The sequence below is a fragment of the Schistocerca cancellata genome, chromosome 3 (assembly GCF_023864275.1).
Source record: "Schistocerca cancellata isolate TAMUIC-IGC-003103 chromosome 3, iqSchCanc2.1, whole genome shotgun sequence".
NCBI classification, from domain to species: domain Eukaryota; kingdom Metazoa; phylum Arthropoda; class Insecta; order Orthoptera; family Acrididae; genus Schistocerca; species Schistocerca cancellata.
Window position 1 is genome coordinate 10,818,977 of NC_064628.1, and position 576,716 is coordinate 11,395,692.

Sequence of the window (576,716 nt, forward strand, 5' to 3'; positions counted from 1 at the left end):
CGTAGTATACCATTAGCAGAGCCTGTTCTGTTGATGGTGCGAATGGAGCGGTCTACTGCCTGTCGAATCTCTGGAACAGTTCTGAAGCGAATCCCACGAAGTGGTTCCTTCATCTTCGGAATGAAATCAATGTCACTAGGACTTAAGTCCAGGGAGTATGGTGGATGGTACAGTACATCCGAGTCCCATCGACCGAACAGAGTAGCCACAGCTTCCGCTGTATGCTCCCGCGCATTATTGTGCAAAATGATGGGTGGGTTGCGTACAAAGTGTCGCCACTTCTTTCGTAAAGCTGGTCGCAGGTGATGCTCCAGAGCCCCAGTGTGGTGAAAGTTATGGTGATTCTCGTGTACGACTGTGATGGTTTTATCCGAACGCGCTACATTCCTCCACGGCAGACCGTCCATGCACAGTAATACTGTTCTCCAACTGTGGAGAAACGAACCAGCGAATTAGTTAAGTGTTCTTGCGAGAACTGAGAGGGCACTATAATATACACGCTGCTCGAACCATGCGCTTGTATATCGCCACATTATAAGACTAGGGATGATAACATGTTCTCTCGCCTAACGAGAAACATAGGGAGAGTTTCTGCTGGAAAATTCAGCAAAGGTGTAATTAGTTTTATAGGAATTTCAGCGGAAGAGAGTGATCTAGCAGACGACAGCTGATCGCAGCTTAAGGTGAACACCGCGACCAGAGGCGTAAACGTGTTGGTTCACCAGCTTGCGTCAGCTGTAAACTCGAGCAACCTTGGGTAATCTTTTGCTCAATTTGTCACATAACTAACCATCCACCGTAGGCTTGATTGTCTTCCTACAAATAGTACTGAACTTTGAGCCGGAATCGGACGATTTTCGCAGTACTGACCAACATCATAACATAAGTGTAGGAACAATTTTGTAAAGAAACTTGTAGTTGAACCTTAATATTGTCGTGTTTACGATAATGTAACCTTCTGAGAATTAATATTTAATATTGTTGTGTTTAGGATTATTTCACTTTTTGGTGTTGACGAGATGCGTTATCTTGACAATTGTTTTTTGTTGTCACATTGAAAACTGTGTAAAAGCGTGTATTTTTGTGTTGTTATTGCGACATTAAACATGTCATTTCAACTTACACAGTTGTCTTCAGTCCTAGAATAAGCAAACCACAAAATATTGCACCTCACAACCATAGAGTAAATATCTCTGGAGTGAGCATTGTGTTCTGCGCATGTTGTGAACATTAAACTCGGATTGTAACGTGTTTTCGGGACTTCGCTGTGCGTTTGAAGTTTATAATATCGAGAATTTTTGTTGTGTTTCACCGTTTGTTGATAGTGTAATAGCGATGGTGAATTACTGTTGTTGCTACGGATGCAAATAAAAATATGTGAAAGGAGGGATAGTAACTTTTCATGGGTACATACCATGTAGCTCTAATTATAGTTATCATATTAGTAAGAGACACTGTATATGTTTAAAAATTTCGAGACCCATTATAATTAAGGCTTTATTCTGTAGACCTTTTTTTCTACGATTTTATGACTATATAATACACATTACGGCTCATACAAAAGCTTCCAAACAATCGCTTCCTCTCGTAAATTTGCTTGTGGAACAGGAGAGGGAATGGTTAGTTGTTTCAGCAAATACTATCCTCCATGCATTTATCAATGACTTTCAGCAAATACTATCCTCCATGCATTTATCAATGACTTGTCGATTATGTATATAGATTACTCAGTGTACTATTTATTTAGTAAACTGGGAGCAAGTACGTAAAATGCGCTAAATAAATACTTCAAAGTGCCACGAGTAATAAAAATTGTACTTTAGGTCGCAAAAACGAGAAAATAAATACGCAGAAATAGCAGAAAAAAGGACGAATTAGCAGGGATATAATCGCTAATGTGTGGCAAATTCGGTGTTTTTCGGACACTTGCAAAAGTACTAGCGTGCTGCCAAGTCGTTTTGCAAGACTATCACTGCAAAAATGTGCGTCAGGCTCTGTAATAGTATAAAGTGCCGTATCATACCGAAAACTACCAAAAATCGAGCGCATCTGAACTGTGACACCAATCGCAAAGAAGCCGGATGTAATATCACTTGCCCTTAAAAGTTGCGTAGCTGGGCCGGCCTGTGTGGCCGAGTGGTTCTAGGCCCTTCAGTCTGGAACCGCGCGACCGCTATGATCGCAGGTTCGAATCCTGCCTTGGGCATGGATGTATGTGATGTCCTTAGGTTAGTTAGGTTTAAGTGGTTCTAAGTTCTAGGGGACTGATGACCTCAGACGTTAGCTAAGTCCCATAGAGCTCGGAGCCATTTGAACCAATTTTACGTAGCTGGTTTATTCCCGGTATCAAATGGATACTGTTAAAATGTCTGCGCAACATATATAAATAATCCACGACACGTACGAAAAGAATCCGTCTGTATTAGGGATGTAGTGACATTCTAAATACACAGGGTGCCATACGGACAAATACACGAGACACGACGTCCCGAGAACACGTGACCAGGCCGGCAATGCATGTTGACAACACAAAATCTGTTCTGCGCATGTGAGTGCTCACTCCAGAGATATTTACTCTATGCTTACAACCTGCGATTGTAGCAGTACCCTATCAGATCTAACAACTGCGCCAGAGACGTGTTGTCTCATATAGACGTTGCGGACCGCAGCGCCATATATCAGTGCTTCAGTGTATATTCGATACAGTTCCCCGCTGCCGTCATACGAATTTACGGAATATGCAACTAGATTTGCGGTTGGGTTGCAGAGTTACTAGCAAATAGAGTGGGTCAAAAAGTATTTATGTGCACACCCTTGCATTTACTGCAGCTTCTAAAATCGGTGCAATGTGCGAAATGGTGTTGGCTCGTGCCACAGGGCTCAGTTTGGACGTTTGCTTACATACGAGTAGTAAGCCGAAGTGCAGTTTCAGAACTGCGAACTGTTTAACAACTTAGGAACGCGTCCGAGTGAGCGCCTGGTAAGAGCTGTGCTCTGTTGGAATGTAGCACATGCAGCGAAACGACCGAATTTCCGAGATAAATACTCTATAATGTGACGGTAAAGTTGTTGGTGAATGCGAGCAGAGACAAGAGTGATAAGCGCTGAAGGCAGTCGCGGCTCGTAACATGCGTGAAGCAACGGACTTCTCCGGCGAACAGGTGCCTGCTTTCCTAACTGTAGGTTGTGGAACCGGCCGGTTGACGTACGTATCTAGCGCAGTCCAAAGCAGCCTCTCTGTAGCAATGAATCCGGGAGCTGTGTGACGTCATGCGGTGCGCACTGAGCAGTACTTCCAGGCGGTCTGTCAGCCTGAGAGGATGCGTCCAGGGCGTGGTCCAGTCACAGAGCGTGGGCGTCAATAGCGTGGCCTTCGGGGAGCACGCGTTGTGTCGAGCTTCTCCCTCCAGTGGCTGCCCACAACCGTAGAGTTCACGATTGCTCCATGCAGCTTGAATCATATGATGCTCGGGCAGAGAAATTTCAAGTCATCCAATTCGCCTAAAAAAACTGTTTTATGTATATGAAGTGAAGCTACGAGGGCTATTCGGAAAGTAAGGAACGATAGGTCACGAAATGGAAACCACAGTGAAAATCAAAACTGTTTTATTTGCAGCTACTTCTCTACACAGTTGCCTTTCAGACTTAGACATCTGTCGTAGCGTTGTACCAACTTTTCAATCCCCTCGTTATAGAAGACAGCCGCTAGTGCTTTTCGAGAATTTTCTACTCTGGACTGCAGCCCGTTTTCTGTGTCAAAATATTGTCTTCATTTGAGCAAAGATGAACCTCAGGGGTAGCCAATTACGGGCTGTATTGTGCGTGATCAAACACTTCCCATCGAAAACGCTGCTGGATTATCTTCATTGCCCCTGCAGAGTGCCGCCGAGAATTGTTGTGTGGGACTAACCGCATGACAGTTATGTTATGTGGATTGCATAGCTTCAGGCGAAATCTTTTGTCAGGCCCACATACTTGGCGGGAGACGCTAATTTCCAGCAATATTTACGTCCTCACTGTGAGCTCAGAACTGAAAAGAGCGACGCGATGCGATCGACAGGCATACTAGACACAGTGCACAACACATCTGTGGAAAGCTTCGTCAGATTTTCACTGTATTTTCCATTTCGCGACCGATCGTTCCTTACTTTCCGAATAACCGTCATACATCTATTTCTGTAGTTAGTTTCACAATAATACTTTCAGTTTTCAGATACAAAAATAGGAACCATTGTTTTGGGATTCGTGCGTGTCTCTACAATGCAGTCTTTCTCTTTCGGTTCTGAGGAAACGATTTGGAAAAAAAAAATTATTCTTCCGCACCTTGTAGCCACAGATCACAGCTTGACAATGAAGTTGTTTTCTTTTCGTCGTTGCCGATATTTATTGTGATACATCAAAGTAAAGTACAACACCGTATGTACTTTGAAACGTTTCCAGTGAAAATGTAGCCGCTGGTCAGTTTACATCTGGTGTGTTTTACGCCATACATTATTGCATACGAAATATAGCTAACACATCGAAATTGTTTTAATGGTGGAACGAGTGCTGTCCGAGACAGAGTTGGCAGCTACACGCCATACGTGTGGCTATTTTGGAGTGTGGAGCTTCATCGTGTTTCTCTTCTTCGTATGCTGCCAATAGAAACCGAAACTGGAGGCGAAAGAAAAACTTAATGAATTGAAAAGATACTGGGACTCGTCAGCTCGTGTCGCTGTCTGTATGCTTTAATCGGTAAAAATGGAACCCTTATAGAACCACTTCATTGTCTGGCCATCCGTCTGTCTGTCTGTTCGACAGTTAAGATTCCTTTATCCCAGGAACAGGAATACATATGAAGTTGAAATGGCTACGATGTCTTGCCAGTGTAAAAGATTTAAGCTACTAGGCTAACGCAATCAAAAGGTACGCACATTTATTCCACATGTTTCGATACTCGCAAACTCACTCATCGAAACATATAGGATGCTTCCCGTTGACCTAGAATCATTAAAATTGCAAGAAGGAAGGTTGTACGATACAAGTCAAGGAAAAAAATTGGAAAATTGTTAAATTGTAATTATATCACACGAAAAACTTTTTTGTCATGTCGTAAGACTGTCTGCGTGACTGTCCGTCAAGACACCATTTTCTCAGGAACGCGTGGACGTATCACGCTGAAACTTGTGTCACATTCTAAGACCTACGATCCCTTGGCGATGTAAAAATGTTAAGCTTCCAAGTCAATGCAATCAAAACATACGGCCGTTTATGCCGCGTAGTTTGGTATCTTGCCAAAATCGATGTCGATAACAGTAAAAAACGTCGAATTCTCGATTCCCAGGGTGCATGAAATATATGTCTAATTTAGTTCGTTCCGAACCCTCGGAGCAGACGCCCTCCGGCCCTTCGCCATGGGAAGGTCCCCTCTGCTTACTCCTATGGTCTGTGGACCCCGTCTGCCATGCTACAGCACACTGAGGTGCGGCAGAGATGGCCCTAGTCTGCGACTCGACTAACTTCTGGCGAGGGGTGTTTAAATAAAGATACAAGTGAACACCTCTCCTTTTCTCCTACCCATCCCCCACCACCAACTACATACGAAAGTGACGGGTGTTTGGAAACCCTATGGGCTATATCAGTCAGCTATTTAGTTTTAAAGATAGGACGGTTCGTTTACAGCTTGACAGGCAGCAGACTTCCCATCACTTTAAAGTTGGGTTAAATAGCTCTGAGTACTATGGGACTTAACATCTGAGGTCATCAGTTCCCTAGAACTTAGAACTACACTCCTGGAAATTGAAATAAGAACACCGTGAATTCATTGTCCCAGGAAGGGGAACTTTATTGACACATTCCTGGGGTCAGATACATCACATGATCACACTGACAGAACCACAGGCACATAGACACAGGCAACAGAGCATGCACAATGTCGGTACTAGTACAGTGTATATCCACCTTTCGCAGCAATGCAGGCTGCTATTCTCCCATGGAGACGATCGTAGAGATGCTGGATGTAGTCCTATGGAACGGCTTGCCATGCCATTTCCACCTGGCGCCTCAGTTGGACCAGCGTTCGTGCTGGACGTGCAGACCGCGTGAGACGACGCTTCATCCAGTCCCAAACATGCTCAATGGGGGACAGATCCGGAGATCTTGCTGGCCAGGGTAGTTGACTTACACCTTCTAGAGCACGTTGGGTGGCACGGGATACATGCGGACGTGCATTGTCCTGTTGGAACAGCAAGTTCCCTTGCCGGTCTAGGAATGGTAGAACGATGGGTTCGATGACGGTTTGGATGTACCGTGCACTATTCAGTGTCCCCTCGACGATCACCAGTGGTGTACGGCCAGTGTAGGAGATCGCTCCCCACACCATGATGCCGGGTGTTGGCCCTGTGTGCCTCGGTCGTATGCAGTCCTGATTGTGGCGCTCACCTGCACGGCGCCAAACACGCATACGACCATCATTGGCACCACGGCAGAAGCGACTCTCATCGCTGAAGACGACACGTCTCCATTCGTCCCTCCATTCACGCCTGTCGCGACACCACTGGAGGCGGGCTGCACGATGTTGGGGCGTGAGCGGAAGACGGCCTAACGGTGTGCGGGACCGTAGCCCAGCTTCATGGAGACGGTTGCGAATGGTCCTCGCCGATACCCCAGGAGCAACAGTGTCCCTAATTTGCTGGGAAGTGGCGGTGCGGTCCCCTACGGCACTGCGTAGGATCCTACGGTCTTGGCGTGCATCCGTGCGTCGCTGCGGTCCGGTCCCAGGTCGACGGGCACGTGCACCTTCCGCCGACCACTGGCGACAACATCGATGTACTGTGGAGACCTCACGCCCCACGTGTTGAGCAATTCGGCGGTACGTCCACCCGGCCTCCCGCATGCCCACTATACGCCCTCGCTCAAAGTCCGTCAACTGCACATACGGTTCACGTCCACGCTGTCGCGGCATGCTACCAGTGTTAAAGACTGCGATGGAGCTCCGTATGCCACGGCAAACTGGCTGACACTGACGGCGGCGGTGCACAAATGCTGCGCAGCTAGCGCCATTCGACGGCCAACACCGCGGTTCCTGGTGTGTCCGTTGTGCCGTGCGTGTGATCATTGCTTGTACAGCCGTTTCGCAGTGTCCGGAGCAAGTATGGTGGGTCTGACACACCGGTGTCAATGTGTTCTTTTTTCCATTTCCCGGAGTGTACTTAAACCTAACTAACCTAAGGACATTACACACATCCATGCCCGAGGCAGGATTCGAACCTGCGACCGTAGTAGTCGCGTGGTTCCGGACTGAAGCGCCTAGAACCGCTCGGCCACCGCGGCAGGCTTAAAGTTGGGGTAAGTGGATTTTCTCACCATTTTGTACTTATGGTAACTGCTGTGGAGGGATGAATTGTTTAAACTTTACTGTCAGAAGGGGTGTGGAGGTTATTTAAGCATAACACAAATGGACTTGGTGCGGAGGGGGGGGGGGTGAGGGGGAAGCGGCCGGAGGAGTACGGAGTGGTGTGGACAGCAGGGGTGTTGTGGGGCGGGGCACAGGGGATCCTTCCCCCCCCCCCCCCTCTGTGGTGTTTGTTTAAATAAAGACGCTATTGTTCCTATCCTATTCCTGCTAAACATGACAGTGACATTCACACAGGTTCCCTACTCCGTTTAGGGTAGCATAAGTGGACTGGAGGGCGAAGGGGGGGGGGGGGGGGAGAGCATGTTAGGTAAGTCAGCAAAACTGCCTAACACTGTCTAACAGACAGGCCAGGACCTGCACTAAACTCGTCTTGTCTCAGGAAATATTACGTCACAGAAATGTCCCAGTATTCCAGGTCTTGGATTATGTCGTCATACAACCTGACGCAGTATTGCAGGTCAGCCAGCATGACAGTCCACGATCTTACGTTTTTGAATTTCGCACTAATTTATGCTTATGGCAGCAACCCTGCTTTCGCAGAAAACACATTAGCGCATTTGGTCTAGTTTTTATTTTTCCGCCATTTTTTAATTTCCCGCCAAAATTTGAATTTCTCGCTGTTTTACAAAGAGGGCAATTGGCTTTTGGTAGACGGGGAAGGGGTAGGGGGTGAGGACATCCCATGTCGTAGAGCCACTATTTCAGGCCAGCCATCTTAGATTGCCTTGTTGGATCTTTAAGTCACAGAGCCTGTCCTCGTATTCCGTGTCTTGGAGTCTGTTGTCATAGGGCCCGTCCCAGTATTCAGATCAGCCAGCAAGACAATGCACCATCTTTTTTGAATTTCCCGCCAATTTATACTTAGAGGAACAACCCTGCTTTCATGGGAAACAAACTAATACAACTGACCTATTTTTTTTAATTTCCCGCCGTTTTAAAATTGCCCGCCATTTTATAATTGCGGCACTTTGTGGGGCTGAGGAAATCCCGTTACTCATTGAAAACGACGTCGATGACGTCATCGGTGATGTCAGCAGAGACTTACTTTGCCCGAGAACCCACCGGGCATATCTCTTACTCATGATACTCCCCACCGCTCCCAAGCGATTCCAACCTTCTCTTAGGGCGTTGTGGGACTACAGCCCCATTCAAAGCTATCGCACCCCTTTGGAGCACAGCACGATCACAGTTTTTGCACTGGTATAAGGCTATGGACCAGTAAACAAAATTTGAATGTGATTTGAAACAGCAAAGGGTGTCCATGGATTTTCATCCCTCCTGCTTCACGGTTTCCTGTGGCATGAGGGGGGGGGGGGGAATAAAATGCCAAAGGGTCCATCTACACTACTGGCCATTAAAATTGCTAACACCATGAAGAAATGCAGATGATAAACGGGTATTCATTGGACAAATGTATTATACTCGAACGGACATGTGATTACATTTTCACGCGATTTGGGTCCATAGATACTGCGAAATCAGTACCCAGAACAACTACCTCTGGCCGTAATAACGGCCTTAATACGCCTGGGCATTGAGTGGAACAGAGCTTGGATGGCGTGTACAGGTGCAGCTGCCCATGCAGCTTCAACACGATACCACAGTTCATGAAGAGTAGTGACTGGCGTATTGTGACGAGCCAGTTGCTCGGCCACCATTGACCAGACATTTTCAATTGGTGAGAGATCTGGAGAATGTGCTGGCCAGGACAGCAGTCGAATATTTTCTGTATCCAGAAAGGCTCGTACAGGATCTGCAACATGCGGTCGTGCATTATCCTGCGGAAATGTAGAGTTTCGCAGGGATCGAATGAAAGGTGGTAACTCATCTGAAATGTAACGTCCACTGTTCAAAGTGCCGTCAGTGCGTACCGTGTAACCAATGGCACCCCATACCACCACGCCGGGTGATACGCAAGTATGGCGATGACGAATACATACTTCCAATGTGCATTCACCGCGATGTCGCCAAACACAGATGCGCCATCATGATGCTGTAAACAGAACCTGGATTCGTCCGAAAAAAACGACGTTTTGCCATTCGTGCACAGGTTCGTCGTTGAGTACACCATCGCAGGCGCTCCTGTCTGTGATGCAGCGTCAAGGGTAACCGCGGCCATGGTCTCCGAGCTCATAGTCCGCGCTGCTGCAAACGTCGTCGAACTGTTCGTGCAGATGGTTGTTCTCTTGCAAACGTCCCCATCTGTTCACTCAGGGATCGAGACGTGGCTGCACGATCCGTTACAGCCATGCGGATAAGATGCCTGTCATCTCGACTGCTAGTGATACGAGGCCGTTGGGATCCAGCACGACGTTCCGTATTACCCTCCTGAACCCACCGATTCGATATTCTGCTATCAGTCATTGGATCTCGACCTACGCGAGCAGCAATGTCGCGATACGATAAACCGCAATCACGAGAGGCTACAATTCGACCTTTATCAAAGTCGGAAACGTGATGGTACGCATTTCTCCTCTTTACACGAGGCATCATAACAACGTTTCACCAGGCAAAGCCGGTCAACTGCTGTTTGTGTATGAGAAATCGGTTGCAAACTTTCCTCATCTCAGCACGTTGTAGGTGTCGCCACCGGCTCCAACCTTGTGTGAATGCTCTGAAAAGCTAATCATTTGCATATCACAGCATCTTCTTCCTGTCGGTTAAGTTTCGCGTCCGTAGCACATCATCTTTGTGGTGTATTAATTTTAATGGCCAGTAGTGTAAGATCCCAGTTTGGGAATAACTTCAGTCCGATCTGTGCGCCTTTGTTGGGCGCTTAAAAAATGTCCGTGCACGGAGGCACTAATTTCCAGGTGTCAGTGTGAGAAGTATCTCTTTTGACATCTCTTAGGTTTTTCTTGCAGCCGGCAGGAGCTACTCAGGTGAGGTGCATCGAACTAAATGGCTGTTTGTCACACCGGTTGTCCATGTGCAAGGACGTTTTTAAAATGTGCTCCACAAAGGCGCGTGGGTGGCTCTGGGCGTGTTGTCGAACTCGGGGTCTTAGAGGAATTTTGTGCCGGTTTATTCATGCTCTTGTCAGTGTCGACCACCCCTTTCTCCGCTCCCAAGATTTTATCATGCCACAGGATAGCACAGAATGGGACGGATGAAAAAGCGCAAACACCCTCTACTAACACACATCACGTTCAAATTTCGGGGAATGGTTTTTAAAGTCCGTAGTAGTTCCACCCAGTATACCAGGGAAGAAATTGTGGTTGCGCCATTGTCCAAAAGCGTTGAGTCGTCTGGGAAGGGGTGTCAGGTTGTCAAGAAAGTCGTTCTGTTACTCACCTAACCGCAAACTGTCTTTTTTTGAGTACGAAATATGTGGGAATCGACGTCCCAAGGGAAGGGGTCGTTTCCCTGACGCCCTTTATGCCACCCCCTGGAACCTCTTTGTGTCGCTTCTCAGCGGCAGTATGTCTGAAATGTTTGCCTCAGCCACACATAAGGAAACAGCGTGATTTCAACGCTGCGTGTGGCGGTTCTGATCTCCATCACAGATACGTCAAGAGAAGGGGTGAGGTGTGGGTAAGGGGAGGTGTGAAGACTTCCCCGTCGTTTGACCTGTCCAAGGAGGTGCTGAGGACAATTGCGGTAAAAAATTCTTGCCAATGGGACATCATGAACCCACCTTACACCTCACATGAACTTCCGAGCTGTGGCCATTCTCTTTGATACGTGTCGACACCTTGCTATCTAAAGCGCCGCCGAGCCCTAGGCTAAGGTCGCAGGGCACCACGCTATTGTGCCGCTACAGAGGAACGCTGTAGGCACCTTTGAGCCAAATTTCATATGTCTGCGTCGCACTGGGAGACAAATAAGGGGTTTCGAATAAGTGACTCTTTAATTGTGTTGTGCAGCGTAGAATTAAAATATGTTTTGGTAGACTCTACAGTAGGTACAAAATCTGTAATTATATATCGTGTTGTTGTATTTAAAAATGATACGCCTATAATAAAGCCAACGGCCTTGCCGCAGCGGTAACAGCGGTTCCCGTCAGATCACCGAAGTTAAGCGCTGTCGGGCTGGGCTAGCACTTGGATGGGTGACCATCCGGCCGAGCGCTATTGGCAAACGGGTTGCACTCAGTCCTTGTGAGGAGCTACTTGACTGAGGAGTAGCGGCTCCGGTCTCGGCAACTGACATACGGCCGGGAGAGCGGTGTGCTGACCACGTGCCCCTCCATATCCGCGTCCAGTGACGACTGTGGGCTGAGGATGACACGGCGGCCGGTCTGTATCGTTGGACCTCCATGGCCTCTTCGGGCTGAGTTTAGTTTAGTTTATGTCTATGATAATTAACAGTGTACATTATTACTGCTTGAGGCTTTCGCCATGGACTAGTTGTAAGTATGAAAATTCCTGGCAGATTAAAACTGTGTGCCCGACCGAGACTCGAACTCGGGACCTTTGCCTTTTGCGGGCAAGTGCTCTACCAACTGAACTAGCGAAGCACGACTCACGCCCGGTACTCACAGCTTTACTTCTGCAAGTATCTCGTCTCCTACCTACCAAACTTTACAGAAGCTCTCCTGCGAACCTTGCAGAACTAGCACTCCTGAAAGAGTCCTTGCCCGCGAAAGGCAAAGGTCCCGAGTTCGAGTCTCGGTCCGGCACACAGTTTTAATCTGCCAGGAAGTTTCATATCAGCGCACACTCCGCTACAGCATGAAAATCTCATTCAGTTGTAAGTAAGGTTCTCGGGTGGGACGTCGAATGTCGTCGTGAAAATCCCACAATGTTTCGTCGGCGCAACTGAACGACATCTTCAGGTGCGGCGAACGAAGTGAGTGTGTTGGCCGCACCTGAAGATGTCGGCCAGTTGCGCCGACGAAACATTGTGGGATTTTCACGACGACACTCGACGTCCCACCCGAGAACCTTACTTACTATATGACTATTATTTTGTGAATCTGGCGATAAAATATCTACTTCGATCTGATCCATATATGTGTATCCCAAGCTGCTAAATAATTAGAAATAAAAACACGAGCGCACGCTAACACGCATCGAAGCTCAACGGCACACGCCTTGAAAAATAGTCTCTACACCCAGCATTAACACGTGTTTTGAGATGTGAGTAGTTATTACATGTTGTTGATTCGAGGACGTGTTTCCATTGCAGTGAGACGAACACAAACGAGACGAACACCCAAAGTGAAAAAGGAGATTGATAGTGGTTTATAATGGATTAAAGTGAGAAAAAAGCCCATGATATGGAATCTTAGTGGAAAAATGTAAGATTTTAAAGCAGCGAACTTGCCAGACATTAGATGAGATATTTTGTGGAGGAAATTATTCGAATCAAAAACAGAATATTGCCAACACGTTTCAATTAAAAAATAAAGAATCATAACACTCTGCTGATCTTCTACGCTTCACTTCCGTAATTTGGTTCTGCCATTGCCATAATTTAACTATTTTTCCGAATATTTTCGTAACCTTGAGGTACAGTGAGTGGATTATGCATCTTGCATCATCTGATCTAACCATTCGACTCTACATTCGTTGAAAAAATAGTAAGTGTTCTTCGAACACTGACTGCAGCTTCATGAGGCTCGTCCACTGTATGTACAGAGTATGTTTCTAACACTGTATTGTATGTATCTTCGTGATTGTATACATCTCTCATTCAGGGCCGCGAGCGGTTCTAGGCGCTTCAGTCTGGAACCGCGCGACCGCTACGGTCCCAGGTTCGAATCCTGCCTCGGGCATGGATGTGTGTGATGTCCTTAGGTTAGTTAGGTTTAACTAGTTGTAAGTTCTAGGGGACTAATGACCTGATGTGATACAAATGGCTCTGAGCACTATGGGACTCAACATCTGAGGTGATCAGTCCCCTACAACTTAGAACTACTTAAAGCTAACTAAGCTAAGGTCATCACACACATCCATGCCCGAGGAAGGATTCGAACCTGCGACCGTAGCGGTCACGCGGTTCCAGACTGACCTCAGATGTTAAGTCTCATAGTGCTCAGAGCCATTCGAACCGTTCATTCAGGGACGCAACGAGACGGTGACGAAATAGACCTCCGCAATAAGGAGTGATAGAAGAGGTGCAGAAACTGACCGGAGAAAAAGAAAAGACGTTTTAAGAATTAACAGGGAGAGGTATATGAGTTCTCCTACCTACGATTTCCTCTGCTCTGCTTATCAGAAGAAGTCTTCCCAGGGCCCGCGGCTGTAAAAGCACGCTGTTGTCACATTGTTACTTTTACGGTGTCATTTCGTGCAAGTAGCGCCATAAAGAAGCGACTACTGCCGCACAGGCGTCGACCGCCGGCACGGTTTACAAGCGCAGCGTGTGGCAGCAGTGTGCTCCGCTCACACAGTGGACGCCTATACAGCTCGCTCGTGTTCAACACTGGAGTTCTTCCCAATACTTCACTACGGTCCCAAGCAACGGCCAGTCTCAAAGGTCGGCGAGTGGAAGCTGAAGCAAGTGGGCCGTTTGACCGGAGGCTTCCGAGTTCTGCCTGTTGCTCTTGACTGACGACTGGAGTGGTACCGTGTCAGGTTAAGGGGCTCCGGAACGCCCTATACTTGCAATGTTAAAATAACGCTTATAAATTACATCTTTCCTCACAAAGTATTTGAGGTAGGAAGTTGAACTTTTTACAGATTATTTATTGAAATATGGGCTACAACTTAACACAGGGATTTTACAAAATTTTAGTTCAGTTATTAAAGAGGATTTTTTTTTCAATTGTAATGAAAATTCACAAAAATTTTTTGCAATTTTTTATTTATATATTCAAAAATATACAGTTTTTTGGAAAAAGGCTGTGTTAAATTATGCAGAAGGTACTGTGTAACATTTACTGAAAGTTTGAAACAAATATGTTTGGAAGATCCTTAGAAAACATGTAATTAGTATGAGAAAATAAAAGTTTTGGGAATCGAGCGACAAAGATTGGATTAACTTTTTAGTGCATTCCAGGTCCATAGGATGGATTATCTTCATCCTCTGCAAACTCCTCCTCCAGCTTCCTCTTGTTCCTCCTCCTGTTTACTCTTGCTTGTATTTGTAGACTCTTTACAGCCCTGTCTGCAGCCCGAAGGCGTTCCTTGTCTAGAGCAAGCATCGCTCGTACCATGTTAGAATGTTATTATTTACAGTAATAACACATACCTTTGGCTTTCCAACATTTCTCCTTTTCCTAAAAGCCTTGAGAGGATTTCTAATAACTTTACTTTTACTCATTATTATACTTCAACAAAACAGAGACTCAAGAAACAGAATTAATTACGAATATTTTCGAGATAACGACAGAGTAAATAAACATGAAACAATCGACAATCACACCAGCGATATATATTGCACCATCACAGGTTAGCCACAACACATACTTTATCTCACATCACTAAAATGTACCTGATGAACACGGACGTTAATAATAACACCATTTGACAGCAGTTTAACAGCGCCACAGTGGGTCACGCCCATGTAGAACACAGTTCAAAAAAATTTTAAAAATAGTTGTGGTCTTCGGAATTGAATAAATTATATATCTATTAAAAGGTAATAGTCTGCACATTCAGAAAATGCAAAAAAGTAAAAATTGAACTTTTGATGATTTTGAGCCTTTCCGGAGCCCCTTAAGTGGGTCTTTATTTGAGAAAATAATAAGTCAAATGGAAAACATATATGTAAATGAGTAGCCTTTACTTCTGCGTGTGTTATCGTAAATACAAACCTGGGATGTGAACGGACAACCTAAATGTGCTACTGAGCTCAAAGCCACATCACTTACATGAAATTGAAAAGAATCCTGAGTGTGTGAAAAACCTATCTCATTCATAAGCTAGTAAATAACTCAGTCTGAACAGGCCTTGCAAGGCCCGAGGGGACCGACCGGCCGCCGTGTCATCCTAATGCCCTGGGCGTCACTGGATGTGGCCCTGGAGGAGCATGTGGTCAGCACACCGCTCTCCCGGCCGTATGTCAGTTTACGAGACCGGACCCGCTAATTCTGAATCAAGTAGCTCCTCAGTTTGCCTCACGAGGGCTGAGTGCACACCGCTTGCCAACAGCACTAGGTAGACCGGATGGTCACCCATCCAAGTGCTAGCCCAGCGCGACAGCGCTTAACTTCGATGGTCTGACGGGAACCGGTGTTACAACTGCGGCAAGGACATTGGCATAAGCAAGTAAATAAGCAAATCAGTAATTTCACGCTTTGTAGACTTCGCCAGTGCGAACTGTTTGGAAAAAAAAACAAAAAGTAACTGTATAAAAAAAACCGAATGTAACCTGAAACACACGAAACTCTCTGCACTGAATACGGCCTATAAAGAAACTGATAGAATCTACATTGCGCAAGGGAAACGAAACAATGGCGTATTATGAATCTCGCCTGCAAAATGAAATACAGGCAGCAACAGCAACACAGCAAGACTCCGCAACAGCTAAAAAAAATGCTACTGAAAACTAACTAACGTTGATCCAGGGAAATTGGGTTCACGATCTTGACACAGAATGCAAATGAAACACATGACTCAATCTTCAAGTTCTGAAATTTCAGTTAGGAAGGAATTTATAAAAAAAAAAAGATTATACACTCTGATACGAAAATTCATTTAATAAGAAAAAGCAATTATAGACTCTAATATGAAAATTCATTTAATCTAACAAGTTCCATGGTACAGTAAACTCAGAAGATCAATCCACAGTATAATTCTCAAAAACTCGACAGTGACGAGGCTGAAGTGGACCAACAGTGCAAGTGTACAAAAGCAAAAATAAACTTTTTACCTCATCTAATAATACCTTGTTCTTCATTTCCAAACCTTTTTTTTATGTCCGTATGCTATCCAGCCATTGTTCTGAGTCATCATTTCTCCTCGTGATGAATCTGCAACTCACATCGTTCCAAAAGTGCATCCACGAGTTACACTGTACACTCAACAAATCCGTGCTTCTGCATACCGCAGCTATTCACTACTGGCTGCCAAAGACTCTACCACACCGCGGTGCTGCCATCGCAGACACAGATGCTGTTCGGTAAACAACTGTTCCTCTCACCACAATTCTTCAAATACATAAATTTCCTTTAGAAATATTAACACATCGAATAACATCAACAAAAAAAAAAAAGAAATCTTAACACAGATCTTACCTACACTCCTGGAAATGGAAAAAAGAACACATTGACACCGGTGTGTCAGACCCACCATACTTGCTCCGGACACTGCGAGAGAGCTGTACAAGCAATGATCACACGCACGGCACAGCGGACACACCAGGAACCGCGGTGTTGGCCGTCGAATGGCGCTAGCTGCGCAGCATTTGTGCACCGCCGCCGTCAGTGTCAGCCAGTTTGCCGTGGCATACGGAGCTCCATCGCAGTCTTTAACACTGGTAGCATGCCGCGACAGCGTGGACGTGAACCGTATGTGCAGTTGACGGACTTTGAGCGAGGGCGTATAGTGGGCATGCGGGAGGCCGGGTGGACGTACCGCCGAATTGCTCAACACGTGGGGCGTGAGGTCTCCGCAGTACATCGACGTTGTCGCCAGTGGTCGGCGGAAGGTGCACGTGCCCGTCGACCTGGGACCGGACCGCAGCGACGCACGGATGCACGCCAAGACCGTAGGATCCTACGCAGTGCCGTAGGGGACCGCACCGCCACTTCCCAGCAAATTAGGGACACTGTTGCTCCTGGGGTATCGGCGAGGACCATTCGCAACCGTCTCCATGAAGCTGGGCTACGGTCCCGCACACCGTTAGGCCGTCTTCCGCTCACGCCCCAACATCGTGCAGCCCGCCTCCAGTGGTGTCGCGACAGGCGTGAATGGAGGGACGAATGGAGACGTGTCGTCTTCAGCGATGAGAGTCGCTTCTGCCTTGGTGCCAATGATGGTCGTATGCGTGTTTGGCGCCGCGCAGGTGAGCGCCACAATCAGGACTGCATACGACCGAGGCACACAGGGCCAACACCCGGCATCGTGGTGTGGGGAGCGATCTCCTACACTGGCCGTACACCACTGGTGATCGTCGAGGGGACACTGAATAGTGCACGGTACATCCAAACCGTCATCGAACCCATCGTTCTACCATTCCTAGACCGGCAAGGGAACTTGCTGTTCCAACAGGACAATGCACGTCCGCATGTATCCCGTGCCACCCAACGTGCTCTAGAAGGTGTAAGTCAACTACCCTGGCCAGCAAGATCTCCGGATCTGTCCCCCATTGAGCATGTTTGGGACTGGATGAAGCGTCGTCTCACGCGGTCTGCACGTCCAGCACAAACGCTGGTCCAACTGAGGCGCCAGGTGGAAATGGCATGGCAAGCCGTTCCACAGGACTACATCCAGCATCTCTACGATCGTCTCCATGGGAGAATAGCAGCCTGCATTGCTGCGAAAGGTGGATATACACTGTACTAGTGCCGACATTGTGCATGCTCTGTTGCCTGTGTCTATGTGCCTGTGGTTCTGTCAGTGTGATCATTTGATGTATCTGACCCCAGGAATGTGTCAATAAAGTTTCCCCTTCCTGGGACAATGAATTCACGGTGTTCTTATTTCAATTTCCAGGAGTGTATATCACCCCACTTCAGGTGACTTTAATTTTCATACAGGAAATGTCTTAAATGAAAGGTTTGTATCATGCCTCGAAAACCGTGCAGATGATTTTGGTGCCAAATATAGTGGAGATACTGGTAGGTGGAATTACACTGCACAATACCGTTAAAAGATTACTTTTTTCGAAACGCCGTAATTGTCTCCCATTGCGACGTACAAGTTTGAAATTTGACTCAAAAGTGCCTACAGTGGTGGAAAAGCGAGGAGTCCTGCGACGTCACCCACGGGCTCAGCGATACTTCAAACTGTGAAGTGTCGACACATGCGAAACAGATGCCAGAGCCCAGAAGTTCGTGTCAGGTGTAATGTGGGTCGGTGATGTCACGTTGGCACCAGATTTCACCACAGTCGTGTCCAGCGCTACCGTGGTGTTTCACACCACCGGAAGGTCGTCACACCGCCTCTTACCAACACCGACTCAAAGGAAGGTCTCGCCGCTTGCTGGTGACGTCACGTCAGCTAGGCACGGCGAACGCCACGTCTGATGTAGGCAGAAACGCCTGGGCGTGCTTATCACTATAAATCTCTTATTTTTGGACAAACTGTTTGGTATTGTTTTGGATTCTGCAGTTTTATTTAGATGAAAGATTTTCTTACTATCGTAAAGCTACAAATGAAGATCATAGTTCTGTATTACTAAATCCTGTCGAAACAAACGTAGATCAACATGAGAACATGCTTTGCCCCATTGCAAGCTTCGGAAATTTTACATTCAAGTAACTATATTTACTTGATCCATTTTGTTACCGAAACTTACCCCAACCACCATACAATTAACTCGTTTCTTTTATTTATTTATTTTCGTTTGACATCGTCACTGGAAATGTGAACTAATTTACATGTGTAAATGTCCAACTGTTGCCAGTCATTAGATTACAGTCGTTTTCAACGAAAGGAATTCTAAACAGGAAACAAAATAGCTTCATACATCGAAAATACTGCTGAGCTTAAACTTTTTTAAACGTGCACATTAGAAAAGATAAATATTCCCCTCTTGCAACTGAAAGGAGAAACTTCATAAGAAAAAAAACTTTATTTGATAAAACAAGTATCTCGCTTTTGCCTCTTCTTCTGTCCCCCACCCCCTCCCCCAACGTGTACAATCGCAAGATATTTCATTAACATTCAGTGCTCCTCACCCCATAGTCAACCAAGATACCTAAAGAAGAGCACCAATATGTTTACAGTTTCTTGTAAAAGTAACCCAATACAAACATAACTTCCTCAGATTTACAAATAAGGTAAAGAAGCACGAATTCTATTGCTACTGGACCATGAAGTTCTTTTTGTATGTCAATCCTTAAAACAGGTGGAAATTTAAGTTCAGGAGTAAACTATTTGTCAAGAAGTGTAATGAATTGCACAATTAATTTATTGCAGAAATCTCTCAGAACAATGTGTGTTGGTCAATAGTTTCGCATTTTCCTGTGTCAGAGAGGGAAACACCACCATTATGAGTATGCCTGCAACAGACCTGGCGTTCGCCGTGCCTAGCTGACGTGACGTCACCAACAAGCGCCGAGGCCTTCCTTTGAGTCGGTGTTGCTCTTACCCACACTTCATCCCTTCCTTTGACGCCTCTAGGATGGAGGTCACACATCTAGCGTTGGAATCAGGCGGTTTTCTCATGAGCAGCCGAGGAAAACATTTCAGACACGCCACCGTTCAAAATCGACATGGAAAGGCTTTAAGGGGTGGGATAGATGTCAACACCTGTTTCGCGCCCTCCTGTGGCGCGCTCACGGAGGGGTGCGACATGGATTCGTGCACGAATAAAACGGCAGAGGGTCCCTCTATGACCTCCTAGTTCAACATCACCCTCGGTGCCAGTCGCCTGACTTCGTTTACAACTTTAAGAAACGTACCTGTAGAGAGACAATTGGTTACTAGATAGGCACCTGCGGGCAGGCTGCACCGCTGCTTTTGCAGCTGCTGCTAGGCAAGCAGAATCGGGGCAGTGTCAAGGTGTTGTCTGCCTGCAAGCCCCAAGGATTTGTAACGACACAAGCACGTCACGCAGTGTAGGAATTATTCCATTTTATTTCGTAGAAGTTATTTCGTTCCTCTCTGTCTTAAATTAAAAAATACGATCAGTAGCAGGGCGGTTGTAAAAACCTGTATAAAGCAAGCAGTGAGGTGATAAAGCACTGAGGGCGCATATTCCATGTAATGGCAGCAGGGTAAAGTGAGGCAGATCGCCCCTAAGGTGCTGCCACCAACTTCCGAAGTACAGAAACAATAATATGAGTCGCCTAGACGCAAAACTGTCCATGTCCTCCATAACCGGTTTTGAGAAAAAGTGGAAAAACTGTTTTCACTGGGTAAATACACACTGCCCTACACTGTATGATGTATACATAAATATGGATTAGTACAAAACCATTTGGGCTATTGAAAAAAAAAATCAGGAACTCAAAGCATGTAAGATTAAGCAAAATAAAAATGGACTTGGACAGTTTTGCATCTGACGTTGCAGATGGCCACTTTTGCATGCAACTAAAATGGACATGGACACTTTTGAACCTGACTAGTTGTACATGAGGAGAGGATATGGACTGAACATAAAACTGTGTATTAAGTTTTAATTTCTTTTAATATTTCTGAAGGTACATGCTGTAACAACCGACAAACTGCAATCCACTTAATACATCACATCTGGAACAATGTCTTCATCTTCTCCTGCTAGGCATTCTGATTCAACTGATGCCCCTGACAAGCTGGACCCTAGTAATGTCATGTACCACGACAGGGATTCACGTTTCCTCCAGGACTCACCGTAGTGTTTCTCGAGGAGTTTTGAAACATCCTCCACTTTCTTTTCATTAATAGGAACGACCGTGTTCGTAATGCAGCTCGAGTTTGTGTGTCCTGAGTGTTTCCCACGTTTGCATACGGACACTGGTAGCTCGATTTCAGAATTATAATGAGGCTCCCCTTGGACTTTTATAGCATTCTGAGAATCACAGATGATGATCACTCGTTTTACTTTCGTTGTCTGGAAGGGGAATAATGCTGCGGGTTTTGTGATGTTTTGAATGGCTCCTTTCCTGTCAACTACCTTCCAGTCTCTTCAGTAGCATGTGAAGGGTCCCATACTGTTCCAAGATGGTACGGTACTCGGGTGGCTGAACTATCACTTCTCGTTTCCGCAGTTGCCTTTCGATGAGCCCAAAAACTCTATCAGGAGGCATGAATGAACGTCCAGTTACGCGATAAATAACTTCTATTTTGTTTACTCCTGGCGCATGTTTGCAAATCCAGTGACACAGCATTGAGACAACTATTGTGTTCTTATTTTGCCCAGGGCATCCATCGGCAATTAATCTCAAAGTTTGTATGTTTCTCATGTCTGTATGGCACAAGCGGTGGTAAAGAGCTGAACATATTTCATTTGGCCCCTTCTTACATTCATGTTCAAGCCAAGTGTGAATGAAGGCATTATTAGTGGTTAACTTTGGTTTAGAGGAACCTACTACCATGGCAAAATTGTATAGGTATAATTGCCTACTGTAATAGACACTCTGATCAGGTATTTTTTGACAAGGGTTAATTCTTTTAGCAGTCAAAGGACATTGTCAGGAGGTTGTCTTGCTTTTCCTTCAGCAGTGAATAGAAACTGTTTGCTTTAAGGTTATGAAGTGTCTTTCGACCCATAAGTTGAGCTTTCTTAACGTCACACTTTTGAGTTTTGATCTGCTCCAAAAGTCTGAGACACATGGAACAAACATCTGTTTTTGGAGACCCAAATCCAATGTTAAATTTTGTATTAAATGTGTTCCTAAAAAAATTTTGCATGACTCGCTTTTCAGTAGTAACCACGGAATTGTAATGTCGCCACATCTTTGTAATGTTGAGAGTCGCTGGTAAATACACGCGACAGCTTTTCTCCCTGCATTACAGTCACATGACACCAGCCTGCAATGCAATTTGTCAAAAGGGATAAGGTAAGTTTTGCACCTAACTTACTGATGGACATGGACAGTTTTGAATCTAACCACACTTTTCGTGAGCTGTTTTCCATAGGACATGGAGAGCTTTCAGCATAAATAGCATTTCAAGCATGTGTAAAATGTCATGTTTAACAACCCAGAGCTGCCAACTCATTTTGTTTTAAAAAGTGGACATGAACAGTTTTGCATCTAAGTGACTCATATGTAACTGTGTTTTAACTGAATAGCTGTAAACAGTTTTTTTTGTATAATTTCTATATATTGTTATGTAGCTCTTAGTTTCGAAAGTATTATGATGGTTTGTAATTAAAGCTGTAGCGAGTTATGGCTTTAGGCTTACGTTAAAATCTAAAGGGACTTCCCCATGGAAGAACAAGACAGGAGAAATTTTGTGACAAAAAGTTCCAGAACAGTATTCTTTGTGTGTCGAAAAACTTGTGAAGTAGTGTGCGGTGCGATGCCCACGTACTGTATTGTTGGTGATTAAATGGAGCACAGTCATTGTTAAACGGTCTCTAATGGACGGGAAATTATTGCTACACTTAGTTCTACAGTATTAAGCAGCTGTCTGTTAACCAAGCTCAAGCGGCAATGTTACTACACTCCTGGAAATTGAAATAAGAACACCGTGAATTCATTGTCCCAGGAAGGGGAAACTTTAATGACACATTCCTGGGGTCAGATACATCACATGATCACACTGACAGAACCACAGGCACATAGACACAGGCAACAGAGCATGCACAATGTCGGCACTAGTACAGTGTATATCCACCTTTCGCAGCAATGCAGGCTGCTATTCTCCCATGGTGACGATCGTAGAGATGCTGGATGTAGTCCTGTGGAACGGCTTGCCATGCCATTTCCACCTGGCGCCTCAGTTGGACCAGCGTTCGTGCTGGACGTGCAGACCGCGTGAGACGACGCTTCATCCAGTCCCAAACATGCTCAATGGGGGACAGGTCCGGAGATCTTGCTGGCCAGGGTAGTTGACTTACACCTTCTAGAGCACGTTGGGTGGCACGGGATACATGCGGACGTGCATTGTCCTGTTGGAACAGCAAGGTCTAGGAATGGTAGAACGATGGGTTCGATGACGGTTTGGATGTACCGTGCACTATTCAGTGTCCCCTCGACGATCACCAGTGGTGTACGGCCAGTGTAGGAGATCGCTCCCCACACCATGATGCCGGGTGTTGGCCCTGTGTGCCTCGGTCGTATGCAGTCCTGATTGTGGCGCTCACCTGCACGGCGCCAAACACGCATACGACCATCATTGGCACCAAGGCAGAAGCGACTCTCATCGCTGAAGACGACACGTCTCCATTCGTCCCTCCATTCACGCCTGTCGCGACACCACTGGAGGCGGGCTGCACGATGTTGGGGCGTGAGCGGAAGACGGCCTAACGGTGTGCGGGACCGTAGCCCAGCTTCATGGAGACGGTTGCGAATGGTCCTCGCCGATACCCCAGGAGCAACAGTGTCCCTAATTTGCTGGGAAGTGGCGGTGCGGTCCCCTACGGCACTGCGTAGGATCCTACGATCTTGGCGTGCATCCGTGCGTCGCTGCGGTCCGGTCCCAGGTCGACGGGCACGTGCACCTTCCGCCGACCACTGGCGACAACATCGATGTACTGTGGAGACCTCACGCCCCACGTGTTGAGCAATTCGGCGGTACGTCCACCCGGCCTCCCGCATGCCCACTATACGCCCTCGCTCAAAGTCCGTCAACTGCACATACGGTTCACGTCCACGCTGTCGCGGCATGCTACCAGTGTTAAAGACTGCGATGGAGCTCCGTATGCCACGGCAAACTGGCTGACACTGACGGCGGCGGTGCACAAATGCTGCGCAGCTAGCGCCATTCGACGGCCAACACCGCGGTTCCTGGTGTGTCCGCTGTGCCGTGCGTGTGATCATTGCTTGTACAGCCCTCTCGCAGTGTCCAGAGCAAGTATGGTGGGTCTGACACACCGGTGTCAATGTGTTCTTTTTTCCATTTCCAGGAGTGTATGAGGGCCAGTGGGAATCCGTTGTTTGTTGTGAAGGAGGCAGACATTATGATACAGCATTACCCACTGTGTTGGCCAAATATTACGATGGGAACTACGACATGGAAGCCACTGTGTAAAAGCTGCTAAACCATCTATTTGTAGCAAAATCTCGTGAGAGGCTGCAATACGTTGCTCAACACCACGAAAGGACTGAAGTGTTTATTTCTATGGTGAAGTTGAGTGTATTCTCTTCTTCATAGCGACGGACATATTGTAAAAGTCTTCTTGTACAAATTAAGTAATACAATTGTTTGAAAGCAACAGGCTTTATCACAGTATTGTTGTTTCAGTAGATGTGTAATGTGTCCTTTTCATGTACTGTGATATTTAATCAGCAACATTTTCAGATCATTAGCTGGATATAATTATGTAGGCCTATATGAAATGGTTAAAATTATTGTTGCCACAGTAAGCAAAGCACTAGATAGTGTTCAAAGTACAAGCTATTTTATTACATTGACAAGCATAGTAAAAGCTGTAGCAGAAGAAGACAACAAAAGGTATTGTGCACATTTTCATTATTACAAAAAATTTTATTACTGTGGTGTTCAGAGCAAAAGATTTTACTGGCTCATGGTGTGTGACAAGCTACATTTACGTTGCAACAAAAGTGCAGGAAAGTGTTTTTGTTATGTTGCGTTGAAGTGCTATCAGTTCAATAACTATACACGTTGAAAATTATCAGAAGACGTCAGTGTAAAAATTCATTTTCAGTCAGTGGTCAATTCGGTATGAAGTTAATGTCAAAGAAAGATCTTTATTAGGTACAAAAATTACAAAGAAGACCACCACAGTAGCTATACAACTTTAATGCTTAGCAGGATCTTATCACTCTACATTTCAGTATTATTTTACAAAAAAGTGTCTGAAGTTTAAAATAAATTTATCCTGTGCATATGAAAGTGTCTTTTGCTGCGTTAATGAAAGTAGTAGATGGGTAGGATCCACATTGCCCATGTGCAGTGTACGTCGCTATTTCAAACTGGTTATGACTTGTATTGTGTGCTCTCCTCCCCATTGGTTGCTTGTAAAGTTACTATATCGGTTTCAGTTATTCAAAATTAATGATTGCGTGGTAAGAGCTTGGCTCTGCAGTGCTTAGAGCGGTTAGTGAATTCAACACTGAGGTCTGCATGCGAGTGTCCACCCGTTATAATTACGAGTCCGATCGCCAACCACGGTCATTTACAGGTGAAAAGTGTTCCTTATAAGCATAGAACTGGGTGGAACATAGCAGAGTCCATCACAGTTTGTCTCTGCACAGGTACATATTTCACGCTCTTAACCAAGGCGGGCGGCTAGCACTGAGACAGTTGCCGAATAGTGGGACTTAGAGCGACCTTTTGCCGTTTTATTCAGGCATATGTCACTGTCTGACCTCTTGATGATCACGCCACAGATGGGTTGGAAGAGCATGAGCGCCCTCTGCTGTTTCAAATCAAGTTCAGATTTCGACGATTGGTTGTAAACAGTCCCTAGTGGCTCCACTCTGTACCCCAGACCAAAAACTGCGGTCGCACTGCACCCCAAACACGCGCGGTCAAGTTCAGTGGGATTGCTGGCCTACTACGTCCTTATAGAAGCATTGAATCGTCCAGGGGTGTCAGCAACATCGAAGGTTGTCAAGAACTTCTTCCTGTTGCTCATCACTCTGCGAAATATCTTTTTCGACCTCGAAATGTGTGAGGATCAACGGCTCAAGGGAAAGGGTGGTTTCACTTATGCCCTTTGTGCTACCTCTTTTCGCGTCGATTTTGAGCGACTGAGTGTGTGAAATGTTTTGCTCGGCCACCCATAAGAAAACCACGTCAGTTCAACGCTGGACGTTTCGGTTCTGATCTCCATCGCAGAGGTGCCAGAAGAAGGAGTGATATTTGGGTAAGAGGAGCTGTAACGATGACACGACGACGGTGGTGCTGAGCAGGATTGCGGTCAAATTTGGTACCAATGCGGCATCATTAAGCACGCTACAGGTCACGTGATCATCTGAGCTCTGGCGTCCTGTTCACATGTCTCCACACCTTGCTGTCTGAAGAGTCGGCGAGGCCAATGGTGAAGTCGCAGGGCGCCACGTTTTGCACAGCTGTAGGCACCTTTGAGCCAAACTTCAGACTTCTACTTCGCAATTGGAGACAACTATGGCGTTTCGAAAAAATGATGCTTTGTGTCGCGCAGTGTAGTTCAAGATAAAACTGCTTTTAAAGTTTGAAACGCGTATGTCTCATATGCATTCAGTACCAGCGATGGCGAGGCATGACAGAATCTCTGACCAGAGAGTTATTTATCGTTGCTAGTCTGCGCTTGACCGCGCGAGAGTTCTGTAGTGTGTGTGTGTGGAGTCGGCAGAGCGAATGGTTCAGTTGCGTGTAGGGAGTCGCGAGTTGCAGTTGCGTGTAGCGAGCCGGCAGGAGCAGTAGTTGTGTGTGAGGAGTCGGCGGGCGTCGACATGGGTCTCTGGTCACGGTTCTGGACGAGGTATATTGTTATCGAAGGTAATGAAGCAGCATTGCGCTCAGCTAATAACATATGTTAATTGTAATTAATTTGTTCAAGAATTGCCCCAATAATGATTTTTCTACAAAGTAACCTTTTAAAACAAAAAGATTCATTTCAAGTTAAATAATATTTCCTATGCATTCCCTCCAAGAATCAAAATTAAACATGGCCAGCATTTCACGGAGCTGTGCCGAAAAATAAGAGCATATATGGATGCAGTTTACTGAGGTAAGAATTTTGGTTTCTGTGTTCAGGTTTAATTATTGCACAGGGCCGAAGGTCAGCGCGGCTGCCCTTATAAAATTTATCAGGTTCATCTTAACGTTAATTTTGTGGGGACTTAACATTTTTGCACATTTTTATTATCATTGACTTTTATTACTGTGGGGAGTTTACATTTGGGCCATTATTATTCTTTAATTTTGCAACGAGGTTACGCATGACTCATTTTTATTATTCATTTTTGTGTGGAGTTAACATTTGGCTCAGTATCATTGCCATTAATTTTCACGGGGAGGTTACACTTGGCGACATCCGGTCCAGGATCGTATTTCTTTGAGAATCTTCCGAAAAGTAGTCAGATATCTGCTCTTATTTACTAAAATATAATTAGCATTTGGCGCAAAGCTTTTACTAATTTTGTGACTTTCTCCCACAGGTCATCGGCAATTTGTTGCTTTCTGTTGTATTTGTATTTGTTGGATTTTGCATTGTCTTTGTTTCATTATTGAATAATTGTGATTAGTGTAAAAATGCCGCGAAAGACTGTTAATAGTGCATCGCGAGGTATAATGAGTGAAATATCCGACTTAAATAACTTCACCGATAATACTTGCGACACACAGTGTATTGATGACAATCGTCCGTTTACTGACAATCAGTACGTACCGACCACTAATAATGATTTTGATCTTATTGATGAACAGATAAATTCAATTGCGTCGTCTGTTAATTTAACGACAATTGATGACGCGGGGCATTCTGATGCAATGAGCGCTGCCCAGCTTAACACAACCGGTTTGCAAAATTCACGTGACGGACAAATTTTTCTAATGAAAATGAACAGTGTACTGAAAGTACGACAGTTTTATTTAATTCCGGTGTAGTGACCGATAGGGCACATCAGATTAGCAAACCTTTTCAAGAATCACAGAATATCCAAATGGATACTGAAAACGTGACAAATGCACATACACTATCACACAGCACAGAGAATGCAACAGTTACTTTTGGCTTGGATCAATTTATGGCAATATTGCTACAGTTTAAGAACAAACTTAATGAAAAACAAAACGAGAATTTCAAACAATTTAGTGAAGAGAACAAACAACAACTTAATGAAAATTCCAAACAACAGAGTGAAAAACAAGACAACCTTAGTAAAAAATTAGACAACAATTCCAAACAACTTAAAGAAGATCTCAAACAACAGCTTAATGAAAATAACGAAAATCTCAAACAACAGCTCAATGAAAAATTAGACAACAATTCCAGACAGTTAAATGAAAAATTATACTACAATTCCAGGCAGCTTAGTGATCAGATTAGAGCCGTTGCCGCACAATGTCATGATACTAAGGAACAGTTACGCGAGGAAATTGAGGCTTGTGCTAGGAAAAGTAGCGAAGAAATTAGATCTGTTGCTCAAGAATTAAGGGATATGCAAACAGCTACAACAGAAACACTTAGAGAGGAAATTAGTACAGTCGGTAAACAATGCTCTGAAAAAGCGACACAATTACGCGACGAGTTTAAAGCAATGACAGCAGAACTTTCGCGCACAATGGATGCAAAGATTGACGCGAAATTTGAGCAACAGAACACTCAGATTGATGAGCGTTTTAATCTTCACCTGCAAAACAGTGATACGCGTTTCCGTAAATTTATACAGGATCAGAATAAAGTAAAACGACAAGTCATGGAAACAATCACCGCACAGAGACAAGAAGATAAACGTAAATTGTTTGCGAAAGCTAAAACATACGTAGACAACAATATTGCTTCAGTGTCCGATGAAATTAATACCATCAAACAGTCGAACACAGAATTACGTGACGAAATTTCTGATCTTAAATCAAAAACAGATACACACATAGCAGATATTCAGACAGTGACAGACAGACTCGAACAATTAGAACTAACACATGAATCTGATGACATCAAAGCTGACGTTAAAAAACTGAACGAAACCACACGTAAAATGCAAAAACAGATTAATGCCTCTGACACTAAAACCGATGATCAGGTAAAAATACTGACTGAAAAATGTGATGAATTGGCCAGTCGTATTGATGTTATCGAAAGTAATAATGAGAGCAAATCAGACGATACTGCACCGATTTTGTTTAACCAAACACCTGAATTCCAAAATTTACAGCAGACAATCAATGAGATCGTTTCATCTGATAACACATTACGTAGAAAATTGTCAAGTTTACAGCAAGAGGTAACAGAGATAAGAAATATTTCAGTTAATAACACATCACAGCAGACGCCACTTTGCGAGCATTTGTCACACTCATACAGCCAGTGTAACTTAAGCAATTTACAGAGAGTACGCGACTTAAAATCCGAAAGGCTACGCGACTTAAAATCTGAAAAGCTACGCAACTTGAAATCCGAAATGACACAGACAAACAGATTCTCACACAAACCTGAACGTGTTCTCAAATTCAGAGACGAGAACGTTGATTATGAGCAATTTTTATCCGTAAGAAAATCTAAGGAACTTAATAATGACAGAGCACAGGTACACGCTTTGAACTGGATACGACGATTTATTTTTGTACTTTCACCGCCATTACCTGTAATACAGAAACTACAATTAGCATGGATACAGCAATTTGTTTGTGAATTTTTACCATCATTGCCTGTAACGCAAAAGCTGAAATTTATTTGTAGCGCGTAATTGACCTCAGGGGATTCATTACGCTTTAATGAATATGTGCCGTAGCGTGCATAGGGCCCCGAGCTGTAGTAGTGCTGTTTCATCTTTAGTTTTCTGCACTGCTGCCTTCTCTTCTACTATCCTTTATATCTATCAAAATAGCTCTTTAACTATCGCTCTATCTAGTATTAAGAATGTGTAATGAAAACCCGATGTGACAAGTTTTTCTTTACCGAAAGTGACAATTGACCTCAGGGGATTCATTACGCTTTAATGAATATGTGCCGTAGCGTGCATAGGGCCCCGAGCTGTAGTAGTGCTGTTTCATCTTTAGTTTTCTGCACTGCTGCCTTCTCTTCTACTATCCTTTATATCTATCAAAACAGCTCTTTAACTATTGCTCTACCTAGGATTAAGAAAAATGACCAAAGAAAACCCGATATGACAAGTTTTTACCGAAAGTGACACTTTTTCATTATACGCTCCAGAAATGACAACTACGAGAGCTTTAATAACAGAAAAAAATTTTAATCATCAGTATGTATAGCATTTTCAGCAATCGTCAATAATTATCAGCAACATCGAACGCATTTTTGGTAACAATAGACGTTTTTCACCGCAACAGCATGAAAGCCAGCAGTTTAGCATACCTAACCAACATTGTAATACACAAGGTCAACCAAGCTTTAATGTTTCGCCGCGTGCACGTATAGTCCCAGCTACAATAAATAGTAACGCACAGCAGCAAGGAAATAACTACGTACAGAAAACACAATATTTCAATTCCTATCGCAATGCGCCGTATAGAAATGACTATCACGACAGACGTAAAAGTAATGAGCACAATTTTCGGCGTACATTTAATAACAGTCGATCTTATCAGCAGCAAGAACTTCTGCCACAGCATATAATCATGAATGAACCAGACAGTAGGTATTATCCAGAGCGTAATACGTCAGGAAGATAAAATAGAACAGTTCAAATAGTGGAAATGCCACAGTATCTTGCCGAAAATAATAACACGTCAGGTAGAATTTGACTAGATTCTGTACAGGTCGCATCTTCCAGTAACACAAGCACTACTTTAGACATGCAGAATGTTGTTCACGAAAACGTTATTACTTTTGACGATATCAGAGACACTCTTTTGCAGGAAAGACCAGTTGTTCAGAAAACCAATTCACATCCTGTCATCGAAATTAAAATTGGTTCATCGAAATTTTCAGCAGTAATCGATTCCGGATCACCTATGTCAGTAATAAATGAAGAAACTTTTAACGAGTGTAACAAAGAGAATACCTATTCTACATTACCATTAGGCAAAACGAAAGTGAAAGGAGCAGTATCGAGTAAAGGAGTAGACGTTAAATTACAGACACATTTATCATTTTTCATTGCAGGTCACACATTTCACTCAAATTTTTGGATTGTTCCTTTATTGACAACAGACGTTATTTTAGGTACGAATTTTCTGGTACAACACGGCGCAGTTATTGATTTTCAAAATTCCTATTTAATGTTGAAGGATGAAAATGTACAATTGGCTTTAGAATTTCAGCACTCTTTATCTGCGGAAGAACAGACAATTAATCGCACAGAGGTCATATCCGTATCACGTAACATAGACTGTAATCCCACATTGTTCACAGATACGTACGTACATAACTGTAATACTCCAGATGAAGCCGACTATGACGTAATACAGACGATTTCTGATAAAGTTAAACAGAGCAGTGCAAATATAGACGACGAACGCACGCAACTACACAAAATTCTTTTACAGCAAGCTCCAGGTTTCGACAACATTCCTGGTACTATGTCCGGTTTTATGTACGAATTTCAAGTCAAACAGCACGACACATTTTAAGCAAAGCATTATCCCATTCCGTCTGTTATACTGAAAAACGTTGAAACACCTAACAAAATTGAAGAATTAGTTAACATTTCTTATATCTCGTCGACTATGACACCAAGAAATAATTGACATTGCGCTGAACAACATCAAACGTGCCGCAGAGCGCCGGAGAAGACAACAAAAACTGGTTTGTATACGCCGTGACTTTCACATTGGACAGAAGATATTAGTACGTACACACCATTTATCTAATAAAGGAAAAGGTAGGTGCAGTAAATTTGAACTTCTATACGCAGGACCATATCGGATTCGCAGCATTCCTCACCCTAATGTTGTACACGTCGAAACTTTGAGAACCAGGAAATCGAAAGGAAACCACCACTGGTCAAACATCAAACCTTTTATTGAATGAAGATACTTTATGATTTAACATGCTATAATGCCATTTGCTAATTTTATGACCACTTATGCAATTATATTCACATGACTACTTACTGATGATTGTCGTATTTTTTCTTGGCAAGTGCTCGACAAGGTAAGGTTAGCAGGTCGCTCTACTTGTCGTTACACATTAGACCGTGCACATTTTTCCAGATGAACTTACACGTTTTATGACCACTTATGCAATTATATTCACATGAATACTTACTGATGATTGTCGTATTTTTTCTTGGCAAGTGCCCAGCAAGGTAAGGTTAGCAGGTCGCTTTTCTTGTTGTTACACATCAGACCGGCATATTTTCCATATTTTTATGTATGTACGATTGTTTTCATATTTTGTTTGTATGCACTGTGAAATAGTTAAGATATAACACACACCAGTTGACTTGGACATTTTGCCTTATGATATCTCAACATCGTGACTGTTTTACATTTTTTTGCTGCTGCAGTGTGATATTCTGTGTACATTTTTTGCGTTTGAACACTGTCTATTTTTTTTCACATATTACGTTTTCTGTCATGTTATGCTGTATGCTCAATTATGTTACCATAAACCAGTCATTATTTAGTGAGTATATGATGTAAATGCAAGACATTAATCTTTGTTCATCAATTTCAGAAAGAATTGATGTGTAAAAGAAATAAATTAAACAGAAATGGGAATTTCACCTTCGGAATGAACGAAAGAAGATGCAAACCCCGTGATGAAGAGTAAATGGATCAGAATTAACAAGCATTAACAAGAATATGCTATACACATCGTAGAATAGCAGTCGTAACTAATTTTTTCTCTCAGAATACAAGGCGATTGATGCAGGCTGTCTGACAGAACTATACATCTTAGTTTTAGTGATGAAACATGGTAGAAATAAGGAATAGTTGTATAATGAGTAATGAAGTGATTTTTTGCAGATGATAATGAATAATGATGAAGAATATGCTAGTATGAATAATGAAGTTTTTCTGTACAGGTGATGAAAATAATGGAGTTATGATAATATGGATAATGAAGTGATGGATAATGAAGTTTTTTTCTTTACAGATGAGGATAATGTTGAAGTTATGTATTTATGCTATGTAGTTATTTAAGTATTTGTTGTAGGTTCGTTTTGACAGTATGTGTTATATTGCATAGTAGGATGAATGAAGGTTTTGGAAGGGACAGCTATGAAACACATTTTATACACATTTCACTGCCTGTTAATTCGAGGTCACTACTTTTCAGCATAAAATGCGTTTCTTCCTTCAGATTAATAATCCATTTTTTTGTATATTTTTTGCAGGAGAAATTATTTATGAAATTAATGTGCTATAAGCAGTTGTTCATTACGTCTATGTCATTTATGAATGTGATCATATATACTCTGCTTGTTTCATAACCTTGCTACAGCTGACTCATGACGAATGATGTTACACATCTTCATTTACAGCAATAAGTCAAATGCAAATATTATTATCCCCCGGCAATTAGTTATCGACCTCAACGCAATGCATTGCTAGCAAATAATAAAAAAATATAATAATACTTTGTAACTAGGGAATGAGTGCCAATGTTCTCTGTAAAACACCACATGAATATTGTGACTTCTGATGACTTATAATTAGGAAATGAGTACTAATGTTCTCTGTAACGCACCACATGAATATAATGACTTCTGATGATTTGTAATTAGAAAATGAGTACCAATGTTCTCTGTAAAGCACCACATGAACATTATGACTTCTGATGACTTATAATTACGAAATGAGTGCCAGTGTTCTATGTTGTAATTAGGAAATGAGTACCAATGTTCTCTGTAACGCACCACATGAATATAATGACTTCTGATGATTTGTAATTAGGAAATTAGTACCAATGTTCTCTGTAAAACACCACATGAACATTATGACTTCTGATGACTTATAATTACGAAATGAGTGCCAGTGTTCTATGTTGTAATTAGGAAATGAGTACCAATGTTCTCTGTAACGCACCACATGAATATAATGACTTCTGATGATTTATAATTAGGCAATGAGTGCCAATGTTCTCTGTAACACGCCAATTTATGAACATTATTCTGTAATACTATATACATGGTACAGCAATGTTCAATAACTGGGCAATGAATGCCGCAAACTACTAATGTAATTCTCAGTGGAGACTAGTATGTGACTTAATGTCCTTCACCTTCTGCCCTAACTACCCTGAATTACTGCAATATCAGTTTGTCCTGTATATCCTCTTGATCATGGAGCACTATATTTGGTTTTTGCACTAATTCTACGTTGGTGTACCTTACAAGAACGTGGTGTTGACACGACATGCTGTCCACCACTGTAAGCGATGGAGATGTTATTATGGTCCCACTGTTTGGTGTACCTAATGTACTGCTAAAATGATAACATGGAATATTACTACGACATTTCAGTGTCTTGGCTACGCTGACAAATTCTCCTGGGAAAAGAACTTCAGATTGTTCCACTTGGTGTTGTGTTACAGTAGAAAGATATGGACTTTCAGTGCAGCTACGTGCAGCCTAAAGTGCTACAACCATGATGCAATCCTTCCCTTTCCTATCCTAATTCTTGTAACATAGTGAAAATCATTTTTTGCGGATATGATTTGTATTCATGACCAATACATTTTTTTTGATTTGCTGATATATCCTGAATTATAGTGCGTGCACTTTTGTCATTGTTCTAACATGATTTCTACTCATTGTATGTACATTTTTTTTTCATTTGCTGATATGTTCTGAACCACAGTACATGTGCACTAATGTCATTTGTCAAGAGATTTGTACTCATTATGTCTATTTGTTGTGAAAACTTTGAAGAATTTTTCAGTGCATGTGCACTTATGTCATGTGTTAATATGTTTTGTGCTGAACGTCAGCAAGTGTGCACTTTTGTCACTTATTAATATGATTTGTATATACATTTTTCTGATTTGCTGATATGTTCTGTACTCATTGTATATATATTTTTGTCATTGTCTGAAATGTCGTGTACTCAGTGCACGTGCACTATATTTACTTCATGTTCTACACCTATACTTATATTTTGTGATTGTAAAGTTAATTAGTTAAGAAAAAATTTGTTGCTCATGGCAAGTCCAAATGACTCACCGTCGCTGCCAAATTTTTGCCCCCCCCCCCCCCAGTTGAGGGTTATGAAACGCGTACGTCTCATATGTATTCAGCACCAGCGATGGCGAGGCATGACAGAATCTCTGACCAGAGAGTTATTTATCGTTGCTAGTCTGCGCTTGACCGCGCGAGAGTTCTGTAGTGTGTGTGGAGTCGGCAGAGCGAATGGTTCAGTTGCGTGTAGAGAGTCGCGAGTTGCAGTTGCGTGTAGCGAGCCGGCAGGAACAGTAGTTGTGTGTGAGGAGTCGGCGGGCGTCGACATGGGTCTCTGGTCACGGTTCTGGACGAGGTATATTGTTATCGAAGGTAATGAAGCAGCATTGCGCTCAGCTAATAACATATGTTAATTGTAATTAATTTGTTCAAGAATTGCCCCAATAATAATTTTTCTACAAAGTAACCTTTTAAAACAAAAAGATTCATTTCGAGTTATATAATATTTCCTATGCATTCCCTCCAAGAATCAAAATTACACATGGCCAGCATTGCACGGAGATGTGCCGAAAAATAAGAGCAGATATAGATGCAGTTTACTGAGGTAAGAATTTTGGTTTTTGTGTTCAGGTTTAATTATTGCACAGGGCTGAAGGTCAGCGCAGCTGCCCTTATAAAATTTATCAGGTTCATCTTAACGTTAATTTTGTGGGGACTTGACATTTTTGCACATTTTTATTATCATTGACTTTTAGTACTGTGGGGAGTTTACATTTGGGCCATTATTATTCTCTAATTTTGCAACGAGGTTACGCATGACTCATTTTTATTATTCATTTTTGTGTGGAGTTAACATTTGGCTCAGTATCATTGTCATTAATTTTCACGGGGAGGTTACAAGTTCGAAGTAAAAGACCTAATGAAGAGCGTTGACATACCTTCCCACTCGGATATTTTGCATGTTTTTCAAATACTGTGTGAGACTGAGTGTGGGAGAAAGCAAACTATCAATTTTAGCTATCCCGTTTACGTAATACGACACAGCTGCTAAACCTGACTTAAATAACATATTAAATGTCTGCTTCGCTCTCAGCAAGAAAATGCAAAGTAGAATTACAATAACACAATTCCTGGAAAGAAATACATTCTCAACTCTTAGTTGCAGCCCTTTTCCTTTTATTTTCAATAAATAATTTATGAGGAGCTAATAAAATTTGTTCTGTACTTGCACCATACTAAAACCAATGTATAGTTGCTACCATTAACAGTAAGATGTAGATGATAAGACCGCTTATGCAGTTTGTAATTCATTTAGTACAATTACCCAATGGCAACCTCCACAGATGAACTTTGGGACCAGAATGGATGACTATACCATGGGACACCATTTGCGGCTTATAAGCGCCGATACCATCACGCATGGAGCAAGTTGCCAGGGCCCAGGGGGACACTGTGCTTTCGAGGCAACAGGGCACATGCTGAGGCCAGGTGACTAAAGTGCTAATCATTTCTGTAGAACGTACTAATCTACAGGTCCTGTGAATATGAACGTCCTGGTCAAGGTGTTCTGCATTTCTCTGAACATGAGCCTAATAAGGAGCATTGGAGTTTAATGCACCGTCTCCATGGATATCATTAGAGACATGGAGGCCCTAGTCACACGACATTTATTTTTTATTAGAGACATAGTGCTATCTCGCACTGACGAGAGTACAAATCGGTAGTGACTTGTTCGAAGCAACCACACCAGCATTCGTAAAAAACTGTATGGATATCCTGTGGAAACATCCAGTGGCTCTGAGCACTATGGGACTTAACTTCTGTGGTCATCAGTCCCCTAAAACTTAGAACTACTTAAACCTAACTAACCTAAGGACATCACACACATCAATGCCCGAGGCAGGATTCGAACCTGCTGCGACCGTAGCGGTTCCAGACTCTAGCGCCTAGAACCGCTCGGCCACCCCGGCCGGCTGGAAGCATCCAATGACTATACAGCGCTAATAGGTGCGTCTCTAGCAGACCAATGTAGTACTGATTGCGTTTTAAGATATGGACGCGAGGACTGCAGAATGGAGTTAAATCAGCACCACGTCCGCGTTGTGCCTTCTGTAACGTGTTGAGCGCTGGTACCCCCAACGGCCTCTTAACTTCCTCGACGTCGAACTCGGACCCAACTTTCGTTGACTTTGCTTCACCCACGCTGGCAATAATGAGCCTGGAAACGTGATCTGTCCTGCTGGTGCCTTCACGTCTGACCATGGCACTCTGGACTAGATAAGTCAGTGGATACTATGGTCACCGGCCATAACTACAACTACTAATTCCCTCCTGTTTTGGAGTCTGTGTTGCTCGCCAGGAAACGCATTTCACTGACAACCGTTCTTCAATTCTTCGAGATTATAGTGCATTCTGTCAGAAGGAGTGACTATATTTCGTTCACACGAAAGCCTACCTACATCAAAAACGAGTGGTAATTATAGAATAATACTGTCATCTATGACGGAGAATGTATATTTTTCGATGTAAACTGTCTGATATTTGTGAAGGTATGCTTTCCCGGCGTATACAGCTGGCGAAGAGTTCTCGGGCTTCCAGCCAGGTGGCGTTGTGTTCAAACTGCGACGTTTCGACGAGTGACATACTCGTCATCTTCTGGCGAAGTGCCGAGACTTTTTTCGCATAGGATGGGGCCCCTCCACGCCCACACCAACGTGGTGACCAAACCAAAAGTTCTACTGTCACCTCCGTAAACATGTTAGTTTTTTTGAATCAGGCGTCACAGGATGCGGGCTGTGATGTTATCCATGCGTCTGGGTAAGATTACTCATTAACATGGTCCATCAGGAGATAGAAGTGGTCGAAAACGATTGAAGGGTAGCGGTTGTAAGGGCAGAGGAAAAAAAGTGCCAAGGCAAGAGCCAAGGGAAAAAAACCTCTGCGACAGTAGGACGGGTAGTAAGGGCAGTAGCGGCTTGCTAGCTGCGACAGAGCATGCAAGGTGCGGTTATGTTAGTTCGAGGTATCGTGCATCGTTACCTTTATCGTTGCTGGAGCTTGTTGCGGCGCTTGCAGCGGCTGCTGCGTCCCTGCAACAGTTCAAGATCGTTGTAGATTAGTGGGCGATCGGTCATAGATCGGCTCACGGACGGTGTAGGGGGTGTGTGTGGCTGGTTTGCGTGCTGTGTACAGTACGGCTTCCCTGCGGTTGCCTGTTTCCCGGCTGGTCGCACATCTGGGTTTCCAGTAGTAACTGTGTTGCAGGGGCTCGCCAGTACTGTCGTGTTAGCGTTCTATGGACCATAGATGTTTAGTTCCTAACCAGTAATGTCTTTGGTCTGTTATGCTTCCATCTATGGTTGTGGTCGTAGTTACCCAGAGAGAGGATAAACGGGTTGCGCGAGTGTCTCGTGTTATTGTACAGTCGCGTGGAGAGTTTTTGGAATACCTGCAAGATAGTATCTAGCCGGTATTCCCGGTGAAGGTCCGCGATGCGTGTGTAGCGCGGAGCGTTGCTTATGATTTTGAGAACTTTGTTCTGTATGAGCTGCAGACGGCGCAGGCGAGTGGGCGCAGCGTATCCCCAGACAGGGGCTGCGTACGTCATCAGGGGTCTAATAAGTGTCATGTACATGGACCTAGACACCCTTCTGTTCAGTGTGCTACGCCTGTTAAGCATAGGGTAAAGTTGTTTGAGCCTCGCGTTAGCTTTGTTGGTCACGTGTTGAATGTGGTCCCCCCAGAGTAGTTTCCTGTCCAGCCAGACACCGAGGTATTTGACCTTCTCGCGGAAACGTATTGGGCGTGTGTGTAGTGTTATTGGGTTGCAGTGCTGATGTTTGCGCAGTTGCTTCGGTCGTCTAGTGAACAGAACGGCCTCGCACTTGTCGACGTTTACTCTAACACGCCATTTGACCAGCCAAGGCTCCGCCGTTCTGAGTGCAGTCTGTAGTCGTGAGTTGATGTTAGACGGCTTCCAATCTTGCGCAAGGATGGCAGTGTCATCCGCGTAGATTGCTACCGTCGTGTTATGTGTAGCTGGGAGGTCGTTAATGTAGAGGTTAAACAGTAAGGGCCCCAGGATGCTTCCTTGGGGGACTCCTGCCTGTATACCATGTCGTGTCGATTGTTTGCCCTGCACGTCGGTGTTAAAACTCCTGTCCGTGAGGTATGAGTGTATGAGACGTACGAGCCCGTCGGGGAACCCTGCGTCGCTAAGTTTGCGTATTAAGCCGTTGTGCCATAGACGATCGAAAGCCTTTTCGATGTCCAGGAACACCGCCCCAGTTGCCTTGTTTGTGTTGTATCCGTGTGTTATGTATTCAACTACGCGGAGGAGTTGTTGTGTTGTTGAGTGGTGATTCCTGAAACCGAATTGCTCCGGCCTCAGGGTGTCGTTTGTGATGCAGTGCCTGGTGAGTCGTTTTAATATTACCTTCTCAACGATCTTGCTGAGCGCGCTCAGTAGACTGATGGGTCGGTAATTTTGTGGGAGGGAGTGGTCTTTCCCCGGCTTCCTGAACATCAGGACCTTGGCCGTCTTCCAAAAGGCGGGGAAGTGTTGGTGCTTGAGTATGGCATTCGTGATGTGTGTGAGGTAGTCTACAGCTTTGTCCGTGAACTCCTGGAGGACACGGTTCTGAATGCCATCGTGACCAGGGGCCTTCCTAGCGGTGGTATGCATGATGGCCCATTTGACTTCTGCTGTACTAGCTTGTCGGATATTGTAGCGCGCCGGTTGGGCCAGGATGCGTGTGACCTCCTGGTCCGTATCAAGTGTGAACGCTGGGTCTGAGGGATCCAGGTTCGGTGTGAATGACGCTGCGAGTGTGAGGGCCATCAGTTCCGCTTTTTCTTCCGCAGAATATGCTGGTCCGTCGGGCCCTTGTAACGTGGGGGTGTACAGTTTCTCCCTGGTGAAGTGTCGGGCTAGCTGCCACACGCCAGGTCGCGTGGTGTCCAGCCCTGCGAGTTTCTGGTCCCACTGTTGTGTCTTGAATGTTTGTATTTTTTCCCGGATTATACCCTGGAGCCTGTTAATGTGCCGTTTGAAGTGCTGGCGCCTGGTACGCTGCCAGTGTCTCCTGAGGCGGTTCCTCATTGAGATTAGGCCCAGGATTTCCTGGGGCAGGGCAGCACTGTGTTGTTGTGGTGTGCGGATTGGTATGGTGTCGGCTATTGCGTCCTGGACGGCGCCGGTGAGGGTTTCAACTGCCTCGTCAATTTGGGCTGTCTCGTTAATCGCGTGGGTGGGTGGGATGCGACTGTCAAGCGTTTCCTTGAACTGGGTCCAATTCGCGCGCCTGTAGTCTAACATCCTGCGTTGTTCCAAGTGCTGCAGTGTTTCTTCCATGTACAGTATAACGGGTTGGTGATTTGAGGGCAGATCGTTTTCAACGGCAACGTTGAGTGTCGTTGTTATGCCCTTGATGAGGGCCATGTCTAACACGTCTGGCCTGTGTCCCCTCCGGTAGGGAATGTGCGTCGGTTCGGTCGGCGCTAGTGTGATGTAGTTTCGTCCTAGTGCGTGTTCGTATAGTTTCTTGCCGTTGGAGTTTCGAATTCGTGAGTTCCAGTCCGGGTGTTTTGCGTTAAGATCTCCAGCGGCTATTACGCGCGGTGATATGTTGAGTATTGTGCTGATGTCGCGTGTTTTAATGTTTTTAGGGCTGTTGTATACTGACACCAGTGTAGTGTAAGCTCCGTTGAATTTGACCCTGACGGCGGTTGCCTCTAGTTTTTCAAGTTCAGGGAGCATTATGTTTGTGTGTTCTATGTCCTTGTGTATGATGATGGCTGTTCCACCATGACCGGAGCCGTCCGGTCGGTCGGTACGATAGACGCAGTAGCCGGTGAAGTTTAGTTGGTTGCGTGGCTTGAGCTTAGTTTCGCTCAGCAGGGCGATAAGGATACCCTTACGCTCCATGAGCGCGGCAAATTCCGCCCTTTTGTTGTTGATCCCGTCTGCGTTCCAGAACAGGATCTGTGTCAGAGTCTGGTTGTTTGCGATGGGGACGGGGTGTGGCGTGTTATCCATGTGTGTGTGTAAACAGTGTGGTGAACGCTGTTTGTATGGCAGCCCAGTGCTGCCCTGGTTGGGCAGCCATGAGCTGTGTGTAGAGTGTGGTGACGGTCGTCCAGATCTTGTTAAGGATCTGGGCGGTCGTGTGATGGGGGAATATTATTTCTAATATGCCCTCGAATGTTGTTTTGGTGTTGTGTGTGTCGGCCTGTGGCTCAGTTGTGGTGTTGGCGGCCGCTGGTGCGGGTGTTGGCGTTATGTGTGGGCTGGCGCTTGTGTTGTTGTTGCGTGGAACATTTTGAGGTGCCTGTGTGTCAGATGTGGTGGGAGGTGGAGTAGTGTGTGTGCTGGTGTCGCTGGCTTGCTGACTGTGTGTCTGTGTGTCACTGTTTTGTTGTCTCCGAGTATTTTGTTGTGGTGCACGCGTGTTCCCGCTTCTGTTTCCTCGTGTACGCCTATGCCTTCTCTGGGTTTTCGGTACTGGGGTTCTATGTGTGAGTGCGTTTTCTTGTGTGTCATGTGTTGGTTCGCAGGCAGTGGTTTCAGGGGGTGGGGTTGTGTTGTTTCTGGGCGCTGGTGTTGGTACCGGTGTGGGCGCAGTATCTTGTGTTGGCTGGGACGTCTGTGTTGTTGTCGCAGCGGTTGAGTTATGTGCGTGTGCTGGGCGCAGAGGTTCCGTAGCCTGCTCCGCTCCTCCAGGGCGTGTAGCCATGGCGAACGACACTCCGTTCCTGACAGGGTTAGGTGCGGGCCTTGGACGTGGTATGACGTTGGGTGGCTTCGACTTTTGGTTTTTGCGTCTCTGCGCCTCCCTGTATACGTCGCAGCCCCTGTAGTTGGCCGCATGGCCTTGGCCACAGTTGGCGCAACGGCGTATGTTTTCGTGTATGTGTGTGCATGTGTTGGATGCGTGTTTGCCAGCGCATACGCGGCAACGGGTTGCCAGGCCACAGCGGAGGGCCGAATGACCGAACCGCTGGCAGTTGTTGCATTGTTGTGGGACCTGTGGTGGTTCGTATATTTCTACCCTTACGTCCATCCGCAGAAGGCTTTTCATCTGCAGAAGGCCGCGGGAGGCGGCCGTGTCGGCCATCTCGACCAGGTAGTGTGGTAGTCGGTGGTGGGAGCGGAAGCCTGTCATCCTGGCAGCACTTTTGCAGTCGAAGCCAAGAAAGTTGAGCGCCGCTTGTACTGTGTTGTTTGGGGTACTGGGGTCCACTCCCTTTACCACGTACTGCTGTGTCCGTTCTTCGGCGGTCCTGTACGTATAATGTTCGATCCCCTTTTCTTTGAGGAAGATAAGGAGATCTTTGTATTCGTTGTTGGTTGAAACGTACAGTGAGGCCCTATCCCCAGTGTATTTTGTATGTAGCGTGCAAGGTGAGTGCCTTTCCGCGAATGTTGTGTTGAGGACGCTGAGGTCCCCGTAGTTTTGTATAACGACTGGGGGAAAACCAGTCTTCTGTTGTGCGGGCGTAGCTGCGGTTGGTATTTGTGTGGTGTTGCTGACCGCAGGTCGGGTCGTGCTTGTTGTTGTGTATGTGTTCCTAACCGGAAGTGAGGGTTTTGGCGTAGGTAGCAGCGTCTTTCGGCTACCTTGCGAGTGTGGTTGCTCGCTTGTTTGTGTGGTGGTTTTCTGTTTGCGTCGTGGGCCCTCTACCTGCCAGGGCCCAGTGTAGTGTTGTTCTGTGTCCGCATCTGCGGCTGCTGGTTCCGCCGTTGGAGCCAGCTGCCGCAGTGGGATAGTGGTGCATGAGTCACCAGTCGCAGGTGAATGTAGCGTAATGTGTAGTGTGCTTGTTCGTGAGGGGGATTCACTTGGGCCGCAGAGGTCGGTAATCAGCCGACGCTGGCTCAGCAGTTCCTGCGCTTGCGCAGCGATCTGCCGGTCCTTGTCCGCCAACACCTCCTCGACGGTGGCAAGTGGGACGCTGATATCTGCGGGAACAGCAGACTCTCGCGCCTCTTTAGCTGCAGCCTTGCTGCGGGTTAGGGCGGGGGAAACACCGGCGGAATCTGCCATCTTGGTGTTTGCAGGAGCTTTATTCGGTTGGGTAGGCACGACAATTTTGCTTTTTCTGACAAGAAAAGGCTGATAGGTAGGTCCTACAGAAGAGGGGGAGTTCCCTACGGCCTAGCGTGCGCCGTTGGTGCAGTGGCGCGGCACCTAAAGGAGGTGCGGAGGAAGAGAAGTGGCCTACAGTACGCGGGGTGGTCCGACGTGAACGGGCCCCTGGCACTGATCAACCCTATCACAGAACGAGAGAGTCTCGTTAGGTTTGTAACCGAAGTTACGAGTTACTGCGAGTCAGTGACTCTTCCGACAATAGAGCTTCTCCGCGAGCTACGCGGCTTTTCGACGAAAGGGAGCAAGCTCAACCTTCCGCCGAGCCACCGAGCGCTACTGGCGCTTCGAGAAGGAACTCTCTGTAGAGCAGAGCGGTCAGCGAGGCCTAGACCCCAATAGCTACCGTTGCACCGGCCATCACCGGCTGAGAGCTCCTTCCTCTGCGACGGCAGGAGCGCGTCTGCTGCCCTGTGCCGAGACTTTGCGGATGCCGGTCCCTTTATACCTGCGGTGTGCCCCCCACCACCTGGCCGCGGGAGGCTGGGTCCAGAGGAGCCGGCGGGCGGGGTGGAGGGGGAAGCGGGTGCGCCGTTCGTGTCTCCGTCAGAGCATTCTGAGGTACGCATAGCTGACTGTCGCTGTTGCTACTAGAGATGCCTGGACGCGGAAGGGGACGCAAAGCTGCTGCCTTGGCGGAGTTGCTGCTCACGATAGCAGGGACTTCCGGCAAGAAGAAGAGGAAGACTGCAGCGCAGTGCTTTCGCTGCCAAAAGCTTGGCCACGTCGCCAAGCACTGCAGCGGAGCAGTTGCGTGCTTGAAGTGTGCGCAAGCACACGACACACGTGACTGCAAGAAGCAGAAGGACGCCCCCTGCACCTGCGCCAACTGCGGTGGCGCACACGCGGCCAACGCCCGTTCCTGCGCCTACAGACGAAATTGGCGTGGACCGGAGAAGAAGACGCAGAAGCAAGTGACCACCACACACGAAGAGGTGGTCACTTGCACAGAAGACGTCGTCACCAGGCGCCTTAACGACGCCGTACAAGAAGCCATGTCCGCCTTCAAATCCGCCATGGCGGAAGAGAGGGCGGCCATGTAGGCGGAACTGGGCGAGGCTCGGCGTCAGATTGCTGTGCTGACGCAGGAGCTTCGCTCAGCCAAAGCAGCTTCCGCCGCAACAGTCGACACCGCCACACAGGCGACTCCTCCATGCGTGGAGTTCGCGACGGTGGCCACGCAGACCGACGTGCCTGCCGAAGGGGAGGCAACACAGCACACGACGGACACCGAAGCACCAGCGCAAGAAGAAGAGTGGGAAGAAGTCCCATTTCTCCCGCTTCCAGATATGTACAGCGCAAGCGCTGTAACGCAGAAGATCGCTGCATCGCTTTGCGATGGTACGTACCCCCATCACGACAACCCATATCCTTTCGTTCCACCTAACCATCCTAAACCTCAACTCCCACATCGCCCAGTTGGGTATCCAGAAGGCCTTCTTGGTCTTTCTAGGGAGGAGTTCAATCTGATTGACTCCTACCCTATCTTCACAGAGTGGCAAATGCGCAGTATCATCATCGCTCTGGTCAACAGAGAATACGATAAAGCGGGATGCATTTTGCACAATATCCCAACCGAGGAAGAGCCCTCAGCAACAGCCAAGAAGAAGAAGAAAAATCGTCACACCGACAAGTACAGGAAATAGGTCACCGGCACTCCTTGCCAGTCCAGAAATACCTACCAGTAAAGAAAGAAGATTCGTCAAGATTCCCAGGGGAGTAAAGGCCAACAGGCCACAAACTTCCAACCGAACCTCCTCACAGTGAGGAAGTCATCAAAGGAGCAGAGAGAGTCCTGAGCTGGACGGTTCTTGCTGCGTTCCTTGCGTATTGCGGCTAATGCTGGATTCCAGGCCGCGCTCAGTTGATAACCTTCGTCCCTGTTCACAAGATTCTCGTGGACCCGTATTTCTATTGATTCTTTAATGACGCTATCCCAATAGCTCCCGGCTCGGCACAACACCCTGGTGTTTTCGAAATCAAAGGTGTGGTTTTCTTTGATGCTATGTTCAGCTATAGCAGATTTCTCTATCTGTCCAAGTCGAACATGCCTGATGTGTTCCTCGCACCTTTTAGAGATGCAGCGCTGCGTTTGACCAACACGCGATCAGAATGCTCTGACGGAGACACGAACTGCGCACCCGCTTCCCCCTCCACCCCGCCCGCCGGCTCCTCTGGACCCAGCCTCCCGCGGCCAGGTGGTGGGGGGGGGGGGGGCACACCGCAGGTATAAAGGGACCGGCATCTGCAAAGTCTCGGCACTTCGCCAGAAGATGATGAGTATGTCACTCATCGAAACGTCGCAGTTTGAACACAACGCCACCCGGCTGGAAGCCCGAGAACTTTTCACCAGCTATCTGGGATTTTCTTGAAGTGAGACTGTCTCATGGTTTCCATTATCTTGGATCACAAGTGGGAATCATGGAATACCGCAATTGTCAAACCAGACTCCGATTGTGGCTTCATCGATAAATCAAATAGAAATTATTAACCAGACTCCAAGAAAGATCGCAAATCCCGATAGAATGTGGAGGAGATTTGCCGTCATACAGCCAGGAACATGATGAATGCCTTAGTAACATTACAGTGCGAGGAATAAAAACTAAACATTAAAAACCCGAAAGGTCTCACTACCTCCACAGAAATCTTAAAAGTATCTCTGATGTTAGTAAATTTTCTTGTGTTTTTGGTACGAGACATTGAAAACTAGCCGGAACTGTATTTAAATAGATACATTTAACAGATATCGAAGGGCTGGTTCTCCAAGTTCATTTCTGCGAGAGGTAGTGTCAAGGGGCGATTAACATTTCCTCTGCATAGGGATGCTAGTGCGAAAGCAAGAGGAATACTGGGGAAAATAGGCGAGGAAGCACTGATAACTGTTACACTATCGTTTTTGTCAAAATTGCCATGATCAAATTTCATTAAATTGATGAACCCATGTAATGTAAATTATTTCCCAGCTAGAAATGAAAGTAAGAGTATGTTTAAGGTTATCAGTGATTCTTGAAGGGATGTTCAAGTAAGTAATGCGACACATTTTTTCCTGAAAGCAGGTTGGTTTTCTTCACTGCTCCATTGCACCATATTATTCCGCACTCTTTTGGCTGTGAAACACTATTTGACAACTTAAATCTCCATTCAATGCGACGGCCATAGGCCGCCTTATTTGGAAGGTCTGTATGCCCACGGGGTACCACTCTACTGGTAGACGTTGGAGCCATCGTCTGGCTGCATCAGAAATCTCCCCACCATCCACGTACTGCTTCCTGCGGAACGCAAATTTCAGTGAGCCAAGCAGACGGAAGGTGGAAGGTGTGAAGTGTGGGCTGTAGGGTGGATGAGGAAGAACAGTCAAATTAAGTTTTTCGAGCTCCTGTGCGGTGTGGAGACGTGTGTGAGGCGTTCCGTTGTCATGGAGAAGGATAAATTCGTTTGCATTTTTCTGGCAACGAACACGCTGAAGTCGTTTCTTAAATTTCCTGAGCGTAGCACAGCACGCTTCAGTTATGAAGTCTTCACGGGTTGTCAGCCGAGTAGCGCCGTCGTCTCGTAGCAACGTTTCGATGGAATGCGTCTCCATCATCTTCAGGCGAAGTGTCGGGGTATCGTCGGTCGCGGGCTGGTATCCCCCCCCCCCCACCACCACCGCCCGCGCTAGGCGCTTCGGGCGATTCCGCTGGCGCGCGATTGACCGGCGGCGGGAAGCAGAGATATCAGCCCACGACCGGCGATATCCCGACACTTCGCCTGAAGATGATGGAGACGCATTCCATCGAAACGTTGCTACGAGACGACGGCGCTGCTCAGCAGACAACCCGTGAAGACTTCATATATGAAATTCGCCGAGAAAGCCTGCACTCAAATATAGTACACTTCAGTGTTGATCGTTGCACCATGAGTGAGGACACCAAACAGAACAAACCCTTTGGAGTCCCAGAAGACCGTCGCCATTACTTTACCGGCTGAGGGTGCGCCTTTGAACTTTTTATTTTAAGAAAGGTGGTGTTGCAATATACTATGGATTGCCGTTTTGTTACCCGTTCGATGCGATGAACCCATGTTTCATCACCAGCGACGATGTTCGACAAAATAGTGTCATTATCAGCCTCGTAACGAGCAAGCAATTACGTACAGAGGGTCCTTCGTTGCTCTTCATAGTCTTCTGTCAGGTGGCGAGGAATGCACTGGCACACACCACTCAGAACCTGAACTGGTGGACGGGTGGGTCAGCGCTACCGACAGAGACGCCCTGTCGAGCAGCGAGCTGTTTGTTTGCGACCCGTCGATCATCTCGAATGAGAGTGTCCGCACGTACCATCACAGCAGCACGAGTCACGGCTGTGTGCTGCCGGCCGGCACGCGGGAGATGGGACACGTTTGGGCGATCGTGTTGCAGTGATGGCAGACCCCTCGCCCAACGACTCACCGTGCTTTTGTTCACTGCCAATTCTCCATAGACATTCTGCAAATGGCTATGAATGTCTTTGATTCTCTGGTTTTCCGCCAAAAGAAAAAAAAATGGCTCTGAGCACTATGGGACTTAACATCTATGGTCATCAGTCCCCTAGAACTTAGAACTACTTAAACCTAACTAACCTAAGGACATCACACAACACCCAGCCATCACGAGGCAGAGAAAATCGCTGACCCCGCCGGGAATCGAACCCGGGAACCCGGGCGTGGGAAGCGAGATCGCTACCGCACGACCACGAGCTGCGCCGCCAAAAGAAACTCAGTGCTTGGAACGCACCTGCGTTACAGACGGCCGGCACTTACTGGAATTTCCTAAAACCGTAGGGGCTAAAGGGGGAATATTCCACAATGCCCCACAACAAATTCTGCATTTTTCAGCCGAAACTGAGCGAGAAAAGTGTTGCATTACTTATTGGACGCCACTCATAACTACGAAAATTCCGCATTAATTTTTTATTCTGGAGGATTGTTTCAATGAGTAGTTGGGAATCCTGTTGATTACATGTTGAGCACAGGGTATCAGACCAGCAGAGAGAGAGACAGTGTCGGCCCTTACGAAGCTCCAGCCCTTTACAAAAGAGACGCGCCGGCATGACAAGGGGAGCAATTAGAACCCAGGTAGAAGCAGTGGGTCTGATATACTTGGTGTAGACCGAGCTCCACCAGATGCGCTGTTTGTGTTTGCGTCGTAAACGATAGAAAGGTGTTGTGTAATGAAGGACTGTTTTTAACCAGCGCCACGGAGGCGGATTGCAAGCTAACAGCACCAGGGAGTGTCATATTGTAATGCACTGCACTATGCAGTCATCCCGTATTCTGCAAACCTCCGGGCATCGGATGGTTCAGTGATAAGATCTGCAAGGTGGGGAGTGAGATGAGACTCTCCGGCTCTTTAGTGTCTGAGAGCGCGATATCTACATCCATCAGGCTCGTGTCAAGATAATTGTATTGTTGTTGACTCTGCTAGGAAACAGTAAGAGTAGCTACCACTAATGGATTTAGACAGCATCTCACGTGTGAAACTCAGCTTGCCATTTTCTCACTTGATACACTGTGAATTATGGAGGAAGGCAACAGGCAGAATCCATATATCTAGATTTCCAAAGAGCATTTAACACGGTACCCTCTGCACACTGTGAACGAAGGTGTGGGGATATGAAAAAGGTTAACGGTTATGTGAGTGGCTCGAAGACTTCTTAAATAATGGAACCCAGTATGTTGTCCTCGATAGCGAGTGTTCGTCAGAGGCGAGGGTAACGTCAAGAGTGCCGCAGGGAACTGTGATGGGGCCGTTATTATTTTCTGTATACATAAATGATATCGTGAACATGACCGGCAGTGATTTGCGGTTGTTATCATGAGGTATCGTGGATGAGCGACTGTTGGATGTACAAGATGACTTGGATAAAATTTCTAGTTACTGTGATGAATGCCGCTCTAGCGCTAAATGCAGGAAAATGTAAGTCAGTACGGATGAGTAGGAAAAACAAACACGTAGTGTTCAGATGCAGCATCAGTACTATCCTGCTTGACACAGTCACTTCGATTAAATATCTAGGCCTAAAGTTGCGATGCGATATGAAATGCAATCAACATGTGGGGATTGAGACAGAGTAGACGAATGGTCGATTTCGGTTTCCTGGGAGAATTTTACGAAAGAGTGCCTCATCTGTAAAGGAGAACGCATATAGGTCGCTGCTGTTGTGGTGTTCAGTCCAGAGACTGGTTTGATGCAGCACTCCATGCTATTCTATCCTGCGCAAGCTTCTTCAAATGCTTCAAATGGCTCTGAGCGCTATGGGACTTAACATCTGGCCGTGTGGTTAAAGGCGCTGCAGTCTGGAACCGCAAGACCGCTATGGTCGCAGGTTCGAATCCTGCCTCGGGCATGGATGTTTGTGATGTCCTTAGGTTAGTTAGGTTTAACTAGTTCTAAGTTCTAGGGGACTAATGACCTCAGAAGTTGAGTCCCATAGTGCTCAGAGCCATTTGAACCATTTGAACTTAACATCTGAGGTCATCAGTCCCCTAAGACTTAGAACTACGTAAGCCTAACTAACCTAAGGACATCACACACATCCATGCCCGAGGCAGGATTCGAACCTGCGACCGTAGCGGTCGCGCGGTTCTAAACTGAAGTGCCTAGAACCGCTCGGCCACACTCGCCGGCGCAACCTACGAGTAAGCTTTTCAGTAAGTGCCGTTTTGAAATTAAAAAAAAGACATGCTAAGATATCTCATTAATTTTATTTTTACATGAAAGCCTGTACCTTAATCTACGCACTGACGCCATTATAGTCTGATTCTTCCTTGTTTACGTTGTGTACTGAGTGTTTGAGATGCCTCCGATAATCGTGAGTCCCGCCGACTGTGAAGTACGGGCTGTTATAACATTTCTTAGTGCTAAAGGCCTAAAAGCGGTCGATATTCACCGAGAGATCTGTGCAGTTTACGGAGAAAACATTATGAGTGATGGAATGGTAAGAAAGTTGGTGAGAACATTTAAAGATGGCCGCACAAATGTGCATGATGGAAAACGGAGTGGGCGTCCTTCGGTCGTTAATGAAAGTTTGGTGCACGAAATGGACAATAAGGTGACAGAAAACAGGCGCTTTACGATTTCCTCCTTGCGGGATGACTTTCCTAATGTTACCCGTGGTGTTTTTTATGGTATTGTGACCGAGCACTTGAATTACCGAAAATTGTGCGCACGTTGGGTACCGAAAATGTTGACGGATGTGCATAAAACCAAACGTTTAGACAGTGCATTGACTTTCCTGGAGCGGTACCACAACGGTGGTGATGATTTCTTAAGCCAAATTGTTACGGACGATGAAACATAGGTGGTCTACGTCTCACCAGAATCAAAGCAACAGTCCATGGAAGTCGAGCAGCCGGCCGAAGTGGCCGAGCGGTTCTAGGCGCTTCAGTCTGGAACCGCGCGACCGCCGCGGTCGCAGGTTCGAATCCTGCCTCTGGCATGGATGTGTGTGATGTCCTTAGGTTAGTTAGGTTTAAGTAGTTCTAGGGGACTGATGACCTGAGATGTTAAGTCCCATAGTGCTCAGAGCCATTTGAACCATTTTTTTTTAAGTCGAGCAAGGGCATCGTTTTGCTGCAGGACAATGCCTGTCCGCATGTGGCGAATCAGACCAAAGATCTCATCACATCTTTTCGATGGGAAACTCTAGATCATCCTCCATACAGCCCCGATATTGCGTCCTGTGACTGCCATCTGTTCCTGCACTTGAACAAACATCTGGGCGGTCAGCGTCTTCAAGACGATGACGAAGTCAGTGATGATGCAGTGGTTAACAAGTCAGACGGCAAACTTCTATGAGGAGGATATTCAAAAACTGGTACAACGTTATGACAAGTGCCTCAATATTGACGGAAATTATGTAGAAAAGTAGATTAAGGTAAAGGCTTTCACGTAAAAATAAAATTATTGAGATATCTTAGCACGTCTTTTTTAAATTTCAAAACGGTACTTATTTAAAAAACACGCCTCGTACATCCTTTTGCACCTGCTTACTGTATTTATATCTTGGTCTCCCTTATGGTTTCTACCCTCCACGCTGCCCTCCAATACTAAATAGGTGATCCCTTGATGCCTCAGAACATGTCCTACCAACCGATCCCTTCTGCTAGTCAAGTTGTGCCACAAATTCCTCTTCTCCCCAGTTCTGTTCAGTACCTCCTCATTAGCTATGTGACCTACCCATCTAATCTTCAGCATTCTTCTGTAGTACCACATTTCGAAAACTTCTACTCTCTTCTTGTCTAAACTAGTTATCGTCCATGTTTCACTTCCATACATGGCTACACTCCATACAAATACTTTCAGAAATGACTTTCTGACACTTAAATCTGTACTCGATGTTAACAAATTTCTCTTCTTCAGAAACTCTTCCCTTGCCATTGCCAGTCTACATTTTATATCTTCTCTACTTCTACCATCATCAGTTATTTTGGTCCCCAAATAGCAAAACTCATCTACTATTTTAAGTGTCTCATTTCCTGATCTAATTCCCTCGGCATCACCTGATTTAATTCAGTGCGACCTATTCTTGAGTACTACTCGAGTGGTTGGGATCCGCACCAGGTCGGTTCCAAGAAAGACGTCAGAACAATTCAGAGGCAGGCTGCTATATTTGTCATTTATAGGTCTGAACAAAACGTAAGTGTCACAGAAATGCTTCGGAAACTCTAATGGGAATCCCTGGAGGGAAGGCGATGATCTTTTCGAGGAACACTAATGAGAAAATTTAGAGAACCAGCATTTAAAGTTGATTGCAGAACGATCCTATTGGCGCCAACGTATATTTCACGTAAGGACCATGAAGATAAGATAAGAGAAATTAGCGCTCATATGGAGGCATATATACAGCCGTTTTTCTTTCGTTCTATCTGCGAATGCAACAAGAAACAACTAGTAATGGTACAGGGTACCCTCCGCCACACACCGCACGGTGGCTTGAGGAGTATGTAGTCATAGACCACTGGCTAACATAAATAATTTCTGGAGTGGGAGGATGCCGGTCGCTGTTTGCCGAGCGATTCTAGGCGCTTCAGTCCAGAACCACGCTGCTGCTACAGTCGCAGGTTCGAATCCTGCCTCGGACTTGGATGTGTGTGATGCCCTTAGATTAATTAGGTTTCACTAGTTCTAAGTCTAGGAGTCTGATAACCTCAGATGTTAAGTGCCATAGTGCTCACAGCCATTTGAATCGTCTGAGTGGTAGAATAGAACCCGCATGTGCTCTCTGTAGGAATCAGCATGGGTTTCGAAAAAGACGGTCGTGTGAAACCCAGCTCGCGCTATTCGTCCACGAGACTCGGAGGGCCATAGACACGGGTTCACAGGTAGATGCCGTGTTTCTTGACTTTCGCAAGGCGTTCGATACAGTTCCGCACAGTCGTTTAATGAACAAAGTAAGAGCATATGGACTATCAGACCAATTGTGTGATTGGATTGAAGAGTTCCTAGATAACAGAACGCAGCATGTCCTTCTCAATGGAGAGAAGTCATCCGAAGTAAGAGTGATTTCAGATGTGCCGCAGGGGACTGTCATAGGACCGTTGCTATTCACAATATTCATAAATGACGTCGTGGATGACATCGGAAGTTCACTGAGGCTTTATGCAGATGATGCTGTGGTGTATCAGCACGGATGGAAGAGCAGTTGAACGGAATGGACAGTGTCTTGAAAGGAGGATATAAGATGAACATCAACAAAAGCAAAACGAGGATAATGGAATGTAGTCGAATTAAATCGGATGTTGCTGATAGTATTAGATTAGGAAATGAGACACTTGATGATGGTCGAAGTCGAGAGGATATAAAATGTAGACTGGCAATGGCAAGGAAATCGTTTCTGAAGAAGAGAAATTTGTTAACATCGGGTATAGATTTAAGTGTGAGGAAGTAGTTTCTGAAAGTATTTGTATGGAGTGTAGCCATGTATGGTAAAGCAGATGCCAGACTGAGATTCATTGGAAGAATCCTAAGGAAATGCAATCCGAAAACAAAGGAAGTAGGTTACAGTACGCTTGTTCGCCCACTGCTTGAATACTGCTCAGCAGTGTGGGATCAGTACCAGATAGGGTTGATACAAGACATAGAGAAGATTCAACGGAGAGCAGCGCGCTTCGTTACAGGATCATTTAGTAATCGCGAAAGCGTTACGGAGACGATAGATAAACTCCAGTGGAAGACTCTGCAGGAGAGACGCTCAGTAGCTCGGTACGGGCTTTTGTCAAAGTTTCGAGAACATACCTTCACCGAAGAGTCAAGCAGTATATTGCTCCCTCCTACGTATATCTCGCGAAGAGACCATGAGGATAAAATCAGAGAGATTAGAGCCCACACAGAGGCATACCGACAATCCTTCTTTCCACGAACAATACGAGACTGGAATAGAAGGGAGAACCGATAGAGGTACTGAAGGTACCCTCCGCCACACACCGTCAGGTGGATTGCGGAGTATGGATGTAGATGTAGATGTAGATGAAACATGGACGAGAAATAGTTTGGACAAGAAGAGAATAGAAGCTTTCGAAATGTGGTGCTACCGAAGAGTGCTAAAGATTAGGTGGGTAGATCACATAACTAATGAGGAGGTATTGAATAGAATTGGGGAGAAGAGAAATTTGTGGCAGAAGTCGACTAGAAGACGGGATCGGTTGGTAGGACATGTCCTGAGGCATCAAGGGATCACCAGTTTAGTAATGGAGGGCAGCGTGGAGGGTAAAAATAGTAGAGAGAGAGACCAAGAGATGAATACAGTAAGCAGATGCTGAAGGTTGTAGGTTGCTGTAGGTACTGGGAGATGAAGAAGCTTGCACGGGATAGAGTAGCATGGAGAGCTGCATCAAACCAGTCTCTGGACCACAACAACAACAATCCCTAAATATTTAGCTGAGTTTACAGCCTTCAGATTTTTGTTGTTTATCGTGTAACCGAAACTTAGTGGATTCCTTTTGATACTCATATGGATGACTTGAACCCCCATGAACCATGGACCTTGCCGTTGGTGGGGAGGCTTGCGTGCCTCAGCGATACAGATGGCCGTACCGTAGGTACAACCACAACGGAGGGGTATCTGTTGAGAGGCCAGACAAACGTGTGGTTCCTGAAGAGGGGCAGCAGCTTTTTCAGTAGTTGCAAGGACAACAGTCTCGATGATTGACTGATATGGCCTTGTAACAATAACCAAAACGGCCTTGCTGTGCTGGTACTGCGAACGGCTGAAAGCAAGGGGAAACTACGGCCGTAATTTTTCCCGAGGGCATGCAGCTTTACTGTATGGTCAAATGATGATGGCGTCCTCTTGGGTAAAATATTCCGTAGGTAAAATAGTCCCCCATTCGGATCTCCGGGCGGGGACTACTCAAGAGGATGTCGTTATCAGGAGAAAGAAAACTGGCGTTCTACGGATCGGAGCGTGGAATGTCAGATCCCTTAATCGGGCAGGTAGGTTAGAAAATTTAAAAAGGGAAATGGATACGTTAAAGTTAGATATAGTGGGAATTAGTGAAGTTCGGTGGCAGGAGGAACAAGACTTCTGGTCAGGTGACTACAGGGTTATAAACACAAAGTCAAATAGGGGTAATGCAGGAGTAGGTTTAATAATGAATAGGAAAATAGGAATGCGGGTAAGCTACTACAAACAGCATAGTGAACGCATTATTGTGGCCAAGATAGATACGAAGCCCACACTTACTACAGTAGTACAAGTTTATATGCCCACTAGCTCTGCAGATGACGAAGAAATTGAAGAAATGTATGATGATATAAAAGAAATTATTCAGATAGTGAAGGGAGACGAAAATTTAATAGTCATGGGTGACTGGAATTCGAGTGTAGGAAAAGGGAGAGAAGGAAACGTAGTAGGTGAATATGGATTGGGGCTAAGAAATGAAAGAGGAAGCCGCCTGGTAGAATTTTGCACAGAGCACAACTTAATTATAGCTAACACTTGGTTTAAGAATCATGATAGAAGGTTGTATACATGGAAGAACCCTGGAGATACTAAAAGGTATCAGATAGATTATATAATGGTAAGACAGAGATTTAGGAACCAGGTTTTAAATTGTAAGACATTTCCAGGGGCAGGTGTGGACTCTGACCACAATCTATTGGTTATGACCTGTAGATTAAAACTGAAGAAACTGCAAAAAGGTGGGAATTTAACGAGATGGGACCTGGATAAACTGAAAGAACCAGAGGTTATACAGAGTTTTAGGGAGAGCATAAGGGAACAATTGACAGGAATGGGGGAAAGAAATACAGTAGAAGAAGAATGGGTAGCTTTGAGGGATGAAGTAGTGAAGGCAGCAGAGGATCAAGTAGGTAAAAAGACCAGGGCTCTTAGAAATCCTTGGGTAACAGAAGAAATATTGAATTTAGTTGATGAAAGGAGAAAATATAAAAATGCAGTTAATGAAGCAGGCAAAAAAGAATACAAACGTCTCAAAAATGAGATCGACAGGAAGTGCAAAATGGCTAAGCAGGGATGGCTAGAGGACAAATGTAAGGATGTAGAGGCTTATCTCACTAGGGGTAAGATAGATACTGCCTACAGGAAAATTAAAGAGACCTTTGGAGATAAGAGAACCACTTGTATGAACATCAAGAGCTCAGATGGAAACCCAGTTCTAAGCAAAGAACGGAAAGCAGAAAGTTGGAAGGAATATATAGAGGGTCTATACAAGGGCGATGTACTTGAGGACAATATTATGGAAATGGAAGAGGATGTAGATGAAGATGAAATGGGAGATACGATACTGCGTGAAGAGTTTGACAGAGCATTGAAAGACCTGAGTCGAAACAAGGCCCCCGGAGTAGACAACATTCCATTGGAACTACTGACGGCCTTGGGAGAGCCAGTCCTGACAAAACTCTACCATCTGGTGAGCAAGATGTATGAAACAGGCGAAATACCCTCAGACTTCAAGAAGAATATAATAATTCCAATCCCAAAGAAAGCAGGTGTTGACAGATGTGAAAATTACCGAACAATCAGTTTAATAAGCCACAGCTGCAAAATACTAACACGAATTCTTTACAGACGAATGGAAAACTGGTAGAAGCCGACCTCGGGGAAGATCAGTTTGGATTCCGTAGAAATACTGGAACACGTGAGGCAATACTGACCTTACGACTTATCTTAGAAGAAAGATTTAGGAAAGGCAAACCTACGTTTATAGCATTTGTAGACTTAGAGAAAGCTTTTGACAATGTTGACTGGAATACTCTCTTTCAAATTCTAAAGGTGGCAGGGGTAAAATACAGGGAGCGAAAGGCTATTTACAATTTGTACAGAAACCAGATGGCAGTTATAAGAGTCGAGGGACATGAAAGGGAAGCAGTGGTTGGGAAGGGAGTGAGACAGGGTTGTAGCCTCTCCACGATGTTATTCAATCTGTATATTGAGCAAGCAGTAAAGGAAACAAAAGAAATATTCGGAGTAGGTATTAAAATCCATGGAGAAGAAATAAAAACTTTGAGGTTTGCCGATGACATTGTAATTCTGTCAGAGACAGCAAAGGACCTGGAAGAGCAGTTGAACGGAATGGACAGTGTCTTGAAAGGAGGGTATAAGATGAACATCAACAAAAGCAAAACGAGGATAATGGAATGTAGTCGAATTAAGTCGGGTGATGCTGAGGGAATTAGATTAGGAAATGAGACACTTAAAGTAGTAAAGGAGTTTTGCTATTTGGGGAGCAAAATAACTGATGATGGTCGAAGTAGAGAGGATATAAAATGTAGACTGGCAATGGCAAGGAAATCGTTTCTGAAGAAGAGAAATTTGTTAACATCGAGTATAGATTTAAGTGTCAGGAAGTCATTTCTGAAAGTATTTGTATGGAGTGTAGCCATGTATGGAAGTGAAACATGGACGGTAAATAGTTTGGACAAGAAGAGAATAGAAGCTTTCGAAATGTGGTGCTACAGAAGAATGCTGAAGATTAGATGGGTAGATCACATAACTAATGAGGAAGTATTGATTAGGATTGGGGAGGAGAGAAGTTTGTGGCACAACTTGACCAGAAGAAGGGATCGGTTGGTAGGACATGTTCTGAGGCATCAGGGGATCACCAATTTAGTATTGGAGGGCAGCGTGGAGGGTAAAAATCGTAGGGGGAGACCAAGAGATGAATACACTAAGCAGATTCAGAAGGATGTAGGTTGCAGTAGGTACTGGGAGATGAAGAAGCTTGCACAGGATAGAGTAGCATGGAGAGCTGCATCAAACCAGTCTCAGGACTGAAGACCACAACAACAATGGATGACTTCACTCGTTTCCTTGTTTAGGCTTTAGAGTCAACTGCCATTTTTCGCACGATACAGATGTCTTGTCTAAATCATTTTTAATTGGTTTTTATCAAGATAACTGACAGCGACATTTGGAATAAATGTAAAGGGACCGCTCAGATTGTCTACGAAATCGTTTATGTAAATCAGGAACAGCAAAGTCACTGTGAAACTTCTCTGGAGAACGCCGGATATTACTTCTGTTTAACTCGACTTTCCGTCAGTTTGTACGAGCTTGACGCAAATGTAATCACACAACTGAATGATACTCAATAGGTAAGCAATTTGACTAGAAATCGCTTGTGAGGGACGGTGTCAGAAGCCTTCTCTAAATCTAAAAACATGCAATCAATGTGACATCCCCTGTTGATAGCACTCATTACTTGGTGAGAATAATGAGGTAGGTGTGTTTCACAAGAACAATATTTTCTGAAACTGTGCTACACGCTTGTCAGTAAATCGTTATCTTCGATGACGCCGATCAGTTTGACTTTAAGAAAGGTAGGGGCACCTGAGAGGCAATTGTCAAGTTGCGATTTATAATGGGAGCACAACTTTTTTGAAAAATGAAGACACATTCATTGGATTTGTCGACCTGGACACAGCCTTCGAGCGTGCGAAATGATGCAAGATGTTCGAAATTCTCAGAAAAATAGGAGAAATCTACAGCAGAAGATGGATAACATACAAAACGCACAATAGCAGGGGAGGAACAATAGGAATAGAAGACCAAGGACGAAGTGCTCAGATTAAAAAGGGTGTAAGACAGGGGGGTGGTCCTTTGCCCTACTGTTGAGTGTATAATATCCAAGAAATACAAAGGTTCAAGAGTGGGATGACAGAACACCAAAATATACAGGGGATAGGCCAAATAATGTGAACAGTGGTAGTAATGGGATGATTGTGTTTGACGGCCAACAATGCAGGTAAGGCATGTGTTGCGCTGAACCGTGCGTGTTCAGTACGGACTAGGCGTCACTGCAGGTTGTTTACGAGTAGTGCACACTTCGTATTTGCATTCAGAGGCCGAGGTCGATGTGGAATGTAAGCCCTAACAGAGTTCCAAAGAGGGCAGATTGTGGGCGTCCGATTAACTGGAGCATCAGTAACCAAGACGGCCAACTTAATGAATGTTTCAAGAGCAACTGTTTCAACTGTCATGCCAGCCTACACAAAACACGGAAACACGCCATCGTGTAAAATTTAATAGTGGGTACAAATCAATATTAAATAACAGAGATCGTCGTACGCTAACACGAATTGTGTCAAAACAACACAAAATTACGGCGGCTTAAGTGACTGCAGAGCTCAATAGCCATCTTCGAGACCCCGTATCTATCGACACTGTCCGCCGAGAACTCCGTAAAGCGAATATTCGTGGACGAGCTGCTATACCGAAACCATTAGTGACAACAACCAACGCAAAGAAGCGTAAAACACGGTGTCAGGAGCATAAATCCTGGACGGCTTGTAACGCCGGAAATGCATATCCTCCTATTTCCATCTATTGCGCTGCAATTTTTTTTCTTTATTTTGTCACTTGAAGATATGACATTTCTGTCTTTTTATATATTGTAATTGTTTTACTGTTTGTATATATATATATATATATATATATATATATATATATATATATATATATATATATATAGGGAAAACTATGCTATCGAACGAATACATCGATAGGTCGTGTGGAGAACCAAAGTGTTTAGGATCTTTGGTAGTGTTTGTCGCGTGGAGCGCGGGCAGAGGGGGAGTCTGGCTGGGGTGGTACAGTGGAGCAGGTGTGTTGTGTGAAGATCCCGCGAGTTGCCGCGCTTCCGGGGTTTGGCAGCATGTAATTGCGCTCGACTTGCGATGATAGTTTCTGACACGGTGTCGCGGACGGGAAGCATTAGCTGGCGCACATCAAGAGCCCGTTTCGCCTGGTAACCGTGTCGAGAAGAAGGCGCGCCAACATCCAGCTTCTGCAACGGCGACGGCCGACAATGAGTGACTGTCGCCACCTCCTCGATCGACGGCTTCAAACCTTCAATCAACCGACAAGGAAGACTGGACGCACGTAAAGTTTTACAACTGTATGGCAGACCTCAGCTTTTCAAACTTTTGAAATTGTTGCATCACAAAATTACAGCAACTTCGCATCAACGTTTGTTGCTCATTGTCCCAATTGCATTACCAAGCAGGGTCCCTTCCTTTTCCGGAATGAACCCAAGTGCCGTTGAAATTCAAACGCCAGCATCATTCGATTTCACTGCTTTAATTTCAAAGTTCAGTTAAGGTATTCATAGCTGGCTACAATATTTAGATTACACAAGCACAAATTAAGAGTGCGACTTTTGTTACTGTATTTTAGCTTACCTGTGACTGCAGCTCAGCTTGGTACGTACTAAATTTTACTATTGTTAATTGTTCAGAATCATTTAATTCAAGTTCAAAGTTAAATCTCTTATTTCTAAATTGCGTAGATTCAAGTAGCTTTTCAAATGATTGTTGAGGTAGTCCAAGACTAACCGTATTTTACTGAATTTCGATGTGCTGCAGAAAGAAAGCTCACTATTAACTTCAGTCACTAAATTAACTTTCGATTTTCCGGTTTTATTAATTCTTTTGGTAAATTAAGTCAGAGTGTAGCGAAATTTATTACTTCTGACAAACTTTCAGTTTTCACACTACACGTGTCAACCTTCAGTGGCCACGCTTCTAGTTCTAATTATATGTGTAATAACCTTTCTTTTTCAGTTACTATAGTAATAGTCCTTAGGAATGGCGACCGTAATTTCCCCCAAATCTCAAATACCTAATTACCGCTAATTGATTGTTAACGTAACGGCCGCACATTTACTTTCTTTATTAACTTTACCCCTTTTCATAATTAATTTCCACCAGTTTCATTTGCATTTTTCCTTTCATTTAGATGTAACCCTTTCCTCCCTCTTTACCGACAAATTGACTTCGGTGACGATTGCTTTTCCCAAATTTCCATTAGGTACACGCGGTTTAATTTTTCACTGTCATTAAGGTCGATAAGTGAGGGGGAGGTTACAGGCTGATCAGTGGGAACATCTCATATGGTCCGGCGAGTCAACGTTTTTGTTATTTCCAACATCGGATCGGGTTTACGTCTGGAGAACGCCAAAAGAAGCGTACAATCCTGATCGCTTGATTCCAACGATTAAGCATGGAGGTGGAAGTGTGACGATGTGCGCAGCCATATCATGGTATTCTGCTGGTACCCTCATTACTCACAAAGGGTGTGTTACAGCCAACGATTATGTGAATATTTTAGGTGATCAGGTACACCACATAATGAAAATGTAGTTCTCCAACAGTGATGCCATATTTCAGGATGATAATGCACCCATTCGCACAGCCAGGACAGTACGATCGTCGAATGAGGAGCATGCAACTGAACTGCAGCGTCTTCCCTGGCCAGAACAGTCCCTCGTGGGCGGTATTGGAGTGCAGACTCCGGAGCAATTTCCGCCTCCCTCGTCACTACAGGAGATAGAAGAGCTCCTGATCGAAAAGTGACATAAAATTCCACTGGAGACTGTACAATCATTATATTCCAGTATTCCAAGAAGAATCGCAGCTGTATTACCGGCAAATTGGGATCGAACCCCTTATTGATAAACCATTCCCAAGTATGTACAGGTGTTCACATTATTTTGCCTATCCCCTGTAAGTACAGCTCTATTCATCTTGTGATACAGAAGAAGAGAACGACAGGAGCACTCCTAGTGGCCTGGCACTGAACTTGGAATAGGGGAAAATATGGCATGGAAAACCGTATCTTGCTTTCTAAATGTGAGTAGCAGATGACAATAGGTTTCATCTATAACGTGGGAGTGGTCCTCGCAGGCTAGTGGTTAAGTGCGTGACTGGAAACGTTTTTAGGACGTTGCAAGGTAATATGCACGGAGCAGTCACAATGATGTGACCGCCACCTACGTTCGAAGTCAATGTGCAGTAGCCACTGCCAGACGGCGGGTGGCTGCAGTAGCAGTGGAAGGGTATGTGAAGCATGTCGGGGGGACTTGGAAAACAGTGGAGTCGCTTTCGTAATGCAGAAATGGAGCGATTTGCCTGACGTCCAAAAACGCATGATCAGTGTCTTTCGGGCCAAGGTTAGAAGCATTTCCGAAACGGTTAAGTTTGTAAACTGTATACCGTGCATGGCAAAACGGCGCTTTCCGAAGCAACTGCTATGAGTCACGGGCCATAGAACGTCGGATGGAGTGAGGTGTACGGGCGAATACACGTGCAACAGTTGAACAACCGACCGCCCAGATCAACCAAGGGGCTACGTCTCCTTGACGACTGTTCAGCGAATGTTACTGTTTTTGGGCCTTCACAGCAGGCGCCTGATTCATGCACTGCTGTCCATCAGCGACGAAGGCTGGAATCTGCACACCAGTACCGAAACATGACGTGCACCGAGGGTGACAGGTGACCTTTTCGGATGAATCACGCTTCATCGTCCATCGTTGGCGTGTATGGCGTGAAACCTCTTAGAGCAAACACCCAGCAACAATCTTCGGAAGGGTCCAACATGGAGGGCATTCCCTGGACGAGTTCATCATTCTTGAGGACACAATGGATCAACACAAGTACCGGTATCCATCTGTCCGTGGGGACCAAGTCCACCCCTACAGGCAGTTTTTTTTTTCCTCAGCACGACGGCGTCTACCAGCAGGACAATGCAACGTGTCAGACAGGTCACACTGTATGTGCATGGTTCGAAATGCACCATGACGGGCTTAACACACTCTCCTGCCCACCACACTCCCTGGACTAGAACCCACTCGAGAATGTGTGGTATCACCTGAATCGGCCTGTTCGCGCCACGCATCCTCAACCGAGACACGTGGCGCAGCTGTCCAAGGCAGTGGAGCTGGCACGGATGCACACCCCTGTCGCCACCTCCCACAACCTCACTGACTTCGTCCCTGCCTGTCTCGCAAAGATCCACGTTGCAAAAGACAGTCATTAAGGCTTTTGACAGGTGGCCGCATTAATGTGACTGAAAAATGTACACTACTGGCCATTAAAATTGCTACACCAAGAAGAAATACAGATGATAAACGGGTATTCATTGGCCAAATATACTAGAACTGACATGTGATTACATTTTCACGCAGTTTGGGTGCATAGATCCTGAGAAATCAGTACCCAGAACAACCACCTCTGGCCGTAACAACGGTCTAGATACGCCTGGACATTGAGTCAAACAGAGCTTGGATGGCGTGTCCAGGTACAGCTGCCCATGCAGCTTCAACACGATACCACAGTTCATCAAGAGTAGTGACTGGCGTATTCTGACGAGCCAGTTGCTCGGCCACCATTGACCAGACGTTTTCAATTCATGAGAGATCTGGAGAATGTGCTGGCTAGGGCAGCAGTCGAACATTCTCTGTATCCAGAAAGGCCCGTACAGGACCTGCAACATACGGTCGTGCATTATCCTGCTGAAACGTATGATTACGCAGGGATCGAATCAAGGGTAGAGCCACGGGTCGTAACACATCTGAAATGTAACGTCCACTGTTCAAAGTGCGGTCAATGCGAACAAGAAGTGACCGAGACGTGTAACCAATAGCACCCCATACCATCACGCCGGGTGATACGCCAATATGGCGATGACGAATACACGCTTCCAATGTGCGTTCACAGCGATGTCGCCAAACTCGGATGCGACCATCATGATGTTGTAAACAGAACATAGATTCATCCGAAAAAAAAACGTTTTGCCATTCGTGCACCCAGGTTCGTCGTTGAGTACACCATCGCAGGCGGTCCTGTCTGTGATGCAGCGTCAAGGGTAACCGCAGCCATGGTCTCCGAGCTGACAGTCCATTCTGCTCCAAACGTCGTCGAACTGTTCGTGCAGATGGTTGTTGTCTTGCAAACGTCCTCATCTGTTGACTCAGAGATCGAGACGTGGCTGCACGATCCGTTACAGCCATGCGGATAAGATGCCTGTCATCTCGACTGTTAGTGATACGAGGCAGTTGGGATGCAGTACGGCGTTCCTTATTACCCCTCTGAACCCACCGATTCCATATTCTGCCACAGTCATTGGATCTCGACCAACGCGAGCAGCAGTGTCACGACACGATAAACCGCAATCGCGACAGGCTACAATCCGAACTTTATCAAAGTCGGAAACGTGATGGTACGCATTTCTCCTCCTTACACGAGGCATCACAACAACGTTTCACCAGGCAACGCCGGTCTACTGCTGTTTGTGTATGAGAAAGCGGTTGGAAACTTTCCTCATGTCAGCACGTTGTAGGTGTCGCCACTGGCGCCAACCTTCTATGAATACTCTGAAAAGCTAACCATTTGCATATCACAGCATCTTCTTCCTGTCGGTTAAATCTCGCATCTGTGGCAGGTCATCTTCGTGGTGTAGCAATTTTAATGGTCAGTAGTGTATATGAGGTATTTTAGCCAAGAAGTAAGGTTAACGCAGCTGGAGTTGACAGTCATGTAAATTTTTCTAAATGACGTCGTGGTCACAGTTTGACTGTAAAATTATTTATTTGTAAAACCTATGTTACAGTTTCGACAGTGTAGCCATCTTCAAGTGGAAATAATTTTGTAGTTTAGCACATGGCAAAGCCTTAAAATCATCTGACATGATTTCACCACAGTGTGTATCTTTTTACTACTTCTTGTGTGTATTTCACTCTCTGTATTGCACTGTAAATATGTTGCTCATTTTGTGCTTTATTTTTGCTCGCAACTTTAACACTGAATGGAGTAAATGATTCGATATTCGTCTTTGTTTCATGTAAAACAGAATCTGGTTTCGTCACATGGTGTTCTGTAGGCTCACGTATACTTACTTCTGCTTACTATTCTGTGTATGAAATGCCTGATTTAATTGCCCTGAAAGCGTACTGCCTATACTCTACTTTATTTTTGTTCCCATTCCATTTTTCGTACTTTCTCGCGTTTTATCTAGACCTCTGTGTTGGCAGCTTTTGAGAGGTTTTGGTATTCAGCTTCATTGCATCTTGTCACGGAGTATGCAATTCTGCTTTGAATGGTGTTGCTTCTTGCACCGAGTATGCTTTGTTAGTCTTAGTTACAGAGTGTGTAGCAACTGTGTCAGGTACTACACTCCTGGAAATTGAAATAAGAACACAGTGAATTCATTGTCCCAGGAAGGGGAAACTTTATTGACACATTCCTGGGGTCAGATACATGACATGATCACACTGACAGAACCACAGGCACATAGACACAGGCAACAGAGCATGCACAATGTCGGCACTAGTACAGTGTATATCCACCTTTCGCAGCAATGCAGGCTGCTATTCTCCCATGGAGACGATCGTAGAGATGCTGGATGTAGTCCTGTGGAACGGCTTGCCATGCCATTTCCACCTGGCGCATCAGTTGGACCAGCGTTCGTGCTGGACGTGCAGACCGCGTGAGACGACGCTTCATCCAGTCCCAAACATGCTCAATGGGGGACAGATCCGGAGATCTTGCTGGCCAGGGTAGTTGACTTACACCTTCTAGAGCACGTTGGGTGGCACGGGATACATGCGGACGTGCATTGTCCTGTTGGAACAGCAAGTTCCCTTGCCGGTCTAGGAATGGTAGAACGATGGGTTCGATGACGGTTTGGATGTACCGTGCACTATTCAGTGTCCCCTCGACGATCACCAGTGGTGTACGGCCAGTGTAGGAGATCGCTCCCCACACCATGATGCCGGGTGTTGGCCCTGTGTGCCTCGGTCGTATGCAGTCCTGATTGTGGCGCTCACCTGCACGGCGCCAAACACGCATACGACCATCATTGGCACCAAGGCAGAAGCAACTCTCATCGCTGAAGACGACACGTCTCCATTCGTCCCTGTCGCGACACCACTGGAGGCGGGCTGCACGATGTTGGGGCGTGAGCGGAAGACGGCCTAACGGTGTGCGGGACCGTAGCCCAGCTTCATGGAGACGGTTGCGAATGGTCCTCGCCGATACCCCAGGAGCAACAGTGTCCCTAATTTGCTGGGAAGTGGCGGTGCGGTCCCCTACGGCACTGCGTAGGATCCTACGGTCTTGGCGTGCATCCGTGCGTCGCTGCGGTCCGGTCCCAGGTCGACGGGCACGTGCACCTTCCGCCGACCACTGGCGACAACATCGATGTACTGTGGAGACCTCACGCCCCACGTGTTGAGCAATTCGGCGGTACGTCCACCCGGCCTCCCGCATGCCCACTATACGCCCTCGCTCAAAGTCCGTCAACTGCTCATACGGTTCACGTCCACGCTGTCGCGGCATGCTACCAGTGGTAAAGACTGCGATGGAGCTCCGTATGCCACAGCAAACTGGCTGACACTGACGGCGGCGGTGCACAAATGCTGCGCAGCTAGCACCATTCGACGGCCAACACCGCGGTTCCTGGTGTGTCCGCTGTGCCGTGCGTGTGATCATTGCTTGTACAGCCCTCTCGCAGTGTCCGGAGCAAGTATGGTGGGTCTGACACACCGGTGTCAATGTGTTCTTTTTTCCATTTCCAGGAGTGTATTACGCAGCAAAAACATTCTATTTCGAAGTGGATATTTGAACATGGGACTGTGTGGAATAGGGTGAACATAGAGGGTGGTTGTAACTAAACTTTCGCCTCTTGGAGGGGCCTCCATGACAAAAAAAGCAGGCCGCTGTGGTCGAGCGGTTGTAGGCGCTTCAGTCCGGAACCGCGCTGCTGCTACGGTCGCAGGTTCGAATCCTGCCTCGGGCATGGATGTGTGTGATGTCCTTAGGTTAGTTAGGTTTAAGTAGTTCTAAGTTCTAGGGCACTGATGACCTCAGATGTTAAGTCCCATAGTGCTCAGAGCCATTTGAACCATGAAAAACAAATGACACTAGATAGGTAACGTCTTGGAAGCATTTGTAAGGGCATGCGGAAGAGAAATAACGAATAAACCTTTGAAAAAAAAAAAACCAAACACACATTTTAATTTCCACATGAAAGGATAAGATTTGTTATCTGTGTACGATGTTTACTTTCCAAGTTACAAACGTTTTTCAGTGTGACGACCATCTGTACCCACGACAGTCTGGAACCGCGCTAGAGGTTGTTATACTGCTGCCCAAAACAACAGTGGACAATGGAATGTTGAGCTCATGCTCAGCTTGAAGATCGCACATTGTTGCCAGCATTCTGTCATGACAACGGTAACTTCTTCAACAATATGTGCTGCAATTAGCAGTCGGCCCCTCTCAGGAGCAATACCCACACAAATATCCAGTTAATTCAAACTTCCGAGTCGTGTTCTGCAACACCGGTGCAGGGAGAGGGCCGCTCCGTATTCTTTTAACGCGTCGCTACTTGCTTAAAGCAGCAGCCCTGTTGCTATCATTTTGATAAAACAGTTTTACGAGTAAAGCCCTGCTCACCTCGTCCAGACCCACGTTGACTGCCTGCGACTGTATTACACACTGATGCTTGTGTTTCAGCCCCACGTCCCGTACCAGTGCTGCCGCCTAACGGCAAGTCATGGCACTAACATTGCTAATAACGCATATCCTGCAGCGCACGGTCTGAACATTACTGCTGAAAGGGTTGGGTACCCTCATGGTAAATAATTTTACGTCTACACTGACTCAAGTAGCGAAAGTTTAGTTATAACCATCCCGTGCTTCCATCGTACTAAATTATACTGCATTTAGTAAACTCTGGTTATACAAGCACGTACAATGATGAAAGTATGTGTTGTTTGCTTTGTAATTTTCATTGGAGTGAGAGGATGATTCTAGCACATTGATTTATGCTAAAACGTATGGTTTGTGCTACCTATCAATAACATGTCAACGCATGTCCGTAACTACTGTTACATTTTTAGCATTTGCAAGGAAGGATGTTCTCGTCACTAAGACTACAAACCACACTCGTTGACAAGAAGGAACTTCGTTCACAGCAGAATTACATACCAATTCTGTGACAAGATGTAACAAAGATGAGTACCAATTCTGTCAAAAGCTGCAAACATGGAGTTCTCCGTTAAATGAGAGAAAGTATGAAAAATGGACGGAAACAAAAACAAGAATACAAGCAACATCCTTCAATTTATTTACATCGAGCAGTTTACACACGGATTAGTAAGTAGCAACAAATACACACGAGTCCACTGAACATCACGCAACGAAATCAGAATATGTTTTATATTTAAAAAAAGCAAATATGGAATCATTTGCTCTATGCAATGTAACGGATGTAAGCAAATACCAAGCAGTGTATGAGCAACAAATTTACAATACAATTCAAAGAGTGCAATATGGACGAGGTCGTAATTAGCAACACAATGCAATAAAACCAGCTGCCGTTTACCTGAAATGAAAACAAATATGTAAGACTTTAAATTAACCAATAAGAAAACGAGATGATCAAGGAGTGATAAACATGCAAGTCCTGGCAGTGAATCAAGGGCGTATTATCGGAATCCCTATACGACTTTCATTTCTATGAGTGGGATTCAAATTCAGTGTGAAAGGGTGTCAATGAATGGATTTGCGCGCCGGCCGGAGTAGCCCTGCGGTTCTAGGCGCTTCAGTCTGGAACCGAGCGACCGCTACGGTCGCAGGTTCGAATCCTGCTTCGGACATGGATGAGTGTGATGTCCATAGGTTAGTTAGGTTTAATTAGTTCCAAGTTCTGGGCGACTGATGACCTCAGAAGTTAAGTCGCATAGTGCTCAGAGCCATTTTTTGAATAGATTTGCAGGTGACGTTGCAATCTTCAGTGAAAGTGAAGAAGAACTATAGGATGGCTTGAATGGAATGAACAGTCTAATGTACACAATATGAATTGAGACTTAACCAGAAAAAGACGAAAACAATGAGGAGTAGCAGGAACGATATTAGAGAGAAACTTAACACTAAAATTGGGGGACCACGAAATAGACTGAGTTAAGAAATTGTGCTTCCTTCGAAGCAAAAAACAAATGACAAATTAAGCAAGGAGCACATAAAATGCAGATTAGCACAGGCAAAGAGCTTATTCCCGGTGAAGAGAAATCTGGTAGTATTAAACATAAGCCTTCTGAGAATGTACGTCTGGAACACAGCATTGTATGCTAGTGAAGCGTGTACTCTAGGAAAACGAGAATAGAAGAGAATCGAAGTGCCCGAGACGGGGTGCTGTAGAAGGATGTTGAAAAGCAAGTAAACTGAAAAGATAAGCAAGCAGGAGGTTCTCCGCAGGATTGGCGACGAAAAGAGGATATGGAAAATACTGACAAAGGAAGGGGCACGATGAGAGGACATGTGTTACGATAACGGGGAATAACTTTCACGGTACTAGCAGTAACTATAGATGCTATAAACTACAGAAGAAGATAGGGACTGGAATACATCCAAATAATAATTGAGAAATTTTCCTGGCAGATTAAAACTGTGCGCCGGACCGAGACTCGAACTCGGGACCTTTGCCTTTCGCGGGCAAGTGCTCTACCAACTGAGCTACCCAAGCACGACTCACGCCCCGTCCTCACAGCTTTCATTCCGCCAGTACCTCGTCTCCTACCTTCCAAACTTCACAGAAGCTCTCCTGCGAACCGGTCCCGAGTTCGAGTCTCGGTCCGGCATACAGTTTTAATCTGCCAGGAAGTTTCATATCAGCGCACACTCCGCTGTAGAGTGAAAATTTCATTCTAATAATTGAGGACGTGGAGTGCAAGTGCTGCTCTGAGATGAAGAGGTTGACACAAGAGGGGCATTTGTAGTGGGCCACATCGAACCAACCGGAAGAGCGATTACTTACATAAAAAGGTGTTGCTCTGCCTTCTACATCTTCGTTATGTGTATGCCGCGGGTGCTCCCGCCTTGCAAGACGGCAACAGCCATGTTCACAGGACAGCCTGCAAACGTTCCTGGTTTGACAAACCCTGAGGCTCTCTCTCTCTCCTCGTATGGCCAACTAAATAATTCAGGCTTAATCTCACAAACTTTTTTGGGACTTTGTGGTACAATGGGTGGAATATAACAATCAAGGTCGCCCCAATGTGATATCCCTTTCGGATCTAATCATAAATAAGTGGCTTCAGCTGGATATGGCATAACTGAAAAAAACTTGTGGGCTTTCTTCTTCGCCAAACTGGCTAGAGGTGGCATAACACGGTATTAAAGTGATGTCTTGTGAGTGCGATTAATTTCTTTTATCTGTTGTGCTCATTATTTGCATCGTCCTCTTCACTTTACCAGTATAGAAAAGTAAATTTGCAACTCTTTTTTTGTTCTTGAGGGTTGGAATCCCTCTTTTACTCATGGTATCACTATCCTACACTATTTATGGGTTATCTCCACGTTCACATAGAATTTCCTCACATGCTGTTCATCTTTCAAGTTGCCGCTGAAACTGTGCATTCACAATCGTCCTATTAGCCGCTTCTCCATGATTGCTCCTCGCCTGTGTCGTCACAGCAGCCATGTCTGTTACTCACGTTACAACCACAATCACTCCATGTTGGGTGTTTGTTGTCACCATCGCCTATCATACACTACCTCTAAGCGTCAACATCAATGGATATATCTACTACCATAATTTCAACTATTATATATACCTACCTCAACTCCATCCCTACTATCATACAGGGTGTTTCAAAAATGACCGGTATATTTGAAACGGCTATAAAAACTAAACGAGCAGCGATAGAAATACACCGTTTGTTGCAATATGCTTGGGACAACAGTACATTCTCAGGCGGACAAACTTTCGAAATTACAGTAGTTACAATTTTCAACAACAGACGGCGCTGCAAGTGATGTGAAAGATATAGAAGACAACGCAGTCTGTGGGTGCGCCATTCTGTACGTCGTCTTTCTGCTGTAAGCGTGTGCTGTTCACAGCGTGCAAGTGTGCTGTAGACAACATGGTTTATTCCTTAGAACAGAGGATTTTTCTGGTGTTGGAATTCCACCGCCTAGAACACAGTGTTGTTGCAACAAGACGAAGTTTTCAACGGAGGTTTAATGTAACCAAAGGACCGAAAAGCAATACAATAAAGGATCTGTTTGAAAAATTTCAACGGACTGGGAACGTGACGGATGAACGTGCTGGAAAGGTAGGGCGACCGCGTACGGCAACCACAGAGGGCAACGCGCAGCTAGTGCAGCAGGTGATCCGACAGCGGCCTCGGGTTTCCGTTCGCCGTGTTGCAGCTGTGGTCCAAATGACGCCAACGTCCACGTATCGTCTCGTGCGCCAGAGTTTACACCTCTATCCGTACAAAATTCAAATGCGGCAACCACTCAGCGCCGCTACCATTGCTGCACGAGAGACATTCGCTAACGATATACTGCACAGGATTGATGACGGCGATATGCATGTGGGCAGCATTTGGTTTACTGACGAAGCTTATTTTTACCTGGACGGCTTCGTCAATAAACAGAACTGGCGCATATAGGGAACCGAAAAGCCCCATGTTGCAGTCCCATCGTCCCTGCATCCTCAAAAAGTACTGGTCTGGATCGCCATTTCTTCCAAAGGAATCATTGGCCCATTTTTCAGATCCGAAACGATTACTGCATCACGCTATCTGGACATTCTTCGTGAATTTGTGGCGGTACAAACTGCCTTAGACGACACTGCGAACACCTCGTGGTTTATGCAAGATGGTGCCCGGCCACATCGCACGGCCGAAGTCTTTAATTTCCTGAATGAATATTTCGATGATCGTGTGATTGCTTTGGGCTATCCGAAACATACAGGAGGCGGCGTGGATTGGCCTCCCTATTCGCCAGACATGAACCCCTGTGACTTCTTTCTGTGGGGACACTTGAAAGACCAGGTGTACCGCCAGAATCCAGAAACAATTGAACAGCTGAAGCAGTACATCTCATCTGCATGTGAAGCCATTCCGCCAGACACGTTGTCAAAGGTTTCGGGTAATTTCATTCAGAGACTACGCCATATTATTGCTACGCATGGTGGATATGTGGAAAATATCGTACTATAGAGTTTCCCAGACGGCAGCGCCATCTGTTGTTGAAAATTGTAACTACTGTAATTTCGAAAGTTTGTCTGCCTGAAAATGTACTGTTGTCCCAAGCATATTGCAACAAACGGTGTATTTCTATCGCTGCTCGTTTAGTTTTTATTGCCGTTTCAAATATACCGGTCATTTTTGAAACACCCTGTATATTCTACAGCATGTTAATTATTCCTCTTAGATCTCTGACATTTGCCCAGTCATCCCAGCAGAAGGGCAATCCATACAATCTCTCACTTCACATCTTCACATTCATCAAAATCATCTGCTATATCTTTGGCAGCGTCTGACATTACTGGACATTCACGACTTTCGTTGCTGACACCACCATTATACACTACTGGACATTAAAATTGCTACACCAAGAAGAAATACAGATGATAAACGGGTATTCTTTGGACAAATATATTATACTAGAACTGACATGTGATTACATTTTCACACAATTTGGGTGCATAGATCCTGAGGAATCATTGCCCAGAACAACCACCTCTGGCCGTAATAACGACCTTGATACGCCTGGGCATTGAGTCAAACAGAGCTTTGATGGCGTGTACAGGTACAGCTGCCCATGCAGCTTCAACACGATACAACATTCCATCATCGAAGACATTTTCAGTTGGCGAGAGATCTGGATAATGTGCTGGCCAGGGCAGCAGTAGAACATTTTCTGTATCCAGAAAGGCCCGTAAAGACCTGCAACATGCGGTCGTGCATTATACTGTTGAAATGTAGGATTTCGCAGGGATCGAATGAAAGAAGGATAGAGCCACGGGTCGTAACACATCTGAAATGAAACATTCACTGTTCAAAGTGCCGTCAATGCGAACAAGAGGTGACCGAGACGTGTAACCAATGGCACCCCATAGCATCACGCCCGGTGTTACGCCAGTATGGCGATAACGAATACACGCTTCCAATGTGCGTTCACCGCGATGTCGCTAAACACGGATGCGACCATCATGATGCTGTAAACGGAACCTGGATTCATCCGAAAAAATGACGTTTTACCATTCGTGCACCCAGGTTCGTCGTTGAGTACACCATCACAGGCGCTCCTGTTTGTGATGCAGCGTCAAGGGTAGCCGCAGCCACGATCTCCGAGTTGATAGTCCATGCTGCTGCAAACGTCGTCGAACTGTTCGTGCAGATGGTTGTTCTCTTGCAAACGTCCCCATCCGTTGAGTCAGGGATCGAGACGTGGCTGCACGATCCGTTACAGCCATGCGGATAAGACGCCTGTCATCTCGACTGTTAGTGATACGAGGCCGTTGGGATCCAGCACGGCGTTCCGTATTACACTCCTGAACCCACCGATTCCATATTCTGCTGACAGTCATTGGGTCTCGACCAACGCGAGCAGCAATGTCGCGATACGATAAACCGCAATCGCGATAGCCTACAATCCGACCTTTATCAAAGTCGGAAACGTGATGGTAAGCATTTGTCCTCCTTACACGAGGCATCACAACAACGTTTCACCAGGCAACGCCGGTCAACTGCTGTTTGTGTATGAGAAATTGGTTGGAAATTTACCTCATGTCAGCACGTTGTAGGTGTTGCCACCGGCGCCAACCTTCTATGAATGCTCTGGAAAGCTAATCGTTTGCATATCACAGCATCTTCTTCCTGTCGGTTAAATTTTGCGTCTGTAGCACGTCATCTTCGTGGTGTAGCAATTTTAATGGCCAGTAGTGTATACAGCAGCCACGTCCACACCAACATCACATGCTATAACCACAGCTATACCACATCATGTATAGCATTACAACAACACCATCATCATATGCATCCTTCACTGCTTTTCCACCATCATCCATACCACCTCCAAATCCATCGGCTTCCTCATACAGTCTGACAGACAATGGACCTGGTAAGACATCAAGCCTCAACAAATCCAATCCACTGAGCCAACCAACAGCCTCACAAACCATATCCCAAAAGAATCAACACAAAGGATTAAACACTGACTCCTCGCCCATTCCAGAAACCAAAAAAAGACATCATACAGACATGAGATCTCCAAACCTATCTCCACTCCCATAACCCCGAAATCTCTGCTGCACCTCATTCCTTTGTTCTGTCTCGATCTGATCCAAATTGCTTAAATCAAGAATGATTAGACTCACTGACGTTACCTTTGGTTATAATGTATCCTTGCTCTGAATCAGTCACCCTCACCCCAAATAACCCCAAACTCCCCAGCACCCAACTACCATTACTGCTATGATTAAGGGCGTTGGTCCAGATATCACAGATGATGATGCTAAGCAGGAATTAAATACCAATCCTAACTCCTAAATCGACAAAGGTGTACACAATCGCAACAATTCCAGTCCAAGATGAGGCTAAACAGGAATTAAATACCAATCATAACTTACAAATAGACAAAGCTCTACACATCCGCAGCAACTATAGTCCGATATTCATAGTCTGCCTGTTCTCAATATCCCATTCAACTATCAATCACCTCATTACCAATCGCGCTTTCATGTGCCACCACAGAAACTGTGCTGAATTTCCCTGGTTCAAGTCCAACCAATCAATGTCTCAAATGCCTAACTTATTGTAATCTCCTCACTCAAGACTGTAAAAACCTTCCCACTTGTTCTCACCACAAAGTCAATCATCTTCTGAAAGAATGATCACATCTGAAACTTCCACCCCTACGTAACACATCCAAGCCATCCTGCACAACCTACTCCTACAGGGTGTTTCAAAAATGACCGGTATATTTGACACGGCAATAAACACTAAACGAGCAGCGATAGAAATACACCGTTTGTTGCAATATGCTTGGGACAACAGTACATTTTCAGGCGGACAAACTTTCGAAATGACAGTAGTTACAATTTTCAACAACAGATGGCGCTGCAAGTGATGTGAAAGATATAGAAGACAACGCAGTCTGTGGGTGCGCCATTCTGTATGTCGTCTTTCTGCTGTAAGCGTGTGCTGTTCACAACGTGCAAGTGTGTTGTGGACAACATGGTTTATTCCTTAGAACAGAGGATTTTTCTGGTGTTGGAATTCCACCGCCTAGAACACAGTGTTGTTGCAACAAGACGAAGTTTTCAACGGAGGTTTAATGTAACCAAAGGACCGAAAAGCGATACAATAAAGGATCTGTTTGAAAAATTTCAACGGACTGGGAACGTGACGGATGAACGTGCTGGAAAGGTACGGCGACCGCGTACGGCAACCACAGAGGGCAACGCGCAGCTAGTGCAGCAGGTGATCCGACAGCGGCCTCGGGTTTCCGTTCGCCGTGTTGCAGCTGCGGTCCAAATGACGCCAACGTCTACGTATCGTCTCATGCGCCTGAGTTTACACCTCTATCCGTACAAAATTCAAACGCGGCAACCCCTCAGTGCCGCTACCATTGCTGCACGAGAGACATTCGCTAACGGTATACTGCACAGGATTGATGACGGCGATATGCATGTGGGCAGCATTTGGTTTACTGACGAAGCTTATTTTTATCTGGATGGCTTCGTCAATAAACAGAACTGGAGCATATGGGGAACCGAAAAGCCCCATGTTGCAGTCCCATCGTCCCTGCATCTTCAAAAGGTACTGGTCTGGGCCGCCATTTCTTCCAAAGGAATCATTGGCCCATTTTTCAGATCCGAAACGATTACTGCATCACGCTATCTGGACATTCTTCGTGAATTTGTGGCGGTACAAACTGCCTTAGACGACACTGCGAACACCTCGTGGTTTATGCAAGATGGTGCCCGGCCACATCGCACGGCCGAAGTCTTTAATTTCCTGAATGAATATTTCGATGATCGTGTGATTGCTTTGGGCTATCCGAAACATACAGGAGGCGGCGTGGATTGGCCTCCCTATTCGCCAGACATGAACCCCTGTGACTTCTTTCTGTGGGGACACTTGAAAGACCAGGTGTACCACCAGAATCCAGAAACAATTGAACAGCTGAAGCAGTACATCTCATCTGCATGTGAAGCCATTCCGCCAGACACGTTGTCAAAGGTTTCGGGTAATTTCATTCAGAGACTACGCCATATTATTGCTACGCATGGTGGATATGTGGAAAATATCGTACTATAGAGTTCCCCAGACGGCAGCGCCATCTGTTGTTGACAATTGTAACTACTGTAAATTCGAAAGTTTGTCTGCCTGAAAATGTACTGTTGTCCCAAGCATATTGCAACAAATGGTGTATTTCTATCGCTGCTCGTTTAGTTTTTATTACCGTTTCAAATATACCGGTCATTTTTGAAACACCCTGTATAAATGCAAAAATATGCCTCCTCCCACTAATCCTGAATAAACCATCCCTATCCACTCTATCGATACACTATTCAGCACAAACAATTCCTTACAGTCTGTGCTCACCTCCATAGATATAGTCCGTTTCGTAATCACAGTGCTCTAAAACATTAATCCCTTTCACAAATCCTTCAGGAAACTACACTAGCAGCCAGTTCCACACGTCAACTTAAATCCACAGCGACGTATTTCCAGAACCACTTCATACTCTCCCGTTTAGATACCCCTGTCTAATCCAAATCTCATCTCAACCTGCATCAAACCCCTGTCTCCTGCACTGATTGTCCACCATAAGCATAAGCAGATCCAACTCCATAATCCCAGACCTCGATGTACATATTTGAAAAAGATCACTTCTGCAACCTGCACTATCACTCCAATTCGCCACACATGTTTCACCTTCTCGGACCCATTCCAATCTAAAAAGCAGGAAATCCGAGCCACCTCTAGTCAAAATACAGCGGCGCCGAAGTCAACATGGTCAGCAGCATTACAACGTCAGCTCCATCGTCATCGCAGACAGCCATCGAGACGTACAGATCATCGACTAAATTGACGAAATTCACAATTTTTTACAGTCAACTTTGTTGTACTCAATATCTATCCAGGTGAAGAGCACAAACTTTGCTGCTGCCAGTCTGCCGGTCTTGGGGAAATGAAATAACCGTAAAGGGTAGAAGATCCTGTTCTGCCTTCCCGTTTTTGTTGGAGTTTCTGAGTGTGTTAATCCACCTGAAACCTATTGTTTCCCTTTTTGTAAGTCAACGGAGAAGGGAAGATTATGTCCATATTCTTCTGTCAGCCAGACAGAAAACAATATTGGCCATAGTGATGACGCCACACATCACAGGTGTTTTGTATGCTTTGCGTGAAATAGGGGTCAAGAAAAGGAAACCAGAACAGCTGAGGCACTGTGGTTCGATGCTGTAATGGTACTTGAACTTCGTAACCATTACGGCACCGCACCTCAACCTCTCGATACCAGAAATATTCTACTGTGTTTCTCTAAAACAGTTAACATATTTCTGTGACAACATTCAGATTTGATTTCATTAATGTAGAGGTACTTCGATATGTATATATTGCAATGATATTATTCTTATGTGTATTCTTTCTTTTGTCACTATGATCTTGACGTACTTGTATCTCTGATTTTTGGGCGCGTAAGCGGTTATTAGAGAGTCGAGCTTGGGTCGTCGTGTTAAAAAGACGCAAATTGTAGTCTGTTTATGAAATGTGAACTTTATAACAGTGAGGAAGATAATTTCAAGTATGTTTTATATTGTGAAGTGACGTTTTGGAACGAGTTACGTGATATTGCAACAAAAGTAATAAAAAAGAAGTGTAACTTAAATTCGTAGTGCTGATTACATTTTTACATCACCACTGTCCTAACTTGCAAAAGTTTAATCTCCAAGAATGGTTTATGAAACACATCTGTAAAACTTTTGAATATCGCAGAATAACACGTAGGCCTCTTTGCACCCGAGTTTTGAGTCACCACTACCCAGATTTTCGACAATTGAGCCACAAGTGCACAACGAGACCAGCGTGGGAAACACGAAAAGATGAGTGCCTAGTTTATCGATTATGTCAAGAAATGACTTTATTAATTGTGCTCTAATGATACCTGCCACATAATATAACTTTGTTGTTGCCCGAAAATGCAATATTTAGCAGCGTGAGCAACACTACAATCATAATTAATTTTTGACCTTTGTTGTGGTAGGGTTGTTGGAACGCGTCATAAAAAATTCTCATTATTTGTTAGTTATGAACAGCCCAGGAACGAAGCAGATAGAGGGCAGTGGCCTGATGCCAATTTAATCTTTTCATTGTGTAGACAACTATGCTTATCATATTAACAGAATATTCCGTCCGTTCTTGGTAGAACAACATTATAATAATAAATGAAAAGCACCAGTTTGCTTTTGGTGTATACAAAATCACCTGTTCTGATTGTGACAAATTTTACATTGGTCAGTCAGGCAGAGACATATCAACTAGGCTGGCTGAACATGAACGCAGCTGGAGGTTGCAGAATTCAGACTCTACATTTGCTGAGCATGTACTGAGTGAGGGTCACAACTACCAGCCAGTGTCCCGTGTACTTCACTTAGCAGACAAAGGCCATAAACTCAACCTGCTGGAAGCCCTGGAAATTAACAAACATCTTGCTCACAGTCCAGATCTCATCCTAAATGACCAGACGCAACTCAACACTTCCCCTCTCCTAAACTTCATATAATCATCTTTGTTGTTCATTACTTTCCACACTCTCTCTTCCTACATATTCCCATTTTCCTGTAGTCATTAAGTTGTTTTATTTGTTGCAGTTGTCTTTGTATTCCACATATGCTGTAGTTTCAATAGTTAAGGGTTTGCTTTTAACTTGTACTTGTATTACTGTCCTTGTTTAACTCCCCTTGTAGTTGTCTCATCAAATACTGTTCATATTTTACTTTGCACATTTATTTAATGTAAACTGGTATACAGCCACTGCTTTGATTATAATGTTAATGTTAAAATGCAGTGCCACCACACTCTCAAACTGTAGATTCCCTCAAACACCTCAATTTTCCTGCATTTATTAATTTCTGTTTATTGTATTGATATGGCTTAAGTTCCTCGTGTATTCTGTATTTACATTGACAACTGTCTCTTCTTTTTTAATTGGTTGTGTATTACTCTCCATGTTTCATACCTCTTGATGCAGCCTTGCCTAGTACTAATTTTATCTTATTTCAATAGTTTTGTTTATCAATAGAAACTGTTATGTAGGCATGCTATTCTTATTTTGTGCTAAAGGTTTTCCTGTCAACTCCATTGTTAGTTATGTACTGTTCAGTTTTTACTATTTCATTGCAAAGATGTTACTCACTGTATGTTTCTACTTCAGTCTAGATGTGTTACTTCTCTTCCAATGTGGTCTGCTAACATTTAACTTCTTTGGTGATAATACTCAGTAAATGCCTGAAGATGGCCTTGTAAGCCGAAAACCGGTTAGCAGTAAAAATAATATTGTAGAACAAAAGCAAACTGGTGCTTTTCATTTATTATTAACTATGCTTATATTTGTCAAGTAACAACTTAAAAAAAATCACAAATACTTTTCCCAGTTTTGTAAAAAAATATAAGCTCGTTTACTTGAAGATCCATTAAACTATCATACATAATGTACTTTTACGTTGGACAGCACAAATAAGTTTCTCAGAATATTAAGTATCTTTGGTCTACAATCACGTGCACTTTAATGTAGCGAAACTAGCACTTTCTCTATTTAGGAAGCGAAACTCAGTCTTTTCCTCTTTGGAATAAATATAGCACAGGCGCTTTCGTAGCCACAGTAAGTTCGCCGGACCACTCTGTAGGTCTGTTGTCCACCTCTGAGCACTGGCTGCAGGAAAGGAGCGCAGTGCGACCACTACAGCTACGCCGTGTAATCTATAGCGTCGAGAACGGCTGCAGTCCTCGCAATCAGCTCCTCTTTGTACTTCCACACGGTCGTGTCGGTCAGCACGTTAGTCCGGTAGTCGTTGCACGTGTTCTTCAGCTGGTTCACACAATCCTTCCTGTAGTGCTGCAGCTGCGCCGCCTCCGTCGGCACGGAGAACGAGTGGCAGGAGCCGAGGCAGTGGAACGGGAAGTGGTTGTGCAGCGCCAGCACCCTCTCCGTGTCGTGGAAGCACTTGACGAACTGGCCCGCCTTCGTGAAGTTCTTGGCGCGGTACACGTGCTGCAGCATGTGCATGTAGGGCGGGATGTCTGCGAACCAGCCGTGCGCGTGCTTCGCGTCGTCGAAGAAGTACACGTTCCGCACGTTGTAAGAGTCCGGCTGCTTGGTTTTCGTGGCGTCGGACTCGATGGAGCGCATCAGTTCGTGCCAATCGAGCGCCTTTACGGGCACGATGACCTCGTCCGTGTCCAGCAGCGCTATGTAGTCGTACTTGTACATGTTCCTGTACAGGCAGTCGTTGTACGGTATGACCTCGTTCTGGCGCTTGTGGACGAGCTTCCTGGTGAGGTACAGGTGCTGCAGCGGGTGCACGTTGGGCTGGAAAGCGGGCAGCGTCAGGGGCTTCACGTCCACTTGTCCCGTGCCCTCGTAGTACCTCAGCAGGCGGCTCATGTTGGGATGCGTCTGCAGCTCGTACAGGTACACCTTGTCGGCTCCGAGGATGCCCAGCAACTCGATCCACTCGACCAAGCGGAGGGTCATGTCTGCGTGCTTGAAGTCCAGCCCCTTGACGCACACGGCAAAGCCCTTCTTCTTCTCCGGCTTCTCGTGGCTTATCCGCAGACTGGCCGTGGCCGTGTCGCACTGGTGTTCCACGACGGACACTACTGCCGGCACTTTGGACTTGTGGGAATCCGGCACTTTGCAGCTGATCAGGTACGGCTGCAGGATGCCTTGCTTGTGGTTGCCCCACTTCGCGTTCCACATGTACTTGTACTCGTACACCTGGGAGAAGACGGGAGCCTTCTCCCCTTCGAACCAGAGCTGACAGGTCAGTTTGGTCTTAGGTTCGATCCTGTCGATCATACCGATAAGCCGGACGGTCGGCGCTTGCTTGTTTTGTTTGCGAACGTCAACGTAAGCACTGAAGAGATACACGGTACCGTTGCTGGTCACCGTCCTTTGCCAGTAAAGGTTGTTGAAGTCCAATTCTAGAACACTAGGAAACTTCGCGCACGTCTTGTTCAGCTGCAGCGTCTTGCCAGAGTATTTGGCCCAGAATTCCAAAGGGACGTTGGAGACTTGCTTCATAGCGCCGTGCAGAACACTCGGCGGCACTGTGTTCTTCGTTTCCTGCGCGGCTTTGGCGGCGGCGACCGGCGTGGGAGAGTTGGCGAAGGCGGCGCGCGACGACGGGGTGGCGTTGGCGACGGCGCCGGGCGACAGGGGGCTGCGCGGGACTTCGATGCGGACCACGCCCGTCGCCACCACGAGCCACACCACCAGAGCCGCCGCCATCGTCTTGCCCACCCACGCCAAGTGCCACCTGTTCATCCTCCTGCAACAAAAACGGGCAACGTTAAAGATTTATTGTAAGGAAGAAGGAAGATTACAGGTTAGCGGACCGTCGACTACGAGACTGAACAATGTGACACATTGGTTGAGACTTGCATTTTCAGATCCCCATTTGAAAACCCGGACATGTCCTCTGGGATTTCCCACAGTCGTTTCGGCAAATACTGAGGTGATTTCTTCACCAATATCATCAGCTGAACTGTATACGCATGACAATTAAAGTCCACTTTGGACTGGAAGGAATGAAATCTCGTATCACCACGAGGCCTCCTCCCCTCCCCCTCATCGCAGAAGTCATCACTGCTGTCAGTGAGGACACCACATACATCAATGGTGTCATCACCGCCACACGACAAGCTACTCCCCTCGACATCTTCCCCCTCCTCTCCCCTACCCTCCTCTTCCCTTGAGTCACGTATCAGTACTTTACAGTCCCTTAAAATGAAACAACCAATCACAATGTAGTCCCCAGGGCAGCAAACTTAGCTGTGCTCCAAGTATCCAAACAATCTCAATTTTTCTGCCTTTTGTTGAAAAGTGTTTCTTCAAAAAATTACTCTCACATACACAGACAAACAAACAGAGAAACTTTAAAAAAGTCAATTGTATAAATGGCGTCATATTAAGAAATATTATCAACTGTGTCTTCATTCTTCACTAAAGAACTGTTTACGTCAAACACTGGACTGTCTTGGGGTGAATTCCCAACATGCATCTATAAATGTCATTGGAAACTATGTAGCATTCGCCATTGAATATGAGAATGATCACAAAACATACTGTCAATAATAGTTAAAAACTAAAGTTTGGTTATTCAATGCAGTTAATGAATCAGAAATACATAGTTGCTAAACAGGAGTTTTACTTCAACCACTATTCTGCAAAACTTGGACATGAGGAATGAAATCTAGTACTGCCTTATGCTCCTGTTCTTAGTTTGCTTACTATGCAATTACATAGTGTGGGGCATAACAGACATTCAGATTAATTATATTCCACATCTAAATTGTACTATAACACTTTTCGAGTGTCACAATCTTCTTCCCATGTCTGAAAAAGAATGTCAACAACACGAAAAATGCAGTTTAATTCAAGCATCACAATGTTATTTTACACAAACACACTCACACACATTCACACATCTGTCAAAATGGTCCCTAAAACATAAATTTGAGTTCTAGAGTAACTGTCCCAAAGCTATCGCCCAAATAATACGCTAAACAACGTTTTACATTTCAAGTTAGGCCTAAGAGAGAAAGATACTAAAACTAACCTGACTGAGCTTATAACTACAGAAAATACATGTTAGCCAAAATATTATACTAAGCAGGCTAACACCCAAACAAATAGGCAGAATGAGTTACTGCCAACTATTGGAACAATCTAATTAATTCCATTATTTACGGCTACTCTTCGTGTAAGGCACAACGTATCGCCATATTTGAATTGTTCTACGATGCTTGTCAAGTGTTACAGTGGTATCTCCACATGTAAAATATGCATAAGGTGTTGTCATCTCAATCAGAGGAATTGTTATTGGTGATCCATAGAATGGACTGTCACCACCTTAGAAAGCACCAATTAACTAGGAAAGAAGAGACTGTATCATGCTCTACACTAAAAAAATGCTGTATATAATCAGTAATTACCAATCGGAACTATGGCCCAAAGCCCTCTACAACGTTCACAAAATATATTTCATATAATCAACTACAAAATAACAGCAAATCTAATCAAAATATTCAAGTCACAAGCAGACACACACGCACGCACGCACACACACACACACACACACACACACACACACAAACACACACACACACACACTGCATAACATTCCATGTATATAAATTCTGTAATGCCTCGTCGTTAAATGTCATGGGTGTGTGTGCACTTTTATTTATTTATTTATTGTTCCGTGGGACCACATTAAGGAGAAGTCTCCATGGTCATGGAACGAGTCAATACATGAAATTATAACACGATTGTAGAAACAGATAAAATGAAATACAAGAAACAAATTCAGGCGACACGTCATTAGTTTAAATAAAGAAAATCAAGAATGTAACACTGGAATTTGCTGAATTTTTTAGCTCTTCCAGGAGCTCCTCGACAGAATAGAAGGAGTGAGCCATGTGGAAACTCTTCAGTTTAGACTTAAAAGCGTTTGGGCTACTGCTAAGATTTTTGAGTTCTTGTGGTAGCTTATTGAAAATGGATGCAGCAGAATACTGCACTACTTTCTGCACAAGAGTCAAGGAAGTGCATTCCACATGCAGATTTGATTTCTGCCTAGTATTAATTGAGTGAAAGCTGCTAACTCTTGGGAATAAGCTAACATTGCTAACAGCAAACGACATTAAAGAAAATATATACTGTGAGGGCAATGTCAGAATTCCCAGACTATTGAACAGAGGTCGACAAGAGGTTCTGGAACTCACACCACACATAGCTCGAATAGCCCGTTTTTGAGCCAAAAATACCCTTTTTGAATCAGAAGAATTACCCCAAAAAATAATACCATATGACATAAGTGTATGAAAATATGCGAAGTAGACTACTTTTCGTGTTGAAATGTCACTTATTTCAGATACTGTTCTAATGGTAAATAAAGCGGCATTTAGTTTCTGAACAAGATCCTGAACATGGGCTTTCCACAACAGCTTACTATCTATCCGTACGCCTAGGAACTTGAACTGTTCCGTCTCGCTTATAACATGCCCATTCTGTCTGATTAAAATATCAGTTCTCGTTGAATTGCGAGTTAGAAACTGTAAAAACTGAGTCTTACTGTGATTTAGCATCAAATTATTTCCACAAGCCACGAACTTATTTCATGAACTACATTATTTGATAATGTTTCAATATTACATACAAGATCCTTCACTACCAAGCTGGTGTCATCAGCAAACAGAAATAATTTTGAATCACCTGTAATATTAGAAGGCATATCATTTATATAAATAAGAAACAGCAGTGGCCCCAGCACCGATCCTTGGGGAACGCCCCATTTAAAAGTGCCCCATTGGGACTGAACATCATTACCACTCTCAATATTGCGGAGAATTATCTTCTGCTTTCTCTTCTTAAAGTAAGAGGCGAACCAATTGTAAGCTACTCCCCTTACTCCATAATGTTCCAACTTCTGCAGTAATATTTTGTGGTCAACACAGTCGAAAGCCTTCGTTAAATCAAAGAAAACACCTAACGTTCGCAACCTTTTATTTAATCCGTCCAAAACCTCACAGAGAAAAGAGACTATAGCATTTTCAGTTGTTAAGCCATTTCTAAAACCAAACTGTACATTTGACAGCAAATTATGTGAATTTAAATGCTGCAGTAACCTTGTATATACAACCCTCTCGATAACTTTAGCAAACACCGATGGCATTGAAATAGGTCTATAATTGTCAACATTATCCCTGTCTCCCTTTTTATAAAGTGGCTTCACTACCGAGTACTTTAATCGGTCAGGAAACCGACCACTCCTAAAGGAAAAGTTACAGATATGGCTGAGAACTGGGCTAACATACATAGAACAATACCTCAGTATTCTGCTAGATACCCCGTCATATCCATGAGAGTTCTTGGTCTTTAGTGATTTAATTGTTAACTCAGTCTCCCTCTTGTCAGTATCATGGAGGAGCATTTCAGGTAACAGTCTCGGAAAACTTTTTTCTACGAGCGCTATATGATTCCCTGTTGGGACTAGGTTTCTATTTAGTTCACCTGCAATATTCAGAAAGTGATTATTAAATACTGTACATATATGCGACTTATCAGTAACACGGACATTCCCACTACGCACTGATTCTATATCCTCGACCTGTCTCTGCAGACCAGCAACTTCCTTTACGACTGACCATATGATTTTAATTTTATCCTGAGACTTAGCTATTCTATCTGCATACCACATACTTTTTGCCTTCCTCATAACTTTTTTAAGTACCTTACAGTACTGTTTGTAATGGGCTACTGCATTTAGATTGTGATTGTTTCTAACGTTTTGATATAATTGCCACTTCGTTCTACAAGTTATTCTTATACCTTTAGTCAGCCACCCAGGCTACCTGTTTGTGCTAGTACCCTGTTTTGAACGTTCTAACGGAAAGCAACTTTCAAAGAGCACGAGAAAAGTCTTGAGGAAAGCATTATATTTATCATCTACTGTATCAGCGCTATAAACGTCTTGCCACTCTTGTTCCTTGATAAGATTTACAAAGGTCTCTACAGCAACTGGATCAGCTCTCCTAAACAGTTGATAACTACATGTGTTGCAGCACAAAAATCTTTTAGACTTAAAATTTGTGCATCATGATCTGAAAGGCCATTCACCATTCTGCTAACAGAATGCCCTTCTAGTAATGACGAATGAACAAAAATATTGTCTATGGTTGTTCTACTGTTCCCTTGCACTCTCGTTGGAAAGAATACGGTTTGCATAAGATTATATGAATTAAGGAGGTCTACCAGCATCCTTTTCCTTGCACAATCACTTATACAATTAATATTGAAGTCACCACATATAACTAACTTTTTGTATTTTCTATAAAGTTAACCAAGAACCTCCTCTAGCTTTGGCAAAAACGTCGTGAAATCGGAGTCTGGGGATCTATAAATAACAACATTAAGAAGTTTAGCTCCACTAAATTTAACCACACCTGCGCAACATTCAAACACCTTTTCAGTGCAGTACTTTGAAACATCAATTGACTCAAATGGGATACCGTTTTTCACATACATGGCTACTCCCCCACACCGCAAAGAGCTCCTAGAAAAGCTGCCAGCCAACCTGTATCCTGGTAAAGGAAGCCTCTGAATTATCTCCTTATTTAAGAAGTGTTCAGATATACCAATAATTTCAGAGTTGTTTGTATGTAAATAGTGTGTAAGAACATTCGGTTCGTTGTTGTTTGTGTTAAGGATGTTAACACAGACCATAGTTTATGTGGTTTTTATCATTTTACAACGTATGCAGCTTTGCGCTCATTTACTCTTGTTATATTCTTATAGTGAGAAGGCTCAGTTGGATGATGACACGCATACGTCTCAGAAGATTTTAACGTTTGGCGTGTTCTGGAGCAATATTACCACTTGGTACTGGTCTAAAAGCCGAAATTGCAATTGCGAAATAGTTTCTACAGCCAATGGCTAGTGATTTCCTTTAAAAACTTGTACATGACAAAGTTCTATGGGACCAAACTGCTGAGGTCATCAGTCCCTAGGCTTACACTCTACTTACACTAACCTGAACTAACTGACGTCAAGGACAACACACACACACCCATGCCAGAGGGAGGACTCGAACCTCCGACGGGGAGAGCCGCGCGAACCGTGGCAAGGCGCCCAAGACCGCACGGCTGCCCCGCGCGGCCCTTCTACATGACTGTGAACCCCAATCATGAGGAGTTAATCATTTACATTGATCTTACAATCTCGGCTTTAGCAAGAAATTAGATTTAATGAAAATAAATACCAGACTTTGTTATCTATTCTCGATTGTGGTTGCCCTAACTGTTGAATTTCTTATCAGATTATATCCAACGTGTAGCTAATCACCTTGCTCAGTCCATACTCCGTGCATGTTACTCCTATTCTTTCCAACAATATCTGACTGTATTACTGTGATGGGTTTTATTTGATTACATTTTTAAGTATGATTATTGTTCATACATAGTTCATGGTAAATATGTAGTGACCATCAGTGCTGTCCAACATGTTTGATGTTGATTGTTGTATGTCTCCCCTATGCTCGGATGAACTGTCACAAAAAACCCTGGCATTTATTCTAAAATACAATTTTGGTTATAAGTATTAATTTTTAATGAGACAATGTTAAGTACTGCCAAAACAATAGTCTAATCAATGCCTTGGTACCTAGTGTAACATTCTAGCCTTTCACCAGCGGCTTCAGCCACATGTGTGTATGCCATACGTATAGTACACATACATGTGTCGCAATCTTTGCTGCTTTACACTGTATGACTCCAGAGAGGACGTTAAATTTATCTGTGGTATTCATCCATATGGTATCACATTTGGTTTAGAAACAAGCTGACAAAAATATTGCTTCTTTGCAAACTATTTCTGTTCACCCTGCCTGCCTATGCCCTCTCTGACTTCTCCTGCAGCCTCACACCTTCTCCCTCTTTCACTTCACACCCTCTCCTTCTTCCACCTGCCTCCTCACACTCTTTTCCTTCCGCAACTGCCAGCAACCTTTCTACACCCCTCAATTACCTCCTACACCTCTCCATCATCCCCATTCTCAGTGTGTATTTCCTCCTCAGTGTCCATCTCATCTGTCCCTCTCACCCGGTTTATGCCCCCATGCCCTCCTTCTTTCCATCTCCCCCTTCCTCCTTCTCTGTCTATTACCTCTTTACCCCTCTCTGTCTGTCCATCATCTCCCTTCCTTTTACTGTCTATCAGCTCCTCTGCCTTTCTCTCTTCCTTCTTCCCTTCTATCTATCTTCTCCTCCTCCCTCTCTCAGTCCATCATCTCCTCTGCCTGTCCCTCTGTCCATCTCCTCCTGCCAGACCTCTCTTTCCATTCCGTCCTGCCCCTCTCTGCATCCACTTCTTCGGCAAGACTCACCGGAGGAGAAACACCCCTCTGAAGATGTCCAGCGCAGCTCTGGACGAAACGTTAGGAGCTGAAGAGTTTCATGGACCACGACCTTACATCCCGGAAGGTTTACCAGAAGACACTTCTTCTTTGCCAGCTGTCGAAGCCCTCCTGCCCCCCCCCCCCCCTCCCTCACGGCCTGCCCATTTCAACCTTCTGCCAGCTGTGTTCATAAGTACATGTAGCCCCTGCAAAACAGGTGATAAATCAGGCCGATATTACTTCCACAACATAACTTTTGTGCATGGCAGCCTACGTGTGAGGCGTTTGGAAACCATTTTTTGCCCCTGACATATAAAGCAGGTGTCTGAAGCAAGCTAATACTACACCAATACCATTTCCTGTTGTGTAAGGCAGCTACACATCAGAAGCTGAAAAACCGTTTCTTGTCCCTGATGTATAGGGTGTCCTACAAAACAGCTCAATAAGGTGTGCAGATAAAACACCTACAAAACATGCCTGTCATGCACGGCAGTTTTCACGACAGCGATTGAAACCTTTTTTGCTTATGTCTCCGCTCCTATGGGAGTTAGGAAGTTCTAACACCCACAGTACTGATACGTGTGAAGTGTTCTGTTTGTGTGCCAAATTTTGTTGAAATCGATCCAGGGCTTTGGGAGGAGATTTTTTGGACATAGACACACACTTGCTGCTTTATATATTGGTAGACTAGCTTTTTAGCCACACCTCCACTGACATTTGTTATGTCACATATACTGCACACTTCTCCTCCTCTTCCTCTCTCTTTATCCACCTCATCCTCCGCCTTCTCTCTTTCCAGATCTCCCTTCTGCCTCACCTTTTCCAGATCCTCCTCCCTCCTCTCTCTCTGTCCACCTCTACCCCCTGTCTCTCCATTTACTCCTTCCTCCATCTGTCGATCTCCTCCTCTTCCTTTCTTTATCGACCTCCTCCTTCCTCATCACTATCCTGCTCCTCCTCCACATCTCTCTATTCAGCAATACTGGTCTGTGCATGTACTACATTCCGATACATCCTGCACAACATGTGGGTACTGCAGGGCAACTGAAATGTCAAGCATTACCAGCCCTTTGCATCACCGCCCCTATCGGTGCTAGGTGATTGTCTCCCCTGCAGCACTTCTTTCCATACAACGAGTTTGGTTGGAATAGATCCAGTGGTGTATGTGGAGATGCAAAAAAAGACACAAAAACATATATACCATTTTTTACTGGATGTAGCAAACACCGAAAACGCATGAGCGGGAAAAACTAATGATAAATATCAATTTTTATATATATGACAGATATTATGTGATTTTTGTAACCACGCATTACGATAAGTGCAACGCCTGCTAGTTCAGTGAAGGAAGAAATATGCAGGCTTTGATGTTAACGACATCGTATGTGTGTTTCTTCACTCTCTGAAATTGTACTGAGGCATCAGTACGTCACTGACTGTTAGGCTGTAGTACTGACATATTTCGGGAGAAAGGAAACTGTCAAGCGGTGATCAACGCCAGCTTCTTGTTAATGTCCCTTTAATGTAGTGTACTCTTAAGAATAATCAACAGTGCACTGAAGTTTATAGAGCTGTTGTATAAGGAGCCAAGACGGGATAGAGAATTTACAGGAAAACTTCGTCTGACACCACCATAACAACGGAGAGATTAAACACAAAACAGATAGCGGAGCACCAGCGAGCGTTTGATTGAGAATCCAGTACTAATGCAGGTGTCTGCTGCGCCAAATGTGCGTCGAGAAAGCACAGCGCCGACGAAAGAAGTATGGCGCGAATTACAAAAATAAGAGCTTCATAGTAGAGTTGATATTGCAGATATTAGCTCTTAATATACATCAAGCGAACTGGATACAATGTTCGCTCAGACAGTGCCGTCCATTTTGAAATGTAAATCATGGCACCGTTTCATTCGTCGCAACCGAAGTACTCCATCGCGACTGCCGTAATTAGAGCATCGATAAACCATTTGGAGGGTTACGAACAGAAGTGACATCGAACTGCACTAAACAAGAACTCAAACTATATGAGTCAATTTGTCTAAATTTATTGAAGAACCCTTATGTACATTCCCTGATACAAGTATATGAAGGGCTTATTTCAATACTGGTGCAAGTCCATTTTTGTTCATTGTGAGATACAGAGTCGTAAAGTTAAATGAGCGCTGAAAAATCTGCAGTTGAGATACCAGAAATATTCAAGCATATGTCTTCTTGCTAGAAATGAACCTTTCTTTCCGTTTGTTTGGATCATTATAGACAGAAAAGTGGAGGTAATGGACTTGTACCACTATTGAAATAAGCCCTTCATATGTGCTGCATAGCACGAACACGGGATTCTCGCTTTGCATTAATTGACCTTAAAGTTCGAACATTTCACGTTAGGTTTGTCCGTACTCTTATGAACATCCATTAAAAGCACAATTTACTGTAACCCGTAACTTTTTTTTAACACTATGAGTTTCGGAGGATTATCCTCCATGGAGGATTTGTATGCATGACTTTTGGATACCCTATGGCACTATCTTTTAGTGACCACACGCTGCTTCTCCAGTCGTACGTTCACCAAATACACTTTCTGTTAAATGAACTAAGTCAGCTCGTTTTATAAGATGTGTTGCTGTTGCGGTCTTCAGGTTAAAGACTGCTTTGATGCAGCTCTGCATGCTGTTCTTTACTGTGCATATCTCTTCATCTATGTGTAACTGCTGTAATAATCTACACCCACTTGGATCTGCTTACTCGGGACACGGCAGTGATATGCTACTGCACTGACCATGCTCATTTGCGAATGACAAGTCCGTCATGATGTTGGGTGCAGCAAGTCATCCCAGACGGGGCGATGGCGTGGAAACACAGTGAGGCAAGAGCGAAGCGTCTGGGTCGTTCTGGAAGCTTTTCACAGGAATACTTCAGTGAAAAATTCAACATGAGACGCAGTCTCGGTGGGAAGACACCCCTTAGCGGCTGTCGAAGGGTGTGAGAAGAAAAGTAGTCCAGTCAAAAAATATGCGAAATTTACTCCTGAAATTCAGCTTAACTGTGTTGGGTGTAGATGTACTACCAGAAGCGACGTATGAAAATTTGTGCCGGGCCGAGATTCAAAGTTACCGTGAGCGGTCGCCCCAGCACTTAGGCTAGTCGAACACGCTCTCCAGACTGGCATCACACGCCTATCTATTTGTTCTTGTAGATTATTAATTGATTTAAAAGTAAATATAAAAATATGTTCTGGAATAGACAGAGTGATCGCGAAATTATTACAAGAAGGGTTGTGAGAGACTTTATGCATGAGCAGCAAGTGTGGAGCATCGAAATATCAAATCTGTGTATATTATGAAGAGTGACGTGTCTGACACTACAGCCTGCTAAGAAGTTATAAACTTGGATCACAGACCGTCATGGGTACCAACTGAGTACGGACCCGTAGCTGATGGGCAACTCAGACCCACTGGTTCGAGAAGCGCTTTGGTAGTCCATCTGATGTTTGCAAAGTAAAAATATGGACAATTGCGTAGGAAGTGGCTTTAATTGATGTTTGCAAGTTGTACTTTTGACTGTGGCGGCACCTGCAGATTTTCCACTCAGTGTGACATATGGCCCACCTCAATCAGAAAATAATGGGTACTAGAATGAAATGCTACAGAAAATATCAATGAAATGTGAGCTGTGAAAATCGACTGTTACACAACCTACATCAGTTTGAACCTACTGACTGTATGCAATTTCAACATTTTGTTTGCTGTACCACCAGAAACCCTTTTACTTCATGAACAGTTTATTACAAATCTGTCACAGATGCAGTGAATATACGAGGGCAGTTCAATAAGTAATGCAACACATTTTTTTCTTGGCCAATTTTGGTTGAAAAAACCGGAAATTTCTTGTGGAATATTTTCAAACATGCCCGCTTCGGCTCGTATAGTTTCATTGACTTCCGACAGGTGGCAGCGCTGTACGGAGCTGTTAAAATGGCGTCTGTAACGGATGTGCGTTGCAAACAACGGGCAGTGATCGAGTTTCTTTTGGCGGAAAACCAGGGCATCTCAGATATTCATAGGCGCTTGCAGAATGTCTACGGTGATCTGGCAGTGGACAAAAGCACGGTGAGTCGTTGGGCAAAGTGTGTGTCATCATCGCCGCAAGGTCAAGCGAGAATGTCTGATCTCCCGCGTGCGGGCCGGCCGTGCACAGCTGTGACTCCTGCAATGGCGGAGCGTGCGAACACACTCGTTCGAGATGATCGACGGATCACCATCAAACAACTCTGTGCTCAACTTGACATCTCTGTTGGTAGTGCTGTCACAATTGTTCACCAGTTGGGATATTCAAAGGTTTGTTCCCGCTGGGTCCCTCGTTGTCTAACCGAACACCATAAAGAGCAAAGGAGAACCATCTGTGCGGAATTGCTTGCTCGTCATGTGGCTGAGGGTGACAATTTCTTGTCAAAGATTGTTACAGGCGACGAAACGTGGGTTCATCACTTCGAACCTGAAACAAAACGGCAATCAATGCAGTTGGCTCCGACATCGACCAGTGGAATGGTACCGTGCAGGCATACAGGCCCTCATTTCAAGGTGGCGTAAGGCCGTAGCATTGAATGGAGATTACGTTGAAAAATTGTGTTGTGTAGCTAAAGGATTGGGGAATAACCTGGTGTATTTCAATGCTGAATAAAACAACCCCTGTTTCAGAAAAAAAATGTACTGCATTACTTATTGAACTGCCCTCGTATTTTGTCGACTAGTTTCAAACTGACTGATTCATTCCCAAGCCCGACACACTGAGGCAGCACTGAAAGTGCCTGACCGTAACTGCTGTTTGATTCTGACTTGTACAGTGAGCATACGTATACTGCGGCAGACTCACAAAGGAGTCAGCTCGACATTAACATCACTGTGTGACGCATGTGTCGGCAGTTTTAGACGGGTGTCGTTAAAATCGGGCTCTTTCAGTGCAGCCTTAGTGGGTCGGGCTTGACAATGAACCAGACGGTTCGAAGCTAGTCACCAAAAAATGCTTACTGTAACTGTGACAGATTTGTAGTAAACTCTTCACTACAAACTGTAGTCATGATTTGGTCTCCCTCCACAATTTTTACCCTCCCACCCCCATACAGCCCTTGGTTACCAAACCGACGGTTCCTTGATACCTCACACCACGTCCTATCAACTGATCCGTTCTAGCAGTACTTTACAATCTGAAGAAAACACAATCTGAATTAATATTCAGTTTCGAATGATTTTATTGGAATATTTTTATTGTAGTTTTATGTATAAACTATGTTGCTAGCACCTTACTGTATGCAGGACATGTGTAAAATGATACCTATAACTCAACAGAGTGTCCGGAAATGAGTCTGTTACATTTTTTTTTTGTTGAGACTATAACAGAATTACAATCCATTATTCCGCGCCGGCCGAAGTGGCCGTGCGGTTAAAGGCGCTGCAGTCTGGAACCGCAAGACCGCTACGGTCGCAGGTTCGAATCCTGCCTCGAGCATGGATGTTTGTGATGTCCTTAGGTTAGTTAGGTTTAACTAGTTCTAAGTTCTAGGGGACTAATGACCTCAGCAGTTGAGTCCCATAGTGCTCAGAGCCATTTGAACCATTATTCCGCGATAGCAAGTGTGGATATTCGGTTTAGAAACACTATTAAGGAGAGCGGTAAAGCTTTTTATGATCAATACGCAAGGCGAACAATCGGTCGTAACACAGGCCAATGTTAAACTGCGGAAGTGTGGCTGAAGCAAGCGAGATTGTGGCTTGCGCTCAAATGCACTTAAGATGAAGTACCAAAAAGTGTGAAAAACAGGTAATATCCGAATCGATATTATGCACCAGGATGCGTTTCACCAGAAGAAATTGCGGAACTGGGAAATCGCGTCACATCTGTGTAGAAATCCTATCAGTCTTGAGCTCATCTGCTGATGGTTCGAAGTCTGTACTTTATAAGGTCGCCAGCTGTCCCTCACAATTTTACCCCTGTTACCGAGAAATGTTTGTTAATCGAGAGCCCCGACAAGTCCTTCCTTTTTTCCTTCGTTCCGTCACTACAAAGACCGTACGAGTTATGATTAATTGTGCCTTCAAGGGAGGAAGTGAGCAATTCTTCTACCCACGCTCCGTTCATTGCAGTTTACGAAAATTATGAGTGAAGGAAAAATGACCTTCACCGTCTGGGTTTGAAGACATTCGCGCTACCTGAGGCACGCGACACGCGCCATTTTTTGCCGGAAGTGATGAAACGCTCGGCCTCGGCGAATTAGCGGCTGTCCTGCAAGGCGACGGCACACCGCCCTACATTCCCTTTTTGGTTCCGTAGGATTAAATTTTCCACGAATGCACTTTTCCTGCACAGTAAGACAACCTACTCACTAGGCTACAGTAATCAGTATTTCCGTAGTCGTCGAGTGTTCACCATTTCTCCATCAACCAAGCCGAAGGAGGCTGTCGGTACCTGCGAATGTTATTGTTCCCATTTCTTCGGGAACAGGTACGAATCGAGGAATGTTGCGAAACACATCCACCACACTCGCGCTACAGGAGAGATTGCGTGCATTCTGACAGAGGAAAGTTAATGGCAACTTGTGCACCTCTAACTAGGGCCATACATGGAGCCACCAATAATTTATGCAGTCAAATGCTGGCGAAGTATATATCCGAAGATACTAGGAAGTTCCGGTAATACATTAAGCTAATGAACTGATGAAAGCTTTCCATCCAGTCTCTCGTGGATCCGACTGGTGTCGAAACTCATGACAGCAGACAAAATCATAAATTTTAAATTAGGTATTTAAAAATATTGTATATTTACGTATGAGGATGCTGCTGTGCCAATACTTTACCGCCGCGCAGACTCACAGAGGACTGAGCTCGACATTAACATCCCCAGCTCCCCAGCACTGACAAATGATTGAGGCTGCTTAAAGCTACCAAATCCTGAATATATCAGTTAATTTTTACGGAATGTTCCGTCTGTTAGATTTCACATTGAATATGCCACTGAATTAACTTCTTTCCTAGCAAATATATAAGGGGCATTCAAATGAAAACGAGACAGATGGCGAAAAGTAAATATATTGAAACTTCCTGGCAGATTAAAACTGTGTGCCCGACCGAGACTCGAACTCGGGACCTTTGCCTTTCGCGGGCAAGTGCTCTACCTGGTAGAGCACTTGGTAGAGCACTTGCCCGCGAAAGGCAAAGGTCCCGAGTTCGAGTCTCGGTCGGGCACACAGTTTTAATCTGCCAGGAAGTTTCATATCAGCGCACACTCCGCTGCAGAGTGAAAATCTCATTCTGGAAACATCCCCCAGGCTGTGGCTAAGCCATGTCTCCGCAATATCCTTTCTTTCAGGAGTGCTAGTTCTGCAAGGTTCGCAGGAGAGCTTCTGTGAAGTTTGGAAGGTACGAGACGAGGTACTGGCGGAAGTAAAGCTGTGAGTACCGGGCGTGAGTCGTGCTTCGGTAGCTCAGATGGTAGAGCACTTGCCCGCGAAAGGCAAAGGTCCCGAGTTCGAGTCTCGGTCGGGCACACAGTTTTAATCTGCCAGGAAGTTTCATATCAGCGCACACTACGCTGCAGGGTGAAAATCTCATTCTATATTGTTCATTATTTCAGAAGTAATTTGAATAACTGTTAATACATTTGTCCCACGGTCAATCTCATATGCAAATACAATGAAGAGCCAAAGAAACTGGTACACCTGCCTAATATCGTGCAGAAATGGCGCAGCACGACGTGGCTTGGACTCGACTGATGTCTGAAGCAGTGCTGGAGGGAACTGACGCCAGAATTCTGCATGGCTGTCCATACATCCGTAAGAGTACGAGGACGCGGAGATCTCTTCCGAACAGCACGTTGCAAGGCATCCCAGATACGTTCAATAATTTTTATAGCGAGCGGAAGTGTTTAAACTCAGAAGAGTGTCACTGCAGCCACTCTCTAGCAGTTCTGGACGTGTGGGCTGTCACATTGTGCTGCTGGAATTGCCCAAGTCTGCACAATGGACATGAATGGTTGCAGGTGATCAGACAGGATGCTTACGTACGTGTCATCTGCCAGAGTCGTATCTGGAGGTATCAGGGGTCCCATACCACTCCAACAGCACACGCCCCACACCATTACAGAGCCTCGACCAGCTTGAACAGTCCGCTGCTGACATGCAGGATGCACGGATTCATTAAGTTGTCTCCACAGCCGTACACGTCCATCCGCTCGATGCAATTTGAAACGAGACTCGTCCAACCAGCCAGGCAACATGTTTCCAGTCATCAACAGTCCAGTGTCGGTGTTGACGGGCCCATGCGAGGCGTACAGCTTCGTGTCGTGCAGTCATCAAGGGTACACGAGTGGGCCTTCGGCTCCGAAAGCCCATACTGATGATGTTTCGTTGAATGGTTCGCACATTGACACTTATTGATGGCCCAACATTGAAATCTGCTGCAATTTGCGGAAGGGTTGCACTTGTGTCACGTTTAACGATTGTCTTCGGTCATCGCTGGTCTCGTTCTTGCAGGATCTTTTTCCGGCCGCAGCGATGTCGGAGATTTGATGTTCTACTGGATTCCTGATATTCGCGGCACAGTCTTGAAATGTTCGTACGCGAAAATCATCGTTACGTCGGAGATGCTGTGCCCCATTGTTTGTGCGTCGACTATATCAAAAAATGGCTCCAAGCGCTATGGGACTTAAACATCTGAGGTCATCAGTCGCCTAGACTTAGAACTACTTAAACCTAAGTAACCTAAGGACATCACAGACATCCATTCCCGAGGCAGGATTCAAACCTGCGACGGTAGCAGCCGCGTGGTTCCGGACTGAAGCGCCTAGAACCGCTCGGCCACAGCGGCCGGCTCCGTACCTCAACTCGCCATGTTTGCAACTAGCGCTGACTATCGGCAAATTACCATACTACGCTGTGGCGGTATTCAAGGAAAAAAAAAACTTTCAGGGTTTCTCTGCAAAATGATGTATGTATGATATCTGTACAATGTTTGGATCTTGTGCAATAAATAATTGAAAGTGTTCACGGACTTTATGTGGGTATAGTAGTTAAATAATTCTCTTGTGTTTCTCAGAACTGTATCGTGAAAGTCATATTCATTTGTCAGCTATGCTAGAGAACAGTAGGAAAGTAGGCCAAATTTACTTCTTCTGCTTTTTCTGAAACCTAACAATTTCTTTGCCTAGTTTGACGGGCGACCGTAAGTCCACTAGACAAACCACTTAATGAACTTGGTACAGAAAGGTCCTAGCCTATATTCAGTATTACTCCATTTTTACTGCGTTTCGTTCTAACAGCTAGAAAACTCTTAGGAAAAGGGACTAACAGTCTGGTTTCCATATCCATTAGTCATACGTCAAGGTCAAATCCTGTGAAAGGGGTAACATTATACTAGATGCACAATTCCCCGCATAATAGTGTTACGCATGGCTTTTCCATGAGTAGGACTATTTGCCCTGTTGGGTACGGTGCCTCCCCAAAACACTGTAAGAATGGGACCACTTCCCAGGTCGCCCATGTCCTCGTCGGCGATGGTCCCCCGAGGCAGTGCAAAACGTGATTCAGCGCTGAGCGCTCTGCGACGCCTTCCATTAGCAGTCCGCGCTTTCGGTCACGTCGTCACACGAAGCGCAGCTAAAGGTAAGCTACACACGGGACAGCAATTCGCTGGTCCGGCTGCTACCCTTCGAGAAATGATGTGGGATGACCAGAGTGTTGCATGGAGTCCATTTCTCGTTCTCTGATGGCAGGCGCACGTGTGAAGGTGTTGCGATGGGCTCAGTCCACAGTACGACTGTCCTCTGCTGTGGTGGTCCGACCAGAAACTTGACGACCAGAATGGCCGCCCTCGGGTCCCCATGCAGTCCAACATTGGACCACTGTCACATAGTAACGTCCCACAAATCTGGATACTGCACGATTCGACCAGCTCCGAATGGAGGCCCGTAATGAGGCCCCATTCAAACTCCGTGAGGTGCTGATGACGCAGCTCCAACGGAGCAGGTAAAGCAGCATCTCCGCCGTCTGACACCGATCGCTCAGCACCTGACGCTGTCACTTTACCAGGCCTGGTAACGACACTAAACACGAATAACACTAATGAACCCTGGTGGCCATTCTTCATTCGCCGATCTTCATTACATATAGAACATATACTGACGTGCGACCATGTCTTCTGGGCGTTCCACTTTTCTTGTCAGTCAGTGTACTTGGAGCGACAAGGAAGTGATATGGTCAAACCTCTGTATGCACACGACTTTCTCTGATTTTTAGTGTCACGTTGATTTCGCAAAATGCATGTCGGTTGATACGGAAGAGCCAACGGCCTTGCCGCAGTAGTAACACCGGTTCCCGTCAGCCCGCCGAAGTTAAGCGCTGTCGGGCTGGGCTAGCACTTGGATGGGTGACCATCCTGTTTGGCGAGCGCTGTTGGCGAGCGGGGAACACTCAGCCCTTGTGAGGCAAACTGAGGAGCTACTCGATTCACAAGTAGCGGCTCCCGTCTCGGAAACTGACGTACGGCCGGGAGAGCGGTGTGCTGACCACGTGCCCCTCCACATCCGCATCCGGCGACGCATGTGGGCTGAGGATGACAGGGCGGCCGGTCGGTACCGTTGCGCCTTCGTGGCCTGGTCGGGCGGAGTTCAGTTTATTATTGATTTGGGGGAGGGGGTCAAACAGCCAGGGCATCCGTCCCATCGGATAAGCGAAGGTGGAAGGCAGGAAGTCGGCCGTACCCTTCCAAACGAACTATCCCGGCATTTGCCTGAAGCGATTTAGGGAAACCACGGAAAACCTAAATCAGGATGGCACGACGCGGGTTCGAGCCGTCGTCCTCCCGAATGCGATTCCAGTGTGCGAACCACTGCGCCACTTCGCTCGGTATGTATGCTGGACGACGTGGTATGTGTCTCGACCCGTCCTGGAGGCTGGGGCGTGAGCAGCGCTCTCTGTTATGCCGAACCTCTTTCCTGTAGCGGCTCCCATTGCACATACCCTAGTATGTCTGCGACATTCTGACGCTGACTAAACAAACCCATGGCGGAGCTAGGGGCTCTACTTAAATTGTTCTGCGTCTCCTCCAGTAAACTAACTTAGCAAACGTCCCAAACCGTCAAGATTTGTACAAAAATAGGTCTGACGACGGTTTTGTAAGCCAACTACTCTGTGCTGGTTCCTCTGGCTGGTCGTCGATAGCGTATTCCAACGTTATCCGACCTGTTCACTTACTGACGCGTTTTACATTAAATTTACTTACGTTGAGGATCACACTGACAGTCAAAAGTTTTCGATCACCTATTACAACGATGGATATGTCGTTAAAACAGGCATTTCGTTTTGAATACTCTATTATTCCTCAGCATGATAATAAAACAAGTATAAAAAGGTACCAACTAAGTGCCTCTGTTGTGTATTGGACTTGTTGTTCACCTAGAGGGGAGCCGATGAGTATCCACGACAACAACGTGCCTTTACCTAAGGCTATTCCATTCCAACAGACCTCGTTTCTTCTGCTGTCTGTGTACCAATCAGTTGGCATTAGTTTACAGAACATCGTATGCGTCTAGCAGTGTCTTATTATACCTGGTAAGATTCATATCATGTTAGCTCCTAATGGGACGAAACAGGAAACTGGAACTGAAAAACTTAATCTAGGTTGATTCTTACAAAGACGAAGACAGCAACCAGCCACTATTAATACTGGTATTTACTTAAGTAAATAGCGCCGTAATCTGTTTCGAACTGACAAGTTCATAATCGGACGGCTGTTCACTAGATGAACTTTAAATAATCATCACGTTTCGATTTTTTCGCTACAGTGGGAGAATAAAAATCGAAAACTGACAATTATGTACAGTGCATCTTGTGAGTCTTGTGAACAGCCGTCTGATGATGAACTTGTCAGTTCGAAACAGGTTACGGCGCCCTTTACTCAAATAAATAGCAGTATTAACAGTGGCTGGTTGCTGCCTTCTTCTTTTTACGAATCAACCCACAGCCACGGTCTCACCATGTCAGTTTTAGACGAAACAGCACTGAAAAACTTGCTGAGTGTCTGCAAGGCTACTCTAGTAAGACAATAGCAACAAAAATTGGCCTGGTCCTATCTCCAGTGTTGCACACGCTGCAGCGGTTCCGACAAACTGGTGGCAGTGCAAGTGTTTCGTGATCGAGAAGACTATGAGTAACATCATAGAGGGAACATCAGTTCACGTGTGTACAGAGAAAAACTCACAGGACTGGTACTGCGCCTAAAACTCGCGGGAAGTAAATTGTGAGCGAGCAAGCAGGAGCAATCTCCCTCTCAACAGTGCAACGTCGTCTCCGTGAACATGGTTTAAAGGGATGCATCGTGGCCAAAAAGTCTTTACTACGCAAAAACTATAAGGTGAAACGATTGCAATGGGCACAGCGACATAAAAAATGGGCCGTGCAGCAATGGTCTAAGGCTTTATTCACGCACGAATCTAAGTTTGAAGTACACTACTGGCCATTAAAATTGCTACACCACGAAGACGACTTTCTACAGACGCGAGATTTAACCGACAGGAATAAGATGCTGTAATAAGCAAATCATTAGCTTTTCAGAGCATTCACACAAGGTTGGCGCCGGTGGCGACACCTACAACGTGCTGACATGAGGAAAGTTTCCAACCCATTTCTCAGACACAAACAGCAGTTGACCGGCGTCGCCTGGGAAACGTTGTTGTGATGCCTCGTGTAAGGAGGAGGAATGCGTACCATCACGTCTCTGACTTTGATAAGGTCGGATTGTAGTCTATCGCGATTGCGGTTTATCGTATCGCGACATTGCTGCTTTCATTGGTCGAGATTCAATGACTGTTAGCAGAATATGGAATCGGTGAGTTCAGGAGGGTAATACGTAACGCCGTACTGGATCCCAACGGCCTCGTATCACTAGCAGTCGAGATGACAGGCATCTTATCTGCATGGCTGTAACGGATCGTGCAGCCACGTCGCGATCTCTGAGCCAACAGATGGGGACGTTTGCAAGACAACAACCATCTGCACCAACAGTTCGACGACGTTTGCAGCAGCATGGTCTATCAGCTCGGAGACCGTGGCTGCGGTTACCCTTGACGCTGCATCACAGACAGGAGAGCCTGCGATGGTGTACTCAACGACGAACCTGGGTGCACGAATGGCAAAACGTCATTTTTTCGGATGAATCTAGGTTCTGTTTACATCATTATGATGATCGTATCCGTGTTTGGAGACATCGCGGTGAACGCACATTGGAAGCGTGTATTCGTCATCGCCACACTGGCGTATCACCCGGGGTGATGGTATGGGGTGCCATTGGTTACACGTCTCGGTCACATCTTGTTGGCATTGACGGCACTTGGAACAGTGGACGTTACATTTCAGATGTGTTACGACCAGTGGCTCTACTCTTCATTCGATCCTTGCAAAACCCTACATTTCAGCAGGATAATGCACGACCGCATGTTGCAGGTCCTGAACGGGTGTTTCTGGATAGAGAAAATGTTCGACTGCTGCCCTGGCCAGCGCATTCTCCATATCTCTCACCAACTGAAAACGTCTGGTCAAAGGTGACCGAGCAACTGGCTCGTCACAATACGCCAGTCACTAGTCTTGATGAATTGTAGTATCGTGTTGAAGCTGCATGGGCAGCTGTACCTGTACACGCCATGCAAGCTCTGTTTGGCTCAATGCCCAGGAGTATCAAGGCCGTTATTACGGCTCGAGGTGGTTGTTCTGGGTACTGATTTCTCAGGATCTATGCACCCAAATTGCGTGAAAATGTAATCACATGTCAGTTGTAGCATAATATATTTGTCCAATAAATACCCGTTCATGATCTGCATTTCTTCTTGGTGTAGCAATTTTAATGGGCAGTAGTGTATTTGGGAGTCATCGTCGAATGCTGGTCCGTCGACTTCGTGGAGAACGTATGAAGAGTCAGTGTTATGCCAACGGTGAAGCATGGTGGAGGGTCGGTCGTTGTATGGGGATGTTTTGCGAGTAATAAAGTCGATGATCTAGAGAGAATTAATGGAACAGTAAAGAAGGGGGGATATCACAAAATAATTAACAATGCAGTTCTATCTGGCAATAGGTTTCGTAGTCGTGGGTTTGTTCTGCAGCAGGACAGTGACCCCAAACATGCTTCTAAATGGTGCAGAGGGTATGGCAATAGAAAAGAGAAACGTATGGAACTGAAGAATATGATTTGGGCAAGTCAGTTACCTGATTTAAATCCCACTGAACTCTTATGATATGAACTTGGCAGAGAAGTCGGAAAACTGAGGTCATCTACTACAGTGTAGAATAATGTACAGGCGTGCTGTATTTCAGTATCTGTAGAAACAATACAAATTCCTACCTTCAGAATTCCAAGAGTTTGTGCAGCTGTTCTGAGGGCAAACAGTGAGTACTTTGAAGAGGCTAAAATCTGAATCATATCGTACTGAACCTACAGACAACTTTCTCGGGAGGGCAACCACAGCTCAGAGCCATTGCCAATAACAATAAAAAACACTGAAATCTCAATAACAAAATTATAACAATTAGAAAAATCAAGAATGACGAGCTGTTTCTAAAAGGCGCATAGCTGTACGAAGGTCCTTTATTCGAAACTATCGGTTTGACATCAGTATAGACGCATCTTTAGGTTTATCTGACAAGAATACAAATCACAGTATGAATTTTTTATGAAATGTATTTAATGATAGACATACGTAATCTCCTTCATTGATTTCAAAAAAGCATTTGATTCGATTGATAGAGAATCTCTGTTATCAGTCCTGGAAGAAATGGGTTTGGATAAGAAAACAATTAATATTATAAAAGCGACCCTTACAAATACATTTTCGAAAGTTAAATTTATGGGCGAACTATCGGAACCCTTTGAAATAAAAACGGGAGTGCGACAGGGCGATGGGCTCTCACCGTTGCTGTTCAATTGTGCGCTTGAGAAAGTAGTCAGAGAATGGAACACAAATATTAAGAGTGGTATAAGAATGGGTTGCAAGAAGAAGAACCTTAAAGTAAATTGCATTGCTTTTGCAGATGATACGGCGCTGTTTGCTGAAACAATGGAAGAAGCACGGGAGCAAATCCTTGAAGTAAAGAAACAAGCAGCTAAAATTGGTCTTCACATCTCCTCTGAAAAAACTAGGATACTGACAAACATCAAGCACTCGTGTAAATACCTCAAAGTTCAAGAACAGAAGATTGAAATAGTAAAAGAAATCAAATATCTGGGAGAATGGATTACTTGGAATGCCGGGGAAAGCAAAGCAATGGAATCCAGAAAAAGTAAACTTGAATTGGCCTTCCAACTAACAAAAAATACATACAACAAAAAATCCCTTTCATGGGGGTCCAGAATTACACATTACAAGACAGTGATTAAGCCAGAAGCACTGTATGCAGCAGAAACACTTAACACGAATTTCAAAGGCCAAATGGAGAAACTTGAGGTAAAAGAAAGAAAAATTTTAAGAAAAATCATTGGGCCAAAATTTCAAGACAATAAGATTATATACATCAAAAATGAAACTCTCTACAAGAAAATTGAAAAACTTTCAGATTCTATGCGAAAAAGGAGAATAAATTTTTATGGTCATCTTCTCAGAATGAATTCCAACAGATTAACTAAACAAATCTTTGACTTCTTCTGTAACCGAAAAACGAAGCCCAACTGGTTTAAAGAAACTGAGAAAGACCTAGTGGAATTACATATTACAGAAAATTCACTTATTGATCGAACTGCTAAATTAATTACTAAAGATGAAAACGTAAGGTTCCAAGACAAATCCACACAAAAGTCCAAATCCTTCATCTCGGAAGAAGAGAGGATAAGAAGATGAGAAAGAATGAAGAAATACTGGGCCCTAAGAAAAGAACAACGCACAAAGAAATGATTGATCCAGCGTACCCCAAAGAGGGTGAAACGAAAGAAGAAGAAAGATAGACAGAGAAAATATTTACTTTGCTGATCTATTTAGTTTCTACGATGTGTTCGTTCTTTGAAATAAAGCATATAGTTTTCATCATGGGCGATCGGAAAGTTTTGAGCGGTAGTGGAGGTAGGGAGCTCGAAGACGCGACGGCTGCTTTACAATAAAAATGGAAATGTCGTATGGCTAGGGCCTCCCGTCGGGTAGACCGTTCGCCTGGTGCAGGTCTTTCGATTTGACGCCACTTCGGCGACCTGCGCGTCAATGGGGATGAAATGATGATGATTAGGATTACACAACACCCAGTCCCTGAGCGGAGAAAATCTCCGACCCAGCCGGGAATCGAACCCGGGCCCTTAGGATTGACAGTCTGTCACGCTGACCACTCAGCTACCGGGGCGGACGTTTTACAGTAGAGCGGCGGTGACCTGAGGCCTCGTCGTGTTAGCACTCTGGACTCGTACTCCGGGAGACCGGCAGGATTTAGAGCCTCCATGCTTAGAGGAAATGTCAAGACGGTGCGTTTGCAAAGGACGCGGTCGGTTTCTTCGCCATGCTTCACCAGTTCGAGTTCCTGGTCTGTACCTAGTGTCCTCGTCGCGGACGGGACGTCCACCTCTGACCTCGCTTCGACAATACGGAGCCAGCCCACCGAGTCTGCGGCATCGTGCTTCGCTCCATCAGCGAACAGATACATGTTATCTCCTCCACGTGGGATTATCAGCTCTGTGATTCAGGTTGCGTGGTCCACGCAGCGACACGTCGTATCGTAGATAAGCGGACGATTTCGTTTCCAAGCGCAGTGCAGCGTCAAAGGGCCCGTTCACATACTGCTCTCCTTGTGGGTTCACAGAGTTGTCAATAATTGACAAGGTTTGCGCACTTCCTCGACAAGTCTGCAGCAATATCCTCGCAAGAATCGTTTATTAGCGATTTTTAATTCCACAGTATCTGAACGGAAACTCTCTCAGGCAGCTACATTTAGTTTTACATATTACTTACGCAACATATTATAATCAAATTAAATATTTATGCTTTTATACAAGCCTTCTCCCTCTCTCCCTCCCTCCCTCCCTCTCTCTCTCTCTCTCTCTCTCTCTCTCACTCTCTCTCTCTCTCTCTCTCTCTCTCACACACACACACACACACACACACACACACACACACACACACACAAGAACTGTGGCTTGTAGCATGTGCAGTCTCTTAACAGATATTGTTTCTTCTTTAATGGGAAATACGGAAGCGTCCGATCTAACCCGTCGGCTTTGACCCATGACGTCACAAATATAGCGGAAACGACAATTCCAATATGGCGGATATAGAAACGTTGCATACGTATCACAAAGACGAAAACACATAGAAAAACAACACACACAAAGGTTTCACAAGAACAATCTGCTAACATTGATAGCAAACAAAGATAATAATAAACAGTGGTACTCAAGGCCAGGCAGGGGGGGGCTGCGCCCCCCCCCCCCCCCCCGCCAAAAAAAACTCCCAACCTAACCTCGTGTTCAGGACTACGCTACAGATCAATGTGTAGGTCAATCAAAAGATAAAAAAAAGAAACAAATAAAAAAAAAGAAAAAAACAATATTGATTCATTAGACATAACGAGTAGCGACAAAACATATAGACCATAAAGATTGAACAATCTAATGGCAAACTGATAAAAGCCTCATAGACGACGTTAAAACAAAAAGTACAGTAAAAAGGTAAATTATATATTACAGGCCCTAAAACTCCTACTAAGGTAACGTCAACGAGGCAACATCTACAAATACGCCACACTCACAAACCAAACTCCGCGCCGTAATGACGTCACACAGCACAACACCCTTACGTCACGGGTCAAAGCCGACGCGTGAGATCGGATGTTTCTGTTGACCCCTTTAATGGCTGTCTCAATTTGTTGTATGTCTCATAGGAGCAAGCCTTGTCCTCTATGAACTGAGAGTGTTTCCGGAAACTCCACACGGTTATACAAGCTCATATTGACTTAGGAGTTCACTGATAACAGAGTATTTGTCGCGATGGACAACGTAGCTCTCAGGGAATATTCGAAATGCCCTGTATTGGTATCTATCGAGACAGTGGAGATTTGCGTCGGATTTGACCCGTAACAGAGGCATTCGAAGTGGAAATGCAGCTTCACTGAGGCTCGGTTGACCATTAGGTAAGTATGTTGGTCGGCTACCCAGTTAATACCCATCACCGCACGTAAGATATTAACGCCTCTCTCACATTCTTCCATAACTTCTTTTGTGTGTCCATTCACGTTGAAGTTGTGATGGATTAATGGTCCTAGATTACTAACGGAATTTTTAACTTGGATTTCAGAAGACATTAGTATCAAGTAGCGTCTGATAAAAAGATGGTGCCCCCTGAAAATGATTAACGAGGTTTGCTTTCTCATATGCACAGCCTGCCCCCCATGAACCATAGACCTTGCCGTTGGTGGGAGGCTTGCGTGCCTCAGCGATATAGATAGCCGTACGGCAGCTGCAACCACAACGGAGGGGTATCTGTTGAGAGGCCAGACAAACGTGTGCTTCCTGAAGAGGGGCAGCAGCCTTTTCAGTAGTTGCAAGGGCAACAGTCTGGATGATTGACTGATCTGGCCTTGTAACAATAACCAAATCGACCTTGCTGTGCTGGTACTGCGAACGGCTGAAAGCAAGGGGAAACTACGGCCGTAATTTCTCCCGAGGGCATGCAGCTCTACTGTATGATTAAATGATGATGGCGTCCGGAGGTAAAATAGTCCCCCATTCGGATCTCCGGGCGGGGACTACTCAAGAGGATGTCGTTACCAGGAGAAAGAAAACTGGCACTCTACGGATCGGAGCGTGGAATGTCAGATCCCTTAATCGGGCAGGTAGGTTAGAAAATTTAAAAAGGGAAATGGATAGGTTAAAGTTAGATATAGTGGGAATTGGTGAAGTTCGGTGGCAGGAGGAACAAGACTTCTGGTCAGGTGACTACAGGGTTATAAACACAAAGTCAAATAGGGGTAATGCAGGAGTAGGTTTAATAATGAATAGGAAAATAGGAACGCGGGTAAGCTACTACAAACAGCATAGTGAACGCATTATTGTGGCCAAGATAGATACGAAGCCCACACCTACTACAGTAGTACAAGTTTATATGCCAACTAGCTCTGCAGATGCCGAAGAAATTGAAGAAATGTATGATGAAATAAAAGAAATTATTCATGTAGTGAAGGGAGACGAAAATTTAATAGTCATGTGTGGCTGGAATTCGAGTGTAGGAAAAGGGAGAGAAGGAAACGTAGTAGGTGAATATGGATTGGGGCTAAGAAATGAAAGAGGAAGCCGTCTGGTAGAATTTTGCACAGAGCATCATAGCTAACACTTGGTTCAAGAATCATAAAAGAAGGTTGTATACATGGAAGAATCCTGGAGATACTAGAAGGTGTAATATAGATTATATAATGGTAAGACAGAGATTTAGGAACCAGGTTTTAAATTGTAAGACATTTCCAGGGGCAGATGTGGACTCTGACCACAATCTATTGGTTATGACCTGTAGATTAAAACTGAAGAAACTGCAAAAAGGTGGGAATTTAAGGAGATGGGACCTGGATAAACTGACTAAACCAGAGGTTGTTCAGAGTTTCAGGGAGAGCATAAGGGAATAATTGACAGGAATGGGGGAAAGAAATACAGTAGAAGAGGAATGGGTAGCTCTGAGGGATGAAGTAGTGAAGGCAGCAGAGGATCAAGTAGGTAAAAAGACGAGGGCTAGTAGAAATTCTTGGGTAACAGAAGAAATATTGAATTTAATTGATGAAGGGAGAAAATATAAAAATGCAGTTAATGAAGCAGGCAAAAAGGAATACAAATGTCTCAAAAATGAGATCGACAGGAAGTGCAAAATGGCTAAGCAGGGATGGCTAGAGGACAAATGTAAGGATGTAGAGGCTTATCTCACTAGGGGTAAGATAGATACTGCCTACAGGAAAATTAAAGAGACCTTTGGAGATAAGAGAACCACTTGTATGAACATCAAGAGCTCAGATGGAAACGCAGTTCTAAGTAAAGAAGGGAAAGCAGAAAGGTGGAAGGAGTATATAGAGGGTCTATACAAGGGCGATGTACTTGAGGATAATATTATGGAAATGCAAAAGGATGTAGATGAAGATGAAATGGGAGATATGATACTGCGTGAAGAGTTTGACAGAGCACTGAAAGACCTGAGTCGAAACAAGGCCCCTGGAGTAGACAACATTCCATTGGAACTACTGACGGCCTTGGGAGAGCCAGTCCTGACAAAACTCTACCATCTGGTGAGCAAGATGTATGAAACAGGCGAAATACCCTCAGACTTCAAGAAGAATACAATAATTCCAATCCCAAAGAAAGCAGTTTAATAAGTCACAGCTGCAAAATACTAACACGAATTCTTTGCAGACGAATGAAAAAACTAGTAGAAGCCGACCTCGGGGAAGATCAGTTTGGATTCCGTAGAAATACTGGAACACGTGAGGCAATACTGACCTTACGACTTATCTTAGGAGAAAGATTAAGGAAAGGCAAACCTACGTTTCTAGCATTTGTAGACTTAGAGAAAGCTTTTGAGAATGTTGACTGGAATACTCTCTTTCAAATTCTAAAGCTGGCAGGGGTAAAATACAGGGAGCGAAAGGCTATTTACAATTTGTACAGAAACCAGATGGCAGTTATAAGAGTCGAGGGACATGAAAGGGAAGGAGTGGTTGGGAAGGGAGTAAGACAGGGTTGTAGCGTCTCCCCGATGTTATTCAATCTGTATATTGAGCAAGCAGTAAAGGAAACAAAAGAAAAATTCGGAGTAGGTATTAAAATCCATGGAGAAGAAATAAAAACTTTGAGGTTCGCTGATGACATTGTAATTCTGTCAGAGACAGCAAAGGACTTGGAAGAGCAGTTGAACGGAATGGATGGTGTCTTGAAGGGAGGATATAAGAAGAACATCAACAAAAGCAAAAAGAGGATAATGGAATGTAGTCGAATTAAGTCGGGTGATGTTGAGGGTATTAGATTAGGAAATGAGACACTTAAAGTAGTAAAGGAGTTTTGCTATTTGGGGAGCAAAATAACTGATGATGGTCGAAGTAGAGAGGATATAAAATGTAGACTGGCAATGGCAAGGAAAGCGTTTCTGAATAAGAGAAATTTGTTAACATCGAGTGTAGATTTAAGTGTCAGGAAGTCGTTTCTGAAAGTATTTGTATGGAGTGTAGCCACGTATGGAAGTGAAACATGGACGATAAATAGTTTGGACAAGAAGAGAATAGAAGCTTTCGAAATGTGGTGCTACAGAAGAATGCTGAAGATTAGGTGGGTAGATCACATAACTAATGAGGAAGTATTGAATAGCATTGGGGAGAAGAGAAGTTTGTGGCACAACTTGACCAGAAGAAGGGATCGGTTGGTAGGACATGTTCTGAGACATCGAGGGATCACCAATTTAGTATTGGAGGGCAGTGTGGAGGGTAAAAATCGTAGGGGGAGACCAAGAGATGAATAGACTAAGCAGATTCAGAAGGATGTAGGCTGCAGTAGGTACTGGGAGATGAAGAAGCTTGCACAGTATAGAGTAGCATGGAGAGCTGCATGAAACCAGTCTCAGGACTGAAGACCACAACAACAACACATGCACAGCCTGTTTTCGTCTTAAGTATTTAGGCAGGACGTGCATGGATTCGCCCTCCTTCTACAGTCCCTTCACCAGTGTAACACTCGTAGCATAAACACACAAGCCGTCTGCCTATTGTTTCAGTTTTCCATAGGAACCTACTGCTTCATGGAGGTTCGTCGTAAAGATGTTACGTACCACGGAGGACAGAACGGATTCTTCTGTAAGACCTAGACGTATTCTTCCAAGACCTGCATGACTGAGGACCGTTTTGCTTAGTACTGTTGTATCCGCGTATGTCTGGAGCAGACTGGTGATAAACTTGATTGGTAGGCTCTGCACTGTGCGCTCGCATTTTGTGAGCTACGATTCGCAGCCTGAAGAGCCAAAGAAACTGGTACACCTTCCTCATGTCGTATAGGGCCCCCCACGAGTATGCAGAAGTGCCGCATCACCATGTGGCATGGACTCGACTGATGTCTGAAGCAGTGCTGGAGGGAACTGACACCACGAATCCTCCTGGGCTGTCTATAAGTCCGTAAGAGTGCCAGCGGGTGGAGATCTTTTCTGAACAGGGCTTTGCAACGCATCCCAGATATGCTCAACAATGATCCATAAAATTTCGGGCGCGCAGCCTCATAAATTTGACTTCTTCTTCGAATTTATGCGGCTGCACGCCTGAAATTTTATGGATCAGTCTTTGCACCGCGAAAATATGAAGATGCACATGCTCAACAATGTTCGTGCCTGGGGCGTCTGGTGGCCAGTGGAAGTGTTTAAACTCAGAGGAGTGTACCTGGAGACAAAGTGTACCAATTCTGGACATGTGGGGCTGTCGCATTTCATTGCTGGATTTGCCCATGTCCGTCGGATGCGTAATGGACATGACTGGATGCAGGTGATCAGACAGGATGCTTACGTACGTGTCATCTGCCAGAGTCTTACCTAGACGCATCAGGGGTCCCCCATATCACTCCAACTGCACACGCCCCACACCATTACAGAGCCTCCACGAGCTTGAACAGTCCCCTGCTGACATGCAGGGTCCATGGTTCATGAGGTTGTCTCCATACCCGTACACATCCGTCCGCTCGATAAAATTTTGAACGAGACTGGTCCGACCAGGCAACATGTTTCCAGTCATCAACAGTCCAATGTCGGTGTTGACGGGCCCAGACGAGGCGTAAAGCTTGGTGTCGTGCAGTCAACAACGGTACACGAGTGGGCCTTCGGCTCCGAAAGCCCATATCGATGATCTTTCGTTGAATGTTTCGCACGCTGACACTTGTTGATGGCCCAGCACTGAAATCTACAGCAACTTGCGGAAGGGTTACACTTGTGTCACGTTGAACGATTGACTTCAGTCGTCGTTGGTCCCATTATGGCAGGACATTTTTCTAGCCGCAGCAGTGTCCGGTGATTTGATGTTTTACCGGATTCCTGATATTCACGGTACAATCGTGAAATGGTCGTACGGAAAATCGCCGCTTCATCGGTACCTCGGAATTGCTGCGTCCCATCACTCGTGCGGCGACTATAACACCACGTTCAGACTCGCTTAAATCTTGGTAACCTGCAGCTGTAACCGATCTAACAACTGCGCCAGACTCTTGTTGTTTTACAGGGTGTTTCAAAAATGACCGGTATATTTGAAACGACAATAAAAACTAAACGAGCAGCGATAGAAATACACCGTTTGTTGCAATATGCTTGGGACAACAGTACATTTTCAGGCGGACAAACTTTCGAAATTACAGCAGTTACAATTTTCAACAACAGATGGCGCTGCAAGTGATGTGAAAGATATAGAAGACAACGCAGTCTGTGGGTGCGCCATTCTGTACGTCATCTTTCTGCTGTAAGCGTGTGCTGTTCACAACGTGCAAGTGTGCTGTGGACAACATGGTTTATTCCTTAGAACAGAGGATTTTTCTGGTGTTGGAATTCCACCGCCTAGAACACAGTGTTGTTGCAACAACACGAAGTTTTCAACGGAGATTTAATGTAACCAAAGGACCGAAAAGCGATACAATAAAGGATCTGTTTGAAAAATTTCAACGGACTGGGAATGTGACGGATGAACGTGCGGGAAAGGTAGGGCGACCGCGTACGGCAACCACAGAGGGCAACGTGCAGCTAGTGCAGCAGGTGATCCGACAGCGGCCTCGGGTTTCCGTTCGCCGTGTTGCAGCTGCGGTCCAAATGACGCCGACGTCCACGTATCGTCTCCTGCGCCAGAGTTTACACCTCTATCCGTACAAAATTCAAACGCGGGAACCCCTCAGCGCCGCTACCATTGCTGCACGAGACATTCGCTAACGATATAGTGCACAGGATTGATGACGGCGATATGCATGTGGGCAGCATTTGGTTTACTGACGAAGCTTATTTTTACCTGGACGGCTTCGTCAATAAACAGAACTGGCGCATATGGGGAACCGAAAAGCCCCATGTTGCAGTCCCATCGTCCCTGCATCCTCAAAAAGTACTGGTCTGGGCCGCCATTTCTTCCAAAGGAATCATTGGCCCATTTTTCAGATTCGAAACGATTACTGCATCACGCTATCTGGACATTCTTCGTGAATTTGTGGCGGTACAAACTGCCTTAGACGACACTGCGAACACCTCGTGGTTTATGCAAGACGGTGCCCGGCCACATCGCACGGCCGACGTCTTTAATTTCCTGAATGAATATTTCGATGATCGTGTGATTGCTTTGGGCTATCCGAAACATACAGGAGGCGGCGTGGATTGGCCTCCCTATTCGCCAGACATGAACCCCTGTGACTTCTTTCTGTGGGGACACTTGAAAGACCAGGCGTACCGCCAGAATCGAGAAACAATTGAACAGCTGAAGCAGTACATCTCATCTGCATGTGAAGCCATTCCGCCAGACACGTTGTCAAAGGTTTCGGGTAATTTGATTCAGAGACTACGCCATATTATTGCTACGCATGTTGGATATGTGGAAAATATCGTACTATAGAATTTCCCAGACCGCAGCGCCATCTGTTGTTGACAATTGTAACTACTGTAATTTCGAAAGTTTGTCTGCCTGAAAATGTACTGTTGTCCCAAGCATATTGCAACAAACGGTGTATTTCTATCGCTGCTCGTTTAGTTTTTATTGCCGTTTCAAATATGCCGGTCATTTTTGAAACACCCTGTATATAGGCGCTGCCGACCGCAGCGCCGTATTTTGCCTGTTTACATGTCTCTGTATTTGAATTCGCATGGCTATACCAGTTTCTTTGGCGCTTCAGTGTAATTCGTTAATGACATCTACAACAACTACCAAATGCAAATAGTATATCGGCGATTATGTGTGTCAATGTTTCGTTCGTATCACAGCCTTCACCGGAATCGAAGGGTGTCTTTAAGGAGCAGGACAGTAGACTCGTAGCACCACTGGACTCTGTCCATTAATATTCTTTCCACGAATTTCAATGCACAACTTAACGTTGTTATTACCCTATAACTAGCGGCATCATGCGGATGTTTCCGTTATTTCTTCATTGGAGCAGATAATTTCATCTCCTGCCACAGAGCAAATTTCGCCCTTGTTACAGAGGCCCTCTTGGTTGTGCCGTTGTCCCCCGTCAGCGCATTTTAAGTTCAGCTACGAAGAACAGTTTTGTAAGAAATTTCGAGTCTCTTGCGCTATTTCATACATTTTTGCTTTCCGCAAAGAGACCCAGTACGTAGTCCGCCTTACGACATGTTTGGCAAGCGACAGTTAGGATTCGTACTGTGCCATATTCTCGTGACACTTAACTAAGAAACCCCGTCCTAAACATAATCAGAAAAAGGAAATACGGCCTGAAGAAAAAAAAAAACCAAGAACGATGCATCACGAAGGAACTATCCGAATGGGAAGAAAACGGTAGATGTAACGTACATGTACAGACATTCGTCTTGGCACTGAGCGATAGAGTCCTTGGATTTCCTCCTGAAGTAAATCGTGCCAAGTTCTGTCCAACTGGCGCGCTAGATCACCAAAATCCCAAACTGCTTGGAGGCTCCTGCCCGTAATACTCCACATGTTCTCAATTAGAGAGAGATTTGACCATCTCGCTGGCCACGGAAGGGTTTGGCAAGCGCCAACACGAGCAGTAAAAACTCTCGCCGTGTGCGGCTGGGCATTTCCTTGTTGAACCGTCCACGTATCGCTCTGCTTTAAGGGTGTCGCATGTGACAACCGAAGGGCTCATGCTCCAAAATTGAAACGGCACCCCTGAGCATCTCTCCTGATTGTCGGGCCGTGTGGTGGGTGACCGTCCGGTCAGAATGCCGCCACCGCCCGTGGAGTCTCCCTCCACACATGTCTTCGGTCTTTAATCTCATTGACTGGAGTAGAACTGTCTTTGGTGACGAGTCTCGCTTCCAAGTGAGCCCCGCTGTCCAGCGGCGACGTGTGTGGGGACTCCCGAGGCAGCGGCGCGTACCGACTTCACTGCTGCCCAACAACCAGGAGAGATGGTCTACGGCGCCATTTATTTTCATAACACGCCGTTCTTGGCAACCATACAGCACAGCGGTACACGTCTATATTCTATGCCCCGTTATTTTCCCCCTGATGGGAAGCCATCCTGGTTTACATTTCAGAAAGATAACGTCAGACCGCAAACGAGAAAAGTTTCTACTGGCTTGCCTTCATGCTTTCCATACCCTACCTCGGCCAGCAAGAGCGCCGTATATCTCCCCAGTTACGTTTGCAGCATTACGGGCAGCCGCCTGCACCCATTTCGATATTAGGATTTGACGATCTGACGAGCCAGTTAGAATTTGACACAACATCCCTCGGAAGGACACCCAACAACTCTATCAATCAACGTCAATAAATTTCTTTCTGAAATCGCAATAATTTGTTCGTCGGTACATACGCATCGCATCTACCGATTTCCGCCCCATTCGAATAATTCCTTCTTAATGGTCGTTTTTATTTTTATTTATTTTTTGTCTTAGAGCGTATATCGAGGTGCGTTTTTCCCTAAGCAATAGTCGACAATGTGATGATTTTTTAATCAAATTATATTGCTTTTTCCTTTCGTTGGAGAGGGCCTTTACGATTACTTCAGGGACATTACATGTGTGGAACTTGATCAAATAGTAACAAAATAGTAGCGGCACTAAGTACTGTCTCGCCGTGAGCTGTAAAGACATCTGCTCTACTGCACCAAACGTAAGCAGTCGCGTAACACCAGTACGGTGCGTGTGTTTGTTATTCTGACTGTCACACCAAAGCACTCAAACTGTTGACCCTTAGCATCGTTGCGTGCTTTAAAGCTGTTACAAAGAAAAAAAATACTCTACGATGTATTTCATCTGTATTTACCGCAGCATACGTCCATGTTATATGGCATTTCCTGTCTTTGGGAGTCGTCGATGTTTCCTCGTAGCCCCCTCGTTTCAGCTCTCCGCACAGATAAAAGTCCAGAGCCGTTATGATTGCCGAGCGTGCACGCCATTTCGTGTCCCGAACGGCCGACCCAACGATGTCCGAGCGTTCTGTTAACGACGTCTGTAATTATCTGTGCGAAGTGGGCAGGACATCGCCACGTTGGTGGAGGCAGTTCACGCAGTAACTGCTGTTGACAGAGCGGGGTGAAGCACTGGTTAAGACTAGAGATGGGCAAAACTGTTCTTTTCAGAGATCGGATCAGAACTGTTCACTCCCTGAAATGAATTAGCTCTTTTTCATGACTCACCACTCATTTACAATAGAAAATAAATGGAAGGCACATTGCCCTTTAAACTTGGTTTATTCCAGTACTATACCTGTATTTTGATCTTATTTGATCCTATTTTGAAGTAACACAGATAATGAGTAAGAATTTTGTATTGTTTATTGAAATTTCCACGATATGACAAAGTTTTTGATTACTGATTTATTTTGCACTATCGTGGTTTTTTGGGTGATCGGAAAATGTTGTAACTTGAGATTTACATTAACAATATATTTGGCTATAATGTATTAAAATTTCATTAACCTCATACAAATACATCGCAAGCCATATATTTTTAAAGTGATCGTTTCCTTCCGAAGACGCCTAAAATCGCAAAATCCGTACCAGAATAAGAAAAAAAAATATAAATTTGACTGTAAAACGAAAGTGCTGCATATAGCCTTACGCAGAATAAAACAAGGAAAATATTGGTGTATCACATTTTGCGATACGTTTATCGGTTCGCTCGTAATTAAAGCGTAAATTCGAGTGTCCATAATAAAAATCCTATAGTAAGAGGAGTCGTCAGGAACATAATCTGATCAGTTTAAACAAATAAAAATAAAATAAAAACAAATGATGTATACATAACATAATAATGTAATATACATAGCAGTATTACTACGAAGAACAATATCCAGTAGAGACGAACTCCGATGCAGAAGCACTGAGTCGAGCAGGTCAAGCCGCGAGCTGTATTACTGCGTGAGCTGAGGCCGCACAGACCGGAGTGACACCTGAGTTGCTTTGCTCAACGCTCTGGCTAGAGTCGAGAACGGTGGGGTGAGCGTTGAGCGGGCGAGTTCCGAGGGTGGGGGGAGCGGTGAACTCACCCGCTCCGAGACAAATCGTCCATTCCCTTGCGAGCAGGTTGTTGCAAGTAGTTCCTATGTTATCCGCTAGGTGGCTCTCTGTCCTGTTGCTCGCATGAACTGCCCAGAGGGCAGGACGTGCGACTGAAACGATCGCCGACAGAGTGCGATGCTAAGTTAAGCTGCGCCAGACACTACACGCGGCAGACGACGCACAGAGACGGCACGGCACATGCGAAACACAAAATCCAATGGGGCACTGCACAATGCAGACAGCCAAGGTAGATGCAGGGCAGAGGACGGCGCTGGCTGTGTTGTGTGGCCTGCACTGTGCTGTGACCAGCAGAGGCGCTGCTGATACGCTCCGTCTCTCTCTCTCTCTCTCTCTCTCTCTCTCTCTCTCTGCCGTGGGAAACGTTTGGAGCTACCATTCTTTTTTTCTGAATCACTGATTGTTCACTCCTTTGAAAGAATCAACTCTATGAAATAGTGCGGGGCTCGGATTCGTGAGGACGGCGGTTCAAATCCCCGCACTGCCACCCACATTTACATTTTCCATGTTTTTCCTAAATCGCTTAAGACAAGCACCGGAGTGTTTCATTTCTTCACCTACACACGTACTCCAAAAGCCACGACACGGTGAATAATGGAATCTATTGCTTTTTTGTTGCACTCGCAAATGGAGCGAGGAAAAACAACTATCTACACTCCTGGAAATGGAAAAAAGAACACATTGACACCGGTGTGTCAGACCCACCATACTTGCTCCGAACACTGCGAGAGGGCTGTACAAGCAATGATCACACGCACGGCACAGCGGACACACCAGGAACCGCGGTGTTCGCCGTCGAATGGCGCTAGCTGCGCAGCATTTGTGCACCGCCGCCGTCAGTGTCAGCCAGTTTGCCGTGGCATACGGAGCTCCATCGCAGTCTTTAACACTGGTAGCATGCCGCGACAGCGTGGACGTGAACCGTATGTGCAGTTGACGGACTTTGAGCGAGGGCGTATAGTGGGCATGCGGGAGGCCGGGTGGACGTACCGCCGAATTGCTCAACACGTGGGGCGTGAGGTCTCCACAGTACATCGATGTTGTCGCCAGTGGTCGGCGGAAGGTGCACGTGCCCGTCGACCTGGGACCGGACCACAGCGACGCACGGATGCACGCCAAGACCGTAGGATCCTACGCAGTGCTGAAGGGGGCCGCACCGCCACTTCCCAGCAAATTAGGGACACTGTTGCTCCTGGGGTATCGGCGAGGACCATTCGCAACCGTCTCCATGAAGCTGGGCTACGGTCCCGCACACCGTTAGGCCGTCTTCCGCTCACGCCCCAACATCGTGCAGCCCGCCTCCAGTGGTGTCGCGACAGGCGTGAATGGAGGGACGAATGGAGACGTGTCGTCTTCAGCGATGAGAGTCGCTTCTGCCTTGGTGCCAATGATGGTCGTATGCGTGTTTGGCGCCGTGCAGGTGAGCGCTACAATCAGGACTGCATACGACCGAGGCACACAGGGCCAACACCCGGCATCATGGTGTGGGGAGCGATCTCCTACACTGGCCGTACACCACTGGTGATCGTCGAGGGGACACTGAATAGTGCACGGTACATCCAAACCGTCATCGAACCCATCGTTCTACCATTCCTACACCGGCAAGGGAACTTGCTGTTCCAACAGGACAATGCACGTCCGCATGTATCCCGTGCCACCCAACGTGCTCTAGAAGGTGTAAGTCAACTACCCTGGCCAGCAAGATCTCCGGATCTGTCCCCCATTGAGCATGTTTGGGACTGGATGAAGCGTCGTCTCACGCGGTCTGCACGTCCAGCACGAACGCTGGTCCAACTGAGGCGCCAGGTGGAAATGGCATGGCAAGCCGTTCCACAGGACTACATCCAGCATCTCTACGATCGTCTCCATGGGAGAATAGCAGCTTGCATTGCTGCGAAAGGTGGATATACACTGTACTAGTGCCGACATTGTGCATGCTCTGTTGCCTGTGTCTATGTGCCTGTGGTTCTGTCAGTGTGATCATGTGATGTATCTGACCCCAGGAATGTGTCAATAAAGTTTCCCCTTCCTGGGACAATGAATTCACGGTGTTCTTATTTCAATTTCCAGGAGTGTATATGCCTGTAGGGGCCCTGAATTCTGCTACGTTGCCCTCGTGGTTACTACCTGAGATATACGTAGTTGCCAGTAGAATTGTTCTGAGTGGGCTGCAAATGTCAGTTCTCTAAACTCTCAATACAGTTTCTCGAAACGAACGTCGGTTTCCCTCCACGCTTTCGCACTTGACTTCACGAAAAGTTTCTGTAATATTCTCGTGTTGATCGAACCTTTCGGTAGCAAATCTAGTAGTACGGCTCTGAATATCTTCATTGTCTTTCTATAATCCAATAATTGGCCACACAAAACCGCTACACGCGGCGTCCTTTATAAAAGAGCTACGCTTTACTAGAATTCCAGCAATAAATCGAAGTTCGTCATTCGGCTTGTCTACAACCAACATTACGTTCTTTTCCGTTTCATGTCTCTCTGGAACGATGCGTCTAGATACGAGGGTTGGAACTTTAATAGTGGCGCCGAGCGGTTCTAGGCGCTACCGTCTGGTACCGCGCGACCGCTACAGTCGCGGGTTCGAATCCTGCCTCGGGCATGGATGTGCGTGATGTTCTTAGGTTCGTTAGGTGTAAGTATTTATGAGTTCTAGGGGACTGATGACCTCAGAAGTTAAGTCCCATAGTGCTCAGCCATTTGAACCATTTTTTTAATAGTGGCAACTATTTATTTACAGCGCGTACAAAATAGATACGTGTTTCAAAGTTTTACTGACCTTCAAAGTAGTCACCTGCATTGTGTATAACCCGTTCCCAGCGATGTGGAAGTCGTAGGATACTCTTAGCAGTGCCAGCTGTGTTGGCAGTTCGAGCGGCGCGGCCAGTTGCCCGACGAATTTGTATCAGTTCTGAAGCGAATGCCGTGAAGTGTTTCCTTCAGTTCAGAAATCGAGTTGAACTCACGAGGGCTTCAGTCAGGGGAGTGCAGTAGGTGGTATAGCACTTAGCAGCCCCATCAGTCAAACAAATCAGTAACAGCTTGCACTGTGCGTGCTTGAGCATTGTCCTACAAAATGATGCTCAGGTCCTGCAGAAAGTGTCATCACTTCTGTCTCTATGCTGTTGATTTTTGGAGCACAACCTACGACCAGCCTAGAGACAGAAGTGATGACACTTTCTGCAGGACGTGACCATCAGGCGTGTGTTTTACACCTGGCGTTACTGTGCTCTGTCCATATGTATAGTACATAAGATGAAAAACGCCGTTATCAATGTAAAATATATTTATTGAATATTCCATTGGTACTTGGAGGAACGCAGACATGTTAAAAACTTGAACAAACACTATTGATCTTTCGCAATAGTATTTATTTAATGGTTCGTTATCAACCGGCTTTCTGCTTTCTGTGCCATCGCAGGTAGCCTAATACTAAACAGATAGTCCACGCAACAGGCAGACAATTAGCTAAAGTCATTCAACATTTAAATTCAAACCGTAGTCAAACTAATTTTAAAACGGAGTTAGAAGGGAACATTATCAGCTTCCTAGACCTTACCACTGACATAACTAAGCATCAGTATTTATGTAAGGTACACAGGAAAGTAATTTCTGCTGACACACGTAGTAATAGCCGCCGGTTCACAGCATCCATTACAACATAAACAGGTAGCCTTCCAGTCCGCGGTACACCGCCTACTATCTACACCAGAAACCAAATACATTTTGAAATTAAAGAAATAGCATACAGCAATGGTTATAATCCTACCTTAATTGGCAACATATTCAGTGGAAAGAAGTGACAGAGGATAACAGCACTTCTGTATCCTCCTCAGAAAGCCCCAAACCACACTGAAAACAAATGGTCCCCCATGCTACATGTAGGCATACTGCAGCTTTCTACAATAGGAATGCTGTTGCCCACATTATGATCGACAGAAAACACAAGATTCCACCTTTAGAACGGACTAGAACTTACAGGGTTTCCTGTAATCTGTGTGGAAAATTATATGTAAGTCAGTCAAACAGGGCTATAACTATCACACCGACAGAGCGCGGTAGGGGCTGGAGACTGAAAACGGAAGACTGCTCTGGATGAATGTCATTGTTATGATATTAAATGTGACCTTCTCCATAGAGGCAGTAACGGCAGAAAACTGATAAACTGATATTACTCGAAACTGTAGCTATTAAGAAACACCATTCAAAGAATCCTCAACTGATCGTCAGTGACCAAACACACATTACTAAAGTAGCAGCAGCCAGTTAATATTTGTCTTACCATCAGATGGTATGGCTATTGTAATTGCTCCACACCAACATTCCATACGCTTCTTTCCCCTCCGTTTTTTCAAATTGTAAATCACATTCACCAGTTTGTCAATATAATACAGGAGTCTGCGCCCCTACTCACTCATACAAAGTTTTTGGCTTGTACACTCCTATACTTTTCATCTATGATTATGTAGTAATATGAGACTTATTTATTCAGAGCTTCTTTGAGAATTACATTACGTTTGTGTTTTTGTACTGTTATACAGGGTGTTGGTATAAGTGCATAAAGGCACCTTGCCACGGTTCGCGCGGCTGCCCCCGTCGGAGGTTCGAGTGCTCCCCCGGGCGTGTGTGTGTGTGTTGTCCTTAGCGTTAAGTTAGATTATGTAGCGCGTAAGCTTAGAGACCGATGACCTCAACAGTTTTTTTTTTGTGGTTTTAGGGCGCACAACTTCAATGGTCATTAGCGCCCAGACTACGTTAGGAATGCACCGCGAGGCACAAGTTTAAAACAGCAACTAAAAGGGAAAACACTATAAAAGACAGACTGACAGGCATAGGATTAAAAAAAAAAGCAGCATAATCAAAGGTCCTTAGAGAGGTTGGTCAAGTTGATAAAACGGATAACGCGAGCAGCTGCTCGTGGGTCATCCGCTAAAATGGCATCTAGACTACATGGCACGCCAAGATCAAGACGCAGTGTGTTAAAATCCGGACAGGACGTTAAAATGTGGCGGACCGTCAGCAATTGCCCACATGGGCAGAACGGCGCCGTCAGCAGAGAAGGGCGTGAGGAGGACGTCCAAGCCGCGGGAAGAGGTTTCAAGGCCCGAAGCTTGTTGTCCGTAAGTGCAGCCGAATCGGCACGCCACAGCGATAAAATGCGCCGACAAATGACCCTGCTACAATCTGACGAAGGGACACAACAAGAAGCTGTCCGAGGCTGGAGGACCGCAGCCTTGGCCGCGGTATCTGCAGCTTCGTTCCCAGGGATACCGACATGGCCAGGAACCCACATAAAGCTAACCGGAGAACCGACGTCCACCAGCTGCCGAAGAGAGCGTCGGATCCGGTGCACGAAAGGGTGAACCGGATACGGATCACTGAGGCTCTGGATGGCGCTCAGGGAATCGGAGCAGATGACATAAGCAGAATGTCGGTGGCGGCAGATGTAAAGAACAGCCTGGTAGAGGGCAAAGAGCTCAGCTGTGAAGACCGAACAATGGCCATGGAGCCGGTATTTGAAACTTTGTGCCCCGACTATAAAAGAACACCCGACCCCATCATTGGTCTTAGAGCCATCTGTATAAATGAAAGTCATATTAATGAACTTCGAACGAAGTTCGACAAAACTGGAGTGGTAGACCGAACCGGGGGTAACCTCCTTTGGAAGCGAGCTGAGGTCAAGGTGAACGCGAACCTGAGCCTGGAGCCAAGGTGGCGTGTGGCTCTCGCCCACTCGAAAGGTTGCAGGGAGTGAAACATTAAGGTGTTGAAGGAGGCGACGAAAGCGAACTCCAGGGGGTAGCAGGGCAGAGACATACAACCCGTATTGACGGTCGAGAGAGTCGTCAAAAAAGGAACGATAAGACGGGTGGTCGGGCATTGACAGCAGCCGACAGGCATACCGACAAAGCAGTATATCGCGCCGGTAGGTAAGTGGCAATTCACCAGCTTCAGTATGAAGACTCCCGACGGGACTAGTATGAAACGCTCCGATCGCAAGACGTAAACCCCGATGTTGTATGGGGTTGAGGCGGCGTTCCTCAGTATCTTACTACAAACTTTCAAAATTTCCAAGTGCATATATCCTTATTGGTGATTGAGGAGAGTGTACGCAACGAGATTGCGCCAGTATTTGCTTCTTTTGCAGACTAACAATCACAGCTATTAGGAGTAATGTTTTTTAATTTTTGTTAGTACAGGGTGGGGAAAATGAAAGTGGCCCAGAGAACAAGATTACAGGGTACAAAGAAAGACAGCAGAGGAAAGGAAATACAGTACTAACTTGACTATAGCCTCTGTTGGAAGTGACTACCATTCATCTCTTGGCACTTTTGGGTCCTGGTCAACAAGCTGCTAAAGGCAGATCGAAGCTGGACTGCTGGAATTGCTGCAAACTCATAAGAAATGTTCTGCTGCAGTTCCTGAAGACTATGAGGGTTGTTGCAGTACACCTTAGACCTGAGGATGCCCCACACATACATATATACATTAATTCTTGTTCCATAGATCATGAATACGACATTTCTTAATGATATTGAACGTGTCATTGTAAAATAAGTTTTCTTTACACAAAATAATTAATATTTTTTTACAGTTACTACTTCATGTCTAAGAATTCATCTAGACCAAACTGACCTCTGCCAACAACCCTGTCAGGCGTGAAGATTGCGTAAATGTGCTCCAAGTTTAGAGTTTCGGTCGGCTGTATGGGCAGCTGCTACATCCTGTTGGAAATAACAGTGGGTTTTTTCCTCCTACTTCGATGCTGCCACAAATGGTTCCAAAATGCTGGCAGTTTAACGAGCCTAAGTCCGGGCCACTTTTATTTGGCTAAACCTGTACCTCCAAGTACATGTTACAAGAGCAAGCCATTAATGCTTATATTCCACTGGGCAACAGGTGAGCTGTTGAAGTGCGGATGTGTGGATTCAAAACGGTTAGTCTGTACTGACAGCCTTAGTCCACTTAGTGATGCAGTTACGACCGTCCAGAAAACATCAGATAGTTAATTGTATGACACACTAACACGCTCAAGTGGATACATGTTATAGCACCAATGATCACAATATCTGCACTTATACCCTAACACCGTATGTAGTCCTAAAATGTCAGATTTTTTAGAGATCAATCTTTGTACAGCTATGAACTCTTGCAGATGTGTGGACTATCTGTTCAGTACCAATTTATCTGACAATTGGCAAGAAAACGGAAAGCCGATTCATCGCAAAGTACTAAATAAATACTACTGTGAACATCAATACGGTATATTCAGTTGTTTTATAAAATATATTTCTTTAGTTTACTTTTCTACAGTTTTATGGGAACGTGCAACATGACTCACACAATGATGTTAAAAAAAAATAAAAACACGAAAACAAAAGATTTACCTTAGCTCGTGCAAATAAGTAACACTTTGCAGTGAAAGAGTCGAAAGTAAAAGAATAGCTCCTGCAGTGTGCACCAAAGAAGCCTTTGAACCGTGATTTTTTGCGGTTTATCACTCAAATTATACATTTCTCGTGGAAGCTTTTAGGTTTAGGAGGATGGACGAAGATGCTACTAGAGCAAAATCGGCGATGTTACTGAAGCAATATGTTGTGGTGATAGGGCTGTTGATGTGGTGTTGACGGTTGCCTAGAGAGCCTTCCAGCCGTCAACGCTATTCAACATTCATTTACTTTAATGCCGTCTCATACGGAACACAGAAAACTCAGAAGATCTGTTAAATATTCGTGACGTTACGTGAGAAGTGGAAGAGCAGTTCTTGACAGACCTAAGCATCTGGCCACGACCAAAGAACCCGCCATTTGGCGCCGGATGCGATAAGAGGCCTCTAAAAGCCCCCCATCTCGGCTCAGTAATGGAAACGATAAGGATCCGCCGACTACAGCGGGTACCCCAGCCGGCTCGGAACCAAAGCGGGCCGTGCAGAAGCTGACAAAAGAAGGAAGGGGCCGGTGAAATGCGATACCTGCCCACACGCCGAGGAATGGTGAGGTACGCCTCCAGGAAGCTGCGCGCGCTGGAGGGAACGTCTGCAGCCGAGATGTCTCCCCCGCGCATGCGCACGAGAGCGGCGCTTAAACTGCGGCCGACAGTGTTTGCACTAGGACGAAAATATCTCCTCTCAGTATTGCGTGTTTCTCTGTCTCCTTTCTTCTTTCCAGTTGAAAATGTGAATTACAACATTCATTACATGTTAAACGGCACGGGTTTATACATGGTATCTTGGATATTCGACCGCTACGGTCGCAGGTTCGAATCCTGCCTCGGGCATGGATGTATGTGATGTCCTTAGGTTAGTTAGGTTTAAGTAGTTCTAAGTTCTAGGGGACTGAGGACCTCAGATGTCAAGTCCCATAGTGCTCAAAGCCATTTGAACCATCCTGGATATTTCTGTAAGTAAAACTGTAAGTTTGATATCAAGAGAACGAGACACACTAAGCAGATCTCTCGAATAACACGACCACTTGTAGTGACAGACAAAAATGTGTCAGACCAAAGCTACTGAAGGTGAAGGGCATATAACGGAAAGCAGCGGAGACGGCATCGAAGTTTCTGATGTTAAACGGAACGGTCGTTCGATAAATTTTTGAGTACTTCCGTTCATTTGGGGGCGACGAATACCAATCAGGTTTCCGTAAACATCGAAGCACAACATCCGCTCTGATAAAGGTGACAGATGACCTGAAACTTGCCATGGACAGACAAGAAGCGACTATCATTTGCTTCTTAGATTTCAGCAAAGCATTTGATACTGTCGACTTCGACATCTTACTAGCCAAACTTAGCTGTCTAAATTTCTCACCGAGTGCAGTGCAATGGTTTCGCTCATACATGACGTCTCGTCAGCAACGCGTCCTGTCTGGGAATATAAAATCACAATGGCGGCAGGTAGTGTCAGGCGTTCCCCAAGGCCCAGTATTAGGTCCTATACTCTTCTCTCTTTATGTCAATGATGTGTCATCGGTCCTGATCTATTGCAAATACCATATGTATGCTGATGACCTTCAGTTGTACCTAAGTGCGAAACCAAGCAATCTCAAGAAAGCTATGAAAATTTCAATACTGACCTCAATGCACTGTCAAAATGGGCACAGGACATAGGTCTAAAACTAAACCCATCTAAAACCCAAGCGGTACTTGTTGGTTACTCTAAGCTCATTAGCCCAAAACATCGGGAATCCGTACCACCTCTTATCCTAAATGGAACAAATATTAACTTCTCTCCCTCAGCAAAGAGTTTGGGAGTAATAATAGATGAAAATCTAAATTGGACAGAGCACGTAACTGCAGTGTGCAAAAAAGCATCAGCATCCCTCCATGTCCTACAAAAATATAAAAAACTCTTCCCTTTCGATCTGAAAAAGAGATTAGTACAAACGCTTATACTCCCAATCATTGACTACAGCGATATTATCCTACAAGGCCTCTCTCAGGAAAATTCCCGACGCCTAGAACTGGTCACGAATGCCTGCGTCCGATATATCTGTGACGTTCGACTTTTTGATCACATTTCACCAGCATATGCAAAATTGTCCTGGCTGCGTGCAGACAAACGCAGAGATTTCCATACACTCTGTCTCATCTACTGCCTTATAAATGTACACTGTCTCTCATATCTCTCCTCGTCCCTAACGCTCATGTCGGAACAACATGACCGAAACACACGTTCCCATCATAATAAAATCCTCTCTGTTCCACTGCATCGCTCAGTCACCTTCTCCAAGTCCTTTACAGTAGCGGGAACCCGACTCTGGAATAACCTCCCTCGTTATGTTAGAGAACTTAAAAACATGACCGGCTTCAATAGACAGTTAATGACGTATCTACTTAAGCAACAGTAATGCCTTCCTCTGTATATGAGTACACTTCACCTCATTACTTCCCTCTTTCCCCCTCCTTAAATCTCCCTTACCCAAAACTCGCTATACTAGTAAACATCTACTTTACACACCAAGATATTAATGTACATCTGCACAAACCTTCATTACTATTGCCAATCTTTCTCATGTTTGTCATTATTATTTGATTTTTTTACTGTTATTATTATTGCTTTCACCATAATCTGTATGTATAGCACCTGATGTAAAAATACTGCCAGCATTTACTTTATTAGATCTTAGTCATGTTTATCATTATTATTTGATTTTTTGTTTTACTGTTATTATTATTGCTTTTATCATAATCTGTATGTATAGCACCTGTTATAAAAATACTTCCGCATTTATTTTATTAGGTCTTAGTCACTACTCTTTATTCATATTGTCACTAGAGTAAGCTAATTTTCTCTTTTAAACTATGTTCATGATGTAACTCTGATGTGTGAAATGCTGCATGTGTGGAACACTGGTCCGATGTAAGAGAGGGCCTGATGGCCCTAATCTGATCAGGCTAAATAAATAAATAAATTTAAGCCGTCCACACACGGGACGAGGCAGCCAACGTTGGCGTGGGCGTGTCCCATCCGACCTCACGAGAGACACGGCACGAGCTGACTAACGTGATCTGCGCCCCCCAGCGGCCGTGGCCGGCTCTATTTGCCTCGAAACCCGCAACGCTTCCCTTGCAAAAATAGACGCGAGTGAAATAGCTGCGTTAACTCTGTTAGCGACTGTCGAAGGAGAGCGGAGAAAAATCGCGAAGAAGATTCTTGACCTGTCGAGGGCTTCGAACAGCAAACTGCTGATAGAGCAACACTAATAACGCTGTACAATGATTTTAGGTACAGAATAGTAAATGTTATTCGTTAACTTAATTGAATTTTCATCCTGTTTCGATTTCAAATTGTATATAGTTAAGGTATAGTATCTAATGTCAGTTTGCGCAAGCGTAATATCCATATTCTCGATGTCGCATTGACTACCAGCACTCTGAGATAACGTACTTCATCACAGAGATTTCAAGATCGAGATTCGTTTCATAATTTCATTCTAATGGAAGACGAGATTTTTTTTCGAAGCTGCTAGCCATAATTGAAAAAGATATTTACCGGCAAGATACAACCACGACTCAGTTCTTAAACCAAGGTATAGGTACATATACAGGGTGTTGCAAAAAGGTACGGCCAAACTTTCAGGAAACGTTCCTCATACACAAATAAAGAAAAGATGTTATGTGGACATGTGTCCGGAAACGCTTAACTTCCATGTTAGAACTCATTTTAGTTTCGTCAGTATGTACTGTACTTCCTCGATTCACCGCCAGTTGGCCCAATTGAAGGAAGGTAATGTTCACTTCGGTGCTTGTGTTGACACGCGACTCACTGCTCTACAGTACTAGCATCAAGCACATCAGTAAGTAGCATCAACAGGTTAGTGTTCATCACGAACGTGGTTTTGCAGTCAGTGCAATGTTTACAAATGCGGAGTTGGCAGATGCCCATTTGATGTATGGATTAGCACGGGGCAACAGCCGTGGCGCGGTACGTTTGTATCGAGACAGGTTTCCAGAACGAAGGTGTCCCGACAGGAAGACGTTCGAAGCAATTGATCGGCGCCTTAGGGAGCACGGAACATTTCAGCCTATGACTCGCGACTGGGGAAGACCTAGAACGATGAGGACACCTGCAATGGACGAGGCAATTCTTCGTGCAGTTGACGATAACCCTAATGTCAGCGTCAGAGAAGTTGCTGCTGTACAAGGTAACGTTGACCACGTCACTGTATGGAGAGTGCTACGGGAGAACCAGTTGTTTCCGTACCATGTACAGCGTGTGCAGGCACTATCAGCAGCTGATTGGCCTCCACGGGTACACTTCTGCGAATGGTTCATTCAACAATGTGTCAATCCTCTTTACGAATGAGGCTTCATTCCAACGTGATCAAATTGTAAATTTTCACAATCAACATGTGTGGGCTGACGAGAATCCGCACGCAATTGTGCAATCACGTCATCAACACAGATTTTCTGTGAACGTTTGGGCAGGCATTGTTGGTGATGTCTTGATTGGGCCCCATGTTCTTCCACCTACGCTCAATGGGGCACGTTATCATGATTTCATACGGGATACTCTACCTGTGCTGCTAGAACATGTGCCTTTACAAGTACGACACAACATGTGGTTCATGCACGATGGAGCTCCTGCACATTTCAGTCGAAGTGTTCGTACGCTTCTCAGCAACAGATTCGGTGACCGATGGATTAGTAGAGGCGGACCAATTCCATGGCCTCCACGCTCTCCTGACCTCAACACTCTTGACTTTAATTTATAGGGGCATTTGAAAGCTCTTGTCTACGCAACCCCGGTACAAATGTAGAGACTCTTCGTGCTCGTATTGTGGACGGCTGTGATACAATACGCCGTTCTCCAGGGCTGCATCAGCGCATCAGGGATTCCACGCGACGGAGGGTGGATGCATGTATCCCCGCTAACGGAGGACATTTTGAACATTTTCTGTAACAAAGTGTTTGAAGTCACGCTGGTACGTTCTGTTGCTGTGTGTTTCCATTCCATGATTAATGTGATTTGAAGAGAAGTAATAAAATGAGCTCTAACATGGAAAGTAAGCGTTTCCGGACGCATGTCCACATAACATATTTTCTTTCTTTGTGTGTGAGGAATGTTTCCTGAAAGTTTGGCCGTACCTTTTTGTAACACCCTGTATTTCAAAGAAAGTTTCATAATGGCAAACCACTCCAGTGCATAAGTTGTGTTTACTTTCAGACGTAGACTCGCAGTCACGTTAAGATTTCTGGCCACTGGAGAAACATTGCAGTCGTTGGCCTTTGCAACAAGAATTGCAGCAAATACATTATTTATAATAAATAACATCCACTTTCGAGGTAATACTTTACATTAAATGAGTAAGAAAGACCCAGAATCTTTCAGAAAACAGAAGGTGAAAAATTTTTTGAAGGAAATGGACGCGATCCTCCTACCTTCCCCCCCCCCCCCCCCCCCCCACACACACACACTTCGTCCTTTTTCCCTTCATTTCGTTCGTTTTTACTCGTGGCATTTTGTCAGGGCGGACGTCACATGCCACATGACACCCATTGAAGGCCATCGTTGATTCTTTCTGTCAGGTGACAGACGGCAGGTGAAAAAGGGTAACTGTCAACAAGCTGCCGCACACACCCACCTTCACGCAGAGTGCTCTCACTCGAACTGAGCGTTGATGGGATTCATTACAGCAGTAGTCCCACCTGCCGGTGACTGCAAATTGTAACGTAAAGACATTATTCAACGTTTATACGTATTTTCCGGACAAACCTCGTATTTCGTATTATTTCGTATTTTTAAGGCCGTAAACACGCCGCCACTACCAGCGTCCAACCTGTTTTTGCGATACACTATCGGATTTAGAATTTCATTATCGTTGACATCTGGCTTCAGCCAGCTTTCTGACCCTAGTACTACGTGGGCATTGTTACCGCTTATAAGGGAGATTAATTCCGGGACCTCACTCACAGCAACATCGAGCTGCAAAGATAATGGTTCCAAAGCAATTCACAAAAATTCTTCTGGTTTGTATGTTGACTTGAAATGCCATTTATACGCCCTCCAACTGATAATGTAGAATCCTAAACCCACAACTCCTGTGGATAGACCTGTCTTGCCTGACATGATAAACGTATCTTGACTGATTGCATTTCCTTTCTGGGTTACAGGTCCGGTAATTCATTTTATCTTTGAAATAATTGTAGAGGCTAGATGGTATAAACAAAAACTTCGCAGAATGTTTGTTTCTTTGGCTTCCAGGCATGAACAACAACACAAATCTGATGCACTGAAATATTTCCCTGCCTCAGTGTTGTCACCTTCACACTAGGCAAAAGTAATTCAATGCCATCTTGGAAATATGTGCATCTGTAGCTGACAAAATGTCAGCTTGCTATATCCGTCGACATCATGCGAAGACTCTTCCCCCAGCTTAGGGTTCTGCTTTTAAAATGGTAGCTTGTAATTGTTATGAATTCAACGAAGCTATACGTCAAAATTATGTAGGGTCTTCTGACTGAAATTAAGTTTCACATAATTTTAACTTTGCTTGATGGCCAGTTACACGAATAATTCAGTGGATCTAAATGACACAAGGAATCCCTCACAATCTCTCGTTCTGATCGCATGGAAATCGGGTTTACTATTATGTTCACTGAATCGGGTTGATAGATGGTAGAATGGCTAAAAACGTACAAAAACAAAAATCACAAGAAAAATGCCAAAATAATATTCAAATAGAATATTGTTTTGATGCATATCAGACGTTTCCGTTTTATCAGAGGATTACAAAACTGAAACTTGACTTTGTCGAGGCAAAGAATTACGAGCGTTATCTGCACGTATTTTTATTGGTGTTTTAATTAATTAATAGTAATTGAGACGCCGTTTTTAAACAGAATTAGTATCAGAATATGAGGTATTTTGACATCATGCTTCGACTGAAATTCCAAAAGTACACCAAAAGGCTTGTTAGAAGTGTCAGAATTACCCTCGCATAGCAAGGGAGGGGGACGGGGTACTTTATGCCCACCTTTTGAAAGTATCGTAATCTATTGACGTATTTTATATTTTAAAATTTTGAAGCAAATGTTTATTGTTTTTAATCAAGTTTTCTACCAGTTTCTATAGACGTTTTAAATTTTCCAGTTAAACTTAATCCAAAGTTTTAGTCTTACTAGGAGCTGTGACATTTCCCAATGGATGTCATACTCAGCATTTTAAGATTCTGGACTCCACTTCCACATCAATATCTCTTTGAAAAGTATGTTATGAGTAAAAGTCAACAAGTAACGAAATTTTAAATTTTTTATCTTCTGTGGTGGTCATGAAGTACCCACTCCTTCGCACTGCACTCTACTGAAAGTGCGTCGGTACTGCTAAGAAGGTGCTAAAAGATCTCTCAGGTTCTGGACCCTACTTGCACATCTGTTCCTCTGTAAAAAGTATGTTATTAATAAAAGTAAACAATAATTAACGAATTTTGTTTGTTCCAGGGTTGGCATAAAGTTCCCCTCCCCCTCTCCTTCACCCCCCCCCCCATCTCCTTGGTAACACACCTTACTGAAAGTACTTTGCTACTACAAGGATTAAGATGAGCAATTCCCTTGTCTCAGGGGAGGGGGGGGGGGGAGGCTGGTTCCTAGAACTACGCCCACAAAATCTATTATGTTACTGTGAATAAGAAATGGTTCTGAATTCAAAATGTTCGTCATGTTTGGCATAATTTTTAAAAAGGATACCAAACGCGAGCATTCGAATCACACAATTAAGAGTTGTACGGAAAATGTAGATAAAATGACCACTATGCACACAGATGTAAAATTTTAAGGAATCTTATGCTGTAATCTGAAGCTTCTGTTATGTTACATCAAAACCAACTTACACTGCGTAAAATTGTAGGTTACGCTTTACACAGCAGTTTCAATGTAACGCAATGGATTGTATTCAGGTCGATAATATGCAGTCGATCTGGGATTTATGAAAAGAGCGGCGACTTCGACGGAATTATATCACCCTCCGAACAACAATACATTAATGCAGCAATATTTCGAGTTCTGATTGGAATATGTTCATCGCGAGAACAGTCCGGATGCCAATGATGGCGGTGTATTTACAGGTGTAAACAGCGCGGTAAAAATCTAGTGAGTTTGCTTCATATTTTGCGTGTGAAATTATGTGGGTGAAGGCGAGCGGCAGATGAAGGCCAGTTATAATAATAGGGCCTACCTCAGGAGCTGCGCACTTCAGAGAAAGCTGGAGAATAGCGCGCGCACATTTCATGATCGTGGTGCGTTGATAGGGAGGGATTTTAGCTTTCCAAGAGTGGACAGCGAGACTCGCGTAATTAAAACATGTACCTAGATTCACGCAGAATCTTACTTTTCTGAATATAACTTTGAGCGTTTAGTTAAAAAAGTCGACTCAGGAAAAGGTAGCGTCTTATATACGCTGGTACCAAACAATGGGGAGGGAATCAGCCGATCTGCCACCTCTCGCCCCCTCCCCTCCCCCAAAATAGTAGAAAAAGACGTAATATAAGGGTGTTTATATTTTTTGTGATAAACCTTTTGCATTTCCTTTATGTTTTCGTCTTCTTTAAAGGCAAAGAGAGAAGATGGAAGCGGTAGCCCATCATAGAGCCTATGCCTACCGTCATGTATTTTTTGACTTTCAGTTGTTAAGAAACAGAGGATTTTTTCTGGTACCAGTAGGAGGAAGGGAGGATTCGCGCTCAGCTAGTGAACGAGTGAGAAGAACGCCATTTTTAGCGAGTAATTGTAGACCGCCATTTTGGGGTCGCTATGAATAAGTGAGGAGTATGTACTTCATATGTGCACCGTTTAGAAAAATACAGTATTGTTTTATTAACAGAAAGGTCGTGTGAGTTGTTATTTCAAATAGTACAATAATTACAAGAACCGAAGCCCACCTGTGTACTTTGGAAAATTACGAAGATCCGATAAGCTTAATGGGAACACGGTCAAGACTTCAAAGGTGAACACGGCGACCAAACGTAGCATTAAAAAGAATGGTAAGCACAAATCTAGAGCGGAGAAAGAAACTACTTCGCCCTGCAAAATAATATGAACTAATACGAACTTATTTCCAGGCATAGCTCAGCTTCTTGTGCTTGTCATTCATGCCGAAAAATTAATCTCATTAATTCAATACATTTTAAAAAGCCACGCATTTTATTATCATCTATTCCATTATTTTATTATATTATACCTCCCCCAAAATAGTAGAAAAAGACGTAATATAAGCGTTTATATTTTTACATATATCAGTTTACAAATTTGACACATAACCTGCAGAGAATATGGTAACATGAAAAGTAAAGAATCTCGAAAATGGCAAGACATTCTGCAAATTATAAGCTATGTTTAACATTGGGTACTTTACAGTTGCTTGTGTGAGGGCATCCCGATGTGGATGGGCTTTCGCTCTGGCTGACAACATTCAAGCCAGGTAAAGGCGCGTATTCTCATGCTGACCGTATCATCTACCAACAAGTAGGATACGGTTCGTGTCTCCATAGGTAGAACCGGCAAACCACAGGAAGTTGGAGGAAGGAAGACAGATAGGGAAAGGCTCTCCACAAATAAAAAATAAAAAAGGTGCAACAAGAAGACTAACTTTCCGAACGTAGGTGGAAACGACTGAAAGAAACAGCATATTGCAATAGCCGTAATTTTGAGATCTGCATTCATAGTCGCAGAGCTAAGCGAATTTCAGACAGTGGTGAGTGGGCTCTTCGATTTTGTGTTCTGTAAGCTATGACTCTGTCAAAGGTGTAAAAGTTTGTTATTATAATAGCTCTCGACAGTTCGTGCTGTTACGCACGACACAAGTTCTTCTCAAATTTTTCGGGCGAACGCGTTTCAAATGCTTCTCTGAACTGCATTTTCCTGGATGTTATGCTCAAGCAATGCACTAAGTATTGCTGTAAGCCAATACCAATTATTATTATAACCGACACTCTGCAGGGAGATTCTACCTCTACATCTACATTTATACTCCGCAAGCCACCCAACGGTGTGTGGCGGAGGGCACTTTACGTGCCACTGTCATTACCTCCCTTTCCTGTTCCAGTCGCGTATGGTTCGCGGGAAGAACGACTGTCTGAAAGCCTCCGTGCGCGCTCTAATCTCTCTAATTTTACATTCGTGATCTCCTCGGGAGGTATAAGTAGGGGGAAGCAATATATTCGATACCTCATCCAGAAACGCACCCTCTCGAAACCTGGCGAGCAAGCTACACCGCGATGCAGAGCGCCTCTCTTGCAGAGTCTGCCACTTGAGTTTGTTAAACATCTCCGTAACGCTATCACGGTTACCAAATAACCCTGTGACGAAACGCGCCGCTCTTCTTTGGATCTTCTCTATCTCCTCCGTCAACCCGATCTGGTACGGATCCCACACTGATGCGCAATACTCAAGTATAGGTCGAACGAGTGTTTTGTAAGCCACCTCCTTTGTTGATGGACTACATTTTCTAAGGACTCTCCCAATGAATCTCAACCTGGTACCCGCCTTACCAACAATCAATTTTATATGATCATTCCACTTCAAATCGCTCCGCACGCATACTCCCAGATATTTTACAGAAGTAACTGCTACCAGTGTTTTTTCTGCTATCATATAATCATACAATAAAGGATCCTTCTTTCTATGTATTCGCAATACATTACATTTGTCTATGTTAAGGGTCAGTTGCCACTCCCTGCACCAAGTGCCTATCCGCTGCAGATCTTCCTGTATTTCGCTACAATTTCCTAATGCTGCAACTTCTCTGTATATTACAGCATCATCCGCGAAAAGCCGCATGGAACTTCCGACACTATCTACTAGGTCATTTATATATATTGTGAAAAGCAATGGTCCCATAACACTCTCCCGTGGCACGCCAGAGCTTACTTTAACGTCTGTAGACGTCTCTCCATTGATAACAACATGCTGTGTTCTGTTTGCTAAAAACTCTTCAATCCAGCCACACAGCTGGTCTGATATTCCGTAGGCTCTTACTTTGTTTATCAGGCGACAGTGCGGAACTGTATCGAACGCCTTCCGGAAGTCAAGGAAAATAGCATCATGAACAAATAAAGCGAGTTGGGTCACACACGATCGCTGTTTGCGGAATCCATGTTGATTCGTACATAGTAGATTCTGGGTTTCCAAAAACGACATGATACTCGAGCAAAAAACATGTTCTAAAGTTCTACAACAGATCGACGTCAGGGATATAGGTCTATAGTTTTGCGCATCTGCTCGACGACCCTTCTTGAAGACTGGGACTACCTGTGCTCTTTTCCAATCATTTGGAACCTTCCGTTCCTCTAGAGACTTGCGGTACACGACTGTTAGAAGGGGGGCAAGTTCTTTCGCGTACTCTGTGTAGAATCGAATTGGTATCCCGTCAGTGGACTTTCCTCTGTTGAGTGATTCCAGACTGGTAATGGAGGAAAAAAGGTGCTATGAACATGTATCCAGGAATGGACAGTGTGCGTTCAACGACAACAAATCGTCCAGGGACAGAGTACAGAAAGGCATCGCATCCGCGTCTCAACAGATGTTGAAAGTGGCCTCCATGGGGTCCAAGGCACGCAGCTGTCATGCACGGTACACATAATCGTACTTCAGCTTACACCATGTCGGCGGGCGACTCGCCTGGAGCTTGCTGTAGGGTTCGTCTCAGTACCCTGCAGAACTCAGTCCTACAAATCCACAAATGCCCATTACGGCCTTGAGATGCTGTGAGATGTGGTTGGTGCCTCAGAGGGTGTTTGTTTTGGTATAGCCGTGCTACCTCCCGACCGTTTGCATCTGTTTGGCCGTACACAGACACAATCCCTGCTTATTGCCCTCACGAATACCGGACCGTTCTGCTGCTTACAGAACGCTGCGTTAATCACGCAGCCTGCAACACCCAATAAACATACGCCGCGTGGCCAGAGAACTTCCATTCGTCAGCGCCATCTACCGTGGCAACGATGCATTTCCGGGCCCCATGTTCACAGGTCTCCAGTTCCAGTCAGGAATCCGTCCTTGCAGTTTGTCGGTTTTATCAATGTTAACCATGAATACAGGGTGAGTCACGTAAGGTGTAACACCCTCTTTCTTTCGTGAACGGTTCCAACTATCGAAACGATGTCTTCGGCAGATGACAGCACGCTAAGGCACTGTACTTTGGTATGTGGTAAAGTATCTTAACACCTGTATCGATCAAGATATTGAAGTAAGCTTTCTGTGGTACTTTAAGGTGAGGGATGAAGATAGTAACAAACAGCGTTCCTCATCTTTCCGTCATGCTCCACCGACCAACACAGAACTGAATACTGGATCCGCGCGCTTGAAATCAGAAATCATAAGTGTATCGCAGTATCAATGATTGCAGATGTTAGCCGGCCGCTGTGGCCGAGCGGTTCTAGGCGCTGCTCCTACGGTCGCAGGTTCGAATACTGCCTCGGGCATCGATGTGTGTGGTGTCCTTAGGTTAGTTATGTTTAAGTAGTTCTAACTCTAGGCGACTGATGACCTCAGATGTTAAGTCCCATAGTGCTTAGAGCCATTTGAACCATTTGATTGCAGAAGTTAAAAGGAATGCTAAGCAAATATAAAAATATTACTACTTAGCAAGTACGACAGAAAACAGAGTTCAGCAGTCATCATCTACATCTACATCTACATCCATACTCCGCAAGCCACCTGACGGTGTGTGGCGGAGGGTACCTTCAGTACCTCTATCGGTTCTCCCTTCTATTCCAGTCTCGTATTGTTCGTGGAAAGAAGGATTGTCGGTATGCCTCTGTGTGGGCTCTAATCTCTCTGATTTTATCCTCATGGTCTCTTCGCGAGATGTACGTAGGAGGGAGCAATATACTGCTTGACTCTTCGGTGAAGGTATGTTCTCGAAACTTTGACAAAAGCCCGCACCGAGCTACTGAGCGTCTCTCCTGCAGAGTCTTCCACTGGAGTTTATCTATCATCTCCGTAACGCTTTCGCGATTACTAAATGATCCTGTAACGAAGCGAGCTGCTCTCCGTTGGATCTTCTCTATATCTTCTATCAACCCTATCTGGTACGGATCCCACACTGCTGAGCAGTATTCAAGCAGTGGGCGAACAAGCGTACTGTAACCTACTTCCTTTGTTTTCGGATTGCATTTCCTTAGGATTGTTCCAATGAATCTCAGTCTCGCATCTGCTTTACCGGCGATCAACATGATATGATCATTCCATTTTAAATCACTCCTAATGCGTACTCCCAGATAATTTATGGTATTAACTGCTTCCAGTTGCTGACCTGCTATTTTGTAGCTAAATGATAAAGGATCTATCTTTCTGTGTATTCTCAGCACATTACACTTTTCTACATTGAGATTCAATTGCCATTCCCTGCACCATGCGTCAATTCGCTGCAGATCCTCCTGCATTTCAGTACACTTTTCCATTGTTACAACCTCTCGATACACCACAGCATCATCTGCAAAAAGCCTCAGTGAACTTCCGATGTCCGGTGAGTTCCAATTGAAGTGCTGCCCCCCCCCCTCCCCAATTCGCCTATTGCTGTTTCCGTACCAAAGGTGGGCATACCGGCTGTAAGGTAGGTGGTCATAATGTTCTTGGCTGATCAGTGTAAATAGGAGATGCCATAGACGAGGGCGAAACAGTGAATTCGATTTACCGCAATTGTTGCGCTGCGAGCGATCGTTATTACGATTCATGCGATCAATTGTCACACGAAAGCCGAAATGGCGCTTAACGGGATACATAATCGCTCGATAGAAGATCAACTAAAGGCGGGAAAATTAGCTTGACCTGATGGTATGACGGTACGATTCTATATGAAGGAATTTCTTCTTGCAGCAGTCTATCGTAGGTCGTTGGAATTAGGGAAGGAAGGAAAGAACAGGGTCAACGAAGAGGTGAGTACAGACGAAACTCTAGCTCAGGTAAGGATCTAAGTCTGCTGTGGCCTTTTCAAACGAACCCTCCTGTCTTCTGGTCATACAATGCAGGCTTTTACGGTCGGTAGTCATGTACTTGGTGAATTTTGTTATATAGGCCGTCGATCACGGCATATTCCGCTGCCCAGCGTATCGTCTTCTGATGCTGGAGGGATTTTCAGGTACGATAACAACTCAGATAGCTGATTCAAATCTAAACCAGCTCAGCAAGCCGAACTGTTTCAATTTAAACTGTCGCTGCCTAATTCCAAAGACACGCAGGCGTGTGTTAGGACGATAAGGCAGGGAAGACTTGTCGCTATTTGCTTTGTTTAGCAGACTTCAATAAGAATATAATAATTCCAATCCCAAATAAAGCAGGTGTTGGCAAATGTGAAAATTACCGAACAATCAGTTTAATAAGTCACGGCTGCAAAATACTAAGGCGAATTCCTTACAGACGAATGGAAAACTGGTAGAAGCCGACCTCGGGGAAGATCAGTTTGGATTCCGTAGAAATATTGGAACAGCTGAGGCAATACTGACCCTACGACTTATCTTAGAAAATAGATTAAAGAAAGGTAAACTTACGTTTCTAGCATTTGTAGACTTAGAGAAAGCTTTTGACAATGTTGACTGGAATACTCTCTTTCAAATTCTGAAGGTGGCAGGAGTAAAATACAAGGAGCGAAAGGCTATTTACAATTTGTACAAAAACGAGATGGCAGTTATAAGAGTCGAGGGGCATGAAAGGGAAGCAGTGATTGGGAAGGGAGTGAGACAGGGTTGTAGCCTCTCCCCGATGTTATTCAATCTGTATATTGAGCAAGCAGTGAAGGAAACAAAAGAAAAATTCGGAGTAGGTATTAAAGTCCATGCAGAAGGAATAAAAACCTTGAGGTTCGCCGATGACATTGTAATTCTGTCAGAGACAGCATAGGACTTCGAAGAGAAGTTGAACGGAACGGACAGTGACTTGAAAGGAGGGTATAAGATGAACATCAACAAAAGCAAAACGAGGATAATGGAATGTAGTCGAATTAAGTCGGGTGATGCTGAGGGAATTAGATTAGGAAATGAGACACTTAAAGTAGTAAAGGAGTTTTGCTATTTGGGGAGCAAAATAACTGATGATGGTCGAAGTAGAGAGGATATAAAATGCACACTGGCAATGGGAAGGAAAGCGTTTCTCAAGAAGAGAAATTTGTTAACATCGAGTATAGATTTAAGTGTCAGGAAGTCGTTTCTGAAAGTATTTGTATGGAGTGTAGCCATGTATGGAAGTGAAACATGAACGATAAATAGTTTAGACAAGAAGAGAATAGAAGATTTCGAAATGTGGTGCTACAAAAGAATGCTGAAGATTAGATGGGTAGATCAATAACTAATAAGGAGATATTGAATAGGATTGAGGAGAAGAGAAGTTTGTGGCACAACTTTACTAGAAGAAGGGATCGGTTGGTAGGACATATTCTGAGGCAACAAGGGATCACCAGTTTAGTATTGGAGGGCAGCGTGGAGGGTAAAAATCGTAGGGGGAGACCAAGAGATGAATACACTGAGCAGATTCAGAAGGATGTAGGCTGCAGTAGGTACTGGGAGATGAAGAAGCTTGCACAGGATAGAGTAGCATGGAGAGCTGCATCAAACTAGTCTCAGGACTGAAGACCACAACAACAACAGCAGCAGCTTGATACGTGAAAGAGTTTGGCCTACTGAGCTTGTTTGAATTTTAAACCGCTATTTGAGATTTTATAGCCTCTGATGCTAGCTCCAGCTTCATGAGACGGAAAGGTTAAATACGGAACTATGCCTCGGACCACAACCCAACGCAGATATCACCAATTACACATAATTTAATTTACCATAGGCGATTTAGGGAAACCAACGATGTCACAAAATGTTCCATGCGATTAAAAAAAGGTTCAGGTCATTCTAGGGATGGGAAAAACCGACCGGTATTTTAGTTCTGAATAACCCGTATTTTTCGGTATTTGTTTGGTTTCAGTTATAATAGGTGTTTTCATGTTTTTTTCTATAACCTGCTATAAACCTGAAATATCAATCATCCATAACAGCAGTGCTACAATTTTTGTTTTTTTAATAAACCTTTTTTTTATTAAACGAGTGACTTTTATTCGTAAAATTATCATCGTTTTGAAATATTACGTTAGTATAGAAAATGGGGGAAAGTATAAGTTCTCTTCTAATAACAATATCGACAGAAACAAGCAACAAACACATAGCGTAAGAATTAGTACAACATTGCTGAGACAATGGTGTACCTGATAACATACCGTCCGGCCTATTAGATGCTATGCATGTACATGCGTTTTGCGAGACTTCACGTACCTGGTCTATGCGATAGTTTCATAAAGTCGCCGTTGGAGATTAGTTGTATTACAGAACGGCACCATCCCTAGTCTGGAAGTATTTTACGAAGTGATATATCAGTGAAGTACAATATCCCACTTGTTTTTAAACATTAAGAACGGCTTGAGCCACTACATACTTGCGACATCATTATAGAAGAAAAAAACGTAGCAATTCATTCATAGTTTACATGAAAAATAGACAGTAACTAATCTGTTACATGCGTCTACATAAAATGCCTTTATCTGCTTGCAACTTTTGAAAACGTATGAATTAACATGGAAAATGACATAATAGGGAGAAAAACGTAACAATTCATTCATAGTTTGCATGAAAAATAGACAGTAACTAATTTGTTACATGCGTCTACATAAAATGCCTTTATCTGCTTGCAACTTTTGAAAACGTATGAATTATCATGGAAAATGACATAATAGGGAAGAAAACGTAACAATTCATTCATAGTTTACATGAAAAGTAGACAGTAACTAATCTGTTACATGCGTCTACATAAAATGCCTTTATCTGCTTACAACTTTTGAAAACGTATGAATTAACGTCGAAAATATAGTTCTTCCAATTACGTTTTCAGTCTTTAGCACTGACTATCAGTAATGCTGAAATAGTGGTATGATTCTCGATTATAACATAATTATTGAGCAGAGTTTCAAAAAATTAGATTCTACAGGAGAATACTGGTACTTTTACTGAAAGATGGCATAGCCGTCGAGGATGACATCAAACATGACGAGATGCAAGTGGTCCGCAGCTGCCAGCGTGTCTGCGCTTACTACGCAAGAGCAAGAGAACGTCTCCCATAGCATAACACTGCCCCCACCCCACCAGCCTGCGTCCGCGGCGCGCTGCGCGTTTCGAGCCACCGTTCACCTCTATGGCGGCGTTTGTGGAGACGACCGTCGACCCAGCGTAGCAAACACGTGACTCACCCGAAGAGCCGACACCTTTCCACTGATCAACGTCAGAATCCCGATAGTGCCGTGCCCACTGCAGTCGTCATTGGCGACGTCATTGGGTCAACACAAATACCCTGTAAAAATAACTAGACTCACTGATGGCGCTGCAGTCGCGGGATAATTTGAACCTTCGGCTGGACGCCATTATAGTGGCTGTAGTCTGATGTGTTGTGTAGTATTGTTGTTTATGAATACCCTGATGCAACGTTGTATATTTGTTGGGGCGTAGATACAGTATTTGTTACTCGTAATTCTACTGTCTGTACATTCCAGTCAAAAGAAGTACAATGGTGAAGAGTTGTGTAGCGATTAATTGTACAAATAAATTCGAGAAAGGAACGAATATTACATTTCACAGGTATGTGAATATTTTAAGTTGTTTTGTATGTCAGTGCACTTGCTTAATAAATGTTTTTGTAACACGGTATTAGCATAATGTCTGTGCATCTATTAGCAGGTTTCCTTTCTCAAAACCACAGCTGTTACAAAAATGGTTACACGCTCTCAGGAGACAAGATTTCCGACCGACAGAATACCATTTTATATGTTCTGATCATTTTGAAGAAAGTTGGCTGATCGGTAGTGTTTTCATGGTCTAAGTTAGGTTGAAACTTGATAATTTGGTCGTAAGTTGCCAAAGCACTATGCCATATATAACGCACTTCTCGTCGTAAAATCTAAAGCAAGGTAGAGTCAGAAAATATCTATTAACATAGTGGGCAAATCTTCGAGTATTTTGATGCATTTTGCGTACATCTATCGTAAATGAACTACGAAAAATGCTAGGGGTCCAGTACATAACATTTAGCTACCGCAGATTCCATGTAGTACGTAAGATAAATTCATAAACAGTGACTAGTTGCTGTTTGTTCATAAATTAAAAAGTATATTGTAGTAACGTAATTAAATGAGGCATTATGTTGGCGACCTAACTCAAGGGAAGGCATTTTATAACCAAAAGCGATATATAAACATTCGAACTCCGCGCGTCAGTTTACCACTCTAATGGCCGCCGGCCAGCTATTCAATTTGTCCGCTCTTCACAGTCGACCACTCGTGCGGTTGTGGGGGGGCCTGGGTCAACAAGTGAACACGTAGCGGCAGTCTATTGCGGAGCTCCACGTTCAACAATGTACGATGAACGGTGTACTCCGAAACACTTGTAGCTAACGAATTGTCAACATCCGCTTTCAACGCTAAGAGCCGCCGACACTTTAGCCAGGTTGTAAATTATGTTTCAACTCTGTTGGAATGGAATGGATAAAGTCTGGGCATTGTGCGCACAGTTTTAAGCAAAAACCGGTTTTTCGCACATCTTGATGTTTATGACGTGATGTCGCCTGAATTATTTTCTTACAATGATATAATTTTGTTGGTACAGTCAGTGGAATATGGGGATACTGTCTGCACGATGTGTTACGAAGAGAGTTAATGGTAAGGAAGTAATTTATTAAAACGTCGTGCCGAAAGCTAAAGTTTTACTGGATCAACAGCGAAAATGTACTAAGTGATAAACATCTTTTTCTTTTATCATTTTGTGAGGAGTGCCAAAGGGAAGAAGTTCCGTAAAAATTTGAAATTATGTGTAAAGTGTTTCGGAAGTCCGTTAAGTGCCGTAAGTGCTCTCATTCCCAAATACTGGATGAATGAAGTCCAGGCACTAGTGTGTAGTCAGTTACGTTGCCTGGAGATAAACTACTGCAGTAGTTTCCTTATTGCGTTTAGTTTTCAATGTATTATTATATCTCTTAATGAGTAGATTATAACAATATTTTAAATTTTTTGTATGAAGCGATCGTCGCGTAATGGTTATGTGACAGAAATTTCGTGGATTTTATGTTTCGCCCAGTGAAGCAGGTTTATATTATTCTTCGTAACCAACCTGTAACTGAAAGTGTCAAGAAACTCCAAGCTACTGCAGACACATTCTCCTCAGTATGTACCAGGCTATGTTACCTGTACCTCAACCATTTTGACCAATGTAAGAATAAGTACTGTAGGAATTCGTACTTTTTAGTAGATTAGCCCGAAGACAATGATGCACGTACCTCGATTACACAGGATTTTCAAATATCGTTTTGTGTTAACATATTCTAACAAACCAAAGGAACATATCTAGCGATACTATCTCTGGTCGTAATACTTTGCACGTTTCAGCCTTTTTGTTTAAATACTAATAAATGCTAGTTCAACTGCACAAACGTTTCATGAAGTCACGGAGTCCACAGCCTGAGACGCTACATATTTATGTCGGAGGTATTGAAGAATACGATACAACCCTTCAGCTTTGACCAGTTACTTTATTAATCAGTATGGCTTCGAAAAGATAACCGTAAGATTGGACCAACATTCTGAGACAATATTTCAACACTTCCAATAGCAAACATCTTAAATTTTGCAGCCACGTTACGAAAGTAATCAATCATTGCAGACCTATCAAAAGAAATTTCAACCTTTCCCATTCACCCAGCTTGAAACGAATGAGACGTGAAGCGGTGGGTATTACAGAGGATACTGTACAGGACACAGCTAAAATCCAATTGTTAATCGATAATCATCAATTTATGTAAAAATGTGTATCATGCATCATAAACATGTTGGAAATAGGTCGGCAACAAGATGAAGAGATTATGGGAGAAGAAAAATAGCAACTAATTAAGTTCAGTCGTGCTATTTAAATAGGGATATCAATACAAATAAAAGCACTACACGCAATTAGTGCTATACCATCCTGTAAGTGATTGTTTTTGGAAGCAGCTAATAAAACTACTCTTTTTAGTTGAATTCTGTCTTGCGTTCGTTGGAATAGAATGAAAATGCTTCTTGTCATAAATTAAACTTTATAGGCTTCTAGCTAACTTTTAACTGGAAATTAGATGCAGAAATGATATAATTCATTTAGTATTCAATTTAGCTTTTATGTCCTGTGGTAAATGGTACATTATTTCGACAGTTAAGATTTAATTCTATTGACTTTTGCATAAGATTGTTTTTATGTCCCGTGGCAAATGATACATTCTTCCGTCAGGAAAGATTTTATTCTATTGACTTACGCATACTGTTTAAAAATTAGTTAGTAGATATTGTATACACTATTCGACATAAGTGAATCATTTCATAGCTATGTGTAAAAGAATTCATAATTTGGCTAGCTTGATAGGTTGCTTCCTCATAGCATAACGATAGTGACCTTTAAATTGATATATCTACAGTATGTAGCAAAAAGAACCATAATGACCTCACTTTTAAGTTTTACTTGTAGGCCCTATGTTAAATGACTACGAGGATGGAAAGTTCATTCTGAAGTGGACTAAACATAAAGTATACAATTCAGCACTAAGAGTCGTAGCTGTAGAGACTTACTTGGCTTTCGTCTCGCTGCCCAGTGATAAATAACACCTGCAGCATGTGAACGCGTACAGTTTCATCAGCCGCTGATCAATCCGCACATTTGTTCCCCACCAAGAGGTTTCCAGTGTAACGGTCATTTATTAAGCCGTGCGTTGCTTTTACGGTTCAGATTTGTCATTTCACTCGCAATAATGATAACTGTTCATTTTTGCAGTCTATCGAAGCCAGTTTTGAATCTAATGGATTTGTCTTCTTACTTATGACAAATTCGTCAGTTGTATACATTTTTTGATTTTTAGGTATTTCTGCACTCCAGTTTCATGTTATGAGTTGTGTAAATGTGATCGAACCATGTTTTACAGTTTTTCTTACGTATCTAAAGATGGAGAATCGTCGACAGACACTGTCATTAACTCTCTTGTTTATGCTTCATGGAAGCCTAATTACACACGTACCTAAAACACGTGGATTTCATTTGACAGATTCGCTATAATTGTATCTAAACAACCCACTGTCGTGTTTGTCAGCTGCTTACAATGTCAGCGATGTTACGAGATGTGATCGGTCTGCATGGAGGTAAGAGGGGAGATGGCGCCACAGACTTATGCCGAAGCCGCTGCCGCCATATTAGAGGCCCCAAACATTAACAGACTGTTGCTCATACCGAGATTTTTCACGTTTGCTTCTTGTCCGTAATTTCTGTCGTATGCGCGTGACAGTTGTTTTAAATAGTAAATATTAGGGCGCATGCACGAATAACATAGTGTCACGAAGGCATTTTCAAACCTTTTTCTGATCTAAAAGGCATACTTGATCCAGTAATACGACACATTTGCCCTCGTAAATGTAACTTTCTTTTAATTTACACATTTGAGATAAACAAGAACGAAGTACGTGACGTGAAATGGATGTTTTCGTAGTACATTAAAATCCTCTTTTACTATATTATTATATCCAAGCACTCGGAGGTCTACGATTGTCCCCTTTCAAGCTCGCTCAGTTGTCTGTAGGAAGAACGAATGCGTCTCCTTCTTGCTTCGCACGTTTGCACCACATTGAGTCTTCTAGCTGTGAGCATTCCCTGTTAAAAGGTAGAGACAGGTCGCTGGTAGCTGGGCCAATACGCTATCTGTTGGCGGACGACAGTAAAACCGTTATTAGTACATTTACTTTCCCCCCGGTGGCATATACCGCAGATCAAAATCGACGTCGTCTTTTCCGGTGTACTAATATTTTTTTAGGCAGTGTACAAGTTTTGGTTGCCCCAGAACTGACACATTTAGAGACAACTGTCCTAAACTTGACTTACAGATAAACAAGGAGAAAGATGCAACTCAGATTCTGATTCTGAAGAAGCAGAAACAACATCTAACGACTTAAATTCCACTACATAAAAGGAAAGCAGACAAGTTTTACGTCATTAAATGTCCCGAACGTTTGAAGTACCAAAAATATGTGATTAAGAAAGCAATCTGTATGGATTACCAGAAGAAACTTTGGCTTCCAAATATTTCAATCAATGAAGCGTATTACCGGAGGTAGCTATAATTTTATTCATTCAATACTCATTTGCTTTCTTCTGGGGAATCTGTATTTTACACATATGACGACTCAAAACAATCAAAACACTTGAAGTTAATGTTTTGGGGCAACTAAGGTGGCGGATATTGGCTTCAAGTTTTTGACGCCATGGCAACCACAGATGGCGCCTCCACAGATGATATTAAAACAGCGACGTACACTCCTGGAAATGGAAAAAAGAACACATTGACACCGGTGTGTCAGACCCACCATACTTGCTCCGGACACTGCGAGAGGGCTGTACAAGCAATGGTCACACGCACGGCACAGCGGACACACCAGGAACCGCGGTGTTGGCCGTCGAATGGCGCTAGCTGCGCAGCATTTGTGCACCGCCGCCGTCAGTGTCAGCCAGTTTGCCGTGGCATACGGAGCTCCATCGCAGTCTTTGGGTAACACTGGTAGCATGCCGCGACAGCGTGGACGTGAACCGTATGTGCAGTTGACGGACTTCGAGCGAGGGCGCATAGTGGGCATGCGGGAGGCCGGGTGGACGTACCGCCGAATTGCTCAACACGTGGGGCGTGAGGTCTCCACGGTACATCGATGTTGTCGCCAGTGGTCGGCGGAAGGTGCACGTGCCCGTTGACCTGGGACCGGACCGCAGCGACGCACGGATGCACGCCAAGACCGTAGGATCCTACGCAGTGCCGTAGGGGACCGCACCGCCACTTCCCAGCAAATTAGGGACACTGTTGCTCCTGGGGTATCGGCGAGGACCATTCGCAACCGTCTCCATGAAGCTGGGCTACGGTCCCGCACACCGTTAGGCCGTCTTCCGCTCACGCCCCAACATCGTGCAGCCCGCCTCCAGTGGTGTCGCGACAGGCGTGAATGGAGGGACGAATGGAGACGTGTCGTCTTCAGCGATGAGAGTCGCTTCTGCCTTGGTGCCAATGATGGTCGTATGCGTGTTTGGCGCCGTGCAGGTGAGCGCCACAATCAGGACTGCATACGACCGAGGCACACAGGGCCAACACCCGGCATCATGGTGTGGGGAGCGATCTCCTACACTGGCCGTACACCACTGGTGATCGTCGAGGGGACACTGAATAGTGCACGGTACATCTAAACCGTCATCGAACCCATCGTTCTACCATTCCTAGACCGGCAAGGGAACTTGCTGTTCCAACAAGACAATGCACGTCCGCATGTATCCCGTGCCACCCAACGTGCTCTAGAAGGTGTAGGTCAACTACCCTGGCCAGCAAGATCTCCGGATCTGTCCCCCATTGAGCATGTTTGGGACTGGATGAAGCGTCGTCTCACGCGGTCTGCACGTCCAGCACGAACGCTGGTCCAACTGAGGCGGCAGGTGGAAATGGCATGGCAAGCCGTTCCACAGGACTACATCCAGCATCTCTACGATCGTCTCCATGGGAGAATAGCAGCCTGCATTGCTGCGAAAGGTGGATATACACTGTACTAGTGCCGACATTGTGCATGCTCTGTTGCCTGTGTCTATGTGCCTGTGGTTCTGCCAGTGTGATCATGTGATGTATCTGACCCCAGGAATGTGTCAATAAAGTTTCCCCTTCCTGGGACAATGAATTCACGGTGTTCTTATTTCAATTTCCAGGAGTGTATATGTTGGGCTGCCTGAGTGCTCTGATAACATCTCAAGTAAAAGTGGAAGAATGTCTAACATTTCAACTCACATATTTATTACAAAAGGAGGTTAAACTGTGTTGTGTCACTCAGAAAATAGCGAAGATTGCCTTTAGTTTCTTCGCTTCTTTTGTCCTTTTTTTCTCTTAATATGCACAGTATATAAGCTTCAGAGATAAAAATATAGAAGTCTGACACTTTCATGTTATAAAATATTCTTCCGTTTTCGCAGTATATCCGAATGAAAGGTATTTCATGGTCAATTCATAGACTATCCGTCATCAGAAACACTCATCTCACATGACTTCTACAAACGTGACGTCGTTTCGATGTCACACGCAGTATCGGCAATCCACGCGGCAGACACCATATTCATTTTGGCATATTTATATGTTTCGTATTATAACTTGCAGTATGACATCTCAAAGCACTGAAAATTTACCACAAATGCGTCACCATTATCATCAAATGTCAGTTAACAAGGCTTCAGGGATATAAACCTTCAAGAGATACTATAATAACCGTAATAGCCTCCATGACAGGAGACTCAAAGCACAGATTGTCTACAGTCCTTCGACCATAAATATAATAGACTGGCCCTGACGTCATTTTCGTGGCTCCAACATCTCTGGGCTAAAGTCACATGACTGTTGGCAAAACGTGGTTGTTTCGTGTTGCACTTATGGCTGTACTCAGCGTTTTGTCGGGGGAAATGGCATTACATTTCACGTATAAGTGTTTCTATGATAGTACAGATGCGTTTATTGAAATCTGCTGAAGTGATTTTTATGTTTTTTACACTTGAAATAGAGTATCACGTAAATCAAAGTGTTGAAAGTGATGGCTGTAAAGTCAGACTCATATTACATTTTGGAAAGTATCTGTGATAATTCGGTTACAGAAGTAAGTATAACTGTTTCTCGTTCCTACTCATAGGTTCCCTAAGGATGAAAACCGAAGGCACATTTGGATACAGGCCCTGAAACTTTAAGCCATCTGCACATACGCGCCTTTTTGTATATACAAGGGAGATTATAATAAGGTAGAGCACCTATAGTCGACACATGAAGAGAATTTTTTTCTACCTTCTAATACTATTAAATAAATGTAGGCTCCAAAATTATTTTCTGAAACACACATTTGGATACAGGCCCTGAAACTTTAAGCCATCTGCACATACGCGCCTTTTTGTATATACAAGGGAGATTATAATAAGGTAGAGCACCTATAGTCGACACATGAAGAGAATTTTTTTCTACCTTCTAATACTATTAAATAAATGTAGGCTCCAAAATTATTTTCTGAAACATCAAAGTCTCACCTTTCATCTAAAATATCATTTTTTTTTCAAAACTGATAGTTTAAACTTTTGTAAAAATAGTAGGAACTGAACCTTTGAAGTGCACCTAAAATTGATACTCTAAAATAGACCTGCTCCTAAAGTCGACAATTTTGGCACCTATAGTTGACATAATTCCCATATCCCATTTTCTTTTATAAGTGACTAGAGCTCAAAACGCGGCGAATCCAATGTTTAAAGTTTTGACACGAGCCCACTCTTACTGTTTAAAAGAATTTTAACGACATTTTACTTTAATTGATAGTTTATAGTAATTTCTTCCCGCTGCCCACCAGAGGGGCGTTCGATGTATTTGTTAGATTTTATAAATGGTACTGTGAACAAATCCAGGTGAAATGTAATTCTGACATAATTTTTCGCAAATGAAAAAGCAATTTTTGTTGGAAGCGTTTGGCAGTCAATTGAGAAATGTGGGTAAAATAAGATATAAACATAGGATGGCAGACCGCTGGTTTGAAATGCCGCCACGTTTTGCCAACAGTCTCGTGGTTTATGTTGGAGCCACACCAGCCCTATAGCTTCTGCACAGCAAGGCCAGTCTACTAGTATCTATGGTCGAAGCTACAGTCATAAACACTATATCTCTGATTAGCTCAGTAAAATTAAATAATATAAAAACGTGATTAAGTAGAATGGATAATGAAATCAGTCAAATAATAATAATAATAAACCAAGCGCTAGATAATGGATAATGAAATCAATCAAACAATAATAATAAAAAAACCAAGCCTAGCATAATGGATAATGTCGAGGTTTGTGGAATGGAAGGATGTAGGTTCGCATGCCACTGCATGCTGATATTTTTCTTTGATATTAGCGTTGTTAATACATTCTGTGACTTTCTAATGAATATAATACAAGTGTGTTCTGCGATATTCGATGTTATTTACATTTCCAACTGATTAGAGAATGAAGTAAATATCTGGCGGTTTCCAACTATGTAGTTAGGCACGACCCTAAGATGATAGCTTAAATTGCTTCGACTGAACGAGCAGCAATAAAATCCGTATTAATCCGTCTCACAAATGTTTTAACTCCTTACTTCCGAGTATGCGGCGATTTCCAAGTGTGTGGTCAGGCAGGAACTTGAGAGGTCAGCTTAAACTGCTCGAAAGAAACGAGTAGCAATAACATTCATATTACTCCTTGCCACAAAGTCGACAACAATCGCTCCGCTTGTCGATATAGCGCGTGACGTTAAAATGACGCAGAAAGTCTTGTGTTAGGCGTGCGTCATGAAGCTTGAAATATCGTATATTCCAAAGCAATCAAGTTCTGATATACACGTGAATTTACGTAGACTACAACTTAATGGATTTAATATCAGTTAAATGATACGTAGATGGGGAATGTCCTTGAAGCGAACGTAGCATATAAACTGCATGTCGCCAACATCAAACCGAAATAGTCATGTGCGGTTGATATGACTCTCTTGTTAACATTTTACCCTAAGAACGAAACTTTAAAATTAGCGTAATTTGTCTTGTTTTGACACATGTACTTGGTAACAGCACTGTCACTGCTGCGGATGTAAATCAAAATTCGTCAAAGGAGGCAACGTTATTTTTCACCTATAAGTACCACAAAGGTATAATTACTGTTACCATACTAGTAACAGCTACTTTAGGTGTTGACTGATATAGCCACACACCCTAATGACGACATTAAATCGTAGGATTCATCTGTGCGGCTCTATTACCATATGCTTACGAGTGCTGCTACTCCATTGAATGTATACACATTTCGAACAGTGTTCACACTGATGTTGGACATCGTGTCTCGTAGGCCGTAAAATCTCCATCTTTCAGTTCAAAAACGCTTTGTAAGCATTTTCGATTCACACCGTCACATAATTACAATATCCAACCTTCAAGGAATAATCTAAATAATGGTGCTTTATTCGGAGCACAAATCGTCAATCAACTATCAAATCGCAGTTGTTGGTCCACTTGCACGGTTTTCATCTATCTTGGTACTAGACCTGCTACTCCATACATTTGTATGGGCACACCATTGTCTAACCTTTGCTTCACTGATTACTATAGGACCATAAAGTGCGTAAACCCCTCTTGAACGTGAGGAGATGCAGATCCTTTCGTACACAGTGGACGAATTACAGCTCGCACGCCACCGTCAACAACAACGATAAGAGCGTACCCAGGGTCGGAGCTACAGAGAAGTGGGGACAAATGACTATGAGTACGCTTGCTCCTAGTCAGTATCCTTGACAAGTTCTGGTCTTCTTAAAACTGGTATTTTTAAATTTTTTTTACAGCTGTCTTCTCTTTCCCTACGCTGGTTACGTCGTTGAGCAACGATTTTCGAAGGTATTGTTGTTTGCTTTTACCAACAGTTAAACAACTAGTGAATCAAAACAATCGATGGATGACGTGGTATTCGTCCAACTTTGTTCTGGGCGACCATCATTTAAATATAAGCCTCACTTTTCGAATTCGTCTCGTACTTAAAGTGGTTTTATAATTGATTTTGTAATTTAGATGTTTTCTCGTTGTAAGGTTCACAGTTTAATACTGCGGCATTTTTAAAAACGCAAGGGCAACGTTCTTAATATTTTGCTAGAGCTGCAGATCTTTCGAGTATTAAGAAAATATCCAAACCAAATACTAAAGTTTCAAACTCAGTTAAGGCACAAAGCCATTTTGACCAACTTTGATTGCTTAAATTAATAGCTTGCTTCATCTGCCTTCTTTCTTGGTGCCTTCACTAGGACTGTTTCTCCCTCCCCTTTTTAAATGTTTTTAAATCTTTTTTCAATTCTTAAAATTTTTTAAAAGAAATTGTAAAAATATTTAAGATTTTTAATTATAAATGTTATGTTTATAAATGGCCCACAACAGGTTCTAGGCTGTCGTCCTCATATCTATCTATAAGTTTTGGTAAAAATAAAAAACAGTCTGTTTGCAAAAAGGCGGAACCTATATCCTATAATTTAACAGCAAACACGGAAAGAAAGAGCGAGAGCAAATATTTTCAGAAAGGACTTCCTGGGGCTTAAATCTATGCTCGATGTTAATAAATTTCTCTTCTTCAGAAACGCTTTTCTTGCCATTGCAAATCTACGTTTTACATCCTCCCTACTTCAGCCATCATGAGTTATTTTGATGTCCAAATAGCAGAGCTCATTTACTACTTCAAGTGATTTAATTGGACTATATTCCATTATCCACGTTTTGGTTTTGTTGATGTTAATCTTATATCCTCCTTTCAAGATACTGCTCATTCCCTTCACTGCTCTTCCGAATTCTTTGCTGTCTCTGACAGAATTACAATGCCATCGGGAAACCTCTGATTTTTATTTCTTCTCCCTGGACTTCAATTCCTACACCAAATTTTTCTTTTGTTTCCTTTACTGTTTGCTCAATATAAAGATTGAATAACATCGGGGATAGCAGACAATCCTGTCTTATTCCCTTCTCAACCACTGCTTCCCTTTCGTGCTCCCCCACTCTACCTGCCATCTGCTTTCTGTACAAATTGTAAATAGGCTTTTGATCCCTGTGTTTTACTCTGCCGCCTTTACAATTTGAAAAAGTGTATTCCAGTCAACATTGTCAAAAGATTTCTCTAACAAGGGGAGGCCGCCAATTGTGAAATTCAGATTCGATTCATACTGCGCATAATAAAAGCTCATGGCCAGAGGTGTAATGTGGCGAAGCACCAAGATGCACTTCTTAGCCGTTGTCGAGAAAATCGACAGTTAAAAGAAACCGTTGCGGTGAAATACTCTCTACGATTTATAATTTCCTACGGCTTCGTGGCGCAGCGGTAAGCGCTTGGGTTCTTAATCCGAAGGTCGCCGGATCGAATCTCGCGCCATGCAACCTTGTTCTTTAGTATTTGTTTTTTGTATATATATATCGTTTTTTGTATATATATATATATATATATATATATATATATATATATATATATATATATATATATATATATATATATATATCGTGGGGTCTCTACTCTAATTCGAACGTTTGACTTACACTATACGCATTCGTTTCGGAATATCGTTTCTACGTCTTCCGTTAACTACACGTGTAAACATTATGAAGACAATTAATAACATTTGTGATATACAACTATGTTTGCGGAAAACTAATCATGTTCGAAGTCGCCAGTTTTTCCACGACAACTTATTATATGCATAATTGTTGCAACTGATTGCCGGGAATTGAATTACAAAAACAAATACTAAAAAGAATTTGCATGGCGCGAGATTCGATCGGGCGACCTTCGGATTACAAATCTTTTTTTTTTTCATTTTGTTCGCTTTTGTTCGTTGCATCTGCACGGGGTGGACGTCGTAAGACGTCCAGTGAAGTTCGTTGTTGATCGATTAACTCAGTTTTTTGGTTACAAAGGGCACGTAACCCTCTGACCGAACACGCTGAGCTACCGTGCCGGCATTCTCATTTTGCTCTATATTGGTCGATGAATCTGTTCGTGGCGGACGTCCGATGACAGCCGTTCAGGTTCTTTGTTGATCCGTTCACTCAGTTTTTTTATTACGGAGGGTAGCTAACCCTCTGACCAAGCACGCCGAGTTACCGTGCTGGCAATCCGAGCGCTTACCGCTGCGCCACGACGCTGTGGAAAATTATTAATCGTAGAAAGTATACTCCTGGAAATTGAAATAAGAACACCGTGAATTCATTGTCCCAGGAAGGGGAAACTTTATTGACACATTCCTGGGGTCAGATGCATCACATGATCACACTGACAGAACCACAGGCACATAGACACAGGCAACAGAGCATGCACAATGTCGGCACTAGTACAGTGTATATCCACCTTTCGCAGCAATGCAGGCTGCTATTCTCCCATGGAGACGATCGTAGAGATGCTGGATGTAGTCCTGTGGAACGGCTTGCCATGCCATTTCCACCTGGCGCCTCAGTTGGACCAGCGTTCGTGCTGGACGTGCAGACCGCGTGAGACGACGCTTTATCCAGTCCCAAACATGCTCAATGGGGGACAGATCCGGAGATCTTGCTGGCCAGGGTAGCTGACTTACACCTTCTAGAGCACGTTGGGTGGCACGGGATACATGCGGACGTGCATTGTCCTGTTGGAACAGCAAGTTCCCTTGCCGGTCTAGGAATGGTAGAACGATGGGTTCGATGACGCTTTGGATGTACCGTGCACTATTCAGTGTCCCCTCGACGATCACCAGTGGTGTACGGCCAGTGTAGGAGATCGCTCCCCACACCGTGATGCCGGGTGTTGGCCCTGTGTGCCTCGGTCGTATGCAGTCCTGATTGTGGCGCTCACCTGCACGGCGCCAAACACGCATACGACCATCATTGGCACCGAGGCAGAAGCGACTCTCATCGCTGAAGACGACACGTCTCCATTCGTCCCTCCATTCACGCCTGTCGCGACACCACTGGAGGCGGGCTGCACGATGTTGGGGCGTGAGCGGAAGACGGCCTAACGGTGTGCGGGACCGTAGCCCAGCTTCATGGAGACGGTTGCGAATGGTCCTCGCCGATACCCCAGGAGCAACAGTGTCCCTAATTTGCTGGGAAGTGGCGGTGCGGTCCCCTACGGCACTGCGTAGGATCCTACGGTCTTGGCGTGCATCCGTGCGTCGCTGCGGTCCGGTCCCAGGTCGACGGGCACGTGCACCTTCCGCCGACCACTGGCGACAACATCGATGTACTGTGGAGACCTCACGCCCCACGTGTTGAGCAATTCGGCGGTACGTCCACCCGGCCTCCCGCATGCCCACTATACGCCCTCGCTCAAAGTCCGTCAACTGCACATACGGTTCACGTCCACGCTGTCGCGGCATGCTACCAGTGTTAAAGACTGCGATGGAGCTCCGTATGCCACGGCAAACTGGCTGACACTGACGGCGGCGGTGCACAAATGCTGCGCAGCTAGCGCCATTCGATGGCCAACACCGCGGTTCCTGGTGTGTCCGCTGTGCCGTGCGAGTCATCATTGCTTGTACAGCCCTCTCGCAGTGTCCGGAGCAAGTATGGTGGGTCTGACACACCGGTGTCAATGTGTTCTTTTTCCCATTTCCAGGAGTGTATTTCACCGCAACGGTTTATTTTAACTGTCGATTTTCTCGACAACTTCTGAGAAGTGCATCTTGGTGCTTTGCCACATTACACCTCTGGCCATGAGCTTTTATTATCCGCAGTATGAATCAAATCTGAATTTCACAATTCGCGGCCTCCCCTTGTAAGTCGACTGATACTATAAACGTAGGTTTGCCGATCCTTAACCTATCTTCTATGAAAAGTCGTACGGTCAGTATTGCCTGGCGCGCTCCTACGTTTCTCGGGAATCCAAACTCATCTTCCCAGAGGTCGGCTTCTACCAGTTTTTCCATTAATTTGTAAAGAATTCGAAAACACGAAAGAAGTTGCAATGCTTGATTTGATTGCACGCAGGACAAACATAAGCAACATTACGTAATTTTCGAACTTCACGGGGAGTGTGGCGCAACGAATGAGAGTTTGAACCCGCATTCTGGAGGAGTGGGCTTCATTTACCGTCCGGAGTTGGGGTTTTTCAGTGGTTTTCCTAAGTCGTTTCATTCGAAATTCAACATGGCCGATTCCCTGTTCCGCCACTGCGCTACTCGATCCTCCTCTTCGTCTCTAATGACGTTGCGATCCGTCGGACGTTAAATGCTAATGTTCCATCCTTCCTTCCTTCCTTTGGGAGAGGCTATATTCAATTCCCATTCGATTATCCTGATTTAAATCACCTTCACTTAACTCGTATGCTGTCATGAGCAATTCTGAAATATGAGGTCCAATTTCCTATCCTATACTAGTTAAACTGTTTCGTCTGCAATGGGCCTGGCGTTTAATTCTGGTACTCCTATGTACAGGGCTATTACAAATGATTGAAGCGATTTCATAAATTCACTGTAGCTCCATTCATTGACATATGGTCACGACACACTACAGATACGTAGAAAAACTCATAAAGTTTTGTTCGGCTGAAGCCGCACTACAGGTTTCTGCCGCCAGAGCGCTCGAGAGCGCAGTGAGACAAAATGGCGACAGGAGCCGAGAAAGCGTATGTCGTGCTTGAAATGCACTCACATCAGTCAGTCATAACAGTGCAACGACACTTCAGGACGAAGGTCAACAAAGATCCACCAACTGCTAACTCCATTCGGCGATGGTATGCGCAGTTTAAAGCTTCTGGATGCCTCTGTAAGGGGAAATCAACGGGTCGGCCTGCAGTGAGCGAAGAAACGGTTGAACGCGTGCGGGCAAGTTTCACGCGTAGCCCGCGGAAAATTGGCTCGTGCCACAACTGGAGACCGACAACGCCGACTTCATCTTTCAACAGGATGGTGCTCCACCGCACTTCCATCATGATGTTCGGCATTTCTTAAACAGGAGATTGGAAAACCGATGGATCGGTCGTGGTGGAGATCATGATCAGCAATTCATGTCATGGCCTCCACGCTCTCCCGACTTAACCCCATGCGATTTCTTTCTGTGGGGTTATGTGAAAGATTCAGTGTTTAAACCTCCTCTACCAAGAAACGTGCCAGAACTGCGAGCTCGCATCAACGATGCTTTTGAACTCATTGATGGGGACATGCTGCGCCGAGCGTGGGAGGAACTTGATTATCGGCTTGATGTCTGCCGAATCACTAAAGGGACACATATCGAACATTTGTGAATGCCTAAAAAAACTTTTTGAGTTTTTGTATGTGTGTGCAAAGCATTGTGAAAATATCTCAAATAATAAAGTTATTGTAGAGCTGTGAAATCGCTTCAATCATTTGTAATAACCCTGTATATTGAAGTAAGGAAAATAACAATAACACTCAGCTGGCGGCTACACGGGTAGCGGAGGCTGTGTGGCGTGGACTGGGCAGTTTTTTAGGTTAGGAGGCCTCGGGAAAGTACGGGGTGGGCTGCAACCTCAAAGGGTGCATGGCAAATACAGGACGTGCTTGGATCAAGGAACAGTCGGAATTGTAGTTGTAAATTGTTGTAGTTGTGCTGGGAAAGTCCCTGATCTTCAAGCGCTAATAGGAAGCACAGAATCTGAAATCGTTATAGGTACAGAAAGCTGGCTAATGCCTGAAATAAGTTCTGCAGAAATTCTTACGAAATCTCCGGTGTTCAGGAAAGATAGATTAGGCAGAATTGGTGGTGGAGTGTTTGTATCTGTCAGTAGTGGTTTATCTTGTAGTGAAGTCGAAGTAGATAGTCTGTGCGAATTGGTATGGGTGGAGGTTATACTTAACAGCCGAACTAAGTTAATAATTGGCTCCTTCTACCGACCCCCAGACTCCGATGATATAGTTGCTGAACAGTTCAGAGAAAATTTGTGTCTCGTAACAAATAAATACCCCACTCATACGGTTATAGTTGGTGGGGACTTCAACCTTCCCTTGATATGTTGGCAAAAATACTCGTTCAAAACCGGTGGTAGGCAGAAAATATCTTCTGAGATTGTCCTAAATGCTTTCTCCGAAAATTATTTCGAGCAGTTAGTCCACGAACCCACGCGAATTGTAAATGGTTGCGAAAACACACTTGACCTCTTAGCCACAAAAAATCCAGAGCTAATAGAGAGCATCATGACTGATACAGGGATTAGTGATCACAAGGTCGTTGTAGCTAGGACCAATACCTTTTCTTCCAAATCCACCAGAAACAAACGCAAAATAATTTTATTTAAAAAAGCAGATAAAGTGTCACTAGAAGCCTTCCTAAGAGACAATCTCCATTCCTTCCGAACTGACTATGCAAATGTAGGCGAGATGTGGCTCAAATTCAAAGATACAGTAGCAACAGTAATTGAGAGATTCATACCTCATAAACTGGTAAGAGATGGAACTGATCCCCCATGGTACACAAAACAGGTCCGAACTCTGTTGCAGAGGCAACGGAAAAAGCATGCGAAGTTCAGAAGAACGCGAAATCCCGAAGATTGGCTAAAATTTACAGATGCGCGAAATTTGGCACGGACTTCAATGCGAGATGCCTTTAATAGGTTCCACAACGAAACATTGTCTCGAAATTTGGTAGAAAATTCGAAGACATTCTGGTCGTATGTAAAGTACACAAGCGGCTAGACGTAGTCAATACCTTCGCTGCGCAGTGCCGATGGTACTGTTACCGACGACTGTGCCGCTAAAGCGGAGTTATTGAACGCAGTTTTCCGAAATTCCTTCACCAGGGAAGACGAATGGAATATTCCAGAATTTGAAACACGAACAGCTGCTAGCATGAGTTTCTTAGAAATAGATACCTTAGGGGTTGCGAAGCAACTCAAATCGCTTGATACGGGCAAGTCTTCAGGTCCAGATTGTATAGCGATTAGGTTCCTTTCAGATTACGCTGATACAATAGCTCCACACTTAGCAATCATATACAACCGCCCGCTCACCGATAGATCTGTACCTACAGATGGGAAAATTGCGCAGGTCGCACCAGTGTTTAAGGAGGGTAGTAGGAGTAATCCATCGAACTACAGACCTATATCATTGACGGCGGTTTGCAGTAGGGTTTTGGAGCATATACTGTATTCAAACATTATGAATCACCTCGAAGGGAACGATCTAATGATACGTAATCAGCATGGTTTCAGAAAACATCGTTCTTGTGCAACGCAGCTAGCTCTTTATTCGCACGAAGTAATGGCCGCTATCGACGGGGGATCTCAAGTTGATTCCGTATTTCTCGATTTCCGGAAAGCTTTTGACACCGTTCCTCACAAGCGACTTCTAATCAAGCTGCGGGCCTATGGGGTGTCATCTCAGTTGTGCGACTGGATTCGTGATTTCCTGTCAGGACGGTCGCAGTTCGTAGTAATAGACGGCTAATCATCGAGTAAAACTGAAGTGATATCAGGTGTTCCCCAGGGAAGCGTCCTGGGACCTCAGCTGTTCCTGATCTATATTAATGACCTGGGTGACAATGTGAGCAGTTCTCTTAGGTTGTTCGCAGATGATGCCGTCTAGCAAGGTCATCCGAAGACCAGTATCAGTTGCAAAGCGATTTCGAAAAGATTGCTGTATGGTGTGGCAGGTGGCAGTTGACGCTAAATAACGAAAAGTGTGAGGTGATCCACACGAGTTCCAAAAGAAATCCGTTGGAATTCGATTACTCGATAAATAGTACAATTCTCAAGGCTGTCAATTCAACTAAGTACCTGGGTGTTAAAAATTACGAACGACTTCAGTTGGAAAGACCACATAGATAATATTTTGGGAAGGCGAGCCAAAGGTTGCGTTTCATTGGCAGGACACTTAGAAGATGCAACAAGTCCACTAAAGAGACAGCTTGCACTACACTCGTTCGTCCTCTGTTAGAATATTGCTGCGCGGTGTGGGATCCTTACCAGGTGGGATTGACGGAGGACATCGAAAGGGTGCAAAAAAGGGCAGCTCGTTTTGTATTATCACGTAATAGGGGGGGGGGGGGGGGGAGAGTGTGGCAGATATGATACGCGAGTTGGGATGGAAGTCATTAAAGCAAAGACGTTTTTCGTAGCGGCGAGGTCTACTTATGAAATTTCAGTCACCAACTTTCTCTTCCGAATGCGAAAATATTTTGTTGAGCCCAACCTACATAGGTAGGAATGATCATCAAAATAAAATAAGAGAAATCAGAGCTCGAACAGAATGGTTTACGTGTTCGTTTTTCCCACGCGCTGTTCGGGAGTGGAATGGTAGAGAGATAGTATGAATGTGGTTCGATGAACCCTCTGCCAAGCACTTAAATGTGAATTGCAGAGTGATCATGTAGATGTAGACGGTAGAAAAAAAATTAGAATTTCTCATGCACTACTGGCCATAAAAGTTGCATTGCCAAGAAGGAAAGTAGATAACATGTGGCGTCGTTCAAAGACCGTAGTGTCTACTACAGTCGGCGACGTGCGTCGGCACCACAGACATCAGCGATGTCTGACTTCAGTGAAAAACGAAGAATGGGAGACGCTGAAGAAGACGGTCTCTCTCTCTCTCTCTGTCAGCACAGCAGCGCCCCGCCACGGAGGTCAATGTGGAGGCGAGCTCGGAAGCGCTCTGCCCAGTTCGCAACCATAGCTGTGGCAGTCGATATCATCGAGGAGGACTAAAGAGTCATTCAAGTCTCAGATGGAAATATACTTTTGTCAAATGCTGAACATTGTATTTCAAGACAACAGTTTGTTAATTAGCGAACCGAATAATGCTTAAATAGTCAATGACAGTTGTAAATATGCTACGCACTCCTGTGGTAAAGGATTGTGGCAAGTTAAGTAAATATTTTACTCGTGCATGTAATAAAGTGGAACTAATATTTCGTATGTTCCAGTTCGATGAGCCCTAATCCAGAACAAACGAAGCACCCACAATCTACATCCACATCTACATCCATACTCCGCAAGCCACCTAACGGTGTGTGGCGGAGGGTACCTTCAGTACCTCTATCGGTTCTCCCTTCTATTCCAGTCTCGTATTGTTCGTGGAAAGAAACATTGGCAGTATACCTCTGTGTGGGCTCTAATCTCTCTGATTTTATCCTCATGGTCTCTTCGCGAGATATACGTAGGAGGGAGCAATATACTGCTTGACTCTTCGGTGAAGGTATGTTCTCGAAACTTTGACAAAAGCCCGTACCGAGCTACTGAGCGTCTCTCCTGCAGAGTCTTCCACTGGAGTTTATCTATCATCTCCGTAACGCTTTCGCGATTACTAAATGATCCTGTAACGAAGCGCGCTGCTTTCCGTTGGATCTTCTCTATATCTTCTATCAACCCTATCTGGTACGGATCCCACACTGCTGAGCAGTATTCAGGCAGTGGGCGAACAAGCATACTGTAAACTACTTCATTTGTTTTCGGATTGCATTTCCTTAGGATTCTTCCAATAAATCTCAGTCTGGCATCTGCTTTACCGACGATCAACATTATATGATCATTCCATTTTAAATCACTCCTAATGCGTACTCCCAGATAATTTATGGTATTAACTGCTTCCAGTTGCTGACCTGCTATTTTGTAGCTAAATGATAAAGGATCTATCTTTCTGTGTATTCGCAGCACATTACACTTGTCTACATTGAGATTCAATTGCCTTTCCCTGCACCGTGCGTCAATTCGCTGCAGATCCTCCTGCATTTCAGTACAATTTTCCATTGTTACAACCTCTCGATACACCACAGCATCATCTGCAAAAAGCCTCAGTGAACTTCCGATGTCATCCACCAGGTCATTTATGTACGCTCCTGGAAATGGAAAAAAGAACACATTGACACCGGTGTGTCAGACCCACCATACTTGCTCCGGACACTGCGAGAGGGCTGTACAAGCAATGATGACACGCACGGCACAGCGGACACACCAGGAACCGCGGTGTTGGCCGTCGAATGGCGCTAGCTGCGCAGCATTTGTGCACCGCCGCCGACAGTGTCAGCCAGTTTGCCGTGGCATACGGAGCTCCATCGCAGTCTTTAACACTGGTAGCATGCCGCGACAGCGTGGACGTGAACCGTATGTGCAGTTGACGGACTTTGAGCGAGGGCGTATAGTGGGCATGCGGGAGGCCGGGTGGACGTACCGCCGAATTGCTCAACACGTGGGGCATGAGGTCTCCACAGTACATCGATGTTGTCGCCAGTGGTCGGCGGAAGGTGCACGTGCCCGTCGACCTGGGACCGGACCGCAGCGACGCACGGATGCACGTCAAGACCGTAGGATCCTACGCAGTGCCGTAGGGGACCGCACCACCACTTCCCAGCAAATTAGGGACACTGTTGCTCCTGGGGTATCGGCGAGGACCATTCGCAACCGTCTCCATGAAGCTGGGCTACGGTCCCGCACACCGTTAGGCCGTCTTCCGCTCACGCCCCAACATCGTGCAGCCCGCCTCCAGTGGCGTCGCGACAGGCGTGAATGGAGGGACGAATGGAGACGTGTCGTCTTCAGCGATGAGAGTCGCTTCTGCCTCGGTGCCAATGATGGTCGTATGTGTGTTTGGCGCCGTGCAGGTGAGCGCCACAATCAGGACTGCATACGACCGAGGCACACAGGGCCAACACCCGGCATCATGGTGTGGGGAGCGATCTCCTACACTGGCCGTACACCACTGGTGATCGTCGAGGGGACACTGAATAGTGCACGGTACATCCAAACCGTCATCGAACCCATCGTTCTACCATTCCTAGACCGGCAAGGGAACTTGCTGTTCCAACAGGGCAATGCACGTCCGCATGTATCCCGTGCCACCCAACGTGCTCTAGAAGGTGTAAGTCAAGTACCCTGGCCAGCAAGATCTCCGGATCTGTCCCCCATTGAGCATGTTTGGGACTGGATGAAGCGTCGTCTCACGCGGTCTGCACGTCCAGCACGAACGCTGGTCCAACTGAGGCGGCAGGTGGAAATGGCATGGCAAGCCGTTCCACAGGACTACATCCAGCATCTCTACGATCGTCTCCATGGGAGAATAGCAGCCTGCATTGCTGCGAAAGGTGGATATACACTGTACTAGTGCCGACATTGTGCATGCTCTGTTGCCTGTGTCTATGTGCCTGTGGTTCTGTCAGTGTGATCATGTGATGTATCTGACCCCAGGAATGTGTCAATAAAGTTTCCCCTTCCTGGGACAATGAATTCACGGTGTTCTTATTTCAATTTCCAGGAGTGTATATTGTGAATAGCAACGGTCCTATGACACTCCCCTGCGGTACACCTGAAATCACTCTTACTTCGGAAGACTTGTGTCCATTGAGAATGACATGCTGCATCCTGTTATCCAGGAACTCCTCAATCCAATCACACAATTGGTCTGATAGTCCATATGCTCTTCCTTTGTTCATTAAACGACTGTGGGTAACTGTGTCATGGCCGAACAACTGTAGTCTCGTCTGGTCATAACATAATGAAATTTTGCTTGTACGTATACATGGCATTAAGAAGAATGCATGATGGTTCAAAATGGTTCAAATGGCTCTGAGCACTATGGGATTTAAGATCTATGGTCATCAGTCCCCTAGAACTTAGAACTACTTAAACCTAACTAACCTAAGGACATCACCCAGCACCCAGTCATCACGAAGCAGAGAAAATCCCTGACCCCGCCGGGAATCGAACCCGGTAACCCGGGCGCGGGAAGCGAGTACGCTACCGCACGACCGCGAGCTGCGGACAAGAATGCATGATAAAATTTGTGGGTGATTTGGGGGAATACAGACCTTCGAGTCCTGGCAACTGCAACAGCTCTGATCTGGCTGGACAATGAGTCGTACTGAGCTTCGATTCCCAACTCACGTCATCCACGATGACGAGGGCGATAGGGAGGAGGGAACAGATATCGGACGAGGGCTCAGATAAGAAACAGGCGCCCAATGACAGTATTCGTGCCCGTTAACGAACCGACAGTATGTGCACTCACCACGCGACATGGTAACCAAAAGGCTCCTGGGCCCGACCGATCCGTACCCCGCTCCTAAAACACATTCCCCTGCCGCCACATTCTATCTAGCAAGCGTTTATAAGGCCTGCCTCAAACTCAGCGTGGAAAACTGCGAAGGTCGTCACCCCACCCTCACCGAACAAAACCCTGCTCTTTCACGAAAGCTACAGGCCTATTTCCTTACTAACCAGCCTCAGTAAAATCCTAGAATTAATAAGCCTTTCACGCCTCCGTCAATTCGTGACTGTAAACAATATCCTTATGCGTGAACAGTTAGGCTTCCGCACTGAGCATCCCACTATCCAACAGACCCTCCGCTCAGTGGAACACACCTGTCCGGCCAGAGCAAGGACAGAAGAAACAGGAGTAGCGTTCCTGGACAAAGAGAAAGCATTTGATCGCGTGCCGGCCGGTGTGGCCGAGCGGTTCTAGGCGCTTCAGTCTGGAACCGCGCGACCGATACGGTCGCAGGTTCGAATCCTGCCTGGGGCATGGATGTGTGTCATGTCCTTATGTTAGTTAGGTTTATGTAGTTCTAAGTTCTAGGGGACTGACGACCTCAGATGCTAAGTCCCATAGTGCTCAGAGCCATTTGAACCATTTGATTTGATCGCGTCTGGCATGATGGCCTAATTTATAAGCTACGAGGGTTGAATGAAAAGCAGTGACTCCATTTTCGTTAATTGGGTTTGGATGGGACTATTTTAATAAATCAAAAAGTAATGTCAGTGGGAAAGAAATATAAACGGATTGAGTGCCAAATAGGAGGAACAAAGTTAGAACAGGTGGACGGTTTCAAGTACTTAGGATGCATATTCTCACAGGATGGCAACATAGTGAAAGAACTGGAAGCGAGGTGTAGCAAAGCTAATGCAGTGAGCGCTCAGCTACGATCTACTCTCTTCTGCAAGAAGGAAGTCAGTACCAAGACTAAGTTATTTGTGCACCGTTCAATCTTTCGACCAACTTTGTTGTATGGGAGCGAAAGCTGGGTGGATTCAGGTTACCTTATCAACAAGGTTGAGGTTACGGATATGAAAGTACCTAGGATGCTTGCAGGTACTAGTAGATGGGAACAATAGCAGGAGGGTGTCCGCAATGAGGAAATCAAAGAAAAACTGGGAATGAACTCTATAGATGTAGCAGTCAGGGCGAACAGGCTTAGATGGTGGGGTCATGTTACACGCATGGGAGAAGCAAGGTTACCCAAGAGACTCATGGATTCAGCAGTAGAGGGTAGGAGGAGTCGGGGCAGGCCGAGGAGAAGGTACCTGGATTCGGTTCAGAATGATTTTGAAGTAATAGGTTTAACATCAGAAGAGGCACCAATGTTAGCACTGAATAGGGGATCATGGAGGAACTGTATAAGGGGGGCTATGCTCCAGACTGAACGCTGAAAGGCATTAATCTGTCTTTGATGATGATGATGATGATGATGATCAAACGCATAAATAACCCTTAAATGTGATCCTTAATTACCAATATTCACCATTCCCCATAATCACCAGCCACTTGGATACATTTCTGCCAGCGATGAAGAAGTTTTCTGAAACCGTCACGGAAGAGGTATACACTCTGTTTCCGCAACCACGGCAGTCTCACAGTTCTCTCAGCGTCTTCATCAGAAGCATAATGACGTCGCCGCAGATCATCTTTCATTATCGGGAACAGATGGAAGTCACACGGTGCTAAATCTGGACTGTATGGAGGATGTCGTATGGTGGTGAGATTCAGTCTCATGAAGTTATGCTGTGGTGGCAGGTGAAACGTGTGTTTCCCTATTTTCATGCTGCAGGAAAACATTTCTCTTTTCCTTTCGGACCCTTGTTAGCCGTCGATTCGGAGTTCACAGTGTTGTGATGTAACGCTCTGAATTTATTGTTGTTCCAGGATCAGGGAAATCAACGTGGATAACACCATCTGCGTCCCAGAACACTGTGGCCATGATTTTTCCAGCTGAGGGCTCCGTCTTGAATTTCTTTTTCTGGGGCGAGTCTTTGAGTCGATATTCCATAGACCGGCGTTCCGTCTCCTGTGACAATTGAATGAAGAAAAAGACGTCACCTTCATTCTCGTAACGCGAGAGGATTTCCTGGCAAATTTCAAGTCTGTGCTCTTTCATTTCAGGAGTCAGCATCCGTGGTATCCGTCGTGCACAGATCTTCCGGTAGCCAAGCAAAGCAATAGTGAGACCCACACGTTTTTGTGAAATGCCGATTGTACTTGCAATTTCTCTCTGAGTGATTCGACGATCGTCCTGAATCAGACTGTCAACATTTTGCTTGTGAAACTCCGTGCTTGCTGTCACAAGGCGTCCAACTCTTTGTTTGTCACGCACGTCAGATCGTCCCGCCTCGACATCTTTAAACTTACTCGCCCAACGATGCACAGTACTCACATCAACACAATCACCATAAACTGCTTCCATGAATCTCCTTTAGGGGTGACACCTTCTGTTGTCAAGAATTCAATGACTGCACGTTGCATCACCGACAGTTTGCGCAGGGTTCCATACTTTACACTGTAACAACACAGCCGTTCAATGCTAAGGCTTCCCGCCAAATGGAGCTGTACAGAAGAGGCTACGGCGCAAGCCATTACCTGTCGCATACCAATGCTGCCAACTGTTGAAGAGTTACGAAGGTGGAGGCATTACTTTTCAGTCAACCCTCGTAGATCAGACAGGGTGCCCAGTTGGCCAGTACACATAATCTGGACATTGACTCATTCCATACGACAGCGCTTCCTAAGGAACGGCGACAAGTCGAGTCAGAGGTTGCAGAGTGCGGCAGGAGTCCTGCAAGACTCGGTTTTAGGTCCTGTCCTTTACACCGTATACACGAACGCCATTCCCAGACAGATCGGCGGAGACAAGGTTACTGAATAATAAGGTTGGACAGTAAGCGCTCTGCTCTGCCATTGGCTGGCCTAGTGACGTCAGCGTGGAAGCAAGCTCTCACAAGCAGACGACACGGCATGCGCGTTTACGTCAAGTTTTTGGCGGAAGATTTTGTTTATACCAGAAATGAGATGTCTAAACTGCTTTTCTGCTGCTAAAATATTACAGTTAAAACTGACGAGTTATATTCTTTCGCAGCTTATGCCTCACACATCGGTAAAATGTCAGATCACAACCACACTGACACACACTTGAAATTCGAAACCTCGGCTCAAATAAATCAGAAACTATTCATTTAATCGCATTGAAATGAATTTACTTAAGAGCTCGAAGTTGCACACACTTGTTTGTAAGAACAGCATTCCTTCTTTCTAAAGCCGCTATAGTATTCATCAAAGTAACTTTATCTGTGTCTGAAAAAAAAACTGTCATCTGTACATGTGCTCTTATTATGATGTTTCTTATTTGGTGACAGCTTTTCCAGGGTTTCCAGAGATTTCTTATGTAGTTCTCGTTTCTTATACCGTTTCGTTCTGTCTTCTGTTGCGGGTGACACACTGACAGTCGCACTACTGCACGGCAAATTGCACGAAGGAACTGCATCTGGCTTGAGCATTCTTTTTCGGGGCAAATTAAGCAATTCAGACTGTAAATCTCTTAAGTAATCTGTTTCTGCGAAATGGCGAGAACATATTCTTGCATGCGCAACATTTACGCTGTCTTTCCTACAACATTTCGACAACCATAGTTTTTGTAATGTTTCATTACGCGGGAAACTGTGATACATTACGTCAGTTCCCTTTGTGCTCCAGTTGTAGGAAAAACAGGCCTTTACAGCACAGCCTGGCATTGTAAAAATTAATTTTCTCACTCACTTGTAGATTCTCCAATAAGAATTTCTCAGGACGAACCATAAACTATAGAGCTGGCGAACACAATGTTGATTCCGCTGTCCACTATCGCTAACTATTTCAGTTCCGAATCAAATATCAATTACAGCAAAAACCGTGAACACTCCCGAATTCCGAATGTTTCCGCTGTTGACTGAGTACCTCACAAGAAAGAACTCAATCAAAATACTCCTTCGAACACAAAACAACACAAGAAAAACAATCACACACAATTCGAACTGTGTACTGTTTGGCACAGCTGCTTCCACCGTGACGTCATGCGCACAACTGAGAAAACACGTTGCTGTCTGCGCATAGCTTTCTGCGCCCCGCTGGGAGGAGAGATTGCTCACTATGCCGATGATACCGCCATGTTCAGAAGAAGTCGTCGCTCCTCGAAATACATCGCCACCTACAACGACGCCTGGATAAGATTACACAGCGACGTAACCGATGGAAGATAAAGATCAACCCCACAAAGTGCCAGGAGATCTATTTTTAACCCCCAGAATGAAGCTCTATGCTCGTCAGCCCATCATTGACGGCAGAGACTTGACTTGGAGAAACTCAGTGGTACTGGCACCTCACCACCGCAGCAAACAAGGACTGCACCCTCACCCTCTTCTGTAGGTTGTTCCCCTCCTGAAAGGTGGCGGATTAACCATTCAATGCAAACTCCTCCTCTGGTGGCAGTTCACTCTCCCGGTCATGTTATACGACTCAGAAGTGTGGTGTACGGCGTCAGACACAGCACTAACCCGACTGGAACATCTCAAAACTAAGTTTTCCGTGGCACCTCAGGCGCTGGCAGATACGTCCCCAACACACACATAAGAGACTCTTTAGGCCAACTCACAATTTAAACACTTGTTGTTGTTGTTGTGGTCTTCAGTCCTGAGACTGGTTTGATGCAGCTCTCCATGCTACTCTATCCTGTGCAAGCTTCTTCATCTCCCAGTATCTACTGCAACCTACATCCTTCTGAATCTGCTTAGTGTATTCATCTCTTGGTCTCCCTCTACGATTTTTACCCTCCACACTGCCCTCCAATGCTAAATTTGTGGTCCCTTGATGCCTCAAAACATGTCCTACCAACCGATCCCTTCTTCTAGTCAAGTTGTGCCACAAACTTCTCTTCTCCCCAATCCTATTCAATACCTCCTCATTAGTTACGTGATCTACCCATCTTATCTTCAGCATTCTTCTGTAGCACCACATTTCGAAAGCTTCTATTCTCTTCTTGTCCAAACTAGTTATCGTCCATGTTTCACTTCCATACATGGCTACACTCCATACAAATACTTTCAGAAACGACTTTCTGACACTTAAATCTATACTCGATGTTAACAAATTCCTCTTCTTGAGAAACGCTTTCCTTGCCACTGCCAGTCTACATTTTATATCCTCTCTACTTCGACCATCATCGGTTATTTTACTCCCTAAATAGCAAAACTCCTTTACTACTTTAAGTGTCTCATTTCCTAATCTAATTCCCTCAGCATCACCCGAGTTATTCAGGACAAATCCACAAAATTTTACAAAATTATTCGCCCCACATTCTCATTCAAAATTCGGGGCACGAACCACCAGGAGCTTCTCACATACGCCCAAAATTAAGGCTTACGCGCCACTTTAGTGACCAATAGCGCACACACAAAACACCAAACACAATGAAAACACACACGCAACCCCAGGCCCTCATCTTCACGAATCTCCCTACCGCATTGTGAAGTTGGACGGGCACCGCCTAGCGGTACTTCTTTAAGTATGCAAAAACAGACATAATGTCTTATGGGATAACAGCAATCAGTGATTTTATAATGTTACTTAAAATCCGTCTTGATCGCAAATTTTTATTTTTTTATTATTCATATGACCGGTTTCGGTTCATTCAGAACCATCTTCAGATCTGATATTTCAGTTACAGGAGTAACCCGTCCAAATCCAGCAACTTTCACATGCTACGTCACACTTCAGATCTGATATTTCAGTTACAGGAGTTGCTGGATTTGGACGGGTTACTCCTGTAACTGAAATATCAGATCTGAAGATGGTTCTGAATGAACCGAAACCGGTCATATGAATAATAAAAAAAAAAAAAATTGCGATCAAGACGGATTTTAAGTAACTTCTTTAAGTAGGCTATTTAGGTTTTTATGTTGGTAACGCAACGTAGTGCTCTGTACGACAATCGCTGACTGCACTGTGTGCAGTCTGTGGCAGGTTGGACTCACTGTTGGAATATTCGCTTGTGTAGTGTTGGGCAGTTGGATGTGGACAGCGCGCAGCGTTGGGCAGTTGGAGGTGATGTGGAGAGAGAGAGAGATGCCAAAGTTTTGAGAGGTTACGGTAAGCGGACGATCTGTCAGTTTAGTGATGATCAGAATAACTAAAAAAAACTGAGTACGTCGAGTTTTACTCACAAGGGAACCTCCCCATCGCACCCCCCTCAGATTTAGTTATAAGTTGGCACAGTGGATAGGCCTTGAAAAACTGAACACAGATCAATCGAGAAAACAGGAAGAAGTTGTGTGGAACTGTGAAAAAATAAGCAAAATATAAAAACTGCGTAGTCCATGGGAAAGATAGGCAACATCTAGGACACTGTGAGCTCAGGAGCGCCGTGTCCCGTGGTAACGTGAGCAGCAGCGGAACGAGAGGTCCTTGGTTCAAATCTTCCATCGAGTGAAAAGTTTAACTTTTTATTTCCAGTTTATGTGACAAACTCTTATGTTTTCATCACTTTTTGGGAGTGATTATCACATCCACAAGAAAAACTAAATCGGGCAAGGTAGAAGAATCTTTTTACCCATTCGCAAAGTGTACAAGTTAGGTGGGTCGACAACATATTCCTGTCATGTGACGCACATGCCGTCACCAGTGTCGTATAGAATATATCAGATGTGTTTTCCTGTGGAGGAATCGGTTGACCTATGACCTTGCGATCAAATGTTTTCGGTTCCCATTGGAGAGGCACGTCCTTTCGTCTACTAATCGCACGGTTTTGCGGTGCGGTCGCAAAACACGGACACTAAACTTATTACAGTGAACAGAGGCGTCAATGAACGAACGGACAGATCATAACTTTGCGAAAATAAAGAAAGTAAAATTTTCAATCGAAGGAAGTCTTGAACCAAAGACCTTTCGTTCTGCAGCTGCTCACGCTACCACGGGACCACGGCGCTCCTGAGCTCACCGTCTCGTTGATGTTGCCTATCTTGCCCATGGACTACTCAGTTTGTATATTTTGCTTACTTTTTCGCAGTTCCCCACAACTTCTTCCTGTTTTCTGAACTGATCTGTGTTCAGTTCTTCAAGGCCTATCCACTGCGTCAACTTATAACTAAATCTGAGAGGGGTGCGATGGGGAGGTTCCCTTGTCAGATGTTTCTGTATCAAACAACGTAAGAGTTTTTCCAGCACTGTCATTCTTAATTTTTCAAAGAGGACGTTTTACTTCATACACAACATAAACAACCGTAGCCTCCGAGCTTCGATGACAAATACGGGAACGTCATAAAACGCTTCGTATCTATGATAGAATTCATAAATCGTAGTGGTTGGCGAGTGGCGGTGTTCAGTACTCTCGGTAACCTGTCACTAGGAAGTCTCCAATCGGTGGGAGATCTAAAGAACGTGCTGGCAAGGGCACCAGTAGGCGAACACCCTCTGTATCGATGTGGGTCGGGACAGCGCGGGCTACGTGCGACTTGGTGGATGATAGGAGCAGCCACGGGTGTAACAGAGACCAGGCAGATCGCGTGTGCTGACGAGAAGGCACCGTTCACAGTTGCGGAGGGCAGTTTTAAAAAACTCTCATGAAACCAGCAGAAGGAGTCACTCGTGACTTGCAAAGTTCTCTTATCAGCAGTTCAGCTGGCGCAGTGACTGGGTGTAGGATGTTAAAAGGAATGGGATGCAGCCAGTGGGCGAGCAGCTCCCCATAAAGGTCGGGACGCACACATCCGGGCCGTGTCAGGGCCGAGCGTCGGACGAGTGACGGCCGTGCTGCGGTCCGTTCCTGCAGGGGCCACGCATGGCCGGGGCACGTCCGTGTCTCTGTTGTTCCTTGTAGCGACTCGGACGCGGTGATCTGTGTTTCTGTTTGTGAAAGCTGTAGAGCATGTTCACTAATTTTCATAATAGTGAATTAGGACTTGTAGCACTTTCTTTAGACGAAGAGGAAAAAGAACGAAGGCAAACAAGAAAAAGAAAATTATGGATCCACAGTGCCTGGAAAACAAGACCAGTACAGGGAGAGTTTCGAACATTATTTTCTCATCTCATCTTTAGATGGACAGCACGCAACAATACAGGCTCCAAACAACTCAGGAAGTCTCTATTGGAATTACAAGAAAACATATTTCATTGTGCTTCTTGCTCTGGTTGACCCATGTTATAATTTTATTGCAATAGACGTGGGAGCGTAGGGAAAAAACTCTGATGGAGGCATTCTAGTAAATTCAAACCTTGGAAAGTCATTGGAAAACAATATTCTTAGCGTCCCAAAGAGTAAAACTTTGCCCGGAACTGATGTTGAACTTCCAATGGTAATTGTAGGCGATGAAGCTTTTCCTCTCAAAACATAATTGATGCGACCATATCCTCGCAGGAACTTAACAAATGATAAGGCTATATTTAATTATCGTTTGACTCGGGCAAGAAGAATATCCTAAAGTGCATTCGGTATATTGCAACAGAAATTTCGATTATTTAGAAGAATCCTTCAAGGAGATCCTAATAACCCTACAATGATTGTGACGGTTGCGTGTGTCCTGTACAACTTTATTCGAAAAATGGAAGGTTATAGGGTGCCCGAACAGAGGATGGATCAAAAGGAAACTGCTGAGGGATCCGGAAGATCATAAAATCTTCGAAACCTACCTCGAATTCGTGGGAGATCAACAGATGCTGCATTTGCTGTACGAGAACAAGTCAAAAAATTCCTGAATTCTCCACAAGGGACTGTGGAATGGCAAGAACATGTCGCCTTGGCAATATAACGATGACATAAACCAAACATCTGTTTGTAAAATAAAAAGTAAATAAATATCTTTCGGGTATTAAAACTTGTATAGTTTTTATCTTACCTTTGGCTTGTAGATCTGTTGCAATTGTCTTCCAAACTCTGTCTTTGTACTCGATATTCCTGTAGTTTTCACTTCCCTGATCGTAAAGAACAGGAAAGTTACGAACTTCTTTTATTAGTCGTTCCACATCCGTGTTTTGTACGCAGAACAGTCTTGCGCAGTTGCACAGCTCACGAGACAGTTCTACCGTCAGACCGTGTCCGTCACGTGAGAAATTAAACTCGGCGATTCCCGCCCGGCCCGGCCCCGGCCCGTGGACGTTCCCCGTGCACGGCCCGGTCAAGTGGGGCCCGCTACATTTGTTTTAATGTTGTATTTCGTTGTCCGGGTGACGGCCGATACTCGGACGTGTCTCGGCACGGACATGTGTGTCCCGACCTTAAGCCAGACACTTATGTGGTCAACGCTAAACGACGCGTGGCGTGGTGTAAAGGGAGAAGCCACTGGACACTGGATGACCGGAAACGAGTGATGTGGAGTGACGAATCACGCTACACCCTGTGAGAATCCAGTGGAAGTGTCTGGGTTTGACGAATGGCTAGAGAATGTTACCTGCAATCATGAGTAGGGACAACAGTCAAGTACCCAGGGGGTGGTGTTACAGCATGGAAGGTTTTTTCATGGTTGGGGTATGGTTCCATTATTGCCCTTAAGAAAACGCAAAGTGCGGAAGGATGTGCACTAGAGATGGGCAAACTGAAACACATAACTGTTTCGAAACAAATGAAACAATACAATGTAATGTTTCGAAACGCTCTTTCGAAACAGTGAAACAATTTGTGTTTTGTAATAGTACTGGAGGCGGGAACAAACTGCAGAAACAACGGATACGCTACTGGGATTCCCAAATTTCGTTAGTATGGATAATATATACCCGGCCTGCTAATATTCATGCACACATTGTGGAGAATAGGCACATTGACTATAGACTCATGAATAAAGCCACATAAATCGAAAAAATAACGAAATATAAGAGAAAAAATTTTTGTCCCTCAAGGTGTTTCAAATCATTACTATAAATCCACCATGCTTCCCAGTCCTTCCCGTTCGCCATTACATCATCAATGATCCGTCAATCACATTGCTTGAAAGTACATCCAATTTATGTATATGTCTAAAAACTGCCACTCTACGCCTTTTCTAATTCAAAATGTTGTAGGTTTACTTGAGTTTTTTTAATGTAATTACTGTACATGAACAGAGAAGCAAATTTTATAGGAGATGTGTAATTTAAATGAATGTTTTTCACACTTTCATTATTTTGAATGCGAATAGTGTGCTTTATTTTATTGTTTGTTAGTGTTTATAAAGCATATATTACGCCATTTCGGAACAGAGCAGTCAATTAGAAACGAAACTTTATTTTCGGAGATCTTAAGCATCATGCTGTTGTGTGTGAAAAAGATTTCGACACTCTTGAAAGAGTTTGATGAAGTAGTATGTTAAACGTATTTCCGTATCTGTGCCGTGCCCGAATCTCGTCCGAGACAAAGTGAAATGAAGCATCACTGTTTCGATACAGTTAGTCCGTCCAAGCACAAGTGGACTGAAACAGCGTTATTTTGAAACAACGATACAGTTTCTGTGGCTGGCTCGAGATCGAATCTGTTCCCGTTATCCGACACAGTGCGGATTGAAACACCACTGTTTCGAAACAGTGAAACAGTTCCGCGTATCGATACACTGTATCGAAACATAGAAACCGTGGCCAAGTCTAATGTGCACACATTTTGCAGCACTGTGTACAACATACTGTAGACCAGTAGTTTCCAGCAGGTGGTCCGCGAGCTATGCCACAGGGGTCCGCAAGGTGCTAGAAAAAAAATGTATTAAATATATTTCGTATGATAATAGATTTTTTTTGTTTTGGCCGCTTCCTGCATGAGCAATACTTTAGCGAACGCTGACTTCTGCGTCTAGTGTCTTCCTAGAGCCAACTGACACTAGCACACTCTAGCGCAAAACTAGAACTAGGTAGAGGCAAATAGTTCTGCTGTATGTCGTTAGACAGCGCGCGCTGCCTCTTTGCAGCTGACAACTGACAGTCACTTTACACGGAAACTCGCATTTCAGACAACAATCGGTCATTGTTCATTTATTGCCAGTGCTTTCACAGACCATGTTGTTTACACATTCAATATTCTATATTAAAATAGTAGTGTTTGTAAAGCGTTGTTTTCCGCGGAAGCTGCAGTTTGCGTAGTTAAAAATGGACCGTTGGTTGAAAAGTGGGCCGGCCGAAGTGGCCGTGCGGTTAAAGGCGCTGCAGTCTGGAACCGCAAGACCGCTACGGTCGCAGGTTCGAATCCTGCCTCGGGCATGGATGTTTGTGATGTCCTTAGGGTAGTTAGGTTTAACTAGTTTTAAGTTCTAGGGGACTAATGACCTCAGCAGTTGAGTCCCATAGTGCTCAGAGCCATTTGAACCATTTTTGTTGAAAAGTGGTTCGTTAAAACGAGAAAGGCCTAGAGATGAAGAGGAAGATTATACGAAACACCCAGATCTGAAGACAAAGATTTTGAGCAATAATCAAAAATTTAACAATAACAATGATGGCTAAATTGAAAAAGGTTTAAGCTCAAAAATTTTTCAATAATGAATATGTCAATATTTTTCTCTAAGTACCAAAAATAGAAAACGTATTTGGCTTTTTTAGGTATTTGATACTGTGATATGACAAGATACAAATCATGCTCGATGAGGGGGTCCTCGAGAAAATTTTGTAAGGAACCCGTGCTGTAGAGGAACAGTTCGGAGATTGTTTGCATCAGCATGACAATGCACCCAGTCATAAAGCAGCGTTTGTGAAGCACTCGTCAGTGGACGATAACATTCCTGAACTTGAACTGCCTGCCTAACATCCCCACCTGAAACCAGTGGAACAACTTTAGGATGAGTTAGGCCACTGACTTCGTTCCAGACCCCAGCGCCCGACATCATTACTTTCTCTGGTCTAGGCTCTTGAGGAAGAATGGGCTGGCATTCCTCCACGGACATAAGAAATCTCACTGAAAGTGTCCCCAGCGTAGTGCAAGCCGCCATGAGGAAGAAGGGCGGCACGCGCCCATATACACTGAAGAGCCAAAGAAACTGGTGCACCTGTCTAATATCATTAGAGCCCCACGAGGACGCAAAAGTGCCGCAACACGACGTGGCATGTACTCGACTAATGTCTGGAGTGGTGCCGGAGGGAACTGGCACCATGAATCCTGCAGTGCTGTCCATAAATCCGTAAGAGTACGAGGGGGTGGACATCTCTTTTGAACAGCAAGCTGCAAGGCCTCCCAGATATGCCCAGTAATGTTCATGTCTGCGGAGCCTGGTGGCCAGCGGAAGTGTTTAAACTCAGAAGGGTGTTCCTGGAGCCACTCTGTAGCAATTCTGGACGTGTAGAGCGTCGCATGTCTTGCTGGGATTGCCCAAGTCCGTCGGAATGCACAATGGATATGAATGGATGCAGATGATCAGACAGGATATTTACGTATGTGTCACCTGTCGTTGTTGTTGTTGTGGTCTTCAGTCCTGAGACTGGTTTGATGCAGCTCTCCATGCTGCTCTATCCTGTGCAAGCTGCTTCATCTCCTAGTACCTACTGCAACCTACATCCTTCTGAATCTGCTTAGTGTATTCATCTCTCGGTCTCCCCCTACGATTTTTACCCTCCACGCTGCCCTCCAATACTAAATTGGTGATCCCTTGATGCCTCAGAACATGTCCTACCAACCGATCCCTTCTTCTGGTCAAGTTGTGCCACAAACTTCTCTTCTCCCCAATCCTATTCAATAATTCCTCATTAGTTATGTGATCTACCCATCTAATCTTCAGCATTCTTCTGTAGCACCACATTTCGAAAGCTTCTATTCTCTTCTTGTCCAAACTATTTACCGTCCATGTTTCACTTCCATACACGGCTACACTCCATACAAATACTTTCAGAAATGACTTTCTGACACTTAAATCTATACTCGATGTTAACACATTTCTCTTCTTCACAAACGCTTTCCTTGCCATTGCCAGTCTACATTTTATATCCTCTCTACTTCGACCATCATCAGTTATTTTGCTCCCCAAATAGCAAAACTCCTTTACAACTTTAAGTGTCTCATTTCCTAGTCTAATTCCCTCAGCATCACCCGACTTAATTCGACTACATTCCATTATCCTCGTTTTGCTTTTGTTGATGTTCATCTTATGTCCTCCTTTCAAGACACTGTCCATTCCGTTCAACTGCTCTTCCAAGTCCTTTGCTGTCTCTGACAGAATTACAATGTCATCGGCGAACCTCAACGTTTTTATTTCTTCTCCATGGATTTTAATACCTACTCCGAATTTTTCTTTTGTTTCCTTTACTGCTTGCTCAATATACAGATTGAATAACATCGGGGAGAGGCTACAACCCTGTCTTACTCCCTTCCCAACCACTGCTTCCCTTTCATGTCCCTCGACTCTTATAACTGCCATCCGGTTTCTGTACAAATTGTAAATAGCCTTTCGCTCCCTGTATTTTACCCCTGCCACCTTTAGAATTTGAAAGAGAGTAATCCAGTCAACATTGTCAAAAGCTTTCTCTAAGTCTACAAATGCTAGAAACGTAGGTTTTCCTTTCCTGTCGTATCTAGTCATATCAGGGGTCCCATAACACTCCAACTGCGCACGCCCCACACCATTACAGAGCCTCCACCACCTTGAACAGTCCCCTGCTGACCTGCTGCGTCCATGGATTCATGAGGTTCTGAAGTTGTCTTCATACCCATACACGTCCATCCGCTCGGTACAGTTTCAAACGACACTCGTCCGACCAGGTAATTGTTGATGGCACAGCATTGCAATCTGCAGCAGTTTGCGGAAGGGTTGCACTTCTGTCACGTTGAACGGTTCTCTTCAGTCGTTGTTGGTCCCGTTCTTGAAGCATCTTTTCCCGGCCGCAGTGATGTCGGAGATGTGATGTTATACCGAATTCCTGATATTCACAGTACACTCGTGAAATGGTCGTACGGAAAAATCCCCACTTCATCGCTACCTCGCAGATGCTTTGTCCCATCGCTCTTGTGCCGATTATAACACCACGTTCCAACTGACTTAATTCTTGATAACCTGCCATTGTAGCAGCAGTAACCGATCTAACAACTGTGTTGTCTTATATGGACGCTGCCGACCGCAGCGCCGTATTGTGCCTGTTTACATATATCTCTGTATTTGAATACGCATGCCTATACTACACTCCTGGAAATTGAAATAAGAACACCGTGAATTCACTGTCCCAGGAAGGGGAAACTTTATTGACACATTCCTGGGGTCAGATACATCACATGATCACACTGACAGAACCACAGGCACATAGACACAGGCAACAGAGCATGCACAATGTCGGCACTAGTACAGTGTATATCCACCTTTCGCAGCAATGCAAGCTGCTATTCTCCCATGCAGACGATCGTAGAGATGCTGGATGTAGTCCTGTGGAACGGCTTGCCATGCCATTTCCACCTGGCGCCTCAGTTGGACCAGCGTTCGTGCTGGACGTGCAGACCGCGTGAGACGACGCTTCATCCAGTCCCAAATATGCTCAATGGGGGACAGATCCGGAGATCTTGCTGGCCAGGGTAGTTGACTTACACCTTCTAGAGCACGTTGGGTGGCACGGGATACATGCGGACGTGCATTGTCCTGTTGGAACAGCAAGTTCCCTTGCCGGTCTAGGAATGGTAAAACGATGGGTTCGATGACGGTTTGGATGTACCGTGCACTATTCAGTGTCCCCTCGACGATCACCAGTGGTGTACGGCCAGTGTAGGAGATCGCTCCCCACACCATGATGCCGGGTGTTGGCCCTGTGTGCCTCGGTCGTATGCAGTCCTGATTGTGGCGCTCACCTGCACGGCGCCAAACACGCATACGACCATCATTGGCACCAAGGCAGAAGCGACTCTCATCGCTGAAGACGACACGTCTCCATTCGTCCCTCCATTCACGCCTGTCGCGACACCACTGGAGGCGGGCTGCACGATGTTGGGGCGTGAGCGGAAGACGGCCTAACGGTTTGCGGGACCGTAGCCCAGCTTCATGGAGACGGTTGCGAATGGTCCTCGCCGATACCCCAGGAGCAACAGTGTCCCTAATTTGCTGGGAAGTGACGGTGCGGTCCCCTACGGCACTGCGTAGGATCCTACGGTCTTGGCGTGCATCCGTGCGTCGCTGCGGTCCGGTCCCAGGTCGACGGGCACGTGCACCTTCCGCCGACCACTGGCGACAACATCGATGTACTGTGGAGACCTCACGCCCCACGTGTTGAGCAATTCGGCGGTACGTCCACCCGGCCTCCCGCATGCCCACTATACGCCCTCGCTCAAAGTCCGTCAACTGCACATACGGTTCACGTCCACGCTGTCAGGGAATGCTACCAGTGTTAAAGACTGCGATGGAGCTCCGTATGCCACGGCAAACTGGCTGACACTGACGGCGGCGGTGCACAAATGCTGCGCAGCTAGCGCCATTCGACGGCCAACACCGCGGTTCCTGGTGTGTCCGCTGTGCCGTGCGTGTGATCATTGCTTGTACAGCCCTCTCGCAGTGTCCGGAGCAAGTATGGTGGGTCTGACACACCGGTGTCAATGTGTTCTTTTTTCCATTTCCAGGAGTGTAGTTTCTTTGTCACTTCAGTGTAAATGCCCATTAATATGTATCCGTATGGGTGGCAGGGGTAAAATACAGGGAGCGAAAGGCTATTTACAATTTGTACAGAAACCAGATGGCAGTTATAAGAGTCGAGGGGCATGAAAGGGAAGCAGCGGTTGGGAAGGGAGTGAGACAGGGTTGTAGCCTGTCCCCAATGTTATTCAATCTGTATATTGAGCAAGCAGTAAAGGTAACAAAAGAAAAATTCGGAGTAGGTATTGAAATCCATGGAGAAGGAATAAAAACCTTGACATTGTAATTCTGTCAGAGACAGCAATGGACTTCGAAGAGAAGTTGAACGGAATGGACAGTGTCTTGAAAGGAGGATATAAGATGAACGTCTACAAAAGCAAAACGAGGATAACGGAATCTAGTCGAATTAAGTCGGGTGATGCTGAGGGAATTAGATTAGGAAATGAGACACTTAAAGTTGTAAAGGAGTTTTGCTATTTGGGGAGCAAAAAACTGATGATGGTTGAAGTAGAGAGGATATAAAATGTAGACTGCCAATGGCAAGGAAAGCGTTTCTGAAGAAGATAAATTTGTTAACATCGAGTATAGATTTAAGTGTCAGGAAGCCGTTTGTGAAAGTATTTGTATGGGGTGTAGCCATGTATCGAAGTGAAATATGGACGATAAATAGTATAGGCAATAAGAGAAGCTTTCGAAATGTGGTGCTACAGAAGAATGCTGAAGATTAGATGGGTAGATCATATAACTAATGAGGAGGTATTGAATAGAATTGGGGAGAAGAGGAGTTTGTGGCACAACTTGACAAGAAGAAGGGACCGGTTGGTAGGGCATGTTCTGAGGCATCAAGGGATCACAAATTTAACACTGGAGGGCAGCGTGGAGGGTAAAAATCGTAGAGGGAGACCAAGAGATGAATACACTGAGCAGATTCAGAAGGATGTAGGTTTGCAGTAAGTACTGGGAGATGAAGAAGCTTGCCCAGGTTAGAGTAGCATGGAGAGCTGCATCAAACCAGTCTCAGGACTGAAGACCACAACAACAACAACAACAACAACATGTATCCGGATACCTTTCATTAGTGTAGAGTGGTTCACATATATTCTATTAAAACGTAATTCTTCTTCGTTTTCCCAGTTTAAGAAAATGAAAATTTGATCTAGGACTGCTGCGAATAGTTTTGGCCATACGGAGTCTCCTTGCCCGCCTCCTCTCTGAAATCCGAGTTTTTCCCTACTGTGATGAAATCTAATGCAAGTTGTAGCACTGACGATTAAGTACATTCTTCGGATATCAACATATGTAGATTGTATGCTATATTTCTCAAAGGCTGGCAGTACAGATTTTGTTGAAACTGACTCAAAACAGTTCTCAGAACGTTTGAGTTGCATTCAAAATGGCAGTTCATAGTCATTGTTTCGTGATGTTGTTTCGTTCATGCCTTATAAATGATCGCCAGTGCTATATGCACTTCTGAGGCGGGCTTTTTAGTTTACTTGATTAAAATTTAAGCTTAATGATTTCCCTACGCAATTGGTAATAATATTTGTGAATACTAATGACAGATTAATATGTCCGAAGATATTTTTTTCTCATTTGCCTCGTGATAGCAAATAATTTACAACGTTGTTATAATTGGGGGGATCTGTCTGCTTCCGCAAACTTCCTGTAAATAATTTTGCAAATTACAAGTGTATAAGATTTTTCTCAAACTTTAATCATTTATACTAAAACACAGTTATCTCCAGGAGCCTTCTTTTTCGTCATACTTCGACTGGATTTATGTACCTCATTTGACCTTCCTTCAGAATCAATCCGGATGAAATTATCGTCACTTTGTGTATGGTCTCTTTGTTCACAAGGGACCTTGTGGAAGATACATTACAGTTATCAGACCACTTCCCTCTCGAAGCTATCACACTGTTTCACCATACTTTGACGACCACCTGCTTGTTGCGTAGTGATAAATTTTATGAAACGACTGATTGAATAGTGATGGCCTCCCCACTGTCTCCGGCAGTGGCTAATTTCATTTTGAAGCATTTCGAAAAACACGCCTTAAATTCAGCTCCTCTTCTTCCATCTTACTCCTTTCGCTACGTTCAAGAAACATTCCTTATCTTCCCTCTTGGAATCGAAGCCCATCATCCGTTCTTCGATCGTATGAATAACATGCACCCTAGTATCAACTTCACCTCTTACCGAAAGTGAGCACATATTGACGTAAACGTACAGCTCAGTGCAGAAAGCTTTCTTATCCAGCGCAAAAGAAGCTGTTTTAAACGAGCTGATAAACAGATCTGAACCTCTTACCGGGAGCGAGCACGTATTGACTGACACATCTCAGTGCAGAAAGCTTTCTTATCCAGCGCAAAAGAAGCTGTTTTAAACAAGCTGATAAACAGAGCTGAGCCTCTTACCGGGAGCGAGCACATGCAGACTGGCGTACATCTCGGCGTAGCAAACTTTCTTAACCAACGCAAAAGTAGGCAGTTTTTAACACGATGATAAACAGAGCTGAAAATATTTATGACAGGGAACACCTAGAGCCTGAGATAGGTTCCCGAGAAACGCATTCCGGGAGAACGTCTATAGCGATCGGAAGATTAACTTAGCTATCTCTAAAAAACTAAAACTCAGAGATAATGATCAGAGTGTGATCAGCCCGTAGCATTCCTTCCTTTCTTAGAGGCTACAACAAATGAAACAGGTGGAGTCCTGGGCAGATATTGTATTCAGTTTATTTTACGACCACCCATGAAAACTAAAGAGATGCTGACCCCAGAAGAGACAGCATTGGTCTTGGTGTACCTGAAATTTATGAAATACACTCCTGGAAATTGAAATAAGAACACCGTGAATTCATTGTCCCAGGAAGGGGAAACTTTATTGACACATTCCTGGGGTCAGATACATCACATGATCACACTGACAGAACCACAGGCACATAGACACAGGCAACAGAGCATGCACAATGTCGGCACTAGTACAGTGTATATCCACCTTTCGCAGCAATGCAGGCTGCTATTCTCCCATGGAGACGATCGTAGAGATGCTGGCCGTAGTCCTGTGGAACGGCTTGCCATGCCATTTCCACCTGGCGCCTCAGTTGGACCAGCGTTCGTGCTGGACGTGCAGACCGCGTGAGACGACGCTTCATCCAGTCCCAAACATGCTCAATGGGGGACGGATCCGGAGATCTTGCTGGCCAGGGTAGTTGACTTACACCTTCTAGAGCACGTTGGGTGGCACGGGATACATGCGGACGTGCATTGTCCTGTTGGAACAGTAAGTTCCCTTGCCGGTCTAGGAATGGTAGAACGATGGGTTCGATGACGGTTTGGATGTACCGTGCACTATTCAGTGTCCCCTCGACGATCACCAGTGGTGTACGGCCAGTGTAGGAGATCGCTCCCCACACCATGATGCCGGGTGTTGGCCCTGTGTGCCTCAGTCGTATGCAGTCCTGATTGTGGCGCTCACCTGCACGGCGCCAAACACGCATACGACCATCATTGGCACCAAGGCAGAAGCGACTCTCATCGCTGAAGACGACACGTCTCCATTCGTCCCTCCATTCACGCCTGTCGCGATACCACTGGAGGCGGGCTGCACGATGTTGGGGCGTGAGCGGAAGACGGCCTAACGGTGTGCGGGACCGTAGCCCAGCTTCATGGAGACGGTTGCGAATGGTCCTCGCCGATACCCCAGGAGCAACAGTGTCCCTAATTTGCTGGGAAGTGGCGGTGCGGTCCCCTACGGCACTGCGTAGGATCCTACGCTCTTGACGTGCATCCGTGCGTCGCTGCGGTCCGGTCCCAGGTCGACGGGCACGTGCACCTTCCGCCGACCACTGGCGACAACATCGATGTACTGTGGAGACCTCACGCCCCACGTGTTGAGCAATTCGGCGGTACGTCCACCCGGCCTCCCGCATGCCCACTATACGCCCACGCTCAAAGTCCGTCAACTGCACATACGGTTCACGTCCACGCTGTCGCGGCATGCTACCAGTGTTAAAGACTGCGATGGAGCTCCGTATGCCACGGCAAACTGGCTGACACTGACGGCGGCGGTGCACAAATGCTGCGCAGCTAGCGCCATTCGACGGCCAACACCGCGGTTCCTGGTGTGTCCGCTGTGCCGTGCGTGTGATCATTGCTTGTACAGCCCTCTCGCAGTGTCCGGAGCAAGTATGGTGGGTCTGACACACCGGTGTCAATGTGTTCTTTTTTCCATTTCCAGGAGTGTAGGTTGTAAGTATGGTAGCAGTTACTTTGGTCAGTCAATACGAACGCCCTCAGAATGCTAACCGCACTGAATATTGCGATTTCGACAAATCTGCTGCTCCCAAAAACAGTCTCATGAAGAAACACACGATTACGTTTGATAAAACGGAAATATCATTCGTGTTTGTCTACTGGGAGTATGTCATCAAATACGTTGTTGTAATCAGTATGTGTAACAACACCTTTAACTGATACAGTTTCCACACCCCTACTGGGGCAAGGAAACGCTAAGCAGAAAGACAACAGAGAAATGTGCTGAGTCACCCACGAGCTATCGAAATCAGCATCGCTGCCAGTGTTCATCAGTCACAGACACTGACATAATCTGTGGTAGCAGATGGTAGTATGGAAGTTCTGTGACTTCATGACGTCTCCATGACAGAATTCGGCAAGGGCTGACACTCATTTCACAAGACTGTCTGCAAACGTGACGTCGTTTTGACGTCTCGCGTAGTATCGACGACCGTAGGAACTGCTGTCTACTTTCGTTAGCGTTCGATACAAAAAGCTCACAAGAATTTATGCAAGCGTATCGGAGATTTATAAAAAACACGTAGTTCTTGGTACGTTTTAGACTGATATTTTTATAATTAAATGTCACATTTTGATTTATCGACGGTTAATGCTTTCGTATAAGAGTACTCTCTCAGGATAGAGTTGTTATCGTCCATAATTTACAAATTAACCATAAAACACACTTGTATTATAACTTGCAGCCATATATGCTTTCACCAATCAAATTTTGGATGATCTGAATAACCGAACACCACCCATTGGGATTTTTTGTGATCTCTCAAAGGCTTTTGATTGTGTAAATCATAAAAGTCTGCTAGACAAGCTCAAGTATTATGGCATGAGTGGGACAGTGCACAAATGGTTTAATTCGTATCTAACTGGAAGAGTGCAGAAAGTTGAAATAAGTAGTTCTCATAATATGCAAAGATCAGCACATTCCTCAAACTGGGGAACTATCAAGAATGGGGTTCCACAAGGGTCAGTCTTGGGTCCTTTGTTGTTCTTAATATATATTAATGACTTGCCATTCTATATTCATGAAGAGGCAAAGTTAGTTCTCTTTGCTGATGATACAAGTATGGTAAACACACCTGACAAACAAGAATTAACTGATGAAATTGTCAATACTGTCTTTCAGAAGATTACTAAGTGGTTCCTTGTAAACGGACTCTCACTGAATTTTGATAAGACACAGTACATACAGTTCCGTACAGTGAATGGTATGACGCTATGACGCCATTAATAAATATAGACCTTAATCAGAAGCATATAGCTAAGGTAGAATATTCCAAATTTTTAGGTGTGTCCATTGATGAGAGATTAAATTGGAAGAAACACATTGATGATCTGCTGAAACGTTTGAGTTCAGCTACTTATGCACTAAGGGTCATTGCAAATTTTGGTGATAAACATTTTAGTAAATTAGCTTACTACGCCTATTTTCACTCGTTGCTTTCATATGGCATCATATTTTGGTGTAATTCATCACTGAGGAATAAAGTATTTATTGCACAAAAGCGTGTAATCAGAATAATAGTTGGAGTCCACCCTAGATCATCCTGCAGACATTTATTTAAGGATCTAGGGATATTCACAGTAGCTTCTCAGTATATATACTCTCTTATGAAATTTGTTATTAACAACCAAACCCAATTCAAAAGTAATTGCAGTGTGCATAACTAAAATACTAGGAGAAAGGATGATCTTCACTATTCAAGATTAAATATAACTTTGGCACAGAAAGGGGTGAATTATGTTGTGAATTGGCAGCAGCCAATTCACGGGGTTTGGAGGAAGCCGAAAGGCACGCGTTTAAGCTCACGCAGGCTGGCGTGAGGTCTGGAACAGGTCAGAGAAATAAGACTAGTAAAACAGGAGGTAACTGGTAGAATACTTAACTTTAATCGATAATTGGTGTACATCGGTCTGACTGTACAGGCATCAAGATAAATACATAGTAAAGGATAAAGGCGCCTTGCTAGGTCGTAGCAAATGACGTAGCTGAAGGCTATGCTAACTATCGTCTCGGCAAATGAGAGCGTATTTGTCAGTGTAGCATCGCTAGTAAAGTCGGCTGTACAACTGGGGCGAGTGCTAGGAAGTGTCTCTAGACCTGCAGTGTGGCGGCGCTCGGTGTGCAATCACTGACAGTGGCAACACGCGAGTCCGTCGTATAGTATCGGACCGCGGCCGATTTAAAGGCTACCACCTAGCAAGTGTGGTGTCTGGCGGTGACACCACAAATTATACTGGCACTAAAGTCTTTGGTCACTTACCAAATAGTATGAAAAGTCTGACAGATAACCAACAAGTATTTAAGAAGAAATTAAAAGAATTTCTGAATGACAACTCCTTCTACTCCATAGAGGAATTTTTAGATATAAATTTAAAAAAATTATTAAAAAATAAAAAACACAAAAAATTAAAAAGTTGTTATATTAACTTAATTATGTTGTTAAATTAACTTAATTATGTCATGTATTGGAAAATTTGATTCGTTCCACATCATTACGAAATATCGTATTCATGATCCATGGAACTAGTATTAATCTAATCTAATCTACGCCGTTTCAGCGAACGGCGCATTGAAAATTTATCGCAAACATGTCACCATTATCATTAAATGTCAGTTAATAGCCGGCCGGTGTGGCCGTGCGGTTCTAGGCGCTTCAGTCTGGTACCGCGTGACCGCTACGGTCGCAGGTTCGAATCCTGCCTGGGACATGGATGTGTGTCATGTTCTTAGGTTAGTTAGGCTTAAGTAGTTCTAAGTTCTAGGGGACTGATGACCACAGATGGTAAGTCCCATAGTGCTCAGAGCCATTTGAACCATTTTTTTGTCAGTTAATAATGCGTTAACCATATAAGCCTTCAAGACGTACATTGTTAACCAAGAAAGGAGACTGCTGTCACATGATGAAGTTCTAGCGTAAATGATTATGGCGTGGTTATAGAGGCGAGGGATGTAGGTTCGCATCCCGTTTAATGCAATTTTTTTTTTTTATCTTAGAGTTGTTAACTCATTCCGGGACTCTTATGAATGCATGTATATTCTGCAGTATACGACGATACTTGCATTTCTGTGTGACACAGAAGGTAGGATGAATAAATATTTGGCGTTTTCCGAGAGTGAGGTTACGTACTAGCCTAAGAGGGCAGATTAAATTGTTGCCAGTGAAACGAGGAGCAATACCATTCATTTTCTTCGTTGTCACATTGTCGACAGCGGTTCCTGCGGTTGTTGATATTGTGCGTGACATTGATATGAGGTCACGTTTGTAGAAAGTCTTGCGAAACGAGTGTTGTTTTTCGACCAGCTAAAAAATGTAACTAACGGCCGAATGAAATCTCGTGACGATGTCGACGGAGGAAGTCATCGTAAGATCGAGACTGAATACAATTTCGACGCGGGAAGAGCTTTGTGAAGCATTTATTCAGCAATGATGACCTGAAAAACTACGTCATTTGTGTGTTTCGGATGAACCCTTGAACTATACAAAGATTTAAGGAAGTTAAGAATGTCTGTACAGTTTTCTCCGCGTTTATTGTAACTATGCTTGTGCCATCTTAACTGATGAAATCTGGAGTCTATCCAACATACGTTTGCTTTCCTGCCTACTTCGCGTTTTCATTTTTTTCGATTGTTTCTCATATCATATTTTCGTGACATCTTCTCATATCCTCTCGAACACTTTTCCTCAATATTTACATATATTGCAGCAGTAGTGTCGACGGAAGTTCTACTGCAGACAGTAATTGCCTAGCACGGAATCCCTTGAGTGCAAGATCGCAAGTTCATTCTTTAGTAAGGCTCATTGGAAAATGTTGTGTTAACAGTTATGACAGGAAAAATATTAGCTGCTGTTGACTCACCGTTTGCATCAGGAGGACGACAGAAAATAATGTGCAGGAGGTGCAGAGATGTATGTATTACACTTCACAAAATGGACATCGTCGACTTTCAAGAAATGTTCAAAACAAACCATTAACTTGAACACCGAATGATAAATGGCGAGCCACAGTTATCACAAAGCTTGGCGCCATCAAGATGGAAGGCGAACTCGTTGGGAGTTACAAACCGTGTATTACGTTCAGCTAGGTATCCACTCTTAAAGAATGCACATACAGGTTGAGTCACTAAGTATTGCCACCTATAATAACTCCGAAAGTATGACAGTAGCTGAAAGGTTTGTGGGACAAATGTTGCATGGGACAACGGGGTCCGTAATATGGCGTTAGTTTTTTATTGGTAGGTGAGGTCGCGTCAAAGATACGAAGGTCAACTTTGTTTTTTTCAAATGGGATGCTGTAGTTCGGCACTTATTTTCTGATAGCGGTTATCGAGAGGAATCCAATGATGTGTAACAGTAAGGTCTTTGAAGGTCAACGAAGGTCACAAGGGTGGCATTGACGTCTATTTACAGAAGGTGTTCGAAGTGATGTCAATTGGTATCAATGTAGTGCTGCAATCTTCTTATCATGGATTGAGTGGTATTCCTTATTACTTCGGCACTTATCGTATCACACGCCCTGACAATTCTCTCTCGTATATCGTGCAAATAGTAAATATTCGCCGAATACGGCGTACCCATCTAACGTGCCATTGACATGTAAACACCATTCGACAGTTTCGCAATACAACGCTAATAGGAACGGTAAGACTAGTATCGTCAAATAAAGCGAATGTGAATGATGTATTCCTTCGAAGAGCAAGTCGATAAGCTTCTCATTTACGGAGAATGCCAACGAAATTCAGTGAGAGCTAGAGACTTATACGTTGAAAGATATCTTCAACTACTCACCCTACACGTCGTCCATTTAAATATTATGTATGATAAACTGAGCCGGCCGCTATGGCCGAGCGGTTCTAGGCGCTTCAGTCTGGAACCGGGCGACCGCTACGGCGTAGGTTCGAATCCTGCCTCGGGCATGGATGTGTGTGATGTCCTTAGGTTGGTTAGGTTTAAGTAGTTCTGAGATCTAGGGGACTAAATGACCTCATATGTTAAAGTCCCATAGTGCTCAGAGCCATTTGAATTTTTGATAAATTGAGAACAACTGGATCTTTAACGCATCGGAAACATATCCGGCAAAGGAAAGTTACTAATGACGAAACGGAAATCGGTACTCTTGCCACTGTGGTTCGAGATCCTTGTGTCAGTTCGCGTCAAATCGCAGGGTAATCTGGCATGAGCCAGAGTAGTGTTGTTCGTGTTTTGCATCGCCATAAATACATCCTTCGAATATCAGTCTCCACCAAGAATTAGCTGCTACGCATTGTATGCATCGCAATGAATCCTGCGGATGGAATCAACTTCAGATTCAGAGGGATGACACATTTACGCTATTGGCCATTAAAATTGATACACTACAAAGATGAAGTGCTACAGACGCGAGATTTAACCGACAGGAAGAAGATGCTGTGATATGCAAATGATTAGCTTTTCAGAGCATGCACACAAGGTTGGCGCCGGTGGCGACACCTAGAAGGTGCTGACATGAGGAAAGTTTCCAACCGATTTCTGATACACAAACAGCAGTTGACCGGCGTTGCCTGGTGAAACGTTGTTGTGATGCATCGTGTAAGGACGAGAAATGCGTACCATCACGTTTCCGACTTTGATTAAGGTCGGATTGTAGCCTATCGCGATTGCGGTTTATCGTATCGCGACATTGCTGCTCGCGTTGGTCGAGATCCAATGACTGTTAGCAGAATATGGAATCGGTGGGTGCAGGAGGGTAATACGGAACGCCGTGCTGGATCCCAACGGCCTCGTATCACTAGCAGTCGAGATGACAGGCATCTTATTCGCATGGCTGTAACGGTTCGTGCAGGCACGTCTCGATCCCTGAGTCAAAAGATGGGGACGTTTGCAAGACAACAACCATCTGCACGAACAGTTCGACGACGTTTGCAGCAGCATGGACTATCAGCTCGGAGACCACGGCTGCGGCTACCCTTGACGCTGAATCACAGACAGGAGCGCCTGCGATAGTGTACTCGACACGAACCTGGGTGCACGAATGGCAAAACGTCATTTTTTTCGGATGAATCCTGGTTCTGTTCATGATGGTCGCATCCGTGTTTGGCGACATCGCGGTGAACGCTCATTGGAAGCGTGTATTCGTCATCGCCATACTGGCGTATTACCCGGCGTGATTTTAAAATGGCTCTGAGCACTGTGGGACTTAACATCTATGGTTATCAGTCCCCTAGAACTGAGAACTACTTAAACCTAACTAACCTAATATCACACACATCCATGCCCGAGGCAGGATTCAAACCTGCGACCGTAGCGGTCACGCGGTTCCAGACTGAAGCGCCTAGAACCGCACGGCCAGACCGGCCGGCACCCGGCGTGATGGTATGGAGTGCTATTGGTTACACGTCTCGGTCACCTCTTGTTCGCATTGACGGCACTTTGAACAGTGTACGTTACATTTCAGATGTGTTTCGACCCGTGGCTTTACCCTTCATTCGATCCCTGCGAAACCCTACATTTCAGGAGGTTAATGCACGAACGCATGTTGCAGGTTCTGTACGGGCCTTTCTGGATACAGAAAATGTCCGACTGCTGTCCTGACCAGCACATTCTCCAGATCCCTCACCAATTGAAAACGTCTGCTCAATGGTGGCCGAGCAACTGTCTCGTCACAATACGCCAGTCACTACTCTTGATGAATCGTGGTATCGTGTTGAAGCTGCATGGGCAGCTGTACCTGTACACGCCATCCAAGCTCTGTTTGACTCAATGCCCAGGGCAGAGGTGGTTGTTCTGGGCACTGATTTCCCAGGATCTATGCACCCAAATTGCGTGAAAATGTAATCACATGTCAGTTCTGGTATAATATATTTGTCCAATGAATACCCGTTTATCATCTGCATTTCTTCTTGGTGCAGCAATTTTAGTGGCCAGTAGTGTAGTTATTTGATTTTTTTTACTGACGAGGCTACATTCGCGAAGCACGGAAATATTAATTTGCATAACATGCATTATTGGGCAACTGAAAATCCATATTGGCTGCGGCAAGTTGGAGATCAAAAACCGTGGTCGGTGAATGTATGGTGTGGTATTCTGGAGCAGAGAATTACAGGCCCCTATTTCATCGATGGAAATCTTAATGGAAGGAAGTACATCACATTCCTGCAAGAAACATTAGGTCTGTTATTGGAAGAAATACCTTTAGGAACAAGGAACAGAATGTGGTATCAACACGATGGGCGTCCGGCACATATTTCGTTGGTGGCTAGAAATGAGTTGCAGAGACAGTTCCCAAACCGTTGGATTGGACGCGGAGGAGATGTGTCGTGGTCGGCTTGTCGCCAGACTTGACGCCTCTGTATTTTTTCTTGTGCGGATTCGTAAAAGACATTGTTTATAAAGACGTTCCAACTACACCTGAAGTTATGCGACAGAGAATTGTGAGAACATGTGCTTCGATAAGTGTCGATGTGATAAGTAATACCATGACCTTCAAAGACCTTACTGTTGCACATTACTGGATTCGTCTCGATAGCCGCTGTCAGAAAATAAGTACCACACTTTAGCATCCCATTAAAAAAAAAATTTGACCTTCATCTCTGACGCAACAAAAAACCAACGTCATATTATGATCCCCGTTGTCCCATGCAACTTTTGTCCCACAAACTTTTCAGCTCCAATCATACTCACGCAGTTATTCTTGGTGGCAATGGTTTGTGACTCACCCTGCAGAATCATATTGGTGTAACTGGGTAATAAGAACTGATGGAATGTGATGTGAGGGTGTGCAGCCGTATGCGAAACAGTCTGTCGTGGAGCTTATCGTGAAACTGGCTGTCCTTTAAGGCGAAGCTGCATATAGTGGATTAATATATTTTATAGGCACTGGAAAAAACAAACATCCAGAGGCTGAATTTGTCCAGTGGTTCCAGGTGGTATGAACTGCACTGTCGCACATTTTTCAGGAGGGATAGTTTACTCTAAAGAAGTGTGTTTTTTATATGCTGACTAGAAATCAATCAAAAGCAAGTAATCTCGATCAGCTGTTGGCCAACAGCATCGCCATACCATAATTTTAGTTCTCTTACGCCGATTTCCCCACTCTTGCTTGGTGTGGTGTAAATATTCCCTACTGCCCTTGCAAGATCAAGCACGCAAGAAAAAATCATAGGAGGCAAAGAACCTCCAAATTCTCACGGCACAATAAACAACTTTCCAAGCAGTTTACTATTAAGATTAACAGTCGGCATAATTGTATACGACAGCGTTAGGGCACCGATGTTAGTTGATCTTTATACAAGTCTCTTGGTACCGCTGATTTCCAGTGTTCCTTTCATTTGCACTTCCTCTTCAAATTCCCATTGGTCGTAATTGAAAACAAATTCCTTACTGAACGATGGGATAAGTTTGTTTATCTCATCTACAAATTTTCGGGCCGATTCCGCAGTTTGCTGTGCATTGTCAAGTTGACACTTTGTTTGAAATTTTGTTACCTTACGTCTTCCTGTTCTGTAACATTGTTTGAAGTTATGCGAACGTCCACTGCTTCCCTTGAAATCACTGTAATCTATGTCGCGTCCAAGTAGTAGGCCACTATTCTGCACGTCCTGTAAATGGTATCGAACATCCAGTTGTTGTGACAAGTGCGCCCTGTCTTCCCTTAAACAGAGGTAGTTTTTCTTAAGCGCTGCTGCGGACTTATTTGAAACCTGTTCATAATCGGTTTCTTACTATGCTGCGCATGGTCTTCCATGTACGTAATTATGTTTAGTATCCGCTCTTTGGGCAATGATTGTCCTTTACTATGTTTCACTGGAAACGGGATTTGTGGCTTCCTGTCCGGCAAAGATGATGTACTGACTCGCCTTGCAGAAAAGCTAGTATTTCATCTGACACTTCTTTCTCGATCTGCGAAATTCTCTGGGTTCCTTTCTGACAAAATGTCAACTTCGGCAGCTGTGGCTGTAGACATAATACAATGTTTGCTTTGTTTATCGTTGCCGTTGCTCTGCTTTGTACGAGGTTTGGAACTTAAATAGTGGCAGCTACTTATGAACAACCTATACAAAAGAGTTACATGTTTGCACGTGTTACTGTTCTTCAGATGGTTCAAATGACTCTGAACACTATGGGACATAACATCTGAGGTCATCAGTCCCCTAGAACTTAGAACGATAAAGTCGAGTGCGTTTTAATTATCACCTCGAAAAGTTACGTAATTAATTTCTTGTTTATTTCCAGGCAAGTGTCTGCTATCCTGGTACAGGGTGAGGTCCCCGTGGCTCCGTGACTTCATTGTGTTGCAAGACTACAGTCATCCACCGGCATACACAGGGCGGTCCATTGTTCGTGACCGGGCCAAACATCCCACGAAATAAGCGTCAAACGAAAAAACTACAAAGAACGAAACTTCTCTAGCTTGAAGGGGGAAACCAGATGGCGCTATGGTTGGCCCGCTAGATGGCGCTGCCATAGGTCAAACGGATACCAACTGCGTTCTTTACATAGGAACCCCCATTTCTTTATTACATATTCCTGTAGTACGTAAAGAAATATGAATGTTTTAGTTGGACCATTTTTATCGCTTTGTGATAGATGTCGCTGTAATAGTCACAAACATATGGCTCACAATTTTTGACGTACAGTTGCTAACAGGTAGGTTTTTTAAATTAAAATACAGAACGTAGGTATGTTTGAACATTTTATTTCGGTTGTTCTAATGTGATACATGTACCTTTGTGAACTTATCATTTCTGAGAACGCATGCTGTTACAGCGTGATTACCAGTAAATACCACATTAATGGAATAAATGCTCAAAATGATGTCCGTCAACCGCAATGCATTTGGCAATACGTGTAACGACATTCCTCTCAAAAGCGAGTAGTTCGCCTTCCGTAATGTTCGCTCATGCATTGACAATGCGCTGACGCACGTTGTCAGGCGTTGTCGGTGGATCACGATAGCAAAAATCCTTCCACTTTCCCCACAGAAACAAATCCTGGGACGTCAGATCCGGTGAACGTGCGGGCCATGGTATGGTGCTTCATCCACCTGTCATGAAATATGCTATTCAATACCGCTTCAACCGCATGCAAGCTATGTGCCGGAGATCCATCATGTTGGAAGTACATTGCCATTCTGTCATGCAGTGAAACATCTTGTAGTAACATCTGTAGAACATTACGTAGGATATCTGCATACATTGCACCATTTAGATTGCCATCGAAAAACTGGGGGCCAATTCTCCCATAATGCCGCACCATACATTAACCCGCCAAGGTCTCTGATGTTCCACTTGTCGCAGCCATCGTGGATTTTCCGTTGCCCAATAGTGCATATTATGCCGGTTTACGTTTCCGCTGTTGGTGAATGACGCTTCGTCGCTAAATAGAACGCGTGCAAAAAATCTGTGATCGTCCCGTAATTTCTCTTGTACCCAGTGGCAGAACTGTACACGACGTTCAAAGTCGTCGCCATGCAATTCCTGGTGCATAGAAATATGGTACGGGTGCAGTCGATGTTGATTTAGCATTGTCAACACCGACGTTTTTGAGATACCCGATTCTCGCCCAGTTTGTCTGCTACTGACGTGCGGATTAGCCGCGACAGCAGCTAAAACACCTACTTGGGCATCATTTGTTGCAGGTCGTGGTTGACGTTTCACATGTGGCTGAACACTTCCTGTTTCCTTAAATAACGTAACTATCCGGCAAACGGTCCGGACACTTCGATGATGTCGTCCAGGATACCGAGCAGCATACATAGCACACGCTAGTTGGGCATTTTGATCACAATAGCCATACATCAACTCGATACCGACCTTTTCCGCAATTGGTACACGGTCCATTTTAACACGGGTAATGTATCATGAAGCAAATACTGTCCGCACTGGCGGAATGTTACGTGATACCACGTTGTTGTTGTTGTTGTTGTGGTCTTCAGTCCTGAGGCTGGTTTGATGCAGCTCTCCATGCTACTCTATCCTGTGGAAGCTTCTTCATCTCCCTATTCGTACTGCAGCCTAAATCCTTCTGAATCTGCTTAGTGTATTCATCTCTAGGTCTCCCTCTACGATTTTTACCCTCCACGCTGCCCTCCAATACTAAATTGGTGATCCCTTGATGCCTCAGAACATGTCCTACCAACTGATCCCTTCTTCTTGTCAAGTACCACGTACGTGCGGCTATTACAGCGCCGTCTATCACAAAGCGAAAAAAATGGTCCAACAAAAACATTCATATTTCTTGACGTACTACACGATTATGTAATAAAAAATGGGGGTTCCTATTTAAAAAAAAACGCAGTTGATATCCGTTTGACCTATGGCAGCGCCATATAGCGAAACAACCATAGTGACATCTGGTTTCCCCCTTCAAGCTAGACGAGTTTCGTTCATTGTAGTTTTTCGTGAGGTATTTGGTCCGGCCACTATCAATGGCCCATCCTGTATATAAAAATTTAATTACGTAACTAATTTGTTTTATATGATAATTGAAACCTTATAACTAGCCCTCGTAAATGCGCGTGTAGCTCTGTCTCAGATCCTTCTGTGGCCACATAATGCTCAGCCTCAAGACGTCGGGAATGGCGCCAGACACGCACGCATCGTTCAAGGTGCTGAGGCAGGGGTGACGCGCCACGAGCCAGGAACAAAGGTGCGGAGCAGATGTGTCGGCCGCACGCGACCCGATACGATAATAGCCGCCACATGTGGCTCACAAGTCCGAGGTGTTTAGCGCCGCGACGCAGCCTCCTCCGCCGCTTTCGCAACGTGGGTACGTAAGCGAGGCTCACCGGCTGGGCCGCCTCGACACGCGCTGGGTTGGCTCTCGCTCGCTTGGCTGCTGCTGCTCTCGTTATCCAACTCATCTGCATAATATGAGGCGCGCATCAGTCTCCACTTGCAATTAGTCGAGAGAAATAACAAATGAATTACGACGCTGCCGCGCCAGCTCCTCGATAAAAGCTGGTGTCGCAAGTTCCAGTTCAGGGAAAAATCCCAAACGGCGTCCGCCGATCGACGTTCGACAAGCGAACTGTTTTTGTTACAGTGAACTAATGCTTTTGACGTCACGGGTAATTCTGTTCTATCAATTTGCGGGAATCCCGAGTGGGAATTGTATGCGACAGAGGACATAAGACCGGTCTAGATGACGCTTTTCGATACAGTAGAAGCTCGTCGCGTTTCCTCCAGCGGCGATGAAAACTGAGAACATTCTCGAAACATCGCAGATATCTGGCATTATGAAATGCAGCGCATCCTTTGTACAGAAGGCCACTTGACATAAAAGTTTTCTGGGTTTGGTACCGCGTCATAATGTAAGAAACTACTGCTGCTATAGAAAAACCAGCAGAAAAAGGTTGGTTTTTCTACAGCAGCAGTAGTTTTTTACTTTATGACGCGGTACCAAACCCTGAAAACTTTTATGTCGACTGACTCTGGCCGCAGATCTACGCAATTATAGAAGGCCACTTCTCTAAATAAAGGAAACACAAAAAATTAGACAGAAGAGAAATCACTTCCGTAGCGGAAAAGTGTCAAAACTGCTAAAAGAATAGCAGGTGAGAAGAAAACCCGATGAAGCAATTGGAAATGATATTTAATACGATTTTAATAGTAAATTTGTCACGATATTTACAATCTAACATTGTTTCGTTCAGTGTGTCCACTCGGATTCATATTCCAAGAGATCTCACAAAGTAATAAGCGACGTTAACGAAGCTTTTCGGCTCTTGCCATAAATATGACCATCCACGTCACCCACTTACAGTTTTTTGATCTCGATGATAATTATGATCCTATAAAAATTTACGCATCATATAAAAACGAAAATAACAGTGCTTCTGAAATCAATTCATGCGGTAATCAGTTTCGCGACAAGCATTTAAGAGGTCTGTTCAAAAAATTCCGGAACATTCGTAATTTCGCCCCAATGGTTTGTTGGAGCGAAATGCGGTTGGCATCCCTGCACACGCCTGTGTTCAATGTTTAACTGCTGCAAGTTCCATTGTTATATGTCTATTGGTTATTGTTGAGTGGTGTTTGAGTAGAATGTTGCGTCGCACCGTTGGCGAATTTCGAGATGGCAGAGTTAGCGTCTGCATTACATTTTGCGTCAAAATCAAGAAAACCTTTACAGAGAGATACTAATTGATACAGGAAGCTTACGGTGACGAGTGTTTAAGCCGTACTCGGTGTTGCGAATGGTTTACACGGTTTAAAAATGGCCGGACGGAAGTTAAAGATGACCCTCGTTCAGGACGCCCTTCGATGTGTACCGACAACGCTCATGTTTGGAAAGTCAACGAAATTGTGCATGCCAGTCGAAGACTGCCTGTCCGAGAGATTGCAGAAGAACGTAACAACTCAGTTGGATCCTGTCATGGAATGCTGACACAGCACCTTGGAATGCCCCGTGCTGCCGCCCAGTTCGTTCCACAGCTCATGAGTCTGGAGCAGAAAGACCTTCACGTCGCAATCTGTGAAGAGCTTTTGGTTCGAGCAAATGAGAACGAGATGTTCTTTAAGAGAATCATAAATGGCGACGATGTTGACAGCGAGGTTCAATCTTCACAGTGGGTCGGGAAAAGTTCTCCAAGACCAAAAAAACAAACTCGTCAGATCAGGGCAAATGCCAAGACCATGCTGATAGCTTTATTTGACTTTGAAGGATGGTACTTACAGGGACAAACTGTTAATCGATGGTACAACCGGGGCGTGTTGCGATGCCTGTGAGAAAATGTGAGAAGGAAACGGCGTGAAACGTGGCGAGACAATTTGTGGCTCTTGTATCACAGTAACGCATCCGCACATTCATTTCTGCGCGCGACTATTGCACAAAAAGCGAAATCATTGTTGTCTCAGCCTCCGTACTCTCCAGACCCGTCTCCTGGCGACTTTTTTTCTTTCCAGAGTTGAAAAACCTGTTGAAAGGACGAGATAAAAGAAAATTCACAAACGGCTCTTCGTGCGATCCAGCAAGAGGCGTACCAAGACTGCTTCCGGAAGTGGAAAATGTCGCGTGAAGCGTTATATCAATATTGTGGAGGAGAGTATTTCGGAGGAGACCGTGCACAATAAGTAAAAGGTAAGAGCAGAAAAATTTTGCGGACAAAGTTCCGGAATTTTTTGAACAGATCTCGTAAGTGTGAAAGCTGTAGCAATGACACTCGTTGCAATATAAACGACGCCATTTAGTATTGTCTGGTACACTAGATTGATCAGTGGCGACCTGAAAACGGCGTAGTTATGTGCAACCACAATTTTCGGGTGGCCACTGAACAGTTTAGTGCCGTGGTTGTGATACTGCGTCCCTTGGGCGGCATGCGGCCAGAATCAAGTACTATTGCCACCCGCGGTTCCCAGTCGTACTGTGTCACGACATGCATCTAGCAGCTAACAGCAGAATTCAGAACGCTAAGTAGTGTTAAGAGCTTCTGACGGGTGTATTTTTCTTGCTCTGTAGTAAAATTGCTTACATAGACACTAATATTTTAAGATGTGGTTAATTTTAATTGACATTGGGGAATTTGGCCGTTGTGTAGATGAAGTTTGCCGCTTACGTCAGGGGCGGAGTGGTAAGTAGAACGACCACTGCAGGATTAATAGAATTGAGAGGGGAAATGTTTGTGTTCCAGTGCTAACAATTCACGTTTGTGTGCAACTATCACAGATCGGCTGCAATAGTATAAATGTCAAACGGAAGAAACGCGGTTTCGTGAACGTGCATTGCAGTAGAGACGGTAATCTTCAAATGTATCACGTGTTTCTAGCAAGAAGTATAAAATCAAATTACGAGTGTTGTAATACAATGCAATGAATAAAAGAAAAATGACATTCAAAACATTTAGTAAACATTTGTAATCGTGTCTCACATTGCAATTGCTGTTATTAATTAATATAACATTCTAATTTATGTAGGTTACCAGTTAATAGTAAAACCGGTATAGGAACGAATGGTCAAAGGGGCGGATGGGAAAAGTCGTCATTGCATATTCTTTGTCCTGAACAGAACCGAGAAGTGGTCTGACTAATTTAACAAACACCGCCATTGTTGTCAGTGAGATTCACAGAGCAAGATCGTTCCGTTATTTTCTATTAAAAACTTTTATGTTTTTGAATCGTCTAACGTAAGACGAGTCATTTATCTCATTCTTGTTTCCTGACCTGTATTGAGAGTAAATTTTTTAATTTCCAGTGCCAGATTTTTGAGAACGCCTTATGGCCTACAAATATACTTTCTTGTTACTTATTTCAGTTTGACAGTTTTTCCGTGAACCTCGAAGCCGACAGCGGCGACGGTACTCGTCGGGAAAAATAGCAGAGTTTTTCACCCCAATAAGAGTCAGTCACCTCCAAAAACGATCATAATACTACGGTGAGTGTTCATCGGAGGAGAGGGTATCATCTGGAGTGCCCCAGGGAAGTGTGGTAGGTCCGCTGTTGTTTTCTATCTACATAAATGATCTTTTGGGCCGGCCGCGGTGGTCTAGCGGTTATGGCGCTGCAGTCCGGAACCGCGGGACTGCTACGGTCGCAGGTTCGAATCCTGCCTCGGGCATGGGTGTGTGTGATGTCCTTAGGTTAGTTAGGTTTAAGTAGTTCTAAGTTCTAGGGGACTTACGACCTAAGATGTTGAGTCCCATAGTGCTCAGAGCCATTTGAACCATTTTTTTGATCTTTTGGATAGGGTGGCTGTTTACTGATGATGCTGTGGTGTACGGGAAGGTGTCGTCGTTGAGTGACTGTAGGAGGATACAAGGTGACTTGGACAGGATTTGTGATTGGTGTAAAGAATGGCAGCTAACTCTAAATATAGATAAATGTAAATTAATGCAGATGAATAGGAAAAAGAATCCCGTACTGTTTGAACACTCCATGAGTAGTGTAGCGCTTGACACAGTCAGTTCGATTAAATATTTGGGTGTAACATTGCAGAGCGATATGAAGCTGGACAAGCATGTAATGGCAGTTGTGGGGAAGGCGAATAGTCGTCTTCTGTTCTTTGGTAGAATTTTGGGATGGTTGGTTGGTTGTTTCGGGGAAGGAGACCAGACAGCGAGGTCATCGGTCTCATCGGATTAGGGAAGTACGGGGAAGGAAGTCGGCCGTGCCCTTTGAAAGGAACCATCCCGGCATTTGCCTGGAGCGATTTAGGGAAATCACGGAAAACCTAAATCAGGATGGCCGGACGCGGGATTGAACCACCGTCCTCCCGAACGCGAGTCCAGTGTCTAACCACTGCGCCACCTCGCTCGGTAGAATTTTGGGAAGATGTGGTTGAGTTGTCAAGGAGACCGCTTATAAAACACTAATACGACCTATTCTTGAGCACTGCTCGAGCGTTTGGGATCCCTATCAGGTCGGATTGAGGGAGGACATAGAAGCAATTCAAAGGCGGGCTGCTAGATTTGTTACTGGTAGGTTTGATCATCACGCGAGTGTTACGGAAATGCTTCAGGAATTGGGGTGGGAGTCTCTGGAGGAAAGGAGGCGTTCTATTCGTGAATCGCTACTGAGGAAATTTAGAGAACCAGCATTTGAGGCTGACTGCAGTACAATTTTACTGCCACCAACTTATATTTCGCGGAAAGACCACAAAGATAAGATAAGATAGATTAGGGCTCGTACAGAGGGATATAGGCAGTCATTTTTCGCTCGTTCTCTTTGGGAGTGGAACAGAGAGAGAAGATGCGACTTGTGGTACGAGGTACCCTCCGCCACGCACCGTGTGGTGGATTGCGGAGTATGTATGTAGATGTAGATAAAACTGATTTCTAAATCCATTTATATACAAAGCTGTCATGCGCCATTCTATCCCTTTATGACGATTTTGAATTATTAAGTAAATATTATTTAAAACCTTCTCCGTTCTCTTTGACCTATTACAGAAGTCCGACTGAAAACGGACCGATGTAGACCGTTGGTATTCTTTCATATAGCAGAACGCGAAGACGCCTAGAAAATGTGCCAGGAAATGAGAAAAACAAACGTGGGATCCTGCTGGTATGGCACTAGCCACAATACCCGCTTACGTAAGGAAAATTGGTCGCCCTGTAAACCCTCAGAAACAAACATGCTGTTCAAATATATTACTTTCTTTTTACTTAAGTATATTTAGTGTGATACTTCACAATAGCTCGATTCAAAATGTGCAAGTGGTAAGCTTCTGTGAGTAACCGTGGTTTGGTGAAAACTGAATTTCTCCTTGAGTGGCCCCCTCTCTAGCACGCTTTCTATGCGGCCCGACTTGTCGCCCTGCAATGTCAGTATTTACTTTCAAGGCAAAAAGTCCGACCACCACTGCTCTAGTCCTACCTGACAGTAGTAAGTGACCTAGTTATGTACTGCTGTTAAGGGTCATACTCGAATCCCCCACGGACCAGAATAGTTTCTTCACAGGTCTCTCAGGTTTCAAAAAACGTTCAAATGAAATCTTATGGGACTTGACTGCTAAGGTCATCAGTCCCTAAGCTTACACACTACCTAACCTAAATTACCCTAAGGACAAACACACACATTCGTGCCTGAGGCAGGACTCGAACCTCGGCCGGGACCAGCCGCATCTCTCAGGTTTCTCGGCGCGAACTGATTAATAGTGTGCTTCCAGGTGTCCTGCCGAGCTGTTGTTTCCATTTACGTTGATTTCTGCGACAACTGACCCAGTCGTCTCCTTCGGTGCTGTGAGTTTTGCTGTTACGTGTAGTCTCTGCTGGGACCCACAACCAGACTGTGGGCTGATGTCGGTCCCCCACTCCTCTGTTTACTGCCGAGTTCCATCACAGGCGCCCACTGCTCCCTTTGATGCGCTTTTGTTTCTCAGAGAGCGCGCTGGTATTCCGTGGAACGCAAATTGCCCCAGCGTCTCCCAGCTCTGGTGGATGTGAGGGGCGGCGAGGTTTTAATAAATTGAATGCCGGACGTCATGCGTCATTTAAATTGAAATCTGCCGTCCTTGTTTATTAGGTTTTCTGACGTCTTTCGTTCGATGGACTCTATAGTTACGTTGCCCCAGAAAATTGGCGTTTGCACCACGATACTGGTTTCATCGCATCGCATTTCATTTCACGGCTATAATTGAGGCGCTGCTCGGCGACAGCTGGTTTTCCTGGTTGTTTTACGCGGGTACGGCGCTGATGTTTCTTTCATCTCTCCTGGACTGCCCCGATGTAAGACGTGCTACATTCGCGTGGAATGCGACACACACAGCCGGCGTTCAGACATCTAGATCGTCTTTGACATGACAAAGAACACTTTTTATCTTAGTTGACGACAGCGAATTCTCTGGATGCCATCTTTCTGTAGGAGTCCACCGATCTTTGTGGATATTGGGCTAGGATGGGGTAGATATGCGATTTTTGGCATCTCTTCTTCGGTCTCATTCTCAACCACTTTCTCAAGCGTTTTGAGTGCATCGCCCGTCCAATTTGATGGTCTCAGTACCCATTCCTTCGGAACACTACTCGCAGGTGTTGCAGTTTTTCGGCGAGGCTCTCTTTGTAAGTGTTGGGAGCTCAATGGACCAGGGTCTTAAGCGCCGAATTTCTTTGCGGCCGATGGTGATGGCTCGAGGCGTGGAAAGAGAGGTTAGTGTGCACAAGTTTTCTATATACCGGGTGATCAAAAAGTCAGTATAAATTGAAAACTTAATAAACCTCAGAATAATGTAGATAGAGAGGTAAAAATTGAAACACATGCTTGGAATGACATGGGGTTTTATTAGAACAAAAAAAAAGGTATTGCTAGACGCGTGAAAGATGTCTTGCGCCGTCGTTTGGTGATGATCATGTGCTCAGCCGCCAATTTCGTCATGCTTGGCCTCCCAGGTCCCCAGACCTCAGTCCGTGCGATTATTGGCTTTGGGGTTACCTGAAAACGCAAGTGTATCGTGATCGACCGACATCTCTAGGGATGCTGAAGGACAACATTCGACGCTAATGCCTCACCATAACTCCGGACATGCTTTACATTGCTGTTCACAACATTATTCCTCGACTACAGCTATTGCTGAGGAATGATGGTGGACATATTGAGCATTTCCTGTGAAGAACATCATCTTTGCTTTGTCTTACTCAGTTATGCTAATTATTGCTATTCTGATCAGATAAAGCGCCATCTGTCGGACATTTTTTGAAAGTTTGTATTTTTTTGGTTCTAATAAAACCCCATGTCATTCCAAGCATGTGTGTCAATTTGCACCTCTCTATCTACATTATTCCGTGATTTATTCAGTTTTCAAATTTATAGTCACTTTTTGATCACCCGGTACACTGACGAGATCCATCTGTTCTTCTCTCGACTAACACGTCGTGGAAAGGTAGTTGGCTCTCTTTTCAAGTTCCATGCTGAATTTTATGTTATGATAGATGGAGTTAAATGTTCCGGGAACTCTTGAAGCTTTTTCGCTGCATGTGTCCACGTTACAGACGTGTCGTCTACGTACAGATAGTAACATGTTGATTTCGACTTGGCGGAAGCTACGACCTTTGCTTCAAAGTTCGTCACAACAGGTGATAAAGGGCTACCTGTCACCGCGCTATCGGCTGATCATAGTATTTTTCATCAAACACGTATACATCCAAATGTGCTTATAGTTCTGTAAAACAGTCGTCGAAATTTTCCGCGATTTATACAAAGATATCAGAAAGTGGAATTGTGGTAAAGACGGAGACTACAACGGAACTGAGAATAATATGTGTAGACCGAGGCCTTAATTTACGGAGGCGGTGTAAGTGTTAGTAATTCCACATATATTCGCTGAGAATGCGTTTCGGTTATTTTGCCAGCTGGTATGTAAGTGCGCTAATATTGCTACTTATGGGGCTTAGAGGAATTATTTCATTGTATTCGTCAGGAAGGCCTTATAGTCGTTGGTGGCACTATTGCTTCTTTTTTAAGACTCTTCAAGATGTTACGCGGCGAGGCCAGCTCGTTGAGAAGAGTCATCATCTTCTCCTCGATTTTGTTCGTAAGTTCGACATTACAATGTGTGGCCATATTGTAATATATCGGGATTGCTGCTGTAAAATAATTTATTTCAAATGTTCAGATGTGTGTGAATTCCTAAGGGACCAAACTGCTGGGGTCATCGGTCCCTATACTTACACACTACTTAAGCTAACTTATGCTAAGAACAAGACACACACACGCATGTCCGACGGAGGACTCGAACCTCCGACGGGAGGGTCCGCGCGATCTGTGACATGGCGCCTTAGACCGCGCGGCCACACCGAACGGCAATTTGTTTCAGAAACATGCGTATTCAGTTGCTGTCACTGTTAATATACTCCCCTCCTTTACCCCTACATCGCTCCATGCTCTTTTTCCATTGATGGAAACACTGCTGGAAGTCTTCCTCTGTGAGCTCTTTGACGACGCGTGCCGCTTTCTCTTTCACTGCTTCAGCGGGCGCAAATCTTGTTCCTTCCAATGCACATTTGACCTTGGGGAATAGATAAAAGTCTCACGGCGCTAGGTGAGGCGAATAAGGTGGATGCTCTCACGCCGGGATGTTGCTCTTCGCTAGAAACGTCTTAACAGACAACGCGCTATGAGTCGGTGCGTTGTCTTGGTGCATAACCTATGACTTGTCCTTCCACGATTCGGGTTTTTTTTCTTATTTTCTGACGGAGTTAAGCAAGAACCTCAAGATAGTATTGTTGATTAATAGTCTGATCTACAGGACCGCAGTGAAGACACGCAATTCCATGAGCTCGGAAAAACAATCATTATCGCTTTGAATATTGATTTGGTCATTCGAGCTTTTTTCGCTCCCAGTGAAATTGGACCTTTGCAGTGCGTGGGTTGGGGCTTAGTTTCTAAATAGTAAGTGAAAAACCAAAATTCGTCAGATGTTACCACTCTTTCCAAGAAATCAGGGCCATTTTCGGTGGCATTCAAAGCGTCCGTAGAAACATTTTCACGAACTTCTTTTTGTCCGATCGTGAGAATTTTTTTCACCAGTTTCGCACACACATTCCTCGTGTTAAGTTGGTTATGTAAAATTTGCCTTACGCATTCTTTGTCAATTTCTACAGTTCCAGCAACCGATCGAATAATCAGTGGACGGTCAGAGTGACTCGCGTTGTCTAGTTTTCGGTATTTTCATTCGTTTTCGATGTTTAAGGGTGTCTCCTGCGTGAATCACCTTCAATGACTTTTCAGCCATCTTCGAAACGTTTGAACCACCTAAAACCCCGCGTACCTGGTAGACAGTCTTCACCTTATACTTCTTTTGGTAAGAGATAGGTTTCGCTAGCAGTTTTTCCAAATTTCGTGTGTTGCTCTACTACTGCACGTATCATCTTTCCGGCAAAACAAAATGGCAGTTGTTACACAAACGAAGGGCACGGCCACACTGACTTGTCTAGAGACATCACAGGCTTCACGGGTCAGAGCCATTGGTCCGCAGGTACTGGCGGATACGTACTCACTCTGTAGCAGCGCCAGGCCCGTTGTTTTGTAGTCACCGCTCGTACTTGTCTGTATGCGTCGTTCAAAAGATCAAACGTGTTCTTATTTCCGCTCTCGGAAATCTGCATCCCGACTGCGTGGACTGAATAATTCACTCTTGATAGTCGTTATGCGTCCCTAAAATGTGAACACATCATTTATTTTTGTCATTGCGTCGACAAAAAAACGTGCAAAGGTGGTCCAGTTCAACGAATTTGTGGGTCAAATGTTTTTTTATTGCAGTCTTTGATCACAATATAAATTCCTTTGACAATAACCGTTTCCAGTCAAAAAATGGTTCAAATGGCTCTGAGCACTATGGGACTTAACATCTATGGTCATCAGTCCCCTAGAACTTAGAACTACTTAAACCTAACTAACCTAAGGACAGCACACAACACCCAGCCATCACGAGGCAGAGAAAATCCCTGACCCCGCCGGGAATCGAACCCGGGAACCCGTGCGTGGGAAGCGAGAACGCTACCGCACGACCACGAGATGCGGGCGTTTCCAGTCAGAAATGACCATCTTCAGATCTACAATATAAGAAATGTATTCACCTAGTGGGCAGTCTATCTTTCAACACAATACAGCATTTCATATCACATTATACTGTCATACAACCTGGGAAATGTACAGATAAAATAAGGTAAAGCGTATCTGTTCTACACCATGTCCTAATGTGATAAGGCCGTAATGGCATTGTCAAAACATATAAATATACCCAGCGCAGCATCGTCACATAATGCACTATGATCTGACGGGAACCAGTGTATTCACCTCTGCACGGCCGCTGACACTCCTGTATTCCAAGATGATGACAGCCGTGTTCGCAGAGCTCCAGGCTTACTTAGACGTCGACGGTCAACATCCCTGCAATTTGTGGTTGTATGGCATCTAATAATGTTTGGCTTAAGCTGGATCAGGCGGACTTGAAAAACTGCCTTACAGGTCGAGGTGGGCCGATATGTAGACTTAGGCGACGTTACGTGCCATTAGCGTGATAATATCTTGACGGTAGATTATTTTATGTCCAGTGGGTTTAATACGTTCTCTCCCACTGTCAGTAAACAGCCGCCATTGTGTGGCGTTGACAAGACCAGGATGGTTTACTACTCCATTTTAGTAACTGAAAAAGTTACCGCAGAAGTTACCAGAATGAAGACGCTACAGACAAAGAGAAATTTTCAACAGCTGCTCGCGGGCATTAGCAGGAGTACACTCTTGTGCGTGAGATGGAAGCGCAGTGATTTCCCTCTGTGTCACGAAAAAGCAATTGCATTCAGTGTCATTTAATCAGACTGAGGAAACGACGTGACTATTTGCTAGGCCGTACGGTCAATGCCGACCAGACTCCTGTTTATGGCTGACGTGAAGGGCGTTAGAAAGTCTGTTATCAGAAGGTCTGGCAATGAAAACGCCAGCATAACAGCCATGCAGTTTGCTCTGCCACGTGGTTGGAAGCTGTCCTTACAATCCGCGGGTGCCACGGCCGTTCTCTGATCCGTACATTCGTCTACTCTCCACTCTTTCATTTCTCTATCTCTTTGTTATACGTACGTATTGTTATCAAAATGAACAGCTTTATGTTTCACCTAAATTACATAGTTAATTAGCTTAAGTAGTAATAGGATAGGCAGTACATAGGCAGAGATGTCGTTATTCAAATTATTATTAAATATATTCAAACTACGTCTTACACGCGAATTGTGATTGTCTATCATGATTGCGTACTATATTAGGCCTACTGAAACTAACCTCATCAATCTGTGTATAATTAACGCGAAGTACCGACTATAGAGATCCTTGCAGTAAATAAATAATAACTAAATTTATTAATCTCCCTGTAGGTAGTTTAAGTGCTAGGATGTATTTTACGCCAGTATTTGTTTGGAGTGTATTCATAGATGGGGCCGGCCGCAGTGGCCGAGCGGTTCTAGGCGCTACAGTGTGGAACCGCGCGACCGCTACGGTCGCAGGTTCGAATCCTGCCTCGGGCATTGATGTGTGTGATGTCCTTAGGTTAGTTAGGTTTACGTAGTTCTAAGTTCTAGGCGACTGATGACCTCAGAAGTTGGAAGAATGCTGATGACTAAATGGATGCGTCGGATAACTAATGATGGGGCACCGAACCGAATCGGGAGAAAGAGGTTTATGACACAACTTGTCTTAAAGAAGAAACAGGGTAATAAGATGTACGGAAGGCATCAAGGAATAATTAGTTTGAAGACAAAGGGAACTGTGGAGGGGAGGAAAATTGTTGAGTGAGTCCAAGACTCGATTATGGTAATAACATTCAAACGGTTATACTGTGTAGAGTACAGACAACCGTGAAGACTTTGTAAGTAGGCTATGTAAGTAGGCTGTTTATATTTTCTTATTGGTAACGCCACGTAGCGCTCTGTATGAAAATCACTTGCTGTACTGTGTGCAGTCTGTGGCTAGTTTGCATTGTTGTCAGCCATTGTAGTGTTGGGCAGCTGGATGTGAACAGCGCGTAGCATTGCGCAGCTGGAGGTGAGCCGCCAGCAGTGGTGGATGTGGGGAGAGAGATGGCGGAGTTCTGAAATTTGTAAGACTGGATGGCATATATATTATGATTATTAAGGTAAATTCATTGTTTGTTCTCTATTAAAATCTTTCATTTGCTAACTATGCCTACTAGTAGTTAGTGCCTTCCGTAGTTTGAATTTTTTATTTAGCTGGCAGTAGTGGCGCTCGCTGTATTGCACTAGTTCGAGTAATGAAGATTTTTGTGAGGTAAGTGATTTGTGAAAGGTATAGGTTAATGTTAGTCAGGGCCATTCTTTTGTAGGGATTATTGAAAGTCAGATTGCGTTGCGCTAAAAATATTGTGTGTCAGTTTAAGGACAGTCATGTACAATTCTTCTAAGGGGACGTTTCAACTTCCATCAGTCTATGGAAACACATGCGATTATTCGAGGGGAAAAGATGCCAAAAGTGAAGCTGCAGCTTCAGATGCTAAAGAAAATCTTGTATGACGAATGACCTGCTGCCTGATTGGTCGAATGTTGTTTGGAACAAAAGAACGATTTCATGGGACACCCCACCTATAAAGTTATGCACCTGATACAAAGGGCAGAACAGACGTACGTACTACTAATTCCACATAATTCAGAACTTTAAGTCATGGATGAGTAGGCGGTTAGGCTTTTCAAAGATTATCTAAGACATCTGGAGAACCATCTCATCATGCCCCCACTCCAAGGGGTACGTTAAAGAATCCCGTAACTCCCACACTGGGAAAAAAGATCCTTATTCTTCATGGAAGAGAATCTCAAATAAATCCATAGCGCAAGGATTCAAATAATTCTTCATATCGAACTCCTTGTGAAAGTAAAATGCAGGTTTTACTTCTTTTCTCTCCAAAATTTAGGCAACCAATAATTGCATAACTTGATGATTGATAATGGTAACTTTTTTGTGGATCTTAAGATATTTTATATTAATAAGACACTTTATGATCTTGACTCAACAGGATTTGTTAAAAGTAATAAAACTGTTAAGAAACCTATTCAAAATAGAGGTAGGGGGATCATTTTACATTCAGCGTCGTCTTATGGCCATGTGAATATGATAATCAATGAGACGTGCACAATAGTAGCAACGGAAGTAGTTAAAATAAAAGACGGAAAACGCAGATACTGTAAAACTGACGAAGTAAATGTCCAACTCCTTGCATCATGTTGTTATCAATGGAGAGACGTCTACAGACGTTAAAGTAACCTCTGGAGTGCCACAGGGGAGTGTTATGGGGACCATTGCTTTTCACAATATATATAAATGACCTAGTAGATAGTGTCGGAAGTTCCATGCGGCTTTTCGCGGATGATGCTGTAGTATACAGAGAAGTTGCAGCATTAGAAAATTGTAGCGAAATGCAGGAAGATCTGCAGCGGATAGGCACTTGGTGCAGGGAGTGGCAACTGACCCTTAACACAGACAAATGTAATGTATTGCGAATACATAGAAAGAAGGATCCTTTATTGTATGGTTATATGATAGCGGAACAAACACTGGTAGCAGTTACTTCTGTAAAATATCTGGGAGTATGCGTGCGGAACGATTTGAAGTGGAATGATCATATCAAATTAATTGTTGGTAAGGCGGGTACCAGGTTGAGATTCATTGGGAGAGTCCTTAGAAAATGTAGTCCATCAACAAAGGTGGTGGCTTACAAAACACTCGTTCGACCTATGCTTGAGTATTGCTCATCAGTGTGGGATCCGTACCAGATCGGGTTGACGGAGGAGATAGAGAAGATCCAAGGAAGAGCGGCGCGTTTCGTTACAGGGTTATTTGGTAACCGTGATAGCGTTACGGAGATGTTTAGCAAACTCAAGTGGCAGACTCTGCGAGAGAGGCGCTCTGCATCGCGGTGTAGCTTGCTGTCCAGGTTTTGAGAGGGTGCGTTTCTGGATGAGGTATCGAATATATTGCTTCCCCCTACTTATACCTCCTGAGGAGATCACGAATGTAAAATTACAGAGATTCGAGCTCGCACGGAGGCTTTCAGACAGTCGATCTTCCCGCGAACCATACGCGACTGGAACAGGAAAGGGAGGTAATGACAGTGGCACGTAAAGTGCCCACCGCCACACACCGTTGGGTGGCTTGCGGAGTATAAATGTAGATGTAGATGTAGATCAGTACTATGAAACTCATGTGGTAGAAAAACCCAAGAGACGTAACTGAACTCAGAATTGTGCGTTAACTGTTTCCTCATGAAATCACTTTGGTTTTGTAACAGACTGAACAGAGCAAAAACGATGATTAGCTGACAAACAAAAGTCATATATACAATCATTTTGTGCATTACTCAGCGTTTCTGTAGCAGATAAGATCAAAATATATTATGTTTTCTACCTAACTACTTGAATGTAATATCCATTTTATTTTGAATATCTAAAATAAGTTGTGAAGTGCAAGATGTGTCTAAATTCAGCACGGAAGCAGAGTCTCAGCTATAAGACAGAGTCTCCGCTATAACACAGAATCTTCGTCGTGTTTCGCTACTCTGGTCAAGTAACCGTGGCCTGAATATGGCACCACACTAAGGTTGCGCTATCGATTGGGGTCTCTAAATTACGATTTGGGTAACATTTTATTTGGCAACGGCCTTGCCACAGTGGACACACCGGTTCCCGTTATCGGGTGGCCAGCACTTGGCTGGGTGACCATCCAGCCGCCATGCGCTGTTGCCATTTTTCGGGGTGCACTCAGCCTTGTGATGCCAATCATTTTATAACAGGAGTTAAAACGACGTTCTCACTGGCCTGTACATAGCAAGAAATATCTCATGCGCAGTATTTACTATCGACTTCACTTTTACAAAAAAAAAAAAAAAAAAAAAAAAGGAAAAGTCCCCAGAGTCATAAGGGACAAGGCATGTGATGACCTTTAGAAGGGAAATTTGTATTTGCATATTCTTGTCAATATAGTGAAAAAACTCAAGTCTAAAAAAAAAAGCTTATTTTTGAAATATTATTTGTTAATTCGTCTGTGTCTTGAAGAGAACTTGGTTGGTGAAGAATACAAGGCCTTTTTGACCTCCAATGAAGGAAGATGTTTGGGGATTTATTGATATCGATTTCTACCTTTCTGTTAGGTATAGACCTATTGACAGCAAGGACTTCCAATGTGACATTGTGATCACAAATACAGGATTCGGCATCTGCAAAAGTAAACTCGATCACTACATACATACATACATTAATCCTTGTTCCATAGATCATGAATACGACATTTCGTAATGATGTGGAACGTGTCACTTTAAGATAAGTTTTCTTTACACAATTTTTTTTTTTTTTTTTTTACATTTACTACTTCATATCTAAGAATTCATCTATTGACTAGAAGGAGCTGTCATTCAGAAATTCTTTTAATTTGCTTTTCAATGTTGGTTGGCTATCTGTCAGACCTTTAATACTATTTGGCAAATGACCAAAAATTTTTGTGGCAGCATAATTCACCCCTTTCTGTGCCAAAGTGAGATTTAATCCAGAATAGTGAATATCATCCTTTCTTCTAGTGTTGTAGCTATGCACTCCGCTGTTATTTTTGAATTGCGATGGGTTATTAATGACAAATTTCATAAGTGAATATATGTATTGCGAAGGTACTGTGAGTATCCCGAATTTCTTAAATGTCTGCAAGGTGATCTTGGGTGGGCTCCAGCTATTATTATGATTACATATTTTTGTGCAACGAATACTTTATCTCTTAATGACGAATTGCTCCAAAATATGATTCCATATGAAATCAGTGAATGAAAATAGGCATAGTAGGCTAATTTACTGATATGTTTATCACCGAAATTTGCAATAACCCTAATAGCATAAGTAGCTGTACCTAACAGTTTCAGCAGATCATCGATGTGTCTCTTCCAATTCAATTTCTCATCAATGCACACACCCAGAAATTTTGAGTATTCTATCTTAGCAACAGACTTCCGTTCATAGTCTATATTTATCAATGGTGTTATGCCATTTACTGAAGTGTTAAATTGTTAATGGAATGCACTATTTTTGGAGGACTGTTTTGCATTAGTGTATGGAGCTATATCATATACTGTAACTAGTTGTGCATCATGATCAGACAGACCATTCATAATGGGAAAAGTTTTTATTTGATTAAATTTATCTTGGTCTATGAAAACGTTATCTATCAGTGTACTGCTTTCCTGTACCACCCAAGTAGGAAAACCAATAACTGATGTTAAATTGAAAGAACCAAGTAATATTTCAAGGTCAAGCTTTCTATCTGACTCTTTCAGAAAATCCACGTTGAAATCCCCACAAACAATAATTTACTTTCCTTTGTCTGTCAGGTAGCACAACAAAGAATCCAAGTTTTTCAAAAACAGTTGAAAATTTCCGAATGGGGACCTATACACAGCTACAATTATAAAAGTGCCTTTATTTAGTTAAAACTCACATGCACATGCTTGTATGTGTTGCTCTACCCAAAATTTTTTAGTTTCCAAATTTTTCACAGTATGACTGATTTTAACATATATGGCAACTCCTCCTCTCTCCATAGTGTCTTTACTTACATTGCTGAAAGCTTATATCCACCTACATTTACTATTTCCATACCTGTGACTATATGATGTTGAGACAGGCGTAGTACATCTATTCCACCCTCAGTTTAAATCTTCTATACAAACAAGAAGCTCATCTACTTTGTTTTTTAATCCCCTGATATTCTAATGCAATATATTAACATTATTTTTTACTGTGCCTTTATGTGAATCTTGTGACATACTAACATTATTTTTCACTGTACTATTATGAGAATCTTGTGATATTTTCGCATATCTAGCACCTGCCTGGCTGAATTATTAGGATGCCGAAACGAGAAGCTTGTTGCCGCACATTACCGTAAAGCTTTGCCACTAAATATTTCACTTTGGTACTATGTGTGCACTGTCATGGAGGTACCCAGACTCTGTGCCAGCGCTCTATTCCGATCCCTTGCATTTAGCAGGTAACACTCTTGCCACTTAAACGCTGAAGGCGTTCGTGGGTCGTGCCTGGTTCTGTTAGTCCGTAAGGGCATTGCCCGTGGAAGGCAAGGGTCCTAGTTCGATCGCTGTCCCAGTACAGAGTTTTCGTTTGTCAGGAAGTTTCGTAACCGTATAGCACACATAAAACTGACTCAGCATATCAGAAAACTAGTTTAGTTACCGTAGTCTACCGTCACCACGTAGATGGTGGAAAAAACCATACAGGATTGACCTACGATAACCTTATTTTCAAAAATTTCATGTACGGTAGTCCCTCAAACTAGTCATTTCGTCGATGCTATTGAACCGTCGTAAGAATTTTTCTAATCTGATCCCGTTAGTTTAAATCTCTGTACGAAATCCAGCAGGGCAGACGGAGAACTGACGACCGGAAAAGACGCTGGAGCCTGCTCACCGACGACACGGCGACCGGAAGAAGAGCGATTGGTATTCCAATCGCAAGGTGGCACATCTGCCTCAGAAATACATATTTCATTGTGAGACCGCCTGCGACGGGCCAGGAAGGAGTGGCGTGATGTGGGTAAACGGGATGTGAAGGACTTTTTTCTTTCTAGCCGTACGTACAGGGCAATACATTACGGCTGCTCCACGTACCTATGTGCGTTCACACTACTGAACAATCTCATTAGTGAGGGAACGCTAGTCTGGGTTTCTTAAAGGACGGAGAACAAAACTGGGCCGCGGTCATTTCAAAGGAATCGTCGAGGCATTCGCTTTAATTGTTTTAGGGATACTTCGGGAAAACTAAATCTGGCTATCAAAACGCATAACTCAACCCTGTTGCTCCTTAATGTGGTTCCATTGTCTTAACCATTCACCACTTCTTTCTGTTAGACATTGTTCATCGAACCATCAATCATTTTAAAACGATGTCAGACAGCAGACAAAAACTAAAGTTCCTGAATTTTAGTTTTCTTATATTCTCCATCCTAAGTTCTCTGCGCAACGTTTACTAGTATAGGGCCTATACACGGTGAATCACCAAAAATTTGGCACCGCAAATATTGCAGAACTGGAAAGTGCCATTGATGTGGGGCTTTCAGCGAATGGATTGGTAATAAGATGCTCGTACTGTTAGCGAATCAACAGATTGTAATAATACTTATTTTTGTGCAAACATATGCTATTTTAAATGGAGCAGTGCCTATTGACATTAACAAACTAAAAGTAGGACATATTAGAAAGTCTGTGGTGTTTGCTGCAGGAGTCTGTATTTGCTAGGTACGATGCTGTTATGTTTACTTACAGTGCACTTGTTAGTCAGTTAGTGTGTGACATCCAAGTAGTAAGTCATGAGTGGACGATGGGATTTATCAGTGCTGAAAAAGCCGACATGCGCATGGTGCTTGGAGAGTGTAGGAAGAACACAGTTTGTTCTTGTACGGTGTACGCGGTAAGGTATTCCGATAGACCAGTTACGTGAAAGTGGAGCTGTTGATTCGCACGTTAGTTATTGAGCAAGCGCACGAGGAAGTGGCATGAGTCAGGAAAGTGCCTACACATTCTCCTTGGTATACACTACTTGATCAAAAGTATCCGGACACCTGGCTGAAAATGACTTACAAGTTCGTGGCGTTCTCCATCGGTAATGTTGGAATTCAATACGGTGCTGGCCCACGCTCAGCCCTGATGACAGCTTCCACTCTCGCAGGCATACGTTCAGTCAGGTGCTGGAACGTTTCTCGGGGAATGGCAGCCCATTCTTCACCGAGTGCTGCGCTGGGGAGAAGTATCGACGTCGGTCGGTGAGGCCTGGCACGAAGTCGGCGTTCCAAAACACCCCAAAGGTGTTCTATAGGACTCAGGTCAGGATTCTTTGCAGGCCAGTCCATTACAGGGATGTTATTGTCGTGTAACCACTCCGCCACAGGCCGTGCATTATGAAAGGGTGCTTGATCGTGTTGGAAAGATGCAATAGCCATCCCCGAATTGCTCTTCAACAGTGGGAAGCAAGAAGATGCTTAAAACCAATGTAGGCCTGTGCTGTGATAGTGACACGCAAAACAACAAGGGGTGCAAGCCCTCCTCATGACAAACACGACCACACCATAAAACCACCTCCTCCGAATTTTACTGTTGGCACTACACACGCTGGCAGATGACGTTCACCGGGCATTTGCCATACCTATACCCTGCCACCGGATCCCCACATTGTGTACCGTGATTCGTCACTCCACACAACGTTTTTCCACTGTTAACTCGTCCAATGGTTACGCTCCTTACACCAAGCAAGGCGTCGTTTGGCATTTACCGACGTGATGTGTGGAGTTTGAGCAGCCGCTCGACTATGAAATCCAAGTTTTCTCACCTCCCTCCCAACTGTGATAGTACTCGCAGTGGATCCTGATGCAATTTGGAAATCCTGTGTGATGGTCTGCATAGAAATCTGCCTATTACGTATTACGAACCTCTTCTGCTGTCGGCGGTCTCTGTCAGTCAACAGACGAGGTCGGCCTGTACGCTTTTGTGCCGTACGTGTCCCTTCACGTTTCCAAGACGCTATCACGTCGGAAACAGTGGACCTAGGGATGTTTAGGAGTGTGGAAATCTCGCGTACAGACGTATGACACAAGTGACACCCGATCACCTGACCACGTTCGAAGTCCGTGAGTTTCGCAGAGCGCCCCATTTTGCTCTCTCACGATGTCTAATGACTACTGAGGTCGCTGATATGGAGTACCTGGCAGTAGGTGGCAGCACAATGCACCTAATATGAAAAACGTATGTTTTTGTGGTTGTCCGGATACTTTTGATCACATAGCGTAGGTTCCATTCTTATCACATCTCTCTCCATTATGAGCTGCACGGAAACGATTATGAGAATCTTGATAACTTCTGTACGTGGGCATTGAGGCAGGATACTCCACGTTTACCGCGTATGTCGTTTAGTGATGAAGCCACATTTACCAATCATGGCCAGGTTATACCGTCGAAACATGCACTATTGGTCAGTTGGCAATCCCCGTTGGCTCCGCCAGGTGGAACGTCAGCGCCCATGCTGTGTAAACGTGTGGTGTGGGATAGCGAACCTTCAGCTCATAGGCCCATTTTTCATAGACGGAGCATGGAACACACACAAATATCGCAGCCTCCTAACAGACCATCTACCCCGGATGCTAGAAGACGTTCCTCTGTAGACTAGGTGGAACCTGTGCTACCAACATGATGGCTATTCAGCCCATAGTGCATGAAGGACTACAGCATGTCTTCACGGATTATTTCCAAATGTTGGATTGGACGCAGTGGACCTCTACCTTGGCCAGCCTGCTCCCCAGGTTTGACACTGACAGACTTTTTTCTGTGGGGGATGTTGAAAGGTGCTGTCTACAAGGACATACCAACTACACCCGATGATAAGGAACGACATATTTCTCCAGCCCGCTCGGACATCTCCGCTGAAATGCTAGCACGTGTGCAGCTGACGTCCCATACCAGAATGGAAGTGTGTATTGTCGCTGCCAGTGGTCATTTTGAACACAGTCTGTGATGGCCAGTTGTCTCATTACTGAACAGGATCCACATAAGTAGTGTTTGCTACCACGGGTATTGTACGAGTGTCGGCGTGGGAACTTTTCAAAATGCGGTATCTCGTAAACGACTCACTAGAATCCGGCAACAGACACAATTGACATTCTAATTTAACTTACTTTTATTTTGTTAAGGTCAACAAGCACTGTTCCATTTCAAAAAGTGTATGTTTGCATAGAAAATATACTTTCTAAGTGTTATTACAATCTGTTGATTGGCTAACGATACGCCGGCCGGTGTGGCCGAGCGGTTCTAGGCGCTTCAGTCAGGAACCGCGCGACCGCTACGGTCGCAGGTTCGAATCCTGCCTCGGGCATGGATGTGTGTGATGTCCTTAGGTTAGTTAGGTTTAAGTAGTTCTAAGTTCTAGGGGACTGATGACCTCAGCAGTTAAGTCCCATAGTGCTCAGAGCCATTTGAACCTTTTCGTTTCCCTGACCATTTCCTTTTGCCTTTCGTTTTTATTATCACTGTTTTTCTCTATTTCTTTTTCTTTCTTTCTTTCCATCTCAGATTCCTGTTCTCTTTCCTTTCCTTCTCCATATCCTTCTCTGTTTCCTTTTCATTTTCCGTTTTCCTTCTCTCTTTCCTTTCCCCTTTCCTATTTCTTATTCATTTGCTTTCCCATTCCTTTTTCTTCTCCATTTCCTTTCTCTTCTTCGTTTGATTTTCCTTCTCCCTTTCTTTTGAATTTCCGTCTTCCTTTTCTTGAGTGTATTCACAGGAAATTGGTGTTCTTCTGAGTTCACAACATCAGAGTAAACTTGTGCGAAGTCAGGGAACTGAACAACTCGTTCAAATGGACTGCAAGTGCAAGATATGTTGATCTTTGTGCACCATGAACTGCAGATAAGCAAAGGCAGTGTTTTACCATGATACCTTTGTCGAACACACTTATTCTTCGTAAACTGTATGTACTACAGTCGTGTTAGTATTTCACGACTCATTATTTTGAGCACACACAGGTGGTATTTGCTGCAATTGTTACATAACTGGTAAAGGTCTCTGATTTATTACTCCAAAGGGGACTGAAATGGTAGAAGTGTAATCAATGTAAGAACTTTGTTGTGTCATGTAAAGAATATAATTAGTAGCAGTGAACTAAGCTGTCGGTGTACATATCATTGGAAAATTCTGTGCATGTTAAATACGAATCAGTCTGCAAACACAAGGCTATAAGAATCATTATTCCTTTTTGTTCAGGGTTGTACTGGGATTTTGATGGTGAGATTTCGGATTCTGTAGTCAAAGTATTACCATTAATAGCTCGACATGAAGGAATGGTAACTACACAAAGTGCAGTGCCAAGAGGACTGGCTGTGGCAGTGGTCCAGATACCTGCTGTGAGCCGCATTTAGAAAGAAGGGTGCAGACAGAGAGACGGCGCGCTACCTTTGCACGGCGGGGGGTGGGGGTGGGGGGGGGGCAGTGCGAGGCGGCCTGACCCACCGTGGAAAACGTCCCCTTGTTGTCTGACGAAGCAGCACACGATGGCAGCCGGGTGGCGGCACCGACTGCCGTCGCCTTGCGACTGCCAGTGAGCCGAAGTGAATGAGACCCACAGTGTGTGCTCATTTCCGGCGCACCAGTTGGCGACACGTTGTGCTGACAGAGTCGAGGTGCACACCCTGCAATCTTTCTCAGACGATCTTAGGGGAACTAATCAGTAAAAAATTGATTTCCACATTAAATTTTGCTTTTATGTCAGCTTCATGGTGAAGTGCCCAAATCATCGATATCGGTCAGACTTAATGTGATACTCGCATTTCAGCACAACACTGCAAGAAATTTGAAACGTTTTCAATGAAAAATAGAGGTCGCTCTGATTTTGCGTTGGTGCCCAGCACACCATATGTTGCTGTGAATGAAAGTGAGCTAAGATATTGTATTTTTCTTTAGACTTGGCAAGAGTTCTCTATCTGACTCCAGTCTCGAGAGCATGAAATTTTTGTAGCATGTTAACTTCCGACGGCATGAGCACGAGAATGAAATATTCATAACATGACTCATATCTTCTAAACCGTTCGAGATGTCGATACGAGATTTTGGCAAGTGGTTCAAATGGTTCAAATGCCTCGGAGCACTATGGGACTTAACATCTGTGGTCATCAGTCCCCTAGAACTTAGAACTACTTAAACCTAACTAACCTAAGGACATCACACACATCCATGCCCGAGGCAGGATTCGAACCTGCGACCGGAGCGGTCACGCGGTTCCAGACTGAAGCGCCTAGACCACACGGCCAAACCGGCCGGCTTTTGGCAAGTGACAGCATGCAAAGAGGAGAGTAATTCGCTAACGGTTAACGTACAGAACTTTGTTTTCCAGAGCGATATAGCAGAAGCTATAATTTTTATTTTATTTTTCAATCCAGTACTATAATTTTTATAAGAGTGTTCGATAGCTATTGAAAAGAAAATTGGCTAGTATGTTATTAAACATCGAATTTCTTACGTTACTACAAATGGAAATAATGACGTCTTCCAAGTTATTGGCCTCTCTGGTGGCCAATGGCTTGCTTAAGTATGAAGAACAGAAAGAAAGCTGCTATTCTGCGTGCCGACTTCCACCGACTGCACACAGAGAATGTTGGTTGGCCTGCTGGCTGAGGAGAAGCACTGCCATTACGGGTAGAATGTCAGGTGCGTTCTGTTAGCTTTGCAGTCTTTCTCATGCGATTTTACAGCAATTATTCATCAAAAAATTTTGATTTTTACATTACGTGCAGCTGTATATGTCAGCTTCATGGTGAAGTGCCCACCATCTCGCTAATAGTCGTAGTTACTGTGATATTTGCTTTTGAGTAAGATGCTGTGCGAAATTCAAAAAAGTTAGGAATCAAAAATATGCAACGCCATGATTTTGTTTTTGGTGCATATTACACCATGTGTTGGTGCAAATGAAGTTTAGCTAAGATATTGAATTTTTTTTTTTTAGACTTGGGAGGATGTCTCTACCTGTCTCCATTTCCGAGAAAATGGAATTTACGTAGCACGTTCACTGCCGACTGCAGAGCGCGCTAGAGTGAAATATTCGATACATACCTCGTATTACCCACACCATTCGAGATATCGAAATGAGATTTTTGTGTGGTAGCAAGCAGTAAAGGAAACAAAAGAAAAATTCGGAGTAGGTATTAAAGTCCATGGAGAAGAAACAAAAACCTTGAGGTTCGCCGATGACATTGTAATTCTGTCAGAGACAGCAAAGGACTTGGAACAGCAGTTGAATGGAATGGACAGTGTCTTGGAAAGAGGATATAAGGTGAACATCAACAAAAGCAAAACGAGGATAATGGAATGTAGTCAAATTAAGTCGGGTGATGCTGAGGGAATTAGATTAGGAAATGAGACACTTAAAGTAGTAAATGAGTGTTGCTATTTGGGGAGCAAAATAACTGATCATGGTCGAAGTGGAGAGGGTATAAAATGTAGACTGGCAATAGCAAGGAACGCGTTTCTGAAGAAGAGAAAATTGTTAACATCGAGTATAGATTTAAGTGTCAGGAAGTCATTTCTGAAAGTATTTGTATGGAGTGTAGCGATGTATGGAAGTGAAAGATGGATGATAAATAGTTTGGACAAGAAGAGAATAGAAGCTTTCGAAATGTGGTGCTACAGAAGAATGCTGAAGATTAGATGGGTAGATCACATAACTAATGAGGAAGTATTGAATAGGATTGGGGAGAAGAGAAGTTTGTGGCACAACTTGACCAGAAGAAGGGATCGGTTGGTAGGACATGTTCTGAGGCATCAAGGGATCACCAATTTAGTATTGGAGGGCAGCATGGAGGGTAAAAATCGTAGGGGGAGACCAAGAGATGAATACACAAAGCAGATTCAGAAGGATGTAGGTTGCAGTAGGTACTCGGAGATGAAGAAGCTTGCACAGGATAGAGTAGCATGGAGAGCTGCATCAAACCAGTCTCAGGACTGAAGACCACAACAACAACAGCACACAATGAGGACAGTATTTTGTCATATTGTCAATGTATAGAACTTTTGTTATCTACATCGAAATAGCTGAAGATACAGTTTGTGTTTGGTTTTTGTTTCAATCGAGTACTATAATTTTTATTAAGTCACTCATAGCTGGTAGAAAAGAATTTTCTAGCACAGGAAAGAGTACGCAGTCTCGATTGGAACCGAGGCTGCCCATTCATTCTTGAACATTTCAAGCGATTTCTGTACCATTAGCCAAAAGACGGAGTGGTGTCATTTCCAGTTTTCTAGTAAATTAAACTTGAAATGTCTTCTGTTATGTTACAGAAAACAGAGGTTTTGATCTCTCCGGTCGCATATTGCTTATTTAATAACATACTCTGATTCAAGTTTCTGTCACAATAGCTATTGCAAGGTGGGTTTATGGAATTTGTCTGTGTTTTGGCAGAAGAAGCAAAATTAAACCTGTCAACAAGAGAAATTTAGCCATTACTCGTAACTGATTATTCTTTCTCTAATGAGAAAAGGTTAACAATTCAGACAAAAATAGCTCGGCAGTTCTGTTGCAGGTTTGGCAGAATCCAGTAACCCATCATCTTTTTAATAGTGAACCATTGGAATGGAAAATTATCAAAGGATTTTCTCCCTATTCTGCATAGAGAAATATGAAAATAATTCACAGCAAGTAGTAAACCAGCTTTTTGTTCCTTTTACCACTCAGAGTGGAGTGTTGATCTTCTTCACCTCAGTTGTCTTTCGATGTATTAAATATGAATTATCTGTATTTGTAATCTATTTTGACTTTAGTGAGTAGTCTCAAGTGGTTCATAAAGCAATGATTATCATGTTTTTTGTAATGCTGTTATCCGCAGTACAAAGGCACCAAATCTGTTATTACTAGTAAGAAAATGCTGCGTTTTTGCTGCAGTGTAAAAGTGACCCAGTGAAACTCTTTCGTAACTCTAACGAACATCGACGACTTGCAGAACCTCGCCAACGATCTCTGAAAGTCAGATATTTGTAGTAAGCAGATAAACTCCCTCATTTTGTACATGGATTGGAACAGGCAGATGGTATACCATTTGATGTACCTTCTCACGTGTCAAATATAACTGAGGTGTACACTACTGGCCATTAAAACTGATACACCAAGAAGAAATGCAGATGCTAAACGGGTATTCATTGGAAAAATATATTATACTAGAACTAACATGTGATTACATTTTCACGCAATTTGGGTGCATAGATCCTGAGAAATCAGTACCCAGACAACCGCCTCTGGCCGTAATAACGGCCTTGATGCGCCTGGGCATTGAGTCAAACAGTGCTAGGATGGCGTGTACAGGTACAGCTGCCCATGCAGCTTCAACACGATACCACAGTTCATCAAGAGTAGTGACTGGCGTATTGTATCGAGCCAGCTGCTCGGCCACCATTGACCAGACGTTTTCAGTTGGTGAGAGATCTGGAGAACGTGCTGGCCAGGGCAGCAGCCGAACATTTTCTGTATCCAGAAAGGTCCGTACAGGACCTGCAACATGAGGTCGCGATCATCTACATCTACATCTACATTTATACTCCGCAAGCCACCCAACGGTGTGTGGCGGAGGGCACTTTACGTGCCATTGTCATTACCTCCCTTTCCTGTTCCAGTCGCGTATGGTTCGCGGGAAGAACGACTGTCTGAAAGCCTCCGTGCGCGCTCTAATCTCTCTAATTTTACATTCGTGATCTCCTCGGGAGGTATAAGTAGGGGGAAGCAATATATTCGATACCTCATCCAGAAACGCACCCTCTCGAAACCTGGCGAGCAAGCTACACCGCGATGCAGAGCGCCTCTCTTGCAGAGTCTGCCACTTGAGTTTGCTAAACATCTCCGTAACGCTATCACGGTTACCAAATAACCCTGTGACGAAACGCGCCGCTCTTCTTTGGATCTTCTCTATCTCCTCCGTCAACCCGATCTGGTACGGATCCCACACTGATGCGCAATACTCAAGTATAGGTCGAACGAGTGTTTTGTAAGCCACCTCTTTTATTGATGGACTACATTTTCTAAGGACTCTCCCAATGAATCTCAACCTGGTACCCGCCTTACCAACAATTAATTTTATATGATCATTCCACTTCAAATCGTTCCGCACGCACACTCCCAGATATTTTACAGAAGTAACTGCTACCAGTGTTTGTTCTGCTATCATATAATCATACAATAAAGGATCCTTCATCCTGCAGATATGTAGGGTTTCGCAGGGATCGAATGAAGGGTAGAGCCACGGGTCGTAACACATCTTAAATGTAGCGTCCACTGTTCAAAGTGCCGTCAATGCGAACAAGAGGTGACCGAGACGTGTAACCAATGGCACTCCATACCATCACACTGGGTGATACGCCAGTATGGCGATGACGAATACACGCTTCCAATGTGCGTTCACGGCGATGTCTCCAAACACGGATGTGACCATCGCGATGCTGTAAACAGAACCTGGATTCATCCGAAAAAATGACGTTTCACCATTCATGCACCCAGGTTCGTCGTTGAGTACACCATCGCAGGCGCTCCTGTCTGTGATGCAGCGTCGAGGGTAACCGCAGCCATGGTCTCCGAACTGGTAGTCCATGCTGGTACAAACGTGGTCGAACTGTTCATGCAGGTCGTTGTTGTCGTGCAAACGTCCCCATCTGTTGACTCAGGGATCGAGACGTGGCTGCACGATCCGTTACAGCCATGCGGATACGATGCCTGTCATCTCGACTGTTAGTGATACGAGGCCGTTGGGATCCAGCATGGCGTTCCGTATCACCCTCCTGAACCCACCGATTCCATATCCTGCTAACAGCCATTGGATCTCGACCAACGCGAGCAGCAATGTCGCGATACGATAAAACGCAATCGCAATAGGCTACAATCCGACCTTTATCAAAGTCGGAAACGTGATGGTACGCATTTCTCCTTCTTACACGAGGCATCAGAACAACGTTTCACCACGCAACGCCGGTCAACTGCTGTTTGTGTATGAGAAATCGGTTGGAAACTTTCCTCATGTCAGCACGTCGTAGGTGTCGCCACCAGCGCCAACCCTGTGTGAATGCCCTGAAAAGCTAATGATTTGCATATCACAGCATCTTCTTCCTTTCGGTTAAATTTCGCGTCTGCAACACGTCATCTTCGTGGTGTAGCAATTTTAATGGCCAGTAGTGTAGATAGAAAATCCTTTGATAAGTCACTGATAAGTAAGTCATTATTAAAGATGTACTGGGTTACAGGATTCCCCTGAAATTGCAAAAAAATGTTCGATTTATTTTCATCTGAGTTGTTAAACTTTTTTACTTCAGAGGATTGTCATCAGAGACGAGTTTTAAGTAATGCATACATTTATCAAACTGCCATATTAAATTTACTTTTGTCAAGACACGGTATCGGTTTCATAAACTCACCTTGCACTAGCTATTGCGACAAAATCTTGAAACAGAGTATCTTATTAAATAAGCAATAGGCGACCAGAAAGAGCAGAACCCTGCAGAAAAAGTTATTGTGTCGGTTTGCTGTAACATAAGAGAAGAAATTTCGTGGTTATTTTCGTACTAGGAAATTCTCTTTTCACTAGCTGTCAATGACTTTTTAAAAATTACGTTAATCAATTGAAAAAAATCAAACAAAAGCTGTATCTTCAGCTATAATGACATATATGAGGAAGAACATGGTAAAATACTCTCCTCTTTGTGTGTGATCAAATGTAAAATTTTATTTCGATATCTCGATCGGTTTAGGATATATGAGGGATGACATATAAAGCTTACGTAACGTAAAAATCAAATGTTTTTAATTAATCGTTTCTGTAATAAAAAAACATTTTATTTTTACGTTACGTAAGCTTTACATAGATCCTGTAAGGCCGCAGCTCGTGGTCTTGCGGTAGAGTTCTTGCTTCACGAGAACGGGGTCCCGGGTTCGATTCCCGGTGGGGTCAGGAAATGACTGGGTGTTGTTGTGTTATCTGCATCATCATCATCATTCATACCCACTAACGGTCGGAGGAAGGCAGTGGCAAACCATCTCCGCTAGGACCTTTCTTTCCTTTTGAGTGAAACCGATGTGTGGGAGCAACCGAACGAACATATTGTTGACGGTTAAATGTCTGTGTTTTTACAGTGTCTGTAACTGCGCAGTACTGTGTCCTTCACACAGCCGTACATGTCTGAAGGAGCAGACACTATCATAAACGATTACACTGTCGTAAACATTACGAAATAGATTCGCATTCTCCGATTATGCTTTGACGTCAGCTGTTCGCGTCACATGATAATTTATGTCGTAAAATACCAGGCAGGTTTCTTTGGAAAGATAAAGTCTTTATCTCCACCTTAAAATCTAATCTCCCTCCTTTCGTAATGTAGTATTACAATTTTCGTAGAGTGGCGATGATATGGACTGGAGAAATTCATTATGAGTCAATGGTGAACTGTAGCCTGTATCTGTACAAAACGTAGTTTGTGTAATCAGATGTGTTGTAACTATATGCCAAGAGGTGAAAGCCGACCGCGGTGGCCACGCGGTTTAGGCGCTGCAGTCCGGAACCGCGCGACTGCTACGGTCGCAGGTTCGAATCATGCCTCGGGCATGGATGTGTGTGATGTCCTTAGGTTAGTTAGGTTTAAGTAGTTCTAAGTTCTTGGGGACTGATGACCTCAGATGTTAAGTCCCATAGTGCTCAGAGCCATTTGAACCATTTTTTGAACCAAGAGGTGAAATAAGGAAGAGGAGCGAAGTTTTGTGAGTTAACGAGCGTTTCGCTCTCATTTAAGTGTACGGCAGGAATTGTGAAACGAAACCTGTCGTCCAGTACCGCGTGTCACAAACGGCGCAGATTCACCACGAGATGGGGACACTCACAGGCGTCTATTGTCTATTGGGGCCTAAGTGCTGTAGTGTGCTAGTGAGACAGACGAGACCTACGTCATAGGGAAACCCAGTACGAGCCGTTTGTAGCCGACGAGACGCAGCAGTGTTCAATATGGCGGACCTAACATCGGGAACTACACTCCTGGAAATTGAAATAAGAACACCGTGAATTTATTGTCCCAGGAAGAGGAAACTTTATTGACACATTCCTGGGGTCAGATACATCACATGATCACACTGACAGAACCACAGGCACATAGACACAGGCAACAGAGCATGCACAATGTCGGCACTAGTACAGTGTATATCCACCTTTCGCAGCAATGCAGGCTGCTATTATCCCATGGAGACGATCGTAGAGATGCTGGATGTAGTCCTGTGGAACGGCTTGCCATGCCATTTCCACCTCGCTCAAAGTCCGTCAACTGCGCATACGGTTCACGTCCACGCTGTCGCGGCATGCTACCAGTGTTAAAGACTGCGATGGAGCTCCGTATGCCACGGCAAACTGGCTGACACTGACGGCGGCGGTGCACAAATGCTGCGCAGCTAGCGCCATTCGACGGCCAACACCGCGGTTCCTGGTGTGTCCGCTGTGCCGTGCGTGTGATCATTGCTTGTACAGCCCTCTCGCAATGTCCGGAGCAAGTATGGTGGGTCTGACACACCGGTGTCAATGTGTTCTTTTTTCCATTTCCAGGAGTGTATTTATGGAAACTACGTCATTCTGTAGTAACGCAGGGAATGAAGCTACATTAATTTTAATCCGCCATCCTCTATAAATGTTCATGGTGATCCCAATAAAACTTGAATATTCAATGTCTCCATAACAGTTTAGGATTTACTGTTTAAGTGCGATTAATAAGTTTTGTAACAAAGACCTGCATGCTAAAAACTAAACGCTTTGGTCGATTCTAACGATCGATATTTCATATAGAAGCGCATGATTGAAATGACAAACGTTGTAAATATCACCTCTGTAGCTTTCTTTGTTTAAAAGATATAGTAAATTTAAATTATCAGTATTTTCAATTGAGCATCAGATCATCATTTCCTCCACACAAAACACAATGAACGATGACAGCATGACACCTCATTGAATCATTAGGTAATAGAATCTTTGTTGTAAAGTTCAGTGCACAATAGTTACTTTTATTCTTTATTTATTTATCAGCAAACACATTGGTGCAAGACTACTGGCCGTGACATTCAAAGTTAAGAACGAAATTGTATTGGTTTTATGTAAAAGAATTTTACGCTTATTGTGTAATGGATATTACTGTTACTCTTTTTAGAACGCGAAAGTGGCCAAGCTTTGATTATTTAAACATGTTAAAACGTAAAGTAATGTAGAATAAGGTGTAGTCAATCAGCTGGACGGCTTCAGCAAAGGGAATTGCGCTAGTCAGTTGAGCCAACATGTTCGGCGCACGGGAAACGCGGTCACAGACGGGCAGAGGGCACTTCTACGAGGTGCATTCAAGTTCTAAGGCCTGCGCTTTTTTTTCTCCGGACTGGAAAGAGATAGAAACATGCACATTGTTTTAAAATGAGGCCGCATTCATTGTCAATACGTCCCAGAGATGGCAGCACTGTACGGCAGATGGAATTTTACCGCCAGCGGCGAGAATGAGAACTGTTTTAAATACTCAAAATGGCGACGTTTTCCTTACTTGAACAGCGTGCAATCATTCGTTTTCTGAATTTGCGTGGTGTGAAACGAATTGAAATTCATCGACAGTTGAAGGAGACATGTGGTGATGGAGTTACGGATGTGTCGAAAGTGCGTTCGTGGGTGCGACAGTTTAATGAAGGCAGAACATCGTGTGACAACAAACCGAAACAACTTCGGGCTCGCACAAGCCGGTCTGACGACATGATCGAGAAAGTGGAGAGAATAGTTTTGGGGGATCGCCTCCAGAGTTGGCATTTCTGTGGGTTCTGTGCACACAATCCTGCATGACGACCTGAAAATGCGAAAAGTGTCATCCAGGTGGGTGACACGAATGCTGACGAACGACCACACGGCTGCCCGTGTGGCATGTTGCCGAGCAATGTTGACGCGCAATGACAGCACGAATGGGACTTTCTTTTCGTCGGTTGTGACAATGGATGAGACGTGGATGCCATTTTTCAATCCAGAAACAAAGCGCCAGTCAGCTCAATGGAAGCACACAGATTCACCGCCACCAAAAAAACTTCGGGTTCTCGGACAGCCAGGGCGTAATCCTTACCCATTGCGTTCCAAAGGGCACTACGGTAACAGGTGCATCCTACGAAAATGTTTTGAAGAACAAATTCCTTCCTGCACTGCAACAAAAACGTCCGGGAAGGGCTGTGCGTGTGCTGTTTCACCAAGACAACGCACCTGCACATCGAGCTAACGTTACGCAACAGTTTCTTCGTGATAACAACTTTGAAGTGATTCCTCATGCTCCCTACTCACCTGACCTGGCTCCTAGTGACTTTTGGCTTTTTCCAACAATGACAGACACTCTCCGTGGCCGCACATTCACCAGCCGTGCTGCTATTGCCTCAGCGATTTTCCAGTGCTCAAAACAGACTCGTAAAGAAGCCTTCGCCGCTGCCTTGGAATCGTGGCGTCAGCGTTGTGAAAAATGTGTACGTCTGCAGGGCGATTACGTCGAGAAGTAACGCCAGTTTCATCGATTTCGGGTGAGTAGTCAATTAGAAAAAAAATCGGAGGCCTTAGAACTTGAATCCACCTCGTAGTCTACACACCAAAGAGTACAGTTCGGCTGGAGACACCAAAGGGACAGTTCGGATTGAGATGCGAAAGCCGGCAGTCGGTCTTTAGGCAGCTAGGAAGTAAAACGACTTAGAAGATTTCGCGTTGTGTGGTATCGCGGGACTTAGCCTCTGAGCGGTGAGCAGCACTTTTCGCGTACTTAACGAGGTGCAGTGTTGAACTTTTAATTCATGATGAGATTGTGAATGATCGAACTGTGTCAGACGGATATGCGCTCGAGTGTAACAGTAACTCTAAATACGACCACTTTCGCTATTACTTTGCTTTCTCAATAAACATTATTCTAACCAAATCGCAACTGTGTGGCCTACATCATTTATAGATCGTTAATTTAGATCCCGATATTATATTTACTGTTATTGTAACTTACATTAACTTTGTATTTCGCAAACTTGCCATCAGCCAGACAATTTAACCAAAGGGTCACAAGTGTCTAATTTAGGGCGTGTAATAAAAGTTGAGGGGCATGAAAGGGAAAGCAGTGGTTGGGAACGGAGTGAGACAGGGTTGTAGCCTATCCCCGATGTTATTCATTCTGTATATTGAGCAAGCAGTAAAGGAAAAAAAATGCATAAATTTCGAGTAGGAATTAAAATCTATGGAGAAGAAATAAAAAGAATTTTATCCATAGTGGATGCTGTCGAACTCCGTGACTGTTCCTTTATGGGTGTAAAAAAATATCCGCTACCAGTCACAATAAAAGGTTATTCATTCGTCACACGACCGGTTACGGGCTTGCGCCCATCTTCAGGTGTTTATACATTCATGTACATGTTTGTACTTTTGGAGATGACTGTATAAATACAAAAATTGTCCCACATGCATCTGTGTAGTCACCAGCAAATATTTTTTTGTATTTATACAGTGATCTCCAAAAGTACAAACATGTACATGAATGTATAAACACCTGAAGATGGGCGCAAGCTCGAAACCGGTCGTGTGACGAATAAATAACCTTTTATTGTAACTGGTAGCGGATATTTTTCTACATCCCAAGAAATAAAAACTTTGAGGTTCGCTGATGACATTGTAATTCTATCAGAGACAGCAAAGGACCTAGAAGAGCAGTTGAACAGAATGGGCATTGTCTTGAAAGGAGGATATATGATGAACATCAACAAAAGCATAACGAGGATAATGGAATGTAGTCGAACATTAGATTAGGAAATGAGACACTTAAAGTAGTAAAGGAGTTTTGCTATTTTGGGAGCAAAATAACTCATGATGGTCGAAGTAGAGAGGATATAAAATGTAGACTGGGAAATGCCAAGGAAAGCGTTTCTGAAGAAGAGAAATTTGTTAACATCGAGTATAGATTTAAGTGTCAGGAAGTCGTTTCTGAAAGTATTTGTATGGAGTGTAGCCATGTATGGAAGTGAAACCTGGACGATAAGTAGTTGGACAAGAAGAGAATAGAAGCTTTCGAAAGGTAGTGCTACAGAAAAATGCTGAAGATTAGATGGATGATGATGATGATGTTTGGTTTGGGGGGCGCTCAACAGCGTGGTTATCAGCGCCCGTACAATTACCCAATCTTTGCTCAGTCCAATTGCGCCACTTTCCTGGATGATGATGAAATGATGAGGACAACACAAACACCCAGTCATCTCGAGGCAGGTGAAAATCCCTGACCCCGCCGGGAATCGAACCCGGGACCCCGTGCTCGGGAAGCGAGAACGCTACCGCGAGACCACGAGCGGCGGACAAGATTAGATGGGTAGATCACATAACTAATAAGGAGGTACTAATAGAATTGGGGAGAAGAGAAATTTTGTGGCACAACTTGACTAGAGGAAGGGATCGGTTGGTAGGACATGTTCTGAGGCATCAAGGGATCACAAATTTAGTATTGGAGGGCAGCGTGGAGGGTAAAAATCGTAGAGGGAGACCAAGAGATGAATACGCTAAGCAGTTTCAGAAGGATGTAGGTTGCAGTAGCTACTGGGAGATGAAGCAGCTTCCACAAGACAGAGTAGCATGGAGAGCTGCATCAAACCAGTCTCTGGACTGAAGACCACCGCAACAACAATGTGATGCGTGTGGTTCAACCCCTAGACGAGTTCGAAACAAAAAATTTCGACGAAGAGGAACCGCATGTGAGCCCGAACATCTTTGGGATGTTAGCTCGCAGTCTCAACTTCTTATCGACATATAAGAATGTTTACTAGTCGCTTACAGAGATGTTATAATTGTTTGTCGGAGAGATGAAATACGGAAAGAGAGCTAAGTTTCAGCATCTTGTCGACATCCAAGACTCTTTACTGATCGCTTGCAGAGATTAGAGGGGTGAGTGGGGGAAGTCAGATCCGTGCAGCACGAAGACTGCCGCGGCGAGGGCAGCGGTGGTGGGCAGCAACCCACAGAGTTGGTATCACACGAACTCCTTGTGGTTCACCTAGCCACAGTCGGCGACGGAGCCTGAATAAATAAAACACAACCAACACCAGCACTTTTTGACGATCCTTAGACGCGCGGAGTGGCCGCGTGGTTTGAGGCGCCATGTGAAGGATTGAGCGGCCCATCCCGCCGGAGGTTCGAATCCTCCATTGGGCACGGCTGTGTGTATTCTTCTTAGCATAAGTTAGTTTACGTAGAATGTAAGTCTAGGGGCGACTTCAGCAGTTTGGTCCCTTAGGAATTCACACATATTTGAATATTTTGACGATACTACACGTGTCAATGACCTACATCACGGACGTAATATTAAGATAGAAAGTAACGAATACTTGTTTCGTGGATGAGCCTTATTGACATGTTCATTTTCATTAATGGTATTTTGTGACAACCCACCAATGGGAGCTGTTGTGTCACTGTCGGCTCCCGTCTCTTCCGCTGCTCAAACCACTGCGTGTGTATGCTCTCAGGCGGCTTTCGGACGCGGAAGTGTCGCCTATTACAACAAAAAACGTAACTTGGGCCTTCATTAATATGACGTATAGGCTTTCGATGCGCTTAAAGATGCATAGAGGTCCATTTCAGATAGGAATTTTAGAATATTTACGATTTTTGCGCGTTGCAGGCCCATAAACTACATCTACATATCTACAGGGCTATTACAAATGATTGAAGCGATTTCATAAATTCACTGTAACTCCATTAATTGACTTATGGTCACGACACACTAAAGATACGTACAAAAACTCATAAAGTTTTGTTCGGCTGAAGCCGCACTTCAGGTTTCTGCCGCCAGAGCGCTCGAGAGCGCAGTGAGACTAAATGGCGTCAGGAGCCGAGAAAGCGTATGTCGTGCTTGAAATGCACTCACATCAGTCGGTCATAACAGTGCAACGACACTTCAGGACGAAGTTCAACAAAGATCCATTCGGCGATGGTATGCGCAGTTTAAAGCTTCTGGATGCCTCTGTAAGGGGAAATCAACGGGTCGGCCTGCAGTGAGCGAAGAAACGGTTGAACGCGTGCGGGCAAGTTTCACGCGTAGCCTGCGGAAGTCGACGAATAAAGCAAGCAGGGAGCTAAACGTACCACAGCCGACGGTTTGGAAAATCTTACGGAAAAGGCTAAAGCAGAAGCTTTACCGTTTACAATTGCTACAAGCCCTGACACCCGATGACAAAGTCAAACGCTTTGAATTTTCGGCGCGGTTGCAACAGCTCATGGACGAGGATGCGTTCAGTGCGAAACTTGTTTTCAGTGATGAAGCAACATTTTTTCTTAATGGTGAAGTGAACAGACACAATGTGCGAATCTGATCGGTAGAGAATCCTCACGCATTCGTGCAGCAAATTCGCAATTCCCCGGAAGTTAATGTGTTTTGTGCAATCTCACGGTTTAAAGTTTACGGCCCCTTTTTCTTCTGCGAAAAAAACGTTACAGGACTCGTGTATCTGGACATGCTGGAAAATTGGCTCATGCCACAACTGGAGACCGACAGCGCCGACTTCATCTTTCAACAGGATAGTGCTCCACCGCACGTCCATCATAATGTTCGGCATTTCTTAAACAGGAGATTGGAAAACCGATGGATCGGTTGTGGTGGAGATCATGATCAGCAATTCATGTCATGGCCTCCACGCTCTCCCGACTTAACCGCATGTGATTTCTTTCTGTGGGGTTATGTGAAAGATTCAGTGTTTAAACCTCCTCTACCAAGAAACGTGCCAGAACTGCGAGCTCGCATCAACGATGCTTTCGAACTCATTGATGGGGACATGCTGCGCCGAGTGTGGGAGGAACTTGATTATCGGCTTGATGTCTGCCGAATCACTAAAGGGGCACATATCGAACATTTGTGAATGCCTAAAAAAACTTTTTGAGTTTTTGTATGTGTGTGCAAAGCATTGTGAAAATATCTCAAATAATAAAGTTATTGTAGAGCTGTGAAATCGCTTCAATCATTTGTAATAACCCTGTACACGGATACTCTGCAAATCACATTTAAGTGCCTGGCAGGGGGTTCATCGAACCACCTTCACAATTCTCTATTATTCCAATCTCGTATAGCGCGCCGAAAGAACGAACACCTGTATCTTTCCGTACGAGCTCTGATTTCCCTTATTTTATCGTGGTGATCGTTTCTCCCTATGTAGGTCAGTGTCAACAAAATTGTTTCGCATTCGGAGGAGAAAGTTGGTGATTGGAATTTCGCGAGGAGATTCCGTCGCAACGAAAAACGCCTTTGTTGTAATGATGTACAGCCCAAATCTTGTATCATTTCTGTGACAGTCTCGCCCATATTTCGCGATAATACAAAACGTGCTGCCCTTTTTCGGACTTTTTCGATCTACTCTGTCAGTTCTATCTGGTAAGGATCCCACACCGCGCAGCAGTATTGTAAAAGAGAACGGACAAGCGTAGTGTAGGCAGTCTCCTTAGTAGGTCTGTTACATTTTCTAAGTGTCCTGCCAATAAAACGCAGTCTTTGGTTAGCCTTCCCCACAACATTTTCTATGTGTTCCTTCCAATTTAAGTTGTTAGCAATTGAAATAGCTAGATATTTAGTTGAATTTACGGCTTTTAGATTATACTGATTTATCGTGTAACCGAAGTTTAACGAATTCCTTTTAACACTAATGTGGATGACCTCACACTTTTCGTTATTCAGGGTCAACTGCCAATTTTCGCACCATTCAGAATTCTTTTCTGAATCGTTTTTCAATTTTTTTTATCTTCTGATGACTTCATTAGTCGATAAAACGACAGCGGCATCTGCAAACAACCTAAGACGGCTGCTCAGATTGTCTCCAAAATCGTTTATATAGATAAGGAACAGCAAAGGGCCTATAACACTATCTTGGCGAACGCCAGAAATCACTTCTGTTTCACTCGATGACTTTCCCGTCAATTACTACGAAGTGTGACCTCTCTGACAGGAAGTCACAAATCCAGCCACATAACGGAGACGATATTCCATAAGCCCGCAATTTGTCTACAAGCTTCTTGTGTGGTACAGTGTCAAAAGCCTTCCGGAAATCCAGAAATACGGAATCGATCTGAAATCCCTTGTCAATAGCACTGAACACACAATGTGAATAAAGAGCTAGTTGTGTTTCACACGAACGAAGTTTTCTAAACACGCGTTGACTGTGTGTCAATAGATCTCGTTTCCTTTGAGGTAATTCATAATGTTTGAACACAATATACGTTCCAAAATCCTGCTGCATATCGACGTTAGCGATATGAGCCTGTAATTTAGTGGATTACTCCTACTACCTTTTTGAATATTGGTGTGACCTGTGCAACTTTCCAGTCTTTGGGTACGGATCTTTCGTCGAGCGAACGGTTGCTACTTGATAGTTGACGTGGAAGCTTATACGAAGAAAACGCAATGCGATACGCGACTTTGGAAAGATCCGTTGCCGAGCCAGGTATTTTGTTATCAACGAAAGAAATAAGTATTTCAAGGAATTCAGTACACTTCGAGATATGAGATGCTGGCGTGCGAAGCTGTTTGCCGGATGGGATAATTTCGCCAGTTTCAAAGGAATTAATGTAACTATGTCCCTAGTTAAAATTAAGAACAGATTTTTGACACATTTAGAGAGACGCTAGAGAGCTCTATTACCTACGTGAATTTCAGATTTTTTGACGAGACTTTTGTGGGAGATGGAGACTTTAAAGCAATTTTCTATCGCCGAGGAGGGCGTCTACGTGCAAACTGTACGTGTCCTACCAATGTCACAACGTTGTAAATTAATCGCCAGATGGCAGCTGCTTTAAATCAGACTATATCGCTGCGCAGTGTCAGAGATTACGCCCGCAAGGCTGTATGATGCTCGCGCGCTGCATAGCAGCGGTTTATCGAACTTCTTGACTGCAGCAGGGGGTAATGGGCCACGGCGGAGTTTTCAGGAAAACTGCGTTTCTGTACCTCACTCGCATCGTCAGTACCCGTGGCAGCCGCCGCTGAGGACTGCGGTGACCACTGCGAGAAGACGTCTTCGCGGGAAGGTCGGTCGCCGGCGGGCGGCCTCGTACCCAGCGGGATGGAGGATGTGTTCGACTTTACCGCGCTGACTTCATTTTCATGGGCGACGGCGGCCGTTCTCACGCAGCCACCAGCATTGATGAGCCAGCGGCGCGACTGGAATGCCCCACATATTCGCCGGACGTGAATGCCATGGAGGAGCGGCTGAGGCGCCGCCATGTGCACGGTATCGGGAGCACAAGGTCTCTTTTGCGGGGGACCGAGATTACGTAAGCACTGAACTCGCAGAGTGTGTTCTAATGTACCTTTACATGGGTCAAAGAAATTGCGAATGCCACAAATACACTACTGGCCATTAAAATTGCTACACCAAGGAGAAATGCAGATGGTACACGGGTATTCATTGGACAAATATACAGGGTGATTCAAAAAGAATACCACAACTTTAGGAATTTAAAACTCTGCAACGACTAAAGGCAGAGCTAAGCACTATCTGTCGGCGAATTAAGGGAGCTATAAAATCTCATTTAGTTGTACATTTGTTCGCTGGAGGCGCTGCTGACTAGGCGTCAGCGTCAGTTGATGCTAAGATGGCGACCGCTCAACAGAAAGCTTTTTGTGTTATTGAGTACGGTGTTAAACCTCCTGATAGGTGGTATATTAAACGTTGGTATAAACAGTTTACAGAGAATGGGCGATGGATCGGCCGCCAGGCAGCCCGTGACAGAGCACTTCATCACTGGCCTCCAAGAAGCCCTGATCTTACCCCCTGCGATTTTTTCTTATGGGGGTATGTTAAGCATATGGTGTTTCGGCCACCTCTCCCAGCCACCATTGATGATTTGAAACGAGAAATAACAGCAGCTATCCAAACTGTTACACCTGATATGCTACAGAGAGTGTGGAACGAGTTGGAGTATCGGGTTGATATTGCTCGAGTGTCTGGAGGGGGCCATATTGAACATCTCTGAACTTGTTTTTGAGTGAAAAAAAACCTTTTTAAATACTCTTTGTAATGATGTATAACAGAAGGTTATATTATGTTTCTTTCATTAAATACACATTTTTAAAGTTGTGGTATTCTTTTTGAATCACCCTGTATATCGTACTGGGATTGTGAGAAAAAGATAAGAAACATTAGGCCACTTACTGAGGAGTACGCAAATGGAATAGGATACAAGTTTGATAGGCGAATGCCTTGCCACTGTGGATACACCGGTTCCCGTCAGATCACCGAAGTTAAGCACTGTCGGGCGTGGCCGGCACTTGCATGGGTGACCATCCGGGTCGCCATGCACTGTTGCCATTTTTCGGTTTCACTCAGTCTCGTGATGCCAGTTGAGGAGCTACTCGACCGAATAGTAGCGGCTCAAGCCAAAGAAATCCGTAGAGCGGTGTGCTGACCACATGCCCCTGCTATCCGCATCCTCAACTGAGGGTGACACGGCGGTCGGATGCTCCCGATGGGCCACTGGTGGCCTGAAGACGGAGTGCTTGTTAGAAGATTGATAATACTAATACGACCTATTCTTGAGTACTGCTCGAGCGTTTGGGATCCCTATCAGGCTGGGCAGGGTACCTACAGTATGGAAAACCTCCAAAGCAGTCATTATTAAGAAATCAGCGGACAGGGATCCTTCAGATCCAAAGACTTACAGGCCAATATGCCTAATAAACACCCTAGCAAAGATTCAGGAGAAGCTACTGTGTAAGCGCCTGCAAACACACAGAGCTCTCAGGGGTATGAGCCAACACCAGTTCGGCTTCAGATCTGGCAGATCAATAGATGATGCCATCAACCAGGCCCTGCACATAGTTAACACCACAAAACAGAAATACGCCATGGCAATAATGATTGACATTGCCGGAGCATTTGATAATCTTTGGTGGCCAGCACTGTTTCAGAGGCTAAGACATCTGGAGGTACCGCAATCACTGTACAACAGTTTTCTGGACTACTGTAAAGACCGAGTAGTCGAATGGCAGATGGACAGTCGGAAAGTAATTAAAAGAATTACCAAAGGCTGTCCTCAAGGGTCGATCTGCGGCCCCATCTTCTGGGACATAACAATCGAACCCCTCCTACAACTTCTGGATGGGGATGACAGGTCAGACGGAATTGTCGCCTACGCAGATGACCTATTAGTTGTAGTCACTGCAAACAACAGAGCCCAGTTAGAAGAGAAAGCCAGTGGATTACTACAAACAGTTATTCAGTGGTGTCACAACAACAAACTCAGGATAGCCGAAAACAAAGGATCACTCCAAAGGAATCCTTCGGTTAAAATTGGGGACACAAATATCAAACGAGCACGCATCACGCGCTATCTTGGGGTACACATAGATGAAAAATTAAATTTCCACGAACACGTAAGGCTAACAACAGACAAAGCAGAAAAAATACTCCACAAACTGGTGAGGCTAAATTCAAAACAGTACAGACTACCTCTACCAGTCATACGTACATACCACTGTGCGCTCTTCGAATCAGTACTCAGCTTTGCAGCTAGCACGTGGGCACATAGACTGGACGTGGTCACCAACAAAGCATCCGTCAGACGAGGGCAGAGAAGTGTCCTACTAAGGCTATCTGGAGCCTTCGGTACCACCTCAGCGGATGCACTGTGTGTGGTGCTCGGAATATGCCCCATAGATATCACGATCAAATACAGAGCTGCAAGGTACTGGTTAAAGGTGGGGAGACTAGATAAGGTGCACACAATAACTGGTGTGCACATAGAGACGATACGTTACCTTAAAAGTTGGCGTTTGGATACATGGCAAGGTGAGTGGGATGTAAGTGATAAGGGACGTAGACTGCACGACTTTCTCCCTGACATAAGGGAGCGGTTGAGAATGAGACATATCGATCCCAGCCGCGGTATGGTACATTTCTTAACCGGGCACGGACCTTATCCCACGCACTTAAACCGCGTGAGTCTGAGGCAGACACCTACATGCACATGCGGGGAAGAAGGTTCCCCAGAACACACTGTCTTTTTCTGCGGGCAATACGCGAACAATAGACATACACTACACTTAGATTACACAGATACAGACATAGATATATACACAGCAATAAGAGACGAAGAACAATGGGCACAATTAAACGCACTGACAAACAGTATTTCAAAAACAACACATGAAGAGTATATGCGGACACGACATCACAGACATGCCTATGTGCAGCGTAACAGAAATCTCCAGAGGATGGACAGCGATACCCACAGCGACAGCGAAAATAGTGACAATGAGGAGGAACAGGAGGAGGAAGCTGAGATGTGAATGTAAATAAGCAAATTGCTGGCAATCTAGCCAAGAAAACACCAAATGCTGTATATGGATGCGCACCTAATGTAGTTAATACATAGAATTAGTAACAAATAGGATAAGAAAAATTATTTCTCTACTAATAACCATTTGTGTGTGTCTGTGTGACTGGCGGTCAACGGCTCGATGAAATCATTCCGAGGTATTCACCGTCAGTCACACTCGGTGATGGTACTAACAAATCTCTCATCTATCCTATCTTCTTTTTATATTCTTCTTAAAAACTACAAAATTTTATTTATATTTCAACCTCAAATTATTGTTATTTTGAATCATTCTTTGTAAATGTTGTAGATAAAACAAAATGAAAGCAAACTGTAAAAAGATGAAAATCGAAAATTGTAAGATGTACGACCTGTTTTAAACATCAGGTAACAGGTCTATAATTTGGCAATAAATAAATAAATAAATAAATAAAATCCCTATCAGGTCGGATTGAGGGAGGACATAGAAGCAATTCAGAGGCGGGCTGCTAGATTTGTTACTGGTAGGTTTGATACTCACGCGAGTGTTACGGAAATGCTTCAGGAACTCGGGTGGGAGTCTCTGGAGGAAAGGAGGCATTCTTTTCGTGAATCGCTACTGAGGAAATTTAGAGAACCAGCATTTGAGGCTGACTGCAGTACAATTTTACTGCTGCCAACTTATATTTCGCGGAAAGACCACAAAGAGAAGAGAGATTAGGGCTCGTACAGAGGCATATAGGCAGTCACTTTTCCCTCGTTCTGTTTGGGAGTGTAATAGGGAGAGAAGATGCTAGTTGTGGTACGAGGTACCCTCCGCCACGCACCACATGGTGGATTGCGGAGTATGTATGTAGATGTAGATGGAGATGTACTGGTACGGTACGCCCTCCACCAGGCACTGGTTCAGTGGCTTGCGGAGTGTTTATGTAGATGTAGATACTTACTGCAGTACAGTGCTTACAAACGGCAAGATGCAACCCACTGCGCTGACCGCTTCATCTCAGAGTAACAATTGCATCCCACATCCCCAATTATTTGTTCGATATGTTCCAACCTCTGTCTTCCCCTACAGCATTTATCCTCTATGGTTCTCTGTACCACCATGAAGTTATTCTCTGTTGCTTTAATATGTGTCCCATCACCCTCTCCCTTATTCATGTCAATGTTTTTCATATGTTCCTTCCTTATTCTACTACAAAAAATTGTTATCTTCTGCACGCGAAATTTACGTGCTGTATCACTCAGTCACATAGATGTTATACAAATAATTGTATATTTAATACATAACTCTAAAATTAGTGCATTTATTACTGGTCTTCTACAAGAGATTGTCATTTTGCTTTAATGTAAAATTGTTACTTAACAATGGCAAGACGCTGAGCTTATGCGGATGTATATAGCGTCCACTGCATTCCAATTTTTCCTTATAGCTTAAGCTTCCGTAGTGTTAAGCGGAAGTTTCTCCTTCTTTTTAGTGACGTTGTTTTAGCCCATATTTGCTCTTCTTTCCGCATGTATTTGTAACAGTGGCCCTTTGTAAATAGAACTGTAGCTTCTGCCCGTTGAACTGTACATACAGTATCACGCTGTCAGCAAATACCGGGTGATCAAAAAGTCAGTATAAATTTGAAAACTTAATAAACCACGGAATAATGTAGATACAGAGGTAAAAATTGACACACATGCTTGGAATGACATGGGGTTTTATTAGAACAAAAAAAAGTTCACAAAATGTCCGATGGATCGCGCTGGACAGCAAAACCTCAGTGACTGCGCATGACAATCGTGTATAAAAGGAACTGTAATGAGAGAGAGAATCAGATGCGCCAGCAGTCGCAGCATGTTGACGTTACCTGAAAAGGCGCTTTTAGTGAAGCTGTATTATCAGAATGGGGAATATGCTAGTTCAGCGTTACGATCCTACCGCCATAGGAAGGGGATTCGAACGGGTAAAGGTCCGTTGACAAATGCAGCTGTGGCGAGAATGATTTCGAAGTTTGAAGCCACGGGTTGTTTAGACGATAGACCCCGTAGTGGCCGACCGAGCACAAGGCGTAATGCTGCTGAGACAGTTCGGGAAGAAATGGAGACTGTAGCGGGTTCGTCTATGCACGGGGAAGTCAGCGCTCGTGCAGTCGCACGTCGCACCGGCATTCCATACACTACTGTTTGGTTGGCACTGAGGCGCACCCTCCGATGCTATACGTACAAAATCCATCGACATCATGAACTGTTACCTGGCGATTTAGTGAAGCAGAGGGCATTTGCGGTGTGGGCGTTTCAAAAGATGGCGGAAGATGGCGATTGGTTGAGCAACGTGTTGTGGACAGACGAAGCTTATTTCACGCTCCGAGGGTCTGTCAACTCCCACAACTGCAGAAATTGGGCTACCGAAAATCCTGGAACTGTCGTGGAAACTCCACTGCACGACGAGAAAGTCGGTATGGGTTGGATTTACCACATCTACAGTTATCGGGCCTTTTTTCTTCGAGGAAACGCGTGATTCTGGTTTTGTAACTGCTACCGTGACGGGTGAGAGGTACGCCGATATGTTACAGAATCGCATCATACCCATCCTGGCTGATAAACACCTGCTGGGACGTACGATGTTTATGCAGGATGGCGCTCCACCCCATATTGCTAGACGCGTGAAAGATCTCTTGCGCGCGTCGTTTGGTGATGATCGTGTGCTCAGCCGCCAGTTTCGTCATGCTTGGCCTCCCAGGTCCCCAGACCTCAGTCCGTGCGCTTATTGGCTTTGGGGTTACCTGAAGTCGCAAGTGTATCGTGATCGACCGACATCTCTAGGGATGCTGAAAGACAACATCCGACGCCAATGCCTCACCATAACTCCGGACATGCTTTACATTGCTGTTCACAACATTATTCCTCGACTACAGCTATTGTTGAGGAACATATTGAGTATTTCCTGTGAAGAACATCATCTTTGCTTTGTCTTACTTTGTTATGCTAATTATTGCTATTCTGATCAGATGAAGCGCCATCTGTCGGACATTTTTTGAACTTTTGTATTGTTTAGGTTCTAATAAAACCCCATGTCATTCCAAGTATGTGTCTCAATTTGTACCTCTCTATCTATATTATTCCGTGATTTATTCAGTTTTCAAATTTATGCTGACTTTTTGATCACCCGGTATATTAGAGATCTTATTCGTAATTTATAACTGTAAATTTATTGCATTATTTTTAGCGTTATTGAAGAAATTTTCACTCTTACTTTGATGTAAAATGCTTTTATTTAACAAAAGTAAGGCCTAGTCGTACGTCATGTATTTTTCGTCCTCCGCATCCCAATTTTTCCTTATCGCTTGAGTCTGTACCTTTCAACAGTTGGCCTTTGTGTCTGGCATTGTGAATATGTTATGCAAATATTTTGTTCTTTGGATTCCTGTTACAATTTTATGTAGGCAAGAGCCTTTACCAAAGGGCGAATACATTTATGCATTTATTCTGAAGTACGCTGAGTGTAATGTGGCTGCTGTCTTAAACCATGGCATGTGATGTTTCTGGTTTCATATCAATTTTATATATGACGAGCCGCTCGGCTTCAGCTAATATAATTTACCACAATATGAGGTAACAAGTGAGAATGCTTGCCTAACAATTATCTTTCAATTATTATTATTTTGTCATATATGTATAAATAGTTTGTAACTGTTTACATAAATTTTTGGGACAGACTCCTTCTGAGGAAGACATTTTTATGAATACGGAAACCTAGGCGAAGGGCTAAATAAACCTTTGGTCTGCAACTGGTTGGCTGGTTTTTTCAACCTCTTCCAGTTTCTACAGTTACTAGATCGCAGCCAAGTTTACGACTTTATCAATCGTTCTGTCTTGCAACCGTCACGGATAGGTCTCTTTCGATAAATGACTATCCCTTGCCAGACGTATTTTTTTCGTGAAAAAACCTTGTCATCAGTCGTTAATTTTCTTAGAATTTCTTATCAGTATAGATACAGAATACAAATCATCCTTGCGGACGCTGTAAATTACATTGAATTTATCTGGAAGATATCTTTTTATCTAGTCATATAATTTGTTTCATTCCCACGCCACTGAGCGTTCGGCAGTTTTATTCATACGTTAAATTAAGTAGACGCCTGTTCATAAATATGGACGAAAAACCGAAGTAAAAGCTACTTCAAATAATTTATCTGCAACAGTGTCTACAGCGATGATAAACTCCTTGAAAGAAATGTTTCTTGTATCGGTTGTTATTTCTTTCCATTTCATTTTTATTTTGCGTACTACGTCATTTCGGCTGCGTAGCCAATTTCTAGTAAAATGTTTAACCCAACTACACATCTTTGGGTTACAGCCATTCATGGGCAGTCCGTGACCGGCAGGGATTGGAAGTTATAGCCATTATATTTAACAGCGTATAAATAGTAGCACATTACTATGCCGTTTACTATAGCCACGTAGCACTAAACAGTTTCCTCTCAGAACTCATGCACTGAGGGTCAGTTGTTTACAGACTTACGTTGAAAACATTACACCTGACACTGCAGGGGCGACAAGATAAGAAAAGTTATAGATGGTTACAGCAACAGGCTTTGCTGTGAAACTGAAGTACTAGTGTGTGGATGTAAGTAATTCATACCGGCGAAATACAGTACATGTAAAATGTGAACAAGTTTGTGTGCATCGGTATGAGTTTTACGGATGTAGCCGGTAACGCAATTTTCTGCACAATATGTTTGCCTCCCACACAAAAAAATGGTTGAGTAACTATTGAGGGGCTAGCCTGAAATGACGTTTAATTAATGGACACCATCAGATCTATTCGGTAAAACTGAATGCGAACAGTCGTTAAAATATGGCAACTTTCCCTTTCTTTCGTACAGTTTCATGGTAAATACACTGCTGTACTTGAAACACGCATTAACATACATTCTCCGGAGAATAGGGACGAATTTAAAACTACTGCAACTGTACTGCAACTTAGTCTTGTGAAGTTGGCACCCGACGTTCGAGAAATATTCATTTTTTTTTTCAAAGTTTTTGATAGATATGATGTGGTTCCAGAGTTCACTGTACAAAATTTGAAGTTAGGCAGAATTTCGTGAAGAAAACAATAGTACTAGGGAAAATTTTAATCTTACACAAAAAGAATTTAGAATTTGCTAAAAAAAATATGATAACAATTCTGAATAGCCTGCCAAGACCTCTGCAACAAATTCTAATGACTTTTCTGTGCAGATATTAGTTTTTGAGATAATTGCAATAACGAGAGGCCAACTTTCAGTACTTAAAAATATACAAAATCGTAGTAGAGTTTCTGATGACATTTCACTGTACCCTAAGACCTCTATCGAATACACTAATGGAATTTTTTGTACCAGGTAAGTTTATGAAAACTACAATGATGAGGGACTTAATTTCGCTACATGAAAGAATGCGTAGCCTGCGACAGGTCTGATTACAGCACTGGACAGCTGTCCAAGAGTTCTACTCGACCTCGGAATATTGTCCTCTGGAAGCAGAATGACACGATCCCCAACAATTAGCCATCTGCGCAGTACTACACAGTCTAATTTAAGTCAGCCATTCAACGTAAAATTGTGGCAGAGGTAGATTTTGCAGCGTATTTAATGATCGTGTGGAGATAGGCACAGAAATTGCAAGCCATCAGATCATTTTGACAGAAGGGAAGATCGACCACGCAGAAACATAGATTAGACAGCGTACGGAATATTTTAATTGTTGGACGAGAATTATCAGCCGAAGAGTAATAGACGAACTGAAGACAGGTCGCTAGATCGGGAAAGGAATGACGAATGCTTGCCAGCCCTACCTTCGCCTTTTAAACTAATTAAAATTTCGAATGAGGCTAGGTCCGAAACCGAACGAGTCAGCACTTCCCATTAATAGTACCCAGTATGATACGCATTATGGTGCTAGACCGGGAAGTGAATGCTGAAGATGCGTTGATATTCATTATCGACGAATGTTTTCGGTATTAAGACTGGTTGTCTTCTGGACAGCAGCAACCAGGTCCACGTCCTATCGAACAGATTGTATCTACAGTTACGTGAGATTGCACGGATTCCGTCTTATCACTTGAGTAGCGTACGTATTAATACTGTTGTGGGAAACAGATCAAGGCCGACCAAGAAACAGATATTGAAGTCTTACATCGATGACAAAGAATACGAGCACGTTTCGTGGTAGTCCATTCATTATCTGTTGGGGTGTATTTTAGAGACAGACTGTATGATGCCGAATGAATGTGGGTTATAGTGCGGGAAATTATATACTCTGATGCGGAATGAGGAAAGGGAGGTTTTGTTTAGAGCGTGCATCAATAAGGAAGAGGAGAACGCCATGTGCGTGAATTTACGATATATTAACGTGGATGAGGAGGAAGCTGCGGCTCAGATAAACGTTATTGATTATGTTGGACAAGAAGAGAGCGCCCTGAAGAAAGACAATGTAGAAACTGTTCTTTCTCGAATTCGTAACAAAATTCAAGAGAAGTCTGATTTGTAGGGAGACAAGAAAGAAGAATTAAATGAAGTACTTCGTCAGGATGTATTGAAGGTTGTAAAAGTAAGCTGAAAGTGAAATAATAGGAGGTGTTCCAAAGAAAAAGTTATCCAGTACCATATGCAAAGCATCAAATTGCAGATGTTGAAATTAAATGAATGCCGTTTCAGAATATTATTGAGAGGTCACTATTCTAATCCAATACAAGTGGTTAATAAACAGGACAAATGGTTGAAATGGCTCTGAGCACTATCCGACTTAACTTCTGAGGTCAACAGTCGCCTAGAACTTAGAACTAATTAAACCTAACTAACCTAAGGACATCACACACATCCATGCCCGAGGCAGGCAGGATTCGAACCTGCGACCGTGGCGGTCGCTCGGCTCCAGACTGTAGCACCTAGAACCGCACGGCCAATATAAACAGGACAAATGTATCAGAATTATGTTAGATGCAAGGGCAATTAACAGAATTATTTTACCGCAAAGGGATCAAACACAAAGCTTAGAGCAATTATTTCAACGTTTTAAAAGCGCCAAATGTCCTACCAGCTTTGATATTTTGAGCAACTTTTGGCCAGTCCAGTTAGATGAGGAAATCAGGAAATACATGGTTTTTTGTGTCAAGAAGTGTATGTTAACTAGGCTATTCTTAAACAGCAGCTAACGATGTCACATTATTTTATTATTACTGTGCATGGAAATGTTTGGGTGCCACTTTCAACTGACAGTAAGAAGACGCAGAGGATGAGATACAAAGAAGGATTTTTAATGAGACATAGCGGCGTGAGCGTGTTTCAACATACAGTTGTTTTTCAGAGTAACTAATACTTTTGCAGGTAAATTCAGCGGTGTATGTGGGTACTGTATGCAAAATATGTTGCGAACAGAGAGAGCAGTAAAGAAGCAATAAGCTGAAAACGTCTAGCCCGATGCAGCAGTTTTTCACGCATCTCAGTATTTACGACGTCATAACTCTTGAACTATGTGCCGTGCAATGATTTAATTTGTAGGCACCTCTAGCAGTCTTGTGGATACCGACTACAAAATGTGTTGTGAACGGAGTTAGTAGAAAGAAGTAATAAAATAAAAAAATCAAGCCTGTTCTATTGCGAAAGTGTAGGCTAATAAGCGACAAAGTTTTTTGCTTTCACTATTTCGCGAGATGTGTCGGCGTGAAAAGTTTCGTATGGGTTTGTAACTGTGTGTAAAGTCTGTTGCAAGTCGCTGAGAGTGCTCTCATTTTCAAATATTGGATGAATATTTTATATGTATACGCGTGCGATGCATCACGCTTCTTTTTCACCGCCACTCCTTGGAGCGGTAGGCGGTTCTTACACCCGCAGCTCCGTGTAACGACTGACATGTGTACAAGGTTCACTTGAAATCTGTCCAGAAATTCAGGAGGAGAGGTCGAACGTGCATACATAAATGCGTACATACGCACATACATACGAGGGTCACTCAATAATTAAAGAGACAAATTGGTCTGGAGAAAAAAGCGTTTATTTTTACAAAACAGTACTTTTCGATATAATCCACTTGAACAATGGGTTGAAAGCCTTTTTATTCCGGCTGCAAAGAACTCTTTATCTTAATATCTGAACCAATTTCCCACAAACTGTTTCACGTCCTCGTTGTCCTGGAACCTCTTCCCACATAATGCCTCGTTGAGTGCACCAAACAAATGGAAATCACTAGCTGCTAAATCAGGACTGTAATGGGGATGAGGCACTACTTCCCAGCCAATTTTTTCGATGGTTTCACGAGTTAGTTGAGCGTGGTCCTGCTGGAGAATCACACCTCTCCTCTGAGATCCATAACGTCTCTCTCTCTCATGGCTGGCTTCGCCTTGTTTAAAAGCAAATCCGAGTAGTACTGGCTGTTCATTGTACGTTGCTTTTCGAGATAATCACAAAAAACTGGACCTTCGGCATCCCAAAATACCGTCAACATGACTTTTCCTGCTGGTGCTTGGGTTTTGAATTTTTTCTTGACAGGTGAGTTGGTGTGCTTCAACTCCATGCTTTTTTTTATTCTGGCTCATAATAGAGAACTCAAGTTTCATCATAAGCTAAAATTTTGTTGAGAAAGTGCTCACCTTCTCGTTTTTTTAGCTCTGTGCACACTCGAAACCTTGTTTCCTTGTGTAGCCTCGTCAACTCCTTTGGGACCCATCTTGCACATGTTTTGCGGTACTTCAGCTTGTTACAGATAATGTTACAAACTGTACCAGTACTAACTTGAACCTTATCAACTATCATTTCCACAGTCACACGGCGGTCGGCACGAATAATGTCATCAATTCGACTTCCAAGTGAGAGAGTTGAAGCTGCAACTGGACGGCCAGAACGGTGTTCATCAGTCACTGAGTCGCGACAACCTTCATCATAAACTTTTAGACGTTCTACAGTACACATTCACTGGTTTCTCGCCTTCAGCAAATAAAAAACGAATAATAGAACGTTGTTCAACTAATGTGGACTTTTCAAGCGGACTCACCATCTTGAAATGTATTTTTGAGGTTATGAACCAAACACTGTTGGTAGGTCAGTTGATCAGGGCTCATCGCAGTGATGCCAACTTAAAGCCATAATAGTACCAAACTAGCTCCACTAACATTTTTTCCCCAGACCAATTTGTCTCTTTAACTATTAAATGACCCTCGTACATACATACATAGAAACATTTTATAAGATAGAGAGGTAAGGAATATATTTTTATGTTTTTCACTATTTTTACTCTCATTCTTTAAAGCACTATTTACTTAAAATATTTTTGTTTTTTTAACGTGAAGCCGTTCTGACGGTAATGGTTGAAGGTTACATATTAAATTGCATTGAGCCCATATAGCACCGAATGGTTAGATACAAACTCTTGAGAAATGTAACACGCTCTTGTTCACTGTTTATTTATTATGAGCATAGTTTTTTGCATGATATATTACACATACTGTTGTGCAGATTTACTGATACTTTTGAGGAATCATTTTCAACATTTCGACGTTTTAAAAACATTTTGAAACCGTATATTTTTGCTTTTTTGCCGAATATTTACGAATGTCTTCTTCTCTTACTTTAAGTGGTTAGTTTTCTTTTGCTTTCTTTTTAAATTAGTGGCTTCCCTTCCATTCAGCTACATGTAAAAATATTTTTTTTTCTGTTTCCAGGGATATGTGTTACATATACTGTCAGATGGAAAGTATCGAGACACCTGTTAGTGGATGTTCATGTGGGGTGTGTCCACCCTTCACCGCTATGACAACTTGAACTCTGCTGTGGACACTTCCAATGAGGTGTCTGAATAACTCTGGAGGAATGGCAGTGTGTTGTTTCTCGGGAGCTGAAACCAGAGAAGGTAGTCGTGCTGGACAATGGAGTCTGGAGAGAAGTCGACGTTTTAACTCATCCCAAAGATGTTCCATTCTGTTCAGTTAAGGACTGTGGGCAGGACAGTCCATTTCAGGAGTTTTATTGTCCACGAACCACTGCATCATAGACGCTGCTGTTTTTACAGCTTGCATTGTCATGGCGATGCAAACAATGATTGTCTTGGAACAGTTCCTCTACTGTGTATAGTAACAGTGCTGTAATATGTGTTCATATTCTTTCAAATTAAGCGTCGTCTTTAAGCTCAGTAAGGGGACCACCCCCTAACCGCGGAAAACAACCCCGCACTGTATCAGCATCTCGTGTGTGCTTCACTGTTGGCTCTACACATGGAGGCAGGAAACGTTCTCCACGCATTAGACAAACCCAAATAATATTGTTTCCTTTCGTAGTTAAGAACAATTAAAAGCACTAACTACATTTCATACACAGTAATGTATGGCCTAAACGGCATCAGGGTACTGGTGAGCGCTTTTTATGTTGAGTAACTTGGTTATTTACCATTCATCTATCAATTTCGAAAGACCATGCAGTAGGTACGCAGAGATGAAGCAGCTTGAACAGGACAGACTAGCCTAGACAACTGCAACAACTAGTTTTCGTACTGAAGACTACAATAACAACAACAACAACAACAAAATAGTAACTATAACGCATAATGTAAATGCAATTATTTTACGCGATACTGTTGTTGTTGTTGTGGTCTTCAGTCCTAAGACTGGTTTGATGCAGCTCTCCATGCTACTCTATCCTGTGCAAGCTTCTTCATCTCCGAGTACCTACTGCAACCTACATCCTTCTGAATCTGTTTTGTGTATTCATCTCTTGGTCTCCCCCTACGATTTTTACCCTCCATGCTGCCCTCCAATACTAAATTGGTGATCCCTTGATGCCTCAGAACATGTCCTACCAAGCGATCCCTTCTTCTGGTCAAGTTGTGCCACAAACTTCTCTTCTCCCCAATCCTGTTCAATACTTCCTCATTAGTTATGTGATCTACCCATCTAATCTTCAGCATCCTTCTGTAGCACCACATTTCGAAAGCTTCTATTCTCTTCTTGTCCAAACTATTTACCGTCCATGTTTCACTTCCATACATGGCTACACTCCATACAAATACTTTCACAAACTATTCCTGACGCTTAAATCAATACTCGATGTTAACAAATTTCTCTTCTTCAGAAACGCTTTCCTTGCCATTGCCAGTCTACATTTTATATCCTCTCTACTTCGACCATCATCAGTTATTTTGCTCCCCAAATAGCAAAACTCCTTTACTACTTTAAGTGTCTCATTTGCTAACCTAATTCCCTCAGCATCACCCGACTTAAGTCGACTACATTCCATTATTCTCGTTTTGTTTTTGTTGATGTTCATCTTATATCCTCCCTTCAAGACACCATCCATTCCGTTCAACTGCTCTTCCAAGTCCTTTGCTGTCTCTGACAGAACTACAATGTCATCGGCGAACCTCAAAGTTTTTATTTCTTCTCCATGGATTTTAATACCTACCCCGAATTTTTCTTTTGTTTCCTTTACTCCTTGCTTAATATACAGATTGAATAACATCGGGGAGATGTGATACTAATGGCTGTAAAAATGGAAGATTTTAAGCCGAAAAGTTTTATAAAAATCGACTGAGAAACGTTGAGGAGTTAAAAGATCACGTAGAGCGAAAACTTTGCTTCTCAATTTATTTACGCGGTGTACAACTTTGCTTCCGCCGTTTACCGATAGGTGCCGACAACGGTAAGCAGCGGTCGAAAGAAACAGACCGCAGACGTCAGGCATTTAGCTTTGACCTCAGTCAGCATAACCTCATTCAAACATTAGTCGATTTCTGTCTGCATCATAAAGTTGTTCTCGATTGAAAATACCAGTTTACGAGCCTAATTCTCGTCATTCGCGAGAGGTGTTACTGTTTTGTTTCAATATGAAGAAAACAGCGGTTGAGTCTCATCGAATCCTATCAAGTACGTGTAATAAGGACGTTATTAGTGAAAGAACGTGTCGTGAGTGGTTTCAACGCTTCAAGAACGGTGATTTTAACGTCGTAAACCGACATAGTGGTGGAAGAGAGAACGTTTTCGAAAATGCAGACTTGGAGACATTGCTGAGTGATGACTCGCGTCAAATTGTAGGCGTGATTCAGAGAGAAGGAACTTGGGTCCCGTGTGAGCTGACACCGACAGACGTTGAACGGCGTTTGTTTGTGAACAGCTGCTTCAGAGGCAAAAACGGAAGGGATTTCGGCATCCCATTGTGACCGGTGACGAAAAATGGGTTCACTACGATAATCCTAAACGCCAAAAATCATGGGGATATCCCAACCATACTTCCACGTCGACGGCCAAACCGAATAATCACGGTTCCGAGATCATGCTCTGCATTTGGTGGGACCATCTCGGCGTCGTGTGCTACAAGGTGTTAGAACCAAGTGAAACAATCACAGGTGTTCGTAATCGAACGCAATTAATGCGTATGAGCAGAGCATTAAAAGACAAACGGCAGCAGTACAGCGAGTGGCAAGATAAAGTGATTTTGCAGCACGACAACGCTCGACCCCACGTTGCAAAAGAGGTCAAAACGTACTTGGAAACGTTAAAATTTAGATTAGATTAGATTTACTTTCATTCCAATTGATCCGTAGTGAGGAGGTCCTCCAGGATGTGGAACATGTCAGAAAAACAACAATACATGACAAATATTTGCAACTAAAACAAATAAGCTAATGTACCATTCCACAGGTCCCAAGTGGAATGATCGTCATTTTTTAATGAACACTAAGAGTCATTTTACAAATACTAATGCACTGAATTTAAAATAAAAAAGTTTTTTATTTATTTATAAAGTAATAAACATGTAATACAACTACTGTAATACTTATTTACAATGAACACATTACTGCACTGAAATGGTACAGAAGTTAGATTATACTTACACACTTACACACACACACACACACAAAATTTCAGTGGACACATTACTGCACTGAAATTGTGCAGAAGTTATGTTGTACTTATATACAAATCAGTTGGTTTTACTAAGAAATTCATCAATGGAGTAGAAGGAGTTGGCCACCAATAAATCGTTCAGGCTTCTCTTAAACTGAATTTCATTGGTTGTTAAGCTTTTTATGGCTGCTGGCAAGTTATTGAAAATGTGTGTTCCTAAATAATGCACACCTTTTTGTACAAGACTAAGTGATTTTAAATCCTTGTGAAGATTATTCTTATTTCTAGTATTGATTCCATGAATTGAGCTGTTGGTTTGAAAAAGTGATATGTTTTTAATGACAAATTTCATTAAGGAATAAATACATTGGGAAGCAGTAGTTAGTATCCCTAGTTCCCTAAACAGGCTTGTGCAGGATGTTCTTGAGTTCACACCACATATAATTCTTACTGCACGTTTTTGTGCCCGGAAAACTTTAGCTTGGCTTGATGGGAAGTCCTACCCCACCCGCCGTATTCTCCAGACATTGCTCCCTCTGGCTGTTACCTGTTTAGATCAATGGCGCATGGCCTGGCTGACCAACACTTCCGATCTCATGAAGAAGTCACACATTGGATCGATTCGTGGATCGCTTCAAAAGATGAACAATTTTTTCGACGCAAATTTGTACACCTTGTATAAAAACTAAAATAATTAGTAAAATGTGTATCCCCGTAGGCGTTACACGCTTGCTTCATTTACGTACAATATTTTTTATAATGATGTAATAAGCAGTTACTTTCGTGTGATAGTTGCCACGTGTGAACTCGTAATGCCTCAAAATGCAGCTTCACTGTGCGTAACAGGTATTTCTTAGCGATTTTGTCCTGGTATGTCGTACAAGTAGCCTGCTAGTTTTCCCATTTGGATGTTCCACATCTCTCAACGAACTTTCAGTTTTTTTTCACACAGGTCGTTGATGCAAATTTCTTTCGTTTAAGAGCATCCTGTAGAAGGAAAATGGTGTGCCTTATATGTCTGTTCACCTTGTTAATTTAATTCTGCGTGTTTTGTACTTTAACTTGAGTTTTTGAGTTGGTGGTGAAGAACTAGCCCGCCACTTTTATGGAAAAGTGTGAAAAGAGAAGCAGGAAAACCACAAAAGTGAATCTGTTAATCAAATAAATAAAAATGAGCATGGGCACTCACTTATTTATCGATTCATTCACGGAGTCACGATAAATATCTGTATTAGAATGTAATATCTCATCCTCGACGATGCTATTGGAGACAAAAGACCACATCAACTGGTCACCGGTGCCAGAAGAAAATGGAATTTATTGTGTTTTAAGGAATCATGAATTCACAGTTTTCAAGGGAGCCACTGAGAACCTATTCCTAGTCCTCCGCAGTACGAGTCTGTTGTCCTAGGTACTGCGCCTTCTCGCTTGGTACAGAAGCTCCAACTTGAGCTACGCAATTCACATCTGCAACTGTGCCACAGTGCGTTGTACATTTTTCCACCTTCACGGTTTTTTAGGCTCTAGTTTTTTTTTTTCTTACTTCATGCGCAGTTAAGACAGAAATGTGGAATAATCGGCAAGTTGCTGATCACTTACATGGTGGAGAGTTAACAGTATCAGTAACCTTTTTTTTTCCTTTCTCAGCTGCGTTCACGGACGGAGCAGCGAAAAAATACCTCGGAATGGACCCGCACCTTATCTCGCTTATCAAGTTCTTTAGACATCACGCGAAAGATACACCGCAGACAGCAGAATCACTTTATAGCTCCTCTGAAGCTATATACTTCACCAAGAAGAATGAACGGCTGTAAACAAACATTCGTGAGAAAGTCCCACTTCGGCTGCGACTTGCACGGAGTCGAACAACGGAATAGCGCTGGAAATACCAGGCAGCAAGGAGATTCTGTAAACTATTAATTTCCTTCACGGATTCACCTCGCCTCTCTGTAATTTACAGGTTTATTCAGTTGGATGCCTCGCAAGCCACTGTTCACTGCGTGCCACTACGCCAGTATTAGTCACTAACTGCCCTATTCCATTCACCAATATGACGAGGGAAAAATCACTGCGCATATCCATTCATACGCACCATAATCACTTTTATCTTATTCTGATGCTCCCAACTCGAGATTTTCGACGGATACAGTAGAATTGTTTCCCAACCTGCTTCGAATACCGGTTCTCTAAATTTATCCAACAGGGTTTCGGAAGAACAATGCTTTCTCCCATCCAAACCTGCCCGTTTAAAGTCTCTCAGTGCTTACTTCCATCCCAACCTGCCCGTTTAAATTCTCTGATTTCCTCTGCTTCGCGTTTGTATGGCTTACACTGGCTCGTCATTGCGTTCACATCCTGGCGTAGCTGAGTTCCTTCGAGGTAAACTGTTAGGGTTCGTTTGTAAGGGCTCCAAACATTTATTTAGTATGTACGAGTAGGGACGTACACTTCGGTGGCCTTTGTCGATGGAGTTAAAAGTTCTCAGGTGTTGGTACCACGAAATTCTTGTAGAAACTTCCGACCTGACCCTTCGGTCTTCTTTCTGAGACCTTCTTCCGCATTGTGGAGCCAGTTACCGGAAGTAGGCCTCAACAATACCGAAAGACTCGTTCGGGAGATTCTACAAGAATGTCGCGGTACCACTACCTAAGAACGTCTAACGTACTGAGGTAGTACGCTGAAATAAGTCGCACTGGCGTCTCTTGTGAGGTTTCCTCGACTTATTTACCGCCTGTTCTTGGAATCCTCCCAATGAACCCAAGTCTTTGTTCGCCTACCCGACAACAGTAAGTCGCGTACGTGTAACATTTCATAGCGCGTCGCAATATTAACGCTACGTATCCAAACAATATGAAAGACTCCACAAGTTTAACGATAGTCTTGTAAAATGTTACTATTGTACTTCCTCTTATTTCAGAACATTATATAGCTTTTATACACATTTAGAGATAGCTGCCACTAGCTTCACCATGTGAGAGAATACTAAATTGTTCTGAATTTCTTTACACTTATTTCCATGAAAATGTGTCGGTCATCTTCCATGTAATTCTGTGTACGCATCTGCTACCCGTCATTTCACAACTAACTACTACATGTTCTAGTCCTTTTACTATTGATTTTGATGTTTCACATATACACACACAACACAGACAGCATTAACAAACGCGAAAGCGCTACAGGTGTAGCAAAAAATTCTAGGACAGTGTCTAGAAGCGCCGGCCGGGGTGGCCGAGCGGTTCTAGGCGCTACAGTCTGGAACCGCGCGACCGCTACGGTCGCAGGTTCGAATCCTGCCTCGGGCATGAATGTGTGTGATGTCTTTAGGTTAGTTAGGTTTAAGTAGTTCTAAGTTCTAGGGCACTGATGATCTCAGAAGTTAAGTCCCATAGTGCTCAGAGCCATTTGAACCATTTTTTTGTCTAGAACATATAACTGATGTTTAAACTATCCGACTGTTAGCTGTCTATGCATATCATCTTGCATTTCTCTACCCTTGTGATGTACCATTCATATCACCAAGAATGTTTTAGTCCACTCGAAGGACTAGAAATCTACTCTGTAGGAATCAGCATGGGTTTCGAAAAAGGCGATCGTGTGAAACTCAGCTCGCGCTATTCGTCCACGAGACTCAGAGGGCCATAGACACGGGTTCCCAGGTAGATGCCGTGTTTCTTGACTTCCGCAAGGCGTTCGATACAGTTCCGCACAGTCGCTTAATGAACAAAGTAAGAGCATATGGACTATCAGACCAATTGTGTGATTGGATTGAAGAGTTCCTAGATAACAGAACGCAGCATGTCATTCTCAATGGAGAGAAGTCTTCCGAAATAAGAGTGATTTCAGGTGTGCCGCAGGGGAGTGTCGTAGGACCGTTGCTATTCACAGTATACATAAATGACATTGTGGATAACATCGGAAGTTCACTGAGGCTTTTTGCGGGTGATGCTGTGGCCTATCGAGAGGTTGTAACAGTGGAAAATTGTACGGAAATGCAGGAGGATCTGCAGCGAATTGACGCATGGTGCAGGGAATGGCAATTGAATCTCAATGTAGACTAGTGTAATGTGTTGCAAATACATAGAAAGAAAGATCCGTTACCATTTAGCTACAATATAGCAGGTCAGCAGGTGGAAGCAGGTAATTCCGTGAATTATCTGGAAGTGGGTATTAGGAGTAATTTAAAATGGAATGATCATATAAAGTTGATCGTCGGTAAAGCAGATGCCAGACTGAAATTCATTGGAAGAATCCTAAGGAAATGCAATCCGAAAACAAAGGAAGTAGGTTACAGTACACTTGTTCGCCCACTGCTTGAATACTGCTCACCGGTGTGGGATCCGTACCAGATAGGGTTGATAGAAGAGATAGAGAAGATCCAATGGACAGCAGCGCGCTAGCTCGATACGGGCTTTTGTTGAAGTTTCGAGAACATACTTTCAGCGAGGAGTAAAGCAGTATATTGCTCCCTCCTACGTATATCTAGCGAAGAGACCATGAGGATAAAATCAGAGAGATTAGAGCCCACACGGAGGCATACCAACAATATTTTTCCACGAACAATACGAGACTGGAATAGAAGGGAGAACCGATAGAGGTACTCGAAGTACCCTCCGCCACACACCGGCAGGTGGCTTGCGGAACATTGATGTAGATGTAGATGTAGAAGGTTTTTAAAAATAAATAACCGCCCCTTCAGTTCTTTAAAATTGCGAACTCTCGCGCATAAAACAGCTTCACATATTCGATGCCTTTACAACTGCGTTAATTTGGTAAATAGTTGACTATCTTCTAATACATATTGTTTTAATTCTATAAACATTTATGCAAACGATACTGTGAACTAAATTATGTTTCCTAGAATGACACAATTTTGTAGATGATTTATATGGATACTCTCTACAAAATGGGTAGCGAATAGGGTTAGCAGTAAAGAAATACTAAATTAAAATGTAGTCCTTGATGCTGAAGTTTTACCGCACGAGCAGCAAACATTTAGTAGCCGATAAATTGTTTTCGTATCAATATTTTGTCGGGCTGCAAGCGAGAAGAGGTTTAGGAAAGGTTTGAAATTGTTTAAAGTTTGTGGCAGGTCGCTAAGGGCTCTCATTACCGACCGTTGGATGAGCATAGTCCTGGTAATCTGAGCTCCATTTTAAGAAAACTAGTTTCTGCGCACCTTAATGTTTATTACGTCATCTCTCGTCGTACAATGATATAATTTTGCAGGTACAGTACATTCCGTGGTCTAAATGGAAACTGTCTGCAAAATTTATCGCCGTTATGTTCGGTCATATCCGTATGAAATATTGAAGACCAAATTTTTGTTACATCTGGAAGCTGGTAGATAGGCAACCTGCAACTTGGACAGTACCTCGGGTTAGCCATTTCCTAATATAGACAAAATTCTAACAACTGCATCTTCAGACAACAACCACCAAACTGTCGAAGAATTTGTGAGCATATTCCGCTTGTCTGAGACATTGTTTACTGCTCATTGTTTGTCAATGCTGTTTGCCTTGTTTATTTAATGCTGTTAACATTGGCAAATATGTATTTGTTTTCGCAACACAATGTTTCAGCTGCACAAGTTAGCAAATGACGACAGTTCATAACAATGTGTTCTCTATTGCATACTAGTGAACCCGGCAATGCTTCGCAACTGCTAAATACGTATGGGAATTGCATATACATCCTAAATTTCTTGGCCTCTCTCTCTGCCCACCTTCTCATCCCTCCCACTCTTTCTGTACGTCTCCTTCTCCCATCTCTCCATTTATAACGTCCTCCATCTCCTCTACGTCCATTACCGTCTGAATGTTAAGTAGAATATCGTGTAAAAATTTCAAGTAAATTCGTAACGATATTTTCGAGACTTTCGGTGACAACCTTTCCAACGTTACCCGTTTATGTGTTACATAGGTATTTATGCGTTATATATAAATGTTCAACTGATTATTTTTTTGTTATGAAAACATGTGACAGCAGAACTATCAAACTGAACGCAAAATTTCTTTTATTTTCTTCTTCATAGAATCCACCACTAAGAAAAAAAATCAACCAAATTGGTCGAGGAGGTCTCAAGTAATGATCTTTCATAATTGATTTTGATTTCCGGCTTTTCCGGAGTATTTTCCAAATCTTGTTTAATACAGGTTTTGTCCTGACAATAACGAACAAAACAACAAAAAAATCAACCAAATCGGTCAAACCATTCTCAGATGGTGATCTTCCATACATACGGCAATTGATTTATATTTACATAAATTACTCATTTGGGCGACGGATGGACAGCAATGCGATACACGTCCTCAGCAAGGCAATCAACACGTGTGATGTTGCCGTTTTTTCGTTCTGTGAATATTGTGGAGCAACTTTCTCTTACATAACTGGTATTTCCACTGTTTATCTTCATACTGAAGCGTACGACATGTTATATAACCTCGCCATTTATTTTAATTTACTAGCTTTTCATCGAGTAGTTTGTTTCTCAACGTAAATGAACATATTAAGCTCCTTGTGCCTATCCTAAAAGTTAAAGAAAGACAATTATCATGTAAATGCCTTACCTATAAACGTTAACGTAGACAAGATTTCCTCATCTACAGGGTGAGTCACGTAAGATGTAACACACCTTTTATTTCGCGAACGGTTCCAGATATCGAAACGAGGTTTTCGACAAATGATAGTACGCTAAGAGGCATGTATTTTGGTATATGATGAAGAGTCTTTAATTCTAACATTGATCGAATGTTCCAGCAAGTATGATTATTTTAAATGGCATGATATAGTTTTTTAATAGCATCAAAAAGCGCTTGAAAAGACGAGTATAGTGCTGTAATAGTTGTTAATGTTGAGGTTGAGGCTCTTCGCAAAATAGTCCCAGAAATATTCTAAAGCTGAAAGGAAGTCGGCCGGAATCGGGTATAGCGTTGTAAACACGCTTATGCCAGCCTACGTCGTTGTATCGAGCCTTTAGACAGTGTACTTGTCTGGACTGCAGAAGTAGCAGGAGCTGAGTAGCCTATCGGCACGTAATTTCTGCTTCAGCATTCCTTGTACGCAGAAATGTACACCATTTCATATGGTGAATGGTGGCACGAGGCGTATTTCCAAGGAATGTGGCGTCACACAGAAGCATGTCGTTCTCATCTTGCGTGAACATACATCCCACCGTTATCATCTGTCTCTACGTCAGACATTCGGAGGCCGTGATTTCCAAAGTCGTATATAATTTTGTTGGTTCGCTTTGCATCGCTTGTGAGACGACACTAGCGCTTTTCAACGTGTGCTCTTTAAAAGACAAAGCAACGTTTACGAACTACGGTAGTGTAAATTTACGCAACACGCACCACTGGACAGCTGAGAATGGACGCTAGCTTCGTCAGGTACGACAGCAGCGACAGTGAAGCGTAAAGTTATGGTGCTGCGTCGTAGGAAATTATACTGTGGGGCCGTACTTCATCCCAGGGGTGGGACACACGAATGCACACTTTCTGACGAACATTCTGTCCGTACTTCTAGCAGAGGTACCACTGGATAAGCGACAGGGTATGGGGTTCCAGCATTATGGCTGTCCAGCTCACCCTTTCCGTGCTGCAACGCAAATACTTAATAAAAAGGTTCCCTGGCTCTTGGATAGGAAGGAATGCTGCACCAAAATGGCTGGACAGTTCTCTTTACGTGACTCCGCTTGATTTTTTTCTGTGGGGAGCACTGAAAGATGCAGTCTATTATGAAGCCCCAATTACGCCAGACGGTATGCGCCGTCGAATCGCCACAGCATGCAACGGCACATCATCCAATGAACTTCCATCAGTTCATCTACCTCTCGAACGGTGATTGCAAATATGCCTTGCAGTCGATGGTACTTAAGTGAAGTGTAAAACTACGTCTCGTTAAGAAAAGTATTTATTTTGTGGGTGACATGTCGTCTGTCAAGTGTGAATAAACTGTTTATTTAAAGTGTATTTCGTCTAATTACAATTTCGAATAGTACTTATAGACACATTTGACCGACAGCATGTTGTTTACTTTAAGAAGCATTCAGGCGTCCCCCGGAAAAGACAGATCAGCTATTATTATTATTATTATTTTCAAATCTAAAAAAGTTTGTACAATAGTTTCCTTTTTTCCTTGAAGAGGGCTCTTTGTCGGTATGAATTATAAATGACCAACGTTTACATTTACATTTACATTTATACTCCGCAAGCCACCCAACGGTGTGTGGCGGAGGGCACTTTACGTGCCACTGTCATTACCTCCCTTTCCTGTTCCAGTCGCGTATGGTTCGCGGGAAGAACGACTGTCTGAAAGCCTCTGTGCGCGCTCTAATCTCTCTAATTTTACATTCGTGATCTCCTCGGGAGATATAAGTAGGGGGAAGCAATATATTCGATACCTCATCCAGAAACGCACCCTCTCGAAACCTGGCGAGCGAGCTACACCGCGATGCAGAGCGCCTCTCTTGCAGAGTCTGCCACTTGAGTTTGTTAAACATCTCCGTAACGCTATCACGGTTACCAAATAACCCTGTGACGAAACACGCCGCTCTTCTTTGGATCTTCTCTATCTCCTCCGTCAACCCGATCTGGTACGGATCCCACACTGATGAGCAATACTCAAGTATAGGTTGAACGAGTGTTTTGTAAGCCACCTCCTTTGTTGATGGACTACATTTTCTAAGGACTCTCCCAATGAATCTCAACCTGGTACCCGCCTTACCAACAATTAATTTTATATGATCATTCCACTTCAAATCGTTCCGCACGCATACTCCCAGATATTTTACAGAAGTAACTGCTGCCAGTGTTTGTTCCGCTATCATATAATCATACAATAAAGGATCCTTCTTTCTATGTATTCGCAATACATTACATTTGTCTATGTTAAGGGTCAGTTGCCACTCCCAGCACCAAGTGCCTATCCGCTCCAGATCTTCCTGCATTTCGCTACAATTTTCTAATGCTGCAACTTCTCTGTATACTACAGCATCATCCGCGAAAAGCCACAAGGAACTTCCAACACTATCTACTAGGTCATTTATGTATAGTGTGAAAAGCAATGGTCCCATAACACTCCCCTGTGGCACGCCAGAGATTACTTTAACGTCTGTAGACGTCTCTCCGTTGATAACAACATGCTGTGTTCTGTTTGCTAAAAACTCTTCAATCCAGCCACACAGCTGGTCTGATATTCCGTAGGCTCTTACTTTGTTTATCAGGCGACAGTGCGGAACTGTATCGAACGCCTTCCGGAAGTCAAGAAAAATAGCATCTACCTGGGAGCCCGTATCTAATATTTTCTGGGTCTCATGAACAAATAAAGCGAGTTGGGTTTCACACGATCGCTGTTTCCGGAATCCATGTTGATTCCTACATAGTAGATTCTGAGTTTCCAAAAACGACATGATACTCGAGCAAAAGACATGTTCTAAAATTCTACAACAGATCGATGTCAGAGATATAGGTCTATAGTTTTGCGCATCTGCTCGACGACCCTTCTTGAAGACTGGGACTACCTGTGCTCTTTTCCAATCATTTTGAACCTTCTGTTCCTCTAGAGACTTGCGGTACACGGCTGTTAGAAGGGGGGCAAGTTCTTTCGCGTACTCTGTGTAGAATCGAATTGGTATCCCGTCAGGTCCAGTGGACTTTCCTCTGTTCTGTTTCGGCATTGATAAGTAAGCAACGAGTAGGGTTTGAATGGAAAACTGCCTGACGAAACTGCAGTTGTTCTGACAAAAAACCTGGAAACTCACATACATTTGAAATAATTTTCCTGAGCCCCATCTGATGCACCAGAAGCTAGCATATGCTCAAGTTCCATTTTCAAGAATCATAGCTTATCCTGAATCTACGTCGTATAGGAAATAAGGTTTTGTCTCAGTAGCTTAGGCCTGTCTTGCCGCATATAACCACAGGAGCCGTGCTTGGCGGTGTCTATATCTTAGTCGCTGCCTCTGGCCGCATAAATTTCCAATTTTGGTACATTTTTCGGATTCTTTTGAGAAGGGTTTCAACCTCAACACTGACGAGCGTTATATCACTGTACTTGCCTTTTCAAGCGCTTTCGGATGTCGTTAAAGGAAGTACATCATTCTATTTAATATATATACTTGCTTCATTATCTAGATCGACACAAGAGTGAAGACACATTATCGCATACCAAAGTACATTTCCTTAGCGTACTGTCATTTGCCGAAGACCTCGTTGCGATACGTAGAACAGTCCACGAAATAAAGGGGGTGTTACGTGAGTCACCCTGTGTACAAGGTAAAAATTAGGGACGGATTGCTGACTCGAAATGGAGGAAGAAGGGTGCTACGAACATGTGCCCGGAAACGTATCGCTCCCGCTGTAGATGTCGCTGATGAATTACAGTTCCTATGATCAAGTGCCGTGTGTTCTTTGTGTGCTGCAGGCTGCGTGGTTGACGGAGCGTACTGTATGCAGCAGAATGGTCGGGTATTCACTTCGGGAACAAGCCGAGGTGTTGTTCGTATGCGGCCAAGTAGACGGCAACGGTCGAGAGGCAGCACGGGTGTACCAAAACAGCTACCCTCACAGACACCAACCACAGCACACAGCATTTGAAGCCCTTTATGGGCTTTTGTGTGATCACGGGTCCTTACAGGGAGAAGAACGTGCAGGGAGGCGGCAGAGTGTGCGTACGCCAGATTTGGAGGACCGGGTTCTACATCTACATCCATACTCCGCAAGCCACCTGACAGTGTGTGGCGGAGGGTACCTTCAGTACCTCTATCGGTTCTCCCTTCTATTCCAGTCTCGTATTGTTCGTGGAAAGAAGGATTGTCGGTATGCCTCTGTGTGGGCTCTAATCTCTCTGATTTTATCCTCATGGTCTCTTCGCGAGATATACGTAGGAGGGAGCAATATACTGCTTGACTCTTCGGTGAAGGTATGTTCTCGAAACTTTGACAAAAGCCCGTACCGAGCTACTGAGCGTCTCTCCTGCAGAGTCTTCCACTGGAGTTTATCTATCATCTCCGTAACGCTTTCGCGATTACTAAACGATCCTGTAACGAAGCGCGCTGCTCTCCGTTGGATCTTCTCTATATCTTCTATCAACCCTATCTGGTACTGATCCCACACTGCTGAGCAGTATTCAAGCAGTGGGCGAACAAGCGTACTGTAACCTACTTCCTTTGTTTTCGGATTGCATTCCCTTAGGATTCTTCCAATGAATCTCAGTCTGGCATCTGCTTTACCGACGATCAACATTATATGATCATTCCATTTTAAATCACTCCTAATGCGTACTCCCAGATAATTTATGGTATTAACTGCTTCCAGTTGCTGACCTGCTATTTTGTAGCTAAATGATAAAGGATCTATCTTTCTGTGTATTCGCAGCACATTACACTTGTCTACATTGGGATTCAATTGCCATTCCCTGCACCATGCGTCAATTCGCTGCAGATCCTCCTGCATTTCAGTACAATTTTCCATTGTTACAACCTCCCGGTACACCACAGCATCATCTGCAAAAAGCCTCAGTGAACTTCCGATGTCATCCACCAGGTCATTTATGTATATTGTGAATAGCAACGGTCCTATGACACTCCCCTGCGGCACACCTTAAATCACTCTTACTTCGGAAGACTTCTCTCCATTGAGAATAACATGCTGCGTCCTGTTATCTAGGAACTCCTCAATCCAATCACACAATTGGTCTGATAGTCCATATGCTCTTACTTTGTTCATTAAACGACTGTGGGGAACTGTATCGAACGCCTTGCGGAAGTCAAGAAACACGGCATCTACCTGTGAACCCGTGTCTATGGCCCTATGAGTCTCGTGGACGAATAGCGCGAGCTGGGTTTCACATGACCGTCTTTTTCGAAACCCATGCTGATTCCTACAGAGTAGATTTCTAGTCTCCAGAAAAGTCATTATACTCGAACACAATACGTGTTCCAAAATTCTACAACTGATCGACGTTAGAGATATAGGTCTATAGTTCTGCACATCTGTTCGACGTCCCTTTTTGAAAACGGGGATGACCTGTGCCCTTTTCCAATCCTTTGGAACGCTACGCTCTTCTAGAGACCTACGGTACACCGCTGCAAGAAGGGGGGCATGTTCCTTCGCGTACTCTGTGTAAAATTGAACTGGTATCCCATCAGGTCCAGAGGCCTTTCCTCTTTTGAGCGATTTTAATTGTTTCTCTATCCCTCTGTCGTCTATTTCGATATCTACCAATCTAGAGAAGGAATGTTGAGACGAAGCCTAGTATTATCCAAGTGGTGCGCCGACATGGTGTAAGCCAAAGTACGAGTGCGTGTATCCTGCATGACTACCGCTACTATCCCTGTCACCTGCAATCCCATGGAGGCCACTTTGAACATCTGTTGTGACGTGGGTGCGATGCTGTTCTGTACTGTGTTCCGGATCGATTTATTGACGTTGCACGCACGCCATCCATTTCCGGACACACGTTCGTAGGGCCTTTTATCCTCCATTTCCAGTCACCCGTCCCTGCAGTTTGTCAGTTTTATTACTGTCCGCCCTGTATATAGGCCGTCTTTGCACTCTTGGACGCTTACCAAATTACTCTGCATAAATAAGTTATTAAAGTTTGTAATACCCATTTGGAGGCAATGTGAAAGTAGATTTAAGAGAAAAATCACTCGTTATGAACAGCCTGTGGGACATTTACAGTAATAAAGCAGTAAAATTAACACGAGAAAATGTACAATGTTTTAAAGAGTCTCGTGACTTTTTTTTTTTTTTTTTTTTTTTTTTTTTCCCCTGAGATTCCTGCAGTAATCTGTTATTTTCGATTGAATTCACTTGACTGCCCATCACGTGTCATGATGATTACTACCTGAACATACCGCGTACATAAGATCACCGCGCCGCACGGGATTAACCGAGCGGTCTAGGGCGCTGCAGTCATGGACTGTGCGGCTGGTTCCGGCGGAGGTTCGAGTCCTCCCTCGGGCATGGGTGTGTGTGTTTGTCCTTAGGATAATTTAGGTTAAGTAGTGTGTAAGCTTAGGGACTGAGGACCTTAGTAGTTAAGTCCTATAAGATTTCACACACATTTTTTTTTAAGCTCACCGCATGAAATACTAGTCATCCACTTAAGCGACCACAGTGGTCAGTTTGGGACGCTGTACGAGGTGCAAATCTGGAGCAGGCAGGTCATAGACGGAAACAAGTTACGGCCGTGACTTGGTGTGTACGTGCCAGTCGGTTATGTAGCTCCAGTGCAGTAAGAAACATCAGCGTAGGGCCGTGTCAGTAAGCGGCAGAAAAGAGCTGTCGGGTTTGTAACCACTCTACTTGTTGGGGTGTCAACACGGACTCTGCAGCGCGTGTACAAGGAACGCAGCCATGTATCACGACGTGAGACCAGTGGCAGTGACTAGATCTTAACCGACAGGGATTTGAGGCGAGATGTAACGTTAGAAGCGAATGCCACAGAACGGACTGGATGTGACAGGTCGGCTGTGGGCGGGTGTGAATGTTTGTTGCAGCGGCCAGCTGTCGTACGGAGTGGGGCAGGCGAGCTGAGAGTAAAAAGCCGTCGGCACACGGACCGTGCTGTCGAACGTTAACGTTGAGCGTGCCAAGTTCAACGTGCTGCTGAACGCTCAGGAACGATGCGATTTGTGCATACGGTACGTGGGCCCCAACGTGGTATACGCGATCGGAACGCACTCCAGCGACAGTTGAGGGATGTTTCTAGTTCGTAAATCACACTGTTTACTCAACGGGTGCGCGTAATTCCCACGTTAGCTCTATTAAAACGCACATTTCTTCCATCGTCCACGAAAAGGAAAGTACCATGTCCAATCAGTAAGGCCACAGGCTTATAAAAGTTCCGTTACAGACAGTGCGTTACAAATTTGGAATACTTCTCCGCGTAAGATAAACGTTATTTCATGATTCCCACATTTTAGTAAAACTCCAAGGTCAGTCTTACTTGATCACTGTTCCTACCCAGTAGCAGAATCTTTGCAACATGTTAATTACGAAGCGTAAAAGAAGAAGGAGTAAAATATCTTTAAACAAGTAGCGCAAGCTGTCCTTTAGATTAAGCCAATCGAACAGTAACCCCCCCCCCCCTCCCCAAAAAAAGGTGAACTTGTATTTACATAACATCAAATATTATAGTCTACACTTGTATTAAACTAATAATAAAGTATGGGAACCTAATAAAAACGTGAATGTTAAGGAAAAAAAATTGGTTGTGTCAGGACGCGAACCACCGCCACAACAAATGAACTCATCACAGAACACTGACGCTCTTCATTACGCTAAACCAACATCTCCCATATTGACAATAATCATAGTATCTTAGCGCGTGCTAAAACCATTAATCGTAGATATGTTACTAACTGAAATTTAATTATAACAAATTGCACCAAGAACAATGCGTTTTGGGTGGATCTTCAGTGTGTCGCTGCCGTCAAATAGCCTACTCTCATTATTTTATTGGAACGAATCACACAGTTAACAACGGGTTTTGCAGTGATTCTCAATTTGCTGGTGCTCGGAACGGCATATATACGTATAGACTTGAAATGAATGCCAATATGGCGCCTCACAACTCTGTACTGAAGGGAGACGGCATGCTTGTGACGTAGGTGGCGTTGGGCCATCTCATTGGTCAACGCTCAGACGCACGCTCAGAATATCTGACATGCCAAATATTCCTCTGCACGTTCGGAAAGACTCCCGAGCGTGCTATTCCATGCTGTGACGTCAGAAACTCGGCACGCTCAACGCTCAACGTTCGGATGCACGGGCCGTGTGCCGACAGCTTAAGTAGAGGCGGCTGGTAAGCCACGCGGCCCCCGGCGGCCTACCAGGCGGAAAGTGGGGTGTGCTCTGTAGCGGGACGAGATAAAGGGGCCTGCACGCGTTCAGTATTTATTGACAATACTATCTTGTCGAACTTTCAGTATACTGAAGCGACCTGAACATATCAGTAACATTGACAAAATCTGTCACTTGACAACTCGATTGTACGAGGTTAAAATGTCGAACACCCAAGACGAAGCGTGTGCGGCAGTTACATTAACTATTAATGCCCTTTTGGTATATTTATTATTTTATAAATGACATATATAAGTACTGCCAATCTTTAACGATGATCCCGTACTTATATCCTATCATACGTTTTTAGTCATAATTCTGTGACCATGTTATAGAATACAGACCATTCTCTGTTTTAAATTCTGAGGAAGACACTCCTAGCAGTGTTGAAACCAGGTTAATTTGTTAAAAATAGTGTCCGAGGGCTGTTTTTCTTTCAAATGTAACTATTCAAGGTCTCTGAACGTGCAGCCATGTACAACATTTTTGATATTAACTATAGCTTGCAAGCAACAGGAAACAACGAAGAAGAGGAAATGGGTCCGAGACTGATCAAAAGTTAATTGTCTCACTGAAATCAGAATCACGGACCCGAAAGATCTCATATATTATTTTCCGATCACTTCTGCATCGACCTACAAGTTATTATTATTGATACGAGATAAAACAGAGACGCAAAATACGTTAATGAAAGAGGCAGTCGCATTCGACAAGAGATTAGGAGTAAATTCGAGACGTTTGGCAACAGGTAAGTCATTCTAATGGTCTACGTTTAGTTCTGTAATATCAGCAAGTATAATCAGTGAGATTCCACTGAAACCTGTGAAGCAATTGTATCTGCCTGGCAGGGAGCTGTTCAGGATTTTTGCGTAAAACACTTTTTTTTTACACTTTGTGATAATTTGGTGAAACTGACAATCATTTCTCAGACCTCCTATTAGTCATTGCAGATACACGACGTATTTTTCGGCTCGGGAGCGTTTTCCAAAACCGCTCTGTAACAAAATAATCTATACTATGATTTCAAATTAATGAAGCAAGCAATGTCGTAGAGAATCCTCCATTAATCGTCCTAAAGTGGCATTACAATGATTACCCTTGCATGGACCCATTAAAATTGTTTTGTACTGAAAGACTCCTTAAAAATAGAATCTGAGGTATTATATACACAACGGAGAACTGAAAAAAATAAATAGTGCATACTAGCGCCGCGTTACCGTTTCCTGAAGCTCTGTCGACATCTGAATGCAGAATATTGTCGAACCGTCAATATTTGACCTCACACGTTCAGTATGCATTGACAATACTGAGAATACTTTGAGGTCCATCAATACTGCTCATCAATATTCCCAGTATTCACAATGTGCCAATACGCGCCCTCAGACAGTCAATATATTGACTGTTTGACAATATTATTCAACGAGTGAGGTCGGCTTAACAAGGAGGGACCTGTGACTTGAAACGTCGTCAGTAACATAAAAGTAATGAAAGTACGTAAAATTAGATGCAAGTGTACTAGAGAAAAACTGATGACAGTTTTCGATCCGCAGCAATGGGACGAGCTCATTGAACTTAAATCCATGTTTGAATATTCAACATTCAAAAAGTTATTAACATTGTTACCATTACTGTTTATATCAAACTGTAACACTCGAATCCATCAAGAAAGCCACACATGCGATACATCAAATGAACAAGGATAATGCCTACAATACGATGAACAGATTATTTTTCTGATTAAACAGATATAAAAAGAATGTTGTAAATAGTTTAGTTTAATTACGTAAATTGTGCCACAACTATGAAATCATCTACAGAGAATCAAATGATGTTTTCAGCATGGGTTTCCTTCTTTAACATTCCAGTAACTTTCGATGTGCCTTTAACTGTAGTTGTGATTTATAAATACAGGTCAAGTTAATGTATTGACTAGAGTGAAGGATGTGACGATTTGTGTATTTGTGATTTGTTTAAAATTTTTGAAATAATATATGTGAGCTTATTAAGAGATTGCAAAATGACTGGAAAGATGTTTGTGGTTCTTATCATAAGTATTTATACGAAATTATTATGAAAATTACGAACGATGGTCAGGATGAAAGTATCTGCGCTGAATCGAGGAACAGTCGTGTGACCGAAGCTTTAGACAATCGACGAGGCAGAACTCGTGGTATTTCGACTGTCGTCTTGCATCTGGAGTGTAAGCGAGGTCTGGAGCCGGTACATATGCCGCGAATGATATTTTCGTGTACGGGGACTTGCACTTTATTATTTAGCGCATGCTGCTGGCTGTAAATGCTACGTCTGCACAAAGTAATACCGAAATTAGCTCTGGTGGTACTGAACAGTTATTGAATGAATTATTTGTATGTGGCCACCATTCGCGTGCGTTGTGTTTCTCTAAACGATGAAAGGGATGTACACTCCTGGAAATGGAAAAAAGAACACATTGACACCGGTGTGTCAGACCCACCATACTTGCTCCGGACACTGCGAGAGGGCTGTACAAGCAATGATCACACGCACGGCACAGCGGACACACCAGGAACCGCGGTGTTGGCCGTCGAATGGCGCTAACTGCGCAGCATTTGTGCACCGCCGCCGTTATTGTCAGCCAGTTTGCCGTGGCATACGGAGCTCCATCGCAGTCTTTAACACTGGTAGCATGCCGCGACAGCGTGGACGTGAACCGTATGTGCAGTTGACGGACTTTGAGCGAGGGCGTATAGTGGGCATGCGGGAGGCCGGATGGACGTACCGCCGAATTGCTCAACACGTGGGGCGTGAGGTCTCCACAGTACATCGATGTTGTCGCCAGTGGTCGGCGGAAGGTGCACGTGCCCGTCGACCTGGGACCGGACCGCAGCGACGCACGGATGCACGCCAAGACCGTAGGATCCTACGCAGTGCCGTAGGGGACCGCACCGCCACTTCCCAGCAAATTAGGGACACTGTTGCTCCTGGGATATCGGCGAGGACCATTCGCAACCGTCTCCATGAAGCTGGGCTACGGTCCCGTACACCGTTAGGCCGTCTTCCGCTCACGCCCCAACATCGTGCAGCCCGCCTCCAGTGGTGTCGCGACAGGCGTGAATGGAGGGACGAATGGAGACGTGTCGTCTTCAGCGATGAGAGTCGCTTCTGCCTTGGTGCCAATGATGGTCGTATGCGTGTTTGGCGCCGTGCAGGTGAGCGCCACAATCAGGACTGCATACGACCGAGGCACACAGGGCCAACACCCGGCATCATGGTGTGGGGAGCGATCTCCTACACTGGCCGTACACCACTGGTGATCGTCGAGGGGACACTGAATAGTGCACGGTACATCCAAACCGTCATCGAACCCATCGTTCTACCATTCCTAGACCGGCAAGGGAACTTGCTGTTCCAACAGGACAATGCACGTCCGCATGTATCCCGTGCCACCCAACGTGCTCTAGAAGGTGTAAGTCAACTACCCTGGCCAGCAAGATCTCCGGATCTGTCCCCCATTGAGCATGTTTGGGACTGGATGAAGCGTCGTCTCACGCGGTCTGCACGTCCAGCACGAACGCTGGTCCAACTGAGGCGCCAGGTGGAAATTGCATGGCAAGCCGTTCCACAGGACTACATCCAGCATCTCTACGATCGTCTCCATGGGAGAATAGCAGCCTGCGTTGCTGCGAAAGGTGGATATACACTGTACTAGTGCCGACATTGTGCATGCTCTGTTGCCTGTGTCTATGTGCCTGTGGTTCTGTCAGTGTGATCATGTGATGTATCTGACCCCAGGAATGTGTCAATAAAGTTTCCCCTTCCTGGGACAATGAATTCACGGTGTTCTTATTTCAATTTCCAGGAGTGTATATCAAAGTTAAGACTAATATGTTTTGAGCAATGTTACTATCCTTTGGGATTTCAACCAACAGATGCAACCTCAGTACATCTTATATTAAATTATTCGCTACTGTAAGGCTTTAGTATTAACCTTAATATGTTGCGTCGTTGGACTAAAGAGGGACGGTGTACGGAGACCCCTAATTGATGTCAGCGAGCCACGCTCAAAGTTAATGGCCGTCCATTGCCCCCACTCCGGCGGATGGGAGGACATGTCGTAGAATCTCGTGCCTTGTCTAAGTCAGACGGTTTCAAGCCCTTGCGGAATTAAAGAAATTGTTGAGGGAGTACAGCAACCAGCCACAAATTAGTTATACGTTACTTTATTCAAAATGTACCGTTACCGGTTTCAAATTTTTCGCAATCCATCGTAAGATGGCTTTCATGCTTTCATGGAAACAAATGATACGTTGATTTCCTGTGATTTGCCCCACGATTAACGATAATTCACAGCTACGAGCGTGTAACAACAATGGGTGCGGTACAGATTTGTGTGAGGCTGCAACTTACGTAAAACGTCCAACTGGTGCATTTGTTTATGCATTTTTCTCCCAACCAAATACATTCTCAAACATGTTCGTATTTTCACTATACGTTGCGTTGGTCTGCGTTCGTTTCACATAACAGCCACGGTCTCCAACCAATGGCGGATACAGAAAAACCTCAAGGAGGAGGCGCTAAAGATATCTCGAGCTACCTTTACTTTTACCATAGTCAAGTCACATGTAAAGTGTAAGAAAGTTTTATTTAAACTGATCATACACATATACAAGACAATGGCATCTTATGATATAAAGAAGCAACAATTGTCTTTCTCTTCTTTAAATGATGAATTCTGTGCGCCTGTTCTTCCTGGCAAATTGGATAACTAAATCGTCAATAGAACAATTAATGTGAGACTGAGTGTTCAACAGAGCTGAGCCATTAAGTTGATCCTCCTTCATTGTCCCTCAGCAATGTTTTTGTACGCCGCAATGTTGAAAAACTTTCTACTGTAGCAATACATGAAAGCAGATAAACAAATATAAACAGGCAACACTTGCATAACAGAATAACTATAATGAAGGGCGTTTATACTCGTTTGATTGTATTCAAGAGTCTCTCCCATTAGTTTAAAGTACGATGACGAGGACGCGGCGTGCTACATAGGAAAGTACAACTACTACTCGCCCCCCCCCCCCCCCCGTATGTATATCCGCCACTGTCCAACTGTGTCTTCATTTGACAAAACTGCCTAATGGAATTGCTGCTGTCAGCGAATGCCGTTATTGCATATTTGAAGTAAGCCATCTTACAGTAGGAACCCAGTGCCCTAGTTACGCTACTCTGTTTGCCGGGCAATTCACTATAGTGAACGAAAGAGTACTTTGTAGAAAATACAGTGATATGAATACTGCTGCAGCAGCTCCCGAATTTCAGTCATTAAAGCTCTACACACACATACGCTCAAGAAACTTCGATTCCAACATTTTTACAATCAAGAATTCTCCACAATATCTGCGTCCGTAATGGTCTTACTGTTACGCCTCATGCCCTGTGAGAACCAAGTTCTGGACCTAACAACAGAGCTGAGCATTTACTCAATCAGAATCTAGCTGTCTCACATTAGCGAACTCTCCCGTAATAGGCACGTTTCCTCTATATTCAGAATCCTTTTCAGTAATGATAGTATCTTTTGGGTAAATGAAAAGCTATGTCAAGTTAGAACATACAGTCATTTTTCTGAAATTCCGTGCTAATTACGGTAATGCAAATAGCATTGCATTCGTCATCTAGCATCTCTAGTTTCATACCTCCAGCCACCAACACTGTTGGGTTCTATTTCCTTGCAAATTACGGAGTATAGTACCATACTTTACGTTGGATAACCATTCTCCACACTTGTCCTTTCAATTCTTAACCTGCTCATCTCTTTTGGATCATTGTACACGTCCAACCAGATCTTCATAAATATTTTCTGACGGAGTTTAAATGTCTTGTTCAGTCCTATTACGTTGAATGGCTGAACTTATTTTTTCCCAGGGTATTTGTAAATTTACTTCGAGACCAACATTTCTAAGTTCGTCGTCAAACATTGGTTCCCTCTTCCACAATTTCGTTTTGATGCTTTTTTTCTTCTGCACATGCTTTCCCGTTTTGTCTGCTGCTTCTGTGGCTAGTTTTACGCACACGATCAAAACTTTCTTATTTTTAACTTAATTTCGTACCTGATTCGTTGCAAAACTGAGTGTGATAGTGACTGTTAGTGTTCCCTAATAAAAGGGCAAAAGAGTTGCTGTTGAGCCTGGCGCTTACATTGGAGTGCATCATTCGAAAAAAGAAGTACATCATTACCAGCTTCATTCGTGCCAAGGAAATGCCGTGTGGCTAGGGCCTCCCGTCGGGTAGACCGCTCGCCTGGTGCAGGTCTTTCGAGTTGACGCCACTTCGGCGACTTGCGTGTCGATGGGGATGAAATGATGATGAAAGACACACTACACCCAGTCATCACGAGGCAGAAAAAATCCGTCGCCCCGCCGGGAATCGAACCCGGAACCCCGTGCGCGGGAAGCGAGAACGCTACCGCAAGACCACGAGCTGCGGACCGTGCCAAGGCATCTAATGATTATTCGTTAATTAAGCTGTCCTACATTTGAAATACGAGTTTCGTAAAAAAAAAATAAAATAATGTTTTGCTAGAAGTCTAATTGATCTAAAATCACTTACTCCTCAAAAATATTCTCTAAAATGAATGTCTTTCAAATAACTTGGATGAACTTTAACGTTTTGTGAGTTCTGTGAAACAGTTTATGCTAGCTCGAATACAATAACTCTCTTAAACACTGCAAATAATACGCACAGTTGTTGTACTCTCCTAGACAGGAGAAGTTGCGACAGAAAGGCCGTTGACACCTACCATGACGGGGGATAAAAAATATTGGTCGAACTCTGATTCAGCGAGTAACGACCAGATACTCGCACGGCGACGCTAACATCTTCGGACTGCATTTAGCTCTGCCGGTCAAATCACTACATACACTGCCAGGAAACAAAAGTACGTCTGGAAAGACGACGTCGATTTTGATCCGCTAACGGCGTATGCCACCTGGATCGTAGTAGACGTACTGATAATAGTTTCAACGCCGTCGCCAACGGATGACGTAGTTGCATAGCTACCAGAGCGCAGTCTGTGTCTATTTAATAGAGAATGCTAGCCGCCAGGAAGCACAGTGGGAGCAAACGTGTGAAGCAAGCCGGCAGTCATGCCATGGAGACGCACTCGTGCTTCCTACAGACAACTCACCGAATTTGAAAAGGTTTCAAACTGTGGTCTTCCGAGTGGCGGCGTGGTCCTGTTGGAGAACTGTCACCCAAATTGAATGTGTTGTGTCAGATGTGCAACGATGCTGCTGTCAGTGGTCACGCGAGCATTCACGCACCCATAGACGAGATTCTGGACGTCCATGCGGGCACATAGAGGAATAATAGCAAAGACTTAGCAAAACGACCTTATTCTTTATTGATCCTCTCTTTAGATAGTAACTGAGTCGTCTCTTTCATTTAATATTGACACTCCGTATTTTAGCGATAATGTGTCACCTTCACATGCAGTCGAAATACAGGGTGATTCAAAAAGAATACCACAACTTTAAAAATGTGTATTTAATGAAAGAAACATAATATAACCTTCTGATATACATCATTACAAAGAGTATTTAAAAAGTTTTTTTTTCACTCAAAAACAAGTTCAGAGATGTTCAATATGGCTCCCTCCAGACACTCGAGCAATATCAACCCGATACTCCAACTCGTTCCACACTCTCTGTAGCATATCAGGCGTAACAGTTTGGATAGCTGCTGTTATTTCTCATTTCAAATCATCAATGGTGGCTGGGAGAGGTGGCCGAAACACCATATCCTTAACATACCCCCATAAGAAAAAATCGCAGGGGCTAAGATCAGGGCTTCTTGGAGGCCAGTGATGAAGTGCTCTGTCACGGGCTGCCTGGCGGCCGATCCATCGCCTCAGGTAGTTGACGTTCAGGTAGTTACGGACAGATAAGTGCCAATGTGGTGGCGCTCCATCCTGCTGAAATATGAATTGTTGTGCTTCTTGTTCGAGCTGAGGGAACAGCCAATTCTCTAACATCTGCAGATACTGTAGTCCAGTTACAGTAGCACCTTCGAAGAAAAAGGGACCACAAACTTTATTGGCTGAAATGGCACAGAAAACGTTCACATTAGGCGAGTCACGTTCATACCGAGTTGTTTCCCGCGGATTCTCGTCGATTCACTTCTGCCGTACTCAATAACATAAAAAGCTTTCTGTTGAGCGGTCGCCATCTTAGCATCAACTGACGCTGACGCCTAGTCAACAGCGCCTCAAGCGAACAAATGTACAACTAAATGAAACTTTATAGCTCCCTTAATTCGCCGACAGATAGTGCTTAGCTCTGCCTTTTGTCGTTGCAGAGTTTTAAATTCCTAAAGTTGTGGTATTCTTTTTGAATCACCCTGTATTTTAAATTGCATTAAATGTCTGTAATCGCGATATAATTATTTGTCAGTGTACCACTAAGGTTATGTACGAGATGACCGCATCCCAGTTCCTATCATTAATGTTGATAGGAAGAGAAGTTTTGTAGAGTTGTTGGTCATTAAAAAGGAGAGACGTAGTATCTGTATTGCCACACTAACCTGGTGTACGGTCGTAACGTCGCCGGCGCACGTTGGCTGTCTAACGACATCCAGGGGCAACAAGCATTTGACTTCCTGTATTTAAACAATGGAAACTCCAGGTTGGAATATCAACCATACTGCAAGAACAGCAAAAGAACGAATATAACGACATTCTGCACGTGCCGAGAGCTGGTTAGCGTCTCCTCCAGAATCATCAAAACATGAACGAAAGACGTAGTTCATAGCACCCAAGACCCTAAGGACTGTGATGGGGCCAACGTATCCTCGACGAATGCACTCTACGAGCCAGCATTCTCCAGATGTACGTCGTACGCGAAAACGAACATCACTTTCGGGCAGACAGCTGCATAGAGTTCTACATGGGCACGGACATTCAGAGGATATCAGCAGTAATAGTCCCTTTGTGGGTGAAAGTTAAAGGATAATGTTAGACCTACGATCCTCGTGTACTTGCATTACATGCAGTAGATAATAATTAAACATTCGGAACAGCCTTCCCCTATATTGCCTTGAGTCAGCAGTGAGGCAGGGGAGGATAATTCCGTCTCTGACATTTGCAAAGGCAAAAGATGCTGGCGAGTCGTTCTTCCTCATTTACCACAGTTGGAAATTTGTGGTAAGGTCTTATGGGACCAAACTGCCGAGGTCATCGGTCATTAAGCTTACACACCACTTAATCTAGCTTACGCTAAGGATAACACACACACACACACACACTCATGCCCGAGGGAGGACTCAAACGTTCGACGAAGGGAGACGCTACCACAATTGCACACGTTTATCCTCTTTCCATAAGACCAGCAGCGGCCTTAGGTCTGTGCCATTTCTGTTTCGTTTACAGAGGCTATTTACTCTATTAGCGAAGCTGCTACCAAGCGACATGAAAGTTGTTCTAGGAAACACTATCCACTCGAAACTTTGATTCGCAATCTGACTTTAAGTCTTATGACACAACTAATATTTGGTATAAAGACAGTGAATCTGTCAACGTTTCTCTTAAATATACTTCCAAGTACACTATACAACAATTAACACACAGATGAATGTAGCCAGTTAACATGGTTGAACATTATGGTGAATTACCACATACATTGGTAAACTTCTGATATGATCTGACAATTTGTAAGATTTCTCATCAACTTGTTACTCGACTTCATTTGAGCTGAAATGTTCTGCAAAAAAAAGTCAAAAAATACGTTTCCGTTTCCTAAGAAAGCAGTAACGTATCGAACGTATAAGCGCACCACAGGTTTTTGTCTTAAGACGTGGCCCTCATAGAATGACGAAGTGCGGCTTCAGCTAACAAAGATTCAGGTCTGGCATAAGCCTGCATCACATCGGAAACACTACAGTAGGGACTACGTAGTAATTAGCATATCTAGTGTAGAGAAACAACTGAAAGATTTCAGAGCAAATAAATCACCAGGTCCGGATGGAATCCCAGTTCGATTTTACGAAGAATATTCGTCGCCACTGGCTGTTTACCTAGCTTGCATTTATCGTGAATCTCTCGTTGACAAAGTCCGAAGCGAATGGAAAAAAAAACCGCAGGTGACTCCAGTATGCGAGAAGGGTAAAAGAATGGACCAGCAAAATTACATATCAATATCGCTTAACTTCTGTTTGCTGCGGAATCCTTTGTAATAAACTTTCTTGAGACTGAAAAGCTTATGTCCACGAATCGGCATGGTTTCAGAAAGCAGCGCTCGTGCGAAACTCAGCTTGCCCTTCTCTTACCATGATATACGAGAACTATGAAGGGCAACAGCGACTCCGTATTTCTAGAGTTCCAGAAAGCAGGCTGTTAACAAAGATACGAGCACATGGAATAAGTTCACAGATATGTGAGTGGCTCGAACACTTCTTCAGCAATAGAACCCAGTACGTTGTCCTCGACGGCGTGTCTTCATCAGAGACGTGGGTATCTTCAGAAGTGCTCCACGGATGTGTGTTCTCTATATATGCATAAATGATTTGGCGAACAGGGCGGGCAGCAATCTGTGGTTGAACGGAATGGACAGTGTCTTGAAAGGAGGATATAAGATGAACATCAACAAAAGCAAAACGAGGATAATGGAATGTAGTCAAATTAAGTCGGGTGATGCTAAGGGAATTAGATTAGGAAACGAGACACTTAAAGTAGTAAAGGAGTTTTGCTATTTAGGGAGTAAAATAACCGATGATGGTCGAAGTAGAGAGGATATAAAATGTACACTGGCAATGGCAAGGAAAGCGTTTCTCAAGAAGAGGAATTTGTTAACATCGAGTATAGATTTAAGTGTCAGGAAGTCATTTCTGAAAGTATTTGTATGGAGTGTAGCCATGTATGGAAGTGAAACATGGACGATAACTAGTTTGGACAAGAAGAGAATAGAAGCTTTCGAAATGTGGTGCTACAGAAGAATGCTGAAGATAAGGTGGGTAGATCACGTAACTAATGAGGAGGTATTGAATAGGATTGGGGAGAAGAGAAGTTTTGTGGCACAACTTGACTAGAAGAAGGGATCGGTTGGTAGGACATGTTTTGAGGCATCAAGGGATCACAAATTTAGCATTGGAGGGCAGTGTGGAGGGTAAAAATCGTAGAGGGAGACCAAGAGATGAATACACTAAGCAGATTCAGAAGGATGTAGGTTGCAGTAGATACTGGGAGATGAAGAAGCTTGCACAGGATAGAGTAGCATGGAGAGCTGCATCAAACCAGTCTCAGGACTGAAGACCACAACAACAACAACAACAACAACAGGTTCGAACAACACGTAAGTGTTACGAAGATGGCCGGCCGGAGTGGCCGAGCGGTTCTAGGCGCTACAGTCTGGAACCGCGCGACCGCTACGGTCGCAGGTTCGAATCCTGCCTCGGGCATGGATATGTGTGATGTCCTTAGGTTAGTAGGTTTAAGTAGTTCTAAGTTCTAGGGGACTGATGACCGCAGAAGTTAAGTCCCATAGTGCTCAGAGGCATTTGAACCATTTGTTACGAAGATGCTTCGGGAACTGAAAGGGGAATTTTTGGGGGGGAAGACGACGTTCTTTTCGAGACACGCTGTTGAGAAAATTTAAAGAACCGGCATTTGAAGCTGACAGCGAAACGATTCTACTGTCGCCAACATACACCCTGCGAAAGGACCACGAAGATAAGATACGAAAAGTTAGGGCTGATATGGAGGCATATACACAGTCGTTTTTCCCTCGCTGTATTTGCGAGTGGAACAGGAAAGAAATGACACATAGTGGTACATGGTACCCTCCGCCACGCACTCTACAGCGGCTTGTGACGTATCTTGAGACGTAGATGTACAAGTACGACGTTAAAGTGTTTAGAAAATTTTGATATCCGCGCGGTGTGTATAAAAAACTTGCGGATTACATGCGGACAACAGATCTCTATAATCGACTGTATACAATATCGTAGACTGAGTCTGTCGCTCCCGGCATCACATTCTACCTTCAGGAAATATCTGAAGCTGAATCGTGGATTCAGCCGGCGATCGATGAGATGCTGCTTTAAGCCGCCGACTGAAGCCATCTGTCACAGCTGGCTAGCCCAGTTGCGATCAGAAAATCGATTGCACACTACGATCTAGGAGGATAATAGAATCACTGACACGTAAAACGAGAAATGTTGATCTGAGTTATGACCAGCCGTCTGCAAAGTGGTACACGTGCAAATTTAAGACAAACAGCACCAACTGAAATTCTTTTGACAGACGGACATTCACTCCCACTTTCGAATAAGGGAACTGGGCTGGTAATACAATGATGAAAAATGAAAGCCGCCACCTTACGGAATAGATCATTGTGTTTTATACATTCATTTCGGATGTCACCTGATTTTTGCAAGTGCAAACTTTTATCAAGTGGAACACGCCGGCAGTAAGGCTTCGCACTTGAAATGGTAAGAACGGCGTCTTTTTGGACTATGCAGATACGTACCTGGGCCAGCAGCCAGCACACCCCGAGGGGAAGGCTTTATCGGGATAGAAATTCGTGAAGATAAGATAGCGCGCCCGATAAGACAGTCTTGTCACTGCCACACTACGCGAAACAGTAAGGGGCTGTGGTCCTAAGCTCTTTGCTCACTCGATAACGCGTCCAGACAGGGATGTCCCGCTCGCAGTATCTGCGCAAGGCCTCGCTTTGTGACCGTGCTGTATGCCCAGAATTCAGTGATAAATTTTGTAATTTTGATCAAATAAAAAAATGGCTCTGAGCACTATTGGACTGAACTTCAAAGGTCATCAGTCCCCTAGAACTTAGAACTACTTAAACCTAACTAACCTAAGGACATCACACACATCCATGTCCGAGGCAGGATTCGAACCTGCGACCGTAGCGGTCGCGCGGTTCCAGACTGTAGCGCCTAGAACCGCTTGGCCACCCCGGCCGGCAGATCAAATAAGAAATCGCGTGTAGTTACTACAGTTGCAGGATAATTTGCTTGTTTAAGCGTTAATATCTATTTACCCATAGCAGAATTGATTCAAATGGCTCTGAGCACTATGGGACTCAACATCTTAGGTCATCAGTCCACTAGAACTTAGAACTACTTAAACCTAACTAACCTAAGGTCATCACACACACCCATGCCCGACGCAGGATTCGAACCTGCGACCGTAGCAGTCGCGCGGTTCCGGACTGCAGCGCCAGAACCGCTAGACCACCGCGGCCGGCAGATCAAATAAGAAATCGCTTGTAGTTACTACAGTTGCAGGATAATTTGCTTGTTTAAGCGTTAATATCTATTTACCCATAGCAGAATTGTTACCGTGGCTTCGGTGCCGAAGGAACCGGATTCGATTCACAGCACCTCCTCGAATTTTAGGTACGATATTCTGGGACCGGGTTCTCTAGACAGGTGCTGCTGCAATAAAGAGGCAGTGACGTCACCAGGATTCATCTCTTGGTAAAAACTGCTGGAGCAGCCGCCGTAGGTTCTTTGCAAATGACGCTGTTGTTTATCGTCTAGTAAAGTCATCAGAAGATCAAAACAAATTGCTAAAAGATTTAGAAAAGATATCCGTATGGGGCGAAAACTGGCGATCGACCCTAAATAATTAAAAGTGTGAGGTCATCCATATGAGTGCTAAAAGGAGTCCGTTATACTGGGTGATCAAAAAGTCAGTATAAAATTGAAAACTGAATAAATCACGGAATAATGTAGATAGAGACGTACAAATTGACACACATGCTTGGAATAACATGGGATTTTATTAGAGAGAGAGAAAAAAAGAATCTTATTAGAATAGCAATAAATAGCATAACAAAGTATGACAAAGCAAAGATGATGTTCTTTATAGGAAATGTTCAATATGTCCACCATCATTCCTCAATAATAGCTGTAGTCGAGGAATAATGTTTTGAACAGCAATGTAAAGCATGTCCGGAGTTACGGTGAGGCATTGGCGTCGGACGTTGTCTTTCAGCATCCCTAGAGATGTCGGTCGATCACGATACACTTGCGACTTCAGGTAACCCCAAAGCCAATAAGCGCACGGACTGAGGTCTGGTGACCTGGGAGGCCAAGCATGACGAAAGTGGCGGCTGAGCACATGATCATCACCAAACGACGCGCGCAAGAGATCTTTCACGCGTCATTTTGCGAACTTTGTTTTTTTTTTGCCCCTATAAAACCCCATGTCATTCCAAGCATGTGTATCAATTTTTACCTCTCTTTCTACATTATTCCGTGGTTTATTAAGTTTTCAAATTTATACTGACTTTTTGATCACCCGGTACTTCGGTTACACGAGAAATCAATCGACGCCGTACATTCAATGAAATACCTAAGAATTACAATTACGAACAAGTTAAGATGGAATGAGCACACAGAAAATGTTGTGGGGAAGGCGAACCGAAGACCTCGTTTTGTTGGCAGGACACTTACAAGATGCGACAGATCTACTAAAGAGACTGCCTGCTGTACGCTTGTCCGTCCTCTTCTGGAGTGGTGCTGCGTGGTTCGGATGCTCACCAGAAAGGGTTAACGGAGTACATTAAGAAAGTTAAAAAAAGAGCAGCACGTTTTGGATTAGCGAGAAATGGGAGAGTGTCACGCACAGGATACAGGACTTTGGGTGGACATCATGAAAACAAAGGTGTTTCTAGTTGCGGCTGAATCTTTCCACGAAACTTCGATCACCAACTTTGTCCTCCGAATGCGAAAATATCTTGTTGATGCCGTCCTACTTAGGGAGAAAAGATCATCGTAATAAAATAAGGGAAATCAGACCTCCCACGCAAAGGTATAGGTGTTCTTTTTCCCGCGCGTTGTTCGAAAGTGGAATAATAGAGATTATTGTGAAGGTGGTTCGATGAACAGTCTGCCAGGCAATTAAGTGTGACTTGCAGAGTACCCATTGGATGTAGACGTACCATTGGCGACATGCTGATCACGTTTCCCACGACCATAGATCGCTCCTAGTACTGCCTTGTATGCGACAATCGGAACAGACCTATGGCATAATGCGTGAGGGATGTGCGCACTACGATTACTAACTATATTATTTCTGATATGAAACTTGGGCATTCTAAACAAATTAATCATCGAACATTCAAATAGACGTTGACGGAAAAAAATCGTAACACCGAAATAATAATTAATGTAGCGTAATCAAATTTCGGGAATACATTTGTCTAGGCACCATGCTTAGTACTTAACACTGGAACCGATAGCTGAGTGGTCACCGTGACGGATTGCCGTCCTACGGGCCCGGGTTCGATTCCCGGCTGGGTCGGAGATTTTCTCCGCTCAGGGACTGGGTGTTGTGTTGTATTCATCCGCAACCGACGCGCAGGTCCCCCAATGGGGCGTCGAATGTAATGAGACCTGCACCGAGGTGGCCGGACCTGCCCAGAAAGGGGCCTCCAGACCAATGACGCCAAACGCTCATTTCCGTTTACTGGAAGATGACACGTTAATGTAAGCGCGAGATAAGCCAGTGCCAATGTGAAATTATGGTACATTAATAACCGGTTTATCCGCCAGAATGTTGAACTGAAGCATGCAAACGTGCATGCATTGTGTTGTACAGATGCCGGTTGTCACTTTGTGGGATGGAGTTCCGTGCCTGTTGCACTTGGTCGACCATTACAGGGACGGCTGATGCTCTTTGTGGATTTGTCCTCCGATGATGTCCCATTCGTGCTCGGTTGGAGACAGATCTGGTGATCGAGCAGTCCGGGACAACATGTCTATTGTGGGATAACCACGAGGGTGATCCACCCATCATACAAAATCGCACCCAGACTATAGCTCCAAGGTGTTGAAAGGTCTCTGTTGGATTCCTTTCATGTTTAATTTCTTAAATCTATTGTCATTTACGGCATAAATTCCTCTTCTAAATTTACTGTGGCGTTTCTGACTATCTGGGAGGAGACTGAGTAGTGGAACGTGTTACTTTTACACATAAACAAGAACGATCTGTCACACTACTACACTTTAAAACACAGTTTATATGTAATTCATGTCACACAGTCTCATACAGAACCTACATCCGCTTTCTTTTATACACTGTGTATGATAAGATACTGTCATCCCCCTTCCCTTCTGTGTGAGAGGATGAATGAGCAAATGTATTTGTAGTTGCATGCTTGAGGGTAGCAGACAAGCCTGTCTGCTAGAGAACAGTAGGACCAACGTCGGAACAGGTAGCTACGCTTTCTAAAAGCAAAGAGGTTTCTATCCTTAGTATGGTCCTGTCCGTCCGTTGTCATGTTGGTATAGGAAGCTGCCCCTCTGGTCACTTCCGTTTGTATTTGGGAAGCACGCTCGGTAGGAGCGCAGGTCAGTTGGTCCGGGGCGAGCGTCTGAAGTGGTAAGATCTCCGGCTAAGTGCGTGTCTGCTAAGTCCGCAGGACAACGGGTTTCTTAAGTTCAGCCTAACTGAAAATTTAATCACCTTTATTTCAGGTTTAGCTCTAAAATATCTAATGTTATCTTAAATTGCAGCGCAGTGTAATTCTCGTGTGAACTTCAGATTATTTTCCGGTAGTTGCTTTGTCACTACTTTGTGAGTAAAGTGGAACCACGTGTTGATCAGTAACTCTAACTAAGATCAATCTTAAATGCGAATGCTTGTGTGATTATAACGTCTCGCCTTGACAATATTTTTCAATATAGCAACTTTTCTTTATGTTCAACCCACGTGGGGTGTACTTTGCAAGACCAGTACCACGTGCTTAAATAACTGTTTGACCCGTCAGGTTAACAGTAAGACGTTAGTAACCAGTTCGAGGTTTTTCTTTTGTAAATTGCTTTTCGATCTAATTTATTTTAATTATCAAAATTATTGTGGAGTTACACTCTTTGTGTAAACCAAGTTGACCACGTGAAGCAAGTGGTGTAATCATCAAAGTAGCCCTCAGCTATTCTTTTCGCGAAGATTTCACAGAGTTAATATGAATTTAGTATACCAGTGTGTGGTAATTACATGACGGACAGGATTGTGCTACGAACGTATCTTCTTTGGGTGAAAATTTGAATCTGTTGGTAGTGGTTAACTTTCTCTTGCATACGTTTCAACGTTCTTTGTGTGTTGTTTTATGAATGCAGTGTTGTATGCAGTCTCCCGATCTTGCCTCCATATTTGATGTGTTCCGTAAGATTGCAAACTCACATTTTCACAGTCCTAAATAAGGCACCAGCTCAGTTATAACTCACGTTTAATATGCTGAAATTTCAATGATCAATGTTAAAATAAATTTGCAAATATAAACTGATTTATTTCTTTTTATTTAAATTCACTTTATATATATATATATATATATATATATATATATATATATATATATATGTATATATATATATATATAATCACCGGTTGTCGTATGACTATTAAAAGATTATAATTAATGTTAGTCTGGTTGGGAATATTGTAAGCTAGACTGGATACCTGGTGAAACAGTTGCGCAGTAATGCAAGGTTAACTTCCCCAGGCAGCTCACAGCTTTTAACCCGCTTTTATTGGCTATCAGTACCGCTATCATCATAGCAAATTAAAGTAACAACGTTACAGTGTGTCTGTCCATCACACAGTCATATTGGATGCAAACCCTCACCTGGCCCTCTACTAACCAACACACGACCATGACTGGCACCAGCTTTCATCTGAGACCACCAGCCTTCCAATGGGCTCTCGCTTGACACCACTGAATTCACGAATGGTGGTGGTTTAGAATCAGTGGAATACTCTTTAACAGGGCGTGTAGCTGTCCTGGAAGTAACCTATTGGTAACAGTTAGTTGTGCCGCTGTGGTGCCAACTGCTGCTCAAATCGTTGTCTGAGATGCAGCACAATGCGCCGTTGTCACACGCCGAACACGATGGTCTTCCATCTCGGCATTACCACGTGGCCGTCTGTAGCCGGGTCTTCTTGCGACCGTACATTCTCGTGGGCACAGCTGCCAGCAGTCGTGTACAGTGGCTACATTCCTGCCAAGTTATTCTGCAGTACCACAGAAGGAACATCCAGCTTCACGTAGCCCTGTTACACGACCTCGTTCAAACTCAGTGGGGTGCTGATAATGGCGTCTTTGTCGCCTTTAAGGCGTTCTTGACTGGCATAAACTCACCACGTCAAATCTCAAGGGTAACTAATGCTCACGTTACGCTGTTACAGCGTATATTTAAAGCAGATCTGGTCGGCATACTCATAATGGCGCTTCTAGCGCAACTCTTGTGCGTCTGGCGCCAAATTTGAATAGACACCATCTTCTAGGTGGAATTATGTTGCGACATTATCTAAGTGGCCCGTCTTTAGGTCGCACAACTCCTCCCTAGTGTTGCGATTTTTTTCTATCACTGTGTATATCGTTTCGTCGTCTGGGCTACGGTTCCTATAGGAGCTGACGCTTTTTATTCTTGCGTCGAAAGAAGTCGGGGAAAAAGACATTACTTACTCAAAATGCAGTCTACAAAAATGTTATATTGTGGAAGATATAAATGAAGATGGGCGAACGCCCGAAACGCATAAATAAAGCGACAGAAAAAAACGCATAAATAAAGCGACAGAAAATGTGGCTGACTGCTGTATTTATTCGCGTAATTTTTGCAAATGTGGAACAAAAAATGTCAATGTCCTGCAGTATCAGTTTATTGAGTTAACCAATTTTGGGCTTACAAGGTATTATCACTGGGTTGTTTTGGAAATCACCCTCACGCAAACACAATTAGTTTATTTTTATATTTCCCCAGACATGTTTTGACACCAATGTGTCACCTTCTGTGGCTTAAATTTTTGTTTCTGTAAAGTACAATATCACATTTGTAATAATTTAACTACTGTAGGCCCAAGAAATACAATATTTGCAATTTGCTTCGTTTTCTTTGCACACTCACCTCAAAATTACATCGCTAATTGAACTGTATTATTGTACAGCGATTTTAGTGCTCGTTTTCGTCGTTCTTTTGCCAGCATGTCATCTGAAAACTAGCCTTGAAGAAAAGTATTGCTTATTTGTGGAGAGTTGATTCGTGGGTAGAGGTTATGTAAGTTTCTGTACTTAAACATTTTCCGTCCTGTTTCGTGTCCCTGTTTGGTGTCTCAATCAGCTACTACGAAAAGAGGAGCTTCAGACCTTAGTAAAATGAGATATTATCACATTTTAGTGTCTTTCATTTAATGATATAAAGTTGTTCTACCAAGCAGAGTTGGAAAAATCAATGAATATAAAAGTAATTGCTATATTATTGGGAATGCAATAAGACTGCATGAGCTTCACATGTTTCTTTTGTAACTTCTGTATTCGTGACCTAAAAATCTCGCTGTGTGAGAAAGAAAAGTGTGACTAAATGGTAGCTCGTGAAAACATATCATTTCCACCACTTCACATCCAGTTGGAGCTGCCGGTGGTGGCGGTCATGTATGCCTGCGAGAATGTGTGTAGGTTTTTCTTTGCTATAGAAGGCTTTGCCTGAAGGCCCATTATGTGCAACAGTGTTTTCGTTGTGACTGTCCGCAACTCGACGGGTTATCTTTACGGTGAGTAGCAATCTATGCTTTTCCTAATGTCTTCAGTATTTCGTTTACGTTAGTTACTGGTTGAATTTAAGATACTATCATCATCCACTCTTATCTTAAAGGTTTAATACAGTAACATAAGTAATGCACTAATACACTATGTATTGAGGCAACGTGGCTCTCGACGCGTGAGTTAGAGATTATGTTCACCCAGCATTTGAGAATGAAAGGGCTTACCGACTCGCAACAAACTTTACAAGCAATTTCAAACCTTTATCAAACTTTTACTGATTGGCTGTCCGAGCAGTGAAACTTCAGCATCAGGAACGTCGTTTTAATTTATTACTTCTTTACTACTAACTCTATTCGCAACATATTGTACACGCAGTACCTACACATACCACTCAATGTATCTGCAAAATTATATCATTGTACGATACATAGCTCACGAGATAGAGCGTCATAAACACTGACATGCGTGAAAAACTAGTTTTTGCTTGAAACGGAGAGTGCTTACAGGTTATCACCCGAACCGTAGTCATCCAGTATTTGATAATGTGAGCACTAGGCGGCTTTCAAAAATCTTTAAATATAATTTCAAACCTCTTTTTTAACTTTTCTGGCTCACATGCTTGACGCAAAATATTTAACACATTAACTGTTGTATACATTAGGGTTCGCTTCCTTAAGGAATCGTGGATGCACTGGTAATATCTACATGCATATGCCGGAACAATGCTTGTTTTCACAACTACTATTTAATAAAAATATTTACGCTGTTTGCAGTAAACGCAAGGAAACGATTTTACCTCAAATTTGCTATCGAAATAAGCACCGACTCAAAATATTTACTTAGATACTTCTATTTTATTGGGTACAGGAGGAATTATGTCGTCACATTATCTAAGTGACCCATCAGGCAAAAAGATCACTTTTGAAAACAAGGTGTGGTCTTTGGATATATGGAGTTCAACGTAAAAGACTTGTTTAGGCACTTGGAGATGGCAGCATTCTACTAAAGCGTCGTGACTACCTTAACTGGTAATGAATGCTGTACTCACCTACTGAAAGGTGGCCTTACTCGACAAGAAAAATGTGATGGTGAGCGCGTCAACATGTAGACGAATAGCAAACAAATTTATTTATACGGAAATTCAGTCAATAGCTATGCCGAAACAAAGAAAGGAAAACACCAGTTAGGTGATGAAAACATCCGCTCCTGGAGTTCTGCGTGTAGTGGAGCTCTTTACGTAAGTTAGTGCACGGAAACTATTTACCCATCCGCGGCGTTAAGAATTTTCTTCTATGAGCACTGTAGATTTAAGCGAAAAGAAATTTCCCTACAAAAGTTACATCGGCTGTTTTCGACAATATTCACGAAACTATGTAAATCATCGACAGTTCTGCATTACAATTCACTTGCGTTGGATACGTAAGTTTCCAGCCTGTTGTTTGTTGGAAAACCCCCGCATTCGCGCCCCGTTCTCTGTAGAATCGGAGGCACTAAGGTAAACGAAAGCGACCTACGCAGGTGTTCAATACCTTGGGTAAGGCCTGCAGGGCGGAAGCCACCTGTTGCTCTAATCTTTAAGTCCGTCTGCTAGGAAGAATGTTTGAAGGATATCTGCTTTTCTCTGACTGATAACCCCTAGTGTGCTATATTTAGCACATCAGGTTAATCGAATCTTTCGCCTGGCGTGAGAAAAAAAAAAGAAGGAAAACATAGAACTGTTAGGTCTGGTAATCGTTTTTGAGGGACGTACAAAGATTCTTTCTGGTCGATAGTCCCTGGTAGGAACCATCAATATTATTGCCAGAAGACTTAACAATAACAGTTTATTCGTGCCAGTAATATTTCACATTAAAGCAAATAGTATTGTTAATATGTAATCACTGAAGTATAAGCGATTGACTCGTTCCAAATTTGTAATTGCAGCCAGTTTTTAATCACGGCAGACAATTTGCCATAGCCGGGTCACTGCACGTTGCAGGGGACGCCAACATTAACAAATATTTGCCCCGTCGCATTATCGAAAGAAACGTTTCGAAATAGTCATCGCACGGATACTTCTGACAGTGCTGTGTTTAATTTCATCGCCAAATTTATGAAAACGGCTTCTAGATGACGGCATATACTGCTCCTCCCTGAACATTGCTTCATCACAGTTTTTTTTTTTTTTATTAATTTCTCACGAAATTTCGTCCGAGCGCTGTCGATTAGGATGTCTGAGATTCCCTCACGTCACCTGAAAAATTTCGACGCTGACTGTCTTTCATCCCTGGCGTCACACTTTCCCTGGCTCCTTGCTGGAGCCGGTTACGTGGGTGGTAGAGATGGGCAAACTGAAACACGTAACTGTTTCGAAACAAATGAAACAGTACAATGTAATGTTTCGATACGCTGGTTCGAAACAGTGAAACAGTTTGTGTTTTGTTATCTAATAAACCTACACATTTTATCATCTTGAAAGTCTACTGTATAAGTTTGTCCATATAAACACAAATGAGGTGCGAGAGCGCTAATCGTATCGCAGAAAGTATGAAACTACCACTTAGCCGTCTTGGCAGTTTCGTATTTCCTGCAGCAAATGCACTGCTTTCGTGTCGTTTGACTTTCATACTTTTCAATTGGCTGAGGACAGCCATAGCCTAAGACAGAAGAACCACCACGAACGGAACTGGAGGTGGGAGCAAACTGCAGACACAACGGATATGCTACTGGGATTCCCACTTTCCGTTAGTATGGGTAATATACCCATCCTGCTAATTTCCATGCACACTAAGGGAATCATTGTGGATAATAGGCACAGTGACTATAGTCTCACAAATAATGCCAAATAATTTGAATAAATAACAAAATATAACAGATAAAATTTTGTCTTTCAAGGTGTTTCGAACCGTTACTATAAATTCACCATGCTTGCCAGCCCTTCCCGTTCACCATTACACTATCAGTGATATGTCAAACAGATTGCTTGCTATTATACCTACATCAAATTTATGTATATGTCTAATAACTGCCACTCTACGCCTTTTTTTATTCGAAATGTTGTAGGCTTACTTGCGTTTGTTAATACGATTACTGTACATGAACAGAGAAGCGTATGTTTTAAAAAAAAGTGTAATTTAACTGAATGATTTCCACCTATTTATTATTTTGAATGTGAATAGTAAGCGTTATTTTATTGTTTGGTTAGTGTTTATAAAGCAGATGTTACGCCATTTCGGCATAGGACAGTCAGCTAGAAACGAAGCTTTATTTTCGGATATCTTAAGCTTCATGCTATTGCTTGTCAAAAAGATTTCGACACTCTTGAAAGTGTTTCACGAAGTGGTATGTTGTGTTTCAGTACCTGTGCCGAGCCCGAATCTCGCCCGACACAGAGCGGAATGAAACATCACTGTTTCGATACAATTAGTCCGTTCCGAGCGCAGGTGGACTGAAACAGCCTTATTTTGAAACAACGATACAGTTTCTGTTGTCCGAGGCAGGGGCGGAATGAAACACCACTGTTTCGAAACAGTGAACCACAGCCGTTCCGAAACACTGAAACAGTTCCACGTATCGATACACTGTATCGAAACATAGAAACAGTGGCCAAGTCTAGTGGGTGGGTTAGAAGTCGGTTCTGAATGGAGCAGCGGCAGGCTGCGCTGATAAAAGTCACCTCTTCCTGAGAAAAGACTCCTCATAAACTCGGTTTGCGACGTACCGCCGTAGGTGACGTACGTCTCCGGGCGGGCTAACAAGGGATAAGAAACGTGTAAAGACAAGAGCAACACTGGCGCTCTCTATTCTACTCGTGCAATGTGCCAAAAAGACGTCGAAGGTCGTGACCGGACGAAGCCCGAGGAGAGGACACAATTAGTTTCAGAAAGTTTATACACGTTATCTTTATTCAGTGGGTCGAATTCGGTGAGTGTATTAACTACACAGTTTGCCACAGCCAGGTCTTGACACATGGGGGGGGGGGGGGGGGGGAGCCAGTATTAACAAATACTTGCCCCGTTGCAGAATCGAAAGTAAAGCTTCGCAATAATAATCACACAGATACTTACGACCGTGCTGTGTTTCATTTCATCGCACAACACTCACATGTGGCAGATTGTCTTTGGCGATTGTTAGAGGGTTGTTCTCGCATTAATTGCTAACTGCAGGGAAGTCGACAGTTTTTAATTACGTATTGAGTAGGCCTACTCATTCACCCACGGACGTCTGTCAGTAAGAAATCGTTATACAGCGCTATTTTAAAATGATGTGATCCGCTTACAATTATAATGAAACAAACATTTTTCTTTGGCCACTATTGGTAACATTCGATTTAGCCCGCCCTTCGATGGCTGCATTTTATTTTAATTTGTAACGGGCTTCAGGACTAGTAATGACTTGAACGATTGTTGACTGCAATGGACACGCTGTGTTCGCATATTGACGTATCGTTTGAAAATTATTAAATATTATTTAAAACGTAACTCAGGCAACGACATACAAGCGGTTAGGCTCAGACTAGATGGACAGATAACCTGGGCGTCAAGAAAATGCTATTCTTTTCAAGAAGGACATTATTCCAACAGTCTGCGTTTCACATTACTTTATCTCCAGTACTAGTTTCGAGAACTGGGCATTCTCAAAAAGCATCTACAGCAACAGATGAGGAGACATCGTCTTCGTTTCGTCAAAAAGTCGAGTGCCATGCATATTTGTGCACAAGTGTGTGTAGAGTGATTTGTAGTAAACATTACAACGTGAGGGCCTTGGAAGACCTGCTGTGCACAATTACGCACTGCATGTGATTTTTTGATGAACCGAGGACAATGTATCCACATCTGCTGCTTGAGAGTGGGCAGTACCCGAAACTACTAATGCAAATAAAATAATTTAAAATACAGCGTAGTGGAATAACGTCCTTCTTCACATTTATTGAGGCTATAGAGCCCAGCACAGTATTTTACTATCGTTCGTCCTACTGGGGACTTAACTTCCTCTGTCAAGTAGCTTTAGCGTGTACTTGTAATGTGGAATCCGTAATGCGACTTGGTATTGCTCACATGCGCAAAGCGCTACTAGAGATGGACATGGTGGTAAACGGTAGAAAGAGATGCTTTTTTATTCCAGTCTCTGATCACAATATCACTTCTTTAGACGATGACCAGTTTCAGTCCGTAATGACCATCCTCAGATCTATTTTACACCATGTCCTAAAGTGATACGCCCATAATTGCATCGTCAAAACATATAAATATGATCAGCACAGCATCTTCACATAAATCTAAAATAAGGTGTAGAATAGGCCACATCGTCCACAAAGTGATTATTGCAACTGGCTAGTTGCAACTGGATAGTTGCAATTATCACTATGTGGGCGATGTGGCCTATTCTAAACCTTATTTTAGATTTATGTGACGATGCTGTGCTGATTATATGTTTTGACGATGCCATTATGGCCGTAACACTTTGGGACACGGTGTAAAAAAGATCTGAGGATGGTCATCGTCTAAAGAAGTGATATTGTGATCAGAGACTGGAATAAAAAAGCATTTTACAGTATTGGATCACTGTTTGTATACGCGATTATGTCGCAGTTGGTGAAAGGTAGAAAAAGGTGTTGGCATCGAACTCGAATGGAACCACGACTTCCGAATACGTAGCCTCGACAGTTGAGGCGCTACTTCTGGCTTGTAAACTGACGAGTACGCACACGCACCTGCACACCCGCGCTAATTGGCCAATACATGCACCACTTTGAGAACGTCGTGTTCGTTCCTCGTGTTTTGCACCCCACACTCCGTAAAATATAAATAGCTGCTAGAATGGAAAGAGCAGTTGTCACGCGGTACAGTGAACAGTATACGCCGACACGCGCAATTGCAGACGGTTCGGAAAGGGAGCGGCCTCTGAACTGGGAGTAAATTGGATCGTTTGGCACGTTTAGCACTCAATTACACCACTGGCGAGGCCGGTTGCCGGCGCGACTACCGGCGAATCGCGGCGCCGTCCTCGAGCGGAAGCGGCGGCGGCGGCGGCGGCGGGGTTGGCTCGCCTGTTGCTCTCGCCGCTACGCCAGGGGGCGCCGGGCACGTGGGCTGCTGCTGCTGCTGCCGCCGCCGATCAATAGCAGGGCGGGGTGCGGGGCCTCACCTGGGAACGCGCGCCGCGAACACCGCCATGCTGCAGCCGCTGTCGTCTGCTGTCTTCTGTTGCGCTGCTGCTGCTGCTGCCGCGGGGCCGGCGCGCGCCACACTGGCCGGACTGGCCGCGCGCAGCGCTGCAGCAGCCGTGACGTCACGCGGCCCGCCCTGCGCCAGAGCTAGCCTCACGGCCGCGCCGCCGCTGCCGCCGCCGCCGCCGCCGCCGCTGCTATTTCGGTCGGAGCCCTTGCTGCCTGCCGCCGATGCGCCCCCACTGCGCTTCCTGTCGCCGGGAGCGCAGCTGCCGCTGCCGCCGCCAGCAGGGGAAGGCGTTTGATCGATTATCGACAGGCGCGGATCCGATGCGACGGGGGATGCCGTAGAGGTCGTGAACACCCTCCCCTCCCCATCCCCCACCCCCTCCCTCCACCACCACACAAAAGTAGAGGCGATATTGGAAAACAATTACAATTACAAAACTGCAACCAGTCACTTTTTTGAATAATTATGTTTTATTCCATGAACCGCGTTTCGAACCTTTTCAGGTTCATCTTCAGATGGTTTCAGGAAGTTACATCATTATTGCTAGCATAATGCTCTATGATGGAACACACTTAAATGTATCGCCATGACTATAGCTTATCTGTCGATGTTGTAGTTGTGGTCTTCAGTCCTGAGACTGGTTTGATGCAGCTCTCCATGCTACTCTGTCCTGTGCAAGCTTCTTCATCTCACAGTACCTACTGCAACCTACATTCTTCTGAATCTGCTTAGTATATTCATCTCTTGGCGTCCCTCTAAGATTTTTACCCTCCACGCTGCCCTCCAATACAAAATTGGTGATCCCTTATCGTAGGTCAATCCTGTATGGTTTTTCCACCATCTACGTGGCGACGGTAGACTACGGTAACTAAACTAGTTTTCTGATATGCTGAGTCAGTTTTACGAATGCTATACGGTTACGAAACTTCCTGACAAACGAAAACTGCGTACCAGGACAGCGATCGAACTAGGACCCTTGCCTTCCACGGGTAATGCCTTTACGGACTAAAAGATCCAGGCACGACCCACGAACGCCTTCAGTGTTTCAGTGGCAACAGTATTACCTGCTAAATGCAAGGGATCGGAATAGAGCGCTGGCGCAGAGTCTGAATGTGTTCAGGGTACCTCCATGACAGTGCACACACAGTACCAAAGCGAAATATTTAGTGGCAAAGCTTTACGGTGATGTGCGGCAGCAAGTTTGTCTCTTCGGCATCCTAATCAGTGATCGACTTTACTTTTGAGGATGACGAATCCTGTACTTGTGATCAAAACGTCACTTTGGAAGCCCTTGCTGTCAATAGGTCTATTCCTAACATAAAAGTAGAAATCGATATCGATAAATCTCCAAACAGCTTCCTTCGTTTCAGGTCAAAAAGGCCTTTTATTCTTTACCAACCAACTTCTCTTCAAGACACACACGAATTGTTGTTGTTGTTGAGGTCTTCAGTCCTGAGACTGGTTTGATGCAGCTCTCCATGCTACTCTGTCCTGTGCAAGCTTCTTCATCTCCCAGTACCTACTGCAACCTACATTCTTCTGAATCTGCTTAGTATATTCATCTCTTGGTCTCCCTCTACGATTTTTACCCTCCACGCTGCCCTCCAATACTAAATTGGTGATCCCTTGATGCCTCAGAACATGTCCTACCAACCGATCCCTTCTTCTAGTCAAGTTGTGCCACAAACTCCTCTTCTCCCCAATCCTAATCAGTACCTCCTCATTAGTTATGTGATCTACCCATCTAATCTTCAGCATTCTTCTGTAACACCACATTTCGAACGCTTCTATTCTCTTCTTGTCCAAACTATTTATCGTCCATGTCTCACTTCCATACATGGCTACACTCCATACAAATACTTTCAGAAATGACTTCCTGACACTTAAATCTATACTCGATGTTAACAAATTTCTCTTCTTCAGAAACGCTTTCCTTGCCACTGCCAGTGTACATTTTATATCCTCTCTACTTCGCCCATCATCAGTTATTTTACTCCCTAAATAGCAAAACTCCTTTACTACTTTAAGTGTCTCATTTCCTAATCTAATTCCCTCAGCATCACCTGATTTAATTCGACTACATTCCATTATCCTCGTTTTGCTTTTGTTGATGTTCATCTTATATCCTCCTTTCAAGACACTGTCCATTCCGTTCAACTGCTCTTCCAAGTCCTTTGCTGTCTCTGACAGAATTACAATGTCGTCGGCGAACCTCCAAGTTTTTATTTCTTCTCTGTAGCTTTCAATTACTACTCTGAATTTTTCTTTTGTTTCCTTCACTGCTTGCTCAATATACAGATTGAATAAAATCGGGGAAAGGCTACAATCCTGTCTCACTCCCTTCCCAACGACTGCTTCCCTTGCATGTCCCTCGACTCTTATAACTGCCATCTGTTTTCTGTACAAATTGTAAATAGCCTTTCGCTCCCTGTATTTTACCCCTGCCATCGTCAGAATTTGAAAGAGAGTATTCCAGTCAACATTGTCAAAAGCTTTCTCTATGTCTACAAATGCTAGAAACGTAGGTTTGCCTTTTCTTAATCTAGCTTCTAAAATAAGTCGTAGAGTCAGTATTGCCTCACGAGTTCCCCTATTTCTACAGAATCCAAACTGATCTTCCCCGAGGTCAGCTTCTACCAGTTTTTCCATTCGTCTGTAAAGAATTCGCGTTAGTATTTTGCTGCCGTGTCTTATTAAACTGATAGTTCGGTAATTTTCACATCTGTCAACGCCTTTTTTTTGGGATTGGAATTATCTGTCGATATGGATTAAATTTCCTTTTTACATACTGAGACAGTATAGGCGGCCTTTTTCGGTTAGTGTTTGAGAAACAAGGCAAGAAAAGAAATAGTCTACCTCTGTAACGACATATATGACAAAGGGGAATGGCCTGAGGACTTCGCTGCAACTACCATTAGCCAAGTAAGTGAATTTAAATATCTCGGAAGCACAATATTGAAGACTTTAGATGTCACCAGGAGGTGAAAACTCGAATTACCATAGCGAAGGAGGCATTCAATAGAAATAGGAAACTCTTATGTGGCAAATTAGATAAAGGACTAAGGAAAAGGCTTGGCAAATGTTTTGTCTGGAGTGTGACACTATATGGGGCAGAAACATGGACACTGAGACGAGAGGATGAAAAAAGGTTAGAAGCATTTGAGATGTGCATGTGGAGAAGAATGGGGAGAATAAGCTGGATGCAAAGAGTGAGTAATGAAAGAGTATTGGAAAGGTTTGGTGAGAGCAGATGTCTGCTGAAGGTTGTAAGAGAAAGGAAAAAGAACGGGTTGGCACATTCACTGAGAAGGGAGTGCTTGCTAGTAGATGCTTTGGAAGGATTGGTTTGTGGGAGAAGACTGAGAGGAAGAACGAGATACGAGGTGATAGACGACATAAAGGGAAGAGGAAATTATGCAGACCTGAAGAGGATGGCAGAAGACCGGACAACCTGGAGAACTACCATGTGGAAACCTGCCTTTAGGCAGAACACTCATGATGATGATGATGAGCGTCCATCAGTCTGCCTCCATTTTGATGTCCAGTTGTTGTATCACTACACACACTTCCACTACACACACTTTCACACAAACTATATTAATAAGTGTGAATAAGTGTGTAGTGATACATCAACTGAACATCAAAATGGAGGTAGACAGATGGACACTAACCGAAAAACACCGCCTATACTGTCGCAGTAAGCAAAAAACTAAATTTACATCCATATCGACAGATAAGCTATAGTCGTGGCGATACATTTAAGTGTGTCCCATCTTTTTGTCATAGAGCCAGCACCCATAATTATGCTAACAATAATGATGTGACTTCCTGAAACCATCAGAAGATGAACCTGAAAAGGTTCGAAAACCGGTCCTTGAAATAAAACATAATTATTCAAAAAAGGGGCTGGTTGCAGTTTTGTATAACTTATTTACATTCAATATACAGTCACGGTTCTAAAATATGCGTAATGGATAAGCACAATTAAAATTACTTAAAGGTATCAAGGTGACAGGTGCTGACGAATTGCAGTTCCGTTCTGCTTCGAACACGTCACCGGAGTAGCTCCTTTCCTAGCTCATATTTATCGAGACTCGCTAGCGCAGAGAATAGTCGCGTGCGCCTCTATATGACCACAGGTCAGTCCCATTTAAAAAATTCGGAGTAGGACTCAGCCACTGCGGGTTTCGTACAAACTTAATTACCTCATTGTTGGGGTCGTCAGTTCAGAGACTGGTTTGATGCAGTTCTCCATGCTGCTCTATCCTGTGCAAGTCTCTTTATCTCCGAATAACTACTGAAACCTACATCATTCTGAACCTGCTTGGTGTATTCATCTCTTACTCTCCCTCTACGATTTTTCCCCTCCACGCTTCCCTCCAACACTAAACTGGTGATCGCTTTAAGCCTCGGGATGTGTCCTACCAACCAATCCTTTCTTCTAATACCAACCAATCCTTTCTTCTAAAAGTCTATTCACCGAGAGCTGGGACGAAACATAAACAGTGTCACGTGAGCGACTACGCTCGTTTCCAGAGAAAGCATTCGGTGTTCACGTGATACGTAGGGGTGTGGAAAACCCTTGGCGCACGCTTTGCAGCTGGCGGCGTTCGGCTGGCTGCCGAGCTGTCACAGCGGACTGTGATAAACCTGGGCAACAATGTACGAAATAAATTTAACAACAATGTTTAAATAATGTTAAACTGAGTTCATTCTGTCGAAGCAGATTTATTTTCATTCAGGTTTCTAACAAAACGCTCCATTAAAACACAATTAATTGTTAATTTTAATAACAATACCAGTAATAATAATGAGAAATGACGAAACAAGGTTCACTCTGTCGAACTTGAACTGTTCTCATTGAAGTTTATAATAAACCGCTCCTCTCTCTCCTCTATAATGCAATCTAATTTCCACATTTGAGTTTCCACTTTTTCTACGACATGGAGGACGCACTTGTTCCAATCCTCTGCAGTCACTGTTCTTACTGCTTCTTCTAGCAGTACTTTAACTTCCGGCATTTTGCATGTTTTGTTTTTCGCTGCAACATAGCCTTTGATTCTGGCCCACACTAACTCGATGGCGTTTAATTCACAGTGGTACGGAGCAATTCTGAGAACAGTTTTTCCTGAATTCTTCGCCATTTCATTTATTGCGTATTCGTTGTGCGCTGTTCTGTGATTTTTAACTATATCTAAAAGTTCTTTCTTCAACATACCGTCTTCGAAATCGATGTTTTTAGATTTTAGCCACTCTGATATTTCATGGTTATTGGAATTCGCATTGGGAACTTTCTCTTTTCTCCGAGAATGGTACGGCGCGTTATCAAGAACAATAACTGCATTTTCCTGAAGCCGAGGAAGAACATCTTGAAACCACTTCTCGAAGGTTTCGGCGCACGTCTCCTCATGATAATCTCGAAAGTCCACAAACATCCTTCAACGAACCCTGCTTTGCTGCCAATGTGTGCGATAATCAGACGTTTCCCTTTACCTGATGGGCCCTTGCTTCCGGTGGATAACCCGGACAGAAACGCTTGTTTTGAGGAATTTATAGTGTCATCTACGCAGACGTAACTTCGGGTATGTCCTGCGTTCACCCACATCTCCTCCAAATAGTAAATGGGTCTGCCTTCATCTCTCAACCGTTTAATGGTTCGAAGATAACGCCGCCTCCATAAAAAGATGTCATCCCTGTCTATTAGCATGCTATCGCGCCCACGCCGGACATATTTGAAATTCATTTCTCTCAGTAACTTACAAAATGTAGTTCTCCAAAAATTGCCCAGATCTGCATCTTCGTTCACGACTCTAAGCACTTTGTCAATTGATGGCAATTCGTTACGGAAAAAGAAATTCGTGTACTTTCCTTCCTATCGCATTTCTATCGAAGTTATCAACATTTTCAGAAAGTTTGTCGTAATTTTCCTTTCTTGGGAGACTTCAAAGAGTGTGTGGCCTTGTACTCAGTTATCACACGATGCACTGAAGAACGTCCAACACCTGTAGCTGCAGCTGTTTTCGAAACAATGTCACTCATCGACTGCTCTGGATGTAACAGTTCCGTTTCGTACACATTAAGCACCATGTGCTTCTCAGAAGAGCTTAATGATTTCTTCTTTGCTCGCTTCTTTGGTAGACTTAGAACTGACACGTCGACCTCGCTCGCTGAATCCGTGGATGACATAATGAGGACAGCCGTATGTGACGCTAATGAAATAAGTGAATATATAAAATAAGAAACCATGCGATGCTATTGGATGCGCACATAAATAGTGAATGCTCAGCGTGACTACAAACACATATACTTACTCTAATAATCAACAACGAGTCTTTCAAGCGTCTTTGCAGATGAACTTAAGATATCCTGAAATCGCCGCTGTACAACACCCACTAAGGAGCTCACACCTGCAACTGAGGCGGCCACACTGACTGAGCGCCGCGCCTGCGAACCGCACAATGCATCGCTCATAAAGGACAAACGGTTGCACCCATCGCATTCGAACAAACTACAAAATTAAATTCAAACCTTTCTGAAACTTTTCTCGCTTACACCCTCACAAAAGAATGTAAAGGGAAAAAGTTTGTCGCTTACTATATTTCGGACGATGATTTGGTAAGAGTTCTATATCAGACGTGAGATTTTAATTCATTGATTCACTATTACTGACTCTATTGAGCAGAAAATTTGCAGACGTCATCAGCATATAGTACTGAAGGCAATTATAAAATTATTTTGCTGTGTGACACACAGTTTAGGAGATATGGCGTGATAAATATAGAGTAACGCGAAAAAACAACTTTTCCTGAAAGCTTAAATATTTCTCTTTTTGAGTGATAATAAATTTTAATGTAATGTAAATAAAGGTGTCGGAAGGTAGTTCTCGGATCTCTTTATCATGTTCAGGTGCCAAATTATAAAAAACACGACTTTCATTTTTTAATTTCTGACGCCCCAGCCTTGTACACCCCTCGACGGCAGCGCTGTGGTCATGCGCCTTGCCGTGTTTACACTACGTCTCTTGTTTCGGTGAATGGAGTATAGTCAGATTGTACCAGAAATTAATCTTCTCCCCAATTCTATGCAGTACCTCCTCATTAGTTACGTGATCTACCCAGCTAATCTTCAGCATTCTTCTGTAGCAACACATTCCTAAAGCTTCTATTCTCTTCTTGTCTAAAGTGTTCATCATCTAACGACCGAGCGAGGTGGCGCAGTGGTTAGCACACTGGACTCGCATTCGGGAGGACGACGGTTCAATCCCGTCTCCGGCCATCCTGATTTAGGTTTTCCGTGATTTCCCTAAATCGCTTCAGGCAAATGCCGGGATGGTTCCCTTGAAAGGGCACGGCCGATTTCCTTCCCCATCCTTCCCTCACCCGAGCTTGCGCTCCGTCTCTAATGACCTCGTTGTCGACGGGACGTTAAACACTAATCTCCTCCTCCTCCTTCATCATCTATATTTCACACCCATACATGGCTACACTCCATACAAATACTTTCAGAAAAGACTTCCTGACACTTAAATTTGCACTCTATGTTAACAAATATAATAATAATAAACGTAATTATGTATCTAGACAATTCATCCATGCCGGGAACTGAGAATCTCGACAAGTCTGGACTGTTACCGACATTAATACTGTCAATAAACCGGTCTCACGTATTTCAAGTCTTTCTTGAATGTGTTAATTTCGCGTTCGATGGTGGATAACAAATCATAAGAATCACTTTTTGTGTGATAAAACTACAAATTAAGAGATTTTTCCTAATTTTTACCTGTACTTGTCCAGTGAAACCTTGCTACTTGCCCAATTTCATGATTCTAGTCCAACAGGAAGTGCCTTCTAGATTTTGATGAGTTTGCGAGTATCAAAATATGTCGCATGAAACACCGTATCTTTTGATTGTATTGATTTAGTTACTAACGTTTACTATAGTGTCAATGGACCATAGACAGACCTTACTATGTGTCACAAATTTCGGCTTAAAACGTTTAGCCGTTGCTGAGAAAAAAAGGTTCTTAAAAGACGAATAGGCAGACAGGCAATATGATAACAAAGGACAAATAAATTTTCTTGTGATATAATTATTAATTCACAATTCCCTGATTTTTTTCTGTTTAAGTGTACTGTGAAACTTTGCTTCTTGCCAAATATCATGATACTACACCAATGGATAAGCAGCCTATAGGTTATGCTGAATTAGTTTCCGAATGTCGAAATATATGACTTTAATGACCATATATTTTGACTGAGGTGACTTAGAAGCTTCAAACTGTTACACTGTCAAGGCACCATAGAGCTCACTATGTGACGTAAATTTGAACTTGATACGTCCACCCTTTCCTGAGAAAAAGGGTTCTTAACAGTAGGACAGACAGATAGACAAGCTGACAGACTGTAACAGAGTGTCCCTGTAACGTTATATTTTTGCAGACTGAGGAACGGAACCCAAAAAGAGCAGTAGATATGATACACAGAATTACACTGAAGCGCCAAAGAAACTGGTACAGGCATGCGTCTTCAAATACAGAGATACGTAAACAGGGAGATTACGGCGCTGCGGTCGGTAACGCCTATATAACACAAGCGTCTGGCGCAGTTGTTAGATCGGTTACTGCAGTTACAATGGCAGGTTATCAACATTTAAGTGAGTTTGAACATGGTGTTACAGTCGGCGCACGAGCGATGGGACACAGCATCTCCGAGGCAGCGATGAAGTTGCGGTTTTCCCGTACGACCGTTTCACCCTGTGCCGTGAATATCAGGAATCCGGTAAAAGATCAAATCTCTGACATCGCTGCGGCTGGAAAAAGATCCTGCAAGAACGGGGACAACGACGACTGAAGAGAATCGTTCAACGTGACAGAAGTGCAACCCTTCCGCAAATTGCTGCAGGTTTCAATGCTGTGTCATCAACAAGTGTCAGCGCGCAAACCATTCAACGAGGCACCATCGATATGATACGGGCTTTCGGAGCCAAAGGCCCGCTCGTGTACCCCTGATGACTGCACGACGCAAAGCTTTACGCCTCGCCTGGGCCTGCCAATACCGACATTGGACTGTTGATGACAGGAAACGTCTTCCCTTATCGAACGAATCTCGTTTCAAATTGTATCGAGTGGATGGAGGTGTACGAGTATGGAGACAATCTCATGAATCGACAGACCCTGCATGTCAGCAGGGGACTGTTGAAGCTGGTGGATGCTCTGTAATGGTGAAGGCCGTGTGCAGTTGGAGTGATGTGGGACCCCTGATACGTTTAGAAACGAGTCTGGCAGCTGACACGTACGTAAGCATCCTGCCTGATCACCTGCATTCATTCAGGTCCGTTGCGCATTCCGGTGGACTTGGGCAATTCCAGCAGGAGAATGCGACACCAGCTCGTGGTCGTGCGGTAGCGTTCTCGCTTCCCACGCCCGAGTTCCCGGGTTCGATTCCCGGCGGGGTCAGGGATTTTCTCTGCCTCGTGATGACTGGGTGTTGTGTGATGTCCTTAGGTTAGTTAGGTTTACGTAGCTCTAAGTTCTAGGGGACTGATGTCCTCAGATGTTGAGTCCCATAGTGCTCAGAGCCATTTGAACCATTTGAATGCGACACCCCGCATGTCCAGAATTGCTACAGGGTGGCTCGAGGAACACTCTTCTGACTTTAAACACTTCCGCTGGGCACCAAACTCCCCAGGCATGAGCATTATTATTGTTCATATCTGAGATGCCTTGCAACGTGCTGTTCCGAAGAGATCTCGACCCCCTCGTACTGTTACCAATTTACGAGTCAGCACTGGAGGATTCATGGTACCAACCCCCTCCAGCACTACTTCAGACATTAGTCGAGTCCATGCCACGTCGTGTTGCAGGACTTTTGCGTACTCCCGGGGGCCCCACACTATATTAGGCAGGTGTACCAGTTTCTTTCGCTTCGTTGCCACCGTCCGCAGCTCGTGGCCTTGAAGTAGCGTTCTCGCTTCCCGCGCACGGGGTCCTGGGTTCGATTCCCGGATGGGGATTTTCTCCGCTCAGGAACTGGGTGTTGTGTCGTCATCATCATCATTTCATACACATCGATGCGCAAGTCGCCGAAGTGGCGTCAAATCGGAAGACTTGCACCAGGCGAACGGTCTACCCGACGGGAGGCCCTCGTCACAGAACATTATTATTATATCATCCATCCCCATTACGGTCGGAGGAAGGCAATGGCAAACTACCTCCGCTAGGACCTTGTCTAGTATGGCGCTGCGGGTCTCCCGCATCGTCCCCTAAGCTCCTCGGAGTATGGGACGTCATCATCATCACTGCTACCGCACTTCGTAAAATACTTCCAAACTAGGGAAATGTCGTTCTGAAATACAACCGATGTTCGAGGATGGCAGCGAAAAACTATCGTCTGACCAGGTGGGCACACGTGCATTCAACGAACACCCGTACCGTCTAATAGGCTACGGCACACAGCAACACATGCAGCGTTTTCTCAGCGGTCCTATACCGATTCGTATGTTGCTTGTTTTTGTCAGAGTTGTTACTATAACAACATCGTTCGCTTTCCTCAGTTTGTATAATAACCCAGTCTTTCAAAGCAATGAAAATTTTGCGAATAAACACTACTCGCTTTTTTTTAAGCAGCTCTGTTGCTATGGCTAATTGATATGCCGTTTTTTTTACCCAGTTATTAGTAAAAAATGAAAAAAAGGAGCATGTTATAGCCTAGACCGAACAAATATTCAAAAGCACCGGTTATTCACAACTAATATACAGGTATCGGTTTTAACCGGTCCTTCTTCCCCATCACCAGAATTATAGGCCAACATCGCCAACGTCCGTCTGTTACAGGATACTGGAACATATTCTAAGCTGGAAAACAACCAAGTTCTTCGAGGATAACATGCTTTACTCATAGAATCAGCAGACATTCCGTTACGATTTCGGATGGGGATTTCTCGACCTCCGCTTCTTGGTGGAGAAATGTAGGATCTCCCTTAATAGGTGAGGAGTGCACTTTACGCACCAAACAATTACTAGCGTAGGGGAGTAACTGTGGTGTGCACATACAGGGTTTGTAAGACAGAGAAATCCCTCCACAGCCCCGATTTTATGCCTTATGAGTCCAGACAGGCTGGCATTCGTCGTAGCAGATCGGATAAAGAAAACGTTAAGATCGTATTAGTTAACAGCAGGAGCGTCTACGAAGAGGTTCCTGAACTAGTCTCGCTTACGAACGGTAACAACGCCTACACTGTACTAGGGACAGTTTGCAAAAGCCGGCCAGTGTGGCTGTGCGGTTCTAGGCGCTTCGGTTTGGAACCGCGTGACCGCTACGGTCGCAGGTTCGAATCCTGCCTCGGGCATGGATGTGTGCGATGTCCTTAGGTTAGTTAGGTTTAAGTAGTTCTAAGTTCTAGGGGACTGATGACCACAGATGTTAAGTCCCATAGTGCTCAGAGCCATTTGAACCATTTTCAGTTCGCAAAAACTAGAGGTTTACAGCAGTGAAATTCTAATCTCCGACTGGAATGTTTATCGCAAAGGTAGGTTGAACAGTGGTGGTGGAGGAGAGCTTAAAGCAATAAAAATACGAGCGAGATTTGTACAGATTCAGAATGCGAAATAATTTGGGTGGAGATAAGTGTTAAATGTGGCTCAAACATGGTCTTAAGGTGTTTTTGTAGACCCCTTGCCTGAGTAGCAGCAGTGGTGGAACAGTTGAAGGTTCAAATGGTTCAAATGGCTCGGAGCACTATGGGACTTAACATCTATGGTCATCAGTCCCCTAGAACTTAGAACTACTGAAACCTAACTAACCTAAGGACATCACACAACACCCAGCCATCACGAGGCAGAGAAAATCCCTGACCCCGCCGGGAATCGAACCGGGGAACCCGGGCGTGGGAAGCGAGAACGCTACCGCACGACCACGAGATGCGGGCAACAGTTGAAGGGAAACTTGAATATTTCACGTAAATTTCCTGGCCGTGTTATAGTTTTACTTGGAGATTTTAACTTAGCAGTTATAGACTGGGAGACACAAGTAATTAGGACATTTAGCAGGAAATGAGACCCTTGTGACACTGCTTTAAGTGCCTTATCCAAAGTGCCTTATCTTGAGCAGTCAATCGGATAACCGACTCATGAAGATAAGATCTTAAACCTGCTCGTGACAAATGGACCCGATCTTTTCGAATCAGTGTAGGACAGGAAATCGGTGATGATAAGGCCATTACAGCATTGCTGAATGCGAGCTCTAAATTACAATACAAAGAAAGGCAGGATGATTTTGCTGATTAACTACAGCGACAAAAAAAGGCAGATCTCAGATTACCTGACAGGTCATCACGAAGATTTCATCTCCAGCACAGACAATTTTGAGCACCAACGAAAAAAGTTCAAGAGCATCGTACAATACGCTTTAGACGAGTATATTCCGAGAAAAATTGTAAGGGACGGAAAAGACATTCCGTGGTTCAACGACCGTGTTTGGAAACTGCTACGGAAACAAAGAGAGCTTCACTGTATATTTAAACGTAGCCAAAGCCTCACAAACAAAACTTAAACGACGTCATCATCAGTGTAAGGAACGCTACGCCTGAAGCGTTCTACGAATACAAAAATAATACTGTATCTGCCAGCTTGACAGAAAATCCTAAGATATTCTGCTCTTACGTTAAATCACTAATCGGATCGAAACTATCTGTCCAAACACTGTGAGCATAATGGTACTGAAACAGAGGACGACACAGAAACGGCCGAATACTAAACATCTTTTTGCAAAATTATTTCACACATTGAGATCACACTGCAGGTCCTCCTTTAAATTGTCAAATGGCTGACATCGAAATAGCTGACCTCGCGATAGAAAGCCAACAGAAATCACTCAACAGAGGACAGGCCACTGTACCCGACGGGATGCCAGTTCGATTCTACATGCAGTACGCTTCTCTTCTAGCAGCTGTGTGCCGCAGTTCTCTGGAGGAGCGAAGCGTTTCTGATTATTGAAAACAAGCTCAGGTTATTCCCGTTTTCAAGAAGGGTTGTGGAACAGACGCTCAAAAATATGGACCTTTATCTCTGAGGTCCGTTTGTGGTAGGATTTTTGATCGTGATTTATGCTCGCTTATTATGACATTTATGAAAACTGCAAATCTCCTCATGGATTCCGAAAACAACGATCGTGTGAAAGCCAGCTCCCTGTGTTCGTCTGCGAGACTCAGAAAGCAGTAGATGTTCCTTGGCTTCCGTAAGGCATTCGATATAGTTTCGCATTTTTTACGAGCTTTCATCATGCTGGAATAGCCGTGGGTCGGCAACTTCTGTTAACCAGTACAACGAAACACCAGTCCAAAGTTGCAAATTTTACTTTTTTATTCACTCGGTGACTAGTTTCTGGACGAGACCCATTTTCAAATCACGGTAACATAGTCAAACATGGTATTTCCGAAGATGTGAAAACCATGTCAAAAATGTGATACAAACGGTTACAGCGCATACAGACATTTTGAAGTCCGTGCGAAGATTTAAAGGAGGAAATGCAGTGCGATCTTCACTGTAAAACAAGTTTGGAAAAAGACGTTTAGTATCTTGGCCGTTATCTATATGCGCTGTAACTGTTGATTGTACATTTTTCACATGGTTTTTTCATCTTCGGAAATACTATTTTTGGCTATTTCACGATAATGCGAAACTGGGTCTCCGCCCGAAGCTAGTCATGGAGCGAACAAAAAAATAAAATTTGCAACTTTGGACTGGTTTTTCGTTGTACTGATAGGTTCGCACTGTCGCGTAACGAACAAAATACGAGTGTACGGAATATTACTTCAGCTGGTGAGTGGAATGAAGCGTTACTAGGGAACAGAACACAGCATGTCATTCTGAATGGAGAGAGGTTTTCAAGCGTAAAAGTAATTTCGAACGTGTCACAAGGGAGTTTTATAGAACCTTTACTTTTCACAATATACAATAAATTACCTAGTACATAACGTCCGGTGTTCCGTGAGCTATTCACAGGTGATGCTGTTGTATACAGAAAATTGCAGCGCTGCAAAATTGTTGCGAAGTGCTATCAACAGGGGAGCTCAAATTGATTTCATATTTCTAGATTTCCAGAAGGCTTTTGACTGCGCTTCTCGCAAAAGACATCTAATCAAATTGCTTACCTGCGGCTCATATAAAACACAAGTGATACATGGCGTTCCCCAAAGAATTCCTATAGGCCCTCTGGTATTCCCAATCCATATAAACGATTTAGAGATAATGTGAGCAGTTCAAGAATGGCTCTGAGCACTATGGGACCTAACATCTGAGGTAATCAGTCCCCTAGAACTTAGAACTACTTAAACCTAACTAACCTAAGGACATCACACACATCCATGCCCGAGGCAGGATTCGAACCTGTGACTGAAGCGCCTAGAACCGCGAGACCACCGCGGCCGGCAATGTGAGCAGTCCTCTTTCCTTTTCTGCAGATGATGCTCTAATTTACCGTCTAGTAAAATCATTAGAAGACCAAAACAAATTGCAAAATGACTTACACACGATAACTGCACGGTGCGAAAAATGCCGTTGACTCAAAATAAGGGAAAGTGTGAGCTCGTTCACACGAGTAGTAATAGAAATCTCTTAAATTTCAGTTACACCATAAGTCACACAAATCTAAAGGCTATTAATTCACTGAAATACCTAGGAATGACAACTTACTACGAACAACCTGAAGTGAAACCATCACACAGAAAATAAGGCTAACCAAAGAACACACAGAAGATAGAACAGTATAGTGAAGACACTGTATACACTACTCTTGTCCGTCCTCTTGTGGAGCGGCGGGTTGTACTTATTTGTTAATATACAGGGTGTTTCAAGAATGACCGGTATATTTGAAATGGCAATAAAAACTAAACGAGCAGCGATAGAAATACACCGTTTGTTGCAATATGCTTGGGACAACAGTACATTTTCAGGCAGACAAACTTTCGAAATTACAGTAGTTACAATTTTCAACAACAGATGGCGCTGCGGTCTGGGAAACTCTGTAGTACGATATTTTCCACATATCCACCATGCGTAGCAATAATATGGCGTAGTCTCTGAATGAAATTACCCGAAACCTTTGACAACGTGTCTGGCGGAATGGCTTCACATGCAGATGAGATGTACTGCTTCAGCTGTTCAATTGTTTCTGCATTCTGGCGGTACACCTGGTCTTTCAAGTGTCCCCACAGAAAGAAGTCACAGGGGTTCATGTCTGGCGAATAGGGAGGCCAATCCACGCCGCCTCCTGTATGTTTCGGATAGCCCAAAGCAATCACACGATCATCGAAATATTCATTCAGGAAATTAAAGACGTCGGCCGTGCGATGTGGCCGGGCACCATCTTGCATAAACCACGAGGTGTTCGCAGTGTCGTCTAAGGCAGTTTATACCGCCACAAATTCACGAAGAATGTCCAGACAGCGTGATGCAGTAATCGTTTCGGATCTGAAAAATGGGCCAATGATTCCTTTGGAAGAAATGGCGGCTCAGACCAGTACTTTTTGAGGATGCAGGGACGATGGGACTGCAACATGGGGCTTTTCGGTTCCCCATATGCGCCAGTTCTGTTTATTGACGAAGCCGTCCAGGTAAAAATAAGCTTCGTCAGTAAACCAAATGCTGCCCACATGCATATCGCCGTCATCAATCCTGTGCACTATATCGTTAGCGAATGTCTCTCGTGCAGCAACGGTAGCGGCGCTGAGGGGTTGCCACGTTTGAATTTTGCACGGATAGAGGTGTAAACTCTGGCGCACGAGACGATACGTGGACGTTGGCGTCATTTGGACCGCAGCTGCAACACGGCTAACGGAAACCCGAGGCCGCTGTCGGATCACCTGCTGCACTAGCTGCGCGTTGCCCTCTGTGGTTGCCGTACGCGGTCGCCCTACCTTTCCAGCACGTTCATCCATCACGTTCCCAGTCCGTTGAAATTTTTCAAACAGATCCTTTATTGTATCGCTTTTCGGTCCTTTGGTTACATTAAACCTCCGTTGAAAACTTCGTCTTGTTGCAACAACACTGTGTTCTAGGCGGTGGAATTCCAACACCAGAAAAATCCTCTGTTCTAAGGAATAAACCATGTTGTGTACAGCACACTTGCACATTGTGAACAGCACACGCTTACAGCAGAAAGCCGACGTACAGAATGGCGCACCCACAGACTGCGTTGTCTTCTATATCTTTCACATCACTTGCAGCGCCATCTGTTGTTGAAAATTGTAACTACTGTCATTTCGAAAGTTTGTCCACCTGAAAATGTACTGTTGTCCCAAGGATATTGCAACAAACGGTCTATTTCTATCGCTGCTCGTTTAGTTTGTATTGCCGTTTCAAATATACCGGTCATTTTTGAAACACCCTGTATGTAGAATGTAAAGTAGAAAAGATGCATTTCCCGGCCGATTAACCATATGTGGGGCGGCGGTTGGAATTAATTGTTATAAAAATGTTCCTATTATTTATGCAGTCTTTTGCCGTTCTCAACACTGGCTCTCTAACTACAATATTGGCAACCAGAAAGTGATTAGCAAAACGTTAAGCCTGTAATTAGAATTCCTAGTGCTCACTTCATATGAGAAATACACTTATAGCTACAGCTTATAGCTCTGAGGTATTAGGAGATTGTGTGGGATTCATAATCAAAAACGATTCTCTATAAAAGGTTCACTATATTCTGAAAGTCACAAACCAAAAAGAATCCACACAATCCAGCTACCAGAGCAGTTCATAGTCTAATGCGCTGATGCAACTATAACTGTTCAAATTAAATGTTTAAGTGAATGCTCGCCATAATTTGATGATAATGTTCATCAAACGCCACGCTAAATAATGGTAGAATGTCTGTCCCGCGGCGGCACGTGAAAATACGACATACGCAAACTGAAGATAGATCATTAAAGTCATCCCAGAATTAACACTTCACTCTAAAATGATTTCATGGTTACGCGTATCCCAAGTAACTTATTACGGCATCCGAGGCTGTTTATAGTAGACTTGGCTACTGTTTCTATGTTTCGGAACAGTGTATCGATACGTGGAACTGTTTCACTGTTTCGAAACGGCTATGTTTCACTGTTTCGAAACAGTGGTGTTTCATTCCGCTCTGTGTCGGATAACGGGACCTGATTCGATCTCGAGCCAGCCACAGAAACTGTATCGTTGTTTCAAAATAACTCTGTTTCAGTCCACTTGTGCTTGGAACGGACTAACTGTATCGAAACAGTGATGATTCATTTCGCTTTGTCTCGGACGAGATTCGGACACGGCACAGATACGGAAATACGTTTAATATACTACTTCATCGAACTCTTTCAAGAGTGTCGAAATCCTTTTGACACACAACAGCATGAAGCTTAAGATTTCCGAAAATAAAGCTTCGTTTCTAATTGACTGCTCTATTCCGAAATGGCATAATATATACTTTATAAACACTAACAAACAATAAAATAAATCACACTATTCGCATTCAAAATAATAAAAGTGTGAAAAACATTCAGTTAAATTACACATATTCTATAACATATGCTTATCTGCTGATGATGTACAGTAATCATATTAAAAAAACTCAAGTAAACCTACAACATTTTGAATTAGAAAAGGCGTAGAGTGGCAATTTTTAGACATATACGTAAATTGGATGCACTTGAAAAGCAATATGATTGACGGATCATTGATGAAGTAATGGTGAACGGGAAGGGCTGAGAAGCATGGTGGATTTATGGTAATGATTCGAAACACCTTAAGGGACAAAAATTTTTTTCTCTTATATTTTGTCATTTATTCGAATTATGTGGCTTTATTTGTGAGTCTATAGTCAAAGTGCCTATTCTCCACAATGATTTCTTTTGTGTGCATAGATATTAGCAGGCCGGGTATATATATATTATCCATACTAACGAAATGTGGGAATCCCAGTACGTATCAATTGTTTCTGCAGTTTTTTCCCGCCTCCAGTACAGTTCGTGTTGGTTCTTCTGTCTTCAGCTATGGCGTTACGAAGTCCGGTGTGGGATTATTTTATGAAGATAAATCCTGAGAAAATTAAATGTAACTTGTGCTCGGCAGTGTTGTTTAAAAGTAGTTCAACTTCTTGCTTAAACAGACACTTGCGACATAAGCATCCAACAGTTAATTTAAGTGAAACTCGTTCGAAATCAGTCTTTATGAATATGGGCAGTGACGAAACCAGTTCAGTTTCCACAGCAACTGTTCAGGAATCTGCCATTCCAGTGCCTGTGCGTCAATATCAACAATCCGTGCAAGAAATACCCAGCACTTCCACCAGTTCAGTTCTGGGTAGGTGTGGCAGACAAACAAAGATTACTGGATTTGCATCAAGACCAGTGCCTTCATCCAAACGAGCCAAAGTAGACGAACAGATTTTAAGACTTGTTTTTAAAGAATACCTTCCATTTATTGTAGTTGAGAGTGTATAGTTTAGAAAAATGACTTATTTATTAAATGAAAACTATGTACCACCAAGTAGAAAAACACTCTCCCACAGTTTAATCTCTCAAGTGTTCGACAGCACACTAGTGCGAGTAAGATCTGCAGTGCAAGCTGCATCCTACATCTGCATTACAACTGATGGATGGACATCTGTGAAAAATGAGAATTATATTGCAGTGACTGCTCACTTCATTGGTGAAAACTGCAATCTGAAGTCATATTTGTTATCTAGTTCTAAATTCCATGACAAGCATACAGCAGAAAACATTTCCAATGAATTACAAAATGTGACTTCAACTTGGGGTATCACCAATAAAATTGTAGCTTGCACTACAGATAATGCACCTAATATGGTGAAGGCAGTGATGATGTGCAAATGGTGGCATGTACCTTGTTTTGCACATACACTGAATTTAATCGTGCAAGCAAGCCTTGAACCAGTTACAGGCACAAGGGCAAAGGTGAAGTCAATAGTGGAATTTTTCAAAAGAAGTCCTCGAGTACTTGAGAAATTACACAATATCCAGAAGCAAATGGGCGTTCCTATTTTAAGACCGAAACGAGATTGCCCTACGAGAAGGAATTCCACATATGAAATGTTTGACAGGCTTTTGAAAATCAAAGAGCCTTTGCAAAGCACCCTTGCCATCCTCAGTGTGGATTCACAAACAAAACTGTCCAATGAAGACTGGTTAGTTATTGAAAAATCTTGTGAAATACTATCTCCTTTTGAACAAGTCACAACAGAAATTAGCAGTGAAAGAAATGTAACCTTGTCAAAAGTTGTCTTATTAAGCAAAGGTTTACAAAGTCATTGTCTGAGACTAAAAAACTCAAATCACAGCAATGAAGCCACTAATACAGTAATTGCTAAACTTGAGGACGGAATCTGTACCCGCCTCGTTCAAAAGTTTGCACATAAAGCAATTGCTTGTGAGGCAACATTACTGGATCCTCGCTTCAGGGAGCATGGTTTTCCAAAAACTGGGCATCGATTAAAAGAAACAAAAGATGCCATAATTAACAAGTGCTGTGCAATACGACAGAAACCCACTCGGTGATCTACAGAAAATCCGCCACCAGCCAAACCAGTTGAGGTGAGCACATTCACTTCTAGCAGTGGCAACATTTGGCAAGATTTTGACCAAGCTGTAGGTGGCCTGATCCAAAGTGTAGACAATCCACGTGCTGCAAGTATAGTCGAGCTCGATAAATATATGAAGATGCCACTGATACACAGATCACAAGATCCATTGCTGTGGTGGAAAGAAAGTCATGTGTTGTTTCCTGCGCTGTTTGAAATAATGAAACGACACCTTTGTATATTATGGCCACCTCTGTTCCATGTGAGCGCATATTTTCAAAGCAGGGGCAAACAGTAACAGACAGACGATCCCGTCTTTCAAGCGAAAAAGTATCAAAAATGATATTTCTGAACTGCAACTTAGAATAGGCACAGCAGATCTACTCTGGAATGAAACAGGAAAATTTCAATTGATTTTCTTCTCTGGACAGAGTGCACTGAATTTATATTTGATTGTATTTTGTTTAGTCCACTAAACTGTGCATGTAGCTACCTTACAAGAACATTTTTCTCAAACTTTTTGCACACAGAAGACACGTTTTTGCTCATCATTCAGTGAGTTTAATTTTTTTTAGTATGTTATTTATTCATTTATGTGTTTGAGAATAATTATCTGATTTGTGTATGTATATGTTTGTGTGTATATTTTTGTAAATGTGCTGTGTTTGGTTATTACACTATAGGCATCTTGATACTTGTGTATGATAAAAAATTCTCAGTCAAATCAACAATTGTACTTCGATACTTTGGTTTTTGCCGTTCTGATACTGTGATAAAAATTGCATTTCTACAACAACGTAATTTCGTCTCTGATTTCCTGGGCGAGTATATAATAAAATGGTAATACATCTGCTTGCTGTGACTACTTGAGCGAACTCCATGTACCAATACCTCAAACAAACTTCTTTAGCAAGAACTATAAGTGGTGTAGAGGCAGATTTGTCATGATACAGGTATCACAAAGGCATTACACTGTAGGAACTGCTTTAAATTTTCGTCTGGATTTTATACTTCAAAGAAACATACGAATCTCTGCATTTCAGTTACCTTGAAATGTTTTCATATTCTATCAAGTGTACTTACTATGAGATGTATCCAGCTAACTTGTGAATGTTTGATGAGAAACTGCCATACTTGACCATTGCGCTATATCCTCCAGTCTGTTACGGTAAATTTTTGATCTGTGTGCATCAGTCACTTTGCATCCTGCTCTGTGTGACCAACAATGGAAAATTTATCTGCGGGTAGTAAAAGTGTGAGTGGCATACTCATAAATGTTAATTCAGTGCCTCGCTTCCAGGATGTTATCTCAATAAATTATATCTCATGATATGCCTTTTCAAGAGCACATACAGATTATCACTCATAAAACCTATCAAAATTATCCACTAGAATACAGGGAAACGAGTTTGGCAAAATCTGTTATGTCAAACATATTAAGTCTGACCTCGACCAATTGGAAAGTATGAAAGTCACATGACACGAAAGCAGTGCATTTGCTGCTACACGAAATATGGAACTGCAAAGACGCCTAAGTGAAAGTTTCACACTTTCTGCGATGTGATTGGCGGTCTCGCACCTCATTTGTGTTTTTATGACAATATTTATGCAGTAGACACTCAAGATTATATAATGTGATGCCCTACACTATTATAAGACACAAACTGTTTGACTGTTTCGAAACATTACATTGTACTGTTTGATTTGTTTCGAAACAGTTAGGTGTTTCAGTTTGCCTATCTCTAGTTTATAGCAATGATACCGACGCGACGCGTCGCGACTCCCGGCACAGGTGGTGTGCTATTCTGCGTCTGGAGAGAACTGGGGCCTTCCTTCTCTCGCGCAGCGTTCTTATATATAAAGCCGCGGTGCGGACGGCTAAGGGAACGCCTGATCAAATTTGTTCTCCCGACTAGCCGCTGGGCTAGTAATGCACCACTTTAAGTTACTGAATAAATCATCGCTTCCTTTGCTGATGGCCGATGAAGCTCTCAATTTAAATGTGCATTCAGCACACAGGTAAATAATCATAATAAAAGTCTGACGTGACTAAGTCAAATATTTTGGGCGAGAGAATTAATTTAATTACACTACACGCAGTAGACGAGCTCTGAACTTGCCCTTTTGAGATACGCCATCGCTATAGTTTTAGAGTTATTCAATTGAAACTTCTCACATCTTTATGATTATAGCGGATCTCCCTTCTACTTAAATTTAAACACCCTAGCCTTATTTATTAGCCTACTTAATCTATCTTGCTTCCTTAATTTCTAAGACAAAAACCAGAAAATCATGAATTTAACAAAAATTTTAAGTTGTGATATCCAGAATACTGTTTCCACTAAATTATTGTGCAAAAGGAATCTAAATACAAATTTTTAAGTTTCTAGCTCTTTTCTATTGCGCCAATGATTTTTACAGAAAAACATCCAAATTTCGAAAATGGTTAAAGTTATTGAACTGATATTCAACACATAGTGATTTAGTATTACTCCTGACATGCTAGAACCGTTTCAGGTTATTTACTTGATTTTTAAAGTATTGCGCAACATTTATGACGTCAGAGCTAGTCACAGCGGACTAGGCTGGCACACAATGGAAAGACTGATGAGAATTTTATACGGCGTGAGTAGGCTGCTTCCCTACACTCTGATAGATTATTGCTGTGCGTTTGGGATCCGAAACAGGTAGGATTGACGGAGAACATCGAAAAAATCCAAAGATAGGCAGGTCGTTTTACATTACCGCGAAATGGGGGAGGGAGAATCACGGATATGGTAAGTGAAATGAGATGGCGGCGGGTCCTTTTCACGAAATTTCAGTCAAACTTTCTCTTGTCAAAGCAAAAATATTTTATTGGCACCAGCCTACATAGGAAGAGATGATCATCAGCCAGCCGCGGTGGCCGAGCAGTTCTAGGCGCTACAGTCTGGAACCGCGCGAATGCTACGGTCGCAGGTTCGAATCCTGCCTCGGGCATGGATCTGTGTGATGTCCTTAGGTTGATTAGGTTTAAGTAGTCCTAAGTTCTAGAGGACTGATGGCCTCAGATGTTAAGTCCCAAAGTGCTCAGAGCCATTTGAATCATTTTGATGATCATCATAATAAAATCAGAGTTCGCACTAACAGATTTAAGTGTTCGTTTTCCCCACGCGGTGTCTGAGAGTGAAACGGTAGAGAAATAGTCTGAATATGATTCAGTGAACCCTCTGCCAGGCAGTTAAGCGTTAATTGAAGTGTAGTCGTGTAGATTTAGACGTATATGTAGACACGGGAGAAGATCAGGAGAAAGAGGGTAGGGAGACAGAGATAGTAACAAACTGTGGCTTCCCCCCCCCCCCATACCTAAAACCAGAATCCGCACCTGATTATCAGTGTTGTAACTTTTATATGACCTACTTCCTGGTTGTCACGTATGAATAGCACCACTAAAACTGAATATAAATACAGACAACTGTGACCAGTCACTTACGAAATGCAGTGATGGAACTGAAAACTCGTAAACCTTGAAGCACCAGTCCAGTATTTATCAGACTTTGTGGCGATGTTCATCACACAACATGTGTTATTTTTCAGTTACCATCACAGATGCGTTCAAAAATTGTTATTTGTGATGAGTAGTTTCGGGCTACGTTGTCGATTGTCAAACAATAGCCTACAAACAGTACATAGCTGTTAGCGTAATCTTTGAAAGAAATTACATTCCAGAAAATTAGACAACGTTCATTAGAGTAATCAACATTACTTACCTTCCTTGTAAAAGCTTACATAAATTTTGACCACTACAGACACATGCAATAGCCCTAAATGGTATTTTAACGTATTTAAATTAGCCATTGTGAGGTGATATTCTAAGTTCGGAGTGGGCGTGGCCGCACGGGATGCACGGGGCTCGTCAACAACCGCGTGGTGGCGAACATCAGCCGGAGGAAGAGGGGTGGGCAGCCGCAGCGCGTGGTCCAGGCCGACCGCGTGGCCGAACATTCCATGTTGAGCTGCGTCGAGGACGGTGCTTCGTGTCGATGAAGGAGATTTGTATGCTGGGGGTGCCAAAGATGGCGGACTTCGTGAAACCATAATGGCACACATTTCACAGTTCATCTACAAATTAATAATAGCCAGAGGAATAATGATACCTTAAAAAGAAACATGTACATTACCATTATTTGCACGACGATTCTGGTGGTCTAATCAGATTTTCGATATCTTTATTAGTTTAAAGTTTAGCATCTGACTGTAAATTATACACGTAACACCCAGCAACGAATTTCCAAAATCTAAACGGTCCATCCGATTTTGTCGATCGACGTGTCTTTCGAAAACTACACTCCTGGAAATTGAAATAAGAACACCGTGAATTCATTGTCCCAGGAAGGGGAAACTTTATTGACACATTCCTGGGGTCAGATACATCACATGATCACACTGACAGAACCACAGGCACATAGACACAGGCAACAGAGCATGCACAATGTCGGCACTAGTACAGTGTATATCCACCTTTCGCAGCAATGCAGGCTGCTATTCTCCCATGGAGGCGATCGTAGAGATGCTGGATGTAGTCCTGTGGAACGGCTTGCCATGCCATTTCCACCTGGCGCCTCAGTTGGACCAGCGTTCGTGCTGGACGTGCAGACCGCGTGAGACGACGCTTCATCCAGTCCCAAACATGCTCAATGGGGGACAGATCCGGAGATCTTGCTGGCCAGGGTAGTTGACTTACACCTTCTAGAGCACGTTGGGTGGCACGGGATACATGCGGACGTGCATTGTCCTGTTGGAACAGCAAGTTCCCTTGCCGGTCTAGGAATGGTAGAACGATGGGTTCGATGACGGTTTGGATGTACCGTGCACTATTCAGTGTCCCCTCGACGATCACCAGTGGTGTGCGGCCAGTGTAGGAGATCGCTCCCCACACCATGATGCCGGGTGTTGGCCCTGTGTGCCTCGGTCGTATGCAGTCCTGATTGTGGCGCTCACCTGCACGGCGCCAAACACGCATACGACCATCATTGGCACCAAGGCAGAAGCGACTCTCATCGCTGAAGACGACACGTCTCCATTCGTCCGTCCATTCACGCCTGTCGCGACACCACTGGAGGCGGGCTGCACGATGTTGGGGCGTGAGCGGAAGACGGCCTAACGGTGTGCGGGACCGTAGCCCAGCTTCATGGAGACGGTTGCGAATGGTCCTCGCCGATACCCCAGGAGCAACAGTGTCCCTAATTTGCTGGGAAGTGGCGGTGCGGTCCCCTACGGCACTGCGTAGGATCCTACGGTCTTGGCGTGCATCCGTGCGTCGCTGCGGTCCGGTCCCAGGTCGACGGGCACCTTCCGCCGACCACTGGCGACAACATCGATGTACTGTGGAGACCTCACGCCCCACGTGTTGAGCAATTCAGCGGTACGTCCACCCGGCCTCCCGCATGCCCACTATACGCCCTTGCTCAAAGTCCGTCAACTGCACATACGGTTCACGTCCACGCTGTCGCGGCAAGCTACCAGTGTTAAAGACTGCGATGGAGCTCCGTATGCCACGGCAAACTGGCTGACACTGACGGCGGCGGTGCACAAATGCTGCGCAGCTAGCGCCATTCGACGGCCAACACCGCGGTTCCTGGTGTGTCCGCTGTGCCGTGTGTGTGATCATTGCTTGTACAGCCCTCTCGCAGTGTCCGGAGCAAGTATGGTGGGTCTGACACACCGGTGTCAATGTGTTCTTTTTTCCATTTCCAGGAGTGTATTAGTGTAAACCTAAGTTGGTATGAATTACAGGAATGTAACTTGAATAGTACATGAGTTATTGGAGGTCAAAATGGCCAATTACTATTGATCGCGTCAGGCCATAAGTACTCCCCGATGATGATGATGATGATGAGATCCCATATTCCGAGGAGCGTAGGGGACGATGCGGGAGACCCGCACCGCTGTACTAGGCAAGGCCCTAGCGGAGGTGGTTTGCCATTGCCTTCCTCCGACCATAATGGGGATGAATGATGATGAGGAAGACGACACAACAACACCCAGTCACCTCGAGGCAGGGAAAAATCCCTGACCCAACCGGGAATCGAACCCGGGACCCCGTGCGCGGGAAGCGAGAACGCTACAGTAAGACCATGAACTGCGGACAAGTACTCCACAGTTACACGAAAAAAGGGTAGCAGCATGCTTATAAATATGTTTATCATCTATGTCTTTGTTTATATCCGATATATACTATTCATGAAGAAATTGGTCAGATATTTACTGTGTTTTGAAAGCACAGATACATTAGGCTACTGGCCTACTTCTGTTTCTATTCCTTTGATTTTTTTTATTATGAATTTGGCCAGCTATGGACCGCATACAACTTAACACTTGCGGTGTTTCTTTTTCTTCCGTTCTTCCCAGTACTTCTTCATTTCCTCGCCAACTGCTCGTCTCTGCTCATCTGTCCACACTCTCTTGGGTTGAGGTTTTGGCGCATCTTCTTCATAGTTTGCGTTTTCTATAAGTAGCCTAAAGTTATTCCTGTCACGTATTATTTCTTCTGTAACACCTATTTTGTTGGCGTCTTTCTTTACTGCTTCTATCCATCCTACAGTGTTTTTCAGCTTACTAACGTAATTAAAAATTTTCTTTGTAATCCGTGTTTCTTCCATTCTTTTTAAATGTCCATAAAATTTTAGCCGTCTCTTCCTCACTGTATCTGTGATTTTTTCTGTATTTTTGTATAGGTCTTCATTTCTCCTTTTAATCCACCTATTTTCCTTGTTTTTCTCACGACATAGAATTTTTCTTAATATTTTTCTCTCTCTTTTTTCTAGTTCTCTTAATTCGCCTTTCTTATTCAATGTTAGGCACTCTGATCCATATGTTGCTTGTGTCCTAATAACTGAATTATAATGTTTAATCTTTGCTTGTATGGATATTGATTTCTTATTGTAGTAGTTTTGTGTTAATTTATATGCAAATTCCAACTTTTTTATTCTTTCTTCATTTGTTGTGTTATCCAGTCCATTGGCTTGGATCCACTCCCCCAGGTATTTGAATCTATCAACTCTTTTAATTTTTCCATACTTTGTTTTCATAAACTTTTCTGTATTATGTTTGTGTTCTATATACTCGGTTTTTTCGTAGGATATTTTTAGCCCAGTCTTTTCAGCAATCTCGTGTAACATATATGTTTATTTTTTTGTTTATGTGTTTAATACTGTATGTTAGAACGTATTCATGGTTCAGCTGTACGAATACTTATTTAATTTCAAGTTATTTAAATGTAAATCCAGTATTTCGTGTTTCAATATGTTTTTGAGCGTCCGTTGGCTTGGAGACATGGCGGGAGAGCTCTAGCCAATCACAGCGCTCGTTATTATGGTAGGTGAGACTGTATGGAAGTGGGGAGGTCGCACAGGACACGGGAGAGTGTGCTGGACGGGAAACACGATGGACAGTCGCAGGAAATACTTGGAGAGAGTTCAGCAGTTTGCGCGTGGTCGCGGGAGATAGAAATATTTCATAGTGCCGACTTGTACACTTGTGAGATTTCTGTGGCTTCTGCAGTGAAGACGTAGTATGTGTTTAGAAGAGAATATCTCACGAGCTACGTTGTTGTTCATAACTAATTACGTGAAGTAGGCTTCTGTTGTTTCCCTGTTATTCAACTTATATTTTATTTAATTGCTGGGCCATCGACACCAACAAGTGTTTTGCAGTAATAAACATCATGCTTAAAGGTACTTCTGCTATCGTGCTCATCATTTAATGTCGTTAAAATACGACTTGAAGGTATTATTTAATCGCAATGTTTCATTTATAAATTTCTATATTACATTAAAAATGCAGTTGCTGAGTGATTGGAACCTTCGACCATTTGGTTCATGTGTATATTCATAGTGTATACTGTAGTATTGGCACAAGAGCCAACACCGTGTTACTAGTGGGGGCCGAAAATGCACGCGTTTTAGCTCACGCAGGCTGGCGTGAGGAGCGAAGAACTATACTGACGTGAGGTCTGGAACACGACAAGGAATGAGAATTCAGAAAGCGGACGTAATTAGTTTGATACTTAACTTTAATCCATTAATGATGAACGTCGCTCTTGACGGTACATGATTCACAATATTATCTGTTCAGAATACATTCTGGAAGTAACTGAATATGGCGCCTTGCTAGGTCGTAGCAAATGACGTAGCTGAAGGCTATGCTAAACTGTCGTCTCGGCAAATGAGAGCGTATGTAGACAGTGAACTATAGCTAGCAAAGTCGGCTGTACAACTGGGGCGAGTGCTAGGGAGTCTCTCTAGACTAGACCTGCCGCGTGGCAGCGCTCGGTCTGCAATCACTGATAGTGGCGACACCGGGTCCGACGTATACTAACGGACCACCTAGCAAGTGTGGTGTCTGGCGGTGACACCACATATACAGACTCAGCAGTATTTGGCATGTAATGCAGCAACTACGTATCCCAGCCCCTTGACAACGAAACCAGCCAAAACTTTAAATATTTCAACTCTGAGTCTGAGGGTACGTAGTTGAGGGCCACGATAAATTTTTTTTTTTGAAAGCTCGCACCATGCTTACTCTGGATCCAGTAGCTTCACAAAGACAAGTACTGAAATCTCTCTACAAAAGTATGTGGTATACGGGTGGTGCATGCTGTGACCATGTCAAAGTAAACTCAACAGATGTCGCTAGTGGCTACATGTGACTTTCTTACGCCCTGCGAAGCTTACTTACTCCATACTTGTATAGTGGTAATCCTCCGCTGTACATTAATAGCACAAATCCAAGTACAAATCTGATGACACCCAGTACAATTATAATATACTAATTAAAGCTGTTAAATGTCATGAAGTTGGAAACGCGCCACCGCTGCGGTTGCAGGTTCGAATCCTGCCTCGGGCATGGATGTGTGTGATGTCCATACGTTAGTTAGGTTTAATTAGTTCTAAGTTCTAGGGAACTGATAGCCTCAGAAGTTAAGTCCCATAGTGCTCAGAGCCGTTTGAACCATTTTGTCATGAAGCATTAAAAATACGCGCCATAATGAGATGGGATGAAACATTTAAAGTGGCTGTAAGCCATGATCAAAAGGAGACACTAAAAACTAAACTATATATATATATATATATATATATATATATATATATATATATATATGTGTGTGTGTGTGTGTGTATAAAAATGGCACATAGTCAGTAACGGATAGGCTGATGCATTACAACATGCCATGCTAATGGCATATTACTCTCGTGTTTGCGACAACAGATTTATATTCGCTATTTAAAACTTTTTTAAAAAAATAATTTTTTAATGTAAAATATCTGTGACATAAAAAATAATTATAAAAATGCAGAGTTATTTCCAGTACATGAAGATAATAGTTCACTATAAATGAATTTTATTTGTCCACGAAAGTCTAGATTCGATTGATTTTTTTTTCTGAAAAGGGCAAAGTGACTATTATATTTGAACTCAGACTGCTCATTATAACATTTATTTTTCAATTTCTTAGAGTTACGTTTTGATCACGGCTTACAGCCGCTTCAGACGTTTGATCACACCTCATTACGGCTGTTGTATGCGTGTATGCTTCCTGAACTTTGGCAGTTTTAATTAGTACATTATAATTGTTTAGCAGGTTGTATTAGGTGTCGACAAATTTGTACTTGGATTATAGCTATTAATGTAAAGCAGGTGATTACCACTGTAAAAGCATGAAGCACGTAATATCACATGTAGCCACTAGCGACCTCTATCGAGTTTCCTTTGACATGGTCTTAGCGTGGGCTGTCAGTATATCACAAACTTCTCAACGGATCTTTCAATACTTGTCTTTCTGAAGTTACTGGATTCAGAATAAGCATTACTAATGTGTACCTGTAAAAATCCCTGTTATGGCTATTGTGTGTGTGTGAAATGGTGTAAATGTGTGATAACATTGAAAACGAAGGTACATAACGTTTACCCAAGGTGGCTTCCACCAACTCCCCCTCCCTGATGATGTCCTTGTTTCGCCCATCTATCCTTCCTACCAGCTCCCATACCCCACCCCCTTTTCCCCCAGGGCTCCCTCTCTCCCTCCTCACCTTCCTTCTTGCCCCCTCCTCTCTCCCACGTCTCCCGCTTCCACCCCCCTCACCTCTCCCCTCCCCCCACTCTTCCTTCTTTCTCCACTGGCTCCACCCCCTCCTTCCCGCCCTCCCACCTCTACCTCTCCTTCCATCTGGAGGCAGCCCCCCTCCCCCCCTTTTTCAGTGTGTTTGTGAGTGCTTCGCCGATGACCGTCACCAGTGTTTCCGTGCGTCAGTGTTTCTCCGTTGTGTTTTCATCGGTGTTGTCTTACGTTCGCATCTCCATCTGGATGTCTTTGTCTGTTCTACTGGTGACACCCTTTGTGTACCGTGCCTTCCATCGAACAGCTTCTAATATATCGTGTGATGTTCGTCATGTAGTACCATCCTTTTTACGAGATGCATTCAAGTTCTAAGGCCTCCGATTTTTTTTCTCCAGACTGGAAAGAGATAGAAACATGCGCATTGTTTTAAAATGAGGCCGCGTTCATTGTCAATACGTCCCAGAGATGGCAGCACCGTACAGCAGATGGAATTTTACCGCCAGCAGCGAGAATGAGAACTGTTTTAAACACTTAAAATGGCGACGTTTTCGTTACTTGAACAGCGTGCAATCATTCGTTTTCTGAATTTGCGTGGTGTGAAACCAATTGAAATTCATCGACAGTTGAAGGAGACATGTGGTGATGGAGTTATGGATGTGTCGAAAGTGCGTTCGTGGGTGCGACGGTTTAATGAAGGCAGAACATCGTGTGACAACAAACCGGAACAACTTCGGGCTCACACAATCTGGTCTGACGACACGATCGAGAAAGTGGAGAGAATTGTTATGGGGGATCGCCGAATGACTGTTGAACAGATCGCCTCCAGAGTTGGCATTTCTGTGGGTTCTGTGCACACAATCCTGCATGACGACCTGAAAATGCGAAAAGTGTCATCCAGGTGGGTGCCACGAATGCTGACGGACGACCACACGGCTGCCCGTGTGGCATGTTACCAAGCAATGTTGACGCGCAACGACAGCACGAATGGGACTTTCTTTTCGTCGGTTGTGACAATGGATGAGACGTGGATGCCATTTTTCAACCCAGAGACAAAGCGCCAGTCAGCTCAATGGAAGCACACAGATTCACCGCCACCAAAAAAATTTCGGGTAACCGCCAGTGCTGAAAAAATGATGGTGTCCATGTTCTGGGACAGCGAGGGCGTAATCCTTACCCATTGCGTTCCAAAGGGCACTACGGCAACAGATGCATCCTACGAAAATGTTTTGAAGAACAAATTCCTTCCTGCACTGCAACAAAAACGTCCGGGAAGGGCTGCGCGTGTGCTGTTTCACCGAGACAACGCACCCGCACATCGAGCTAACGTTACGCAACAGTTTTTTCGTGATAACTACTTTGAAGTGATTCCTCATGCTCCCTACTCACCTGACCTGGCTCCTAGTGGCTTTTGGCTTTTTCCAACAATGAAAGACACTCTCCGTGGCCGCACATTCACCAGCCATGCTGCTATTGCCTCAGCGATTTTCCAGTGGTCAAAACAGACTCCTAAAGAAGCCCTCGCCGCCGCCATGGAATCATGGCGTCAGCGTTGTGAAAAATGTGTACGTCTGCAGGGCGATTACGTCGCGAAGTAACGCCAGTTTCATCGATTTCGGGCGAGTAGTTAATTAGAAAAAAAATCGGAGGCCTTAGAACTTGAATGCACCTCGTATGTTCTATGTCTGTTGGCCGAAGAGTGGCATATGTAGGCTGCTGCCGGCGCCCCTCATCTGAGGCATGAAATAACAATAAAGGAAAAAAAATTAAACTAACAGCTATGGGGTCTGTGGGTTGAGAATGGACATCGTAGTCCAAAACTAATCACCATACATAAAAATGTTGGAACGGAGCTGTAATGGAAACTGAGAAAATAAATAATGTATGTATGCATACTGAACTGACGAATGAAACTTTGTACCAAGGTCACGATTAGAATTGGTGTTTCCTGCTGACTAGGGTGATTCACTAACGAGCACACCACCCCGGCACAGTGGATTTGCACGACTGGTCGGACTACCCTAGCACGGCTCTTTCCGCGATCCAAATTCCCATCCACGCCTCGGCCCACTTGGTGTTTCCTCGAAACTCGAACGGCACTGCGCAGGCTCCCCAACTGTATTGGAGTAGCACAGCAGCGTCGTACGAAACGAAGGATCCTCCCGAAACCTAGGCATAGGAACTTTAGTCACGTGGCAGTGTGGCATAGAGGTTAGCACATGTGCCTAGTGAGCGGAAGAGCCGGGTTCAAATCCCGACCTTGGTACAAATTTTAATACGTCGCTTCAATATGATTATATACATCATAGATGTTTGAGACTTGAAAAGGCCTCTGGAACCATATTGTTTCATAAGGTACAATAAAATTTGGTAATCCTAGTTGCTGGTCCTTGCGCCTACATTTTGTTGCAACTCCATAAATGTTTGATAATTTGATTAAACTTCCCACCCATGTGGAACTGACGCCATCATAAACATCGGGGTGAGGTGGGACCTCCACGGGCACGAGTACGCTCTTCTATTCATCGTGTTACGAAAGTGAACAGCCTCCTTGCCAAATGGACGCTGGTGTGGAAGCACACGTCTTTCCATCGCATTCCACTCATGCTCAGTGGGTGACAAATCAGGACACGAGACATATTATCCAAGGATCCATATAGTCCTAAAGGCGTTTGTTGTATGAACATGACCGGTCTGTCTGCATTGTACTGCTGAAATATGCCATCTGGTACCCTCATCATGAAGGGTATGATAGCAGAATTTACCATTTCTTGCCACAGCCTCCCATCGGCAATTACGAAATCAGTCCTTTTGACATATCGAATAACTCCCTACACCGCTATCTCAATAGATGTACAGGTAGAAGCCTCGAGAATCGCTGCTGCCCTGTGACCTTACAGTAGGTCATATACGGATATGTTAATGTCCATCTGACCGCCACATTCAGCAGCTGAACGCCACAGAATGCCATTCAGTATCCTGTTTGACACGGACTTCTACAGTCTTTGCTGTCTGTTGTTCAGTGTCAACGGTAATCGGCTCATGGCAACTCGAGGTCCCAACCAACTTCCAGTAATTTCTTGAAAGTCGTCATGTTTACGCCAATGACTGTTAAATTTTTTATTTCCACTACTGCAAGTGCAGATACACTCCTGGAAATGGAAAAAAGAACACATTGACACCGGTGTGTCAGACCCACCATACTTGCTCCGGACACTGCGAGAGGGCTGTACAAGCAATGATCACACGCACGGCACAGCGGACACACCAGGTACCGCGGTGTTGGCCGTCGAATGGCGCTAGCTGCGCAGCATTTGTGCACCGCCGCCGTCAGTGTCAGCCAGTTTGCCGTGGCATACGGAGCTCCATCGCAGTCTTTAACACTGGTAGCATGCCGCGACAGCGTGGACGTGAACCGTATGTGCAGTTGACGGACTTTGAGCGAGGGCGTATAGTGGGCATGCGGGAGGCCGGGTGGACGTACCGCCGAATTGCTCAACACGTGGGGCGTGAGGTCTCCACAGTACATCGATGTTGTCGCCAGTGGTCGGCGGAAGGTGCACGTGCCCGTCGACCTGGGACCGGACCGCAGCGACGCACGGATGCACGCCAAGACCGTAGGATCCTACGCAGTGCCGTAGGGGACCGCACCGCCACTTCCCAGCAAATTAGGGACACTGTTGCTCCTGGGGTATCGGCGAGGACCATTCGCAACCGTCTCCATGAAGCTGGGCTACGGTCCCGCACACCGTTAGGCCGTCTTCCGCTCACGCCCCAACATCGTGCAGCCCGCCTCCAGTGGTGTCGCGACAGGCGTGAATGGACGGACGAATGGAGACGTGTCGTCTTCAGCGATGAGAGTCGCTTCTGCCTTGGTGCCAATGATGGTCGTATGCGTGTTTGGCGCCGTGCAGGTGAGCGCCACAATCAGGACTGCATACGACCGAGGCACACAGGGCCAACACCCGCCATCATGGTGTGGGGAGCGATCTCCTACACTGGCCGTACACCACTGGTGATCGTCGAGGGGACACTGAATAGTGCACGACACATCCAAACCGTCATCGAACCTATCGTTCTACCATTCCTAGACCGGCAAGGGAACTTGCTGTTCCAACAGGACAATGCACGTCCGCATGTATCCCGTGCCACCCAACGTGCTCTAGAAGGTGTAAGTCAACTACCCTGGCCAGCAAGATCTCCGGATCTGTCCCCCATTGAGCATGTTTGGGACTGGATGAAGCGTCGTCTCACGCGGTCTGCACGTCCAGCACGAACGCTGGTCCAACTGAGGCGCCAGGTGGAAATGGCATGGCAAGCCGTTTCACAGGACTACATCCAGCATCTCTACGATCGTCTCCATGGGAGAATAGCAGCCTGCATTGCTGCGAAAGGTGGATATACACTGTACTAGTGCCGACATTGTGCATGCTCTGTTGCCTGTGTCTATGTGCCTGTGGTTCTGTCAGTGTGATCATGTGATGTATCTGACCTCAGGAATGTGTCAATAAAGTTTCCCCTTCCTGGGACAATGAATTCACGGTGTTCTTATTTCAATTTCCAGGAGTGTATTTGGCATTAAGCCATATCTATTTTATACAAGCTGACACATTTATATGTCGTCGTCATTTGCTGTTATATACAGTCGTAACGCTGCTAAGTAGTGCGAGCACACATGATGTCTTTTTCCAGTGGTTCGTAGCGACTTTTTTTTTTTTTTTTTTTTTTTTTTTTTTTTTTTTTTTTTTTTTTGTCATCAGTCTACTGACTGGTTTGATGCGGCCCGCCACGAATTCCTTTCCTGTGCTAACCTCTTCATCTCAGAGTAGCACTTGCAACCTACGTCCTCAATTATTTCCTTGACGCATTCCAATCTCTGTCTTCCTCTACAGTTTTTGCTCTCTACAGCTCCCTCTAGTACCATGGAAGTCATTTCCTCATGTCTTAGCAGATGTCCTATCATCCTGTCCCTTCTCCTTATCAGTGTTTTCCACATATTCCTTTCCTCTCCGATTCTGCGTAGAACCTCCTCATTCCTTACCTTATCAGTCCACCTAATTTTCAACAGTCGTGTATAGCACCACATCTCAAATGCTTCGATTCTCTTCTGTTCCGGTTTTCCCACAGTCCATGTTTCACTACCATACAATGCTGTACTCCAGACGTACATCCTCAGAAATTTCTTCCTCAAATTAAGGCCGGTATCTAATGTTAGTAGACTTCTCTTGGCCAGAAATGCCTTTTTGCCATAGCGAGTCTGCTTTTGATGTCCTCCTTGCTCCGTCCGTCATTGGTTATTTTACTGCCCAGGTAGCAGAATTCCTTAACTTCATTGACTTCGTGACCATCAATCCTGATGTTAAGTTTCTCGCTGTTCTCATTTCTACTTCTTCTCATTACCTTCGTCTTTCTCCGATTTACTCTCAAACCATACTGTGTACTCATTAGACTGTTCATTCCGTTCAGCAGATCATTTAATTCTTCTTCACGTACACTCAGGATAGCAATGTCATCAGCGAATCGTATCATTGATGTCCTTTCACCTTGTATTTTAATTCCACTCTTGAGCCTTTCTTTTATTTCCATCATTGCTTCCTCGACGTACAGATTGAAGAGTAGGGGCGAAAGGCTACAGCCTTGTCTTACACCCTTCTTAATACGAGCACTTCGTTCTTGATCGTCCGCTCTTATTATTCCCTCTTGGTTGTTGTACATATTGTATATGACCCGTCTCTCCCTATAGCTTACCCCTACTTTTTTCAGAATCTCGAACAGCTTGCACCATTTTATATTGTCGAACGCTTTTTCCAGGTCGACTAATCCGATGAAAGTGTCTTGATTTTTCTTTAGCCTTGCTTCCATTATTAGCTGTAACGTCAGAATTGCCTCTCTCGTCCCTTTACTTTTCCTAAAGCCAAACTGATCGTCACCTAGCGCATTCTCAATTTTCTTTTCCATTCTTCTGTATATTATTCTTGTAAGCAGCTTCGATGCATGAGCTGTTAAGCTGATTGTGCGATAATTCTCGTACTTGACGGCTCTTGCCGTCTTCGGAATTGTGTGGATGATGCTTTTCCGAAAGTCAGATGGTATATCGCCAGACTCATATACTCTACACACCAACGTGAATAGTCGTTTTGTTGCCACTTCCCCCAATGATTTTAGAAATTCTGATGGAATGTTATCTATCCCTTCTGCCTTATTTGACCGTAAGTCCTCCAAAGCTCTTTTAAATTCCGATTCTAATACTGGATCCCCTATCTCTTCTAAATCGACTCCTGTTTCTTCTTTTATCACATCAGACAAATCTTCACCCTCATAGAGGCTTTCAATGTATTCTTTCCACCTATCTGCGCTCTCCTCTGCATTTAACAGTGGAATTCCCGTTGCACTCTTAATGTTACCACGGTTGCTTTTAATGTCACCAAAGGTTGTTTTGACTTTCCTGTATGCTGAGTCTGTGCTTCCGACAATCATATCTTTTCCGATGTCTTCACATTTTTCCTGCAGTCATTTCGTCTTAGCTTCCCTGCACTTCCTATTTATTTCATTCCTCAGAGACTTGTATTTCTGTATTCCTGATTTTCCCGGAACATGTTTGTACTTCCTACTTTCATCAATCAACTGAAGTATTTCTTCTGTTACCCATGGTTTCTTCGCAGTTACCTTCTTTGTACCCATGTTTTCCTTCCCAACTTCTGTGATGGCCGTTTTAAGAGATGTCCATTCCTCTTCAACTGTACTGCCTACTGCGCTATTCCTTATTGCTGTATCTATAGCGTTAGAGAACTTCAAACGTATCTCGTCATTCCTTAGTACTTCCGTATCCCACTTCTTTGCGTATTGATTCTTCCTGACTAATGTCTTGAACTTCAGCCTACTCTTCATCACTACTATATTGTGATCTGAGTCTATATCTGCTACTGGGTACGCCTTACAATCCAGTATCTGATTTCGGAATCTCTGTCTGACCATGATGTAATCTAATTGAAATCTTCCCGTATCTGCCGGCCTTTTCCATGTATACCTCCTCCTCTTGTGATTCTTGAACAGGGTATTCGCTATTACTAGCTGAAACTTGTTACAGAACTCAATTAGTCTATCTCCTCTTTCATTCCTTGTGCCAAGCCCATATTATCCTGTAACCTTTTCTTCTACTCCTTCCCCTACAACTGCATTCCAGTCGCCCATGACTATTAGATTTTCGTCCCCCTTTACATACTGCATTACCCTTTCAATATCCTCATACACTTTCTCTATCTGTTCATCTTCAGCTTGCGACGTCGGCATGTATACCTGAACTATCGTTGTCGGTGTTGATCTGCTGTCGATTCTGATTAGATACTGTGCCATTAACGTATGCCCAGATTTCTGTTTGTACCTCAGACGCAGTCAGAGTCCTACGATCATCTCATGGTATAGTCCAGTCCTCCTGGCGTAGTATCTCTTCAGTGGAATAGAAGGGGTTGTCCAGGAGGAATTCTTTTAAATCAGATTTAAAACTTGTTTCGCTGCCTGTCAACCATATTATGTTATTGGGCAAATGATCAAAAATATTTATTGCTGCACATTGAGTTCCTTTCTGAGCCGCTGATGGCCTTAACATTGGGTAGTAAAGGTCATCCTTCGCTCTAGTGTTGTACGTATGGCCATGATTGTTCTTCTCAAATTGTGATGGATTATTTACCACGAATTTCATTAGCGAGTAAATGTATCGCGACGGCGCAGTTAAAATGCCTTGCTCCTTTAATAGGGACCTACATAATATTCTTACTGCTCACTTTTGTGAAATCAATACTTTCTTCCTAAGTGATGAGTTACCCCAGAAAATTATTCCGTACGACATTATTGAGTGGAAATATGCAGAATTAGTCAGCAGACGGAGCCTTTGTTTCCAACATTAGCAAGCGTGGCTGGACTGTTCGAGGAGATCACTAATATGCTTCTCCCAGTTCAAGTTTTTCCATTTCAGGTTTCCATCAACACGTTCACCTTAAAATTTGGAGCATCCCATCCCATTCACTGTCTCCCGCTGATGTGCTACATCAGGTGTTGCTATGACTCTGTCTGTTGCACAGAACTGAATGTAGTGTGTTTTTTCAAAATTTAGGGAGAAACTATTTTCCGAGAACCACCTCATAAATCTTTGTAAAAAATCATCTTCTGTGTCTTTCTCTGTAATGGGATTTATTATAGCACTAGTATAGGCTGCAAAAAGTACGAGTACCAATTTTGCTTGATAAATGTGAAGTGGAAGGTCATTCACATACACTCCTGGAAATTGAAATAAGAACACCGTGAATTCATTGTCCCAGGAAGGGGAAACTTTATTGTCACATTCCTGGGGTCAGATACATCACATGATCACACTGACAGAACCACGGGCACATAGACACAGGCAACAGAGCATGCACAATGTCGGCACTAGTACAGTGTATATCCACCTTTCGCAGCAATGCAGGCTGCTATTCTCCCATGGAGACGATCGTAGAGATGCTGGATGTAGTCCTGTGGAACGGCTTGCCATGCCATTTCCACCTGGCGCCTCAGTTGGACCAGCGTTCGTGCTGGACGTGCAGACCGCGTGAGACGACGCTTCATCCAGTCCCAAACATGCTCAATGGGGGACAGATCCGGAGATCTTGCTGGCCAGGGTAGTTGACTTACACCTTCTAGAGCACGTTGGGTGGCACGGGATACATGCGGACGTGCATTGTCCTGTTGGAACAGCAAGTTCCCTTGCCGGTCTAGGAATGGTACAACGATGGGTTCGATGACGGTTTGGATGTACCGTGCACTATTCAGTGTCCCCTCGACGATCACCAGTGGTGTACGGCCAGTGTAGGAGATCGCTCCCCACTCCATGATGCCGGGTGTTGGCCCTGTGTGCCTCGGTCGTATGCAGTCCTGATTGTGGCGCTCACCTGCACGGCGCCAAACACGCATATGACCATCATTGGCACCAAGGCAGAAGCGACTCTCATCGCTGAAGACGACACGTCTCCATTCGTCCCTCCATTCACGCCTGTCGCGACACCACTGGAGGCGGGCTGCACGATGTTGGGGCGTGAGCGGAAGACGGCCTAACGGTGTGAGGGACCGCAGCCCAACTTCATGGAGACGGTTGCGAATGGTCCTCGCCGATACCCCAGGAGCAACAGTGTCCCTAATTTGCTGGGAAGTGGCGGTGCGGTCCCCTATGGCACTGCGTAGGATCCTTCGGTCTTGGCGTGCATCCGTGCGTCGCTTCGGTCCGGTCCCAGGTCGACGGTCACGTGCACATTCCGCCGACCACTGGCGACAACATCGATTTACTGTGGAGACCTCACGCCCCACGTGTTGAGCAATTCGGCGGTACGTCCACCCGGCCTCCCGCATGCCCACTATACGCCCTCGCTCAAAGTCCGTCAACTGCACATACGGTTCACGTGCACGCTGTCGCAGCATGCTACCAGTGTTAAAGACTGCGATGGAGCTCCGTATGCCACGGCAAACTGGCTGACACTGACGGCGGCGGTGCACAAATGCTGCGCAGCTAGCGCCATTCGACGGCCAACACCGCGGTTCCTGGTGTGTCCGCTGTGCCGTGCGTGTGATCATTGCTTGTACAGCCCTCTCGCAGTGTCCGGAGCAAGTATGGTGGGTCTGACACACCGGTGTCAATGTGTTCTTTTTTCCATTTCCAGGAGTGTATATTAAGTGTGGTGTCACCGCCAGACACCACACTTGCTAGGTGGTAGCTTTTAAATCGGCCGCGGTCCGCTAGTATACGACGGACCCGCGTGTCGCCACTGTCAGTAATTGCAGACCGAGCGCCACCACACGGCAGGTCTAGAGAGACGTACTAGCACTCGCCCCAGTTGTACAGCCGACGTTGCTAGCCATGGTTCACAGAGAATTACGCTCTCATTTGGCGAGACGATAGTTAGCATAGCCTTCAGCTACATTTGCTACGACCTAGCAAGGCGCCATTACCAGTATAGATATTGAGATTCTATTAATGTATCATCAAGAGCGATGTTCTACAAATGTGGATTAAAGTTAAGTATTCCAGAAGCTACGTACTTTTCTTTATAGCATTCATTACGTATCCTGTTTCAGACCTCACGCCAGCCTGCGTGAGTTTAAGCGCGTGCCTTTCGGCTTCCTCTCATTGTGTCTAGGCTGTCTTGTCTAGACACAATATTAAGAATAGAAGTTAACCGAAAATTGAACTCTGTAGCACTCCCTTTCTGATTTCTGATTTTACCCCAATCACGGAAATTTTCTACCTTTCCAACATTGCCTGAACTATTCAGCACGACCTTCTACATTCTGTTTGTCAAGGAGGAGGAGGAGGAGATTAGTGTTTAACGTCCCGTCGACAACGAGGTCATTAGAGACGGAGCGCAAGCTCGGGTGAGGGAAGGATGGGGAAGGAAATCGGCCGTGCCCTTTCAAAGGAACCATCCCGGCATTTGCCTGAAGCGATTTAGGGAAATCACGGAAAATCTAAATCAGGATGGCCGGAGACGGGATTGAACCGTCGTCCTCCCGAATGCGAGTCCAGTGTGCTAACCACTGCGCCACCTCGCTCGGTTTCTGTTTGTCAAGTATGATTCAAACCATCTATGTGTCTAAGAATTCTGCATACTCGGTTCGCTAGACAAATAATCAAACAACTCGTATTAGTGAGTTTTATTACAATAGGACAATTACGATACTGAACTTTGATATGTGTCGCAAGCAAAGGGCGACATTCAAAATAATCAGTCTTCTTCTGAATAGAGAAACACAAGTCATTGCTACAAACAGATTCCTAACGAAGTGACAGCCGGGCGCGGCGCTCACGTCCTCTTCGCATAGGGGCCGCTGCCGTCGCGTTGTCATCTTGGAGGGAGGTCGGTCAGCGCGCGATTGGCTGACGTCTTCTCACAGCCTTCTCTTCTCTTTCGTTCCCGACTGGCGTGCCGGCGCTCACGTTACGCCGTGACACCATCAGTTCCATAAAACGTGAGTTTTTCTAAGAGAGTATCATGATCCACACAATCGAAGGCCTTGAAAAGATAACAAAAAAAAATCTGGAGATATATTATTATGTAAGGCTTGTGTACGTAGGCTGTTTAGGTTTTTATGTCGGTAACACCACGTAGCGCTCTGTATGAAAATCACTGACTATGCTGTGTGCAGTCTGTGGCTGGTTGGCATTGTTGAAATATTCGCAATTGTAGTGTTGGGCAATTGGATGTGAACAGCTCGTAGCGTTGTGCAGTTGGAGGTGAGCCGCCAGCAGTGGTGGATGTGGGGAGAGAGATGGCAGAATTTTAAGAGCGGACGATCTGGACGTGTGTCCGTCAGAAGGAGTAAGTTTGTAATACTGGATATCATGAACGGATATATATATATATATATATATATATATAATGACTTTTCAACACTATTAAGGTAAATAAATTGTTTGTTCTCTATCAAAATCTTTCATTTGCTAACTATGCCTATCAGTAGTTAGTGGCTTCAGTAGTTTGAATCTTTTATTTAGTTGGCAGTAGTGGCGCTCGCTGTATTGCAGTAGTTCGAGTAACGAAGATTTTTGTGGGGTAAGTGATTTGTGAAAGGTATAGGTTAATGTTAGTCAGAGCCATTCTTTTGTAGGGATTGTTGAAAGTCAGATTGCGTTGCGCTAAAAATATTGTGTGTCAGTTTAGTATTGATCAGAATAGGTAAAGAGCGAAATGTCTGAGTATGTTGAGTTCTGCTCAGCTGTTTGAAAATCATATAACGTAAGGGGTTTACCAGCAGTGTCATTCATAAATTTTTCTAAGGGAATGTTTCCCTTGTACTATTTGATGAGTAAATGTATAAGCAACATTCTCAGTGGAGCAAACTTTTGGAAAAAGATGTTAGTAAGGGAATTGGAGGATAATTGTTTAAGACTGTCTTGTACCTTTCTTATGAAGTGGTTTCACAATTGTATATTTTAATCTGTCTCGAGAAACTTTAAGTGCCAGTGATGCATTCCATGTACGAGGGTAAGTCAATTATTACCCCAAAGTACTTATAAACTTTTATTGTAATCAAACAGGAAGTTTACGAGAACATAATTTTTCGACATAGACTTGCGTTTCAACTCACTTGGTCCATCGTTGTAAAAGCTTCCCGATGCCCTCATAAAAGAAGATTCTCGGTTGAGCTGCGAGCCAGGAATGCACCGCTTCTTTCACTGCTTCGTCCGAGGCAAATCGACAGCCCCTTAATGCCTGTATGAGTGCACCAAACAAGTGATAGAAGGGGCAAGATCGGGACTATATGGAGGACGATCCAGTACTTCAAATTTGAGTTTCTGGAGCGTTTCAGCAGTGTGGGCAGCAGTATGCCGATGGGCATTGTCGTTCAACAACACAACACCTTTTGACAGCAATCCTCGGCGTTTGCTTCGAATTGCAGGCTTTAGCCTGGCAGTAAGCATCTCATTGTAACGTACACTGTTTACTGTTGTGCCCCTTTCCCCATAATGTTCCAGTACTGGACCTTGTGCGTCCCAAAACACAGTAAGTATCAATTCTCCTGCGGACGGTTGGGTCTTGAACTTTTTCTTGCGCGGCGAATTTGGATGTTTCCATTCCATACTCTGCCGTTTATTCTCCGGCTCGTAATGGTGGATCCATGTTTCGTCACCAGTAATGATACTGTCTAAGAAGTTGTCCCCTTCGTTCCCATAGCGATCCAAATGAATTTTGCAGATGTCCAAGCATGTTTGTTCATGCAACTCGGTGAGTTGTTTTGAGACCCAAACTTTATGAAGCCCAAGTCTGTTGTGGATGATTTCGTAGGCAGAATCGTGACTAATTTGAAGAAGATGTGCCACTTTGTCAATAGTTAATCATCTGTCTAAGATAATAATTTCACTTGAACGCTCAATGGCTTCTTCATTCGTGGCGGTAAACGGTCGTCCGTCTCCTTCATCGTGCGTAACACTCGTGTGACCATTTTGGAATTTTTCAATCCGTTCGTAGACACACTGTTGTGGCAAAACACTGTTCCCGTACTGTACCGATAGTCTTCGATGAATTTCGGCCACTGATACGCCATCCAAGCACAAAAAGCGGATCACCGAACGTTGCTCTACTTTGGTGCAAATAGACATCAGTTCAGCCATGATTAACAGCAAGCAGCTTGAAAATTGCAAAGATATAACAACAAATGAACAAAGCATGCGTCATCAACGTAAAACGACAGTACTACCAAAATAAACAAAAATACACTCCTGGAAATGGAAAAAAGAACACATTGACACCGGTGTGTCAGACCCACCATACTTGCTCCGGACACTGCGAGAGGGCTGTACAAGCAATGATCACACGCACGGCACAGCGGACACACCAGGAACCGCGGTGTTGGCCGTCGAATGGCGCTAGCTGCGCAGCATTTGTGCACCGCCGCCGTCAGTGTCAGCCAGTTTGCCGTGGCATACGGAGCTCCATCGCAGTCTTTAACACTGGTAGCATGCCGCGACAGCGTGGACGTGAACCGTATGTGCAGTTGACGGACTTTGAGCGAGGGCGTATAGTGGGCATGCGGGAGGCCGGGTGGACGTACCGCCGAATTGCTCAACACGTGGGGCGTGAGGTCTCCACAGTACATCGATGTTGTCGCCAGTGGTCGGCGGAAGGTGCACGTGCCCGTCGACCTGGGACCGGACCGCAGCGACGCACGGATGCACGCCAAGACCGTAGGATCCTACGCAGTGCCGTAGGGGACAGCACCGCCACTTCCCAGCAAATTAGGGACACTGTTGCTCCTGGGGTATCGGCGAGGACCATTCGCAACCGTCTCCATGAAGCTGGGCTACGGTCCCGCACACCGTTAGGCCGTCTTCCGCTCACGCCCCAACATCGTGCAGCCCGCCTCCAGTGGTGTCGCGACAGGCGTGAATGGAGGGACGAATGGAGACGTGTCGTCTTCAGCGATGGGAGTCGCTTCTGCCTTGGTGCCAATGATGGTCGTATGCGTGTTTGGCGCCGTGCAGGTGAGCGCCACAATCAGGACTGCATACGACCGAGGCACACAGGGCCAACACCCGGCATCATGGTGTGGGGAGCGATCTCCTACACTGGCCGTACACCACTGGTGATCGTCGAGGGGACACTGAATAGTGCACGGTACATCCAAACCGTCATCGAACCCATCGTTCTACCATTCCTAGACCGGCAAGGGAACTTGCTGTTCCAACAGAACAATGCACGTCCGCATGTATCCCGTGCCACCCAACGTGCTCTAGAAGGTGTAAGTCAACTACCCTGGCCAGCAAGATCTCCGGATCTGTCCCCCATTGAGCATGTTTGGGACTGGATGAAGCGTCGTCTCACGCGGTCTGCACGTCCAGCACGAACGCTGGTCCAACTGAGGCGCCAGGTGGAAATGGCGTGGAAAGCCGTTCCACAGGACTACATCCAGCATCTCTACGATCGTCTCCATGGGAGAATAGCAGCCTGCATTGCTGCGAAAGGTGGATATACACTGTACTAGTGCCGACATTGTACATGCTCTGTTGCCTGTGTCTATGTGCCTGTGGTTCTGTCAGTGTGATCATGTGATGTATCTGACCCCAGGAATGTGTCAATAAAGTTTCCCCTTCCTGGGACAATGAATTCACGGTGTTCTTATTTCAATTTCCAGGAGTGTATAACTAAATTGCGGATAATAATGACTTCGCCTCGTATCACTAAGGACATTACTTATTAATTTGGAGCAACTTTTCAGAATTGTGTTTGGAATTCCATCAACCCCACAAGAGCTGTTATCGTTTACACAACCAGCTGTACGATATGTTGGTATGATGCCCCCATATCCCTGATTTGACCTGCGTCTAAGCTTAAAAGGTGGCGACGAGGTGCACGTGAACGTTCTCTTCCTGTGTTGTGTTGCAGTGTCCTCCTGGAGATTTCCAGTAATGGTAGACACACCCGACGGACATAATGTTCTCATACCATTCTTCACCTTTAACAAAGTCTATTTTCTGTACTGAAAAAAAAATTTTTGATGAGCGTGGCATTTTATTCAAGATATTCCACATGGTAGCTTTCGATCAAGGTGTTCATGGAGGAACGCATAACGCATACCACTACCGTCAATGAACTTATCTATTTCCATTAACTTGTTTTCGACCCTTTAAGGCTCAGCTTCAGATGAGATACGCAGAAGTAACATATCACATGACACGTCGAACTATTACATTTCTCTTTCTCTCTCAATCTCTCTCTATCTATCTATCGCGCTCTTGGGAAGATACGTAACCAAAGACTGAAAAGTTGTACAAGTCACAAGAAAGTAAATAGGAGTAATCCGTTGAATTACAGACTCATATCGCTCATATCACTAACGTCGACTTGCAGTGGGGTTTTGGAACATATACTGTGTTCGAACATTATGAAGTACCTCGAAGAAAACGATTTACTGACACACAGCCAACACGCATTCTCAAAATATCGTTCTTGTGAAACACAACTACCTCTTTATTCTCATGAAGTAAAGAGTGCTTTCGACAGGGGACGTAGAATTGATTCCATATTTTTACATGTCCAGAAGGCTCTTGACACTGTCCCTCACAAGCGAATTTAATTAAATTGCACGCCTATGGAGTACGTTCTCAGTTGTGTGACTGGACTCGCAATTTCCTGTCAGAGAGGTTACACTTCGTAATAACTAAAGGAAAGTCATCGAATAAAACAGAATTAATGCGTGGCGTTGCCAGCATCATATTAAAAGTACCAGGGAAGCAGGTTGCTATCCTTACTTGCCCCGAGTCCCATTGGGTTTTATCCCTAACGGCTGAGGGACTAACCGGTGGATTTGGTAGTCTTTGCCGTATGAGCACAAAGGTGACCACGACTCAGAATATGTCCGAGATGCCCAGTCTTATTCCAAAGTAACTGGTATCCCGACTGTCGGGACCACTTACTTGGCCACTCATACGTTGCCCGTGGTTCATGAACTAGGACATGACTACAGGAACCCACACCATGAACCGTCAAGCTGTGTGGATTCAGGTTACCTTATCAACAAGGTTGAGGTTACGGATATGAAAGTAGCTAGGATGATTGCAGGTACTAGTAGATGGGAACAATGGCAGGAGGGTGTCCACAATGAGGAAATCAAAGAAAAACTGGGAATGAACTCTATAGATGTAGCAGTCAGGGCGAACAGGCTTAGATGGTGGGGTCATGTTACACGCATGGGAGAAGCAAGGTTACCCAAGAGACTCATGGATTCATCAGTAGAGGGTAGGAGGAGTCGGGGCAGACCGAGGAGAAGGTACCTGGATTCGGTTAAGAATGATTTTGAAGTAATAGGTTTAACATCTGAAGAGGCACCAATGTTAGCACTGAATAGGGGATCATGGAGGAACCGTATAAGGGGGGCTATGCTTCAGACTGAACGCTGAAAGGCATAATCAATCTTAAATGATGATGATGATGATGATGAATACGTGGCGTTCCCAAAGGAAGTATTATACACCCTCTGTTGTTCCTGAACTACGTAAACGATTTGGGAGACAGTTTCAGCAGTCGTTTATCATATAGTAAAGTCTTCAGGAGATAAAAACAAATTGCAGTACTATTTACAAAATATGCCTGAATGGTGCGAAAATTTGCAGTTGCCTCTAAATATTGAAAATAGTAAGGTAACCCACAAAAAAATGGTTCAAATGGCTCTAAGCACTATGGGACTTAACATGTGAGGTCATCAGTCCCCTAGACTTGTAACTACTTAAACCTAACTAACCTAAGGAAATCACACACATCCATGCCCGAGGCAGGATTCGAACCTGAACCGTAGCAGCAGCGCGGTTCCGGACAGAAGTGCGCCTAGAACCGCTCGGTCACAACGGCCGGCGGTAATCCACATGAGCGCTAAAAGGAATCCGTTGAACTTCAATTACTCGATAAATCAATCAAGTCTAAATGCCTTAAATTCAACTAAATACCTAGGAATTACAATTGCCGGCCGCGGTGGTCAAGCGGTTTTAGGCGCGCAGTCCGGAACCGCGCGACTGCTACGGTCGCAGGTTCGAATCCTGCCTCGGGCATGGATGTGTGTGATGTCCTTAGGTTAGTTAGGTTTAAGTAGTTCTAAGTTCTAGGGGACTGATGACCACAGATGTTGAGTCCCATAGTGCTCAGAGCCAGTTTTTGAATTACAATTACGAACAACTTACATTGGAAAGAACACACAGAAAATGTTGTGGAGTACGCGTTTTATTGGCGTAACACAAGATGTAACAGATCTGCTAAAGAGACTGCCTGCACTACGCTTGTTCGTTCTCTTTTGGAGGACTGCTGCGTGGGTTGTGATCCTTAACAGACAGGGTTAACGGAGTAAATCGAGAAAGTTCAAAGAAGAGCAGTACGATTTGTACTGTCGAGAAATAGGGGAGAGAGCGTCAGCGACATGATACAGGATTGGGGGTGGACATAATTACAATAAAGGCGTTTCTCGTTGTGGCGGAACCTACTCACCAAATTTCAGACAACAACTTTCTCCTCCGAATGCAAAATATTTTGTTAGCGTTGGTCTACATAGGGAGGAACGATCTTCATAATAAAATAAGGGAAACCAGAGCTCGCACGGGAAGATATAGGTGTTTGTTTTTATCCACGCGCTGTTCGGGATTCAAATAATAGAGAATTATTGTGAAGGTGTACCCTGCCGGGTACTTGTGTGTGATTTGCAGAGTATCTGTGTAGCTGTACGAGGGCTGTTGCGACCTACTACGGACCAGAAATGCCCATTTGCGAGCTTCCCTGGACCGAGATATCCATTTGCGACGTGCTACGGTTTCTCTCTATGCGCAAGATCGGGAGAAACACACACTGTTTGTACTGGGTGATCACAATAATTTTGGTTCAAAGTCACTTATCTAGTAAAGCTAGATGGCTCGAGCCCCCACGTGCTTCTGCACGAAAAAAAAAACAAAAAAAACGATTATCACCCAAGCACCTACACAGCATACATCCCCTTGCGGTTCCGTAAAATGTGGTTGGACTTCTTAATAAAATTGGCTACGTTAGGTCTGAGGGATGCCACCCACATCCGCTGCATAATCCCCAGTAATTTTAAATTAATGTCAAGTTAATAAAAACAAATGTTAGCGGGCAGGAATAATTTTTAGTGAACACAACGCAGTTTTAACTAACTGGAGTTTATTTTAACTTGTTCAGGACTGATTTGACTGAAATACTGTTAAGTGTTCTTGCTTCGACCTCAGATATTTTCTGAGCTCGGTCAACAGCGTCATTCAGATACACTACTGGCCATTAAAATTGCAACACCACGAAGATGACGTGCTAAAGACGCGAAATTTAACCGTCAGGAAGAACATGCTGTGATATGCAAATGATTAGCTTTTCAGAGCATTCACACAAGGTTGGCGTCGGTGGCGACACCTAAACGTGCTGACATGAGGAAAGTTTCCAACCGATTTCTCAAACACAAACAGCAGTTGACCGGCGTTGGCTTGTGAAACGTTGTTGTGATGCCTCGTGTAAGGAGGAGAAATGCGTACCATCACGTTTTCCGACTTTTATAAAGGTCGGACTGTAACCCATCGCGATTGCGGTTTATCGTATCGCGACATTGCTGTCGCGTTGGTCGAGATCTAATGACTGATAGCAGAATATTGAATCGGTGGGTTCAGGAGGGTAATACGGAACGCCGTGCTGGATGCCAACGGTATGGTATCACTAGCAGTCGAGATGACGCATGGCTGTAACGGATCGTGCAGCCACGTCTCGATCCCTGAGTCAACAGATGGGCACGTTTGCAAAACAACAACCATCTGCACGAACAGATCGACGACGTTTGCAGCAGCATGGACTATCAGCTCGGAGACCGTGGCTGCGGTTACCCTTGACGCTGCATCACAGACAGGAGCGCCTGCGATGGTGTACTCAACGACGAACCTGGGTGCACGAATGGGAAAACGGCATTTTTTTCGGATGAATCCAGGTTCTGTTTACAGCATAATGATACTCGCATCCGTGTTCGGCGACATCGCGGTGAACGCACATTGGAAGCGTGTATTCGTCATCGCCATACTGGCGTATCACCCGGTGTGATGGTATGGGGGGTGCCATTGGTTACACGTTTCGGTCACCTCTTTTTCGCACTGACGGCACTTTGAACAGTGGACGTTACATTTCAGATGTGTTACGACCCGTGGCTCTACCCTTCATTCGATCCCTGCGAAACCCTACATTTCAGCAGGATAATGCACGACCGCATGTTGCAGGTCCTGTATGGACCTTTCTGCATACAGAAAATGTTCGACTGTTGCCCTGGCCAGCACATTCTCCAGATCTCTCACCAATTGAAAAGGTCTGGTCAATGGTGGCCGAGCAACTGGCTCGTCACAATGCGCCAGTCACTACTCTTGATGAACTGTGGTATCGTGTTGAAGCTGCGTGGGCAGCTGTACCTGTACACGCCATCCAAGCTTTGTTTGACTCAATGCCCAGGCGTATCAAGGCCGTTATTACGGCCAGAGGTGGTTGTTCTGGGTACTGATTTCTCAGGATCTATGCATCCAAACTGCGTGAAAATGTAATCACATGTCAGTTCTAGTATAATATATTTGCCCAATGAATACCCGGTTATCATTTGAATTTCTTCTTGGTGTAGCAATTTTAATGGCCAGTAGCGTATTGATCACAATCATTCAGCAACTATCCACTTAATGTTTTTTTTAAATAGCTGAAACCCCAAGATGAACAAAGTTCCGAGCGGAGATTACTTCTCGAAAGATAATAATAAACCAAACACAATCCGAAGTGCAACCGTAAGCTGCAATCACTATGTCCCCCAGCAGTTGTTCAGGGTCAAAGTTCGACACGATTTCGCTGTACGAAAATATTTTAAGTTCAACTTGTGCGCGAAATTTTCAACAAGTCTCACAAACACACCAACGAGAATTCTTCGAAGTCCAGCAGCAGCCAACTGTTGAAAACCACAAGTTCCACACGACTTAGCGGTCCGAAAATATTCTAAGTCCAATACGTGCACGGACTTTTGCGTCACACATGCTATCCATTTCAGCTCCACTGAATGACTGCCCCCACCACAGAAAATGGCCGTCCTTAAAAGCCCTGGTTTTGAACACTCTGAAGTCAAATCAAGTTTGTTTGCACATAAAATTTAGTTTTACACTTAATATAGATAAATAAAAAGCAGGTAACACTTCTGTTCAGACGGAAATTTTCTGGATTCAGATTCGCCATCAGAACTTCTGTACCGGATCTTATTCTCATATTATTAAAATTTATGTATTCTTCATATAGAACTTTTCATTATTTAAAACACTTTCAATGCATAAATAACTGATATTATTATTGTATTACCTATTTCCTTATGTCTACTTTTCCGTAATGCCGCTGTCTTCATAGTCCCTGTTTTTAATTTATCAAAATACTGCATTTTTAATCACGTAAATAGCATTCCAGCTCCTCATTTGCATTTTTAAAACATGTAAAAAAAAGTTACATAGATATCTTAATACTACTCATTGAGACCTATCATTTGACACCACTTTCGTAAAATTTTGTCAAAACGTCTCCAAGATGTCCAATTTACAATCTTACTTAGTTATTAAAATATTCAATTTGTTATAATTCAAAAACTACCAGAGCGACTGGAGGCGCGATTATAAGAGCACAAGCGGCTAATTTTCTGTTTTAAAATGAGCCTACAACCTCCTTTGTGCCACGCTGGGATAAGTTTTTATTTATTTCTACATCATACATTCCATTCAGCTCTGTGCTAAAAGCGGCCCGGAGAAAGCCCGCCATGAGGCAGCGTGCCGGCCGTTGACTTTCCCCGTCACGTGGCTGGACGCCAAACTTACCGTACTCATTTTGAAGCAAAGCCATCTGCCGGTCAGTGCCGAAACTAGGGTGATTCTGCTGCTGACAAGACGGCAGACACGCACCCATCTTAGATGTAAACACGCCAGATTCTCGACCGTCACTTTGCCGCGATTTTTACTGCAGAAACTGCTGTTTCCCATCCGTCCCCCAAAGCCTGTCACCTCATACTATTCAAAAAGTAAGGTAAGTTTTCAAATTGCGGGGGCAACTTACATCGGGCGGGCAACTTACATCGGATTATCGAGCATTTTTTTTGTTATGTTGGTACACGTGTCCCGAACATATGTTCACAGTTCAAGTGTACAGCATATTTCGCTTGTTTTTAACAGAATGATTAGATGTGTTTTAGTGTGCTCGGTGATTTTCGATTATTATAAAAAATGGAGCAAAGAATTTTCATCGAATTGTGTGTGAAAAATGGAATCAAGTGCTCTAAAACACATGAAATGTTCATAGTGACATACGGTGAGTCTGTTCTAAGTAAAAAAAAAAAAATGCTTACAAGTGGTACAAGCGCTTCCAAGATGGCCGAGAAAATGCCAATGAAGAACCCGCTCTGGACGTCCCATCACGTCAACAACAGATGATGACGTCGTAGCTGTGAAGAAAATTGTTTTGGAAAATCGTCGAATTACCATAAGAGTAGTTGCTAAGGATGTCTGGATATCAGTCGGACCACCTTATGGAATTTTTTTCAGATGTTTTGGGCATGAGACGTGTGTCAGAGAAGTTTTGGGCATCGCTCAGCAGCTCTTGAATGACGTCAGTCATGATCCTGGTTTCCTCAAAAGATAACTGCCGACGAAACACGGGTTTAGGGTTACGACGTCGAAAGCAAAGCCCAGTCGACCCAATGGAAGCACCCTGGAGAGCCGTTGTTGTTGTGGTCTTCAGTCCTGAGACTGGTTTGATGCAGCTCTCCATGCTACTCTATCCTGTGCAAGCTTCTTCATCTCCCAGTATCTACTGCAACCTACATCCTTCTGAATCTGCTTAGTGTATTCATCTCTTGGTCTCCCTCTACGATTTTTACCCTCCACACTGCCCTCCAATGCTAAATTTGTGATCCCTTGATGCCTCAAAACATGTCTTACCAACCGATCCCTTCTTCTAGTCAAGTTGTGCCACAAACTTCTCTTCTCCCCAATCCTATTCAATACCTCCTCATTAGTTACGTGATCTACCCACCTTATCTTCAGCATTCTTCTGTAGCACCACATTTCGAAAGCTTCTATTCTCTTCTTGTCCAAACTAGTTATCGTCCATGTTTCACTTCCATACATGGCTACACTCCATACAAATACTTTCAGAAACGACTTCCTGACACTTAAATCTATACTCGATGTTAACAAATTCCTCCTCTTGAGAAACGCTTTCCTTGCCATTGCCAGTCTACATTTTATATCCTCTCTACTTCGACCATCATCGGTTATTTTACTCCCTAAATAGCAAAAGTCCTTTACTACTTTAAGTGTCTCATTTCCTAATCTAATTCCCTCAGCATCACCCGACTTAATTTGACTACATTCCATTATCCTCGTTTTGCTTTTGTTGATGTTCATCTTATATCCTCCTTTCAAGACACTGTCCATTCCGTTCAACTGCTCTTCAAAGTCCTTTGCTGTCTCTGACAGAATTACAATGTCATCGGCGAACCTCAAAGTTTTTACTTCTTCTCCATGAATTTTAATACCTACTCCGAATTTTTCTTTTATTTCCTTTACTGCTTGCTCAATATACAGATTGAATAACATCGGGGAGAGGCTACAACCCTGTCTTACTCCTTTCCCAACCACTGCTTCCCTTTCATGCCCCTCAACTCTTATAACTGCCATCTGGTTTCTGTACAAACTGTAAATAGCCTTTCGCTCCCTGTATTTTACACCTGCCACCTTCAGAATTTGAAAGAGAGTATTCCAGTTAACATTGTCAAAAGCTTTCTCTAAGTCTACAAATGCTAGAAATGTAGCTTTGCCTTTTCTTAATCTTTCTTCTAGGACAAGTCGTAAGGTCAGAATTGCCTCACGTGTTCCAACATTTCTACGGAATCCAAACTGATCTTCCCCGAGGTCGGCTTCTACCAGTTTTTCCATTCGTCTGTAAAGAATTCGCGTTAGTATTTTGCAGCTGTGACCTATTAAACTGATAGTTCGGTAATTTTCACATCTGTCAACACCTGCTTTCTTTGGGATTGGAATTATTATATTCTTCTTGAAGTCTGAGGGTATTTCGCCTATCTCATACATCGTGCTCACCAGATGGTAGAGTTTTTTCATGACTGGCTCTCCTGAGGCCATCAGTAGTTCAAATGGAATGTTGTCTACTCCCGGGGCCTTGTTTCGACTCAGGTCTTTCAGTGCTCTGTCAAACTCTTCACGCAGTATCTTATCTCCCATTTCGTCTTCATCTACATCCTCTTCCATTTCCATAATATTGTCCTCAAGTACATCGCCCTTGTATAAACCCTCTATATACTCCTTCCACCTTTCTGCCTTCCCTTCTTTGCTTAGAACTGAGCTCTTGATATTCATACAAGTGGTTCTCTTCTCTCCAAAGGTCTCTTTAATTTTCCTGTCGGCAGTATCTATCTTACCCCTAGCGAGACAAGCCTCTACATCCTTACATTTGTCCTCTAGCCATCCCTGCTTAGCAATTTTGCACTTCCTGTCGATATCATTTTTGAGACGTTTGTATTCCTTTTTGCCTGCTTCATTTACTGCATTTTTATATTTTCTCCTTTCATCAATTAAATTCAATATTTCTTCTGTTACCCACGGATTTCTATTAGCCCTCGTCTTTTTACCTACTTGATCCTCTGCTGCCTTCACTACTTCATCCCTCAGAGCTACCCATTCTTCTTGTACTGTATTTCTTTCCCCCATTCCTGTCAATTGTTCCCTTATGCTCTCCTTGAAACTCTCTACAACCTCTGGTTCTTTCAGTTTAGCCAGGTCCCATCTCCCTAAATTCCCACCTTTTTGCAGTTTCTTCAGTTTCAATCTGCAGTTCATAACCAATAGATTGTGGTCAGAATCCACATCTGCCCCAGGAAATGTCTTACAATTTAAAACCTGGTTCCTAAATCTCTGTCTTATCATTATATAATCTATCTGATACCTTTTAGTATCTCCAGGATTCTTCCACGTATACAACCTTCTTTTATGATTCTTGAACCAAGTGTTGGCTATGATTAAGTTATGCTCTGTGCAAAATTCTACAAGGCGGCTTCCTCTTTCATTCCTTCTCCCCAATCCATGTTCACCTACTATGTTTCCTTCTCTCCCTTTTCCTACTGACGAATTCCAGTCACCCATGACTATTAAATTTTCGTCTCCCTTCACTACCTGAATAATTTCTTTTATCTCGTCATACATTTCATCTATTTCTTCATCAGCTGCAGAGGTAGTTGGCATATAAACTTGTACTACTGTAGTAGGCATGGGCTTTGTGTCTATCTTGGCCACAATAATGCGTTCACTATGCTGTTTGTAGTAGCTAACCCGCACTCCTATTTTTTTATTCATTATTAAACCTACTCCTGCATTACCCCTATTTGATTTTGTATTTATAACCCTGTAATCACCTGACCAAAAGTCTTGTTCCTCCTGCCACCGAACTTCACTAATTCCCACTATATCTAACTTTGACCTATCCATTTCTCTTTTTAAATTTTCTAACCTACCTGCCCGATTAAGGGATCTGACATTCCACGCTCCGATCCGTAGAACGCCAGTTTTCTTTCTCCTGATAACGACCTGATAACGACGTCCTCCTGAGTAGTCCACGCCCGGAGATCCGAATGGGGGACTATTTTACCTCCGGAATATTTTACCCAAGAGGACGCCATCATCATTTAATCATACAGTAGAGCTGCATGTCCTCGGGAAAAATTACGGCCGTAGTTTCCCCTTGCTTTCAGCCTGGAGAGCCAAGAACCCAAAAAAGCGCGCCATGTTAGATCAAATGTCAAAATTTTGCTTACTGTTTTTTTTAAATTACCGTGGCACTGTGCATCATGAATTTTTGCCTCAAGGTCGTACAGCCAATAAGGAGTATACCTTGATGTTATGCGCCGTTTGCAAGAAGCAATACGCAAAAAAGGTTGGAACTGTGGAAAAACAATTAATGCTTTTGCTTCACGACAATGTACTTGTTCATTCATTGTTGGTTGTGACAGATTTTTTTAGCCAAAAACAACACGGCAAGATGCCTCAGTTACCATATTCACCGGATTTGGCCGCGTGCAACTTTTTCCTGTTCCCAAAACTGAAGAGACCTATGAAAGGACGAAGATTTTCTACGATTGAGGAAACAGAAAAACTGTATCGCTGGAAGCACTCAAGGCTGTACCAAAACGTGGTTATGAGAAGTGCTTTAAGGATTGGAAGAAGCCTTCAGGTGGATTGCTTTGAAGGGGACAATATTGATGAATAAATAAATATTTTTGTAAAAAATATAAAGTCACCTTACTTTTTTAACACATCTCGTAGATAGAGTTGTAGATTGCGCCATGGGGTGGACCTGGTCAGCCAGAATGGTCACATGATTCTTAGCAGTAATAAAACCTTTTGAGAGTAACCAAGATGTTCATGGAACAGCACGACATGGCTGCGCAAACCATCACCGAAGGCCCACCAACTCTCGGGACATAAACTAGCCCATGAGCTGGAAACGCTGTAAAACAAGACGGATCCGACCAAGTTACTTTCTTCCATTGCTCCACAGCCCAGGGTATACGTTTTCCTGTATCGGCATTTGCAACAATGGTGAGTGGTTTCCGAATTCCAGCTCGCCCTACAGTTTCCTGCTTATGGGGCTCCGTTCGCATTGTTTCGGCGCTGACTGTGTCCACGAGTGCGACATTCAGTTCTACAGTGACTCTTGCAGCTGTCGCCGTCTTATTTTTCGGTCAGAATTTCCTTCAATGACCGTTCATCACGACCACTGAATCCGCAAACTTTCGCTCGCGTTGTAACTTAGTGGATGGTGTTTCTTCCGCTCCTCCTATGTGTGATAAATCTTTGATATGGTGCGTCTTGAAACACCGAACACTTCGGTTCCTTTGGTTACCAAAGTACCCACCATACGAGCACCAACATTTGCCGACATTGGTATTCGCTCAGCTGCGAGGTAATGTTTAATGAACAAAGTAAGAGCATATGGACTATCAGACCAATTGTGTGATTGGATTGAGGAGTTCCTAGATAACAGGACGCAGCATGTTATTCTCAATGGAGAGAAGTCTTCCGAAGTAAGAGTGATTTCAGGTGTGCCGCAGGGGAGTGTCATAGGACCGTTGCTATTCACAATATACATAAATGACCTGGTGGATGACATCGGAAGTTCACTGAGGCTTTTTGCAGATGATGCTGTGGTGTACCGAGAGGTTGTAACAATGGAAAATTGTACTGAAATGCAGGAGGATCTGCAGCGAATTGACGCATGGTGCAGGGAATGGCAATTGAATCTCAATGTAGACAAGTGTAATGTGCTGCGAATATACAGAAAGATAGATCCTTTATCATTTAGCTACAAAATAGCAGGTCAGCAACTGGAAGCAGTTAATACCATAAATTATCTGGGAGTACGCATTAGGAGTGATTTAAAATGGAATGATCATATAATGTTGATCGTCGGTAAAGCAGAAGCCAGACTGAGATTCATTGGACGAATCCTAAGGAAATGCAATCCGAAAACAAAGGAAGTAGGTTACAGTACGCTTGTTCGCCCACTGCTTGAATACTGCTCAGCAGTGTGGGATCCGTACCAGATAGGGTTGATAGAAGACATAGAGAAGATCCAACGGAGAGCAGCGCGCTTCGTTACAGGATCATTTAGTAATCGCGAAAGCGTTACGGAGATGATAGATAAACTCCAGTGGAAGACTCTGCAGGAGAGACGCTCAGTAGCTCGGTATGGGCTTTTCTTGAAGTTTCGAGAACATACCTTCACCGAAGAGTCAAGCAGTATATTGCTCCTTCCTACGTATATCTCGCGAAGAGACCATGAGGATAAAATCAGAGAGATTAGAGCCCACACAGAGGCTTACCGACAATCCTTCTTTCCACGAACAATACGAGACTGGAATAGAAGGGAGAACCGATAGAGGTACTGAAGGTACCCTCCGCCACACACCGTCAGGTGGCTTGCGGAGTATGGATGTAGATGTAGATGTAGATGCACTCACAACTGCGCAGAACGCTGTTCTCACCACGGCTGACACAACATACTGAGGATGTTGCACAGGTGCTGTTCGTGGTGAAACACAACTTGCTTGGCTAGAATCTGCGTTTGTGTTCAGACCTGCGTTTCTCGCGGAGTTTCCATATTTTTGTCCAGCCCCTGTATATGACACAGCTAAGGAACAAGCTGATGGCTGCAAACCGTCATACACTACTGCCCATTAAAATTGCTACACCAAGAAGAAATTCAAATGATAAACGGGTATTCATTGGACAAATATATGTTACTAGGACTGACATGTGATTACATTATCACGCAATTTAGGTGCATAGATCCTGAGAAATCAGTACCCAGAACAATCACCTCTGGCCGTAATAACGGTCTTAATACGCCTGGGCATTGAGTCAGAGCTCGGATGGCGTGTACAGGTACAGCTGCCCATGCAGCTTCAACACGATACAACAGTTCATCAAGAGTAGTGACTGGCGTATTGTGACAAGCCAGTTGTTCGGTCACCGTTGACCAGACCTTTTCAACTGGTGAGAGATCTGGAGAATGCTGGCCAGGGCAACAGTCGAACATTTTCTGTATCCAGAAAGGTCCATACAGGAGCTGCAACATGCGGTCGTGCATTATCCTGCTGAAATGTAGGGTTTCGCAGGGATCGAATGAAGGGTAGAGCCACGGGTCGTGTCACGTCTGAAATGTAACGTCCACTGTTCAAAGTGCCGTCAGTCCGAACAAGAGGTGACCGAGAAGTGTAACCAATGGCACCCCATACCAATCACGCCGGGTCATACGCCGATATGGCGATGACGAATACACGCTTCCAATGTGCGTTCACTGTGATGTCGCCAAAAAACGGATGCGACCATCATGATTCTGTAAACAGAACCTGGATTCATCCGAAAAAATGCCGTTTTGCCATTCGTGCACCCAGGTTCGTCGTTGAGTACACCATCGCAGGCGCTCCTGTCTGTGATGCAGCGTCAAGGGTAACCTCAGCCATGGTCTCCGAGCTGACAGTCCGTGCTGCTGCAGACATCGTCGAAATAATCGTGCAGATGGTTGTTGTCTTGCAAACGCCCCCATCAGGGATCGAGACGTGGCTGCACGATCCGTTACAGCCATGCGGATAAGATGCCTGTCATCTCGACTGCTAGTGATACGAGGCCGTTGGGATCCAGCACGGCGTTCCGTATTACCCTCCTGAACCCACCGATTCCATATTCTGCTGACAGTCATTGGATCTCGACCAAAGCGAGGAGCAATGTCGCGACACGATAAACCACTATCGCGATAGGCTACAATCCGACCTTTATCAAAGTCGGAAACGTGATGGTACGCTTTTCTCCTCCTTACACGAGGCATCACAACCACGTTTCACCAGGCAACGCCGATCAAGTGTTGTTTGTGTATGAGAAATCGGTTGGAAACTTTCCTCATGTCAGCACGTTGTAGGTGTCGCCACCGGCGCCAGCCTTGTGTGAATGTTCTGAAAAGCTAATCATTTGCATATCACAGCATCTTCTTCGTATCGGTTAAATGTCGCGTCTGTAGCACGTAACTTCGTGCTGTAGCAATTTTAATGGTCAGTAGTGTACTTTTGAGAAGTCTCTCTTTAGGTCCCTAGCTCTTCGCTGCAGGCACTGACTCGTCTCGGTGCTGCCAGCAAGGTACATCACAGAGTGAAAATTATCGGGTCTGGATGCGATGCACCGACAGACGCTAACCATGGAAGCAGGAGGAGCAGCAAGCAGTCTCTAGCGCGCCCTGGACAAGCGCCGCGTTACGCCACGGCCGGCGGATTCTGGAGCACAGCCCGCACTCCGCAGCAGTCAGTGTAGTCGATACGTTTGCCGCATCGACTTCAGAAACATCTGCCAGGGATTATGGCTGCCCTACGCCCCCCGCCGGCGGCCCAAGGTCCCTCGTTGTTACGTCACGCCGCCTCATATAGCAGGCTGCGAAGTACAGCTGCTACCGGTGCAGAATGGAAACACAATGTGCGGTATTTTGAAAATTTCCTCACAGCTTCAATCGTGCCAGCATTCGTCTCCTATTTCAAAATTTTAAACATGGCTGAAGCAGCAACTGTTGAAAATCTTCACGGTAAATGATAACAGGCAAACAGTTGCAGGACAAAGATTTATTGAAATCCTTGATCACGGTTTCGGTATATCTTAATATACCTTCATCAGAAGCAAAAATACACCTGAACAGGAAGACATCTTGATTAGCAAAAAACTTAGCAAGATAAATGATATAGAACAACAAAACAAACACTTATAGCTTTAAGTTGTTGTTGTCTTCAGTCCTGAGACTGGTTTGATGCAGCTCTTCATGCTACTCTATCCTGTGCAAGCTTCTTCATCTCCCAGTACTTACTGCAACCTACATCCTTCTGAATCTGCTTAGCATATTCATCTCTTGGTTTCCCTCTACGATTTTTACTCTCCACGCTGCCCTCCAATACTAAATTGGTGGTCCCTTGATGCCTCAGAACATGTCCTACCAACCGGTCCATTCTTCTTGTCAAGTTGTGCCACAAACTCCTCTTCTCCCCAATCCTATTCAATACTTCGTCATTAGTTATGTGATCTACTCATCAAATCTTCAGCATTCTTCTGTAGCACCACATTCCGAAAGCTTCTATTCTCTTCTTGTCTAAACTATTTATCGTCCATGTTTCACTTCCATACATGGCTTCACTCCATACAAATACTTTCAGAAACGACTTCCTGACACTTAAATCAATACTCGATGTTAACAAATTTCTCTTCTTCAGAAAGGCTTTCCTGGCCATTGCCAGTCTACATTTTATATCCTCTCTACTTCGACCATCATCGGTTATTTTGCTCCCCAAATAGCAAAACTCCTTTACTACTTTAAGTGTCTCATTTCCTAATCCAATTCCCTCAGCATCATCCGACTTAATTCGACTACATTCCATTATCCTCGTTTTGCTTTTGTTGATGTTCATCTTATATCCTTCTTTCAAGACACTGTCCATTCCCTTCAACTGCTCTTCCAAGTCCTTTGCTGTCTCTGACAGAATTACAATGTCATCGGCGAACATCAAAGTTTTTATTTCTTCTCCATGGACTTTAATACGTACTCCGAACTTTTCTTTTGTTTCCTTTACTGCTTGCTCAATATACAGATTGAAGAACATCGGGGATAGGCTACAACCCTGTCTCACTCCCTTCCCAACCACTGCTTCCCTTTCATGTCCCTCGACTGTTATAGCTGCCATCTGGTTTCTGTACAAATTGTAAATAGCCTTTCGCTCCCTGTATTTTACCCCTGCCATCTTCAGAATTTGAAAGAGGGTATTCCAGTCAACATTGTCAAAAGCTTTCTCTAAGTCTACAAATGCTAGAAACGTAGGTTTGCCTTTCCTTAATCTTTCTTCTAAGATAAGTCATAAGGTCAGTATTGCCTCACGTGTTCCAATATTTCTACGGAATCCAAACCGATCTTGCGTGAGGTCGGCTTCTGCTAGTTTTTCCATTCGTCTGTAAAGAATTCGCGTTAGTATTTTTGCAGCTGTGTCTTATTAAACTGATTGTTCGGTAATTTTCTCATCTGTCACCACCTGCTTTCTTTAGGATTGGAATTATTATATCCTTCTTGAAGTCTGAGGGAATTTCGCCTGTCTCATACATCTTGCTCACCAGATGGTAAAGTTTTGTCACGACTGGCTCTCCCAAGGCCGTCAGTAGTTGTAATGGAATGTTGTCTACTCTCGGGGCCTTGTTTCGACTTAGGTCTTTAAGTAACCATGAAAATTAACAAAGTATTACAAGCACAAAAACTTTTAGTCACTTACTAAAATCACATCCTGCAGTGGAGACGCATAAAACAATCGTGCCGCAGTTTAATTAAAATTAAAATATCACCTCCATCTGTACAGCATAGTTATAAAGAGATGGTCGATGCGAACACGGCATATTGTCAGTACGTAGCCTGTGAAGCAGAGTGAAGAGGGTGTGGAAGCCCTAGGGCAGGCAGTTTCACCGAGAGAGAGAGGGCACTTATGGTATGCGCGAGACACTCGCGTACATTAAAACCCAGGAATAAATATTCATGCGCTTCAAAATTTGAAGGTTGTGCTAATTCAAACCCTCTGTCTTAATAAATAAAACATATCAGAACCATTTTAAACACCTATATACAACTGAAAATATGAACACCAATTTGCCTGTGTCCTAGTGTCAAGCACGTTTTAATTTTAACTACTGTTTGGCTGTCATCATTTACTGTGAAAATTCATCTCCTACTTTTTAGTCATTACAGATCTCTTGCAAATCTCGCAGGACTAGACCGCTATAGGAAATGATATGACCAACTCGCTGCTTAGGGGTCGTTTCCAGAAAGAATCTTTCACTTTGTAGTGAAATTCGCCCTGTCTTGATACATACGAGTTGCATTCAAGTTCTAAGGCCTCCGATTTTTTTTCTAATTAACTACTCACCCGAAATCGATGAAACTGGCGTTACTTCTCGACGTAATCGCCCTGCAGACGTACACATTTTTCACAACGCTGACGCCATGATTCCATGGCAGTGGCGAAGGCTTCTTTAGGAGTCTGTTTTCACCACTGGAAAATCGCTGAGGCAATAGCAGCACGGCTGGTGAATGTGCGGCCACGGACAGTGTCTTTCATTGTTCGAAAAAGCCAAAAGTCACTAGGGGACAGGTCAGGTGAGTAGGGAGCATGAGGAATCACTTCAAAGTTGTTATCACGAAGAAACTGTTGCGTAACGTTAGCTCGATGTGCGAGTGCGTTGTCTTGGTGAAACAGCACACGCGCAGCCCTTCCCGGACGTTTTTGTTGCAGTGCAGGAAGGAATTTGTTCTTCAAAACATTTTCGTAGGATGCACCTGTTACCGTAGTGCCCTTTGGAACGCAATGGGTAAGGATTACGCCCTCGCTGTCCCAGAACATCGACGCCATCATTTTTTCAGCACTGGCGGTTACCCGAAATTTTTTTGGTGGCGGTGAATCTGTGTGGTTCCATAGAGCTGACTGGCGCTTTGTTTCTGGATTGAAGAATGACATCCACGTCTCATCCATTGTCACAACCGACGAAAAGAAAGTCCCATTCGTGCCGTCATTGCGCGTCAACATTGCTTGGCAACATGCCACACAGGCAGCCGTGTGGTCGTCCGTCAGCATTCGTGGCACCCACCTGGATGACACTTTTCGCATTTTCAGGTCGTCATGCAGGATTGTGTGCACAGAACCCACAGAAATGCCAACTCTGGAGGCGATCTGTTCAACAGTCATTCGGCGATCCCCCAAAAGAATTCTCTCCACTTTCTCGATCGTGTCGTCAGACCGGCTTGTGCGAGCCCGAGGTTGTTTCGGTTTGTTGTCACACGATGTTCTGCCTTCATTAAACCGTCGAACCCACGACCGCACTTTCGACACATCCATAACTCCATCACCACATGTCTCCTTCAACTGTCGATGAATTTCAATTGGTTTCACACCACGCAAATTCAGAAAACGAATGATTGCACGCTGTTCAAGTAACGAAAACGTCGCCATTTTAAGTATTTAAAACAGTTCTGATTCTCGCCGCTGGCGGTAAAATTCCATCTGCCGTACGGTGCTGCCTTCTCTGGGACGTATTGACAATGAACGCGGCCTCATTTTAAAATAATGCGCATGTTTCTATCTCTTTCCAGTCCGGAGAAAAAAATCGGGGGCCTCAGAACTTGAATGCACCTCGTACTGAGAGACTACCACTGTGAGCCTACGAAATTCAATGTTTTAGGTTCGTGTACCGGTTCGGTACCGAGTTTCAATCTGTCAGGGTTGTTTTAAACCACGTACAGCGTTGCTTCAATGCCGGCTCTACCACATATGTGAACTAGGCCATACCCCGCTGTAGGCCGTGTCTGTGGTCTACAAGTTAGCATTGCTGGCTTCTAATGAGAGGTCCACGGTTCGATTTCCGGTGACTATGGTTAGTCCGTCTTAGTTGAGCCTTAGTGCAAACGAACGCAGTCTCGGCGATTGGTCGTCGTCCATGCTGCACGTTCACGGGTGTTGTAATGCAACTACGAGTACGTCCTGATTACACATTACGTATTTTGTTGCTGGTCTAGCGCAAATGTCGCAGAGAGGCCCCTCTGGTCATTCGGATGTGTGGTTTCTTGGTACTCAGCAACGAAAGAAAGGCACGATTTACCGGTGAGAAACATATTGCGCTAAATGTTTTCGAAAAGTTTCAACAAAAAAAGCCGTTGATACTCATACGGCACATTGTTAAAATTACGTACCAGTTTACCGGAAACTAAATGGCGTGATAAGAGATACAGGCGATTTTTATTTCTGAAATAAACACTATTCTCGTCAAATTGAAGAATTCGGGAATGAGAAATGTAGAATTTATTACTGTAATTAGCCGGCCGGTGTGGCCGAGCGGTTCTAGGCGCTACAGTCTGGAACCGCGCGACCGCTACGGTAGCAGGTTCGAATCCTGCCTCTGGCATGGATGTGTGTGATGTCCTTAGATTAGTTAGGTTTAAGTAGTTCTAAGTTCTATGGGACTGATGACCTCAGAAGTTACGTCCCATAGTGCTCAGAGCAATTTGAACCATTACTATATTTAGACTTAAGTTAACGCAGGACAAGGGATGCTAAACGTTTTGCCTAATAGTACAGTGACTGATAAGAGACAAGATTTTTCTTGCAGGTTAGTGACAGGATATAACAATCCACCGGAGAATATTGATACGATTACACAGAGTTTGTTCTCAAAGACGCGATTGCCGATACGAATATTTGATAAAAAGAAGCCAGTACATTAATCTGCACGGCGAATGTTCCACAGCAGCAAAAGTAACAGGCGCTGTGTCTCTAGGAATCGTAATAGGACCGCTCATGTTCTCAGTACACATAAGCTATTTGGCGGACAGGCTCCGAAACACTATGAAGTTTTTCATTGACAACCCTCTTGTTTGTAGGCAAGTATTGTCGTTGGACTATCCTAAGGAACTGCAGAAAGACTTAGAGATTATTTCCACTTGGTAGAATGTACGGCTGCTACACTCTAAATGTGGGTAAACGTAAGATAACACCTACAACAAAGAACAGAAATCCGGTGGTATCTGATTATAAGATTAGTGGTGGGGATCTTGAGCAAGTCACATCGGACAAGTTGTTATTGTGGAGAATATGACTGGTCAAAAATATTCAAATGTTCAAATGTGTGCGAATTCCTAAGGGACCAAACTGCAGGGATCATCGGTCCCTAGACTTACACACTACTTAAACTCACTTAAACTGACTTATGCTAAGAACAGCAGACACACCCATGCTCGAGGGAGACAGGTGAAAGGTAAGTGTTTCAGTTGAGTTGTCGTCACGGTAGTTTTCTCGTCTTAACGTAGTGCTACAGTAGCCGCATTTACGATGATATGTGTTAAATATTCATCTTTTATTATTATATGTTGCTTTTATGTGTCTGTCTGATAAAAAAGTTGTGGAATACAAATGCAGATGAGATGGCCGGCATTAGGATTTTGAGCGGCAGAGAAATTTTCCACAATGGCGACGAAGAGGTAGCAGCTCAAGCGGCGAAGATGAAAGAATAGCAGCCGGCTATGAGAAAAAGAATCGACGCCCACCTATGATAACGATTTAAGCGTTAAAAGTAATACTATCGCTCAACGTTTGTTTGTCCAATATGGCTCGAATATGGTTCAACATGCGTTTTACTTCCATTCCACACTGCGTGGTTCGCGGGAAGAGTCATAGTCTATACTCGAGCTAGATTAGATTAGATTAGATTAATACTAGTTCCATGGATCATGAATACGATATTTCGTAATGATGTGGAACGAGTCAAATTTTCCAATACATGACATAATTAAGTTAATTTAACAACATAATTAAGCTAATATAACAACTTTTTTTTTATTTCTTTTTTTAAAATTTATATCTAAAAATTCCTCTATGGAGTAGAAGGAGTTGTCATTCAGAAATTCTTTTAGTTTCTTCTTAAATACTCGTTGGTTATCTGTCAGACTTTTGATACTATTTGGTAAGTGACCAAAGACTTTAGTGGCAGTATAATTTACCCCTTTCTGTGCCAAAGTTAGATTTAATCTTGAATAGTGAAGATCATCCTTTCTCCTACTATTGTAGTTATGCACACTGCCATTACTTTTGAATTGCGTTTGGTTGTTAATAACAAATTTCATAAGAGAGTATATACAGGGTGAGTCACCTAACGTTACCGCTGGATATATTTCGTAAACCACATCAAATACTGACGAACCGATTCCACAGACCGAACGTGAGGAGAGGGGCTAGTGTAATTGCTTACTACAAACCATACAAAAATGCACGGAAGTATGTTTTTTAACACAAACCTACGTTTTTTTAAATGGAACCCCGTTAGTTTTGTTAGCACATCTGAACATATAAACAAATACGTAATCTGCGCCGTTTGTTGCATTGTAAAATGTTAATTACATCCGGAGATATTGTAACCTAAAATTGACGCTTGAGTACCACTCCTTCGCTGTTCGATCGTGTGTACCGGGGAGCACCGAATTACGTAGGGATCCAAAGGGAACGGTGATGGTCCTTAGGTACAGAAGAGACTGGAACAGCACATTACGTCCACATGCTAACACCTTTTTATTGGTCTTTTTCACTGACGCACATGTACATTACCATGAGGGGTGAGGTACACGTACACACGTGGTTTCCGTTTTCAATTACGGAGTGGAATAGAGTGTGTCCCGACATGTCAGGCCAATACATGTTCAATGTGGTGGCCATCATTTGCTGCACACAATTGCAGTCTCTGGCGTAATAAATGTCGTACACGCCGCAGTACATCTGGTGTAATGTCGCCGCAGGCTGCCACAATACGTTGTTTCATATACTCTGGGGTTGTAGGCACATCACGGTACACATTCTCCTTTAACGTACCCCACAGAAAGACGTCCAGAGGTGTAAGATCAGGAGAACGGGCTGGCCAATTTATGCGTCCTCCACGTCCTATGAAACGCCCGTCGAACATCCTGTCAATGGTCAGCCTAGTGTTAATTGCGGAATGTGCAGGTGCACCATCATGCTGATACCACATACGTCGACGCGTTTCCAGTGGGACATTTTCGAGCAACGTTGGCAGATCATTCTGTAGAAACGCGATGTATGTTGCAGCTGTTTGGGCCTCTGCAATGAAGTGAGGACAATGTTTCAAGCGTCAACTTTAGGTTACAATAGCTCCAGATGTAATTAACATTTTACAGTGCAACAAACGGCACTGATTACGTATTTGTTTATATGTTCAGATGTGCTAACAAAACTAACGTGGTTCCGTTTAAAAAAACGTAGGTTTGTGTTAAAAAACATACTTCCGTGCATTTTTTATGGTTTGTATTAAACAATTACACTAGCCCCTCTCCTCACGTTCGGTCTGTGGAATCGGTTCGTCAGTATTTGATGTGGTTTACGAAATATATCCAGAGGTAACGTTAGGTGACTCACCCTGTATACTGAGAAGCTACTGTGAATGTCTCTAGATCCTTAAATAAATGTCTGCAGGATGATCTTAGGGGGACTCCAGCTATTATTCTGATTACACGCTTTTGTGCAATAAATACTTTATTCCTCAGTGATGAATTACCCCAAAATATGATGCCATATGCAAGCAATGAGTGAAAATAGGCATAGTAAGCTAATTTACTAAGATGTTTATCACCAAAATTTGCAATGGCCCTTATTGCATAAGTAGCTGAACTCAAACGTTTCAGCAGATCATCAATGTGTTTCTTCCAATTTAATCTCTCATCAATGGACACACCTAAAAATTTTGAATATTCTACCTTAGCTATATGCTTCTGATTAAGGTCTATATTTATTAATGGCGTCATACCATTTACTGTACGGAACTGTATATACTGTGTCTTATCAAAGTTCAGTGAGACTCCATTTACAAGGAACCACTTAGTAATTTTCTGAAAGACATTATTGACAATTTCATCAGTTACGTCTTGTTTGTCAGGTGTGATTACTATACTTGTATCGTCAGCAAAGAGAGCTAACTTTGCCTCTTCATGAATATAGAATGGCAAGTCATTAATATATATTAAGAACAACAAAGGACCCAAGACGGACCCATGTGGAACCCCATTCTTGATAGTTCCCCAGTTTGAGGAATGAGAACTGCTTATTTCAACTTTCTACACTCTTCCAGTTAGGTAGGAATTAAACCATTTGTGCACTGTCCCACTCATGCCACAATACCTGAGCTTGTCTAGCAGAATTTCTTGATTTACACAATCAAACTCCTTTGAGAGATCACAAAAAATCCTGATGGGTGGTGTTCAGTTATTCAGATCATTCAAAATTTGATTGGTGAAGGCATATATGGCATTTTCTGTTGAAAAACCTTTCTGGAAACCAAACTGACATTTTGTTAGTACTTCATTTTTACAGATATGTGAAGCTACTCTTGAATTCATTACTTTATCAAAAATTTTGGATAAAGCTGTTAGAAGGGAGATTGGACGGTAATTGTTGACATCAGATCTATCCCCTTTTTTATGCAAAGCTATAACAATAGCATATTTCAGTCTATCAGGGAAAATGCCCTGTTCCAGAGAGCTATTACACAGGTGGCTGAGAATCTTACTTATCTGTTGAGAACAAGCGTTTAGTATTTTGCTGGAAATGCCATCAATTCCATGTGAGTTTTTGCTTTTAAGCAAGTTTATTATTTTCCTAATTTCAGAGGAGAAGTGGGTGAGATTTCAATTGTATCAAATTGCATAGGTATGGCCTCTTCCATTAACAGCTTAGCATCTTCTAATGAACACAACATTTAGAAAATGATTATTAAAATATTTTCAACTTCTGACTTTTTGTTTGTAAAGTTTTCATTAAATTTGATGGTAATACTGTCTTCCTGTGCTCTTGGTTGACCTGTTTCTCTTTTAATAATATTCCAAATTCTTTTAATTTTATTATCAGAGTTGCTGATTTCAGACATGATACACATACTTCTGGATTTTTTAATACTTTTCTTAATATATCACAGTAGTTTTTACAATGTTTGATAGTTTCTGGGTCACTACTCTTTCTTGCTGTCAGATACATTTCCCTTTTCAGGTTACAAGATATTTTTATACCCTTAGGAAGCCATGGTTTGTTACATGGTTTCTTACGAGTATATTTAACTATTTTCTTGGGGAAGCAGTTTTCAAATGCATTTACAAAAGTGTCATGAAATAAATTATAATTTAAATTGGCATCAGGTTCACGGTACACCTCATCCCAGTCTAACTGCTGTAGGCTTTCCCTGAAATTTGCAATTGTTAAATCGTTGACTGAATATACTACTTTGGAGGACTGTTTAGTACTGCTGAATGGAGCTATGTCATATATTTTAACTAGCTGTGCACCATGATCAGGAAGACCATTCTCAACAGGCTGAGCATTTATCTGGTTAAACTTATCTTGGTCTATAAAGAAGTTATCTATCAGTGAGCTGCTATCCTTTACCACCCGAGTAGGAAAATCAATAACTGGAGTCAAATTGAAAGAACTGAGTAATACTTCAAGGTCATTTTTCCTATTACCCTCTTTCAGAGAATCTACATTGAAGACCCCACAAATAATAATTTGCTTCCCCCTGTCTGACAGATAGCACAATAAGGAGTCCAAATTTTTCAGAAATAGATGAACATTTCCCGAAGGGGACCTATATACAGTTACAATTATAAATGTGCCTTTATTTAATTTATGCTCACAGGCACATGCTTCTATATGTTTCTCTATAAAAAATTTTTTGTTTCTATACTTTTTGCACAATGATAACTTTTGACATATATGGCAACTCCTCCTTTCTCCATATTTTCTCTAATTATACGTGCAGAGAGCTTATATCCACTTACATTTACCTTATCCATATCAGTAACAATGTGATGCTCAGACAGGCATAGTATATCTATTTCATCCTCAGCTTCTAAATCTTCTAAACAATCCAGAAGCTCATGTATTTTATTCTTTAAACTCCCAATATTTTGATGAAATATACTTACATTATTTTTAATTATACTTTTATGAGAACCTTTCCTTATTCTAACATTTGCAGTACTCTCCTGTCTGAGTTTCTCATTGTGCTTAGGCCTAGTTCCTATACAAGTGGTCACATGGTGTTCAGAGAGGCAGATTATGTCAACTGGGTTGGGTGACTTTAATTCATCAATGCAATTACCTAGGACTGAGATACAACTCGGTGGAGATAAAATTTCTGGTGATTGGTGAAAATTTATAATTGACAGCTGTGATTGGTGATCCAATGTACTAGAATTGTGCTGTTTAATTTCTTTCCTAAACTGAAGATTTGTTTCAATCCTGACCTCTCGTAGAACTTGACATCTTTCTGTCTTACCTATCCCAAAAAAGGTGCTGCTCCAACACCTGTAACCACTGGTATTTTACCAGTCATGGCAGTGCCTCCCCCCTTAAATTTCCTGCTATTACCCCAGCCAGTTTCCCCTTCCCTTTCCTGTTGAGATGTAGGCCGTGCCTGGTATAGTCCCACCTACTGAGAGAATCAACAGGAACCACACCAACAGGAGCCCCCGCACCTGACCCAAGCAGCCGTTCCAACTCCAAATTAACTCTCCCAACAGAAGAGTTCAAATGAGGACAGATTCAAAGTCAACATGGGTGTGTCTCGATGCCGACGCAATCTTTACCAGGTCACACTCTATACTGTACCCAGGATATCTGTCGATACTGTTTCCTGGCCCTCCCACAATAACCACGATGTCTTCCCTGGTAAATCCTTTTCAGAGTGAACTTAAATCCTCTGTCACCTGATCCAGACTAGCACTTGGTTTGAAAATATTTGTAACCTGGTATTCTGGTCCTAATTCCTCCTGCAGAAGTTGGCCTACACCTCTGGCACGAGAACTGCCTAACAACAAAACTTTCTTCCTTTTCGATGACTTTCCTACATTCTTTTTCAATTTCCTATTTAAAGTTTGTTGTGTCCTGTCTACACCTACCTCTGCTTGTGGCTCATCAGTTTCTAACTGAAGCAACAGGTCAAACTTATTTTTGACATTCACCACAAAACTGTCAGACTTAGTTCTAGGCCTGTTCCTTCTGTTACCTGTTGCCACTTCCCACCTCTCCCTCCTTAACCTGTCCAGATCTTCCCTAGCCTGATCTAGCTCAGCCTGAAGGGCAGCAATTTTCCCCTCCTGTTCCACTATCTTCCTATCTCTGCTGCAAATCCTACATAACCACTGATGAGCCTGATCCACTTTCCCGACACCCACGCCACTGCAGTCCCCCCAATGAAAAAAACCACTGCATCCATTACACCAAACCCCGGAACTAACAATTCTACGGCAAGTCAGGGACTCATGGAAAAAATTATACTTTAGCTGGAATAAATCAATTAAATTAGCGACAATCAAAAAAGACGTTACAAGAATTAAGCCTAGTCACAAATGTATATAAGCTAGTTTCTGATTTAAAATTCCGCTGTTTTTCTGAGATCTATATTAAAACAATGAAGGTATACGCTATTTATTATATATTTCACTCGATGGAATGAAAAAAAGGACAATTAAACGAGATACTTTAAGTTTGATTCTCCAAAAACGTTACGAGAATTAGGCCTATAAACAAATGTATATAAGCAAGTTTCTGATATAAAGTTACGCTGTTTTTCTGAAATCTGTGTTAAAACAATGAAGTTATACGCTATTTACGGAAGTTTACTTATTTGTTACCGAGAAACTAGTCAAATTACCGTGAAACAAGAAACAAACACGTTTACAAAATTTAAGCCTAAACGCGACTTCGCGAAGTTACGATCTTTTCGTGTTTTCTGAAAAAATACGCAAAGAAAAGTGAAACCTTTAACGGCAAGACTAAACGATACACTAATGCAAGTATTTAATTTGTTGCCGGTGTTAAACTAAATTATATTCCTGTCTAAATCACTAAACTTTCTGGAAATAGTTTCTGGCGTCAATTGCTCGGCGGCGATCTTGGAAGCTCAGTGCTGAACTGGATAGTCTTAGAACAGGTGACGTGCTGACAGTTACAATAAACTGTAGTACGAATATTCACTGCGAAATAATAGAACTAGCAGTAATAGCAGAATTAGGTCACTTCATGGTCCGAGCAATTACTGGCTCGAGATAGTTGATTTGTTAGTTTTCTTAGTTCTACGAGTTTCTGCTAGTGGAATACTGGCTAATGGTTCACATTGTGAATACCTGATTTAATAATGAGAGAGAGCTGGCTATGTAACAGTAAAGAGTGGGCTTAAATATTTTATTGGAGTCCAAAGTATTTTAGGGGGGGGGGGAGGGGTCTGTACGCAGACCAAGTACCTTTCTTGTGGAGTCGTAATTGAATTTGACGTCACATACCGACCTGGACTGTTCCCTAAATTTTAACTAGTGTTCCGGTGAGGCAAATCCAGAATTAATTGTGTTACAGTGGTTCTTTTTGATCTACGTTGTTAATCCAGTCTGATAGAATCGAATGTTCGTTGTGGTGATATATATTTGATTTGAACACACTTAGAGGATATGTAGTCCGTCATTGTTGCAAGGAGTGGAGTTTTATTTCACAATAGTGACTCAGTTTGCGATATTTGGTACTGAACTGGCATAGAGAGTTTCAGATCGAAGCTATTTATTTGTCGTAAAGCGTTAATTGTCCGTAAATTGCCAAGATTCTTCGATAACTATAAATAATAAACAGCTGGGACCAGTTACTCAGGCACGTCATTGCAATCGCTTCTTTCACCTAAGTGGCGAGTGATCCTTAACTTAAGTAATGATAGTGCGTGACAATTGGCAAACAACTGAAGAGACTTAAATTTTGCTTCGACTGTATAACTAACGTGGTTGATAAACTCCAGTGGGAGACTCTGCAAGAGAGGCGCTCAGTAGCGCGGTACGGGCTTTTGTTGAAGTTTCGAGAACATACTCTCACCGAGGAGCCAAGCAGTATATTGCTCCCTCCTATGTATTCCTCGCGAAGAGACCATGAGGATAAAATCAGAGAGATTAGAGGCCACACAGAGGCATACCGACAATCTTACTTTCCACGAACAATACGAGACTGGAATAGAAGGGAGAACCGATAGAGGTACTCAATGTACCCTCCGCCACACACATTCAGGTGGCTTGCGGAGTACGGATGTAGATATAAATGCAGATGGTGGTGGTGAAATGTAGGTTTTTTATTTGTTAATTTAAAAAAATATATTAAATCGCTTTACTGGGGGGACAGATTTTTGCTGGCACTCCACCTCTATTGACATCTTCTTATGTATGAGAAAGGTCCAAGTAAAGCTGCTGCGCGTCTAAATAAAATATGGAAGTACCAAACCATACTACACTGACGGAGAAAAATCTCAAAACTAAAAATAATTGATGTGGAGAAATGAAATTTGAGGAATACATATGTCTAGGTAACATACTTAAGTGATTGATACCGCAAAATCACAAGTTAATGTAAGCGCGAGATAAGCCATTGCAAATGTGAAATTGTGGTACATCAATAACCGGTGTAACCGTCAGAACTTTGAATACAAGCATGCAGACGTGGAAGCATTGTGTTGTACCAGTGCCGGATGTTGTGGGATGGAGTTTCAAGCCTGTTTCATTTGGTCGGTCAATACAGGGACCGTTGATGCTGTTTGTGGATGACGTTGAAGTTGTCATCCGATGAGGTGGCACACCTTCTGGAATGCTGTTAATGAATCGTAGCACGACAGGCCAGATCACCAGATTACGCACAGAACTGCAGACAGGGAGCGTGGGATAAGCTCCAGAGTGCTCCTGACGTCATACGAAATCGCAACTCCGACCTGAACTCCAGGTGAAGATCCAGTGTGTCGAGCACACAGGCAGGTCGGTTGCTGGTTCTCATCTAGCCTCCTCCTAACCAACACACTGCCATCACTGGCACCGAAGCAGAACCAGCTTCCATCAGAAGACACAACAGAGCTCCACCCTGTCCTCCAATGAGCTCTCGCTTGACACCACTGAAGTCGCAAATGGCCGTGGTTTGGAGTCAGTGGAGTGCAAGCTACACGGCGCCTGGCTCGAACATGTCCTTGAAGTAATCGATTTGTAGCAGTTCGTTGTGTCACTGTGGTGTCGACTGCTGCTCGAATTGCCGCTGCAGATGCAGCACAAAACGCCACAGCCATACGTTGAACTCGACGGTTTTCCCCATGGAGGTAAGAATAGAGGGAGACGCCGTGACGTCACAGCTGTGAAGCTATGTGAAGCCGAGGGTAGCCATCTCAATCCGACCAAAACATTGCTGCTGTAAGCTTGTGTGCATAGGCTTGTCGCTCGCTTTTGGAAGGATTTTGCGCTATTATGGTGACTTGTGTGGTGTTCCGATGTACGAATCGTTCTTATTGTGATGCGAAATCGAAGGGAATAACATTTCGTGTGTAAGTTGTCTCGTTAAGTGTGATTTTACAACTTCATTGTGAATGAACGTGTGCTACTTCGGTAGTTGTACTATAGCGTGTTTTTCTCCTGTATGATTTTAGATTTCCTAAAAATGAAAGTCTCAAAGGTCTGTGGGAGAATGCCGTGAGGAGGAAGAATTGGCGTGCGTCTAAATGGAGCACTATATGTTCTCAGCATTTCCGAGAAGAAGACATAGACCGAACTTCCCTTTCAACAGTAAGGCTCCGAGAAAATGGTGTACCATCAGTTTTCCCTACACACCCAAAACATTTTCAAAAAGTATGTTAATTCAAAGAATTAAATTCTTAGTTTTCAAGTTCACGTTTCAGTATAATACGTACGTATCGTCGATAATCGAAGTGTTGAGTAACTCACTTTGTCTTCATCATGCACCAAATTAAAAGCTAACACTACATTAACTGGCGTAAAGTATAGGCCTAAACAGGACACTGTGTAGATTTGCCATTCTATGTACCGTATTTCAGTAAATATTGGTGGTAATGAACAGTGTTTCCCAGTAGTGTAACGTAACTGAAATGTTCCAGTACGTATTACAAACAGGATGTATTTATGGGGCTTTGGAGGGAGGGTATAGCTAACTTAGTTTTCAGTTTCTATTATTTAGTTTGTGATACACGTTTATTACTGAATTAACAAAATTGTATCGTTTACATTGAAGGCTAGCTATTCGTAATATTACATTAAAAACTATTTTTAATCAGAAGAAACGCGGAATTTCGCCTTTACGAGATTTTATTTCAAACAAAAACTTTGAAACAAGCAATCTGATGACGTTACATGCGTATATGGTGCAATTAGCGACTGTAATACACGCAGCGCTATAGCACACTGGCAATGTTTTGGTCAGAGTGTCATGGCAGCGAGCCACGCCCCCATGACTTCAAAACGTAGTACGGCTGGGATACGTAGCGCCATCTCCCCTTATTCTTACCTCCATGGTTTTCCCTCTCGGTGGCTCCACGTGGCCGTCCGTAACCTGGTCTTGACCACCACTGCCAGCCATCATGTGCAGTGGTTACATTCCTCCCAAGTCTTTCCGCAGCTTTTCGTAGCCCTATCACATGACCTCATTCAAAATCAGTGAGGTGTTGTCACTTTAAAGGCATTTTTGACTAACATCAACTCACCACCAACCTTAAAGGCAGCTAACACTGACAGCCGTAGCGTGTATCTAAAGCAAACCAGATTTGCATGCTTATACTCGCGCTCCTAGCACCACTCTCTTGCGACTGGGGCTAAATTGGATTAGACACAGACTACAGATAACACAGACTGCGCGTGACGTCATTACACTGAAACCAACATCTAAGTCACGTGGCTCGGGGCACGACGCCGAGTTTCTGATATTACGCACTGTGTGGCGTGAAGTTGGCACAGTTTTTCTCATTTATAGCTCAAGTGAAGCATTGATTTTAACAAGAAAATAATTTGCCTTATTGCTATTGCGCATGAAGTAGTGCAGTTAGTGCGATTTCTCCGAAAGTCCTAACATTAATGCGATGGTTGTCGTTTTTACGTGTGGCCAGGTGAAATGTACTGACAGTTCTGTTTACAATCAACAAAATAACAGTTCTTCGGGCAATATATGCCAGGGAAATCTCGTTTTGACCCTACACGCTTCACAAACGGATGAAAATCTCGATTGTGAAAAGGAACTATTTCAAAATACTTGCAAAGGCATTTCCGTGATTTGAAAGTTAGGATGGCTGTTGGTCCTTGGTTGCAAAACTTTGATGAATGACTAAGATTTTAAGACGACATGTGGTAAACATCTAGCACGCAAGTATAATAAACGGTTTGTAATATATTACGCTTCGTATCTTGATATCGTTTCGGTCTCTGTAGTGGATTCAGAAAAAGTCTGAAAATATATGAGCTTATTTTGTGTAAATACCTGACATTATGCGCATAAACAAATTTACTTGCTAACAAAAGCATACAACATTTCACGCACATTATTGTGGAATCGTAGGAAAACTAATGCTGCGTGCGGAATTATTATATTGTCTTCCACTTCTATGTAAGTGGTGAACTACAAGAATTCACAGTTGCAAATAAAGAGTATTCACTGAACAACAATTAGTCTGTTGCTTGTTGAAAAGAACTGATAAAATGTTTAAACTTGACCACATGTACAAACGATGACCATTGCTTTATTATCAGGAACTACGTTAACTGCACAACAGTAGTACTGCAGTTCGTTGAACTGTCAAAATCAATTCTTGATTTCAGCTATAAATGGGAAAAACTGCAACTATCAGCTCCACTTCACACAGCGCGTAAAAACAAAAACTCTGCTTTCTGCCCTGAGCCACGTGACTTACATGAAGGTTTCAAGCCTTAACACGCCAGAGATTGGGACATCCGCGGTCTATGTTATACATGGTCTCTGGGAATAGACATCGCCATTCAGATGTAGAAACATGGCTACCAATTTTTGTTTATGTCAAAGCGCTCCTCAGTATCCATGTAATCGATTCCCATAATGACTCACAACTTCTTTTAGGTGTTTTGCAATTTTTTCCGTCAGTGTACTTTAATGCCTAAAGGAGGGGAAAGATATTAATACAAAAATAGTATTTGTTGACACTAGTTAAACGAAAGATAGAATTAAAGTTCAGAGATGCAGTAACTTCGAAAGATAGAATTAAAGTTCAGAGATGCAGTAACTTAGCATTATGCCCAGCCTCTGATATTAACTGAACAGAATTTCAAGTAAAAATATAATAATAATTAAAGAAAGCACATTTATCCTAATAGATAATTAATGTCGAATATTTTAGAAAAGAAATAAGTAAAACATTTTGGAAAAGAAATATTTATATTATACTGAAACAAAACAGTGTCGAACAAAAATCCATCGCTGACTTTGCAGTCAGTTATGTCTCTGCTTTATAATTGTCGACAATGCAGTCTTTTATGAGCAATTTGGCATTTAAGTATTAAAAAGACAATTAAATAATTACTTTATTGATTGCTCAACATAAATTTGTTACACGTAAGTCAACGACGTACTGAAGGATAAACTGCACGTGTAGACCGACACCCTTATTACAGCTTTGGTTCCTAAAATCAATACTGATAAGATTTTGACTTATAAACAGTTCCATTTAGAGAAATCAGTCTGGGTACACAAGCATAGATATTCTTCATGAGAAATAACGTCGAGTAATACTAGGCACTGATACGTTGTCAATAAAGCATTCTTTATCGTATTAAGAATATGTACGCAAAGACGTAACAATATTATACACCTAAGTAAAATAATTAACTGCAGCGATTGTTATCTAATCTTTGTTCAAATTTCAACACGTACTTGAAACTCATTGACGATACCTGGTACGCATTATCATTGAGCAGGTCAGATGCGATTGTCCAAACGGTTCCTTGTAGGAAATTTCACACTAAAGTATGAACAGACCTGAGCTGGAACAGACGAACATCAAATACATGAACAAGGCATATGTACATTTATATACGTCGTCTTACGTAGGGACGCTTTTTTAAAAGAGTGTTTCACGCTTTAGGTTGCGATGCATCGTTCGCTCTTAAAATCCCCTTTCTTACGTACAGTACAAGGAGTGTTGACCAGTGCTTGGATCTCCTCGCAGCACAGTGCAAATAGTGGTAATCGTGAGCTCAGAGTACACACAGTAGCGACTATCTGATACGTAAATACGAAGGTGTTTTTCTGCCACAGTGCAAGGTCTCCACGATAGTCCATTCTGGGCCAGACTCACAATCTCTGCACAACAAGCACAACCTATCATCCCTTAGTCCCCCTCTATAATTTTTACCCTTCACACTTTCCTTCATTATCAAACTGACATTTCACTGATGACTTAGGATATGTCCTATTAACCGAACTCTTTCTTTAGTCGAATTACGTTTTCCGCTCAAGTTGATTCAGTACCTCATCATTAATTACTCGGTCTTCCCATCTCTTCTTCAGCATTCTTCTGCAGAACTACATGTCAAAACCTCCTAGTTTCTTCTTGTCAGAAGTGTTTATTATTCACATCTCACTTTCATACAAGGCTACACTCCAGACAAATACCTTTAGAAAAAACTTCGTCATACTTAAATTCCACATTAGAGATAACAATTTATTTTCTTGCTGTTGCCAGTCTGCATTTTGTATCCTTTCTTCTTCGCCCATAATTAACATTTTTAATAGTTTTACTGTCTCTTTTCTTCATCAAATTCACTCAGTATCGCCTGATTTAATTCGACTACATTCCATTAGCTTTGTTTTACTTTTGTTGATTGTTTTGTAGCCTCTTTTCAAGGCTTTCTACATTCCGTTAAACTACTCTTCCAAGTCATTTGCTGTCACTGAAAGAATTTCAATATCATCAACAAACCTCCAGATTTTTATTTCTTCTCCTTGAATTTTAGTTTCCTTTCCAAACTTCCCTTCACAGCTTTCTCAAGGCACAGACTACATAACATTGTGTATAGGCTGCAATGCTGTCTCACACCCTTTCAACTATTGTTTCTCCTTCATGTCCTTCGACTCTTATAAATGTTGTCTGGTTTCTGTACAGGTTGTAGATAACCTTTCGCTCTCGCGCTTTATCCACTCTGTATTCAAATATTCAAAGAATGTATTCCAATCAACGTTGTGGAAAGCTTTCTCTAAATCTACAAATGTTGTAAACGTGGGTTTGCCCTCCTTTAACCTATATTCTAAGATAAGTCATATAGTCAGTATTGCCTCGCGTGTTCCTACATTTCACTGGGACTCAAACTGACCTTCCCCAAGAGAGGCCTGTGCTAGTTTTTCCATTCTTCTGTAGATAATTCGTGTTAGTAATTTGTAACCATGAGTTATTAAAGTGATAGTCTTGTAGTATTCACAAATGGCAGCACTATCTTTTTTTTGGAATTATAATTAGGGGCAATACTAAGAAGCGATAGAACATGAGACGATCACACGAAGTCGGTATTAAGGACGGCGAATGGAAGACTTATATCCTTTAATGGTTCTGGGAAATCCCGTGCGAATGTAAATGAAACGGCATACAATTCGCTAGTTCGACCAATTATAGAGTATTGTTCCACTATTTGGAATAACAAATGACATCAGACATCAAACGAATTCAGAACTCGTTACTGGGTAATAAGTCCCCATGAAGGTCAAAAGCATGCTCGGGAAACTTAAATTCTCAAGAGGACTCGTGTTAGCAGGTACCACAGATCACCCCATGCGACTCATTCCTCGAAGAAAGTGTTCACTTACTTGGCCCTTCGTGCTCGTGGATTATCGTCTGGAAAGACGAACACATCGCTGAAATGTTCATTGCTGGGCTGGACAATAGGTAGAAGGATCCTGTCGAGATACTGCGCAGACAATCCTCAAATTAACATCGACAATGACAGGAGGCATCAGTCATACATATATGGTGCTGTCCTGAAACAAGTTTGAGCCACATCCCTGGCAAGCCCGTGGGACTGAGCGCCTGAGATATAGACTGGTGGTACCCGACCGCCTGCACACACTTCTACAACTTTGGTCAGGCGTCAGACAAATCCTGCACTCTTCAAGTAGAGACCCCATGACCAACGATCCAGGTTCCGTTCCAGGTGTTACATTGTCATCCTCTTTCCTACTCTGATCGATTTGTTCTTATATTTGTAATGGACAATTAGAGACCAAATGAATCATATGGAGAGGGTGTCATAGAGTCTGGATCGAAACGGCATAAAGTACCAGCGCTAACTTATCCAGGTACTTGGTCTCCAAGAATAAAGCATCTTTTATCTACATCCACTTGGATACTCTGCAAATCACATTTAAGTGCCTGGCACAGAGTTCATCGAATCACCTTCACGATAATAATCTATTAATCCACTATCGTGCAGTGCTCGGAAAAAGCGGACACCCATATCATTCTGTGCGAGCTCTGATTTCACTTATTTTTATTATGATGATCGTTTCTCCCTACGTAGTTCGGCGCCAACAAAATATTTTCGCATTCGGAGGAGAAGGTTGGTGACTGAAGTTTCGTGAGGAGATTCCACCGCAACGAGAAACGCCATTGTTTTAATGATGTCCACCCTAAATCCTGAATGATTTCAGTGACACTCTCTCCCATATTTCGCGATAATACAAAGCGTCCTGCCCTTCTTTGAACTTCCTCGATGCACTCCATCAGTCCACATTTTCTAAGTGTCCTGCCAATAAAAAGGAGTCTTTGCTTTGCCTTTCCCGCAATATATTCTGTGTTCTTTTCAATTTAAGTTGCTCATAATTGTAATTCCAAGGTATTTAGTTGAATTTACGGCCTTTAGATTTGACTGAATTATCGTGTAACCGAAGTTTAACGGATTCCTTTTAGCACTCACGTGGATGATCTCACACTTTGCGTTATTTAGGGTCAACTGCCAATTTCTGGACCATACAGATATCTTTTCTAAATCGTCTTTAAATTTGTTTTGATCTTCTGATAACTTTACTAGTCGATAAACGACAGCATCATCTGCAAACAACCTATGACGGATGCTCAGATTGTTTCCCAAATCTTTTATGTAGACAAGGAATAAGATAGCGCCTGTAGCATTTCCACGGGGAACGCCAGAAATCACTTCTGTTTTATTCGATTACTTTCCGTCATTACTACGAACTGTGACGACTCTGACAGGAAATCACGAATCCAGTCACGTTATTGAGACGATATTCAACAAGCACGCAATTTCACTACAAGCCGCTAGTGTGGTACAGTGTCAAAAGCCTTCCGGAAATCCAGAAATACGGAATCGATGCCGGCCGGAGTGGCCGAGCGGTTAAAGGCGCTACAGTCTGGAACCGCACGACCGTTACGGTCGCAGGTTCGAATCCTGCCTCGGGCATGGATGTGTGTGATGTCCTTAGGTTAGTTAGGTTTAAGTAGTTCTCAGTTCTAGGGGACTTATGACCACAGCAGTTGAGTCCCATAGTGCTCAGAGCCATTTGAACCATTTGAACGGAATCGATCTGAATTCTCTTGTCAATAGCACTCAACACTTCATGTGAATAGAGAGCTATTAGTGTTTCACAGGAACGATATTTTCTAAACCCATGTTGACTGTGTGTCAATAGACCGTTTTCTTCGAGGTAATTCATAATGTTCGAACACAATATATGTTCCAAAATCCTGATGAACATCAACGTTAACGATATGCGCCTGCAATTTAGTGAATTACTCCCACCACCTTTCTTGAATATTGATGTTGAAACTTCTTCATTTAAATGTATGAATCTGTATTAAAATTGCTGAATGACTGAGACCCATAATATCCTAGCGCAACGCTGTCTGACTGCTCAAAAAAATTACAACCTGACTTCAAATAATTAATACAAAAGAATGGCCTTGACTCAAAAGAAATCTTTACAATAACCTATACATTTCATTAAGCACTTACCTCACAAAAATCTTCATTACGCGAACAACTGCAATACAGCGAGCGTGAATACTGCCAGCTAAATAAAAGATTCTAACTACTGAAGCTACTAACTACTAATAGGCAAGGCAAAGGCAAAGGACAGATCTTGTTGCAAACCAAATAATGTATTTTTTTACCTTAGTAGTGTGTCATCCAGTTCAAACATGAATATAAATCGTCATTGATATCCAGTACAAAGATATATAATCATGATTTTACTCTCCAAGTCGGATACTTGCAGATCGTTAGCCTTCGCTAACACTTCAGACCTCTGCCTTCCATCAATGCTAACTTCTCACGTCTAACATCCATCACTGCTGGCGACTAACTTCCCACTGTCCGACAGTACTTCCATCACTGCTGGTGATGGTGACTAACTTCCAGCTGCCCAACACTACTGGCGATTAACTTCCAACAATGAGTCCAAGCGTCTCTTATAAAGAAAGCGCTGTCAGAGGTCCAATGCAAAGCGTTACACAGCGCTGCCAACGCAGAAGCAGCCCACTTACAGTGTGATCTGTCCAACTTTCCAGTCTTTGGGTACGGATCTTTCATCGAACGAACGGTTGTATATGATTGTTAAGTATGGAGCTATTGCATTAGCATACTCTGAAAGGAACCTAATTGGTACACTGTCTGGACCAGAAGACTTGCTTGTATTAAGTGATTTAAGTTGCTTCACTACTCCGAGGATATTTATATTACTCATGTTGGCAGCTGACGGAAATAAAAGAAAGGGTCAAGGGTGGGATTAAAATTCAAGGTGAAAGGACATCCATGGGAATATTCGTTGATGACATTGCTGTCCTCAATGAAAGGGAAGAAGAATTACAGGACACGTCGGGAATGAACAGTCTGCTGAACATGGAAGATGGACTAAGGGTAAACCGAGGAAAGGCGAAAGTAATGAGGTGTACGAGAAATGAGAATAGCGAGCAACTCAACGAAATTAGTGACAGAAAAATTTACATTGTTAAGAAATATTGCTACCTATAAAGCAAAATAACGCATGTTGAATGGAGCAAAGTGGATATAGGAAGCAGACCAACGTAAGCAAAGAGAGCATTCAAGTAGGCCGAAAGTCCCATTCCTAGTCCAAAGTAAGGTATGTCATCAATGATGTCATTGATCACATCGTTCATTAGTCGTATGATTTCCCCCCAATTGCCCCGTCTGCCTGTCTGATATATATATATATATATATATATATATATATATATATATATATATATATATATATATATATATATATATATATACAGGGTGAGTCATCTAACGTTACCGCTGGATATATTTCGTAAACCACATCAAATACTGACGAACCGATTCCACAGACCGAACGTGAGGAGAGGGGCTAGTGTAATTGTTTAATATAAACCATACAAAAATGCACGGAAGTATGTTTTTCAACACAAACCTACGTTTTTTTAAATGGAACCCCGTTAGTTTTGTTAGCACATCTGAACATATAAACAAATACGTAATCAGTGCCGTTTGTTGCATTGTAAAATGTTAATTACATCCGGAGATATTGTTACCTAAAGTTGTCGCTTGAGTACCACTGCTCCGCTGTTCGATCGTGTGTATCGGAGAGCACCGAATTATGTAGGGATCCAAAGGGAACGGTGATGGACCTTAGGTACAGAGGAGACTGGAACAGCACATTACGTCCACATGCTAACACCTTTTTATTGGTCTTTTTCACTGACGCACGTGTACATTACCATGAGGGGTCAGGTACACGTACACACGTGGTTTCCGTTTTCAATTACGGAGTGGAATAGAGTGTGTCCCGACATGTCAGGCCAATAGATGTTCAATGTGGTGGCCATAATTTGCTGCACACAATTGCAATCTCTGGCGTAATGAATGTCGTACACGCCGCAGTACATCTGGTGTAATGTCGCCGCAGGCTGACACAATACGTTGTTTCATATACTCTGGGGTTGTAGGCACATCACGGTACACATTCTCCTTTAACGTACCCCACAGAAAGAAGTCCAGAGGTGTAAGATCAGGAGAACGGGCTGGCCAATTTATGCGTCCTTTACGTCCTATGAAACTCCCGTCGAACATCCTGTCAAGGGTCAGCCTAGTGTTAATTGCGGAATGTGCAGGTGCACCATCATGCTGATACCACATACGTCAACGCGTTTCCAGTGGGACATTTTCGAGCAACGTTGGCAGATCATTCTGTAGAAACGCGATGTATGTTGCAGTGCTCTCCGATACACACGATCGAACAGCGGAGGAGTGGTACTCAAGCGTCAACTTTAGGTTACAATATCTCCGGATGTAATTAACATTTTACAATGCAACAAACGGCACTGGTTACGTATTTGTTTATATGTTCAGATGTGCTAACAAAACTAAAGTGCTTCCATTTAAAAAAACGTAGGTTTGTGTTAAAAAACATACTTCCGTGCATTTTTGTATGGTTTGTATTAAACAATTACACTAGGCCCTCTCCTCACGTTCGGTCTGTGGAATCGGTTCGTCAGTATTTGATGTGGTTTACGAAATATATCCAGCGGTAACGTTAGGTGACTCACCCTGTATATATACACTCCTGGAAATGGAAAAAAGAACACATTGACACCGGTGTGTCAGACCCACCATACTTGCACCGGACACTGCGAGAGGGCTGTACAAGCAATGATCACACGCACGGCACAGCGGACACACCAGGAACCGCGGTGTTGGCCGTCGAATGGCGCTAGCTGCGCAGCATTTGTGCACCGCCGCCGTCAGTGTCAGCCAGTTTGCCGTGGCATACGGAGCTCCATCGCAGTCTTTAACACTGGTAGCATGCCGCGACAGCGTGGACGTGAACCGTATGTGCAGTTGACGGACTTTGAGCGAGGGCGTATAGTGGGCATGCGGGAGGCCGGGTGGACGTACCGCCGAATTGCTCAACACGTGGGGCGTAAGGTCTCCACAGTACATCGATGTTGTCGCCAGTGGTCAGCGGAAGGTGCACGTGACCGTCGACCTGGGACCGGACCGCAGCGACGCACGGATGCACGCCAAGACCGTTGGATCCTACGCAGTCCCGTAGGGGACCGCACCGCCACTTCCCAGCAAATTAGGGACACTGTTGCTCCTGGGGTATCGGCGAGGACCATTCGCAACCGTCTCCATGAAGCTGGGCTACGGTCCCGCACACCGTTAGGCCGTCTTCCGCTCACGCCCCAACATCTTGCAGCCCGCCTCCAGTGGTGTCGCGACAGGCGTGAATGGAGGGACGAATGGAGACGTGTCGTCTTCAACGATTTGAGTCGCTTCTGCCTTGGTGCCAATGATGGTCGTTTGCGTGTTTGGCGCCGTGCAGGTGAGCGCCACAATCAGGACTGCATACGACCGAGGCACACAGGGCCAACACCCGGCATCATGGTGTGGGGAGCGATCTCCTACACTGACCGTACACCACTGGTGATCGTCGAGGGGACACTGAATAGTGCACGGTACATCCAAACCGTCATCGAACCCATCGTTCTACCATTCCTAGACCGGCAAGGGAACTTGCTGTTCCAACAGGACAATGCACGTCCGCATGTATCCCGTGCCACCCAACGTGCTCTAGAAGGTGTAAGTCAACTACCCTGGCCAGCAAGATCTCCGGATCTGTCCCCCATTGAGCATGTTTGGGACTGGATGAAGCGTCGTCTCACGCGGTCTGCACGTCCAGCACGAACGCTGGTCCAACTGAGGCGCCAGGTGGATATGGCATGGCAAGCCGTTCCACAGGACTACATCCAGCATCTCTACGATCGTCTCCATGGGAGAATAGCAGCCTGCATTGCTGCGAAAGGTGGATATACACTGTACTAGTGCCGACATTGTGCATGCTCTGTTGCCTGTGTCTATGTGCCTGTGGTTCTGTCAGTGTGATCATGTGATGTATCTGACCCCAGGAATGTGTCAATAAAGTTTCCCCTTCCTGGGACAATGAATTCATGGTGTTCTTATTTCAATTTCCAGGAGTGTAAATTGCTGATAGTGTTTTCTCTTGCAAAAATATGTATGTTACACATATTGGTCTATTTCATTTTTCGCATATTATATTTGTTCTCGACACAGGAAATACATTATGCCTCACATGCTGGGTTTTTACATAATATAGATGTTTTCAATACAGAAAAAAAACGAGGTACAAAAACTGTTTATACACAATATTTACAAAAAAAGTAACTTAATAAAATATGTCGCACAGGTTATGTTTGCCTCTACAGCTGATCCACTTTTCAAGAACTTAGGGTACTCACGGCACAGTTTACAAAGAACTGATGCTCTTTTATTCTTTCAAAAGCTTGGAATACTCATAGCATAGTTTATAAATAGTTTAACTACACCTGACGCGGAATATCTATTTACAGCCCTCCCTGTGAGACATAGCACTGAAATAAAATCAATCTGTTGGTATCGCCAGCAGCAGTGAAACTTGACTAATATCCAAATATATCCAAATAGTGTGCAAAAAACAGTATAAGTCAGTCACATGGTGGGCAAAACTACAGAGTATACACATGTACGTGCACTCACAGACTAGGTGTCTCTCCTTAGAGCCGTCAGGCGCACTGTCTCTGGTGCTTTGGCAGATATCAGCAACTTCATTTTCGCATTGTGTAGCTGCAGTCAGCCCAAGCAATTACTGCTCGTCACGCCCAGGGTGAACAGAAGGTGTCGGATTGTTTCGTATTATAAAGAAAATGATCCTTGAAGCGGAATTGTACATGCCCATTCGTTAGAGCGGTCCTAGATTAGCCTAGCGCAATATTCCTTTTATCGATATGTATTAACAGGGACAGTAAAATAAAAAGAGCAAACAAGACTCCAGCAGCGACTGAGTAGCGCTGCAAGCTTAGTGGTAGCAGTCAGTGCTGGCCGGGGCAGTGCTGTTGCTGCTGCTGCAGTGTGAGCCTGAGGACTCTTAGGAGAGACACCCAGTATACACACACACACACACACACACACACACACACACACACACACACACACACTGTATAACCCAAATGAGTAGTATGCGTATGGTAGGGTTTCAATCCCATCAACAAAAATTACTCGCTTGTTGCCATGTCGCAACAGCCTGATTCTGAGCTGCGTTACAATGTGCACCTCATGTCAACTTCAGTAGTCACAGTGTCTCTTGAATAACCTTATGTGCTTCAGTGACTTTGTGTTTTATCAACATGTTGGAACAGTATACAACTTATACACAGTCTTGTTCATCTTATATCAAACTGCGCAGTTAATTCGCTTCTTTCGAGTTACATCAACCCTTGGAGTTCGCTCCTTGATTAGCCTCAGAATGGTTTGTGAATAAGTATTTAATTATTGGTGTTGGGACAGCAACCAGCCACAAATTTACTTTCAGTTCCTTTATTCAAGGGGTACAAATCCGGTTTCGAATCGTTATGATCCATCTTCAGGCGGTTTACACGCTTTCCTTATAACATGTGGTGTGTTTTTTACAGATTCATTGTCCTAAAATATAAATAATACATAATTATAAGCACGCCACACACAGATGGTTGCGTTACAGATTTTCGTTGGATGTGACTTACGTGAAATGTCAGTTTGGAGTGTTTGTTTTCATAACATTCGTCCAACGGATGTGTATAAATTCACACTGCATTCTCATTGTGCCACTGCATTCTTATTGTTGCAACAATAAGAATGCACTGGGAATGTATCCATATCTGTTGGACGAACGTTATGAAAACAAACACTCCAAACTGACATTTCGCGTAAGTCACATCCAACGAAAATCTGTAACGCAACCATCTGTGTGTGGCGTGCTTATAATTATGTATTATTTATATTTTAGGACAATTAATCTGTAAAAAACACACCAAATGTTGTAAGGAAAGCGTATAAACCGTCTGAAGATGAATCATAACGATTCGAAACCGGTAACGGTACCCTTTGAATAAAGGAACTGAAAGTAAATTTGTGGCTGGTTGCTGTCCCAACACCAACATTTGTCTTCAAATAATAGCCACGGTCTCCAACCATGTCATCATATGACAAAATTGCATTGAGTACTTAATTCCCTGATACTTTGGTGAGTGCTTGAAGTCTAGTAGTATGATGTTTACTACTCCCATTGAGCGACGGAATTTTCACATCAGTGTGCAGACGAACATTTTGCTACCCCTCTGACTGATTTTGGGTGGATGATCTCGCAAACTTGTCTATACTGTAAAGTATAAAGACGTATTTACCCTCCGCGCGGGGTAGCCGCGCTGTCGTAGGCGCCTTGCCACGGTTCGTGATACAATAAAGGATCCGTTTGAAAAATTTCAACGGACTGGGAACGTGACGGACGAACGTGCTGGAAAGGTAGGGCGAACGCGTACGGTAACCGCAGAGGGCAACGCGCAGCTAGTGCAGCAGGTGATCCGACAGCGGCCTCGGGTTTCCATTCGCCGTGTTGCAGCTGCGGTCCAAATGACGCCAACGTCCACGTATCGTCTCGTGCGCCAGAGTTTACACCTCTATCCGAACAAAATTGAAACGCGGCAACCCCTCAGCGCCGCTACCATTGCTGCATGAGAGACATTCGCTAACGATATAGTGCACAGGATTGATGACGGCGATATGCATGTGGGCAGCATTTGGTTTACTGACGAAGCTTATTTTTACCTGGACGGCTTCGTCAATAAACAGAACTGGTGCATACGGGGAACCGAAAAGCCCCATGTTGCAGTCCCATCGTCCCTGCATCCTCAAAAAGTACTGGTCTGGGCCGCCATTTCTTCCAAAGGAATCATTGGCCCATTTTTCAGATCCGAAGCGATTACTGCATCACGCTATCTGGACATTCTTCGTGAATTTGTGGCGTACAAACTGCCTTAGACGACTCTGCGAACACCTCGTGATTTATGCAAGATGGTGCCCGGCCACATCGCACGGCCGACGTCTTTAATTTCCTGAATGAATATTTCGATGATCGTGTGATTGCTTTGGGCTATCCGAAACATACAGGAGGCGGCGTGGATTGGCCTCCCTATTCGCCAGACATGAACCCCTGTGATTTCTTTCTGTGGGGACACTTGAAAGACCAGGTGTACCGCCAGAATCTAGAAACAATTGAACAGCTGAAGCAGTACATCTCATCTGCATGTGAAGCCATTCCGCCAGACACGTTGTCAAAGGTTTCGGGTAATTTCATTCAGAGACTACGCCATATTATTGCTACGCATGGTGGATATGTGGAAAATATCGTACTATAGAGTTTCAAAGACCGCAGCGCCATCTGTTGTTGACAATTGTAACTACTGTAATTTCGAAAGTTTGTCTGCCTGAAAATGTACTGTTGTCCCAAGCATATTGCAACAAACGGTGTATTTCTATCGCTGCTCGTTTAGTTTTTATTGCCGTTTCAAATATACCGGTCATTTTTGAAACACCCTGTAGTAATACACTTGGGCAACGGGTAAGGAAAGTTACAGCCTCAGGAAATGAAGAAACGGAGCTCCATGACCAGCCACGCTCAGGACGTCACTGCTCCAGACGTGATGAATCGTGCGGATGCCATTATTCGTGCCGACCGGCGCAACACAGTTCGACAATTGGCTCTGCAGTTGTGGGTCAGCATTGGAGGTGCGTCTGCAATTCAAAGAGGTGCTCGCGATGGGCTCCACAAATGCTGACAGCGGATCGCAAGATTCACAGAAACGCCATTTCATCTGAACTGTTGGGACGTTTTGAGACCGATGGAGAGGCCTTTCTGTCACAGGTCGTTACAGAGAACGAAATCTGGGTGCACCACTTTACGCTGGAAACAAAATGACAGTCCATCGAGTGGCATCATCCATTTCCCACCAGATCACTGAAGTTCAATGCTGTTGGGCTTGGCCAGCACTTGGATGGGTAATGTCTGGGTCCGCTGAATTCTGTTGGCAAGTGGGGTGCAGTCAGCCCTTGCACGCCAACAACGCAGTGTTCGGCCAGTACTGCTGCACTTTCTGAGGCCAGATGGAGTACACTGTTATTTATCTCAGCAATGTGACACGACATTTGATGAATTTACGAATTTATATAGAAATCTGTAAATTAATCAAATGTCATGTCAATTCCTACGTGTGCCTCGTAAGCCAATAATAAGGTTTCCATTATCTGTTATCAATTACTTTGGGATCCTTCAATATCTCTGGCATAGATAGAAGAGCCAGAGATATTGAAGGATCCCAAAGTAATTGATAACAGATAATGGAAACCTTATTATTGGCTCTTCAATATCTCTCGCATAGATAGAAGATGAAACAGCTTGGTGGAATGATACAGTCAAGGCCGCCTGTAAAAGGAAAAAGAAGGCGTATCAAAAATGGCTACATACCAGAACCCAGGTAGACAGAGAAAGTTATGTTCAAGAAAGAAACAAAGCCAAACAGATAATTGGAGCATCCAAGAAGAAATCGTGGGAAGACTTTGGAAACAGGTTGGAGACTATGGGTCAAGCTGCTGGAAAACCATTCTGGAGTGTAATTAGCAGTCTTCGAAAGGGAGGTAAGAAGGAAATGACAAGTATTTTGGACAAGTCAGGAAAACTGCTGGTGAATCCTGTGGATGCCTTGGGAAGATGGAGGGAATATTTTGAAGAGTTGCTCAATGTAGGTGAAAATGCGATCAGTAATGTTTCAGATTTCGAGGTAGAATGGGATAGGAATGATGATGGAAATAGGATCACATTTGAGGAAGTGGAAAAAATGGTCAATAGATTGCAGTGCAATAAAGCGGATGGGGAGGATGAAATTAAGTCGGAACTCATCAAATACACTGGAATGTCAGGTCTTAAATGGCTACACAGGATAATTGAAATGGCCTGGGAGTCGGGACAGGTTCCATCAGACTGGACAAAGCAGTAATCACACCAATCTTTAAACATGGAAACAGAAAAGATTGTAACAACTACAGAGGTATCTCTTTAATCAGCGTTGTGGGTAAAATCTTCGCAGGTATTGTTGAAAGGAAAGTGCGAGTATTAGTTGAGGATCAATTGGATGAAAATCAGTGTGGGTTTAGGCCTCTTAGAGGTTGTCAGGACCAGATCTTTAGCTTACGGCAAATAATGGAGAAGTGTTATGAGTGGAATAGGAAATTGTATCTATGCTTTATAGATCTAGAAAAGGCATATGACCGGGTTCCTAGGAGGAAGTTATTGTCTGTTCTACGAGGTTATGGAATAGGAGGCAAACTTTTGCAAGCAATTAAAGGTCTTTACATGGATAGTCAGGCAGCAGTTAGAGTTGACGGTAAATTGAGTTCATGGTTCAGAGTAGTTTCAGGGGTAAGACAAGGCTGCAACCTGTCTCCACTGTTGTTCATATTATTCATGGATCATATGTTGCAAACAATAGACTGGCTGGGTGAGATTAAGATATGTGAACACAAAATAAGCAGTCTTGCATATGCGGATGACTTAGTTGTGATGGCAGATTCGATTGAAAGTTTGCAAAGTAATATTTCAGAGCTAGATCAGAAATGTAAGGACTATGGTATGAAGATTAGCATCTCCAAAACGAAAGTAATGTCAGTGGGAAAGAAATATAAACGGATTGAGTGCCAAATAGGAGGAACAAAGTTAGAACACGTGGACGGTTTCAAGTACTTAGGATGCATATTCTCACAGGATGGCAACATAGTGAAAGAACTGGAAGCGAGGTGTAGCAAAGCTAATGTAGTGAGCGCTCAGCTACGATCTACTCTCTTCTGCAAGAAGGAAGTCAGTACCAAGACTAAGTTATCTGTGCACCGTTCAATCTTTCGACCAACTTTGTTGTATGGGAGCGAAAGCTGGGTGGATTCAGGTTACCTTATCAACAAGGTTGAGGTTACGGATATGAAAGTAGCTAGGATGATTGCAGGTACTAGTAGATGGGAACAATGGCAGGAGGGTGTCCACAATGAGGAAATCAAAGAAAAACTGGGAATGAACTCTATAGATGTAGCAGTCAGGGCGAACAGGCTTAGATGGTGGGGTGATGTTACACGCATGGGAGAAGCAAGGTTACCCAAGAGACTCATGGATTCAGCAGTAGAGGGTAGGAGGAGTCGGGGCAGACCGAGGAGAGGGTACCTGGATTCGGTTAAGAATGATTTTGAAGTAATAGGTTTAACATCAGAAGAGGCATCAATGTTAGCACTGAATAGGGGATCATGGAGGAACTGTATAAGGGGGGCTATGCTCCAGACTGAACGCTGAAAGGCATAATCAGTCTTAAATGATGATGATGATGATGAGATAGAAGATGACAAGTCCTCTACAGAGGGCAGGACAGTGTATTTGGGTCTTTACCCTGATTTCCCTCTACGACATCATCGAATGTGAACACAGTATTAGGTTTTACTCCTTTACGTGACAGCTTCTGCAAAGTTTGGAAGGTAGGAGACGAGGTACTGGCAGAAGTAAAGCTGTGAGGACCGGCCCTGAGTCGTGCTTGGGTAGCTCAGATGGTAGAGCACGTGCCCGTGAAAGGCAAAGTTCCCGAGTTCGAGTCTCGGTCTAGCACACAGTTTTAATCTGCCAGGAAGTTTCATATCAGCGCACACTCCACTGCAGAGTGAAAATCTCATTCTGGAGGACCTCTTCACTTTGGGTGAAATTCTTAATGTAATACTGTCAACACCTGAAAATATTTTCTTGGCTAGCTGGTGCTTGGAGTTCAACTAGAATTCTTGAAACTATATACACATTCTCAGAGCGAAAGCTATCTGGATGCATTAGCAGGGATATGAGGATGTTTGTCTTCTTACCATCAAATGGGCCAACAGTAATCGACCTGATATTGCTGGGCGGTATCGTACCATTCTTGTTATTCTGTTTTTCCTAATATTCTCAAACTTGTCAGTCACGACAAAGAGGATGCTTTGTCCATCCACTCTTGTTCAATGCTATACAACTACACTACCATACAGGGAGTTTTATAAGGAAAAGAAATACAGAAGTCTTACACATGCTTACTTCATTTCTGCGGATAGCTGGGTATACATACATACTCAAATGAGATCGCAAGTCTATGCCTACATCAAGTGATGTAAACACATACATACACTATGTGATCAAAATTATCCGGTCACCCCCAGAAACATATACGTCTTTCATATACATGCATTCTGCTGCCACCTACTGCCAGGTACTCCATATCAGTGGCCTTACTGGTGATTAGACATGGTCAGGGAGCAGAATGGAGCGCTCCACGGAACTCACGAACTTCGAACGCGGTCAAGTGACTGGGTGTCACCTGTGTCATATGTGTGTACGCGACATTTCCACACTCCGAAACATCCGGTGTGATAATGAAGTGGAAACGTGAAGGGACACGTACAAAACAAAAGCATACAGGCCGACCTCGTCTGTTGACTGACAGAGGCCGCCGACAGTTGAAGAGGGCCGTAATGTGTAATAGGCAGACATCTATCCAGACCATCACACAGGTATTCCAAACTCCATCAGGATTCATTGCAAGTACTATGGAAGTTAGGCGGGAGGTGAGAAAAATGGTGTTTCATGGTCGAGCGGCTGCTCATAAGCCACACATCACGCCGGTAAATGCCAAACGACGCCGTGCTTGGTGTAAGGAGCGTAAACATTGGACGATTGAACAGTGGAAGAACGTTGTGTGGAGTGACGAATCACGGTACACAATGTGGCGATACGATGGCAGAGTGTGAGTGTGGCGAATGCCCGGTGAACGTCATCTGCCAGCGTGTGTAGTGCCAACAGTGAATTTCTGAGACGCTGATGTTATGGTCTGGTCGTGTTTTTCATGGAGGGGGCTTGCACCCCTTGTTGTTTTGCGTGGCAGTAACACAGCACAGGCCTACAATGGTATTTTAAGCACCTGCTTTCTTCCCACTGTTGAAGAGCAGTTGATGGATGGCGATTACATCTTTCAAAACGATCGAGCACCTGTTGTTCATAATGCACGGCCTGTGGCGGAGTGATTACAAGACAGTAACATCCCTATAATGGACTGGCCAGCACAGAATGCTGACCTGAATCCTACAGAACGCCTCTGGGATGTTTTGGAACGCCGACTTCGTGCCAGGCCTCACCGACCGACGTCGATACCTCTCCTCAGTGCAGCACTCCGTGAAGAATGGGCTGCCATTCACCAACAAACCTTCCAGCACCTGATTGAACGTTTGCCTGCGACAGTGGAGGCTGTCATCAAGGCTAAGGGTGGACCAACACCATATTGAATTCCAGCGTTACCGACGGAGGGCGCCGCGAACTTGTAAGTCATTTTCAGCCGGGTTCCCGCATTCTTTTGATGACCTTCTGTCGTATACGTTAAGCCAGGCCTCCTACCTCCCCCCTTCTCGCCCCCCCCGTCCCCCACCCACGGTGGGTGGGAGAGACGCGCCGCAAGCTACGCGCCTCTGCTGTCACTGCGATTTGACACAGGAGGTGTGTGATCCGCAGATAAACGTCATCGTATTAGCAGCTCTGCTTAGAGATGAACCTCATAGAGCTGTTACTGTTTCCGGATTGTTCTCAATAATTAAATAAAGAAAAGTAATACAATAAAATAAATACCTCTTGTGTCATGAATGGTGAAATTTACATTTTCAAAGGTTCTCAAATGCTGTGAATGAGAAGTATAGAGCTAACGTACATTTTAGAAAGCTGAAATTGTTTCGGTACCTTCGTAGGTAAATAAGTTACTAGTACTGACCATGTAGCAAAATATTCCCCTCTGCACATATGATTTTCTTGCCATCAGTCTTTCGACTGCTTTGATGCAGCCCGTCACAAATTCCTCTCCTCTGCCGACCTCTTCATCTCAAGGTAGCACTTGTACCTCACAAACCTCACTTATTTGTTGGACATATTGCCTTCTCTGTTTTCTCCTTCAGTTTTCATCCTCTACACTCCGTCTAGCACCACGGAAGCCATTCCTTCATGTCTCAACACATCTCCTATCATCCTCTCCCTTCTTCTTGTCAGTGTTTTCTAAATGTTCCCTTCTTCGCTGATTTATATTCTTATCAGTCCAACTAATTTTTCAGCAGGACCAGATCTCAAATATTGCAATTTCGTTCTGCTCCAATTTTCCTGCTGTTCAAGATTCACTGCCATGTAATGCTGTGTTCCGAATGCATATTTTCAGAAATTTCTTCCTGGAACTACAACCTACTTTTGATAATAGTAGACGTCTTTTGGCTCTGAATGACATAGATGAGTTAGATAGTGCTATTTCTAACGCCATCAACGAGTCATAGGAATTCCTTCTCCATCACACTCAACTGCTCAAATAATAATGGCTGAACTTTCAGAGATGGTACTCTGAGAATAAGTTGATTCACGTCGTTGGAACTGAATCTGCAAACAAAGGACCTTCAAGATGATCGAAAATGGTTCAAATGGCTCTGAGCACTATGGGACTTAAATTCTAAGGTCACCAGTTTCCTAGAACGTAGAACTACTTAAACCTAACTAACGTAAGCACATCACACACATCGATGCCGAGGCAGGATTCTAACCTGCGACCGTAGCGGTCGCGCGGTTCCAGAGTGAAGCGCCTAGAACCGCTCGGTCACCGTGGCCGGCTTCGATATGATAACTGTACATTAATAGCGTTTCTGTTAGACCATCATCCACCTAAAAAGTTATTTGAGTCATGTTTATGATCAGTGTAGCAGAACTGGTTTAGTCGTAGATTTTACATAGAGCTGTGAGCTTTGGTAACATGTCCATTCCTTACCAGGGAACCTCCCCATCGCACCCCCCTCAGATTTAGTTATAAGTTGGTACAGTGGATAGGCCTTGAAAAGCTGAAGACAGATCAATCGAGAAAACTGGAAGAAGTTGTGTGGAACTATGAAAAAATAAGCAAAACATACAAACCGTGTAGTCCATGTGGAACATAAGCAACATCAAGGTGATTATGAACCTGAGAGAGGCGTGGTCCCGTGGTTAGCGATTGCAGCTGTGGAACGAGAGGTCCTTGGTTCAAGTTTTCCCTTGGGTAAAAAGTTTGATTTTTGGTTTTCAGACAATTATCAAAATTCAGGCTCTCACACATAATCAACTTCGCTCTCCAAAATTCCAGGACATGTTCAGATTTGCTTGGACATATGCAGGATTTGACGGTCTACACACGGAAAAATTTGAAAAAGTTAAAAACTTATGTTTTGACAGAGCACTGTGCGACTGTGAAACTGTTGCATTCATTTGTTGCAGTTTATGTGACATATTCTTATGTTTTCATCACTTTTTGGGAGTGATTATCACATCCACAAGAAAAACTAAATCGGGCAAGGTAGAAGAATCTTTTTACCCATTCGCCAAGTGTACAAGTTAGGTGGGTCGACAACATATTCCTGTCATGTGACGCATATGCCGTCACCAGTGTCGTATAGAATATATCAGACGTGTTTTCCTGTGGAGGAATCAGTTGACCTATGACCTTGCGATCAAATGTTTTCGGTTCCCATTGGAGAGGCACGTCCTTTCGGCTACTAATCGCACGGTTTTGCGGTGCGGTCGCAAAACACAGACACTAAACTTATTACAGTGAACAGAGACGTCAATGAACGAACGGACAGATTGTAACTTTGCAAAAATAAAGAAAGTAAAATTTTGTCTCGAGGGAAAACTTGAACCCAGGACCTCTCCATTCGCAGTTGCTCACGCTAACCACAGGACCACGCCGCTGCTTTTTTTAAATTTTCTTTTCATTCGTTGTTGATCGTTGTGTTTGGTCGTTGCGGACGCCGCAAGACATCCTGTTCAAGTTCGGTGGTTGATCCTTCCACTCAGTTTTTTATTACAGAGGCCAATCGGCTCTCTGGCCAAACACGCTGAGCGACCGTGCCGGCTTAGCCCGCAGGTTCCCAGATTGTTGCCTATGTTGCCCATGGACTGCTCACTTTGTATATTTTGCTTATTTTTTTCGTAGTTCTACACAACTTCTTATTTCCTCGATTGATCTGTGTTCAGTTTTTCAAGGCCTATCCACTGTGCCAACTTATAACTAAATCTGAGGGGGGTGCGATCGGGAGGTTCCCCTCTTAGATTCAAGACAATCTTCTATACTAGCAAAGATTCACCATTAGATTCCCTCCTCACACACTATTGCAGTACATCGGATAATACACTTTTTTTCATAAAGTTACCAGCACTGCATTGCCAAATTAATACATATACCATTGTTAAGAAATGATTTCAGTTAGCGTCGGGTATTTGGCGAGCTAACATCACACTCATGAAATGACAGACCACACCTAAACAACTAACACCATGTAAGCATCATCACTGTTCTTGCATACATGTATAGGTGTAGTGTACCGTGGGTCTATGGTTTAACCCACTTCACTTCCCTACTTTGAGATGATTCTGTTGAGCAAAATAAATGGCTCTGAGCACTACGGGACTTAACATCTGAGGTCATCAGTCCCCTACAACTTAGAATTACTTAAACCTAACTAACCTAAGGAAAACACACACATCCATGCCCGAGGCATGCAACCGTAGCGGTCGCGCGTTTCCAGACCGAAGCGCCTGGAACCGCTCGGCCACACAGGCCGGCTCTGTTGAGTACCCCCTAAAGATAATGTCACAGCAGGAGTGCATAACCGTCCTTTCACCCTAAATTCAATTGGATGTAAACATGTTGGCGCTGGAATGTCCTCTGATCGTGAATTCAACCCAGCAGTGATGTTTGGAAATCATGTTTTTGTAGTACAAAAGTAATGTTAACCCCTGCAGAGAGGTGTAGGCTGTGTGAGAACTCAGTAGCGATTGCAGGCACGTTTACCCAGACAGCCAGACAACACCTACAGTGGTAGCAGGTGGTCACAGGATCAGTGCTGGTGATTTCCCATGGACAACAAAAATTTGTAACTAAACAGAATCGACCCACATGCAGGAACAGACCTTCTAGAATTTAATGTATAGAAGTTTTGCCATTCAGCACGCACTCGACCAGAGATTTTGTAGCCTTACGTTTATAGCCTCTATGAAACAATCTGGACTAATTTACAGAAACTTTCACAGCAAACTCCAAAACATTGTAAGAATATTTCGATGTACGTTGCACATCAAATCAAAAACCACCTTCCTCAAAATAGCTGCTGGAATACTATGCAGTCAGCCACTATAAGGAACGTGCGCTTACAAATGCTCACCTGTTCAAAATCTTTCAAATTGACCGAATTGGTTTAATTTAAATCCTACGTCATCAGCATTGTCATAAGTTTTACTCTCGTATGCTATGAGTGGACGGACATAACTTGTTCCACATCGGTGGTGATCGGTCGAATACGATTTTTAGTTTCTTTCCTGATCGGGCGACCTCTACGCAGAATAACACAGCGGCACCGTTTACTTAGCGGTACAACACAGGATGATTCAAAAAGAATACCACAACTTTAGGAATTTAAAACTCTGCAACGACAAAAGGCAGAGCTAAGCACTATCTGTCGGCAAATTAAGGGAGCTATAAAGTTTCATTTAGTTGTACATTTGTTCGCTTGAGGCGCTGTTGACTAGGCGTCAGCGTCAGTTGATGCTAAGATGACTGTAACTGGACTACAGTATCTGGAGATGTTAGAGAATTGGCTGTTCCCTCAGCTCGAACAAGAAGCACAACAATTCATATTTCAGCAGGATGGAGCGCCACCACATTGGCACTTATCTGTCCGTAACTACCTGAACGTCAACTACCCGAGGCGATGAATCGGCCGCGAGGCAGCCCGTGACAGAGCACTTCCTCACTGGCCTCCAAGAAGCCCTGATCTTACCCCCTGCGATTTTTTCTTATGGGGGTATGTTAAGGATATGGTGTTTCGGCCACCTCTCCCAGCCACCATTGATGATTTGAAACGAGAAATAACAGCAGCTATCCAAACTGTTACGCCTGATATGCTACAGAGAGTGTGGAACGAGTTGGAGTATCGGGTTGATATTGCTCGAGTGTCTGGAGGGGGGCATATTGAACATCTCTGAACTTGTTTTTGAGTGAAAAAAAACTTTTTTAAATACTCTTTGTAATGATGTATAACAGAAGGTTATATTATGTTTCTTTCATTAAATACACATTTTTAAAGTTGTGGTATTCTTTTTGAATCACCCTGTAGTTTATGTGCTGTGCATTCCAGAGAGAGTGACAAATATGGGGTGTATAAAAAAGTGTCACATATTACTATGGGAGGTAGTACTGATGAAAACTATACGAAAATGTCTGTAATGATATGTCGGGAAACGATATTCCATTGAGATATGGACCCTTTTACTTTTGACAAGTCATGTGTAGTACTTACAGACGAGGCAGGTTTCGCAGGAGATGGCACTGTAAATTACCACAATATGCCCGTGTGGGGGGGATAAAAATCCTTGAGCAATCACAAAGGTGAGGCATCAGGATGGCTTCAGTATCAGTGTAAGGGCAGGAATTGTCAGGCCCATTGTCTGCGCTGTTAGAGAATGTACTCTTGTAGCAAGAAAATCCCTTTGGTTTACACACGACGGAGCACCATCTCATTTTCTACGAATAGTGAGGCAGTATCTGAACACGACGTTTCATAGGCAATGAATTGGTCGGGGATGTTAGACGTCAAAGCCTCCACGTTCACTGGAACTGAATCCGTCGGATTTCCGGCTGTGGGGTCGTTGTGTGTGATGCCCAACCGATCGACAATGTGCAGACGTTAGATCAGCGTGTGACTAATGCCTGTGACGCAGTCGGAATGAAGCCAAGGGATTTGAAAGAGTGCGTGAGTCACCACGATAAGGACTGCAGGGTGTGTCAGGAGCCGCGGAGAGCACACGCAGCGCTGCCTACGGTGTCCTCTTCTATCTAACGGACAGATAGAGATGACAGGACAGATTGGCCACTTTATCTCAACAGGTACTGATTTCCGGACATACCATTATACGAACTTCTCTTCTAATTTTGACCAATATTACCACCTGCAGTAAAATTTTACTTGCGTATCTGAAAGTACAGACATTATTAACGATCCACAGCTGCGCAGAATAGCTCGAACTTTATTCGCTGACTGCGAGTTCTTACACGTCAGCTGTATTACCTAACTGTCAGTGACATATGAAAATTTGTGTCGGACCTGGACTCTAACACTGATTTACAGGGTGTTTCAAAAATGACCGGTATATTTGAAACGGCAATAAAAACTAAACGAGCAGCGATAGAAATACACCGTTTGTTGCAATGTGCTTGGGACAACAGTACATTTTCAGGCGGACAAACTTTCGAAATTACAGTAGTTCCAATTTTCAACAACAGATGGCGCTGCAAGTGATGTGAAAGATATAGAAGACAACGCAGTCTGTGGGTGCGCCATTCTGTACGTCGTCTTTCTGCTGTAAGCGTGTGCTGTTCACAACGTGCAAGTGCGCTGCAGACAACATGGTTTATTCCTTAGAACAGAGGATTTTTCTGGTGTTGGAATTCCACCGCCTAGAACACAGTGTTGTTGCAACAAGACGAAGTTTTCAACGGAGGTTTAATGTAACCAAAGGACCGAAAAGCGATACAATAAAGGATCTGTTTGAAAAATTTCAACAGACTGGGAACGTGATGGAGGAACGTGCTGGAAAGGTAGGGTGACCGCGTATGGCAACCGCAGAGGGCAACGCGCAGCTAGTGCAGCAGGTGATCCGACAGCGGCCTCGGGTTTCCGTTCGCTGTGTTGCAGCTGCGGTCCAAATGACGCCAACGTCCACGTATCGTCTCGTGCACCAGAGTTTACACCTCTATCCGTACAAAATTCAAACGCGGCAACCCCTCAGCGCCGCTATCATTGCTGCACGAGAGACATTCGCTAACGATATAGTGCACAGGATTGATGACGGCGATATGCATGTGGGCAGCATTTGGTTTACTGACGAAGCCTATTTTTACCTGGACGGCTTTGTCAATAAACAGAACTGGTGCATATGGGGAACCGAAAAGCCCCATGTTGCAGTCCCATCGTCCCTGCATCCTCAAAAAGTACTGGTCTGGGCCGCCATTTCTTCCAAAGGAATCATTGGCCCATTTTTCAGATCCGAAACGATTACTGCATCACGCTATCTGGACATTCTTCATGAATTTGTGGCGGTACAAACTGCCTTAGACGACACTGCGAACACCTCGTGGTTTATGCAATATGGTGCCCGGCCACATCGCACGGCCGACGTCTTTAATTTCCTGAATGAATATTTCGATGATCGTGTGATTGCTTTGGGCTATCCGAAACATACAGGAGGCGGCGTGGATTGGCCTCCCTATTCGCCAGACATGAACCCCTGTGACTTGTTTCTGTGGGGACACTTGAAAGACCAGGTGTACCGCCAGAATCCAGAAACAATTGCACAGCTGAAGCAGTACATCTCATCTGCATGTGAAGCCATTCCGCCAGACACGTTGTCAAAGGTTTCGGGTAATTTCATTCAGAGACTACGCCATATTATTGCTACGCATGGTGGATATGTGGAAAATATCGTACTATAGAGTTTCCCAGACCGCAGCGCCATCTGTTGTTGAAAATTGTAACTACTGTAATTTCTAAAGTTTGTCTGCCTGAAAATGTACTGTTGTCCCAAGCATATTGCAACAAACGGTGTATTTCTATCGCTGCTCGTTTAGTTTTTATTGCCATTTCAAAAATACCGGTCATTTTTTAAACACCCTGCAGTTACCTGCACACGGTCCTCCGACTGACCCAGTTCGTGACACTTTTTCTTAAACACCATGTACGCAGGATAAGATCGTCTGCAGAAGTCAGTTTCAGCATAAATTCGCCGCACCTTCAGGGTGGAACGTGCGGTCTCTGTCTGCTACATTAGGCAATACGTGAAATACGTCGCTGTCTCGGAAAGACAGGCGTTTACTGTCGTTCCTTATCGTACCCAGGATGGTTTACGGTACCTATCCTTATCAAGCGTGGGGAGCACAGGTTCACGCCTCTTATGCTGTGTACTAGTGTCTCCCCAGTGGCGTTCTCCAAACGCCACAGTAGCGTCCCCCCGCGACACACTACTTCGGCATGTTGCTGTCAGCGAACTTTTCAGATACTGAAAACTACAGGGCTATTACAAATGATTGAAGCGATTTCATAAATTCACTGTAGCTCCATTCATTGACATATGGTCACGACACACTACAGATACGTAGAAAAACTCATAGAGTTTTGTTCGGCTGAAGCCGCACTTCAGGTTTCTGCCGCCAGAGCGCTCGAGAGCGCAGTGAGACAAAATGGCGACAGGAGCCGAGAAAGGTTCAACAAAGATCCACCAACTGCTAACTCCATTCGGCGATGGTATGCGCAGTTTAAAGCTTCTGGATGCCTCTGTAAGGGGAAATCAACGGGTCGGCCTGCAGTGAGCGAAGAAACGGTTGAACGCGTGCTGGCAAGCTTCACACGTAGCCCGCGGAAGTCAACGAATAAAGCAAGCAGGGAGCTAACCGTACCACAGCCGACGGTTTGGAAAATCTTACGGAAAAGGCTAAAGCAGAAGCCTTACCGTTTGCAATTGCTACAAGCCCTGACACCCGATGACAAAGTCAAACGCTTTGAATTTTCGACGCGGTTGCAACAGCTCATGGAAGAGGGTGCGTTCAGTGCGAAGCTTGTTTTCAGTGATGAAGCAACATTTTTTCTTAATGGTGAAGTGAACAGACACAATGTGCGAATCTGGGCGGTAGAGAATCCTTACGCATTCGTGCAGCAAATTCGCAATTCACCAAAAGTTAACGTGTTTTGTGCAGTCTCACGGTTTAAAGTTTACGGCCCCTTTTTCTTCTGCGAAAAAAACGTTACAGGACACGTGTATCTGGACATGCTGGAAAATTGGCTCATGCCACAACTGGAGACCGACAGCGCCGACTTCATCTTTCAACAGGATGGTGCTCCACCGCACTTCCATCATGATGTTCGGCATTTCTTAAACAGGAGATTGGAAAACCGATGGATCGGTCGTGGTGGAGATCATGATCACCAATTCATGTCATGGCCTCCACACTCTCCCGACTTAACCCCATGCGATTTCTTTCTGTGGGGTTATGTGAAAGATTCAGTGTTTAAACCTCCTCTACCAAGAAACGTGCCAGAACTGCGAGCTCGCATCAACGATGCTTTCGAACTCATTGATGGGGACATGCTGCGCCGAGTGTGGGAGGAACTTCATTATCGGCTTGATGTCTGCCGAATCACTAAAGGGGCACATATCGAACATTTGTGAATGCCTAAAAAAACTTTTTGAGTTTTTGTATGTGTGTGCAAAGCATTGTGAAAATATCTAAAATAATAAAGTTATCGTAGAGCTGTGAAATCGCTTCAATCATTTGTAATAACCCTGTATTTTGCTCTGTTGATACTGAAGCGTTAATGTTCGTACGCTCCATTTAAGCCCTTCTGGCTGGTAATAAAGGAGATCGTTGTATTGACGATCGGAATTTGTGGTAGCACAAGGAGAAGCTACGCGAAGTAATTCACTCACACAGTGGTCATTTGGATCTGAAAATAAATTTAAACTGTGTTTTATTTTACTAGACACAATTCCTCAGCCCTCTCTGCACCTTTCCATGAAAATGGGTGAATGAAAGTAGTTGCCTGGACTGTATAGTACTAACCAGAGAGGGGCAAAGGATGGTGGTTTTGCGAAGAGAAATCTGTGGCAAGGTTGAACAAAGAGGTTCACAACGTATCGATAGTTTAGAGGTAGCTCAGCCAATGGGAGACTTCTTCCTGCCCCCTCTCCCCACCGCGCCCGGTGGTTCAAACTGGAAGACACAGGCCTCGGGGTGCTCCAATTTCAGACAGTGGTATCATAAGAAACTGGCATGATTTAAAAAGCTAGATAAAAATGTGCTATATTATCTTGGACCAGGCTCGTAGAGTCAATATAGTCAAGGAAATGCTCGAAGACGTGGTAATTTAGATGATTGTAATAGAGGAGCTACGACAGTTAGCTTATGATGCTGGCGCTCACAGTGGCACCTTTGTGTTTGGAAAGCAATAATTAAAACTTTTTCAGTTAAGAGAACAGATAAAAGATTCACTTCTGTGATGGGTTTGTAAATATTATTTGGTTTTGGTTCTCTCTTCTGTGCGTGATGGTGTTGCGTGCACTTCGCGCTGAACACATAAAGGACTCGTAAGCGATAAAGTCTCAATGTTTTACGCGCTATTACCCACCGCTAATCACCACTGTATATGTTAGAAGGTTAATCAGAATAGTTTAAAGGGATCAATTTAAAAATTTCGTGGGTTTTCTTTATGACCCCGCGATGAATAACGATTTTGCATCTCTGTTGGTAACAGAGACTAACTATGATAAATCGCTGTAACTATGTAAGAGTATTTGCTGGAACAGTTATTGGATGGGATGTAGACTGACTTGAGTAATTTTCCGGTATTATTTTACGAATTTGCGAATTTGAGATCGTTTTCTTTGTACTTAAGTCAGTAGTCAGTAATCAGTGTGTGTTCTTTACCAGGAGCGGCTCGTAGTTTCCATACTGGGGAAGGCTGCGAAATTTATCGATCTGAACTAACTTTGACCTCGGGCTGTGCTACAGATCAGTCTGTCACTACAACCAATATTTCAGTGGGCGAGGGAGGAGGCAGTATCACACTTTAGTCAAACGCTTACATGTTGTTGTTGTTGTGGTCTTCAGTCCTGAGACTGGTTTGATGCAGCTCTCCATGCTACTCTATCCTGCGCAAGCTTCTTCATCTCCCAGTACCTACTGCAACCTACATCCTTCTGAATCTGCTTAGTGTATTCATCTCTTGGTCTCCCTCTACGATTTTTACCCTCCACACTGCCCTCCAATGCTAAATTTGTGATCCCTTGATGCCTCAAAACATGTCCTACCAACCGATCCCTTCTTCTAGTCAAGTTGTGCCACAAACTTCTCTTCTCCCCAATCCTATTCAATACTTCCTCATTAGTTATGTGATCTACCCATCTAATCTTCAGCATTCTTCTGTAGCACCACATTTCGAAAGCTTCTATTCTCTTCTTGTCCAAACTATTTACCGTCCATGTTTCACTTCCATACATGGCTACACTCCATACAAATACTTTCAGAAATGACTTCCTGACACTTAAATCTATACTCGATGTTAACAAATTTCTCTTCTTCAGAGACGCTTTCCTTACCATTGCCAGTCTACATTTTATATCCTCTCTACTTCGTCCATCATCAGTTATTTTGCTCCCCAAATAGCAAAACTCCTTTACTACTTTAAATGTCTCAATTCCTAATCTAATTCCCTCAGCATCACCCGACTTAATTCGACTACATTCCATTATCCTCGTTTTGCTTTTGTTGATGTTCATCTTATATCCTCCTTTCAAGACACCATCCATTCCGTTCAACTGCTCTTCCAAGTCCTTTGCTGTCTCTGACAGAATTACAATGTCATCGGCGAACCTCAAAGTTTTTATTTCTTCTCCATGGATTTTAATACCTACTCGAAATTTTTCTTTTGTTTACTTTACTGCTTGCTCAATATAGAGATTGAATAACATCGGGGAGAGGCTACAACCCTGTCTTACTCCCTTCCCAACCACTGCTTCCCTTTCATGTCCCTCAACTCTTATAACTGCCATCTGGTTTCTGTACAAGTTGTAAATAGCCTTTCGCTCCCTGTATTTTACCCCTGCCACCTTTAGAATTAGAAAGAGAGTATTCCAGTCAACATTATCAAAAGCTTTCTCTAAGTCTACAAATGCTAGAAACGTAGGTTTGCCTTTCCTTAATCTTTCTTCTAAGATAAGTCGTAAGGTCAGTATTGCCTCACGTGTTCCAGTATTTCTACGGAATCCAAACTGATCTTCCCCGAGGTCGGCTTCTACTAGTTTTTCCATTCGTCTGTAAAGAATTCGTGTTAGTACTTTGCAGCTGTGGCTTATTAAACTGATTGTTCGGTAATTTTCACATCTGTCAACACCTGCTTTCTTTGGGATTGAAATTATTATATTCTTCTTGAAGTCTGAGGGTATTTCGCCTGTTTCATACATCTTGCTCACCAGGTGGTAGAGTTTTGTCAGGACTGGCTCTCCCAAGGCCGTCAGTAGTTCCAATGGAATGTTGTCTACTCCGGGGGCCTTGTTTCGACTCAGGTCTTTCAGTGCTCTGTCAAACGCTTCACGCAGTATCGTATCTCCCGTTTCATCTTCATCTACACCCTCTTCCATTTCCATAATATTGTCCTCAAGTGCATCGCTCTTCTATAGACCCTCTATATACTCCTTCCACCTTTCTGCTTTCCCTTTTTGCTTAGAACTGGGTTTCCATCTGAGCTCTTGATGTTCATACATGTGGTTCTCTTATCTCCAAAGGTCTCTTTAATTTTCTTGTAGGCAGTATCTATCTTACCCCTAGTGAGATAAGCCTCTACATTCTTACATTTGTCCTCTAACCATCCCTGCTTAGCCATTTTGCACTTCCTGTCGATCTCATTTTTGAGACGTTTGTATTCCTTTTTGCCTGCTTCATTTACTGCATTTTTATATTTTCTCCTTCCATCCATTAAATTCAATATTTCTTCTGTTACCCAAGGATTTCTACTAACCCTCTTCTTTTTACCTACTTGATCCTCTGCTGCCTTTACTACTTCATCCCTCAGAGCTACCCATTCTTCTTCTACTGTATTTCTTTCCCCCATTCCTTTCAATTGTTCCCTTATGCTCTCCCTGAAATTCTGCACAACCTCTGGTTCTTTCAGTTTATCCAGGTCCCATCTCCTTAAATTCCCACCTTTTTGCAGTTTCTTCAGTTTTAATCTACAGGTCATAACCAATAGATTATTGTCAGAGTCCACATCTGCCCCCGGAAATGTCTTACAATTTAAAACCTGGTTCCTAAATCTCTGTCTTACCATTATATAATCTATCTGATACCTTTTAGTATCTCCAGGGTACTTCCATGCATACAACCTTCTATCATGATTCTTAAACCAAGTGTTAGCTATGATTAAGTTGTGCTCTGTGCAAAATTCTACCAGGCGGCTTCCTCTTTCATTTATTAGCCCGAATCCATATTCACCTACTACGTTTCCTTCTCTCCCTTTTCCTACACTCGAATTCCAGTCACCCATGACTATTAAATTTTCGTCTCCCTTCACTATCTGAATGTTGTTGTGGTCTGCAGTCATGAGACTGGTTTGATGCAGCTCTCCATGCTACTCCATCCTGTGCAAGCTTCTTCATCTCCCAGTACCTACTGCAACCTACATCCTTCTGAATCTGCTTAGTGTATTCATCTCTTGGTCTCCCCCTACGATTTTTACCCTCCACGCTGCCCTCCAATACTAAATTGGTGATCCCTTGATGCCTCAGAACATGTCCTACCAACCGATCCCTTCTTCTGGTCAAGTTGTGCCACAAACTTCTCTTCTCCCCAATCCTATTCAATACTTCCTCATTAGTTATGTGATCTACCAATCTAATCTTCAGCATTCTTCTGTAGCACCACATTTCGAAAGCTTCTATTCTCTTCTTGTCCAAACTATTTACCGTCCATGTTTCACTTCCATACATGGCTACACTCCATACAAATACTTTCAGAAACGACTTCCTGACACTTAAATCTATACTTGATGTTAACAAATTTCTCTTCTTCAGAAACGCTTTCCTTGCCATTGCCAGTCTACATTTTATATCCTCTCTACTTCGACCATCATCAGTTATTTTGCTCCCCAAATAGCAAAACTCCTTTACTACTTTAAATGTCTCATTTCCTAATTTAATTCCCTCAACATCACCCGACTTAATTCGACTACATTCCATTATCCTCGTTTTGCTTTTGTTGATGTTCATCTTATATCCTCCCTTCAAGACACCATCCATTCCGTTCAACTGCTCTTCCAAGTCCTTTGCTGTCTCTGACAGAATTACAATGTCATCGGCGAACCTCAACGTTTTTATTTCTTCTCCATGGATTGTAATACCTACTCCGAATTTTTCATTCGTTTCCTTTACTGCTTGCTCAATATACAGATTGAATATCATCGGGGAGAGGCTACAACCCTGTCTTACTCCCTTCCCAACCACTGCTTCCCTTTCATGTCCCTCAATTCTTATAACTGCCATCTGGTTTCTGTACAAATTGTAAATAGCCTTTCGCTCCCTGTATTTTACCCCTGCCACCTTTAGAATTTGAAAGAGAGTATTCCAGTCAACATTGTCAAAAGCTTTCTCTAAGTCTACAAATGCTAGAAACGTAGGTTTGCCTTTCCTTAATCTTTCTTCTAAGATAAGTCGTAGGGTTATTATTGCCTCACGTGTTCCAGTATTTCTACGGAATCCAAACTGATCTTCCCCGAGGTCGGTTTCTACTAGTTTTTCCATTCGTCTGTAAAGAATTCGTGTTAGTATTTTGCAGCTGTGGCTTATTAAACTGATTGTTCGGTAATTTTCACATCTGTCAACACCTGCTTTCTTTGGGATTGGAATTATTATATTCTTCTTGAAGTCTGAGGGTATTTCGCCTGTTTCATACATCTTGCTCACCAGATGGTAGAGTTTTGTCAGGACTGGCTCTCCCAAGGCTGTCAGTAGTTCCAATGGAATGTTATCTACTCCGGGGGCCCTGTTTCGACTCATGTCTTTCAGTGCTCTGTCAAACTCTTCACGCAGTATCGTATCTCCCATTTCATCTACATCTACATCCTCTTCCATTTCCAAAATATTGTCCTCAAGTACATCGCCCTTGTATAGACCCTCTATATACTCCTCCCACCTTTCTGCTTTCCCTTCCTTGCTTTGAACTGGGTTTCCATCTGAGCTCTTGATGTTCATACAAGTGGTTCTCTTATCTCCAAAGGTCTCTTTAATTTTCCTGTAGGCAGTATCTATCTTACCCCTAGTGAGATAAGCCTCTACATCCTTACATTTGTCCTCTAGCCATCCCTGCTTAGCCATTTTGCACTTCCTGTCGATCTCATTTTTGAGACGTTTGTATTCCTTTTTGCCTGCATCATTTACTGCATTTTTATATTTTCTCCTTTCATCAATTAAATTCAATATTTCTTCTGTTACCCAAGGATTTCTACTAACCCTCTTCTTTTTACCTACTTGATCCTCTGCTGCCTTTACTACTTCATCCCTCAGAGCTACCCATTCTTCTTCTACTGTATTTCTTTCCCCCATTCCTGTCAATTGTTCCCTTATGCTCTCCCTAAATCTCTGTACAACCTCTGGTTCTTTCAGTTTATCCAGGTCCCATCTCCTTAAATTCCCACCTTTTTGCAGTTTCTTCAGTTGTAATCTACAGGTCATAACCAATAGATTGTGGTCAGAGTCCACATCTGCCCCTGGTAATGTCTTACAATTTAAAACCTGGTTCCTAAATCTCTGTCTTACCATTATATAATGTATCTGATACCTTTTAGTATCTCTATCTGAATAATTCCTTTTATTTCATCATACATTTCTTCAATCTCTTCGTCATCTGCAGAGCTAGTTGGCATATAAACTTGTACTACTGTAGTAGGTGTGGGCTTCGTATCTATCTTGGCCACAATAATGCGTTCACTATGCTGTTTGTAGTAGCTTACCCGCATTCCTATTTTCCTATTCATTATTAAACCTACTCCTGCATTACCCCTATTTGACTTTGTGTTTATAACCCTGTAGTCACCTGACCAGAAGTCTTGTTCCTCCTGCCACCGAACTTCACTAATTCCCACTATATCTAACTTTAACCTATCCATTTCCCTTTTTAAATTTTCTAACCTACCTGCCCTATTAAGGGATCTGACATTCCACGCTCCGATCCGTAGAACGCCAGTTTTCTTTCTCCTGATAACGACATCCTCTTGAGTAGTCCCCGCCCGGAGATCCGAATGGGGGACTATTTTACCTCCGGAACATTTTACCCAAGAGGACGCCATCATCATTTAATCATACAGTAAAGCTGCATGCCCTCGGGAAAAATTACGGCCGTAGTTTTCCCTTGCTTTCAGCCCTTCGCAGTACCAGCACAGCAAGGCCGTTTTGGTTATTGTTACAAGGCCAGATCAGTCAATCATCCAGACTGTTGCCCCTGCAACTACTGAAAAGGCTGCTGCCCCTCTTCAGGAACCACACGTTTGTCTGGCCTGTCAACAGATACCCCTCCGTTGTGGTTGTACCTACAGTACGGCTATCTGTATCGCTGAGGCACGCAAGCCTCCCCATCAACGGCAAGGTCCATGGTTCATGGGGGGAACGCTTAAATACTGTACCAGTAAATTTTATTTTGTTGTTAGATTTTGTTGTTATTTAGTAGTTCATTATGAAACGGAAATAAGATATCGCTTACATACTGTATCTTATTTCCGTTTCATAATGAACTACTAAATAACAAGAAAATCTAACAACAAAATAAAATTTACTGGTAGCTTATTTATCCTCCAGCGGCACATTTCCCGACTTTTATCCATAACAAATCGTAGTAAATGACGAGTTTTGGAGAAATATTTAATGTGGTTTATGTTAGCTTCGCTGCATGCTTAATGTTCTTGGTATTTTCATTTCTAAACTTCAGACGTTTAATGTTTTGTGCGCTCAAACCACGGGCTTCATGAGTTTGCTTGACGAAACAGCGATGTGGCCATGACGTCACGGATCTAGAGCCGTGATTGGTTGATACGAGCAATCCGAGTAACCGCTGTGGTGGTTTACACACCGTATTTGTCGTATGTATATTTGTGTATTACGAAAATATGCATTTTAAGGGATATAGCACACACAACCAGTCATTTGCATTTTGTACATTGCTCTGTTAAAAGTGCGTGTATACCCTTGCCTGTTTTTGTTCTTGTTTCACGTTTGCATCGGGATTAGACGCACCCTTCACTTTCATAACCGCATGTTCTAAAATTTTAGCTGATAAATTGCTCGCTGAATTCATACTGTGTTGTTTCCGAACTTATGGTATGCTGCTGTTATTCCCAAGAACGTAAAACTCACCAACTCATGCATAATAACTCAGAAAAAGAAAGTTGCTAATAATGCACGTTACCCATAGTCAGCGACCAAGGAAACTAAAGTAACGGGATACACCGAAGAGCCAAAGCACCTGGTACACCTGCCTTATATCGCGTTGGGCCCCCGCGAGCACGCAGAAGTATCGCAACACGACGTGGCGTGGACTCGACTGATGTCTGAAGTAGTGCTGGAGGGAATTGACACCGTGAATCCCGCAGGGCTGCCATAAATCCGTAAGAGTGGGAGGGGCTGGAGATCTCCTCTGAACAACACGTTGCGAGACATCCCAGATATGCTCAATAATGTTCATGTCTGGGGAGTTTGGTAGCCAGCAGAAGTGCTTAAACTTAGAAGAGTGTTCCTGGAGTCACTCTGTGCAATTCTGGACGTATGTGTGTCGCTCTGTCCTGCTGGAATTGCCCAAGTCATCGGAATGCACAATGGTATGAATGGATGTAGGTGATCAGACAGGATGCTTACGTACGTGTTGTAAGTAGGCTGTTTAGATTTTTATATGGGTAATGCCACGTAGCGCTCTGTATGAAAATCACTGGCTGTGCTGTGTGCAGCCTGTGGCTAGTTTGCATTGTTGTCTGCCATAGTAGAGGGGCAGCTGGATGTGAACAGCGCGTAGCGTTGCGCAGTTGGAGGTGAGCCGCCAGCAGTGGTGGATGTGGGGAGAGAGATGGCGAAGTTTTGTAATTTGTCATGAACTGCTACATATATTATGACTATTAAGGTAAATACATTGTTTGTTCTCTATTAAAATCTTTCATTTGATAACTATCTCTATCAGTAGTTAGTGCCTTCAGTAGTTTGAATCTTCTATTTATCTGGCAGTAGTGGCGCTCGCTGTATTGCAGTAGTTCCAGTAACGAGGATTTTTGTGAGGTAAGTGATTTGTGAAAGGTATAGGTTAATGTTAGTCAGGGCCATTGTTTTGTAGGGATTATTGAAAGTCAGATTGCGTTGCGCTAAAAACATTGTGTGTCAGGTTAAGCACAGTCTTGTATAAGTTGTTCAAAGGGGACGTTTCATATGTCGACTCTTAGCCTGGGATACCTCACTGGAATCTTCTGATTTTTTTCTTGTAGTTTGTGTATTTAGTGTAGCTTTTGTTTATTGCTAGCGCGTAATTGTAGAGAGAATCTCCTTTGTAGTTGCAGTCTTTCATTGTTGTACTGTAGAACAGTTGTGGCATGCATGTAGATTTGCACCAACTATTTCGCAGCTGCAATTAACTAGATATTATTTTCAGTGCTATATTAATGTGTTCTCTTATTTTTGCTCTTCAAATTGTGTTTTTCTGTGTTATCGTGTGAAATATTGTCACAATAATGGCGTGTGAATAACGTAACACTAGGCTCCAAAGTAAACTGAGAAATAATAGTGACGACGAGCGTAGCTTATCAGCACCACTGTGTAGTGAATTAACAGACGTTCCAAGTAGTAATTTGGTAATTGTGCATAGGGAAATGGAGCGGGCGGCAAATAATGGTGTAGACAGTGAAACAGGTAGTGAACAGGGAAGCATTATCGATCGATCGGTCGGCAACAGCTCGCCTCAGGAACCCGAAATGACAGGACACAATTTTACAAATACTGTAGATTCAGGTTTTGCGTCCCTCACCGTTTTCTCAAATAAGTCAAGACACATTTTCAGCTTGTCAAAATGTGAATGTTGCCGGTGCAAATGCACTGCCGAAAAGAGTAGAGGAACAGATTCCAGACACTAATTCATTGTTATTACAACTAATGCAACAAATGGAACAAAATCAGAGACAAACACAGCAACAGTTAGACACAATGGGACAAAATCTTCAAAAGTTAGACACAATGGAACAGAATCTTCAAAAGTTAGACACAATGGAACAAAATCAGAGACAAACACAGCAAAAGCTGCAAAAGTTAGACACCACACTTGACCAAACACGTGAAGATTTAACTACTGAGTTACATAACATTGAATCGAAATGTCAAAAAGTCTGTAATGACGTAAAAACACAAATTTGGAGCATTTTCAGCCTATTTTTTCGCGGCATGAAAATGCATTACAGAATCACGAAGCAGCCATAAAAGAACTGCAAATCATTGTTCATGAAAATCATGAGACCTTGCAAGCTAAAATGGACTCAGTTGCATCTACCGATTCGGTTTCACAGCTTGCAAAATCTCAGGAAAACTTAAAGGACGCAGTAGAAAGACACACTGAGGAAATGTGTTCACTATCGGAGAAAGTAGCCGAACTTTCGGATCAGGTCACTAACTTATCTACAAAGGTAGATGATGATCTGAATGACACAAGACCTGTAGCCATCACTGACACAGAAGAGTGCGAACAAATTAGGAAATTCAAACAAAATCAGAATCAAATTAATACGCAACACCAAAGAGAAATCCGGGAAGTACAAGATCAGCTGACACAGGTAATACAAGAATTACGTATTTCAGAGGCCACTCGCGCTCCAATACGGGAAGAGGGACATAGAAATACGGAACAGCCACAAAATAATAACACAGGGCATTTCGGAAGTTATGAAAGAAATTGGCAATGTGCACCGAATTTTGAGATGGAACCGCTGACACGACGTAACAATGACCGATATGCTACTCGCCGACACGATGATTTTGACTATAAGCTGTTCATTACTACACGTAAATTCAAAACGTTTAAGAATTCTGCCAACGACATTCATCCACAAGCGTGGCTCCATCAATTCTCTCATTGTTTTCCTCCTAACTGGTCATTGGAGCACAGATTAGAATTTATGTGTGGCTACTTGGAGAATGAACCAGCTGTAAGAATGCGATCGGTCATTCACGACTGTCACAGTGAAGGAGAATTTTATCATGCCTTCCTCTCAGCGTATTGGTCTCAAGCTACACAAGACCGAGTAAAACATAGCATCATAATGATGAAACATTTCGAACAATCTGAATTTTCCAGTCTTGTGAAATATTTTGAAGACATGTTGCACAAGAATCAATACCTGTCAAACCCATACAGCCCCTCAGAACTCATCCGCATTTGCTTAATCAAACTGCCTGAACATTTACGACATTTTATTTTAGCAGGACGTTGCAAAGACGACACTGAAGCTTTTGAGGGACTGTTACAAGAATTAGAAATTGACACAGACAGTCGCGGGATGCGAAAACAGGAAAACAATCACTACAGGTCACATCCGTCACAATTCCGTGACGACAGAAACGATAACTGGACGCGACAAGGCTATTCTCACCACACAAATCGTGACCAAAATAGACACCACCCGTATGACAACCGTTGGCAGAGTAGTAATAATTACAGGGAAAGATCACCTCTCCACAGTAATGACTATCACAGAGACAATCAGAGAAACAGACAATATGGGAACCAAAATAATTATTATCAAGGGAGACAGAATAACTTTAGACGCGACGGTCCACTGTGCAGTGATAATTCAGGGAGAAATTCTCCACCACTTAACCGACAAGAAAGAAACTACAGGAACTACCGACATGACGACAGACGATGTGATCGTAACGACAGACGTGAATTTCATCAGAACTTTCGAGCTTCAAACAGAGCAGGGCCCTCTCGGCAAGGCGAATTTGTAGAAGTTAGGTCTCCTAACCCCAGTAACGACACGTGCCAACAAAGAAACAGACAATGACTCGCACCGCAGGCAGCCACTTGCGCCCGCCGGCTCAGGGAAAAATAACATAGACGCTAACCTTGAGCAAAATTCCTGTAGTCTTTACGGACGAATACCGCATGATAATTGCATTCAAGTTGTAACTCTTGAGTACTAGGAAGAGTAAAGGACTGCACCACGTTTCTCATGTACAACCGTTTATTGACAGATAATCTGCTTTTTAACTTAGTCTTTGCAATTTTCACTTCACGCTACTTGTACAATTTGTCACACTGAGAAACTGTTAACATGCAACAATGTTTGAAGTTAAATATCCAGTCAAGAACCAAGAGAACTTATTTAAACAGAAATTATGAATGCATTGTTATTGCGAACAGACGACACAGTGTAATTGTGTGTGTACATTCTTGCTTGTTAGTTGCACGATTAGAACATTTACCAGTACTGCTAATAAGATTTTAATGCAACATTTTGGTTTACTTGAAAATACATTTGGGATTTAAAGTACTTTCTGTGAGATTAAAAATGACTTAGTATTTGGTTTCTTTGACAGCTACACGGTTATATTACAACACTACTAATGTGTGACACAATTTACATTGTTGTTTTGCGGTGTATCTGCTTTATATCTGCACAGTTTTTCTGAATTCTTCTGGAAAGCGAAATATGTTTTAGTAGTAACTTTTGTGGTACAGCTACAATGAGACAGTCTTTCCCGTAGGACAACAATACGTTACAGCATAGTACTTTCCTCATCACAGCAATAAGCGTAATAACTACGATATCTATACGCAAAGCATTTCACTTTTGTTTATCATGAGGTAAGTACATTGGCTTCTGCTGAACTTAGCTTTCAGAGGACGATAACTACGACACTTCCACAGAGATTATCTTACAGCAAGACGCACATTTAGCGCTACAGGACATGTATTTGAGTGATTAATTTTGTACTTAAAACATTTATTTTTAAAGATTTTTGAATTACAAAGAAAGTTTTCCGTGATACATTTCATTCCATTGCTGTAATCTGTAATAGCTGAGGGTATAATTACAATAATCCTCAGGGGGGTACACGCCTACTTTGTGTACCATGTGTTTGGCAAGCACAAGGAGCCCTAGCTAATATGGTATTTGCTTATACAATTTAACACATCGGTATCATATTTCTCTAACACATAAATTACACAGCTATCTGATCATTTAACAGAGAAACAAACATCTTTTTACTACGTCAGTGACACATGTTTATGCAATTACAGAGTTGGATTACTTCACACTTATGAAATTGTATTTTGTCTGTACTTTGTGCACTGTTCATATTTTTTTGGAACCATTGTGATACTATGAGAGCTTTGAATGATGTATTTGGTATGGGATCATGATTTTTAAAGAACGTTTGAGGTGGATGACACTTTTGACATGAGCAGAGAATTTTCTTTAGGTTTTGAAATTATTGCAGAAAGCTACGACGTTTTTGAGATTTGGCTGAGGTGTTATGATGTTATTTTTTTTGACGACGTTGTGTATTATGCTGTTGAGGTATGTTTATGTCAATAAGATGATGCTACCATATATGAGGAATGTGATTACGTGTTTATATGTATATGAATAATGAATAGAAGTTAGGGACTCTTGACTTGTGAAAAAGGATGTTGGAAACCAAGAATCGTACTTTAAGAGTTACGAAATGTGTGTGTAAATGCGTGAACGTATCACAATGCCGGCGAAGAATTTTTTGGACACTGTTATATTCATAGGATTTTGTTTCTACACATTTGCAACGCAAATTCTTGACCTGCGAAATATTTTTATATGAGACTGTCACTGTAGCGGAAACTGCTGTCGTAAATATTTCCGTAAGAAAGTTAAGTGACCACCTGCACATAATGCGTCGTGGGCACCCAGGTGTGTCAGACACCTGGAGAACAAGCCATTAGTGTGAGTGCCTCGTCAGAAGCACAGGTAGAAAAAAAAGAAAGGGAAGGTCATTGTCAGTGCTACTGACATTTCCTTGTTTAAAGCATACTGTGGAGCTCGTAATTTATAATATTTACTGAAATGCCTAATGAAATGACGAGAAATATTTTTACATCTGCACACCTGATTACGACAAGCATCTTTCTACGAGAGTTGAGAGAATTTCTACTAACTTATGAAATGTCACATGACTATTGAATGATATTTTTATGCTTTGGTTTGTGTAATTGCTTATTTCATTTGATATCTGGTTTCCAGCTGTGTTGCAGCATTGCTTTTATAAAATAAAATGCATTTGCTAATGTGAACACTTTCTGTCAACAGATCTATTAAATAATTATTTTATGATCCACATTCTTTAAAAAAGGAGCACTTGGAAAGGAAAGAACAATAAGAAGGAACTAGTAACAGTAACACATAATTTTCTTTTCAAGTACATGGTAATATTTCTTTTTACAATAAGTTGTTGTGGTGCACCACTTTACATACACTTTACATAGACATTAAGATGTGAATAGACATTTCCCTTGTCTGCATTGTTGTTTTTACTGTAATATTTTTTCTGCTTGAGCTATGTCATGTTTAGGTATAAGTTGCTGCTGTTTGCCAGGCATAGTGTTACTGAATTTGACTTTGTGTTACTCTTCTAAGCTAGTTTTTCTTGTTTCCTGCACAGTGCCTTATATTAGTTGTAATTTATGCTGCTTGCTTTGCCATTTCTATTTTTTGTCATTGATGTTTGTATTAATTGTTTTATGTGATGCTGCATTGCCTCGTCCCTTAGTTTAGCATCTGAGCTCAGTAGATTTAAGTTAGCTTAAGAGGGGTAGACTATATAAGAAACTAACTATGATGACTTGGAAGAAATGTATTGAGAAGCTATATGAAAATGGTTTGGGCAAAAAAAAAAGGATACTGTACAGTGGAGAAAAACTATTTTTGACAGAGGATGTGAACAGAATACAGAAGGCAGGCTTAGATAGGACTTTTTGGGAATAATGATGAATGAAGGGAAATCTCCAAGAAGCAAAGAAAGTTTTGTTTGCCAAATACTGCAGTAAAACAAACCCTGTCCTTTCCTTGTGTTACCCCACTATGTGTTTGTGTACCCTTGTGTATTTGTTTTCTTCCTGTCTCTGTGTAGTTTCATAGAATTTTTTCTTCTTTTAATATTAAGCTACATTCACTATGATGAGGAATACTGTTATCCTCAAATATAATTTGCATTAATAATATGTTATTTACCTTGTAAATATGCTTAGACATCATTTATTCTGTTTTGTTGCTCATGTGTGATGTTTCAATAATTATTCTGATCTTTTATGTATTTACTTATGTCATAATTCCTGTAACACTGATGTATAAGTTTATTTCTATTCTGTTGTAAAGTCTGTACTACAAATGTTATCTGTATTGTTATGTTCTTTAATGATGTATTTTGTACCTTTGTAATCGTATTCTTATGTTATAAAATTGTAATTGACACCAGTTCATCATATTATTAACTTGTAAGCATTCATTTCACTGCACACATTTGTGTTGGTCATAGTATATGGACAATATGTGAGAAGCAGGGACTGTTAGTGTTTGCACGTGTGTTAATAATTCAGCAAGGGACTGGATAACAGCATTGCTGGTTCTAAAGACAATTCCTAAAACTTTGTGCGTGCACAAGTGGTGGTTTATGGACTTGCTATCTTCTCTGCAAGACTCTTCGATGGTGATTGTGCACCTGCACAGTCGCAGCAGATGGCTGCTGGCCATCTCTACAAGGACTACAGTGGGACTACACCTTTGATGACTCACCAATACCATTATTTCTACAAGGACTGCAGTGGGTGTGCACCTTTGATGACCCACCAATACCATTATTTCTACAAGGACTACACCTTTGATGACCCACCAATACCATTATTTCTACAAGGACTACAGTGGGTCTACACCTTTGCTGACTCACCAATACCATACTCTCTATCAGGACTACAGTGGGTCTGCTCTGTGATGACCTACCTACCAATCTTCTTCAAAACGTCGAATGACTCTGCTGTGGGTTTGCTCTGTTGTGGCCCATTACCTGTCAGCATGTCAAGAGTGAGCACTGTCTTTCCGTTGGAAGGACAACACTACTTCTTCAAGACTGCATGGAAATCCACTACTTCTGGGTGCAATTTTTTTACTAATGAGACTTTGTGAAAACAAAACTGTAATTACTATTATGATGAATGATCAGGACTATCTTTATGGACTATGAGAAAATTTTAGCTTTTGACCAACATTGTATGAATAAGTGTGTGCATTTGATTTCTTTGTTATTGTAATTATGAAAAATTTTATCAAATCATTATTGGCCACTGGCCACAAAAATTTGTAAAATTTTTTGTGGGGAGAATGGGGGCTATGTAAGTAGGCTGTTTAGATTTTTATATTGGTAATGCCACGTAGCGCTCTGTATGAAAATGACTGGCTGTGCTGTGTGCAGCCTATGGCTAGTTTGCATTGTTGTCTGCCATTGTAGAGGGGCAGCTGGATGTTAACAGCGCGTAGCGTTGCGCAGTTGGAGGTGAGCCGCCAGCAGTGGTGGATGTGGGGAGAGAGATGGCGAAGTTTTGTAATTTGTCATGAACTGCTACATATATTATGACTATTCAGGTAAATACATTGTTTGTTCTCTATTAAAATCTTTCATTTGATAACTATCCCTATCAGTAGTTAGTGCCTTCAGCAGTTTCAATCTTCTATTTATCTGGCAGTAGTGGCGCTCGCTGTATTGCGGTAGTTCCAGTGAGGAAGATTTTTGTGAGGTAAGTGATTTGTGAAAGGTATAGGTTAAAGTTAGTCAGGGCTATTGTTTTGTAGGGATTATTGAAAGTCAGATTGCGTTGCGCTAAAAACATTGTGTGTCAGATTAAGCACAGTCGTGTATAAGTTGTTCTAAGGGGACGTTTCAGTGTCACCTTTCAGAGTCGTATCTAGACGTATCAGGGGTTCCATATCACTCCAACTGCATACTCCCCACACATTACGGAGCCTCTGTCAGCTTGAACAGACCCCTGCTGACATGCAGGGTCCATGGATTCATGAGGTTGTCTCGATACCCATACATGTCCATCCGCTCGATATAATTTGAAACGAGACTCGTCCGACCAGGCAACATGTCTCCAGTCATCAATCATCAACAGTCCAGTGTCGGTGTTGGCGGGCCCAGGCGAGACGTAAAGCTTTGCTCCGTGCAGTCATGATACACGAGTGGGCCTTCGGCTCCGAAAGCCCATATCGATGATGTTTCGTTGAATGGTTCGCACGCTGACACTTGTTGATGGCCCAGTACTGAAATCTGCAGCAATTTTCGGAAGGATTGCAATTTTGTCACGCTGAACGATTCACTTCAGTCGTCGTTGGCCCGGTTCTTGCAGGATCTTTTTCCGGCCACAGCGATGTCGGAAATTTCATGTTTTACCGGATTCCTGATACTGACGGTACACTCGTGAAATGGTCATACGGGAAAATACTCACTTCATCGCTACCTCGGAGATGTTGTGTCCCGTCTTGATAACCTGCCATTGTAGCAGCAGTAAACGATCTAACAACTGCTCCAGACACTTATCGTCATATCTATCCGTTGCCGATCGTAGAACCGTATTGTGCCGGGGTACATATCTCTGCATTTAAAGACGCATGCCTATACCAGTTTCTTTGGCGCTTCAGCGTATATTTCAAAATGGCTCTGAGCACTGTGAGACTCAACATCTGAGGTCATCAGTCCCCTAGAACTTAGAACTACTTAAACCTAACTAACCTAAGGACATCACACACATCCATGCCCGAGGCAGGATTTGAACCTGCGACCGTAGCGGTCGCGCAGTTCCAGATTGAAACGCCTAGAACCGCGCGGCCACCCCAGCGGGCCCAGTCGTTTAGGGTGCAATAGATGTGGTCATGAGTCCAGCGGAGGGCGATGTCGTACTGTTTGCAAACGCACTCGCTCAGATCGTCTGCTGCCACAGCCCATTAACGGCAGATTTCGCCGCACCGTGCTAATGGACACGTCCGTCGTACGTCCCACAGCCGTCGGCCACTGCGTTGTCCGTGTTGAGAGGTAAGGCCCGAAATTTGGAATTCTCGGCACAATCTTGACACTGTGGATGTCGGTATATTGAATTCCCTAACCATGTCCGAAATGGAGTGACCTACGCTCTAAGTGCAACCACCATTCTGCGTTAAAAGTCTGTTAATTCCCGTCGAGTGGCGATAATCACGTCGGAAATCTATTCACATGAATCACCTGAGTGCAGATGACAGCTCCGACAATGGACACCTTGTGTACGAGCTACTACTGCCATCCGTATATGTGCATATCATTAGCCCTTGACTTTTGCCACCTCGGTCTACAAAGTCCAATAATATTTTGTTTCACTAAAGTAACCTTTGATATATGCTATGCACCTTGGTTTATGAATCATTATCTGATGAACATATGCAACATCACGCAACTACTCGTCACATTTGATTCCTACTAGTTGCTGTGGAACAGCAAGGAAAATTCAGTGTTTACGAATATTAACTCGCTCCAATTGTTTTGGACCACTACCTACTTAGTTCGTGTATTGACTGCCACCTTTCTTTTAAGTGATGAACGTGTATTACTCTTGTTGTCAGCGACTGGGAAGTAGAAACGACAACTGCCTGCATGGTTGCTGTCGAGTTGTGCAGACAGGTCTCGAAATTGATTATTACTTATTATGGCTTTGGCTGAGGAATAAAAGGCGTTTTATTAAAATTTAGTGAAATATAGACCTCTGGTCACACAGTAAAACGACGCAACACACCTCTTGGAAAACTTAATATATAAGGGGTATTCAAAGGAAATCCAGTCACTAGTGCAAAGTAACGGTAACGATCTTACTAACTCAAAAATGTAGCTATACACAGTACACAGACTCAAAAATAGTCACCAAAACTGTTGACACATTTATCGCATTGCAACACTAAGCGGTCGATTCCATGCTTGAAGAAGCCAGTAGGCTGGTGTCGGATCCACGCCTGGACCCAGTCACACACTTCGTCGTCCATTGCGAATCGATGTCCGCGAATAGCTTGTTTTAGAGGTCCAAACACATGAAAGCCACACGTTGAAAGGTCGAGACTGTACGGTGGAAGGTCCAAAGTTTCCCACCGACACTGCTGCAATGTGTGGTCGGGCATTATTAAGCAGCAGGATGACGCCACTGGACAACATGTCTCGGCGTTTCGACTTGATGGCTCGTCTAAGGTTCTGTAAAGTGACTTGTTAACGCTGGGCAATGATGGTGATCCCCCGTTCCAGGAACTCGAAAAGCAGTGGGCCCTTGTGGTCAAAAAAGAACATCACGACCTTACCAGAACTAGAGTGCACGGCCTTCGATTTCTTTGGAGGTGGTGAGGTCGCATGTTTCCACTTCTTGCTCTGACGCTTGCTTTCCGGTTCAAAATGGTGACTCCATGTTTCGTCACCTGTGGCAATACGCGACAGAAAGCCGCATTCCTCCTCATGATAACGTTGCAGATGACTCAAAGTCAGCGCCATTCGAGTATTGCACTGTTCGGCGGTCAGTCGGTGGGGATCCAACTGTGTACAGATTTTTCGAAAGTTCAAGTGTTGATGCACTATGGTGTAGGCGGTGCCCACGGTAATACCCAGTAACCGATGGATCTCGTCCACGGTGATTCTGCGGTAGTCCGACACTAAAGCATTCACTTCCGCAGCCATTTTCGGCGTGATGACACGATCAGCCTGTCCAGGACGAGCATCGTCTTCCAGTGACTCGCGCCGCTCAAGGAATCGTTTGCGCCGTTCCACAACACTTCAACCACTCAGGCTGTACTGACTGCACACAGCCTTCAACCGTCGATACATGTCACGGCCTCCAACTCCCCCCGCCGCCAAAACTCGAATCACTCCTCGTTGTTCCTGCTTACTCGCCTGCATGTTCGGTAGTGGACGATCACTAGCATCCTACCAATGAATCGTAGTTTGGCATTTACTTACCCACAACTGATTCCATGCGATTGTTTCACTGTGTGACCACCTTCTCTTCGGCGTGAAACCACACTGGCGCTATGCAACGTCAAACGGTGCGCACGCGTCTGTCTCTCTACCAATAGATGGCGCCACCATGCCCGCAGTTACGTGGTGCCACCTTGCGTGTAAGGCAAAGGTAGACCCACTGGCCAGGTTTCATTTGAATGAAGCTCATATAAGAGGCAGATAAATGAAAACGAGAAAGATGGAAAAAAGTACGTAAACTGTTTATTATTTCGCAAGCAATCGCCATTACTGTTAATACATTAATACCACTGTGAGACAAGACGGCCAATGCCTTCACGGAAAAATGTTTGCGGGTTATTACTGACTCATGACAGTACCCAGGCGTACACGTCTTTGTCCAAAGCAAATCAATGCTCACGAACGTCTTTCTTCACGGCTCTAAAAACATGGAAATCGCATGGGGACAGATCCATCCTGCAGAGAGGATGTATATCGGCTTCCTAACGAAACTTATGACACATGTGTATAAGATAACCACGCCGCGCGGAATGGCCGCGCGGCTTGAGCCGCCATGTCAGGGATTGCGCGGCCCCTCCCGCCGGAAGTTTGAGTCCTCCTTCAGGCATGTGTGTGTGTGTGTGTGTGTGTGTGTGTGTGTGTGTGTGTGTGTGTGTGTGTGTGCTGTTCTTAGCATAAGTTAGTTTCAGTACTGTGTAAATCTCGGTGCCGATGACCTCAGCAGTTTGGTCCCCTTGGAATTCACACACGTTTGAACATTTTTAGGATGACCTCATTGAAGATGGGATCAGAAATGTAAGTTACTAGATCGCATCTCTCAGAGGGATAGAACCAGTTTTAACACTCCGTTGACACCTCTTACCTCAAACGGTCCCTCTTCTTATTCCTTTGCATCAGACCAGTCAGCAAATTGCTTGACGCTCTTGTAATACGGCAAGTGATCGATCAATCTACTACAATTCTTACGAAAAATGTCACGTAAGTTACTGAAGAATGATCGCTACAAACCATCTCAGGAACGCTTTAATTCAATTTAAAGAGACAAATTATGAGAGACTGGGATCAGCGTTCGGTACTTCGCCGGCCAACAATACGTGACCAATCCCACTGATTTGGAGCCTGAGGAAACATCGGATTGGCAATGAAATTAAAGCGACCGACATGGCTATATATCATATAATACATTTCTTATTGAATTAATTTAACTTACAGATCGAACTTGTGATCAAAAGTATCCGGAAAGCCACAGAAACATACGTTTTTCACATTAGGTGCATTGTGCTGCCACCTACTGCCAGGTACTCCATATCAGCGACCTCGGCAGTCATTAGACATCATGAGAGAGTAGAATGGGGCGCTCCGCGGAACTCACGGACTTCGAACGTGGTCAGGTGATTGGGTGTCACTTGTGTGATACGTCTGTACGCGTGATTTCCACACTCCTAAACATCCCTAGGTCCACTGTTTCCGATGTGATAGTGAAGTGGAAATGTGAAGGGACGCGTACAGCACAAAAGCGTACAGGCCGACCTCATCTCTTGACTGACAGAGACCACCTACAGTTGAAGAGGGTCGTAACGTGTAATAGGCAGACATCTGTCCAGACGATCACACGGGAATTCCAAACTGCATCAAGATTCACTGCAATTAGGCGGGAGGTGAGGAAACTTGAATTTCATGATCGAGCGGCTGCTCATAAGCCACTCATCACGCCAGTAAATGACAAACGACGCCTCGCTTAGTGTAAGGAGCGTAAACATTGGAAGATTTAAACGTGGAAAAACGTTGTGTGGAGTGAAGAATCACGGTACACAGTGTGGCGATCCGATGGCAGGGTGTGGGTATGGACAATGCCCGGTGAACGTCATCTGCCAGCGTGAGTAGTGCTAACAGTAAAATTGGGGGCGGTGGTGTTACGATGTGGTCGTGTTTTTCATGGAGGGGGCTTGCACCCCTTGTTGTTTTGCTTGGCTCTATCAAACCACAGGCCTACATTGATGTTTTAACCACCTCCTTCCTTCCCCACTGTTGAAGAGCAATTCGGGGATGGGGAGTGCATCTTTCAGAACGATCGAGCACCTGTTCATAATGCACGGTTTGTGGCGGAGTGGTTAAACGACAATAACATCCCTGTAATGGACTGGCCTGCACAGAGTCCTGACCTCAATCCTATAGAAGACGTTTGGGATGTTTTGGAACGCCGACTTCGTGCCAGGCCTCACCGACCGACATCGATACGTCTCCTCAGTGCAGCACTCCTTGAAGGATGGGCTGCCATTCGCAAGAAACCTTCCAGAACCTGATTGAACGTGACTGCGAGAGTGGAAGCTGTCATCGAGGCTAAGGATGGGGCAACACCGTATTGAATTCCAGCATTACCGATGGAGGACTGCATGAACTTGTAAGTCATTTTCAGCCTGGTGTCCGGAAACTTTTCATCACGTACTGCATTTCTTCCCTCATATCGATTCCATGTTACAGTTTAATAGACCTGAAGATGGGAATTGAAATCCCGAAACCGCTCGAGGTTTGAATAATCCTTAATACAACTAAATTGGATCTTTGATAATTTATTAAATCACATTGTAGATATTAGAAACTGACGAAAGGGTTCTATTTTGACGAAGTGTTCCGTTTTGGTCTGCAGTGTAGAGTAGAAACTTCCGTCACAATACTATCAGCAGGGATTGAAAAGTGTCAAGCCATTCCTAGCCTGACTTTTCATTTGTATTATTTGCAAATCGCATCTGGCAACGATTAAAATCATGCTTAGGCCGACCAAATCTTTATTTTTTATTCAGACGATAACTGTATAGGGCAGGTCATCTGTATTAACCTCTCTTCTATCTGGTAACTGGGAACAGTGCATGAATGTAATATTGAGCTTACAAGCTGAGACAGTGAACAGCCAGCGTTAACATAAAGCGAGGGATAGGGACTGGCAAAACGCTGCCGTGCCGCACGCAAGGAAACCTTGCGGCAACTTACGAGGGGAGTTGGATAAATAATGCGAAGCAATTTCGAAAAAAAAGCGGATTTTATTGAGGGACATCGTGGAATATTCCCGCTTCAGCCCCTACAGTTTCACGAAGTTCCGATAGGTGCCAGCGCTATACGTAGCTTTCAAAATGGAGTGTGTAACTGAGGTGCGGTCCAAGCAGAGAATTGTCACTGAATTAGTTTTGGTGGAAAACCAGGGCATCACAGATGTTCATAGGCGCTTACAGAATGTCTGCGGAGACCTGGCAGTGAACAAAAGCACGGTGAGTCATTGGGCAAAGCGTCTGCCATCATTACCGTAACAAGGTGGCACAAACCTGCCCGATCACCTGCGTTGCGCCCGGCCGCGCACAGCCGTCATCCCTGTAATGTTGGAACGTGCGGACGCTGTCATTCGAGGTGTTCGACGGGTCACAATCAGCCACCTACATGCAGACCTGGAGACCTCTGTTGGTAGTGCTGGCACATTCGTCCACCACTTGACGTACTCAAAGGTGTTTGCCCGTTCGATTCCTCGCCAATTAACGAAAGACCGAAAAGAGCAATCAAGGACCATTTGTGCGAAACTACTTGCGCGTTACGAGGCTGACTCCGACAATTTTTTTGTCGAACGTCGTCACTGGCGGTGAAACACGGGTTCATCACTTCGTACCGGAAACGGAACGGCGACCCATGGAGTGGCACCACGCCAACTCTCCTGCAAAGGAAAAGTTCAAAGCAGCACCCTCAGCGGGTAAAGTCATGGAGCGGTCTTCTGGGACCGTGACGGGGTTATTCCGTTTGATGTCCTGATGTCCTCTCTCACGGTGCAACGATCAACTAGATGCTTACGCCCTCTCTCACAGAGCAACGATCAACTCGGATGCTTACTATGCTACCGCCAGGGAACTGAAGAAACGACTTCAGTGTGTTAGTCGCCACAAAAATGGGAACGGACTGCTCCTCCTCCATGGCTACGTAAGGCCTCACAAAAGTCTGTGCACTCGCGAGGAGCTCAGAAAACTACTTTGGACTGTTCTTCCTCGTCCACCCTACAGCCCGGGTCCCGCACATTCCGACTTCCGTCTGTTTAGCGCAATGAAGAATGCAGACGGCGGGAAGGAGTACGTGGGTGTTGGGGAGTTTGTTGATGCAGCGAGACGTCGGCTCCCACTGCAATCAGTGCAGGGGTACCACACGGACATCGAGGCCCTCACAGTAAACTGGCCCAAGACGTCGTATTGAACGCTGCTTATGTTGAAAAATACGATTCTGTAGCCAGAAGAAGGGGGAATATTATGTTGTATTGAAATACTGAATAAAACCAACCTGCTTTCAGAGAAAAACGTGCTGCATTACGCACTGAATGCCCCTCGTGAAACCGGGAACCGGACTGAGGGCAGAGGCGCTCGTGGCTGCACCACGCAGTTCCACCAGATCTGCACTATCCTTCTGGTGCCCTCTTGGGCAACACAGTCTTCATCCGAGAAATTTGGAAAGCAGAGACCAGCACGTGGACCCAATCGTATACGTTAAGAAAGAGAGCCTGCGGTGACCCACCGCCTGCACTGACGAACATTTTACGACGTGTCCTTTCCAGCAACACGCTTTTAAAGTCTTACATAAACAATAAGTGAAAAATGTCTCGGTTTAGGACAAGCGTGCATCTTAGGGGTCCCTCTTTCAAACTGCAACAAATCTGTAAAAAGCAGAAGAGCAAACTACTGAGACAAGGCGACTCACTCGTTGTATTTGGTAAGGCATAACATGCGGTCGAGCTAGTGAGTGCAAGGGCTTGAAATCATTGCGTCTTGACTGAACGAGGAAAAAGGAGAGGGCCTAATAGTCATCATCATCATCATCATCATTTAAGACTGATTATGCCTTTCAGCGTTCAGTCTGGAGCATAGCCCCCCTTATACAGTTCCTCCATGATCCCCTATTCAGTGCTAACATTGGTGCCTTTTCTGATGTTAAACCTATTACTTCAAAACCATTCTCAACCGAATCCAGGTACCTTCTCCTCGGTCTGCCCCGACTCCTCCTACCCTCTACTGCTGAATCCATGAGTCTCTTGGGTAACCTTGCTTCTCCCATGCGTGTAACATGACCCCACCATCTAAGGCTGTTCGCCCTGACTGCTACATCTATAGACTTCATTCCCAGTTTTTCTTTGATTTCCTCATTGTGGACACCCTCCTGCCATTGTTCCCATCTACTAGTACCTGCAATCGTCCTAGCTACTTTCATATCCGTAACCTCAACCTTGTTGATAAGGTAACCTGAATCCACCCAGCTTTCGCTCCCGTACAACAGAGTTGGTCGAAAGATTGAACGGTGCACAGATAACTTAGTCTTGGTACTGAATTCCTTCTTGCAGAAGAGAGTAGATCGTAGCTGAGCGCTCACTGCATTAGCTTTGCTACACCTCGCTTCCAGTTCTTTCACTATGTTGCCATCCTGTGAGAATATGCATCCTAAGTACTTGAAACCGTCCACCTGTTCTAACTTTGTTCCTCCTATTTGGCACTCAATCCGTTTATATTTCTTTCCCACTGACATTACTTTCGTTTTGGAGATGCTAATCTTCATACCATAGTCCTTACATTTCTGATCTAGCTCTGAAATATTACTTTGCAAACTTTCAATCGAATCTGCCATCACAACTAAGTCATCCGCATATGCGAGACTGCTTATTTTGTGTTCACATATCTTAATCTCACCCAGCCAGTCTATTGTTTTCAACATATGATCCATAAATAATATGAACAACAGTGGAGACAGGTTGCAGCCTTGTCTTACCCCTGAAACTACTCTGAACCATGAACTCAATTTACCGTCAACTCTAACTGCTGCCTGACTATCCATGTAAAGACCTTTAATTGCTTGCAAAAGTTTGCCTCCTATTCCATAATCTTGTAGAACAGACAATAACTTCCTCCTAGGAACCCGGTCATATGCCTTTTCTAGATCTGTAAAGCATAGATACAATTCCCTGTTCCACTGATAACACTTCTTCATTATTTGTCGTAAGCTAAAGATCTGGTCCTGACAACCTCTAAGAGGCCTAAATCCACACTGATTTTCATCCAATTGGTCCTCAACTAATACTCGCACTTTCCTTTCAACAATACCTGAGAAGATTTTACCCACAACGCTGATTAAAGAGATACCTCTGTAGTTGTTACAATCTTTTCTGTTTCCATGTTTAAAGATTGGTGTGATTACTGCTTTTGTCCAGTCTGATGGAACCTGTCCCGACTCCCAGGCCATTTCAATTATCCTGTGTAGCCATTTAAGACCTGACATTCCACTGTATTTGATGAGTTCCGACTTTATCATCCACCCCAGCCGCTTTATTGCACTGCAATCTACTGGCTATTTTTTCCACTTCCTCAAATGTGATCCTATTTCCATCATCATTCCTATCCCATTCTACCTCGAAATCTGAAACATTACTGATCGCATTTTGACCTACATTGAGCAACTCTTCAAAATACTCCCTCCATCTGCCCAAGGCATCCACAGCATTCACCAGCAGTTTTCCTGACGTGTCCAAAATACTTGTCATTTCCTTCTTACCTCCCTTTCGAAGACTGCTAATTACACTCCAGAATGGTTTTCCAGCAGCTTGACCCATAGCCTCCAACCTGTTTCCAAAGTCTTCCCACGTCCACCTAATAGTCAAATGGCCTTAAAAATAGGACGTCCGTACGTGGGACGAAGTGAAAAGAAACCGAGTACGGATACAATACTCTGAGTGTCTGCGTTTGGGCAGCCGCAGTGTACGACGTCAACCACGACTGCATGGAGGGCCATGCCAGAGGTCTGCAGGCGCGGTGCGGCGCAGGTGCCGACGGTGCGCAAACAGGTAAAGTGGCATCGATATTAGCGAAGACACAGAATATCCGGCCTGACTGGTCCGAGCTCTTACAATACTTCATTTAAAAGTATAATCAAATTTAAACGAGCTTCGGCGAAATAACTCTCAAACATCTAACATGACGTTTTAGGGAACAAGACAACGGTACATAGGCAAAATGAATCAACAAGGGATAAGAAACAATAAAAACAGTGATAAAAGTTAATGGTAACTTAGACCAAGCTAAGTAAATCACCGTATATATGATACAATATGGACTCAAGTGACGTAAAATAAAGTATTTAAAAGCCATCGCAAATCTGAAATGCGAGTGTAAGCAGCGAAATAACGAAAATGATCGGCATGAGCGTCCCACTTTGTACAAAACAATAATGACACGGAAATGTGGTTAAGAGGCGAAACAACTAGACGAATGCGAGAAATAAGCCGTGTAAAAATAAGTGCCTCACTGGGTTCCAAATGCTTCAAATGGCTCTGAGCACTATGGGACTTACTTCTGAGCTCATCAGTCCCCTAGAACGTAGAACTACTTAAACCTAAGGACATCACACACATCCATGCCCGAGGCAGGATTCGAACCTGCGACCGTAGCGGTCGCGCGGTTCCAGACTGAAGCGCCTAGAACCGCTCGGCCACCACGGCCGGCGCCTCACTGGGCAAGAAGGCAATGCTATATAGGCCATATGAGTGAACTGAGGTCAACACAGTAAGAGCTGTGATAAAAAGTGATGGTCAGATAAAATATACCAAGTGAATCATCATAATGTATTATACATTGTGGGCTCAAGTGATGTAAAATGAAATGTATAAAAATATAAAAACAAAAAATCTGAATTATAAGTATAGCAATGAGAGCAGCGAAATAAATTAACATGATTGGGATGATCGGCTTCTTTAAATTAATTAATCATGCCTCTCAGTTGCGGATATCCTACATACCAAATCTTGTGCTTTAATAAAATACAATTACACCCATACACACAAGCTAAAATCAGTGATATATTGCTTTCAGTGCTTTAATAATACACGCTGTCCCGCATGAAAGCGGTACTCCTGACGTATCGATTAATCATCTCTTGTCGAACTGCTTTTGAAGTGGCAACACTGTCTCCAAGTGTGATCAGCTTTTGGTGCTGGTTGTCGTCTTCCTCCACTACTGTTCAATCTGTACATCGAAGTTGCAACGACAGAAATAAAAGATACATTGAGATGTGGAATTAAGATTCAGGATGAAAGAATGTCAGTGGTGAGGTTCGCTCATGACATTGCTATCCTCAGTAAAAGTAAAGAAAATTTACAGGACATATTGAATGGAATGAACAGCCTACTGACTTCAGGATATGGATTGAGAGTTAACTGAAGAAGGACTAAAGTAATGAGAAATAGCGGAAATGTGATTACCACTAAACGTAACGTCGAAATTGGTGACCACAGAGTAGATTAAGTGAAGTAACCAACATTATACGTGCTGGAAGAAGGAGGGGGAACATAAGGAGCGGAACTAACTCAGACGAAGAAAACATTTCGGGGCAAAATAAGTCCACTGCCATCAAACACCAGCCTTACTTTGAGGAATGAATGTCTGAGATTGTACGTTTGGACCACAGAATGATACGAAAGTGCATCATGGGCTGGGGGAAAAGAAGAGAATCCAAGTGTTTAAAATGTGGTGCTGTAGAAGGATATTAAAAATTAGGTGGACTGATAAGAAACGATGAGATTCCCTGCAGAATTTATGAGAATAGGAACGTGTGGTCAACACTGACAAGAAGAAACTATAGAATAACAGGACTCGTGTGAAGACATTATGGAAAAACTTCCACAGTACTAGAGGGAGCTGTAGAGGGTTGGCCGTGCAGGGGGAAGACAGAAATTCGGAAATACGAGGGTGAGTCAAATGGAAACCTTAAATTTGTAATAACAAATCGAAATTTCGCGCCGTTATCCTGTAAGTCGGTAAGCGTGCTACAAACAGCGTGCAGGATGGCCTGTATGTGGCAGCATAGTGCAGATGCACACAAACCGTCGCAGTATCAGTAGAAAGATGGCCACCCCACTTGCGACTTGCGACTTGCACCAGGGAAGAACAGCGTTCCGTTATTCGGTTTTTGCGTAGTGAAGGCGTGAAACCTATTGAAATTCATCGACTAATGAAGATTCAGAACGGTGATGCATGTTTGTCACAGCAGCAAGTCTACGAATGGAGTAGGAAGTTCGCACATGGTGTGACTTCAGTGGAAGATGCTCCTCGTCCAGGTCAGGCCCAATGAATTGTGACTCCACAGAACACTGCAACTAACAATTGAGGTCATATGGTAGGAGGCTTCATGTGCAACTGTTCCATGAATATGTCTGCTCTTTTGCCATTACTATTTTGTACTTCTTGGAACTTTTCTGTGTCAGATTTTTGTTGTTGTATTCCCTTGCTAAATATTCTTGTTGGGGCAAATTTAATTTTGATGCACGTTCTTAACAATTCCAGTCAACGTTTGCACCTCTGCGTACTTGTACATAATGACTACAGAAACTCAATCGACTGAATGGGAGAATTCGTGGCTTGTACAACTCGTCCACAAATACAAATGTTCGATACTGCAGCACGGCGATCAAACCATAAAGTTCTGTGCGCGGCCGAACGTTACACTGCTACACTTGTGTGCGTTGTAGCACTGAACTCTTATTTTCAGTACGTCTAGAATGATCTCTACGTCTACGTGATTTCTCTGCTATTCACAATTAAGTGCCTGGCAGAGGGTTCAATGAACCACCTTCAAGCTGTCTCTCTACGTTACTCTCTCGAACGGCGCGCGAGAAAAACGAGCACTTAAATTTTTCTGTGCGAGCCGAGCCCTGATTTTTCTTATTTTATCGTGATGATCATTTCTCCCTATGCAGGCCGGCGCCAACAGAATGTTTTCCCAATCGAAGGAGAAAACTGGTGATTGAAATTTCATGAGAAGATCCCGTCGCAACGAAAAACGCCTTTGTTTTAATGATTGCCACTTCAATTCACGTATCATGTCTGTGACACTATCTCCCCTGTTTCGCGATAAAACAAAACGAGCCGCCCTTCTTTGAACTTTTTCGATGTCATCCATCAGTCCCACCTGATGCGGATCCCACACCGTACAGCAATACTCCAGAATAGGGCGGACAAGCGTGGTGTAGACCTGTTGCACCTTCTAAGTGTTCTGCCAGTGAATTCCAGCCTTTCGTTTTCTCTACCCACAACATTATCTATGTGATCTTTCCAATTTAGGTTATTTGTAGTTGTCGTCCCTAAGTATTTAGTTGAATATACAGCCTTCAGATTTGCGTGACTTATCGCGTAATCGAAATTTAGCGGATTTTTTTTAGTACTCATGTGAATGAGGGGTCAACTGACACTTTTCGCACCACACCGATATTATATCTATGATGCTGAAAACTGAAATGCAGTTGATTAGGTATGTTGTTGGTAGGTGGTGATAGTGAAAAACTATCAATGTACCAACAAATTGTGAATTTTTTGCTGTTTATGTTTTTCTTGTCCCCGCCATTTACCATAGGGTAAAGAGATACTGCGATGCGTTTACAATTGGTGTTTTCATTTATAACTCTACTATCACACAGCGCCAGAAGACTCCAGTATATTTTTAAAAATATCTGTTCCCGTATATCTAGGGTTGCCATCCGCCGCGATATATGCGGACCGTCACCGCTATGCACCTTCTTGCCCTGACATCCCTACATGACCCGATTTTGCAAAATACTGCTGCAAGCTTGATTGAAGTACTGATGTAACGCCATCTGTACATGTAAATGCAGCAACAGTTAGTTTTCTCTACGTCAGCAAGTTTATGTTGACAAGGCCGTCTTACAGGCGGCGTTGCACTCTGTGTATCCTGTATCGTCGATGCAGGCACCTTCTAGATCTAGCGCGATCATTCGAGAAAATACCAGACTTCTCCAGTAGTACTAGGGCTGGAACTATTTAAGCAGCACCACGTGCAAGAATCGCACAGTTCCGATTTGAATAGCGACCTGATAAGGCATTCTTGTAAACTTAATACGAACATGTGCGAGTTAGTAATGTCTGAAGTATTTCCTGCGGATATGTAGGCCGTGAAGTGAATAGTGACGAGTACTTCCATGACATTAAGTGTTATTCTCGACTGTTTATCGTGTAATAGACTTATCTTATCATGTTGTTGTTGTTGTTGTGGTCTTCAGTCCTGAGACTGGTTTGATGCAGCTCTCCATGCTACTCTATCCTGTGCAAGCTGCTTCATCTCCCAGTACCTACTGCAACCTACATCCTTCTGAATCTGCTTAGTATATTCATCTCTTGGTCTCCCTCTACGATTTTTACCCTCCACGCTGCCCTCCAGTACTAAATTGGTGATCCCTTGGTGCCTCAGAACATGTCCTACCAACCGGTCCCTTCTTCTGGTCAAGTTGTGCCACAAACTCCTCTTCTCCCCAATCCTATTCAATACTTCCTCATTAGTTATGTGATCTACCCATCTAATCTTCAGCATTCTTCTGTAGCACCACATTTCGAAAGCTTCTATTCTCTTCTTGTCTAAACTATTTATCGTCCATGTTTCACTTCCATACATGGCTACACTCCATACAAATACTTTCAGAAACGACTTCCTGACACTTAAATCTATACTCGATGTTAACAAATTTCTCTTCTTCAGAAACGCTTTCCTTGCCATTGCCACTCTACATTTTATATCCTCTCTACTTCGACCATCATTAGTTATTTTGCTCCCCAAATAGCAAAACTCCTTTACTACTTTAAGTGTCTCATTTCCTAATCTAATTCCCTCAGCATCACCCGACTTAATTCGACTACATTCCATTATCCTCGTTTTGCTTTTGTTGATGTTCATCTTATATCCTCCTTTCAAGACACTGTCCATTCCATTCAACTGCTCTTCCAAGTCCTTTGCTGTCTCTGACAGACTTACAATGTCATCGGCGAACCTCAAAGTTTTTATTTCTTCTCCATGGATTTTAATATCTACTCCGAATTTTTTTTTGTTTCCTTTACTGCTTGCTCAATATACAGATTGAATAACATCGGGGAGAGGCTACAACCCTGTCTTACTCCCTTCCCCACCGCTGCTTTCCTTTCATGTCCCTCGACTCTTATAACTGCCGTCTGGTTTCTGTACAAATTGTAAATAGCCTTTCGCTCCCTGTATTTTACCACTGCCACCTTCAGAATTTGAAAGAGAGTATTCCAGTCAACATTGTCAAAAGCTTTCTCTAAGTCTACAAATGCTAGAAACGTACATTTGCCTTTCCTTAATCTTTCTTCTAAGGTAAGTCGTAAGGTCAGTATTGCCTCACGTGTTCCAGTATTTCTACGGAATCCAAATTGATCTTCCCCGAGGTCGGCTTCTATCAGTATTTCTATTCGTCTGTAAAGAATTCGTGTTAGTATTTTGCAGCTGTGGCTTATTAAACTGATAGTTCGGTAATTTTCTCATCTGTCAACACCTGCTTTCTTTGGGATTGGAATTATTATATTCTTCTTGAAGTCTGAGGGTATTTCGCCTGTTTCATACATCTTGCTAACCAGATGGTAGAGTTTAGTCAGGACTGGCTCTCCCAAGGCTGTCAGTAGTTCCAATGGAATGTTGTCTATTCCGGGGGCCTTGTTTCGACTCAGGTCTTTCAGTGCTCTGGGAAACTCTTCACGCAGTATCGTATCTCCCATTTCATCTTCATCTACATCCTCTTCCATTTCCATAATATTGTCCTCAAGTACATCGCCCTTGTATAGACCCTCTATATACTCCTTCCAACTTTCTCCTTTCCCTTCTTTGCTTAGAACTGGGTTTCCATCTGAGCTCTTGATGTTCATACAAGTGGTTCTCTTATCTCCAAAGGGCTCTTTAATTTTCCTGCAGGCAGTATCTATCTTACCCCTAGTGAGATAAGCCTCTACATCCTTACATTTGTGCTCTAGCCATCCCTGCTTAGCCATTTTGCACATTCTGTCGATCTCATTTTTGAGACGTTTGTATTCCTTTTTGCCTGCTTCATTTACTACGTTTTTATATTTTCTCCATTCGTCAATTAAATTCAATATTTCTTCTGTTGCCCAAGGGTTTCTACTAGCCCTCGTCTTTTTACCTACTTGATCCTCTGCTGCCTTCACTACTTCATCCCTCAAAGCTACCCATTCTTCTTCTACTGTGTTTCTTTCCCCCATTCCTGTCAATTGTTCCCTTATGCTCTCCCTGAAACTCTGTACAACCTCTGGTTCTTTCAGTTTTTCCAGGTCCCATCTCCTTAAATTCCCATCTTTTTGCAGTTGCTTCAGTTTTAATCTACAGGTCATAACCAGTAGATTGTGGTCAGAGTCCAGATCTACCCTTGGAAATGTCTTACAATTTAAAACCTGTTTCCTAAAGTTGTTTTAGCATTATATAATCTATCTGATACCTTTTAGTATCTCCAGGGTTCTTCCCATGTATACAACCTTCTTTCATGATTCTTAAACCAAGTGTTAGCTATGATTAAGTTGTGCTCTGTGGAAAATTCTACGAGGCGGCTTCCTCTTTCATTTCTTAGCCCCAATCCATATTCACCTACTACGTTTCCTTCTCTCCCTTTTCCTACACTCGAATTCCAGTCATAGCTTATTAAAATGCCTAACGAGGTAAAGCAGATTTGAGGCCTCACAGTCCTACAAAGAGTCGTATAAATACTTTCGCGATAACATCGACATCAAAGCTTATTGCTACATTCGTGATTAAACAAGATAACCAGGAGTAATTTCTCGTTGCTGCTGCAGAACTAACAACAACTTACAATGTTGTCAAGCGTGTGTTCCACCAAATTAAAGAACAACTAGGAAAAAATGTAGAACGAACTGGTTTCGTTAGCAGAGCCTGTTCTGTTGACGGTGCGAATGGAGCGCTCTACTGGCTGTCGAATCTCTGGAACAGTTCTGAAGCGAATGCCACGAAGCCAAAATCTGAAACGCCAATCCTACGAATGGCGTCATTATGAGTCGTCGCGGAGGTCGAAAGTGCGTCAGAGCCCCAGTATGGTGAAAGCTGTGGTGATTATCGTGTACGACTGTGATGGTGTTATCCTAACGCATTACGTTCCTCCACGGCAGACCGTCAGTGCACAGTATTACTGTTCGTTTTTGGAGAATCACCTGCGACCAGCTTTGCGATAGAAGCGGCGACACTTTCTGCGCAACCCACCCATCATTTTGCTCGACAATGCTCGGGCGCATACAGCGCAAGCCGTGGCTGATCTGTTCGGTCGATGGGACTGAGAAGTACTGTACCATCCACCATACTCCCCGGACTTAAGTCCTTGTGACTTTGATTTGATTCCGAAGATGAAGGAACCACTTCGTGGCATTCGCTTCAGAACTGTTCCAGAGATTCGACAGCCAGCAGACCGCTCCATTCGCACCATCAACAGAACAGGCTCTGCTAACGGTATACTACGCCTTCCACATCGCTGGCAACGCGTTCTACACAACGCTGGTGACTACTTTGAAGGACAGCAACAGGTGCAAACATGTAACTCTTTCGTATTGGTTGTGAATAAGTATTTGCCACTATTTAAGTTCCAACCCTCGTATATCGAACTGTACAAAAAGCGGAGGTGTGGAGCGTTTGGTGTTCGACTGTAACGTGTAAGATATCTTGTATTAGTAACGATAGTAAGGAGTCACTACGCTGATAGAGATAAGTCTTCCATTGTTTTTCGGAAATACAAACTATAAATTAAAATAATTAAATCGCAGACGGAATACACATTCTGCTGAAGTCAGTCTGAAATTCATCAACGCCGCCCTTTCTCGTCTCTCAAGCCGATTAACAAGGATTCACGCAGGGTTACGGCCGGGTGTTCGCCAACTTGGCGCCTCCCTTAATGTGAAAACTTTACCGCAGCTGCACAGGGGCCGGGGAATTGGTTTGTCTGCGTTAGCAATAGGAGTTAGGCGGCGACAGAAAGTTTTCCTTGTTCCACGTTCCTTTCGGTAGTTGCGGATAACGCACTACATACTGCAGAGACCCAGAGAAAGGGCAGGAAACGGTTTTCTAGTCACGCAGGAGTAAATATTGGCAATGTGTTTGCCTGCCGGAGTGTTTCTCCTAAAATAACCAGAGGGTTTCTTTTTACGTCAGTGAGAGTATCTGAGACAGAGCTGAATTGTTGTAGGTGAGATGTCATGTGTGTCGTTCACAGAATTCTGTCAAATAAAATAAAGCGGAATGTTGTAAGTGGAGTAGCTGTTGTACACAATGAGAGTTTCCAAGGAAATCTTCCGATATGAAATTGAAATCTGGAGACTCTCCGTTGTATTTTTCATTTGTGTTGGAAGATTAATGAAACTGAATCAGGAGGACAGTGCAAATCGTTTTGAATGTTGATTAAGGAAGTGTTATCCGTTTGCGAATCGTTATTCCGTCCAGAGTTTGCTGAACAAATCTTACAAATCAGTTTGAATGTGTGTCAGTTATTAATTGCAGACCTGGTCGGCAAATGCACGGTAGTATCACAATTTCCATAGGTTTGAACAGTGGCCTGTGAGAATTCCATTAATTGACAGTTCAGATCGTTCTGCCCGCACATTTGCTGGACGAAAAACCTCCATTTTGCAGATGAACGGAGTTTGCCCAGACTGTGTTACCATTGGAAGAAGTGCAAGCTTCCTCCCTTCGGCCACAGTGGCACTGAAGATTATTGTGACGGTGAAGACAACAGTGCTCACTTCCAACATAACGTCCTGAATGAAGCGAAATGTAGTGTGAGGAGGGCTGTGCGAGAGGCGTTCAATGAATTCGAAAGTAAAGTTCTATGTACTGACCTGGCAGAAAATCCTAAGAAATTTTGGTCTTATGTCAAAGCGGTAGGTGGATCAAAACAAAATGTCCAGACACTCTGTGACCAAAATGGTACTGAAACAGAGGATGACAGACTAAAGGCCGAAATACTAAATGTCTTTTTCCAAAGTTGTTTCACAGAGGAAGATTGCACTGCAGTTCCTTCTCTAGATTGTCGCACAGATGACAAAATGGTAGATATCGAAATAGACGACACAGGGATAGAGAAACAATTAAAATCGCTCAAAAGAGGAAAGGCCTCTGGACCTGATGGAATACCAGTTCAATTTTACACAGAGTACGCGAATGAACTTGCCCCCCTTCTTGCAGCGGTGTACCGTAGGTCTCTAGAAGAGCGTAGCGTTCCAAAGGATTGGAAAAGGGCACAGGTCATCCCCGTTTTCAAGAAGGGACGTCGAACAGATGTGCAGAACTATAGACCTATATCTCTAACGTCGATCAGTTGTAGAATTTTGGAACACGTATTGTGTTCGAGTATAATGACTTTTCTGGAGACTAGAAATCTACTCTGTAGGAATCAGCATGGGTTTCGAAAAAGACGGTCATGTGAAACCCAGCTCGCGCTATTCGTCCACGAGACTCAGAGGACCATAGACACGGATTCACAGGTAGATGCCGTGTTTCTTGACTTCCGCAAGACGCTCGATACAGCTCCCCACAGTCGTTTAATGAACAAAGTAAGAGCATATGGACTATCAGACCAATTGTGTGATTGGATTGAAGAGTTCCTAGATAACAGGACGCAGCATGTCATTCTCAATGGAGAGAAGTCTTCCGAAGTAAGAGTGATTTCAGGTGTGCCGCAGGGGAGTGTCATAGGACCGTTGCTATTCACAATATACATAAATGACCTGGTGGATGACATCGGAAGTTCACTGAGGCTTTCTGCAGATGATGCTGTGGTGTATCGAGAGGTTGTAACAATGGAAAATTGTACTGAAATGCAGGAGGATCTGCAGCGAATTGACGCATGGTGCAGGGAATGGCAATTGAATCTCAATGTAGACAAGTGTAATGTGCTGCGAATACACAGAAAGATAGATCCTTTATCATTTAGCTACAAAATAGCACGTCAGCAACTGGAAGCAGTTAATACCATAAATTATCTGGGAGTACGCATTAGGAGTGATTTAAAATGGAATGATCATATAATGTTGATCGTCGGTAAAGCAGATGCCAGACTGAGATTCATTGGAAGAATCCTAAGGAAATGCAATCCGAAAACAAAGGAAGTAGGTTACAGTACGCTTGTTCGCCCACTGCTTGAATACCGCTCAGCAGTGTGGGATCCGTACCAGATAGGGTTGATACAAGACATAGAGAAGATCCAACGGAGAGCAGCGCGCTTCGTTACAGGATCATTTAGTAATCGCGAAAGCGTTACGGAGGTGATAGATAAACTCCAGTGGAAGACTCTGCAGGAGAGACGCTCAGTAGCTCGGTACGGGCTTTTGTCAAAGTTTCCAGAACATACCTTCACCGAAGAGTCAAGCAGTATATTGCTCCCTCCTACGTATATCTCGCGAAGAGACCATGAGGATAAAATCCGAGAGATTAGAGCCCACACAGAGGCATACCGACTATCCTTCTTTCCACGAACAATACGAGACTGGAATAGAAGGGAGAACCGATAGAGGTACTCAAGGTACCCTCCGCCACACACCGTGAGGTGGCTTGCGGAGTATGGATGTAGATGTAGATGTAGATGACAGTTCATGAAACTTTTCCGGTTATCTTCAGGAACAGCAATTTAAAATGTTATGTTTCAGCGTCTTTTTTGTCCATGTTTTGATGGGGAAATGTCGCTTTTACTGTAGTTCTGTGTCATGAAATGCGTGCTTTTAAGTGAAGCATTGCTAGTGGAGTAACGCACTACCCTGTTTGTTGAAGAAAGCACAAAACTTCGTGATGCACACTTACTTAGGATAAATAACATAGTCCCTTACTGTATGGATACTCCTCAATGGAAATAAGTTAGAATATTTAAGGCTCCAGGACAAATGTTTTACGAATACTTTACAGAAGATGAAATTGGATGTAATCTATAATGAACCAAATGGTAACATAGAGTTTAATCTATTCATTGATAGATTCATATCATTATTTGAAAATAGCTTTCCGCATAAGCTAATCAGAAAGGACACTCAGCCAGGTAAAAAACCATGGATCACTAGAGGGATTAAAGTATCTCGTGAAAGGAAGAGGGAAGTGTATCTTTTGGCAGGAGCAAGTAGGAGCTCTGGAGTAGTAGCGCACTACAGAAAGTATTCAAAACAACTAAGAAAGGCTATCAAAAAATCCAAGAACACGCAAATGATGACAGAAGTCGGTACTTCTGAGCACGGTCTTAAGGCAACATGGAACGTAGTGGAGTGTGAGACGGGACAACCAGCCACAGAACAACAAAACAGCACTATCGAACTGAATGGAAGGGCTATAAATGATGGGTCACAGGCAGCAAACACATTTAATAATCATTTCTCAAATATGGTAGAAAGCATAGGGATAAACAGTTCAAGAGCAAAATCACAGCAGTATGCTGAAAATGTAACTTTCATAAAATTCAGTCATATGTATGTATCGCCAACGTCTCTTTTGAAATTAAGAATATTATTCATTCGCTCAAAAGTAAAACCTCATCTGGTTTTGATGGTGTTTACAATGCAGTACCAACAATTTGTTCCCATATAATAAGCCCAGTCTTAACTGAAACATGTAATGCATCACTAACTAAAGGCATTTTTCCAGAGAAACTGAAATATGCCGTTGTTAAACCCCTCTTTAAGAAAGGTGATAAGAAATATGTCAATAATTACTGAACTGTTTAACTGCTGACATCACTCTCCAAAATTATTGACAACATGATGTATTCCAGAATAGTACCTCACCTTAGCACTTTACAAAAACACAGTTTGGGTTTCAGATGGGTTGTTCTACGGAGAATGTCATTTACATATTCACTCACTCGAAAGGGAAATTTGGTAACCGTGATAGCGTTACGGAGATGTTTAGCAAACTCAAGTGGCAGACTCTGCAAGAGAGGCGCTCTGCATCGCGGTGTAGCTTGCTGTCCAGGTTTCGAGAGGGTGCGTTTCTGGATGAGGTATCGAATATATTGCTTCCCCCTACTTATACCTCCCGAGGAGATCACGAATGTAAAATTAGAGAGATTCGAGCGCGTACGGAGGCTTTCAGACAGTCGTTCTTCCCGCAAACCATACGCGACTGGAACAGAAAAGGGAGGTAATGACCGTGGCACGTAAAGTGCCCTCCGCCACACACCGTTGGGTGGCTTGCCGAGTATAAATGTAGATGTAGATGTAGATTTTACAAGCACTAAATTATAAAACAGCAATGGCTGGTATTTCCTGCGACTTCTGTAAGCCATTTGACTGTGTGAATCACAGTATTCTCCTAGATTAACATTTTATGGGATTGATAGCACAGCCAACCAAAAGTATGCCGAAAGTTGTACTTAGTAACGGAAGCAATAGAGTCCATGGACATAATTCTGACTGGGGAGACATCACATATGGTGTTCCCCAAGGCTTGATCTTGGACCCATTACTGTTGCTCATACGTGTAAACGATCTTCTGTCTAGTATATAACAAGCAGAATTAGTTCTTTTGCAGATGACGCTAGTATTGTAATGAATCCAAGCATACATACAGAAACAGAATAAATGGTAAACAAAGTTCTTAAAAGTATCATTGGCTGGTTTTGTGCGAATGGTCTGACACTCAATTTTAAAACGACCCAATATATTCAATTCTACACATGTAGAGGTACTACAACAATGATAAGTGTAACACATGGTGAGGAAATAATAAATAGGGTGGAAAATTCACAATTCTTAGAGGCCCATATGGATGAGAATTTAAATCGAAAAAAAAAACAGATTTTTGAACTACTGCAACAACTTAGTTCGGCCACATTTGCGCTTAAAATCATTGCATATCTGGGGGAGAGACAAATCAATAAATTGCCATAATTCACACATTTTCATTCGATGATATCATATTGAATAGTGTTCTGGGGTAACAAATCTTGGAGGAAGAAAGTCTTCATTGCGCAAAAACGTGCTATGAGAATAAGATGTGGTACTCACCGGCGACCATCTTGCAGACAACTGTTTAAGGAGTTGGCCATTCTGACTACTGCTTCTCAGTATATTTATTTCCTCACGACGTTTGTTGTAAACAATCCATTACAGTTTAAGAGGAACAGTGAGATATATATTTATAATACCAGAAGGACAAAATGACATTCATTACTCTATATTTAGGTTGTCTTTAGCACAAAAACAGGTGCAATATGCTTCAATAAAATTTTTTGTCCATTGTGATACAAAATGTTGGACAGACAGAAAAGTAAAATTTGACAGCTAACTGAGAAAGTTTCTCCTTGATAGTTGCTTCTGTTCGGTAGGAGAATTTCTATTATTCTATTGTGTGGAAGGTGGTGGCTGGGAATTAATAACTGACATCTGTATATCCTCTTTCTTTTCTTTTTGAAAAAAAAAAGTTAGAGAGGTTCAGAATGTTGCCGTACCTATAAATTAATTTCCGATTTGAATCCATAATGTCTCGTTCCATATCATTACGATCTACCGTGAAAAATGATACATTGATCATGTTGCTTGCTAACTAACTTAACTCCCTCCGTATGGTTTACATTTCGTCTGTTCCACGAAGCGCTACATGTTTTTAATGTGACTAAGTGGGTGTGCATTGACATGTCCTAGGACGAACTTTCATGCTGATCATTCATTGAAACATAAGTCGTGTGGCATTATTTTTCGGATCTTTTCGAGATATACTCTGACACTAGATGGGAAAATAAAAGTAGCCTGGAAAAAATGTACAATAAGAGTGACGCAGGATTGACCCTTGCTAACGAACACCACAGGTGATTCTGGAAACGGCCACCTTTGACGTCGATGCAGGACTAAACTTGATTTATCAGACTGTGACAGACTCGCAGCAGATCTGTCTGAGCGATAGCAGCAACAGCATCTCCGATATTCTGCCGCAGCTCTCCCTGTGTGTGATGATTATTTGAGTGGACCTCACCCTTCAATTATCCACACAGGCTAAAAGCGCAGGGGTCGAAGTGGCCAGGACATTACTCTGCCTCTGCTGATTGTCCCCTCCTCAGCGAACACGCCGTACGCTCGTGGTAAGGCTGTGAAGGCGATGTGTGCTGTTGCTCCGTCTTGCTCAAAATATCCACAAAGTCGTTCATCTTTTGTGAGTTTATCCACTTACGGATTCGGTAATTTCAGGACATACCGCTTACCATAAGCAGTTTGGTGAAAGAATCGTAGTACGTTGCTGACACCAGACTTTGCGCATCAAACACCAGTCTTGAGACTATGCAGCAGGTCTTCTAAGTACTGGTGGGGATTTTCGGATGCATAATGGCGAAATATTCTGTGAGTTCACATGCTCTGACAAGCTGAACTGGGCTTCAGCTGAAGAAATGAAAAATTCAGGACCCATAAATCCTTATACGACTCCAATCAGAAAGCAATGGCGGAACTCAACACGCGCAACTTCGTCTGGGCGCTTCTTAATTCATACACACCAGTAAATTTGTAAGCATACAGATGCAGATCATTGTCATGATAATGTTTCGACAGGACGATATCGTAATTCCCACTTGCACATACACAGGGTTGTCCATTGATCGTGACCGGGCTAAATATCCCACGAAATAAGCGTCAAACGAAAAAAACTACAAAGAACGAAGCGTGTCTAGCTTGACAGGGGAAACCAGATAGCGCTATGGTTGGCCCGCTACATGGCGCTGTCATTGGTCAAAGAGATATCAACTGCGTTTTTTAAAATAGAAACCCCCATTTTTATTACATATTCGTCTAGTACGTAAAGAAATATGAATGTTTTAGTTGGACCACTTTTTTCGCTTTGTGACAGATGGCACTGTAGTCACAAACATATCGCTCACAATTTTAGACGAACAATTGGTAACAGGTAGGTTTCTTAAATTAAAATACAGAACGCATGTACGTTTCAACATTTTATTTCGGTTGTTCCAATGTGGTACGTGTAACTTTGTGAACTTATCGTTTCTGAGAACGCATGCTGTTACAACGTGCTTACCTGTAAATACCGTATTAATGCGATAAATACTCAAAATGATGTCCGTCAATCTCAATGCATTTGGCAATACGTGTAACGACATTCCTCTCAACAGCGAGTAGTTCGCCTTCCGTAATGTTCGCACATGCATTGACAATGCGCTGACGCATGTTGTCAGGCGTCGTCGGTGGATCACGACAGCAAATATCCTTCTACTTTCCCCACAGAAGGAAATCCGGGGACGTCAGATCCGGTGAACGTGCGGGCCACGGTATGGTGCTTCGACGACCAATCCACATGTCATGAAATATGCTATTCAATACCGCTTCAAACGCACGCGAGCTATGTGCTGGACATCCCTCATGTTGGAAGTACATCGCCATTCTGTCATGCAGTGAAACATCTTGTAGTAACATCGGTAGAACATTATGTAGGAAATCAGCATACGTTGCACCATTTAAATTGCCATCGATAAAATGGGGGCCAATTTTCCTTCCTCCCATAATGCCGCACCATGCATTAACCCGCCACGGTCGCTGACGTTCCACTTGTCGCAGCCATCGTGGATTTTCCGTTGCCAAATAGTGCATATTAAGACGGTTCACGTTACCGCCGTTGGTGAATGACGCTTCGTCGCTAAATAGAACGCGTGCAAAAAATCTGTCATCGTCCCGTAATTTCTCTTATGCCCAGTGGCAGAACTGTACACGACGTTCAAAGTCGTCGCCATGCAATTCCTTGTGCATAGAAATATGGTACGGGTGCAATCGATGTTGATGTAGCATTCTCAACACCGACGTTTTTGAGATTCCCGATTCTCGCGCAATTTGTCTGCTACTGATGACCGGATTAGCCGCGACAGCAGCTGAAACACCTACTTGGGCATCATCATTTGTTGCAGGTCGTTGTTGACGTTTCACACGTGGCTGAACACTTCCTGTTTCCTTAAATAACGTAACTATACGGCGAAGTACAAGCTTATATGCCAACTAGCTCTGCAGATGATGAAGAAATTGATGAAATGTATGATGAGATAAAAGAAAATATTCAGGTAGTGAAGGGAGACGAAAATTTAATTCTTATGGGTGACTTGAATTCGAGAGTAGGAAAAGGGAGAGAAGGAAACATATTAGGTGAATATGGATTGGGGCTAAGAAATGAAAGAGGAAGCCGTCTGGTAGAATTTTGTGCAGAACATAACATAATCATAGCTAACACTTGGTTTCCCCCCCCCCCCCCCCCAATGAACCATGGACCTTGCCGTTGGTGGGGAGGCTTGTGTGCCTCAGCGATACAGATAGCTGTACCGTAGGTGCAACCACAACGGAGGGGTATCTGTTGAGAGGCCAGACAAACGTGTGGTTTGTGAAGAGGGGCAGCAGCCTTTTCAGTAGTTGCAGGGGCAACAGTCTGGATGATTGACTGATTTGGCCTTGTAACACTAACCAAAACGGCCTTGCTGTACTGGTACTGCGAACGGCTGAAAGCAAGGGGAAACTACAGCCGTAATTTTCCCGAGGGCATGCAGCTTTACTGTATGGTTAAATGATGATGGCGTCCTCTTGGGTAAAACATTCCGGAGGTAAAATAGTCCCCCATTCGGATCTCCGGGCGGGGACTACTCAGGAGGACGTTGTTATCAGGAGAAAGACAACTGGCGTTCTACGAATCGGAGCGTGGAATGTCAGATCCCTTAATCGGGCAGATAGGATAGAAAATTTAAAGACTGAAATGGTTAGGTTAAAGTTAGATATAGTGGGGATTAGTGAAGTTCGGTGGCAGGAGGAACAAGACTATTGGTCAGGTGAATACAGGGTTATAAATACAAAATCAAATAGGGGTAATGCAGGAGTAGGTTTAATAATGAATTAAAAAATAGCAGTCCGGGTAAGCTACTACAAACAGCATAGTGAACGCATTATTGTGGCCAAGATAGACACGAAGCCCATGCCTACTACAGTAGTACAAGTTTATATGCCAACTAGCTCTGCAGAGGATGAGGAAATTGATGAAATGTATGATGAGCTAAAAGAAATTATTCAGGTAGTGAAGGGAGACGAAAATTTAATAGACGTGGGTGACTGGAATTCGAGAGTGGGAGATGGGAGAGAAGGAAACATACACCCCTGGAAATGGAAAAAAGAACACATTGACACCGGTGTGTCAGACCCACCATACTTGCTCCGGACACTGCGAGAGGGCTGTACAAGCAATGATCACACGCACGGCACAGCGGACACACCAAGAACCGCGGTGTTGGCCGTCGAATGGCGCTAGCTGCGCAGCATTTGTGCACCGCCGCCGTCAGTGTCAGCCAGTTTGCCGTGGCATACGGAGCTCCATCGCAGTCTTTAACACTGGTAGCATGCCGCGACAGCGTGGACGTGAACCGTATGTGCAGTTGACGGACTTTGAGCGAGGGCGTATAGTGGGCATGCGGGAGGCCGGGTGGACGTACCGCCGAATTGCTCAACACGTGGGGCGTGAGGTCTCCACAGTACATCGATGTTGTCGCCAGTGGTCGGCGGAAGGTGCACGTGCCCGTCGACCTGGGACCGGACCGCAGCGACGCACGGATGCACGCCAAGACCGTAGGATCCTACGCAGTGCCGTAGGGGACCGCACCGCCACTTCCCAGCAAATTAGGGACACTGTTGCTCCTGGGGTATCGGCGAGGACCATTCGCAACCGTCTCCATGAAGCTGGGCTACGGTCCCGCACACCGTTAGGCCGTCTTCCGCTCACGCCCCAACATCGTGCAGCCCGCCTCCAGTGGTGTCGCGACAGGCGTGAATGGAGGGACGAATGGAGACGTGTCGTCTTCAGCGATGAGAGTCGCTTCTGCCTTGGTGCCAATGATGGTCGTATGCGTGTTTGGCGCCGTGCAGGTGAGCGCCACAATCAGGACTGCATACGACCGAGGCACACAGGGCCAACACCCGGCATCATGGTGTGGGGAGCGATCTCCTACACTGGCCGTACACCACTGGTGATCGTCGACGGGACACTGAATAGTGCACGGTACATCCAAACTGTCATCGAACCCATCGTTCTACCATTCCTAGACCGGCAAGGGAACTTGCTGTTCCAACAGGACAATGCACGTCCGCATGTATCCCGTGCCACCCAACGTGCTCTAGAAGGTGTAAGTCAACTACCCTGGCCAGCAAGATCTCCGGATCTGTCCCCCATTGAGCATGTTTGGGACTGGATGAAGCGTCGTCTCACGCGGTCTGCACGTCCAGCACGAACGCTGGTCCAACTGAGGCGCCAGTTGGAAATGGCATGGCAAGCCGTTCCACAGGACTACATCCAGCATCTCTACGATCGTCTCCATGGGAGAATAGCAGCCTGCATTGCTGCGAAAGGTGGATATACACTGTACTAGTGGCGACATTGTGCATGCTCTGTTGCCTGTGTCTATGTGCCTGTGGTTCTGTCAGTGTGATCATGTGATGTATCTGACCCCAGGAATGTGTCAATAAAGTTTCCCCTTCCTGGGACAATGAATTCACGGTGTTCTTATTTCAATTTCCAGGAGTGTAGTAGGTGAATATGGATTGGGGTTAAGAAATGAAAGAGGAAGCCGTCTGGTACAATTTTCCACAGAGCATAACTTAATCATAGCTAACACTTCGTTCAAGAATCATAAAAGAAGGTTGTATACATGGAAGAACCCTGGAGATACTAGTAGGTATCAGATAAATTATATAATGGTAAGAGAGAGATTTAGGAACCAGGTTTTAAATTGTAAGACATTTCCATGGGCAGATGTGGACTCTGACCACAATCTATTGGTTATGAACTGTAGATTAAAACTGAAGAAACTGCAAAAAGGTGGGAATTTAAGGAGATGGGACCTGTATAAACTGACTAAACCAGAGGTTGTACAGAGTTTCAGGGAGAGCATAAGAACCGATTGACAGGAATGGGGGAAAGAAATACAGTAGAAGAAGAATGGGTAGCTCTGAGGGATGAAGTAGTGAAGGCAGCAGAGGATCAAGTAGGTAAAAAGACGAGGGCCAGTAGAAATCCTTGGGTAACAGAAGAAATATTGAATTTAATTGATGAAAGGAGAAAATATGAAAATGCAGTACATGAAACAGGCAAAAAGGAATATAAACGTCTCAAAAATGAGATCGACATGAAGTGCAAAATGGCTAAGCAGGCATGGCTAGAGGACAAATGTAAGGATGCAGAGGCTTATCTCACTAGGGGCGAGATAGATACTGCCTGCAGGAAAATGAAAGAGACCTTTGGAGAAAAGAGAGCCACTTGTATGATTATCCAGAGCTCAGATGGAAACCCAGTTTTAAGCAAAGAAGGGAAAGCAGAAAGGTGGAAGGAGTATATAAAGGGTCTATACAAGGGCGATGTACTTGAGGACAATATTATAGAAATGGAAGAGGATGTAGATGAAGATGAAATGGGAGATACGATACTGCGTGAAGAGTTTGACAGAGCACTGAAAGACCTGAGTCGAAACAAGGCCCCAGAAGTAGACAACATTCCATTAGAACTACCGACGGCCTTGGGAGAGCTAGTCCTGACAAAATTCTACCATCTGGTGAGCAAGATGTATGAGACAGGCGTAATACCCTCAGACATAAAGAAGAATATAATAATTCCAATCCCAAAGAAAGCAGCTGTTGACAGATGCGAAAATTACCGAACTATCAGTTTAATAAGATACAGCTGCAAAATACTAAGGCGAATTCTTTACAGACGAATGGAAAAACTGGTAGAAGCCGACCTCGGGGAAGATCAGTTTGGATTCCGTAGAAATGTTGGAACACGTGAGGCAATACTGACCCTACGACGTATCTTAGAAGAAAGATTAAGGAAAGGCAAACCTACGTTTCTAGCATTTGTAAACTTAGAGAAAGCTTTTGACAATGTTGACTGGAATACTCTCTTTCAAATTCTGAAGGTGGCAGGGGTAAAATACAAGAAGCGAAAGGCCATTTACAATTTGTACAGAAACCAGATGGCAGTTATAAGAGTCGAGGGACATGAAAGGGAAGCAGTGGTTGGGAAGGGAGTGAGACAGGGTTGTAGCCTCTCCCCGATGTTATTGAATCTGTATACTGAGCAAGCAGTAAAGGAAACAAAAGAAAAGTTCGGAGTGGGCATTAAAATCCATGGAGAAGAAATAAAAACTTTGAGGTTCGCCGATGACATTGAAATTCTGTCAGAGACAGCAAAGGACTTGGAAGAGCAGTTGAACGGAATGGACAGTGTCTTGAAAGGAGGATATAAGATGAACATCAACAAAAGCAACACGAGGATAATGGAATGTAGTCGAATTAAGTCGGGTGATGTTGCGGGTATTAGATTAGGAAATGAGGTACTTAAAGTAGTAAAGGAGTTTTGCTATTTGGGGAGCAAAATAACTGATGATGGTCGAAGGAGAGAGGATATAAAATGTAGACTGGCAATGGCAAGGAAAGCGTTTCTGAAGAAGAGAAATTTGTTAACATCGAGTGTTGATTTAAGTGTCAGGAAGTCGTTTCTGAAAGTATTTGTATGGAGTGTGGCCATGTATGGAAGTGAAACGTGGACGATAAATAGTTTGGACAAGAAGAGAATAGAAGCTTTCGAAATGTGGTGCTACAGAAGAATGCTGATGATTAGATGGGTAGATCACATAACTAATGAGGAGGTATTGAATAGAATTGGGGAGAAGAAGAGCTTGCGGCACAACTTGACTAGAAGGAGGGATCGGTTGGTAGGACATGTTCTGAGGCATCAAGGGATCACCAATTTAGTATTGGAGGGCAGCGTGGAGGGTAAAAATCGTAGAGGGAGACCAAGAGATGAATACACTAAGCAGATTCAGAAGGATGTAGGGTGCAGTAGGTACTGGGAGATGAAGAAGCTTGCACAGGATAGAGTAGCATGGAGAGCTGCATGAAACCAGTCTCAGGACTGAAGACCGGCCGGCATTGGTGGCCGAGAGGTTCTAGGCGCTACAGTCTGGAGCCGCGCGACCGCTACGGTCGCAGGTTCGAATCCTACCTCGGGCATGGATGTGTGTGATGTCCTTAGGTTAGTTAGGTTTAAATAGTTCTAAGTTCTAGGGGACTGATGACCTCAGAAGTTAAGTCCCATAGTGCTCAGAGCCATTTGAACCATTTTGACTGAAGACCACAACAACAGCAACATCCGGCGAACGGTCCGGACACTTGGATGATGTCGTCCAGGATACCGAGCAGCATACATAGCACACTCCCGTTGGGCATTTTGATCCCAATAGCCATAAATCAACACGATATCGACCGTTTCCGCAATTGGTAAACGGTCCATTTTAACACGGGTTATGTATACCGAAGAAAATACCGTCCGCACTGGCGGAATGTTACGTGATACCACGTACTTATACGATTGCGACTATTACAGCGCCATCTATCACAAAGCGAAAAAAGTGGTTCAACTAAAACATTCATATTTCTTTACGTACTACACGAATATGTAATCAAAAACGCAGTTGATATCCGTTTGACCTATGGCAGCGCCATCTAGCGGGCCAACCATAGCGCCATCTGGTTTCCCCCTTCAAGCTAGACGAATTTCGTTCTTTGTAGATTTTTCGTTTGATTCTTATTTTGTGGGATATTTGGCCCGGTCACTATCAATGGACCACCCTGTATATTCACACGATCAATGTTTACTGATGGTCTAACTCTTTCGTGTGGATACGACTTTTTATTCGGAATAGAGGCCGTTTCGCACCATTTGGCTCTACGTTATTCTTTGCATACTTTGATGGAGGTTTTTCCAACATACTACCAACCTTAAGAAATTGTGCGAGCTTTTTCCATGTATCGTGCTTCGGATAACACTCGACAATGAACACGGGCTGTTACATCGTGGCCACCATTATGTGTTGCATCCAGCTGGTCACTAAACACCTCTGCTCCTCTCACTCACCCAAACGTAGTGACACACCTCAGTACTTGGGGTGGTGCATGCGGGAGATGTGCATGCGCAAACATGTGGCAGCAGCCGAGTGTGCATCGAAATTACGATTTCCAACATTTTCTGTGATTAGAAGTTCTCCTGTTCTTTACCAACGGTCTGTTCTGCGTCAGTATTATAAATATTTCCCAAGTCAGTTTCTTTTTGCTCACCCTTGGTAAGGAATATGTATTTTTGGCTCACCGTTCAACTGAAAACAAGCAACACGTTTCATGCAAAATCCCAAAATGACTTCTAGATGGAATCCTAGATGGTACAGTTCACGTTGCAATATTGGCAGTAAGTTATGAGCTGAACCAGCAACAGGTCATATACCTAACATTCGATCTATTTATTGTGCTAGCGTTTTTAATTTAGCCCTGTCAGTCATGTACGCTTCAAGTCTTGAAATGTCTGTTTTGAGTCAGAACGGAACCACTATGAGACTTAACATCTGTGGTCATCAGTCCCCTAGAACTTAGAACTACTTAAACCTGACTAACCTAAGGACATCACACACATCCATGCCCGAGGCAGGATTCGAACCTGCGACCGTAGCGGTCACGCGGTTCCAGGCTGTAGCGCCTAGAGCCGCACGGCTACACCGGCCTCAGCGCCATCAGATCTCAGTCCCATTGCGGCTCTTCACCCGTATAGGGGACGTCTTCTGAGATATTCTCAGATGAAGTCTCTGTACAACTACGTTAGAAAAATAGTTTTTGGTAATTGTCGCTAGCCTAAGAGTGATCTGAAAGACAAAGCTAAAAAGCCACAAATTTACATCGCTGATACCTACTCCTTAATTGCATGTAGGTAAATTCCAAGATATAATCCCTAATTCAAAGATTTTAGTTTCCAAGCAATGGTAGGTTTTCTCTTATCATCATCATCATCATTATTAGTGGGTTTACTCGGTCGTGACCTCATTTCTTCCTACACCTCTTATGTAACTGAATCTTCAATTCGATGTCTGCATCCACTGCGATCTTTTAGCTCCTCTTTAATATAATGTAAAGAGGTAGGCCGACAGTCTTCTAGTTGCTGCTCTTCCTCGTAGCCTTCTGCCTTCGATTTTACCTTGTAAGATGGTCTTTTCTAAATTATCCTCTTCTTATCTCAAAATGCACCCAAGGAACTGAAACTAGCTTTGACTTTCTTTTTTAGGCACTGGTAATCTCTTATAACGATCCATTTGCTAGGCGTGAAGAAAATTGCAGATAGGAGCTATGAATATGGTTTAGCTCATCACACTATATGTAAATTTTTAATATCAAAGCATATAACTCCTCTAAAACGAAGTCTGTAATGACAGCCTTTGAAGAATGAGGCACCGGTTCTCTCTACTTAATGTACTGAAGAATACCTACACCAGTGCCAAAGAGTCTGTTAGACTTGATCAGGACTGTATGAAAATCAAAATGGAAAGAAGACTCAGGCAAAGAAATTTCCTGTCCCCAAAGCTATTGTCATCTGTCCTATGGGCGTTTTCAGGTCCTCACTTAGCAGAAACGAAGAAGGAATTCTTATTCATCGAACATATCTGGACCATCTTCGTTTCCCTGGTGATGTTGCGTCCGTAATAGACAAGTAACGAGTGGAAGAACATAACAGAGCATATAGAAAGCACTCCGGTTTCCAGCCGAGCGAGTTTGTCTAAATGCCGCGACGTTTCAATGAGTGGCGCGCTACACATCTTCTGTATTGTATTGTATTGTATTGTATTTTTTATTGGTCCTGTTGTCTACATAGCAGCTTATACATAAGACATTGACGAGTCAAGTTACAAATATACAGGCTGAAAGTCATTTCAAGGCATACATATTTAAGGTTACAATAATACACTTTACACGTAAGTATTTATATAACACATTTCATAAATTTAAATATTCTTCAATGGAGTGAAAGCAGTGCTGCTGTAAATATGACTTTAGAGATTTTCCAAATGTATTGATCTCAGTGATAGCTTTTATGTTTTCAGTAAGTTTGTTATAAAGCTTAACTCCCATGTGAAAAGTACCTTTTTGGCAGAGTGCTGTGCTGATTTGAGTCACATGTAAGTTTCTGTTTTGTCTGGTAAAGTGCTCATGTATATCACAGTAGTAAATGCTACTAGTTTAGATTTAAGTCAGTGAGACAAACAGAGACTTTTAAGCGCAAACTGTTGGAAGAACTACACTCCTGGAAATTGAAATAAGAACACCGTGAATTCATTGTCCCAGGAAGGGGAAACTTTATTGACACATTCCTGGGGTCAGATACATCACATGATCACACTGACAGAACCACAGGCACATAGACACAGGCAACAGAGCATGCACAATGTCGCCACTAGTACAGTGTATATCCACCTTTCGCAGCAATGCAGGCTGCTATTCTCCCATGGAGACGATCGTAGAGATGCTGGATGTAGTCCTGTGGAACGGCTTGCCATGCCATTTCCACCTGGCGCCTCAGTTGGACCAGCGTTCGTGCTGGACGTGCAGACCGCGTGAGACGACGCTTCATCCAGTCCCAAACATGCTCAATGGGGGACAGATCCGGATATCTTGCTGGCCAGGGTAGTTGACTTACACCTTCTAGAGCACGTTGGGTGGCACGGGATACATGCGGACGTGCATTGTCCTGTTGGAACAGCAAGTTCCCTTACCGGTCTAGGAATGGTAGAACGATGGGTTCGATGACGGTTTGGATGTACCGTGCACTATTCAGTGTCCCCTCGACGATCACCAGTGGTGTACGGCCAGTGTAGGAGATCGCTCCCCACACCATGATGCCGGGTGTTGGCCATGTGTGCCTCGGTCGTATGCAGTCCTGATTGTGGCGCTCACCTGCACGGCGCCAAACACGCATACGACCATCATTGGCACCAAGGCAGAAGCGACTCTCATCGCTGAAGACGACACGTCTCCATTCGTCCCTCCATTCACGCCTGTCGCGACACCACTGGAGGCGGGCTGCACGATGTTGGGGCGTGAGCGGAAGACGGCCTAACGGTGTGCGGGACCGTAGCCCAGCTTCGTGGAGACGGTTGCGAATGGTCCTCGCCGATACCCCAGGAGCAACAGTGTCCCTAATTTGCTGGGAAGTGGCGGTGCGGTCCCCTACGGCACTGCGTAGGATCCTACGGTCTTGGCGTGCATCCGTGCGTCGCTGCGGTCCGGTCCCAGGTCGACGGGCACGTGCACCTTCCGCCGACCACTGGCGACAACATCGATGTACTGTGGAGACCTCACGCCCCACGTGTTGAGCAATTCGGCGGTACGTCCACCCGGCCTCCCGCATGCCCACTATACGCCCTCGCTCAAAGTCCGTCAACTGCACATACGGTTCACGTCCACGCTGTCGCGGCATGCTACCAGTGTTAAAGACTGCGATGGAGCTCCGTATGCCACGGCAAACTGGCTGACACTGACGGCGGCGGTGCACAAATGCTGCGCAGCTAGCGCCATTCGACGGCCAACACCGCGGTTCCTGGTGTGTCCGCTGTGCCGTGCGTGTGATCATTGCTTGTACAGCCCTCTCGCAGTGTCCGGAGCAAGTATGGTGGGTCTGACACACCGGTGTCAATGTGTTCTTTTTCCCATTTCCAGGAGTGTATTAGTTCCTCAGCATGCAATGAAAAAGAAAAGTCGAAGACGAAGACGTATGGAAATATAGGCAGATTATGTGCAGGAGCACATAGGTGCGTGTAGCTCTATAGATGGAGATGTGTTGTCCAGCAGTGAATGTGTGGTGATGACGGCGACAGTGAATATCTCAACCAGCTGTTACGGATGCAAGTGTGACTGTGTGTTGACAGGTAAAACATTATTCCTGGCTGTGGTATAGAAGAGCTTACGTTGTAACTTAAGTCCTAGTTCTTTCTCGTTTCTTTGGTGTAGGCGACGCTGATGTATAACTCCCAAGTTAAGTCGTGTCTTTTAATGGTCTTCGAAATATTCTTCTGCCGTGCAAAATGTGCGAAGAATGTATCATAATATCTAAATTTCGGTTGTCACGCGAGCATACTTACAGCTGATTTCCACGTCACTGCAGTCGTGCGTCCGCGTTGTCGCACAACTCTGAGAGATTTTCTTACTGTTTTCAAATGTCTGTATAGATCCGTTTCCGATGTTGCATTCTTTATGTACGTATCTCAGTAGAAATCTGTCTTAAAATGTTATACGCCTCACTTTACAGTATTGTTGGGAATTTCACTGCTTTCGTACCAATACAATGACTGAACGAGCTCTTGCACTTTGTTCGGTATGGTTGAGAATAATTACCGGTTCTTAAATGGCTCCGGAAAGGCTCAAAATCATGAAAAGTTCAATTTTTACTTTTTTGCGTTTTCTCAATCTGCAGACTATTACCTTTTAATAGATATATAATTTATTCAATTCCGAAGACTACAACTATTTTTAATTTTTTTTTAAATGTGTTCTACATGGGCGTGACCCACTGTGGCGCTGTTAAACTGCTGTCAAATGGTGTTATTATTAACGTCCGTGTTCATCAGGTACATTTTAGTGATGTGAGATAAAGTATGTGTTGTGGCTAACCTGTGATGGTTACAACAATGGGAACAAGACTTCGGCGACTGAAAGCTTCGTACAAAAAACAAAAACTCAGTGATGGTAAAGGGTTGGATGGGAAGGGAAGGTTAACTGACAGTGTAATTGACAAAATACAGAACTATTATGGAATGGCTATTAGGCAAAATACACAAAGTGTCGACGAAATGAAGAAGGCTGTTTGGGCTCTTTTTTTTCATACTTCTTCAACCGATGAAAATCCCCAACATAGCTTGTGTCCCAAAGAAGAAGACAGTTGGTGTAAATATAACAAAGGATCGCTAACTGGTGAAGTGTACACTCATAAGCATAGTCTGCCTCATGCAATAATGGAGGTGATAAAACCTATTTTCAGAGACTTAGCAGCACCTGAACTGTTGAAAAAGTGTATTCACGGAAAAACTCAAAACCCCAATGAAAGTGTAAATAGTGTTATATGGTCGAGAATCCCCAAGACTGTATTTGTTGGAATAGAAACACTTCACTTTGGTGTGTATGATGCTGTTACGACTTTCAATGATGGCAACATTGTAAGGTGCAAGGTATTTAGAAATATGGGAATGAAGATAGGTTCTAACATGGTACGAGCGATGCTTGCTTTAGACAAGGAACGCCTTCGGGCTGCAGACAGGGCTGTAAAGAGTCTAGAAATACAAGCAAGAGTAAACAGGAGGAGGAACAAGAGGAAGCTGGAGGAGGAGTTTGCAGAGGATGAAGATAATCCATCCTATGCACCTGGAATGCACTAAAAAGTTAATCCAATCTTTGTCGCTCGATTCCCAAAACTTTTATTTTCTCATACTAATTACATGTTTTGTAAGGATCTTCCAAACATATTTGTTTCAAACTTTCAGTAAATGTTACACAGTACCTTCTGCATAACTTAACACAGCCTTTTTCCAAAAAACTGTATATTTTTGAATATATAAATAAAAATTGCAAAAAAATTTTGTGAATTTTCATTACAATTGAAAAAAAATCATCTTTAATAACTGAACTAAAATTTTGTAAAATCCGTGTGTTAAGTTGTAGCCCATATTCCAATAAATAATCTGTAAAAAGTTCAACTTCCTACCTCAAATACTTTGTGAGGAAAGATGTAATTTATAAGCGTTATTGTAACATTGCAAGTATAGGGCGTTCCGGAGCCCCTTAAGTTTTACCCGCCACTAACTTTGGGCCGAAAGTTAATAAAACATGTTGCAAGAAATGTAAAACTTCTTGGAACAAGAACGTTGAAACTGAGTCGCTGCTATAAAAGAATTAAGTACGTGACGTGGTGACATTGTCTGCTGTCGCGTGTGTGTGTGGACGCGAATCTATAGTATATGTCACGCACATGTGCATTGCGTGGTTCAACGGAACACGCGAAGGTGTGTACGTAAAAGTGTGTTGCTATTGTCTCTCATTACTGTATTACTGTCGTCAATAAGTAGGGTACGCTTTGACGTAGGAAAAAAATCTGGGTATTGCCGAGCAACTATCTCGAGTTTTGAGTGGGGAGATGTGATAACGTTCTCCTCATCCTTTCACCATCTAGCAGATCAGGTGGCACTTGTACAAAAATTGACATCAAATGGATAACGCGATTCGGCAAATAATCATCATCAGATCAAAAACTTAAAGATTCTTACATCGTATAACGTCAAATAGTACAATATCATATCGAGTGTCCATTTATACTTGGTACGGTCATGTACTATTCGACATAATGAGATATACTGAGTCTTCAAGTTATTGATACGATGATGGCAGTCTGCCGAAATGCCTTATCAATCTGAAGAAATAGACTGCGATCTAGACAGACATATTTTGCGTAAGTGCATCATGGCTGCAGACCTCCAAAAAGACCTCTTGTCTTCCATTCTCAAGATCAAATGGCACTTCATGGATGCACTTTTCCCTTCTGTTTGAGTATCGATATTTCTTCTTACCCCTGGATAATGATGGAACATATTCTCAACTTAGGAAAGTAATTGTTTCAGTAAGCTCTCGTTAAACAAATCCTACCTCCCATACATGACGGTAGGCTCGTGTGTCAAGGTGAAACGTCCCCTTAGAACAATTTATACACGACTGTGCTTAAACTGACACACAATATTTTTAGCGCAACGCAATCTGACTATCAAAGATCCCTGCAAAAGAATGGCCCTGAGTAACATTAAACTATACCTTTCACAAATAACTTACCTCACAAAAATCTTCATTACTCGAACTACTGCAATACAGCGAGCGCCACTACTGCCAGCTAAATAAAAGATTCAAACTACGGAAGTCACTAACTACTGATAGGGATATTTAGCAAATGAAAGATTTTAATAGAGAACAAACACTGTATTTACCTTAATAATCATAATATATATAGCAGTTCAATTTCAAAACTTCCGCCATCTCTCTCCCCACATCCACCACTGCTGGCGGCTCACCTCCAACTGTGCAACGCTACGCGCTGTTCACATCCAGCTGCCGCTGCGCAACACTACAATGGCAGACAACAATGCAAACTAGCCACAGACTGCACACAGCACAGCCAGTGATTTTCATATAGAGCGCTACGTAACGTTGCCAATAAGAAAACATAAACAGCCTACTTACAAAGGGGCAAACGAAAATATCGCGGACTGACCCAGAGATGTTGCTACACGTTGAGCAATAACGTAAGTCATATACATCAAGTTTGCAATGTGGACCAGCGATGATTATAGGACTTCTTGAGGTAGTCGTTTTGGTATATCTATCGTTCAAATAGGCGAAGTATAATATCGGGAAGTCGTAAAATTTCTTCGTTTCGGCACTGTAGTATCACTGGAAATTCATCGAAAGTTCTTCAAGATTAATAAGAAGTATGATTCTTCATTTTCAATAGTTAAATGAATGAATTTGACAATGCAAATGTGGTCCCACTTCCAGTAATGCTGATTCGCGCGTTGGATATCCAAAACAACCTTTCCGCTTGTTGCCTGACGCTGGAGCTTCGAATTTACCCTGGGTTGCAGAATCGTTATAGGGCTTCATTCGAAGGACGTGGACCGTATCTCTGATCTTTCGTCGCCTTGTGTCGACGTCGAAATCTTCAACTTCAGAAGTAACATCAGACAACTGTCTTACAATCTTATCAGGTCCAAAGTAGCGCCTGAGGAGCTTCTCAGAGAGACCGACCTTCCGAACAGGAGTGAAGGTCCAGACGAGATCACCAGGCTGGTAGACAACAGGGCGGTGGCTCGCGTCGTACCTTCGGCGATCGTTTTCTTGAGCCTGCAGCGTGCGGGGTCGAGCTAGCTGCCGAGCTTGCTCAGCTCTGGTTTCTAACTCACAATCCAACAAGAACCGATATTTTGATCAGACAGAATGGGCATATTATAAGCGAGACGGAACAGTTCAAATTCCTAGGCGTTCGGATAGATAGTAAGCTGTTGTGGAAAGCCCATGTCCAGGATCTTGTTCAGAAGCTAAATGCTGCTTTATTTACCATTAGAACAGTATCTGAAATAAGTGACACTTCAACACGAAAAGTAGTCTACTTCGCATATTTTCATACGCTTATGTCGTATAGTATTATTTTTTGGGGTAATTCTTCTGATTCAAAAAGGGTATTTTTGGCTCAAAAACGGGCTGTTCGAGCTATATGTGGTGTAAGTTCGAGAACCTCTTGTCGACCCGTATTCAAAAATCTGGGAATTCTGACATTGCCCTCACAGTATATATTTTCTTTAATGTCGTTTGTTGTTAGCAATATTAGCCTATTCCCAAGAGTTAGCAGCTTTCACTCAGTTAATACTAGGCAGAAATGAAATCTGCATGTAGAATGCACTTCCTTGACTCTTGTGCAGAAAGGAGTGCAGTATTCTGCTGCATCCATTTTCAATAAGCTATCACAAGAACTCAAAAATCTTAGCAGTAGCCCAAACTCTTAAGTCTAAACTGAAGAGTTTCACATGGCTCACTCCTTCTATTCTGTCGAGGAGCTCCTGGAAGAGCTAAAAAATTAAGGAAATTCCAGTGTTGCATTGTTGATTTTCTTTATTTAAACTTACGACTTGTCGCCCGAATACGTTTCTTGTATTTCATTTTATCTATTTCTACTATCGTGTTATAATTCCATGTATTGACTCGTTCCATGACCATGGAGACTTCTCCTTAATTTGGTCCCACGGAACAATAAATAACTAAATAAATAAATAAAAACACCTGGCCGATGTAGTCATCGTCCACGTCATCAGGATGTAACGGAAACACAGTGTCCGTCGTCGTCGTCGCCTCACGCCCATGCACCAGGAAAAATGGCGTAATGTGGTGTCTTGTTTGGCGGTGCTGTAGGCAAACGTCACGAAAGGTAGCACCTCATCCCAGTTGCTCTGATCAACATTGACGAACATTGATAGCATGTCGGCCAAGGTCTTATTAAGGCGTTCAGCGAGCCCGTTAGTTTGCGGATGGTAGGCAGTCGTCATGTGATGAGTAATGTTACACTGGCAGTTTCTCTCTGTCACAAGATACGACCGAAAAACTTTCCCTCGATCCGTAATTAACGTCCTTGGGGAACCTTACACATACAAGAGCGCGGAGCGAACTGCCTCCGGCCAGAACACATACGGTATATATGCAGCCTCAGAACATTCCAGTACAACGATTCTTGCCGTTTGTGGATACTTCTAAAATGTACTCGAACCGAATATAGAAATTTTACAGTTGAGGTGAGTTTGGAACTCACGACCCTCCACGCAACAGTCTTGTATCATAACCACTACGCTACAGTGACTGTGTGTATCACCTTCTTCTGTGGCAATATATATATAAAAAATTTTCTATTTTTTCCCCCACCTCTCCATATCATTTAAGAGTTTATATAGACGTTTCATATGTCGACCCTTAGCCTAGGAAACCTCACTGGAATCTTCTGATTTTTTTCTTGTAGTTTGCGTAATTAGTGTAGATTTTGTTTATTGCTAGCGCGTAATTATAGAGAGAATTTCCTTGGTAGTTGTGGTTTTTCATTGTTGCACAGTAAAACAGTTGTGGCATGCATGTAGATTTGCACCAAGTATTTCGCAGCTGCAATTAACTAGATATTATTTTCAGTACTATGTTAATGTGTTCTCTTATTTTTGCTCTTCAAATTCTGCTTTTCTGTGTTATCGTGTGAAATATTGTGACAATAATGGCGTGTGAAAAACGTAACACTAGGCTCCAAAGTAAACTGAGAAATAATAGTGACGACGAGCGTAGCTTATCTATGAAACGTCCCCTTTGAACAATTTATACACGACTGTGCTTAAACTGACACACAATATTATTTAGCGCAACGCAATCTGACGTTCAAAAATCCCTACAAAAGAATGGCCCTGACTAACATTAAACTATACCTTTCACAGATAACTTACCTCACAAAAATCTTCATTACTCGAACTACTGCAATACAGCGAGCGCCACTACTGCCAGCTAAATAAAAGATTCAAACTACAGAAGGCACTAACTACTGATAGGGATAGTTAGCAAATGAAAGATATTAATAGAGAACAAACAATGTATTTACCTTAATAGTCATAATATATATATAGCAGTTCATGACAAATTACAAAACTCCGCCATCTCTCTCCCCACATCCACCACTGCTGGCGGCTCACCTCCAACTGCGCAACGCTACGCATTGCTCACATCCAGCTGCCGCTGCCCAACACTACAATAGCAGACAACAATGCAAACTAGCCACAGACTGCACACAGCACAGCCAGTGATTTTCATCAGAGCGCTATGTAACGTTGCCAATAAGAAAACATAAACAGCCTACTTACATAAAGAAAACATAAACAGCCTACTTACATAAAGAAAACATAAACAGCCTACTTACATAAAGAAAACATTAACAGCCTACTTACATAGCCCCCATGCTCCCCACAAAAAATTTTACAAATTTTTTTGGGCAGTGGCCAATACAGATTTGAAAATTTTTTTCATAATTACAGTAAGAAAGAAGTTTATATAGATGTGCAGGCAGTAAGCAGTCATTGTAGCTCAATGCTTAAGGTAAGTGAGGAGGTTAATATGAAAAATCAGGGTAACCTCATCACTCTACTCCCCCAAACTAGCTACGGTACGGCGATGGCAAAATTTTATAAAAAAAATTTAAGAAAAAATGATGCATGCTGAAAAAATTATTTTATGTGTTTCCTTTTACAACTATCACAGTACACTTGGAGTCTCAGTTAGACCATCAGCGAGGGCACACCGCTAGTTTCTGCTACTACTAAGGCGAGTACACCGTTCGCTTGTTACATATTTTTACGAGCTTCAAACAGGACGAGTGCAGTAATGGATATGAACTGCGATAGTTGTGTACAGATGCGAGCTGAGCTGGTGACCCTTCGCTCACAGCTCCAGGCTGCTTTGGCTTCCGTCACACAGCTCGAGGCTGCTGCCAGGGGGCGTCACTGTGGGGGATCGGACGCGGGGATGCTGGGGACGTCGAGCACGTCCCACGTGTCCTCCGATCGGTCCACTGCTGTGGCTGCCCCAGGTACTGCCTGCGCTGAGGTTGACCCCTCACCCGTGGTCGAGTGGGAGGTCATTCCAAAGTCTGGCAGGCAGCGGAAACCTTTCCGTAGTGCCGATCGTAGGGCCTCCCCGGTTCGTTTGACGTACAGGTTTCGGGCGTTATCTGTCGCTGACGATTTCTCTGAGCCGGATGCAGTCGTCCACCCCGTTCCAGAGGAAGCTTCTCGGCCTGCAAGGTCTGGGCATTCACAGAGGGTGGGTTTGCTGGTAGTTGGGAGCTCCAACGTTAGGCGCGTAATGGGACCCCTTAGGAACATGGCTGCCAAGGAGCGGAAGGAAGCCAGTGTGCACTCTGTGTGCATACTGGGGGGAGTCATTCCGGACGTGGAAAGGGGGCTTCCGGATGCCATGAAGAGTACAGGGTGCAGCCAACTGCAGGTGGTGGCTCATGTCGATACCAATGACGTGTGTCGCTTTGGATCGGAGCAGATTCTGTTTGGTTTCGGGCGGCTAGCGGAATGGTGAAGACTGCCGGTTTTCCTTCCACGATTAAGGCGGAGCTCACCATCTGCAGCATTGTCGACAGAACCGACTGTGGTCCTTTGGTGCAGAACCGAGTGGAGGGTCTAAATCGGAGGCTCAGGCGGTTCTGTGACCGTGTAGGCTGCAGATTCCTTGACTTGCGCCGTCGGGTGGTGGGTTTCCGGGTTCTGCTTAATAGGTCAGGAGTCCGCTTTACACAGGAGGCGGCTACACGGGTAACGGGGGCTGTATGGAAGGGACTGGGCGCTTTTTTAGATTAGAGGGTCTCAGGGAACCACAGAAAGGGCGTCCGTCAGAAAGTGGGCAGGTAAAACACAGTAAGATAGTTGTAGAAACGATTGGTATTGTAGTTGTAAATTGTCGTAGCCGTGTTGGGAAAGAACCAGAGCTCCAAGCCCTAATACAAAGCACTGAAGCTCAAATAGTTGTAGGTAAAGCCGGAAGTAAGTTCAGCTGAAATTTTTACAAACGGTCTAACAGTGTTCAGAAAGGATAGATTAAATTCAGTTGGTGGTGAAGTATTTATTGCTGTCAGAGGTAGTTTGTCTTGCAGCGAAATTGAAGTAGATAGTTCATGTGAAATAGTATGGGTAGAAATTATACCTGACAATCGGACTAATTTAATAACTGGATCGTTTTACCGACCATCCGACTCAGAAGACATAGTTGCTGAACAGTTCAAAGAAAACTTGAGTCTCATTTCAAATAAGTACCCCGCTCATACAATTATAGTCGGTGGCGACTTCAATCTACCCTCGATATGCTGGAAAAATTATACGTTTAAAGCCGGCAGCAGGCATAAAACATCATCCGAAATTGTACTGAAGGCTTTCTCAGAAAATTATTTTGAACAATTAGTTCATGATCCCACTCGAAGCGTAAATGGTTGCGAAAGCATACTTGACCTCTTAGCAACAAATAATCCTGGGCAAATAGGGAGTATCATGACGAATACAGGGATTAGCGACCACAAGCCAGTTGCTGCTAGGCTGAATACCGTAACACCTACAACCATCAAAAAGAAACGAAAAGAATATCTATTTAAAAAAGCTGATAAAAATGCCCTTAACGCCTTTTTAAGAGACAGTCTACACCCCTTCCGATCGGATCATGTAAGTGTAGAAAAGTTGTGGAATGTTTTCAAAGAGATAGTATCAACAGCAATTGAGAGATATATACCACATAAATTAATAAGTGATGGTACTGATCTCCCATGGTACACAAAACGGGTCAGATCATTGTTGCAGAAGCAATGAAGAAAGCATGCCAAATTTAAAAGAACGCAAAATCCCCAATATTGACAAAGTTTTACAGAAGTTCGAAATATGGCGCGTACTTCGATACGAGATGCTTTTAATAATTTCCACAACGAAATTCTGTCTCGAAATCTGGCAGAAAACCCAAAGAGATTCTGGTCATACATAAAGCACACCAGTGGCAAGACACAATCAATACCTTCACGGCGCGATAACAACGGTGAAGCCACTGATGACAGTGCCACTAAAGCAGAGTTATTAAACACGGTTTTCCGAAACTCCTTCACCAAAGAAGATGAAGTAAATATTCCTGAATTCCAATCAAGAACAACTGCCAAGATGAGAAACGTAGAAGTAGATATCCTAGGTGTAACAAAGCAGCTTAAATCACTTAATAAAGGCAAGGCTACCGGTCCAGATTGTATACCAGTCAGGTTCCTCTCAGACTATGCTGCTAAAATAGCTCCATATTCAGCAATTATATACAACCACTCGCTCACAGAAAAGATGCGTACCTAAAGACTGGAAAGTTGCTCATGTCACACCAATACCCAAAAAGGGAAGTAGGAGTAATTCGCTGAATTACAGGCCTATATCACTAAAATCGATTTGCAGTAGGGTTTTAGAACATATACTGTACTCGAACATTATGAAGTACCTCGAAGAAAACGATTTATTGACATATAGTCAGCACGGATTCAGATAATATCGTTCTTGTGAAACACGACTAGCCCTTTATACTCATGAAGTAATGAGTGCTATCGACAGGGAATGTCAAATTGATTCCATATTTTTAGACTCCCAGAAGGCTTTCGACACCGTTCCTCGCAAGCGCCTTCTAACTAAACTGTGTGCCTGTGGAATATCGCCTCGGTTGTGCGACTGGATTCGTGATTTCCTGTCAGAAAGGTCACAGTTCGTAGTAATAGACGGAAAGTCTTCGAGTAAAACACAAGTAATATCCGGTGTTCCCCAAGGAAGTGTTATAGGCCCTTTATTGTTCCTGATCTATATTAACGACGTAGGAGACAATGTGAGTAGCCGTCTTAGATTGTTTGTATATGATACTGCCATTTTCCGTCTTGTAAAATCATCAGATGACCAAATCGAATTGCAAAATGATTTAGATAAGATATCTGTGTGGTGCGAAAGTGGCAAGTGACCCTGAATAAAGAAAAGTGTGAAGTTATTCACATGAGTACTAAAAGAAATCCGCTAAATTTCGATTACGCGATAAGTCACACAAATCTGAAGGCTGTAAATTCAACTAAATACTTAGGGTTAGGTTGTTTCGGGGAGGAGACCAGACAGCGAGGTCAACGGTCTCATCGGATTAGGGAAGGACAGGGAAGGAAGTCGGCCGTGCCCTTTCAAAGGAACCATCCGAGCATTTGCCTAGAGCGAAAATACTTAGGGATTACAATTACAAATAACCTAAGTTGGAACGATCACATAGATAATGTTTTGGGTAGAGCAAACGAAAGACTGCGATTCATTGGCGGAACACTTACAAGGTGCAACAGGTCTACCAAAGAGACAGCTTGTCCGCCCTATTCTGGAGTAGTGCTGTGCGATGGGGGATACGGATCAGGTAGAAGTCACGGATGATATTTAAAAAGTTCAAAGAAGGGCGGCTCGTTTTGTATGATCGCGAAATAGGGGAGATAGTGTCACAGACATGATACGTGAATTGGAGTGGCAATCATTATAACAAAGCGCTTTCTCGTTGCGACGGGATATTCACATGAAATTTCAATCACCAGTTTTCTCCTCCGATTGCGAAAACATTCCGTTGGTATCCACGTACATAGGGAGAAATGATCATCACGATAAAATAAGAGAAATCAGGGCTCGCACAGAAAAATTTAAGTGCTCTTTTATCCCGCGCGCCGTTCGAGAGTGGAACGGTAGAGAGACAGCTTGAAGGTGGTTCATTGAACCCTTTGCCAGGCACTTTATTGTGAACAGCAGAGTAATCACGTAGACGTAGATGTAGATGTAGATGTAGATGTAACGTGCTACGTAAAGTAGAACCAACAGGGACCAAGAACGCACTCTACGTCGCATGGAGAAAAAAAGATGCCATACTGTATCTGTCAAGTCCAGTGGAAGCCCATTTTTAGTGGGTTTTGTGTTATAAGCTACACTCTATGAATATATGCTGTTTCTAAGTACCAACGCATTGAATCTCTCGAGAAGGAATGGTTATTGGTTCAATTCGCTGTAACAAAATGAAGGGTATCGTCATATTGGTGGTAAAAGAATTTTCATATTCAGTTGTTCTTCGCTTTTATGGCAATGGCACATTGAATTTTCATGAAAATGTGTCGTTCTTGTTAGGTTTTGTTATAATTAAACGCCAGTTAATAAGATTTTGGAGATTAAAACCTTTAGAAGACCGTAATGTAAAGAACAAGGTCGCTCATTGCGGAGCTTTACTGTAGCGTAGTTCGTAGCTGTGCCAGGTTACCCAACAGAGGGTAAACCGGTACAGGGCTTGTGTCTCGTCGGTGAATTTTTATTTTTTTTTCAGCTTCGCATCTCTAAACTGTTGTGAGAGTTTCTTGTGAAGTTAATAGAAATAATTTCTGTAATATTCGATGTTAGATAAATATAAGTGCGTTCTCTGTGTGAAGTGAATTTGTTCGATTTAGTGATGTTTTATAAGCTGCTGTCCCTACTGACTGAACATGTCTCTTTCCTTTCTGTCTTATAAATCGTCCACGGGTATTGAAGTTTTTATTTATGTATAACCTAGACAGAAGTACGTGACTAGCATGTGGACAAGGGAGGGAGTGTGCGTTTTAACAGAGCTAAAGTTAGAATTTTCTTGAACAAACTGTACCGTTTGCGAGGCAGATAAAGCCGACAACTGCCACTGGAGAGGGCTGAGAGCGAAAAACCACGTTAACCAGCTCGTCCCGTGTGGCGACGTCGCTGTGTCTCGTGACGTCAGATATCCGTCTGTATGCACAACAGTGTTAGTTAGTTAGTTGGTTGGTTACGTGTTCCATTCATAAATAGCACGGAAAAACCGTTAGATGTGGAACGTGTCAAATGCACAAGAAATGCGCACAGAAACAAGGTTTTCTTTTACATTATAGTGTTATACCTAAATATTTCTATTATCTATCCCATTCCCTTAAATGGCACAAAATGCATGTATTATATCTCCAGATTTATTTACTCATATTCAAGAATTCATCTATGGTATAGAAGGAGTTGTCAAAGAGGTATGATTTCAATTTGTTTCTGAAACTATTACTGCTGTCCGTCAAACAGTTTATTTCATCTTGTAATTTATCAAAAAGTTTTATAGCAGCATATTTTACCCCTTTCTGTGCCAAAGATAGGTTAAGTAAAGGATACTGTAGATCTTTCTTTTTTCTGGTGTTGCAGTCATGAATGTCGCTGTTGTTTTTAAACTGGTCCATGTTGTTGAGACAAAATGTCATTACTGAGTAAATGTACTGTGAAGCAATTGTAGGAATTCCTAACCTTTTAAAGAGATGCCTACAAGATGTGCGACTATGAACCCCACACATTATTCTAATTACTTTCTTTTGAACAGTGAATACCTTTTCCCTAAGTGTTGAGTTGTCCAAGAATATTATTCCGTATGACATAAGGGAGTGGAAGTATGGAAAGTATGTTAGCTTACTAATTTCTACATCCTCAAAATTGGCAATTATTCTGATTCCAAGAGTTACTGAACTTAGTCGCTTTAGAAGACCCAAAATATGAATTTTCCAATTAAGATTCTCATCTATATGTACACCCAAAAACTTAGTTTGCTCTACCCTGTCTACTAACTTCTGTTGATGTGTTACATTTATTGAAGAAACTGTACTTTTTGCAGTAGAAATCTGGATGTACTGTATTTTCTAAAAGTTAATAGCAAGCCCATTCGCAGAAAACCAATTAATAACTTGTCCAAAGACCTTATTTATATCATTTTCTATCGGACTTTCTTTTACTGGATTAATAATTATGCTTGTATCATCAGCAAACTGTGTCAGTTCAGCATCTTGTTTCATATAACGAGGGAGGTCATTCTCATATATCAAGAACAGCAGGGGACCCATGATTGAACCTTGCGGGACACCTAATGTAATTTCACCCCAGTTAGATGAAGTGGAAAACTCCTTCGAATCACTTGAAGCATATAAAGAAATTTTTGCTTCCTGTTCTGTAGATATGACTTAAGCCACTCATATGCTGTTCCATTGATATTATAGAATTGTAATTTCTCTAACATAATGTCATGGTGCACACAGTCAAATGCTTTGGATAAGTCACAGAATATTCCGACTGGTGACATTTTTACTATTTAAAGACTCTATTATGTGGACAGTGAAACTGTATATTGCTGTCTCAGTGGAACAGCATATCTGAAATACGAACTGTGATTTACTGAGTATCCCATTACTGTTGAGATGGCTAACCACTCTTGAGTACATTACTTTGTCAAAGATTTTTGAAATTGGTGTAAGCAAGGATACTGGCCGGTAATTATTGACATCTGTCGTTTCTTCCTTTTTGTAGAGAGGCCTGACGATGGCATATTTTAACCTGTCTGGAAAAATACCCTGAGTCAGTGATACATTACAAAAAATGGTTCAAAAGGCTCTGAGCACTATGGGACTTAACAGCTGAGGTCATCAGTACCCTAGAAAATGGTTCAAATGGCTCTCAGCACTATGGGACTTAACTGCTGTGGTGATCAGTCCCCTAGAACTTAGAACTACTTAAACCTAACTAACGTAAGGACATCACACACACCCATGCCCGAGGCAGGATTCGAACCTCCAACCATAGCGGTCGCGAGGTTCCGGACTGAAGAGCCTAGAACCGTTCGGCCACCGCGGCCGGCTGATACATTACATATGTGACTGAAAACATCAGCTGTAATTGCTCCACATTGTTTTAATAACTTGTTAGAGATGTCATCTTCTCCAGCAGAACATTTAGTTTTCAAAGATTTAATAATTTTCCTTTTTTCGGTAGAGGTTGTTAGATGAAACTTAATTTGACTAAAATTTTTCAAAACTGACTCTTCCGTGAATTGCCTGGCTTTATCTTTGGAACTATTGTCACCAATTTTTTTTCTCCTACACTTAAGAAGTGATTGTTAAATATGAGGTGCATTCAAGTTCTAAGGCCTCCGATTTTTTTTCTAATTAACTACTCACCCGAAATCGATGAAACTGGCGTTACTTCTCGACGTAATCGCCCTGCAGACGTACACATTTTTCACAACGCTCACGCCATGATTCCATGGCAGCGGCGAAGGCTTCTTTATGAGTCTGTTTTGACCACTGGAAAATCGCTGGGGCAATAGCAGCACGGCTGATGAATGTGCGGCCACGGAGAGTGTCTTTCTATGTTGGAAAAAGCCAAAAGTCACTAGGAGCCAGGTCAGGTGAGTAGGGAGCATGAGGAATCACTTAAAAGTTGTTATCACGAAGAAACTCTTGCGTAACGTTAGCTCGATGTGTGGGTGCGTTGTCTTGGTGAAACAGCACACGCGCAGCCCTTCCCGGACGTTTTTGTTGCAGTGCAGGAAGGAATTTGTTCTTCAAAACATTTTCGTAGGATGCACCTGTTACCGTAGCGCCCTTTGGAACGCAATGGGTAAGGATTACGCCCTCGCTGTCCCAGAACATGGACACCATCATTTTTTCAGCACTGGCGGTTACCCGAAATATTTTTGGTGGCGGTGAATCTGTGTGCTTCCATTGAGATGACTGGCTCTTTGTTTCTGGATTGAAAAATGGCATCCACATCTCATCCATTGTCACAACCGACGAAAAAAAAGTCCCATTCATGCTGTCGTTGCGTGTCAACATTGCTTGGCAACATGCCACACGGGCAGCCATGTGGTCGTCCGTCAGCATTCGTACCACCCACCTGGATGACACTTTTCGCATTTTCAGGTCGTCATGCAGGATTGTGTGCACAGAACCCACAGAAATGCCAACTCTGGAGGCGATCTGTTCAACAGTCATTCGGCGATCCCCGAAAACAATTGTCTCCACTTTCTCGATCATGTCGTCAGACCGGCTTGTGCGAGCCCGAGGTTGTTTCGGTTTGTTGTCACACGATGTTCTGCCTTCATTAAACTGTCGCACACACGAACGCACATTTGACACATCCATAGCTCCATTACCACATGTCTCCTTCAACTGTCGCACACACGAACGCACATTTGACACATCCATAGCTCCATTACCACATGTCTCCTTCAACTGTCGATGAATTTCAATTGGTTTCACACCACGCAAATTCAGAAAACGAATGATTGCACGCTGTTCAAGTAAGGAAAACGTCGCCATTTTAAGTATTTAAAACAGTTCTCATTCTCGCCACTGGCGGTAAAATTCCATCTGCCATACGGTGCTGACATCTCTGGGACGTATTGACAATGAACGCGGCCTCATTTTAAAACAATGCGCATGTTTCTATCTCTTTCCAGTCCGGAGAAAAGAAATCGGAGCCCTTAGAACTTGAATGCACCTCGTACATTGGCTACCTGTGTACTGTTGGTTACGATGGTCTCATTCTCTTTAACAGTAATACTACCTACCCCAGTGGTTACTTTTCATGTCTCCCTTCTAACAACGCCTCGTGGCGTATGACGACTACTTTAGCTGCCAGATTCATACAACACCTATGTTCCACCTTACTCCGGACGTCTTGGTAAAATTCTGCGCGAGAGAAGCACCAGTTTCTCACAGTGTAGTTAACCCACGTGTGCCGGAGGAGAAGGAAACTTTTGAGTCGGGCTGGCGGGTTGACAGCTCGGAAGAAAGGCGCCCCAACACAGAGGGGAGCAGCTGCTGTGTCGTTTGTCGCGCCGCGCCGCGGGGGCGGCTGGTTCGTGGGAAGAGGCGGCTCTCCGTCCAGAGGCTGCGCCGGGCACAAAAAACGCCGCCGCCACTTTGCCCCACTCAGTGTTAACCACAGTCCAACATAGCGCTCCGAGCGGACGGTAAGGTGAACATCAGACGCGTCGAAAGCATAATGTTTATTTTGCATCCATTTCGTACGTAATTTCCGAATTAATCGAGTTATTTTCTTGCCTCCAAGAATTTGTGTAGTATCAGAAGGCATATATGTTTCTAAAAATGATTCTAAAATAAGCGCAAGTATGGACAAAAATCATGAATAGAGTGGCAAGCTACAACACATTCGTGAAGAAACACTTGTGACATTGGACAGAACTGCAGCTTACCATATTGATATCAAAAGAATATAAACACATAGATTCACATGTAAGAAGCACAGACATGTACCTCTACATGCAAAAGCGATCGACAGTTCATTTATCATTCTGTAGGCCTACTGTGTTTGCCATTGTCGCCTGTTGCCACAAGTACGACCTTCATCAAATTTAGAGCAAACAGCTTATTTTCGTCTTTCCATCTTGCAGCACGTTTCGCTTTCAGTGGCATGCTAATACGGCTTAACAACAAGTCAAAGGCATCTTTTTTTTAAATATCGGGTTCCTATAGCCTTCAACATTCGTTTGTCCTTGTTCACTTGATCCTTCTGATACAGTTTCTGTCGCTGTCTGTAGGCACTTTCCTTGTCCCGTAATAGTTTCGCTCGAAGTCTAGCGATCTGCACATTCTGGCACTTCACACGCTTTTGTAAGACACGAACGGCTGCACTTAATCTAACCACTTCATCGTCAAAGCAGGTCTGTGTTGACGATTCACACGAATCTGGCACTGATACATGGAGAGTCGAACTGGCTGCTTCTGTGTCATAGGACTGTTTTACAGCTTTAGATTGACTGTCGAATCTTTGTGGCAGTTTCCTCTTCATCGTCAGTTGAGGTGGCTTATTTGGAATGTCAAACAGTGTGGATACTGCATTCCGCACGAATTTGTTATTGTCTGCGTTCATGAACTGGTTTTGTTAGAGATGTAGCGAACAAAACCTAATATTATTATACAGGTAAACTGGGTCTTTCTTCATAAGGTCTTCTCGTCTGCTATTAACCAGCCATTTTCTGCTCGTAAAAAGAAACATTCATCATTCATACACATATAGTTTGCAAGTGAATCCTGACGATACAGTTTAGTAAAATGGTGCAAATGGCTCTGAGCACTATGGGACTTAACTTCTGAGGTCATCAGTCCCCTAGAACTTAGAACTACTTAAACCTAACTAACCTAAGGACACCACACACATCCATGCCCGAGGCAGGATTCGAACCTGCGACCGTGGCGGTCACGCGGTTCCAGACTGAGGCGCCTAGAACCGCACGGCCACACTGGCCGGCGCAGTTTAGTAACATGATGGTATATATCTCCCAGGATCCTTAGGAAACCTACAAAAAAAAGGCAGCTATGGTGTCTTCTTCCTGTTGTTGCAACAATTTATTGCGCTACCAACGCTCCCGATGGTAAAAACCATTGTATAAATCGAAATAAACAATCACTATTCCTGGAGCAGGTGGGGTTGGAGTAGTTATGAGTCGAAAATTGGGGCAGAGAGTGAAGGGATATATACAATATGGAGGAAGGATAATACTTGTCAGTCTGGATACCAAACCTACAGAGACGGTTGTGATACAGGTCTATATGCCTACCACAAACCAGGAGGATGAGGAAGTTGAAGCTGTATATGAAGAGTTAAATGGAGCCATGAGAGGAATCAAACGAGAAACAAATTTAATAATTATGGGAGACTGGAACGCAATAGTAGGAGATAAAGAGGTACAGGCAGCTGTTGGACGCTACGGCCTTGGTAAAAGGAATGATAGAGGAGACCGACTTATAGAATTTTGTAACAGGAATCAACTGATAATATCGAACACGTGGTTTCAACATCACCCCCGTAGAAGATACACCTGGAAGTCACCAGGGGATAGAGAACGATACCAAATTGATTACATTCTAGTGAAAAATAGATTTAGAAATCAACTAAAAGACTCTAGAGCATACGCAAGCCCAGATATTGTGAGTGATCACAACATGGTTGTTGCGGAATGCCGACTCAAGTTCAAATGTATAAGGAAGAAAATAGGAAATGGAAAACTGGATATAGGGAAGCTTGGAAACCGTGAGACGCAGAAGGAGTTCCAAGAAAGGGCTAAGGATCTAATTCAACAGCATCCTATAGAGAATGTAGAACAACATTGGGAAAATATGAGAGATGGCCTAATAAAAGCAGCTGAAGAGATAATTGGAAAACAAAAACCTGAAAAGAGGAAGGAGTGGATAACTGATGAAATAATACTTATGTTTGAGGAAAGAAGGAAGCTCAAAAATAATGAAACGGAAGAAGGGAAAACGGCATACCGAGTGCTTAGGAACAAAATCAACAGGAAATTGAAGCAAGTAAAAGAAAGATTCCTTGAAGACAGATGCAAAGAAGTTGAAGACCTTCTGAAGAAAGGAAACCTTGAATTAGCATACAAAACAGTGAAACGCTTCTTCTCAGGAGGACAAAGGATTAGATGTAATGCCCTAATAAGAGAGGATAATAAGATGGTGTATAATCATGAAGATATAGCACTTACGTGGAAGGAATACCTAGAGAAATTATATGGAGGCAACGTACAAGATGACATGATTGAAAGTGAGGACGAAGTAGATAAAGATGAACTAGGAGACAGCATACTAAGGTCTGAATTTGATCAGGCACTACAGGCACTTAAGCACGGAAAAGCACCAGGAACTGACTCATTGCCTGCAGAAATCATCAAAGCAGCTGGAACAGAAATAAAAGATAAACTGTATAAATTAATCTACCAAATATATGATACTGGAGAGCTGCCTGAGGACTTCAAAAAGTGTATTATTGTTCCATTACCAAAGAAAATGCCAGCAAAATCGTGTGCACAATACAGAACCCTCAGCCTAACATCACATGCATCAAAAATTTTCACGACCATCCTCCTCAGAAGAATTGAAGGGAACGTGGAATGCATGCTCACAGAAGACCAGTTTGGCTTTAGAAGAGGGAGAGGTACGCGAGAAGCCATTATGGCCCTAAGGCTCATAATAGAAAAAATAATGGAAAAAGGAAGGGACACCTACATAGCATTTATTGACCTCGAAAAAGCCTTTGATAAGGTTGAATGGAAAAAGCTATTCCAGATATTGAGGGAAACTGGAGCTAAGTATAAGGACAGGAGAACGATATGGAACATATACAAAGAAGAGGTGGCAATAGTGAGATGTGGGGAACATCAACAACAAGCAAAAATTAAACAGGGTGTGAGACAGGGATGTGCACTCTCCCCTGTCCTCTTTAATATGTACATACAGAAAGCAATGGATGAGGTCAGAGAAAAGTTAGGACAAGAAAATGGAATCAGGATCCAGGGAAAATTAGTTGATATGCTGCGTTTTGCGGATGACATTGCTGTCCTAGCGGAAATTGAGGAAGAATTACAAGTAGTGTTGGAGGAAATGGAAAACACTCTTGCTACACGGTACAACATGAAAATTAATAAGTCAAAAACAAAAATCTTAGTTGCAAGCAAACAAAATAATCAAGCAATTACGAATATAAGGCTGAATCGAGAGAAGCTGAAAGAAATACAAGACTTTGTCTATTTGGGAAGCAGAATAACATCAGATGGTCGTAGTAGGATAGATGTAATAAGTAGAATAAATCAGGCAAAGATTGCATTCTATCAAAGGAAAGGACTCCTCACATCAAATATGATAAGTCTGTCGTTAAGGAAGCGGTTAATAAAGACCTTTGTTGGGAGTGTGCTTCTCTACGGCAGCGAAACCTGGACACTTGGAGAGGACGAAAGAAGAAGGATTGAAGGATTCGAAATGTGGTGTCTGCGAAGGATGTTAAAAATTCCATGGACGGCCAGGATGACAAATGAAGAAGTCCTGCGGAGAGCGGAGGAAGTTCCAGTTGTTTGGAAGACGGTCAAGAAGAGGAGAGATATATGGATGGGACACATTCTGAGACATGAGTCTTCTCCACACTATAACGGAAGGCCTTGTGGAGGGCAAAAGGGCAAGAGGCAGACCTAGAAGAAAGTACATAAACCAGATAATGCAGGACCTAGGATGCGGAAGTTTCACGGAATTGAAGAGGCTGGCCGACAATCGCACTGAATGGAGAGCTGCTGCAAATCAATCTTAGGATTGGCAACTTAAGAAGAAGAAGATTCGCTTTCGCGATCGCACCAAACTCACAGTTCAACCTACCGGCCGCTTGGGGCGCTGCTGGCGCTGTAGACAAGAAAATAGAGGCGAAGTGTCGCGACTGTTATGTTAGGCTGTGGTGTTAACTCCTGCTACGGAGTGCGCTGCGCGGTCTCGTAATGTTACAGTAGTGCCGTTGCGCCGTGGACCACCGCTCCAGTGCGTCGCGACGGTAATGGCTTGTAAGCGGAGCCAGTGGACTGGGCTAATGGTCGCCGTCTCACATCGGGCGGGTCGATACCCACGTGGTCAGTGCTACGCGGCTGGCTCAGGAACCAATGCCTCCTACCGTGTCTCTCTTTCCATTCACAGGGAAACGGAGCAGGATTTCCACAACGTACACTGGCACATCTCACGCAAATTCCCGTGAATTGCAGGCCAGTCCTTTGTGGGCGTGCAGCTCTCGTCCAAGATGTGTTCAATCAAGTTCAGATCAGGAGAATTTGGCGGCCAAGACATTCTAACAACCCTACCACAACAAAGGTCAAAATTTAATAATGATTGTGGTGTTGCTCACGCTGCTAAATACTGCATTTTCGGGCAACAACAAAGTTATTATGTGGCAGGTGTCATTAGAGCACAATTAATAAAGTCAGTTCATGTAATAATGAATAAACTAGGCACTCATCTTTTCGTGTTTCCCACGCTGGTCTAGTTGTAAAATCGTGGCTCAATCGTCGAAAATCTAGGTGGTCATGATTCCAAGCTCGGATGCAAGGAGGCCTAGGTTTTATTCTGCGATATTCAAAAGTTTTGTAGATGCGCTCCACAAACCATTCTTGAAGATTACACTTTTGCAGGACAATGGTGATGTAAAAAAGCAATCAGCATGTAATGTCTCTTGCAGCGGTCTCTCCGCGATATTTTCAGAAATTTTATAAATTATATAACTCAGTACATATCTCGAAATATCTCTTCTTATCTTACCGATTATCAATGCAAAGTAGTTTCAAGCCCAATTATTCCTTAGAGCGTCCATTTACTCCATCGAATACTCTGCTACCTATGTTTTCTCTTATGAAAAGAATGAAGGAATTCTTGCCGATTAGTCGTGAAAGAAGGAGGATGTATATGTATGTATTGTTGAGCTAGTCGCCATCTTGATGAGATTCTGTATGAGAAGGAATTTAATACATGAACTAAACTAAAGTAAGTGTGTTCGCGTATTATTTAACTGATTATTATTGACAGTGTCTGCTTACTACGCTGTGTTGCACGGGATCCGTGGGGAACGTCTGATTTACACTGGACGAACCTGCCGTTTTGTATGCTCAAGATATCCAGTTACTTCAAATAAATAGGCTAACACGGTCTTACCAGCAGATCTCCGGTCTTCCCCATGTGATCACCGAAAGTTAATAATTATTACAAATGTTTCGAGGAGATCGACTGACAATTTTCGTCGCAACGAGACTTCGAAATTGCTTCACTGCCTTATGGAATTTAAGTTAAGCTCAGTTTAATCACGATAGAACAGTATTGAACTGTGTGAATGTGATAAGCCTGCTTCGTGAATGAAAATTCCCTTAACATACGCATGTTTTTACTATCCTGATCAGTGAAGCTAAATCAGGCCGGTGAGAGAGAGGTTTTTTAAATTTTAGATCCCACAAAAAAGATATTAAAAGCACTCCGAATTTAAGTTACACTTCCTTTTCATTGCTTTTGTTGCAATATCAGGTAACACACAAAACATCACTTCACAATACAAAACATACTTGAAAACATCTTCCTCACTGTCAAAGTTCACATTTCATAAGCTCACTACAATATGCGTCTTTCCAACATGACGTCCAAGACTTGACTTTCTCAAGGTCCGACTCTCTAACAACTAACTGGTCACACTCCCAAAAATCAAGAGTTACAAGCACGTCAAAGATGATAGTGACAAAAGAAAGAATACACATAAGAATAATATCAAAGCAATATAAACATATCGATGTATCAAAATACCTCTACATTAATGAAATCAAATCTGAATGTTGTCTCAGAAATATGTCAACTACTTTACAGAAACACAGTAGAATATTGCTGGTATCGAGAGGTTCAGGTGAGGTGCCGTAATGGTTACGTAATTCAAGTACCATTACAACATCAACATGAGGTTTTTCGTCCAGAAATCAGTCTAGAACGATTTTGACCTAGTAAAACGAACACTTATCCTGCTGGAAGATGGCATCCCCGTCAGGGAACACATCTAGCGTGATACACGTGGTTCACAGTAATATTGACTTAGTCCAGAGTTGCCATGGTGCCTTCCATCACTACCGCAGGTCCCATGGAAGCGCAGATGAATAACCCCGCGGTATCATATTGCTCCCACCAGCTTACGTCCCCGCCGCGGTTCGTGTCGCGAGTAGCTACTTGCCAGCAAGACTGCGTGTCTGCAAACAATCGTGAACCTACTTTAACAAAAAAGATGAATCGTCCTACCAGGCCACACGTTCGCGCTGGTTCGCTGTCCAATATCGACGATCCCCCGCCCGCTGCAATCGTAATTGACGATATCGTTGGGAACACGGGAAATGTGGATTCACAAAATGCGCTGAACTGTGATCTCCGAAACGCTTGTATGTCGTCATATTAGCCACAGATCGTAGCTTCTCCTGCTTTACAGACAGGATAAACCTTCATCTCCAAGTTCTGTGATGAGGCGTGAACGTCCAACACTTTTATCCTGCTTGTAGTTTCACCGTTCGTCAACCATTTTCCTCTGTCGCTAACGATACTAATGCGCAAACAGTCAACCAGTTTCGCCCTTTCGGAGACGTTCCTTCTAAGGCGTCGAATCATAACAGTCTACCCTTTGTCAGACTCGCTTATGTCAGTGATCCGCACCATTTCCGGGCCTTTTCTTGTTACAACGATAGCCGATTCCACTCTGCTCCTATTATACACGGTGGTGTGCAAAACCTAAGTCGAAAATAACTTTCGCATGATGGTCAGTGCCAAGTAACACGCACTGAAGCGCTAAAGAAACTGCTGTAGGCATGCGTATTCAAATACAGAGACATGTAAACTGGTATAATGAGGCGCTGCGGTCGGAAACGCCTGCACAAGACAACAAGCGCCTGCCGCAGTTGTTAGATCGATTACAGCTGCTACAATGGCACGTTAGCATGATTTAACTAAGTCTGAGCATGGTGTTATAGTCGGCGCTCGAGCGATGGCACAGACGATCTCCGAGGTAGCGATGAAGCGGGGATTTTCCCGTACCAACATTTCACGAGTGTACCGTGAATATCAGGAACCCGGTAAAACATCAAATCTGCGACGTCGCTGCGGCCGGGTAAAGATCCTGCGAGAACGTGACCAACGACGACTGAAGAGAATCGTTCACCGTGACAGAAGTACAGCCCTTCCGCATATTGCTGCAGATTTCAGTGCTGGGTCATCAACAAGTGTCAGCGTGTGAACCATTCAACGAAACATCATCAATATGGGCTTTGGAGACGAAGGCTCACTCGTGTACCCTTGATGACTGCACAACTCAAGCTTTACGCATCGCCTGGGCCTGTCAACACCGACATTGGGCTGTTGATGACTGGAAACATGTTGCCTCGTCGGGCTAGTCTCGTTTCAAATTGTGTCGAGCGGATGGACGTGTACGGGTGTGGAGACAAGGCCACGAATCCATGGACCCTGCGTGTCAACAGGGGACTGTACAAGCTGGTGGAGGCTCTGTAATGGTGTGGGGCGTGTGCAGTTGGAGTGATGTGGGACCCCTGACACGTCTGGATACGACTCTGACAGGTGACACGTACGTAAGCATCCTGTCTGATGACCTGCATCCATTCACGTCCATTGTGCATTCCGACGGACTTGGGCAATTCCAGCAGGACAATGCGACTCCCCACACGTCCAGAATTCCTACATAGTGGCTCCAGGAACGCTCTTCTGAGCTGAAATACTTCCTCTGGCCACCAGACTCCCCAGACATGAACGTTTTTGAGCATATCTGAGATGCCTTGCAACGTGCTGTTCAGAAGATATCTCCATCTCCTTGTACTCTAATGGATTTATGCACAGCACTACTTCGGACATTGTCGTGTCCATGCCACGTCGTGTTGCGGCACTTCTGCGTCCTCGCGCGATTCCTACACCCTATTGGGCTGGTGTACCAGTTTGTTTGGCTCTTCAGTGGAGTTCGATGAAGCTTGGTTCATACATAGACAGAACGGCTACAGTATAGTTCAGAAGGTAACTGAAAGAAATAGCCAATGAGACGAACAGAAATTACACTCTTATTCGAAGACGTATGCGCGAACCGCACCGTTAGATTAGTGATTTCGAAAGAGGGCGCATTGTTGGAGTGACAGAATGTGATGAATCCGTCAGGGAAATTGCTGCTCGTGCAGGACCAAGTGTTTCGGCAGTGCAACGGATGTGTGCAGAATGATTCGCGGAAGGCCGTAGAACACTACGAGATGAGTCGGGTCGTACCACCCATACCATTCCCTGAGAAGATGGCACTTCCTCCGAATGGCATTGCAGGACAGATATACGGCTGGCCGGGGTGTCTGAGCGGTTCTAGGCGCTTCAGTCTGGATCTGCGCGACCACTACGGTCGCAGGTTCGAATCCTGCCTTGGGCATGGATGTGTGTGGTGTCCTTAGGTTAGTTAGGTTTAAGTAGTTCTAAGTTCTAGGGGACTGATGACCTCAGAAGTTAAGTCCCATAGTGCTCAGAGCCATTTGAACAGATCTACGTCCTCTTCGGCTCTGGCGCAACAGTGGAACAGTGTGACTCATCTGTTTATTATGGCACGGATTACTCGCGCGTCGTCCACTTCTCCCCCTACCTTTGACGAATGTGCAGAAACATTCTGGACGACAATGATGAATGGAACGACGTCACTGTGCATAGGAATGGCATCAGATTCTGGATAGAAATGACGTCATATAGTGTTTACGGACGAATCCCGGTCTTGTTTGTTTGAAACTGATGGCTGCATTTTGGTTAGCCGCAGACAGGGAAAACTGCATCACAATGACTGCATTCGCACAAGACATACGGCGCCCAACTCGAGGCGTTATCGTGTGGGGTGCTATTGGGTACAACCACACATCACAATTGGTGCGTGTCCAGGGCACTGTGACCAGTGTGACCTTCCGGTAATGACATCGTGCGACCCGTAGCCACACCCATTCTGCGCAACACCCCACACGCCATTTTTCAGCAAGACAATGCACGACCACATATTGTTGCACGAATATGTGCTTCCTTGGTGTCACAGGATGTCAACCTTTTGCCCACGCAATGCCGACCACCGCACATGAACCAGGTGAATGCAGCATGGACGGCTATAACACAGGACGCCATTCTCACCTATACGCGTCGGTTCCATCACGGATGGAACAAGTTATAAGGGCGCATGGCGGACCCTGTACCAACTAGGCAACAAGACACATGCTGAACCGAGGTGAATCGAATGCTAATCATTTCTGCACAATATACTAATACACATGTCCTGTAAATACGAATATCCTATCTCTAGTCGTTCAAGGTGTTCTGCTTTTTTTCTGAACATGAGCGTATTTAGCTCTCAAAAGAAATTTTAATGGTTGTGCTGTTGACATTTGTCTCCTTCCACTAATGAGTTTGCCGATCACTGCCGTAGATTCGAATAGCTATAGTCTGGTTTCTGTACAAGCTGTAAATACCGTTTCGCTCACTGTATTTTATGCCTGCTACCTTCAAAATATGGAAGAGCGTAGTCCAGTCAACACAGTCACAAGTTTTCTCGAAATTTACAAATATCGTAAACATATGTCTCACTATCTTCAAACTATCTTGTGGAATAAGTCGTAGGTCCAGTGGCTCGTGTGTTCCTACATTTCTCTGGAAGTCAAACTCGTCTTATCTGAGGTCAGTTTGCACGAGCTTCTCATTCATCTGTAAATAATTTGTGTCATTATTTTAGAAACAGAACTTATTCAGTTTATCGTATTTTAGTATTCATGCCTATTAGCATTTGGTTTCTTTGGAATTGGAGTTATTATAGTGTTCCTGAAGTCTGAGGGTATTTCATCATTTCTTGCACACCTGGTGTAATAAATTTGCCATGACAGTCCCTCCCATAGATCTCAATAATTGTGAGGTGTAGTGCTAGTTCAGGACTAATTTAGAAGAGGCTCATACTCCAAAGTCCTTCTTCACATTGGTGCAGAATCGACCGTCACATATTCAACGCAGTGGTCCTGACGCAAAACGGAACTGTCAGTTCAAAAAACACGAGTTGTTATGAGTTAGGACCTTTCTGATCCACCACTACCTGCCACAGAGACAGGGGACCACACCCGTTTCACATATTTCCGAGTGCAACGCGGAAGTACACGAAGTACGTGTCTCTCCTTCGGGTGTCTCCGTGATTGCACGTTTCTTGCCCTTTAATGATGATACTAATGTTAGAAATTTTCACCTGTACGGCACTTGGTGGGAGCGGAACTGGCTGTCTTTACTTCCCCTTCTACGGAGTGGGAAGCTCCGTTTGTAAGCCTTTGTTCAGCGTCTCCAAGCCTACAGTACTGCTGGGCTACGAATTCGCACGAATGGAAACTAGCACCCACCTGGTCACGGCGGCCTGATACAACCGTGTCACCGGATATCCTTACGTAACTACCAGAGACTTCTGGTTAAATGTGGCAACTGTTATCTGTGGCGCTAGTCTGGCAGCCAGGTGATACATTCCAGGGATGACGGGTGTAATCTTTGAGACCAGTAGCGAGACCATCTACGAGACTTCTGTGTGCCTACCGACATCAGGTACCGGTTCTGGTTTCGCCTATTGGTTTCTCCCACACTGTCACTGGAGGTTTTCGTCGTAAGCCACGACAGGCATTCTTCTCCTGTTGCAACTTCTTCATCTTAAAGTACTGCGATCCAGCGTCCTAAATTAGTTGTATTATGCAGCCTCTTTCTTTCTCTACTATTTTTGCCCTCTGCTGCTCCCTATAGTACAATGTAATTTACTCCTTGACGCATTAACACATGTTCTGTCATCCCGTCCGTACTTCTTGTCAGTGTTATCTACAAATTCATTTCCTCACCAGCTCAGCAGAGAAACTCTTCATTAGTTGTCAGTGTACTTAATTTTCAACATGCACCAGCGACACTACACCTCAAACGTTTGAAGTATTACGTAGGTGTATAAGTTCACAGCGTTTTTATTTTGCATGTTGATGTTCTACATCTACATCCATACTCCGCAAGCCACCTGACGGTGTGTGGCGGAGGGTACTTTGAGTACCTCTGTCGGTACTCCCTTCTATTCCAGTCTCGTATTGTTCGTGGAAAGAAGGATTGTCGGTACGCCTCTGTGTGGGCTCTAATCACTCTGATTTTATCCTCATGGTCTCTTCGCGAGATATACGTAGGAGGGAGCAATATACTGCTTGACTCCTCGGTGAAGGTATGTTCTCGAAACTTTGACAAAGGCCCGTACCGAGCTACTGAGCGTCTCTCCTGCAGAGTCTTCCACTGGAGTTTATCTATCATCTCCGTAACGCTTTCGCGATTACTAAATGATCCTGTAACGAAGCGCGCTGCTCTCCATTGGATCTTCTCTATCTCTTCTATCAACCCTATCTGGTACGGATCCCACACTGCTGAGCAGTATTCAAGCAGTGGGCGAACAAGCGTAATGTAAGCTACTTTCTTTGTTTTCGAATTGCATTTCCTTAGGATTCTTCCAGTGAATCTCAGTCTGGCATCTGCTTTACCGACGATTAATTTTATATGGTCACTCCATTTTAAATCACTGCTAATGCCTACTCCCAGATAATTTATGGAATTAACTGCTTCCAGTTGCTGACCTGCTATATTGTAGTTAAATGATGAAGGATCTTTCTTTCTATGTATTCGCAGCACATTACATTTGTCTACACTGAGATTCAATTGCCCTTCCCTGCAACATGTGTCAATTCGTTTGCAGATCCTCCTGCATTTCAGTACAATTTTCCATTGTTACAACCTCTCGATATACTACAGCATCATCTGCAAAAAGCCTCAGTGAACATCCGATGTTATCCACAAGGTCATTTATATATATTGTGAATAGCAACGGTCCTATGACACTCCCCTGCGGCACACCTGAAATTACTCTTACTTCGGAAGACTTCTCTCCATTGAGAATGACATGCTGCGTTCTGTTATCTAGGAACTCTTCAATCCAATCACACAATTGGTCTGATACTCCATATGCTCTTACTTTGTTCATTAAACGACTGTTCCGGTTGCTATGCGTTTATTTGTCGATTCTTATTTTTATTTGCAATTGACTGTTGCTGTTTGGGTTTACATATTGTCATTTTGTCATTTGGAGATAGTGGGTTGATCTATGGGCGCTACAAAATGGAGTGGCAATCAATTAAAATGGAGTGCCAATCAGAGAAATCGGATCATTTCCGACATATTCTTCTGTTTGGTTTCAATAGACGGATCACAGCAGCAGAGGTAGCCAGAAAAAGCTGCGCCATTTATGGGGATGATGCCATTAGACAGAGCACGGTAAGAAAACGGTTTTCGCGTTTCAAGGAGCATAGTTTTGACATTAGTGATTATGCACGTTCGGAAAGACCTTTGTGGGTTTGATGAAACTCGTTTAAACGGGTTAATGCCCAATGATCCACGTTAGTGTACTCGAGAACTGCCAGGTGTGGTGAACTGTGGCCATTCCACCACTGTGCAGCATTTGCAAGCAATGGGGAAGGACCAAAAACATGGTGTAAGAGTGCATCTGCTAAGCCGATATCACAAAAGTCAGCGGGTGGCCATCTGGCATCTCTGCTTGCTCGTCATCAGTTCGTGAACAACACCGAGCGTTCCTGTCCTGTATTATTTGTTACCGGAGACGAGAAATGGCGTTTTTATGCTAACATAATGAGAAGAAAGGAATGATTTGCGCAGACAAGCAGCATTTCTCCGTACAAAGCCCTGCGCGCTTTCGCAAAAGATAACGTCATGCGTAGGATGGAACAGCGACGGTGCGCTGTACTGAGAATTGCTTCCCTGCTGTTTAACTATCACTGTTGACATTTGCTGTCAACAAATGAGACGACTCGCTGACACAGTCCAATAACGACGGCCAGGAAGACTGCGTGAAGTGATGCTACTCCGCTATAACGACCGCCCACATTCTGCCAGACTGACAAAAAGCACTGTGCAGGAGTTGGGTTGAGAGGTCATTCTGCACCTGTCTTATTCACCTGCTCGTGCACCTTAAAGTTTTCACCGTATCTGCTCCCTATCGAACAGCCTTCAAGGAACTTCCTTTCGGAATGAAAATGCACTGCAAACACGGCTCGACGAGTTCTTCGCCTCAAGACCACGTGAATTCTACAGTCGCAGAATTTAACAGTTACCCAGGGTTGGCAGACTGTTGTAAATAGTGAAGGAGAATATATTATTGACGACTAAGGTCCCTGCTATGCGTATCATTTGCGTTTATCAAACTTACGGAAAAACGCTACGAAATTATGTACCAATCCAGTATCTTACACTTCGCTTTTACTACAGTCCACGATCACTTCTGTATAATGCTGTGCTCCAGATCTACTGTCTCAGAAATTTCTTCCTCAACTCAAAGATAATGTTTGATGGCAGTAGAATTCTCTTGTACAGCAAAGCCTCTTTAACTGCTTTCTTTGCATGTTATAGTCTGCTTTTATATCCTTCTTTCTCCGTCGTACTTCATTTTGATTACAGGGTAGCATAATTCCATCACAAAGTCTTCTATGTGGTACCCGTTTAATATTAAGTGAATCACTACTCTAATTCTACAACTCCTCACTACTTTCGTCTTTCTTAGATTTACTCTCAGTCAATATTCCGTGCTCTTTAAACTGTTCATCAGGTTCCATATGTTCTGTAATTCTTCCTCATTTTCACTTAAGATTGCAATATTCTCAGCGAACTGTGACCTCCCCTTCTCTCTTTGCTCTGTTTCTTTCTCTGATCTTTCCTCTTCTTTCTTCCTTCTTCGTACCGCGGCTATATCTCAGTGTTTTCAATCCAGAATTGTAGTGAGAAGGGGGCACACGTGTGAGGTGGTTCACGATATCGCAGTGCTGTGGGGGAGCGTCACTCGTGCCTCTGGTTTGAGGAGACTGACGACTGAAGTACGAACATTTCTCAAAAGAAAAACAAGTATCTGCTCTCTTTTCTTTTAAAACTATAAATAGTAGCGTAGCTAGTACTATCTATCGTTCTACTAAACTGAATGAGAGCTACACCATTGATCAAGGTTCAACCTCGAAACAAGTTTATTAATACCAATTAGCTGAAATAAAAAGAAAAACTCATCCAATCCAGAAGTCACTCACCGTTAGAGTAATATACACTCCTGGAAATTGAAATAAGAACACCGTGAATTCATTGTCCCAGGAAGGGGAAACTTTATTGACACATTCCTGGGGTCAGATACATCACATGATCACACTGACAGAACCACAGGCACATAGACACAGGCAACAGAGCATGCACAATGTCGGCACTAGTACAGTGTATATCCACCTCTCGCAGAAATGCAGGCTGCTTTTCTCCCATGGACACGATCGTAGAGATGCTGGATGTAGTCCTGTGGAACGGCTTGCCATGCCATTTCCACCTGGCGCCTCAGTTCGTGCTGGACGTGCAGACCGCGTGAGACGACGCTTCATCCAGTCCCAAACATGCTCAATGGGGGACAGATCCGGAGATCTTGCTGGCCAGGGTAGTTGACTTACACCTTCTAGAGCACGTTGGGTGGGTGGCACGGGATACATGCGGACGTGCATTGTCCTGTTGGAACAGCAAGTTCCCTTGCCGGTCTAGGAATGGTAGAACGATGGGTTCGATGACGGTTTGGATGTACCGTGCACTATTCAGTGTCCCCTCGACGATCACCAGTGGTGTACGGCCAGTGTAGGAGATCGCTCCCCACACCATGATGCCGGGTGTTGGCCCTGTGTGCCTCGGTCGTATGCAGTCCTGATTGTGGCGCTCACCTGCACGGCGCCAAACACGCATACGACCATCATTGGCACCAAGGCAGAAGCGACTCTCATCGCTGAAGACGACACGTCTGCATTCGTCCCTCCATTCACGCCTGTCGCGACACCACTGGAGGCGGGCTGCACGATGTTGGGGCGTGAGCGGAAGACGGCCTAACGGTGTGCGGGACCGTAGCCCAGCTTCATGGAGACGGTTGCGAATGGTCCTCGCCGATACCCCAGGAGCAACAGTGTCCCTAATTTGCTGGGAAGTGGCGGTGCGGTCCCCTACGGCACTGCGTAGGATCCTACGGTCTTGGCGTGCATCCGTGCGTCGCTGCGGTCCGGTCCCAGGTCGACGGGCACGTGCACCTTCCGCGGACCACTGGCGACAACGTCGATGTACTGTGGAGACCTCACGCCCCACGTGTTGAGCAATTCGGCGGTACGTCCACCCGGCCTCCCGCATGCCCACTATACGCCCTCGCTCAAAGTCCGTCAACTGCACATACGGTTCACGTCCACGCTGTCGCGGCATGCTACCAGTGTTAAAGACTGCGATGGAGCTCCGTATGCCACGGCAAACTGGCTGACACTGACGGCGGCGGTGCACAAATGCTGCGCAGCTAGCGCCATTAGACGACCAACACCGCGGTTCCTGGTGTGTCCGCTGTGCCGTGCGTGTGATCATTGCTTGTACAGCCCTCTCGTAGTGTCCGGAGCAAGTATGGTGGGTCTGACACACCGGTGTCAATGTGTTCTTTTTTCCATTTCCAGGAGTGTAGTTTCTGATGTGTGTGTAGTGGTCATTGATACTTAAAATACCGTTTGACTAATTCTATCACTGTCCGTTTATGAGTTGCTAAGCAAATTATCAACAAGCTGACTATGCAGTGATTAATATTTGTCGTATTCCGAGAGTAAATCGCTACTCGCTTGCTTTAAGCATCAAGACGATTACTATGCCGCTCATAGAAGTCTTTGATAGTTATTATCAAGCCAATGTCCGTACATTGTGGTTAATGTTACTGAATCACACAGGCGACGATAAAGTCCGATATCCAGCTGCGTATTTTAAACTCCGCGCCGTTATTTGAGAATCCGCGTCTTAGTTTGAAAATCCGGGCCGTAGTTCCCTAGAATAATTTTTAAATCAACTGCTGGTTGTAAATTAACAATTCTATGCTCATTCATAAAAGTTACAGAAGATCTGCATTCGACGACTACTTGATCGAGCACTCGAGCAACACGGAAGTTTTTTGTTCTTCCAGAGAGAAAACATATCATGCATAAGGTAACAAAGTTAATTGCTATATCAAAACATATTTATATCTATCCCATTAAAAGTCATTACCTATTAAATGTTGTACATAATTAAATTCTTTACTCTGTAAATAATCAATAAAATTTAGAAATGAATTACATGTACAAAAAAACTCAAGTTGATATGACTTCATGGGTCACTACTTGTTTCGACTCTCCTACACTCTCGTGACGCAAAGTAGGCACATATTCGACATACTCATGTAATGTTACATTGCCCCTCCTCCCCCCCCCCCCAAACCTTAATATCTTTGAAAGGTCGCAGATAGCGGAGGTTTCTATGAACGATGGTAATATGATGTTGTGTACTGTTGTTTTTCAACCAGTCATTTCCGGACTCATACTACAAATTATGAACATCGTACATCGATCTTTACAGCATTGATTAAATGTGGGCCATAACAGGATTTGCCCACTAAACAAACCACAAACGTCATAATATTTGTCCAAGCTTTTTAAGCACTTTTTCACACAAATCTTACACTTTCACTTCACTGCACTAACTTTACAACACTATTAGTTGAGAAGCCCTTCTTTAACTGACTGCACAAAGCAGGGATTGCAGCCACTTCCGACGGAAAGATGACCAGACAGCGGCTGCCACCGAGCTGTTGAGGCTCCTAAGGACAGCTCGGCCATCTTCTTCGGCTCTTCGTTCGACGATCCTGGTACTGGGAGAACTGTGCAATAGATGGTCTCACTACCAGGGCTCATTTGGTGGAAGACCCATGACATTAAATAGGCATGTATCGTGTCAGCAACTGCCTGCACTGAGGCGATTACAGGCACATTACAGGTTGATATGTGTCGTTGACAAACACAGCTACCCCATCTTCTACTCTGTTATGGTAATGTCTTCTCTTCAGTAGATGCTATAACCTTCCATTACAAGAGTGTCAATAGGTTCAAAAGTGTTCCTTGCAAACAGAGAAATAATAGTCTCCCCTGCACTGAAAGCTTCAGTTCCTCTGTGTTAATTCTGTGATTTATTCAGGTTCCAACGAAATATGGAAGTAGTTTTACCTACTTTGATTCTTCTAGCGGGGTAGGACAAGCAGGTATTACAGACTTGGATGTTGAAGCGTAGGTGTTGTCGGGGTTGGAGGTGTGCAAGGCTTTTGGCTTGCATGCCTGACGCTTGATTTTGACTTTGAAGCGTATCCTTCCACATTCTTCAAGCTACATGGGCGCTACTCAAGGCCACTTGTAGGTTCAGGATTTTGATTGCTTTTTGAGGGTTGGCTAGTGTATATCTTTCTTTTAGTGTCTTTACCACTGTAATAGAACAGACCACAAACAGTCGTTTTGGTGACCTACAATTACTTTGTGAGTCCAGTGAATTTGATTCTTTTCATCGTTTTTACTTATTACGTTTTTTCCAGTTAGAAAATGGGGTAACCACTTCTCCAATCTGAGAGTGCACACCAATGGGGTATTTGTTGCCTTAATACTTTTGCTGCAAAATGTCTCACCCTTGCAGAACCTAGTCATATGGCCAAACTAGCGATATTTAAAACATCACACAGTGCTGGTCATGAATGCCCTAATCAATGAACACATGAAAATCTGTGTTTATGTATTATGGTAAGTGGAAGTGTTAAGTCTTAACAAATGTATCGAACTTTACATGTCTTTATTGTACCTACTAATGTCTTGTTTTACGTCCATGATCCACTGATAAGCTACCTCACATTCTGAAACCATGTCCATGAGGTCTCTACATGTTACAATTCCCTTACTTGGACTGAGGGAGTTGTACATCTCAAAGTCAATCCAGAATTTCCCATCTTTCCTATTGTTTGCACTATATGCGCTACCCTCAATAATGTTTCCTTTTCTATAAGTAGCATGCCATTAAACAGGCCCATCATTAACACATATTGGGGAAAACCAAACAATGGGAACTCCATGCAGGAATATCATCAATGTAGGAAAGGATGGATTGCTACTTACCATAAAGATTACACATTAAGTTGCAGATAGGCACAATTAAAAGACACTTACATAAGCTTTCATCATAGCCTTCTATGGAGAAGGAGAAACACATACATTCTTTCACACAAGCAAGCACATCTAATGCGGACATGACTGTCAACTATGGCAGCTTGAACCATAATGGGGGAGTTGGGGAAACCTTCTCAACAGATCCCTCCCTTTTTCAACCATCAATAAGTTGTGATTGGATACTTGACCCCCCGGGTCATTATTACTCTTTCTCATGGAACTGACGTACTAAAGTGTTTAGGAGGACTTCTTAATACCAGCTGTTATCCATTTGTTTTTGTGGGACATTGATATGATGTGAGCACCTTTAGAAATGTCATTTCAAAATTCAATTTAAATAATGTTGAGAATTTATAGAATTTCACATTGACATCAGTTTCTCTGTATAATTCATCCCAAATTTGGTTTGCTTGTAATTCTGAAATATCTTGTATTTTTATTTCTGATAAATGTCTTTTGCAAGCCTGCAGTTCAGGTGATTTTTCCATACCAGATTTTACTGTTGTTGTTTGCCAGAAATGGTATAACAGTTAAGGATATTTTACAGCTACACCATACTTTCCCTGACCATATTTCTAGCCACATGGTCAATCACTGATAGAGTCACTGTAGTAATACTTGTTGCACTATTGTCCAACAGAGACATGACAAAACTTCGAAGAATATGTTTTGTTTTGATATTTGTATTTATGTCTCCAGAAATAGGTGCGTTTACTGTTGTACATGAGACTTTATTTAGAATTTCTGATAATTTATTGGAAGTTTGTAACTCACAGCAGGAGATATTAGTACACTCCTGGAAATGGAAAAAAGAACACATTGACACCGGTGTGTCAGACCCACCATACTTGCTCCGGACACTGCGAGAGGGCTGTACAAGCAATGATCACACGCACGGCACAGCGGACACATCAGGAACCGCGGTGTTGGCCGTCGAATGGCGCTAGCTGCGCTGCATTTGTGCACCGCCGCCGTCAGTGTCAGCCAGTTTGCCGTGGCATACGGAGCTCCATCGCAGTCTTTAACACTGGTAGCATGCCGCGACAGCGTGGACGTGAACCGTATGTGCAGTTGACGGACTTTGAGCGAGGGCGTATAGTGGGCATGCGGGAGGCCGGGTGGACGTACCGCCGAATTGCTCAACACGTGGGGCGTGAGGTCTCCACAGTACATCGATGTTGTCGCCAGTGGTCGGCGGAAGGTGCACGTGCCCGTCGACCTGGGACCGGACCGCAGCGACGCACGGATGCACGCCAAGACCGTAGGATCCTACGCAGTGCCGTAGGGGACCGCACCGCCACTTCCCAGCAAATTAGGGACACTGTTGCTCCTGGGGTATCGGCGAGGACCATTCGCAACCGTCTCCATGAAGCTGGGCTACGGTCCCGCACACCGTTAGGCCGTCTTCCGCTCACGCCCCAACATCGTGCAGCCCGCCTCCAGTGGTGTCGCGACAGGCGTGAATGGAGGGACGAATGGAGACGTGTCGTCTTCAGCGATGAGAGTCGCTTCTGCCTTGTGCCAATGGTGGTCGTATGCGTGTTTGGCGCCGTGCAGGTGAGCGCCACAATCAGGACTGCACACAACCGAGGCACACAGGGCCAACACCCGGCATCATGGTGTGGGGAGCGATCTCCTACACTGGCCGTACACCACTGGTGATCGTCGAGGGGACACTGAATAGTGCACGGTACATCCAAACCGTCATCGAACCCATCGTTCTACCATTCCTAGACCGGCAAGGGAACTTGCTGTTCCAACAGGACAATGCACGTCCGCATGTATCCCGTGCCACCCAACGTGCTCTAGAAGGTGTAAGTCAACTACCCTGGCCAGCAAGATCTCCGGATCTGTCCCGCATTGAGCATGTTTGGGACTGGATGAAGTGTCGTCTCACGCGGTCTGCACGTCCAGCACGAACGCTGGTCCAACTGAGGCGCCAGGTGGAAATGGCATGACAAGCCGTTCCACAGGACTACATCCAGCATCTCTACGATCGTCTCCATGGGAGAATAGCAGCCTGCATTGCTGCGAAAGGTGGATAAACACTGTACTAGTGCCGACATTGTGCATGCTCTGTTGCCTGTGTGTATGTGCCTGTGGTTCTGTCAGTGTGATCATGTGATGTATCTGACCCCAGGAATGTGTCAATAAAGTTTCCCCTTCCTGGGACAATGAATTCACGGTGTTCTTATTTCAATTTCCAGGAGTGTATTTATTGCCTCGTCCAGTGTTCATTAGGACTGTGAAAAGTGTTTAATGAAATGAGAAAACTCTGTCGCGCACTTTCCAGTGACTCGTATAATGTTGTCTTCATTCGGATTGAATGTATTTAGGTCTTCTAGAAGCAGATTATGGTCTCGTAGAAACTGTCGTTTAATAACTCTGACGTGGTGGTAGAAGAAGGGAGGAAAAATTCGCTCATGACCTTGTTCGAAGGAATGTCACAGTATTCGCATGAAATTGTTAAGAGAAATCAAGAAAAACCTGCATCAGGATAGCTGGACGGGAATTCAACTAACGCTCCACCTCTATACGAGCATATTGATTTAATCTTTCACCGGCCAGAATGCCATTGGGTGGTCAGTAGGGAAAAGGTAACCTGAAGCATGTATGTCGATATTAACACCACGTCTCAAAAGATGTAGATATAGGTGTTCTTTGTGCAGTCTGTGTATCGAAGAGCTTCCGCTAATTTTTGCAATATGGTGTGTAAATAAACTCACGCACAAAGTACCACATTAACTTTATTTTTACTGGCATTCTACGATACTATACGGAGATGCTCCGTACCCCCATCCTTCGAGAACAGAGTGAGGGAAAAGTGACTGTTTGTAAGAGTCGGTACAGTCGGTAAACTCAGTCCCTCTTCTCTTATTCTCATGGTCACTACGCGAGCTCTCATATCAACCGGTTCTCGAAATCTACCCAAAAAATTATTGCGAGATCAATATTGACTTTCTTTCAAAGATACCTTGAATGCTTGCGTTTGACTTACTGAGGAATATAACTACCTAAAAGGATCCTAACAGCTAGTTTTGAATTACTCAGATGCATGCTTTAAAGCCTACTTGATGAGAACTCCATAACATTGAAGGAGTACTGTGGAATGGATCAGACTAGCGCCTTGTTGGTTGCTTGTTAAAAAGAGGCACCACATCGTAAAACGTAAACTTTCACTGCAGGAAATGCACACTTATTAAAATCTTCCTGCCTGTTATGTCACGGTCGAAGAAATTTTTTGGATAACTTCCAAGTTTCATCCCCATCTGCTGAGGACATTCGCAAGGCGGTTGGAGCTTCTGTGAAGGTCGGCTTTACACCCTGATTGGCTACAAAAATTTGGTAGGGCACAGCACCTCGGATTATTTTAATCAGTATGAGACATATCACGCTGTCTCAGAACAGATGTGAGTCTTTCACTCGTCTCCCTCCTGCTAATTTCAATTGTCCAATCAATCTCATTAATTAGTACTATTACTGACAGGTATAGCTTCAAATGGGTCTAAGCACTATTCGACTTAACATCTGAGGTCATCAGTCCCCTAGACTTAGAACTACTTAAACTTAACTAACCTACGGACAACACACACATCCATGCCCGAGGCAGGATTCGAACCTACGACTGTAGCAGCAGCGCGGTTCCAGATTGAAGCGCCAAGAACCGCTCGGTCACAGCGGCCGTCACAGGTATAGGATTCACACGAGAGGCTTCAAACTTATTTAAAGAGCACTGCATTCACATCACCAACTGAAAATACTACGTGGAATGATGGTTCCTAACGAAGATCCAGTGGAGATACTTTTCTGTTAACGACATTATCATCAGCGAACAATCTGAGAGAAGCGTCCATCCTTTCTGATAAATCCTTTAATCCTTTATGGATGCAGAAAACATCCATTGCTCGGTTAGGCATTCATCTGGTACATCCGATACGACAACCGTATCGCCGTAAGATATAACGTAATCTATCCTATCAATAAAAAAATTATTATCTTCAGTATATTTTTGTGAAGTTCTTCTGATCTGATTGTTCTCGATCATCAATCGGTGGTGCATCGTCGAACACCTTTCAGAGATAAAGGAAGGTGCAATCTGCACCACTGCGTTTACTATTTGCAATAAAAAAAAACGACACATGACGATAAAAAAAATTCAAGGCATAGAGGTGGAAATACACAGCTGAAAAGCAGAATCTGTTCCCAGATAGTATAGCGGGACCCTCTCTCTTTACGACTGTGTTATCGCCTTGCTGACAAGATACAGTACATAACTCTATTAGTTATGGCTCATAACACAAAGAGGTACACTGCGATATCTAGATTAGTATTAATGGCGACAGGTGGGCTTACTGCACTAGTAAAAGTGTTACTGCTACCTTCCCCACTCCTCCCCAGTTCTTCTGCGAAACTGGTCTCCCATTGAAAACCGAGGAAGAAACGCAGGTCCACACATTATTCTGCAGGATGCAACTACTTTTGTTATCATTAGATAACATGATTTGTCAGTAAACTACCTAAAGTAACTATTTTTCCTTCTATCATGTCGTTTTTGGAAACCCAGAATCTACTATGTAGGAATCAACATGGATTCCGGAAACAGCGATCGTGTGAGATCCAACTCGCTTTATTTGTTCATGAGACCCAGAAAATATTAGATACAGGCTCCCAGGTAGATGCTATTTTTCTTGACTTCCTGAAGGCGTTCAATACAGTTCCGCACTGTCGCCTGATAAACAAAATAAGAGCCTACGGAATATCAGACCAGCTGCGTGACTGGATTGAAGAGTTTTTAGCAAACAGAACACAGCATGTTGTTATCAATGGAGAGACGTCTACATACGTTAAAGTAACCTCTGGCGTGCCACAGGGGGTGTTATGGGACCATTGCTTTTCACAATATATATAAATGATCTAGTAGATAGTGTCGGAAGTTCCATGCGGCTTTTTGCGGATGATGCTGTCGTATACAGAGAAGTTGCAGCATTAGAAAATTGTAGCGAAATGCAGGAAGATCTGCAGCGGATAGGCACTTGGTGCAGGGAGTGGCAACTGACCCTTAACATAGACAAATGTAATGTATTGCGAATACACAGAAAGAAGGATCCTTTATTGTATGATTATATGATAGCGGAACAAACACTGGTAGCAGTTACTTCTGTAAAATATCTGGCAGTATGCGTGCGGAACGATTTGAAGTGGAATGATCATATAAAATTAATTGTTGGTAAGGCGGGTACCAGATTCATTGGGAGAGTCCTTAGAAAATGTATTCTATCAACAAAAGAGGTGGCTTACAAAACACTCGTTCGACCTATACTTAAGTATTGCGCATCAGTGTGGGATCCGTAGCAGATCGGGTTGACGGAGGAGATAGAGAAGATCCAAAGAAGAGCGGCGCGTTCCGTCACAGGGTTATTTGGTAACCGTGATAGCGTTACGGAGATGTTTAGCAAACTCAAGTGGCGGACTCTGCAAGAGAGGCGCTCTGCATCGCGGTGTAGCTTGCTCGCCAGGTTTCGAGAGGGTGCGTTTCTGGATGAGGTATCGAATATTGCTTCCCCCTACTTATACGTCCTGAGGAGATCACGAATGTAAAATTAGAGAGATTAGAGCGCGCACGGAGGCTTTCAGACAGTCGTTCTTCCCGCGAACCATACGCGACTGGAACAGGAAAGGGAGGTAATGACAGTGGCACATAAAGTGCCCTCCGCCACACACCGTTGGGTGGGTTGCGGAGTATAAATGTAGATGTAGATGTAGATGTAGATATTTAATGTACTAGAATTGTCCGATTAGCATAATGAAGAAGACATATTTTCCAAGAAGGTACTCCAGGCGGGTGTAAAATGAATGTGCGCAACGGAAAATAATAAACGCTATAATGAAGATTTGGCCCTGTCTGAATACCTGCTGAAGCAGGTCTTAGGGTCTCTTAATGGACTTTAACATATAAATTACAACCTAAACATAAATGAGCGATTAAGGCAACTAATAAATGATAAACGCTGTTCCTCCTTATACACTCCTGGAAATGGAAAAAAGAACACATTGACACCGGTGTGTCAGACCCACCATACTTGCTCCGGACACTGCGAGAGGGCTGTACAAGCAATGATCACACGCACGGCACAGCGGACACACCAGGAACCGCGGTGTTGGCCGTCGAATGGCGCTAGCTGCGCAGCATTTGTGCACCGCCGCCGTCAGTGTCAGCCAGTTTGCCGTGGCATACGGAGCTCCATCGCAGTCTTTGACACTGGTAGCATGCCGCGACAGCGTGGACGTGAACCGTATGTGCAGTTGACGGACTTTGAGCGAGGGCGTATAGTGGGCATGCGGGAGGCCGGGTGGACGTACCGCCGTGGGGCGTGAGGTCTCTACAGTACATCGATGTTGTCGCCAGTGGTCGGCGGAAGGTGCACGTGCCCGTCGACCTGGGACCGGACCGCAGCGACGCACGGATGCACGCCAAGACCGTAGGATCCTACGCAGTGCCGTAGGGGACCGCACCGCCACTTCCCAGCAAATTAGGGACACTGTTGCTCCTGGGGTATCGGCGAGGACCATTCGCAACCGTCTCCATGAAGCCGGGCTACGGTCCCGCACACCGTTAGGCCGTCTTCCGCTCACGCCCCAACATCGTGCAGCCCGCCTCCAGTGGTGACGCGACAGGCGTGAATGGAGGGACGAATGGAAACGTGTCGTCTTCAGCGATGAGAGTCGCTTCTGCCTTGGTGCCAATGATGGTCGTATGCGTGTTTGGCGCCGTGCAGGTGAGCGCCACAATCAGGACTGCATACGACCGAGGCACACAGGGCCAACACCCGGCATCATGGTGTGGGGAGCGATCTCCTATACTGGCCGTACACCACTGGTGATCGTCGAGGGGACACTGAATAGTGCACGGTACATCCAAACCGTCATCGAACCCATCGTTCTACCATTCCTAGACCGGCAAGGGAACTTCTGTTCCAACAGGACAATGCACGTCCGCATGTATCCCGTGCCACCCAACGTGCTCTAGAAGGTGTAAGTCAACTACCCTGGCCAGCAAGATCTCCGGATCTGTCCCCCATTGAGCACGTTTGGGACTGGATGAAGCGTCGTCTCACGCGGTCTGCACGTCCAGCACGAACGCTGGTCCAACTGAGGCGCCAGGTGGAAATGGCATGGCAAGCCGTTCCACAGGATTACATCCAGCATCTCTACGATCGTCTCCATGGGAGAATAGCAGCCTGCATTGCTGCGAAAGGTGGATATACACTGTACTAGTGCCGAAATTGTGCATGCTCTGTTGCCTGTGTGTATGTGCCTGTGGTTCTGTCAGTGTGATCATGTGATGTATCTGACCCCAGGAATGTGTCAATAAAGTTTCCCCTTCCTGGGACAATGAATTCACGGTGTTCTTATTTCAGTTTCCAGGAGTGTATATCTATTGTAGATTAAAAAAACGTATATTACAAAGTTTACAGTTCCTAAGTAAAATTATTAATAAATTACCCAACTCTGCCCCTTATTATGACTGCGTGATCTAATATCGATAACACGAAATGAGTGACATCATCTACGTACGAAACACTAGCGGACACTACCTGCAAACATGATGTACGGTGGTGTGGGTCCTCAGTGGAAATAGACTAACGTGATTACAGCTGTTTAGCTTTATAGCCCTAATATGCCGAAGCAATCTGCGATATCACCGTATGTAGTGCGTCCGGTGCGTCGATGAGATGGTTCTCGTACTCGTCTGCGACGATGGAAGAACTCCAGCCACAAATAAACTTTTTCAAACACTAGGACGGCAAAGGCGGTCCTCTGACTACTATATTCTAATACTGTCTTCTTCTCTCTGTGTTCTACAGACGTGAAACGCGAACTCGCAGCCACAAGGACGGAGTTCAGGTAACGTCTCAACGTAAGTATTGAAACGTCCCCTTAGAACAATTTATGCAAGACTGTGCTTAAACTGACACACAATATTTTTTAGCGCAACGCAATCTGACTTTCAGAAATCCCTACAAAGGAATGGCCCTGACTAACATTAACCTGTACCTTTCACAAATCACATACCTCACAAAAATCTTGGTTACTCGAACTACTGCAATACAGCGAGCGCCACTACTGCCAGCTAAATAAAAGATTCAAACTACTGAAGGCACTAACTACTGATAGGCATAGTTAGCAAATGAAAGACTTTAATAGAGAACAAACAATGTATTTACCTTAATATCATCAAAAGTCATAATATATGTAATTTCCAAACTCCGCCATTTCCTTCCACACATCCACCACTGCTGGCGGCTCACCTCCAACTGCGCAACGCTACGCGCTGTTCACATCCCGCTGCCGCTACCCAACACTACAATGGCAGACAACAATGCAAACTAGCCACAGACTGCACGCAGCACAGCCAGTGATTTTCATATAGAGCGCTACGTAACGTTGCCAATAAGAAACATAAACAGCCTACTTACAGTATAGGCAGAGGAAGTACTCTCAATTACTGAACGCTGCGTACTCAACGACGGCTTCCAACCCGGAGGTGAAATCCAGAATCGTATAGGCTCGCAACAGTAGAGTGCCTAACCGTTGTAACTGTAAACTCTCCTGAGAGCAAAGACAGCAAGTCCGTCTGTACCAACAGAAGCTGATACCGAGCGACCGTCACACACGGGCGCCCACCACGGAAGACCTCATCTCTCCACTGCTGGCTTCCCAGCATGTCTCAGCTCTCCATTATATTTTAGTCTTTTATCGTCCAGCGCGGAAAGTTTGCGAGGAGAAACCTATACTCGTACAGTGGTACGCTTCTGAGTAAAAGTCCATGGAAATAACCCAGCCTGCGTGGTTTCCGAGGTGCCGCTTCTTCGTTCCTCTCACCTGCGTCCAAGATTTGCAGAGTTCTGGTTACCCTTCCGGCCCCTACTACAATAGGGGCCGGCCGTCGCCCTATTGTGCTCCAGAGCTCAGGTACCACGACGTCCATCTTGGCACTTCCTAGGTTCGTTTGAGCACTTACCAGACAGCGCCAGGCAACAGGCTGTACTGCGCATGCGCAGCTACGATGACGTAGGCAGCCCGTGCTTGGTGCTTGCTCTGCTTATACGCTTTTCGTCGCATTTCTGTGTGCAATTTCGTGGTCGGAGCATCACGTGACCATGTGCAGCCCTGCGGCATGTTGTCGAGAGGACATACAGAGTTGTACTTAGAGCAATTGTTTTATCATATCCCACCCAGATAAAGGATGCAAATAAGGAAGCAGTCCTCGGCAAAATATCATTTCAAAATTAGACTGCACAGCTCGAAGTACCATAACATTTTGCTATGGGGTGACTTTGACAGATTTTGTTTTTTTGAAATTCGTACTTTGCAATATTGTTATGTAGCATTTCCAACAGGTTTACATCTACTCAGCACTGCAAAAAGCTAGTAGGATGGAATATAAATTCTAGCAAAAAAAAAAAAAAAAAAAAGGAAAAAAAAGTTTCTTGTGTAGTTTACACCGGAATAAAGGACAATAAATTTCATGACTATTTCAAAATGCGCAAAAAGTTAACAAGGTTGTCTGTGAGGCAAAGAATCTGTACAACTGACAGTTTATATTCTACTCTAGGATTAAATATAAAGCCATGTGCGGAGTTAAAACGATAAAGCACGGTATGCTGTCAGTCTACGATTATACCATAGAATGGCATTCTATAAATTTAAAACGTAAACACAAATCAAGAAATAACTTCAGGCCCAGAGGAAGTACTAGACAAGTGTCTTGTTATCGAAAAACACTTTCACAGAAGGGAGATTTGTAAAATTCTGCTACAGCTGTCATTAGATTTGAAACAAAATATTTAGTTCAAAACTTTACTTACTCAATACCAGACTCGAGAGTCCATTACCGGAGCAACGTATTTTCGCCATCTGTCTCTGTCTTGGGCTATTTCCTTCCATTCACATTTTTTTACTTCAAAGGGACCCATGGCCATTAATGTTGATGATTCTTGTTGAATAGATTTGATAGTAAGAGAAGAAGACACAGGGATGGTCCATCACGCCATCGCCTGCTCCCCACCGGCTGTCCGCGACTGCTTATTTTTTGTATTCGCAGCTACCCTTCATATCTGAAGGCCGTATCCCCTATCCGCAACCTGGGGACGCGCTGTATCTACATCTACATCTACATTTATACTCCGCAAGCCACCCAACGGTGTGTGGCGGAGGGCACTTTACGTGCCACTGTCATTACCTCCGTTTCCTGTTCCAGTCGCGTATGATTCGCGGGAAGAACGACTGTCTGAAAGCCTCCGTGCGCGCTCTAATCTCTCTAATTTTACGTTCGTGATCTGCTCGGGAGGTATAAGTAGGGGGAAGCAATATATTCGATACCTCATCCAGAAACGCACCCTCTCGAAACCTGGCGAGCAAGCTACACCGCGATGCAGAGCGCCTCTCTTGCAGAGTCTGCCACTCGAGTTTGTTAAACATCTCCGTAACGCTATCACGGTTACCAAATAACCCTGTGACGAAACGCGCCGCTCTTCTTTGGATCTTCTCTGTCTCCTCCGTCAACCCGATCTGCTACGGATCCCACACTGATGAGCAATACTCAAGTATAGGTCGTACGAGTGTTTTGTAAGCCACCTCCTTTGTTGATGGACTACATTTTCTAAGGACTCTCCCAATGAATCTCAACCTGGTACCCGCCTTACCAACAATTAATTTTATATGATTATTCCACTTCAAATCGTTCCGCACGCATACCGCCAGATATTTTACAGAAGTAACTGCTACCAGTGTTTGTTCCGCTATCATATAATCATACAATAAAGGATCCTTCTTTCTATGTATTCGCAATACATTACATTTGTCTATGTTAAGGGTCAGTTGCCACTCCCTGCACCAAGTGCCTATCCGCTGCAGATCTTCCTGCATTTCGCTACAATTTTCTAATGCTGCAACTTCTCTGTATATTACAGCATCATCCGCGGAAAGCCGCATGGAACTTCCGACACTATCTACTAGGTCATTTATATATATTGTGAAAAGCAATGGTCCCATAACACTCCCCTGTGGCACGCCAGAGGTTACTTTAACGTCTGTGGACGTCTCTCCATTGATAACAACATGCTGTGTTCTGTTTGCTGAAAACTCTTCAATCCAACCACACAGCTGGTCTGATATTCCGTAGGCTCTTACTTTGTTTATCAGGCGACAGTGCGGAACTGTATCGAACGCCTTCCGGAAGTCAAGGAAAATAGCATCTACCTGGGAGCCTGTATCTAATATTTTCTGGGTCTCATGAACAATGGTGGTGGTAGGGGCCCACGGGACAGTTAGTTCAAAACTAATGACCAAATTTGCCTACTTAGTCAGCTTCAAGTAAATGTTTACGTATATTCGTACGTATATAGCATTAAGAGACTACTCCAGCCAGCATCGGAATTTCATAAACCATACTAACATGCTTCATTCCGCTCTAATTGCACATTTCTATGTCGAGATGCACTCTGAAGTACCTAATATTCAGCTTTTCATGTGGTTTTCGTGATACCAATTTTCTCGGAGGTCCAGTACTGTAATCTCATGTTTGGTTCTTTATTATGGTATAACGTCATTCGTCCCAGAAAGTGAAAATTTGCACTTGAAATAGAACGAAGCTGAAAGTAGCCAATAGTGCGGAATGAAACACTTCGTTTCCAATAAACTAACTGCCTCAGAGGAAAAAAAAAAATAGAAGCAAATTTCTCTACAAAACAGACAAATAACTTCATTAAGACTGATGTGTACATAGTTCAAAGACCTTGTAAAAAATAACTAGACTCACTTATGGCGCTGCAGTCGCGGGATAATTTGAACCTTCGGCTGGACGCCATTATAGTGGTTGTAGTCTGATGTGTTGTATAGTATTGTTGTTTATGAAGACCCTGATTCAACGTTGTATATTTGTTGGGGCGTACATACAGTATTTGTTACTCGTAATTCTACTGTCTGTACGTTCCAATCAAAAGAAGTACAATGGTGAAGAGTTGTGCAGAGATTAATTGAACAAATAAATTCGAGAAAGGAACGAATATTACATTTCACAGGTATGTGGATATTTTAAGTTGTTATGCATGTCAGTGCACTTGCTTAATAAATGTTTTTGTAACACAGTATTAGCATAATGTCTTTGCATCTATTTACAGGTTTCCTTTCTGAAAACCACAGCTGTTACAAAAATGGTTACACGCCGTCAGGAGGCAAGATTTCGGACCAACAGAATAACTTTTTATATGTTCTGATCATTTTGAAGAAAGTTGGCTGATCGGTAGTGTTTTCATGGTATAGGTTAGGTTTAAACTTGATAATTTGGTCGTGAGTTGCCAAAGCACTATGTCATATATAACGCACTTCTCGTCATAAAATCTAAAGCAAGGTAGAGTCAGAAAATATCTATTAATATAGTGGGCAAATCTTCAAGTATTTTGATGCATTTTGCGTACATCTATCGTAAATGAACTACGAAAAATGCTAGGGGTCCAGTACATAACTTTTAGCAATGGCAGATTCCATGTAGTACGTAAGATAAATTCAGAAACAGTGACTAGTTGCTGTTTGTTCATAAATTAAAAAGTATATTGTAGTAACGTATTTAAATGAGGCATTATGTTTGTGACCTAACTCAAGGGAAGGCATTTTATAATCAAAAGCGATGTATAAACATTCGAACTCCGCGCGTCAGTTTACCACTCTAATGACCGCCGCCCAGCTATTCAATTTGTCCGCTCTTCACAGTCGACCACTCGTGCGGTTGTGGGGGCCTGACATAGTTCCGCGTAGTCAGCGCGTACACAACTTTCCCACTAGAGCGCGCCCCGCTAGTCACAACAGCGCAGGCGCAGCACTCGTCCATCTCCGCACTACGAGATGGCGCTGCCTTAGAGACGGACCAAATTCTGCTTCCGCCGATCCGCGTATTAATTTGTAACGCAACCAATAAGATTGCTGCTAACGTAGAACCTTTCCTCCTCGTGGATCACACTCGCGCAGTGATACCTGAACGCTCGAGGTAGTATAACGAGTGTACAGACCTCCGATTAGTCAGTCTGCATTAGAGACGGACCAAAGTTTCAGTCTGCGCCATATTCCTGTACATAGCCATGAAGATAAATGTATAGACACTTTGTCAAGTATCAGAGATATGTGAGAATAAGATTAACGTACCAAGACCAAAGGAACTTCCAATTGTCAATTGTAAATAGCATCCAGAATGAAGTTAAGTAAGGTTTATTATTTTTATTATTTTAATAAATGTGTGTGAAAATTAATCAAGTTCTGTTTAAAGTTGGTCACCGTCAATCGGCTACTCTAAGCGTGCAAGTGGCATTTCTATGGTCTGACCTAACGGCAGAAGATAAACACGCCACGATAAGACCACGAGACATATTGCTGACACTCGCCTACTTCATTAGAGCGACAAGTCAAATAATCTGATGGTGTGTGTACCGAAGGTCTTACAGTACGCACACCACAAAGACATTAATGGTTGATTGCTAATAACGTGGAAATAATATAAAATCGAAACTACTAACTTATTTTGGTCTTTCATGGTTGTGAGAATATATATTAATTCACCTGATGGCTCCCGGCCACAGAAGTCTGTTTTGATTTCATTTGTCGTGGGAGCTGTAAACGAAGAGACCAGCAATATTACGAAGACACGAAACATACACACGGTTCACGTGGAGCAGGATACCCCCCCACTATAACTCAGCTTGCTCTGCGCATGCGCGAATCTGGCAGCTTGGGCGCGCCAGAAAAATTTTTCCGGCTACCATCTGGCTACTTGCTGCTACTGCTCGTACAGCAAACAGCCACGCTTCAAGTAGCCAGAAGCGGGAGGAAGGCACTGCTCATACGCGAATTCAGCTCTGCGCATGCGCACGAGCCCGCTGGCAACTGCTCATACGAACCTCCTGTGTTTAAGCAGGACCAACACGTGTGCGGGCCTTCCACCCAGAGCTTGAGTTCTGCCTGCCGTTTCGTCTCCACTGGCGTTCCAACCTCTACTAGTATAGGCAATCATTCGTTACACCGTTTTTATAATAAATACACTCCGTCACCTTTCATGCAATAAGCGTTAACAATTATTTACAAGACGTACGTGAGAATGTCAGTCTCTTTTATATATTCATATGTACGATGTACAACCTATCACATGATACCTAATTGTGTTTGTAGATCACGGCAACGTATGTGGATGAGTTCTTGTAAGGTACGAAATAATAGCCACCTCACAATTTTGCAATTCACTTGGAGTATGTGCCTTTAAACATTAGTTCTAACGTACATTCACTTTCAGAAAAAACAAAACACCTTCAACGACTAGAGATAGGACGTCCATATTCACAGGACATGCACATTAGCATGTTCTGCGGAAATTGTTAGCATTTGGGCCATGTCGGCCCACGGGTTAAAGGTCAACATCGACATCGCGGCCGAACATCACCTACCGGTAAATCCAGTCTGCGGCTCTCGTTGTCGCCGTAAACTGAGGGTAAAGGAGCAGTGTGATGTGATCAGACGTGCAGGATGCCTCGCAGACGTATGCGCGGAGCGTACCGTCAAACTAGTGAGCTTTGAAGAGGTCGCATTATTGACTTGAGTGAATGTGATGCATTCATCCCGGAATCTGCTACTTGTGTAGGACCAAGTGTGTCGGCAGAGTAACGGATGTGTGCAAAAACGTTCCAGCCCCTGAGAAGATCGACACCCCACCCGAGTGGCACTGCAGCACAGGTCTGTGTCTGCCTCGGCTCTGGTGCAACAGTCCAACACATCGTGCACTGTCAGTGGTGGCGTTCCGTCGCCGTTTATTACGGCGTGAGTTACATAAGGGCCTACCATTGACGAATGTGCAGAAACATGCTAGACGGCCATGGTATGCTACAACTCAAGGCTGTTAGGTACAGCCACAAATCACAGTTGGTGCTTGTCCAGGAGATGGTGACCAGTGCGAGCTAAGTGAACGACATCCTACGACACGCAGCCATATCCTTTCTGCACAACACCCCAGACGCCATTTTCCAGTTAGACAATGCACGATCACAAGTTGCTGCACGAACACGTGCCTTCCTGGTGTCACAGGATGTCAGCTTATAGTCTGGCCCGCCAGATCACCAGACTTGTGGCCTACCGAAAATGTGCGGGATGTGGTGGAACGACCGGTGCAGTGCTGTGACCAATGCCGACCACCACAGACGAACTCTGCCGAAGTAGTTCTAAGTTCTAGGGGACTTATGACCTAAGATGTTGAGTCCCATAGTGCTCAGAGCCATTTGAACCATTTGAACAGACGAACTCTGGAACCCGGTGAATACAGCGTGGAAGGCAACACCACAGGACGTCATTCGCGCTTTATTCGCTTCGGTGCCATCACGCATGGAACAAGTTATCAAGGTTTATGGCGGGCCCTGTGCCTACCTGGCAACAGGACACATGCTGAGTCCAGGTCACTGAAACTCTAATCATTTATGCAGAACATACTAAAGTAATCACCGTGTGTTGTAATATACCGGGTGATCAAAAAGTCAGTATAAATTTGAAAAAATGAATAAATCACGGAATAATGTAGATAGAGAGGTACAAGTTGACACACATGCTTGGAATGTCATGGGGTTTTATTAGAACCAAAAAAATTACAAAAGTTCAAAGAATGTCCGACAGATGGCGCTTCATCTGTTCAGAATAGCAATAATTAGCATAACAAAGTAAGACAAAGCAAAGATGATGTTCTTTACAGGAAATGCTCAATATATCCACCATCATTCCTCAACAATAGCTGTAGTCGAGGAATAACGTTGTGAACAGCACTGTAAAGCATGTCCGGAGTTATGGTGAGGCATTGGCGTCGGATGTTGTCTTTCAGCATCCCTAGAGATTCCGGTCGATCACGATACACTTGCGACTTCAGGTAACCCCAAAGCCAATAATCGCACGGACTGAGGTCTGGGGACCTGGGAGGCCAAGCATGACGAAAGTGGCGGCTGAGCACACGATCATCACCAAACGACGCGCGCAAGAGATCTTTCACGCGTCTAGCAATATGGGGTGGTTCTAATAAAACCCCATGTCATTCCAAGCACGTGTGTCAAATTTTACCTCTCTATTTACATTATTCCGTGGTTTATTAAGTTTTCAAATTTATACTGACTGTTTGATCACCCGGTATTTATCACTCGAAGACGGTCAATGCCTTCGTGGAAAAATGTTTGCGGTTGCCTACGGAATCGTAATGGTATCCAGGCGTGCACCTCTTCGACCGAACAAAATCGACGGCCGCGAATGTCTCTCTTTAGGGCTTAAGAGATATTGAAATGGATTTGGAACAGATCGGGATTCTATCGGTAATGTGTAAGGGCTTCCCAGGGAAACAGTCTTGGCAGCATCTGGCATGTTCGCGAAGTCCGTACAGTCCCGATCTCTCCCCATGTGAGCCGGCCGCGGTGGTCTCGCGGTTCTAGGCGCGCCGTCCGGAACCGCGCGACTGCTACGGTCGCAGGTTCGAATCCTGCCTCGGGCATGGATGTGTGTGATGTCCTTAGGTTAGTTAGGTTTAAGTAATTCTAAGTTCTAGGGGACTGATGACCACAGCTGTTAAGTCCCATAGTGCTCAGTGCCATTTGAACCATCGCCCCATGTGATTTCCACGTTTCTGGAGCCCTGACGACAGACATTCGTGGCGTCCATTTACTTCTGACGAAGAGGTACACTCCTTAATACAATCCTGGTTCCGGAGGCAATCGCAATTTTTCCATGAAGGCGTTCGCCGTCTTCTCTCACAGTGGGATAAATGTATTAATAGTTACGGCGATCACTTTTGAAATATTCAACATTTCATTTACTTTTTCCCATCTACCTCTTTTTCATTTGACTGGCCCTTACACTTACCGAGTTTCATCGGCAACGTGATACTACTTAAGACTCGGAAGGCTGAACGTGGAACACTACACGACTGTATTGGAAATAATCATTCAGAAACTCCTTCCAGAATATTCGCTTGAACATAGCATCAGAGAGACGGAGATAGCGTTGCAAAACTTGGTTAGGTAGACCGTAACAAATGACAAGCATTTGCGTTCCTAATGGGGTGAAATCAGCGGAAGTAAAGGGCAATGTTACACGGTTGTCAAGAATGCTGGCTGGGATATCCGGCGGGGTGGGTTCAGCCGATTGTGTTGTCCCTTCCCGCACGCTGTCGCTTTTCCTCGCTGATATGGCTGATATGTGGAAGCTGTGTCGTACGTGTACCGGTAGAGCGTAGGTGCCTGTAATGAATGCACGTATAATGTAGTGCTGGGTGTGTGTTGTCACGTATGAAGGGAAGGGAGAAGGCCAAAGTGACGGATCGCCAGCGACACTGTCACATTCCCTCTCTTCATAACACATCGCGGAGAGATTTGGAATTTAATCCAGCACATTGGTGCATTGACTGGTGATCAGGAACTTCACGCCACCACCTCTCCTCCTCTAGCTGCTGGTCAGATACTGGCAGTGAAAATTTCATGCACCACCAGGATTTGTAAGAAAGCTTTATTTTAAATTACTTTTTGTGTGTGTAAAATTTTGTGTTGTAGTCTGCGGTGGTGTACGGTAAGGTGTCGAAATTGAGTGACTCTAGGAAAATTCAACACGGCTTAGACAAAATTTTCAGGTGGTATGATGAATGACAGCTAGCCCTAAATGTGGGAAAACGTAAGTTCATGCCGATGAATAGGAAGATCAAACCTGTAGTGTTCGTGTACAGTGTTACTACTTGACACAGTCAAGTCGTTTAAATATCTGGGCGTAACGTAATGGGTGAAAGCGAATACTCGACTTCGGTTTATTGGGAGAAGTTTAGGAAAGGGTGGTTCACCTGTAAAGGAGACCGCAAATACGACGCTTGTAACCTCCCCGCAAAGATATTAAATGTCAATATGAAAGTCAATGTTAGGTGAAACGTTATCTTCCCACAAAACTACATAATAAAAATGAATCATGCGTAAACTGCTTGCAAAATTAAAGAATAATAATGGCCCAAATGTAATAGCACTCAATGATAATAAAAATGCGCAAAAATATAAAGTCCCCACAAAATTAACACTAAAATGAACCTGATAAATTTTATAAGGGCAGCTGCGCTGACCTTCGGCCCTGTGCAATAATTAAACCTGAATAGAGAAACCGAAATTCTTACCTCAGTAAAACTGTATGTCTATCTGCTCTTATTTTTGGCACAGCTTCGTGCAATGCTGGCGTATATTTAATTCTGATTCTTGGAGGAAATGCATGGGAAATATTCCTTGAATTGAAATGAATCTTTTTCTTCAAAAGGGTGGAAAAATTCTTTAAATTGAAATGATTACTTTTCTTTAAAAGATTTACTTTATAAAAATTATTATTGGGGCAATTCTTGAACAAATTAATTACAATTAACATATGTTATTAGCTGATCGCAATGCTGCTTCATTACCTTCTATAACAATATACCTCGCCCCGAACCGTGACCAGAGATGGAGGGAGAGCACGCCGCCGACGTATGGCGACGCCCGCTCAGTACAACCGTCCACTCGCTACCACTACTGCCGACTCGCAACACGCTACTACTGTCGTCTCGCGCGCGCTACTACTCTCGAACTGTCGTCTCGCGCGGTCAAGCGCAGACTAGCAACGATAAATAACTCCCTGGTCAGAGATTCTGTCATGCCTCGCCATCGCTGTCAATGAATACATATGAAACGTACGCGTTTCACGCTGGTGCGACCTATTCTTAAGTATTGCTCGAGTGTTTGGGATCCGTACCAGATCGGATTGAAGAAATTCAGGAGCAGTTTGCTATATTTGTTACCGGTATGTTCGAACAACACGCAAGTGTTACGGAGATGCTTCAGGAACTCAAATGGGAATCCCTGGAACGAAGGCGACGTTCTTTACGAGAAACACTACTGAGAAAGTTTAGAAAACCGGCATTTGAAGCTGATTGCAGAATCATTCTACTGCCGCCGCCATACATTGCGCGTAATGTCCACAAAGGTAAGGTACGGGAAGTTAGGGGTCATTCGGAGGTCACTTTCCCCTCGCTCTATTTGCGAGTGAGATAGGAAGGGAAACGGTAAGTAGTGGTATAAGGTACTCTCGACCACGCACCGCACGGTGGCTTGCGGAGTGTCTGTGTAGATGTATATGTAGATGAATAGGACGTTAAAAAAAATACGGGATGGTGTCACAGATTCTCAGGGATAAGGGAGAGGGGTAACTGTATAAATCTGAGGTAAGGGACACCGGTCCATAAAACAACCGAGACGGAAGATACCGACAAAAATCATTCTGATACTGGAAACGTTCTGACATTTGAATACATGTACTGGTATAGTTGTTGCTAAGGTTGTAGGGTATGCAATCCCAATAAACGTTTAGGTGCAGAGTCTCGGATAGTAACTAATTCAATGCAAACTGCATTCTGTGTACTGACATGAATAGTCCTGGCGTACAACGTCTTCACTGTGGTTACTGCAGTCTGCGTTTACAACGTGAAGTACTAACGTCGATCAGCCCCAACCAAATGGTGTTGTACACGGTGACAGAAGTTACAAACGTGATTTTCGTGGATTGGCAAGGAAACGGAAGTAGCACACAATCGGAAAGGTTGTACAGGACCACATATCCGCGTAGAAGACATCTGGCTCACACCATGTTTCCAAGGCTGGTCCAACGAGTAAATGAAAGAGGGCTGTCGGTACCACAGTACAACGACCGTGGCGGTAGACTGTAACGTTCCCTGGCAAACTCACGCTATTAATGAACAAGAGTTTATTTGTACCATATACGCCGCTCTGAGCAAGTTGTATATACCGTAATTACTGAAAAAAAATTATATTGAATTTTATGTAAAAGACATTTGTTATTATCGTAATATTTCTTGTAGTAATATTCTCTCTGTATTTAGGATAGTAATTTTTGTATATTTGTTATGTGATTGTGAAATGTGTCAGTATCTGCGATAACAGAGATGTGAAATTTAGCCAGAGGAGAATAATATTGTCAAATTACAAAGAAATGTTAATAGTCAGCAGCAGTATAAAAGAACCATGTACAGCGTATTCTTTGGTCTTCTCTGTGTAGAGCTGAATGCGAGAGGAAGCTGTGTCGAAGCGATTTATGAATGGGTAGACTTCTTTTGTCTCTGTCTAGATTTAGCCGCCATTAGAGGAGGCGTTACAAATTAATGTGAGTTGAATTATCGTTGGATCTAAATATATCAGAATTTATCAAAAGTGTGTATTATTAATGTAAATTAGCTTGCCCAGGTCATCTATAAAATTTCTTTAAAGAATTTTCAGCATTTTTAGCGGTGTTGCTGGGCTGTGCCGCGACCGATCGATTTGCAGCGGCGGCACATTTAAAAAATTGTTCCGCTAAAGGAAAAATCAACCAAACCCGTAAATCGGGAACAGATAAAAATTAACAGTGAATTAAGAAAATGTTCTTCTTTCACAGTGATCCTGAGACTGATGAATTTTTAAACTAATTATACGTTTGTGCATTCGTAGGCGGATAGTTAATGTTAGTTAACATTGAAATTTAACAATTTTGGTTCTTTCAAATAACTTAAATGTATAGCGAAGTAGGTTTGATCAGAGATAATTAAATGTCGGCTTGGCAATAATTAACCATTTTCTGCTAATAGAGATAATCTTGTGTTCCATAGCTAACGCTGGGATAGAATTCAGTAAATATTTAACAAAAAAAAAAACCACTGCACTTACAAAATGTGTGCCAAGGCCGAATTATGTAAAGGATTTAATTCTTAACTAAATATTCTTAATCAGTTCATATGAGTTCACGTAATTCTTAAATGTACGTAATTCTTTTGAAAGTGAATTTCTTTTATTACCACACGTAAATAAGAGAGAGGTTCTACAACAAAGTTCGTACTTACAGAAGACAGTTAAAGAGAGGCAAATTAAGTAACTAAAAGCAATAATAATCAATAATTATTATTCTTCTTTAACGAAATTAAAAAAGCAATTTCGTTAAAAGACAAACTACACGGACTCCGGAGTTAGAAGACGTAATGCTTGGTCGAGTGGATGAGACGCCTGCAATCAGTACTTAATCAATTGCAGACGAAATTAATGTTTCGCAGCAGAGTACTCTGTAGCAAGTATTACGACAATGCTCCTAACTACCATCCACAGGAAGCTAATCATTTGACTCCTGTTGACTTGGGATCTCGTGTCGTCTTTGACCAACGGTTCCTCCAATGCATTTCCGTCGATCCTCACTTTCTTGCGTGCGTACTTCTCAAGGCTGAAGCGTGTGTCACCATAGACTCAACACTAAATAGCCGCAGTAGTCATGTTTGGGCCGCTACAGTTGTGAAGAACCATCAACACAGATTATCAGTCAACACGAGCGCAGTCATTGTCAGTGGTTACATGCTAGTCCCATTTCTTCTTCATATCCACTTGAATTCACCATTGTATACAGTATTTATCAGAGACATACTATCCAGGATCCTGCAACATATTCCACTTGATATTCGTCAGTGTACGTGTTTCCAACATGATGCAGCCTCACTTCACTTTGGACTCACAGTTCGTGAACACCTGGATCACACATTTTCTGAAAAGTGGATAGGCAGAGGTGATCCTGTTTCGTGGCCAGCATGTTCACCTGACCCCTGACCTCACTCCACTTAACCCCCCCCCCCCCGTCGGAGGTTCGAGTCCTCCCTTGGGCATGGGTATGTGTGTTGTCCTTAGTTTAAGTTAGGTTAAGTAGTGTGTAAGCCTAGGTACCGATGACCTCAGCGGTTTGGTCCCACAGTACTTACCACAAATTTCCATAACTTTTCACATCATTTCTTCTTGTGGGCCACTTAGAAAGTCTTGTGTACTGGACTACTGGACGCCTTTCGAGACTGAAGAGGATCTCCTGGCAAGAATTCTCCCTGATGGCGACACCCTTCTGACGACACCCAACACATCAGAACGAGTACGACAGAACTTTGTGCTACGACGCCATGACTGCATTGACGCTGGGGGGAGGGAGTGTGCAGGGGGCCGCCATTTTCAGCAAATGTTGTAAATGTACCAGCCTGTTAAACTTGTTCAGCTAGATGGAATTCATTATCAGTGTACTGTAGACTAACAATTTTCGGTCTCTCTGACATGGCGTCACGTCCGCCATTACCAGTCCATCAACAGCGGAAGATAGCTGAGGGTGTTGAGGAGTATTCAGCGGGAATTCTACATCTCATGATCAGGGCTCCGAAGTTGGCGCCCTTAGTTTGAGCGCTGCGCGACACTATGACGGAATTTAAGTGGATTTGCGCTTATACCTTTGGACTAGGCCGTTTCTGGACTAGAGTCCCTTGCCTTAATTTGATATATTTATTATTCTCCACCATCCCTGAAAATTTTTAACAGGATTACTAGAACTCCTCCCCCTCAGGAGACACCGCCTTAACGAAACACTGTCCGTGTGGGCGAGGGGGTTTGTGTGATCCAATGAAGTGGAGGGCTATGCCGGCGGTGGTGTAACTACCGGCAGGGCCTCCCAAGCCGGACAGGTCTCCATAGAGGATCCAGACAAAGTGTGTCTCACAACGTCCCGTCTAGTGTCCTGTCCTATCCCATTCTGTTCTGTCCCATCCTATACATTCCCTTCATTTCCTTTTCCTCCTTGTGATTGTGTGGCAGCAGACACAGTTCCCTAATGTGGACAGTGGAAGATCCTTGGAAACCAGAACAACGTTGATGCACATAGGCCTTACTGCGAAGGGATGGATAGCGTTCTGTAGTCGTGGTGAAGACAAGCTATCTGAGGGGTAAGGCCCTGAAATAAAACCTTGGCAGGTGTCCAGGCCATGAGGTGGCAGCCCCACCAGGACACTCGGGGGCTGTGGGCTGATAACCCGCACCACCAAAAAACACATATCACAGAAACTAAAAGGAGAAACAGCCGGATGGATCTTAAGGATATGACCTTTGGCCTGAAAAGAAAAACCCGTATCGGTTTTTGGAATGTAAGGACGTTGAGAGAGGCAGGAAGGCTAAGACAAGTTGAAAAAGAGATGGAGAACTATCGACTAGATATATTGGGACTAAGTGAAGTAAGGTGGCCAGAATCTGGGGAATTCCAAACACAAAATGGTGGAGTGCTGCTGTATGCGGGTCAGACCGGTGAGGACGAGATGCACAAGAATGGTGTAGGGCTCTTACTATCTAAAAGCAGCAAGAAGAGCTTACTGGAGTGGGAACCAGTCTCAGAACGGATAATAACCGCACGCTTTAAAACAAATGTGCGATATGTCACTGTAATTCAATGCTATGCACCTACTGAAATAGCTAAAGGAGAATTAAAAGATGCATTTTATACAGAGCTTAACGGAGTTCTTAGACAGATAAATTCTAGGGACATAAAAATTTTAATGGGTGACTTGAACGCAAAAGTTGGTTCAGAAAATGAAGGGCTTGAACATATCATGGGCGTGCATGGCATGGGGATCAGGAATGTAAATAGTGAACTGTTGATAGATACATGCGCTCAACATGACCTAGTCATTGGAGGCACATTGTTTCCACATCGTAACTGCCATAAGATAACATGGGTTTCTCCAGACCACGTTACCGAAAATCAAATAGACCACATAGTCATAAGTCGCAAGTTCCGACACTCTCCGTTAGATGTCAGAAATAGAAGAGGGGCAGACGTTGGAAGTGACCACCACCTAGTTTTGGCGGAATTCAGACTGAAGATAGTGGCAAATAGAACCAAGCTCAATGATAGGTGCAAGAAAATAGAGGTGGCAAGATTAAAAGACCAACAGATCAAAGAAACATTTCCCCTTCAACTACAAAACAGATTCCAGGTCCTCTCCGAAGAAAACTTTATGGAAGAGGGAATTGAAACGTGCTGGCAAAAAATCAAGAACTGTTATTTAGATGTGGGAGAAAAAATCCTAGGATTTAAGGCACATCAAAGGAAGGAATGGATCTCCGATGCTACGTGGAATGAAATCAGCCACAGGAAAGAACTAAAACTTACGTTAAATTTTTGTAAGACAAGAGCGCAGAAGAGCGAAGCGCATAAAGAATATATGGAGGCAAACAAAAAAGTGAAAACATTGCTACGTCGAGATAAAAGGAAATGGATAGATGAGCAAGCAAAATTAGCAGAAGAGGCAGCAAGACAAGGAAATATGAAAGACCTCTACATTACCAAACGGTTGTCAATGAAGAACTTCAGACATGAAGGACCAGTTAAAAACAAGAATGGTGTGATGCTTACAACTCAACAGGCACAGCTACAGAGATGGGAGGAGCACTTCAGGGAACTGTTAAATTGTGAAGACAACCAAGAGAAACAAGTACGACATGTTCCAGAGGAAGTCGAAGAAGACCAAAATATAAATTTGCAGTGCCCCACAATGGACGAAATTAGGATTGCCTTGAAAACACTAAAAAATACAAAGGCTCCAGGCCTAGACAACATAGCACCGGAGCTCTTAAAAGCCGATACTGAAAGTACTGTTAAAATGCTCCATCCTTTGCTGAAGCATATTTGGCTTGAAGAGAAATCTCCAAAGGAGTGGAAAAATGGCTTGGTGGTAAAGCTCCCAAAAAAGGGAAATTTGTCAGACTGTAACAACTGGCGTGGTATTACATTGTTGTCAGTGCCCAGTAAGGTCCTCACCAGAATTATTGTAAACAGAATTAAAGAATCCCTTGAAAAGCGACTGCGTAAAGAACAGGCCGGTTTTAGGGCACAACGCAGCTGTGTTGATCTTATTAACACTCTTAGGATCATCTTAGAGCAAAGCAAAGAATTCCAAGCAACCATGTACCTAGCATTCATTGATTTTCAAAAGGCCTTCGATTCCGTGAAACATAAAGTGCTCTGGCAGGTGTTGCGGAAGTATGGCATACCACAGAAGATCTTAAACATCATAAAAGATCTATATGATGGCTACGAATGCTGCATACTCCACAAGGGAAATATGACAGAGCCCATAAAAGTAACAACTGGAGACCGGCAGGGTTGGATTTTGTCACCAACACTTTTTCTACTCATTCTAGACTCTGTTATGAGAAGAGTCACAGCAGGCAGGAGACGAGGAATCCAGTGGGGGATCCACGAACGTCTGGAGGATTTGGATTTTGCAGACGACATAGTTTTATTAGCTCCAAGGCTGACTGACATGCAAGCTAAATTAAGCTTGCTGAAAGAAGAAGCAGAGACTGCTGGCCTCAAGATAAATACAGGCAAAACAAAGGAAATGAGAGTAAATTCAGGTAACATGGAGATGCCCCTGTTAACAGGTGAGCAGCGAGTGGAGACTGTCAACTCATTCCTGTATCTGGGTAGTATAGTGGCGGAAGATGGCGGAGCTGCAGATGACGTGAAAAACCGCATTAAAAAGGCAAATGCTGCCTTCATACAATTGTATCCAATATGGAAAAATAGAAATATCACTTAGAAAACAAAAATCCGTATTTTTAATACAAATGTGAAGGCTGTCCTTCTGAACGCCAGTGAAAGCTGGAAAATGGATAAAAAGATAACAACCCAGTTACAAAGCTTCATAAATAGATGTCTTCGACGCATCATGAATGTCTGGTGGCCAGAAAAAATATGTAATGAGGAGCTCTGGCGAATAACAAACCAGATACCTATAGAAGACCAGATACGAGAGAGAAAGTGGGGCTGGTTGGGGCACACCTTGAGAAAACCAGATGGAGCCATCGAGAAAAAAGCATTGGAATGGAATCCCCAGGGAACAAGGAAGAGAGGAAGACCAAGGGGCACATGGAAGAGGACAGTGGAAGGGGAAGGAAAAAGAGTTGGCAAGACCTGGGCAGAATTGAGGCAAATGGCCAAAGACAGAGACGGATGGCGAGTTCTCCTGGATGCCCTATGCCCCCATAGGGGCCAAAGGAATTAAGTCAAGTAAGTAAGTCACTAGAACTCCTGAATGCGACAGGAAAGGAACGAAGTTATTGTCGTACCGGAAATGCCCTCCAGCGTACACAGCAATATACACTAAGGAACTGATACACCTGTCTAATATCGTGTAGGGCCACCGCGAACACGCGTAAGTGCTGCAACACGGCGTGGCATGGACTCGACTAATGTCTGGAGTAATGCTGCAGGGAACTGACACCGTGGATCCTGCAGGGCTGTCCAAAAATCCACAGCGAGGGCTGAAGATCTCTTCTGAACAGCACGTTGCAAGGCATCCAAGATATGCTCAATAATGATCATGTCTGGGCAGTTTGCGGGCCAGCGGAAGTGTTTGAACTCAGAAGAGTGTTCCTAGAGCTTCTCTGTAGCAATTCTAGACGTCTGGGGTGTCGCATTGTCCTGCTGGAACTGCCCAAGACCGTCCGAGTCCACAGTGGCATGAATGGATGCAGGTGATCAGACAGGACGTTTGCGCCCTAGTCAAGTGCCAGTGCTGGCGGATAGTGCTGCTTGGATTTAATCAGTTCCACAAACAGCAGTTTGTACTTGTTTACTGTGCAGGAATTGGCTTCCGTGTGCTGTGGCATCATGAGCCATGTCGAATATGTTTTAAGTGTTAACAGAAAACCAAACACCCAGAAAAGTTAGGCACAAAGGAACTAGAGCCTCCCAGACCAGGTCTTGCGACTGAGAAAGTGACGAAATTAAACAAGGGTGACTATAGGCGAACATTTAACAAAGAAGAGTGTTATAAGTGTAAGCTGTTGTGTGGGTACAATGTAAGAATGTCTGATTTTCAGTCCGGAAGTTAATTCGTTAACTAATACATGTGTTTGGGATCTTTTTCATTTGCACAAAAAAATAAAAAGCGCGAAAACTCCCGCTTACGCAAAAATGCGGAACGGGCAGTAGCGAAAGCTTAAACATTATTTCGTTCATGCCCTAAGCTGTACTTAATTATGTACAAAATAACAAAACTTCACGCACACAATTCCTTCTTTTTTCAGGTAAATTATGATATTGTTATTATTGTTATTATTATTGTGATTATTATTGTTAGTGGTGGTTGTTGTATAAATGTCTTGATAAACACAACTGTTGTACAGCAGATGCTATTAATTTCAGACTCTCATAATTATCTGAATTTCGAAACTTGTGAACACCCAGAATTTATGTTCACGGGCCACCACTGACAGTAGCTGACGAGAGCAATGCTCCAATATTTCACGAGCGGTAGCACACAACCCACATGTCACTACCAGACACCTTGATGTGCGAATGTGCGAATGACATCACCTAAAGGACTGTTTTATGGACACACTCAAAAAGAGAGAGGGAGAGAGAGGGAGGGAGAGAGAGAGAGAGAGAGAGAGAGAGAGAGAGAGAGAGATGTACCGCGAAGGAGTAATCCGAATGGGACGGAAAGCGGTATCTGTGATGTGCTATCATACCCAAAAATATGCGAACGACCTGAATTGCGTTTCGCCTAATCTGCTTGCAGCCCTCATAACGTAGTTGTCTTGTAGATCCTCTGCTCTCTTTGCAGTACAGTCGTTTGACTATACAATACGGACAGAAGAGAACACTACTCTTTAAGGAAATCAGTCTACATGTAAATGTTGCAAATACTAGAAACGCTTCACTAGAGATGGGACAATCCTTAATACTTTTAAACTCAATTTTATTACAGTAAGCGACATTTCAAGATCACTACTACAGTCATTAGAATTTGAGTTAACAAACTCGATCACATTAGTCATTCCAGCAACATGTCGGCAAAATTAAATATTTTTATGAACAAATATTTTGAGAAAATATCTAGACTCCTAAAGGTCTCTGGCAGTTCAAAATATTTTTACTCTTTAAAAGATTTTAACACATCTGTGAAACGACGTTCCTGATACGAGTGGTTTGTCATAAACTGGACGTTGAATTAACTAGTTAAAAGCAACGCTATTAACTTTGAAAATCACTCTACGGAAACCTCAAAATTAACATCGTATCACCAGGAATTTCTCTATATCCATGACTGAGCAATTATCTGTCCACTTGTCTGAACTTTAAACGCAGTGACGAAATATTTTTTTTCCTGTGCACCTGGATTGAAACCAAGCACCTGTAGCCACTGTAACTAAGCAAAGCTTAGCTTGTCAGTTAAGTTCTGGTGTCATTTCAACTAGTTGCGTAAACAAGTAAACAGTTAATCGTCAACGTGATATCAAATGTCAATCTTGAATGCATTTCTCCATTTTGAAAGTACTACACATAAATGAAAAGGCTTGGATCGAGTTTCTTAAGTTACATACATTTATCTATCAGGCCAGAATGGTAACTACCACCTATCTCATGTACAATAACATCAGGAATAAGTACAGTCACAACCAAAACAGCTAATTATTGCATGCACTCTTAGAACTGAATATCTTATTAGACTACAATTAATTTGTCAGATTCACTGGTATCATAACGACTACAAGACCATGCCATTCCTTGTGATAATAGAGTCACATGTTAGTTATTTTCACGGTGACAAGTTGCAGGTTCCTGAAAATTGAACGATCAAGTGTCAACCACAAAGTAGTTCTACGATCTGCTGAGTAAATTCCTCATTAAGAGATACATGCAGAGCATAGTTCTGAAACAAAATGTTCATGTTAAATGTATTTTGGTTCTTGTTTCTACTGCTACACAGTGTACCTGTAAAGTTAACATTAAACTGCATAAAACATCATTACTGAGACAAAATCTTCGTTTACCTTTCACTGGCTGCCTGAAATAATAATCCGTTAAAAACCCACATACATAATATTTCTGAAAAAACATCTACTTCTCATTGTCTTCCTCTTAAAAACGTCTCTTCCCCTAGATACATATCATAATTCAATACATATTATTTCCTCATTACTGCTCAGCATAAGTATCATTTACATTATACCACAATAACATATTTCATCACACAGATACAGCTACATCATAAGTACATCATTTCTTACCTCAGTATTTCTTTTAACAAATACCATGCTTAACTCATTCCTTATCATTCTTCACAGTGTGTTGAATTTCTCACAGTACACATATTCAGCTGGAATTGTCAGTTAACATCTCTGCATTACCAGTAAGCAATAGCTGAGGATTTTTAACTTCATGTAACTATTTTCAAACATCTCTAAATGGCATCAATATAGTAGACTGGTGAAATATTATTCACAGATTACCAAAAATTCATAGGAAATTACATTTATGACCTGCTACGAAAATAATTTCTTGTACTGGGATGTCAACTATTCTGAAAAATTACGCCACTATACTTACACTACGATAGTAGGAAAGCGTTATTTACACTTATTATCTAATTATAACAGTAGGAAAAGTCGAGTCCACCATAAATTAAAAGGAGGAACAGTAGCCCACATCTCGAGGAGGCAGAGATGGATCCTCTTCCTACTTTGCGTCTCATTCTTTCCTTTTATACCAATTGGATAACGTAAGGTGACTGTAAATTCATACAAAAAAATTCGTACGGTGCTAGGTTTCTCGACGTAGACTTCAGAGTCTGACTGTAAGATATGGAATATCACTTGCCTATCTACTTCAGAAGCATCGCCTACTCTACTTTCTCACGTATAGTTTCAGAATATCGAAAGACTGTTGCATCTCCTGAGAAATATTTGACTTATGACCAATAGGTTCAGTGGAAGGTTGTGATTTTGACGAAGATAAAAATTTCATATATTTGATGTCTTCTTCCCCCTTTGTAATCCAATACGCGAACTGCAAACAAACTAACTTGCCACCGACTTCAGCTTTCACCTTAGCACCATTAAAAGTTGATAATAGTATTGTATTCAGTCAAGAAATAAACATCTAATATCACCTGTGTAGTAACAATTTGCACTATTAAGAAGTTGGCAGAGAACTGATGAGCTTGGCAAGTGAAATCTAAACGTGTCTGTTCCTTAACCTCTACAGTTTTTCGAGCAATCACACCCTTAATCTTGGTTCGTTGCAATGTAAATGTTGGACAAACAGTTGACCCTTAGCACTTAATGGAAGCTGCCTCACTGATAACCGAAATAGAACTATCTGAATATAATAGCGCTGATAAAGAAACCTGTCCAGCATAAACTGAGACTATAGGATGGATTAAGACGTTCTGATTGTCCACCTTCTCTTCCAGCAAGGTGTCTCTAATATCATCATAATGGACAAAATTTATTCGACTATCCTCTGAATCCATCTCACCAAATGTTTTGCCTACGAAATGGTCACCGAAATCCACTGCCATATCATTAGTTACGTTTCCTACTGCTTGTGGATGTACGTCTGTTTCACATTCACTGTCATCATTTGGTCAATGCGTGTAATTAGCTACCCAGTCGAAAACACTGATTCGCCGGAAGTAAAGTGCTTGGTCCTCACCAGTCTCTATGTTAACAATACTATGGTCGGTTACGCCTAACGTCTGTTCATCATTTTGATTACTAACAGTCTCACACGTTCATTTTGTATGATTTTTATGGTATATTTTCTGTATCGGCAAACGATTCGTGTGCCACGTCATCCCTGTGATGGCCCGCGGCGTCTAACGTTATCGCGAGGATTAGGGGGTCTTCAACTACACTCCTGGAAATGGAAAAAAGAACACATTGACACCGGTGTGTCAGACCCACCATACTTGCTCCGGACACTGCGAGAGGGCTGTACAAGCAATGATCACACGCACGGCACAGCGGACACACCAGGAACCGCGGTGTTGGCCGTCGAATGGCGCTAGCTGCGCAGCATTTGTGCACCGCCGCCGTCAGTGTCAGCCAGTTTGCCGTGCCATACGGAGCTCCATCGCAGTCTTTAACACTGGTAGCATGCCGCGACAGCGTGGACGTGAACCGTATGTGCAGTTGACGGACTTTGAGCGAGGGCGTATAGTGGGCATGCGGGAGGCCGGGTGGACGTACCGCCGAATTGCTCAACACGTGGGGCGTGAGGTCTCCACAGTACATCGATGTTGTCGCCAGTGGTCGGCGGAAGGTGCACGTGCCCGTCGACCTGGGACCGGACCGCAGCGACGCACGGATGCACGCCAAGACCGTAGGATCCTACGCAGTGCCGTACGGGACCGCACCGCCACTTCCCAGCAAATTAGGGACACTGTTGCTCCTGGGGTATCGGCGAGGACCATTCGCAACCGTCTCCATGAAGCTGGGCTACGGTCCCGCACACCGTTAGGCCGTCTTCCGCTCACGCCCCAACATCGTGCAGCCCGCCTCCAGTGGTGTCGCGACAGGCGTGAATGGAGGGACGAATGGAGACGTGTCGTCTTCAGCGATGAGAGTCGCTTCTGCCTTGGTGCCAATGATGGTCGTATGCGTGTTTGGCGCCGTGCAGGTGAGCGCCACAATCAGGACTGCATACGACCGAGGCACACAGGGCCAACACCCGCCATCATGGTGTGGGGAGCGATCTCCTACACTGGCCGTACACCACTGGTGATCGTCGAGGGGACACTTAATAGTGCACGGTACATCCAAACCGTCATCGAATCCATCGTTCTACCATTCCTAGACCGGCAAGGGAACTTGCTGTTCCAACAGGACAATGCACGTCCGCATGTATCCCGTGCCACCCAACGTGCTCTACAAGGTGTAAGTCAACTACCCTGGCCAGCAAGATCTCCGGATCTGTCCCCCATTGAGCATGTTTGGGACTGGATGAAGCGTCGTCTCACGCGGTCTGCACGTCCAGCACGAACGCTGGTCCAACTGAGGCGCCAGGTGGAAATGACATGGCAAGCCGTTCCACAGGACTACATCCAGCATCTCTACGATCGTCTCCATGGGAGAATAGCAGCCTGCATTGCTGCGAGAGGTGGATATACACTGTACTAGTGCCGACATTGTGCATGCTCTGTTGCCTGTGTCTATGTGCCTGTGGTTCTGTCAGTGTGATCATGTGATGTATCTGACCCCAGGAATGTGTCAATAAAGTTTCCCCTTCCTGGGACAATGAATTCACGGTGTTCTTATTTCAATTTCCAGGAGTGTACTTCAGTACGTCGTTCAGGACTAAAGTTTCCACGAACGCCCTTGTCCTGATTATTTCTTTAGTAATAACTGTTACGATCATGCGAACTATCTCGTTTTTGATTACAATGATAGCCATGTTATCTGGAATCAGCGTTCTCAGTTTCTCGATTTGAATTAAAGTTTCGTCTTTCACACCGATTACTGTTGTTCCTTTCATTATACTGAAGTCTGTTGGAATCACCATTATTGCTGTAACTTCCTTGGTTCCTATAACCACGACCTCTGTTCCTACATCTGAAATTTCCGCAATTGTTAGGCTGATCTCTCAGATGACAATTGTATGAATGATTGTGATCACGACTGTTAGAAAATTGATTATTCTGTTAATTGTTGTTACGATTTGCAAAATAGCCATCAGATCTGTTTCATTGGGTCCTTTAAATCTTTTACGTTGCCGTCCCTGTATTTATTTCGTGAATAAAAACCCTCGCTGTCAACTTCGAGTTCTTGCAATGAATTTTGAAAAACCTTAATATTGTCCTTACAGTGTCTGCCAAAATAATGTTTCGTAAGTATGTCGATAATTTAGTCAAACAAATTCTTATTAATGCAAAGTGACTGTACGTATTGGATAAGAAAAGATCCTTACCAGTGGCGGATCGTAGGTATACATTATGAGTGTTTACGAACTCTTTAATTCAGATAAATATGACAGTGCGAAATTAATAGCATCTGCTGTATAACAGATATACTTATCAACATATTTATACAGCTTATTATTATTAATAATAACAACAATAATAAGAACGGCAATGATGATAATAATGTGCATACTATGATAATTTGTCTGATAAAAGGAAGAACTGTCTTTTTCGAATTTTGTTGCTTTGTACATAACTACAGCTTATGGCGAGAACGAAATAATGTTTAAGCTTTCGCTACTCTCCGTTTCGCATTTTTACGTAAGTAGGAGTTTTCGTGCTTTTTTATTTTTTCAGACAAATGTACAGGATCTCTAATTTATGTATTAGTTAACAAATTAGCTTCCGGGTTGAAAATCAGGCATTCTTACGTTGCACCCCACATAACAACTTACGCTTATTATACACTTCTTTGTTAAATGTTCGCTCGTAATCACACTTACTTGATTTCGTCACTTTCTCAAACAACTGCTCTGGTCTCGGAGGCCCTACTTCCTTTGAGGCTAACTTTTCCTGACGATTTTCTTTTCTGTTAGCGAGTAATGCAGGTTCAACAGTGTTAGTATTGACACTGCACAGGAAAGCTGATTCTTGCACAGTAAACAACCAGTTCGAATCAGTGACTGCCGTTTGCGGAAATTATTAATCAAGTAAGACTATGTACGAAGAAGTCACTTGAGTAGAATGCAAATGCGTTAGGAGCCATGAGAACCAAACACCCACCGTCTTCGAAAGAAGTGAGACAACTTTTCATGAATGTTCAGATATATGTAAAATGCGGGCCTATAGTACAGATAAACCTGATCCACCATAAGACCAACAGATGTCAGAAGCATGAATAACTGATACAGTCTCACAATTGACGATGATGTGCTTAATGGTTCTCAGCGCCTATAATGGTTTACTGTATGAGAAAATCCAAACCTTAATATACTGTATCTCGTTCAGAATCGCACAAAATAGATTTCTTCTATCTTCTATGACATATACCGATGTCAGATCTCATTTTACTATATAGCGGGATTTATGCCAGGCGAATGGGGACGAAAGTCTGCTGCAGTGTGCTGCCAAATGGTGGCAATGACGTGAACTTATAATCGAGTGGTAAGGGTTAGCAGTGCACACCGTGAACTGTCCATATCGTTTATGAAATCCGTCTGTATTTGGCCCAGAAGGCAATTACGTCACGGTAGTTGGCTCTTGTGCAGAAGCTCCTTAAAATGTGCACAACTAAAGGTGTGCTCTCGACCCTGCTGCCAAATTTCACCGAGTCTAGGGGAGCAATGTACCGTTGTACATTTAGTGCCCTGTATTTCAGATTACTGCATCTACATTACGTTTAACAGCATTTAAAGAAAAATAACAGATAAATCCGCAAGGTGTCAAAAGTTAGATTGTTCACGTGCTCTTGTGCTCTTACCAAAAGCCGCCACTGATTCTTACGTATCATATGATGAAAATAGTCTGCCGCACTGAAAAAGTCTGACTGATCAAAACTCTTTAGCATAATGATACTGTTTTTGACTCTGTCTTGTGTTGTTTCAAACCAGTATGCCGACAAGAATGCGTGATTAAATTCATCTTCTGTTTGGCATTCTTGTGCAATTGCTCTGATTCTTGTGGATGGTTCAGATTCTAAACAGACAGGCATATATTCAAGTTTACGAACATTTGGCCATTAAGGTTGGAGACAATTCTGGAATTGTTGAAAGCATTCTCTGGAGTGCATGTGATCGAGAGAATTTCGAAGAACTTTAGTAGCCTTTCAAACTGTAAGAAAACGTTTGTAATCGAATGAATCATTGTGCTGAGAGGGCAAATTATTTTTCGCGCTGTGTGAGGCATCCGCGCTATCTTGTTTGCGCTACGCACTGAATTCGAGTATCAGTTCACGTATGAGGCACAAATTGGAAAGTTTATCGGAAGTATTAGGGCGCGCAGTGTGAACAACGGTGCCATCACACCAGTGACTGATTTTCTGTTCAAAGCGTGATATTCTGTCATCCAGTTTCTTTACATTACACTTGTGCTGTTGATTAATGGTGATTTGTCCCTGTTTAGGACTTTGAAGAGAGAGATATTCTTCCGAATCGACAAAGGGAACAAGCTGCGTAACACTAGAAATCTTAACCGCATTGCTAGACCGTTGGGTCACGGTTACAGGAAGTCCGTCTACTTGTTTGGTAACTGTATTTAACTGTTTAACTGTTCTTGCGTAGTAAATTCTGTATCGTTAGCCTTAAGCGATGCATACTGCTATTCAAGACCTTGTATCTTGGTCTCAAACTGACTTCCTTGTTGTTTTAACTGTGAAATTTCGGCTGTTTCGCTGTGTTCAACTTTCGATTATTTATTACAAAGTTATAATCCTCACGCACATCTATCTAATCTGTTTCATCTCATCCTTTAAGAACTTAATCTCTTCCTAACACTTTCCTTAATCTCTTTTCTCACGTTATCCAGTCTCCTGTTACGATATTCATTGTCTTCCTTAACACCTTTAAGCTCTGATAATAACTTCACATTGTGCTGTCTTTGCAAAAAATCATTGTTCCCATCTTTGGCATTACTATAAGTAGGGACAGAGACTGGCTCAGTTTGGTCAATAATTGCGGACGCAAAACCTGAATCTTTAAGTACAGAACCTGACTGTTGTAACAGATTACAAGCTCAGTTTGCAAAGCAGAATACCTAACTGCACTGCCTTGTTGCATGTTTGATATCTAAAAATTACGATGATCAATCCTGTCATGTATTGTACTATCTATCTCAGTTTCAATGTTGTGAGAGGAAACCTGCTCAACTGTCCCTTCCCTGTCTATAGGATTACCAGAAGTTACATCAGCTGCATCTCTGTCATTTGACCTAACTGGTAGCTTTCGACATTTTCATGCAATTAAGATAATACAACAAAGAAAAGGGGAAACTGTTAGGTACAGAATGTCACTGCTACACAGATTACTACAAAAAATCACTTTCTACAAATGTTAATGAAAACAGAAGAATATCAAAATCATCACTGACAGAATTCACTTAGTAAATGTAAACCCAAGTTTTTGGTAGTATCACTATGCAATAAAATTGCTACGATTCAGTAAAGGATGAAAGGTAGTACCTTTCATTAAAAAGCACTGGCTGTCTAACAATGTAAACACTTCAGTATTCAATAAACAAGAATAATTTTTCTGTCTTGTTCATTGGTAATAAATATGCACACACTGTATACCATCACAGCAACACAGGTTGTCAAAGTCTATAACTAAAATTTTAATTTGTGGTTGCAGAGCAAAGCTTTATCTCACTGCAAAAATCAGCGGATAACCACGAAATTACACATCCTGGCAGAAAAGATCGACAGCTCAAATGCTAATGTAAAAAGTGGTTATAAATTCCTGTTACTATTTGTCTGGTATCTGATAAATGTAAAACTTATTCTGATATAGAAATACGTAAATCTCAGTGCAGGGCAACAGTACTGTGTTAAAATTAAAATTTGAAGAAGTATGTGAAGCACAAGCAACAAGATGCGAAATCCAGGCTAACCAGTACATCGAACAATTTGACTGCAACACAAGTGACTCAGATTAAAATGTTGGCCCCGAATATTATTAATCTTGCGAACAATGACTGCACTAAAACTTAATTATACAGCAAATGAATATAAAATTTAACGCATCTGATGTTCTGATAAGAGTGCTTGAAAACTCACAAGATAGCACTTTACTGAGATCTCCTATGGCATTCAGCTTATGAACTAGTACACCATTTTCACAAATGACACTCTGAAAATCACTATGCCTTACAATGCATATGAATTTTGATGATAATTAACTCTGTTGGCCTACCTGTGCACACGGAATGCTCGTCTGTTCTGCAACGTGTTACTATTAAGATTAATGATGAAATTTTCAAAAAATATATATCGTTTGCTGCACTTGCGATGTACTATGCAAGACGGCATCTTATCACTTTTCATAAAAATGTTTCTGCAGCACACAATTCGCGACGTGCAATGCGATTATACATACACGTCCATAAAGGTAAAGAATGAAAAATGAGGAACTAAACTTAACAACGATAAGTGAGAACAAGACTCTTAAGTTACAGTGTGCTTCATTAAACCATAACAACAATACAACGTTTTCATAACGGTCTCACATCTTGACACGTTAACAAAATATTTCTTAGTAATTTTCCTCTGTACAATTACTTTCCTTGACACTAGTCTCAATTATAAGACAAATCAATGTATTTCACTATAAAATTTTTGCAGTAAACTTTAACTATACATAATATTCTAACAATAAGAAACTACACAGTTACGATATGTAAAAAGAAAAGGTAGATTACTGCAGAAAACTTCCATTCTGACGTTCTTCTATTTATCTCAGTTCCACAAAACATTTCCTCAGAATATATTAATACAAAATCCCTTTTAAATAATGCTGCCTGCACTGCATGTCAGGTCAGCTTCCATCCTTTTCAAATGAAATACATCGCCAGCCTGTCTAACACGCACTGACAGCTACTCCGACAAAGTAACCTCTCTGACCAAGATCAGACTTACAAAGAATACCGTTATATCGATACTACAGAGGTTGAGGACACTTATAAAATTCACAGCTTTCTTACGTTTATGGTCAAAACTTCTTGAAAATCGTAATGGCAAATAGGACAGTCCCCATTCAAGATGGATTAGAAAATGAAACGGATTATGTTTGAGGTTCCAACAGACTGATAAGCAGATGTATGCTTCGTGAAATTAGGGAAAGGAATGGACCTTATGTTTACAGACGAAAAACCTCACCACTCGCCCACATTCAGAGGCATTTTCGTAACACCTCTGGAAGACTCACAGACCTTCCTACTACACCGTCGCATCCTACAGTACTGCCAGGTCATGCGCACGGCCGATCGTGGAATTCTGAGGGGTGGTCGGGAGTATTGGCCCCCTCCTCTCTGCAGCGGCCAGGCAAAGGCCGGGTTTTATGTCTAGTACTGTATTTTCTTATCATCTAGATGAAATAATCTGAATGGGTTCCATTTAAGATGTGACACTGAGTAAGTAAAATTCATTGTTTGAACCCAGTTTTGCCGTTCCGCACCTAAGCTACGATTGCCCTCTAATGTCACGTTCCAAGTAATCTACATTTGACAACATGGACGTAGTGAAAAAAGGTATATTGCAGCAGTGTCGCGTTGGCTTAGGGGTGGACACTCGATTTCTAATACGCTGGTTGATGTGCAAGTCAGTTCAGATCTCGTTGGAGAAATGCTGCGGTATGGAAGTCTTACTTTCGTTTTCGTTATTCGATTTACAAATGCTCAGAATGAAATTCAGCAACTGTATCATAGGACAAGCTCTGCATCATAAGCCATCTCACAAACTCAATTTAGTACACTGTAGTAGTGAACAGAAGTGTGTGTTTTCGAAATACTCAGTTACTTCAAAAGGACAAATTAATGACAGTGATTTATGTTTTGCTTGTCATTTAGGAAATCCAGACCTGAGAAAAAAGTTATGAAATCAATGGACATAGAGACATCACAAAACATATCACACCTTCTCGTATTAGTAGAATGTCCTAGTGGTTAAAGCAGTCAGTTCTAATTTGCTGGTAAGTGGTTGGAATCCAGTCAGACCCATGAATTTTAATTCATGGTAAGAGTTATGAGTTTAGGAGGACAATAAGAACTATTAACTATTCATAATTAGAATTCGTAAGTATAACATAGAGAGGTAAATCTGGAGGTACTTCACTCTTTGTCGTTGTAACGATTTGACATCACAGTCCATTTCATACCATTTCGCTTGTGATTGGTAGACTGGAGTACTGATTAAGGCAGTTAGTTTCTACGCTGCAGGTGGTGGTTCGCATCCTGTCAGATCCATGAATTTTATTTCGTAATAAGAGTTATTAGTTTAGGAGAACAATGCGAACTGTTAAGTATTTATAATTTTAAAGAATTCATAAGTATGTAACTCATGATGCAGTGCACTCAAACGATCGACTACGTCTACACCCTTTATCTTGCTCCTCTTGTTCTCTTTATGTACTGTGATTTCTGCTTAGCATTAAAAGAAATATATATATCTCCTTTGTGCTTCTTTCGGTATTGGCGTCCAGCCTACATGTGAATAAGGAGAACACAAATAATAGGGTGCTTTTTCTTGACTACATACTGTCTCTACGTTGCCTTCATGGGCATTGAAATTATGCGCCGTGAGACAAAAAAAATTAGTTTCATGTTTGTCCCAGTCTTTTTGATCAATGTTAGTAAAATAATTAAAAATCAAGAGTCTATTTAACGACTGAAAAGAGTGAAATGACAAGTTAATTTTTATGTATAACCTGCTCCTCCTTTAAAAAATATATAAAGATGAGACAAACTGATTTTTCTCTTCTTTCAGGGATAACAAAACGTTGTCACAAACAAAATTTTCTCCCGAACAACACAGTAATTCAGTAACGTATCCAGTTTCCGTCCACCTCTACCACTACATTTAGCAGCCGGGAAATTGAGACAACAAGTTTCCGCATTAATCCGTTATTCTGTGACAACTCTTCCCAGGCGTCACATCTAACAATTTCTCCATCTCTGCCCATACGTGCTCTGTGGAACTAAGGTGACCACTTTTGGGAGGCTAGCCCAGCAGCTATACGTCTCCGTTCATTTGAAACCTGTTCTTTACACGGTTCGCTGTGCGGACAGGAGAACGGTCATGGTGGAAGATTATTCTGCCTCCCGAAAACCTCAGACGGTAGATGCCACAGGCCAGTTGCCACAGAACGACGCAAATACTTGCTAATGTCCATCCCCAAACTGTGACAGAAGTTCGGCTACACCTTTTCATCTGATGGGCATATTTGCTGTCGAATCTAGCGTCACTTGGTCAATATACGTGGACTGAAGTATTTGTACAGTAGTAAACACCTTCCCGACCGTAAACATAACTTGTTACCAGTACGAAAGCGGTGTCCATCAGTGTGAAGTTTAATCTGGCAGCCTTATGTTGTTCCTTCAGCATTTCCTTAACCTCTGATTTTCGTCCAAACCTTCCTTTCTCGTTGAGACGACGGCGAGTGGCCGACCTGCCCACACTTACCTGAAGGATGTTCCTAATTTCTGTGCCAGTCCTGGGAGGGTCTACATCACTGCAGTGAAGTATACTATTATCTTGATCCTCCCTGTTAGTCGACGGACGTCCAGGGCGACTACGACGGTTGGCGTGGCCTTCTTTTGCCATCTTCTTCACCAAGATGTGTAGTAGATTTTCTGTATCCTAGGTCACGGGAAATAGCGCAGATACAGTATCCACCTTCATAAAGCGCAAAAATGCGATCTTTGTCAAATTGCTTGAGCTGTGACATTTCTCAAGTAAGGACCTACTGACAAGACAGGAGAAAACGAAGTGCGATACAAAATGAAGAGCACTTCCTTCGTCTCCGAAGTCAAATTAATTTCCAGTTACATCCTTTGAAAGAAGATTAATGTGTTAATTCCTTGTGAGTATTGTTTAGAGTATCGTGTAAATGCATTTTGTCTCTAATCACCATACACAGTAATAATAATGACAGCGTTTGCAGAGATTAAAGGTAAAATTTAGATTCGAATTGTGATGCAGATCACGTTGCTCCGGCCATCGAACTGCAGTCAGTTGTTTCACCTCACACATTACATCACAGAAATCTGTAACAGCGCTTCATACAAGAGGGAGGCTAGTGGACTAGGTGAAGCGGTGACTTTGCAATGTTTTATTATCGGGTTCGAATTCAGCCGCTGCTACCAATTTTAATTCGTTGTAAACAAACGGTTGTTAGGTTTGGGAGACAACTGCAATTGTAACATTCAAAGTACTCGTAGTATTGTTAAAATTTGTGTACCTGTATATGGCTTCCAACGCTCATTAGAGGAAGGCGAGGACAAACGGTCTCCCCTGGTTTCCTTATTATAAATACACCTCAGTTTGAGGATGAACGCAACCTTGGGTTGTTACCTCTCAGGCGAATTATAGTGCAGAGTTATCAGACGAATAGGACGACCTGGCCCAGACTGTGCAGACTTGGTCTTTAAATCATTTTCTACCCGGAAAATACGCATTTCTTATTTGGTAAAGTTGTGAACATTATGATGTTTTAACATTAAACTAAATCCTTCAACTACGACTTCTTTAAAAGAAATCTTAACAGCAGTAAATAGTGGTTTGTGAAGCGATTACTGTCCGCATTTTGCCGCATTTCGCTGGTTAGAAGTGAAAAAATATTTTTGAACAGAAAGCTAATGTCCCACAACGAAAGGACGAACGAAATGAAACCTCCCATGTTGGGAGGTCATGTGACTTTTATTTCGCTGATTACAAAATTGATGGAGACCAACAATGAAGTTGGCGGTACGTGCACACACTGTTGGTATGACATTGCAGTACCTGGGGCGTGAAATGATGCTGAGCCAATTTAGGTCAGGAATACACAGAACTGGAAGCCACGGCACTATCAAATAGTGCATTTTGTATTCATTGCTAGCTCAAAAAAGTATTTTTGCAGTATAGCTATAGAACCCAATAAGTCAACTGCGTATTTTCGGGTGAGAAAGTGCAATGGTAAACAATCTTCGCTACATCACTTTACTGAATCTGGTGTTCCACAGAGAATTTCTGGTTAGCGACTAAATATAAGGCGTGTGAGTCGGATGTCACTTTTGCAACGTTGAAATATTTTTCTACGTTGTTGAAATGGATACTACAGTTCGAGTAATTCCTCTAAAATGTGACCTTGGACCACGTAAAATGAGTTTATTGCAACGAAGACAATTGATCTTATGCCATATTCGTTCCTTGCCTTTCTGGAACTAGGTAACGTCGAGCAAGTCATCTGGAGAGAATTATCTTGACATTTAACAGAAGACATTAACATCCTCCGGCTCTGAAAGTGGCGTTTACCGCCAGTTTTATCATTTAACGAGCGTCGGTGCAAGTAAATGAAGTAGTGCCACGCAATTTCTGTTATGAAGTAACGTCTTGATCAGTTACTTTAATTCTAATGTAATTTTCGAATAATTGGACATGTCCCATATTAACTTGATAAGTATTCACTAGGTATGGAGAAAACTAAATAACTATTTTTTACGGTCCACTTGCCAGAGAACGCCGCAACCATTTGCTGCGAACTAAATACTTACCTGTTTTTGAGCACTTGTTTCCAAAAAATGACCAAGAAGCATTAAGGGCTTTCTTCAAGCACGCGTGTAGCAGCAGCGGAATGAAAAAGTTAATGGCTGTTACGGCAATATTAATCGAAGTACTTGATAACTTCATATTTTGCAATGGTATTTCTCGATCTAAGAAATTTATCGAAGTAGCGAAAATTTAAAAACGGCTTCGAATTAAGACTATGATGGTTATTAGCGTGTTTACATACAGCTGACATGAGACTAGCATAATTTCCGTGTCAGACACCTGCTGATAATTAACTAGTTAACAGAATACTTAATTTTTTCATCGTGTCTAATTTTGTAAGTAAAGTGCATCACACGTTACGGCACAATCATGAACCGAGTAAACGTATGCTCAGTTGTCTGGTGGACTGATCCTAGTTTCTTAGTCGCGAGGTATGTTTTCGATTCACACTTGCATCATATATTTTAAACAAACACGAACATATATCCTTCTCGTCTAGTAATGCGAAATGAAGAATGTCAGGTTTCACCGTAATTCAGAATCCGCTACCAACTGGAGACGAACTGGTTAAGGTTGGATCATAGCAGAGGCGGAAGTCGCAGAAAAAAAAACCTCTGTCGCCAGCGAACTTCCTTACAACAGAAATTTTATTGTATTTAATGATCCAGTGGTCACTTCAGGTCACAGCACTGTTATTTTATTTGAACTTCAAACGATGAAAAATTTGCTGCTGGACTGTGATTGGAATTCGGATCACCTTTTTCGTGGTATATGACCCACGCGGAACGATATAGTTCGATCATTTCTTTGTTTTCCCCAAGATAGAAAACTCCTCTAGGTGGGTTCGAATCCCGGTCCAGCACAAAAATATTCATGATTTTATTGCAAGCCCAAGCTTATGCTCCCCGAACTACTAATGGTAAATAATTTTCATTTTTAATGTCTCTTCAAGTGTTGTCAACAATAAAGACAGATGCTGTTATTTCTCGTCAAATATGGACAGATGTCTCTACTAGTGAGCAAATACACTCCTGGAAATGGAAAAAAGAACACATTGACACCGGTGTGTCAGACCCACCATACTTGCTCCGGACACTGCGAGAGGGCTGTACACGCAATGATCACATGCACGGCACAGCGGACACACCAGGAACCGCGGTGTTGGCCGTCGAATGGCGCTAGCTGCGCAGCATTTGTGCATCGCCGCCGTCAGTGTCAGCCAGTTTGCCGTGGCATACGGACCTCCATCGCAGTCTTTAACACTGGTAGCATGTCGCGACAGCGTGGACGTGAACCGTATGTGCAGTTGACGGACTTTGAGCGAGGGCGTATAGTGGGCATGCGGGAGGCCGCGTGGACGTACCGCCGAATTGCTCAACACGTGGGGCGTGAGGTCTCCACAGTACATCGATGTTGTCGCCAGTGGTCGGTGGAACATCAACATCGTGCAGCCCGCCTCCAGTGGTGTCGCGACAGGCGTGAATGGAGGGACGAATGGAGACGCGTCGTCTTCAGCGATGAGAGTCGCTTCTGCCTTGGTGCCAATGATGGTCGTATGCGTGTTTGGCGCCGTGCAGGTGAGCGCCACAATCAGGACTGCATACGACCGAGGCACACAGGGCCAACACCCGGCATCATGGTGTGGGGAGCGATCTCCTACACTGGCCGTACACCACTGGTGATCGTCGAGGGGACACTGAATAGTGCACGGTACATCCAAACCGTCATCGAACCCATCGTTCTACCATTCCTAGACCGGCAAGGGAACTTGCTGTTCCAACAGGACAATGCACGTCCGCATGTATCCCGTGCCACCCAACGTGCTCTACAAGGTGTAAGTCAACTACCCTGGCCAGCAAGATCTCCGGATCTGTCCCCCATTGAGCATGTTTGGGACTGGATGAAGCGTCGTCTCACGCGGTCTGCACGTCCAGCACGAACGCTGGTCCAACTGAGGCGCCAGGTGGAAATGGCATGGCAAGCCGTTCCACAGGACTACATCCAGCATCTCTACGATCGTCTCCATGGGAGAATAGCAGCCTGCATTGCTGCGAAAGGAGGATATACACTGTACTAGTGCCGACATTGTGCATGCTCTGTTGCCTGTGTCTATGTGCCTGTGGTTCTGTCAGTGTGATCATGTGATGTATCTCACCCCAGGAATGTGTCAATAAAGTTTCCCCTTCCTGGGACAATGAATTCACGGTGTTCTTATTTCAATTTCCAGGAGTGTAGTCCATAAATAGTAAACAACGGCAGTAGTGCCGGGTTCAATTCTCGGTCAGGCAAACAAATTGTATCCTCATTTCAGATTCGAATATTCGGCTGCTGGTGAAAAATTCGATATCGAACATTTGATTTTACTTAGCGGACAATCTGATTAGGTGCTAAGTTCGAGTCTCCGTCACGGAATTTCACAGCAGTCACTTCGTTTAAAATACGAGCGAACTTTGTTACTAGAAATTATATTTGACTTTTCCGTGTTTATTCATCAGGGAGATAAGGGTCTTGTCAGGATTCCAGGCAGAGCACAGAATGTTCATATTCAGACTTGTAAACTAATGCTGGTGAAAACTTCGACATTTCACGACTCTTTATGCCTAATCACCAATGAAGAACGTTGCTGTGATGGAGTTTCGGTCAGACACGGAAGTTTTGCTTAGTTACCGCTGTTTAGGTGCTTGATTGCAATGCAGATCCAGAGAACAAAAAAGTTCGTCACTTTCTTGAAAGTTCAGACATGTGCACAAATAATTGCTCAACCATGAATACAGAGAAATTACTGATGACACCATGTTAATGTTGAGGTTTTCATATACGGATTACCACGTTGCGTTGCATTTAACTAATTAATTCAACATTCAGTTTAACCCTTCATTGCACACTTTTTTTTAGAAGTTAATTTTTTTTCTTAAATTTCAAATTGTTGAAGGATGTCAGGAAAAATGTTGAAAAAAATAAGATAGAAGTATTATTACGCGCTACTGCACATATGCAAACGAAATTGATTTGTGTACTAATCACATATTTATTAGCAGAAATACAAGATGAATGGAGCAGAATACTCTCCAAAGGTTGTAGAAGCACTAAAAATTTTTTGCATTCACGTGTTCTTCCATTCAACTACTAACAATCACCGCCGAAAGAGAGCATGTCAGCCTGCCTTACAATGCTACTCACAGCAACACACATTGTCGCGTCATACACTCAGTAGCACATTCTAGTGGCAGAATCTTATCGGTTACCGTCATAACATAGCACATCGGCAAAGCAGTTTCAAGCGTTAAACCTCAAGAACAACGGCGAAAAGAGAGTTGAAACTTTGCTTTGCACATCTGCAAAGCAACGCAGTGAAGGGTTAAGACAAACCACTCGTATCAGGAACGACGTTTCACAGGCGTGGGAAAACCTTTTAAAGAGCAAAAATATTTCATACTATGAAAGAATTTTAGAAGTCCAGATATTGCCTCAAAATATCTTGTTCACAAAAATATTTAGTTTTGCCTAAACATTGCTGGAATAACTTATGTGATGGAGTTAGGTAACCAAAATTCTAATGAATCTGGTAGTGATCTTGAAATTTCGCTTACTAATAAATCTGAGTTTAGAAGTGTTAAGGACAGTCTCATCTGTAATGACGTGTTTCCTAGTATTTGCAACATCGTGGTGTTGATGTACATGTAGACTGATTTACCTTAATAAACAGTGTTCTCAAGTGATCTGCTCTTGCATTCATTTTGCATAGACATACGACTATACTGCAAGGAGGTTAGAGAAACTACAGCACAGCTACGTTATGGGCTGCATGCAAATCAAGTGAAACGCCATTCAGATCGTTCACATACTTTTGGGTATGATACTATGACAGTACATGTAGAGACAAACAAATTATCACAATTTCCGAAGAACAGATGTTTTATTCAATAGAAAGAACTGCACAAATTGAGAAGTCCAAGTAGTTATTCGGCTTGGCGTCGATTAATAGAGTTGTCAGATCTGCTCCTGAGGGATATAGTGCCAAATTATGCCCGATTGGCGCGTTAGAACGTAAAAATCCCGAGATGGTTGGAGCGCCCTTGCCGATAATGCTCCAGAGTTTCTCAACTGGGGAGAGTTCCGGCGTCTTTGCTGCCCAAGACAGGTTCAGACAAACACGGAGACAAGCAGTAGAATCTCTCGACGTGTGCGAATGATGGATCGCGATGAAGGATACCTTTGGCGCATCGAATGCTGTAAGGGTGCCGTGGATGAGAACCAAACTGTCCTGCTTTGTCGGACCGTACGGCAGGCGAGAGTCAGGCTGCGTCCCATCGCTGTCCGGACCGTCCCCAGACACGTCTTCCCCCTGGAATCACTGACTGGACTTCAGTTGTCTTCAGTGATAAGTCCCGCTCGGATCTGACCTCCGACGACCAACTAAGACGTGTCTAGGGATACTTCGGACAGTGGCGGAATACCAACCTGGTTGTCGCCGCCATACGGCCTGACAGCCGGTAGTGACAATCAGTGGTGCCATTTCTTCTCATAGCAGGAACCATTTGGTTGGCATTCTACACTCCATTTTGTTGGTCTTCACTGCAAGCCATCCTGGGCTTACATTTCAGCCAGATGACTCCCGCCCGCACACGGCCAGAGTTTCTACTGCCTGCCAGCGTCCTTGCAAAATCGTACCGTGCCAGCAAGGTCGCTGGATGTCTCCCCAGTTGAGAACGTTTGGAGCATTATGGGCAGAGCTGGTTTTTTGACGATCTAACGCGCCAATTAGATAGAATTTGGCACGATATCTCTCTGGAGGACTTCCAACAACTGTCTCAACCAATATCAAGCTGCTTGCATAAGGACCAGGGGTTGAAGATTAGATTAGATTAGTACTTGTTCCATAGATCATGAATACGACACTTCATAATGATGTGGAAATGTGTCAGGTTAATAAAAGGCGTCTATACAAGATATTACATTACACAAAATGTTACATGACACTTAATATTTTTTTCGTGAGTTTGGGGAAATTACCCACTTGCTATATCCAAAAATTCATCTAATGAGTAGAGAGAGTTGCCATTCAGAATTTCTTATAATTTCCTTTTAAGTACTATATGGCCATCTGTCAGACTTTTGATGCTATTAGGTAAGTGACCAAAGACTTTTGTGGCATCATAATTTGCCCCATTCTGAACCAGAGTTAGATTTAACCTTGCGTAGTTGTAGCCATGTACACTGATATTACTTTTGAATTAGTTTCGATTGTTAATAACAAATTTCATAAGTGAATATATATATTGTGAGGCTACAGTGAAGATCCCTAGTTCTTTAAATAAGTGTCTGCAAGATGATCTTGGATGAGCTCCAGCAATTACTCTGAATACATGCTTTTGTGCAATGAACACTTTTTTACTCAATGATGAGTTACCCCGGAATATGATGCCATACAAAAGCAGAGAATGAAAATAGGCGTGGTAAGCTAATTAACTGAGACGTATATCGCCAAAATTTACAATGACCCTAATAGCATAAGTATCTGAACTCAAACCTTTCAGCAGATCTTCATTGTGTTTTTTACCAGTTCAACCCCTCATCAGTGCATACACCTAGAAATTTTGAATATTCTACCTTAGCTACCGATTTCTGATCGAAGTCTGTATTTATTAATGGTGTCATTCCATTTACTGTGTAGAACTGTATATACTGTGTTTTGTCAAAGTTTAATGAGAGCCCATTTGCAGAGAACCACTTAATGATTTTCTGAAAACATTCTTTACAATTTCACCAGTTAATTCTTGTCTGTTCGCTGTGATAGCTATACTTGTATCATCGGCAAGAAGTACCAGCTTTGCAGTTTCGTGAATATAAAATGGCAAGTCATTAATATACGGTATATTAATAACAGCAGAGGACCCAAGACTAAACGTTGGGGCACCCCATTCTTAATTGTTCCCCAGTTTGAGAAATCAACAGTTTTTTGCATATTATGTGAACTGCTAATTCCAATTTCTGCTCTCTTCCAGTTAGGTATGATTTAAACCATTTGAGCGCTGTCCCATTCATACCACAGTACTTGAGCTTATCTAGAAATATTCCATGATTTATACAATCAAAAGCGTTTCAGAGATCACAAAAAATCCCAACGGGTGACTTCCAGTTACTCAGAGCATTCATTACTGAAAGTATATATAGCATTTTCCGTTAAAAAACCTTTCTGGAAACCAAACTGACATTTTGTTAAAACTTCATTTTTACAAAGGTTTGAAGCTACTGTACAATACGTTATTTTTTCAATAATTTTGGATTAGGCAGTCAGAAGAGAGAATGGGCGGTAGCTGTTGACATCAGACGTATCCCCTTTTTTATGCAGTGGTTTAACAATGGCATACTTCAGTCTATCTGGCTAGTAATCCCAGTTATCTCTTGGGAACTAGCTTTTATTATCCTGCTGGAAATGCCATCAATTCCATGTGAACTTTTATTCTTGAGAGAGTTTATTATCTTCCTAATTTCAGAAGGAGAGGTGGGTGGAATTTCAATTCTATCAAATGATGTGGGTAAGGCCTCTTCCATTAACTGCCTTGCTTCTTCTAATGAACATTTAGATGCTATTTTCTCTACCTTTGAAAAATGATTATTCAAAATGTTTTCGACTTCCGGCTTGTTGTTCGTCAAGTTTCCATTCGCTTTGATGGTAATGCTGTCATCCTGTACTCTTGGTTGCCCTGTCTCCCTTGTAATAATATTCCAAGGGGGTTATTGACTTGCTAAATTTGAGGTCTCTCTCTTGACTAAATCATCTGTTTTTCCTGAAAGTGTAATCGTTTTTATGTCTGTCATGTACATTACATTGATCAACGACTTTCGAAAGAGGTTTCAATTCTGTGCATGGTGTCTACGAAAACAGGAAAGAGACGCGGTGTTCCTGTGCAAGGTTGCACCGTTTACAAACCATGGGCAAATAAAATTTCGCAATATGCGGTATTTGTTAGTTGCAAATCCACGCTGGATACAGCTATAAGAAGACAACCCAATTTACAGAGATGAGTCCATTACGCTCAAATAATTACAGGCCTTCTTGGCTGAACAGTTCGGTATCGTAGGATCGGTAATCCGGGAAACACTACAGATTTTCACACTGACCAGCGATAACATCTCTGGACTCTTACTTGTGTGGAGAATTAAATTAAAACTAAACACGAGGCGTACAAGGAAACACCGACGACTGTCGAAGACATGACAAGCCCAGTAACAACGGCCTGCGCTGCGATAAGTGCACTTGAATTGCAACGAGCAGCCTCATTCTGAATCGCTTTCTAGTATCTATTACCTATCAAGATCAACATTTTGAGCATCTGATATGACAGTCGTAAGAATAAACACACGCACCGTTCCTGAGTCATGTGTTTGTCTACATCTGGTTCAGTAGGGAAGAGGTTTCAGCGACCTCTTCTCCTGACGATGAAACAGTGATTTACAGTTCTGTTATCTTGTTACTATTTGATCATGTTTTCACGAATAACTTATCGAAGATTCTTCCCAATGTTTCAGCAAAAATAACATAATTCCCTTTGAAAAATAAAGTCGGTATCATAATTCGGCAGCTATCAAAGCTAAATTTACTTGCATACGTCATAAAATTCGCTCCACGGTCCTCTATAACAGCGAAAATCGCACCTCAATATCCTTTATTTTACCCGTTCTGAATACATTCTGTGTAGCCTGCCCTATCCACCTTGTCCTGTGTGAGAGTAAAAGAGATAAAAGGAGAGGCTGACATTTTGTGCTGGAATTGACGCCTCGCTGTCGTTGTTGTCCAGATGGAAGATGGAAGATTTGATTGTTGCATGTTTCCATGCTACTCTGTCCTGTGAAAGCCTCTTCATCCCCCTGCAATCTACATCCGTTTGAAATTATCGAATTCAAGTCTTTCTAATCTCCCACCCGCCTCTCCCCCCACCACCACTTTCGTTCATCTGCGAACATCTTCCAAGAAACGGAGTAGAGAGGGTTATTCGAAATCCAGTCATTGTAGCATCGCTGCTTTTTCAGCCAATTACAAGGCGAGCTGCTAGAACGGGGCTCAGGTATTACCAGCTGAGAATACATGGAAGGCATTCAATTGAAAACCAAGGGAAACCTCCTGAAAACCTTGGCCCAAACTGGGAGATTGGAAGTATTTAAATTTATTTCATAAATATTTGTGTGTGTATGTTAGTGAGTGTGTGTGTATGTATGTTTGTGCTGGTGTATGTTGAGTGCATTAAATCAGTCTAAATAAAATTAGCTAGCCTCGCTTTGCCTGTCAGACAAACTTCTTGCTCTGGAAAGTGAGTAATGACAATACTGCAGTTATCTATGAAGGGTAATAACGAACTTTTAATCGAGCTCAGACAATAAAACTTGTTATTAGCCTCCCTCTACATATTCACCCTTCAATGACACAAATTTTGCCAACGATGGATGACTTGTTGGAGATCTTGGTTGTGGAAGTCTGTATTTCCACTGCTCAGGAAACGTTCTATCTCGCACAACACCTCGTTGTCATTTTGAAAGTACCTGCCACACAAGCTACTGTCTGACTGGGGGAGGGGGAGGGGGAGGGGGAGGGGGGAGGGGGAAGAAAAAAAAACATTTGAAAGCCTAAAGTGTAACCTCCCCCTCACTTATCGACCTTAATGACAGTGAAAAATTAAACCGCGTGTACCTAATGGAAATTTGGGAAAAGCAAATATAATTAGCACGAGAAGCGTGGCAACTGAAGGTTCACACGTGTAGTGTGAAAACTGAAAGTTTGTCAGAAATAATAAATTTCGCTACACTCTGAATTAATTTAGCAAAAGAATTAATAAAACCGGAAAATCGAAAGTTAATTTAGTGACTGAAGTTAATAGTGAGCTTTCTTTCTGAAGCACATCGAAATTCAGCAAAATACGGTTAGTCTTGGACTACCTCAACAATCATTTCAAAAGCTACTTGAATCTACGCAATTTAGAAATAAGAGATTTAACTTTGAACTTGAATTAAATGATTCTGAACAATTAACAATAGTAAAATTTAGTACGTACCAAGCTGAGCTGCAGTCACAGGTAAGCTAAAATACGGTAACAAAACTCGCACTCTTAATTTGTGCTTGTGTAATCTAAATATTGTAGCCAGCTATGAATACCTTAACTGAACTTTGAAATTAAAGCAGTGAAATCGAATGATGCTGGCGTTTGAATTTCAACGACACTCGGGCTCATTCTGGAAAAGGGAGGGACCCTGCTTGGTAATGCAATTGGGACAATGAGCAACAAAGGTTCATGCTAAGTTGCTGTAATTTTGTGATGCAACAATTTTAAAAGTTTGAAAAGCTGAGGTCTGCCATACAGTTCTAAAACTTTCCGTGCTTCCAGTCTTCCTTGTTGGTTGATTGAAGGTTTGAAGCCGTCGATCGAGGAGGTGGCGACAGTCACTCATTGTCGGCCGTCGCTGTTGCAGAAGCTGGATGTTGGCGCGCCTTCTTCTCGACACGGTCACCAGACGAAACGGGCTCTTGATGTGCGCCAGCTAATGCTTCCCGTCCGCGACACCATGTCAGAAACTATCATCGCAAGTCGAGCGCAATTACATGCTGCCAAACCCCGAAAGCGCGGCAACTCGCGGGAGCTTCACCCAACACCTGCTCCACTCGCTACTCCAGCCAGACTCTCTCTCTCAGCCACGCGGCAGAGTTAACACTACTCAAAGATGCTCAACACTTTGGCTCTCCACACGACCTATCGATGTATCCGTTCGATAGCATAGTTTTCCCTAGGCCAGACCCAGCGTATAAATACAAATAATATTCACAAAACAAACAAACATAAATGCATAAATATATTCATACAAACAGTAAAACAATTACTATATATAAAGAGACAGAAATGTCATATCTTGAGGTAACAAAACAAGGAAAAAAATAATAGTACAATAGATGGAAATAGGAGGATATGCATTTCCGGCGTTACATGGAAGTCTGTATTTCCACTGCTCAGGAAACGTTCTATCTCGCACAATACCTCGTTGTCATTTTGAAAGTACCTGTCACACAAGCTACTGTCTGACCTGGGGACGGGGAGGGGGAGGGGGAGGGGCAGGGGGAAGAAAAAAAAACATTTGAAAGCCCAAAGGAGTACCTTGTTTTACTGGGGCGTTCTCGTTGAGCAAAAACACCCACTTGCAAAGCTTCCTGCGAATCTTCTTCTTGAGATTCCGGTAGTACGGTGCTGTGACGGTTTGCACCTTACGAGCATAATCTGTTATCACCACACCACGCAGTTCCAAAAAGATGTTCAGCATCGCCTTGTCCGATAACAGTGTGGTATTCCTCTTTTTCGGCAGTGGTGAATCCTCTTGCTTCCACTGCTTGCGTTGCTCCTTTATCTCGGGGCCATGGTGATACACACAGTTCTCTTCCATGGTGATTTGGTGATTGCAGAAGTCATCTGGACCAGCACGACACAGCTGCGAAGTTTCCCCAGATGCCTCCGTTCAGCACAGCCTCTTTGAGTGGGCGTCAGCGGTCACGGAAGCCAAAGGGCGACGACCCGTCTCATGTTCAAAGTATCAGTTCAGATGTTTATCTCTGATTGCTCTCCACTTTGCGCACCGCCACCCCGATTGCCTTCGAGCACCAGCGTTTCCTCTGCTCTTAGCACTTACGGCTCTTCGCAAGGAGACGATCTGCCACCTCGTTCTTCGCCGTTCATACTTTTGTGTACAGGCTGGAAGCGCCTGCGCCAAGTAACTATTTTATCATATGGTGGTGCCTTGTTCCCGTACACCTCCAACAGTCAGCACATATTACAGTTGGTGTTAAGACAGCCATTTTGGTAACAAAATTGCGGAAGTATTTTTCTCAATGGTTCTATGTGTTTTTAGTGGTGCTGAGTGCGAATCGAAAGTTCGCTGCGTTGTAGTAAGACGGCTTCCCAACGAAAAACGAAAGAAACCTTAAAATTTTCGCAATTTTTCAGTTTTTCGCGTCTATCTCGTAAACTATCTGATTTTCTAAGATGACATCTCAGTACAAAATTACAGTAGACAAAATGTCCTATAAAATACTCTAGTCAGGTTTGATATTATGACGAACCCAATCGCAGCTAGAGATCATAATTACAAACACCGATTTTTTGGCCCTTCTGAAAAAACGTCAGAAACGCCTAGTTCCACCCCTACAACCGGAAAACATAAATTTCACCAGCAAAACCCGAAACACAATGTGACAGTACATTAAATTTCCTGCGGGAGAAATTGTGACATTCAATTTTCTCATAAGGGGGGGAGTGAGGACAGTGAAAAGTACGTACCACGCCTTCTGCGTCAGTGGCCGAGCGATTATAGGCGCTACAGTCTGGAACCGCGGGACCGCTACGGTCGCAGGTTCGAATCTTGCCTCAGGCATGGATGTGTGTGATGTCCTTAGGTTAGTTAGATTTAAGTAGTTCTAAGTTCTAGGGGACTGATGACCTGAGAGCCATTTTTGAATCTTCTGCGCCCAGCAGCCAAACAACCCCTCCCACGTGTCTGTCTCCCGTCGGCGCAGGTTGTTTACTATGAATTCATGATGAAGCAGTTTTGACGAAAATATTAAGACACTATACAGACATCAAAAAAGTTTTGCATCACCCCCGTTGTCAGAACCCTTGGAGATAGACGTTGACTGTGGATATTGTATCACAGACACAGTCCCTTTGACTGTTCACAGATGTCACTAAACCCGCCCAAAGATGTAAAAAACCATGCATGAGCAGTACCTATTAAATGGAGGGGGTCCTACAGCCGATCACTTTCAGTCAATCCACCAGGAAGGAGGTACACGGCTCGTGTTGTCTGTAGTTCAATCATGCCTAGACGGTCAGTACCGCGGTTCGATCGCGTCCGCCTTGTTACTTTGTGCCAGGAAGGGCTCTCAACAAGAGAAGTGTCCAGGCATCTTGGAGTGAACCAAAGCGATGTTGTTATGACATGGAGGAGATACAGAGAGACAGGAATGACATGGTCGCTCAGGCCGCCCAAGGGCTACTACTGCAGTGGATGACCGCTCGGAGGAACCCTGACAGCAACGCCACCATGTTGAACAATGCTTTTCGTACAGCCACAGGACGTCGTGTTATGATTCAGACTGTGCGCAATAGGCTGCATGATGCGCAACTTCACTCCCGACGTCCGTGGCGAGGTCAATCTTTTCAACCACGACATCATGCAACGCGGAACAGATAGGCCCAACAACATGCCAAATGGACCGCTCAGGATTGGCATCACGTTCTCTTCACCGATGACTGTCGCATGTCTCTTCAACCAGACAATCGTCGGAGATATGTTTGGAGGCAACCTGGTCAGGCTGAACGCCTTAGATACACTGTCCAGCGAGTGCAGTGTTTTGGGGTGGCATTACGCGAGGCCGACGTGCGCCGCTGGTGGTAATGGAAGGCGCCGTAACGGCTGTACGATACGTGAATGCCATCCTCCAACCGATAGTGCAACCATATCGGCAGCATATTGGTGAGGCATTCGTCTTCATGGACGACAATTCGCGCCCCCATCGTTCACCTCTTGTGAATGACTTCCTTCAGGACAACGACATCGCTCGACTGGAGCGGCCAGCATGTTCTCCAGACATGAACACTACTGAACTTGCCTGGGATAGATTTAAAAGGGCTGTTTATGGACGACGAGACCCACCAACCATCTGAGAGATCTACGCCGAATCGCCGTTGAGGAATGGGATAAATCGGGACCAACAGTGCCTTGATGAATTTGTGCTTAGAGGCATACATCAATGCAAGAGCACGTGCTACGGCGAATTAGAGGTACCGGTGTGTACAGAAATCTGGACCACCATCTCTGAAGGTCTCGCTATATGGCGGTACAACATGCAATGTGTGGTTTTCATGAGCAATAAAAAGGGCAGAAATTATGTTTATGTTGCTCCCTATTCCAATTTTGTGTACAGGTTGTAACACCATACCTCTTCTGCTGTACAGATTTATTTTGCTTTTGTTTTATTTAATGTTATAACATTGAGTATCTGTAAATGTGTTTGATTGAACAGATAACACAAAATTGTATACTCTTTTCTTTGTTAAATCTTTGATGTCGTGATTTGATTCTATGCAAAGTAGTGTATCTGTAATTTAAAATTCTTTGTCCCATTTAAAGGGAACAAAACTTACTGTATATAATTGTAATTTTGTGTGAATAATTTTTTGTAGAAGTGTCAATATGTGAAAATGTTCTGTTTTATTTAATGTATTTGTTTGCTGTAATGTAAACTGCTGACCTTCACTTAGGGTTCTTAGTTAATTTGTATGTAAAAGGTGTAGTGGTTCCCCTCGGGAACGGAACTGTATAGTGCGCGCAAATTGTGGTTGGCCTAGGTAGGAAAGGTGGAACTGATAGTCAGTCGGGGACGAGCTACGAGTCGGGGACAAGCTACGAGTCGGAGACGAGCTACGAGTCCGTGAACTGCCATGTAAAAGATGCATATTGTGCTGATTCCGAGAGAGGCTTTTCCTGCTTCTTTCCAAGGCCTCGGATGGATGGATAAATAGCTGGAACTATTCTGGAGTTTGTATCTATCATCGCCACCAAGAAATGACAGAGTCCAGCAATTCTGCCTACAATTCCACCTACCAACATGCAGTTGCCACCACATTGCGCAATCATTGCAACGTAATACTATAATGATGTACAGTGAAGGATCAGCTTAATGGACGTGCTAATGTGCTGAAATATAAGGTAAGTTGTATCTGATTTTTCTCCTCATCATAACACCTCTCAGGTTCCTCTCCGTTTGAGCTAAAGTGATATCCGAGTGTCCTTACTAAAAGAAATTAAAGCCTAGAGTTTTGCTAATTAATGCCTCTTGAACTTAGTAAAAAGAAAGTTAAAGTTAATGTGTCAATAGAGTGAGTTAAAGTAAATGTTATTTGCGCAAAATAATTTTCCTATTAAAACTGCTATTTAAAGTGCTGTTGCTAACTTCAATATTAAAAGTTCTTAAGACTGAGGCTTATAAGGCAAATGATCACATTATTGTCTGTAGTAAATTCTAAAATGTGAGTCAGTTTCTTGCAATTTGGTCAGTATTGTGTTTCGCTGTAGTAAAAGTGAGAAAGCTGCAGTTGTGAAACATTATATATTCATGTTTGCTAAGTGTTTGTGTATCTTGTGTATTAGAAGTGCATATTAAAAGTAATGTTATAAAGACCATTCACTTTATGTAAGCCTGAAAGTAATGGGTGTTTCGGTATCTCTTATAATTTAGCAAATAGTTTGTGCTGCTCCAGTTGTTAGCTTCAATCTTAAAACATATGTGTGTCAGAGTTCATTGCACTCGCGTGTGGCCAAGACTAGGTTGTGTTTGTCCGTTATAGTTACTTATACAGGTACCTACTTTCTTAAACGAGAACGTTAATCTTTCTCTTGCCTAATTAGGCTGGCGACCGTTTTCTTTATCAATTGAACAGTACAGATAGGCAAAATTTTGTTTGTTACTGTTCAAACATTCTGACTTTCATTTCCGATAAGCCACCTCCGTTAGGAACAACACGGTCAACCTAGCAAAATTCCTCTCAGAGGGTAACACTGTTCTGTTGCTTTATACCATTATTAATCCAACAAAATAATTCTGTTTTACAAATTGCCTTCAGTTTTGTGGTTATGGTATAACAGTAGCAGACAGGAGTGTTATAAGGTTCCGGAACTCTTGGAACCGACGTGACGCAAAACTTTTTTTAATGTATGTATTTACAACAAATTACGTACACGATCATGAAACGAAGGCTGATTCTGAAATCAATATGCAGTAATGTACGTATGTCACGAGACGAATGTTGAGCCCAGAACAGCATCATCACTTAGAATACATTCTCCATCTGGAAAACAAAGAAAGCATTTAGTGGTACAAAATTGTGACAAAAGACATGTATGTTGTATAGTGAACTATGGACGTATGAAGAAATACTTGTGTCGCTTTCATGTGGGCAGTTTCCTTATCCGTCTCCGTTTCTCTGTTGATGGCCAAACCAAGTGTGTCTTGGGCACTAGAAACTCCAAGTATAGAGTCTTATGTAACAAAAGGTCCAGGCAAAGCGCCAGGGGCTGTGGAAAGTCCAGGCTGAACAGTAGGCTGTCGCTGTTCCTCAAGTGGACACATTGTAATTTAATGATTATTGTTGTTCAAAACAATTTGATCATTGTTATAGGAAAAATAGCGATCTCTATAATACTATAAATAATTTCTACACGCACAGTCGTGATCACATTTAGGTTGTTTATTTTTATTTTCACATGACCGGTTTCGACTTCTAAGAGATCATCTTCAGATCTTACATTCCTTACAAAGCTGGGATAAAGTGTATAAGGAAACCAATGTGAATATGAAATTCTCTAAATTCTCCACATTGTTTAAATTGAACTTTGAAAAGGCATTTCCAAAAGTATGCATGTCTGTACAAAAATCTCGCAAAAACAGATGGATAACAGCAGGTATTAAGAAGTTCCCAAACACTTAAACACCTCAGTTCCATGAAAAAGATTCGCAATGTTCAAGAATTCTTAAATTTCTATCACAGTTACAAACCGATCTATAGGTAGCTGCTGATTGCGGCAAAAAAGTCATTTAATGACAAAGTAATATATAATGCATAGGGTAAAAGCAAAGCAGTCTGGGATGTTATAAAAAAGGAAACGGGGAGAGGAAAACAAATGCAGAATAACATACGGCTAATGGAGGGGGATAAGGTAATAAATGATCCACAACACTTAGCAAACTATGTAAACGAGCAATTTTCAAGTACTGCAGAGAAGTTAAAGCAAAAATTCCCCAAAACAAATAGAACACCCTTAAATAATGATGCACTAAATGCAACGATGTTAATTCCAACCACATAGAATGAAGTCAATATAACTGTTCAAAAACTAAAAAGTCAGTACGCTTAGATGAAGTACCAGTGTGTGTACTGAAACAATGCATAGGGATTATACAAGGCCCCTTAACAAATATAATAAATGAATCCTTCACATCAGGAACGTTTCCAGAGCAGTTAAAACAGGCAAGAGTTGTACCTTTGCTTAAGAAAGGTAATGCAGAAGACATAGCAAATTACCGGCCCATTTCCCTGCTGTCGGCATTCTCAAAAGAATAGAAGCAGTTATGAAAGACAGATTAATGAATTATCTGAATAAATACAATCTTTTAAGCGAATCACAGTTTGGTTTCCGAAGTGGCAAAAATATGGAGTCAGCCATAGTAGAATTCACAAAAGTTGTACTTGATGACCATGACATAAATGAGTGGTGTGTCACAGGAATATTTTTGGATCCAGAAGAAAGCCATAAGAATAATATCCAAAAATACTAGTCGAGCTAATTGTAAAGATCTGTTCAAAACACTGGGGATTTTAACTGCTCCATGTGAATACATTTACCAGTCAGTTATATAAATCAAAAATAACAGTGGTAATTACTGCACAAACAGCTCTGTCCGTGACCATGTAACAAGAGATAGACTCAACTTACATTTACGAAGAAAAAATAAACATAAAACTCAAAACAGCATTTTCTACCAAGGAATAAAACTGTACAATAAATTACCAAAAGAGATTAAGGAAATTGCAAAAGTACGCTAATTTAAAATGGCTAAAAAGTACCTGTTATCCAATACATTTTATACATTGGAGGATTGCTTAGATAAAACAGTAGGGGTTTGATAAGAAAATGTTACACAAATAAATAATAACAATGATTGTAAAACTTTCAACATTCCACGTAACACCTTCACTTTATGTTTTTTCCCTCTTTTTTCCTTTCTATAAATACTTACCCCCAAGCTATGCATAGCACAATACTAACACCTCTTCCCCCCCCCCCCCCATGAACCATGGACCTTGCCATTGGTGGGGAGGCTTGCGTGCCACAGCGATACAGATAGCCGTACCGTAGGTGCAGCCACAACGGAGGGGTATCTGTTGAGAGGCCAGACAAACGTGTGGTTCCTGAAGAGGGGCAGCAGCCTTTTCAGTAGTTGCAGGGGCAACTGTCTGGATGATTGACTGATCTGGCCTTGTAACGATAACCAAAACGGCCTTGCTGTGCTGGTACTGCGAACGGCTGAAACCAAGGGGAAACTACAGCCGTAATTTATCCCGAGGGCATGCAGCTTTACTGTATGGTTAAATGATGATGGCGTCCTCTTGGATAAAATATTCCGAAGGTAAAATAGTCCCCCGTTCGGATCTCCGGGCGGGGACTACTCACGAGGACGTCGTTATCAGGAGAAACAAAACTGGCGTTCTACGGGACGGAGTATGGAATGTCAGATCCCCTAATCGGGCAGGTAGGTTAGAAAATTTAAAAAGGGAAATGGATAGGTTAAAGTTAGATATAGTGGGAATTAGTGAAGTTCGGTGGCAGGAGGAACAAGACTTCTGGTTAGGTGAATACAGGGTTATAAATACAAAATAAAATAGGGGTAATGCAGGAGTAGGCTTAATAATGAATAGGAAAATAGGAATGCGGGTAAGCTACTACAAACAACATACTGGACGCATTATTGTGGCCAAGATAGATACGAAGCCCACGCCTACCACAGTAATACAAGATAATATGCCAACTAGTTCCGCAGATGTCGAAGAGAGTGATGAAATGTATGATGAGATAAAATAAATTATTCAGATAGTGAAGGGAGACGAAAATTTAATAGTCATGGGTGACTGGAACTCGATAGTAGGAAAAGGAAGAGAAGGAAACGTAGTAGGTGAATATGAAATGGGAGTAAGGATTGAAATAGGAAGCCGCCTGGTAGAATTTTGCACAGATCATAACTTAATCTTCTTGGTTCAAGAATCATAAAAGAAGGTTGTATGCATGGAAGAAACCTGGAGATACTGGAAGGTCTCAGATAGATTATATAATGGTAAGACAGAGAATCAGGCACCGTGTTTTAAATTGTAAGACATTTCCAGGGGAAAATGTGGACTCTGACCACAATCTATTGGTTATGAACTGTAGACTAAAACTGAAGAAATTGCAAAAAGGTGGGAATTTGAGGAGATGGGACCTGGATAAACTGAAAGAACCAGAGGTTGTAGAGAGTTTCAGGAAGAGCATAAGGGAACAATTGACAAGATGGGGGAAAGAAATACGCTAGAAGAAGAATGGGTATCTTTGAGAGATGAAATAGTGAAGGTAGCAGAGGATCAAGACGAGGGCTAATAGAAATCCTTGGGTGACAGAAGAGATATTGAATTTAATTGTGGAGAGCTGCATCAAACCAGTCGGATGACCACAACAACAACAGATTATTTGAAATTAGAAATGAAGTATTCAGTTTTTTGAAAATTCAAATCCAAACTAAACTGTGTGTGGAACTCCGAAACCCAAGTGTTCTGGCTGTGTTGGCTTATCTGTCAGATATTTTCGATTCATTGAACTCAATGAAGTTGAAACTCCCCAATGGAGATTCGATCATCGGGATGCCGCCAGAGCGTATACTGATAAGTTGCAAGTTTGGAAACGTAAAATTGTAGCTTGCAATTATTCTTGTTTTCTTAAATTATTTGGAGTCCTGGGAGAAGCACTCTTCATGGAGGTCTTTAAGCAAACTGACACTACGAATATAATAACAAATCATTTGCAGCATTTAACTGACGAATTCAAACACTACTACCCCAGCGCGTGTGATAACATTTACAGACTGGCAACAGATCTCTTTCACGTTGATATAGATGTGCTGTAGCGAACACTGCAAGAACAAGCTTTGGAAATTAAAAACGATTCTGCAGCGAAATGTGACTAAGAACATGGATAAATCATTATTTTTGGTAAAATATTTGAAAGTGTATCCCAGCATAGCAAAGCAAGCACTGGAACTGTACTTACAATTTTGAAGCACTATTTGTGCGAAAGGGCGTTTTCAGCAGTTGTAGCAATGAAAACGAAATACAGAAGCAAACCCAATACTGTTAGTGATTTATGTTCTGTTTAGGCAAGAATTGAAAATCTTTGCAAAAATATACAAGTTCGTCCGTCACATTGTTCATTTCATTGCCAAATGTGTGTGTAAATCGTATATGTCTACAATAAAATATACTTTTTTCCTTTTATTACCCTTTGTCGCGCGAGCAGTTGCGACACGCCGTAGTTCGGTCGTCCAATCTCGCCCCCATTCGAAGCGCTTTGTGTGAGCTGTCTTCTGTTTCAGACTGCTCTCAGCCTCACCGATCTATCAGCAGTCACTATTTTTCATCCACTCATTGCGATCTGTTCCAACAGACTTAATTATTTTCACAATATTGGCTACAAATAAGCATCGCATTTGAAACTGGCCATCTCTATAATGACTAGAGCCCGAATTTCCATGCAAATGAGTGATTGTCCATTTTAGGGAATAAATGCATATGTCGAAGAACTTTTTACTTAATACCCTGTATTTAGAAATTTATAAGGGATACAAATAATTTTCCAATCTTCAATGGAGATGTTACAGTACCATGCACAGACATAATAGGTACCATCTTTTCTCGTCTGAATTATGACCAAAGTGAAGATTATTTAAAGTTTATGGTACTTTGGTTGAACTAATTATTATTTTAGAAGTGAAAAATTTTGGCAGTTGTTGGAGGGCTTTGTTTCATAGAATTGTGTGTAAATATACCACACAATAAGCGTAAACCATTTTGTACCCATGTGTATGTTAAGATGTTAGTGAAAAAAGCAAAATTGTTTCCTTATCAACCACAAAGGAAAGTGGCCGAGTGAATTATAGTGCGCACATTTTCCATTGTTCTTCCTGCGGCACGTCAGAAAAAATCGGAATAAATCGTATTGATAAACCTCTTTTTCCCACTGGCACCATGTTACTGTTGTGGCACTGAAGAAGACAGGGAAGTGATGCTGTGTCGTTGTGTATTGTCTGGCGTTGACGGTTTAAATAGTAAGGAAATGAGCTATTAATTGCTAGTGGTAGGAATTGTATTTATAAGAAATTATCGGACATGAACCAAAAATGCTCAATACGGTTTTGAAATGTCGTTTTTCTCTACTAATTGCTTAGTGGTAGAGCATCTTTAAAACAGTTTCATTTACTTTGAGGCTTGTGAGCAACGCATTTGAAGATACACGTCTGTCTGTACAATGGACAATCTCGAATCTATGTTTGTTCCGTGTCTCGTCGGTTGGCAGCTCCGAACCGGAGACAAACATTCCCCCTGAATTAGATTTTCACTCCGCATAGGAGTGTGCGCTGATATGAAGCTTACTGACGGATTAAAACTGTGTGCCGGAGCGAGACTCGTGCTTAAACATTCCCCCTCTCACGTTACCCCTCAGCGTAACGACGAAGGTACTCCCTCGCTCTCCCCCACCTGCACGCCCTTGGTATAAAACACTAACTTCCGATGTTAGTACTGCAACAAATAGTCTACCGCTGACAGTCCAATGAACGCGTGAACAGTACAAATTTGTGTAGAAGTGTCAAGCGCAGTCATTGCGCTCATCAATACTGCAAGACGAGACCTTATCAAAAAATGAACTAAGGAAACTATTTTTAAGAACGGACATTGTTGTTGTGTTTGTTGTACGCGCAATTTTAGTTACAGCCTTACCTCAAAAGCGTGCGTGATGTGTAGGGAGTTTTGTTTAGCCGCCGTGTCGGTGAGAGGGGGAATGATTACTTGACTGCGCATTGGTGCTGCCAACCCACTGGTGCGCCAAGTTCCTACAGAACGGAACTTGTGCCCGTCGGCTAACGTTCTGGATAAAAGCATGTGCCAAAGTGAAGTAAATATAAAACTGTAACTCAATTCTGATAATTCGTATTTTTTTTAGTCATTGTGCAATTTTGGTTTTGCGGAAAGTTCATGAAGCACGCATGTATAAGATATAATGGTGCATAGAATTTAGGACTGTAATAACAAATCTTTGGGCATCCATGTTATTCCGTGCGGCATTTAGACCGTAGTGGTTGATCGGTACAAGGCGTACGCACCACCTTTATGTTGGCAGTGCCGAGAGAGAAATTAATACATACATATTTTCCTTTTCAGGGCCCCTCTCCTCACCAAGTCTTTACTATTTTCCCATTTAACATGTCCCCCACCCCCCTTAAGACAATGAGCTAATTGGTCGCATTTTTAGGTGCTTGCTGTAGGGAATACAGTATTATTATTTTGAAGGGAGGGAGGGGCGAAGCTTCCATTATTGCAAGTAGAGGGGAGCGACAAACAAAAGTTTGAGAACCCATGCCTTATCTCGTATTGCTGAGCTGACTAAAAAGAAAGCAGATACATGTGCTTGTCGTAATCTTTTAAAAAAATACCACAGTTTCTGAAGATAAGGTATTGTAGCCACACCCAACAGCAATTTCAATATCATGGACTCTCTCTCTTCAAATGAGTGACAGGAGAATTACCAGACTACTCTGATACAAACAGTTTTCAAGCAGCCTCCTCTGGTTCAGTACGGCCTGCCTGAGCCAACTCTCAATAACAGGCACGTCACACGTAAAGCACCGACTAACTTACAAACACGTGCACTGCATTACGTGGCGAGACCACTGAAGACCGCCCACATCTGACTGCAGCCGACTGACTGAATCCCTCAAACTGATTCTCCTGCTGGCATGGCATGCCTTTTTCTTGCCTAGGAGTTCTTTGGCCAAGATACCCACTCCAAAGACGACAAGTAAAGTTTGTAAAAAGTAGCCCACTGTCTCAAGATATGATAGTGTAGCCATTATCGAAATCAATGAATGTGCAATCGGAAAATAAAAGCAAAAGGATCTGGCGTAAACGATCAGAAAAATATCTGATCAAAGTGAATCAACAGGCACCTTTCATTAGGTTCCCGTGTAACTAGATATCAGACTTGCAATGTTTTCTGTCGAAAATACAGCTGTACACATCCCAAGCTGTTCGTCGGAGTTATCCTAATATTCGTTTTCACTCACCAAAAGATGTTAATTACAACTTCATTACATATACTACAGTACATAAAATTCTTCATTTACTTGCATGTAATAAAGAGACTGTAATCGTTTGAATATTTACAAAATGTAGAAAATTTATATAAATCATGGCATCAGAAAGAAATTTTAAACAAAATATACTTGCGTTATTACAGAATTTACTAGGTAGACGAAACTGAATATCTGGTCAGATTGTAGCTTTGATGCTACACAAATAGGATATGTGGCATAAAACAGTTAACTTAAAAGCTTAAATGTGACCTCATTCTGGCATTCACGTTAAACTACTGGGTACCTCACCCTCAAATTTAATCACAGTGAAAATTAATTAATTTGAAAAGTCAGTTGACCTGACTGTGACCGTGATGTTACATGGAGAGCTGCATCATCTATAAATTTAGTCAAAAACGTGGAAATCAATTAATTTACATCTTAAGTATGGCCTCACTTTGCCCTTGATGTTAAAAGATTGCGCATCATCCTTAAATGTAATCAAACAGGGAATCAGTTAATTTAATATGTACACTCATCTTGTATGATTCACATTTTTTTTCTGGGTGAATATCAAGTCCTTTATTTACAGAATCTACCCCAGCTACAATACCATTCCTTACTACTTACTACCCATAGCATGTTAACTTCTTTATACTACTGAACATAATACTAAACTCACGACTCACCATTACGGTCATACACATATAAAGTTGACCATTGTCTTGAGAAACAGCAACAGTCAAGTGTAAGACCTAGTTGTTTACATCAATATGTCTAAGTCAATTACGATGTAGAAACTAGACAAACATTGACAAGAGCTAAAACTTTAATAATCAGAATTCCCTCGTTTATGACAAGGATAATTATGACACTCAGAGATTCCTTAACTTAGGCCCTAACGCAGAGGACCCCAGGTAGACAATAATACTAACAGCAAAATATGAACGTGGCCAGGTATATCATTATTAGGCATAAACCACATTTTCATTGTGATAATGTTCAATATTATCGCTGAAACGAGAAATGCGGAAATGTTAAAATGAGAAGATAGTTTAGCACTTACAACTCAAAACCTTATATAAACATAATTAAGTCAAGCACATCTACATAAGCACCATCAAATCTGTTTCAAATCACATGAATACTTATTGGCTGACGTGTCTGTTCATTGTTTTACAAATGTCAAAATGGCATACCACTGTGTGAGAGAGAAAAAGGAAATCACAGATCATGATTCGTGTCCAGATTGAAATACCACAATACGAGTTTTCTCTAGATCAGCGGAAAATCATGCAAGCGTGGGTACACTCCATCCTTCATCACGTCCTCTTTATCTGTTCACTATAAACTCAGTATGTCTTCACTCCTCCTGTGTAACCTTTTTCTCTTTGCTATCGTCAACGTCTCCACTTCTTATTCGATTGTAATTTCTAGGACTTCTAGTTACATAAAATTTTGTGAAAAATTAGCCCTCTGAAAGTACAAGATACATATTACTATCCCTAAACAAATCTTTTCTCCATTATCCACTCTCATATTTTACCTGTCCACCTCTAAAACATCAGTAGGCTTTAAATCACTCCCAAAATCCTTCAAATCCTTCGTCTTGTCAACCTCGGAAGCATAAAATGTATTCAAACTTCCTGGTAGATTACAAATGTGTGCCGGACCGAGACTCGAACTCGGGACCTTTGTCTTTTGCGGGCTAATGCTCTACCATCTGAGCTACCCAAGCACGACTCACGCCCCGTGATCATAGCCTTACTTCCGCCAGTACCTCGTCTCCTACTTTCCAGACTTTACAGAAGCTCTCCTGCGAACCTTGCAGAACTAGCACTCGTGGAAGAAAGGATACTGCGAAGACATGGCTTAGCCACAGCCTGGGGGATGTTTCCAGAAGGAGATTTTCACTCTGCAGCGGAGTGTGCGCTGATATGAAACTTCCTGGCAGGTTAAAACTCTGTGCCGGACCGAGACTCGAACTCGGGATCTTTGCCTTTTGCGGGCAAGTGCTCTACCAGCTGAGCTACCCAAGCGCGACTCACGCCCCGTCCTCACAGCTTTACTTCTGCCAGTATCTCGTCTCCTACTGTGGCTAAGCCATGTCTCCGCAATAGCCTTTCTTCCAGGAGCGCTAGTTCTGGAAGGTTCGCAGGAGAGCTTCTGTAAAGTTTGGAAGGTAGGAGACGAGGTACTGGCAGAAGTAAGGCTGTGAGGACGGGGCGTGAGTCGTGCTTGGGTAGCTCAGATGGTAGAGCACTTGCCCGCGAAAGGCAAAGGTTCCGAGTTCGAGTCTCGGTCCGGCACACAGTATTAATCCGTCAGGAAGTTTCATATCAGCGCATACTCCACTGCAGAGTGAAAATCTCATTCTGATAAAATTTATTGTTCTCTTCCTCTGAAGTAACGACATCAGCAGCTACAACATTCTCGCAGCTAAGCAAGTAACTTAAAACTTCGTCCCTTATAGAAAACCTCACTTATTTTCGCCGAATCACTACAAACTTTATTGAAATTAATTCCATTAACATCTGCCAATAACTCATAAGATTCATTACTTAAAGCATCCATTACACCCGTCAATACATTGCAGAATTCATCACCAATAACTACGCCAACCTCTGCCGACACATCCTACAAACTTCTGTTACCGCATAGATGCGCATTAGAATTTACAGTACACTCGAACTGCGTCAAACTCGAATCTATCTCTGTCTCAACACACTGACTTTCTGTGTTCTGATCCACTGCCTAACACATTAGTTTCACATTCATATTTCCACATCCACTCGTAATTCATGCTTCCATCAAGAGCCACTGATTCACTTACATCAATAAAAGTAAATGCACAAAATCCTTCTTCCGAGATATCTAGATCAGTCGCTACAACCCTCGCAACCTTAGCATCTAAAACATCACCTTCATCTCCATTTAACAATAAATTACCCATTTCCGTCGATTCATAATAACATTAACCACTAGCTGACGATACTATTGCTACGACGCCTTCATCAATACTTTCACGTACTTTCGTCGAAACATCAAAAAATTCATCTTTATCTGAAGAGACTTTAGCTTCATTGGTTTGACAGATAGCTCACCTACTTTCTCTGATACAAAATAATACACATTAATTTCATCTGCATTACCATAATTGTTGCTACTGCCTTGTGCGCCATTAGAATTTCACCTCCGCTAAATTCAGACCTATCTCCGCCTCTCTTCTGACCACAGAATTTTTCCTCATACATACATTCATTACATCATTCCCTTTCACAAAATAAATTTTTCAGCCCCATATCATCATTCCCAATCTTCTTTACACATTTTACAATATTACTTACGCTCTCTTGACGGTTGCGCTACTTAAAATTGTTTCGCATGTTGTTGCTTCTTATAACTTCCATCTACAACATTTGTGAATTTTCGGCATCCACAGACTTTTGAAAATAACATGTTCTTTTCAACAACGGTTTACTTCACCACCTCCAGAACCGAGATGCAGCGATCTCTAATTTCCCCACCTCGTGTTCTGGCGTTGCGTTTCGAGACTTCCTGCCCCTCGGATCTACGTTCCCCGTTTTGATTTTCGTTGTACGATTTCTCATTTCCAGTTCCCCTTGAAAAGTGTTATTACGGGGATAATTATTTCTGTTTTGGTCATTATGATTCCCATTCTGGTACCAATTTCTCTGTCTACTGTTCCCATTATATGGCTTGAATTTCAGTGCCTGTTCAAGTCTTTCAATAAAATCTAAAAATTCGTCACTGGAATTTGTCGGGCTGTGTACAAGATCGCATTGTAAAATTCCGGTAGCCGTCTCTTAACTCTCGTGATTTCAATTAACATCCCCAGCGGATGATGTATATGCATCAGCTTACCCCATTCTCACACTCAAAAATTCCGCATCAACGCACATTCATGTCTGAAGCATGGTCTCTTTAGGAATTCATTCCGAAGCTCTCAGACACTTCATAAAATTTGCCCATGATCGTACCTTGCCCGAAAGATGCCTCTACTTGAATTTAATTGTTGCTTCTTCCGACATTTCTCTCATAAAACGATCTCTACATACAGCAAGAAAATCGACTGGATGGTATTTTCCATCGTCTGCAAAACACTTTATCGTTCCTGAATTACCCCATGGAACACCTATCACGGTTGTAGTTTCATTTGGTGCTAAAGTTCACTACTGGCCATTAAAATTGCTACATCACGAAGATGACGTGGTACAGACGCGAAATTTAACCGACAGGAAGAAGATGCTGTCATATGCAAATGATTAGCTTTTCAGAGCATTCACACAAGGTTGGCGCCGGTGGCGACACCTACAGCGTGCTGACATGAGGCAAGTTTCCAACCGATTTCTCATACACAAACAGCAGTTGACCGGCGTTGCCTGGTGAAACGTTGTTTTGATGCCTCGTCTAAGGAGAAGAAATGCGTACCATCACGTTTCCGACTTTGATAAAGGTCGGATTGTAGCCTATCGCGATTGCGGTTTATCGTATCGCGACATTGTTGCTCGCGTTGGTAGAGATCCAATGACTGTTAGCAGAATATGGAATCGGTGGGTTCAGGAGGGTAATACGGAACGCCCTGCTGGATCCCAACGGCCTCGTATCACTAGCAGTCGAGATGACAAGCATCTTACCCGCATGGGTGTAACGGATCGTGCAGCCGCGTCTCGATCCGTGAGTCAACAGATGGGGACGTTTGCAAGACAACAACAAGCTGCACGCACAGTTCGACGACGTTTGCAGCAGCATGGACTATCAGTTCGGAGACCATGGCTGCGGTTACCCTTGACGCTGCATCACAGATAGGAGCGGCTTCGATGGTGTACTCAACGACGAACCTGGGTGCACGAATGGCAAAAAGTCATTTTTGCGGATAAATCCAGGTTCTGTTTACAGCATCATGATGGTGGCATCCGTGTTTGCCGACATCTGGGTGAACGCACATTGGAAGCATGTATTCGTCATCGCCATACTGGGGTATCACCCGGCGTGATGGTATGGGGTGCCATTGGTTACACGTCTCGGTGACCTCTTGTTCGCATTGACGGCACTTTGAACAGTGGACGTTACATTTCAGATGTGTTACGACCTGAGGCTCTACCCTTCATTAGATCCCTGCGAAACCCTACATTTCAGAAGGATAATGCATGACCGCATGTTGCAGGTCCTGTACGGGCCTTTCTGGATACAGAAAATGATGTTCGACTGCTGCCCTGACCAGCACATTCTCCAGATCTCTCACCAATTGAAAACGTCTGGTCAATGGTGGCCGAGCAACTGGCTCTTCACAATAGGCGAGTCACTACTCTTGATGAACTGTGGTATCGTGTTGAAGCTGCATGGGCAGCTGCACCTGTACACGCCATCCAAGCTCTGTTTGACTCAATGCCCAGGCGTATCAAGGCCGTTATTACGGCCAGAGGTGGTATTTCTGGGTACTGATTTCTCAGGATCTATGCACCCAAATTGCGTAAAAATGTAATCACATGTCAGGTCTAGTATAATATATTTGTCCAATGAATACCCGTTCATCATCTGCATTTCTTCTTGGTGTAGCAATTGTAGTGGCCAGTAGTGTATTTAATTGTGTCCTCAGCTCTTTAAACTGTTGTTCACGCTGCTTTTTTTGTATAATCCTGATTAAAAGTGACCTCTATTCTTAAGCAACTCCTTTTCACATTCTGCTACTCTACCTAGCAGATTTAGTGGTCACTTCCTCGAGCGTGTTTTGCCTCAGCACACATTCTTAGCATCGCCACCTAGCTCGTCCCGTAACTTTTCCAACTTGTTCCCTAAACCTTTTTGCACTCCATCGACTGTGGTGTTAACCAGGCCAAACATCTCAGAAATTTTGCCCACATGTGGCCTATAACTTCTAACTTTATATCAGTCATATCCCTTCTATATCATATTTACCGAGCGAGGTGGCGCAGTGGTTAGCACACTGGACTCGCATTCGGGAGGACGACGGTTCAATCCCGGGTCCGGCCATCCTGATTTAGGTTTTCCGTGATTTCCCTAAATCGCTCCAGGCAAATGCTGGGGTGGTTCGTTTGAAAGTGCACGGTCGACTTCCTTCCCCGTCCTTCCCTAATCCGATGAGACCGATGACCTCACAGTTTGGTCTCTTCCCCCAAAACAACCCAACCCAATCCAAAATATATCATATTTTACACTTTCTGCTGCAGTTCTCTCTACAGTCTCAATTTTGTCCCTACTCAGAGCAGCTCTGTTTTAACGGAACTTACCTCTGTACCCAACACTCCCATGATAGTCTCCATTTCTAGGAAAATGTTCACTAATTGTGGCGATCTGTCGTCTGGAAGATTGCTTCCCCTCCTTGATTTTGGATTATGAGCCCCATCAGTAAGTTCCATTTCGATACTACAACGTTCAGATTTAGGACTAACTAGCCCACTAGCATTATTTGAGCTACTCAGACTGGATAGCTGTTCATTCTATGTAGGCTCCTTCACTGACGATGGCGCTGCGGGTTCACACATGTTAACGCTGTCGGCGCATGTCCTGAACTCTGCTGCTGCTGCTGCTGCCGCCGTCGGACTCCGCTGCTGTTGGCCGCTACAGACCGCAACTCAGCCCTGTTCTGCGTGGTGTCCTTCTCTCTTGCAGTTCCGTGCCTAACTTCCCCGCACCTAACTTTTGCTTCCGACTCTCACGACTGCAACTACTGCAAAATCTTGTGCTCAGAGCCCATACCCAAACTGCCTACCATGCAATAGATTTGGGACCTGGCTCACAGAACACTGTGACGTGTCGCAATTACAATTGCAATTCTAAAGGGACTCGATTCACACCCCATATGACAAAACTCTAAATGTTACGTTACGTTACTGTTCCTGCTGCTGAGTTTCTATTCCAAATAGCATCCCATATGCGAAAACCAATTGCGTCTTTACCTGTGATTACACGCATTTAAGTACTTGGGCTATGCACGACTCAGTTTAAAAAGAATAGCTCAATCCGTTCGCAAGGTCAAGCTGCGCACGTCTGCTTTCATGCCCTACAGCTAATTCGCTGCAAATGATAACCTGTAGCTCCGACCCTGCAGTCAAATAGTCTATGTACTGCCTAGAATTGCGAGTTAATACAGTACACGGAAATACAAAGTAAAAGTTAAATGAATAATTTAATAAAAACGGTTCCATTCTAACGTTTGTAATTGACGTAAATAATAGAACTATGTCTTATAAAACAAAGGACATCTTAAATAAACGAAAAGCGGTCCTACAATATTCAGTTAAAAAATGGTTCAAATGGCTCTGAGCACTATGGGACTTAACATCTGTGGTCATCAGTCCCCTAGAACATAGAACTACTTAAACCTAACTAACCTAAGGACATCACACACATCCATGTCCGAGGCAGGATTTGAACCTGTGACCGTAGCAGTCACGCGGTTCCGGACTGAGCGGCTAGAACCGCTAGACCACCGCTGCCGGCATTCATTTAAAATATAGACAGAAAATACTCTTAGCGAAATATCCAAACTAAATAGGCATCAAAGATACAGGGAAACTAAGTCCACTTCGTAATCACAATACACGAAATATTTACCGGGTCAAAAGAGTTCAGAGTTCAACACGATGACTTACAGATTATTATACACAATAAAAACAATAGTAACTAACACTCTCTCTAACCTAAGTTCCGCAATACAAGCACAAACCTACAGTCCTATTCTGGAGTGCATTCAGGCCTCTCGAAACACAGAGTCCCTCCAGACGTTGAAGTATGGGAGCAGCCGCTCATTTCCCAGAATCCACCACTCATTATTACAGGCAGGTCTGCCTCCTTCCACCACTCGCATTAAAGTGTCCTGAATCGCTCCCTTCAGCTCTTGACTAGAAAAAGTCCCAGTCTCCACTTGACTTCCGTAGTGTTCTGCTACTGTCTGCTTTTCCATTGGCTGAAGGCCGTCCCCACCAAAAAAACACAGTTCTTAAATTTTGCAAACATGGTTTCTCTCATCTTGACCACATCCTCGTCAAAAGTAATATATTAGAATAATATTTAAATAAAGAATTGTCATAAATATTCGGTCGTACTCAGATTATTCAGTTATTACAAGTATGTTCATAAATAAATATGCTAATATTCTTTTGCAAGCGTGCTCATGCTAAGTGACAATGGACTGTCATTAAATTTTGTTTAAGCAATTATTTATGCCGTCTTGACAGACGTGTCTTTTCGTACTCTTTTCAATTGCAGTTTCTGCTAACACATGCAGTAGACCATTTTTAAATTAGCACAGTTTTTTAATGGTACATGCAATCAATATTTGAGTAATGCTCAGATATCGTTTCTTGAAATCCCATGAACTGTTTAAAAGTTGTCGATTCAGATATTCATATCTAAGCACTGTAAACTATAACTTTCGTTATTTTGAAGGTATGGAAATTCCTGTTGTGTCATTGTGTAACCTCCACCTCACTTATCGACCTTAATGACAGTGAAAAATTTAACCCCGTGTACCTAATGGAAATATGGGAAAAGCAATCGTCACCGAAGTTAATTTGTCGGTAAAGAGGGAGGAAAGGGTTACATCTAAATGAAAGGAAAAATGCAAATGAAACTGGTGGAAATTAATTTTGAAAAGGGGTAAAGTTAATAAAGAAAGTAAATGTGCGGCCGTTACGTTAACAATTAACTAGCAGTAATTAGATATTTGAGATTTGGGGGAAATTACAGTCGCCAGTCCTAAGCACAATTACTATAGTAACTGAAAAAGAAAGGTTATTACACATATAATTAGCACTAGAAGCGTGGCAACTGAAGGTTGACACGTGTAGTGTGAAAACTGAAAGTTTGTCAGAAGTAATAAATTTCGCTACACTCTGACTTAATTTAGCAAAAGAATTAATAAAACCGGAAAATCGAAAGTTAATTTAGTGACTGAAGTTAATAATGAGCTTTCTTTCTGAAGCACATCGAAATTCAGCAAAATACTGTTAGTCTTGGACTACCTCAACAATCATTTCAAAAGCTACTTGAATCTACGCAATTTAGAAATAAGAGATTTAACTTTGAACTTGAATTAAATGATTCTGAACAATTAACAATAGTAAAATTTAGTACGTACCAAGCTGAGCTGCAGTCACAGGTAAGCTAAAATACGGTAACAAAACTTGCACTCTTAATTTGTGCTTGTGTAATCTAAATATTGTAGCCAGCTATGAATACCTTAACTGAACTTTGAAATTAAAGCAGTGAACTCGAATGATGCTGGCGTTTGAATTTCAACGACACTCGGGTTCATTCCGGAAAAGGAAGGGACCATGCTTGGTAATGCAATTGGGACAATGAGCCACAAAGTTTCATGCTACGTTGCTGTAATTTAGTTATGAAAATGGAACAGTTTGAAAAGCTGAGGTCTGCCATACAGTTCTAAAACTTTACGTGCTTCCAGTCTTCCTTGTTGGTTGATTGAAGGTTTGAAGCCGTCGATCGAGGAGGTGGCGACAGTCACTCATTGTCGGCCGTCGCTGTTGCAGAAGCTGGATGTTGGCGCGCCTCCTTCTCGACACGGTCACCAGGCGAAACGGGCTCTTGATGTGCGCCAGCTAATGCTTCCCGTCCGCGACACCGTGTCAGAAACTATCATAGCAAGTCGAGCGCAATTACATGCTGCCAAACCCCGAAAGTGCGGCAACTCGTGGGAGCTTCACACAACACACCTGCTCCACTCGCTACTCCAGCCAGACTCCCTCTCTGCTCGCGCTCCACGCGCCAGAGTTCACACTACCAAAGATCCTAAACACTTTCGTTCTGCACACGACCTATCGATGTATTCGTTCGATAGCATAGTTTTCCCTAGGCCAAAACCAGCATATAAATGCAAACAATATTCACAAAACAAATGAACAAACAATTACAATATATAAAGACACAGAAATGTCATGTCTTCAGGTAACAAAATAAGGAAAAAAAATTATAGTACAACAGATGGAAATAGGAGGATATGCATTTCCGGCGTTACAATTGGATGCGCCTCATTGTTTTTTTTTTTTTTTTTTTTTTTTGAGATCACATATTTATTGCTATCTGCTTTAATGTTAATGAGCCATCATTCAGGTCGTCTGACTCTAGGTCATTCCTGGAGCACAGACAGCCCTCGATTGACACATCACCCCAATTCCCCGTTTCCGGCCCAGCCTCTGTACCCACGCCTGGGTTCGCCAGCCACTGTCGTCACGGCCTCCGGAGCGACCGCAGCGCTTCGGCGACTCTGGCGCTGCCCGCCAGTGCTCAGCCTCATAAGCAAATTCACTGTACTGTCTACCAACTCTACAAGTGGTCGCATCACTCGCTTACACACGCCTAACGTTACGAGATGCTGCTGCCATTGACAGTGTGTGTCAGACACCGTGCACGGCCGCCATGGGCCTGGGCCTTGCCGCAGCTCACTCACAATAAAGTTACAAATTATCCTCCTGTATGAATATTACGCAACGGAAACGCACATCTGACTATTAGTAATTTACAGAACTCTGACTGTTCACTACGCACTGGCAATACCACATTTTCTTTCCTTTTTATTTAACGGCTTTTATCAACATGTGGCCATCGCACTGAATATGAATGGCGCAAACATTATAAATTCTGGATATCATGACAACATACAATTCGAAGGAAAAGGCCACCAATCTTTTTCTTTTCACTATCTTATTTATTCCGACAAATTCTATAACCTACAACAAATTCTATAACCTACAACAATAACACATGAGAAATTCCGCCCAGTGGGCATGGCTTTACATTGGTGATTTTCTACCTTATGGTCTCGTAATTATTTAACGCTACAATGCACTTTCTGGATAGGATGGTGGATCTTTTATTATACCTCACACTTCGACTCTCACAATCATCGTCATGAAACTTTCCTCCAGAGCGAGCGGTACCGATGGAACAAGCATAACCCACTAATCTTTTGAAACTACCTTGCTACTCTCCCATGCAAACCACACATACCCAAATTACATGACATACACCACACTACAATATGAGATACTACACAGGGAATAGTCACAACATTATCACTTTCAGCTTTCCCACTTCAATTAATATTTATCCCAGTTTCACACGACACTGCCCCACTTCGTAATTCTACTTTCCTACTATGAACTCTGGAGATATATGCACGTCTTCCTGTGCAATGCAAGCCAAGTGGCGTTGCTGGATAGACGGCCGACTCACCTTGCTTCTCTCTCAGAGTTTGAATCTAGCGTCACACGGAATCATATCACGCAAAGTAATATTAAGAACGTATTCATCACACACGCGAGTCCTCAACTGATACCATGGACGAGTACTTCTCTTTATCTTTTGTCTCATACACAGTTTGAGACTCACACAGTACTCACCACGTGGAAGTACTCGTCTCTAATTTCAAGTCCTGCACACGCCATGTCTTAAATATTTCAACTTATGGTACACACGCTATTTCTTAAATATTTCAACTTATTGTACACACGCTAGTAATTCAGCTTAACTTAAGCACACAGAAGTATTTCAACTTATTGCTACACGTGGTTTCATTGTGACCGTTGGTCACTTCCGAAGATTACTACAATCCCATTAATATTACCTGCCTGACATTTAATTCTCCCCACAAAAGTTCCTGAAATAGAGGAATTATTAATTCAAACTACTCTTAAATATTCCACATGCATACCATGTCTCCACTCTTTTGTCTTTACGGAGCACAACTAAAACAGGTCTTAACAGCACAAGATCCAGCGGCAGAGTGCTGAAACATGGCCGTTCTTCAGGTCATCTTGCACCTCTCTCGAAGTGGGGGAGCACCTTGCTACCGTATTGGTCAGCCACATTTCAGGCGCTCAAAGCTCAGGTAAATTTCATCTCTTTGGTCCCACCAAAGGTGGCCAAAGGATCGTCTCAAAGATGATCATATATTCACATTCACTATCTGTGGTTAGCAGACGACATTCATTCATTTCACAGATCTCACCAAACTCGATGTAGGGATTTATTTTGTGGGAGTGCACATGTGATCAATTAAATAAATAAATTGTCATTATTTCCCACACTGGTATCCGGCTTCGCTGTATTAATTGAAATTGAGTTATTTTACAAAAAAAATGTGTTGTTCTGACAAAAATAATGAAGTATGTTGTACCTATTTTCAATGTCGGGCGGTACTGTACCCTTTCACCAGTTAAGCGAGAATAGAATTGCATAAACTGCAAGTACCAAGAACTAAATGAGAACTGAATCTGTTGTTCGAATTGCAAAGCCTTTGATACGTAGCCTCCTGAAACACAATGCATCCACAGAAAACTTCGAGACATTTCACAGGTGTTGTTTTGTTTATGCAACCTGCTGACTTGGCTAGCATGCATTTCCCATGGTACCTTCCACTTGGTTGTTAGTCAGTAAATTGCGGATGTCTTTTAACTGTATGTCCCTGTAAACAGCAAACTGACAGCAGTCGCTCATACAAATCTAAGTCGAAGTAGCCATAGCTCCTTGCACAGAATTGTCACATGCGTACTGTCGATTCAACTACCAAACATGAAGCGCAGAACAGTAGTTTATAGTATACTGTTGTGATCGTGTCATATCATAATCCACCTAAAACCCAAAGAATTTTCGACATGTGTGTATAATATTCTAACGTTTCAGTTTGATAGTTGTTCAGGCATATGTATATGTGAACACTGGACTGATTTACCACCTTGATAGTAAAATAGGCTTCCATAATATTTTCGCTTCATAATTATACCCAACATCTATTTATCTGACCTGGTAAGGTCTCAGGCTGACGAGAAAACCCCGTGTTTTGCAGGTAATACCACGAAAACCCCGAATGTGCAGGTGATAAATAATTATATATCAGACTGAACATGACTGGTCATTGCAGATAGTTCACAACTGCATATTGACGTTAGCATAAAGTGCTGGAACTGTAGCTCATTTACACATATAATTTTATCTGTTGTAGCGTTAGGGCACTAAACTAACTCATGAAAGAGTGACATCATGATCATGCGACCAGCTTATAAGTTCCTAATATGTTATGCATTACGTCTGCTCGACACATTGACTCCTTTAGGCAATATTACTAAATAATAAGGTTGGGCAGTAAGCGCTCTGCTCTGCCATTGGCTGGCCTAGTGACGTCAGCGTGGAAGCAAGCGCTCACTGACACACACTTGAAATTCGAAACCTCGGCTCAAATAAATCAGAAACTATTCATTTAATCGCATTGAAATGAATTTACTTAAGAGCTCGAAGATGCACACACTTGATTGTAAAAACAGCATTCCGTCTTTCTAAAGCCGCTATAGTATTCATCAAAGTAACTTTATCTGTGTCTGAAAAATAAACTGTCATCTGTACATGTGCTCTTATTATGATGTTTCTTATTTGGTGACAGCTTTTCCAGAGTTTCCAGAGATTTCTTATGTAGTTCTCGTTTCTTATACCGTTTGGTTCTGTCTTCTGTTGCGGGTGACACATTGACAGTCGCACTACTGCACGGCAAATTGCACGAAGGAACTGCATCTGGCTTGAGCATTCTTTTTCGGGGCAAATTAAGCAATTCAGACTGTAAATCCCTTAAGTAATCTGTTTCTGCGAAATGGCGAGAACATATTCTTGCATGCGCAACATTTACACTGTCTTTCCTACAACATTTCGACAACCACAGTTTATGTAATGTTTCATTACGCGGGAAACTGTGATACATTACGTCAGTTCCCCTTGTGCTCCAATTGTAGGAAAAACAGCCCGTTACAGCACAGCCTGGCATTGTAAAAATTAATTTTCTCACTCACTTGTAGATTCTCCAATAAGAATTTCACAGGGCGAACCATAAACTATAGAGCTGGCGAACACAATGTTGATCCCGCTGTCCACTATCGCTAACTATTTCAGTTCCGAATCAAATATCAATTACAGCAAAAACCGTTAACACTCCCGAATTCCGAATGTTTCCGCTGTTGACTGAGTACCTCAGAAGAAAGAACTCAATCAAAATACGCCTTCAAAGACAAAACAACACAAGAAAAACAATCACACACAATTCGAACTGTGTACTGTTTGACGCAGCTGCTTCCACCGTGACGTCATGCGCACAACTGAGAAAACACGTTGCTTTCTGCGCATAGCTTTCTGCGGCCCCCTGCCTTTAGGTATCTACAACTTTGCCAGCAACGCAGTAAGGTCTCTGGAGATGTATAGCTATTCTTTGCATTCCTCTTCCTAGATTTTAACCATAAGAAAAAAAACGCTGGGAAGTTGGTGTTTTTGCCAGTCACAGTAATCGCACATAATAAACATGTTACCCAGTATCATCACCTTACGGAATCTTAAATCTGTGACAAGTATCCGACCCCAGTAACATAACTGGTGAATCGATTTTCAAGCAGGCGAACTTATAAAATTCCGCATAGAAATTCTGCAACGAATTGCCAGTCATCAAATCATTCCAGCCAATAACAAATGCTCCGTTAAAATAAAGATCCACAGCCTTGTACAGCATTCACAAGCCGTACTAAATCCGAAATGTAATTTGCTTACGACGAGTGGGCAGTCATCCAATATAACAACATAGAATTCCATCAAGAGGTTCTCTACGATACAGCTGTCTATATCGATGTTTTGGTAGCTTGTATTATCGATTTCCATGTTAAATAATTAGTATTTGTATTTATATCCGTGTATGCAGAGATCTGGATACAATTGGAGACCGTCAGATATTAGCATTTGCTGTAGAAAGCAATGTTAAGTGGACATACATTGGGCTACTGGCCAAAGATGTCAGCATTGAGAATGTTTACAACACAAGACACACAAAAAAACTGTTTATAAAGCTCCGTTCCCATCTGGATCTGCTTAAAAAGGACGGTTACATTACATCAAAAAGAACAATAGTCTGCAGAGTTTAAAAACCAATGGAACAACGGTATTTACCGGTAATTCATTTGCAAAAATTTTGAACTTCAGGTTCTACATGGAAATTTCGCAGCCAATAGCCAGTCGACTACTCGCTCCAACCATTAACAAATGTTCCTTTAAAAACTGATAGACTTGTACAGCAAATACGAACATACCATATTGAATTTCGAATTGTTTAGGACGAATAGCAAACTGCCGTTTACACTGCCAGTTTACCAATTACACGATTTGACATCCTATCAGATCGACAGTTTTTACAACTAACTTTCGATTTGATATCGTGCCAATTGCCAGTTATATAGCCAATTTCACCAGTTTAAAGATTTAGCATCCCACCAAATCGACAATTGACAACCAACTTTACCAATTTCCAGATTTGGCATTCTACCAATTTACCAATTTTCAGGTTTGGCATGCCATCAAATTGCCAGTTTTATAGCCAGTTTTCCCGATTGCCAGATTTGGTGTCCTTGTAATTTTGCAACGATACAATCAAAATTACAAATTTAAAGAACATGACAGAGCTGACAGTTACAAGACTTTGCTCTGCAGGGTCCACTACCAGCACTTTATAAACTGTGTGTGTGTGTGTGTGTGTGTGTGCTGTTATTGTTTTATAGGATTGATTGTTACAGTAGATACAAAAAATATGCTGCTTATAATAAGTAATTTTATTTTCGTTTAGTACAGTCTGTTTCGGCTTAATCGCCTTTTCCAAGTACCTGCAATTACAATTTTGGTGAGAACAGGTATGGATGTCAATGTCATTCATATTAAAGTAGCTGTCTTGTACTCAGGTCTACATTGATGTGTCGTCCATACTGTGTCGTTGTGTAACTGTCACTGCTTTAACAAGATCGTAAATGTTGTTAAGATGTTGAAAGTAAATGTGAATTACTACGTGACAGCAGTTTGACACTTCCACTATTACGACGGTATACGTCTTCAGAGATAGTGCAGATGAACAGCGATATTACTTTATTAACTAAAATTTGTTACGATTATCTTTGGTTGTAGCATATGTTACGAGTATTTCCGATTTATCCATTTTCGTGTTCTAATAGTTCAACAAAATTTTTGAGGTAGTACTTGTCTTAAATTCTGTATATTCGTTTAATATTTCTTGTGGGTGTTTTCTCGTGTACATATAAATTTCTAGTTCCTGAAGAATGTTCATTGCACAACCTTTCGGTATTCTGTGCAGAATCTGTAGTGAATTTTCGATCGTATCAGCAGTGTGATTTTGATTTTTCAAATGTAGAACGAAGCTCGGTTGATTATATACGCTCTCTATAGTGTGTTCTTTATATCTCACGTTAAAATTTCTTCCAGTTGGGCCAATGTAAAAGCTACTACAGCTGCCACATGTGATTTTATATATGCCTGGGTTATAAATTCGGAGTAGGTATTAAAATTCATGGAGAAGAAGTAAAAACTTTGAGGTTCGCCGATGACATTGTAATTCTGTCAGAGACAGCAAAGGACTTGGAAGAGCAGTTGAACGGAATGGACAGTGTCTTGAAAGGAGGATATAAGATGAACATCAATAAAAGCAAAACGAGGATAATGGAATGTAGTCAAATTAAGTCGGGTGATGCTGAGGGAATTAGATTAGGAAATGAGACACTTAAAGTAGTAAAGGAGTTTTGCTATTTAGGGAGTAAAATAACCGATGATGGTCGAAGTAGAGAGGATATAAAATGTAGACTGGCAATGGTAAGGAAAGCGTTTCTCAAGAAGAGGAATTTGTTAACATCGAGTATAGATTTAAGTGTCAGGAAGTCGTTTCTGAAAGTATTTGTATGGAGTGTAGCCATGTATGGAAGTGAAACATGGACGATAACTAGTTTGGACAAGAAGAGAATAGAAGCTTTCGAAATGTGCTGCTACAGAAGAATGCTAAAGATAAGGTGGGTAGATCATGTAACTAATGAGGAGGTATTGAATAGGATTGGGGAGAAGAGAAGTTTGTGGCAGAACTTGACTAGAAGAAGGGATCGGTTGGTAGGACATGTTCTGCGGCATCAAGGGATCACCAATTTAGTATTGGAGGGCAGTGTGGAGGGTAAAAATCGTAGAGGGAGACCAAGAGATGAATACAGTAAGCAGATTCAGAAGGATGTAGGTTGCAGTAGATACTGGGAGATGAAGAAGCTTGCACAGGATAGAGTAGCATGGAGAGCTGCATCAAACCAGTCTCAGGACTGAAGACCACAACAACAACAGCATCATATTTCAATGTTCTATGGCTCATAAACTAGCATTTTTCCATTCAATGATTAATAGAGTAAATGAACTACGATCAGAAGAGCCAACAATTCAAAAAGAACTTAACACACTTCGTTATATAGTCTGTACAAATGATTTTGACCCCAACATAATCACAAAATTATATTACAAATGTAAAACAACAAAGCAGAACACAATGCATAGCGAGATATGCCTGACTCGAGAAACATCACCGACAAAGAAAATAAGATACGCACCAGCAGTCTACCTTGGTAGGATCTCCAACAGAATTAATGCACTTTTTAAAGCCACAAGTATTCGACTAGCCTTTCGAACCAATAACAACCTTTCCATAAAGTTAAGTTCCGCCAACACTAGAACATCGAAACATGATAACCGAGGTATATATATGTCATTTCCTCTCCTGTTCCACTCGCAAATAGAGTGGTGGAGGGGGGGGCCTCCGTACAAGCACTAATTTCTCGCCTCTTATCTTCACCGTCCTTACGTGAAATCTACCTTGGTGGCAGTAGAATCGTTCTGCAGCCGGCCTCAAGTGCCAGTTCTCTAAATTTGCGCAATACTGCCTTGAGGAAAGGGCATCGTCTCCCCATCTGACTTCACGACCCATCTCCGTAATATTTGCGCGCTGATCGAACCTGTCGATAGCACACCTAGCATCCTGCCTCTGAATTGCTTCGATAGCTTCCTTTAACGTGATTTTGTGTATCCTAAACACTCGAGCATTACTCAAGAATGGGTCGCAGTAACAGTCCATATATTTCCTTTATAAGTAAGCTCCCAACAAAACTAAGTCGACCATTCGTCTTTCCTACTACCAACCTGAGGTCCTCATCCCATTTCACATCGTTTTGTTAATTTACGACTCAACGACGACACCTTCCCGTAAACCATTGCGTCAATAGCCGTTGATTGCTGCTCAACCTGTGCATCATGTCGTTTACATGTACATAAAGACAGAATAAAAGCGGTCCTACCATACTTGACTGGGGCACTACTGACGATAGCGAACACTCGCCGTTAGGACGACGTATTGTGTTCTATTATTTAGAAAGTCTTAGGGCCACTTACATATCTGGAAACCGTATCCTCAGACCATCGTTAAGATTCTGCAGTGCGGAACAATGCCAAAAGCCTTCCAGAAATCTAGGAATATGGAATCTGCCTGTTGTCTTCCATCCGTTCTTCATGTTGTTGTTGTTGTTGTTGTTGTTGGTGGTGGTGGTGGTGGTCCTCAGACTGAAGACGGCATTTGATGCAGCTCTCCACGCTACTCCATCCTGTGCAAGCCACTTCTTCTCTGAATAACTGCTGAAACCTGTATCCATTTGAACCTCCTTTTTTATTTATCCCTTGGTCGCCACCTTCAATTTTTACCCCCACCCCGAACAGTCACACTTCCCTCCAATACCAACTTGACAAGTCCCTGATGACTTTGAATGTGCCTTTCTTTTAGCCAAGTTATGCCATACATTTCTTTTTCCTGCAATTTATTCATTAGGAACGCCATCTACCCATCCAGTCTTCAGCACTCCTCTGTAGCACCACATTTAAGAAGCTTCTATTCACTTTTTGCTTGAAATGGTTATCGTCCACGTTTAACTTCCGTACAGGGCTGCGCTCTGAACGTCTTCCTGGCACATGAATTTGTTATATTCGATGTTAACAAATTTCTCTTCTTCAGAAACGTTTTCATTGCCATTGCCAGTCAACATTTTATATGCTCTCAACTGCAGCCATCAGTAGTTGTTGTACTGACGAAGCAGGAAAACTCACGTATTGCTTTTAGTGTCTCATTTCCTAACCTAATTCCGTCATTGTCCTCCGATTTCTTTCGGCTGCATTATGTTTCCCTTGTATTGCCTTTGTCGATGTTCATCTTATATCCTCCTTTTAAGACACTGTCCATTCCGTTCAAGTGCTCTTCCAAGTTCTTAACTGTCTCTGACAGAATTACAGTCTGCGGGCTTTCTAATATAAAATGAGGTGATGATGGAGTGTGTTCGGCCCTCAACTACGTAGCCTCAGACTCAACGTTTAGATATTTAGAGTTTTGGCTGGTTTCGTTGTCTAGGGGCTGGGATACGTAGTTGTCGCATTACAAACCAAATACTGCTGAGTCTGCAGTATACAATATTAATCTACACATGAATCGAATAGTCGAAGGTTTCTATCACTCGACAATTGCGAATTTTGAACGTAATATAGAGATTTATAAATGAAAGATTGCAATTAAATAAATTCTGCAGGGACAATTTTAACGACTTTAAATGATGAGTATGATAGCAGAAGTATCTTTAAGAATGCCCTTCATTACTGTGAAACTCTTATTGGTGTCGATGGTCCAGCAATTACATAAAATATAAGTTGAATAACAGGGAAACAATAGAGTCCTACATATGTAATTAGTTGTGACCAACAACATAGCTCGCGAGATATTCAGTTCTTAACGCATACTCCGTCTCCACTGCAGAAGCCACGGAAATCTCACAAGTGCACAAGTCGGCACTACGAAGTATTTCTATCTGCCGCCACCCCGCGCAAACTGCTCCACCCTCCAAGTCTTTCCCGCTACCGCGCGTCCGTCGCGCCGTACTGTCCATCACTCTGTCGCGTCCTGCGCGACTTCCTCGGCCCCCCTGTTCAGAACTGCCTCTCCACGTGTCCGTTTTGGAACGATCGCTGTGATTGGCTAGGGCGCTCCCACCCTGTCTCCAAGCCAACGCACACTCACAAACATAATGAAACTCATTCGAAATACTGGATTTACATTTAAATAACTTGAAATTAAATAAATGTTCCTACGGCCTGACCATAAACACGCTCTAACACACATTATTAGATACATAGACAAATTAAATAAACTTATATCAGAACAAAAGGTAAGCCAGTAGCCTAATGTCTCTCTGCTTTCTAAAACACAGTAAATATTTAACCAATTTCTTCTTGAATAGTTTATATCGGATATAAACGAAGACATAGACGAATAAATATATTTGTAAGCATGCTGCTACCGTTTTTCGTGTAACTGTGGGGTACTTATGACCTGACACGATCAATGGTAATCGGCCACTTTCACCTCCAATAACTCAAGTACTATTCAAGTTACATGCGTGTAATTTATACCAATCTAGGTTTATGCTAATAGCTTTCTAAGCACACATCGATCGATTAAATCGGATGAAGCGTTTACATTTTGGAAATTCGTTGCTGGGTGTTACGTGTATAATTTACAGTCAGACACTAAACTTTAAACTAATAAAGATATTGAAAATCTGATTACACCATCTGAATCGTGGAGCAGATAATGGTAATGTACATGTTTCTTTTTAAGGTATCATGATTCCTCTGGCTGTTATTAATTTCTACTCGAGCTGTGATATGTCTGCCATGACGGTTTCACAAAGTCCGCCATCTTTGGCACTCTCGGCATACAAGTCTCTTACATCGACAAGCGTGACCATGGAATTCCCAGCCACGTGGTCGGCATGGACGTCGGCACCACGTGGCCACAGACGAGCCATAGCCTGCCGAGAGGCCCCAGCGCGGCACCACGTGGCCAACTACGAACTCAGAGTATTTTGAGAGAGCCACGACTCGCCCTAATCTCACAAGTCTCAGCGGCAAACCTCGAACTTTTTATTTCCTTCCCATGGACTTTAATTCCTACTCCAAATGTTTCCTTGTTTCCTTTACTTTTTGCTCAGTCTACAGATTGAACAACATTGGGGACAGGCTAAAACTCTGTCTTGCAGCCTTCTCAACCACTACTTCCCTTCCATTTCCTTCGACTCCACTTCATTTCGTTTCAGTACAAGCTACAACCTTCTGCACTCTCTATTTTAGCTCTGCTACTTTTAAAATTTCAAGAATGCACGTTAGTCAACATTGTCAAACGCCCTCCTGGGTACAACTCGAGAAAAGGCCATGAACGTAAAATTAGAGAGATTCAATCTAACATGGATGCTTGTCAACAATCGTTCTTCCCGCAAACTTTCCGTTAATGGAACAGGAAAAGGGAGATGAGACGAAAAAATGGTTCAAATGGCTCTGAGCACTATGGGACTTAACATCTGTGGTCATCAGTCCCCTAGAACTTAGAACTACTTAAACCTAACTAACCTAAGCACATCACACACATCCATCCCCGAGGCAGGATTCGAACCTGCGACCGTAGCGGTCACGCGGTTCCAGACTGAAGCACCTAGAACCGCACGGCCACACCGGCCGGCGGAGATGAGACAGTTAAACACAAAGTACACTGCACTACATATCATAACGTTGCTTGTGAAGTACAGATGTAGACGTATTTGATAATTTGGACAAGGATGAGAGGAAACCAGCAGTTGCCTGAGTAATGGTACACGTCCACATTCAGCCTGAGGGCTTCCAGACATTGAAGACAGAACATCTCCCACAGATTCCGAATGCATTTAAAATTTTGGCACCAATTCGGAATGAGAAGTGGATTGGTTGGGTTTGTAAGTTGATCCATTAGCATAATTCACCTGCGTGTTCCCGTATTACACAGAACATCCACCGACCTGGCAAATGCACAGACGCCTTGTTTGACAACAAAGGACGCGCCTGACAGAGCAAGACTTTGAGAGGCTTGGCCTCTTTAACAGGGATAGAGGGCTGACGATCATCGATCTGCGTGCACATCGAGGCCGCTAGGGAGCAGGAGACGTCAGCAAGCGGTTGAGCGGGGCGTTAGGGGGTCTGGTGCTCCACCCGGAGATGGGTCCGTCGCCTGGTACTCGCGGAGCTTCTGGAATGACTTCTGCAAGTCATCTGAAACACTTACAACACCACAAATATGCTAAATAGCAATTCTAGGGGGACGCCTGGCCAACGAAAGATTTGTTATGAATGTGCGTCATTCAGATGTCTTTTTCACAGGATTTACATCGACTTTATATATATATATATATATATATATATATATATATATATATATATATATATATAGAGAGAGAGAGAGAGAGAGAGAGAGAGAGAGAGAAAGAGAGATAGAGCCAGATAGAGAGAGAGAGAAACGCAGTATTTAGGTAAGTGTATAGCTCATGGTTATATTGTTGTTGTGGTCTTCAATCCTGAGACTGGTTTGATGCAGCTCTCCATGCTACTCTATCCTCTGCAAGCTGCTTCATCTCCCAGTACTTACTGCAACCTACATCCTTCTGAATCTGCTTACTGTATTCATCTCTTGGTCTCACTCTACGATTTTTACCCTCCACGCTGCCCTCCAATGTTAAATTTGTGATCCCTTGCTGCCTCAGAACATGTCCTACCAACCGGTCTCTTCTTCTTGTCAAGTTATGCCACAAACTTCTCTTCTCCCCAATCCTATTCAATACTTCCTCAATAGTTATGTGATCTACCCATCTAATCTTCAGCATTCTTCTGTAGCACCACATTTCGAAAGCTTCTATTCTCTTCTTGTCCAAACTAGTTATCGCCCATGTTCCACTTCCATACATGGCTACACTCCATACAAATACTTTCAGAAACGACTTCCTGACACTTAAATCTATACTCGATGTTAACAAAATTTCTCCTCTTCAGAAACGCTTCCCTTGCCATTGCCAGTCTACATTTTATATCCTCTCTACTTCTATCATCATCGGTTATTTTCCTCCCCAAATAGCAAAACTCCTTTACTACTTTAAGTGTCTCATTTACTAATCTAATTCCCTCAGCATCACCCGATTTTATTCGACTACATTCCATTATCCTCGTTTTGCTTTTGTTGGTGTTCATCTTATATCCTCCTCTCCTCCTGTCCATTCCGTTCAGCTGCTCTTCCAAATCCTTTACTGTCTCTGACAGAATTACAATGTCATCGGCGAACCTCAAAGTTTTTATTTCTCCTCCATGGATTTTAATACCTATTCCGAATTTTTCTTTTGTTTCCTTTACTGCTTGCTCAATATACAGATTGAATAACATCGGGGAGAGGCTACAACCCTGTCTCACTCTCTTCCCAACCGTTGCTTTCCTTTCGTGCCCCTCGACTCTTAAAACTGCCATCTGGTTTCTGTACAAATTGTAAATAGCCTTTCGGTCCCTGTATTTTACCCATGCCACCTTTAGAATTTGAAAGAGAGTATTGCAGTCAACATCATCAAAAGCTTTCTCTAAGTCTACAAATGCTAGAAACGTACGTTTGCCTTAATCTTTCTTCTAAGATAAATCGTAAGGTCAGTATTGCCTCACGTGTTCCAACATTTCTACGGAATACAAACTGATGGCCCCGAGGTCAACTTCCACCAGTTTTTCCATTCGTCTGTAAAGAATTCGCGTTAGTATTTTGCAGCTGTGACTTATTAAACTGATAGTTCGGTAATTTTCACATCTGTCAACTCCTGCTTTCTTTGGGATTGGAATCATAAAAGAAGGTTGTATACATGGAAGAATCCTGGAGATACTGGAAGGTATCAGATAGATTATATAATGGTAAGACAGATTTAGGATCCAGGTTTTAAACTGTTAGACATTTCCAGGGGCAGATGTGGATTCTGACCACAATCTATTGGTTATGAACTGTAGATTGAAACTGAAGAAACTGCAAAAAGGTGAGAATTTAAGGAGATGGGACCTGGATAAACTGACTTAGCCAGAGGTTGTACAGAGTTTCAGGGAGAGCATAAGGGAACAATTGACAGGAATGGGGGAAAGAAATACAGTAGAAGAGCAATGGGTAGCTCTGAGGCATGAAGTAGTGAAGGCAGCAGAGGATCAAGTAGGTAAAAAGACGAGGGCTAGTAGAAATTCTTGGGTAACAGAACAAATATTGAATTTAATAGTTCGGTAATTTTCACATCTGTCAACACCTCCTTTCTTTGGGATTGGAATTATTATATTCTTCTTGAAGTCTGAGGGTATTTCGCCTGTCTCATACATCTTGCTGACCAAATGGTAGAGTTTTCTTAGGACTGGCTCTCCCAAGACCCTCAGTAGTTCTAATGGAATGTTGTTTACTCCTGGTGCCTTGTTTCGACTCAGGTCTTTCAGTGCTCTGTCAAACTCTTCACGCAGTATCGTATCTCCCATTTCATCTTCATCTACATCCTCTTCCATTTCCATAATATTGTCCTCAAGTACATCGCCCTCGTATAGACCCTCTATATACTCCTTCCACCTTTCTGCTTTCCCTTCTTTGCTTAGGACTGGGTTTTCATCTGAGGTCTTGATACTCATACAAGTGTCTCTCTTATCTCCAAAGGTCTCTTTAATTTTCCTGTAGGCAGTATCTATCTTGCTCCTAGTGAGATAAGCCTCTACATCCTTACATTTGTCCTCTAGCCATTCCTGCTTAGCCATTTTGCACTTCCTGTCGATCTCATTTTTGAGACGTTTGTATTCCTTTTTGCCTGCTTCATTTATTCGATTTTCATATTTTCTCCTTTCACCAATTACATTCAATATTTCTTCTGTTACCCAAGAATTTCTACTAGCCATCGTCTTTTTACCTACTTGATCCTCTGCTGCCTTCACTACTTATCCGTCAGAGCTAACCATTCTTCTTCTACTGTATTTCTTTCCCCCTTTCCTGTTAATTGTTCCCTTAAGCTCTCCCTGAAACTCTGTACAACCTCTGGTTCTTTCAGTTTATCCAGGTCCCATCTCCTTAAATTCCCACCTTTTCGCAGTTTCTTCAGTTTTGATCTACAGTTCATTACTAATAGATTGTGGTCAGAGTCCACATCTGCCCCTGGAAATGTATTACAATTTAAAACCTGTTTCCTAAATTTGTCTTACATTATATAATCTATCTGATACCTTCTAGTATCTCCAGGATTCTTCCATGTATACAACCTTCTTTTATGATTCTTGAACCAAGTGTTAGCTATGATTAAGTTATGCTGTGTGCAAATTTCTATCTATTTCATTTGTTACCCGCAATCTGTATTCACCTACTATGTTTCCTTCTCTCCCTTTTCCTACTCTCGAATTCCAGTCACCCATCACTATTAAATTTTCGCCTCCCTTCACTACCTGAATAATTTCGTTTATCTCATCATGCATTTCATCAATTTCTCCATCATCTGCTGAGCTAGTTGGCAGATAAACTTGAACTACTGTAGTAGGCATGGGCTTCGTATGTATCTTGGCCACAATAATGCGTTCACTATGCTGTTTGTAGTAGCTTACCCGGACTGCTATTTTTTTTTCATTATTAAACCTACTACTGCATTACCCCTATTTGATTTTGTATTTATAAACCTGTATTCACCTGACCAGAAGTCTTGTTCCTCCTGCCACTGAACTTCACTAATTCCCACTATATCTAACTTTAACCTGTCCATTTCAGTTTTTAAATTTTCTATCCTACCTGCCCGATTAAGGGATCTGACATTCCATGCTCCGATCCGTAGAACGCCAGTTTTCTTTCTCCTGATAACGACGTCCTCTTGAGTAGTCCCCGCCCGGAGACACGAATGGGGGACTATTTTACCTCCGGAATATTTTACCCAAGAGGACGCCATCATCACTTAATCATACAGTAAAGATGCATGCCTCGGGAAAAATTACGGCCGTAGTTTCCCCTTGCTTTCAGCCGTTCGCAGTACCAGCACAGCAAGGCCGTTTTGGTTAGTGTTACAAGGCCAGATCAGTCAATCATCCAGACTGTTGCCCCTGCAACTACTGAAAAGGCTGCTGCCCCTCTTCAGAAACCACACGTTTGTCTGACCTCTCAACAGATACCCCTCCGTTGTGGTTGCACCTGTGGTACGGCTATCTGTATCGCTGAGGCACGCAAGCCTCCCCACCAACGGCAAGGTCAGTGGTTCATGGGTGTTATATAGTAAATGAATATTGATAAGCACGTAGGCACTTGGATTAAACTACATTTCCACAGAATTATTGAATTCCTTGAGGGAACTACCGATGGTAAAAGTAAATAACAATGTAACCACTCTAGTACCTTCCGCCGCGGAAGTCGAACAAATGGACGTGGTCAGCCCATAGAGGGCTCCGCCTCCGCGGCGGCTATTCCCCGCAGCGAGGGCGCCACCGCTAAGCCACGTGCAGACAGCGGCCAATAGACGCTCCCTCCGGTTTCGTATATAGGGGACCGCTCTGCCCTAGTCCAGCCAGCTCACAACCCCCTCCGCCTCCTGAAACTCCTGTCCGGCCGGACGTGGGGTCTGCATCCTTCCACCATCCTTCACACCTACAAATCCATGATCCGCCCCATCCTTTGTTATGCCAGCATCGCTTGGATTTCCGCACCTCCCCGGTTCTATAAAGCCCTCCAAATCCTCGAACGCCGTGCACTCCGCCTCGCTTTCCGCATCCGCCTTCCGTCCCCCACGCGCATCCTCTATGACCTCATCCCCTTCCCCCACCTTCTCCTTTTCCTTGAACACATCCGCACACTATATATTGTCCGCCGCCTTGATCCCCCTCACCCCCTGGTGTCTCCCTTCCTCTCCACTCCCAACCACTTGCTGCGCCTTTACCGTTGTGTCCCTCCCTCTCTCCATCTCCACACCCTCCATCTCCTTTCCCAACACAACCTCCACCGCCTACCCCTCCCGGATAATGAGCTTCGCCCTGACGTCTACCCTTCTTACCAACTCTAACCCCCTCTTCCTGCCTCCTCCTCCGGGCTCCCTCCCCCTCCCTCCTTCTGAGCGGATTTCCCCTCCTACTCCCACTCCATCTCTTGTGCCTTTTTCAGTGTCTCTGCGCTCCCTCCTGCTCTGTCTTCCCTCTTCATCTCCCGCCCCCACGTGTCTCCTGCCTCTTCGTGAACCCACGGTTGCCCCTCCTCTCTTCATCCCGCCGCTTCCCCCTGCTGCCCCATGCTCTCCCCTCCTTTTCCATCCTCTCTGGCATTTCCCTCGGCAGGTAGTTTTATTCTTCGTCGTGTGGTCTCCAAGTGGGTTTTAAGTGTGTTGTTTCGGAGTGTTTTTAATACTGTGGCCAACTTTTAACCTGTGCATGAGCATCCAGTGTCTTCTCTGTGTTTTAAGAATCGCCAACTGTGTTTTTTAACTTTCTGATGACTTTTTCAACTGTCCCCCACGGACGTCTACATGTCCCTGTCTTTTTACCTCCATTTTTCTCGCCTTACTCTGTTTTATGTTCCCCTTTTTTTATCTCCTTATGTATGTATCATTTTATTCTTGTTTTAGTTGTCGTACCACTCGGCTGAAGAGCGGCGGATTGTGCTGCTGACAGCCCTCCCCTGCCCATATGTGGCAGGGGAATGAAATCACAATAAAGAAAAAAAAACCTAGTCCAGCTCCCCCCCCTTTTTCGTTTTTTTCCTCCCTCCCTCCTTGTTCTTCCCACTCCTCCAGGTCCCCCCACCCCCCAATCTGCCTTTGGCTCGGGAGTGTCATCTTTGTGCCGCCACTTTCGTGCAGTGTTCTACATTGCGTTTTCTACAGTGAGTGTTTTACAGTGAGTGTTCCGTATTGTGTTTTTTTTTTTTTTTTGGGAAGTGTTGCGAACGGCCATCATAGTGTCGCTGGGTGTGCCTTTTATCTCTTCGGAACAGATACCAGACTGTCGCCGTGTTTTTTAATTTTGTGTGTACTATGTTACTTGTCTAATTCCTGTGTCTTTTATTAACGTTGCCAACCCCTTTTGCTTTCTGTTTTAACTTTCCGCATTTTTCCGCCATTTTACACTTGACGTCACCGTTTTATCGTCTGTTTTTTCTTGTTTCTTTTCTTCTTCCGTTTTTTAAAATGAAAGTCTGTAGGCTGTAGAGCAGCATCCTAAGCTGCTGCCAGCCTGCCCCCTTCCAGGGGAATTGAAAATCAATAAACCAAAAAAAAAAAAAAAAAAACACACACTAGTCCAGTCAGTCTGGTACTCGCTCTGGATTGCGTTTCTATCTCGGCGGTACTGCGTTCTGGTCGTTGTTGACATTTGCCTGGCTCTGGTCCCGAGTGGATTTACTGTTGGTGTTTGGTGTTGTGGTTTCTACCAGCCACCGTTGTTTATCTCTTCCTCGTTGTGTCAGTCGTAGTCCGTCGTGGTCGGTTGTTGTCGGTTGTCTCTGGTCTGTCACCGGACTCGTCCTGTGTTTACCCGGTGGTGCGTGCTCCACCGCCGGCGGCTTCCCCGCCTGGCGGTTCCGATCCGCGGCCCAAGCCGTTCCCGCTGTTGGTTGTGGTTACTACAACCACTCCAATTCCAAAGAAGGCAGATACTAACAAAAAAATGGTTCAAATGGCTCTGAGCACTATGGGACTCAACTACTGTGGTCATAAGTCCCCTAGAACTTAGAACTACTTAAACCTAACGAACCTAAGGACAGCACACAACACCCAGCCATCACGAGGCAGAGAAAATCCCTGACCCCGCCGGGAATCGAACCCGGGAACCCGGGCGTGGGAAAGGAGAACGCTACCGCACGACCACGAGATGCGGGCGTAGATACTAACAGATGTGAGTGTTACCAAAGAATCAGTTTAATGAATCATGGTTGCAAAACTGACAGAACAAGTGGGTAATTTTATTCTGTCTGTTATTTTCCTTGTACAATTCATTCATATGTGGTATGAGTGAAGGTGAGAACAGAAAAATGTTATCTAAAAGATTCCGTGTTGAGATAATACGGTACTAATCTTTCACTACTAGCTAACTCGAATGTTTCTCTTACTTGCTATCGTCTTATCGACTAAACAGAAAACAGCTGTCCACTCTATTCCGCCTCTTAGTAATTCCTCGTGAGGACACCACGTTGTGTAACACTACTGACAATTGACCTAGTACCCCAATTGATTATCTTTGCAATTGACTACGTGTATAGTTATTATGCTGTATGGTGTTTAATTGTGCTAACGTGTTTTGCTATTGTGAACCATTTGAAGAGTACCCCTGAACTATAAAATAATAGTCTTCCGTATCATACCATGTTCTATGTTACCCGCACCATACTCCGCCATATGGCTCAACACAGGTGACCTGCGATGACCACGAATTACGGCAAGTGCACATCGAACCGGATACTACGCATCAACAGTGCAGTCATTGTGTAAGCGTTGTGCATTGCAATTTGCTAATTGCGCAAACGAGTGCAGTGCCACAGTATACACTGCCTCACAGCCGACTCTTCGACAAAGTCTATTCTTCAAAAGTGACAGCGACACTCGCCGGTTCAGCTCACCAACAATTGCCGATTATGCCGAACAACGACGCCCTTATTGTGTGACTTCGCCACAACCTGCAATTGGTCCATTCCGAACCGCTAGTATCCTACCAATCATACCCGTCACAGCCCGCTGTGAATGACGACTGCATCACGTCTCGTGAACTAATTTTCGACCCGCTTTTCATCCAGCTGCCAACGTAGACGCACAGCCTGCCCGCACTTTCCGCCGCACCGCGTACAGAAAACAGACTCGCCTACATTACCGCTAGCAGCTCTTCTGTGGCAGCCACGGAGGTCGACCCCGGCCGATTGATTGCTCACCTCCAGCTACAGCCGTTTCGTTCGGAATTGCCCTCCATATGGTTCGTCATAGTGGACAGCATCCTTCCCACCCCTGACGTCACCAGTGACACTGCAAAATTCCGTCACGCTACTCAGTCACTTGGGTGAACGTGCAGATGCGATAAGCGGATCCTATCACAACTAAGGTGATTCTTGTGAACATTAATCAACTTTCAGTTCAAGCCCGATCAAAAGCTGTAGACATTGTGGGTAGCTAAACTACCATCTCAAGTGCATCTCAACCCATGATCACCAACGAACCGTTGGACTACAAACTTAAATTAGCGAAAAGGATTTTCACTGTCACTGACCACCGACAATGTATTAATTTAGTTGGCAACTGCTGTGGCCACACTTCGGGCATCGTAGCGCCTACTGCATCGGCATCCCTCTTTGCGTCGAACCATCATAGGATGCCTGCATCGCAGGGTGTATATTCACCACGTAAACCTAAGTAGTCTGTGTAGTTAAAACAAAGACTTCCGGGCTGACACAACACGACACAACACCAGGTCTCCACAGACGGCCGCCAGGGACCGCTACCCGTTCGCGGAGTCCGCAGAACAGCTCCACCAGAGGTCGCAGCTAACCTGGGAACTACTTTGCTACGCCAGGCACGGGATCGCAGATAGCTCTGGCGGATACATCCGCCAACGGGCTTTATAAGGCGGCGCACTGCCGGCAAAAGGCAGTTCGATGCACCGCTCTGGAGGATACAGAGCTGCTGTCCAGGCAGCCACAGCCAGATGCCTCTTCTATCGGGCCGATCTCTTGGTGTAGTCGAAGAAACTCTTGACGTTGTAGAACTGTTTCTGTTCATTCCCCATGGAGAGTCAGGTCTTTTCTATTATTATTATTATTATTATTATTATTATTATTTGTTATTCTGCATTTGTGTCGATCCGCAGTTGGGATCGAGTCGGTAGTTCTGTTGGAGATTGTATTATTTTTTAGTTTCGGTGAGTCCAATAAATTGTTTTCGGACTTGTGTTTCCCGCATTTCTATTCTGCTAGTGCGGATACTTCAGCAACACTGCTACCATGCACGGCCAGCAGTAGCAGTATGGGGTGTGCTCAGCCTTCTGCAACATCCAAATCGTCCCAACCACTAGTAACCACTGCCAATGTGATGTTGAATCCTCCGCGCAGAACGATGACCATCACGCAGCTGATTCAACAAAAAAAAAAAAACTACTGGCAACTGTGCTCCAAGCCCACCACCCTGCATCTATGCTGGCACCAGTCACAGTTTGGTGACGCCCAACACAACTACCGTCTGCCCTGTGACCAGCTAAAATAGCTGTGCGGCCTATAAAGGTGCATTGGACCGAGTTATAATTCAAGCCACCTCATGTCACGTAGTGACGGACAGCCACACATTTCACTGATCCAGGACAATGGTAGGCTTTGTACCTGGATCATCTTGCACATCAATTCCGTTTACTCAGTTTCGGTTCTGAAGTAAGTATAGTAACTCCAAACTTTCCCACCATAGCACGTGACAACACCGTTACACCGCTCCACGCAGTCACTGCACCATGCACGCAGGACCTGTAGTTTGGAAACTTCCAATTACGGATGTCAGTGAATCAGTACTTGGTGCTAATTTTCTCCACCGAACCCAGCTTCTAGTGGATCCGTCCGATGACACACAGATTCAATGTGACAATTGTCACGAATTCACCAGCGTCGTCAGCCATGCCCTCCCAGAGGTGCAACACATCCTTAGTACATCTTCTCCAAGCAGCAAGCAGCAGCACACTCCAACAGATGGCTGTTATTGTCATCCTCTTGACTGCGTCCACTCTCTTTGAGACCCACCTAGAGTCTCTATGCCTGCAACAGGAGAATGAAACAGTATCACTGGCAATTCAAAACACGACTGAAGAGCCCACCACAGCAAGACATCATCTACAAAACCTTCAACCAATTTCACCTGTTAACTTTGATTCCTTTTTCCACGTACAACCAATTTTCGAAGTGCCTACACAGACTCAAGAAGATGTAGTGTCGTCTACACAGCCATCGTGTACCACCAAGATTAGTAATGGGTCTCGTGGTCAAGTTTTTCCCGCTCTTACCCCACACTCCCAAGCACGCACGAACTGTTCTCGAGTTTTATTCACCCAGTGCACCATCACAAATAGAATGGTACACAAAACCCCTCCACGCCCCTCCCTCCAGTCCAACACACACCATTCCAGCTTCCACTACACATACTTTGCGCAGCCAAGACGGGGTCGATTAACTTTTAAAAGCTGGGCTAGTCGACCTTAGGACAGTTCATGGGCTTACCTCATTACACTAGACCCATAGAAAGACAGTACCCCAGCTTATGTGGTGACTACAGAACTCTCAATGCTCGCACCGTAATGGACAGTTACCTGATACCGAATATCCAGGACTTTACTCACTACCTTGCAGGTGTATCTGTCATCAACGGCCTAGGCTGCAAACATGCTTATCACCAGATACCGATGAGTTTGGAAGACATGCAAACGATAACAGTCATCACATCTTTCTGCCTATCCAAATACCTTCCTGTGCCATATGGCCTGAAAAATGCAGTCTGAAGACGGCAACAATTTTTGGGTGGTGTCCTATTTAAACTGTCCTTCTGCTCCACTTATCTTAATGACGCCGCCAGTTTTCCCAGAATAATGACTCCCACGAATCTCACCTCAAACAAGTTCGCGATGTACTTACTGCAAGTGGCGTCATAATTATGAAAAAATCCAACTCCCACAACTGGAGATTATTTTTCTCGGTCACATTGTCAACGATGGTGGCAACTGCCTTACACCAAAATGGATGAAACTCAGTTACTATCCCCGTAAGACTATGAGGAATTACGCCGCTTTCTAGGGATAATCAACTTCTACCGATGCCACATTGCACTGGCAGTCACTATTCAAACCCAACCCACAGAGGCCCTCAAAGAAAGTAACACTAACGGCAAGTGGAAGCTGACGCGGATCACCGATGTGCAGAAAGCCTTCAGCTAGCTGAAAGACTGCCTCACTGACAAAGATCCTGGCGCACCCACTTCCTCACATGCAGTTAACCATAATGTCGGACGCAAATGATTTCACAGTTGGTGCCGTCCTCCAACGGGAACTGGCAGGTGTAGAGCAAGCACTCAGATTTTTTTCGTGAAAACTGACTCCTTCTCAAAGTAAATAGTGAGCCTGCGACTGTGAACTCCTCACAGTCTCAAAGCCACAACCAACTTATGATAATTGTAGAATGAAGGCTTTCACGACCGGGTGACATGGCTGTTGATATACTTTCCGGGATGTGAGGTCGTGGTCCAAGAACTTTTCTGCTCCTTACGTTTCGTCCAGGACTGCGCTGGACTTCCTCAGAGGCGCTGCTCCGCTGAGTCTTGCCGACTGACTGGTCGGGGTTTTTTTTTTTTTTTTCCTTTATTGAATTTCAATTCCCCCCGAAGGGGGCGGGCTGGCAGCAGCTTAGGACGCCGCTCTGCAGCCTACAGATTTTCTGACAAAGAGCAGGAGAATAAATAATAATAAAAAACAGGCGATAAAATCGGGGACTTAGTGAGTAACAAGGTGAAAAGAAAACGGGGAAATTAAAACAAGCAACAGAGGGATGATGAAGCGAATAAAAATACATACGGAGCAGACAGGGAATACAATAGACAATTAAAAAAACACGGCGACAGTCTGGATTCTGTTCGCAAAGTATATAAAATTCACACCCAGCGACAGCATGGTTTCTGTTCGCAACACGTGGAAGACAAACAACACTGAATAGTCACTAGAACACAGCACGAAAAAGTCGGCAAAGGTGACACCACAGTCGAGAGCAGGTGGGGGGAAACTGGACAGGAGATGGGAAAACAAAAAGGGGGGAAAGGAGAGTAAAAGCGAAGGGGGGGGGATTTGGTCGGGTGTCTGAGAGCGACTTATATATTGTGAGAAAGGGAGGCGTGGTTCGGGTGACACGTGATGAGCAGTGGTAATCCATAGCAAAGATAAGGTTGACTATCGATTACCACCTTGTCAAAGATAAAAATTGTTAGCAATTTTGTAGAGCCACTGTCCATATATCGCTAAGGCTAGTTTCATAGCCTCCTCTTTCCTATTAAAATTATCGTGATGTTTATAAATTTCGATAGCTTCTCTATAAAGCCGTGGATAGTAATTTAACGTTGTAGATAAAACTTCGGTATCCGAAAACTTCACTTGGTGGTTGCCTGGTTGAAGAGCATGTTCCGCTACAGCTGACTTTTCTGTTTTTCATAGTCGACAAAGACTTTTATGCTCTTTCAGTCGCGTGTTTACGCTTCTTTTGGTGGTACCAATGTAAACTTAGCGGCTATGAAACTTAGCGATATATGGACAGTGGCACTACAAAATTGCTAACAATTTTTATCTTTGACAAGGTGGTAATCGATAGTCAACCTTATCTTTGCTATGGATTATCACTGCTCATCACGTGTCACCCGAACCACGCCCCCCTTTCTCACAATATATAAGTCGCTCTCAGACACCCGACCAGTCAGTCGGCAAGACTCAGCGGAGCAGCGCCTCTGAGGAAGTCCAGCGCAGTCATGGACGAAACGTAAGGAGCAGAAAAGTTCTTGGACCACGACCTCACATCCCGGAAAGTATATCAACAGCCAACTTATGATAAATTCATGGAGGCTCAAGAGCAAGAGAAAGAGTTCCAAAAGCTACTCATTGATCCAACTTGTAATCTTAAACTCGATACTTGTCCAATACAAGGCTACTCTTGTGTGACGTGTCACAAAACTGAACTCATTCCTTTGTACCATTTCAGCAGATCATCTGCAAGCAACTGCACTACTTGTATCCCGGCAATCAATCGACAGCACTCCTCAGTAAAGATCGTTCTGTATGGCCGAACATCAAAAAAAATTGGAAGGAGCGGACATGTTCAACTACCAGTTACACAGTTTAGAATATCTAAACGGCAGTTCCAACATATGCATCTTGACCTGGTGGTATCCCTTCCTGAATCTGAGGGTTATCGATACGTCCTGTCAACCATCAGCCACATAACACAGTGGTGGAAGGCATCCCTTTCTGATACATGCAAGCAGAGTCAGTAGCCGAAGCCTTTAGTGAGACTTGGATTTCCCAGTACAGGTGTTCAGTAACCATAACCACCAGCCAAGGCTGATAATTTGAATCTGATCCGTTCAGTGAACTATGTGGTACTCATCGTTATTGAACTACTATCTATGACCATCAAGGCATTGGCCTTGTGGAATGAAGGCATCGCCTCCCTTATGTACCACAACAGTCGCTAGACAGAACATTTACCGTGGGTGCTATTAAGCATATACACTGCCCACAAGCAGAGTGTGTGCCTCTCTCTCTGAAATTGTGTACAGCGAGCTGTTCGTACTTCC

At 43.6% G+C, this 576,716-nt stretch overlaps 1 protein-coding gene and 1 non-coding gene across 2 annotated transcripts; both read right to left on the reverse strand.

Moving 5' to 3' along the window:
• Positions 1–68,592: 68,592 nt before the first annotated feature.
• Trnas-cga (transfer RNA serine (anticodon CGA)) lies at positions 68,593–68,667 on the reverse strand. Its single transcript has one exon. It is a non-coding gene; the product is annotated as a tRNA-Ser (tRNA).
• Positions 68,668–77,683: 9,016 nt separating this feature from the next.
• Positions 77,684–289,443, reverse strand: LOC126176783 (uncharacterized). The gene is made up of 2 exons (XM_049923954.1): positions 289,353–289,443; positions 77,684–80,496 (listed from the first exon to the last, which is right to left on the reverse strand). Exons 1-2 carry the CDS (start codon positions 289,379–289,381, stop codon positions 78,912–78,914), a joined length of 1,614 nt encoding a protein of 537 aa, XP_049779911.1. The 5' UTR covers positions 289,382–289,443; the 3' UTR covers positions 77,684–78,911.
• Between the last annotated feature and the right edge of the window lie 287,273 nt (positions 289,444–576,716).

Bases quoted from the DNA above. Each gene is read 5' to 3' on its own strand.
- LOC126176783 (XM_049923954.1), bottom strand. From the start codon at position 289,381: ATGGCGGTGTTCGCGGCGCGCGTTCCCAG. The intron at 80,497-289,352 runs GTGAGGCCCCGC...TTTTTGTTGCAG, and splicing joins TTCGCGGCGCGCGTTCCCAG to GAGGATGAACAGGTGGCACT.